This window comes from Dermacentor albipictus, chromosome 2 (assembly GCF_038994185.2).
Source record: "Dermacentor albipictus isolate Rhodes 1998 colony chromosome 2, USDA_Dalb.pri_finalv2, whole genome shotgun sequence".
NCBI classification, from domain to species: domain Eukaryota; kingdom Metazoa; phylum Arthropoda; class Arachnida; order Ixodida; family Ixodidae; genus Dermacentor; species Dermacentor albipictus.
Genome location: NC_091822.1, coordinates 36,630,698 through 37,207,413, shown reverse-complemented (window position 1 = coordinate 37,207,413; position 576,716 = coordinate 36,630,698). Strand labels below are relative to the sequence as shown.

Below are 576,716 nucleotides of genomic sequence, written 5' to 3'. Positions count from 1 at the left end.
TACTAGTGCTATCACGAAATGAACCCGGTACGTCTGTATCTGCAAAAAAACAATGAAGGGCACCATGTAAATTCTCAAGTGTGCTCGTTGAAAGCCTGTGCCCATTCAAATGACTGTGCCATGCCTTTCTTTCGTTTTTTTTTTGTGCATGACACTCCCAGTGGAATGGGCACAGGCTTTCACCGAACACGCTTTGGAATTTAGAAAGTGTACTTCAATTATTTTTTTTTGACAAACACTGCCGTAGTCTGGTTTGAAGTAAATGATCAAGTGTTTGTTAATTAATTCTTTGCGTCCTTGTTTTGAAGCCCCATGAATTGCTTATGCTTGGCTGGGTCGACGTCTACGATAGCTGCCATGTGGTCGCTGAAATGTACCGATATGTACTCGAGATTTTTTATGGTTAGATATGTCTGGAAGACGAGATCAAGACAGCTGCCATGCTGCGTGGTGGCTGTTGTCGTCGGTGAGACCAACTGTAATGCTGGTGAACCTTCTAGATTACTGACAAATGCATCTCTCTTCCTAGCGTCTTGGCTGAAATCCCCGACAACGACCTTCGGCCGATGCCTGACGCTTGTTGGTAGGATGCGATTCACAATACAATGCCGCTTCCTGTGCAGACATTTCAACTGCGTTCAGCATCTTGATGTTCAATTCTGGTATCGCTTTGCTGTATCTCAACTCAGCCTCGGGGGATTCCTGTTTAATCTTCTGAAGCTCCTTGTGTACATTTGACATCCCCGTATAGCTTTGCCCACATACCCGTTGCTTGGCGAGAAGTTAGGAATGTTCATTGAGGGAGGTGCGGTAGGTTCAACACACCCTGAAGGCGCTAATGCCTCTATTTGGGAAAGTGAGAATGCCATGGCACTCTTGTGAGGTCTTGCTAAGATGGTGGCGAACCACAAGCGATCACACAATGAACACACAGCTCCGAACGGGTTCTGCACGAAATGCTTCTGGAAGCAGTTTTTGGAAGCAGTGTGCAGTCTCCTCGGTTCTGAGTGCTGTCGAGGCGTGTTGTTGGCACTAGACGTACTGGTTGTGTTGCTGTTCGGTGCTGGGACCCGGTTGCGACGGCTGGCACTGCTGCCGCTTTTGTTTTGTTTCTCTGGCCTTGGTGCCCGGTGACGCGGTCACTCGCTGTTTTCCCTTCCGTTCCGCTTCCCTGGCCTTGGCGCCCGGTGGCACGTTAGACCGCCGCATGTGCATTCGCTCATTCTTCTGGCGTTTGGTATCTGCGGAATCCACATTCTTGGAGCGCTTCTCCAAACCGCTTGCCGTGGAATCATCCCCTCACCATCAATCATCATCAGGCTTGGGAGCCATCCGACTAACTCGACTGCTGCAACGAGAGGTCTGACGAAGGAGCGTTGCCGCGCACGCCGCTGTGTCATCACGTGACGGCTGAGAGAGTGTAAGGGGGAAAGGCCACAGCTGTCGCGGCGCAACTGTTGCTATGCGCGGCTGTGCCAACACGTCATTGCTGACAGAGCGTGAGGCGGAGAGGCCACAGCTGGCAACGTTTTAGGGCACGGACGGACGGACGGTCGGACGCCGCGAGTATAAGCCATTGAAGGCTTTCGTGTTAACACATATAGCAACTTCTACAGAAGGTGAACGCTGCGCGCCTTCGCCTACCTTGCTCCTTAGCGACGCTTGGCCTCGTTTTTAATTCCGCCCTTCGCTTAACTTGACCTAGACTTTCCTCTAGGTGGTGTTGCTTCGCCGCGCGCTCATCGCGTTCGTTTGTACATTTCCCGGCGCGCGATTCTCTTTACATGCAGGTACGTGCCTTCCTCCTCCGCTTGCTTCACGGTGTCGAATAAACATTCGCCGATTGCGCGAACTGGTCAGTTACGGTTGCACGTAAAAAGCTTTTTAAAGTTCCTAAATCATTTCCATCCAAGAGACTCACCTATAACAAGACAGTGGACGACGTCTGCAAAAAGAAATTATGTTGGGGCAAAATGACACTTACAAGAACTTTATGGGGTGTCGTGAGGAACTTGATTGGGAGGAACCGAAGGCTCCCCAATCAAGTTTGTGGCTCCGCCCACGACGGGACAGGGAAGTGGTGACTCTGCGCGACGACGCGGGCCCTCCAGACGGCCTGTTAGGGCATAAGTAAATTTATGTGAGAAATGTGGAACACTTATTCTGTTGCACCTCCTCAATACAAATTGTGATTGATATGAGTGAAATCAGAGCGTATCAGATGTATGAGAGATATCAGAGGATATCAGAGAAATGCAGAACATAAATTGTGATGCTTCCTGTCCAATTAAATTGCAATAAAGTAGAAATGAACAGATTGGATGACTGCAACACAGTTGTCCCGTTCCCTTGGAGGTAGCCCTCTCAGCGGGTTGCCAGTGCCGATGCCAGTGCTTATTTTGCCAGTGCAGTGCTCTCAACGTTTGCCAGTACCGATGCGTCCTGATTTTTCTTACCAACGTGCATGTACGTCCTCAGCCGTGATCAATCACCTGGCGGAAGGTCTTCTAAGCAAGTCATCTATCCAAGACACCTTCCTTGCGGAAAATAATAAACGTACATGACTGCTAATGGCGGTCAGACAAAATGTATTTGGCTTAACCGGAATATTGTTGGATTGAACCATTTTGCGTAGTTAGGCACATAATATTTATGGAATGTTGCTGTTTCTGGGATTCTTATTCAGCATAGCTTTTGGTGCACGTTAAGAGAGTAATGAAGAATTGCAAGTACTGAGTGCAATGCTTCTGAGTAATCCTGCACTACTTCATCTCTTTCAAACGCGTATCTTGCGTTACTGCTTCAATCATTGCAGTCAACAAGTGCTTGAATGTTAGGTTTATTGGGTGTTGGGCAAGCACGCATAGCACCCATTAACAAATGAATAAAGGGAAAATGGGACGTCCACCCAAACATAACTAAATGCTACAAAGGAAACCCATACGGGTTCCTCGAAAGGAAAGCTTCGCAGTTGAGGAAACATTCGTCCTGGGGTACTATGCAGGATGCGCCGAGTTTCTCGTTCACCCGAGTTTTACCCGAGTTTGCTCGATGGCAGTCAGTGAACGGAGATAGCGCAGAACGCGCCGAAGGTGCAGGCAAAAAATATGTAGACAATATGCCGCGTATGACAACAAGAGCGCACCCTGCGCGGCACGCTGCTTCCACGTTTCAAGCGCAGAAGGCTGCACAACGAAACGCGCCAGCGCCGCGTATTGTCTTCAACGGATTATCGCAACTTGGCGATACCGTGACTGTCCCGCTGTCTGTCTGCACACTTGCCGTGAGCCGCTTGCCACGCCTTTCCCGGGCGCGTCAAGGGCGTGCCTCCTCTTTCGGGTGCTATCGTTCTTTCCTCCATCGAATGCGAACAGCGCATATGCGGCGCATTCTTGCACCTACACTTTCACTCAAACGAATACGTTAAAATACAACAAATAAAATAAGGAACATTTTTATTTCTTTAAGTATCTGTTTTTCGTTTTCAACGCTTGAAATTTGTGATGACAAACGGAGATCGAGCAAATTATAAAATTTTGCACTTGCCGCGAGTGGCGACAGCGAAGCGAAAGCTTAGAAGCAGTACATTGAAGCGGGTCACACGCACGAGGGCGTTCATACGGTGATAAGTCGCCTAAGGGCGCTGCAGTGCTATTTTCAATAAAGTCGGTCATGATCCATGGAGGGTCATGGCCACTCTTTCTCTATCAGGGGAATGGAAACGCCGTGCCGCGGTACGGCGGTTCATCGCAGGCGCTTCACTAGGCTATTAAGGCCCCCGTTTTACCAAATAAAAGCGACACAACGGATGTCGCTGCTAAATGGCGGTATGTTATTTAGAGTGCGTTGTGACGCAGTTCAGTGAAAATGTACCAGTTTATCTTTGTGCGCGAAGCCTCTGCGATACATTGCGAGAAGTGCGTGCTTCCCCAGCGACTCAATTCATCGCTTGTCATCGCTTGCCCAGTGAAGGTGCCTCTGAGCGCATGTACGCCGTACACTAAGAAAAAAAAGGACTAAAAGGGGTAGGGAGGTTAGTCCTTTTGGGGACTAACTGATCTGCCACAACCATTAGTCCTTTTGGGGACGAACTGAGATGGGATGAACTGTTACTCCCCATGAACTTACTCCTTCGGGGACTAACAGTTGCCCTTGCCCGATGCTCCGCAAGGGAGTAACGGTAATTCGTTCCGATGTTCCGCAAAGGTGGAACTAATGAAATTAGGCAATTATACCCTAATAAAAAAATTAATGAGCTGAAAAAAAAACGTACCCGAGAGTAGGATTCGAACTCACGCCCTCTCGCTCACAAGTCAGGTACTCTAACCACTCCACCACGCCGCTTTTTTTTTCTTTATGTCATGGAAAAGAAAACTGAAGGTGTATTACAGAGTGGACACAACTACACACTTAAAACTCAGGCAAACACACACATGCATCCAACAAGTGCATCCAGTCTGGCGGAGGTTCCTGCACAGCGTACACACTTCTTACATACGCAGCACTTTCGCAAAAAAAGGATTTTGTAGTTCGCGGGCTTTCGGCATGGCGATCACAGAGTCTACTTCTCCACAGGCTATATAAACCAAGTGCAATGAACATGTCATAGGGAGGACCACCTGTAACCTTAAACGGTAGAAACCTAATTGAGTATGGAGTCATGTCAATGTCCTTTTTAAGCGTCCGTTGGAGAATGTCCCAAAAAAATACAGCGTCCCTACTGTCTGTGAAAGAGTGATCTATGGTTTCGGCACGTGGACAGAGCCGACAATTTGTGGACCACGGCACAAAGCAACCCGTCGAATTCAACCAAGTTTTAACAGGGAGTGTTTCCGAATGTAATTTAAAGAAAAATGTTTTTACTCCAGGAGGCACACACATTTTTCGGACGCGTTTAAGTACATCCTGATATGGTCGATTTAAATAAGGTGCACGATACAAAGGATCTGGGAAAATAGAGTCAACCAGTGCCACAGAAATTGCTTTTCGACTCGCTGTGAACACGTGCTCCAGGCTGAATCTAACTTTCAAGAAAAGAAATGTATCAACAACCTCCTTGAGAAAGCCCCAAGGAGCCTGTGGGACATCTTTGACATTTGATGACACTATTATGTTAGGAACATAATGATCTAAACGCAGTTGCAACATTTCACGCAAGAACGGATGGTCACTGTCTCGAAAGAAAAACAGGCGACAGACAATTTGCCTGACGAAGAGGTGTACTAATCCTAGACCACCACGTTCAAGGGGGAGAAACAAATTGTCGCGACGCATCCATTCACATCTCGAACTCCAAATGAATGTTGCAAATATGCGATGCAGTGCCTGAAGGCGAAGTCTTGAGCAGTGCAGTACTTGGAGCACATACATAAGACGGGAAGCTAAGAAAACGTTACACACTTCAGCGCGAAAGAACACTGACAAATTCCGCCCTCGCCATGAATTCACTTTACGTTGAATTTTGCCAACTTCTCCCGACCAATGAGCATTGATATTTTTATACTGTGAGAGAGGCACAGCTAAATAACGCAGATCTTCTTTCCATTCAATTCCTGCGTAATGTGATGGCATTGTGGCCCATAATCCAAACCAAAAACCTGAACTTTTTTCAAAGTTAACGCTTGCACCAGAAGCAGCACAAAATTCTTCTATAATTGCAAGAGCAGTGTTTACACTCTTTTTATCAGTACAGAAAAAGGCCACGTCGTCTGCATACGCAAGAACCCGAACCTCATTAGTCAGTAATTTAAACCCTTGGAAATTTTGTTCTTTAAGAATGCCCATACAAAGTGGCTCTGAATACAAGCAGAACAGAAGCGGTGACAAGGGGCATCCTTGTCGTACTGATGATAAAATCCCAATCGGATCGGAGGGAGAGCCATTCACTATAAGCCGCGTTGATCCATTAGCATAACATATCCTCACACCACTAAGGAGCAGAGATCCGATATTTATATGCTCTAGTAAAGCAAACAGAAATGAGTGATTCACCCTATCAAATGCCTTAGCCAGATCTAGCTGTACAATTGCCACCTGTCCAATTCCCTCAGCTACACACTCTAGCACCGATCTCGCAACATGAATGTTCGTCTGAATGGACCGTCCCCTGATGCCACATGTTTGATGATCACCGACCACAGATCTTACTACAACTTGCAAACGGTTAGCTAATACCTTAGCAAAAATTTTATAATCCACATTGCATAAGGAGATAGGACGATATCCGTCAACTTTTTGCAATTTCTGTTCATCATCGGTTTTGGCTATAAGGACGGTGTGTCCTTCGTACATTGTGGCGGTTAGGTACCCTACTTCCAAGGCCTCTCGGTACACCTGAAGGAATAATGGCGATAAGAGGGAACGAAAACACTGATAAAATTTGGCAGTAAGGCCATCCGGGCCGGGCGTTTTGCCCTTCACTAACGAATCGATGCATGAAGTTACCTCATTGATATCAATGCTTTCGTTTGTATAATCGTGCTCATCCTGGTTTAACTGGGGCAGCAACGATACAATTTTTTTGGCAGCATCTGTATCCAATGGCATATGGTCTCGGAATAGTTTTTGGTAATGTTCAAAAAATGCTTTAGTTATTAGAGTAGGCTCGTTAACAATGATTCCACCACACTCTATTTCTAGTATTTGTTTAGACAGCGCGTGTCGGCGCTCATCACCAAGGGCCCTACTGCAAGGCTGTTCTTCCAGGAAACGCTGCTCTCGCGCCCGCACTAGTGCAGCTTTGTATTTTTCTGCATTCAAAGTTTGTAACTGTGCCTTGACCTTATGAATATCATCAATATATTGACCCGGATGTATGCATTCAAGCTTATGCAACTCACTCAAAAGTCTATGCAATGCTTTGTAACTATTCTTTTTTTCAAAGGCTAATATTGATGATTCTTCGATAGTATCATTTTAGCTTCCTGTTTGAATAATTCCCACAAAGCAAAGAGTGGCAAGTCTTTGCGGCAAGACACATGAGCTATAAGCTCAGTAATACGATTTAAGAAACACTCACGCGAAAGTAATTGGGAACATTGGTTGCGCTTACTAGACAATCACATGAAAGAAGACAGGACAAGACTTTCATGTGATTGTCTAGTAAGCGCAACCAATGTTCCCAATTACAATGAACCAACTTGCCCAACAACGCATCCTGCTCAACTTCACGCGAAAGTAACTGGTTATTAAACTTCCACAGCTCCCAGCACATACGCCGACTTTGGTACCGACGGCTGCCAAAAGATGCTGAGACTAGGCAATGGTCACTAAAGAATATAGGATGCACAGTGTAACCATGAATAAGAGGTAGCGCGCTAAGTGAAACGTAAATTTGGTGAAGCCTTGCATGCGAGGTACCCTGGAAGTGCCTATATCGACATCCCGCTTTTTCATTTTCCCCAATGTCCTCAAGCTGATAATCACATATCAGGCGTTGCAACGCATCACTACTTGGATCATGTCTCTGCTTCAGTGACGTACGATCTTGCGCGTTACATACACAATTAAAGTCTCCAAAGAGGACCAATGCACGATCAGTGCAGAAATGATTTTCTAGAGATAAGAAGAAACACTCGCGTTCACGTAACTTGTTCGGGGCATAAACACACACAAATCTAAATTTCGTGCCACTGATATCAATATCGCAGCAGATTAGGCTCCCTTCCCTATCTGTAAACAAATGTAGGAAATCACACTGTAAATTTTTGCTAACAAATAACATACAGCCTGCGGAAACGCCTACTGCATGGCTGACACAAACATTATAGTCAGATGTGAATGGAGATAGAGCTACTGCTGTGTTTTCGTCGGATTCAATCTTTGTTTCTTGGATAGCAGCAATATCTAATTTTCTATTGCGTAACACATGAAGAAGCTGTACTTGCCGTCGCTTACTTCGTAAGCCACGGACATTTAAAGTGCCAAAATGGAAGGGAAGAGCGCCCGCCATGATTACCTATGTAGGTGCAGCGTCTAAACGCTGCTCCAGAGGTGCACCACTCCCTTCTTGATGAGGTGAAGCACTATGGACTTTTTCCTGCACGTTAATACAAGGGACATCAGCAGGTGTAGGTGTTCCCCGGAGCGGTTTTGTCAGCTTTGACACCTTGGGAACGCGAGCCTCCTTTGCCGAGGGCGATGGATTGTCGGATGGCGCTGGACGCTTCTTGGCGGCCTCGCACATCGATCCAGATTCCACTGACAGTGGACGATCTTGTACTGGTGGAGATTCTGCCCAAGACACAGTTGGTTCGTCGTCAGGTGCCTTAGTCTCCTCCTCGCTCGCAGGTTTCTGGCTGAGGCTAATGTCAGCCGATGACGGTTTCATCTGATCTTGTCGGTGAGTCTCAGGGAGTGTTTCTCCAGTTGCATCCACAACTTCGCTCACGTCCATGAGATGATCGGTGATGGTATCAGCCTCAGCTGGTCTATTTCCACAAAGCTTGTCAGCGTAGGTTCCGACGCATGCATCTGCAGGGTGACCGTAGCGGTGACAGTTACTGCAGCGTGGTGTTCGACATTGTCGCCGGATATGCCCAACTCTGTTGCAACGGAGGCAAAGTGGTGGTCGGCCAGGTACCAAGATAAGGCACTGGTGGCCATATATGCTCAACATATGTGGCAGATTACCGGCAGAAACGCCATCTTTCAATGTGAACGCCACGTCTCGGTTAGTCATTTGCAAGCCCTCCATGCCGTCACACCGCCACATTTCTCTCGTGATGGACTGCACTGTGCCATATGGCTCTAGCGCTTCAACAATCCGTCTCTGTTCGAGGTGTGGGGGAAGCCAAAGAAGCTTCATCTTGATATTCTTGCATTCCGGGTCGATGACAAGGCACTTGAGGCCTTTCACCAACAACTCGCCTTTGTCGACAAGTTTCTGTTTCGCGATGCCATTAACACATGTTACCAACCACAAATGACTCATCTGGTATTGTCCAGCGCCGAGTATTTCAGTTGCATTTAGCACTGAAAGGAGAGCAGCGCGAAAGTCCGGGGCTCGATACGGCCGCCCTGCCAGGTCAGCAGGCAGGAAAACTGAATTGAGGACGGTGTTGCCAGTCGGTAGAGGAGGAAGAACGACTTTATAATTACCGGAATCGGTAGATGACGGTGGGTGTGATCCTCGGCCAAGGGCCGATGCGCTGTTTCCAGTGGAGCTCATCGCAAACGTGGCCGTTCGAACAAGCCTCTTCTTCTTCTTCCACGCCGCTTGGTTGACGAAGCTGCATATTTAGGGAAGGTTAAGCATGGAGACGTAAGTGCGGCAAATAAAAGCGACTCCGTATTTTGCGCAAGCTATGCAGTGAGAGTCTAACGTTGAAGGCACTTGCAACCATAAACGACTGCGAAAAGAAATCAGCCCGAGTATTATTAGGGTGATTTAAACTGAGGCACTAGGCCATGCATACGTGTAGCGAGCTCAGACAGCGCACCGAAGACAACAGAGAAGGCCAATTTCTCTATCGCTTAGCGTGTGCCGTTCGAGGTACACATCGCTTCAGTTCCCAACCTTCTTGGAACGGAAGGAACTTAGGTACTATTGACCAAGAAAATCTAGCCGTCTATCAATGACTTGCGCGCGTTTAATGTGTATCGCTCACTTATGGAGTGCGCACGAAGGGCATGCCTCTTCACATTCCAGTTTTAAGTTTCACGTAATTTTCTCACGAAGAGACAAGGCGCTGCTTTGCATGCAGTTCAATAGACAATGCACGAACTTCGAACCATTCACGATTTATAGACAATACGGTTTTCGCCGCATCGCTCCATGACACGGACGAAAACAGCGAAGTGCCCGGGGAGTAACTGCTGCCGTTCGTCCTCCCGTTGCTCTGTTTCCGACCAGGGACTAAACACTTACTCTCCGAAATTTGCACACGGCACGCACATTCATGCAGTTAGTCCTTTCAGGGACGAAAGCGCCCTTTTTAGGACTAACGGCGCAGTTACTCCCGTTTTCCCCGGGATTTTTCTTAGAGTGGTATACGAGTGTGTTGTGCAGTCGAAGGTGCTTGCGCATTACCTCTGCTGGAACCAGCAGCGATCGCAGGTGGATATCGTAATGACACCACAGCACTCGCATTTTGGCAGGTGAGGGCTCTTGTGTACAGTTATGAAATCAGATTTAGAACGAAGAGAGGTGTTGGAACTGTTGAGTAAGCAGTGCTTGTGGTGAAGAAATGCCATTGCACTGGGTCTAGAAGAGCGAGCGATTCTCGGCCGCTGATCGTGTTTACGACGCTATGGCTCCGTTTCATCACCGATGACAGAGCATCCATCTCAAACGACTGCTGCAATACGCACTCCTCAGCATCGTCGTCCCCCTCGGCGCATCGACGCCTTGCAAGCAGCTGCAGGGACGTGCCGATAATTATTTAATGTGCGCTACGCGCCACAATTCAGGCAATGAAACCGTGTTGTGCGGCCATCTCAGCCCGAGAAGATGTATGCATAAGCCAGCGACAGTCAACGCTTTGTTTTTGATAGTGGTGCTCAGTACATCACCGATGACAGTGCGTTTGGCGTGTTTTATGTCGGCGGTCAAGATTGTTGATGCCTCTCACCTCGACACCGCGTCGCTGTTGCCGGAAGATAAGTTGGGCGTGGCCCAACTGTAGTGGGTGCGTGCACAAGAGTTACATGCAAGGCGGATTTAAAGTGGTGGCGAACGCTGGGCCGAAAAGTGGTTTAGCGCGACTGCAGCACAACCAGAGGATGGGGGGCAAAACACTCATATAAAGAAATGATAAAACTACAAAATTGGAATGTAATCTGCCAATAGAAAAGAAAAAAATATATTAGCACCTTGTTTTATGAAAGAGGTAAGTCATTTTAATAAAACCTGGCAAATTTTGTATTTTTGCAACACTCTTGACCTGCCCCCTATTTATGAGTGTGCGGTGCATTACAGCGCGTCTTTGTAGGCCTTGTTTCGATACCCAGCTAACCCGGCCACAGTGGCGGGAGCTTACGAAGCGATTTGTTATCGCCAGCTGTCTGCGATGGCGCGCCTGGTAAAGCGTATAAATTTAGCTCGCCGGTCTCAAAATGCTCCTTTTGCGAAGTTTTCGTCGTCCTTGCACGTCGCTTCTTTGTCACCGTTCGGTAAGATTTGCAGCCCGCTGCACCGCTGCGGCAGTTTTCTCGGTTTTGTCGTTTCCTTCGGCGTACGGCCAGTGCGAAGTCTTTTTCCGTCTTTGCACGCTTCGCGCTGTTCTTTTGAAGCGCTTAGCGCTTCATTTCAAGATGAGCTTGCGCCATGTGAAGAAACGATACTCCGTGGTACACTGCGACAGCGTGTACTTTTGTTGACGTACATGTGTACTTTTGCTGACGTAAAATTACTTCAAATTGATCCGGCTAACGACTAGAAGTACTCTGGAGATGGTATGCCGGCTCAATGTATGGTATTTGCTCCTACGTTGAGCACGTTTGAGGGTGCTAAAGCTGGCTTTAACATTGCCTTGCAGATGTAAACGCACCTGCTATATTCTTTCAGCTGAAGAAATTAAATGTGAAGAATAATCCCAGTGTGCTCTATGGTCTGTGTTGATGCGCCTACTTATGTCATGTTATGTTTGCTTCAATTGAAGCTGTCGTAGCATTGTTTTCTATACTTTTCAATTTTCTAACTGACAACGTTCGTGGCACTTCAGGGCTTTTTCTTATCTGCACTGTGACTATTGAGATGATTAGCCAACTTAAACAATACTGCTTGTGCTGCCTGTGACATGTATTTTTTGTTTGTGTGACAAGGGTGGGCTTTGTGACTGTATTTGTTTGGTTGCTGCAATAAACAATGAATATGAAACTATGAAAACCATACTTGCCGTACACTCTATTGCGAACTGTGCACTTGAGCCAGTGCTTTGTGCATCATACCTTGCTGTACTCAAAAGCTCTCAAAAGTACTAGCACCTGTATTTGCACTACGAATCATGCATGCTTCGCCAGTGTCTGGAAGTGTTGCTGCATTTCTACGCTGCCCCTCCTTTACCAGTCACTTTCATTGCGTTCCCAATTGCACATTAAGAAGGCCATAACTAGCAGGAACTCGAGCACATTTGACTGGCAAAGGTTAGGGCGCGCTGAAAGGCAGCAACCTTCGAGAGGTACGGGCTCGAAAGCGCGGATTCTACAGAAAGACCGCTTTATAATTCGCGCCAAAAGCATACGTATGCGTGACGCCATTCTACGTCATGTTTGCGTAGTTTGCCCCCCAAAATCCAGGGGGCACTCGAGTGCCCACGAGCCGTCATTTTTTGGACCAATGGGCGTCTATGGAGCCTTCGCTACCAGTACATCTACCTTGTTACATGCCTCGCGCGGGGCGCGACCTCTGGTTTTGATTGACAGGCGAACTCGTGCTCAACTCGTACATCGCGAAACCCCCTCCGAGTTCAACTCGGGAACATGGCGGCTGCAGCAGCAGCCTGTTTCAATGCATCCAGCAGCAGCAAGCGTCAGTATGACCGTCCGGACCCGTTCACCTACATGACCGACCGGAGTTTCAGCGTCATTTTCGCCTGTCGAAGACATCAGTGCGCTGGCTGTGTGACGAGCTAGGCGAAGACTCTCGTCTGCGGAGACAGCGTGGCGGGCTTCATTCGCTCACCGTCGTAGAGCAAGTCCTCTGCGCCCTCCGCGTCTACGGGACTGGGAGTTTTCAGAGAAGCGTCGGCGCCGAGCGTTACATTGGACGCCATCAAACTACTGCTAGCAACTGTGTCAGAGATGTGTCTGACGCGCTTATCGATGCGGCAGTGCGTAAGCGGTGGCTAGCTTTCTAGAATACTGCGGCTGAGCGGGCATATATAAAACTATGCTTCCTACTTCGTGGGAACATTACGAACGTAGTCGCGTGTGTCGACGGAACGTACGTAGGAATTAAGGCACCTTCAATGCCAGCGTTACTGTGATTAACATTGAAGCAATGTTTAGACACGCCATGTTGCCAAATTTGTCACTTCTGTGTAGCCGACTTAAATTTTGTGTTAGCGACATCTCCCATGCGGCTGCTTATGATACTGACTTTTTCGCTGGTTGATGACTTCTTGGCGATTGTTCTACTTGTCTGTCAGGGTGCCTTCCAAATGGCTCACTTTCTTGGGAAAGAGGTTAATTAAGTATAAATAGATAAATGGTTATCACAAATCGTGTGAAGTAACCGATGAATCCTAATCTCAGAAAGAACTTGGGGTTCTTCATTGGTGAAGTTACTTAGTATTCACAATGCTGAATTTTGGTCATGCGTAATCTATCGGCCACACTATGAAACAGCAAGGCATTGCACAATTTGTTGCAGCGCAAGATGTGGATGTTGCGCCAAGCCGGTTGTGCCTACGCATTTGTGGTGAAATGAAAATGCATTGAGAATTTTAGTGTCTTGGTTTGCACGAAGAAAATACTTCAGATTGGTTGATCTGTTCTCTTTCGATGCATGTGCCAGAAGTTCAGTGTATCTTCTTTTTTCGGGAGGCGGCGTTATTCTGGATGGATAAATTGTATATTTTCGTCTCATAATGAGGCTCTAATTCTTAAGCAGTAGAACAATGCACATCCAATGCTCTGCAGAACTCTCTGTACGGGAAGATGTCGTGAACCACCAAGGCAAAATTACATATAGGGAGAAATGTGGGTCTTTAACCCACCATGATAAAAATAAAAATTGCAGAGCAAATGGACCATTTGTACAGCTTTAGAGCAATGATTACACAAAACGTGATATGCTCAAACGAGTAAACGTTTGCCGCAATGCCAAAGTAGGCTGAGCGACATGCAGCATACATTCGCATTGAGCATGTCTCGTAACCGTTATTTTTATTGTAAGCCCTCGCTGTCACACCTTTCCCTCCGGCACTCCCTTTACTGAACCGTGGCACTGTCTTTCCATTGGTGTCATGATGATAATGGTAACGGCAGCAGCTAGGCTGGTTAATGCTTGCCCTTTGATTCCTGTTAGTTTAGGGGTAAAGAAAATGGCACGTGCATACATACACCTGTGCTGCAAAATTTAACATTTGTGATTTTTTGGAGAGCTAATTTCTGTTGAGAAATTTCAAAGATGTGCACCATTGTGGCCTAATAACTAGAGCATTGGTGAGGTTGAAGACGGTGTATTGGTATAGAAGCTTGAAGTTTAATTGGACAATTCGACGGGACACAAAGAAGAGAAATACACACAGCAGAATGCTTTGTTGTGTGTGTTACTCTTCTTTGTGTGCCGTTGAATTGTTGTGCGATCCAACTTCAAATAGAGAATTAGGCTTCTTTGGTGCAGGACCGAGGAAGTGTGAGTTATTCGACAACATGCCAGTGCCTTGCCACACAATTATGGAAGTTGGAAGGTTTGGAAACAAAGCTTTGCTTTCAAATCCACCTGCTTATGTAATACAAGCACTGATTGAAAGAACCATCATACAAAAATAACAGTGAAATCAATGGCCTGTGAAAAGTGTAATTTGTATATAGACGCTGTTGACATAAAAGGTGCCATACCGGCCTCAAAATTGTACTGGACAGAGCAGTTTGTTTCCTATGTGAAGCACAACCTCCCATTACAAGCTGTGCAGATAACCAAGCTCAGTTTGTTTTGACGTGCTACACAACATTCACTGTAATCTGTTTTTGATTCTAAAGAAGTGCCAAACACCACCTCTTTTTAAGGACGTCATGGGAATATTTGGCGAGACCTTTTTACAGCCCCTCATAATGGAAGTGTGGCCAGCCAGCTTTGCTTGGATGCCTTTATAGATTTCTGCTCCTGATCATTGTGTGCTATCAAGTTGCAGAAGTCTATGCAACTGGTGCAAGGCATTACGTGTTTCTATAGTCGGATACAACTTTAGGAGGCTGCGGAATCTGCAATTTAAGGCAGGTGAACACAAGCCTGCACCAATGGGCACGCACTCTGGACTGACATCGTGCCGCCGGACAGACCAATACCTGCTCGTTGGAGAGGGACTATTTCTTTAGACGTGGAGGCAATCGGCTACTGCGCTTTTGTCATATAGGCGGGGCCTCTTCCTGTCTTCTGAAGTTTTATCCGACTGTAAGGGATGCTGCTTTTCATACAACACAAAAGGATAATGTGTACAATTACTTGGCCTATGAAATGGATACATCATAAGTGTGCTATGCAAGGGCTTGAGATGTGTGAAATACAGTACATGCAATTATAAGACAATGTTAAAGAATATGTGGTATCCAACATGCATGCAATGGCACATTTGAATCGGGGAGTGTTGCAGTCATATGCACAATCTATAGGTGATAGCATTATTGAGCTCCTGCTGTTTCCTGTCTTCATTGTGAATTAAACACACCGTTCATCTTGTGGCTAATCAACACGCGCTGTATTCTTGCACACAGAAAGAACAAACAGCACAATAACATGTATGATACATTAGTGTGTTATTTATTTACATGGTCCAAGAGTTGCACAGGTTGTCCTACGTTTTTGCCTATTTTGAAGGGACACCAATTGCATGTTACAAGTCTCCTAATATGCACAGCACAATGTTTACTGCAATAATTTTATTCATGTCCTTGAATATTAAACAAAATATTAAGCTGAAAGCCCCTGTATAAGGCGCCTTCTGTGGGCTCGACAGGAGAGCAGTGAGGGCACCGATACTACTGTTGCAGAGCAGCCCTCTGGACCTCTGCAACACTCTCAAGAGCACGTGCCTGGCGTTCGCCTACAGCCACCAGCCGGTTGAGTGCCTCCAGCAGCAAAATGTTTTGCTGCAAAAATGTGTATTGGAATTAATCAGCTGCATCCAAACCATTATTTACAAAGAAAAATGCTCGTTGCACTATTAGTACTAAGTGCCCTTAACTGTGGAAGCCTCTAGTGGAGTATGCATAATAAAACAATGCGTTGGGACAACGTTGCTTTATTTTTCATAACTGGGGTTTTCTTTTTCAGAGCCAATTGTCATGTTGATTAGTGTGCCAGCAGCTGAGGCGACCCCACACCTTCACGAGTCTCTACTATCAGCTCCACAAACCTATTTTTGTTTGCTACGAAACAAATGCCTCACCCTACAATCCCGTGTTAACGAGCTGATTGCATCCTATGCCTACAAACATCATATTTTCGTCCCATTACGCAATTTTCTACCATCCTCGGCTGTAGTTCTCTCTCCTTGACATCCATTCTGTCACGCTTATGTAATCAGCTGTTATGAATTGGCAGCAAGTGATCGAATACGTGCATGGCCTGCCTGCCGATTACTTTTTTTTTCGTAATCTGAACTAGCATATCAGCTGCCACGGTATACTACGCCACTGTCTTCCTGCCTTAATGATTAGCTATCTCCAACAATTTTTGTTACTTCGCTTTCTGCACAGTCCTTGACACCTCGAGTTTCTTTGTTAACCTCCAGGTTTATGTCTCACAATGCAGAACCGGTGGAATGCAATGATTCTATACTTTTTTCAAAAATATCGGTAACGTGGCGATCACGATTCGGTAATGCCTTCCATGTGCTGTTCAACCCATGAAATTTTTGTATAAGTTTCCTGCTTTATATCAGTACCTGCTATCGATATTTCACCTGCATGAAGATACTCTTCCATAAATTTTGCGGGCTTAATGTCACTCATGAATTTCTGTTATCTCACCAAGTTAGTGAAGGTTACCTTCATCTTTTCCATATTTTCGCGGGCCCACTTGCTTGTAAAAGCACGAAAACTCATTGGTTCTCAATGCCTTCTTTAAACTGCTGGAAATTCAGTTCGTTACTACGAAAGTGCCTTAATTCGTGCACTCTTATTATGCTAAATATGAAACAGAAATATACCTATCTGCAGTTTGTCGATGTCTACTGTGTTGTTAGCGAGATCCATCGTCGGTACAACCTCCTTGTCGCATCGTAGCTATATAGGATGTCTGCCTTTTGCCCACACTATGTTATGTTCGTGACGCTCGCAGTCACGCAGAGCGGAGTAACTCGGCGCACTCGCAGAAGCAGCACCGGACAAGTTGTTTCTTGAGCACTGCGCCGGGAACAGTAGGTGCGCGTTGCGATCTGTAAAATCGCTGAAGCTATTGGCAGTCTTTCGGGGTGCACGGAAAGATTGCTCAAGGAGGAACAGAACTATTCAAGAAATAGTGGTCATCGTCGAGCCTGATCACTACGTCGCGCACTGCTAGCTCATTGTACGAGTTTGTTTACACTGGGCGTCTCCGATGCTTAGCTGCCATGCTCGCCCGGTGAATGGATGTGATGACGACACCACAGCGTTCCCTCGCGGTATAATGCAAAGCGTACTAAATTACAAATTAGTCTAATACGCATACAGTGTACATGTTGTAAGCTTTAAAATGCTTCTAAACCACGGTAAATGAACTAATAATATTGTACTAAATGCGTTTGTTTTATAACTCGCTTGTGCATGTAATTCACTCGGTGGAACGACAAACAAGTGAAAGAAGGCACGATCATGCACCGACGGTATGATCACGTGAGCCCCAGTTTGACGACCGCCCAGAAGACAATGCCGAAGGAATGATAGCCAGCCAGAGTGAATCTAGATAAACCAATGAAACTGGAGGCTTGTCGAAAGATAAACTGTGTCTCGGTACCATTCGTGCTTTCATCTTGGGGTGTCGCCAGAGCTCGTGAAGATCCTGAGTTTCGCCAAACTCGGCGCATCCTGCATAGCACCCCTGGTCGGGGACTCGAACCCGAGACCATTGCCTTTCCGGGGTAGCCACTCTACCATTTGAGCTAACCAGGCGGCTACCAGATGGCCGGCGAAGTCCAATTTATCCACAACTCAGAAGCAAGAGTTTGACGTAATAGTTCTGCGGAAGCCTGCAACGTGGAGAGGAGCAATTATTAAAGGAAAAATGGGACATCCACCCAAACGTAGCTAAGTGTTACAAAGGAAACACATACGGGTTCCTCGAAAGAAAAGCTTTGCACTTAGGAAAAATTTGTCCCGATCCGGGACTCGAACCTGGGACCACCGCCTTTCCGGGAGAGCCGCTCTACCATCTAAGCTAGCACAAATGAATGCGAAATAAGCAATATCATCGCCATGTTTCCTATTGTGGGCTCGGGTCATGTGAATACCTGGCATATTGGTGGCGTGTCAACCTCTGCGTTCTGTATTTCTGTAGATTTCTGTATCGTGAGTAATGAACGAAGGGCTCAACACAGAATGCCCACAGCAGAGGTACCCATAAAGCTTGCTTCATTACGTTGGCGGGACTGATTCTGGCCACGTGGTTGTGGCTTTAGTCCCCGTCGCGGCAGTAGTATTCTGATAAGGGCGAATCGCAAAAATTGTGTGTACGGTGCTATTTGTGCGTGTTAAACAGTCACAGGTGGTCAAAATTAATGTAGAATTACTCTCTACCGCGTCTATCATAGCCGGTATATTCGTTTATGATGTTCAATCCCACCGATTTGTCTATCAAACTGCAACAGGCGCAAATCAACATCAGCGGCTCAGGATGTAGAAACGACGGGCTTTAGTGTGAAATGCTCATGTCAGTTCATGAGGGTGAAAAATAGCAACGACGTGTGAGTTCTCTAGCAAAAGAAAGGAATGTGGAGTGAGTTGAAAGGGGGAAAAATTTAATTAAGCTACTATGGTATTCCTACCAGCTGTTAATCAACGTTCAAGACCCTCCCGTCAGCTGGCCTAATTGGTTATTTGGATGGAAAGAAAAACAGGCTCAAAATCCGTATCGTACAGAATAATAGGACATCAAATGTGGTCTGAGAGAAGACGAAGTGTATGTGGTAATTTTCTTCAGCGAGTGTTAGCTCAGCCATAATAACCCTCTTTAAATACAAAGAATATTCTTTGTTTCCGCAACAATAACAACTACTATATTCGCAGCTTGATCACAAACGATAAATTACTTTTGGGTCAAAGGATAATTACATCAGGCGATATGAAAGTATTTTTGCAACGAAGGACTCTCCAAAGATACTACATAATCAAGATCGAAGAAAATGCAGCGCGGCGGAACCTTCTGCAACTCCTGTGATTACAAGTCTAGCCAATCCGGGCATTCAAACGACAAAAATAGATATTTAAAACTGACACAAGAACGTCAGAAATGTTAATAGATACATAGAATTTCATTTCATTGAAGGAACTTCTGGACGCACCTAGAGCAGACCTCTCTACCAAAGCACTACTCCCTGCCCCAAGTACTTCACCATACTGAGTGGGTGGATCTTTGAGCCCGGAATTATGCGTAGGGAGCTTGTTTAGCCTGCGCCTTTGCCACTTTGTCTCGTCTCGTTGCAGTAGGTGTTGAGACAATGCCTTTTCGGCGGCTCGCTTTTCATGTGACTCGTGTTCCTCAAATTTGTTCCTGTGCATGAAGCTGCGCAGCATGATGAAGAACGGAGAAAGCTCGCCCGCCGCCTTACCATGTCCCGTAAGACTATGTCACACAAGACAGTCCCACAAGAATCAATGTCGTTCTTGGCCGGACCCGTTAACCTACCCGTCCGACTCTTTGGTTTGGCTGTTGATTCCCCTTGTAGCTCTCGGCCTTTCCTCTAAGTTTCTCACCATATTTCATGGTTCTTGCGGTGTGGATACCGAAACCTCCACGCGGACTAAGCCGGAGAGCCTGTTTCCCTCTTTTGAACAGCATCGCGGCGGCTGTGAGACTGTCTACGTAGATCGGCTCAAGCCATAGCACAAACTCTGTGTTGTCATACCGGGTAGATTGCCAGGAGTGACGTCTTTTTCTTTTGGGGACAGAAGTAAGGACATTGAAATGCCGCTCAGCCATGCGCATCGAAAGCTTTTCGTAGGAGGACGGAGCTTGCTGCTCGCAACGATAGACTAGCGCTACGGGTGCGATCTCACCCGATTGCCTTTATTCTGTAAATAAACACCTTAAAAATGAATTGCAATGGAGAAGTGGGCTATTTGGTATTACATTACTGTCTGGAAACGTAAAGTCAGCAAATATCAATGAAGATGACGAGCGCTTGTGTCTTGTGTACCTTTCTTCGTCTACGGTCTTTTGCCGTGCTCTGAGTATCGATTCAGTCACCTTAGCCACACATAACATTCATGTTAAACGCGTGTGTGTGGTGTCTCCAATTTTCACAAGAGCGCGGGCTGAGCGAGAATCACCACTTACGGACGCGCGCTCCCATGAAGCGAGTCCTTACCAAGATCCAATCGCGTTTCTCAAGCGACCTGCGCAAACTCCAGATGTTCTACAACGACTACGATACCTACAGGATATACGGATAATATACGGAAACGGAAAAATCCAAGAAATGGTGAGCTCTTCTCAATACCATGCATATTACGCTGTGTACTGGTACGCAAAATTGTTCAGAAACATTTATGCAGAAAGGCAGAAATGCCCGTTTACCGTGTATTGGGTGCACGGCAACGAACCTCACATGGTCAAATTTAATCCGCAGTCGATCACTATGGTGTGCCTTATAATGGAAGCATGGTTTTGGTACGTAAAGCCCCAGAATTTATGTTTTATATGTCAAAATCTCTAGCGCACCTCGATAACTTAGGAAATGATAAAAACAAGTATAAGAATAAGCTGCCGCTGTTTGCCATATGAAGCGTGCGCCTAACACAGAAGACATCAAACCCAGTTGAAAGGCTTTTATGAGCTGCGTATGGCCGTCATACATTCGTCGATGCGCAATGTACGTTAGGACAGAAGCTTGAAAACTTTTTAATGAAGGGTTCATAAGGGCTCCTCGCGCGATCTTTCTCCCTTCATCGTAACAGTGAATACGACCCCGAAATGTATGTGCTGAAGTAAGAGGTCAAACATAAAAAAAATTGATATTCCATGCTGAAAATGAGCGAGCATATAGGCGAAAAAACCGTGCATGAGCGACGGGCTGGCTCGCACGTGATCACCGGAAGAAACTGTGAGCCGCCGGGGTCGCGCGGCCGCTGTGGCCCTGAGCTGCTCAGCCCGAGGTCGCGCGTTTGAACTCGGCCGCGTTGGCCGCTTCCCATGGGATGTGAATGTAAATACGTTCGTGTACTTTGCAAATTCCCAGTTGGTCAAAATTATTCTGCAGCCTCTATACTGATCCCCTTCGCTCATCAGAACCAAGAAGTCGAAAGAAGCGTATGAGGCCTTTCAAACTACTTTAACCAAACTCCGAAAAGGTGCGTTCTGCGTTGACGGTGAGACCACAAGCAAACCGTTTTTTATGGTATTTTCTGCACCTCAGAATAATACTAAGCTTTCATTGGGAGTTATTCGGTGACGGACACCTAAAGAAGTTTCTTAATCTTTATTTTAAGGCATAAGTCAAGCACTAAGGTATAACATTTTTTTTCCTAAATGCGCTAGATGCCTTTGTATCCGTAGTGCTTAATGTCAGCGCTTACTCGAAATTCCTCTAGAGTGGTGTGTCAAGAGAAATGTTTATATCTGTAGGGAAGGCAACCGAAAGTATACGCTGTTCATCTTATCTGTGCACAACATGGCATTAGCTACTCTCTGTAAAATGTTAAAAGAAGAAGGTCCAATTAAAATAACGTGTTTTCGCTGCACTACGGACTTTGAAAAGAATGTCTGGCTGAAGAAAATTTTTTTTCTATTTAACAGGAAGAATTTGCATGTTGTATATCACTGAGAGTATCTTGGAGAACGGTAATGTCAACTGCCACTTCGTTATTTCATTATTGACTTTTGCAGACCTTCCTACAAACACCTTCATTCACATGCCAGCTGCCACTTCGCTAATAGAAGGGAACCTTCTCTCTAGAGTTTTGCTGTTTCGAACAATGAAAAGTACCGTATACACTCGCGTAAGGGCCGCACTTTTTTTTCCTCGATTTTGATGGGGTGCGGCTCTTCCAGGGAAGTGTGCAATTTTCGTGCGATTTTCCATCCACGTATGGAAAAACCTGCTTAATCGCGCCATATACACCTAACGATGGGGTATCTGGCATTTAGCTGCGGACATCCTCGCTAGATGTCTTCATCGCTGCTCGGGCTCGGTTCGTCGCCGCTGCTCGGGTCATCCGCACGTTCATGTATCCAATGGTCCTCAGTGCGGTCCATGGCATTGGAAATCCCGGGGACCTTAAAACTCGTTAGAATAATGTCCGCGGACACCGCACACCACGCCTTTAAAATCCAAGAGCAGTCGAGCTGAAGTGACGCCCTCCTTAATGGTCCGGTGGGTATTTTCTCGTGGTGGCCCGCTGTAATTCCATTTAGAGCACTGGTGTCTGAATCCTGTGTTAAGCGGCGTAATAATAGACACATCCAGTGGTTGTAGCATGCTTGTTAAACCGCCGGGGATGACCGCCAGATGCGTACGAGCTTCTGCAAGTCGAGTCTTCACGCGCTCTGTGAGGTGGCCACGAAAGCTGTCCAATACGAGCAGGGACTTCCGTCGCAGCAGGTCTCCCGGCAGGTTAGCCCACACCGTTTTCACCAAGTCACCACTAGTTCATCGGACATCCTGCCCTTTTCTTGCACTCTGACGATTATTTTATTCGGGAAGCTCTCCTTGGGTAAGGTCTTTCGCTAAAACACTACATATGGGGGGAGCTTCCTTCCGTCCGCTGTGACAGATAGCATTACAGTGCAACGCTGACGCTCACCACCGGTATTGCGCACAAGGACGATTTGGTTGACCGCCGTGTTCTCAGGAGCATCGAACCAAACAGGCCTTTGGTCCGCGTCTCCTATCTGGTGTAGGTGGCACTCGTGCTCCGCTCGTAGCGTGTTAAGAAAGCGGTGATACTTGATCACTTTGTCATCGTACTCACGTGGAAGTCTTTGGCAGAGTCTTGTCCAGCGGCGGATGCTGAGTTGTTGTCACTCCATAAATCTCCGAAGCCGTCCCGCGCTTGCCTTGCAATCTGTAGTTGAAATGTTCATGTGGCGTGAGACTGCAAGGGCCTTGACGCCGAGCATCTCGGTTGACAACGCGTAGCCGTCTTATCTGATGTCCGTGACGTATTTAATGAGCTCCTTCTCGAGTGCTGCAAATTTGCAAGGCTTGCCGCGGAATGCTTTCCTAGTCCCGTTTGTTGTGGCCAGCTCTTCCCTTTGGTCGCACCAGCGACGCAAGCACTTCTCGTCGACGTGGAAACTCCGGCCGGCTGCACGTTTTCCATTCTGTTCGGCGTATGCGATGTTGTGCCATCACCACAAGCCCGGATTCCGAATCTGCAAGATGCAGAATCTATCCTGCGAGCGCCCTAATTCTCCCTTCACAAGTCAAGATGCTGAGCCGTCAGGCAGCGGGATCCTGCGGGAGAAGCCTCGGCGAGCCGCATGTTTGGACGTGTCCGCGTGTGCCAGACAGCCCGGCGCCGCACCTCCCTTTGCCTGGAGGTCACCGCGCGCGCGAACTTTGAACCGGGTGGCCAGCGCGGTCGCTGGTTGGACCCCTCGGACGACCGTCGTGTGCTGACTTTGTATTGGGCCGTTTGAGTGACAGTGGTTCCTCGGGGATTATAAAAGACGCGACACGTCGCCTGAAAAACAGGATCCGCCGACCCACCGGGAGACAGTGTCGCTCCCGACTGGGGTGAGGTGTGTCACGCGTTTTCGCCGGACGCCGTCGTGCGGGAACAGTCGCGTTTGTGTGAGCTCTCGGCCCCAGTGCCGATCCGATCTTGTCCTGTACAATGACCTGTATATAATGTATAAAATCCCTTTCGTTATTCTCATCGACGCCTGGCTCGGAGTCTTCGCTACCAACGCTCTGTCACGAAACGGGTGACGAGCGCTACGGGACCACAAAGCCGTAATCGTGGTGCAGCGGTGCAAGTTCGTAACACTGGATGGCAGCTACGGGATTGACCGGCATCAGCTACCTCGGCGCGGTGAGTGCCTGAAGTTTACCTCAAACACCAGACTTTCTCTGACACAGGTTATAGTAGCTTAGGGAAGGATTTGGTGTTGCATTGTGATAACCTTGTGTGTTTCAAGCCTAGTAAGAGTGTTTTGAAAACCAGGGGATGCTGAGGGGGTAAACAGGGCAGTGTGTGAAATACTTGCATATGTCTTACTAGTAGTGTTATAGTAGCGTACGGCAGGTATATTCAAAAAGGGTAAACAGCAGGAGGACAGTGTGAACGATGGAGAAGTACAAGGTGAAGGAACTTCTCGAAATTTGTGAGGAGTTGGGCATTGAGTTGGGCTCAACCAAAAGAAAGAATGCGATCCTTGAGGTCATGAGGACTGGGGACGTAACGGCTGAGGAAGCCGCAGAGGCCTGGGCGGATATCAATGAACGTCGGGAAAGGGAGGAGAAGGAACGTTGCGAGCAGGAAAGGAGAGAAAAGGAACGCCGCGAGGAGGAAAAGCAGGAAAGGAGAGAAAAGGAACTTCGCGAGGAGGAAAAGGAGGAAAGGAGAGAGAGGGAGCGACGTGAGCACGAGCTTAAAATGAAAGAGTTGGAGATCCGAAATAACTCGCCGGCGCCTAGTCTCACTTCTAATGTTCCAAGAATACGCGATCAACTTCCACCCTTTGTCGTCGGAGAGGATATGGCCAAATACCTCGTGAAATTTGAGCACGTGTGCCAACGGAATAGCATTGAGCGATCCCTTTGGGCACAGAATCTGTTAGCGTTGCTTCCTGGGGAGGCATCAGACGTAATAACTTGCTTATCGAAAGAGGCGTTTGAGAGCTACAGTGATGTGAAGGAAGCGCTACTGCGGAAGTACAAATTGTCGCCCGAAGCTTTCCGGCAGAGGTTCCGGTATGCAAAAAAGGGCAAGGAGTCGAATGTTGACTTCGCGTTTCGTCTAAAAGCCGACCTGGTGGAATGGCTGAAGGGCGAAGAGGTTTACGACGACCGCGACAAAATTGTCGAATGCATCGCGTTGGAGCAGTTCTACCGTTGCATTGATGAGGATGTCCGGCTCTGGCTGCAAGATAGGCTAAAGGAGGTTAAGCTAAACAAGGCAGCAGAGTTAGCGGAAGAGTATTACACCCGCCGCAGCTTGCACAGCAAGGCAGTGCGCATAGAAAAAGCAGATAGAAGAGATGGGTTTTACGGGAAGCCCGACGAACGGAAGGAAATCACGCGTCGCGAGTTTCGGGAAGACGAGTCCCTTCCCAAAGAAACTGTAAGGAATGGACAGAATGGATCTCAGAATGATGACGATGGTCCGAAACAGCGAAACGAAATGACGCGTTCTTTTGAAAAACGTAAACCGTTAACCTGCTACAATTGCAAAAAGCAAGGGCACATCGCTGCAAACTGCCCAGAGAGAATTGCTTTTGCAACGATACAGGAAACTCACAAGAACATACGTCTATTGGAGCCCTATGTGCAGGAAATTAAGGTAAACGGCAAGAAGTGCCGAGCACTGCGGGACTCTGCAGCAACTATGGACGTTGTTCACCCGTCTTTCGTCTCCTCGAGTGATTTTACGGGAGAGTGCGTTAGGATACGGCAAGTGGCCGAGAAGGAGAGTGTCTGTTTACCGATCGCAACGGTTATCATTGAAGGAGAGTTTGGGAAACTTAACACCGAAGCCGCTGTGTCAGCCGCCCTCCCGGAGCAATTTTCCTACCTCTTCTAAAATAGCTCGGAGCAGCTGCTGAGGGATCAGGGCAAATCATTCTTTGCCGACGTGGCGTACATGGCCCCCACGCGATCCAAAGCGCGCCCGCTGTCGAGGGAACTTGACTTAGCGTCGGTGAGCGAACAGCGGTGCGGTACAGGGACCGATCAGGGTAACTTGAGTGGCGAGCAGTCACGGGAGAGGCAGAGCTCGGACGCTGGCCTAGACGAGCGGGTCCTGGAAGTGAGTGGGAGTGACGCGTACAGTGCTAGCCGCGATATAGACGCGACGCCGCAATTAGGCGACGCGGGCTCCACACTCGCTCCGGTTTCCGCCAGCCGGCAGGAGCAGGCTGCAGTTGAAAGAGAAAGTCTGATTCGCGAGCAACAGGAAGGCTGTTCATTAGCCGATCTGAGGAAGAGCGTCAAACGGGGAGTGAAAAAAAAGAGGGTTTCATTTGGCATGGAATCTGGCTTATTGTACCGCCGCTACACGGATAAGCAGGGTCGCAAATATAAGCAGCTTCGGATTCCGCGAAAATATCGCCGGGAAAAATGAATGACCTCATTTGCTTCCTCAGAAGTATGTTTTCGGTCCAAGTGATTTCAAGGGGACCATTCCATTTGTAATTATTATTGCTGATTAATAATTGTTTCTTGTCTATTCTGTTGCGTTGTTAATTTGAAAACTGATTGTTTGAGCCTTGTGTGCTAGATCGTACACCTGCCTCTTGTTGCAGCGGGAGCAAAAGGGGATAGCAATTTAGTTAGGTTGATTTGAATTATGGCCTTGTCTGGTGTTTGACGGGAGACAGAGGGCACTTGTTCGTGTTGGGTGTTGCCTTTTGCCGGTCGGTTTTGCAAGCTGCAGAACGACCAACCGGGACCAGTGGCGAGAAGCAAGGTCTTAGGAACGACCCGAGCGGAGCTGGTCAAGGTGCCTTGGCGACGACGCGGTGAGCAGAGCTCCTGTCCTGGCGAGTCGGACCTGGGCACGTGAAGTTACCTGGCGTCCCGACACTGGACGTGAACTTGGACGAGCCTGACGAACGTGCGCGCCTGGCATCCGAGCCACGTGGAGGCAGCTCGTCTTCCCGGCGCCTTATCTGAGGGCGGGGATGCTGTTGTGCCATCACCACAAGCCCGGATTCCGAATCTGCAAGATGCAGAATCTATCCTGCGAGCGCCCTAATTCTCCCTTCACAAGTCAAGATGCTGAGCCGTCAGGCAGCGGGATCCTGCGGGAGAAGCCTCGGCGAGCCGCATGTTTGGACGTGTCCGCGTGTGCCAGACAGCCCGGCGCCGCACCTCCCTTTGCCTGGAGGTCACCGCGCGCGCGAACTTTGAACCGGGTGGCCAGCGCGGTCGCTGGTTGGACCCCTCGGACGACCGTCGTGTGCTGACTTTGTATTGGGCCGTTTGAGTGACAATGGTTCCTCGGGGATTATAAAAGACGCGACACGCCGCCTGAAAAACAGGATCCGCCGACCCACCGGGAGACAGTGTCGCTCCCGACTGGGGTGAGGTGTGTCACGCGTTTTCGCCGGACGCCGTCGTGCGGGAACAGTCGCGTTTGTGTGAGCTCTCGGCCCCAGTGCCGATCCGATCTTGTCCTGTACAATGACCTGTATATAATGTATAAAATCCCTTTCGTTATTCTCATCCACGCCTGGCTCGGAGTCTTCGCTACCAACGCTCTGTCACGAAACGGGTGACGAGCGCTACGGGACCACAAAGCCGTAATCGTGGTGCAGCGGTGCAAGTTCGTAACAGCGACAAATTGAAGTTTGCACGCAGTATCGTACGCCGATAAGCGTTTTTTTCTTCTCCATCGCAAGCGGTTCTAATATGGGCAGTCGTGATAATGAACAGCGGCAGAAAGGATCAATGGTGCCGGCGATAACAGCGACAAGATCTGCCAGATAGTGCGGCGCGCCCGAACCTTACAGATGGCGCTGCGTGGCGAAGCCGCAGGATTGCCATCTGGTGGATGCCGCGAAATGCGCCGTACGCGAGACGCTACCGTTTGCTGGCGAGATGTTTTTTTTTTTTTAATTTGGACTGCCAAGTTGGCGGGAGCGACCCTTGAACGAGCACGGCCCTTAGTCGAGTGTATACGGCACACTGTCTCGTATTTTTATGCGAAGCATATTACTAGAGCTCAACCCAGCTCCTCAGGCGCGGCGGTGTCGCCTTCAATACCATGTGACACCATGGCGTCACGACAGAGGAGAAACGTGGCTCCAACTCGCGCCGTCGCTCGCGGCGTCGCCCCCCGCATCGGACGCGGTGAGCGTCGAGCAACGCAGCGTTCGGCGCGACAACGAAATGTGCGCCTGAGCAAGCGCCGCACGCCTGAGCCGACGCCGACGGCACCGGCTTTTCTGCGACACGAGCTCCTTAACGCTCTCGCGTTAAAATAAAGGCTAGTATGCTTCGCATCCTGGGCTTAACCTTAGCTAAGCCACAGCCATTTTTGTAATATGCAAAAAGCGATGTATTCTGCATTGTGTAATAGTTGAACATCAGCGCCTTTGCCCCTTTTGTCAATAAAACTGACTAGTTGAATTCAAATGAAGTATGCCACAAGACAGTTTTAGCTTTCACTCATGTATACCTTATTTATGTGGTAGGCCGACTGTGTATACTACAGGACAACTCTAAAACTGAAGGAAACGTACCCATTCCCGTAAATGCGTAACAAGCGTTAGTAATGTTATTCAAGTTCCTGGCATCCAATTTTTCTTTTAAAAAACTAAACTTCTTCCTGTATTACTAACCAATTATTCTTTCCTTTCGACATGGCGCATCTGGGATGGATATTTGGTTGTGTTGTAGCTGCCATTGCAGTTTTCTATACATATCATCACTATCCCATTTTCTTCCCATATAAATTACTGTAGCTTAGTGTGGGCGACTACAGGAAAGACGTATATCATGAAAATACCTTCTTTGCAAAAGAAAATGATTCGGCACATTTTCGACATGCGTCATCTGGAGACAACGCGGCGAGTTTTATTAAAGTATAGAATTATAAAAATAAAATATTTCTACCCTTTTCGCCTTCTAAATTCATTTTATTTCTCAAAACCTGCCTTCATAAATTCCCTAGTCTCTAGTTCATCTTTGACACCAAAATTAAATTCTTTTAGCACAAGAAATAGCGATACGTGGTATGTTCGGTGGTTTCGTAATAAATATAGCCCACAGTCATTACAACATAATCTACCATATCTATTAAATAAATGTCAAGGTACGTACATATACTTCTTCACCCAAGGAACTGCGAGTGCATTTTGTAAACATGTTATAAGTGATTGTTTATCGATTTCAGAGACAACTGTGTTACTGATTTTGTAACCCATAAAAATATATTTCTATCTTCTGGTGTATCGAATGTCTTTTTTTAGTCTGTTTTACCTAGTCTCTATATCAAGTCGAATTGTGTTAGCTTTGTTGTAACCCTTACACACAAACTTAAATTTTTCTGACATATCAAATTTCTGTTTCTCTTAGTCTGTATATTATTTTCGGTCTTGTTATTGTGCATTGATGAAATAATTCATTCTGAATTCCTAACAATGTTACGATTTGGATGCAACCACCATGTATGCCTTGTAACGGACCATAGGCCTAGTCAAGCTGTTTTTCCAACAGCTTTTAGCCTTTCGTATCCGCCAGAACACTTGTAATTCTAGAAATAAGTATAAATTGAATTAAAATAAAATTAAATCTGGGCCTGGATCATGCGTGCGTGCCGCGCACAGCCTGCCTGCGGTCGAAGCGCTAGGAGTGGTGACCAGGAAGCAGTCAGTTGGTCTGGCGCTTCGAGCAGTTAAGAGTGTCTCTTAAATGGCTCTTGCTGCCTGTGTCGCCTCTCAGAGCTTCAACCGGCTACTAGTTCTGAAGCCACTTCCCTGAACCCGCATTTGGCGCCCGTAATGTGGGGCAAGCTGATGGCTCTCAGAAGACTGGCATCAGTGCTTCTCGTTTATTAGCTGGGGTTTTCGGAATTTCAAGGGTAGCGGTTGCGCTGTCTTTCGTGCTTGAGTTACCGCGCTTTACGCGGTGTTATTTGTGCGCACATATATTTTACGTCTTGTCGGCCTGGTATGCTTTGTCGATCTTTCCATGAAGACGCGCTCCTCAGCATGCAAGACAATTTTGGGAGACGATGAACAACAACCCGCTGTCTCGACGGTAGTGGGAGTTGGGGCTTCTGAAGCCGGTGAGCCACAAGACGCGATAACACGCGGCCAGATTGCAGCATTGTGCACGATTTTAACGGCTCGGCTTGCGGACATGGCCACCACCACGCGCACTGCTCACGAACCCGCGCAGCGCCGTGGCACTGTCGAAGCTGACGTTAGACGTCCAACATTAAGCGACCACAACACCAGGAAATCTGTCACTGATTTTGTGGATTATTTAGCACTTTATAGGGCGGCTTCTCGAGCGTTGAAACTCGAGTTGTTCGTACGAGTCCTGTCCGTTGCTCTTCGATGTACGCCGGCACAGTGGCTGCGCCTGCAGCCTCCGTTGTTCTCCTGGAACCTATCTGTCGCGGCGTTTCGAGGGGAGTTCCCGCCGTCAGACGACTACTGTATCCGGTGTTAGCTGGACTTTCGAGCCCAACACCCAGACTAGGGTCTGTGAGAACAAGTTCGGGTCATGCAGGAAGTCTTTCGACGCACTGATCCCAGCGCCACTGAATCCACTAACGTCCATGTTTTGCGACCGTGCCACCGTAACTTCAGGCTGTATCTCTTTGGCCATTCACTTTCTTTCCTTGAGTAACTTGCCGGCTTCCCCAGCAAGTCACGGAGTCGCTCTTATTGGAGCTACACTGCGCTCCACCACCATCTGCCGAGGTTGTCCTCGAGACAGCCTGTGCCTGGAGGAAGACAAATACTCGGACTGTGCCGTAGTAATGTCCCCAGCAAAGAACTTCCGTGGCGGGCCCGTATAAACTCGGTTGTATTGGCTCCATTAGCGGAAACTCTCCGCGGCGGTAGGGGCTCTACACGACTAGGAATATCCACGACAACTTCCTCCCCCCCGCCATTCCACTCCTTCAGACTAACAAGGAGATCACCTGAATACCGTAGATTCCTCTCGTTCCGCCGACAGGCCGCAGGTACCGACAGGGTACAGGGAATATGCACACCAGGCTGGCTCATGCTACAGCTATGGTCCGCATGGACACTACCGGCATGAATGTCCGATGACGCCGTCGACTCGGAATATTTCCACCGAGGGAAACGGCTGTGGCCCGCTGTAGTAACGAGCTACCCAACACAGCCCAAGGTCGAAATTACCGTGCGTGAGTAAATTGACCTTTTTTCTGCTTTCGGAGCGCACTAGCTCTGCTAGCTCTTGTCCTCTACCATATATCAAGCTACCTGTGTTGGCATGGAGACATCCGCGCAGCTAAATACTGATTACAGCATCTCCGTCATTGGAGATGGTATTTTTCACTTGTGCCAGACGCGTAAAATGCAACTCGCTCGCTGTAATAAGCACTAACGTAGCAATAATAACAGCACAATCTACGATGCCTTTCAAGCTCTGAATCATAAGTAAGACACGTCGACATCGCTTTATTTATGGCCAAGGTTGGCAACACCCATGCTATTTGGCCGGTACTATAACGTCCATGAAAACATAGTGTTGGTCTTTCCAAACCGCGGCTTTCGAAATACTCATACTGGCGATTTGAGTCGGCCCCGGTTTCTCCTTCTGTGCACAACGCTTGCGACTCGTCCACATTCTCTCTTTAACTCTGATTTGACAAGTAAGGTACTGAAAATTGTCGCGAAATCCAATCTTGATAACGCGCACAAACAACAACCCGTGCGCACTCTAGAGCCGTTCGTAGCCATGTTCACAGAAAAGTCCAGCTTCACTACTGCACTGCTTCACCACTTTTATACACGAAGCAAGCAACCTTGGAGTAGCACCTAAGGCCACCGAGGGTGCATAAGTGAGCGCTCCCGGATCTCGCCCTGCAGGAGATTGTTTACAACCGTGTGCGGAGACCGTCCCAGAGTCCTTGGGCTTTTCCTATGCTTTGTCATATACGGACCCTTTTCCTGGCAGCACTCGAGTTCACCAGACCACATCGAATCGAGGTCGCACCCAATTAAGGTGCGCAGAAGCGCATCCAACATGCTCCCGGACCTGTCAGACAAGTTGGCGAACCCCCACCTGAGGCGCCGCACATCCAGACAAGTTGGCGGCCCCCACCTCGTGCGCCGCACGTGGAGCGATTGTCCCACTGCTTGACTCTTCTCCAAAGTGCACCGGGAACCTGGCATAGCTCCAGGTAATCTGGGTCCCGAGCGAAGTTGTTTTGTAGCTCTGAAAGGTCGCTCGAAAACAACCCGTCTCCCGCCGCTGAGCGCTTGCGAACGTGGAGGCAACGCCATGGCAAGTGATCCCTCGGACAGGGAAGCCCATGGAGTGACCCCTTGAACCGAATGTGACTGCACTCGCACGGGTGCCTACCATTGGAAGTAAATGACGACACCTGAGCGGGCTCGACGATTTGCCGAAAATGACGACACCTGAGTGGGCTCAACGACTGGCCGAAAATGACGTGACCCCTAGACACCGAAGAGGTTAAAAGCCAGAGACAGGGCACAGAGAGAAACATGCCCTCATTCATTCATTTCTTTCGTGGTTCTTGCCACAGGCCCCAGGGTCCGATTTGCTGCCGGCCATCAATGACTTAATGGCTATTATTTACTTCATGTATTTATTGTAAATAACGTAAATTAACCTCCAGATTTAATCTCAAAATCCTCCACAACGCCGGCCAACTTCAGCACTCAACAGCACGATCCAATAACTGGTGGACAACGGTGGGATTGTCCTCCACATCCAATACCTTTACAGCTCGCTTATGCCTAGACTGCAGATGCTTAAACGGTGCCACTGTTGGGGATGCTTATCACTTTCCCCCAATTAAGTCAATTCTATCAAGTACGTGTAGTGCAAGGGTATTCTCTGCACTCGACTACTCTCGGGGATTCCTGCAAATTAAAATGGATCCCTCTGACGTACGCAAAACAGCATTCACTTGCTATAAAGGACTCTTCCAACTTGTCCGCATGCCTGCTGGCTTGAAGAACTGGCCTAGTCCTTTCGAATTCCTACTGGATTTTGTTCTCGATCAGGTCCGGTACAAATTCAAAATGGCATACCTTACGGATGACGTAATTTTTCCGTGCAATTTTGAGAAACACCTAGAACACCTTGCTGTCGTTCTTCAGAAAATGCAAAGAGCGGGGCTTACCCTGAACCCCGAAGAAGACCAATCAGCGTGCTCAGGAGTACACTTGCCCGGTTTTATTATGGACGATGGTCAGCTTCGTCCTAATGACGCGAAGGTTTGTGTCATTGCACAATACGACGTCAGAAGCGTTTTCTTGGAATGATTGTATTCTACCGTTCTTTCATACCATGCTGCGCAGAGCTCGCGGTTTCGCTTGGTCAACTAGTGTGAAAAAACGTGAAATGAAGTTGGGGTTATTTTCAGAACAACCCATCGAATTAGGACACTGACCAGTACAACTGCTGAGACCACAGCCTCCAAAACTCCCCGATTTAAACAAGCTGTTTGTCCTACAAGCAGACGCTTTGCGATTGCGGAATATGTGCTGTTTTACTGCAGAAATTAGAGGGTGAGATGCGGCGAGTTGCTTTCGCAAGCCATATTTTAAAACCCGCAGAAAAAAAATTACACTGTGACTGACCGCGAATGTCTTAGCATTGTATTCGCGATTAAAAACATTACATGTACTTGGATGGTGCCTCTTTTAGCATACAAACAGGCCACACGGCGCTTACTTGGCTGCAGCGCTTACAGAATTCAGCAGGCCTGACTCGCTGGCTATTCAGGTTGCAAGAATATCGTTTTAATATCGAACGCAGTACAGCTGTACAAAAAAAAGTTGTTGATGCATTCTCACGTACTGCACCAGTATATGTCTCGGAGCTCAAACGCTATGTTTCGCTCACCTCTTAAGCGTCACGGTATTCTCATGACCTCCTTTGCTTGCTCATTCAACAATGAAGCTGCAAGATGTTGAGTTCCACATGTAAAGCTTGCTCATGCCATTGCCATATTGCCGAGAATTTCGAGCAGTGCGTTGCGCATATTGGATCCAGATGTCCCACTCTCAGTGCTAGTAGCGCCACTTTCCATGGATGCACAACTGGGGTGCCCCAACTTCCCCCATCCTTCTCGCCGTTCACTGCCAGGTGGCCACCGTACCGTCGCAACCTGGACGGCCACCGATCACAAGAGGCCTTTGCTGCCCAGCAGCAGCCTTCGCTAGTTACTGAGGCGTTTGCTCTACCTGAGCCACAAGCGCCCCTCGAGGACCTCTTAGACCTCGACATAGATCTGTGATCCGCAGGGGAGGGGACAGTATGAGGACGGTGGCTGCATGGCTGCGCCGCTTTGCCGCCATCGTCGCAATCTGGGCTCGGCTCATGCGACCGTGCCATGCGTAGCCTGCCTAGGGCCGGAGCGCGAGGAGTGCTGATGAGAAAGCAGCACAGTCGGCCTACGTTTTTCGCAGTAAAGGTTGTATCTTTCATGGATATTTCACCCTGCATCGTCTCAGAGATCCTCAGCTGGCCACGGATTCTGAAGCCACGTTCCTGAGCCCACAAAGACTGTGGCTAAAGGTATTCAGTTTTCTTTACGTGTACATTAGACGGAACCGCCCACGTTATAATGAAATTACTTCCAGCGTTTTTCGTCGTGTTTTTCATTTTCACGTTAGTATACCACTCAAACAAGCAGTGTAAACAGCGACATACATACCTCCGCCACGTCAGAACGAATTCTGTATTTGTCGCAATACAGTCTGTCTGAATCGGCCAAGTCCGGGAAAATCGGCATGGTCCTCCCTGCTGCATCAACAGCCGCACATTCTTCCACAGCGTTTGTGCGCGCTTTCATTGCACGCCAACGCATTGCCTTCAGTGAGCTCGACGCGGTAAATGACAATATGCGCTTCTCGCAAATTACCAAGAATTCAATTACGCCACGCTCACAATTCTCTTAAGCGATTGGTGCCAATGTGTCAGTTTTGTAGCATCTCGTGATTACCAAGACGCTGAAGCCGACACAGCAATCTAGAGATTGATGCCTGCCCATGTTGACTAAAAGATACAACTCTTCTGGGCGGAGTTAGTTCCGCTCACCGGCTGTCAGTTCACCTTCAGCTTTCACAGTGGTCGGATGACCGAACACCAAAGGTGTTATATTTACATCTTCCAGTTTGTTCTTTACTATTTATTTTTTTTAAGCAGCTTAGCTAAAGTCATGGCGAAAGCCATTTTGGCCACTTACGTACATCGAACAACACAAAATCAGAGAAAGTAGCGCATCCTCGCTGCTGCTGGACAGCCACGCGCATCAGGGTGTTGGGTCTCTCATGTAAGTAAGCTTAGAACTCAGGTTAAACAGCGCAAAGAAGACGAGGACACAAGGAAACAAATACAAGAGAGAAGCGCTAATTGCCAGCTGGAAGTTTATTTGAAATTCACGGGACACTTATAGTTTTTTCAGCATCAGCATGCGCACAGCAGTCGCAAAACATCTGCAAATCACTCGACATTATAATCTTTCTTCCAAAATTTTATTTCTTTTCCCGACAAGGCAAGAGAGGGAGTGCTTGCACATTTATCTCCTTCCGTTCTAATGTCGAATGGCTGTACTATTTCCCTTTCCCTCTTACCTTTTCCTTTCCCTATGAATTTTCTCTTTCAAATATGGGGTGCAGTCAGACTTGTTACAGTGTCCGGCTAAATGACTCCCATATCCATTCCTTAGGTTACTGCTGTGCTGATGAGCTCTTTCATTGAAGCATTGTCCCGTTTGACCTATATAAGATTTTCCACAGCTGAGTGGTATCTAATAGCTAACGTTGCGCCTTCACTCGATGAAACGAGTTTTATGATTTGTGGTGCACAGGTGCCTTTCGCGCTTGTTCATGCGATTACATATCGATGACAACTTACGCGGGGCACTGAAAACCAAAATAATAATATGTCTATTGCAAACTTTCTTTAGATTGTTTGACAACCCGTGTAAGTATGGCGCCACGTGCGCTTGTCCTTCGTGTCTTTTCTTTTTTCTCTTTTTCTCTCTTTTTTTCTCTTTCTGCAAGATGGCTTCGCATAGTGCATTGATCACAGAACTCTGAAAGCCTATTATTTGTAATGTTCCCCGAAAGAGCTGAATACGTTACCTTTAAAAGTCTTAGAATCGCTTTGCAGTGAGCGTGGGGAAGGAGCCAGAATCAGTTTCCTGGTCAAGCGGACAGCTCAGCTCACGAAGGAGAGCGAGTGTACATTGTACTAGTTTGTGTGGGAGAAAGAAAAGGTGGGCAGAGGGATTACACCGAAGAAGCGCTCTAGGATGAGTGGAAAAAGAATCTGGACTATTTTGACGTGGAGTGTTGCGAAGGGTCGTGCACAGTTCTTTTTCGGAGAAACGAGATCCCCACTTCCGCCAGGCTGATACGCCAACTTGAAGGGGACAGCGAGCTCCGATTCGTATCGGCGACAGCTATATGCAGAGGATGTTGCAGAAGCTTGCCTTACGATGCAAAAAAACGTTCTCGGAACGCACTGCTCATCGAAATCACGCACATTGTGAAGTCTCGCCCCCGGTACCTGCGTCAGATTGCAGAGTTGTGACGCCAAGGTAGGCAGAATCTTTCGCACCGACGAAACGTGCGTCTACGCCGGCCACACGAGTAGTCAAGTGTGGGTAGGCGAAACTGTAGATATACCCTGCATAAGGCGCTTCGATCCGGGGCTGTCGACGGGCCTCCAAAACCTCAGTGGCATAGGCGGCAGGCCTATTGTGAGTCTCTGCAGTAATGAAAATGGCTTTGTCGAAGGCGCAGGGGAAGTGTTTCGAGCGAAGCTCAGGCGATTGTGATAAGAAGGAAAATGGAGCAATACGAAAAGTAGTTCGCCGAGAAATTGCTGTTTGTTCTGCCATCTAAAGTTTAATAGTTATGGGCAATATACCTTATCACACCATGAAGCCGGATAAAGTGCCACGAATGAGCAGCGTCAAAAAGGAAATCCAGGACTGGCTTTCTGCAAATACTGTTGCGTAGGGCCAGGACATGGTAAAGCCTAATGTCATGAAGGCCGTCGAAAGCCCTAACACGGTTGGAGACCTATGGCGAGTGGACTGTATGGCTGCAGCACCAGTCCACCTTGTTGTGCGCTGGGCACAGTACCACTGCCATCTTAATGCCATACAGCTGGCATGGCTTCACAAGCTTCGCGGCAAGGGAAAATGAGCCATTCAATATGAAAGCCATAGACCAGCTGGAATGGAAGGGGATGCAGCGAGTGCTGAGAACTGAAAGAAGATCGTATCGCACTTTTTAGACAAAGACTCGATGAAAGTGGATCCCATCATTTATGATGTTGTTGACAGTCTCGACCTAGTGGTGGCGAACCTCGCCGAGGACACAACGAGTACTGATGGCACAATCTTTGTTGATGACGGCGACTGCGGGTGTGGTCGCCTATAAGAGCTTTCATCAAGACTGGATGCGTATTCTGTGGGTAATCGGTGCATTTTTGTTCCCTTTTTTTTGAATGTGCATTACATTCAAGCTATACGTGTCCGGTGAGGCCTTTGCATTGCATCGCACTGCAGCGCCATGCATTGGCGTGAGGCGGCAAGTGTGGAAAATGGCCACACTTCGATGGCAGCCCATGCGACAGCAGCGTCGCGCCAACATCCGTTGCACAGGGTTTCCCGTCGCTCACTCATACTGTTATCAGTTTTGCTGGTTGTGAGCCGCTAGCGTGTACATCGAACTTTGTATTGTTAGTGTTCTTCTTCTGTAGTTTATTGAGTTCAAACGACGCATTTATTTCAAATAAAGGCTTGCTTTTCCCTAAGACGTTCCAGTTTGAATTATACGCAGCGGTGGTCGCCACAATATAAAGATGAGTATGCAATACAAAATATAGAATCGCTTTTCATTACCCTACTTTGAAATACCTCTTGTAAGAGAAACTGATACTTTCTAAGTGGAACCTAAACTTATACCTTTACTTATAATTAGCTAATTCATTAATTAATTCATCCATTTTCAATCCATTTATTAGCAGTATAGTTTAGCAATGCTGCAGTGTAGCCGTGCTAGCAGTGCTGTAACCAACTTACGAGGTGGACTATAGATCCTTTTTGCGTGTCAAGGAAGCGACGACGCTAATTCCAAGGGTCAACAAGAGTCGTTGTTTAATGCATTAAAGCCGCGACGTGGAAACCTTGCTCTGTGGGTGTTTTAAATGAAAAACAAACACAGGCGCCAAGCTACTTAACCGAGCAACCGGCGCCGCTTCCCCTGTGGTTTGCCACCGTGAAAGATGTGAAAGGCTTAAAGATTTCAAGGGCATGTTTTGAGGAAAACTTAGTGGAAGAGCAAAGGCGAGCTCACGCAACACCATTTTAAAGGCATTCGGTCACGTGAAAGTTCGAGGTGTAGAGAAGCGGGATCGTCGGGCGTGGGGGAAGGTACAACATTGCAATCTGGTGCTCCTTCCATATATGCCAGTCGCGGTGCCGGTAGAATGAAGAAAGCGAACTCCAGAAACGCGCTAGAGTACCGCACCCGCTCTGAATTGCACAGCGCTTCTTACGTTATCTCGGCAGCTCCCATATACACCCACGGGAACGGTAAGACCGTTTTCTGGGCAATCACTGCACCGATTTCAATTATGTTTGTTGCATTTCACATAAAATGTAAAGTCTAATAACTGCTGGAGACAAATGTTCCTTTTTTATGCCATCACTTTCTATAGGAAACGCCTCGAAAATTGCACAATATCAAGTTCACAAGTCTTCCACATAGAAACAAATAACGATATCGTACATTTGTAAAACTGCACCTAATACCACATCTAAAGCGGAAAAAATACATTCAGTATGTGCGGCTCCGAAAGATACCGCTAATTAGCGAATGTGATTAATGTAAAACCATTCTAGTCATTGTGAGTACTTGACGTGTTCTGCAAACTTATTTCTCTAGCAAATTTCCCTGCTTTAAGTATATTTATCATCGGCGGGTCTGTAGTGTTTTCTGTCGTGATGATAAGACACTGCGTCGAAATAATAAATGAAGCCAGCAATGCCATGGCCAGTGACAGGGAAATTGGTGGCACTTCTTCGAGGTACTTTATTTTACAGGGAAGCGGTATATGGCTCAGAGCCGTGCCGTCCGTGTGTCGTCCTTGTGCAGAAACTATCATTTGGGCCAATTGTGGTGATAGTGCAGAAAGGGTCCAACGTCAATGACACATACCCCTGTGGAGTCCGGGACCTATAACGTGCCAGTGAACTACAGTTGTCACAGCTGGGACTCAAAGAGGTCCCAGGCGCAAGGGTAAGAACAGTTGTTTGCTTTGGAAAAAATGTTTAGTACAACTTTTTTGAAAAATTAGTTAAAAAATTTTAGTCGTAAACCGTGTGGCCTCGCTCGTGCCACTGCTCACGTGTTCCTCATCGTCGTCTTCCACGATAGCTGACCCCATTCTGCAAAAAAGCTATCATCACCGGCAATGGCTCAGTGTCGTCGTCATCCTCCACAGCTGGCTCGTTAGCACCCCTTTGCGCAACCGCGTTCGTGCCACTGCTCATGCGTTAAACGTCGTCGCTTTCTTCCCTCAGACCACTCCATTGCCGCTCATCCTTCTGGCGTAGAATTTCACTTCTCTTCTGTCGTCCTAAAGGGGAAGTCGCGTTTATGGAACTACGAGCCTTTATTTGTCTTACGAGGCGGACCTATTTCATAACAAAGGTGATACAGGAATGTGTATGCGTACCTTTATCGCCACGACAACCACAGAACCAGACTATAAATATGTTCGTACCTTTGCTCAAAGTTGTGTCAGCTCTGTGTCGTGCGCCAGACGCTTTCTCTAGTCATCCACCTTAGCAGAGTGGAATGGCTCATATTCTTCTATTTCTCAATTGACAGCGCTGGAGTATGCGTGTCGCAAATAGATGTTCTAGTCATACGCGCAGAAGGCCTTGATGCCTATTTTTAACATGTATATCGTATGTGATTGACGCTGATCTCGTGCTTCCAGTGGTTTCGGAAGCTTCGTCTTGCAGTCATATAGTACAGATTTGTATTTACTGTTTTGTGCGCATGACGTCGTTGTTTATTAGTGGCGGCACCGAAAATTGTAAAAAAATACCGGATTTGTCATAGTTGACTTCTTTCTAATTGGTTAGTCCTATGGTGACCTACACAGTCGTCTCCATCCCTTTATTCGCCAAAGATATGAAGCAGAGGGGTCGTATAATAAGGCCCCCTTTTTTTATACAAAGCGAAGCATTTTTCTCATGGACACAATGATGTCTTTGGTTATGCTAGTCTGCATATTGCTGAAAGTGTGCCTTAGACTGCAAAAAGTAAGGAAGACTGAAAAACATTTTCTGGTGCGAGACGAGTTTATTTTGTGCATTTCCAAAAGGCGCTGGAGTTCCCGCCTCCTTCGACGCCGGTGAATATTCAATCCGCCGCAGCTTTACCGAGCTGTGAGTGCTGGCCCTGAAGTAGACTGTTACCGCGTTTCACAACTTAGACACATGTAGAAAATAATTCGACCTAATTCATCGCCGTTGTTCAGTAGACACATCTATGCAAACAATTCCTCTTTTTTTGGATTCGTAAGCAATGTTATCAATACTAGGTAAGCTAACGCAAAAATTAGCCTTTGTAACCACCTTTGTAGCCACCATAGCCGCCTCCATATCCTCCGTAGCCGCCACCATATCCACCATAGCCGCCGCCATATCCTCCGTAGCCGCCGTAGCCGCCACCATATCCACCAAAGCCGCCTCCGTATCCTCCGTAGCCGCCACCATATCCGCTTCCGAGGCCAGAGTGGGCTACAAGGGCTCCTCCACCACTGACTTTGTTGACGTGGTGAACCGTCCTCACAATGAAAGCTGGTCCCGCCACGGCTTTGGCAAAAGCAGGCCCGCCGCTAAGAAGAGCAACACTGCTGCCGACGCCTACACCGCCTACACCACCGACGCCGCCGACGCCGCCCAAGCCACCACCTAGGCCACCATATCCGAGACCTCCATAGCCAAGGCCTCCATAGCCGAGACCTCCGTAGCCGAGTCCTCCATAACCTAGGCCTCCGTAGCCAGCGCCGCCGTAGCCAAGTTTCCCGCCTGCTGCCACTGGGGAGAACACCGACACGGCCAGTACGGCAAGCAAGGCAAATAGCTTCGTCTGGAAAACAAGATTTATAAAGAGTGAATACACCTTGTGCGTATTATGCACTCTTGGTGAGAAAAGTAGTTGCATCATGCTGGTAATGTTTTTTTTATAAAACAAGGCGTAAAAAAGAAGCGCTAGCACACAAATGACAGTTACCGGAATGCATTTATGTGCGTTAATATATCGATGGCGGGATAATGTATTGGATTCTTGCGAACATTGACATAGAAGGTGTACACAGCGCTCAAAACTATTAGCTTGAAATATCAGATGTTCGCACACCCCTCTTCAAACTGTTCAGTAATGAAAGAGTAGCTGTTGCTGTGGCAGGCGCAACCCGCCAAACGATAGAGGTCTTCCCGAAATCAGGATGCCACGGAAAAGAAGGCTGCAGAATCAGGCGCTGCTTGAGCGTCTCTTTGCTGGGGATGAGTTAATTTTGTCGACAAATCTACTATAAAACTGCGCCTTTTGAATTAAATCTTCTTTATTTCGCATAAGTAACAAGCTCTAAATGAGGCTTTGATATCATGCTGCATGTTTTCTCGTAGATAGAATGAGTGGATTACAAGCTGACTTGACGAATACGATAATTATGCGTACTTTAAGCTGCACAAATTGAAGTCAGCATTCTTCATAGCTTTCACAGGCACTTCTGAGATACACGGCTTTTGAGTGCATAATAAATTCTTGCCTACCTAGAATATTTCGCACTGTGCTGCAAGTGCCCCAAAACTATCCATCAGCTGAGAGGTATAGTCACCGAAAAACAGGATCCTAATTTTGACCCCAATGAAAGAAGCGCGCAAATTAATGAACGAAGACGACCAAGACAAAACAAAGGACGAGCTCTGTGTTCATCACTGCTTCCCGTCTGTTGGCAGGCTGTTTATACAACGCATTGCTTTAAACTTGGCCGAATCATCATTCTTCAACCATTCATGCAGCATATATATATATATATATATATATATATATATATATATATATATATATATATATATATACCAGAAAAGGAGCAGTTCTGGGTCCGAGTAAATATTCACAGTGAAGTAGACCCGCGTATGAAGCGGTTTATTGACGGTTCGGCCGGGGTCCGGCCTTCATCAGAATACATTGCATGGTGTCAGTACAGTTAATATACATGTGCCTATCAACCAAGTGACGATACGTTTACATGAAAAACGAATAAAATGAGCGAACAAAATGGATCCGAATCATTCAAAGGATAGTTGACACGTGTATAGACCGATGGACTATATATATATATATATATATATATATATATATATATATCAGAAAAGTGGCAGCTCCACTCTGCCAATTCTTACCATTGGTTTCATACTTGATGTTAGAGCACCTAGGATGTCGACGAATGGTGAACGCTTCCTCGTGCCCTGCTTATATACTGTCGTGTTGCGGCAGCATCTGAGGGGAGCATCGCAGGGAGAGAAGGTGTTTTTAGCGTATCAGTGAAAACGAGAGATAAGAAATAAGTGTTGCGACGAGCATTACGCGTGCAGCAAGATATCTCAGCCTTGTTTAACTGAACCTGCGGTGAGTTGAAGAGAAAAGGAAACGTTACTGTAGTTCTTATCAAGAGTTTATCTGCCCCGGGAGCAAATCTTACCACTAAACCTCACTGTCCGAACCATGGTGTCGCCGCACACGTGGACGGGAAGTGAGACCATTTTAATGCGCGATAAAAGCAGAAGGCACTTCACAAGCCACAAGAGAACGAAAGGCTGAGATACGGCTTCCTTATTCTTTGAACTGCATCGCCAGGAAACGTTAGCCGTTTCTCAAAGCGTCGACTCTCGGGCGCTTTAGTCTTTATAGGTCACCACACCCCGTAGCTCACGGCGTACACAGTGCAGGAAGTGGTACGTGAATAAACATTTTATCTTCACTATGAGTCGTTGCATCGCTTATCATTTCGCCGTAATAGGGGGATGTTGCTTAAGACCTACAGTCACCTGATTTTACTTGTTGCCATCACCTGCAGAATTCAGCGCACGAGGAACGCTAGAAACATCCGCAGCAGATGAGATCTGTCGTATCTAGAAAACACGCGATTATCACTTCGTAATGTGCGAATTATTGGAGTTTTCCTGAAGTCTGGTAATATGACAACTTGCCTGAAGAAAAATATGCAGACCCCACGCACTGTGCCAATTGACGTAAGCGAAGATTTCCGTTCTCGATGCTATGATTGACGGTAATTAGCGGTGATGTTGACGGCTAAAGCTTAATTTCTTCAACGGTTAGGCTAAAACGAGAGTTGTGAGTCGATGTTAAACGTTACCTTGCGTGCACCACACACTGTTTGTCTGCGCATTACATAGAGAACAGAGGGAGAGGTGTTTGCTTGATGTGTTATTCTGCGCCATACTTATTAACCTCTGAGAGGGTTGAGCGTTGTCATTTCCTCACATGGCACGCAGCATTCTTCCAGAAGTATTAAAGTTGAATTGGATTATGCGGCTGTACGTGCCAAAATCAAAATCGCATTATGAGGCAAGCCGTAGTGGCCAACTCCGCGTTAATTTTGATACCGTGATGTTGATTAACGTGCCCCAAACTCTAGGCGCACGTGCGTTTTCGTATTTTTTGCCCCCTTTGAAATGCGGCTGCCGCGAATGCGATGAAACTCACGACCTCCAGCAATGCCATAGCCTCAAAGCTAACGTGGTGGCCACAGAAGTGTTGATTTGACGGACGACCGCTACAGTGTCTCCTGGACCCTGCGCTGCGCTTTGGCTAATGCGGTTCTGATTGTGCAAATCCTGCGTAATTTGCCCGCTTGACATATTTGCATGGCGTTTATTTTTCAGAAATAGCAGCGAAATACTGTACCGTACCTTGAAATGCATGTCCTGTTTCGCCACTACCGCTGTCTTTTAGTAGAGTGTTTCCTTGCCTTGTCACGTCAACTCCCCCTCTCTTATATGTGAACTGCCTCTTCACCTCCCTCTCCTTCTTCTCCTCTCTAGAGGAGAAGAAGGAGAGGTAGGAGAAGGGAATACCTCTGGTCTCGCACGTTAGTAGAAAGGGAAGCGCTGCACTTTCTGCAATGCTTCTGAGCAGAGCCGCGGATAATTATAGTTGTCAAGAGGCTAATGTGGCGACGGCCAGGTAGCTCCAGAGCGCATTTACTGAATGAATGAATGAATGAATGAATGAATGAATGAATGAATGAATGAATGAATGAATGAATGTGTATTGTTTAGTGGCGCAAGGGCCAGGTATGGCCGAAGAGGGCCATGACTGATAATGTTGTGTTAGGCGCCGATTTGTGTGTTGTGATGGTGGGATGTAATGTGGCCTACAGTAAATCCGTATCATAGAAGCGTAAAATGATATATAGTATAAAATTATTATAGCCATACATATAGTCTATGGATATAGTACGCGTGATAAGTGATAATGGAGCTAAAATGCAAGAATATGGAATAAGCACCTATGCCTCCGGGAGGCCTTTGAGCCGAAAGGCTGGGAGACAGCTGCTTTCTTTCACTGCAGTTACCGCAGCAGAAACCTCAGTTAAGAGGCCATGCTACGCATTTCCTGGTGATATGACATGAAAACTATGTACATGTTTTAAAAATGTGAACAACGATTGATACTTAAAGAGCGGCTCTGTACCTATGATCATTAGAGGATGAAGTGGAATTTGTTGCCGGTGTGGTAATGGAAAATGCTTTTTCCTATTAGCTTCTAATTGAGTACATTGCAGCAGGATGTGCAGGACGGCAAGTGGCTCACCACATTTATCACACATGGGTGGATCGCCACCGGACAAGAGGTATGCGTGTGCCCTGTATGCGTGTCCTATCCTGAGTCTGCAAAGTGTTACATCTGTATGGCGGTTCCTTGATACCGGCGGCCAATTGCCATGATACGGCTTGATAACATGTTATTAATTTTCTGTCTCTGTATCCCACAAGCGCTGCCCGAAAGCCCTTAGCTTTTTTCTTGTTGAGGGCTTGAGGTCCATTACAGGGACAGTCGTGGAAGTGTTGGAAGCGTTCGCGCGGACGGATGTGGCTAGCTGGTCAGCCAACACGTTTCTCTCTATCTCTCGGTACCCCGGCACCCAGCATACGACGATATTCTGCATGGACGCATAGGTGATTAGTAATGCTGAGTACAAAGACTGGATTACAGGGTTTTCATATTTCTTTCTTTATTTATTTTTATTTATGAATACTGCGATCTTGTACACAAGATCATAGCAGGTGGGAAACATTGTGTTAAGATACAGAATTACAGACACAAAGAGAACAAAATTGCACATAGAAATTCAACAAGAGAATACAGCGACAAGGTCAATTAACAACAATCAATTCAAATGCTCTTTAAATTAATGTAATGATGTCTGTCTGACAACATCGTCCGTGAGGTTATTCCAATCAGTGATGGTCCTTGGAAAAAAGGAATATTTAAAACAATTAACTCGCGGATTTAATGGTGTTATAGAAAGAGAATGGCGATTTCTAGTTTGGTACCCCGAGGAATAGATAAGGATATTGGAGGTGTCAACTTTGAAATTATTATGAATTATTTGATAGAAAAACTTTAAGCGACATATGCGATTTCTGTTAGGAATAGAGGGTAAACCACTTTTTTTGAGGAGGTCACTGACTGATGCTCGCCCGTAAGTGTTATAGATAAACCTTACTGCTTTCTTTTGGATTCTTTCAAGTTTATTTATCTTTACCTTTGTAAAAGGGTCCCAGATAATGACTGCATATTCTAAGATTGGTATAATAATACTGTTGTAGGCAAGGAGGCGCGTACCAGGGGTTGCTAGCTTAAGCGAGCGTCGTAAGACAGTTTTCAAAGCATCTAGGGCGCTCAAAGAGTCTGTGTATATAACTACCTTTGTGGTATTAAGTTCTTTAATATGTTTAACGGCTGCCAATATCGCGTAGGCCTCTGCCGTGAAAATACTTATGTTAGAGTGCAGAACACCGGCATCCGAAATGGATGAGCCAACCACTGCGTAAGACCCGTCACAATTACACTTCGATGCGTCCGTAAAAAATTCAGGAGAGGAGTATTTGTACTGTAATTCGAGAAAGTACATTCCTATATGCGCGACCGGCACGCGCTTTGTATCGGCTACGAAAGATGTATCACAGTCTACTGGTTGCCACTGCCACGGCGCGGGCGGTATAGCAGGGGACATAAGGTGGTATTCAAGCAGTGGAACCCTTGTTTCTTCGGCTATGTCTCTAACACGCGGTGAAAAAGGCAATCTCACTGTGGGCCGTTTGCGAAAAAGTTGAAACTGGACAAATTGTTTATGCGTAATACGCGGGGTGCTGACTGTTTCCGTTCACTCTAAAAAATACATGAAAGACGAATATGTTCTCTGCAGTTGAAGGGACCATTCATCCGATTCAACGTACAGGCTTTCCACTGGGCTTGTTCTAAAGGCGTCTGTGGACAGGCGAATTCCTAAGTAGTGGACAGGATCTAGAATCTTTAGAGCAGATGGAGTAGTCGACTTTCAAACTATGGCTCCATAGTCTAGTCGTGTGCGCATGAAGCTTTATTACAAGTTCATGAGACATCTTTATCAATGTCCCAGGTTGTGCGTGAGAGCACCTTTAGGATATTCATTGTTCTCATACATTTCTTTTTAAGATATTTCATGTGCTTTACAAAGGTTAGTTTCGCGTGTAAAATTATGCCAAAAATGAATGTTCTCTGTTTACAGGCAGGCGCTCACCATGCAACACAATTTTAGGATCTGGGTGCAGGCCTCTTTTTCTAGAGAAAATTACACAGGTGCTTTTCTGTAGGCCTGTACCCATTCTCATCAGCTCATTTGCAAACCATGTTAAGACCAAGCTAGACCTGTCGCTCACAGATTGCAAGAGAACTTGATTGAAAGCCTATCTGCACATCGTCAACATATGTTGAATAGAAGGTGTAATGTGGTATGTGTAAACGAAGAGAATTCAGTTTCACTATAAAGAGCGTGCAGCTAAGCACCCCTCCTTGCGGCACTCCAGTTTCCTGTACAAATTTCCGTGACAGAACATTGCCCACTTGAACACGGTATGTGCGATTCGACAGATAACTTTCGATAACATTCAACATATTTCCGTGTATACCTAACATTGAGAGGTCTCTCAATATCCAAACCACCACGTAGTATCATAGGCTTTCTCCATATCTATGAATACTGATAAGAAAAACTGCTTATGGACAATAGCTTCACGGATACGTGCCTCGATACGTACGAGATGGTCAGTGGTGGATCGACCCTCCCGAAAGCCGCACTGGTATGGGTCGAGCAATTCGTTTGATTCGAGGAAGTGTAGTAGGCGACGGTTAATAATTTTTTTGGATCCTTTGCAGTGGCAACTTGTTAATGCTATAGGTCTGTAACTTGATACAGAGGAAGGATCCTTTCCGTGCTTCAATATTGGAATTGTAGTAGACTCCTTCCAAAATAGGGGATTCCGCCGGAAGACCATATAACGTTGTAAATGGAAAGGAGGGTTTTCTGTGTTTCGGATGGTAGTTTTTTCAACATCTCATATATTACGCGGCCTGACCCTGGGGCGGATGTATTACAGCAGTTCAGTGCTGCCTGCAGTTCTGCTACGCAGAATGGTTCGTTGTACGCCACACTTTTTGCACATTTCCTTTCTAGCTTTTGCTTCTCTATTCGTGTTTTGCACTTCAGGAATGTTTAGGAGTAGTGTGAGGAGCTGGGTATGTGATCAAAGTGTGTGCCAAAAAAGTTGGCCTTATCTTCCAGGCTTTCCCCGTGTCTATTTACTAAAGGCAGGGAATACGTTTGTTGCCGATTAACTTTTTTCACTCTATTCCATACCTTGCTCTCATCTGTGTACGATTTGATGCTTGATATAAACTTCGCACGATTCTCTCGTCTTTCTTGTCGGCGCGTTCTCTTTGGCTGGGATTTGACATGTCTAATGTTTTCCACGTTTTCAGCTGTCGCAGAATCGCGAAGCATCGCCCACGCTTTGCCCTCTATGCTTGCCTGCATGCATTGTTCCACCAGGGAACACGCCTTTTGGAAACCATGCAGCTCGCTTGAATAATACATTAACATGCGGCATCAATTATAAAAGCTGTAAAATACGCAAGAGCGTCATCTATGGTTATGCCGGACATATCAGTCCAAGTCATTTGTGTAAGAGTTCGGTGCTGTTCCCCATCGGCTGAGTCAACACTCCACCGAGGGACCTGCGGGGGAAGTTGAACTTTTTTCTGCGTAGTTAGGATTATTTGGAAGTGGTCACTCCCATACTGGTTGTTAAGCACATTCTATTTATAATAGGGTAAAAGCCTCAGCGATAAAATGCTAAGATCTATGGCAGAGTATGACTTGTTGGCCAGGTTAAAATATGTGGGCTCCTTCGTGTTCAAGAGATATGTTGCAGAGGAAAAAAGCACCTGTTCAATGACGTGACATCGCGCATCACAGTGTGAATCGCCCCACAAACTACTGAGTGCATTAAAATTACCGAGGATCAGACTGGACTCTGGGAGCTCATCTATTAATGATTCTAATTCGCGTCTGTGAAGCTGATAATGTGGTGGTATGTACAAAAAGCAGATGGTAGTGAGTTTATTTAAAAGTACAGCTCGAACGACCACCACCTCAAGCGTCGTTTAGAGCTTCAAATGCTGACACGCTACACTTCTGTCAGCAATGATGGCTACACCGCCAGATGATACTACAGCATTCTCGCGGTCTTTCCTGAAAGTTATGTATTGCCGGAGGACGTTAGTGTGCTTAGAGGTTAAGTGGGTTTCTTGAATACACAGCATTTTAGGTTTACACTTACAGATGATTTCTTGGACGTCATCTAGGTTTTTAATAGTCCTCTAACAGCCCACTTTATGACGTCATTCATGTTTAAAAAGAAAGTGTGCTGTGTGTCTCAAAAGTGACATTACTTTACGGAATCTTTGTTAGTCGCGGTCTGTTGGCCCCTGTTAGGAGCAGTCGAGAGAACCTCGCCGCTCCTTCGACGCTACCTGCGCCGTTTGGCTTGGACTGGTGCCCATAGCCTCTAGCGAGGCACTGGACACTCTCCATCCCTCCAGAGAGCGAGGTGGGCGTCGCGTAGACTTCATCTGAAGCGACGAAGTCTTCGTCCGCACCGTGCCGGAAGTCGACAAGACCCCTGTGGCCTCTGTGGTGCCCTGGCTGCTGCCGGAGCTTGAAGAGGCCACTGGTGTAGACAGTTTGAGATATGACATGGGAGCGCTGGCTGCTCCCACCGTAGGGGCTGGTGGCGCTAGCCTCGGCACGCCAGGTGTGGTCCGGGCTGCCGCCAGAGGCTGTCGTGGTGCAGCCCCCCGTTGCGCCACTTCAGCGAAAGATGTTTTCAGTAAAAATAACGAGGAAAGCCTTTGTCGTGCTTCACGGAATGTTATGTTCTCCTTAAATTTTACAGTAATTATTTCCTTTTCTTTCTTCCGGACTGCACAAGCTCTGGAGTATGTAGGCCGACTGCCGTCGCAGTTCGTGCAATGTACCTAATTATTGCCGTCGTCAACAGAGTGACCGGTTGTGGCGCACTATGCGCACATGAGTTGTCCTCAGCAGCTCTGGGATGCGTGACCAAATCTCTGACATTTGAAGCAACGTCGTGGGCTCGGAATGTAGGTTCGGACATGAAGTTTTACATAGCCTGTTTCAAGAGTCTCGGGTGGAGTAGTTGAGTTGAAAGTGAGTAATTAATGCTTTGTTGGGATTTCATTATCGTTTCGTCTGATTTTGATGCGCTGCACATGGATTACGCCTTGGTCCTTCAATCCACCCAGGAGTTCTTCTTCATTCAATGTCATTAGGCCTTCATCTGCTACTACGCCTTTTACTGTGTTCATGGTTCGATGTTACCAGGGATGTTACCAAAGGCTACAAGATGTGCGAGTTTGTTGTAGTGTTCCTTGTCGTTTACCTCGAGGAGCGAATCCCCACTTCCCATCTTTCTTACCTTATGGCCAGCTCCAATGGTCTCTTTTAAGCACTTGGCCACAAGAAAATGGTGAAATTGTTCTTGCATTTGTAGATAATTGTTCGCATTGAAGGACGTGGAATTTCGGGAAAATTTCTTTGTTTCTTAAAATGAATAAAGAGGTTGCATCTGTGCGCAGCCTTTCGAGGCACGATTTCTTTTCCGTCACGTCCTATTTTAATTCTTTTAACATTGATCACGTTCTGATCATTCCAACCGTCTAGAAGTTCAGCTTCAGACAATTCTAGGAGAGCAGCATCCGATATAACGCCACGGGTAGTATTCGTGATACGTTGTCGGGTCACTGTGACTGGAACATCCCAGAAAGGTACAAGTTTGGACACTTTTTCATATTGTTTCTGATCGCGGAGCTCTAGGAGAAGACCACCGCTAGCCATTTTCGCTGCTTTGTATCCACAACCGAAAACTTCCGTCAGAGATTTGGAGACGACGAAAGGTGGGATCATTCTCACCGTTTACTCAGGCTTGTCAGAGTGGATGACATGAAAGCGGAGAAAGTTTTGTCTACGATTGCCCAAAAACTTAAAGACATCTTCGGTACGTCCTCGTTTCTGAGGGCGGTCAGAAAGACTGGGGAAAGAAGTTTCCATGTGAAGACATAAAAAAATCGACAACAGCGCGGACCGGCCACCACGGAGCCCAACGATGGGACGCGGCAGAGCTTGTGCACAAGCCTGTGCACAAGCTTGTGCACAAGCTTTTAGACATTTAGCTTTGAGATATTTTATCTGTGGGCTAAAAGTAAGCTTAAAGTCAAGTATTATACTTTGAACTTTGTGTTCTTTCTGAACAGCTATTTCTTAGCCACACCGTTCTACACAAGGATCTAGGAGCAAGCCTCTCTATCATGCGAAGAGATCGCACGTACTTTTGTGGTGGTTGATTTTAAGTCCCTTTTGCTGTTGTTGTTGAGTGTAATGGCGCGTAAGCAACTAAGGCAATCATGCGCCAATCGCAATGGATAATATAGGAAAAAGCTTGGTTACGTCAAAAGGTCCTTTTCTGATAGAGGACCCCGATGATTCCAACAAATAAATAATCACCTCAGTATTCTTCTCAGACATGAGAAGGTGGATAATGTGTGTGATGATGTGTGGTGCTTTATGGTGCAAGGTCCAGCTTTGACCAAAGAGCGCCATGACAGGTGGTAATGTTGACGATGTATTGTGGATGACAGGCACAATGAACTCATCATTGTAGATGTGATATGGCTGTAAAAGGGCCTAAAAAAACTTACGTCGTAAGTACAGTGGAATGTAGAGGTGCTAAAATAATGACGGTGACTAGGATGTGATGTGGCTTATGGCAACGGGCTTTCGTTAAAAGAAGATGCAATAAAACATAACACTGACACCAGAGTTTCAAGAGAGCCCTTGAATGCAGGGCTGTTAGTTGTGTGCTTAAAAGTTGCCTGGCCATATGATTCTCATCGTGTCCGTTTCGGCTAAAAACTCTAAGACTGCTTGCAGATTAAAAAGCGGTTCATCGCTAAGAAAAAATGCAGGGTAAAGGGCTAAATTCTCGCGATATGCAGCAGGGAAGTACTTTTTCCTCTCTGTTTCTCTTGCAGGGCACTGAATAAGAGCATGGAGGACTGTGGGATAATTGCCGCACTTGACACAAGTTGGAGGATTGCCCCCAGTCAAGAGATAAGAGTGGGTGCCGTATGTGTGGCCTATCCTTAATCGGCAAAGAAGTACTTCCTTGTAAATTGCTATTTTCCCATTTATCCAGTTCCCCAGTTTTGGTTTTAATATGTGAAGCTTATTCATTGCTTATTTATCCCATTCGCCTTGCCAATGATTCGTCAATTTACTGCGTAGAAAAGGCTTTAGGTCTGTGGCAGGGATGGGGATATTTGAATCTGCATCGCTAAAAGTTACTGACCCAGCGCTTTCGTCAGCAGCTTTGTTGCCTTTTTTACCTTTGTGACCAGGTACCCAGCATATGACAATCACTTGATTGCACATATATAGGGAGCCCAACAGACTGTATAGTTCAGTGAAAACTGAGTTATTATATTTTCTTGGTCTAAGTAGGGCTCTGACTAGACTTAATGCATCTGTAAATACAATAGCCCTAGCAAGTTTTGTGAGCCTGATGTTTTGAACTGCCGATAGTATAGCGTAGGCTTCAGCTATAAATGCACTTGTGTGTGGATTCAGTGCTCCGGATACTGAAAATGAAGGTCCCAGAGCTACGTAGGAAACTCCTTTAGAGGACTCGGAAGCGTCTGTACAGTATTCTGTACTGGAGTACTTCTCCTGAAGTTCATGAAAATGGAATTGTATATGTGCTTCTGGTGCCCTCATTACACTTTACATTTACATTTACATTTTACATTTTTCGGCGAAGAGACGTCGCATTCAATGGTCTGCCATTGCCATGGTGGGTGCAGGCGAGTGGGTGCCATTAGGACATTCTCTGGGACTAAGACACCTGTTTCTTCTGCCAGTGTTGTCAAACGAAGGCTCAAAGGAGGTCTAATAGCTGGGTGGTTACGAAACAATCTGGCTGTAGACACTTCATGAATAGATGAGTGGCATGGATGCTTAAGATCTGATTTCACCTTGAGAGCATAGGAAAAGGTTAAAGGTGTCCTTTGGAGATTTAATGATCATTCATTACACTCCACATACAGGCTTTCTACGGGACTTGTCCTAAAAGCGCCTGTAGCCAGGCGTATGCCCATCTGGTGAATGCAATCTAGCATATTTAAAGCACTACTTGAAGCTGAGCTATATACTATTGCTCCATAGTCGAGGCGGGACCATATAAGGCTTTTGTAGAGGTTCAAAAAGCATCTCCTGTCACTTCCCCAAGATAGCCGACAACGCCACTTACTTCACGATCCGCACATTTGCGAAGGCGTGTTCTACCTTCGGCATCAAACACACAAAAAAAACAACGCCATACCATCCACAGACTAACATAACAGAACACATTAACAGTAACCTGCGGTCAATGCTCATGGCGTGTACCGCCGTTCATGCGGAATGAGACGCTAAGCTTTCAGAAATGGCATTCCGCGCGTGTGACTCGTCATCTGCCTGAAACGGATCAACTCATTTCCCATCTACATATGTTCACTTTGGAAGGGAAATTTCAGTTCCACTAACCCATACCTTGGTACTGTCACATTCGCTCTATTCCGAGAGACGCCATTGCGTGAATGCCCGGCGTAAGCGCTTTACAACCGCTATCACTGCTGCTCGTGAGTGATTGCATGATGCTCAGCAAGAGCAAACACGCGCATGTAACTCACATCGCCGTTGCGCTCAGTACGAATCAGGTGACCTAGTATTACGTCGTACTCATTTGAGCAAACCGGGGACAGATTTTTCGGCGTCCTTAGCACCCCGACGGGAAGATCCATTTGCTATTTCATGCAAGCCTAGTAATTTACCTTACCGCGTGAAAGACATCACGACGGGCAACTTTGTTGCAGTAGTACATGTCTCGGAGCTCAAACGCTATGTTTCGCTCACCTCTTAAGCGTCATGGTATTCTGATAACCTCCTTTGCTTGCTCATTCAACACTCAAGCTGCAAGATGTTGAGTTGAATGCCAACAATTTCAGGCGATGCGCTGCGCATATTGGATCCAGATGTCCCACTCTCAGAGCGCCACTCTCAGTAGCGCCAGTTTCCATGGATGCACAACTGGGGCGCCTCAATACCCCATTCCGTCTCGCCGTTCACTGCGATGTGGCCGCCGCACCGTCGCAACCGGGCGAGCTCCCGATAACACAAACCGCTCCTTTGATTGGTTCTGGCGGCTGCCTTGAGAGCTGCAGCCACGGCCACTCATAGGGGACTCGCCAGACCTGGTTCCCACGCCATTCCGGGAACTTCTCCTCACAGAGAGATATCCCACCGAGCAGCTTCCAGTCTATATGCCAGAGGAAGCCCGCATACTCTGCACCGAATGCCGCGTTCCTGAAATATCACGGCGCGCGCATCAAGCCGGTCTCCCCACTTGAAGCCGCTGCACTTTGCGATCCTGGTCTTCAGGCGCCGGTTCCAGGCATCGTGGAGGCAGCTATTGCTCTTCTGCGGTCCTTCCGACAATACATTTTTGAAAGGAGGCCTTTGCTTCCGAGCAGGAGCATTCGCTACTTACTGAGTCGTTTGCTCCACCTGAGCCACATGCGCCCATGGAGGACCTCTTAGACCCCGACATAGATCTGGCATCCACAGGGGAGGGGACATCATGGGGATGGCGGCTGCATGGCTGCGCCTCTGTACCGCCATCGTCGCAATCTAGGTTTGGCTCATGCGCCCGTGCCACGCATAGCCAGCCTAGGGCCGGAGCGCGAGAAGCGTTGACGAGAAAGCAATCCAGTTGCCCTAGGTTTTTTGCGGTAAAGGTTGTATCTTTAGTGGATGTTTCACCCTGCATCGTCTCGGAGACCTTAGCTGGCCACTGGCTCTGAGGCCACGTCCCTGAGCCCACAATATGAAAGAGATAGGCTGCGGCTAAAGGTATGTTGACGTCTCCTTTCAGTTTTCTGTACGTGTACATTAGACGGAACCGGCCACGTTAGTATACGTTAGTATACCACTCAAACAGGCAATCTAAACATCGAAATACATGCCTCCCCCACGTCTGCATTCACTCTGTGTTTTTCGCAACACAGCCTGTCTGAATCGGCCGAGTCTGGGAAAACCGGCGTAGTCGTCCCTGCTGCATCAACAACGGCACATTCTTCCACAGCGTTTGTGCCCGCTTTCATTGCAAAACAACGCATTGCCTTCAGTGAGCTCGACGCGATAAATGACAATATGCGCTTCTCGCAAATTACCAAGAATTAAATTACGCCACGCTCACAATTCTCTTAAGAGATTGGTTCCAATGTGTCACTTTTGTAACATTTGGTGATTACAAAGACATTGAGGTCGACACAGCAATCTAGAGATTGATGCACATGTTGACTAAAAGAAACAATTCTTCTGGGCGGAGCTAGTTCCGCTGACCGGTTGTTAGTGAACCTTCAGTTTTTCCAGTGGTCTGATGATAGAGCACCACAGGTGTTATATTTACATCTTCCAGTGTGTTCTTTACTATTTATTTTTTGTTAAGCAGCTTAGCTACAGTTATGGCAAACGCCATTTTTGCCACTTACGTAAATCGAACAACACAAAATTAGAGAAAGTAGCGCGTCCTCACTGCTGCTGGAGAGCCACACGCATCAGGCTGTTGGGTATCTCATGTAAGTAAGCTTAGAACTGAGGTTAAACAGCGCGAAAAAGGCGAGGGCACAAGGAAAGAAATACCACAGAGAAGCGCTAACTGCCAACTGGAAGTTTATTTGAAATTCACGGGACACTTATAGTTTTTTCAGCATCAGCATGCGCACACCAGTCGCAAAACATCTGCAAATCACTCGACATTATAATCTTTCTTCCAAAATGTTATTTCTTTTCCCGACAAGGCAAGAGAGGGAGTGCTTGCACATTTATCTCCTTCCGTTCTAATGTCGAATGGCTGTACTATTTCCCTTTCCCTCTTACCTTTTCCTTTCCCTATGAATTTTCTCTTTCAAATATGGGGTGCAGTCAGACTTGTTACAGTGTCCGGCTAAATGACTCCCATATCCATTCCTTAGGTTACTGCTGTGCTGATGAGCTCTTTCATTGAAGCATTGTCCCGTTTGACCTATATAAGATTTTCCACAGCTGAGTGGTATCTGATAGCTAACGTTGCGCCTTCACTCGATGAAACGAGTTTTATGATTTGTGGTGCACAGGTGCCTTTCGTGCTTGTTCATGCGATTACATATCGAGGACAACTTACGCGGGGCACTGAAAACCCAAATAATAATATGTCTATTGGAAGCTTTCTTTAGATTGTTTGACAACCTGTGTAAGTATGGCAGCACGTGCGCTTGTCCTTCGTCTGTCTTTTCTTTTTGGGAAGTTTCGGAACTTTTTTTCTCTTTCTGCAAGATGGCTTCGCATAGTGAATTGATCACAGAACTCTGAAAGCCTGTTATTTGTAATGTTCCCCGAAAGAGCTGAATACGTTACCTATAAAAGTCTTAGAATCGCTTTGCAGTGAGCGTGGGGAAGGAGCCAGAATCAGTTTTCTGGTCAAGCGGACAGCGCAGCTCACGAAGGAGAGCGAGTGTACATTGTACTAGTTTGTGTGGGAGAAAGAAAAGGTGGGCAGAGGGATTACACCGAAGAAGCGCTCTAGGATGAGTGGAAAAAGAATCTGGACTATTTTGACGTGGAGTGTTGCGAAGGGTCGTGCACAGTTCTTTTTCGGAGAAACGAGATCCCCACTTCCGCCAAGCTGATACGCCAACTTGAAGGGGACAGCGAGCTCCGATTCGTATCGGCGACAGCTATATGCAGAGGATGTTGCAGAAGCTTGGCTTACAATGCAACCAACGTTATCGGAACGCACTGCTCATCGAAAGGACGCACATTGTGCAGTCTCGCTGCCAGTACCTGCACCAGATTGCAGAGTTGAGACGCCAAGGTAGGCAGAATTTTTTGCACCGACTAAACTTGCGTCTACGCCGGCCACACGAGTAGTGAAGTGTGGGTAGGCGAACCTGTAGATATACCCTGCATAAGGCGCTTCGATCCGGGGCTGTCGACGCGTCTCCAAAACCTCAGTGGCAAAGGCGGCAGGCTTATTGTGACCCACTGCAGTAATGAAAATGGCTTTGTCGAAGGCGCAGGGGAAGTGTTTCGAGCGAAGCTCAGGCGATTGTGAAAAGAAGATAAATGGAGCACTACGGCAAGTAGTTCACCGAGAAATGGTTGTTTGTTCTGCCAGCTAAAGTTTAATAGTTGTGGGCAATACACCTTATCACACCGTGAAGCAGGATAAAGTGCTGCGAATGAGTAGCGTGAAAACGGAAATCCAGGAAGGGCTTTCTGCAAATGGTGTTGCGTAGGGCCAGGACATGGTAAAGGCTAATGTCATGAAGGTCGTCGAAAGCACTAACAATGTTGGAGATCTATGGTGAGTGGACTGTATGGCTGCAGCACCAGGTCACCTTGTTGTGCTCTGGGCACAGTATCACTGCCATCTTAATGCCATACAGCTGGCATGGCTTCACAAGCTTCGCGGCAAGGGAAAATAAGCCATTCAATGTACAAGTCATAGAGCAGCTGGAATGGAAGGGGATACAGCGAGTGCTGAGAACTGAAAGAAGATCGTATCGCACTTTTTAGACAAAGACTCGATGAAAGTGGATCCCATCATTTATGATGTTGTTGACAGTCTGGACCTAGTGGTGGCGAACCTCGCCGAGGACACAACGAGTACTGATGGCACAATCTTTGTTGATGACGGCGACCTCGGGTGTGATCGCCTATAAGAGCTTTCATCAAGACTGGATGCGTATTCTGTGTGTAATCGGTGCATTTTCGCTCTCTTGTTTTTTAACTGTGCATCACATTCAAGCTATACGTGTTCAGTGAGGCGTTGCATTGGATTGCAGCGCCATGCTTTGCCGTGAGGCGGCAAGTGTGGAAAATGGCCGCACTTCGATGGCAGCCCATGCGACAGCGGCGTCGCCGCCGACATCCGTTGCACAGTGTTTCCCTTCGCTCACTCCTACTGTTATCAGTTGCGCTGGTTGTGAGCCGCTAGCGTGTACATCGAACTTTGTATTGTTAGTGTTCTTCTTCTGTAGTTTATTGAGTTCAAACGACACATTTATTTGAAATAAAGGCTTTTTTTTCCTTAAGATGTTCCAGTTTGAATTATACGCAGTGGTTGTGGACACAATATAAAGATGTGTATGCAATATAACATATAGAATCGCTTTTAATTACCATCATTGAAATAACTCATTTAAGGGAAACTTATACTTTCTACGTGGAACCTAAACTTATACTAATACTTATAATTACCTATTTCATTATACATTTATTCATTTCCAATTCATCTATTAGCAGTGCAGTTTAGCAATGCTGCAGTGTAGCCGCGCTAGCAGTGCTGCAACGGATTTGCGAGGTGGACTATAAATCCTTTTTGCGTGTCAAGGAAGCGACGACGCTAACTCAAAGGGTCAAGAAGAGTCGTCGTTTAATGCATTAGGACCACGACATGGAGAGTTTGCTTTGCGAGTGTTTTAAATTAAAAACAAACACAGGCGCCAAGCTATTTAACCGAGCTACCGGCGCCGCTTCCCCTGTGGCTTGCCACCGTGAAAGATGTGAAAGGGTTAAAGATTTCATGGGCATGTTGGGAGAGAAAACTTAGAGGAAGAGCAAAGGCGAGCTCACGCAACACCATATTTAAAGGTATTCTGTCGCGTGAAAGTTCGAGGTGTGCAGAAGCGGCGTCGTCGGGCATGGGGGAAGGTACAACTTTACAATCTGGTCCTCCTTCCATATCTGCCGGTCGCGGTGCCGTTAGGATGAAGAAAGCGAACACCAGAAACGCGCTATAATACCGAGCCAGCTCTGAAATGCACAGCGCTTCTTACCTTATCTCGGCAGCTCCCATATAGACTCACGGGAATGGTAAGATCGTTTTTTTCGGCAATCACTGCAGCGATTTTGATTATGCTTCTAGCATTTCACATAAAATGTAAAGCCTAATAACTGCTGGAGACAAATGTTCCTTTTATAGGTCATCACTTTCTTTAGGAAACGCGTCGAAAATTGCACAATATCAAGTTCACAAGTCATCCACATAGCAACAAATAACAATATCGTACATTTGTAAAATTGCACCTAATACCACATCTGAAGCGGAAAAATACATTCAGAATGTGCGGCTCCGAAAGACACCGCTAATTAGCGAATGTGATTAATGTAAAACCATTCTAGTCATTGTCAGTAGTTGACGTGTTCTGCAAACTTATTTCTCTAGCAAATTTCCCTGCTTTAAGTATATTTATCATCGGCAGGTCTGTAGTGTTCTCTGTCGTGATGATAAGACACTTCGTCGAAATAATAAATGAAGCCAGCAATGCCATGGCCAGTCACAGGGAAATTGGTGGCACTTCTACGAGGTTCTTTATTTTACAGGGAAGCGGTATATGGCTCAGAGCCGTGCCGTCCGTGTGTCGTCCGTGTGCAGAAAGTACCATGTCGGCCAATTCTTGTGATAGTGCAGGAAGGGTCCCACTTCAATGACACATACCCCTGTGGAGTCCGGGACCTATAACGTTCCTTTGAACTACAATTGTCACACCTGGGACTCAAAGAGGCCCAAGGCACAAGGGTAAGAACAGTTGTTCTGGAAAAAATGTTTAGTACAACTTTTTTGAAACAGTAGTTAAAAAATTTTAGTCGTAAACCGCGTGGCCTCCCTCGTGCCACTGCCCGCGTGTTCCTCATCGTAGTCTTCCACGATAGCTGACCCCATTCTGCAAAAAAGCTATCATCACCGGCAATGGCTCAGTGTCGTCGTCTTCCTCCACAGCTGGCTCGTTAGCACCCCTTTGCGCAACCGCGTTCGTGCCACTGCTCATGCGTTAAACGTCGTCGTTTTCTTCCCACAGACCGCTCTATTGTTTCTCATCATTCTAGCGTACAATTTCACTTCTCTTCCGTCGTCCTAAAGGGGAAGCCGCGTTTATGGAACTAGCCATTATTTGTCTTACGAGGTGGACCTATTTCATAACAAAGGTGATACAGGAATGTGTATGCGTACCTGTATCGTCACGACAACCACAGAACCAGACTATAAATATGTTCGTACCTTTGCTCAAAGTTGTGTCAGCTCTGTGTCGTGCGCCAGACGGTTTGTCTAGTCATCCACCTTAACAGAGTGGAATGGCTCATATTCTTTTATTTCTCATTTGACAGCGCGATGCTATACGTGTCGCAAATAGATGTGCTAATCATACGCGCAGAAGGTCTTGATGCTTATTTTTAACATCTATTTTGTATGTGATTGACGCTGATCTCGTGCTTCCAGTGGTTTCAGCAGCTTCGTCGTGTAGTCATATAGTATAGATTTGTATTTACCGTTGTGTGCGCATGACGTCGTTGTTTATTAGTGGCAGCCCCGAAAATTGTAAAAAAGAAATGCCGGATTTGTCACAGTTTACTTCTTCCTAACAGGTTAGTCCTATGCAGACCTACACAGTCGTCCCGATCCCTTTATTCGCCAAAGATATGAAGCGGAAATAACGTATAATAAGGCCCCCTCTTTTTATACAAAGCGAAGCATTTTTCTCATGGACACAATGATGTCCTTGGTTATGCTAGGCTGCATATTGCTGAAATTGTGCCTTAGACTGCAAAAAGTAAGGAAGACTGAAAAACATTTTCTGGTGCGAGACGAGTTTATTTTGTGCATTTCCAAAAGGCGCTGGAGTTCCCGCCTCCTTCGACGCCGGTGAATATTCAATCCACCGCAGCTTTACCGAGCTGTGAGTGCTGGCCCTGAAGTAAACTGTTACCACGTTTCACAACTTAGACACATGTAGAAAATAATTCGACCTAATTCATCGCCGTTGTTCAGTAGACACATCTATGCAAACAATTCCTCTTTTTTTGGATTCGTAAGCAATGTTATCAATACTAGGTAAGCTAACGCAAAAATTAGCCTTTGTAACCACCTTTGTAGCCACCATAGCCGCCTCCATATCCTCCGTAGCCGCCACCATATCCACCATAGCCGCCGCCATATCCTCCGTAGCCGCCGTAGCCGCCACCATATCCACCAAAGCCGCCTCCGTATCCTCCGTAGCCGCCACCATATCCGCTTCCGAGGCCAGAGTGGGCTACAAGGGCTCCTCCACCACTGACTTTGTTGACGTGGTGAACCGTCCTCACAATGAAAGCTGGTCCCGCCACGGCTTTGGCAAAAGCAGGCCCGCCGCTAAGAAGAGCAACACTGCTGCCGACGCCTACACCGCCTACACCACCGACGCCGCCGACGCCGCCCAAGCCACCACCTAGGCCACCATATCCGAGACCTCCATAGCCAAGGCCTCCATAGCCGAGACCTCCGTAGCCGAGTCCTCCATAACCTAGGCCTCCGTAGCCAGCGCCGCCGTAGCCAAGTTTCCCGCCTGCTGCCACTGGGGAGAACACCGACACGGCCAGTACGGCAAGCAAGGCAAATAGCTTCGTCTGGAAAACAAGATTTATAAAGAGTGAAAACACCTTGTGCGTATTATGCACTCTTGGTGAGAAAAGTAGTTGCATCATGCTGGTAATGTTTTTTATAAAACAAGGCGTAAAAAAGAAGTGCTAGCACACAAATGACAGTTACCGGAATGCATTTATGTGCGTTAATATATCGATGGCGGGATAACGTATTGGATTCTTGCGAACATTCACACAGAAGGTGTACACAGCGCTCAAAACTATTAGCTTGAAATATCAAATGTTCGCACACCCCTCTTCAAAATGTTTAGTAATGAACGAGTAGCTGTTCTTGTGGCAGGCGCGACCCCCCAAACGATAGAGGTCTTGCCGAAATCAGGAAGCCAGGGAAAAGAAGGCTGCTGAATCACGCGCTGCTTGAGCGTCTCTTTGCTGGGGATGAGTTGTATTATATCGACAAATGCACTATAAAACTGCGCCTTTTGAATTACATCTTCTTTATTTCGCATAATTAACGCGCTCTAAACAAGGCTTTGCTATCATGCTGCGTGTTTTCTTGTACATAGAATGAGCGGATTACAAGCTGACTTGACGAACACGAAAATTATGCGTACATTAAGCTGCACAAAATAAAGTCAGCATTCGTCATGGCTTTCACAGGCACTTGTGAGATACACGGCTTTTGAGTGCATAATAAATTCTTGACTACCTGGAATACTTCGCACTGTGCTGCAATTGCCCCAAGACTACCTATCAGCTTAGAGGGATAGTCACCGAAAAACAGGATCCTAATATTGATCCCAATGAAAGAAGCGCGCAAATTAATAAACGAAGACGACCAAGCCAAAACAAAGGACGAGCCCTGTGTTAATCACTGCTTGTCGTCTGTTGGCAGGCTGTTTATACAACGCATTGCTTTAAACTTGGCCGAATCCTCATTCTTCAACCATTCCTTCAACATCTCATATATATATATATATATATATATATATATATATATATATATATCAGAAAGGTGGCAGCTCCACTCCGGCAATTCTTACCATTGTTTGCATACTTGGTGTTAGAGCACCCAGGATGTCGATGAATGGTGAACGCTGCTTCGTGCCCTGCTTATATACTGTCGTGTTGCGGCAGCATCTGAGGGGAGCATCGCAGGGAGAGAAGGTGTTTTTAGTGTATCAGTGAAAACGAGAGATAAAAAATAAGTGTTGCGACGAGCATTACGCGTGCAGCAAGATATCGCAGCCTTATATAACTGAACCTGCGGTGAGTTGAAGAGAAAAGGAAACATTACTGTAGTTCTTATCAAGAGTTTATCTGCCCGGGAGCAAATCTTACTACTAAGCCTCACTGTCCGAACCATGGTGTCGCCGCACACGTGGACAGGAAGTGAGACTATTTTAATGCGCGATAAAAGCCGAAGGCACTTCCCAAACCCACAAGAGAACGAAAGGCTGAGATACGGCTTCCTTATTCTTTGAACTGCATCGCCAGGAGACGTTAGCCGTTTCTCAAAGCATCGACTCTCGGTCGGTTTATTCTTTATAGGTCAGCACATCCCGTAGCTCACGGCGTATACAGTGCAGGAAGTGCTACGTGAATAAAAATTTTATCTTCACGTTGAGTCGTTGCATCGCTTACCATTTCACCGTAATAGGGGGATGTTGCTTAACATCTACAGTCTCCTGATTTTACTTGTTGCCATCGCCTGCAGAATTCAGCGCACGAGGAACGCTAGAAGCATCCGCAGCAGATGAGATTTCACGTATCTAGAAAACACGCGATTATCATTTCTGAATGGGCAAATTATTAGAGTTTTCCTGAAGTCCGGTAATATAACAACTTGCCTGAAGAAAAATTTGCACAGCCCACGCACTGTGCGAATTGACGTAAGCGAAGCTTTCCATTCTCGATGCTATTATTGACGGTAATTTATTTATTTATTTATTCAAAATACCCCCAAAGGCCCTCATTACGAGGGTCTTACATGGGGGGGGGGGTCAATCACAAGCACTGGTTGTAGTTTGTATATACTAAAAACAAGGGAGGTTAACAGAAGTAATAATACAGTGAAACATAGGTAATATACAAGATAATTAGGTCACAATTATTACAGAGAAAACATTAGTACATATAAGGAGAACATAAGGCAACTGCACTAAAAACACCAACAAATATCGAAAAACACTGTAAAAGTACCCCCCAAAAATAATAATACGATTAGTCGACAAGTCGTGAGCGAGTTAAATGTTGAAACTTAGTCAAGTCTGGTTCCGTGGCAATGACTGATGGTAAGGCGTTCCATTCAGTTATTGTGCGTGGTAAGAACGAAGATGCACAATGGGATGACTGGCAGTTAATGCGTTTGACTTTGTATGGATGGTCATGGCGTTGAAAAATAACTGTTGGTGACTGAAAGAAATCATCGTGAAGTGCGGATGGTGATAAAGCTTATGGAAAAGTGGTAGGCGAGAAATTTTACGGCGAAGTGCTAAGTTGTCCAAGTCAGCTTTATTCTGTAACGCGGTGACGCTGGTGTAACGTGAATAATCTGCAAATATAAATCGCTCAGCACGGTTCTGCAAGGCTTCGATGTTACTTATGATATACGTTTGTTCGGGATCCCAGATGGCAGACGCGTATTCTAGTTTAGGACGGATTAATGTTGTGTATGCTAGTTTTTTAACATGTATTGGCGCTTCTTTTAAGTTATGTTTAATAAGTCCGAGAGTACGATTTGAAGAGGCAAGGGTAAGGTTAATATGATTAGTCCATGATAAGTTTGATTGAAGATTGATGCCAAGGTACTTGTAAGTAGTTGCGAGTTCCACAGGGTTGTTATCAAGGGAGTAGGTGGTTAGAATTCGTGGCCTATTGGTGAAAGACATGAGTTTAGTTTTGGAAATATTTAATGGCATTAACCAATTAGAACACCATGCCCTTATTGCGTCCAGGTCAGTTTATAGTAAGTGGCTATCGGTGTTACTTGTTACACATCGGTAAACTACACAATCGTCTGCAAATTGTCTGATTTTAGATGAAACGCAACGGGATAAATCATTAATATAAATTAGAAAGAGTAAAGGACCAAGTATGCTGCCTTGTGGAACTCCAGACGTAACATCAACATAACATGAGTCGGAATTGTTAACTGATGTAAACTGAATTCTAGATGAGAGAAAATCGGTGATCCATGCAATTATAGTAGGGTGAATGTTAAGCTGTGAAAGTTTAAGTACCAACCTATGGTGTGGAACACGGTCAAATGCCTTAGAAAAATGTAAAAATATTGCGTCAACTTGGAACCCAGCGTCTATTAGTGCGTGTATGTCGTTAATAAATCCGGCAAGTTGTGTGTCGCATGAGTAGCCTTTGCGAAAACCGTGCTGATGCTTAAAAATAACGTTATGGTCTTCAAGGAAGTTGATTACTTGTCTGTGTATCACATGTTCGAGTAATTTCCAAATAGTGCTGGTTAAGGAGACGGGACGATAATTAAGGGGAGAAGCACGATCACCTGATTTGAAAATGGGTATTATTTTAGCAATGCGCCAGTCATTAGGAATACCACCAGTTGATAGTGACTGGGAAAATAGAGCTGTTAACAGAGGACAAATACTATGCGATGTATTCTTTAAAATTTTATTGTTTAAACCTAGATGGTCGGCACTAGATGACATTTTAAGATTGGTTAGTAGAGATAAAACACCAGCCTCACTGATGTCTACCTCATGCATTGTGATTCCCACTAATGTCTTTAAAGTTGACAATGAGGTAATGTTTTCATGAGTGAAAATTGTTACAAACGTATCATTAAGAAGTTGAGCGCAATCTGAATCGGTGATGGGAACACCAAAAGAATCAGTAAGAATGATGTCAGTGCGAATGATGTCAGTGCGAATGATGTCACCACACGCCAAAAGTGACGAGTATTAGTTATTAGCATGGATGGTAAATCATGAGAAAAAAAGTTTTTGCGAGTGGATTTTAGTAATGCCTTATAAGCCTTTTCACATGCTTTGTGTATATCATGAGCACTTGCTAGACCAGCCAGCTTAGCCTGCCTGTAAAGATTTTTCTTTTTGTTATTAAGCCGCCGAAGCTTGTTTGTAAACCATGGAGAACTGCTTTTGCAGGAAATGGATAACGCAAGAATGTAGGTGTCAATGAGTGAACTGAGGGTGGCCTTAAACAGGACCCAGCTCTGTTCAATGGAACGGGAATGAAAATCATGCAGAAATTTATTTATTTATTTATTCAAAATACCCCCAAAGGCCCTCATTACGAGGGTATTACATGGGGGGGGGGGGGGGGGGGTCAATCACAAGCACTGGTTGTAGTTTGTACATACTAAAAACAAGAGAGGTTAACAGAAGTAATAATACAGTGAAACATAGTTAACATAAAAGTAATTAGGTCACAATTATTACAGAGAAAACATTAGTACATATTAGGAGAACATAAGGCAACTGCACTAAAAACACCAACAAATATCGAAAAACACTGTAAAAGTCCCAAAAAAGAATAATAATACGATTAGTCGACAAGTCGTGAGCGAATTAAATGTTGAAACTTAGTCAAGTCTGGTTCCGTGGCAATGACTGATGGTAAGGCGTTCCATTCAGTTATTGTGCGTGGTAAGAACGAAGATGCATAATGGGATGACTGGCAGTTAATGCGTTTGACTTTGTATGGATGGTCACGGCGTGGAAAAATAACTGTTGGTGACTGAATGAAATCATCGTGAAGTGATGGATGGTGATAAAGCTTATGGAAAAGTGTTAGGCGAGAAATTTTACGGCGAAGTGCTAAGTTGTCCAAGTCAGCTTTATTCTTTAACGCGGTGACGCTGGTGTAACGTGAATAATCTGAAGATATAAATCGCGCAGCACGGTTCTGCAAGGCTTCGATGTTACTTATGATATACGTTTGTTCGGGATCCCAGATAGCAGACGCGTATTCTAGTTTAGGACGGATTAATGTTGTGTATGCTAGTTTTTTAACATGCATTGGGGCTTCTTTTAAGTTATGTTTAATAAGTCCGAGAGTACGATTTGAAGAGGCAAGGGTAAGGTTAATATGATTATTCCATGATAAGTTTGATTGAAGATTGATGCCAAGGTACTTGTAAGTAGTTGCGAGTTCCACAGGGTTGTTATCAAGGGAGTAGGTGGTTAGAATTCGTGGCCTATTGGTGAAAGACATGAGTTTAGTTTTGGAAATATTTAATGGCATTAACCAATTAGAACACCATGCACTTATTGCGTCCAGGTCAGTTTGTAGTAAGTGGCTATCGGTGTTACTTGTTACACATCGGTAAACTACACAATCGTCTGCAAATAGTCTGATTTTAGATGAAACGCAACTGGGTAAATCATTAATATAAATTAGAAAGAGTAAAGGACCAAGTACGCTGCCTTGTGGAACTCCAGACGTAACATCAGCATAACATGAGTTAGAATTGTTAACTGATGTAAACTGAATTCTAGATGAGAGAAAATCGGTGATCCATGCAATTATAGTAGGGTGAATGTTAAGCTGTGAAAGTTTAAGTACCAACCTATGGTGTGGAACACGGTCAAATGCCTTAGAAAAATCTAAAAATATTGCGTCAACTTGGAACCCGGCGTCTATTAGTGCGTGTATGTCGTTAATAAATCCGGCAAGTTGTGTGTCACATGAGTAGCCCTTGCGAAAACCGTGCTGATGCTTAAAAATAATGTTATGGTCTTCAAGGAAGTTGATTACTTGACTGTGTATGATATGTTCGAGTAATTTACAAATAGTGCTGGTTAAGGAGATGGGACGATAATTAAGGGGAGAAGCGCGATCACCTGATTTGAAAATGGGTATTATTTTAGCAATGCGCCAGTCATTAGGAATACCACCAGTTGATAGTGACTGGGAAAATAGAGCTGTTAACAGAGGACAAATACTATGCGATGTATTCTTTAAAATTTTATTGTTGAAACCTAGATGGTCGGCACTAGATGACATTTTAAGATTGGTTAGTAGAGATAAAACACCAGCCTCACTGATGTCTACCTCATGCATTGTGATTCCTACTAATGTCTTTAAAGTTGGCAATGAGTTAATGTTTTCATGAGTGAAAATTGTTACAAACGTATCATTAAGAAGTTGAGCGCAATCTGAATCGCTGATGGGAACACCAAAAGAATCAGTAAGAATGATGTCAGTGCGAATTGCAGGGTTCACCACACGCCAAAAGTGACGAGTATTAGTTTTTAGCATGGATGGTGAATGTTGTTAATTCATTGTTAATTGCGTCGAAATCGGCTTTACCCTAACACCTTATTTTCTTTTTGGTAATTATTCTTTTGCTCACGCAAAAGTTAATGCATTAAGTTATGACATCATGGTCAGCGATGCCTGCTTCATGAGTTATGTCGCATAATATATCAGGATTATCAGTTAAAATTAAGACTAGTACATCGGCAGAAGTTTCAGTCGATCGTGTTGGTTCACTAATAAGTTGGGTTAATGAAAAGTCAAGACAAGTGCTGAGAAAGGTAGGTGCGGCAGCATCCGTGGCCGATACGGAGAGCGTCGATCAATCTATATTAGGAAAATTGAAATCCCCAAATATGATAATCACCGACCTCGGAAAATGCGCGCACACTTCGCTAAAGCTTAATTTCTTCAACGGTTAAGCTAACACGAGAGTTGTGAGTTGATGTTAAACGTTACCTTGCGTGCACCACACCCTGTTTGTCTGCGCATTGCACAGAGCACAGAGGGAGAGGTGTTTTCTTGATGCGTTATTCTGCGCCATCTTTATTAACCTCTGAGAGGGTTGAGCGTTATCATTTCCTCACATGGCACGCAGCATTGTTCCAGAAGTATTAAAGTTGAATTGGATTATGCGGCTGTACGTGCCAAAACCAAAATCGGATTATGAGGCAAGCCGTAGTGGCGAACTCCGCGTTAATTTTGATACCGTGATGTTGATTAACGTGTCCCAAACTCTAGGCGCACGTGCGTTTTCGTATTTCGCCCCCTTTGAAACGCGGCTGCCGCGAATGCGGTCAAACGCACGACCTCCAGCAATGCCATAGCCGCAAAGCTAACGTGGTGGGCACAGAAGTGTTGATTTGACGGACGACCGCTTCAGTGTCTCCTGGACCCTGCGCTGCGCTTTGGCTAATGCGGTTCTGGTTGTGCAAATCCTGCGTAATTTGCCCGCTTGACATATTTGCATGGCGTTTATTTTTCAGAAATTGCAGCTAAATACTGCACCGTACCTTGAAATGCATGTCCTGTTTCGCCACTACCGCTGTCTTTTATTAGAGGGTTTCCTTGCCTTGTCACGTCTTATATGTGAACTGCCTCTTCACCTCCCTCTCCTTCTTCTCCTCTCTAGAGGAGAAGAAGGAGAGGTAGGAGAAGGGAATACCTCTGGTCTTGCACGTTAGTAAAAACGGAAGCGCTGCAGTTTCTGCAATGCCTCTGAGCAGAGCCGCGGATAATTATAGTTGTCAAGCGGCTAATGTGGCGACGGCCAGGTAGCTCCAGAGGGCATTGACTGAATGAATGAATGAATGAATGAATGAATGAATGAATGAATGAATGAATGAATGAATGAATGAATGAATGAATGAATGAATGAATGAATGAATGAATGTGTATTGTTTAGTGGCGGAATGGCCAGGTATGGCTAAAGAGCGCCATGACTGGTAGTGTTGTGTTAAGCGCTGATTTGTGTGTGCAATGGCGGGATGTAACATGGGTGTAAAGTGGCCTACAGTCAATCGGTGTCATAGAAGCGTAAAATGATATATAGCATAAAATTATTATAGTCATACATATAGTCTATGGATATAGTATGCGTGATAAGTGGTCATTAAGCTAAAATGCAAGAATATGGAACAAGCACCTATGCCTCCGGGAGGCCTTTGAGCCGAACTGCTGGGACACAGGTGCTTTCTTTTAATGCAGTTACCGCAGCAGAAGCCTCAGTTAAGAGGCCGTGCTACGTATTTCCTGGTGATATGACATGAAAACTATGTACATGCTTTAAATATTTGAACAACGATTAATACTTATAGAGCGGCTCTGTACCTATGATCATTAGAGGATGAAGTGGAATTTGTTGCCTGGTGTGGTAATGGAAAATCCTTTTCCTTTTAGCGTCTAATTGAGTACATTGCAGCAGGATGTGAAGCGCGGTAAGTGGCTCACCACATTTACCACACATTGGTGGATCGCCACTGGACAGGAGGTATGCGTGTGTGCTGTATGCTTGTCCTATCCTGAGTCTGCAAAGTGTTACTTCTGTATGGCAGTTCCTCGATACCGGCGGCCAGTTGCTAAGATACGGCTTGATACCAAGTAATTCATTTTCTGTCTATTCATCCCACAAGCGCTGCCAGAAAGCCCTTAGCCTTCTTCTCGTTGAGGACTTGAGGTCCATTACAGGGACAGTCGTGGAAGTGTTGGAAGCGTTCGCGTGGACAGATGTGGCTAGCTGGTCAGCCAACACGTTTCTCTCTATCTCTCGGTGCCCCGGCACTCAGCATATGACGATATGCTGCTTGGACGCATAGGTGGTTTGTAATGCTGAGTAAAGAGACAGGAATACAGAGTTTTGATATTTCTTGACAGTTTTCAAGGCATCTAGGACGCTCAAAGAGTCTGTGTATATAAGTGCCTTTGTGATATTAAGTTCTTTTATGTGTTTAACGACGGCCAATATCACGTGGGCCTCTGCCGTGTAAATACTTATGTTAGAGTGCAGAACACCGGCATCCGTAATGGATGAGCCAACCGCTGCGTAAGACATGTCAAAATTACACTTCGATGCGTCTGTAAAAATTTCAGAAGAGGAGTATTTGTGCTGTAATTTGAAGAAGTACATTCGCATATGCGCGACAGGCACGCGCTTTGTAACGACTACGAAAGATGTATCACAGTCTACTGGTTGCCACTGCCACGGCGGGGGCCGTATAGCAGGGCACATAAGGTGGTATTCATGCAGTGGAATCCATGTTTCTTCGGCTATGTCTCTAACACGCGGTGAAAAAGGCAATCTCACTGTGGGCTGGTTGCGAAAACGTGGACAACTGGACAAATTGTTTATGGCGTGATACGCGGGGTGCTGACTGGTTCCGTTCACTCTAAGAAAATACACGAAAGACGAACATGTACTCTACAGTTGAAGACACCATTCATCCGATTCAACGTACAGGCTTTCCACTGGGCTTGTTCTAAATGCGCCTGTGGACAGGCGAATTCCTAAGTGGTGGACAGGATCTAGAATCTTTAGAGCAGATCGCGTAGCCGACTGGTAAACTATGGCTCCATAGTCTAGTCGTGTGCGTATGAGGCTTTCATACAAGTTCATGAGACATTTTTTATCACTGTCCCAGGTTGTGCGTGAGAGCACCTTTAAGATATTCATTGTTGTCGTACATTTCTTTTTAAGATATTTTATGTGCTGTACAAAGGTTAGTCTCGCGTCTGAAATTATGCCAAAAATGTATGTTCTCTGTTTACAGGCAGACGCTCACCATGCAACACAATTTTAGGACCTGGGTGCAGGCCTCTTTTTCTAGAGAAAATTACCCAGGTGCTTTTCTGTAGGTCTGTACCCATTCTCATCAGCCCATTTACAAACCCTGTTAAGACTAAGCTGGACCTGTCGCTCACAGTTTGCAAGAGAACTTGATTGAAAGCCTATCTGCACATCGTCAACATATGTTGAATAGAAGGTGTAATGTGGCATGTGTAAACGAAGAGAATTCATTTTCACTATAAAGAGCGTGCAGCTAAGCACCCCTCCTTGCGGCACTCCAGTTTCCTGTACAAATTTCCGCGACAGAACATTGCCCACTCGAACACGGTATGTGCGATTCGACAGATAACTTTCGATAACATTCAACATATTTCCGTGTATACCTAACTTTGAGAGGTCTCTCAATATCCATACCACCACGTATTATCATAGGCTTTCTCCATATCTATGAATACTGATAAGAAAAAACTGCTTATGGACAAAAGCTTCACGGATACGTGCCTCGATACGTACGAGATGGTCAGTGGTGGATCGACCCTCCCGAAATCCGCACTGGTATGGGTCGAGCAATTGGTTTGATTCGAGGAAGTGTAGTAGGCTTCAGTTAATAATTTTTTTGGATCCCTTGCCGTGGCAACTTGTTAATGCTATAGGTCTGTAACTTGATACAGAGGAAGGATCCTTTCCGTTCTTCAATATTCAACGTTGTAAATGGAAAGGAAGGTTTTCTGTGTTTCGGATGGTAGTTTTTTCAACATCTCATATATTACGCGGTCTGACCCTGGGGCGGATGTATTACAGCAGTTCCGTGCTGCCTGCAGTTCTGCTATGCAGAATGGTTCGTTGTACGCCGCACTTTTTGCACAATTCCTTTCTAGCTTTTACTTCTCTATTTGTGTTTTGCACTTCAGGAATGTTTAGGAGTAGTGTGAGGAGCTGGATATGTCATCAAAGTGGGTGCCAAGAAAGTTGGCCTTATTTTCCAGGCTTTCCCCGTGGCTTTTTACTAAAGGCAGGGAATACGTTTGTTGCCGATTAGCTTTTTTCACTCTATTCCATACTTTGCTCTCATCTGTGTACGATTTGATGCTTGATATAAACTTCGCCCAACTCTCTCGTCTTGCTTGTCGGCGCCTTCTCCTTGGCTGGGATTTGACATGTTTAAAGTTTTCCAGGTTTTCAGCTGTCGCAGAATCGCGAAGCATCGCCCACCCTTTATTCTGGTTCCTCCATGCTTGCCTGCATGCATTGTTCCACGAGGGAACACGCCTTTTGGAACCCGTGCAGCTCGCTTGAGTAATACGTTTACATGCGGCTTCAATTATAAAAGTTGTAAAATACGCAAGAGTGTCATCTATAGTTATACCGGACATCTCAGTCCAAGTCATGTCTGCATGAGTTCGGTAGTGTTCCCCATCGGCTGAGTCAACCTTCCACCGAGGGACCTGCGGGGGAAGTTGATCTTGTTTCTGCGTAGTTAGGATTATTGGGTAGTGGTCACTCCCATACTGGTTGTTAAGCACATTCTATTTATAATAGGGTAAAAGCCTCAGCGATAAAATGCTAAGATCTATGGCAGAGTATGACTTGTTGGCCAGGTTAAAATATGTGGGCTCCTTCGTGTTCAAGAGATATGTTGCAGAGGAAAAAAGCACCTGTTCAATGACGTGACATCGCGCATCACAGTGTGAATCGCCCCACAAACTACTGAGTGCATTAAAATTACCGAGGATCAGACTGGACTCTGGGAGCTCATCTATTAATGATTCTAATTCGCGTCTGTGAAGCTGATAATGTGGTGGTATGTACAAAAAGCAGATGGTAGTGAGTTTATTTAAAAGTACAGCTCGAACGACCACCACCTCAAGCGTCGTTTAGAGCTTCAAATGCTGACACGCTACACTTCTGTCAGCAATGATGGCTACACCGCCAGATAATACTACATCATTCTCGTGGCCTTTCCTTTAAAGTCATGTATTGCCGGAGGAAGTTAGTGTGCTTAGAAGTTAGGTGGGTTTCTGGAACACACAGCACTTTAGGTTTTAACTTACAGAGGATTTCTTGGTCGTCATCTAGGTTTTTAATAGTCCTCTAACATCCCACTTTATGATGTCATCCATGTTTAAAAGAAATTGTGCTGTGTGTCTCAAAAGTGACATTACTTTACAGAACCTTTGTTAGGCCCTGTCTGTTAGGCCTTGTTAGGAGCGGTCGAGAGAACCTCGCCTCTCCATCGACGCTACCTGCGCCGTTTGGCTTGGACTGGTGCTCATAGCCTCTTGCGGGGCATTGGACACTCTCCATCCCTCCAGAAAGCGATGTGGGCGTCTCGTAGACTTCATCTGAAGCGATAAAGTCTTCATCCGCACCGTGCCGGGAGTCGACAAGGCCCCTGTGGCCTCTGTGGTGCCCTGGCTGCTGCCGGAGCTTGAAGAGGCCACTGGTTTGAGATATGGCATGGCAGCGCTGGCTGCTCCCACCGTAGGGGCTGGTGGCGCTAGCCTCGGCAGGCTAGGCGTGGTCCGGGCTGCCGCCAGAGGCTATCGTGGTGCCGCCCCCCGTTGCGCCACTTCAGCGAAAGTTGTTTTCAGTAAAAATGACGAGGAAAGCCTTTGTCGTGCTTCAGGGAACGTTATGTTCTCCTTAAATTTTACAGTAATTACTTCCTTTTCTTTCTTCCGGACTGGACAAGCTCTGGAGTATGCAGGCCGACTGCCGTCGCAGTTCGCGCAATGTACCTCATTATTGCGGTCGTCAGCAGAGTGACCGGTTGTGGCGCACTATGCGCACATGAGTTTCCCTCAGCAGCTCTGGGATGCGTGACCAAATCTCTGACATTTGAAGGAACCTCGTGGGTTCAGAATGTAGGTTCGAACATGAAGTTTGACATAGCCGGTTTCAAGTCTCGGGTAGAGTATTTGATTTGTAAGTGAGTATTAAATGCTTTGTTGGGATTTCATTATCGTTTCGTCTGATTTTGATGCGATGCACATGGATTACGCCTTGGTTCTTCCATCCATCCAGGAGTTCTTCATTCAATGTCATTAGGTATTCATCTGCTACTACGCCTTTTACTGTGTTCATGGTTCGATGTGCGCTATCAGAAACAGGGATGTTACCAAAGGCTACAATATGTGCGAGTTTGTTGTAGTGTTCCTTGTCTTTTGCCTCGAGGAGCAAATCACCACTTGCCATCTTTCTTACCTTATCGCCAGCTCCAATGGTCTCCTTTAGGCACTTGGCCCCAAGAAAATGGTGAAATTGTTCTTGCATTTGTAGATAATTGTTCGCATTGAAGGACGTGGAATTTCGGGAAAATTTCTTTGTTTCTTAAAATGAATAAAGAGGTTGCATCTGTGCGCAGCCTTTTCGAGGCACGATTTCTTTTCCGTCACGTCCTATTTTAATTCTTTTAACATTGATCACGTTCTGATCATTCCAACCGTCTAGAAGTTCAGCTTCAGACAATTCTAGGAGAGCAGCATCCGATACAACGCCACGGGTAGTATTCATGATACGTTGTCGGGGCTCTGTGACTGGAACGTTCCCGAAAGCTACAAGTTTGGACAGTTTTTTATATTGTTTCTGATCGCGGAGCTCGAGGAGAAGACCACCGCTAGCTATTTTCGCTGCTTTGTATCCGGAACCGAAAACTTCCGTCAGAGATTCGCAGGCGACGAAAGGTGAGATGATTCTCACCGTTTTCTCAGGCTTGTCAGAGTGGATGACATGAAAGCGGAGAAAGGTTTGTCTACGATTGCCCAAAAACTTAAAGACGTCTTCGGTACGTCCTCGTTTCTGAGGACGGTTAGGAAGATTGGGGAAAGAATTTTCCATGTAAATACATAAAAAATCGGCAACAGCGCCGACCGCCTACCACGAAGCCCAACGAGGGGACGCGGCAGAGCTTGTGCGCAAGCCTGCACGACGCCAGCCATACGCCGTCGCTATAACCAAATATGGTGTACCCAAGGTAGAATAGCCACACAAGGTTAACCCTTGCCGCCGTGGAGAGAGGAAGTAAATGGAAGAGAGAAGACAGGAGAGGCCAAAAAGTGAGAGAAGATTGGACGAAGACGAAGATTGGAGAGGAGGACAGGAAAAGGCGACTGCGAATTTCCTCCAGGTGGGTCAGTCTGGAGGCGCCGTCTATGTGAAGCCCAGGCCGAAGAGGTGTGCTACATTCGCCGGAGGGCCGCAATGGTCCAAACACCCAGCATCGGCTCAACCCCCAGGATCCCCCTTTCCCGAGACACGGCTAAGCCATGCACGGCTAAGCCACGCATGGCTAAGCCACGCATGGCTAGGCGCGGGAGAGGCCAACCCTCGTGTACTCTGCTAAGTGATATCTCAACGCACCAAACGTATGTTGACGCAGACGCCCCTGCATTACATTACATGATTTGTAACTTATCTGGATATCATACAGGTATACGGAATAAAACATTGTAGGTGGTAATATAGTATGGAGCGAATTCATTTTTACAAGGAATAAGGAACAGCTCAGCACTCCACCTTGTGGCACACCTGTTTCTTGAGTAAATAGACGAGACAGGACGTTACCAATCCGAAAACAAAATGTGCAGTTCCACAGATAACTTTGAATCACCTTTAGCAAGTTGCCTCGGACAGCCATTCCAGCTAGATCACGAAGGATTCCGAAACGCCAAGTAGTATCATATGCTTTCTCCATGTCTAGTAACACTGATAAGAAAAACTGTCTGTGCACGAAGGCATCCAGGATATTTGTCTCGATGCGGACAAGTTGATCTGTTGTGGATCTACGCTCCCTGAAGCCACGCTGCAAATGATCTAGTATCTTGTTACTTTCAAGAAAATGCACCAGGCGTCGGTTAGTAATTTTCTCAAAAAAATTGCATGGGCAGCTTGTTTGGGCAATAGGCCTATAGCTGCTAGCCAAAGGCGGGTCCTTGCCCTCTTTCAGAATAGGGATTATGGCTGCTCGCCTCCAGGCTGATGGGATGTAGCTGGCAGAAAATATGGCGTCAAAAAGAGAGAGGAGTGTTTTGTGCGCTTCGGGATGTAGGTGTTGAATCATCTAGTAAATTTCTCGATCGGTTCCAGCAGCTGATTTATTACAACTATGGAGTGCAGCCTGACATTCCACCATATTAAAAGGACGGTTGTAGGATTCATTGCTCTTTCCTTCTAGGTCCAGAGGCAGGCTCCCAGCTTGTTGCAGGTATCTAAGGAATGCATCGGAGTAATGCAATGAGCTAGAAATGTTTTCCAAATGCGCCCCTTGACAGTCAGCTTGGTCCTGAAGAGTATATCGTTGCGTGTTTACTAATGATAGAATATGAGTTTGCCGACCTTTGATTTTATTCACTCTGTTCCAGGCTTTTCTTCCGTCAGTATAGGAGTTAATGCTAGAAATATATCTTTGCCAGCTTTCTCTTTGGGCGCGGCGCCGCGTTCTTCTACCCTCAGACAATATTTTCTTGAATATTATCCCATTCTCCGTAGTTGGAGAGTCTCGAAGGTTGTTCCAAACTTTATTTTGATTTCTACGCGTTCTTTTTGCAGTCATTGTTCCACAATGGAACACGTCGCTTACAGGACGATCCATTTGTTACCGGGATACATATTGAAGCCGCATCAACTATGAACGCCATGAACTATGTCACTGCATCTTCGATAGAACGATTACAGATATCATTCCAAGTCAAATGTGTCAGCTCCCTGTATCGTGTCCTGTCGGCACAATCGACTTTCCACCGGGAGACATGTGGAGGGCACTCATCCCCTTTTGTTAGTTTTACGAGAATGGAGCCATTATCGCTCCCGTAGAGATTCTTAATCACGTTCCACTCCAGATGCGGTAAGAGTAAACTCGATGCGATGCTTAACTCGATAGATGAAAATGTTTTGCTTGCGACACTGTAAAATGTAGGTTCTTTCCCATTTAGCAAGCAAGCATCTGTAATGAGGACGAAGTTTTCTACTAGGTGTCCTCTGGCATCAAAACGACGGCTTCCCCAAAGGGTGTTGTGTTGGATTAATATCTCCAACGACAATGTAGGGTTCGGGCAGTTCATAGATAAAGGTGTGAAATATTGTTTTTGAAAGTTAGTAGTTCGGAGGGATGTATACCGAGGTAATTGTGATCAACTTATTATAAAGTACCCCACGGACTGCAACTGCCTCTAGGTGTATTTTAAGCTGTAGTTGCCGGCAAGCAACACCATTATGTACAATTATTGCCATACCACCAGAAGACCCAAGGTCGTCGTTGCAGTCTTTTCGATAAACGGCATACTACAGGAGAAAGTTCGTGCGTGAAGAATTAAGATGTGTTTCTTGGGCACACAGCACCTTTGTACTGTACTTATGTAAGAGTTCCTTAATGTCGTCTAGGTTGTGGAGTAAACCCCTGACGTTCCTTTGTATTATCTGTGTATCGATTATGTACTTGTTTTGTGCTGTGTGTCTAAGAAATATAGATTAGGTTATCTCACGAGACCTCTCCAGGCCCCATGAAACGAAATCGCTCTATCTTCCGGCCTCGCTCGAGGCAGCTGCGCCGTTCCTTGGGGAATCGAGACGCCGGATGTGGGCTCCTATCCATCACCTCGTCTGAGGCGGTGAATACTGCCCGCGCGGTGGGCACTTTTGCGGGAATGTTGGGCCGATCTTCTTGGGCAGTGGCCATGGGTCCAACAGGCCCGAAGGTCTGCTGGTACTCCTTTGCGGGGGCCGGTACAGCGCTGGCTGTTCCAGCCCGGGGGGGGGGGAGCTGATGGTGTGACCGCCATCACACTGCGTGTGACTTGGGCGGCCGCCGAAGGATGTAGCGCTGCCCCCCGGCGCGCCACATCGGTGCAGAATGGACTAGATTGATTGATGGAGAAGCGTTTGCCTGCTTCTTGGAAAGAAAGGTTCATTTTTACTTTGATTTCGATTATTTGTTTTTCTTTCTTGCAGGAATGGCAAGAACGAGAGGATGCGGGGTGATCCCCATCCCAGTAAGCGCAACGTGTGGTGGAAGTGCAAGTGTCAGACGAGTGCTCGTTTGATGCACATTTTGCAAACGTAGTGCGCCCTCGGCAGCCCAAACAGCTGACACTTGAAGCATGGGCGTGGGTTAGGAATGTATGGGCTTACCCGGAGTTTGCAATATCCTGTTTCTATTAAGTCTGGTAAGTTCCTAGTTCCAAAAGTGATGATTATATGCCTAATTGGTATTTCTTTGTCATCTCGCTTCATTTTATCCTTTTAACCTTGACGTCGTTCTCTTCTTGCCGTCCTTCTAGTAATTAACTTTCGGTAAGTTCGATAAGGTCATCTTCCGAGATGACACCGCGCACTGTGTTCATCGAACTGTGTCGTCCTTCAGAAACGGGAATGTCCCCGAACGCTACAATTTTTGAGAGTTTCTCATATTGTGGCTTGTCGCGAACTTCTAGTAGAGCATCGCCATCTCCCAGCTTCATTACTTTATAACCTGTGCCTATTGCTTCAGGGATAGAGTTGGCCACAAGAAATGGTGATATCATTCGAACTGCCTTCATTTCGTGCTGACTGTGGACAACGTGGCATTTAGGAAAGGACACCCTCGGTTGCATCAAAAAGTTGAATTCTTCATCGGTGCGCCCCCTCCTCAGATAGCGATCAGGTAATAGAGGAAAAGTTTCAGTCATAAAAAATTGGAACGTTCGGCGGCGGTGGTGGCCACCCACCACCGAACCCAACAAGGGGACTCTACAAGATTGGAAGCCTGCAGACGCCAGCCATGCATTGCCAGTATAACCTAATTTAAAATACCCAAGGTTGGATAATTACACAAGGTTAACCCTTGCCGCCCAGAATACGGAAGTGAGGCGAAGTGAAGAGAAGACAGGAAAGCTAAAAAGGCTAGTGAGAAAGCCGAAGATTGAAGAGGAACACAGGAAAAGGTGACTGCCGATTTCCTCCAGGTGGGTCAGTCTTGAGGTTCCGTCTATGTGAAGCCGAGGCAGAAGAGGTGTGTTGCCTCCGCCGGGGCCACGGAGTAAGACATTTAGGAGGTAAAACTCCTGTCAGCGCGAGCGAGCGCGGGCGACCAGATAAAGTAACAATTGTTGTATGCGCCGACGGGACCGTATACAGTGGCGGCGCCATGCGGCGCATCGTAGAAGCCGCAGCGAAAAAAAAATGGAGCACCCCGGCAGGCGGCTCCGCCCAACTCCGGCGGCCTCTTAACGGCGGTAATTTCTTTCCAGGCCGCCAGCGCGACAACGGCTCCGCGGGCTTGTGACCTTTTCTGGTCGCCGCAAACAGCGGAGTTTCCACTCCTAAATATTTCTTGGTCCGTGGCCGGGGCGCCTTAACGGTACGAACACGCAGCATCGACATAACCCCCAGGATCCCCCTTCACCCAGACACGGCTAAGCCGCGCACGGCTACACGCGGCAGAGTCCAACCCTCGTGTGCTCCGGTTCGTTGTATCGGAACACACCAAACGCCTGCTGGCGCAGACGCCCCTGCGGGGTGGTGCGTATATTGTAAGTCCTACAAAATATATGTCACATTCTATCACTTGCCAGTCCCAAGGCGGTAGCTGCTTCGCTGGAGGCATCAAGCGGTATTCGAAGAGTGGAATTTCCATTTCCACGCTAAGCTCCCTCACACGGAGCGAGAAAGGCTGTCTCACAGAGGGTCGATTACGGAAGAGTGCAGTACATGTCGAATCGTTAATAGTTTCATAACAGGGATGTTCCAGATAAGTGTGCACTGTAAGGAAATATGTGAATCTGGTGTAAGTTCTCGGCAGATTGAGTGGCCACTCATTCGATTCTACATCTAAGCTTCCCTCCGCCACACCCTCCGGACGTGGCGGTGCGGTAAATGAGTGGGAGTGGGAGGACAGAATGACAACATATAATGACATTACGAAACATTATAAGTTACAGAGGTGCATATTCCTGCGACCTCACGCAAAATTGACAAAAAAGCAGTCTGTCGCATGGCGGCAGTTACAAACTAGGACGTATCCGAATCCTGCGCTCTCGCACATCATATATCCGGATTTATATCCTACGGACAGATGCAAAGCATGTGAATCCAGAGCCACTCTGGAGCATATATTATGGGAATGTACAGGGCTAAATAACAATAAAGAAAACGCGGCCTCTAGCAGCAGCCTTCGCACGTGCTGGGAAGCCGCGCTGCTCAGCCCCGCCCTCGAAGATCAATTATGGGCCGTCCAGCGGGCCGAGGATGCCGCCAGGACCCAAGAACTCCTGGCCGTCCCCTAGGCGGGGCCTTTGGCCCTCCCCACCAAATCGCAGGGCACACAATAAAGTTCTTTCCTCCTCCTCCTCCTCCACGCTATAGAATGTAGGCTCTTTATTATTTAGTAAGCATGCACCTGTAGTGAAGAGGAAGCTTTCCACTGAGCGTCCCCTGGCATCACAACGTCAACCTCCTCAAAGAGTGTTGTGCGCATTAAAATCTCCGACGACAATGTAAGGGTCGGGTAGTTCAATCATAAGGGTTTTGAATTCTGTTTTTAAAAGATGGTAGTTCGGGGGGATGTACAGTGAGTAAATTGTTACCAGTTTATCAAACAGTATTGCACGGACTGAAACTGCCTCTAGGTGTGTTTTAAGCAGTATTTGCCGGCAAGCAGCACCCTTATCTACAATTATTGCCACGCCACCAGACGAGGCAAGGGCGTCATTGCGGTCTTTTCGGTAAATGGCATACTGTCGGAGAAAGTTTGTGTGTGAAAGATTAGGATTCGTTTCTTGGACACACAGCACCTCTGGATTTTACTTATTTAAGAGTTCCTTAATGTCGTCTAGGTTGGGGATTAAACCCCTGACGTTCCATTGTATTATCTGTGTATCGATAATGTATGTGTTTTGTGCTGTGTGTCTAAGAAATATAGATTAGATTATCTCATGAGTCTTTTCCGGGCCCCGTGGAACGAGATCTCTCTATCTTGCGGACCTGCTCAAGGGAGCTGCGCCGTTCCTTAGGCGTCAGGGACACCAGGTTTGTGCTCGTATCTATCACCTATTCTGAGGCAGTGGATACTGCCCGCGGAGCGGGCCCTTTTGCAGGTGTGGTGGGTCGATCTGCACCGGCAGCGGCCCTGGGTTCAACAGGCCCGTAGGTCTGCTGGGCCTCATTTGCGGGAGACGGAACAGCGTTGGCTGTTCCAGTCAGGGGGACGGATGGTGTGACCACCGTCACTCTCCGAGTGTCTTGGACGGCCGCCGAGCGATGTAGCGCTGCCCCCCGGCGCGCCACATCGGCGTAAGGACTGGTCTGATTGTTGGAATGGAAACGCTTGCGTGCCTCTGGGAAAGTCAGATTTAGTTTCACCTAAAGTTCTATTATTTGTTTTTCATTTTTCCACGAAGGGCAGGATCGAGAGTAAGCAGTGTGGTCTCCTTCACAATTGGCACAGTGGGTTGCTGGACTGCAAACGTGAGAAGAGTGTTCGATGGAGCTACATTTGGCACAAGTAGCACGCCCTCTGCAGGTTTCGGACCCATGCCCAAAACGTTGACACTTAAAACATCGACGCGGGTTCGGAATGCATGACCTCACATGTAGCTTGCAGTAACCAGTCTCGATTGATTCAGGAATAATGCTGGTTCCAAAAGTTATGATTATATTCCTAGATGGTATAACTTTGTCATCTCGTCTTATTTTAATCCTTTACACTTTGACAACGTTCTGTTCCTACCATCCTTCAATTAATTAACTTTCACCAAGTTCGAGAAGGTCATCTTCCGAGGTTACCCCGCGCACTGTATTCATCCTTCTTTGTGGGCCTACTGAGAGGGGAATGTCCCCAAACGCTACAAGTTTCGAGAACTGTCGTATTGTGGCTTGTCGCGAACTTCGAGTAGGAGATCACCGCTTTCCATCTTGGTTACTTTATAACCTGGGCCTATTCCTTCTGTGAGGGATTTGGCTACAAGAAAAGGTGATATCATTCGGACTGTCTTAGTTTCGTGTTGACTGTGAACAACGTGGTATTTCGGAAAGGACTCTTTTTGTTGCATAAAAAAGCTGAAAAGTTCATCGGTGCTCGCCCTTTTCAGGGAGCGATCAGCTAATAGGGGAAAAGCTTCAGCCATAAAAAACTGAAAAATTCGGCGGTGATGATGGCCACCTACCACCGAGCCCAACTAGGGGACGCTACAAGGTCGTGAAAATACTTGCAGACGCCAGCCCTGCATCGCCGCTATAACCTAATATACGATACCCAAGGTTGGATAACTACACAAGGTTAACCCTCGCGACCTGAAAGCCTGGAAGTAAGAAGAAGCGAAGCGAACACAGGAAAGATTGAAAGTGAGAGAGATTGACGAAGATTGAAGAGAAGGACAGGAAAAGCTGACTGCCGATTTCCTCCAGGTGGGTCAGCCTGGAGGTGCCGTCTATCTGAAGCCGAGGCCGAAGAGGTGTGTTGCCTCCCCCGGGGGGCCTTAAAGGTCCGAACACCCATCATCGGCTCAACCTCCAGGATCCCCCTTTCCCCAGACACGGCTAAGCCGCGCACGGCTACACGCGGGAGGTTCCAACCCTCGCGCGCTCGGGTACGTGGTGTCGCAACGTACCCGAGCGCGACAACACCAAACGCGTGCTGACGCAGACGCCCCTGTGGGGGGATGAGGTGTTTCACTGGATCTGAAAGAGAACAAGGTGAGGCTTTACGATTTTTCATGAAAACCGTTTTTTTTAAAGCTAAATACAAGAATTGTCCCAACCGGTGCATCTGCACTTAAAATCAATGAAGGATGAAAAGGAATGCGTTCGCTGTAAAATGTCGTAAAATATTTTTTTCTCAATGTCTCAAGTTGTCTGTAGGAGAGTAAAATGTCGGTTACTGTAAGTTCGTTTCCGCATTTGTTTCCGCATATTAGGCAATATGTCCGGTAAATCTAAATCTTGTAATTTCTCTTCAAAACAGAGAAGGTGTGGTCTGATAGTCTAGGGTTTGTTTGTAAATAATATTCTAGATGGGCATTTGTTAGCTATTGGGTAACATATATATTTTGGCAAGGAACGAATTTTTAGAATATACGAGCATGCCAGCATGCTCCTTTTGTCGGCAAGTAGTGGTTCATTAGTTTCTACATACAAAGTGGTTATGGGCGACGTCCTGTAGGCACCAGTTGACAAGCGCAAGCGTGAATGGTGTACTAGGTCCAATCGTTTCAAATATGATGACCTGGCAGAGCCATACACTATACACACACAGTCCAAGGAGGGGCGTATGACGAAGCGGTATATTTGAAGAAGGCATGCCCTATCAGAACTCCAGCGTTTCCGTAAAGGACTCTAAGTACGTTGAGTGCTCTAGAAGCCTTCTTTTTTCACAGTGTTTATGGAGGTAGAAAAGTGCGTTTTTTGTCAAAAGTAATGCCAACCCGGTCAAAAAATCCGTCAGGGCTATCTTAATGGACTTGTAGAATTCTTGAAGGTCAGTCAGGAATTCTTACAGGTACTCTCCCAATACCAATAGGATTCTTAAAGGTCAGTCAGGAATTCCTACAGGCACTCTCCCAATAGCAATAGGATTCTTAAAGGTCAGTCAGGGATTCCTACAGGTACTCTCCCAATACCAATAGGGTTCTTAAAGGTCAGTCAAGAGTGTCTATATGCACCCTCCCAATACAAACAGGGCTCTTAAAAGTCATGTAAAAACTCTTACAGGCAACCCTCCAATGCCACTAAGAGTCTTGTCGTTTATTGGAGATCCTTTACATGTAGCTTTTGTACACCAGTAGGGCGCTTAAAGGTTAGATAGATTTCTACGGGCATCATCACCGTCCGAAACGAAAACGTCCGTGCAGCCGATTAACCGAGTTGAACGAGTAAAACCTCATGAAAAATCTGCAGTAATCGAAACCGCGATCAGTCTTTGTTTAGTGCTTTTACTTTTATTTAGCCTTTGTGGTGCCGAAATCGGCAGATGCATGAGGCAACTAGCAACCGAGTGGCTTTCCGCAGTACATCGGTGAATGATATTTCTTCACCTCATGTTAATTACGGTTACACAATAACATGAGTTGCGCTACCTTAAGAGTGTCGAGGAGAGCAGAAACTAATTGCCGCTATTTTAGCACAGCTACCGCGTGAGTATATTATGTATATATAGTATATATAAGCGACATCACAAACTTGGGCCAGTTAGAAGCGGAATGAAGGCTGCGCTACAATATTTTTCGGTGACTTGTCATCAACTCATAAGCTCAGCGGGTGATTAAGATCTCGTACTCTATTTTTGTGGCTGCCGAGCAGTGCACCATGCGTCTATGCGTTGCTCTTTTGCACCACTGATTTCATCAATGTAACGACAAAACCGAACTGGTCATGTCGAGTGCAATTAAAGCTTCAATTTCCTTAATTTTGTTTGTCCTGTTAAAAATGGAGTGTGGAATGCGCACATGCCTGCCTACTGACTGGCATACAAGCTGCCCAGGTGGCACGTCAGGTTGGGCCAACGTTGGAAACATATTGGCACTTCTTGGCCCAATGACGGCCTAAGATTAACAGCGTGGTTCCAATATTGGCAGTGCCATTCTGGTTCCTGGCCCAATGTTGGCCTAAGGTTAACAGCGTGGTGTCAATATTGGCTGTGCCATTCTGATAGAGATCCAACGTTGGCCCACATTACACAGTCAGTAAACAATATTGGCTGTGCCATTCTGATAGAGATCCAATGTTGGCCCACTTTACACAGTCAGTAAACAATATTGGCTGTGCCATTCTGATAGAGATCCAATGTTGGCCCACTTTACACAGTCAGTAAACAATATTGGCACTGCCGTTCAACAAGGCGGGAATTATTGGACCGACTTTCGTATGGATTTGCCAATATGGGTTACTAGTTGGATTTCTTTGGAGGACATTGGCCCGTAATAAGCTAATTTTCGCCTTGTCGGCTTTTAGTGCTCTACGACTTGCTGAGATTGAACAACGTGTTTTGAAAACTAACGCACTGATCACAGGCACACTGCGCAGGAACCAAAAATATGTTCTCCCATGTCAACTCCATGAATGGTACACCGCCATTATTGCACTTCTCCTTTACCGAAATGTGTCCCCTAAAGAGAAAAGCCAGTGTACCACGTAGCAAGCAGGGGAAGTCGCATAAATTTAGCCGCTGCTTTATTGATCGTGAATAAGAACTTGAGCTTAACATAAGAAGCAACGGTATTGCGAATTTGCCTGCGCATTGTATTTTTTGCATGTACGCTCCGCGGCTTTAGTGGGTCAAGATTCTAAGGAGAATCGAGAATTACAGTGCGTCAGAGCTGATGGAACCGTTTTATATTGCATCGAGAATGAGCGCATATGCATTAGTGAAACTATTGTTTGTTTGTTTAGCATGCATGGCATGTTGCGGCGACATCATGCTCCTATTCTAATATATTTGTTTGTTCGTGCATGTGTAGTAAGCTCCTTGTATGAATGCCCCTGACAGAAAAAAAATTAATTGCACGTTTTGGCATTTGCGTGTCAACAACCTCTTGCATTGCCTTTAGTAGGCACGGCGCATTCCGGATTTTTTTTTTTCGGCCTAGCTTTCCGTCCTTCAGCCCCCCATTGCCTCTCCCCCACGCACCCAGGTGAGCCTGGTCAATGCTATCAGTCAAGCGTTCAGACAGCCATAAGCTGCTGTGTCGAATTGGGTGCCCTCGGAAGGATGGGGGAATGCCGCAGGGTCACTATTGTCCTCCTTGTCGCCCTCCATCGCTGCCACCCCAAAACCCGGTCGGGCTAGGTTCAACGGGGGAAAGTGGCGTTTACGCCGCATTCTTCGTTCACCCTTTCCTTTCGCTCTTTCCTTCTATGCGTCGCTAGCACGCCGACTGGGTGCAACACCGCCTGAGTGCTTGCCGTCCGTTCTTGCCAGCGCACTCCTCTCGTGAAAAATGCTCGCTTGCGCTCGTCATTCCTACTGAGACGCCTACATATTGGAATACGCAGCAATATGGCCACGAATTTTTGTGAGTGTTAGAATTAATATAGGCGAAACAACAATTAGAAAAAAAGTCGGCGCTCGTGGCCACCGTCTTCGATGTGGGATGAACTCGGATACAAAGAAGCATGGATCATACAATGGTGAGTGCATTTGTTTTGCGCATGTTATAAGTTTTATCAGAAGCAATATCACCCAAGCTATATCACCCAAGCAATATCACGCGGTATATATATTACTGAAGCAGGCTTGGCTAATGTAGAGTGCCTGTAATTAAATAGCTCTTTTTATTTGCAGTCTTTGAATAGTGCCTGGAGTAGAACCACGTGTAAATCTCTGTGAATTTCACCCAAATTCCAGGACTATGATTTTATCAAACCACGCGTGCGGCCTGATCCTGCTAGTGATACCGAGGAACCGCGCTTCTTCTCACTGGTATAGGTCAAGCATCATTTCCAGCTGACAGTATTTCTTTCTTTTCGTATAATAAATGCTTCTTTTACTAGTGTTTCTTGACGGAACTTCTCGGTTTCCACATTAAAAATTTCGCACGAAGGCCGCATTGTGTCTACACAGTCTGAAAGTAGGCTTTTTGTGCTGCAGCAGGTTTTGCTGCAATTTTTAATTTTAAAGTGTTACGCTGACTAGGTGTGAGCTGTAAACAAAGCGGACGGATCCTGCGCATTTTATGTCTGTTCTAAATATTACGTTAGACCTTGTACAAGGTATGCCATATATGTCGAAATATCAAGAAGTGTTACCTGACAAATCTCTTGCAAGAAAGTTTCTTGATTCACCCCTTCGAACTCTCTGCTCAGACTTATAATATTGTGGCAGTATGGCGATTTTTCAAATGAAAACTCTCCCACATACATTTGTCATACCAACATCTCTGACAATGTTTCTTTTCATTTTACAGTGCAAACATTGCCTCCAAGTAATGGTGAAGTCGCTATGGGATATTGTAGCAATATCAACGAAACCACCGCGTTATCGTGGTCCTCGGGGGCCTGATAAGCCCGCTGTCATCCAAGCATTGACAAACCTGCCTACCGACGTCAGCTCCCTGCCCTGAAACCCCTGGCCAACCCACCGTCCTTGGCACCTTGCCCAATTCCTATCCTGAGGGCAGTGCCTGTAAATAAACTGTTTGAAGATAACCGAGCGTCACCCATCTAGGTCCACGAAAAATGCCTGTTTGTGAAAATTTATTCGCAAATAAACTGTCATAAACGTCAATTTCAGTATTCTTTTATTATTATTTGCAATCATATATGACTTCTGCTTCTTGACATCTTTTTGTCGAGCTTTCCTAGCTACTATTGAGGAAGACGGAAAGGGGACAATTGCTACAAAAATGCCGCTAGCAAAATGTTTGCGGTAAGAATATGTGCGTGCTCTAAAGCCAGCATATCTAGAATATTCGTCATGCAAAGGGCATTGGCTCAAAGCTGGCATTAAGAATGGCAACGATATGGCTCAACACTGGTACTACGCTGGCAGCACGATGGCTGCTGCATTGGCATAACATTGGCCCAATCTTGGCTTTAACGCTGGTCCTACGATGGCTGCTGCATTGGCATAACATTGGTCCAATCTTGGCTTTAACGCTGGGCCAGCATTGGATTGGGTTGCACTTTGCCAATATGCCAACATTGGTCAAACATTGGTACCAATTTCTGCCAGCATTGGGCCATGGTTGGACCAATGCTGGTGTGCTGCCTGGGTGGTTGAGACGCACAACAAGAATCTTATTCCTTCAGCCTGTGTAGGACTAGCTGTGCCAATATGTCTTAAAATTGATGCAATCATGCATTTGTGCCATTAATGGACAAACTAATAGGGACCGATAGATTGGTAGACCAGTAGACTGGTAAAGACCAATAGACTGGTAGCCCATCAGACTGGTAGACCATCAGACTGGTAGACCATCAGACTGGTAGACCATCAGACCGGTAGACCATCAGACCGGTAGACCATCAGACTGGTAGACCTTCAAGGTCCGAAATTACGTATAGCCATCAGACATGTAAGCCGGTAGCTTGATGGAATTTTTGACTGGGATTTAATGCGGATTCGGAAAGATATGCCAGCATTTGATAGTGAATTTCATCGGGCCCTGGTGCAGTTTGTTTCCCGGCTGACAGTACTCTAGTGATTTCTTGATGAATGATGAAACTATTATACGGCTCATTTATGCTGCCACTAATAGGAAGCCTTTACTTTTCAGCCACATATTTACATTTTAAAAATGACTCAGTGTAGTGTGAAGAACTAGAGACTGCAGCAAAACGTTCTCCTAATATATTGGCCTGTCCTCTATGCTTGCTTGAAAGCCAGGGGTTGCCAGGAGAGGAATTGCAAATGGGGAGTAGCTACCATAGAGCTTACGTACCTGCTCCACATTTCTTTAGTTGTGAATGTGCTATTTATTGATGAAACGAATGCTTGCCAACACATCTTTTCGGCGTTACGGCGCACGTATTGTGCTTTCGCTCGTGCCTTTTTAAAGATTAGGGGGTTTTCCTGAGTGGGGTATCGGCAAAAGACACCCCATTCTTTATTTTGTTTTTGTTTTGCTTCTTTGCATTCCCCAGTAGACCAAACCTTGTGATTTTGTCTCACTACTCCCGAAATCTGGGGGATAGCTAAACGGGCAGCGGCTAAAATACAAGTTGTGAATTGTTCATTAATATCATCGACACTGAGATCTTCAGAAAAGACTTCATATAGATTGGCTTTTTCTCTAAACAGTGTCCAGTCAGCTGCTTGGAGCTTCCATCGTCGTGGTTTGTTTGGGTTGATTGCAGGTGGTGACGGAAGAGTCATTATGACTGGTAGATGATCGCTTCTGTATAGGTTATCTATGACGTCCCGTTTAATATCGTTAAAAATAGAAGGTGAACTAAAAGATAAATCAATACAGCTGATCTTTCCTGAGCTTGGGGAGCAGTATGTTGATTTGCCAGAATTCAACAAACAAACATTTTTGCTCAAAATAAAATCTTCTAAAATTTGTCCTCTTATGTCTGTTTTCTCGCGTCCCCAAAAACCGGAATGTGCATTAAAATCCCCAACTACCAGATAGGGCTCTGGTAATTGTTGCAACAGGTCCTCTAACTCACGAAGGGTTATATTTAGGTGTGGTTCTAAATACGCAGAACACACCGTAATCGTTTTGTAGGAGAGCAAAGTGGCTGCCACAGCTTCAAATTCAGTTTTTATTTAGACTTCACGAGCTCCAATGTCACTTTGTACAATGATGGCCATCCCTCCTGAGAGCCTGTTTGCCTGCTCTCGGTCCCGGCGAAAGGCTATATTTTTTTTGGTACACTTGTATGTTGAGAACCTAAGTTCGTTTCCTGTAGGCATATTGCTACAGGAGAGAAAGAATTTATCATCTCTTTTAATTACTAAAATTATTTGGGGGTCCTCTGCAATTCCAGTGTATTAGGAATGCCATTTTTATTTATGTGTGTGGGGTCGGGATACGTTTAGTTGGTTGTCGGCCCGTGATTCGTGGGTTTTCTTTATTAGTACTATCCAAGGAGTTCCGCCGTCCCTGTGACGTTGACGGCACGGAACCCTCCTGGATCGTCTCCATTACCTCATCAGAGGCGCTGGAGGGTCGTGCAGACTGCACGTCAGTACTTTTTTCAGACCTCGCCTCGTGGGCAGAGGCCTTGAGGCTTGCCAACTCAAGGGAAGGCATAGCCTGCTTTTCGGCTACTGGGGCAGCGTCAGCTGCTGCCACCGGGGGCGAGGATGGATCTGTCCCAGCCTCACTATGTATGGTCTGGGCAGGTGCTGGAGACCGGTGTGCTGGATCGCCCTGTCACACCACATCGGCGAAGTTCATGTTCCGTTTGAGTAAAAACTTGTGTTGGGCATGGATGCGGTTTCTGGCCTCTTTGAATGAAATGTTCTCAATTGTTTTCAATGTAATGATTTCTTTTTTTCACTTCCATTAGGGACAAGATCCGGAGTATTTAGCATACTCTCCTTCACAGTTCGCACAGTGAGGGGCTGCTTAGCATATTTCAGAACTATGGTCTTTGGATGCACATTTCGCGCAGGTTTTGCGACCATGGCAACTCTGGGAGCAGTGCCCAAATCTCTGACAGTTAAAGCAACGTCGAGGGTTCGGTATGCATGGGCGAACTGCAACTTTCGTATACTCAACTTCAATTGTCTCTGGAAGTGTGCAGCAGGTGAAATTCAAAATTAGGGGCTTGGTAGGTAACTCCTTGTTTTCTTTTTTTATCTTATTTCTCTGAACATTGCTCACATTTTGTTCGGAAAGCCCATTTAGCATTTCTTCTTCGGAGAGATCCAAAAAGTCAATTTCAGAAATCACCCCGTACACTGTGTTCAGCGAACTGTGGGTTGAAATTGAGAAGGGGATGTCTTCAAACGACACGATATCACGAAGTTTGCACACATTAGCTTTGCTTTGGATTTCTAGCAGTAGGGCACCACTAGCAAGCTATGTTACATTATAGCTAGTGCCTATGCCTTCTTTCAGACACTTTGCTACTCAGAACGGCGATATCTTTCCTGCCGGTTTTTCTGGCTTTTCACTGTGTATCACGTGATACTTAGGGAAGACTTCTTTGGTTGTTCGGAAAAAATCAGCAGTGACATTCGTGCGCCCTCTTTTCTGAGGGCGAACTGGTTTGGAGAGAGGAGGTGCCGTGGGAAAAATGTACGAGCCACCCGCCATGGAGCCGTACAAGGGGGCGGAAAAGGAACTTGTAAGCAAGTCCTGCCCACGCCAGCTGTACAGCGCAACTATAACCAAATATGGCTGAACTCGGGACAGCTCGTTTCACAAGGTTAACCCTAGCCACCCAGGAAAAAAGGGAAAAACGCAAGAAAAGAGGAGGAGACAGGAGACTTGTGAGAAAGGAGACAGGAAGGTGAAAGATATAGGGGAGGAAAAGAAAAGGTGACAGCCGATTTCCCCGGGCCGGGTCAGGCCGGAGGTGCGTCTACGTGAAATAGAGGCCAAAGGAGTGTGTTGCCGCCGCTGAGGGGCCGTAAAACTCCAAGCACCTGGCATTGGCTCAACTGCCAGGATCCCCTTTCCCCCGGACACGGCTAAGCCTCACACGACTACACGATGGAGGGTCCAACCCTCGTGTGCTCGGGTACGTGGTGTCGCAACACACCAAACGCCTGCTGACGCAGACGCCCCTGCGGGTTTAAATCTGTTTTGGTCTGCCCACTTCGACACCTTGTTTAAGCACTGCTGTACCTGTATCTCGCATACTGTGAGGTTGCAGGATTTGAAGCCTATTTGTATATCGTCTACGTATACGGAATTAAAATGCTCGGTGGCAGTGAAGCATTTAGTGTGTTCATCTTAACGATAAAGAGAGCGCAGCTGAGCACGCCTCCCTGGGGTACACCAGTTTCCTGTGTAAAAGGACGTGACAGTGCATTACCGACTTTTACACGGAAGGAACGATTTGAAAAGTAGCTTTCAATAGTGTTCAGCATATTTCCACGGATGCCCATTCCCGACAAGTCTCGCAAGATCCCGTAACGCCATGCTACGTCTCCATGTCAAGGAATATCGATAGGACAAACTGTTTTTTATCAGCAAATGCATCGTGGGTATTTCCTTCAATGCACACAAGATGATCGGTTGTCGATCGTCCTACTCTGAGGCCACACTGATTGGTATCGAGCATATTGGTGAATTCAAGGAAATGTATGAGTCTGCGATTATTCATTTTTTCGGAAAGCTTCTTCCATGTGGAGCTTCTTCCACGATCGCTTCTTTCCATGTGGATGGGATGTATCCGGCGGCCCAAATTGTTTTAAGAAGTGCGAGTAGTGTGACGCCTGTGTCTGTATATAAGTTTCTGATCATGTCATACATGACCCTGTCAGGTTCCCGTGCAGAGCTTTTGCATGTGCTCAAGGCAGCTCTCAACTCGGCAATAATAAAAGGCCAATTATACGTTTCATTCTGTCTACATTTTCGCATGATTGCTGTACGTTCTTCTATTTCTTTATGTTTGAGAAAGGATTGGAAATAGTGCACTGAGCTCGACACTCACTCAATGTGCTTCCCAAGTGAGTCTGCCTGATCTTGTATTGTATCGCTTTGTGTATTTACCAAAGCGAGTGAATATGTTTGTCGCGCTCTTATCCTATTAACCTTATTCCAGACTTTCGCCTCATTTGCATATGAGTTGATGCCCGATAAAAACTTCTACGAACTTTCTCTTCTGGCTTGTTCGCGGGTTCTCCTGCCTTGGTACTTTGCTTTCTTAAAGTGCACAAGATTCTCTGCAGTGGGAGAAGTGCGCAGCAGCCTCCACGCTTTGTTCAGTTTTGTCCTCTACATTGGTCGTTCCACTACGGGACACGCCGTTTGCATGCCAAGCCGTTTATTTCTGATATACATTTAGATGCGTCATCTATTATGAAGGCTGTAAAATACTCCCCAGCAGCATCAATTCCTAGCGAGGACATGTCATGCCGCGAAATAATAGTGAGAGTTCGCAACTTCTCCCAGTCGGCTGTATGGATCTTCCACCTAGGAGCCTCTGGTAGATATTCGTTTTTCTTTATGTGTTTTTAGCAGTGTAGGGAAGTGGTATGAATGAATGAATATTTGATGTTTAATGGCGCAAGGGCCAGGTGTGGCCAAAGAGCGCCATGCTAATGTTAATGAGTTCGCAGTGGAGTGATGGGTTCTGTGATCTTAATGTGCCGTGGCTGTAAAGGGGCCTAAAGAGTTGATGCAAATTCCATAAAATGTACGAGTAATAAAATTATGGGAACGACTACTGTCGTGTACTATGATCGCTAAAATGCATTGAGAAAGAATGATGCAATATATAAAATATGTGATTGTCTAGATGTATAAAATTGTCTAGAGCACTACTGCCTCACCGGGGCCCTTGAAACCCAAGGGCCTAGAGGCATGTGCTATACAGAGAATCTATCCTCGCGATATCCTATGGAAAGAGGATGCGCTACGAAATGAATGGGCTTGTAACATGTAGCACAACATCTTTTAAGAAAGCGAGGACTGCACTGGTCTTAAAAAGCGGTTGTACACCAAGAAACATGGCCGAATGCAGAGGGACGTGATGGCTGTATGCAAAAGGAAAATTTTTTCTCCTCTCTCTTTCACCTTGCCGCAACTCCAGGAAGACGTGGAGGACAGAAAGCCTGTCACCGCATCTACCACAGGTTGGTGGCTCGTTGCCGGCCAGGAGAAAGTTATCAGTGCAGAATGTGTGTCCTCTTCTTAGTCTAGTGAACAGGACGTCTGTTCTTCGTGTTTTCGTTGTTGGGTGCCAGAAACCTAACTTTGGCGTAATTACGTGAAGCTTATTACTCGTTTTTGCGTCTCACAAGCGTTGCCAGTGGCTTCGCAGTTTGTTTCTGAGGAAAGGCTTCATGTCTGTGGCAGGGACTGCAGCAGAACGAACACCCTGCGATGCCATTAATTTGGCCATTTCGTTAGGAAGCACATTTACCTCGATTTCTCTATTGCCAGGAACACAGCATAATACTACATGTCCATGCGATAAGCACATGTTACATAAGTGTGTGTAGATTTCATTGAAGACAGGATTTGTACGGTTTTGTAAAGAAATGAGTACTTTTACAAGGCTTAACGAGTGAGTGAATATAATTGCTCTGTCAAGTTTTAGTTTCTTTACGTATTTTACAGCAGACAGTACTGCATACGCTTCTGCAGTGAAGATACTTGTTTGGGGGTTTAATACGTGACATTCAGGAAAAGAGGGACCACGAGCAGCGTAAGATACGCCACCATTTGATTTTGACGCGTCTGTGTAGAATTCGCAGCAGGAGTACTTGGAGTTTACGGAAGTGCATAGCGATTTCGAAGGTCAGGAGCATGCTTTGGAGTCTCTACAAAGGATATGTCACAGTCCATCACCTGCCACTCCCAGGATGGTAATAGAACCACCCTGGGAGTCCAATTGTGCTGGAGGCATTAGGCGATGTTCGAGAACTGGGACATTCATTTCCGTGCTAAGTTCTCTTGCACGCAGTGAGAAAGGAAGTCTCATAAAAGGTCTATTCCGAAATAGTGTTTCACACGTCAAGTCATTACCGGTTGTAAAACACGGACGTTCTTTATTACAGCGAACCTTGAGAAAATGCGTTAAGGTGATGTATGTGCTATGAAAATGGAGGGACCACTCATCTGACTCGAAGTATATAATTTCGACAGGGCTTGTTCTAAATGCTCCAGTGGCCAGGTGGATACCGAGATGGTGAATGGGGTCTAACATTTTTAGCGCTCGCTGCGGCAGAGTGATATACAACGGCCGCATGGTCTAATCTTGGTCGAACTAGGCTCCTGTAAAGATTCAATGAACATTAAGTAAACATTCATTCAGTAAACAGGTCGCTGCCGTATGGGTTGTTGATAACTTCCCATTCAAGTTCAGGCAGTATAGACGGGGAAACTATGCTAAGATCTATTGAAGCACAGGTTCTGTTTGCAAGAGAGTATTATGTGTGTTTCTTCTTATTCAACAGGCACGCACCAGACGAAAAAAGGAACTGTTCAACAAAACGTCCTCGCGCATATATACGAGCGTCGCCCCACAGGTAGTTGTGTGCATTGAAACCGCCAACAACATAGGGCTCTGGCAATTCATGTATAAAGGACTGAAATTCATGTTTGCTTAGTTTGCAATGGGGAGGGGGGGCATATAAAGCGAGCAAATAGTGGTAAGTATGTTTAGCAGAACAACTCGAACCACCTCTGCTTCAAGGGTCGTTCGTAGCTGTAAATGTTGACACTATGCTTTCTTGAATTACAATCTTTGCGAAGAGCAACATACTGACGAGGAAAGATGTGCATATTGGTTTTAACTGTGTGTAAACACAGCACGTTTGGATTGTGTTTGTGGATGAGTTCTTGCACACCATCAAGGTTTCTAAGGAGACTTCTGACGTTCCCTTGAATAATTTGTTAGTTAGTTAGTTAAATGGGGTTTAATGGCGCAAAAGCAGCTAAGACTATGCTGCGCCAAACACGAGGTGTTTTAAATTCCAGTTTATAAAGGAGAAAGCTGTATTAGTAATTTCTATTATATGTAAAAATCCCGTGTCGTCTAGAAATTTACGGACGTCACATAATGGGACTAGCGGATCATCACCTAAAATTAGAGCAGGGTGTAAAGATATCTGTAGTTGATATAATTTGTGCAAAAGTGCTCGTCTGTGTGTTTGAGTCTGCGTACATGTGCGTAATATGTGCATAACTGTTAGTGGCTGTTGACATTTCTCGCATGTTGTTGGGTCTTCTTTCGTAAGTAATTGTGTGTGAGGTGTGTGTGCCCGATGCGTAGTCGGGATAAAACTACTTCGATGAACCACTCCTGATGATAGCATGACTTCCACTCACCAACTGTGGGTGTCGTGAGATGTAGCTTGTTGTCGGCACAATGGTCCCATTCGCGTTGCCATTTTACCATGAAGGCTTTTGTAATTGCACGGATGCAATCTTTATGTGGGAGTGTTGTGTTTGTAATGTCTTTATGCGCTGCCATCGATGCAGATCTATCAGCTGCTTCGTTATCCAGTATCCCAACGTGGCTTGGGACCCAGTAGAAACGAATTGACCTCTCGTATTTGTTTAAAGCCACAATGTTTAAAAAGTCCCCAATCAGAGGTTCACACTCAGATTTCAGATGTAGAGCCTTCTGTGTGCTGAAAGAATCTATGTATATGACTGCATTTTTGTGTTTACCAGCGATAATCGTTTTAACAGCAACCCATATAGCGAAAACTGCGGCCGTGAAAACAGAGGTTTGTTGTGGCAATCCAATACTTTTTTCCGAATTTTCCGTTACGACCCCCACACCCACGTGTTCTTTCGTTTTAGAGCCATCAGTGTAATATTTCATGTTATTTTGATATTTGTCTTTAAGTGCACGGAATTCTTGGGTAATGTGTTCGCGTGGGGTGTATTTCTATTTTAAATGTGTCAGTGTCCAGTCACATAACGGTTCAAACTCGTTCCACGGGGGCAAACGCTGTGACGTTCCGGCAACCTGGGGGACTTCGCAAGGAATGTCATAATCGCGAACATATTCCTCATATCGCAGGACAAGCGGTTTAATCATGTTCGGTTTATTTGTATAGTGTAGGCGCGAGTTGCATTGTGTGAGGATGTTGTAGTATATGTGTTGCGGTAATGACTGAATTCTTAGTACGTAGGAAAAAGTGAGTAATGCTCTGCGCTGCTGTAAGGAAGCTTCATTACACTCGCCGCATAAACTTTGAACAGGTGAAGTTCTGCAGGCACCACTTGCGAGTCGCAGTCCAAGGTTATGTCCTGGATCAAGTCGTTGGATGTAGGACTGTCGGGCAGAGCCGTGAGCAATGAAGCCGTAGTCTAAAAGGCTACGAACAAGAGACCGGTAAATACGTAAAAACATGTTCGGTCGGAACCGCAGTGCTTATGAGATACAACTTTCAGGATATTTAATGCTTTATTTGACTTAATCTGTAGTGTTTTAATGTGGGCTAGGAAGTGTAGTTTTTTGTCATAGATTACTCGCAAGAATTTATATTCTTGTTTTACCGGTAGCCCGACATCATTCAATTTTACATCCGGGTCTAAGTACAGCCCTAGTTTTTGCGAAAAAAGCACTGTAACAGTTTTCTGAGTAGAGAAGCGGAAGCCATTTTTCTCAGCCCACTCCATTGGTTTATTTATTGTTATCTGGAGCTGCCTTTCACGTGTTCGTAAGTTTGAGGCGCGGCACGCTATTTGCAGGTCATTGACATATATGGAGTGCATAACAGAGTTGGGAATGACTTTGTTGACAGGGTTCATTTTTACTATAAAGTGTGTTGTGCTAAGTACGCAACCTTGTGGCACGCCGTTTTCTTGGATAAATGTGCGCGAGAGCACAGTGCTTACACGGATTTGGAAAGTGCTGTTTGTGTAAAAATGCTTTACGTATTTCGTGTTAAAATCGGACGAGCTGGTCTGTCGTTGAACACTCTTTTTTATAGCCACACTGGTGAAAATCAATAGAGTTCCGTTTATCAAGCGTGAAGGTTAACCTCGCATTTACGACACTTTCGTTCGATTTCGCCAAACAGCTTCTCAGGGCAATGGTTCGAGAGCTGCTTGGGGATGTGAAAGATTTTCCTCTTTTGAAAATAGGCGCAACTATTGCGTTTTTCCAACTTTTTGGCATTCTTTCGGATTTAAATACTTTGTTAAAAAATTTAGGCGAGCATCTACGGATGCTTGGGAAAGGTGTGCGAGCATAGAATAATGGATCAGATCAGGACCTACTGCATTTTTTTTGCCAGCACAGAGAACCCTGTTAAGTTCTTGTACCGTGAATGGAGAGTTGTATTCATCCCTTGACGTACAAGCAGTTGGTACTATCTCCTTTTCTGCTGACAGTTCGTATTTTAAGAACGTGATTGGATAATTAGCCGTGCTAGAGATGTTAAAGAAATGTTCCCCAAGTATATTCGCTTGTACTAGTAGTGTTGTCTGAGTGCCTGAAGGTGTAAGTATGGGTATCGTGTATGATGAGTAGTGCCCCTTAAACTTCCTGACCTGGTTCTACATCCTTTTGGGTGTGATGGTGCTATTATTTGTAGATACATATTTCTGCCAAGACAATTTTTCCGCCTGTCTCAGAATAAATCGGGCTTTCGCTTTGGCTTGTTTAAATTAAGAAAACTGTTTTGCGTTGGGTATATGCGTAAAATTCCACAGGCCTTGTTCTTCTGCTTTTTTGCTACGGTGCATTTATGTGACCACCAAGGATTAAGACTGCGGAATGGCCTTTTCGGCAGCAGAAATAATACAGTTAGTAATTTTTTCATTTTTTCGTAAATACTTAAGTCTGTTAGAGTAGGCTCCTCCAGCCCAGCACTTTTTGTGAAAACAGACCAGTGTGCCATTTGTAGTTTCCAATGGCGCGGTTTCTGTCATTTAATGGGTAGCGTTGAGGCGAGTTTGATTATAGCAGGTAGATAATCACTGCCATATGATATCTCCAGCTCATCCCATTTAAAATTGGTAAAAATGTCAGGAGAGCAGAATGATAAATCAATGCAGCTAAAAGTACGCGAACTCGGTGAAAAATGAGTTGGCGCACCTGAATTTAAAAGACAGATGTTATTAGTTAAAATATTATCTTCGATAAGTTGTACTCTTTGGTCATTCTAATCGCTACCCAAAGAGTGCAGTGAGCATTAAAATCTCCAACTAAATGAGAAGGCTCCAGCAGCTGGTGAAATAAATCTTCCAAATCTCGAGTTGTGACATGGCTATGGGGAGGAATGCACAATGAACAGATGGTGACAGTCTTAAATGAAAACACAGTGACAGCTACTGCCTCGTACGGAGTATTTAATAAAACGTTCCGTGTGGTAATGCCGCTTTGGAGGATAATTGCGACACCTCCTGATAAACGACTGGAGTGCTCGCAGTCTTTTCTTACGACAGCAAAACCTTTAGGAAAATGTGTATGTTTGGGTCCTAGGTTTGTTTCTTGGAGGCAGAATGCTACCGGTGATAACTTATTTATGATGTCTTTGATGTCACCTAGATTGTGCATTAGGCCTGTGCAATTCCAATGAATTATGAAAGCCATCGTATTGGAATTGAAAAAAAATGACTTATGTGCGTGAGATTACAAATTGTAGGTGACATGTGTTTAAAAGCTCATTACTCTTATGAAGGGCGGTAACCGTTCATGTTACCTTACCCTTTCTCAGCGAAGGTATGATTTGCTTCTTCAGTGAGCGCTCCAAGGAGCCCGGGTCTATTGGCTTCAATGACGCCGGGGTTTTCGGGTCGACGTCCATCGCCTTTTCCGAGGCACTGGATGATCGAGAGTCAGGCGCCGAAACGCGCGTCTCGGGCCGTGGGGTACGCTTCAACTTCGGGCCCTGCGGCACTGTTATCTGCGGGCCCGTCTTCGTTGCTGACGGAGCAGCGCTGGCTGCGTCCACCAAGGGGGTGGTTGGGGTCTCTACAGGTGTACCGGACGTGGACCCTGTATATTTTTGAGACCAGTGTTGCGCTGTCCCCTGCCGCGTCACACTGGCATAGCTTACTTGAGGTGAGTGCACTAGCCTTTTCCTCGCTTCATAGAATTAAATCTTTTCCTTTACAGTTATTGCAATTACTTCTTTTTCTCTTTTTCAGCAAGGGCAGCTCCGCGAGTAAGCTGGATGATCCCCCTTGCAAGTGACACATTGTGCGGGAGCATTGCAGTTGTCAGATGGATGGTCGTTGGCACTATACTTCGCGCATGTTGCCTTTCCTCTGCATGATTGTGATGCATGTCCCACCCTCTGGCACTTGAAGCACCGCCTCGGGTTCGGTATGTATGGTCAGACATTGATTTTCAGGTAGCCTGCGTCGAGTGAGCTTGGCACAGTACTGGAACCTAATATGGGTATCACGTATTTTGTGGGGATCTGTTGGTCGTTTCGTTGAAGTGTTATCCTTTGTACCTTCATTACATTTTGTTCCTGGAATCCCTCAAGGATTTAACCTCAGTTCTTCGTCACTGAGGTTCGAAAAATCTTTTTCTGATATTACTCCTCTGGTGGTATTGAGCGAGCGATGTGGGGAAATTGTGACATTAATGTCACCGATACTTGTCAATTCACTGGCTTTTCTATTTGTTCTTTCTTTGTTAGTTCGAGAAGGAGGTCTCCGCTTGCCATCTTTGATGCTCTGTAGCCTGATCCAATCGTGTTTGATGGGCATTTCGATACTAAGAAAGGCGATAGTTTTCTCATAGTTGGGTTGCCTTCACTATGAAGGACATGGAACTTTGAAAAGCTGTCATGATTTGGTTTCAATATGAACTGAAAGGTTGCTTCGGTGCGCCCTCGTTCTTGAGTACGATAAAGGAGGCGGGGGGAAGCGTTTGCCATTAAACATTGGAAAATTCGGGGCGATAGTAGCCATCCACCACCGAGCCCAATAGGGGACGCTACTAGGTTGGGAATGATACCTGCAGACGCCAGCCATGCATCGCCGCTATAACTTAATATATATATACCCAAGACTGCATATATTACACACGGTTAACACTTGCCGTTAGGAAATACGGAATAAGAAGTGAAGAGAAGACAGGAAAGATGGAAAAGTGGGAGAGAAAGACGAAGATTTGAGAGGAGGACAAGAAAACGCGACTGCCGATTTCCTCCAGGTGGGTCAGTCTTGGAGGTGCCGTCTATGTGAAGCCGAGGCTGAAGAGGTGTGTTGCGTCCGCCGGGGGGCCTTAAAAATCCGAACACCCAGCATCGGCTCAACCCCCAGGATCCCTCTTTCCCCAGACATGGCTAAGCCACGCACGGCTACACGCGGGAGGGCCCAACCCTCGTGTCCTCAGGTACGTGGTGTCGCAACACACCAAACGCCTGCTTACGCAGACGCCCCTGCGGGGGACACTAAGTGTAAGGAAACATACTATTACAACATTACCAAATCAAGTGAAAGCAATTGCTGACAAGGATATCAATGCAAACAATGAACACAAATGATGAATGCACTAAAACCTACAAAAGCAAACTGTGCCTAAATTTGCAGGAGTGTGATCCTCTTTTTTCTAAGGCCAGGGAGAAATTTTCCTAGAAATACAAGTCAGATTCAAAGCTTCAACCAGTCCTGATGAAGCTATGATTTATATTTGGTATATTTAAAATGATTCTGTAACTTATAGCTCATGTCCAACGTTAGACCTTCAATGTAATAGGCGGCACCTGGAAAAGCCTAGTTTTCAGGAAAGAACATTCAAATACTTAATACACCGAGAATGCGCGCTATTTCACTATTGGTAAATCGGCTGTTTTTGCCAACAGCTATTTCATAGCTCATGAGCCACAATAGTAAAATGTAAAAGCAACTTGTTATACATTATTATATAAGCTTCCTGTTCTGTTGTCAGTTGCCACTTCTGAAAGACAAATTCCTTGTCGGTGGGTCAATTGCTCACGAAAAGAGAGAGACTACGACAAGCACGATCCATTGACGTATCGGACGTTTGTCATTTATGCTGGGCAAAGGAAGCTGTCACGCAATAAAGCTCAAGCATATCCCGCCATCCTTCGCTTGGAAACTTCATTGGACAATGCTCTTGCTAATCTGGCAGCACAATTTTGGCGAATTGCATTTTTCATCAGATTGATTATTCATCTTCAGAGAACGACCAGGTAGTATTGTTTGCAAACTAACATAGTGTGTGCGTTATACAAAGCACAAATTGTCGCAGTGAATTTGGTGACTGAGAAAACTAGTTTAAAAAGTTTCTAGGCGATTTTAGACAGAAAAGCAAAATAATTAACTATGAACTTCTAGAACGTTCACTACAAGTCGAATGGAATTGTACTTCTTCCGCCCGGAAACGCGGTAATTGGAACTTGTGCTTACACAAGTTCCTGTTCAACCAGACCAGGCGACATATAATAAAAAAATGGCTTACCTATAGACCTCAGTGATTAATGGAAGGTGCGAAAGCACTCCACCTAACAGCCGTATAACGACTGCAACAACATACACTTTATATGTACGAAATGTACCAGGAAGGGAGCGATCTACAGTCAACGCTAAAGCTTCTGATCGACTAAATTTCTAAAACAGGCAAATTCCAAAACTGAGATTGCCTACTTTTCCAGAGCTTTGGGGGCTGCGGTGCAACCTTTGATTGTGAGTTAATGAACACAGGCCGCTGTCATTTCTGTTTGTACCTTACATCAGTAACTCGTAATTCTGATTCTGTGATTTGCACAACGACGCTCAACTCCTGCATCAGTCATACTGAATAGCGAAAGACCAACCTAAAAGATATTTTTATGTTTCGGAGTAAACTTACTATATACCGCGTGAGAAATGTAACAGTGCCACACTAATGGTGCGCGACCGGCGGAATCTATTTTCGAATGGCGCCAAATCTGCGTACCGTAGTCTGTTTGTGTCTGCCTCTCCTCCTAGCTATTTTCATAGGTTTATTACGAAGCTTTATTGAATAGTACGGCCTCAAATGCACAGTAAATTAGATTTGAGGCGTTTGCTAGTTGTTGCTACAAATATATATTGTCAGCGGGCTGCTGTAGTGTGTGCACATTACGTGCCTGTTTGGTTGATGTTCGCCTAAATTTACGTGCGTATTTCTCGGTGTTATTTTGCCCCAGCGCGCAAAACGTACATGCCAAATAAGCAATCATCAAAATTTTGCATGAGCTGCTCACCTGTGTACACTTGTTATCAAACCGCACAATTTTTTGCCATGCTCTCACCTGCCACAAAAAAGACAGGGTTGCCAAAGCCGAGTTCTGCTGCTCCTCCGTGAGCAGTGAACGACCCAGAGGAAAAAGAACCCCATGAAGAGGCTTCGGGAATGAAGAAAAGAAAGTAAGAAATTGCACGCAGTCTACTGGAGTGTTTTAATGCGTTTGGTGCACGTGTAAACGAAACTATGCATTTTACTCAATATATACTTTCGCATGTCTAAGACCTCCAGCTTATATTTTTGAGACCTACATTCCGGATTACGATAAAGATCTAGACAATAAAACGCAACACTAAATGGCATATCTAACAATGGGAATCAAAAATATTCAAAAATCATGTTCTATTGGCAAACAAGCAAATTAGGATACAGAAGTTGTTATCTAGCAACTAGTCTGGACATTATGCTTATTGGATGACGCTGTAACAAACTTATTCTTACAAGTTGCGTGTGAAGCAAGTAACGCGTAGAATATCTATGCCAATTTATTGGAGATCCTGTATATAGTTTCTCAGCAAAGGTGTATTGAAATCGGAAACTTCATGTTATATTTGATTGATCAACACACAATATATTCAAGGTTCAACTACAAAAAGAAAGGGATTGAATCCCGGCCATGGCGGCCGCATTTCGATGGGGGCGAAATGCGAAAACACCCGTGTATTTAGATTTAGGTGCAGGTTAAAGAACTCCAGATGGTCCAAATTTCCACAGTCCTCCACTACGGCGTGCCTCATAATCAGAAACTGGTTTTGTCACGTAAAACCCCACAATTTTTAACTACAAGAAAGCTAATAAATAATAAACTGAAGGGCATCCCCATTCATCGCGTGATATTCTCAGAACAATTGATGCCATAGTTTATACTGACACGTGTACTTATCTTTATCGGGCAACCACGTTTCGCCGCTTAACAACTGTAATCGCAGAGCGAGGGATGCGCCTGCATGTATCCGACGTTTCTGGAAAGTTATCGACGCTTCTATCCGCGTGTCTGTTGTCGCTGAACCTTCTGTTATCAGATTTCATCGCGTGACACGAATGGTGTAGAACTTTGTGGAAGACACGCCGGTCCCATCAGTTAATCTGGAACATTCGACGACTGATCTATAAAAGCCGACGCGCTTGACCCGCTGATCAGATTTCCGACGATCGCCGACCGTGCTCGCCGCTATCGTTGTGCTATAAGTGTAGCCTGTTTTTGTGGGCACAGGTTCGCCCAATAAAAGCTGGTTTTGTATTCCACCGTATTCTTGCTTTCTTCACCGTCACTACCCCGTGACATCTGGTGGAAGTGCTTTTCGTTCATGTACCGGACGCCCCCGACAAGCCGTGATCCAAGCCCGGAGCACAAAGGGAACACCAACGTACTCCCGGAGCATCGAGCAAGCCGCCGTCTTCAACAGCTGCCCCCGGAGCACGGACTTCTACCTGAGAAGACCAAGAAGATCGTCGACAAGGCAACCCCAATGGCAGCCCCAGCGTCCCCCATCGTGCTGCAGCAGCCCAGGGAACCTCCGACGTTCCGCGGATCAACATTCGAGGATCCGGAAACCTGGCTCGAAACGAATGAGAGGGTCGCTAAGTTTAACAGTTGGGACAGCGACGACAAGCTGCGGCATGTCTATTTCGCATTGGAAGACGCCGCCAGGACGTGGTTCGAGAATCGGGAAGCCACCTTAACGACGTGGGACCTTTTCCGAAGCGGCTTCTTGCACACGTTTACAAGCGTCGTGCGAAAAGAGCGAGCCCAAGCTCTACTAGAAACCGGAGTGCAGCTGCCAAACGAGACGATCGCAATCTTCACGGAGGAGATGGCCCGTCTTTTCCGGCACGCCGACCCGGAAATGTCGGAGGAGAAAAAAGTTCGCTTCCTGATGCGCGGCGTCAAGCAAGACCTTTTCTCCGGACTTATTCGTAACCCACCGAAGACTGTGGCTGAGTTTTCTGCAGAGGCATCGACGATCGAGAAAACTCTGGAGATGCGCACCCGGCAATATAACCGCCAGGGGCACACGCCGCAGTATGCCATCCAAGGACTAGGTTCGGACGACCTTCAAGAGACCATCAGGGCCATTGTGCGCGAAGAACTGCGCAAGGTCCCTCCGTCGTCGCAGCCTCAAGTGGCCTCGATCGCTGACATCGTCAAAGATGAGGTTCAGCGGTTGCTTGGAGTTCCGGAGGTGCAACCTCAATTACCGCAACCCCAGCCAGAAGCGATGACCTACGCCGCCGTCGCACGCCGTCAAGGACCCCCTCCGCGACCGCGCCAGGGCCCTGTCACGCCGCAGTTCCGTCGTCCGCCGCCGCCACCGCCAGCACGACCACCCGTCGCCCAGCGCACCTCCGCGAGGAAGACGGACATTTGGCGCGCTCCTGACCACCGCCCGCTCCGCTACCACTGCGGAGAAGAGGGTCATGTCTACCGACGATGTCCCTACCGGGAGATGGGACTGCGAGGGTTCGCCGTGAATGCGCCGCGTCCACAGCTTTGCGAGCGCCCACGTGACATCGCCGATTACCTCGCGGCTACTCAGTGGAGCCCTCGACGGCCGTCCCGTTCGCCGTCACCAGGCCGCTACCTGTCGCCGCAGCGCCGACCATACACCGGCCCAGCCCGGGGCCGCTCTGCGAGCCCATATCCGGAAAACTAAAAGCAGCGACCGATGGAGGTGCGGTTGCTGTTCGTCGAACTGACGAAGATCCTCCGCCGCCGACGAAGACGACGAAGAAACCATCTCGACGACATAATGACGACACGCCGCCGTTCAGACGAAGTCAGGAAGCCAAGACTACACCGACGAAAGACGGCTTGACGACGCGACGTTCCAGCTTCAGTTCAACACGACGCAGCCGCGATCCAACGCCGAGACCTAACTCTAACGCCAGACAAAGAACCACCGACCTCGACGTGCTTCTCGACGGCCACGCAGTCACCGCCTTAGTAGACACAGGAGCCGATTACTCCGTCATGAGTGGATCCATAGCCGCCCAGTTGAGGAAAGTTAAGACTGCATGGGAAGGCCCTCAAATACGCACCGCTGGAGGACACCTGATTACGCCGACTGGGATCTGCACGGCAAGAATTACCGTTCATGACCGGACTTACCCTGCCACCTTCGTTGTCCTCCAACAGTGTTCACGAGACGTCATTCTCGGCATGGACTTCCTGAGTCAACATGACGCAGTCATCGACCTGAAGTCGAAGTCGATAACGCTGTCAGAAGATCAAGCGATACCGCCGGAGAGCTGTCGTAGTCACCACGCCTTGAGTGTGCTCGAAGATTAAGTGAGCATCCCGCCGCGCGCCAGCAATATCATTTCCGTCGGCACTGAAACACCCGCTGACATAGAAGGCGTCATCGAGGGCGACCAACATCTAGTGCTGGACCGTGAAATTTGCGTCGCAAGAGGGATCGCTCGACTCCACGGAGGGCAGGTGGAAGTTATGCTCAGCAACTTCAGCCAAGAGTTCAAGCACATCAACAAGGTCACGACAATCGCATACATCGAGGAAATTGTGGAAACCAGCAATGCCTTTGTCCTCTCGGATTCAGCCGCATCTACCCCGATGAGCATTGTCCCCGAACCAGACTTCGGCGTGAATCCAAGTCTTCCTATGAGTAAGCAGCAACAGATCAGAAGTCTTCTCCGACGATACAAAGACTGCTTTTCGACGTCATCGAGGATTCGGCAAACACCAGTTGCAAAGCATCGCATAATAACCGAAGAGAGCGCTCGACCACTCCGCCAGAGCCCTTACCGAGTTTCGACGTGAGAACGTGAAGCTATTAGGCAACAAGTCGACAAAATGCTGCGCGACGACATCATCCAGCCGTCGAAAGGCCCGTGGGCCTCTCCTGTAGTCCTGGTAAAGAAAAAGGACGGAACCCTACGCTTCTGCGTCGACTATCGTCGACTGAACAAGATCACGAAGAAGGATGTGTACCCCCTTCCACGGATAGACGACGCATTGGATCGGCTCTGCAACGCTAAATACTTCTCATCGATGGACCTCAAGTCTGGCTACTGGCAAATAGAAATCGACGACAGAGATCGCGAAAAGACTGCCTTCATCACGCCAGACGGCCTCTACGAGTTCAAGGTCATGCCATTCGGACTGTGATCGGCGCCTGCACCGTTTCAGCGCGTCATGGACACGGTGTTAGCCGGACTGAAGTGGCAGACGTGCCTTGTTTACCTGGATGACGTCGTTGTCTTCGCCGGAAATTTCGACGATCACCTTAGGCGGCTTGCGACAGTGTTAGAAGCCATCAAGTCATCAGGACTCACTCTGAAGGCGGGAAAGTACCGCTTCGCTTACGATGAGCTTTTGTTCCTAGGCCACGTGATCAGCAAATCAGGAGTACGCCCCGACCCACAGAAGACAGCTGCCATCGCAAAGTTCCCGCAGCCAACCGACAAGAAGGCAGTGCGCAGATTCCTTGGCATGTGTGCCTACTATAGGCGCTTTGTCAAGGACTTCTCACGCATCGCGGAGCCGCTAACACATCTAACCAAATGTGATGTCGCGTTCAAGATGGAAACGCCGCAGGCCAAGGCATTTCAAGAACTCAAACGACGCATGCAGTCGCCGCCGGTACTTGCACACTTCGACGAGGACGCCGATACCGAAATCCACACTGACGCCAGTAGCCTAGGCCTCGGTGGCGTCCTAGTCCAGAGGAAAGAAGGACTTGAAAGGGTGATATCGTATGCTAGCCGGTCGCTGTCAAAAGCGGAAAGCAACGATTCTACGACTGAAAAGGAATGCCTCGCCATCATTTGGGCTATAGCTAAATTCCGCCCTTACCTCTATGGCAGGCCATTCAAAGTCGTCAGTGACCATCATGCATTGTGTTGGCTAGCTAACTTAAAGGACCCTTCAGGACGGCTGGCGCGGTGGAGCCTCAGACTACAAGAATATGACGTCACGGAAATATACAAGTCTGGAAGAAAACACTGCGACGCCAACTGTTTATCGCGCTCCCCCATCGATCCCCCGCCGCAAGACGACGAGGACGACGACGCCTTCCTTGGGATAATAAGCGCGGAAGACTTCACTAAACAGCAACGGGCAGACCCGGAGCTAAAATGTCTCGTCGAGTATTTGGAAGGGAACACCGACGTTGTCCCTAGGGCACTTAAGCGCGGGTTGTCATTCACGCTACAAAACAACCTGCTCGTGAAGAAGAACTTCTCACCAGTCCGCGCCAGCTACCTTCTTGTTGTACCGTCAGCGCTGCGTCCAGAAATACTGCACGCCCTACACGACGATCCAACCACTGGGCACCTCGGATTCTCCCGGACGCTGTCGAGAATACAGGAAAGGTATTACTGGCCGCGTCTGACCACCGACGTCGCCCGTTACGTCAAGACATGCCGAGACTGTCAACGACGCAAAACACCACCGACAAGGCCAGCAGGATTACTACAGCCGATCGAACCTCCTCGCCGACCATTCCAGCAGATTGGGATGGATTTGTTGGGGCCATTTCCGATATCAACATCCGGGAATAAGTGGATCGTCGTGGCGACGGACTATCTCACCCGCTTTGCTGAAACTAAAGCTCTACCAAAAGGCAGCGCAGCCGAAGTGGCGAAATTTTTCGTCGAGAACATCCTGCTGCGACATGGTGCCCCAGAAGTCCTCATCACCGACAGAGGAACGGCTTTTACAGCAAAGCTCACCCAAGCCATTCTGCAGTACAGCCAGACAAGCCACAGGAGGACAACTGCCTACCATCCGCAGACGAATGGTCTCACGGAGCGCCTGAACAAGACCCTCGCCGACATGCTAGCAATGTACGTCGACGTCGAACACAAGACGTGGGACGCGGTCCTGCCGTACGTAACCTTTGCGTACAACACGGCGGTGCAAGAAACAACACAGATCACGCCGTTCAAGCTGGTCTACGACAGGAACCCGACGACGACGCTTGACGCCATGCTGCCGCACGTAACTGACGAAGAGAATGTTGACGTCGCTAGCTATCTCCAGCGCGCCGAAGAAGCCCGACAGCTCGCCCGCCTACGGATCAAGACCCAGCAGCGTACCGACAGCCGACACTACAACCTCCGACGACGCTTCGTCGAGTACCAGCCCGGCGACCGTGTTTGGGTATGGACCCCGATACGCCGGCGAGGACTCAGTGAGAAGCTGCTGCGACGCTATTTCGGACCCTACAAGGTCATCCGACGTATTGGCGCACTAGACTATGAGGTCGTGCCAGACGGCATTTCGCACTCACAGCGGCGCCGCGCACGATCTGAAGTGGTCCACGTGGTGCGCCTTAAACCATTTTACGAACACTGATGAACTTCTTTAGTTTGTTGTTTTCTTTGATACGAGTGCTTTTCTTTGTTACTTCCGTTTGTTTGCAGCATCGGGTCGATGCTTTTTAAGAGGGGGGTAATGACACGTGTACTTATCTTTATCGGGCAACCACGTTTCGCCGCTTAACAACTGCAATCGCAGAGCGAGGGACGCGCCTGCATGTATCCGACGTTTCTGGAAAGTTATCGACGCTTCTATCCGCGTGTCTGTTGTCGCTGAACCTTCTGTTATCAGATTTCATCGCGTGACACGAATGGTGTAGAACTTTGTGGAAGACACGCGGGTCCCATCAGTTAATCTGGAATATTCGACGACTGATCTATAAAAGCCGACGCGCTTGACCCGCTGATCAGATTTCCGACGATCGCCGACCGTGTTCGCCGCTATCGTTGTGCTATAAGTGTAGCCTGTTTTTGTGGGCACAGGTTCGCCCAATAAAAGCTAGTTTTGTAGTCCACCGTATTCTTGCTTTCTTCACCGTCACTACCCCGTGACAATACATTTAAATGCACTTGCCGTGGTTGCTTAGTGGCTGTGGTGTTGTGCTGCTAAGCATGAGATCGGGGGATCAAATCCCGGCCACGGCGACCGCATATCAATTTGGGAGAAATGCGAAAACACCCGTGCACTTAGATTTAGGTGCATGGTGAACCGCCTGGGCAAAGAAGCCCAGGTGGTTGAAATTATTCTTCAGTCGCCCACTACGGCGTACCTCATAATCAGATCGTGGTTATGGCACGTAAAACCCCACAATTTCTTTTAGCTTAAACATTGAAATTCTAAAACAAAGAAGAGCTATTTAACCTCCCCCCTCCCCACACATACTCAGTGAATTAGGAGATCTAACGTTTGAAATCAAGACATGGTCAATGACAGACTTAGTAGTGCAGGTCTCAGGACTAGTTTTCCACAAGTGGGGTTGATTAACGCTTGCCAAAGCTGATTTGACGAACGCATCTGCGTTTGGCGCACATCGGTGACGCAGCTACCACAGCCAGGAATACAAACCGTGACATAAAGCTCACTGTAAGAAGGCTATAGTCACTGATATACATTTGGTTAGTGCAGGTCGCTACGTAAGGAATAAATCTATGATTCAACGTTTTTTTTTATACTTACGTAGATAGTGTATGCAAATGATTACAAGTGTACCACGCAAAAATATTGAAACAAACCTATTGGCCGAACACGTGATCACCACGTCATAGTGCGCGATAGGGTTTAGCACTCCCTCTCTGCAGGCAGAGTTACTTCAAGGCGGCCAATGAAGTGCCCATCAATTAAAGACTACCGAGAACCAGGCACACAGGGCCGATACACTGGGCAGCATATATCACATCTTGGGCACATACTGCAAGGAAAATAGCGAAAGGAATTGCTTCTCGGAGAATTCGCGTCCGAAGGCTGGAGGCGTGATGCAATGATTCTCTTAATTTATAGTGTTGCTCCATGCTTTCATATCCTTGATGCCCGTAAAATGATTTTATTTCTTGAACCTGCGTTGAGAATGTTTTGGCTTGTGCTTCCCTAACAGAGAAGCCTGCTGACCTCAAAACTCCCTGTATTGATTCATGTGTCGGGCTGCCTTGCGCAGCAAATACAAACTTGCTGACAGCTCTTGTATTATTATCAAGTTCACGAAACACTGCACTCTTGCAGTCTCTTGCTTAACGTAACTGTATCGGTTCAGCAAGGTACAACCTCTGACCTAAGGAACAAGTAGCTTTTCAGCAAGAATCATCCTGCTTTAATGCTGTCTGTATTGCTGGCTTGGACGGTAGCGAAAATTAATCGTGCAAAGACTGAGAAAAAAGTACTCGCGCTATGGAAAAACAAACTGGACCAAGAATTAGACCCCAGTTCCACTGAACGTGCACATAGAATTGGAAAACTGAGTGAAAACAAAAAAAAACGACCAATTGCTATTAAAGTAATGTACTTCAAAACTATAGATAGTATCTTGGCCTTGTGGCTGAAAGCTAAAATACTCAGGCTACGCCATCAGAGAAGACTTTGCTGCCCCCACTCGACAAGCTCATGCGAAATTGTTGCAGTTCGTTTGGCCGAAAAACTGCGCTCTCAAACTCAAACTTGATAAAGTACATGTGGGAAACCAATGTTACTTCTATGACGCCTCTTCAGGTGGCGTTAAAGAATTTCTGAATTCAAGAGTAGCCTTCTCTAACACTGCCAAAACACGGCACGTAACAATGGTAAACGGCAAATGATGTAATTCTAATCTTCCTGTGAATTTTCCACGCAGCCGAACTACATCGTTCATGCACTTTAAGATCGTTTTCACCGACATTCGTAGCATAACACGCAAGCGTGCTCAAATTATCAGCTTCGTCGACGACACCAATACCGACATTGTCATACTAACCGAAACGTGGTTGAACCAGGTGATGCAGCTCACGAGGTTCTCCCCACATAGAAAAACTTCACCTTGTATCGCCGTTACAAGAGTGGTGTATTGCAGGAGGGGTCCTCATTGCTGTAAGAAGCACATGATCATCTTCACTTATTTTCCATGATGATTACCTTCAGCTTTCATTTGTCTGCGTACATACCTCATCGTCGAAATTGGTCTTTGGCATCCGCTATCGGCCCCCCGACAGGCAACAGTCCTTTTGTGATAACCTTTACAACGGCCTAAATAGATTTCAAACACAGTTTCCAAACGCAGCAATCTACCTCTTCGGTGACTAATTATCCTGACATCAACTGGACTTTGCTCTCAGTGCCGAACAGTTGACCGTCTAGCGAAGTGCAACAATTCATCGACCTAAAACAAGACTTCAATCTGCAGCAAGTCGTAACACATCCTACTGGAGGCGAAAATATCCTGCACCTTTTATTACCATCCTGTCCTGATGATTTTAACAAAATTAATACGTTACCACGTATCACTCACCCTCAATGTCCTGCATATCTGTATTTCACTCTCAACCAAAAAGTGATCGCCTATGAATAAAGTAATTGTTGACTACAGGAGAGGAAACTGACTATATTAACTACGAACTTGCAATTTTTCTCGACAGTTCAGAACACTTGTATCAGACTCGAACCGTAAATAGTAACTTGGAGCTATTCAAGAACACGCTTTCAAACTTAAAAAATGAATTCATTCCAACAATAGTTCTTAAATCCGTGAACAACAACCGCTGGTTTTTTAAACGTCTCAAATTTTTATTCAACAGAAAAAAGCGTGTATATACAATGGCTTTATGCAGCAAAAATCTACAAACGTGGAAAAAATACCGGCTGAGTGTTACCGCCTATCTTAATGCAATAAAGGATGCAAAAGAAAAGCTATGCTCATCTGATCTTCTTCAATCAAGCCCTAACAAATTCTGGCGAAAACTGTCCAGTAAATCACGCACCAAAACCATATATCTTGTTAACACCGCCGGTGAGTCAAATACAAGGGAACAATGTGCTACTGCCCTCAGTAATTATTTTTCATTGGTGTTTCGTAGCTTGAGAAGCTTTTCCGTTGAACCCCGCCCCCCCCCCCGAACTTCCCTTTCAACGAATTGCTTAATATAACTGTCACCGTTCAGAGTATATATAACATAATTAATGGATTCAAACAATCTTCGTCTGCTGGGTGCAAACAAATTAACGGTAAGCTTCTCAGAAATACTTTTCTACATCAGCCAGAATGTTGAACCTAATATTTACGCAATCATTAAACTCAGGTGACGTTCTCGACGACTCGAGAAAATCGGAAATAATCCCTATTTTAAAAGCAGGTGACCACGCCAACGTTAGTAATTACCACCTGATTTCCCTGACACGCATTTCGTCCAAATTACTGGAAGACATAATAATGTCCAGTTTAATTACTCACCTAGAATCAATTAATTTCTTTTCCCTCAACCAGCACGTGTTTAGAAAGTTTTTACCGTGCGAAAGTGAACTCGCCAAGTTCACTCATGACCTTTTACAAAACATGGAGCTTCACATACAACTAGACGCCGTATTTTGAGATTTCTCGAAGGCATTTGATCGCGTAATTCATCGTCTATGACTTAGTACACTCTCTACCACGTAACCTAATCCCATGGATCGAACACGGTCTCAATGGACGCAAGCAATTTACTTCTCTTACTAACAATCACTCGCCACTAACGAACGTCAATTCAGGAGTACTCCAGGGCGATGGATTATCCCCTTTGTTATATTTGATATGTGTTAACGACCTACCGGCTAATGTTACTACAAAACTACGGCCGTCTACTGATGAGTCTGTCACTTACAATCTAATTAACTCGTGTCACGACTCCTTGCAATTACAACTTGACTTACATTGACTTACTTACTTGACCTAAACTCATTAGCGACTGGTGCAATAAATGCCGTATGCCGCTGAATCTCCCAAAGTGCAAATCAATATCATTTATTCGGAAGTACACCCTCATTACCAACACCTACGCAATCAATAACGCCTCTATTGAAGCCACAACAGCATATAGATACCTCGGAATACATATGACATCATCGCTAATATGCGAAAGCCACATAGAAATTATTTGTTCGAATGCTTTGCGAACGCTGGGCTATTTACGTCGTAATCTGAGCACTGCATCCGAATTTAAAAAAACGGGCGTAGCTAACGTTGGTACGCCCGAAACTAGAATATGCGTCATCGATTTAAAATCTGTCACAGGCATATATGAACGCGTCTTTGGAATTGATCCAGAACCGGTCCGGTCGCTTCACACCTCAAATCACTCGTCTTGCGTCACTGTTACGTCACTCAAGCAATCACTTGGTCTGTCACGGTTCGCATCACGCCTTGTCATATTTCGCCTTTACCTGCTCTACTTCTTTTTCTATCACCCGAAGTAACGCAAACTGCCACTAAAACCACAACATAAAGTGCCATCTCAACTCAGCCATACGAATGCAATAGAACGTGTTAACGGCCACATGGCATATATGAACTCATCTTTTTTTCCCCATTGCAATAGTGTTGCTCAATTCCCTTCCAGAACACATAGTGGCATACACCGAACGTGAAGAATTCTGCGAAAATTAAGAATGCATTACGCAGTCACAGACGACCACTGTTCCCTACACTAACACGTCTTAAACATCTGCCTGCTCTGACTTTTTGTCTTTTTTACTACTATTTTCCTATATATGTTATTGAATTAGCAATTGTATTTTTTCCCTCACTGACAGTATTTCTGCTGTATTTTTAAAACTTTTGTTCATATGATTGAGGTCACAAGTATTTATGCCCCCCCCCCTATTTAATGCCTCTGGGTGTTTAAACAGAAATACATGAAATTAATAAAGGTCTCAATCTCACCTAGTTGGTGTGGCAACCTTCTTGAAATCCACGTCGCGACAAAGAGAACACTGGAGAAGTAAACACTGTGTATCCAAGGCACCAAAGCAGTGACAATGCAATCTGTGCGTGTTTGTGTTTGCTGCTCGCTTTCCCCGTCTTTAGCGCTCTTTATTTCGAATGTCACACTGCCTGATATTTCTATTCCCAGAGCGCTGTCTCCTTGCTACCCCTTTACGGTTTCACAACGATGGCCTGGTGGATAACGCTGTCTAAAGGGCAGACGGCGATATGCCGAATCAGAATTTAATTTTTTTTTATTTGTTATTTGTCCCATTGGTTGTTTCAGCCTACAAACATGTTACCAATTCCTCTAAAGTACCAGTTGTGGTGTTTAGCGCTGTGTCCTGTTGTTACTCACTCCATCACTGTCTGTATGCGCTGCCATCCCTTTAGGACCCTTTACGGGCATGAGTTTTTGTTTTTGTTTGCCAATAATGGGCATACCCACTGTGGGGGATTGGCCAGAAATCTGTTAGTGGTAGTACGGGCACTATTCGCGTACTAATTCGTCGAACGCATCTGGGTGTGGCGCGGGTGGAAAGCAAACACAGCTTTCGATGCTCCTTGCTAACGGCAGGAGTCAAGTTGAAAAGTACTATAGCATTATTATGTGGGTTATATGGTACCGTTACGATGCGGGTTCGCCGAGATGTAGTGAAGAGAAAAGCGAATGTTTAAGTATAAAGGGTGTCCCACATACCATGTGCCAAGAATTTAAATAAATGTTAAATGAATGACGGAGCGTTTACGCGGTCGTATTTTGCTGCTCTCAAGCGTGCGTACAAACAAGTCCACATGTCAATATTGTGTTCGGTAATATCGTTTTAAGGTTACATACTACTGTGTTGCATGAATATTCCTTTTATTGTACCAATGCTTTTTTTTGCTGCCGAACTTCTTGCGCAAATATTATCGTACTTCCCTCTTACACAGTGCCATCTTGAAGACGGGTAAGGTATTTGTAAATCAATAAATAAACATATACATAAATAAATGAGAAAAGACATAAATAAGTAAACAAATGAGCCGAAATGTTTAGAATGGCTTGCTCAAATTTTCCATGGACGTCGTCGACGGCTGATTGTCTTCATCTTTCTCGCTCAGTCAGCTACTTCAATTGCCCCGGGGCGTTATCTTCGGAAACGACAAGCATAAGGGATATGGAACCAGGAAAGAAACAGACACGTTGTCAGCGGGTCCCATATGTCGATTCCGGGGTCGCACTACTTCACTTGGAGTAAAAGGACGCATGAAAGCCAGGAGGCAGCGCTGTCATGCAGAAACGCCTGTGGTCAGCGACGCTACACTGGGCGAAGCGATGAAACCAAAAGTGTCCTATACGTCAGGTCCAAGTTTCACACGAAATTTGTCTGACATATTTTATTATGATTTCATTGTTGTGGATGTGGTCCACTAACGTCCACTCAACGCGATATCGCAGTTACTCTCGAGCCTTTCTCTCGAATATTTCTTCTCAATTTGGCATTAGTTTGCCGCGCATTGAGCGAAATAAACAGAAGTGTCGTTGTGTCAACGACGCCGATCTAAAATTCTGTGGTTATTTCGTTGTCTTTTTTTTAAGACGGATAATTGCGCTTGAAGAAAAAATGGACAGAAAAAAAAGAAAAGAAACAAGAATAAAGTTCAAGCGCAATCAGACCCGCAAGACTTTCTGCACAAATAGATTTTCTTTGCAGAAAAATGGGGTCTAGCCACAGCCCACGGGAGCGTACGCACGATTATTTACCACTAGCTTTATTTCACACCAAGGCCACAGCGATAATTACCCTAAATAAGAGATGCGCCCTCGATATTTCTGGTTGTATTGTAAATAAACATCATGCCTTCCTGTGAAAACTTTGTTTTCTTCTTCTTGTGCGCAAGCATAGATTGCTTACATCATGTAGCAGTGTGTTGAAAGTTAGCATTTTTCGCTATGGCGATATTTTCACTTTCTACACGCCTTCTTTTAAATATCTCCACACCGTTCCTCATTTTCGCAGTCATGCAGGAAATTAAGATATAGTGCAAGCGCCAGTACTTGTCGAGCAAGCTATACCAATGACACACTGGGGTTATTACGCATGTTGGTTCACCGTCCGTGGTCGCTTCGTGGCTTCGGCATTGCGCTGCTAAGCACGTGGTCGCGGGATCAAATCCAGCCCTTGGCGGCCGCATTTTCATGGGGGTGAAATGAAAAAAAAAGAAGGCCCACATACCATGAATTAGGTGCACCTTAAAGAACACCATGTGGTCATATTTAAAGTGGAGTCCCCAGTTACAGCATGTATCATAATCAGGTCAAGGTTTTGGAACATAAAATGTCACAATCGAATTTTATTGTTGCCTCTTCCTTTGTGCAATAGTTCAACCCACCCTAGAGGATCGGTCCTGAATCGGGCAGTAGGAGGCATCAAAAATATTTTTTAAAAGTATGACTTCGAAGGCAAGAATTTGTAAACGTTAAGTTCACCGTCAACGCTTACATATACGCAATGAATAATACCTAACCACCTCTGAAAGAACAATCATTATACGAGAGACGAAAGAAATTACTATGTGATCCCTTCATGTGTCACTCAGGAAACTTATAATGACCTTCACCATTTCAACAGAAACGCCAAGTTCAGGCAAAGAATAAAAGATAAGGTCCAACAAAAGTAATTTCTTTATGAAAAAGAAAATGAAAGTGTAAATGTCAACTCCAAACGTGCAATAAATGAATAAGAAGAAGTAGAAGAAGAGTATGGGCCTTCCGCAAGATCAACCTTGCCAGTTTGAAAACAACGCAACGGTACAGCGCAACCTCCCAACTCAGAGCCCATCGCATCTTCTAGACCGGCGTCAAGAGCCTGGCGACGTCGCGCAGGCAGCATCAGTGGACTCGCAGGCCGCTGCGCGAAGTGTTAGCCGTCTGACCATTGTGCGGCTTTCCTCGCCCGAGGTGGATCGTGTGCCTTCAACGCAGGGTTCTCAGCACTTGAAACTTCTCGTAGCCACCATCGGCAGCGTATTCCTCGTTTCCCTGGTGCTAATCATAGTGATGCCGCGTGGTCGCCAGCGATTATCATTTCTCTTTCACTGGCGGGATGATGGTGCCACGCTTACGGATACTGCAGAGACATCACCGCAAGTTGAAGGGCGACCGTCAAGGAAACTCAGCACTACACAGTCTGCAGTTGGCAAAGCATCCGTTAGTTGGCAACATCGGCGTGCTTCCCAAAGCAGCTATGAAAGCGACGAAGGGGCTAGCGAGCACGTGGCAACGCTTTTGCAAAATACAACCACATCACTTGCGTAATGCTACATGGTCTTGTTCCAGAGCACAGCCCTTAGGCGCTCTTTCCTGCCGCGAACGTCGGCGTCCTCGTAACCAAGCGAAGGAGCGCAGCAAACGGTTGAAAGAGCCAACGCGGAGAAAAGACGGCGATAACGAAGAGAGCGCGAGGAGAAAAGCGGAGGAGGCGGGCACGGCGAAAATGTGAGAAAAGTAGGGCCGCGCACTGCGGGCTTTGCGGTGGCGATGGCTGCGAGAAGCGGCCAGAGTAGTGCGTCAATTACGGAACCTAGTTCCGCACGAGCGATTTTGCAAGCGTATTGTTTGCGGAGGATAGGACACAACGCTCGTGTATTAATTTTGTTGCCCATGACCTTAGTTATTTCTTGCGCTGCTTCTCACGCCTTCTAAGATGGCCCAAATACCTAAATGCAGCCGCCGTTTTAAAGTGTTGTGGTATTTGTTTCGTTATCGTCCGCTCAATTCGTATGTCAGCCTTGCAGCGAATATTTTATTTTATTTGTTTTATCATCGATTTGATCGTTGCTTTGCTGGCTGTGGCGTAGTAGTTAAAATGCTTGGCTTGAATAAGTGGGCTTGTATGTTCCATCTCAGCTTTCTGGACCGTTTTTTTTTACTTCATAATCACAACCGTTTTCAGCAAAATGTTGCTAAATAATTGCACTAGCTATCGTCATCAAACCGCATGAAAGGGGCCGCCCTCCCCTCCGCTGGTAATTTGAGCGACATCAATAGGAAAACCACAAAAAGGTCAAGCCACACAAACGCATTGCGAACGTATTAATTGAAAGCAAAGAACTAAATAAATAAATATTTTCTGTGGTGCAGAGAAAGAACCTAAGGGAGGGGGGGTTCAAAGTCTATAGTTGCAGGACTGCCATGAATAGGAGGCCTCTGACATAGATATCTTGATTTAAAAGTTTGCTCCGTATACTAAAATTGCCGCTAAAACTGTCCGGTGAATATAACATAAAGTCGCCATTTTAGAATAATACAATATAGGCAAACATGGCATAAGGGGGCTGCACGCACATGTCACGTTTTTTCTAGCGTGCATGTAGGTGAGAACTATAGGAATAAACATTTATATAAGCAACCGAGTGTGCAGTATTTTGGCCTTATTCACCTAATTAAAAGCAATATATGATATCATCTGAAACCTTGCGGCTCCTTTCAGAGAGAGAGAAGAATACAGGAAGGCAGGGATGTTAACCAGTCAATAGTCTGGTTGGCTACCCTACACTGGGGGGAAGGGAGAAGGGGAAGAGAAAGAAGGGATAGAGAAGGTGTAGGTACGTGTACGAACAGCACTTCAGTTAAAGTCGCTCGAGCAAACCAGAAGTTCTGAGAAAACACAAAAGTGCCTTCACTGCCTTCTGAGCCGTTTATCGGTCGGGATGGGGCTCTAATATTGTCTGTTCACTCAGAGGACGATCGTCTAGTTTCCTCAATGTGTCGGACAAATACAGTCTTTGTGCTTGAAATTGAGAACAATGGCACAATATGTGGTAAATGTTCTCCTCGGATGCGCAAACATCACATGCAGGACTATCAGCCATTCCAATTAGTGCTGAGTAGGCATTCGTGAAGGCCACTCCAAGCCATAAGCGACACAGAAGAGACGCTTCACGCCGGTGCACACCGGCTGGAGGTCTGAGTTGAAGTGATGGGTTTAGTCGGTGCAGTCTTGTGCGCCTTGTATGTACGGTATTCCACTCTAAATCTAGATCGGTATTCCAACAACAAGTCTCGCCAACATTGTTGACGAGATTTTAACAGTACAAATAAAGGACGGCTCAAAACAACACGGGCCACCTGACTTTCCTACCACAAAGACGCATTCGATCCACGTTTTGCGCGCAAAATTTCTAGTTTTCAGGGCTCGTTATGAGAGAGCAAAGTTGTGCGACACCATTTGCCTAAATTTCTTAACACTGCAATATGACATTTTCATAACTTTTACACAGGCACGGTACTACATTGCGCGTCCTCATCTCAGTGAAGGCTCCACGCGGCGTTGATTTATCCGACAACCGCGTGAAAAAGGAGGTGGCTCGTACCGATCCGCTTGAATGAGCCCAGCTGATCTAATATTTCAGCATTTCTACCGTTGTTTCGTTTCTGTGTTATTCACTTGCTTAGCCCTAAATCTCACCGTGATGTTTAGTAAATAACTTTTACTAGCTTGATTCACTTACACGCTCGCGAACGTACGTACTCAGTCAAACCGAAGCACCTGCAGCTGTAATATTGGCTTTATTGGATCGTATATAAATAAATGAAAAAATACTTCAATTTTGTGAGACAATCTGAAGCCTGTTTGTGTCGGTGTGTCGGCGTATTTGAAAATGCAGCGTATTGTCGCCGCGAGTGCTGAGCATGATTTTTTCATCATGCTCACAGAACCTACGCTTGGTGCCGCAAATTGCGGCCGATTTTTTTGTAAAGCTTTTGTTTGATATAGTGCGTTCTACGAAAGGCATTGTGGGAACATATGCGTGAACTTCGAAGTCGCTAAATGGTCCCCAATTTTTCTGTTCCGTCGCTAAATATGTCGCTGACCGTTAATCAGAAAATTTATCGCTACGTGGACCAAAAGGTCGCCAAATATAGTGAAAAAAAAGTCGCTAAGATGGCAACATTGTTGACGAGTGACTGTGTAAGATACTAGTTTGGGCACTATTATATGCGTACAATTTGTTTAATAATCCGAAGTTTTCCTTCTGCAGTTGGTCGACTCGTCCGGGAGCATCCAATAGTCCAGCAAAAATGGCTTTGGCATCAGCAAACGCCAAGCGTCGTTCCGTTGCCTTGTAGTCTCTGCGCAGTCCCAGAGCAGATGTAGTATGTTTGTGTTCTCGTTGTGCGTGATCGTATATTGCTGTGGGTACAAATTGCCACCGCCATAAATATTTGGAAACAGTGATTGGCGCGTTCAACCCACCGATTTGCATCCAGTGGAGCAACACGGTCTTTAAACACGCAATTCCTGCAGAGATGACGTAGAAGTTATATGGAATGCGTCCACGGAGCATGCGTCTTTATTAGCGCATCCAAATGCGCGAGAAGTCGTCACTGTCTCTTGGCGATATGGTTAGTGCTGTGTCGCATGAGTCAACGCTCACTCTACCCAATGAGTGGGCAGAGATACTGATATTCGGTTGTGATGATTTCGCAAGCACTTGTGTGCAGCTATTTCGAACGCGTGAGGAGAGTGCCGTGTTTTGTACCAAGTGTCGCATTATTTTCAAGTTTACACTTTGAAACAGGCGCATCCTGTATAGGGAGAATTGTGCGAATAATAGCGATAGGACAAGGGCCGGCAAACGAGATAGTTTGCTATCAAGTTCGGCTGATACAGACATAGAATGGCCTTTGCTGCCCTCTAGGCCCACAACCATGCCAGCGGGTCCTAGTGGTCCGCTGCGCCATGAAGCCAAGAATTATAGAGTCAATGAAACCGGTGACACTACGGGCAAGCAAGGAGATGGACACAATGAGAAGGAGAGTGTACAGAAAATGCTGAAGCACCTGGTAGAGTCAATGGGCGAAATTGTCAGTGGTCTCGAGAATCCAGCCGCTAAAAGTGCTCTGCAGATGCTCGCCGTGCAGGATCCTCTTATCGCAGCTCTTTACATGCTCTAATGCGTTTGCTTGGCGATTGTGCTGATCTCGCAGATCACACCTGCTTCGTCCCTCTAGCGCATTTATCGTCATGTTCACTTGAATTGGTGACTACAGACTTGATACGGAACCTTATCGTGGCTTCATGGATGAGATTTCTGAATGCTTCTCATCAGAATGGTGAACTGGCTTTCACCGTTGCGCATCCATCCCTCTTTCTTTGCCATCATCCTTCCTCATCAGACCTTTATTTCCCCGTTCCCCTTCCCCCATTGAAGCGTAGCAGGCTAGAGCACGTGAGCTCAGGCTGACCTCTCTGCCTTCTTTCAAATAAATTCTCTCTCTCTCTCTATCTGCATACTTAGCAGAACCCGATGACGATGGAACTGTCCATCGCTTTTCTTCCTTACATGGTAATCTTTAACCTACACCCTTTGCACGGCTCAAGGGTGTGTTTGCATTTTTTCCCCATCGAAACGTGGCTGCCGTTAAGGGGCTTCATCCCGCGACATCATGAGTAGCACCGGAACCGCACAGCCGCTAAGTAAACGCAAATAAATGTGTTTCTCCGGCTGTGAAAGAGGCCCGCGAATACACGGAAGATTGCAGTGTGCTTTTCTTCTCTCTTCCTCCTCTGGGTTCATCTTGGTGTTTTCGTTCGCTCTCTGCTCTTTCTAAGCCGCTGCACTGTTTCCTGCTTCGGTATTCTGGGACTAAAGATGCTAGATGTCAATACTATGAACCGAATTTATTTTCAGACAGACAGTAGCGGTTACACTGAGTATATATTAAACAAGGAAAGCGAGCTGACAGTAACCAATGCGGCTGAGCAAATGCCTCGGAGCAGTCCGTCACTCCGATCGGGCACTTTACGAGATCGTTTCGTTGTCTCTCAAGTCTCATACCACCATTGAAACCTCTCGGCATAAACTAAGCAAGAAAAACAAGTTCATATTAACAAATGTGGCTGGGGAAAGGCCTCAAAGCAGTCCGGCGCTTTCATCGGGCACTTGACGAGATCAGTCCGTTGCCTCTGAAGTGTTAGACCACACTGGAGCCTCACAGTGCATAATAAACAAGGAAAACTAGTTGACATTATTGAATATGGCTGAGCAAAGACATCGGAGCAGTCCGTCGCTCCGATCGGGAACTTGACGAGATCGGTCCTTTGTCTCTCAAGTCTCAGACCGCACTGGAACCTCTCAGTATATACTAAACAAGGGAAACTAGTTCATATTAACGAATGCGGCTGAGCAAGGGCCTCGGATCAGTCCGTTGCTCCGATGGGGCATTTGACGGGATCGGTCCATTGTCTCTGAAGTCTCAGACCACACTGCCCTCTCAGTCACGCACATTCTCACACCCGGCCACGGGACCATATTTCCGGGCTGTGTAACTCACACCGGCAGTGGCCGCCGCTTCTGGAGAAGACTCCCTTCTTCAGATGCCGCTGTAGCGGCGCGCTGCGTGATTTATGGTGCTCGCAGGAAGCAAAGCGCGAGAACCACTCCCTTTTTCGCCAAAGCGCACCCGGCCACCACCTTCCCAAAACACGCGTCTTCAGGAAGCGGCTCGGGTGTGAGCCCACCGCACAGCATTGCCAGACAACAGCTACACAAACACCGAGAGAACCCCAGAGAAGACGGTCAAGCAAGGATTTCATCCAAACAAAAAGAATGCATACATGAGTTAAAAAATGCGAACATTCACAACGACCGTACAGTTGCCTTGCGACTTGACGCTCTTGGCATATTGCGTGCATTTCCGGGGTTCTTTCATGCTCGGAAAAGCACTTTTATGTAGCACGTATTAAGCAAACGAAAGCGGCAGTTCATGTTGCAAAACAATTCCCTCATTGACACGGTTAAACGAATTATAATACTTGAGCAGTTGATTAATTGATTAGGACTAATAATGTTATCAGGCGTAATGAAAAAAAAACAATCTCAGTATCTCGAAGCGAAGGTGAACATCACCTTTGTTGTGTCGAGCTACGCGGAATTTGCTTATTCTTAAACCTCGGTGCATGATAATTAGGACACCCTGTATATGTATATATATTATGGGGACACCGGCCGCGTGGTGACACAGCGGTGCCACCATCATCATCATGAGAGCGGGGCTCATGCGCGTGGGCCACTCACAGCGAGCCTGGCACGGGGAGCTGCGTTCAGTTGGTCTGCAGTCCGGAGAGTAAATGTTGTCCTTGGCATGTCTCCCGCACTCTGTCGCCTCTGAGAGCTTCAGCTGGCCACTGGCTCAGAAGCCACGGCCCTGCGCCCACAATATAAGCCTGAACGAGAGAAAAAGGGAACTCCAGGTGCTCAATTTTAGTTAGTCTGTAAAGCCAGCAGACGATGAGGCCAAAAGCAACATTAGGAAAATCGATATATATATATATATATATATATATATATATATATATATATATATATATATCATACTGTAGTGGACTCTTGTGGGGTACAACTGTCGGACGGCTGTTATTGCTGGGTGATATTATTACCCCTGTGGTTAAGTTTGAATAAAATTTGTTGTACAGATGGCATTCCGCTTAACTTGGAGGCTTCGCACTAATTATAATATGAACATCACGACTGACTTCCATGCTACCACGGCCGCTACATGATTCGTGGAAGCAAGTGCTTAAATTTTTTGTAGTGCGAATTTACATGAATGTCATATACGGTATAGCGATGCAGGGTGAAACGCCAGCAACGACAACCTAGCAACGTCGGTTGAAATTGCGCAAAATCACCTGTTCACGTAATTTAAACGGCGCCAAAGAAGAGATTGAAACATGTACGAAGGCGAAAACTGAAGTTTACGTTTTAGAATTCCACCAAAGTGATGTTGCCTAACATTATTTCATGAGTTATATTTTTGAGAAACTGGGCGATCAGTTCATTCAAAGGTGTCACTACTAAGCGCATCATATGGACTGTCCACCTAATGTTCGCGTGCCACTTGGTAAAACGTTTTCGTTCCTTCAGTTATTTACGCCTTCTCTTCCGTAGGGCAAGGAGACGCTGATGTTTCCACAAGTAAATGCTTCGGTAGCGTAAGAGGGATGGTCGCGTAATTTCCATGTTCATCCTTCACTGCATTTAGTGAAGCTCTCTCAAACGCTTTCATATTTAGACAGCGTTTCTACCTTTAGTTTTGAAAGGCTTGCGCAGCTAGGCATAGGTAGTTATTTCTGATCAGACTTGCATTTTGATGGTCGGATTTTCTCGTTTTGCCGCTGTCACGTGAATCGGGTATACTGCACTGTGCCTTCGTATGATAGCAGTAATAGTAAACATTGAGGGGCTCTCCACTGTTTATATTCTGCATTAGAGTCTTTTTTTACTACCTTGACGTGGCGATCTTTGCTAAGCAAGGATCACCGAAAGCCTTTCTTACACCGAAGATCCGTGTATACACTGGCGTGTACATGTTGCCTCTCCACTGCGCTTTGAAAGATTAACTTCTTCATTAAGTTGTATTTCATGTCTGAGATTATCTGCAATGAAATGACATAACTTGAGATCACTGTCTTGGTTGTGCTTTATCTGTTACCACGGTGTTGTGCTTAGGGGTTTCGTTTCTCAGATTCTGCCACAGAAATGCTTGCTCCTGATGCTAACACTATTTCGTCGAAATCATGGAATAACCTTGAAAAGAGGTTTATCTCTTTACTTTTATTTATTTTTACAAATTCTACGCACCATCAACTCTTTTATTTCTATCTGCGGAAGGCGAAAAGGGTGCCTCACTGCTTCTATTTGAGTTTGTGGTAAAAGATCGTTTCCTAGACTTTCATCCATAGTGGGTACATAGGATGAAGTCAACAACAACAACTGGGCAAAATTACTGCAGCCAATAGCCTCATGATTGTAGTGATGATCATATGCGCTGGTGTTTTCGATGTGATGACATATTGAATAAACCCATACTCCACGGTTAACAGATTTACCATAAGACATTGTGTTTTTCGTGATTTCTGATATCCCTTTTAGATGAAGTCGTGAGTCGTGTATGTAGCGGCACCATTGTGATCGCCATCATATCATAAAGCCAGCGAGCCGTGCGACCGTCACACCTTCCTGTTGCATGATGCCAAGGTACTGGCGTTCATCCGACAGTCAGTCACCGCTTTCCGAAGGCAGCGATCGACGACTAACTAGGGCGAAGAAATGGGCCACGCACGACCCGCGGCGGCACGAAGCGGTCCACTTGACGGCGTTTGGGGCTCCAGTCAGCCGAAGAGCCCTCCACGCCTCGCCCACCCGTCGGTCTCAGCGTCGACACCAGCAGCGAAGACGGCGACGGACCCTCTCGCCCATGCACCCCGCGTATGGACCAGGCCGCCGCCGTGCTCGCTTCGCCGATAGGTTGGTCCTCGCGTCCGATCTGTCCTCTTCGACCGAGGAGCAGAGTGAAGACGACGAGGTGCCATGGGCGCGGACGCTGTGCGTTGCCCTGGTGGCGTTCACCGCGGCGCTGCTGGTTGGCGCCGTGGCTCTGGTCATCGTCTCCCGGGGTGTGCCGACTGGGCAGCGCCGTTCGGTCGGCTACGAACACCTGCTGCGCGCACCCGCTGCAGAAGGTGTGTCGACAGGATTTGACTTTTCGAAAATGTTAGGGGGTGGGTGGGGAGGAGGAAGTAGTGAATAACTAGTGGTTTGATCTAAGCAAGAAGGACGTGGGCGTTCGTTTCGCCAATGGGCGTAAATTCTACTGTATTGAAGCGTGGGCGCTTGCTGGATGCCTGGAACTGAAGTAAACATTAGAGTGCTCAATGTGCTTCACCAGAAAAACGAAAGAAAAGGCAGCAGACCTAGGTTATTCCTTTTGCCCTGCACTTGTTTGCTGGGACAGCACTCTTCTACATTAAAGACAACTATCTTAGTTAGACTAGCAGGCCTTTTGCTCAAATGAATGCGCTCGCCGCCTATGCGAGAGTAGGTTAGAAGCAAGCCGTGACAGTGTTGTTTGTTGGAATCGGCGGGGGAAAGTGCTGCGGTAATCAAATATCCCGCTAATATCCTTAAAGGGTACGCAACACACTTCCCTGGGACTATTTAGTTATGTTTGTATGAAACCATTTTTGCGCCTACCTGGGTGACTGGATAGGCCATGGCCGAATGGTTAGCTCATCGGGCTGCTCAGTTGAAGAAACATTGTTGGAAACCAAGCGTTGGGCCTACTTGGGTTACTGAGTAAGCAGCAATGGGGACATGGGCTGTATAAAGGAAATCTAGTCCAAGCTATTTTTATTCCACTCTGCTGGCGTCAAAAACATCGGGCGGTGAATCACAGCGTGGTTAGAACAGGCGAAAGAAACGCTCTCGTTTACAGAAGGTCACTCTTGTTTGCTCGAAAGTGAATCGCATTGCCTTATTGATAGGTCTTTAAAGCGAATCCTTTTTTGGCTCTCCTCTCGATTTTTCGGCCGCTGGTGCCGCTGGGTTTCTTGCAACACCACCAGATGGCACTCGCCTATGCACCCCCAGACCGCAGCCACCGCGCCAGCGTTTTACAGTTTGTGCGCATTGCACATGCTGTGCTTGCTTTCCTATCCGACATAAAAGCAGGTGCTGGGGCGTGGACGCCGCGTGCTGGGCTGTAATACTGTAATCAGTACAATCGTCCATAGCCCGAAGAGAGCGCTTTGAGCTGGCCTCTTAACAGCGCTTTAGCCACATCTGCTGAAGTAGTACTTAGGCACGCGCCAGCAAAGTGGATCCAAAACGTGTACTCAGCATCGAGGACTCCCAGCATCGAAGTAAACCTAGCGCGGAACAGCAACGTCTGTGTTACGCAGCGAAACGTTGTGCAGACCGCGAAATATGTAAAAAAAAAATGTATATACAATTACAATAACTGAATTAGGCACAACCCCCTAATTAAATTAAAGTTTACCACTTCTAGCACGATGCGATGTCCCATGTGAGGCAATGATAATGCTCAACCCTCTCAAAGATCATGAGCAATGACGCACAACGCCTCAAGCAAACACTTCTCGCTTGGTGTTTTGTGGACTACGCAGACACACAGTAGTGGGGCGCAGAAGGCAACATTTTATATCAACCCACCACTCTAGTATTGCACTAAACGCTGAAGAAAATATACATAAGCAGCCAACATCACTGCTAATTATAGTACAACGCAGCATACAGCATACAACGCTTCGCATACATCGACTGCCACCGTGCGTTGGTGCGGTCAATTTTTCTTCCCTAATTGGCCAACCAGAGGCAAAGAGAACGCAGATGAGAGGCTATCGGTGGGGCCGTGCTAGCACAGTGAAAGTCGATAACAGGATATGGAGGTTGGCCGGCCAGCGAGTGGCCCGCTTCCTCTCGCTTAGCTTTCAGTGCCAGCTAAAAGATCGCGGCGGTGTAAACCGAAGGGTAAAACTGGAGTTAGGACGTATCCTCAGCGAAGAAAATGTAGGAAAGTGATGTCGTGTATGCCCTAAAAGTGCTCGACAGCATTAAAACGCCACGCATTTTTTTTTATTATAAACAAATAAGTCTATTCTCCCTGGCAGCTCCTTGTAACCAGTGTCAGAGCGAGCGGCGAGCAGCCATCTTCTATTCATTTCGGTGCAGGGAAGTCTCCAGGTACTAAAAAAAAAGAAACCAGTTTTGTTCGGCATATATCATTGCATATTTACTGCGTCTACGCCAATTTCATGCGCTGAGTTCGGGCGGTTTTCTGACGTCGCGTGACAGACAGCAGAAATGGGCGCCGCTCGACCAGTTTTATCGATTGCGAAGTTCACTAGGTGAGGTGATGAAATTAGGAAATTCGCAGGCGCAAGATGGACTCAGTTGGTGCAAGACAGGGGTATAATTGGAGAGATCGCAAGCGGAGGCCTCCGGCTTGCTCGCGCCATAAAATAGGCTAATGATGATGGTGATAATAATGATGGTGGTTATGATAATAGTGGTGGTGAAAAATGCACAGAATCAGATAGACCTGTTTGTCTTTTTTATGGTCTTATCATGCATAATCAGTGGGTATACCTCATGTAAGATGAGAAAATTTGGCGGTTTTCCTGACGCCGCGTGAAAGACAAGCAAAGTGGAGGTGGCCAGAAAACATTCTGACTAATCGGTGAGGGCTGGTGGAAAAAATGGACGAGTAAAGTTTGCAATAGCCTTAAGGCATAGAGCGTCATATGCGCCGCGCTTGAACGAACCTCTTTCCCTTCGACATGGGTCATTTTAGGCGCAGGACAGGGCGGCTGCCGTGGTTCAGTGAAACTCTTTGGCACCGACTATGTTCACTGGGCGTGTGCCAGCAGGTCTGTGCCTCTCTTCGACGAGCGTTATCGCTGCCAACTTGAGTAACTTAATCTTGAATTGTGGCGCGAAGTGAACACGGACACAGAAAGGAGCAGACAGGACGAGCGCTAACAGCGGTGACATGTTGCAAGGTTATGTCACCGTACCAATTCGCCAAACTTTCCATCCTTTTGCATTACATTTCTTAAGTTAGTATGTGCCGCCGGGATTTTGCCGCTCTAGAAGAAAACAGATCCTTGTAAATTTATCCGATGCTGGGCAGAATCGAACTCGCGTCACGAACCTTCCTCAAGGTGAACGACGCGACGGCCTAAAATGCACTAGTCACGTGCCACTCGCTAATCCCTTCCCAACTTGGGTCACTGAGTATGAGCCGCTGGGTGTGCAGAAAGCGAAGCGTGAACAGTCACGTGCGCATCTCGTCTCGGAAGCGAAAATCCGCCGTTGTCGTCGGTAGCCTCACCGAAAGATGGAACCAAAAACGGCCGAACGCGCGAAGGGTAAGGCACGACAATATGCCCGGATTCAGGTCAAATTTGTTGGGCATATTTCTATAAGCGAAGTCAATTATTGGAACTGAAAAGAAAATTTGCTACATTTTAGTCCGGGGTGCGAGACTGGCACACTTCTTCGACGCCACTGTGGCTCCACGGTTATGGTCGACTAAAGATGTGCGTAGTGCGCACGTCATTTCGCACGTCAAGTCACTGCTTCCACTCCTACCTCGCACTTGTCACTTGCTCTTCGCATTTCATCGGTGCTGTATGCGCTGGGATGCTCTCTGAAGCGCCTACCTCAGCGGTAGCTGCGAAACGTGGTCGGCCACCAAAGCACGCCGCTGAAAACGAAGCAAGCAAACAAAGAAAAAGAAATCATCGTTCCACAGCTAAATGGTCAGCATGTTTCCATTCTGCGGATAACGTACACGTAAACAAACACATTGATTCAGCAGAAATAACTATTAGCCCATGTCAAAAACATAAATCGAAAACGTTTGACCTAAGTGATTATACTGCTTTCGAATTCCAACACTTAGGCAGTTTTAGGCGTCTCTGCTAAATGTTTTCTTCTCTTTCTTAAGCTTACCATTACGTTATTGGTTTCTCTTTTTCTTTTTCTTATGGTCTCCGTGTAACTCTGCGATGTATTGTTTCGGTGTTTAATTCTTTTTCTCGTGCGTCTAGCGAGACGTAATTGTGAGATCAAATTTTCAGGTACTCCTCTGTACAAACATCAGATGGCAGTATAGCGCTCGTCTTCTTCACTTCCAGCTTGCTCCACTGAAATAAAATAAAAATGGTGCGCAAGTTCTCCCATAACGCCACATTGTGTGCCCATGCTTTTTGAGATTAAAGCAATAGTTCATACCCTTGGTTCATTCAGAGCCTTACCATCTGGTTCCTTGCAGCTCCAGCGTGGCAAGTCAAAGGTGGACGGTTGGTGGAAGCTTTTGACGACAAACCACGTCTTCAACGCGCTCCGCATGCTGCCGCCCTTGCCGCTATCAAAGGAGACGATGCGCGCAAGCCCACTGGCTTCAATTCGGACAGCTTACGCTTCAACAAGGTGTGGGCCTTACCATAAACAGAAGGGTACTTGCGCTGTGCATGTTTCTTCCGGGTTTATTGCTTTAGTTATTTATTTGTGAAACGCTAAGGTGCCGAAGCATCAGAAAGGGGAGTAGCAAACAAAAATACTCGGTCAGCAAGAAAACGATTTATGTCGCAAACACGAAAACGAAATATTGAGACAAGTCAATAATGAAGAGAAAAATGAGGCATAAAATTAAACCCATTTATCCAATGCGAGCCAGCTCATTCTAAAGAAAAACGATAAACACGAACGCTATATACAGGAATAGCACGCAGAGAATGAAGTGCATACTATTTATAAAATGTTAAATGGAACTGAAGAAAAAAAAGCACATTCAACTCCTGTAGACATATACCTAATTTGAAGCCTTCATGGTTTGTTTAAGAATACTCCTATTGAATGATATATCTGTTTCGCGGCGAACGGCTAATGCTTTTGATACGTGCTGCGAACCCATGGGGACTGGGGCGCGTGGTATGGTTTGTTGTTGTTGCGGCGTCAAAGTAATTTATTGAGAAGCGGCACGTACACAGTGGTACATACACAGTGGTCCCAGGGGCATGTATGCTCTACGGAAACGTCCCGCAAGTTTTGACTCCAGTGTCTTCGACCTGCCTAATCCTGAGCGGGCCGAACTGTGTGTCGTGCTGACAGCAGTTAGTTCCTCGGAAGAGAACACGCGCCGTGGTAACATGGGATGCACTTTGGCGCTGCTTTGAACTAACTCAGGGTGTTTCAATATTCAAAAGTTTGAATAACCAATCGAGCAATTTCCTATTCGATCGTGTCTTTGAGTCAAATGGTCACTATTCGTAAATGCGAATAGTTCACGAATACTTTACGCCGTTAACGCTAACCGCGTCCAAATAAACATGACATTGGAGCAAAAATACATTAAATTTACAGTCCCGCGGTCATAGTACAGACAGAAACGTTGAGAGCTTGCGTAGTGATGCAGGCTACATCACATATATATATAGGCAGCCATACTTTGCAGCCTATATAGCGAATATTCGCACTTTGTGAAGAGTCCTTGTTTGCTCTTGTTTAACTACTTGTTTGCTCCTAATGCTTCATTTGCGCTTTTAATAAACAACTCATTTTAAATTACTATGTAATGAAAGAAACTTGCTAACATTAAGAATGCTGAAATATGAGAACCGTTTTATATATTTAGCGATAACGACTACTCATTCTTCGAAAACTGCTCGAAAAGTGTCGTATTTTCGATTAGATTGGGCTCGCTTCCGGCACTGTGCAATTCGTATTGCATTTGGCCTCAAAAATCACTCACACTGTTGGCACCCCTCTAGAAGTCGCGTATGGAATGCCTGGCCAGTGTCCGGTTTCAGCAGAGTGAGCAGCAAGTGTGTGCGTCCTCTCTCTGCTTCTCCTGCTTTCTATGCGGTTAGTATTACACAGCCGTTAGCTGAAAGAGGTTCGAGGCGAGGAGGCCTTGGTGTGCAGCGACGGAATTCCCTAGATTTGATTCGTAGCCTAGTTAGGCCATACGGGAAGTTGGCGTCAGGAAGGGTCATTCAAGAGCAATATATATACAGTAAAAGCTCGTTAATTCGAACCGCATGGGAAAGCCGCTTCAGTTCCAATTAACGAAAGTTCGAACTAACGAAAGTGAAGGAGGGCAACAGTACACTGCGATTTGAAAGCAGTAGGGCATGTCAGAAATTTGGCGTGTCAGAAAGTGATGGCGTGTGCCGTGGTCACACGCCATCTTCAAGTCGAAGCTCTGGTTCCGACTGTGCCACACCACCGATGTCGACCGAAACGAACGTTAGCCGAGGCTTAACACCATCCCAATGAATCGCGACGGCCGATACCTCCTAAGCTGAAAACAGAGGTGCACAACCGATGAAGACTGCCGAGTCAAAGACGCTGAACATGTGAAGGTGGCGAAGGCCCTGATTCGTTGGTTCTTGATTGCAAGCGCAGCTGCGACGTACTTGATTCGCTGTGTTTTGGAGCTTGCCGTGCCATCTCCGCACAACATTAGCAGCTGTACAAGATTTGCAAAGCCTCAGATATTCGCAACGGGCAAGAAGTCTCCGAGGTTACGTAGAACGGAGAGGCGGCAGCCGCCGCTGCCTTCTGGCTGACCCCGCGTCAGTTAGTTTTTTGTCCGATTTTGCCTTCTCTCGCCGTTCTCTCCGTTTCGGAGGCAATACAGCCTTGTGTGTAGGCAGTAGGCGCGTTTCTCTGGCCGTGTGCCAGGCGAGCGTAGTTCGTATCCGTGAGGGAACCTTCTCGCGTTCGAATTAACGGACTTTTTTATACATAGACTTCTATGGAGCTTGGCCGTACCAAATCGTACAGTTCGAATTATCCATAAATTCGAATTATTGAAGTTCGAATTAACGAGCTTTCACTGTATATCGCTGTTGAATGACCCTTCCTGACGCGAACTTCCCGTATATCTATATATATATATATATATATATATATATATATATATATATATATATATATATATATATATATATATATATATATATATATATATATATATCCAGTGGAACATTAATACCACATTCAAGGGAACAAGCCATATTGGCGTCACATCGACCATATCCGGTAGCACATGCCCAGTAGCCCCTGTGGCACATGCTCGAGAGAAAAGCGAAATTACACAGTGCTGCCAGTTGGCGTCAAAGACATTCGTCAACTGGCAGCCCATACCCCGTCACACCTACCCAAGGATTCAAGAGGCACGTAACAAATTACCCCAGTGGCGCATACCTAGTGCCATCGGGAATCCCCACATTTTGTGGGGATTCGCCACATAGTGCCCACATTTTTAGACTGCACTATCTTCGGCATGGGGCCGAGATTACGGCCAGATTGTGACCAGGTGGGCATTGCAGAAAAGTTGGTGGAAGTCGTCGAAATTAGTTCGCATTAAAAAAAAAAACAGGGCCATGGCCACACACGCCATTTCCGATACGTCGCCACCCACCGCCAACACTTCCTGGCCTATTACGCTGTCTGTTAAAACAGAAACGTTGACATAGCTTCAAGAATCGCCGCGCCCTAATTATCGAGTGTCCCAAGGCTCCATTTCTGCATCGCTTCAAAAGGCAGGATATTTCGGCAAAAGTAGATGGCAGGGGTACGGTGAAGGATGCCCCAAGTTTCTCGGTCGCCTGAGTTTGCTCGATGGTACTCAGTGATAAAAGATAGCGGCCGACAACAAAGACAGGGGCGACAACAAAATGCCGAGGAAAAGCCACGTATGCCAACAGAAGCGCGCCCTGCGCACGCCGCTTTCTCGTGTCAAGCACGGAGCATTGGGCAACGCTTACGCGCCAGCGCTGCTGACTGTTATCAATGCAACATGCAATATTTCAATACCCTGACTGTCCCGCTATCGATCTACGCAATCGGCGCAAGCTGCTTGCCGCGCCTTTCTGGGGAGTCTGACGGGCGCGTCTCCTGTTTTGTGCATTACCTCTTTATGAACTGTAGAATTCGAACGGTTCAGCCATGGCGCCTTCTTGACCCCTTAGGTTTAGGTTTAGGTTTAGGTTTAGGCGTGTGAACACCTAAACTTTCTTTATCGTCCAAATGGTTCGAACAATAAACGAATGAATGAAGGCACCTATGATTTGCCCACATGACTCCTCCTTTTCCGGCCGACTTTGCAATAACGCTGAAGTGGTTATAACGCAAGAGTAAATCCAGATAAGCCATTAAAAATAGAGGTGTGCACACGTTTGTATGCCATATCTCGATACAATTATCTAATTTAACTGAGGGCATCGCCAGAGCTTGCCGAGATCCCAAACCTTGCCAAACACGGGACTTGCGGAAAAGCACCCGAGGGCCATCGTAATCAACCTGTCTTTGTTGCTGAAAGCCTGTCCATACCTTTGGTTTGTCTGCAGCAGCAATCATTTATTTCTAACGTGTTTGAGCGCCTAGTGCTCAAACTGTGCTCACCGAGAGCCTAGTGCATTTATGAGCGTCTGGTGCATAGGTGACACGTAAGGGATAAGAGATGAACTTTTTTTCAAATCTCGCGCACTTTCTTCATAGCATCAACAACTTAACACCACAGCAGCTATCATAGCGGAAAGAAATAATTTGGATATTTGTCAATAGTTGGCACCCTACATCTCATTTAGAATTTTACGCTTATAGCAAAACATTCAACGTTGGTTAATGAATTATTGTTATCTATTGCGTAAGCTAATAGTAAAACAATTGTGGTGAGTAGTTCAAGAGGACAGTGAACTATACTAAGTTCGTTGCATTGTCGTGACGCATCCGTTGATTTTTCGAAGCAAGTCACGAGGTGGCTCAGGCACACTGTAGAATTAATGCGCACCTCTCAGTGCGTTAAAGCACCAGAAAAATAAAGTGATCCAATATTTCCTGTTTAAGAGGTACATGATGGTTACGGCGATTCTTATGCTAACGACTACAATGCGTTGAAGGAAACTTCCAAAATACTTCCTACTAAGCCTAAATACTTTTTTTTTTTTTGCTCGCGTCAGTGCGCCTCGATGGGGGGCTGAAAACCCGTGCGTTTCACTGTATGTTTCCAGCCACGATGTATTCTCGCCATTCACACTTTTCCAGTATGTAATGTATAGTAAAGTAAGCGATGATTGCCTATATAGAAAACACCTCAATATCACCGCACCTACTTGCCTCGCCTTCAGCACCCTCCAGCGCCATTGCTGGACTGGCATTCATGTTGACCTGCAACCTCAAAATTTGGGCCGGAGTTGTAAAGCACCGGAACATTTTTGTTTCACCCTTATTTATTTTTGCAGAATCGCTACCGCTGTATCGCCGTCTTCTACAAGTTCTGCCCGACGCCTCAGCGCGAGTACTTCTTTAGCCGTGCCGCCAACGCCTGCGTACCCGTGGGTGCCATGCCGGGTGTCCAGTTGTGCAACCACGGTGCCAACCGATACGCGTCGATGGATGACTGTTCCTTGCAGTGTGTGCGTACGCCGCACCAGAGCAGGAGGTGCTTCCAGGCAGCGCTGTTCACCACGTGCAGCAGGTGAGGATGCCCGCAAATTGAAAGCACGTGTGCTCGATTTCATTAGAGCTTCAACAAACTGCATTATAAGAAGCACCGTAATGAAGAGCACTGGATAAAGTTCGACCACTTGGGTTTATTTAACGTGCACGCAAAGCCAGACATATAACCGCTTTTGCATTCTGTCCCCATTCCGTCCACGCTGTAACACCGCGGCTAGTCGTCTAAATTTCTTAAGTTAAATTTGTTGAATACGGTACAAGTCAAGGGGTTGCAAAGCCGACATCGTGTAGTGGAGACGAACCTCTATGAGGTTCGTCATGGTCGTTATGCCTTGCTCAAGGACGTCTGTACTGCCACACTAATCTTCAATAGTAAACACTCTCGTATTTATTTCACGTCTCTCTCTTTGTTTCATAAAAGGAAACTTTAGCTCGGGGCCAACTCTGATTCCCCTATACAAATACGTGTACTACACGGAAACGCTTTTATGAGACAACCACTCCGCTTATTTGAATGACACGCTTTGCACTTGAGAAAGAAAGTAAAATTTTAGCAATTCGATTAATCAGAATTTTTGTTTAGGACCACCACCTTACTGGCATGAAATGGCCAAAATCGCTAAATTTTCGAAAAGAAAATACAAGCACCAAGTATACGATTCTGCATCTCCCCACCAAAAAAGATATAGCAGGTGTACAAATTTTATCTGTTAGGGCATCGCAAGCGGAGAAGTTAGAAAACGGAATATACAGCTTGCATGATGTGACAATGCTCACGACTATTTTGCGAAGCACTACTCATAAATTAGTGGTATATTTAAAAGTGGCGTATACTCAATTATTTTTCTCCGCTTAGATGTACTATTTCTTCAAGTTAAAGAAGTGTGATATTGTTTTTGTGGTTGCCTTCAGTTTTCTAGATTTTTTTTTACCTATGGAATCACTAAAAATGAGCGCCCAGATTCACAAAACCTTCATACACTAAAATTGTTCAGAAGATAAACTTTCAGTCAATCTGGATGCAAGCCATTGTGTTAGCGAAGGCGGCCGACCAATGGCAAGCAACCCTTATGAAAGAAATTCTCTGTGAATTCGGCCGCAGCTTCCTAATGTTGCTAAAGCTTATCTTTCCTTTTAAATTCAAGAAACGATATCTAAATCGGCGCGGTGTATTTTCAAAAAATCTATTTCTCTGTTCCTATGTGTTTATATCGGAGTTCCTGAGCTATTGCGTCCTTTAAGCTTGAAACTGCATGATCAGCAAACGGCAGTATATTCCTGAGCATTATTAACGCCTGTTCTGGCTATTGATTTCAGGGTTGATTGCGTGTAATCGCGTTTGACAAAGTATTCCCACGAAAAGGCAGAAGCCGTAGCTTGCGTTTCCCGCTACAATCCGAAGGTTTCTACGAGGACGACGCAGTTCCGCCTCAAAAAAGTGCGCGCATGTTTAAGGGATGCATTTGTTTTAGGCGTGCTCATTGATTTTGGTGGCAGATGGAAAGAAAGTCGCAGTTTCAGCCGAAAGACGAAATATCAATTTCGATAACGAATCATTAGATAGCTTAGTAAGGATAGCAGGTTTATCGGCCGTATAATCTTAGAAAAATTAGCTTACTAAAGGAATTCATAAGCGCAGTGTAAGCGCGCACAGGCAAACATGAACACGTTACAATCGATGGCCGAGGACACTCGCTGGTAAAACGCTGGCATGAGCGAGCGCCGCTGCAGCACCAAGTGAAGTGGCGTCTTGTACAACGCTTCAACGCTAACTGAGCAGCGAGAACAGCATACGCGAAGGCATGCGCCGTCTACAGGTGGCTTTCAAGTTATGGCGCGCGTGGCCGTGCAAATTGCGCAGCTGCTGGTGGGGTATGCTGGTGGGTCGACGCTTTGAGAAATGCGGAATATCGGTAGCAACTTCATAGTTGACATCAGTGCGCCACCGAAGAACTTTATACGGCCTGAAGTAGCGCTTTAACAGTCTCTCCGAAGGGCCGCGACGGCGAATGGAAGTACAAGCCATAACTCTCTCTCAAGGCTTGTAGGAGAGCGATCGGTGACGAAGGTTATAACGTCACGAGTCGTAATCCTGGTGCCTATGAATACGTATGCAAGCAAGTTGTCCCGCTTCATCAGTACGCTGCGCGAAGTTTTCAGCATCCATTTCGATGTCATTGCATTCATGTGCCTGCATCGCATCTAACATAGTTGAGACTTCACGACCATGTAAGAGATGGAACGGTGTCATTCGTGTTGTCTCTTGCTGAGCCATGTTGTATGTGAAGGTGACATACGTCCAGATTTCATCCCAGTTCTTCCCAGTACATCTACGTACATCGAGAGCATACCACGAGCGCCTTATTCGGGCGATCATCAGTCCGTTCGTTTGAGGATGGTACGTACGCCGTTGTTCGCCGGTGAGCTGTTCCACTAAGTCTTAGTACTGTGTCCAGTAGCTTGGCTGTAAATACACTTCCCCTGTCAGTTAGGAGTGCTGCTGGAGCGCCGTGCCTCAGTACAACATTCTCTATAAAAATCGGGTTGCTTCACTTGCGGTGCTACGCTTCAGAGGCTTGGTTTCGTCGTAGCGAGTAAGGTAGCCTATGGCTACGATAATCCACCTGTGACCCGCAGCTGAAGTTGGGAATGGGCCTAGACATCCACTCCGACTTCAGAAAAGGGAATTTCGAGCACATCAACAGGGGGGAGGAAATGTGCTGGTCTGAGTGCTGGCACTTTTCGCCGCTGGCATTCAAGGACGTACGTCCAGACATATTGTTCAACGGCCGCCGTTAGTGTTGGCCAATAATATTTTGCCTCGCCCTACACAGCGTTCCTGTGTTGCCCAAATAACCGGATGTTGATTTATCATGGCATGCCCGTAATACTTCACTCCTGAGAGGTGTGGGGGCGACGAGTAAATAGGTGTTTCTCTTCGGAGAGATGTTGGCCTTATACAAGACGTCATTACGCAAGCAAAATGATGGTAGCCCTCTTGCAAAAAGCCTTGGGACAACGGAAGTGTGACCTTCCAAGGAACTTATAATGGATTTCAATTCCGGGTCGTCGCGTTGCTGCTGTGAGAGTTTAGCTGTGTTGACAACTCCGCAAAGGCTGCATTGTCATCATCTTCCACAATGGCAGTTTCGAATGGGGCGCGAGAAAGGCAATCGGCATCCGCATGCCATATTCCCGATTTATAGACGAAAACCATGTTGAATTCTTGAAGCCTAAGGCTCCAGCGCACCAATCGTCCTGATGGAGCCTTCAAGTTCATCAGCCAACGAAGGCAATGGTGGTAACTGACTACATTAAAGGAGTGGCCGTACAAATACGGGCGAAACTTCATAACGTGCCGCACGACGGCAAGACACTCCTTTTCCGTGGTGGAATAATTCACTTCCGTACGGGAAAGGGTTCTGCTTGCATAAGCTATTACTCTTTCAGCACCGTCTTGCCACTGCACAAGTATTGCTCCTAAGCCGCTGAAATGTTGCCGGCGCGGAGCACAAGCCGAAGGGAAGTACCTTAAATTCATACAGGACGTAAGATGTAACGAAAGCAGTTTTTTCTCACTCTCTTTAGTGAACTTCAATTTGCCGGTACCCGCTCCTTAAATCCATCGGCGAAAAATGACGGGCATGTCGCAGTCTATCGAGGGAATCGCCTATAAGGGGTAGCGGGTAAACGTCCTTCTTTGTGATCTCATTCAGCTTGCGGTAATCAACGATAAACGTAAGCTGCCATCCTTTTTTTACGAACATCACTGGCGATGCCCAAGGACTCTTCGATGGCTGAATAACGTCATCTTCCAGCATTCTTTTGACCTGACTTTCTATGGCTTCGCGTTCCCCTGGGGTCACCCAATACGGGTTCTGCCGTGTTGGCCGGGCTGCACCATCAGCTACAATTCGATGTTCGGTCAACAGCGTTCGACCAACCCTCGACGTCGACGAGAAGCAGTCCTGATATTGACGTTCCAGCTTCAGGAGGCTTTCTTTCTCCTCAGGGAGTAAGCTTGGGCCAACATCGATGGGTAGATGTCGAGGCACGGGAGGCAGGCTGGTTGAAACCCCTTGCTCTACAGTGAAACAGTCGGCGACCTGAGTGTACTCTTCAACGTACTGCCATACCTTTTGGAAGAAGCCGGTGCTCATGGCCAAAGTTTTTTTAACAATTTCTGTGTCTCCACATTAATGTTGACGACGCTTCGTGCAATGAATATGCGATGGCTGAATAGTATCGCCGGAATTCGTTTGGCGACAGCGTCGGAGTTGCTCGGTATGTTGCATGTCACCGACAGAAGGCAGAATGGAGCATAAGCGCGGTGAGATAGTCACGTCATCAACGGCGACGCGCAAAGGTCTTCGACCTTGCTGTGTACAGAGTACAACTGAACCTGGGTCCATGCTTAACGCAACTTACCTGTCCGGAATGTTTATAATGGCGCCGTATTCACGTAGAAAATGTATACCCAAGAGCAGGTCTTTGCAGCACTCCCGCAAAGCGACAAAAGCAGCAACGAAGGTCGACGCACCAATAATAATTCTTGCAGTAGCTTTCCCTGTGGGCATCATCAATTGGCCTACTACGACAATTTGTAACTGTTAGTTTCTGTGCGTGGTCTCTAGGTGGTGTCGCGCAAAGCGAAGAAAAACTAAAGAAACGACGGGAACAGTGGCGCACCTTTCAAGATACAACGACATTCCAGTCGCTTGCTGGCACCCGATGATGGGGTCTAGTTTGATGCCCAACAAATGTACTATTTGTTTCGAGAAACGAAAGCGATGCCGGAATTGGCTTTCTGCCACTTCTTCAAACGCGTTTCGAACCTCCACTGCTCTCGTTCCTCCTCAAGCACCAAAAAAAGCAATGTTCCCATCACAAGCGCGAATTACTCGAATTAAATTATGGATTGGATCTGAACGTGCCATTCAGCGGCCGAAGCCGCCGTGTGGATCCAATGCAATCCCCCAGATGCGCCGTGCGAAGCGGGTATCGTAACGAGTGCATGATCGCTCCAAACTTCCCAACTCCTGTCGCGTTCGGCGCCTAGTAGACGACGTACTTGGTTGCAAGCTGATTGACAAGAGCCTGTCATTTTGAGGTCACAAAAAACGTGGCGGCACCCCGCGGCTGGTGACATCGGCGCGGAGTATGCCAATAGCGCTCAACGGTAACCGAACGAATGAGCCGAACAACTGTGTCTGATCGCACCCCTGTTAGTCCATTCGTTTCTGGATTGTAGGTTTTTGTCTTTCCATGAGTAGTGCCACTGAGAATTAGGATGAGATCTAAAAGCTCGGCTGTGAATGTGGTGCCTCGGTCTGTTATGACGATGGAAGGTGCGCCATGTCACAGGACATTTTCGATGAAAAATTGTGCCACCTCTTATGCTGTGCCTCTCTGGGTAGCTTTTGTTTCGGCGTAGCGTGTAAGATAGTCAGTTACTACAGTAACCCAGCCGTTACCCGTAGTTGAGGTAGAGAGTGGACCCACGAGGTCCGTTCCGATCTGGTCAAATGACGTTACCGGTATTTGAACAGGTTGTAGCGAACCGGCTACTTTCATATTAGGTGACTTTTGCCGCTGAAAATCTAGGCAGGTCGGAAAGTGGTGTTTCACGGCAACGGGCAGTTCTAGCCAACAGTATCTTTGTTCCAATTTGTTCAGCGTTCGCGTATACCCTAGATGACAAGTGATCTCGTTGTGACATGCTTCCAGTACTTCAGAATGAAGAGCAGTAGGTACGACGAGCAGCTAGCCGCATCCGATCGAAGAGAAGTTCATTTTGTATAGAACTTTGTTGCTCAAGGAAAACGATGACAATACTCTTGCGAAAGCCTTAAGTATGGTCTGAGTTTGTCCGTCCAAGAAGTTAGTCAGGCTAAGTAGCTCATGGTCAGCACGCTGTTGCTGTGCAATGGTAGACGTGTCGAGAAGACTGAGGAATACTGTCTCCTCTTCATCGGAAGAAAGAGCCGACTCTACGGGTGACCGAGAGAGGCAGTCGTCGTCGGTATGGCGTTTCCTCGACTCGCACATAGCCGTGATATTATGCTCTTACAGTCTAAGGCTGCAACGTGCTAGTCGCCCGGAAAGATCTTTAAGATTTATGAGCCAGCAGAGCGAATGATGGACGCTGGTAACTTCGAAGCGGCGATCATACAAATATAAGCGAAAATTTTTAACCGTCCATACGATGACGAGGCACACCTACTCAGTCGTAAACTAGTACGCTCCTCTGCGTGACAGTGTTCTGCTTGGACAAGCGACAACTCTTTCTCTGTCCTCTAGGCACTGCACAAGCGTGGCTCCAAGAACAACATTGCTCGCATCACTCTGAAGCATTGTAGGGGCTCTCTCGTCAAAGTGGGCAAGCACAGGGGGCGTTTGTAGACAGTTTCGGAACTCGGTAAATGCAGCTTCCTGTTCGTAGACCCTATGCAAAAGCAACGTCATCCTTCGGGAAACCGCTGAACAGCTGCGGAATGCAAGCAAAGTCTACAATAAACCGCCGATAATATGTGCAGAGGCCCAGAAAGTGCAGGACAGCCTTTTTATCAGAAGGTGCGACAGGCCGATAGTAACTGTGCGATGGAGGCAATTTTGGCAGGATCCAGGCGGACACCCGCGTGATTGACGACATGGCCTAGAAACTTCAGCTCCTCAAACAAAATTGCCATTTATCCGGCTTTTGGGTGAGGCTGGTGGACTGTACCGACTGTAGAACCGCTTTAAGCCAGTCAGGGTGCTCTTGGAACGTTGCGGAAGAAAAATATGACATTGTCGAGCTGGACTAAGCAGGTTTTCGACTTCAGCCCCGAAAGCACGGTATCCACAAGCCGTTGAAATGTAGGTGGTGCAGAGCACAAGCCGAAAGCCGAGACCTTAAATTTGTATAGTTAATCTGGCGTGACAAAAGCGCTTTTCTCGCAGTTAGTCGGGTGTACCTCAATTTACCAATACGCGCTTTTCATGTCCACGGAAGAGAAATAACGAGCGTTTCGAAGCCTATCAAGTGAATCGTCTATTTGGGGAAGCGGATACACGTCTTTCTTTGTCACTTAATTTAGCTTTCGATAATCCACACAGAAATTCAGGCTGCCGTGCTTCTTGACGAAAGCTACAGGTGATGCCCAAGGGCTCTTAGGAGACTGAGTCACGTCGTCTTCAAGCATTTGGTTTACATGCTGTTGTATTGCCTCGTGTTCTTTAGGGCCACAAGATAAGGGTTTTGATGTATCGGTCTCGTTGCGTCTTCTGTGATTATTCGGTGCTTGGTTAATGGGCTTGGACCGACCCTTAACGTCGACGCAGAGCAGTCGTGGAACTCGGCCAGGAGCACAAGAAACCGTTCTCACTCATGGTGTGGTAAAGTAGTGTTCACATCCAGCACAAGTGCCGGCGGTGAAAAGCAGCCACAAACATCAGCGACATTATCAATAATAGGGCAAGGCCATACCCCTCGGTAGGTGCCGTTGCTCTGTGCTAAAATTGGTTAGCAATAGCCTCGTGCGCCCATCCGTGACACTTACGATGCCTCGTGCAACGGAGATGCCGTGAGCAAATAACAACGAGGTTATTTGGTCTGCAAATTCTTAACAATCAAACAGTACGTCACATGCCACCGAAACAAGGATAGATGACCCAGGTTGGACGACCACATCGTTTTCGATGAGATAAAAAAAAAAAGTTGTGTTGCGGCGATAAGCCGGGATTTAAATCAGGACGCTTATACAACATAACCGAGTGTTCCGGGATGCTGATTATGGCGCAATATTCCCTTAGAAAATCGATGCCTATGATAAAATCTTTAGAATATGTTAGAACAATGACAAAAGTCGACACGGAAGAGGAATTTCAGATGGTGACTCTCGCAATACAGCTGCCAGCAGGCATGAGTGCTTGGCCACCTGCAGTCCTTATACGGTGTCCCGTCCAAGGCGTTTTTACTTTCTTACGGCGAACGGCTAGGCCTTGAAGCATTTTGGAATAATCGGCACCACTGTTGTCTAGTGCTGTGGCTTGCTATCCGTCGACGGTAACACGAAAACTTGCGCTAACAATTTCGTCGGTATTAGCGTTTGCCGGTTTCACGGCGTCCTGCAGCGGGGTTATCGGGGGTTTTTAATGGCCTTTTTCTGGGCCCGCAACCTTACCCCCAGAGGTCGCCACCATAAGTTTACCCGGCGGGGGCTGGACGACCTTCTTCCCTGAAGTCAGCAAAAGGATGTTTGTTGGGTGAAGATTAATGAAGAGGGGACGGAGAGGGTGACCGTCGGCCGAAATTGGTTTGGTAATTAGGCAGAGAGTCCTCGTTCATAGTGCGCGTTATCGTAGGACCTTGAATAGCAGCGTCGTCGTGTTGTAGCATGTAGTCGTCACAGGTCGGTCGACCGTCAGACTAGAGTTCACGAGCTCGGAAAGAGATGTCGCGGCACCAGCAAAAGCGGAGAATATGGTCGACGCTTCCGCAGTTATAATAGAGCGGACGCTTATCGACAGGGCTCCAGACGTCCGTTTTTCGAATTTGCGGAGGCCTCGAAGCCTTGGCTTTTGGCGGATACCAGAATGCAGCTGACGGCGGCTGGCGGTAGGAAGGAATCGGAACGATGGGTGGACGTGTCAAAGTTTCCTCTAGTGGTGATGACCAAGGTGAGGCTCTCTACGGCAGATGGGGCGCACCGCGTGGGCGTAACAGAGGATTGACGTCGGAGAGCGTCGGTGTTACTGACGGGACGCTACTCGCGACTAGGATGGCCTGCCGAGAACGCTTGCCAAATTTCATTACGGTTGACTTTAACGACTGACGCCACGAGTGTGATCACTGCCGGTGTCCAGAGCTGCTGAAGTTCTTGGTGAAGAATCTCCTGATTTACACCAAGGAGGGAGTTGTGATTGCTGACGGTCGTTGCGGCGGTGTTGCTAGGAGTGCTGACGGGCAAGCGATCGAGCTGCCTGCACCTTAGATGGAGGGCGCGTTCAATACCAGTGGCTTTCTTTATAAAATCAGCCACGGTGCTCGGTGGATTGCGCATAAGTCCGGCTATAGTTCTTTTTTGACTCCACGCATAAGGTATCGCAAGTTCTTTTCTTCGGGCATGTAAAGCCTGTTTCACATGCAAGCGCAAATGCTCGCGATTGAGGCGAGATTCGGGCAAGTCCGAACCAGTGACGGCCCGCCTCACCGCGTGACCAGTAGAGGAGTAGTGCTGGAAAGTCTGCGCATAAGACGATGTTTATTTACTAGCTAATTGCTAATATCAGCTGTGGACGTTCGCACTCTGAATGCCAGGACGACATCCTGAATTTGCATCACCGATGTCATTTACCTAGAGCGAAGCGCAGAAGTAAAACTGGCGTACTTCGGTCAGCGGTTTATCAATGAATGACAGCGAACTACCTAGTTCATCAGTGTCAATGTGAGTCTTGCGCGTGACACTATGGCGTCCCGCACAACGAAGGGCTTCGTGAACGGCCCTTCAACGAGGGCATGGAGCTCCTCAAACCTTTCTGTCATCATCTTACAATACTCTCGAAAACACTCGGTTTCGGCGTTCATGAGCAGCGGCATCGCTACAAAAATGTTGCAGAGTCATCATCATCATCATTATCATCATCATCATCAGTCTTGCTACGCCCACAGCAGGGCAAAGGCCTCTCCCATACTTCTCCAACTGCCCCGGTGATGTGCTAATTGTGGCCATGTTGTCCCTGCAAACTTCTTAATCTCAGACGCCGGCCTAACTTTCTGCCGCCCTCTGCTGCGCTTCGCTTCCCTTGGAATCCAGTCCGTAACCCTTAATGGCCATTGGCTGTCTTCCCGCCTCATTACATGCCCTGCCCATGATAATACCTTTTTTTTAATTCAACCAAGATGCCATTACCTCGCGTTTATTCCCTCGCCCTATCTGCTCTCTTCTTATCCCCTTAACGTTACACCCATAATTCTTGCTTGCATAGCTCGTTACGTCGTCCTAAATTTAAGTAGAACCCTTTCCGTAAGCCTCCAGGTTTCTGCTCCGTAGGTGAATACTGGTAAGACACAGCTGTTATACACTTTTATCTTGAGGAATAATGGCAACCTGCTGCTCATGATCTGAGAATGCCTGCCAAACGCACCCCAGACCATTCTTACTCTTCTGATTATGTCAGTCTCATGATCGGAATCCGTGGTGATCACTCTGATCACTCTGATTCTCGATAAGAGTAAAGTACTATTTCTGTGGAAACGCAGCCCATCGCGGTGTGGAATTCCTTCCTCCTTCCGATTCTCCCAGATAGGTCTCACCCACCAGCACCGTGGTACCTGGAGTTTGAGCAAAGCCTTCTGTATTTCTTAAACAGCATGCAAACGGAGATGCGTGTATGATAATGTGGCGTACATAAATCCATCTCCCCTGACATGCTAGCGTCCGTTATGGCAGAGTACTGAGCCGCTGGTGAGTTTGTGCGCTGCATATGCGCATTATTTTACAAAAACAACACAAAAGATAAAACGTAAGCACGGTTTAGATATTTAGAACGCAGGATATGTATCTATAGAATAAATATTTGAGAAGCAGGGACCAAACAATGCTTATGTTGGTAGTCGCGAACTACCGAAACAGACTGAAAGTCCCCTGTTTTTTGCCAGCAACATTGATATTTGCAGTGGCGGAAAACGCGCGGGGGCAATGCATGTGAAACGAAACCTCGCGAAAATCTTCGCAGCGCAGCGCCACTGTTCGCTCGATTCACTCAATCGCTTGCATGTGGAACACGCTTAAGGGTCAGCTCTACGACACAGGCGGGTCATGGACGGTCTCGCGCGCGGTATCTTGAAAGGTATTTGCAGGCTACGCAGAACTTGGTGCGCGCTGTGTTCTGGACACTCTTGCGTTTAAGCGAGAGACCGCCACGAGGGGCACTTCGGCTAGCCGCTGCAGCCGCGCTTGCTCACACCAGCGTTTTGAGGAGAAATGTCTGAGCTCATCGAAAGTGATGTGTTCACGTTTGCTCGTGCGCGCTCACACCATGCTTTTTATTTCAGTTGGTAAGCGAATGTTTCTAAGGTTATACGGCCGATAAAAGTACCATCCTTACTTGGATAGCTGCATAAAAATTTGTTTTCGCAATTGATGCTTCGCCATTCTGAGGAAACGGCAAATTACTACATACTCTTACAATTACTCTTACTCTTATAATTACTCTTACATAATTCCAATACAATTTGCATCCCTTTATTAGATAACGTATTTTCAAGAGTAAGGCATGTACAGTTGAGGTCAGCTTTCTTATGCGACTATATGGTAACGTGGCTGAATAGGCACAGCGGAAGTGCTAGCTGGGCGAATCAGTTTGTTGTCAGTGCTCTTTACGTCGGTTCCGCTTCCTGGGTTTCGTTCACGCTTTATTTTTTACCTAAACAGGCTCTCGGCGCTAAAAACAGCGGGCCAGTAAATCAGCTGCCGGCGAATGCTTTCATATGTTCCTTTGTCTGCATCACTTATAATGTGACATCTATTTGCTTACAGCAACACACAAATAAAAAAAGATCAAATACGACACCGCCAATTTCGATAGAGATTTCCAGCGGTATAGCGAAAAATATTGATCAGTCGGTGCGGGGTACAATAGCAGGTGTTCTCTCATACATTGACAGCATTTTTTACCTTCGGGTGTGGCAGAAACAAAATTCTACTCCTTCATCTTGGTTACTTCATGAGGCTGATATTACTAGCACGTCAGTCACTAGTTATCTTTATTTCAGTACTTTCCAGTTCACGAGGAACTTTAGGGCTCATATGCAAATTTAGGCACTTGAAATTGTGAGTTTGCATCATATCTTTCCTCGAAATGCAACTGATATCACGCATTTAGCACTCTGATGCCAAACTGTGATGACATTTATATCTTGCGGTGGACATAACAAACGCACATTCCGTATTGGATTAAGTGACACATCTATGTGCGACTCATGTGGTTCAAGATATACTGTTGAGCACCTCATCCACCCGTGTACTCGGTACGACATCAAGCGCCGCCCTGTTAGGACAGCAATAAATCGGCTGCACTGAAGACCTTTTTTCCCTCGCGGATATGCATGTATTCATACATTCCATTAGATAAGTGGACATTGCTTGGATTTGAAAACTGTCGCTGTTGGTTGATCTGTCCGTCCAAGTAAACGCACCTCGACAAGGCGCCGGCTTCGTCTAATCCATGGCGACATTCGCTCGAAAGTAATCAGTTTAAAAAAAATCTGATAAGAATTTTCTAAATATCTGAAGGTTTATTTTGGTCATACAGATAACCTGCGCCTCCTCTAGTAATCCAACTCAGACAATTCTATTTTCACAAAGCGTTTCTTAAAATCATTTGAACACAGCGATGTCATCTAACATAAGGGCGCACGGTGTCAGAAAGGAAAGACGCATCAAAGAGGCGCTCGAATGAAGACCTGATGAATTAGACGAAACGCAGCCAAAAGAAATAACAATGCATGCGCCTATCACTTGGCGCCATTGGTTATAAAAGTTCCTGCCATTCTTTTCAATGCTGACCAAATCCAGACGCACTGAACTGAACAGTGAGATGAAAATGACTTTATCGTATTAGACGCAATAAAAAAGATATATTGAGTATCGCCAAGCGACGCCAAATAAGAGTGCCTAGGTGTTGTTCAGCTACGCAGAATTTGCACATATTTAAAGTTTGGCTCAAGTGAAATGAAACGCCGTGTACACAGGGGCAGGGCGGTAGCGGTATATTAAGCCGAAGTAAGAAGGTTACGAAACGCTACTACTAAACACGGCACCTGTTTCGGACCAAGTGAATAAATTTAAATTCGTTACCCTATGTATGACGCGTTTCTCCTATGTCTGAAAAGTGAACTTCATGCAAAATTGTTAAGCGGACAAGAGATGACGCTATAAACGTGGGTGCCCAACAAGTCAACATCTCTGTACCCACCGCGGTGTTTTTGTGGCCGTGGTGTTGCTCGGGGTAGCGGGTTCGATTCCTAACGCAGCAGCCTCATTTCGACTGGGGCGAAAAGCAAGAACGCTGTTGCGCTCAGACTTAGGTTAAAGAATCTTTGGATTCATGCGGTAAATATTTACATGTGGGAGAATCCCAGGTGATCAAAATTAAAGTGAGTCCCGCCACTACCGCGTCTCTCGTAAAGATATTCTGCGCTTGGCACGTAAAACCGTGTAATTTTTTTTTTCAAAATACCCCCAAAGGCCCCTCTTACGTGGGTATTACATGGGGGGGGGGAAATCACAAGCACTGGTCATAGTCTGTACATACTAAAAACAAGAGAGTGTAACAGAAGTAATAATACAGTGAAACATACGTAATATACAAGATAATTACGTCACAACTATTACAGAGAAAACATTAGTAAATATTAGGAGAACACAAGGCAACTGCAATGAAAAACACCAAAAAACATCGAAAACACTGTTAAAGTCCCAAAAAAGAATAATAATACCATTAGTCGACAAGTCGTGAGCGAATTAAATGTTGAAACTTAGTCAAATCTGGTTCCGTGGCAATGACTCATGGTAAGGCGCTGCATTCAGTTATTGCGCGTGGTAAGAATGAATATGCATCATGGGATGACTGGCAGTTAATTAGTTTGACTTTGTATGGATGGTCACGGCGTGGAAAAATAACTGTTGGTGACTGAAAGAAATCATCGTGAAGTGATGGATGGTGAGAAAGCTTATGGAAAAGTGTTAGGCGAGAAATTTTACGGCGAAGTGCTAAGTTGTCCAAGTCAGCTTTATTCTTTGACGAGGTGACGTGTTGTAACGTGAATAATCTGAAAATATAAATCGCGCAGCACGGTTCTGCAAGGCTTCGATGTTACTGATGATATAAGTTTGTTCGGGATCCCAGATGGCAGACGCGTATTCTAGTTTAGGATGGGTTAATGTTGTGTATGCTAGTTTTTAACATGCATTGGGGCTTCTTTTAAGTTATGCTTAATAAGTCTGAAAGTACGATTTGAAGAGGCTAGGGTAAGATTAATATGATTATTCCATGATAAGTTTGACTGAAGATTGATGTCAAGGTACTTGTAAGTAGTTGCGAGTTCCACAGGGTTGTTATCAAGGGAGTAGGTGGCTAGAATTCGTGGCCTATTGGTAAAAGACATGAGTTTAGTTTTGGAATTATTTAATGGCATTAACCATGCACGTACTGCGTCCAGGTCAGTTTGTAGTGAGTGGCTATCAGTGTTACTTGTTACCCATCGGTAAACTACACAATCATCTGCAAATAGTCTGATTTTAGATGACACGCAACTGGGTAAATCATTATTATTAATTAGAAAGAGTAAACGACCAAGTACGCTGTCTTGTGGAACTCCAGACGTAACATCAGCATAACATGAGTTGGAATTCTTAACTGATGTAAACTGAATTCTAGATGAGAGAAAATCGCTGATCCATGCAATTATAGTAGGGTGAATGTTAAGCTGTGAAAGTTTAAGTACCAATCTATGGTGTGGAACACGGTCAAATGCCTTAGAAAAATCTAAAAAATATTGCGTCAACTTGGAACCCGGCGTCTATTAGTGTGTGTATGTCGTTAATAAATCCAGCAAGTTGTGTGTCGCATGAGTAGCCCTTGCGAAAACCGTGCTGATGCTTAAAAATAATGTTATGGTCTTCAAGGAAGTTGATGACTTGGCTGTGTATGATATATTCGAGTAATTTACAAATAGTGCCGGTTAAGGAGATGGGACGATAATTAAGGGGAGAAGCACGATCACATGATTTGAAAATGGGTATTATTTTAGCAATGCGCCAGTCATTAGGAATGCCACCAGTTGATAGTGACTGGGAAAATAGAGCTGTTAACATAGGACAAATACTATGCGATGTATTCTTTAAAATTTTATTGTTGAAACCTAGATGCTCGGCACTAGATGGCATTTTAAGATTTGTTAGTAGAGATAAAACACCAGCCTCACTGATGTCTACCTCATGCATTGCGATTCCCACTAATGTCTTTAAAGTTGGCCATGCGTTAACGTTTTCATGAGTGAAAATGATTACAAACGTATCATTAAGAAGTTCAGCGCAATCTGAATCGGGGATGGGAACACCAAAAGAATCAGTAAGAATGATGTCAGTGAGAAATGCAGGGTTTCCCACACGCCAAAAGTGACGAGTATTATTTTTTAGGATGTATGGTAAATCATGAGAAAAAACGTTATTGCGAGTGGATTTTAGCAATGCCTTATAAGCCTTTTCACATGCTTTGTGTTTTTCATGGACACTCGCTAGACCAGTCAGCTTAGCCTGCCTGTAAAGTCTTCTCTTTTTGTTATTAAGCCGCCGAAGCTTCTTTGTAAACCATGGAGAACTGATTTTGCAGGAAATCGATAACACAGGAATGTAGGTGTCAATGAGTGAACTGAGGGTGGCCTTAGAGAGGACCCAGTTCTGCTCAGTGGAACGTGAATGAAAATCATGCAGAAATTGACCTGAAAGTGTGGTTTATTCATTGTTAATTGCGTCGAAATTGGCTTTACCGTAACACCTTATTTTCTTTTTGGTAATTATTCTTTTGCTCACTCAAAAGTTAATGCATCCAGTTATGACATCATGGTCAGCGATGCCTGCTTCATGAGTTATGTCGGATAATATATCAGGATTATTAGTTAAAATTAAGTCTAGTATATTGACAGAAGTTTCAGTGGATCGTGTTGGTTGACTAATAAATTGGGTTAATGAAAAGCCAAGACAAGTGCTGAGAAAGGTATGTGCGGCCCCATCCGTAGCCGATGTGGCGAGCGTCAACAAATCTATATTTGGAAAATTGAAATCGCCAAATATGATAATTGCCGACCTCGGGAAATGCGCGCACACCTCGCTCAGCACTCGATGATACTCTTCGGAAAACGTGCCAGACATGTCGGGTGGACGGTAAAAAACGTCAATTATCACACCAAATTCAGCACCTTTCAAGGCAATCCAAATACATTCCAGAAAAGAATCGATAATGATGGGTGCGGCAATGAATTCTTCCTTTATCGCGATGAGCACACCATCCCCTCTACGCTGTTGCCTATCACATCGAAAAAACTTGAAAGTGGATTCACTCGTAAAGATGTTGCTATCGTGAATGGTGTTGTTAAGCCAGGTCTCGGTAAGTAACACTAAAGAAGCCTGGAATGAATCGATGAGTGATGAGAGTGCAATACCATTAGCGATAACACTTCTAGCGATGGTGTATAAAAAGAGAAATTTGTTATCAGTGCTACAGTGCAATTTTAGGGGTGAGCCAGTAGATGAACCTAAGCTTAATGAAACAAAGGAGGAGGAACATCATCGATCCCTGCGCCGAGAAACAAGAACAGCCTGGCCTTCATTGGTGTTCCACTCGTAAACGTCATTGTTCAAGTGCAGTTTGTTGAAAACCAGACGCACTCGATCTCCGTCTTTCTTCATAGTTCGCGAGAACTGGAGAAGTTTCCGTCGCTTTTCGCGAACTGCTTCCGAGTAATCTCGCGAGATGCTCAAGTTAGTGTTCTTCAACTTATGGCCGCGGCTCAGAACCACTTCCACTTTCTTCTCATTGAAAAATTTGGCTATGATGGGCCGCTTCTTCTCAGAAGAAAAGCGGCCCACACGATGTGCTCTCGAAATTGACGTCATGATAAGCGCAAATTTTTCAGTACAGAAATTACTTACGAGTTGTTCTAACTCTTCCAAGTTTCAGACTTCGCCGAATCTGTTAAGCCATAAAAGAGAACGTTAGACCACCTAGAACGATTTTCGAGGTCATCAATTTTTCCTGTACGCCTACGAGACCGTTGTCACTGCTCGTGATGGACTGAACACATGGGGCCGCTGCAACTTTCTGCTCTAGATCAAGGACACGCTTTGTCAGTTTTTCTAAATCATTTTTTAACTCAACGTGCATTTGAAGCACCTTGTTCACAGATTCTTGAAGCGCAGAATTACTAGCTTCAACACGGAAGATAGAGCCCGCCACAAGGTATAGCTTTTCCTCTTGAGCCTTGGTCATGGCTCCAGGGTTTAGCTCAACATCACCATCCACAACAAGCAGGCACAACAGATACGATGCACAAGCGCGAACATTTTTCAAAACATGGGGTGGCCACGACACCGCTAAAAGACAGACATCATCGTCACGATAGGAATAAGCGTCGTAGTAGCTAACCTGTATAAACATCAGCGGTAAGCGTAGGATCACAGTGGCGGTGCCATGGCCCAGGGCGGCGTTGGAATGCGCGCACTTTTGTACTGCCCGCTCAGCTGACTGAGTCCCACGTTGCCAGACGGAAAAATCTGCGGCTTCCAGAAGTGGCGGAGCATCCAGGAGAGGTGACATGGCCAAAAACGGTATTGATAGTCCGCAGTCCGTTGACGAAAGTATTTAGTTCAGGCTTAACACTTCTGCCACGACGCGTTCTGCAGTGTGAGGCAATGACAGTGCTAACCTTCTCGCCGGCTATGAACAATGGCGCACAACAACGCATCAAGCAAACACGTCTCGCTGCATTCGTTTTTCTACATAGGCGAACACAAGTGGAGCGCGCATGTAACGTTTAACATCAACTCATCAATCGAGCATTGCAATAAGTGCTGATGAACTCATTCCCCGTAAACATCAGCGCCAATTATCATCAATTAACGCTAAGAGCAAGGATTGACTGACATCGATACACACAGTGCGTGACATCCTAACTTTTTCTTTATTTCGCAGCGACGACATGGTGAACGGCAGCAGCACGTGGTTTTTCGATGGCACAGAATGCCACGTGTGGCAGTTCCCTTCAGGTCAGTGCCCCTCTGTGGATGGTGACTTGTTCGCCAACCGGGAGCTGTGCGCCACTAGGTGCCTTGGTCGCGCGGTCGCGAACTCTGACCTCGTCGGCACCGAAACTGGTAACATCATCTTCACTCGGGACCCGACGGCGTGCCGCGTTCCAAGACCGAGCGTTTGCACGAGCCAGCAGCTTCGGTTTCCCGCCTTCTTCCAGCGCGCCGTTCAGCCTGGAAGCAGCCCTCGATGCCAGCCGGCGACGCTGGTTGGAGACAGGGGCCATCGGTGCCTCGCGGGCACCAATAAGTTCCGCACGCAGAGCGACTGCGAGAGCGCGTGCGTTCACGGCGCGTAAGGGCAGGCCGACCGTGTCGGCTTTATTCCAGTGAATAATAAATTGTGGCTCACGTGAGAGCTGCGGCAAATTCCGTGCACAGTGATTATTCGAGAAAACTCTTTATATGCTGATTCATCGGAGCATCATTCATATTTGCTCATTTTCTACCGTGGTCTCCCGTAAGAGTCATTAACTGCGTCTGTCTTTTCCTTCTTTTTTTCAAAAGAAGCTTCTTTTTTGTAGTGCACCATGGTTTCGCGTTCGCAGACCGGTCGTTTATTTCGTTACTGCATTGCCGGATAAATATGTACAGAGTAGCAATCGCGCTACCCGCTTAGGAATAACTTGCAAGAGTACGACGTATGTACGTATTTCACAGTATGTTTCGGCTATTTGGGTTGGTGGACAAGCCTATGTAAAAGTGACTTTGACACAGGCTTGTTCCTTAGCCGAAACCCCCCCACACACACGCACGCACGCACACACACACACACACACACACACGCACACACACACACACACACACACACACACACACACACACACACATATATATATATATATATATATATATATATATATATATATATATATATCTTAAGACGCCGAGAAACACTGCCACCAAGGACAACATAGGGAAAATCACTTGTCCTGAATAAATGAAAGAAGCGATAAATTTCTTAAAATGAGAGTGGATGAAACAACCACTTGCCACAGGTGGGAAACGATCCCACCACCATCAACTTCCAGCAACATTGATGCCTTCGGGTAGCATGCAAGGTCGATCCAAATAGGTCGCGAAACTTCGGGCGAAAAACCGGTTCAGAACATATTGTCTATGACACCAGCAAGGATAGTTATGTCAGCACCGATTGAAGCGTGACTATGTTTGGAGGGAACAAACATCCGGAAAGAAAAAAGCGTTTTTAATTAAAGTGAGACACAGGTAAAATTATTTAACGATAACTAAATTCAAAGTCAAATACATATGTGTGTGACGAGTAAACAAAAGACAAGTTTAGATTATTCTATTATCAATACCTACTCTTTTCAGCGCCAAACGTAAGAGGGCGCATTGATGTCGCTATCACTTGCAATGCAATGCAGCTCTTGAAGCGTGCAGAAGGGCACGCTCGTAAAGTTCACCTATTAAAAAACGCACTCCTCACGCGTTGCACTGTTTTGCTTGCCGACGTTTGTCTGAATTTGGTGACGCGGGTAGCTTCATCGTTTCTGAACCGTGAAAAGTACTGAGTTACAACCACCCGATGATTGTTTACTTTCGTTGTTTTCGTGCGACTGAGTGCGCTGGCCGACGGGCTTGGAGTCCCGACGATAGGACCAATAGGCTACCCCTAAAGGTTTCATTGACCTCCAAAGAAAGTAGGTTCTGTGAAAGGGTGCACTTTCGACAGCCGTACGGCTGGCGTTTTCCTGCATCGCTTTCGGCGCTGAATGCTCGAAACGGCCATCCAGTGGAATGGCGCTGCCTTTGGATGTAGAGCTCCAATGGCAGGCTACCAAAACGAATTTCTCGCCTTCGAGAACAAAGTGACATCACTTCTCTTTTTAACGGATATGGCGTTACACTATTTGCTCTTTCGCCGGAAGGATTCCCTCGTCACACAGATGGCACTACGCCCCATTAAACCGCCGATGAACCGCGATGTTCTGAACGTATAAGCTGCTATGGAAGCTTCGCTACCAGGTATACTTATCTTGTAACAGGTGTGGGTTTATTGACCGGTTGTCATCACCCAAGAAAGGTCACATTCTTGTCACGCCTGCGGCAGAAAGGTTGTTCCACATCCGCCGCCATGCTTTGTGAGTGGTGGCTCTGGCTAACACTCCCAGGGTTCTACTAGGAAACATACATACCAAGAAATACGATGGGGAAACGGCGCGGCGGTAGCTCAATTGGTGGAGCAACGCATGCGTAATGCGAAGGTTGCGAGATTGTTCCCACCTGCGGCAAGCTGTTTTTTCATCCACTTTCGTTTCCATTAAGTTGTCGTTTATTCATTTCATTTATTAGGCACAAGTAATTTCCCCTATGTTGTCCTTGGTGTCAGCGTTTGTGCGCTTCTTATATCACTAATAAAATCGGGCCCCTTGGTGAACCCCCACAGTTCTCATTTCTCTTTCTCTCTCTCTCTCTCTATATATATATATATATATATATATATATATAGCGATTGCTCAACTGGTACAGCATCGCCCGCGTAGTGCCAATACGTGGGATCACTCTCCACTTGCAGCAAGTTGTTTTTCATGCAATTTCATTTCCATTATGTTTATGATTTGCTTTATTTCAATTAATATAGGTAGAAGTAATTTCCCTTATTTTGTGCTTGGTGTCTTTGAAGGCTCCTTATGATATGATTATTGAAAATCGGCCACCTCGGCTAACGCCATTTCCTCTCGTTCATTACATAACGAGGGTCTCGAATCCGGCAACATTAATGCCTTTGGGTACCCTGTGAGCGTTAATTGACCAGTTGCCTCCACCCAAAAAAAGATGACAATTCATGACGTCTGTGGCAGAAAGAATGTTCCACATCCGCCGCCAGGCTTTGTGATCGTAGGCGCTCGCTAACACCCCAAGGGTTAGTTATTTGTAACGCGTAAACACCCCAGAAAGTGGGTGGGAAAACGGCGCCGTAGTAGCTCAAGTGGAAGAGCATCGAACGCGTAATACGAAGACGTGGGACCTTTCCTCACCTGCGGCAAGTTGTTTTTCCAGCCACTTTAATTTCTATTACTTTATCATTGTTCTTTAAATCAGGCATTAAGTACAAATAATTTGCCCAGTGTTGTCAGTGGTGTCTTTGTTTGTGAGCTTCGTATGATATATATATATATATATATATATATATATATATATATATATATATATATATATAGTACTGAAGGCACTGGGGAGTGGGATAGTGTTGGTGAAAAAGAAGATGACAAGCAGTGCTTGCTTGGCCCGTTTCGGTATAGCACCGACTTGCTGTGGCCTAGAGCTACTGCTGCTATGCGAACACCCCCATTGTATTTGGTGGAGGTGCTAGGTTTCTGTTCGACATACTGCAACTCCGCAATCGGAGGCTACCAACAGCTACTGAAATTGGATTCAGCATAGCATAGGCATAGCATTCCTAACTTCCTAGCATATAGGTCTGCAGCGTTCCCGAGAAACTAAGGGGCCAGTTCCCCCCATTTCTTCCTTCTCATTAGCTTTGGTATTAGCCCCGAGAAAGAGGAATGGCGCCCTCTCGCGAGTGACGTCACGGCCAGGACGCCGCGCGCGCTCGTTCCCTTCGTGTATGCTTGGGGTATAGGTGGCTCGAGCCGTACGTATTGAAGAATAAGTCGGCTTCTTTCAGCTGCAATACCTTAACCACAGTTTCTTCTTCAAAAGCGTGTGAGTCGAGAAACTTTGCGACTTGGATATCGCAAGCTAAGTAGCGTTAAAGGGGTCTACAAGTTTTTGCAATGCATATATGCGCCGTGTCTATCGGTAAATTTAGACTAAAAAAAGAATATCTGCAAATTCAACGCGCGAATTTGTGTATGATGCTTCGCTAGACACTTAACATTCCTTTAGTATTTAGCTCTGAGAGGTATTGGATTTTACGTGGAAGAAAAATTTGGTAATTGGCGTCAACATGTTATCCGATGTTAGAAAGACACTGCCCAGCGAAGCTGTCATCATGATTCCTATTACTCTGGTGTGCTGTTCTATTCAAATATGGCCATTCATTAATGCGTAAAAAAATAGTTAGGCGCGCATTTCTTATGAAAATGTTTGCTGCTACTTTCATCCCCCTCTGAAACAGGCCTCCAAAAAACGAATTGCTCATGGCTGCTAACACGACGGCGTGTCATGTAGAGTATTTACATAGTTAATTCACAAACACCATAGTAGCAATCACCTGAGAGAAAAGTTTCGTTGTTTAGATCGACAGCCACTCAATTGAAAGTGATGATATGTATCATAGTGGCCCTCAGTAGCCTTTATCGACAATATGGCACACCCCTGATCCCGTAACGGTAGCAATCGACTGTCCGTATGGCGAGGCACACTATGTTCGCGAAACCCATCAGTTCACTTCAACTTCGAATTAAAACCATAAAGCATTTTTTTACAGTGCCAACTGGAATGGCTAAAGTATTCTCGAGCTACTACTACGCAGCTTAGATTGCCTACAAAAGGAAAATTCAAGCACCTTTTGTCTCACCATGTCTCGATCCAGCGTTATTTAATTATACAAACGGATAACTATTCGCTTCGTCGGTACTTAAAAGGGAACCTTGCAGGCCAATTTAAGTTTGCTCCAATCCAATCGCAAACATTCATAAAGAAAGCACCACAAGCCTTGCATATACTTTCACTTGATTTCTGACCCTCCACAGGGGGAATTTCGATATCTTCAATATGTCCCATACTACTAGTCATTGACGCTTCGACTGCTTTCTGGCTGCAGCTATGTGGTCCAGCAGGCATACTTCACTAAAAAAATTGGGCCGAGCAGCCTGTGTCAGTTTGCCAAACAGATTCGTCATGTATATTCCTCAAGCAACAAGCACCAGTAAATTTCTCAAGTGAGTTTGATTTGATTTGATTTATTAATTTCCATTTACACACACACATGTACAGAGGAGTGTTAAATGGAGGTGGATGAGGGAAAAAAGCCGCACAAACGCGGCTTGAGGTAATCTCACCCTCTTGTACAATATGGCTGCATGGGGCAACACATCAAGCGCCATATAAATTAGATCTAATAGTGGCCATAAAACATTGCAGTTATACAATATATGAAAGCACATGTAGTGAAATATTTCCACGATAACAATGCAAAACACACTGCGGCATTGAAATAAATAAATGATATACACTTGGTAACATAGACAAAAAAATAGGAACATAACATGCATTATTAATCATTAACAAACGCGCTCTAAAGAGGTGAGTTGAACGTGTAGCACGGAAAAGGGAATATATATTGGTACATTCCTATTTGTACTCTGTAAATAGCTGTAAGCCTTCATTAACTTTACTTCAAATTTCCGCCGCTTAAAAAAAATAAACGCGTGAAGAACCGCCTAATGTTGACAAGCAGTTAAAGAAGCAAGTGAGGCGTGTAGAATCTAAGCTCCAGTGTTAAGTCACCGTGCTACTGCCGAGCGTTTCTGTGAGGAAATGCAAAAATTCGATATTATACCATAAACTACTCGTCGTGAGCAAACCTGTTTTAGCGGAATAAAATCAACGTAACTGCTGTAGAAGCCATATATAGCCAGCTTTGTGACATACTTGTTGCACCGCGGCAGGTATGGTATCATAACTGGATTCCTATAGGCTATGCTTTTGCGATTGTCTATCCGCGTATGAGAAACCCGCAATGGGCTGCTCTGCGTCGCTTCGGCTGGCACTGTAGCGTTGCCTTCGAGAGCTGCATTGTTGTCTAAGAAATTAGCTCTTTGAATAAATGTTCGCAAAGGAAGACGTCATAAAAATATATTTGAGACGACCACCATAAGTATACAAGCAGAGAGAACGAGGGCGAACAAACGAAAACACCGCAGAAAGCGCCCGTACAACGCACGAACTGTAGCAGACGACAGGCGCGAGTCCGTGCCCTGACGTCACGCGAGCGGCGCTCGCAGCGCCGCTCGTGTTCGTTCTCGGGGCTAATAAGCACTGTCCGAGGCTGTAGACTGACTGAAGACACCCAGGAACTGTCAAGGCCGTCTGCGTAGCGCGGTGATCAGAACCATAGTGTTCGGGCCATGGTCTTGCCACTCTTAATATTTACCCGAAACGCAGGTTTCTGACGGCAAGAGGCAGGCAGGCACTAGAATAAGCTGACGATGCGCGGCTCGAGGGCGGATAAATCAACTGCTCTCTTGGGCATGTAGAGCCCTGTGCGCTGTACTTTTCGGTGATAAGCTAGCCTCGCCACTTTCGAGATTATCTGGCTGAGCAATGTCGGATGCTTGGTCGCCATAGTGGGAAACTTCAATTTTTTTTACGTGACGATGGTGAGCTTGAATTACTCCTCCTCCAGTGCACTGCATGTGCAGGCTTGGAGGGACGCCTGACACCGGCTAAACAAGCTGAGAGCGAAGCGGGCTATACTAATCCAGATACAACCAAATTGGGAAGGCCCACTAAGCTTGGCCTCCCTGGTACAGTAATCGGCCACTCCCTCCCCCATCATTCCTACGATTAACACATGGCCCTCAGTCCCCAGCAGTTGTGGAGCACCTGACCAAGGTGGTGGTCAGACCAGCAATGCAGCAGGGGGCGCTAAGAATCTCTGGACCCGGACAGGCCACCAATGTAAACTGGCCCTGGCAACCTTTAGCACCCAAACTCTGTCGAGTGAGGCTAGTTTTGCAGGTCTCTTTGCGGAACTATCAGACATTGTTTGGGTTATCATTGGCCTTAGTGAGATTAGAACTGGTGAAGCTTATACAGTCCTGACTAAGGGCCATGTCCTCTGCTATAGAGGTTTCCCAGATAAGCAATACCGGGTAGGATTCCTAATCCCTAGAGACATAGCAAGCAACATTGATAAATTCTACAGCATTAAGGAAATGGTAGCAGTAGTCGGAATCAAACCTACTAAGATGTATAGGTAAGGTAGTAAATGACAATGCTCCAACATCCAGTCACGATGATGATGAAGTAGATCAGTTTTATGAAGATGTTGAATTAGTGATGAGAGAAGTGCAAGCGCAGTATACTATAGTAATGGGCGACTTCAATGCAAAAGTGGAAGAAACGCAAGCAGGCTGGTGAACAAGCAATTGGCAACAACGGCGTTGATTCTAGAAACGCTAGAGGAGAGATGCTGGTGGAATTAGAAGAAAGGGATTCTCTGAGAATAATGAACACCTTTTTCAAGAAGCGTAGCCACAGACATTTGACCTGGAAAAACCCAAACGCTGAAAGAAAAATGAAATTGATTTGATGATGATGATATGTAGTGTTTATTGGTGCAAGGGCCAAGTGTGGCCAAGAGCGCCAAGGCAGTGGTGATGAGCACTGAATCGACTAATGGATCATGTGACGTGGCTGTAGAGAGGCCTAAAACTGAGAGCTATAAATTGCTCAAAATACATAAGGAATAAAAATATGAGAATGACTGGAGTAGGGTAGGCTATAAGTAGAGGATGAACAACAATGGTGCTGTAGCGTTACATGAGTATAAATTGACAGGCTGTTGTTGTTGGCGAGTAGCACAACAGCCTCAGCGGACATCTTGAGCACAAGGGCCCGGAGGCATGTGCTATACCAAATTTTGACATCGCAACCGTGGCCTCTCTCAAGAGGAGGTGTTACGAATTTCTTTGACAGAAAATATGGAGCGTGTCAACGTCATTTAAAAAGGTAAAGGTAGATTGCGTGCCAAATAGCGGTTCTCAGCGTAGGAACAGTGCCAGGTGAAGTGGTATACACTGAATATATGCTAAGGGGAAGTGTCTTTTCCGCTCGACTTGTGTTTCGCGGCATTCTAGGACGACATGCTGAACACTGAGTGTTTCCCACATCTACTTCACATTAGACGTTCGCCGCCAGTCAACAAAAAGCTATGTGTACCGTAAGTGTGCCCTATTCTGAGACGACAGAATAGGACATCACTTCATCTGGGCTTTGGCAATGATTGCCACTATCCTGGATGTGGCTTAACTATGTGGAGTTTATTGAGGGTTTCAGCGTCCCATTTATGCTGCCAGTAGAACCTCAGTTTTTTCCGTAAGTATGGCTTTAGGTCTGAGACCGGAACGGCTAGGGACATGTTACAAGCTTTCGTTTCTAAGGAGGTAGCAATTCGGTCTGCCAGGACTTACCTTCAATACCTCTGTGTCCAGGCACTCCGCATTCCGTTACATGTTGGCCGGTGGCATAAATAGTGCAGAGGAGAGAGAAAAGATCTGCAAATACTGTATTTCCATGGTTTAAGGATGACATCAATGTTTTCACAACGCCTAATGAGTCTGTATATATGACTGCCTTATGTAGCTTTAACTGTTTGATGTGTTTCGCAGCCGACCATACTGAATCCTCCTCTCCTTCAAATATGCTTGTTTGAGGGTGCAGAAGATCGGACTCGGAAAAGGATGGGCCGACGGCTGCATACGACACGGCAGCATGTGATCTAGACGCATCTGTGTAATATTCTGGACGCGAGTATTTAAATTGTGGTTCGAGAAAATGCATATAAAGGTGGGACTCTGGAGCATGCTTCGTTACGTCCACAAATGACGTGTCGCAGTCATTGATGCGCCACACCCACAGCGGAAACGGCTTGGCAGAAGCCATTAGACGATTTTCATGACTAGATTATTGTGTTCATATAGGAGGTTGTGGCCAAGTACTGCACCAGGGTGGCCAATCCTGCTCTGGTGAGGGAGTGCATTACCGGTTATGGTCACTGGGATCAGGCCACACTCCAGGCCTTTTTGTGCAATTTTATCAACACGCGAATTTTTTTTAATCCCGTGGAAAATTGCGGGCACCAGGATTCGAACCACGGACCTCTTGCACGCGAGGCGGCTGTTCTACCTCTACGCCACCACTGCACACCTTAGACTTCTGTCAAGCAAAGGACCAGTCAGGATCCCATAAAGGCTACTCAACAATAGATCATGTTCACACTATCAATCAGGTGGTAGAGAAATGTGCGGAATATAACCAACCCTTGTATATAGCTTTCATTGATTACGAGAAAGCGTTCGATTCTGTCGAAACCTCAGCAGTCATGGAGGCATTACGGAATCAGGGTGTAGACGAGCCGTGTGTAAAAATACTGAAAGATATCTATAGCGACTCCACAGCCACCGTAGTCCTCCATAAAGCAAGCAACAAAATCCCAATAAAGAAAGGCGTCAGCTAGGGAGATACGATATCTCCAATGCTATTCACAGCGTGCTTACAGGAGGTATTCAGAGACCTGGATTGGGAAGAATTGGGGATAAAAGTTAACGGAGAATACCTTAGTAACTTGCGATTCGCTGATGATATTGCCTTGCTTAGTAACTCAGGGGACCAATTGCAATGCATGCCCACTGACCTGGAGAGGCAAAGCAAAAGAGTGGGTCTAAAAATGAATCTGCAGAAAACTAAAGTATTGCTTAACAGTCTCGGGAGAGAACAGCAATTTACAATAGGCAGCGAGGCACTGGAAGCCGTAAGGGAATACATCAACTTAGGGCAGGTAGTGACGGCTGATCCGGATCATGAGACGGAAATATTCAAAAGAATAATAATAGGCTGGGGTGCGTTTGGCAGGCATTCTCAGATCATGAACAGCAGGTTGCCATTATCCCTCAAGGGAAAAGTCTGTAATAGCTGTGTCTTACGAGCACGCACCTACGGGGCAGAAACCTGGAAGCTTACGAAAAGGGTTCTACTCAAATTGAGGACGACGCAACGAGCTATGGAAAGAAGAATGATAGGTGTAACGTTAAGGGATAAGAAAAGAGCAGATTGGGTGAGGGAACAAACGCGAGTTAATGAAATCTTAGTTGAAATCAAGAAAAAGAAATGGGCATGGGCAGGACATGTAATGAGGAGGGAAGATAACCGATGGTCATTAAGGGTTACGGACTGGATCCCAAGGGAAGGGAAGCGTAGCAGGGGGTGGCAGAAAGTTAGGTGGGCGGATGAGATTAAGAAGTTTGCAGGCACGGCATGGCCACAATTAGTACGGGACCGGGGTTGTTCAAGAAGTATGGGAGAGCCCTTTGCCCTGCAGTGGGCATAACCAGGCTGATTATGATGATGATGGATATAAAATGGGCTGCTGCTGCTGATGATAATGATGATCACATATATATCATAAGAAGCTAACAGCCAAAGACATTAAGGACAACAGAGGTGAAATTACTTCTACTTGCTAATTATTTGAAAAAAAGATAAGTTATTGAAAATGAGAGTAGATGAAAGAACAACATCCCGCAGGTGGGAAACGATCCCACGTGTTCGCATTACCCGTGCGATGCTCTACTTATTGAGCTGCCGCAGCACCTTTTTCCCATCCACTTTCTGGGGTAATTGTGTTTTACTACTATATCTAACCTGGGAGTGTTGGTGAGCGCCTCCACTCACAAACCTTGACGGCGGGTGTGTTGTGTTGGGTTTAATGGCGCATAAGCAACTCAGGCTATCATGCGCCAAACGCAAGGTCAAATTTCTTTTTAAAAAGTTGGGTCACCTCAGCGATGATCCTTGTCTGGGCAAGGACTCCGAGGGTCCCAACAAACTAAAGACCTCAGTCTTCTTCTCAAATAAGAGAAGGTGGGTGAGGTGCATACCAAGATGCAGTTGGTAATAGGCTCATTTAGAGTATTTCCATGATACCTGCTTCTCTTAAGCTAATAACATGTGTGGTATCCACAAGTGCATCTTCGCCTGAAATAAATGCTGGGTGAAAGAGAATGTGTTGATTATAAAACGAAGTAAAGTATTTTTTCCTTAGTGTTCCAAGTTTTACGCATGTTATTAAGATGTGGTTTAAAGTAAGTTCATTTCCACATTTTTCACAGCAAGGCTTGTCTTGTTTTGTCAGGAGGAAGTTGTGTGTAAGGTGCGTGTGTCCTATGCGAAGGCGACATAAAATTACTTCGATGAAGCATTCTTGGTGTGAGCATGTCTTCCATTCTTTTATTACAGCTTTTAGTAGGTGTAGTTTATTGGTTACTTCATTATTCCATGTAGTCTGCTATTCATTTCTCAGTTTATGGCGCACTAATTTCATACAGTGTTTGTAAGGAATTCTTGTTTTGGTGATTGTTTTTATATCAAGCTTTCGCTGCATACGCATCTGCTTTTTCGTTGCCACCAATTCCGACGTGACTCGGTGCCCAGCAAAATTTTATGTTGTGTCCTTTTCTAGTGGTTTTTCTTATGTTATGTAGGATGTCACCGATTAATGGTGTAATTGCATTTCTATGGTTAAGTGCTGTTAGTATGCTTAGTGAATCTGTGTAAATTATGCTGTTTTCAGTGTTCTCATTTAATATTTTTTTCTACAGCTAGAGAGATTGCGTAACACTCTGCAGTAAAAATGGATGTACACTGAGGTAGGCGTACCGTTTTTTCCCAAATGTTTTGTATCGCGGCACTGCCAACGTATCCTGCCGATTTGGAGCCATCAGTATAAAATGCTGTGTATTCCACGTATTTTTCGTTTAGTGTAAAAATTCTTGTAGTATGTGTTCATGTGGTGTTTTTTTTTTTGAACATGTGTTAATGTGAAGTCACACACTGAAGGCTGGCCGTACCAAGGTGGGAGTGGATCGGGTTTTCGGGCTATCTCAGGAAATGTGTCCCTTATATCTAGTTCTTTGCATCTCCTCGAAGTGGAGAAGGAGTGGTCTTATCGCTTGGGGTTTGTTGGTAAATAGTCTTCGTTATGTGCGCATAGTAACTATTGGGTAGCAGATGTGTTTCGGCAGTGAACGAATTTTTAGGATGTATGAGCATGTTAGCATGGATCTTCTTTCGGAATGGGGTGGTTCATTGGTTTCTACAACAGACTGTGTACAGGAGACGTCCTGTATGTACCAGTTGAAAGATGTAAACCTAAAATATGTACTGGGTCAAGGTGGTTCAAATATGACTTCCTTGCTGAACCATGCACTATGGACCCATAGTCTAAGCAGGAGCGTATAACGGAACGGTAAATGTGTGGGAGGCATACGCTATCTGAACCCCAGTGTTTGCGTGAAAGGACCTCAAGTATGTTCAGAGATCGAGATGCTTTCTTTTTAAGCGCGTTGATGTGTGGAAGGAAGGTGAGTTTTTTGTCAAGAATTATGCCTAGAAATTTGTGCTCATTTTGGACAGGTAATTTGGCTTTGTTCAGGTGTAAGGTGGGGTCTGTCTGTACTCCTCGTTTGAGTGAAAAGAGAATGACCACTGTTTTCTGTGGAGAAAAGCGGAACCCATTTCTGTCTGCCCATGTTGATAGTTTATTTATTGTAAGCTGTACCTGTCTTTCGCATGTTGAAGATCGTCGACGTATACTGAACACATAATGGACTTTGGGATTATTTTGCTAATGGAATTAATTTTTATTATAAAAGTGTTCTCAATAAAATACACCCCTGAGGTATTCCATTCTCCTGAACGAAATTTTTCGACAGGGTTCAGCCTAGGCGCGCATGCAACGAACAGTTAGACAAAAAAAATCTTTTATGCAGTTCAACATCCTGCCGTGGATGCCGAGGTCGGCCAGATATTTAAGAATCCGGAGCCTCCAGGTTGTGTCATATGCCCTCTCTAAATCGAAAAAAGCAGCAAGGCAGTGTTGTTTGTGTATAAGTGCTTCTCGCACTGTGTTTTCAAGATGAATAGATGGTCATTAGTGGAGGAACCTTTTTTTAAATCCACATTGATCGGTATCGAGCAGCTCGCGGGTTTCTAGCACGAACGTTGTTCTAATATTCAGGACATTTTCAAAGGACTTCGCAAGACAGCTGGTAAGGGCTATCGGCCTATAGCTACTGGGAGAGGTTGGTGGTTTTCCGGGTTTCAAAAATGGAACAATTATAGCTTCCTTCTATGCTTCAGGTATCTCCCCCGATATCCAAATTTTGTTAAAAAATTTACAAGGGCTTTTACGGCATGTTCAGAAAGATGGCCTAGCACTTGGTAATGTATTCTATCGGGGCCAGGTGCAGTTTTTTTACCAGCGGACAGTACGATATGGATTTCTTGAACTTTAATTAAAGTATTGTATGGTTCACTTCTGCTGCCATTTATCGGTAGTCTTTGTTTCTCAGCTGTGCTTTTCAATTTTAGAAATGATTCTGTATAGTGTGATGAACTCGAAGCTGCCGAGAACTATTCACCCAATATGTCTGCCTGTTCTTCTAGGCTTGTCTGTATACCGCGGGCTGTGAGAAGTGGAACTGTGAATGGGGAATAGCTGTTATTTAGCTTTCGTACCTTCTCCCACATTTGTTTTGATGTGGTTGAGCTGCTTATAGAGGACACGTAGCTTTGCCATGAATACTTTTCAGCACTGCGGCGGATATATCGAGCTTTTGCTCTCGCTTTTTTAAAGCTCATAAAGTTTTCTGCCGTTGGATATCTGCGAAATATTCCCAAAGCTTTGTTTTGTTCTTTTTTCGCTTCTCTGCATTCTTGTGTATACGAAATTTTGTGATATTGTTTTACTTCTCCAGAGGTCTGAGGTATAGCTAGGTTTGCAGCGTCAATAATACAGTTTGTAAAAGCTTCATTTAGTTCGTCTATGGTGAGATTATCTGACACAATTTTTTCTAGGCTGGCTTTCTTTTGAAACAGGGCCCAGTCGGCTAAATTGAGCTTCCACCGTTGTGGTTTTGTCGGGATTACTTCCGGTGAGGATATTACACTGATCAGTAAAGGTAGATGATCGCTTCCATATGGGTTGTCTAGCACGTCCCACTTAGATCAGTGAATATAGAGGGTGAACAAAAGGAGAGATCGATGCAGCTCATGTTTCCTGAGCTAGGTGAACAATAGGTTGGTTTTCCAGTGCTTAGTAAACATAGCTTATTACTCAGTATAAGATCCTCAATAATTTGGCCTCTTTTATCGGTTTTGTCACAACCCCAAAAGCTGGAGTGCGAGTTACAATCTCTGACTATCAAATATGGCTCTGGTAACTGTTCCATAAGGTGCTCCAGTTCATCTATAGTTACTCCTAGATGTGGCTCCAGGTATACACAGCATAAGGTAATTGTTTTAAAGGTGTGCAGAATGGCTGCCACAGCTTCTAATTTAGTATTAAGATGGTGTTCTTTAGCTGCGGTGCCCTCTTTAACTATAATAGCAACGCCACCTGAGAGCCTGTTTGCGTGCTCTCGGTCGCGGCGGAAGACTTTATACTTCTTGTGTATGTTTTCATGTTTGGAACCTAAGTTTGTTTCTTGGAGACACAGGGCCACGGGTGAGAGTGTGGTCAGTATGTCTTTTATGCCACTTATGTTACGTAAAAGTCCCCTGCAATTCCAGTGTACGAAAGGCATTTTTTATTTAGTGGAGTGAAAGAGGATCTAAATTGTGTTTTCAGGCCACTTGATTCGAAGCCACTCTTTTTTGGGGCGATCCAAGGAGCCCCGCCATTCACCCGACGTCGACGGCACAGGGCTTTCTTGCCTTGTGTCCATTGTATCCTCAGATATGCTGGACGTTTGTGCTGAATGCACGGTTACGTTCAAGTTGAGCCTCGCCGTGTGGGGAGTGGTCCTGGAGCCTGCTGGCCAGGGGGTAGTGAGGTAGTGGGGGTTTGAGGTAGTGGCAAAACGCTAGCTACGTGCACTGCGGGTGCTGGAGTCTGCCCGAGCGTAACTGTGTGTGACCTGGGCACGCTCTGAAGGCCGCTATGTTGCCGCGCCTTGTTGCAGCACAACGGAATAGCTTTTATTTTGCACCAATAAAAGTCGCTTTCGCGCTTCCATGAAAGTGATATTTTCTTTTACTTTGAGTGTGATGATCTTTTTTTCTTGTCTCCATGTTGGGCAGGCACGCGAGTAGACAGGATGACTGCCCTCGCAGTTCACACAATGGTGTAATTCAACTTTACAGTTGTCTGAAGGGTGATCACGGGAAGCACACTTAGCGCATGTGGTTTGGCCCTGGCAGCTCTGTGAGCCGTGGCCGTGCCTTTGGCATTTCAAACAGCGGTTGGTTATGTATGGTGTCGGAGTTTCAGATTGGTGTAGCCTACCTCCACAGATTCAGGCAGTGTGCTCAGTGCGAACGTTAGGGCGAAGTGCTTTGTTTCGAGTTCCTTGTTTTCCCTCCTGGTCGTTATTCTGTGCACATCTGTGCCGTATTGTTCTTTTAGTCCATTGAGAAGTTCTTGTTCGGTCACATACTTAAGGCCATCGTCAGAAATGACGCCAAGAACGGTATTCAGTGATCGCTGAGGGCTGATTGCTACGGGAATGTTACCAAAGGCTGTTACTCCTGAATGTTTCTCATACGGATGTTGGTACAACAATTCCAAAAGAAGGTCCCCATTTGCTAGTGTCTTTGTTTTATATCCTTGTCCAATGGTGTCGGTTAGGGTTCTTGTAACATTGAAAGGAGAGATATCGTGCAGTAATTTCTGAGTGCTCACTATACACCACGTTGAATTTAGAAAAGTTGCTTTTGTTTTTCGCGACGAACTGGGCAGTAACATCAGTGCGCCCCCTCTTGTTAGGAGGGTGATCGCTTGAAGCAAAAGAGCTAGCCATAAAAATTTCAGTTTTCGGTCGCGGTACCAGCCTCCCGCCACGGAGCCCAACAAGGGGACGGGACAGGAGCTTGCAAGCAAGCCCTGCCCACGCCAGCTGTATGCTGCGGCTATAACCCAATAAGGCGTAACTCACGGTAGTTAGCCACACAAAAGTTAACCCTAGATGCAACAAGAAGTTAACAGGAACAAGAAGTGAAGAGAAGACAGGAAAGATGGAAAAGTGGGAGAGAAAAACGGAGATTGGAGAGGAGTACAGGAAAAGGCGACCGCCGATTTCCTCCAGGTGGGTGTGTCTGGAGGTGTCGTCTATGTGAAGCTGAGGCCGAAGAGGTGTGTTGCCTCCACCGGGAGGCCTTGACGGCCCAAACACCTAGCATCGGCTCAACCCCCTGGATCCCCCTTTCCCCACACACGGCTAAGCCGCGCACGGCTACATGCGGGAGGGTGGAGGGTCCAACTCTCGTGTGCTCGGGTACGTGGTGTCATCATCATCATCATCATCATCATCATCATCAGCCTGGTTACGCCCACTGCAGGGCAGCGGCCTCTCCCCTATTTCTCCAACAACCCCGGTCATGTACTAAATGTGGCCATGCCGCCCCTGCAAACTTCTCAATCTCATCGGCCCACCTAACTTTCTGCCACCCCCTGCTACGCTTCCCTTCCCTTGGGATCCAGTCCGTAACCCTTAATGACCATCGGTTATCTTCCCTCCTCATTACATGTCCTGCCCATGCCCATTTTTTTTTCTTGATTTCAACTAAGATGTCATTAACTCGCGTTTGTTGCCTCACCCAATCTGCTCTTCGCTTATCCCTTAACGTTACACCTATCATTCTTCTTTCCATAGCTCGTTGCGTCGTCCTCAATTTGAGTAGAACCCTTTTCGTAAGCTTCCAGGTTTCTGCCCCGTAGGTGCGTGCTCGTAAGACACAGCTATTACAGACTTTTCCCTTGAGGGATAATGGCAACCTGCTGTTCATGATCTGAGAATGCCTGCCAAACGCACCACAGCCCATTCTTATTCTTCTGATGATTTCCGTCTCATGATCCGAATCCGCCGCCACTAGCTGCCCTAGGTAGATGTATTCCCTTACCACTTCCAGTGCCTCGCTACCTATTGTAAATTGCTGTTCTCTTCAGAGACTGGTAAACATTACTTTGTTTTCTGCAGATTAATTTTTAGACCCACTCTTCTGCTTTGCCTCTCCAGGTCATTGAGCATGCATTGCAATTGGTCCCCTGAGTTACTAAGCAAGGCAATGTCATCAGCGAATCGCAAGTTACTACGGTATTCTCTATTAACGTTTATCCGGAATTCTTCCCAATCCAGGTCTCTGAATACCTCCTGTAAACACGTGGTGTCGCAACCCACCTGCTGGCGACACCACACGTGGTGTCGCCTGCTGACGGAAACGCCCTGTTGGAGTTGACGGCGGATATATATATATATATATATATATATATATATATATATATATATATATATATTTGTTTTTTTTCATGTTGTACTGTAAAGCTCAAGCATAGCGATAGCAGCGAGGGAATTCGGCGGTCGTCGCAAGCTTGTCCGCAGCTCAAGAGCATCGGCTTTTTTATATGACTCAACAAAAGGCTCCAGAGTCATCGCTCATGGCCGCGTGCTTTCCGCGAAGTGCTACACAATTCATGTCGCGCACACAATTGAACTAAACAAGGTACGGCGAGATTTTGCACAAGAATTACAAGCAATGCTAGCATACGCGTAAGTTCCAGGTTATGCCAGCGCGTCTTGCGGTAAGTGATAACACAATATTTTTAACTGGTGGAATGCAATGCCCCCCCCCCCCCCCCCCCAGAAATGATCAATACGTTCACTTGTCAGTATAGGCACTCATTGACTAAAATTCGTTATAAAACTAGGCACGGTGAAGCAGGAGAAGTTCACCTATGCAAATAAGTTATGTGGCCAGCGGACACATAGTGACATGATAATTATTGATGTGCACGAGTCAACTAACTCAGATTGAATAGTTAACATTTTAGTGGCTACAGCGCACGGCCATACTCGTACTGAAAAGTCAGAGGTAGTCGTGATTCTTCACAGCTCCACTTGGCAAAATTCTCCTTGCATGCCAGTATTTTGACATATCCGGCGGCATACATGAATTCCCATTCTCGTGATTACTCATACAGGACAGTAGAAATCGGCGCAAAGCTCCTCCCGGATATGAAGCGATGTCTACATTTTTACATAGCTCGTAAACGGTGTAATCCAGCAGCAAAGATTGCATCACATTAATATTCTCACTTCTACGGTACATAAACATTCACATATTTATGCTGAGATGTTCGCACTGCTCATTGTCTGTAAGGCTGAAGCTGGTAACACTTGTTGTGCCTCCTGTAAATAACTGCCCCCTAGTAGTCGTGTAGTCGTGCAATGAACTGCTCATTATGTGGCAATGTATCTGGGCAAATTTCTGGAGTAACCAGCCCAGCAACTCAATCAAAGGCGGATGGGTTTGTTAATCCATGGCATTGTCACCCTTACACTCATCACGTTTAAGATGGGCGAGAAGGGGCAAAGTATTTTAACATCACGCAATGTTGTCAGCAATTCTTCTTAGTAGTGTTACAATAGATAGCCTTCCAGATAAAATCGACGATATTAAATGAATTCTAGGGTTCCACTTGCAAAAATCACGATTTCATTATGAGGCACGCCGTAGTGCTGGACTCCGGATCAATTTTGACCACCAGCACCTTTAACGTGCCTCCAATGCGTGGAACATGGTTTTTTTTTGCTGGAATTTGACACCGTGACTTCACGCTTAGCAACGCAACACCATAGCTGCTAATCCAGCGGGTAAAATAGACGATATTACAGACTTTTAGCGTGCCCGCCATTCCTGCAAAAGGGGATAGTTTGGGCGGATTACCGAATGGTAACGGGCGTAAACGTGTTGTGTTGTGTTGCGTGTTGTGTTGCCTGGTGTTGTAGACCACAACCAGGCAAACAACGAGCTAAAATTGCAGTAACCTACCTTATTCTGCTTCTCTGCTGGTGCAAATTTTCGGCAGCGTCATAACTGTGTTCATAATTATGCCATATTTGAAAACTTACACCATAGCTAAGAAGGATATAGTAATGTAATAGAGTAATATATTAATGTAATATAGTAATATAGCTGTGTGTTTAGGTGGTTTAGCTGTGCGCCACCAGCTGGAGCCACCAATCTGGCCGCTCACGTTTGCGTCCCCACTCATCCGGCAAACTGCCCGCGATTGCCGGAATACTGGGCGCACGGAATTTCTCTAACATTGCTATCGAGCACGCGTCGCAGAAAATGTGATGAGGTACTTGCTGCTGTGTCCAGCCAAGGCACTGAGATGAAATAACTCCGCAGACGTGTTAAAGTCGTGGAGGCCTGTCGAGAGAACTGAAGTCGCGCATCTGAAGCTTGTTATTAATGACCTCGAATGGAGCAGTAGACAACAGAACTAGGTAATCCATGGTGTACCAATGTCAGACCGGGAACATGACCTCAATAAAATGAATGAAGTTGCTTACTTGGCAAAATTTTCCGAATTGGGCTCGAGCGATATTGAGGCCATGCACTTGTTGCCAGCACAGCAAGGGAGGGTTTCTGGTAAGAACGTCCGGTTCTGAGCACAAGTACTCAGAATAGAATGGTATGCGGAAGAGCAAGGAACTGAGGTCTACTCATTATAAAGTAAGGATAAATGACACACTCAACAGCTAAATCCACAAACGCTAATTTTAGCCAAGCATTGGTCCCGTGACCATTCATTCCAGTATTCGCGACATCAGAATGGCAAAATATCGGTGCGTAAAGCGAGAAGACAGTCGGCAAGTATCGCGCAAGGGCGGCGGAGGATGCTCGCTATTAGTGTTTACAGGCATGCCCAATAATGAATTTGACCCATTTAGTACTATAAGCCCATACTACGAAGTGCTTTCGGTACTTTGTGGCAGGAGGCGCCTTACAGTTGTTTATCGCCCACCTAAGGCTCGTATTGAAGCGGTTTTTTCTATTTAAAAAAACAATATTTGTGTTTACAAATGAATAGAGCTATACCGAGTTTCTTGGGGGAGACCTGAATATTGACACATTCGAGGATGACCACAGAAAGCGGAACTGCTTGAGTCACACTTTTTGCGAAAGTAGTGACGTTGGCCAAACGAGTTATTTCATCAGCTATAATGCTTGATTTAGTTAAACTGAAGAAATCAACCGCAGGTGTATCTTAAAGTGATAATAATATCTCGGTTAATGATAATATTTCTTTTTATGTTATATGCAAGAACATCAGCATTTGAAGTAAAAATGGCCAGAAAGAGCACAGCGTACAGCAAATTGATACTACAACGATGACTACGCTAGGGGTTGCAGTAAGGCGATTGAACTGGGTTGCATTTTACAAAGTTTTAACAGCGGCTAAGGCATTTACCTGTTTTCTCGAGAACTTCATTTCAATCTAGAGAGAAGTTCCCCACACAAATCTCTGCCCAAGCCAAAAAAAAGGTCAGAAGCCATGGATTACTCCAAGTATCCTTAATATGATCTGTAACAAATAGGTTGCATAAAATAGTTTTGCGAACGAGATATAGATGGTTTTTCGTTGTCTAAATCTTATCATAATAAATAGAATGGTATACTAATGAATAGTAGAAAAATCTACCACCTTATCATGTTCGACGGCATTGATGATCAAAGGCTTTTCTAGAACAAACTAAATTCAACATGAGGCAAAGTCCAGCAAAACACTGTAGATCATATTATGACTGAGGGTGTAAATTTCAGCAGCACTGAATTAGTCGGCAAATTTAATTACCTTATTACCTTAGTTGATGGTACGTAAGACTCTAGCGCGCAATACTCGATGGTTCCTTATATGAATAGTATTTGTATTTCTGAGTGTACAAATTGGGGAGTGCTTTGAGGATTTAGGCGCATGAAGACGAGAAAGGGTGAGGGTGCATTTGGTGGAAAAATGGGGCTTATTCGTCACGTTATAAAAGACATCTGTCCCGTATTAACTTACATATACAACCTTTCTCTTCTTCCAAGTGTACTTCCGTTTGAAATGAAAACGGCAAGAGTTGTCCTGCAGTAGTCGGGCTCTAAAGATGTACTCAGTAAGTATAGACCATTATCTATACATTACCAATTTTTCTAAAGAGCTGGCAGGAGTAATTTTCAATGTCTCATTGGACCTTTCGATCAATTTAGGTTAATTACCACTAAATAGATTGCGTTCTGACAAACATCATCTAAAGAATTTGCTATTCGACAGCAAAAAGAATTAGTCATCGGTAATATTGAAAAGAAAAAAAAAACATTACACTCATAATATACGCAGACTTCTCACAGTCATGACAATAAATTATATCACACCAAATTACAACACTCACTTCATGATGTGCCAGACAGAGCTAGTATAATGTAGAAAATCAACCCATAAAACAGACACGGTGTTCCCCACAGGAGTATACTGGGTCCCTTATTATTTGACAGGTATATCAACCATTTTCTTACTCTAGACAGAGAGAGATAATATTTCTTTCTTGTAGATGACACGAGCTTATTATTTCGCGATGCAATGCTGACACCACAGGTAAGCTCCAACAAAACAAGAGCTATAATATTCAGGGCAAAGAACACTAGCTATTCAATGAATACTCTTGTTTCACTTTCTGGCAATATATTAGAAATTGTTAGGGATTCAAAAACGATGGAATTCTTCGTTAAACAATTAATGTTGTGGGGCATGCTTACTGCACATGTAGGAACCAAGCTAGCTCGAAGGGTATATTTGTTGCGGAAATTCCAGTACATGTTCCCGAAGCGAACAAAGCTAATATTATTGTTAGGGGGTTAAAAACAGCCAGACGTGTATTTACAGAATATTTACAATAATTATATCAGCTGACAAGATGGTAGACAGCACTGGAAGACCAGAACATCGTCTTCTTCCGACGATGATTAAAACATCTTCGTCAGCGTGTCCCAATATTTCATTCTTTTTTATTAAACATTCACTACTGTAATTTAGTATGTGCGACTACGGCTACAGCGACTATACTAAGCTAGCAATTTTACACAAAAGTAAGCTAAGAGCATTAGTTAAGTGAGCGTTTTTCTCGGCCTCTGAACAATTCTTCAAAAGCTTCAGTGTGATAACAATTAGGTGCATTTATGACATGCGCCTTCGTCAGTTGTACAAGACGCAAATAAATACGCGATTGCATTCTTATCCGCTATTTTGAACCTCGAGGTGAATTCCAGATATTAGAAAATGCGATGTAGCACAACAGTGGGCATGTATTCTACTGTAGTTCTGGCGAAATTCAAATGATCGAAGTCGCGTGCTACGTCGCCTGTTACAGCAATTGGTAAAATTTACGTGGTTACTGAAAAAGCTAACTGAAATTTACGAAACGATAATGAGCGAAAAAGGTTGTCCATGACCAAAAATATAATTTATTGCAAGTAATTATCTACACAATGTTATGTACAAGTCTGTAGTAAAAGCTTCAGACCAGTGAAGCAAAAAATAGTCCCTTAGCTGAAATTTTGTTTAAGTAAGAACTGGGTATATTAATCATCTATATATAGTATTCAATACCGGGTGCTTCGAAGAAAACGGTGGTTTATAGCATAAATACGAAAGTTTTCCTGGTAGAATAGGCTGCCCTCGTGAAGTACCAGTCAAGGAAAGAAGTTTGTTTGTCTCCACATATCCTACAGAAAACCAGTAGCGTATGTGTTGCACGCGAAATTTCACGTTCTTTTCACATAACAGAAGTTATAGAGACATAAGCTAAGGTCACTGCGGTCAACGTGTGCAAGCTTGCCTGGTCCTGAAGAAGTGAAACAAACTAGACGCTAGCGGTATCGACCTTTTCGAGTACGAATATTCTACGAAGAGCAAGTATGACAAAGCGGATGGAATATTGAGAAATACAACGACTCGGACACATATAATATTGACACAAAGATGTGGGCCTACCAGCGGTGCTCGCGCTGTTCGATTAATGAGTGGAGGCATTTCTTTGATTATCTTTTCCTTACTGATGCAAACGGCGTGTCGTGATTTGTAGTAGGAGTGCACGTCGGTCGTTGCATGGAGTGTGCGGCCTTCGGGTGGAGCAGAGCATGCAGGTAACGCACTTCATCTTCTTTCATGGCGCCGACCTCTGCGCACGCCATTCTGTGGTGCGGGAGAACCGCATCTTTGTCCCAATATACAGCAGCAATAATAACTTTGGTACAATTACTTACTGAGCCTGGGGAGGCTAGTGAAAAACGACAGCTATCAGAGACAAGGCATCAGTTTTAAAAAGATCACTGACTGTAATTATTAAAACTGCGCTGATGGCCACACAAGAACTGTCACACAAAGTTACAGAGGTTTTCAGACATAACGGCTGCTGTATAACTAGATTCTAGAGATGCGGAACAGATTGTTACGAAAAAGATCAGAAGCTGTGGACAGACCTCCTGATGGACTCGTGTTCTGTAGACCAATGGGCAAGAACCCGTAGCTTGGAGCGTAAAAGTTCAAACTGCTACACTATTGGAGCGCCGAAAAGATAAACAAATATCGCAGTTAGTTATTCTCCGTTCCATACATAGCAGTCAATGCTGCGGAGGCCAGAGATATTTCTTGCAGTGGATTTTTCGCACATGGATATAGTTCGATGTTCTGTGACCGCAATCGTGCAGAGATATTTTATTTATATAGGCTCAGTATTGAATGAAACAAATTTTAACCCTTAGAAACAAACCAGCTGCGGTATAGGTCTGCTAATTCGTTGTTGTAGATCTCTTTTATTGTTGCTTTTCTTTTGTTTTTTCTTATTTGCAATCTGTCGCGAGGAGGCTCACGTGCATGCTCACGCGAGCGAGGCCTATTGGCGCGCAGTGAAACGCGCAGAGTGACAACTTTTCTTGACCGCACTTCATGCGTAGCTTGCAGAGCGTTGACTGCTATGTATCGAACGGAGCTTATGCATCGGCTTCCACCATGATATCGAAAACAATGCTTCGTCACGCATTTAGTTTCGTTAAAGATTTGACAATTTCTTTTCATTCTCTTGCTTCTCATTTTTGGGAACACTTCATGTAAAACACGAATAAGAATAACCTGAATTTACCACTCCTTCGGTGCGCAATATATCATTAGTATAGATTAGTATATAGAACAACACGAAATAGTTACTTTCCTAATACGCATAATAAATGTGTCGTGTTCGAGTCGTATGCGAAAGTTAGAATATTCACCTACCCTAAAGAAACATTATAAAAAGTTTTTTGTGGAAGAATGGATATTTTCCGCTACCACGGCAAATAACCTTGATCTTGTCCTAACAAATAACCATGACGTTCTTGCTGATATACTGCACACAAATGGTTTATCCGATCACAATATTATCACCGGATGCATCACGCATCCATTTACTGAAAACTACCATTAACAGAATTCATTGCTACAATCGCGCGAATTTTGAGATGATTAACTCGGAACTACAAACCTTCTCTGAGAACTTCCTGCCTCAGTATTCATCACGCACAATTGAACTAAAATAGCTGTCGTTCAAAACCACCTCGTCTCACCTTGTGGATAAGTATGTGCCAGTCTTCACCATCCGACATCATAAAAATTCACCTTGGTGCACATATCGTCTTCGTCGTCTTAAAAATGAGAAAAAAAGAACGTTTCTACCGCCAAGCAATGACCACACGCCTCCTTTCATCACGGAAAAGGTACGACAATCACGATAAATAGTATCAGTCCCTGCTTATAACAACCCGTCGTAATTTCTTCAGTCACGACCTGTCTGCTATGTTAACCAATAATTCTCATAGATTCTGGCGCATCATCAATCTGAGTTCCTATCCTGTTATAGTACTCATTAATGCTGACGGACAACCCGTCACTGAAACTTAGTTTTCCCAGCTTCTGAACGAGGCATTTTCTTCAGTGTTTACCAATGAAGATGTAACTTCTTCGCCAATATTAGAGCCATTGCCTAACATTTCCATGCCAGAAATTGTTATCAGTGAATCTGGTATTCTTGCCCAGTTGAATAACTTCGAAATTACTACTAGCTCTGATCACCTTGGTTTCAATAATAGGATATTTCAAAACGTTTCTGTAAACATTTCAAGTGTTATCAGCCGTGTTTTCACAATCATTATCATCTGAAATTATTCCTCACGACTGGCGCATAGCCCAAGTAATACCAATTTTCAAGTCGAGTGATCGCTTTGTTGCGCCTAACTATCGTCTTATCTCATTAACTAGCAACGACCTCGTTTCCCCCTGTAAATAAACATCATTCGTAACAATGTGTAAACTTCTCGAGCACGTCATACATACACAAGTCATCAACTACCTAGAAGGCCATGATATCATTTTCAAGTACCAGCATGGTTTTCGCAGGGGTTATTCATGCGACAATCAGCTCGCCGGATTTACTAACAATATATTTTCCGTATTTAACGAAGGATTCCAAGTTGACGCAGTCATTCCTGACCTCTCTAAAGCTTTTGCTCGCGTTCCGCATCATAGGCTTCCAATCAAATTAACAAACTTAAATATTCTCCCAAACGTTCTTGCATGGATTAAAGATTTCCTCTCCAACAGACAACAATTCACCTGTAACTGAAGAAGAGCTGTAACTCTTCTTCTGTTCCTTTAACATCTGGAGTCCCCCAGGGCAGTGTACTTGGTCCCCTACGTTTCTTAAATTTTATTAATGGTCTACCCAAACGTGTCTTATCTCAAACTCGTTTATTCGCAGAGGATTGTGCTATATATCGTAATATTAGTAATGTCGCTGACCGACTTTCCTTAGAAACTGATCATGAGGAGGTGACCACTTGGTGCTCCTCGTGGGTAATGTCCTTAAATACGTCTAAAACCAAGCTTCTGTCATTTACCAACCATTCCACTCGACTTCCTACAGCCTACTTTCTCAATAATGCTAGCGCAAATCTTGCGCCAACTTATAATTGTCTTGGCCTTCATCTTCTGTCTCACTTAACTTATCATTACCATAACAACACCGTCTTAGGATCAGCTAACCGAGCACTCGGTCTTCTTAAGCGTAGCTTCAAGCACACACCTTTACACTTAAAAAAACTTGCTCATGTCACGATGATCCGCCCCAAAATTGAATATGCTTCTGCCATATGGGATCCCGATCAAGCATACATAATCAGCAACATTGAATCTCTGCAAAACCGTGCGGTTCGCTTCATTTTTTCCGATTATTCACGCTTCACCATCATCACATCGTTAAAACGACGTGCCGAGTTAGAATCACTATCACGTCGACGTCAGTTTGCTCGCCTAACCTTATTTCATAAATTTTATCACCATTCCACGCTACACGATGACTTCTTTTCACCACCACCTGCAGTCTTTGCGCGCCGAGACCACGCTAACAAAGTAAAACGCGTAATGTGCCGGTCATCGCTCTACGCAAAATCATTTATTCCTCGCACAATAATACAATGGAATAACCTACCATCACGCATAGCTCCTGAAATTACCTTACCATCTTTCCAAACTTTGTTGTGAGAAAACGGTTAGTAGTAGCAGATTACTTATTACTTACCGTTATATGTACATATTACCATATGTAAAAAATGTCTTGTGTTTTCATGACTTAGTGCATATACCCCTTGTTCATATCTATTTATTTTATATTCCTTGTATGTGGGGTGTTTATTTTATGTAGTTTTGTTTCTGTGTATAATTAATGTTTGTGCCCCCCCTTATGTAATACCCTCGCATGAAGGCCCTTAGGGGTAATATAAATAAATACATAAAAATGTAAGGCTGTACTTATTCTTCGGAGAACTTCCTTCCCTCCGTTATATGTATGTTGTTTGTTTTGTTTCTAGAAGGCGCGCCACTTTGACTTGTTCTTATTTTCAGAAAGCATTGATTGCACACACTTCGATTATTTTAGATGTTATAGTTCCCTGTGTAATCTACGTTTCTTCTTCCGGTGAAGGTAGTTGCCAGCGTTCAGTATTTCTATTACCTAGAACCATACCAAAGCTTGGGCGCTCAAGTCCTTCATATTGAAAGCCTTCAATACACGAGACATGGTCAGTAATCGAAGTAAGACGGACATTTATTTCGACTCATGAAAGCACTATACAACAACATGTCGAAGGTGATAATTTTTCTCCTTGATGCTTATGCTTTTCGATTTTCACCCATAGCCTTGCAATAACCATGTTGTAGTTTGTGTAATCGAGTGAAGAAAAATTAGAACACCCAATAATAACGTCGTCTATTGGGTGTCCGGTGTAATAAGCGCTTTTTGTGCGACGAGAATATTTTTCTGATCACTCGTTATTACTACCATGGGATGTGTTGGAATAATTTTCCATGTAGCGTAAGCACTCGCCACCTTGTAACGCATTAGCAATAATCACAAACGACGCAGAAGTTGTTGCAAACACTACTTCAAGTGAATTAGTATCATAAGCGCAAGCCACGTCATCGTTGCGTAGCCAGTCCTGGCATGGAACGCTTTATAAACGCTTCATATTTGGGCAACTTGTGGTCATGAAGTTACCGCGGAGACAAAAACAGCGTATGTAGTTTAGGACGAATTTACACAAATACCCTAGGAAATGGGTAGCGAGCAAATGTATCGCAATCAGCCCTTGTAGCCGTAGCCGCCGTATCCGTATCCACCATAACCACCGTATCCGAGGCCTCCGTAGCCGAGGCCCCCGTAGCCGAGGCCTCCGTAGCCCGCTCCATATCCACCTCCAAGACCAGAGTGGGCGAGGAGGGCTCCCCCGCCGCTGACCTTGTTGACGTGGTGTACTGTCCTCACCAGGAAAGCCGGTCCAGCCACGGCCTTGGCGAACGCAGGTCCTCCGCTCAGTAGGGCAACGCTGCTACCAACACCGACCCCGCTCAAGCCGTAACCACCGCCATATCCGAGACCGTAGCCGCCATAGCCAAGTCCGTAGCCTCCAAGACCGTACCCTCCAAGACCGTAGCCGAGGCCATATCCGCCAAGCACTCCGCCAGCCATAGCACTGGCCAGAGCGGCGCAGAGAACGAGGGCGATGCTCTGCGGAAGAGATAAGAACATCGTGTGAGCTTAGGCGAAGTTTCGTCCGATTTTACATGCTTTTTCCAAGAACGATATGCGAATGTATGAGACGCTTTAACCAACGCCCGTTCTCCCGTAAATTTAAGCCACAAACACAGATAAATTGGTCTTGCACTGAATGGCAGTAAAAGAAGGTAAACTAACAGGTATTTTCCTGTAATGCAGTTGTTGAGACTAAAGCAACAAGAACAAATAAAAACTGCAGTCACAGGCGGATCAATATCGACAAAGTAAACGTTTGCCTCTCCTCTGCAATGTTCTTCATTGTACACCCTCCACATGTTATATTCTTTCTCATGTTTTCATAGAAGCTCTATTGTTGTAGAGCGCCGTGTGAACTTTATGATACAACGTCAGCCAACACTTACCTCTAGTCAAAATTTGGATTGCAAAATTGGGATTCTGAAGATGCTTTTCGAAATGATTACAGATGGTTGGGTTCCTATAGTATTGAGTTATGAATACTCACCTTGGAGACTAGATCGCCTTCAACCCAAGTAAGTGCGAAATGACAGGTGAGAGTCGCAAATATGGCGTCAATGTTCACAGTTGAATATTGTTATTGCCATCGCGAAGAAGAACATCGTTGTGCCCAATAAGCAACTCATAGGGTAGAGAACGGATATAAGGGTAAATTGTCAGAATGCAATCCAAGGTACAGAAAACCTAGTTCACAGTAGCAACACTATAGTTGGAAATGAAATGCTGAAATATTTACCTAATTATTCCTGCAAACCAATCTTCTTTTGAGTGCAAGTCGACGTTAACCTTCTTCAATGGTGATTTTGCCTGCATTTTCTTGTGTGTAAGTCTATTCACAGGAAACTTGGCATTTTTTGCTTTAAGTACATTTACGTAGTAAGGAATCGTTATATCAGAAACCTTCTTTTGAACACTGTTAGTCGAGGGGCTTTCAATAAAGTACCGTCGCTTCTCTAAATAGTCAGTATTGTTGCAGGCACCAAGCTACTCGAGATAACAACAACCAAATACAAGAGACTAAAAAAATGTTGTGCAGACTAAGAGAATTGTGTTACCGAGCAAGCGTATCAGACACCCAGGAATCAAACTTCATCACGCACTATGACATATGTAACGTACAAGTTACCGCCCCAAATACGGAACAACAAACACACTCTCAGAAAAGTTTACGCCTTCAGTCTGTCCTCTTGTTCTCAAAGAATGCTTGTCATCTGACTTGCCTACGTATCTTTTCTTGAAGATTCTGCACTTGCTATTTTCCTGTCAAGAAGGGTATCTCACGGTGGAAACGCGCATGCCGTTCGGGACCTGCAAGTACTGGGCTCACAACGGTAAAGAAAGGAAAAGCGCCAAAGACGGATGACAGTTACGGTTTGGGAGCAAAATAAGCCCCAAAGGGAGCAACGTTTTACTACAGAGTATACGAAAAATAGTCTATTTTATCAATATACCATTTCCACCGGATAGAATGAGAGCCGACAACAGCCACTCAAGATTGAATAAATTCTCAACTTCGCTACAATACATATGGTACTTACTCAGCGCAAATAGGAAAACGTCACCATTTTCGAATTACTAACTTCATTAATTACAATTATTTACACCTTCATGGCTGAAACATTTGATGAACGTGGGTGCAATGGTGCAGCACCAGTTTTCTTTAAAGAAGCGAGGGCCTGTGCTAAACGCGCCGTCACATGAAATGCATTTTTAACGTACTTTAGTTGTGCTCTTTTCACGGTTATCACGTTTATATACCGCACAATGCTCATGATGTAACAACAAGTAAAATGCACCACATTTTCTTGCGCAACTTGAAACGAAATCCACACAGATGAGATTTTCTCCCGTGTTATTCCATGGGCGTCGCGTCCAGGATTTATTCGATGGGCGTCGCGAAAACACGAACATACAACTGGAATGGTTTCCAAGAAAGACCACTTTTCTTTGCGCCGACTTGAAATGAAATCTACCGTAAAGACAACGCGCACTTTTGATCTGCGTATTCATCTTAGACCTCAACTTGCTCTTGTGGCTTGTGTACCAGTATTTTTCTAAGAGAACATTTAAAGGGCCATACCAGATTCTTTGAGGGCCTATCCATTGTCTTCTACACTATTGGGTGTTCTGTGCCATGAGCTTAGAACGACACTTACCAGGGCGTTCATGGCTTCGGCTGATGCGGCTGCTTGGGCGGCTGCTGCTCGTACCTTCGAGATTCGATGCCTTTGCCTCTCAGTTTACGGTGCATCCCTTTTATATGCGCAGACAGATCGCTGCACGAGCAGCGAGCACGCGTTCTTTTTGGCGGATCGGCTGAGGTCACGTACACGCCGAGACGGTATCGCGCGGTCGCTCAACGAAACCCAAAAGTGAAGAAACAAAGAAAGAGGGAAAATGTAGACCGGCCACGCCAGCGTAAGTCGAACGCACTGCAGGGCGTTTCCGTGATCAGGGCTGCGCTGCTCACCGCGAGGCGCAAGCGAAAACAAAGATCCCCGTCCGCAACTGCAAGTGCCGCAGTGAAGTGCGACAGCCCTGGTATCTGTGCCGAGAGGGCACCAGTACTCGCGCCCCGAAAACACGGTAGCACAGATCGCGCATCGTTATGCGCTTCCTAGGTTTGGTTGTAGCCGGAAGAGTGGAGGTGGCACGCGGACGCCTGGTGAATCCGAAAGCATGATCTGATGAAAGCTTCAAAGCCGCCGCAGGTTAGTGAATAAGGAAGAAGGGGGAAAAGCACGAACGGAAAGCTGGACGGCGCAACACATATAGGTGCAGTGATGAGGACGCGGACATTTATTTATGTGCGTCAACCTGCGACTTGACTGTTGGCTCTGAAGCATCACCAGTAGTTGTATCATGATAATTGATTATTGTGAGCAATCGCTGAAAGCAAAAAAAGCATGAGTGGTCAGGCAAGGGGACGCTATATCTCCAATGCTATTGACTGCATGCCCAGCGTAAGCGATCAACCCATTAGATTGGGAAAGGTTAAGAAAGAGTCTCCACGGCGTATATCGCAGCAATCGTTGGTTTGCACGCGAAAGCGTCCTGTTCAGCAACACCGGGGACGAATAACAACAAATTATTGAGGACTTTAGCTAAGGAAGTGTAAGAGTGGGTTTGAAGATCATAGTGTAGAAAACAACGATAATATTCAATGGCCTGGCAGCGAAACGAGAATTCATGATCTCCAGTGAGACTCTAGAGTATTTGTAGGAGTGGGTTTATCTAGGTGAATTACGCTCAGGGGATTCTGATCATCAGAAGGAAACCTACAGAAGAATAAAAATGAGTTGAGGCGCACACGGCTGGCATCACCAATTCCTGACTGGGCGCCTTACCACTGTTAATGGAAAGAAAAGTGTATAATCATTGCTTTCCACCAGTGCTAACACATAAGGCGAACACTTGGAGGTTAAAAAACAAGCTCGAGAACAAGGTAATGACTGCGCAAAGAGCGATGGAACGGTAAATGTTAGCCTAACGTTAAGAGACAGGAAGGGAGCGGTCTAGATCTGGCAGCAAACGGGAGTAGCCGGTAATCTAGTAGGAATTACCAGAAAAATAAAGGAGCTGGGCAGGCCATATAATGCGTAGGGTATATAATCGGTGGAGCAATAGATTTATAGAATCTGGCGAAGGGAAGGCAAGCGTAGTAGAGGACGGCAGAAGATTAGGCGGAGTGATGAAATTAGCAAGTTTGAAGGCAGCAGTTTGAATCACATAGCGCAAGACAGAGGTCATTGGAGAACGTTAGCAGAGGCCTTGGTCCTTCAGATTATGGTGGTAATTGTGAACTCCCGGTGAAAGCATAAAAGCACGCGTATTTTCTCTACAGTGTTCAGGTTCAGCTGCTCCTTAAATCAACGAGCCCTGCCGAAAGGGAGAACCATATATCATGCGCTGCTTAATTAATACTGTTGCCCTGACCGCGAGGAGAAAAGCAGGGTCGTTACGTCCGGGCGACGCCTATAGAAGAAAAACTTAACGTTCTGAATCTACGCCATTGTTTCATGTTGACCAAGTGATACACGTCTATACTCACTCAATAGAGCCAAAAGCCAGCATCTTTGAACAAGCAAGTACAGTCGCGTTTGTGAAACGACTTAGCATGCACGTGAGCGCTTTCACTTTTATCATTTTAGTTGTGTTTCTTTAGAGATACGACATTACTGCCTATCATGTGCGCACAGGGTGTCCCAGCTAAATTTAGCCAAGGTATTAAAAAAAAAGAGCCTACATTGCTCGGTTTCCAGACCTCTCACCATTGAACACCTTACATACTAGACTACGATTTTGCGCAGCCATTATTTTCGATTTTCTTCCTTTACATTGAACCACCTGGCTAACGTTCGCTGGGGAGGCACTGTATGTCTATTTACTTATATGTTTGAACTCATACTAACATTTACGGCGATGGGTTGACGCAGTTGAAACGCAGCTAAACTATTATGAGCTTTGCCAGCTTGTGCCGACATGTACTTCTTTCCGTCTTCCCCACTGGACGTGCGACACTGTTCGCCTCGTGCGTCCATACTCGAGCTCATTCGCGATCACGCGCAAGATTCGCACCCGCCAATACACAGGTCAAACGCGGTCTTTATCGTGGCTTTGACTTGACGTTAACACAAGGAGGGAAAGTCCAACTTATCACAGCTGTCAATTAAAAAGCGTCCCACAATAACGATACTCCCTCATGCGAAATTTGAGTACATCTCGATGCCTCTTTTCACTTCGTTATATACAAGGTGTTTCAGCGAACACTTTAAAAAATCTTTAATGGTTGCCTGTGGAGGATATCACAATTCTGGTTCATGAGCTGGTCTACTCGAAGCGGCGGACAATACTGGCACAACAAATGGAGATCCATAATCAACAAATTATTAGAAATTCACTAATTAAGTTTTAACTAATTGCATCGTGGCCCTTATTGCAATTTACACATTCTAGCCGTGGAGTTCGCAAGGCGGATCCACTTGGAACGAAGTTTCAAGGTGGCAACAGTTTCGAGATATATATTCCCGAGCTTTGCGGGGAAATGCATTAGCGTTCGAGTTAATTTATTAACAAAACGTCGTTTCATTCACTGAAGCATACAAGTAACTGGAACTGCAATGCATTTTCCGCAAAGCTCCGGAATTTATATCTCGAAACCGGTGTCATCCTCAGAATTCGCTCTAAGCTGTTCGGCAATGTGCAAACTATTTTACGCGCTTCTATCTGTTGCTCTTTTCTTGGGCTTGCCGTAGTGGACCTGTGCCATAAGATCAGAAGAAGAAGACCCCGTGCCGGCATCACCGCCCAATTTATGGCCGATGCCCCACAGCGGGTATGTACGATTTCTGCACAGGAACAAGAATCATGAGGAACTTCGAAGCTGTAGATGCGGTTCAGCGGAATCCGGGCCCCCTGCCGCAGATGGAGTGGCGCAGTCTTTTCCTGCCGGCAGCTACGATTCTCGCCGTTTTCTTCCTGGTGGCGGTCGGCCTGCTGACCACGCAGATGCGTTTCAGCGCCTCGCTGTACGCCGACGCTGAACGCGAAGAAGTGAGTGTCCGTATTTCCTTCCGATCTTTGCATTTGAGGAACTGCATGCTGTTCTCGAACGAGCTCAACTACTGAAAAGTGTATCTGGAAAGAAAGTAAAGTAGAGCGATGGTGATCATCAAAGTAAGGATCGAAATTTTATTTAGGCGATTGAGAGAACAGATATATAGACGCTGCCATGAAAGTACGGACGCAACTCATGATTAGATAAGCGAGCAGTCTTTCTTTCGCGCATTTGTGCATGAAGAGCATTCCTGCTTTCCTTAATAAGAATCCGCCAGTCCGATGCCGGCAAACTGGGAAGATTCCACTGTAGTGACGATAGGTCAATGTGCAGAACGTAATCGCGCCCTTCCAGTATCTGGTTCATCTTGATCCCAGGACTACTACATTTTTCGTAAATCTCTGTGCAATTTGAGGAAGATAAATCCCACAATTGTTGAAATATGTAAAATACTGCCACCTGTATCTTTATCGGGTGAAAGCGTTTCACCGTCTAAGAAATGTTAACGCTTAGCGCAGGACGCGCCTGCACGTCTCGGCAGTTTCTCGAATGTTATCTATAGTTCTATCCGCTCTCTGTTCTCACCGAACCTTCTGTAGTCTGATTTCATGCATGCGCAACGCGAAGTGTATAGTACTTCCTGGAAGACACGCAGGTACCTGCGATTACTCTAGGACCTTCGACGACTCATGTATAAAAGCCGAGGCGCTTGACCCACTCATCAGATTCCGACGATCGCCGTCTGTGTTCGCCGCTATGGTTTGAGGGCGCAGGCTCACCCAACAAAAACTTCGTTAAGCTATTCAAAGTTTCGCTGTAGTGTTTTTCACCGTCGCCAGTAAGTCAAATCTGGTGGAGGTGCTCGTGCGTTCATGTACCGAAAGACCCCGCCAAGCCGCAATCCAAGCCTGAAACCCAAGGACACCACCAATGTCATCCTTGATCATCGAGCTAGCCTCAGCCTTCAAAACTTATCCTCGAGCACGGCCTTCTTCCCGAGAAGGTCAAGAAGTGCAAGGCCACCAGCAGCCACGACGACAGCTCCAGTTCCACCTAGACCTATCGTTTGCAGCAGCCCAGGAAACCACCGACCTACCGTGGACCATCATTTGAAGACCCGGAAAGGTGGCTGGAAACTTATGAAAGTGTCGATAAGTTCGACAACTCTAACTACGACGACAATTTTCGCCATATTTACTTCTGCTTGGAAGGCACCACCAGGACGTGGTTTGAGAATGGGGAGTCCGCCCTGGCCACGTGGCATCTCCTCTGCGTCACCTTCTTGAGCACCCTCACGAATGAGATTTGAGGCGATACTGGAATCCCGTGCCCACCACCCAAATGATAGCATTGCGATCTTTAAGAGAAGGCGTGCTGTTCTGCCATTCCGACTCTGACGTGTCTGAGGAAAAGAAAGTTCTCCTCCTAATGTGTGGTATGAAGCAAGAGCTTGTTACCGAAGCGATCCGCAACCTGCCGAAGACCGTATCTGTGATTTCAATGCAGGTATTGACAACTGAAAAAACTCTGGAAATGCGCACCAGCCAATATCGGTGCTCACACCGCAGTGCGGCATCCAACCAGTGGGGTCCAACAGCCTCCAAGAGACCATCAGGGTCATTGTGCGCAAAGAACTGCGTAAGATCTTCCGCCATCGCAACCTCAAGTGAGTGGTCAAGAAGAAACTACAGCGATCGCATGGAGATATTCAGTTGTAGCCCCAATCGCCACATCCGCAGCTAGAAGCGAAGACATACGCTGCAGACGTCCTACACCATGGTCCCGCTCCGCGACTGCGCCAGGACCCCGCTGCCAGCATGCCCAACCATCGCCGAGCGCAGCGTTCCAAAGAAGAGTGACGTTTGGTGCGCCCTCAAACTCCGTCCGCTATGCCAACTCTGCTGAGAAACGGGCCGCACCTACCACCGGTGTCTATAACGCGAACTTGGGCTACGAGGCTTTGCCATCTACGCAACGCGCCCCTAGCAAAGTGAACGCCCTCGTGATATCGCCAACTACCTCACCGCCACTCAGCGGAACCATCGACGAGCGTCGTGTTCGCCGTCACCAGGCCGCTACCCCTCGCCGCAGCACCGGCCATACACGAGCCCAGCCCGGGGCTGGTCCGTCAGACCATATGCGGAAAATTAAAACCTGCAACCGACTGAGGCGTGGTTCCTGTTCGTCAAACTGACGAAAATCCTCCGCCGACAACGAAGACACCGAAAAGTCTATCACGTGAACGACAACACATCAGCCTTGCGCCGCCATCCCGGAGCCTAGAAGCAAATAATACGCCGACGAAAAAGAGCCTGACCATGCAAAGTACCAGTCACAGGTTAACATGGCGCATGCGTGTTCCTACGCCAAGACCTAACTGCAATGCAAGGCAATGAACCATCGACCTCAACACGCTGCTCGATAGCCACGCAGTCACCGCCTTAGTGGGCAAAAGAGCCGACCCCTCTCACATGAATGGAATATTCGCCATTAAGTTGAACAGATTGAAGACTACCTGGGACAGCCTTCAAAATCGGACAGCTGGAGGACACCTCATAACGCTGAAGGGAATTTGTACGGCAAGAATTACAATTCATTACCGAACTTACCATGCGACTTTCGTTGTTCTACAACAGTGCTCGCGAGACATAATTCTCGGCATGGACTTCTTGAACCAACACGGCGCAATCGCAGACCTGAGGTCGAAGTCGATAACGGCGTCAGCAAACCAAGTGATATCGACGGAAAGGCCTTCAAGTCAGCGTGTCTTGAGTGTACATGAGGACCCACGTCAGCTCCAGCATTGTCATTTCCGTCGGCAGCGAACCACCCGTAGGTGTAGAAGACGTCATCAAGGTGATCAACGTCTACTTCTCGACCGTGAAGTTTGCCTCGCAAGAGACCTCGACTGCGCGAAAGAAACTCAAAAGGCATGCTGACAAACTTCAGCCAGGAGTTCAAGCACATCAACAAGGGCACGACCGTCGCATACATCGAGGAAACTGTAAAAACCAGCAGTACGTTAGCCCTCTGTATTCTGCCACGTCTATCCCGATGATCTATGTTGCGGAACCAGACTTCGACATAAATACAAGTCTCTCCATAAGTAAGCAGCAACAGCTAAGTGGTATTCTCCGCCGAAACCAGGACTGCTTTTACATGATATAGAGGATTCGACAAACACCATTTGCGAAGCATCACATCACAACCGAAGAGTGCGCTCGACCACTCTGCCAGAGCCATTACGGAGTTTTTATGCGAGAACGTGAAGCTATAAGGCAACAAGTCGACTAAATGCTGTGCGAGGACATCATGGAGACGTTGAAAGGCCAGTGGGTGTATCCTGTAATCTCCTTGAAGAAAAAGGACGCAATGCTACGTTTATGCGCTGGTTATTGTTGAATGAACATCACGAATAAGGATGTAAACACCCTCCCACTGAATTTTGACGCAGTGCATAGGGTCTGCAACGCTAAACATTTCTCGCACGATTGATTTGAAGGCTGGCTACTGGCATATAGAAGCCGATGAGAGGGCTCGCGAGAAGTCCGCCTTCATCATGCCAGAGGGCCTCTACGAGTTGAAGGTCAAGCCATTCGGATTGTGCTCGGCACCTGCAACGTTCCAGCGCATGATGGACACGTTGTTAGCAGGGCCGAAGTATCACCTTAGGCGTCTTCCGACTGTGTTAGTGGCCATGAAGTCATCAGTGCTCAAATTGAAGCCCGAAAGGCACCGCTTCACTTACAAAGAGCTTCTATTCCTGTGCCACGTCATCAGCAAATCTGGAGTCCGCCTGATCCGCAAAGGACAGCGGCCATCGTACAGTTCTAGCAGCCCATCGACAAGAAGGTAGTGCGTCGAATCCTTGACATGTGTGCCTACTACAGAGGCTTTGTCAAGGGCTTTCTATGCATCGCCGAGCCGCTGACACATCTAACTAAATTTGATGTCTAGTTCAAGTGGGAAACGCCTCTGGGCGAGGCATTTCAAGAACTCAAACAACGAATGGAGTCGCCACCGGTGCTTGCGCACTTCGACGAGGAGGCTGATACAGAAATCCACACTGAGGCCAGTAGCCTAGGCCTTGGCGCCGTCCTAGCCCAGAAGAAAGATGGACTTGAACGAGTTATCGTTTACGCTAGCCAGTCGCTGTCAAAAGCGGACGGCAATTATTTTACGACCGAAAAAAATGCCTCGCCATTATTGGGCTACAGCAAAATTCTTTCCTTACCTATAGGCAGAACGTTCAAAGGCGCCAGCAACCATCACCCGTTGTGTTGGCTAGCGAATATAAAGGACCCCTCAGGACGCCTGGCGCGGTAGAGCGTCAAACAGCAAGAGTATGACATCGCTGTAATCAACTGATTATCACGCGCCCATTGACCCAACGCCGCAAGACGACGAGGATGACGACGCCTTCATTGGTATAATAAGCGCGGAAGGCTTCGCTGAACAGCAACGAGCAGACCCAGAACTAAAAAGCCTTGTTGAGTATTTGGGAGGGAACATCTACGTTGTCCCTCCGGTTTTTAGCGAGTATTGTCTTCATTTTTCTGCAAAAGAGTGTAATGTTAAAGAAGAACTTCTCACAAGTCCGCGCCAACTGCCTTGTTGTTGTTCCCTCAGCACTGCTTCGAGAAATACTGCACGCCCTGCATTACGATTCGATCGCTGGGCAGCTCAGATTCCCCAGACCCTATCGAGAATACGGGAAAGTTATTACTGGCCACGCCTGGCCGCCGACGTTGGTCGTTACGTCAAGACATACCGATACTGGCAGCGACACAAGACACCACCGACAAGGCCAGCGGCATTACTACAGCCGATCGAGCCTCCTTGCCGACCATTTGAACAGATATAAATGGAATAATTGGGGCCCTTTCTGACATCAACATACGAAAATAAGTGGCTCATCGTGGCGACAGGCTACCTCACCCACTTCGCTGAAACGAATGCTTTGCCTAAAGGCAGTGCGGCCGAAGTCACTAAATTCGTTGTCGAGAATATTCTGCTGCGACCATGTGCCCAGAAGTCCTAATCACAGACAGGGAATGCCCTTCACTGGAGAGCTCACCAAAGCCATTTTCCAATAAAACCAGGCAATTAAGCCGCAAAAGCGCGCCTGCCTACAACCCGCAGACGAATGGCCTTAAAAGAGCAGCTGAACAAGGCCCTTGGTGACATGCAATGTATGTCGAAGTCGAACACAGGACGTGGGTTGTCCTACCGTAGGCAATCATCGCTTGCAACACGGCGGTACCAGTAACAATGCAGGTTACGCCGTTAAAGCTTGTTTAGAGCAGGACCCCTACTATGATTCTGCATGCCATGCCTCCGCACTCCACCGACAAAGAGAATCTTGACGGCGCCGCCAATCTCCAGCGTGCCGAAGAAGCCCGACAGCGTGCCCGCCTGCACAACAAGAACCAGCAGAGGACCAACATCCGTCACTAGAATTTGCGGCGACGATACGACGATTGCCAGCCCGGCGACCGTGTTTGAGTCTGGACTCCTATAAGCTGTCGAAGACTTAGCGAGAAAGTGCTGCGCCTTTATTTCGGGCCCGACAGTATTATCCGACACAAAGGCGCACTGGACTATGAGGTCGTGCCAGAGGGCATTTCGCAATCACACCGGCGCTGCGCACGACCAGAAGTCATCAATGTTGTGCGCCTTAAGCTTTCTAGGCCTGCTGATGAATTTAGTGACATCGTTTCTTTCGTATTGTTCTGTTTTCTTTTATTATACGTTGTTTTGTTCTCGCTTTCGTGTTTGTAGCATAAGGAACAATTATATTTCTTTAAGAGTGGCGTTGAAGCACTGATCTTTATCGGGTGACCACGGTTCACCTTCTAACGAATGTTATCGCTCAATGCAGATCGCGCCTGCATGTATGGGAAATTTCTGGAATGTTATGGATAGTTCTATCCGTTTTCTGTTGTCAACGAACATTGTGAAATCTTATTGCATGTACGCGCGACGCGAATTGTACTTCCTTGAAGACACGCGGGCATCACAGAGTAATCTGTAACCTTCCATTACTTATGTGTAAAAGCCGACGCACTTGACCGGATGATGAAATTTCGACGATTGCCGACTGTATTCACCACTCTCGTTTGTGGGCACAGCTGTGCCCAATAGAAGTTAGTTAAGCTAGTCACAGTTTCACTGCAGTGTTTTTCACCATCACTAGTACGCGACAATATGTTGTACGCGTACACAGGGAAGTTAAAGATGCTTCCGTGCTAGATTCACTACTGTGGCATTCCCAAATGAAATATTCTACTAACAGCTCATTTACTATCAGTGCTTTGCGTTCAGAATACAGAGGCATGGAAGGAATGTGCAATACTCACCAATGGCGTTCGGCTAACTTCACTATAGCTTCTGTTTCTCGAGATTTTTTTTTTCTTCCTTGGTTCTCTGCGCGACAACTCTGGAATGAAATGCCCCAACCGTTATCTATCTTAAAGCAAGGTGCTGCTGTAACAAAATAGGTATGTCAATATTTTTGATGAAAGGCTATATTCCCTGCAAAATATGACGGAGAGATTGCGCGGAAAATTTGCCATACCCTTGCTGCCATTTTACAATATTTTTCCGGTTCCTCTAACGTCGAGCCCCATTCAGTGAAACTCAGCGAGGCTCACGTTCATGTATTAAATTATTGCGACCAATGTGTGAGTTACATTTGTTACGTAATCATTGTTCTAAGCTGAAGGTTTGGTTTTGTGGCAGAATAAAATAGACTAACAAACAGTAATACGTCTTTTCTCTAAGGAAAAACAAAATTTCAAAACAGATGTTTTTTTATCAACAAATTTAGCGCAATTGACACATTCAGGAGTGATTATATACAAATGAAATGTTGTAAGGACACCGCACTCAAAAAACCTTACAGAATCGAAAACAGGCAGTTTCTAACTTGCAAGAAAATGGCAGTAATTAACGAAAAAACGACGTGAGAATGCCGCAGTAGCAAGTGCGTACCGCTGTCTGTCGGACCACAATTTCTAGCCGTGCTTTTTAAGACCCGCACCGTAATGCAGTGCTAGTAGCACGTGTGCAAGAAGTGATGATCTCTGAATGAGACATATGCGACAACTACATATCTTCATAAGCTTTTGCCAAAGTGCCGGCATTCTCGCGTTGTCAGCCGCAAACGCCGGAAAAGCAACTTGATGCGCCCCACAGAGGTCTTGAGCTACCATTTTAAACAAAGGCAGCAAAGGCCGGCTAAGGCTAGCAATGGAGGAGTCACCACGTTATCAAACATGGCGGCATGCACGGGAGCCTGGTGAAAGGGTCTATAGAACACCACTGTCTCTTAGCGGCTTCTCAGATTCACCTACATTCAAAGATATTTTTTGAAACGAAGCTTTTTTGCCTACTTTACCGGGTCTCGCGTGGCTTCTTGTTGGGACTGTCATTATCTCGGCAAATATCGGTGATCTATGTACAAATTTTATAGAGAGTACCCGACAAGAGACTTATATAGGCTTTGTTTCATGACCAAGTAAGCGCACCTCTGTTTGCGTAAGAAAAAATTCGCTGTTCCGCCGGAAAGGCAAAGCACCGATTGCGACAGAAAATTACTGAAGAGCTGTACGAGGTAAGGATAGTAGTCTTATCGGCCATATCAACTTGCGAAGATTCGTTTACTAATTAAATTCACAATGATAAAATGTGTAAGCGTGACTCAACGAGGACGTAGAAAGAAACAGACACGCGGAGACAGCGCTGTCCTTGCGTGTCTGTTTCTTTCTATCTTTGTCCTTTCTACGTCCTTTTTCAGTTGCTCTTACATATTCTATCATGGATTCTAACCAACAAGCCCCTGAACGTCTTTTAACTAAATTAACCAGCGTGGTGTCACGCGCGCACAGGTAATCATGAACACACATCGCTCCATTACTGCGGAAACTATCTATGAAAACGCTGGAGTTAGGAATCGCGGTAGGAGTCGCGAACCAATAAACCTACATGCATCTGTCGCTTGAACCTCGTACGAAACGTCGAAAGCACAGCGCATGCGACGCTTCCGGTATTACCGAACTACTGCTGAACGGCACTACCAAACACTACCGAAGGCCCGCGCGGGCGCGCACTTTAGCCACTTTAGCCACGTCGCAGGCCGCTTTCAATACACACGAGCACTGGCAAAGCGTGCTTACGGTGCACGCCAAAGGCGTCTACAACAGTATCCGCGATTCACGTGGCCAACGCCATATTGGACGCCGCGTTCGTCTTCACTCTGTACGAAGCGGCGGGCGAGGAGGGAGTGGAGGCACTGTAGCAGCCGCCGGACAGGAACGCTCGTCCTCCCTCCCCTCACCCCCGTGCATCGCACGCCACAGGAGAGGGCACGCATCCGGGCCGCATTCCTCGCTCGCGCACACGAGATTGAATCGCGTTCGCCGGCTCGCCCTCACGCTTACACTCATACGGAACCTCACGGCGACGGCGATGGCAGAAATGCGCCTGGAGTGCGCATGTAATTGCTCTCGTAATAAAAATACCTTCCTCCATAAAACCGTATCTTATTATGTCCGCTCACAAATATGTCTAAAGTACTCCGACTTGCTATAGGAACGACAAATTAAATTTCAGACTGCTTTACTTTCTCTTCGGTGTGTGCTTTGCCTATTTGCCACTGGAGCTGTGTCCGTAGTTCGCCAATTCTCCGGAAGGGCTATGTCTCAGTGTGACGCAAGAGGTACCAAATCTCTAAATGCATGATACGGGTCGTGCTATTGTGTGCAGCTTAACAACCACCATACATCATCTTCGTCCTTGCGAGAGCTATACGTATATGTCTCACATCCTCGTGATTTCGTGCTTGCTTTGCGGCGTAGATTGTGAATCATGTAGCGCATAAACCTAAGAACATCTTGCCAAATAAATTATAGTAAATTGTGGTGGATAAACATAAACACTTCATTAGATCACTAGTCGCATTGATTACAAGTGGATCGCCGCTAGTCAAGTCCGAAAACTCGAGGAGAATCACCTTGAGATCCCCTAAATCCCCTAAATCGGCTCCGAAAGCTGCGGCTGAACAATTTAAACTCGAGTAAGTGGCTATGTACTTAAGTTCACAGCGAACGCAGGTTCGCAGACAAGCTTACTGCCGTTTTCAGCATACCGTATGCTCTGAGGCATAGAAAGAAGCAGTACCACCTACCGGATCACTGTAGTGTGTAGGTTTTCGAAACAGTGTGGCAGGAAGCTTGCATTGAAGCGGCCAAGATAAGAACGACATTTCTTGTCCTAATCAACTGGCGCCAAGCTATTCTAGGACTCGATGCCCGTGAAGCAATTGGTTTGGTTCAACGCACGGTGAACGTGACGAATGCCTCCTCTAGGTATAAAATTTTAAAAGATTTCAGGCACGTCTTCTGTGGTTAGGTTGCAGCCTGTTCAGGCAAGCTGGTGCTCTTACAGTTTCTCAGTCAGATCATAGGGTTCCGCTAGCACTAGCGGTAACCTCGGGACTCCAGCGAATGACATGTGCAGGAATTATCGCCAAAGATGATGAGCTCATAGAATTGGTAAGAGCTCTGGTTTTTGTAAAGAGAAAAGACGGCGCTCTCAGGGTTTGCGTAGACACCAGACAAGTTTTTTATTACGGGATTTTATGAGCCAAAACTAAAATCTCATTATGAGACACGCCATAGGGCGGGACTTCGGAATAATTTCAACCACCTGAAGTTCTTTTAACTAAGGCCTAAACTTGAGTACAGGGTCTTTTAGGCATTTTGACCCCATCTAAGTGCGGCCGCCGTGGCGGAGATGTGATCGCGCGACCTCGTGCTTAGACACCAGAAAACTGAAGAAATATGCAAAAAGGCAGCTCTTCCCCTTACCCAGGCGTGAGGACTTTGAAGCAAAGCTGTGAGGCGCTGCCTATTTTAACAGTCTGGATGCAAACTCCGGATTTCTTCAGATGCCCCTGGATGAGGAAACGTCCAGCGTATGCTCGTTCTCGTTGCCTTTCGGCAGATACCAATTTCGAACGCTGTTTTTTGGGATCTCGTCAGCACGAGAGGTGCTTGCACAGGCACTCTGCCAGGTATTTGACGGTCAACCATGCGTTCTTGTATACGAGGGCGAATGAGAAAGTCCTTGCGCCAATTTCTTTTCTACCCAAATTACGGCTGTAAAGTCGAAGATATCCATTCCAAGTGGTAGACCTTTCTTGGAACGAGCCGGCGTTATTTGCCTGTACGTAAGCGGCACGCCGTGGCTATTAGTTTTTCAAGATGGAATTTGTGGTTCACTCGTCCACGGTATACGAGAAACAAAGTGTGATTTGTTTGTTTGTTGGCGCAAGGTACAAACGCCCATAAAAATCCCAAGGTGAAGGCTGCCCACGTATGGGGAAAGGAGCCTCGCTTTGATTGGTATGAAGTTGCAGTTGTGTGAGTTTTCAGTTATTTATTTATTTATTTATTTATTTATTTGGGCAAAACAAATACAGGGTTTCCTTGCAAGGCAAGGCAAAAAGGAGGACCTAATCCTTTGTGACTAAGGCCTTCACCTCGCTAGAGCAGCAGACGTAGCAGTTTACTAATAAAACAAAATACAACTAATACAACAGAGAACATCAAAACTATTTACAGCAAAATTTTAAACACATTGAAAAGTATCAACTGTTTGCAATATAGCAAGTAATTAAATAAATAAAGCACTGCGAAAAATAAGGACATTTTGTTACTAACAAAAGTTATACATTCAGAATATAACATCTATAACAAAAGAATTCCCATGAAACAATTTAAAGTCCATTAACATTCATTAAACATGCTGTGTTCAGAAAATATTATGTTTTGTATTACATATTTAAATTTGTGAATTGTTCTACAATTTATAGCTTCGTCAACAATGTTAGGGTACGTATTACACAAACACCTAGTTTTATATTCGATCGTTTTCGTGCCACATTTTGTCCTTGGTTTCTTTATTACTATTCAAGTGAGACGTAGGCTGTATCCTATGTCTCTACTCAGGTTACGAATTGAAAACAGTTCAGTGTTGGTGGAGATCTCTTTAAATAGTCGTATGCAGATCTTTGTTTTCTAAGAGTCTTAAATATTAGCACTGTTGTAGCCCATGATTTATATACAAGATCCTATGTACTGTTTGGAGAAGTTCAGCAACCTAACAGCTCGCCGTGGCAGTACTGCCAATTTTGCTATACCTCTTTTATTACTATTTCCCCGTACTAAGAGGCAGTAGCTAAGATGCGAGTGCACAAACGAAAAGTATAGTTGTCTGAGAAGCTTGACAAGCACAAAGCATTAGATCCGTTGTAGCAAGCCAACGGATTGTGCAACCTTAGTGCGTACCTTATTTATGTGCTCTGTCCAGCTTAGGTTTTTATGAAATGTAACACCCAGGAACGAATGGCTTGAGACGTGTTCAAGTTGCGATCCACAATAAAAGTGTTTAGGTCGTAATCTATTTGATTATTCTCGGAATAAAAAATTATAAACTTTTATTTTTGCATTTATGTCAAGTTTATTTAGACATAGCACTCACTAAGTTCTTGTAACCAATGAGTTGCGGTAATTTGTAGTTGATGAAGGTAGAAAAAGCGCATAATATCTTATGACCCGTATGGCAATATACAAATGCTAGCAGGGGACTTCGCAAGGCGGGTTCACTTGGAACGAATTCTCAGGACGACACCACTTTCGAGATATAAATTCCAGAATTTTGCAGAGAAATGCGTGGGCGTTCTCGTTAATTTGTTAATAAAACGTCGTTTTATGCACTGAAGCACACATGTAACTGCAACGCCAATGCATTTCCGTGCAAAGTTATCAAATTTATATATCGAAACTGGTGTCGTCCTGAGGATTCTTTCCAAGTGGATCCGCCTTGCGTAGTCCACTGCTATAACTTGTAATTTGCAATATGGGACATAAGATAATTAGCTAAAAGTTAATCAGTGAATTATTTGTAATTAGTCGATTTTGCATTTTAGTTTTTTGTGCAAGTAGTGTCCGCCTCTTTGAGTAAATCGGCTGATAAACTAGAATTGAGCTATCCGCCACAGGCAACCTTGAAAAATTTGTGAAACTGTTCCCTGATACACCCTGTATATATATATATATATGTAAATATAACCGATCGGAGAAGCATACAAGGCGCCGTTCCTGCAAGTGCTTAGTTTACTTCTGGTTGTCGTCTTGTGTCTTCACTCCCGCTGTCTGGGCGCACGAGCCCAAGTGAACCTCTTTGTCTTCATTACAATCGGCCACGCTGAAACTTGTCACTTTGACGAAGGAGGCCCTGGCGGTTGTGAGGGTGCGCGTATGGTCAAACCTACAGTGGACATTACTGGGAAATAGAAGTCGTCATTGTTGTGACCATGGTGAAGTGAGTCGTCGTAGCTGAGCCGTACGGCACACAAACAGCTGCTCCGCCAATCCGCACTGACTGTTGCGGTCTGGTCGAAATTTTCCGAGTCGACTTCTTGCCCAAGGAGCGCATGGATCTAACGCTGGCAATGAAGCAGATGTAAAAAGCATGAATAACCGCATGTTCGTAGCACGAAATAGTATACGTGAAGGGAGAACTAAATTGTGCAACATGCGCCTATAGTCGGATACAGCTGAAGTCTGCAGTGAAGCCCCGCGCACGCCCTCATAACCGCCAATCATTCTTCCTCCACGAGGCTGCAAATAGTTCGTACGTCAATCATTCCCTGTTGCCGATGAGGCAGTAAGCAGAAAAATAAAATAATAAGCGCGTAATTTTGTTTGTTTTTTGGTTGTGTATTATAGTGGAACGATGAAAGCCTAATTCTTTGTTGAAATGAAATACCCTAAAACGCTTGCTACGTTGCAACTATTCATTGTGAAGTTTCACCTAGGTTGGCAGTGAAGTTTCATGAGTAAACCGGGGTCAGCAGTGAAATTAACTGTTCCACAAACTTTTGAAGAGTGGCATGCTCACCCTCCATTCACTTTGTCCATGTCTGTTATTCGCTGGTGGAGTAAAAACCGCATGCTTTTCGTGTACCTTCGTTGCCAACTGCTGTCTTTTTTTATCCTACTACAGTTGCATGTTAACTCTGAGATTAGAAATACGCTGTTTTTACACAGGCCAGCTACTACGCTTCCGCCCCTTGACCTACTTGAAGGCTATGTAGTGTACTGATCTGTGCCAAAGTCTGAGAAATGGAAGTGGCGTGTTCGGATTAGCGGGAACAAGCGCCGCTGCACCCGTTTGTATGTTTTCTGCAGTCATTCTGTTTTATCGTTCAGCTGCTGCGCGATAAAAATTGTCCTATAATTTTTGCGATCTCTTATTGTATATATATTAATTTCGAGCGTTGACCAATTGAACGTACTTAGTTAATCTACGAAACCCGCAGCTTTAAGACACACCCAGCTGCTTTTGTAAAGAATTATGAATTTCGTAAGCACAGCGCCTGTGAAGATCACCAACGTGAAGGCAAATGACGCTTCTTTTAGGCCCGAAGCCCACGTGCCGTGTAGCAAATTTAGGTCATTTATTCGTGCGTTTTTATAGAAAAAGGTCGCTCTAGAAATTCATTTTCGACGCGCCTTTACTGTTTTTCAGAACCAAAATGGTGGAAAGTGCTCTATCTTGTAGTTGAAATCTCGCCGCTCGCTAAGCAGACCAGATAGTCGCTAAATCTGTCGATAACATCACAAAAATTTATTGCAAGTTGACAATAATAAATAAAAGTTGACACAATTTGATGCACTCCGTGTGAACCATCCGCTCTTTCGAGTCTCAAACGGAATGGAACAAATTGCGTACGCTCCGCATGCACGAACCTATTTTTATAAAAATAAACAAAGTAGCAACACTAACCACCCGCTAGTGCCGGATTTATGCATGTGGAGCGGACACAGTTTGTTCCACTCCATCTGACACTTCAAGGAGCGGATCGCTCCCTTTTGCATTGCAGTAACGTCAAACTAAAACACGAAGCTGCTTCTTCATCAGTCTGGGACTTGCTTGGAGATGAACGCAAACCGGGACTCTAGCTGTGTCTGAAAGCACGTGGCGTGTCTACGACGTGGAGCCTTTCTGGTGAAGTTCATTGCAGGATACTCTAAGAACCGGCGAAGAAATGCACAAGCTTTGTTTTCGATGCCGTACAGGTGCGCTACCGTGCACATGCCGGCCAACAGCCTAAACGCACGGTGCCCACGCCTGCTGACTCGGGCGAGTGCGCTTCCCGCGTGTGCCTCTGGAACCGAGACTACTTATTCCGCTTCAGCTTCACCAGGTCCGACCCCTGCGAGGATTTCTACGAGCACGCATGTACGAGCTTCCGGTAAGATGTAGAGGGCGTAGTATTCTGCAAGCACAAATACTCGTGACGTAGCGTGGCAGCTAATGGGAAATTTGGCCACTATAGATGCGGCCGGCTTTTTTGGTCACTGGGCCATTTGACGCTTTTGCGCCAAAACTATGCCAGCTTAAGAAAGTAAATTTGATGCTTCATGACCAGTTGATACTGTATAAACTTACGAATACGGGATTCTTTGGCAACCTTTCAGTGCAGCGCAGATTTGACATTTGTTGCCTTTGCAGATTTCTCAGTTCACTAAATGTTCCAATGCTTGGTTGGGCTCGATAATTTTGAAAAAATAAGTGAAGTATCTTCGCTGATAGCCATGCAATGTACAATTTGGCAAGGGGTTTCAATTTTGTAAATGTCATTATTGCACCATAAAGTTAAACATGCGAGAAAAATACGAGATTACTTGCGTCATTGAACTTGTTGGTGATGCTGAATTGAGGATGATGGCTGTACCTCTTTCGTGCAATCAACCGTTTGAAGCTATATATATATATATATATATATATATATATATATATATATATATATATATATATATATATATATATATATATACCCTTGTTTACCCCACAATCTTGCTGACGGACGCTTTAGTATGGATGGTTGGCTCACAATGTACTACATGGAGTTTAGAGCGAACCTTCCTTAAGTAGTATCATCATATCAAGCGCCAACTACGCAGCCGTTACGAGCCATGTTCAATAAAGGTTAATGGCAGTTCACTTGCTTTTTTTAATAATGCCAAACTTTATTTCTGCGATATCATGTTAATTGTTACGCGCAGAAATAAGCACACGCGATTCATCACGACTCAAACTCGAATTCAAGTTATTCGAAAACACCAAGAATGTAAGCCACCTAAACATTTCGTTTCAGCTGCTGTGCTTTCAATAAAGCAAGTTTAGCAGCAAGGTCAGCTGCTTATCGAAAAAAATAACGACCATACAAAAGCAGGAAACTAACTCTGAAAGCCTTGGTGGAACGCGTAGTTCTGTCGGGACATTGGGAAACGTATCACATGAAGGTGCTCAAACACTTCTTTATTAACTTTCCTTTCAAAGCTACATTTTATGCCTTCACGTCTAATTTTATACGCATACTTGTTATAGCTGTCAGCTCACTTTTGCTAATCCCTAGTATAGCTTGCATTTGCATATAATACCAGCGCTGCGCGCAAAATTTTCCCCACCTATGTAACTCAGTCATGTATATACGCTCTTCAGCGATTTAAAGCGCAAATGATTGCGGCAGCTGCAATCAACCCAAACAAGTCAAGTTTTGCCGACACATTATGCACAACGTTTCCCTTAGTTTCGATAAATATAAATAAGGTAGCTTTCAAGGTTAGCGAAGAAAATCAGGGAAACCAACTGTTATGCATGAGGATATCGAAATAATGAGATTTCAGTAAATATTTTCCACGCTTGTAGTTAGGTAAGGGACGCGAAAATTTCGCCCCACAGTTCACCTAATATCACCCCCTCCCTCTTTATTTAAGTCGCACTAAAAGAGTGCGGATTGTGGTAGTTTATCAACGTGGTAGGCTTCAATAAGCTACTTTCTCTCTCTCTCTCTCTCTCTCTCTCTATATATATATATATATATATATATATATATATATATATATATGTATATATATATCGTTCTTCACGCGGAACGTCGTTCGTACTTCTTCAATATATAAACAATGAGCATCGCATAGTTTACCGAGGAGACCAAGAAATTTATCACAGGCATTATATTACTAATCGAAATTGGGAGTTAACGAGTACCGCAGACTTATTTTCAAAACACAGAGTTAAGCAGCATAATTCTAGTTTTCAGTATGAGTCACCTACAGATTGGCCTCTATTTTGTCTAAATATTAAATATCCCCCGTTTTCGGTCCTTCGACCGAAGCAGTGACACTTTGTAATGGTCTCACATAGCGGCACAAAATGGGCAGAAAACTACAATTTAGCAATCTTCTAACGTCTAATGGACAGACACGCACTTCAAAAGCTTGCCTGCATATTCCCCAGACATTCTCCAGACTTTCCTAAACATAAACATCGTGTTAGATGCTGGTACTTTTTTATTTAGTAACCAAGTGTCTAAAGCACCTGAGATGGACGCGCAAACAAGGCAGTTTGCCTTCCTAAACTCATAATGAATACCCCTTAGAAAGAACGCTCATCCGCAACCGTGTTCCAGGAAGCATCGCAATAGCTTGAGAGTTCCGAGGTTAGAATAACAACTTAGATGATTATCACACGCGCAAACCTTACCGTCATCAAATGGGCTAGGTCGAATTCCGCACAATGAAGCGGCAGGACCTACGAGCGTACTACGGCTGCAAACAGTTGTATATAGGCGTAGGAGGGCTGTCTTTTCTAACGAAACGTGCGCTTATAAGCGGCCCTAGCTGATAAATACGTTATAGAGCAATTACTTTATGGTCAAATGGACGTTAACTGCACAAGAATTGGCTTGCAAAATGCATAGACAAAAAAAATAATTAGGCGAAGACCCTAATAATTTTCAGGCAGTGATAGTTTTCAGGCAGGTGAGCACCCCCACGTCACAGGTCTGCATTGATACCACGTTGTACCCTAATTTTTAGTTTTCTTTGCGGTTTCCTTAGCGATGCTATACGTTTCGGCCACTTCGATTTTGCAATGACCAATGTGAGCAAGTAGCGCGTGCCGACTGCTGCTCGGCGTCGTTGGTTTATCGCACTCTCTCTTCACAATAGTTTGCGTGTGCTCTCTGGCACATGTAATCAGAGTGAGTTTCTTACGTTGGTTTCACACGTTCTCTCTCGTGTATTTAAACATAGCGCAACTGACTTAAACGCTTGACCTCACAATCCGGTTGCTGTGGGTGTTAGGCCGCATTGAGCTCGCAATCTTCGTTGTCATCTCCCGTTGTCCGTTCTTAAGGACGATAATGAGTTGCACCACGGCAAGCACACTGCCCCATCCAAACAAAAGACACCGAAAAGAAATTGTTAACCGCTAAGGAAGCCACGTACAGTGTAGTAACCAAAGGTTTTACTAGAACGTTAGCAAAACGGCCGATTTACGGTTCTTTTTGCACTTGTAACATTACCTAGCGACTGCAAAGTGCTTCGGTTGCTGCCTCCTGGCTTTGCTGATTTCGCTGTTTCTGAAGACCAGTTCGTGGGCCAATCTGGATGCTTTATGCTCTAATATTTTATTGATACTGACAGCTTTGTCCTTTACTTTTTGGTTTGACCGCTTTTCACCACCTAACAAATGCTATCGCACTGCGCAGGACGCCCCTGCATGAATCGGAAGTTTCTAGAGTGGCATCGATGGTTCTATTCACTCTCTGTTGTCACCGAACCTTGTGTAATCGGATGTCATGTACGAGCGACGCGAATGATATAGGGCTTTCTGGAAGACATGCGGGCACGAGCGATTACTCTAAAACCTTGGATGACTGGGCTGCTATTTTGTAGCAATGCCTTATGCCTTATTCTATGGTATTCTTATCATCCACCACACACGGCCGCCTGATCCCGTTGATAATGTGGGCAGACCATCACTCTGACCACTGGCCAAGCACGAAAAGCCTGAAAAAGCATAGAATCGAACAAGGCATCGCTACAAAATACTGGCCCTGATGTATAAAAGCCGGAGCGCTTCACCCTCTGGACATATTTTCTACGATCACCGGCTGTGTTCGCCGCTATCTTTGTTCTTTCAGTGTAGCCTGTGTTTGAGGGCACAGGTTCACCCAATAAAACGCTAGTTTTGTCATTCACTGTTTTGCTGCTTTCTTCACCGTCACTACTACGTGACATCTGGTGGGGGTGCTGGGTGCAAGAAAGAACACCGATCGCGCCGTACAAGCTAGTCTACAAAAGGAACTCGACGACGACTATTGACCCCATCCTGCCGCATGTCACGGACGAAGAAAATGTCGACGTCGCCACCTGTCTCAACCACTCCGAAGAAATCCGACAGCCCGCCCACCTGCGCATCAGGAATTATCAAAGGAGGGACAGCCGACGGTACAATATTGGACGAAGCTACGTCGAGGGCCAGCCCGGCGCCCGTGTTTGGGTTTGAACCCCGATACGCCGACGAGGACTCAGTGGGAAACTATTACGCCGCTATTTGTTACCCTAGCAGATCATCAGGCGCATGGGCGCAGTCGGCTATGAGGTCGTGCCTGGTGGCATTTCGGTATCACAGTGGCGCTGCCCATGACCTGAAATAGTCGATGTTGTGCGGCTTAAGCCCTCCTACCAGCGCTAACGAGCTTTGGCCCTTTGCATAGCTACACTTCCATAAAGGTAAAGTCAGATATTCACCCAATCATAGCAATTGCTACAATAGAAGCCCGTACGGGTTCCTTGAAAGAAAAGCCTGGCAATTGATGAAAAACTCGTCCTGATCCGGAACTCGAACCCGGGACCATGACTTATCCGGGGCAGCCACTCGACCACCTCAGCTAACCAGGCGGCTAGCATATGGCAGGGCGAAGTGCCCTGGCAGGGCATAGCGCCCTGCCTTCTGCTAGCCGGCTGGTTTGCTCAGGTGGTCGAGCGGCTGCCTCGGAAAAGCGGTGGTTTCGGGGTTAAGTCGCGAACCAGGGCGAATATTTCTTCAACTGCGAGGCTTTACTTTCAAGGAACCCGTATGAGTTTCAATTGAAGCAATTGCTACAATTTGGTGGATATTTGACTTTACCGTTATTTTCTCCCTACCTTGCTGGTTTCCGCAGAACTATTAGGTCAAACTATAGCTGAATCTTGGACTTAGCTTCTTCGTTGTTTGTTACTTCTGTTTAACAGGTTTCTTTGTTTTTCATTCTCCAGTTTGTAGCATCTGGACGGCGCTTCTTGAGAGGGGGGCATTGGCACGTGTACTTTTGTATCTTTTTTCGGGTGTCCGCTTTTTGCCTCCTAACAAACGTTATCGCACCGCGCAGTACGCGCGTCCATGTATCGGAAGTTTCTCGAATGTTATATCCGCTCTCTATTGTCACCGAAACTTTCGTAATCTGATTTCATGTATGAGCGACACAATGGTGTTGAACAATAAAGAAAGACATTCAACAAGAACGGACACTCCGATATTGCGGAATCGACTGTAGCGCAATAAGCAGACAGGATTAACTCCTGTCGGTTTCGGCTTCGTGCGTGGGCGTTTTGAGCGCTAGCTGGCATGCACTACGCCGGCTTCGCTACTCGGAGCATCCTTGTCTTCGCTTCTACTGCTCAATCGCGCGCGGTCATAGTGCGAAATTATTTACTTATTTAAAGGGATTGCTAACAACCTTTAGACGCCTCCATCCAATCTGTGCCACGTGCAATTTCGTAAAATAAACGCAGAAGGTCTTGTAAAGAATGAAATGTTTATTTCGCTCCATATAAATGATCGTTCCGCGCTTCTTGTGCGTCAATCCAACGTTGTGGCACTAGGTAAGCAGCAGCAGTACCCTTACGAAGCTCCACCAAGCGGCATCACCTGAAAAACTTTAAATTACAAGCTTGTATCATTTAGGTATTCAGCCCTTGGAGGAGTACTGCATGTAGAGTGGAAACGTGCGACAGTAGTGAATGGAAGACATTACAAACAAAAGCAATTCACTTTTACATACATGGCACCGAACATAGTCGTCTCATTCCTAGCCGTACTATAAATTATGGAAAAACATATGATGTCCAAGCATTTCCCCCATTCCCGGCCATTATTTGCTTCACTTTAGAAAACAAATGCACGGGTGACTGCGCGTTTCCAAAAGAACTTGGTCTCAGCCGATGCCACAATACGCTGCATATACAGAGGTGGCCAAACACAGGCTATCAGCCAGACCATGCTAGACGCTCGCACAATGTCTTCTACTCGCACTCAAAAGAACTGCGTGGTTCCAAAGCCTGTTTTCAGTCATTCAGAATGAAAAGCTTTTGAGTTCTTGGTTTTCGAGGGCCTCGGTGTCATCTTTTGCACGTTCTTCCAGCGCAAGCAAAAAACTCCAGTGTTGTGACTCTTGAAACACTGAAACTAGAAAACCTATGTGAAAAAATAAATGATCTAAAATTTTTAATCAGAATACCGGCATACAAGTAACATTTTCGGTTCAGATATTTTTCCTGCGCAGAAAGAACAAATGTTCTTTTCTTGCATTTCTCAATTTATTAGTTCTTTCTTGGAGACCCTTACCAACCAGTGATTCTAGCAGAAGGCTTGGCAAGGTTGTGCAAACCAGCTGGTATGTCGTGAGGAATGGCGTTGTTCGCTTGAACGCGGGGGTTGCGTCCGAGTTTCTTTTTTTTATTTCATTGCGTGTTACTTCAAAGTGTGGCGTGCACTTCACTTCACGCTTGGCGTGACCAAGCGTACTGCATCCGTAGGCGAAAGGTGTGAGTGCAGTTTTTTTTCTTTATCGGACAAGTTCATGCTGTGGCATCCGACGCGCTTGTCTTGCCGTGACGATAAATTCGGAACGCTCCGCGAAAAAACCTCGCGTTTTTTTCACTTACTCTCCGTAGCATAGGCTCTGAGCGTCCGAGGTGCAGCAAAATGAGTACGAGGAACGTTTTCTAAGTCATAATGTGAGGCAATGTTGTCAGATAATTGTTGAATATGAATACAAGCTGTGGCAATGTATTACGAATGATCGCTCGTAGACAGCAGCTTCCTAAGGAAGCTGCTGGCAAAATTGCCGTCAATAACAGCCTAATTACGTACGACATACGCCACTCCTGATAGTTAAAGGACACGCTGGTGTATCAGTTGAGACGAGACGCAAGCTCGCCTGAGCTTCGCAAGAAAAATAACTGCTGTCGTAGCAGCCGTAATGCCGGAAGCTAAATATATCCATAAATTCGCACCAAGCAGCGTGCGATCTTGACGTCACTGCCATTTCCGGTTACGATGTCGCTTTTTTCTTTTTCCATTTTTGCTTGCTGTTTGTTGCCCCCACGATACGTAGATGACGACGGTTTCAACGAGCCCCATTTTCTTAACATGTGGGCTTCTATGCAACCTTCGCTACCAGTTTACAAACACCCTGCATGGCGTGCCGCTAACTTGTTGCTACGTAGCACAAGAAAAGTAATTCGCACAGTATCAGTCTATTTATAAAACACTTTTTCATTTTAGCGGAGTAAAAAAAAGTATAAGTGAAAAAGTACATAGTGAATGAGTGCTGTATCTGTGCGTATGCTTATATATATGTATGAATATGTACATGTGTATACATATTTTGCTGCCTGTCTATTAGCGGCAATCTGTTAAACTGCCGTTCTTTCTTTTTCTTTTTATTTTTTATGTGACAATGTATTTACATGCCTTGTATAGCCCCTCCTGCATGGGCCATAACTGTTCGCCTGCAGTATTCTGAAATAAATAAAATAAATAAATAAAACGGTGTCTGTAAGTTCATTTCGGATTCTAATTTTCCGATGCTCGCGTCGGCTAATGGATACGAATAACACTAGCGCTGACGCGTTTCCTGTTGCCAGTTTTCATCAAGTGTCCCCTCTAGCTGAATTTCTTTCCCCATGCTAGAACTTCTGGAAGACACGCGAGCACCAGCGATTAGTGGAACTTTCGATGACTGATGCATAAAAGCTGACGCGCTTTACTCGCTAAGCAGATTTTCGACAATCGCCGACTGTGTGCGCCGCTATCGTTGTTGTTTCAGGGTAGTCTGTTTTCGCGGGCACAGGTTGGCCAAGAAAACACGAGTTTTGTCATTCACTTTCGCTGCCTTCTTCACTGTCACTACTACGTGACAATACAGTTTTGAACACTGCCAATTGGAAACATCTGTTTTGTTAGAACAGTGAGTCGTCGGCCACGCTGTCATTCCATGAGGTACTGTACCTCCATCATGTTTGCGCAGAATTGTACCCAAACTTCACTAAATGAAATAGACGAAACAGCATCAAAGAATAAGAGCGTATGCAGACGGCCGACAATGCTTTCAAGCGTTCCAGGAGCACGAAGTCTCCTAAGGCGCCCTAACTGGCACTATTAATTACAAAGTTTTTCTTATTGGTCGTTATAGAGGTGTGATTACAGAAGCCTCTCGAAGACGCGTTAAATGAGAATGCGCTTGCGAGAGACAAAGCAAACGGTCTACAAGAGTCACTCGTCCCTTTCCGTGAACAAAGAACGAACTTGAGCGGTCATTGCACCTAACTGTTCGCAGAACACATGCGCTTCTTTGCTTTGGCTATTTCACATTTTTGTTAACTTGTGGATCGCAGTTCTGACTTTGACGTTTTCTAATTGCGAAGTGCTGCAGCAGAAGCGCATTTCCACCAATCACTTAAGTGAATCAGTAGCACAGCGTAATTGTTTCATTTGTAGAATTGTGAGAAGCACAAGCCGTGATATCGGATCTATTGGCACCAAATATCCGTTTTTCTTGCAGCGTAAGCGTGAATTGACGCTATGAAAGCAGATGCAGCTGTCGTTGCAGCAGTGACGACCAGGCCGATGGCGCTCGCAGCGCCGTCTCAGGCACGCTGCACTCAGCACACATAGAATGAGCGTTGATGCGAGGCAAGCACACAGTCATATGTTCAGCGTGCTTATGCTGAAACATGGCTAAACCACTGAGATGTGTTGGACGTACTTCTATATAATAACTTCCTGATCCGCCTAACGTAACTGTTTAAAAACCTTCAAGCGATAGGTCGGACGCGCCTTAAGCCATAGGTTAGCAGAAAAGCAGGAGAACTGGCATATAAAGTTCTTGAGTCCGTCCAGTTGCAATAACAGCTTGGCCGTAAAACTACACATTGTGCAATTATTTCAATGCGTAAAAAATATATTGTCGAGAACATTGCGCAACAAATCTTTTTACAGCTTAAGCGGCAAACACAACGCGTAAATACGTGCTGTCGTGAATTGACGATAAAAGATTGACTGTGGCTGTGATTGTCTCTCAAAACTATTGAGCGAACGTTGTTTCATGCTGCGTTTTCAAACAACGCTAGTCCATTTCATTTCCATTAGACATTGCACGCCATGCTTTCATGTTAGGAAACGTCACCGGTGCTGTATTCAATATTTTCAGAAGTCTGCATTGAGATGAACTGTGGCCTCAGAAACCTCCTTGTAAAAGCCTGAAATGCGCGATATCTTCACTACCCATTGCTTGGCAGCTTTGCTGTAGAAACTTGCGAAATGAGCATCTGAATTCTATGTATTCTGAGCCCCGTTTAGTTAACGAGCATGTCAGTACGACAGACCGAGAAGTTGCTTGTGTTCGCAGCACCTACAGTGCCAACCCGGAGCGTTAAAAGGAGCGCAGGCCACGCTACTGAACATTAGCGCAACAATTTGAGTTTCTTTGTGCATCACGGAGTATGCTCTCTTGACCCTCTGCCAACCCGCCTACTTGCGTGTGTTGCAATGGCAACGATTCAATACAGCCCATCCGCTACGACGCGAATACGTATAGATTATGCTGTGGACCTCGCTGAACACGCGTTCCTGAGTCCTCCTAATATCAGTTGCGAATCCGCGCCAAGCTGACCTTCATCCACAATTTTCCATGCAGCGTGGTTTCACAAATGTGAATCTGAACCATTTCTGACGTAATAGTGGACCTGCATCTAGTCGTAAAAGTCCGTTATTTGCATTCACCTTGTCCAAGTTTGATTTTGGTCATTCTGCGTCATTGTAAACCCGGCTCAGTGTGCTTTTCGTGAGTCCGCGACCGATAGAAGCACGGTATGACTTCTGATGAACGGTTTCGAATGAGCTCATCGGAGTTGTGCTTTGATGATTGTGAGCTCTCTTGAGCGCTGCGCTAAAATTTGGCGAGTGACGATCAGTGGGTTCTGTCTGTTTCTTTTCTTTTTTTCTTTGCTGACTGATGTGATGGAGGTCCTTAAACCATTTGTGCCAAGACATCAGCTAAATTTTAATAATTTTGGTGCCGAATGTTGTTTTCACATTGTAACTGCATTCTTGCATTCTTGGGTTGCTTTATTTCAATCTTGACGATGGTGTACTCTATAAAGAGCCAGAACCCATGCAGTTGAAATGTATATGCTATATTTTGAGACTTCGTAAAAATCAAAAACCTACATGAATGGCCAAATGATACGTTATGCCGGCCAGCTTAGCCTTCTGGTAGCAAAACTAGCAACTTAGTGGCAATCATTTTGTTGGGAGCTATTTTTACTACTTCAGTGTGTTACCTATGACTTCGCTGCAGCTGAAGCGGAAGGGCTTCGGCGCTGCTTTTTCAGTCACACACGGTGCTAATATATTTACTCATGGGAAGTAATATGCGATATTTGACGATGGATGCAGGCGTAAAACAATAAGCATTCAGCATTTAGTTTAGCGGTTGTTGATATATTGAACATAATCCTAGCCTGTCTTGCAACGACAGTCAGTTTTTAGAATCAGTAATATGTTGTATCATTTGTTGGGTAAAATTATTGTTAGAAGTTTGTGATCTATCGCGATATGGGGTAAACTTGTGGTTCCCAAACGGGGGTTGCTCTCTTTTTAATCAATTGCTGATCTCGTTTCCAAAAGGAAGAATCTCCGTCTTTGCCGTTCCGTCTTATTTCGCACTTTTAAAATTATAATAAACTGTTGCCTGAATGACACCTGCATATAAAAATTAACACAAGAAAAGAAAGATAAATATACTGATATTGTAACTCCATATAACTCCATAACTCCATACATGCAAACTGCCTGTGAAGATTTTTTTAATTAGCAAAAATATATTGCTGAAATAAGTGTAAAAAATCATCACAGACGTTTTCAGAACACATATCATTTTAACATACACGTACACCCAACGCACTTTGTAGAGCATGCCTGCATTCATCTTCTTGCCGCACTACAAAGGTGCAATCAATCGGATGCTGTAGTCGGAAACACACTTGTCTAGAGGGACCAAGTGACCTGTGGCGAACTGCGCCAGCGTCCGCAGGTACTATCTCGCGGTAGCTGCTAGGTTCCACATATGCTTATCCTATAGCGCAATGACCTAGTAGGCGGCATGCCTATGCACCGTCTCAGTCAGCCATAGGACTGTTCTTGTTTGCGAAAGATTACGTACATATTGGTTGATGGACAATTCTGGATAACAGTCATTCAATCTGTACGCGTAATATTATCCATGCATCACTGACCTCATCTTTTGGTAGAAATTACGCACGAAAATCTGCTTCGGGAAGTAAGTATTAAGCACGATACAAAAATAAGGTATGCACATAATCCTTCTTGCTATCTTTATTACTCATCTACGTTTGGCTCTGATTACATGAACGGCATCATAGACTTGAGAGAAAAACTGTAATGCGTTGGTATTGGCAACCAACTTAGCAAAGCGGCTTACATAAGAAAAATACATGTTCCAATTTTAATTATTAGCAAGTGACAATTTTGCTGCACGTTTAAAAGTACAGTGGGGGGTAACGGGTTAAAGCCGTCCAACGTCTTTTACGCAGCGCTGAATTATGCGTATCCTTTACACTACGAAACAATGTGGCTTTTCCCTTAATATTTGTGTGTGCTGCTCCTAGTGATAGATGGTGTGTTGTGGCACTCGATGAGTTATCACTTATTGTCATGGCTTCGACGCCTGCGTTCTTGCTAGATATCAACTCCGTGTCAATAGTTTCGGGTGATGTCTCCCCTCATCTCTTGTTCTACTTCACGCATCAGCTAACAGTTTATCACACCCAAACCGTCTTTACAACAACGGCACATGTTATTAGCTTTCAGCGCTAGAATAACATTTGCTAAACTGCTTTCGTAGTATCAAGCGCTTATATAGATTGAAAAGAGTCGCATAGCCGCTCTGTATAAGAAAAGTGCTTAAACGTGCACCGGATTTGTTAAACATAATTCCTGAGGCATGGAAAGCTGAAATAAGTTATTTGAAATGCTTCCTATTGTTTCAGGTATAGCGCAGGGCACTTCGCACAGCAGCCGTACCCTCGCTGGAGCACCGGACAGCTCCTTCTTGATTTTGATAGGTTCTTCGTGAGATTCCTCGCTGCCAAAGGACGACACCCGAGACCCTTCGATAGCAACTTCCTTGTTCAGGCTATATGGGTACACGAGAAGTGCATGACAGCAAGTGGCATGGGGGACGCGCTGCACGCATGGGCCAAAATCCTCGATGTCCTGGGGCTCAGTGGGTGGCCACTCCTCAAGTTTGCCGGTGACCTAGTGACACTCGTGTCCAGCGGAGATCGATACTTGATGCTTCATACGCTATATCGGGTCATCCTCCTGCGAAGTGCCCACCGACACGGCCCACCGCAAATCATACTCAAAAGACCACTCACGTACTTGGAGCACTACGTTTCCCGGTCGCGATCTGCCACTGCGAAACGGTACGAAGACATTATCGTCCATGCTCTGAACCTTTTTGGGAACAAGACCGTCGGCGATATAGCGGGCAGACAAATATTGAGGCTGGAAGAAGCGCTGCAGAGACTGACGTACCTAGACAGCAAGCACGCTGAATACCCCCCGAACGACCTGTGGTCCATCAACACTTTGCCGAAGAGCGAGCACTGGGACTGGCTGAGATACTTGAGACTTCTTTTCAAGACGGATACGCACATAACTGAATCCTCTGTCGTGTACCTGGAGGATCCTTTGTTTTTTACTCGGCTGAGTTCTATTTTCAAAACGAAGGACAATGAAACCGCAGTAGCCAACTATGTAGGCCTCAAGGCTCTGATCACTATTTCACCGTTCATGCCGGCCGAGTATAGAACGCTCTACGAATTCGACCTCGGATCCGACATCGATCACTTTGATACGCAGCTCGCGGCGTGTAGCGTATTGCTAGAAAAGATGTACCGCTATGGTGTCGGCATAGCGGCCAAGCTAACGTCAAACAGGGAGCTCGCGAATGTGTACAGGACGCACCGCGACGACCAGCTCGGCGCGATATTCAACAAGAGTCGCGCGACAATCCGCGACATGCTGCAATTGCGACGTTCTTGGTTCGCCAAAGATGACATCGCTACAGCGCAGCGAAAGCTGGAAAACATGACCTTTGTTTTCGGCACGCAGGACAGCTTCGTACAATATGAAGACTATCGGCACACACCCACGTTGGCGCTGAAATCTGATGGCGTGCTAGAGACCGTGTTCGCAATCTTCTCATATGCCTCCTCTATCTACTGGAGTGTTCTCGGTAATGGTGTTGGCGGAAATGTCACCGCAGCGTACGACAATGCATACACAGCGTCTGTTTTCGAATGGGGCAGCGAGTACCAGCCTACGAACAACCTAGTCTTTGCCCCGAACGGACTGGTGGGCTTCCTGAGCACCATCTCAAGCACGATTCCCTTTCAGCTTTACCCCGCGATTGCGGCGCCTCTGCTGAAGGCATTGTTGCAGCCGCTTTTGCGCAGCAACTCTCTCTTCGACGACCGTATGTCCCGGAGAAAATGGTGGAGCGCACAGTCTATTGCTGCGTACGAGAACGTCACTCAGTGCCTGCGACGCCAGTATGAGGCGGCCGAACATACCAGCAGAGCGAGCAATGCCACATCGTGGGCGCCATTCAGGTTTAGCGTGGCGCGTCTAGAGGAAGACTTTCTCGACAATGCAGTGTTATGGCCGCTCTACGAGCTGTACGAACAAGCCCTCATAGAATATAACGCCACGCGGCTTTACTATACTCTGCCGTTAGTCCACGTGTCCGCCAGAGAGATGTTCTTCTACAATTACGCCGGGGTCTTTTGTGATAATGCCGTCGCTTCCACCCGAAAGCTTCGTCAAAGCTTGGGGATGAGCCCGGCCAAGCTACGCCTTAATGTGGCTTTAAATAACTTTCCGCCCTTCCTGAAAACTTTTTCGTGCACCAAAAAGAAGCAGGAGCGCTGCGAAGTATGGAAACAATTTGGTTGATGCGTAGAATGATGAACGCTTTCTTCACACTGAGCAGAATTTAACCATATTTGTTTGTTGAATTTTGTTTTATTTATTTATTTTTGTTCCTTTCGATTTCACTTGTGAAAAAGATATGTGACCATTTCCATCAAAAAAAGAAGAAAACACTACTATATTTTTGTTTCTGCTTTGCGTACCTGCGGAAAGTGATGCTGTAATTGAGGTCATAGCGCGGGATTCACAGGAATACGAAATACGACAGGATGTTCGCTAACTATGAACTAATTTAATTTCCGAAGAGCAAGGTACTTATACCGGCAAAACGAGTAGAAATCATCACAAGCGCAAAACAATATTTTCCAGATTGGCTATTTCTCCCCAGAGAAATCGACGGGACAATGCCGCAGTTAGCACCCTCTTGTGCAATGAAGCTTGCTTCGACAATTTTTCGCGCATCCTTATCCCTATTCTTAAACACGACGAAACAATCCTTAAACATTTTTTTACACCCGCAATAGTCACAGTGCACAGATACATGCTCATCTCGTTAACAGTTAATTTTTTGCATATGTAAAGCCACCGATCCGCTTAAAAGAGCCGCCGAGGATACGCGAAGAATCCCCAGCCGCCGTTTGTGCACTGTATAGGAACCTTGGTGTATCACTTCCCTTTCTCATGCCGCAAGGTGTACATAGGCCAGACAGGTAGATGCCTCAATCACAGGTCAAGGGCAATTTAGCATAAGCTGAACTGTTATCGAGACGGGCATGTCTCCGTGCACTGTGACGATCGCGGGTGTACACCACTGTTTAAGGATTGTTCCGTCTTGTTCAGAAATACGCATAAGGATACGCGGGAAATTATCGAAGTAAGCTTGATTGCAGAACAGGGTGCTTGCTGGCAACGTCAGTGCCTCGTGCACTACTGTGAGCAGAAGAGAATTCGCCCATCTCTAAATGGTTGCTTTGTACGTGCGATGATTTCTAATCGTTTTGTAGGTATGAGTATCATGTTCTTTTGATATAAAACCACTTCATAGTTAGCAAATGTTCTGACGTCTTTCTTATGCGTGTGAATACAGCGCTCTGACCATGATTACGGAAACAAGCCCACTAGCCCGAAAATTTGCATTCCTAAAGTGATGCTATTTGCGTTCTTGCTTCGTAGAGGCAGGGGAGCTATTTCAGCCGTATACGGACGAAGCGCATGGATCCTAGCTAATCCAGGCTTATTGCACAACTGAATGATTGTCTGCTATAGGAGAGTTAATGAAGCAAGTTTTACAAATGCGAAAAACTGGACCTTTGTCAGTGAACCTGTTGAAGACGGTACAATGACTTGCTTGATGAAAGCTCATGGACGATATTATTTCATTATGTTTACACCTGCAGCGTCAAACCAACAGAAGACAGCACAACTTTTTAGGCACGAAAAGCTATCTTGTTTACCTTGCAAGAATACTGCCGAGGTGGAGGAAGTGTGGCACAGTTTGTGAACGGTGCAAAATCTAAAGTCAGCTTACTTATGGAGAATATCTACGCACATTAAAGAAGTACGGCCATGAAGCACATGCCCACTCGGATTGCGTTGTATGCCAGATCCTGATGTCACAAGCAGTAACAGTGGAACTTTTATAGCTGCTCACTTGCGTTAAGCATAATACTACATGTACGAGCCGTAGATGAGTATACCGAGGACTCAAAGTCGTCTGCAGAATACAGGGAAGCCTGTAGCATTTAGTAGAGTCGGGTGCACGCTCAGAAAGTGGTGCGTCCACTATACCAATTCTGACCACATTTACGTACTGAGGGTACTACGACTTCGTAGTCCACAGTGCAAACGCAACAGGTTTTGTTCTTTTGGAAATTCTGCAGAGCAAAAAATTGTCGTCTTCTTGGTCAGGCTGCTGTAAAAACGCAATTTTATTTCTATAATGGGTAGAGCCACTTGCCAGAATAACTACAAGGCAAAATATCGGGTTAGGAAAGCCAACAATGAGGAAATATATAGGTAACACAAGCTATTACGTTAGCAAAAAGGAAGGCGTTGCATCATGTTTCCATTGTGAACAGTGCCCAATTTCCTCGTGGGTAGGTGCGATACGTTAATCACGACAACGCGAACAAGCAAACAAGGATTGCGTGATTTGCAATTAAACAATGTCAAACAGTGGATAGAGAAAGTATGAAATTAGCGCTGACTCACGAATATAACTTGTTTCTGAAATTACGTCCATTGCGAGTGAGAATTTTTTCTCTATTACCCTTCCTTGCGAGGCGCGCCTCAGAAAGTACTGGGAACAAGAAATGACGGAATCTCCTTGGAGCAAGGAAGAGCTCAAGACATTTGATACAATATCCCCTTGCAATGAGAAAAGCAAGGAGAGCTTATCGGAGAAGAAACGTCTCAATAAAATCGAGTGGTGGGATATATCACATGCTGATATATTGTCTCTCCATTATTTAAATTTACAACTTCGTGAGCTCATACATACGTTTATCAAGCAGCTCCATTTTAAGATAAATGTTTCATATGAAAGAAGCTTCACAAGTTAAATCTGACGCTTACATTTTGCAAGGACAGTAGCATCATAATCATCACCAGACAGTGTTATGTCCACTGCAGGACGAAGACCCTGCGGTGTCCAATTGCCCCTGTGCTGCGCCAACGGATTCCAACTTGCGCCTACTAACTTCCTAATTTCATCACGCCACCTAGTTTTCTGCCGTCCTCTACTGCATTTCTCATGGCATCCATTCCGTAACCCTAATGGTCCACCGGTTATTTAACTTGCGCATTTCACGGCCTGCCCAGCTTCATTTTCTTCTCTTAAGGTCAATTAGCATATCGGCTATCCCCGTTTGCTCTCTTATCCACACCGCTCTCTACCTGCCTTTTAATGTTATGCCTAACATTCTTCATTCCGTCGCTCTTTGTGTGGTCCTTAACTTGTTCTCCAGATTTTTTGTCAACCTCCAAGTTTCTGCTCCATAAGTTAGCACTGGTAGATGGCATTGATTGCACATTCTTCTTTTCAATGATAGTGGCAAGCTTACATTCAGGATCTGACAACATCTGTCGTGTGCAATCCAACCTATCTTTATTCTTCTCTAAATTTCCTGCTCGTGATCATCAGGGTCCCCTGTGAGTAATTGACCTGGACAATTATTGCTCCTTCACAGACTCTAGAGGCTGACTGGTGATCCTGTAGTCTTGTTCCCTTGCCAGGCTATTGATCATTATCTTTGTTTTCTGCACATTAATCTTCAACCCCACTCTTACACTTTCTCTGTTAAGGTCACCAATCATTTTTTGTAACTCGTCCTTCGTGGGAATAAAAAGGACAATCTAATCTGCAAATTGAAGGTTGTTGAGATATTCGCTGTTAATCGTCACTCGAAAGCCTTTAAACTTTATTAGCTTGAATACTTCTTCCAAGAATTCAGTGAATAGCGGAGGAGCGTTGTGTCCTTGCCTGACCACTTTTGTTATAGGCATCTAGCTACTGTTCTTGCAGACAATCAGTGTAGCTTTGGAATCTATGTCGCTATTTTGTAAGATATTCACATAAGCCTCCTGTAAGTCCTTCACTAAGTAATGCCTCTGTGGCTGCTTGCATCTCTTCCGAATCAAATGTCTTTGCATATTCTATGAAAGCCGTATAGAGAGGCTGTGTGCACTCTGCAGATTTATCGATTACCTGATTGATTGGTTGGTTGATTGGTTGGTTGATTGATTGGTTGTAATTAATTGTAGAGTATCCATTCCTGAAGCCAGACTGTTCTCTTCGTTGACTGAAATGTTGCCCTTGTTTTGATGGAAATTATCTAGGTGAATATTCCACACAATACTGGAACTAAGCTAATGAGCCCATAATTTTTCGATTATATCATATCTCCTTTTTTGTGAATTAGTATGTTTTGGCATTCTTCCAGCTTTCTAGAACCTTTCAACTCATAAGGCATTTCGTATAAAGGGCCCCAAGCTTTTCAAGCATGATGTCTGCTCTATCGTTGATTAAATAGACTGTTATTCCACCTTCTCTGGCCTATTTTCCCCGTTTCATGTGTTGCAAGGCAATCCTAATCGCATCGCTAGTTAGAGAAGGTGCCTTTGCAACCTGTTTATATATTGTAATCCTTCCGCTGTTTTTACTATATCTTCCACATTGCTAATGACATATCCCCGCCTCTCTTTCGCTGCATACATCTTGGCTTATGCCAAGTTTTCTTCTCACAGATTTCATTATCCATATTTTTACTGCTTCCTTAGTATTGCTTACATTACAATTGCAAATATGCTTTACATTTTCCGTATTTATGGGTTTTGACAGTCCCACAAGTTAAATCCGATCTCTTGTGTTGGTCACTTTCATTCTTTGTCGTTTCTTTATTACGTCCTTAGTTACTAGGGTGAGCTTGCCTAATGGCTGCCTTGCTGCCTTGCTGCCTTACCTCCCACTTATTTTGCTGCTCCCGCAACCTGCCTAGTGGTCGTTTCATTCATTACCTCAATGCTATCTTCATCTTTCTGTTCTAAGGATGCGTATTTATTTGCAATTACCAGCATGAATTAGTTTCCTTTTACCCTTTCTGCGTCTTGGTTGGCTTGATCCTTCTTGACTAATTTTACTCTTTCTCTCTTCATATTGAGTTCAATTCTAGGCCACACAATCCTATCATCACTGCTCTTTCACCTACCTATCACTTCTACACCTTACACTATGCTGAGATTGGCAGAAAGTATGAAGTCCATTTCATTTATTTTTTGAACGTGAAGGCTTCTCTAGAAACAGATTCTGTTGCCACGGTTGCTTAAGAAGCTGTTCATTATTTGGAGCTTATTACATTCCGCGAATTCTACCTACATCTTCCTTCTAGTGCTTCTAGAATCGTTGGCGTAGTTGCCATTTGCTTGTTCGCCAGCCTGCATTTTGGCCATTTTTGCATTGAAGTCGCCCATGACTCAATATACTGAGTTTACACTTTTCTCATCGCTTACTCGGCATTTTCATAAAGGTATTCTATTTCATCAACATTGTGAATGGAGCATGGATGGTAGGCTTTTACTACCTTTCTTCTACGCCTCATATTCAGATACATTACGACTACTGCTACCCTCTCATTAATGCTGTTGAATTGGTTAATGTTGCCAGCTATCTCCTCATGAATTAGGAATCTTTACCCGGATTGTTTCTTTTCTAGGAATCCACCATACGCTCATCACAGTGGAGCTTCCTGGTGACGGCCGCGCCACCTGTAGCGTTAAAAGCGCAACTCTGCCACTGATCCAACTTCAGTCGGCGGCGTAGAATCCAGCTGGTGCGCGTGTTGTTGTTATGACTGCGTGTGGTTCGAAACTTCTGAACCACGTGCGCCACCGTCCTGCAGGTAAAAGTTCTCAAACCGCTGTTTTACGATAGCAAATTTGCAAGACATCGAAAACTGCCCAGGAAAAAAAGCGTGCGGATGGCGGTTCTGCTGCGTCAAAGACTGTATATAGCGGCCGCGCAGGACTGCCTGCTCGCCGACTCTAGAGATTTTCTGGCCGGCCATGGTTTTGTGCTTGCGCTTCCTTCCTGGAGGATCGCACTAGAAGGTAATATAGTCAGTAGACTGAAGTTTTTGGTCGAGAAAGGGTCTTGCCAGGAAGCCGACGTAATTTTTATTTTTTGTAAATCGTCCATATCATTTAGAGCTTTTCATTTTAATGTACGAAGCGTACTGTGTGGCCGCTGCAGGTGTTCTGGCTTGCGTGCGTTGCTGAGCAATTCACGCTGTTCGCCTGTGCTTGGGTTCAGGCTGCCGGATACGGTCACCCGAGTCTTGGCTGTCAGAGCGGCCCAAGGTCATGCCGGTGCCTCGGCAGTTGCAAACAAAGTACTGCGGTTGCTTGGCAGAATATAGCAGTCTAACACAGTTTTTGGGCAGGTTGTTTAAAAGAGCCTTTTCCTAATTCGAAAAGATATGGCACCTCTCGGCCATGGCGGCCTCATTCCGATGGCGGCGAAATGCGACAACACCCATGTACATGGATTTAGGCGCACGTTCATGAATCCCAGGTGGTCGAAATTTCTGGAGAGTCACCCACTACGGCGTGCCTCATAATCAGAAAGTGGTTTTGGCACGTTAAACTCCATAATTTAAATGGCGCCTATTATTCGTGGCGAATGAGACTTCGCAAGGGTGCCCGAACAACACCACGGAAGAACACGTTTTGTCTACGATAACTCAAATGGCTGGACAAGAACACCTACGTCTAACCCTTAGTAAGCTCAGCCGTGCCTGCTCACTCAATTGAGCTGCTTGATCAAACCATGAGTTTCCTCATGAGTTCTCTCACGTCCAGAGATACGCTGTAGTTGTGTATACCTTACTGGGACTGGCACCTCGCTAGCACAGTCACACCGGCGACTTCTTTCGCGCTGTGAACGTGCCCGGCAGCATAGGGCCCCTTCAAGACGAATGGCAGGGCGTATCCGACCGTCTCATTTTGAGATTGGTTTGAAACCACACCGCAAAATTTGCGCCATTTGTTCGTTTCAAAACAAGCATGAACAAGCGATCACCCTGGCACATCCGCCTGGGCTGCCTGAGTAGCGTGGTATGTCAGTGTCAGTCCTGACGGAAGGTGCCGCAAGAGGCGCTGACGATCGCTGCTCGGACGCGCCGCCTGGGCAGTGTCAGGAGCGTATAGCGAAGGACCTGGCCGTTAGTCAGCACGGTATAAGCTTCAGAAGTTCCTCTAGGCTCACTGAAGCCAATGATATCCCGCACACTGTCTTATATTTCCTGAGAGTCCTTTTGGGCTAGCTTCACTCAGGAGGGTTCGTTTGTTTAACGCTGTCAGGTTCAGTTTCCATGGCGGCCAAACCGGGTCCATAAACTCTTACCGCCCTTTTCTGTGTTACAGTTCTAAACACCGTCTTGGTGAGGTGCGTCGCAGCTCCTGAGGACTTAGGGCCAGACAATGAAATCTTCCTTACCTCAGTAAGGAAGCCTTCATTGCAGTGAGGCTACCTTATGTCACTCTGAAAGGTTCCTTACTGAGGCGCCCTCGGTGAAGGCTTCCTTGGTGCTTCCTTGGTACTTCCTCAGCATAAGAAGCCAAACAATGAAATCTTCCTTACCTCACTAAGGAAGCCATCATTGGGGTGAGGCTACCTTATGTCACTCTGAAAGCTTCCTTACTGAGGGGCCCTCGGTGAAGGCTTCCTTGGTGCTTCCTCAGCATAAGGTAGCTCCAAAGCTACCTTCATGCGTCCTTACGCCGCTCCTGGCCCTGAACGAGCGCTTCACCTCACTGCTTAACAACGTGGCATTCGCTTGCGCATGCGCACTGTCGACCACCTGCGGAGAAGAGCGAGCACGGTACGTCTTGCCAGGCATGTTCGTTTCAGTCACGCGTGCGGCATGCAAGCATTGCTAGGCGTTGCTAGGCGTTGCAAGACGCCGGCGTGCCAGCGTTGCTGGAGCACATCAATTTTTGCACTGTAACGCGCAACTTTTTTTTTAACTTTAGTAAACGAAACTAGAAGAAAGCGTCCACGCTTCTCTATATTAGCTATTTAATTTAAAGATTGTGCGACGATACAACATTTTTTAATAGAATAATGGTGTTCGCGGAAAGATTTGAAGAGATAATCTCTAACCCAGGCACGCGGCAACCGCTCCTTAGGTGAGGACGGGTGAAGGGAGCTTTCAGAGTACGCTTGCTTCCTCCATCGGTCCTTCGCTGTAAGGAGGCCTCACGTAACGTTAGGAAGCGCTCGAAGGAAAGGAACTAGGGGTGTGCGAATATTCGGAATTTCGAATACGAATCGAATATTTTCCATATTCGAAGCGTATTCGATTCGAGAAATGCATGTTCGGAAATTCACGAATATCCGAGGACGGCCGAATAAAGGTGGAAACGGCGAACATTCGGATAGACTGCGAATAATTGAGCAATTAACCAATTGTATGCTTGCTCCGCATTCTCCTAAGAACATGTTTATTAACTGAGAACTTAGCATGATCCGCTCATTATCTGTATGCTCTGTTTCAGTCTATCTGCTTCAGGCATTTGAGACATGATCAGTTTCGGTTTCTTTTTCACCAAGCTTTATAATTACAATTATTTTGGAATGCCCCATTGCCTTGAAGGTTGCAAAGGCAACTCAGGGTTGCCTTTGCAACCCTGAGTTGCCATTATCTGTATGCTCTGTTTCAGTCTATCTGCTTCAGGCATTTGAGACATGATCAGTTTCGGTTTCTTTTTCACCAAGCTTTATAATTCCAATTATTTTTGGAATGCCCAATTGCCTTGAAGGTTGCAAAGGCAACTCAGGGTTTGCTAACATTGATTCAAGATGTATCAAGGCTCTTTGTGCGGAGTGGAAATTTGATGAAGTGGCCAGCCTAGGCATGTTTCTTGATCCGCGCTTTATGGCCACAGTTCATCAGGCATCTGGTCAGATGATCTGGCTGAAAAACCTTGTGACAAGGGAGCTCCAGGAAGCCGTCGTGGAACACCATGGGGACAACGCCGTGCCAGCGTCGACTTCGTGTCCACTGGTGGCATCGAGTGTATGGAATGCTTTTGACGATCTAGTGATGAACAAAGAGAAGACACATTTGGCATCTGCCCCTGAGAGGGAAGTTACAGACTACGCGCAAAAGCCTCTTCTGGAAAGGGGCATGAATCCTTGTGAGTGGTGGCACTCCAGTGGCCGCTTCAGGTACCCGCTTTTAAGTGCACTCGCCCGGAAGTACTTGGCGATCCCTGCCACTTCAGTTCCTAGTGAAAGAGTCTTTTCTACCGGTAGAAATGTGACAGTGCATAGAGAGCGTTTACTTTCTGGCCATATTGAGCAGTTAATTTTCCTTCATGACAATCTGTAACAAGCGTTTTACCTGACTGAGGGCATTACCTGAGTCCGTTATCTATAATTGAGTACCTCTTTAATTTGAAGCAACCTTGTAAAATGCAATGTTATTTTTAAAAGGGTAATAAAGCTATTGTTACCTCTCTTGCAATTTTTTAATACTACACATATATTCGATATTCGACTCGATATTCGAAGAGAGTTCTTCGTCTTATTCGTATTCGATTCGTAATCGAAAATTTCAATATTCGCACACCCCTAAAAGGAACGTTTTATTGTTTGGGCCAAGCTACCTTCATGCGTCCTTACGCCGCTCCTGGCCCTGCACGAGCACTTCGCCTCACTGCTTAACCACGTGACGTTTGCTTGCGCGTGCGTGCTGTCGCCCACCTTCGGAGAAGCGCGAGCACGGTACGTTTTGCCAGGCACGTTCGTTTCCGTTACGCGTGCGGCATGGAAGCGTTGCTAGGCGTTGCACGACGCCGGCGTGCCAGCGTTGCTGGAGCACATCAAGTTTCGCACTGTAATGCACTGCTTCTTTAGATTTAGTAAACAAAACTAAAAAATAGCGTCCACGCTTCTCTATATTAGCTCATCAACTTAGAGATTGTGCAACGATACAACCTTTTTTATTGAATAGGGGTGTTCTGGTGTTCGCCTAAAGCTTTTAAGAGATAATCTCGAACCCAGGCATGGCGACAACCGCTTCTTACGTGAGGACGGGTGAAGGGAGCTTTCAGAGTATGCTCGCTTCCTCCATCGGTCCTTCGCTGTAAGGCCTCACGTAAGGTTAGGAAGCGCTCGAAGGAAAGGAACGTTTCATTGTTTGGGCCTTAGGGTCATAGGTTGACTGAAGGACTCATGAGGGGAGTAGTGAACGAATACTGAACCAGGGAGACCAATTCCTGTTCTCTTGAAGGAGTGTGGTCTCGTGAAGCTTAGTGGTCCTTCTTAACTTGGGTGTACTTTGATTAGAATAGCTCCACTAAGGCGCAGCTAGACGTAACTCCAAACCTGAAGATCTAGCTGTTTACTAATTCGCTATTGCAATTCATTCCTCGCCTTTTGGGCGAAACTGCGACTTTTTTTCTTGTGTAGCAAAACCTTAATCCTTAAACTACTTTCCTCACTAAGAGTATGTAGTATCCTCCCTTAGGCGGCGCTGAGATCCTGAATAGTGTGCGCCCGTATGAGCAGAAAATAAGGACGGCGCCTGGCCGTGGCACGCGAAGCCACGGCTCGCAATTTTAATCTGGCATCGATACGGGTCAGCTGTTTCTTTCCTTCGCTACTGAGGCATAAGCCTAGAAGTTGTAACTTCAGAAAAACGCAATCCATTATACGGCCGAAACCTCCACGGTACAAGACTCACGTCCTCAGGATGTCTCGTCGCTGCTGCTTCGTCTCCCATCCCTCCGGGCTCAGAACCCGCAAGTTGAGTTTCCAATAGGAGTGAGGTGCAATTCTCCTTCTGCCACATTACCTCAGAAACGACGCGCTACTACCACGTCACCGCAGTTCTCCTGATTTTTCCAGCAAGCTTTCAGACGTTCTCACCGCCCCCATGGGCGCTACACCATATCCGCACCTCAAGGCCAACGTGCAGGAGAAATTTATGCAGTCGGAACGCATCCGCCTCGAGCAGCTCCTTACCGAGGAGCACCTTGGCAACCAGCGCTCCTCCCAACTGCTGCACCGGATGTGATAACTTCTCGGATAGCGCGAATACCCGCCCACTTAGCGTTGCTTCAAGAGCTTTTCCTCCAACGCCTTTCGCAGCCTATCCACACCGACGTCGCAGCTGCCGGCGACGTGCGCTTCGACCATCAGGTTCATGAGGCGAGCTCCCCGTCTGTCACTACTGTCTCGATGGCTACAAGCCCTGCGATGTCGTGTCTTGAGGTGCGCATCGATGAACTCGCCGCCTGAATCGCCGCCCTCCGGAGCACCCCATCTCCCTCCCACCACTTGGGACCCGTTGGCCTCGTCTCGGTCATCGCGACCTTTCGCGCACTCGTCGAACGCGGTGTCCCAGCCCTCCGCCTCTCTGCTGGTATCACCGGCATTTCCGATACCGAGCCAGGAAATGCGCACTTCCCGTTTCATGGCCGCAAAACGCGGTCACAAACACGGCAGTGGGCAGCGACAGAAACAGGTTAAACAGGTGAACAGGTGAAATGTTGGAGTGGTATTGTTCAAAGTGTCCCGCAACTCCTGCAGCGGAATACTAGCGATTTCTGGGTAGGAATAAAACCAGGTGGCTGGCAATAATGACAACCATTATAGGTTTCTGACGCTCTTTAGAGCTTCGAAGTCACGGTTTTTGTGGGCAGAGGATTTCCCTTCTTGAAAATATATGTGCAGAACTTGGCTCTATATTTTTCACAGCTAGCCACTATGGTTAAAGTGACCATGCTAAATACAGGAGACATCATAACAGCCATGGAAGTCCACAGTGCTCTCAATCAGCTGCAAACTAAAGCGAATGATCGACGTGAGCAGGCATTTCTGCCATTAGCTATGAGTTCCGAGACTACAAAACTATAGGAACAGGGGAAAGTTAGCAGAGAAGCAGTGTTAGACGTTGCAAGAATTGATGAAATTTGCCTGTCATACCTCAAATTATGGTGCAACCAGTTTGGTGAGACGAGCTAGTTCTCATGGGCGTTTCTCGACCCAGCGCCCCTTTGTGCTGATGTTCAGAGCAATGCACTTTGGCATTACTTTACAGCTAATTCATGCCAGTTAACGAAAATGACTTCCTTGAAGTGGTTTTTGACAGCTCTTAGGCGAAGAAGCTGGTGACGTGAAAGGGAAAATAAACATATTGATGAATGCTGGATTGTATGGTTTCACCTGTGCCGAGAAAGAATGACGTTCCTTGTCAAAATATATAAGCACTCATGAAATTCCGCATGTACTTGCGAGCTACAAATACACTTGCGGAGGGAGTCTTTTTTATGATGAAGATATGAACCAAAGAATAGACACAGCTTGAGCTAGCGACGTTGAAAGCAACGCTCGCATTAAAATATGATGCATAGATGTGCGGGGAGTTCTTTGTACACATCAGGGTAGGCGAAGTCATGTTAAAAGAATACACTATAATAAGCAGCATTCGAAACACACGCCGTATATAAATTACACAAAACATGGAATAAATGTTGAATCTCGCTTCTCTGTGCGACCCCAGCCCTCCCCCCCCCCCCTCCGAACGCCTTCCTTCTGCGGTGTCCAATGAATCTGTTTAAAATACTTACATAACAAAGCGATAAATGTAATGACCCTTAACATTAGCACATATTGATATAATATGTATTATATACGATGTTATACAATCCAAAGATAATATTGTAGGTAAAAAAAACTTGTTCATTCTCACAACCTAATCCTTAGAGGAAGAAGGCGTATGTAGCAAACAAGGAACTAGGTACATGTACATGAATAGGATGCGACAAAAAAGAAAGGGCGTATATGCTTGATAGTTACATCCGATGCACAAGAGTACAACTGTCACATAATATTGTCACTCTCCCTCACACAAGCCTTGTTAAGAGGAGACTGTTTAATTTTATTCATTTTGTTGCTGATCCCACATGCTTCATAGCTAAAACATAGATTAGCATACTTTCACAGAATCTACGATGATTTCCAATAATTCTGCACTAACTTGATGTTCTCATGCAACGAGACGTTAAATTATTATACTTCTTACAAATGACTACGTAATGAAAAAGGAGTATGATTTTTAATGAAAACTTATTATTGAAAACTAAATTCACTTTAATTTTATTGGATGTCTTCAGTTTTCAGCATTTACACGGTCTTCTAACTATTATTATTACGTAGAAAGACGCCGACGAAAAGCTATATACAAGTATATTTACAAGGCAATACGCCGCACTTGTCCAAGAGGCAACAGCCCGCGCTAGCCTCTAATCGTCGTCGTCGTCTTCACACTGCTCGCCTCTTCGTGATCGCAAATACTGTCCCGTAGCACTACCCCCGGCGGCAAATACGCCGTCCCGGAGCGACTACACGCCGGACTCGGAAGCAGTGTAGTAGGCCTTGAGCCTACCGACGTGAACAACATCACTAGATGCCAGAGTAGAGGACGAGGTTGAATGCACAGGAGCCATTTCGTACGTCACAGGCGTCGCCTGGTGGAGCACGCGGTAGGGCCCAGTATATCGCGAAAGGAGGTTCTCTGAAAGTCAGACGTGACGAGAAGGCGACCACAGGAGCACGAGCGCACCTGGCGAAAACTGTACGTCATGGTGGTGGGCGTTGTACTGACGCTGCTGAGTGGTTGGCGAGGCCGTCTTTCGAGCACGGGCAAGCTGGAGTGCATGGTCCACGAGGGCGATGGCATCGCGCGCACACTCGCTTGTTGAGGTAGCAGCAGGATGAAATGCCGTGCCTAGGGGCAAGGTCGGTTCGCGACCATGAAATAGATAAAATGAAAATTCGGCGGTCTCGTGCCGGGAAGAATTGTACGTAAATGTGACGTAAGGAAGGGCAATGTCCCAGTCGTGGTGGTCCTTGGAAACGTACTTGGACAGCATATCGGTAAGAGTACGGTTTAACGGCTCTGTCAGGCCATTGGTTTGAGGCTGGTACGAGGTAGTCAGCTTGTGTTGAATGGAGCGGGAACGCACAATGGCGGCGATAACATTCGATAGGAAGTTACGACCACGGTCAGTAAGCAGCTGTCGCGGGGTGCCATGAAGTAAGATAATGTCGCAGAAGAGAAAGTCCGCGACGTCAGTGGCGCAACTGGTAGGGAGAGCGCGCGTGATAGCGTATCGGGTGGCGTAATCACTTGCCACGGCTACCCATTTCTTCCCAGAGGATGACGTGGGAAAGGCACCGAGGAGGTCTAATCCAACACGAAAGAATGGTTCTACAGGGACGGTGATCGGCTGGAGATGACCGGCAGGTAGCACCTGAGGTGTCTTCCGACGCTGGCAGGTATCACAGGCAGCAACATAGCGTCGGACGGAGCGAGCGAGACCAGGCCAATAGAAGCGGCATTGGTGCTTCATGGCGTTGTCGCTTTTGTTCTCTGATACTTTGCAACATTTCAATAAGTTGTTCCATATGTGGCAAAGTAAAGACCAGAGCATCCTCGGGAGGCGTGCTCGAGAAATTGATCATATATCCTTCTTAATCATAACGTCTCAACGACTTGTGTTTAAGCTCCGGCTTTAAGACAAACGATTTCACGTGTCTCCTTGAGCCATTACCATTTATGACAGCTTTATGGGAGATGTGAACGGTGCACTTCCAGGGTAGTTTCTTAAAACCAACCCCTTTCCTGAAATAGGTGGGTTGTAGAAACCTGAGCATTATGTTGTGTGCTAGCGTTTGCAATTCTAACCTGTGGAGACACCAAAATCTTCGATACCCTTAACACCGCCCCTCCTATCCAGCGGCAGCGGTCACACGAAGTATTTGGAGAATTCAAGTCTTCATAGTCCCCCCGTGTTGGAATAATAATAATAATATTTGGGGCTTTACGTGCCAAAACCACTTTCTGATTATGAGGCACGCCGTAGTGGAGGACTCCGGATATTTTGACCACCTGGGGTTCTTTAACGTGCACCTAAATCTAAGCACACGGGTGTTTTCGCATTTCACCCCCATCGAAATGCGGCCGCCGTGGCCGGGATTCGATCCCGCGACCTCGTGCTCAGCAGCCCAACACCATAGCCACTGAGCAACCACGGCGGGTCGTGTTGGAATACAAGGAAGGTATGTACTCTCTCTATACAACACATCTAAGTGCCCCTCAAACACAACAAATAAGGCGTCTTGCAAGGAGGCTGTTGAATGGGAACAATTATTCATTCAACCCCTCTCTGGTACAGTGTATGTCGGTTAGAAAATGCCTTTCTGACACATGCTAAAAATACATCTGTAAACGCAAAAGAAGCAACCAGACTTCCGTGGAAAAGGCAGTAAGTAGTTTTAGAGTAACGATTGTGTTTGGTGCTGCACGTTTGCGACCAAGTGGCTGGTGGGTGCGGTTCATTGGACATTGAAATTTATGTCGACACGTTGTGTCAAACAGCCGGTAAAGCCATAGCCGAGATTCTGAAGAGAAGGCAAGATTTGATCGTATACAGGCACCTCCTACTGAAGAAGTTTTTGTCAGGATTTTTGTCTCTGAATGAAAATACGAAGCGGCAACTACAGGACAGCGTTAATAAATGGCTTGCGCAAACAATCGGATGATCTCCAAACTGCCAGCGCAAAGAGCGACGTGCAGAACCATCGGAAGGTAGGCTGATTTCTAAATACTTTATTATTGAGGTATCAGTTATATGGACACTTCAGATGCATTTTTGATATCGCCCTGATGTTCGGCGTCGCGCGCTGTATGCTACATGTGCGATCGAATGCCTGCGATGGTAAGCCGGTGCTTATGGCTCAATCTGAGGCGCGCAGTCACCGAAAGCTGGCAGGAAGTGCGCTGGCTTCCGTTCGTAAGGGGCGATGTATTCCGTCAGCAACTACATATACCGCGGCAGCTATCTTAAGAGTGTCCTGAACCACCTCGGGCTTGGTGAAAAAAGATAGCCGACGGATGCCATACGCTGCTGCGGATATTTCAACCCCGATTTGCGGGCGTGCGCGGGGCGTTGGGGTCGCAAGCAGCGTGCGCGATCGCCTGTCTGTCAAACTTCCTTATTTAAACAGAAGCCTGCTCCTCACTCTCTTCTGGACGCTTTATTTCCTAATAAAGGTTATAAAACCTTTATAACAGGACCTTTATAAATAAAGGTCCTGTTATCCTTAAAGACGACAATGAAAAAGGTGAATTGATCAGGGCACTTCTTTCTACAGTTACAGTGTACTTTTATTGCCGAAGCTGAACAAACAGGCTGAACTAAGCGAGCATGCGCTTTCGAATTTCCATAATTATTGCGCATTTCCCGAAGAAACCGCCTATCGTCTGCCCAGGATGCGCCGCGGTAGCGCGCGGCCGAAGTGAACTTTGGCCATTCTGCTTGTCGGTGTCATCACCATCGGGTCTCGCCACTTCCGATTACTCGAACGCTCAACTAGCCTCGATCCATGCGAAGCTTAAGGACAGACCATGCTCACGCTTGCCAGTGTGCCATCACTGGTGACTGCTCCGGGTAAACGCCTTGGCATACTAAATGATAGCGCTCCAAAAAATGCAGAAGTAGGATGTTGCTAATGTCTGTGGGTCAGGCTGGCGAAGGACAAAGCCGGCCCGTAGCACGTAGTATTATCATACTGCTGCATGAGGGCAAGCACGCACTCAAGCCTTCTCGGGCATGAAGTTACAACGCTGCGCATACGCAGTACGGTTGCCTGTAGCAGCGGTCAGCTCGCAGCGTAGATACCACGGCCCCCGCAGGTTGCCACGACGAGTCCATTGGTTAAGCGCACCCTGGGTCGCTGAGGGCAGTCGCGTTTGGCGCGTCGTAGGCGCCTAAATTGGAAGCGGGGTCGTCGTTAATATCCAAGACCAAACTACCAAAACCAAATTTGAAGTGCGCGCCACGATGCCATATAGATGGCACGCCCCACTCCGCCGTAGCCTTCGTTGCGCACATCTTTGAAGCAGGACCGGAAGCATCGCGGAGGCCGTATGTGATTGGCAATAACTCGGCTTCTCCTAAGCGCATTGAAGTGCCTTTTACAGCAAAGTATTCCTGAAGTAGCCTATCTTCATTTGAAATGTCATTCTCCACTGCGATAAAGAGTGGTACAGGGCCAATTTATGGTGGTCTGCGATGGGAACAGAGTGCAGGTGCGCCGGAGCCACATAGCTCTGGTGTGCTGTGTTCTCGCTGCTCTGTTTACGTTGAACCTACACACAGCTCGAATGTCATTTCGCTCGCTGCTGCTTTCGTGCTTCCTACCCCCAGCGTCTTGACAGCGATTGTCCTTGGTCATCCAGTGTGATGTGTTTATGTTTGCCTGCGCCGGCGGGCACCATCCTTGTTAATTTATTTAATAAGCAACTGTTTACTAGTTTACACGGACGATAAAACTACTGTGATTACTTCGTATAGCTATGTACTAATTTTCTATCGCAATTGATTCTTCGTCTTTTTAGCAAAACTGCGACTTTTCTTCTTGCGTAGCAATAGCTTAATCCTTTAAAATGCTGCTAAGTGTACATCTAAAATACCAACAATGTCGCTAATGTCTGCTTTCCCTAGGATTCGAGCGCACGACTCGTTCAAGTCTTATAGAAGGAAGCTCGTTACATAAGGAGTTTACATACAGTGATATCAACGCCTGTCTTAAGAACACAATTTTATGAGTGGACATGGTTTAATTTTAATGAAGCGACAGTTCTCGCATTAGGCTGTGGCCCTCAGGGAAGCCTGCATATCCGCGACGCGCATGTTTTAATCTTCCCCCCCACGCAATGCCAGCTGTGACAGCTGCCTGCAATAAATTGCGAAAGTATTTTGTTCCTGAGTCGTTTCTTCCTCTTCTTTTCTTTCCAGGCGAACCCTTGTGGCTGAAACAAAGAACGAGCAGCAGTCATGGTGATGAACGCCGAGAGGAACCCGGGCATAGTGGTTTCGGTGTTTGAAAAGGCAACCCAGCGTCCCTAGAATTGTGCCCTTCATCCCCGATGAAACCAGGTCCCTTTGTTTTGTCTGGGCCAAATCCACGTGATAAGAATGAGTGGGACTGGCTCCTCATGGACTTTCATGACATCCCTTCTGACGCCCCTGTGCCTGACCACGACTCGTCTTTTCTAGAAATATGAGCAGCTGTGTAAATATAATAATAATAATTGAGGTTTTACGTGCCAAAACCACTTTCTGATTAGGAGGCACGCCGTAGTGGAGGACTCCGGAAATTTCGACCACCCGGGGTTCTTTAACGTGCACCTAAATCTAAGCACACGGGTGTTTTCGCATTTCGCCCCCATCGAAATGCGGCCGCCGTGGCCGGGATTCGATCCCGCGACTTCGTGCTCAGCAGCCCAACGCCATAGCCACTGAGCAACCACGGCGGGTGTGTAAATATCCGGCTCAGTGTGGAGACATATACGTATTTTCTGACGCAATATACTTGAAGTAATATTTCATTTCAATAAGGCACTCGCGCTTGGCGGACGGCATGAAAGAATGTAGATGTATGCTGCACTTCCGCACACGTGCATGCGCGTTTGGCGTAGGTCGCTTGGGGTGGTGGCGCTTCTGGAACGTCGTGTAACGCCAGCTGGGGTGGTGGTGTTTATCTGTCAACCGCACAAATATTGCTGTACATACACTTAACAGGGTGATATGGAGGCGTATATATATTTTCTGTAAACTACTATTGGCTACTTTCCTGACAGTATCTCCATTTTTATTTAAATAAAGCAATAGAGAGAGAGAGAGAAAATAAAGCAGAGAAAGGCAGGGAGGTTAACCAGAGGTAGTTCCGGTTGGCTACCCTGCGCAGGGGGAAGGGTTAAGAGGGATAAAAAGAGAAACAGAGTGGAAGGGGGAGGTAGAAAGAAAGGGAGACAAGCACGAACAAAGCGCGTACACTACAGAGCGGTAGGGGGCGGCATTCTTAGAGTCTGTCGTGAAGCCCCGTAGACCGCAAGAACCTTAATGGCGCGAGTAAGGACTTCAACGCGGATGTTCTTTCGGAGTATTGGCCTAAGGCTTTCAGTTCTGAAAGTGGACGATTGTCCAACTGGTCCAGCACTCTGCACATCACTTGTCTCTCAGCACTGTAGCGTGGGCAGACACTGATGATGTGTGCGAGCGTTTCGTCGATGTTACATGTGTCGCACGTGGGGCTGTTGGCCATTCCTATGAGGAAAGCATAGGCGTTTGTAAAGGCAACGCCTAGCCACAGACGGTAGAGCATGGTCTGTTCACGTCGTGGTAATCCAGGCGGGAGGTGCATCCGTACGTCCGGAGACAATGAACGCAACCGACAGATGGTGAAAACATTCGAGTCCCACAGGGGCAAGGTAAACTCACGGGACATCAATCGCAGCTTAGCCGCAGCGTCTGTTCGCGAAAGCGGAATGAAGACTCGTTGACCACTTTCATGTGCAGAACGGACGGCTTTGTTGGCGTGGTCATTCCCGCTGGTGTTACAATGTCCTGGAAGCCACTGAAAGATTATGTGTCTCTTGTCATAGCCCTTCAGTGCATACGAAGCCCAATGCGCCACGGACCCAATGAATAAAGCAATAACTGTGTTAACTCACCAGGCTGGTGTTTCCTCCAGCATATGGATGAGGGTTGAGCACTCAGTCGTCGAAAAGAAAATAAAGGCGACCTAAGTTAGTAGTTTTAGGAACTGATACGGCGACTCCTTATTATCACAGCTTATTATCACAGCTTATTACCACAGCTATTATCACAGCTATCACAGTTCTCTTTGTCTCATGTGTTCATTCCGCTAAATCCTTTCAGATGCATAACTTATAGCAATATGGGTGTGTAGCTTCACTTCTGTGCAACAGATTTCGTGTCACTGCAGTGGCATTTCAGGTCTGGAAATTGGGTTCAGTATGCCTGTTTTTCAGGTTATGCTGACAACGGCCATTAACGTCAGGACGACACAACAATTTTGTCCTCTTGAGGCCCCCCAACAGCACCTGCTTCGGAATTGCCGCGGCGCGAAAAAAATAAAACGTTCCCCAGGACCACCTTTTCTGGGATTCAAACACACGTGACCGAAGCAATGTGGATTTGCTAGATGAGCACGCTTACCAGTGACTACTCTTTACAAGCTGGAAACCGACACATGGAAATTGCCCAAACAGAAATCTACAACCACTGCATGTTAAGAAGATGCCTTAAAATCAGGCAGAGAGATGTATGCGTTCGGCAACTGCATCAATTCTTGCGGCTGCTCCTCACCAGGCGCGATAATTCTTACAAGGCCTGCAGACTCCCGGAAAAACAATCTTGTAGATTTCGGGCTATCAGCATGCCTATCACAGAAAATGCTTCGTCACAGGATGAGCAAGCCAAAGAGTACAATCATATGAAAAGGGAGGTCACAGTTATTCCTAAATGGCAGATAGCTAATTGCGTATAGTCTTCGCTTAGTATGTTTATTTGTGCTGGCTGCGGAATGCTTCCAAACAACACTGCGTGCTGTTAATGTGAAAAACAGTGATGAAGTGGGTCTTGGGAATGAAAAAATTTCATAATTACAGAATAAAATCATTCGTTGCTTCGAACAATGCAAGGCAAATAAAAGTGAGGCGTGCAGACAGGGCACAAGAGTAGAGAAGTGGACAACACGAACGCCGACTGTCAACTGAAGGGAGTACTGAGGTGAAAAAAGAAAGCAGACACAAAACTCATCTCCGCATGCTCAGGAATGGTAACACCACGTGTCAATCGGGTACACGTGCCGGTCAACGTGAGAGATAACTGTTAAGGCACTTCATCTCTTCCTTATGTAAAGTAATGGAAGGCTGACTCACGCACACACTTCCACCATTATAGATACGCCATGCCTCTACCATAAAACGCGTATCTTCATTCTTATGCCTGTACAATATCGCGCATTCATCTAACTGTGACGTGCAGTTACAATCACGGCAATGTAGCGAAAGATTAGAAGGCGATCCACCGGTTAACGACCTTTTATGTTCCATTAGCCTCTGATTGATACACCGTCCCGTTTGTCCTACGTAGAACTGGCCACAGCTAAGGGGAATTTTAGACACCACACCCATACGACAGTCAGTAAAACTGTTGTTCTTATTGTGATTTACTGGACAAAGATCTGTTCGTTTTTTGCCTTTTACCCGCTCCTGTTTATTCTGTGCGGCAGCGCATATCTTACCTAGCTTATTGGGAGCAGTGAAAGCCACATTAACATCATATCTACTAGCAACTTGCCTGTGCGACACTGAATGAATATACCGAATAGCCACTACTCTTTTTTTGCTATTGCTGCTTTCTGTAATCACGTCCGTCCCTCTCGAAACCGACTTCTTTAGGCGCTCAGCCACAGTGGCCACCGCTACATTAGGATAACCTGCTTCTAATAGGCGCCGGACCTACGCATTAAAACTGGCGCTCATTTTGTGCGTGCAGGATCTGGTGAGGGAAGACTTAAGGCACGACATGGCAATCCCGTTTTTTTACTGATTGAGAATGCTTGGATTGAAAGTTTAGGAACGGTTTCGAAGATCTTGGGGAGTACTGCCAACAAACATGATTTTGTTCGAAGATCAAGGAAATGTCAAGAAACTGAATTACGCGTCGCCGAGGAAATTCCTTGGTAAACTTTAATCCTCCCCCATAAAGTTTAAATTGTTCACTTAATGAGGTAGCAGCGGCATCAAATTATTCCGTGTTGCAGAAAATCAGGTAATCGTCACCGTAACGAAATATATTGATAACGCTATCACCTAAGTCTTTCTCTAAGCAGTTGTCAACCTTACTCAGGTAAATGTTGCTAAGAATAGGGGCAAACTAAGAATAGGCAAAAAACGAACAGATATTTGTCCAGTAAAGCACAATAGGAACAACAGTTTTACTGATGGTCGTATGGGTGTGGTGTATAAAATTCCCCTTAGCTGTGGCCAGTTCTACGTAGGGCAAACGGGACGGTGTATCAATCAGAGGCTAATGGGACATAAAAGGCCGTTAACCGGTGGATCGCCTTCTAATCTTTCGCTACATTGCCGTGATTGTAACTGCACGCTATAGTTAGATGAATGCGCGATATTGTACAGGCATAAGAAGCAAGATACGCGTCTTATGCTAGAGGCATGGCATATCTATAATAGTGGAAGTGCGTGCGTGTGTCAGCCTTCGATTGCTTTATATAATGAAGAGATTAAGTGCCTTAATAGTTATCTCTCACGTAGATCGGCACGTGTACCCGAATTACACGTGGTGTTACCATTCCTGAGCATGCGCAGATGAGTTTTGTGTCTTCTTTCTTTTTTCGCCTCAGTGCTCCCTTCAGTTGATAGTCGGCGTTTGTGTTGTCCACTTCTCTACTATTGTGTCCTGTCTGCACGTCTCACTTCTATTTTGCATAATGAATCCTTACCAACTAGCTCAGCTTTCTGTCGTTCAAGGCAAATAAGTTGTGTGCAATTTCGCAAAGTGGAGGATGGTGTATGAGGGGACGCACGGACTGGGCCAGTGTCGCCAGCGCTGCCACAGCGGGAAGCGCAGTACGGGACCGCTCGCAGTATGAGCAGCGCTGGCGTCAGTGGTGGAAGACGACCACAACGAAAGCGCAAGGAGTGGAGCGAGCGCATTCGCGCGTTTACGCCGAGGGACGGCGCCGCTTAGCCCAGGAGCGGGCGCCTAATAGTTTGGCTCTGAGGTGGACATGCGCCCATATGTAGCACGAGGCCGTAAGGGAAACCGCAGACGCGCTTGTTAAAAACAAGGCCTCGCACTCAAAGAACAATTTGTCCTCGAGTGGGATTCGAACCCGCGACCAAAGGCTTTCCAGTGCGGTCGCTCTACCCTCTGAGCTAACCACGAGGCTTACTGCAAGTGTTGCAGAATGTAGTTTAAAGAAATGCCTACTGTTCCTGAAATCAACGTTCAATTTCAGTAACAGGATATTCAAAAGATTACCTTAATACATACTGAATATCTCGCTTAAGAACATTCAGATACCGACATTGAACTTAAGATGAACGATACACCGGAACCGCAAAGGGCACTTCCGCCAATGTATCTTAGGTTATTTTGTGGCAAATACTGAAAACAAATTATAGGCTAGGTCCCGCTTTAAAAATGCACTACTTCTGCCATTTCCTTGTGGAAACGCCTAGGATATATTAGGCTTATAGGCTACTAAAGTAAACAGGAGCAATATTTCTCGTAAGAATGCATTTTGGACTCCACACAGACACAAAAACACAAACATTAATAATGGCGTCTTTTATGGTATATCACACATGGTGTTCTCTATAAAACGTATCGAAAAATTTGAGCATCCTTCCAATGAACAAAACAGCCGGCCATTTTTTAAGGAAAAGGACAAAGGCGGCAAGTTGTCGTCCACGGAGCATGACTGTTCTTCCCTTGTAACTTGCCTTAACGGGAAATGATACAGCTGAACTGTCGCCTAACGACAGTGTCGGGAACGTGATGCCAAGGTTTGTTATGCATGCAGATTCTGAGAGTAATGTCATCGGTTACACGTATTTCAGCGGCCAGAACGAGCAGTACTGCAGCGCATAGAGTGTCATACAATAACAGCCCGAGGCAACACTGGAAGAAGTGTTTAGGGGAGGTGTAATAGGAGCGTTTCAGCCGGCATGGGAATTGTGGGAAGTACATGGATTTTTCATTTTAAACAGTGCCAAAAACGTGGACAAGGAAGAGTATTCGACCAGCGCTAACTGCCAACAACATGTTCATTCAAGCCTGCACAAGTATATACTGGACTCAACGGGCTCGAAGAGAGAAAGGAAGAAAGGCAAGTCGAGTAACTTTTGTTGTGCATGCGTCACAATCGTAAAACTATACAATAATAAGGACACAATCCCAACTGATTAACTTCTAAAGGCCTTAAATCTCTTATCGCAAGCAGATATTGAGGGCGCGCTTGGGCAAGTGGCACCTGAGACATTGAATTGAAAACGTCTCGAGCACTTCCCTGGCCAATTGTCTGATCGCTACATGGGTTTTACCGTGCGAAAACCAAGATGTGATTGTGAGGCATGCCGTAGTGGGACATTCCGAAACAATTACCATCTTTTGGTTCTTTAAAATGCACCTAAATTAGGTACACGGGTGTTTTCGCATTTAACCCCCTTCAAAATGCAGCCGCCGTGGCCGGCATTCGATCTCCCAACCTCGTGCTTAGCATCCCAACATCATAGCCACTAAGCAACCACGGCGGATCATATGAAAGCTGTAGCTTCTCAACAGGCGGGTGTTTTCTAGGCGGTTTGAACAGCCCCACTTTGCCCAATGACAACCAGATTACTACCAGTCTTAATCTTCACACTGTGGACATACTTACTCGAACGTTCATTACGACAGCGTCCTGCTTGCCCTATATAACTGCAGCACCTAAAGGTGGGAATGCCCAAATCTACCTCGGTTTTTCCATCTACAGGTTTGGAGATATGTCACTTACTACGCAGTCCAGTCGTTCGTGGGCTCTCGTTGACTTTCTTGCACAACCTTCCCAACTTGTTAGATGCGGTCTTTGGCCTTAATATGGGAGAACTAACATATCTCAACAACCGCCGTAATTCTCGGGAAACTTAATTGGTGTTTCATTCTCGCTGTCATGCGCAGCGAGGTACCTTTGGTTTTATTATTATAGTGAAATGGGCGTGTTGGTACATATTAGAAGAGGCAGCAGAGCTAAAACGAAAGACAAGGGTGGAGACAGAACGACAAAGACGAGCCCTGAACTTCCAACATGATAGCGAATGACTCACGAAAATATACGTGCTGTACGAGCCAAGGGTTGTAATCTGCGCATGCGTAAATATGCCAGCTCTTTGTCTGGAAGGGTAATGGAGGCCATGCTGATACGTCCCTCCCCAAGTCTACAGATGCGTTCAGTTCTGCAATTTGCCATGTCTGACCCGTTGTACTCATCTTGATAACGGAAGGGTTTTCAAGGGTGGGAGAGAACTCCTTGTAAATTAGACAATGACTAACCAACCAGCAAACCTTCAAAATATTTTCCCTCTCGCGCATTTCTTACGTTGTTTGTGCGCTCCTTTAACCTATTGTTAACACATCTCCCAGTTTAACCAAAGTACACTTTTCCGCACCTTAAAGGAATTTTATAGACTACACCTTCTGTGCATTCAACAAATGACTGCCGGCATATTGTGCCGCAATCACGCTGCTGGGTTTCTGCCAGGCCCACCAGCCTACAAAGCTTTGGCAGCTTGTGGGAGGCAGAGAACATGACTTGCACGTCGTAACGCTGGCTCACCTTTTTTAAGGCGAAAACCTTTCTAGGCTCATAGTGAAGTTTTTGTCAACAGACCTCACCGCCGGAGTGTCCACCGAATCGTCGACAAGCCATACGAAGACAGAATAAACAATAAAGAATGATTGATAGTGACAGTTAGTGAATGCTAACATTATAATAGAGATTCGTAGAGGTTATTAATGCCTTGTAATGAATAATAATGACTACTACTGACTCCGAAATGACCTGTATGTCTAGCAACGGCTAGTAATGACACAACTGTTTAGAAATGACTAAAGATGCTTAGTAATGACATGTAATGACTGATAATGACTGAACTGGCTTTTAATGACTACTAATGACTACGAAATTACCAATACGTCTAACGACGAACTGTAACGACCGCAACTGATCACAAATGACTAAATATGCTTAGTAATGACCAGTAATGACCAATGACTGAAATGACTTGTAATGACTATTACTGACGATGCTATGACCAACATGTCTAACCACGGCTTGTAATGACCACAATTGATTACAAATGACAAACATACTTAGTAGTGAGCAGTAATGACTAAAACAAAAAAGAGAAAAAGAAGAGGCAAAGATAAAAAGGTGAATGATAAGAGGAGGAAGGGGACGTTTTCGCCGTTCACCTCTTCAGAGAGACCTTAAGAGACCTTGTAATTTCATATCGTGCGAAGGCGTATGAGTGTAATGTATCAGCGCCAGCTTCGGCCTACGCTGTGCGTGAGTTTCGCACGTTTGCGCATTTGTGCGCATCCGCGACCGAAATGAGGATGTGCTGAGGATACACGGCGCTCACCAGTATTTCGGCTTGATCATTGAACGTATCTGAGGTACCATGTAGGCAAGATTCGACAAGAGAGTTCTTTAGGCACAACGTGGTAATAGTTCATTTTAGGAGCTTAGTGTGGGCGGACATGAAAGGAAGAACTGGCTTGTTGGCCTGCGGTTCATAGATGCAGCCGACATCAACACATTTAAATCGGAACCGGATATCTAAAGATCTCATTTGGCCATTGACTGGGAGTTCGCGAGTTAGGTCAAGCGGGCTCCTTGCAACTTTGAACATAGCCAACACCTTTCTACTTTTACATTCAATGGCCTGGGCTTCACAATTTAAAACAACGAGAAAATTGGTTCGAAATCGGGAGCGCCAGCTGCCGCACCACAGACGAAGCTTCAGTGCTATGCGTGTGAAGGTATGTGGTCAGAAAATGAGTTGTATTTCTCGGGTTCTGCTGGCCTCCGCCACGCCAACCGCATGTGTTCTTCACTGCGGAAAAATATGAATACCCAGTCACTCCGTTCCCATTTTCGTACAATACATGGACCTCCGCCTTCTCGGAGCGCACCAATTAAACTGATCATGTGTGGCAGTATCACCTTTCTAAAAGTGCCACTGTTCGCCAGGCTCATTGAGGCTCAACTCTGCAGGAAGAAGGTCACGTTAAAGATATCACATATTTGGAGACTGCTAATGCCAGCACTCGACTGGTGCGAGCGACAGGCACTCCTTCAACAAAGAGGAGACTGCACGTAATCGAAACAATCTGCCGATGTGTCACCGAGTGACGAGACTTGGTTTCGCAGACTGGGTGCGTGCAGCGACCACCGTACAAGGCGGCTCGCCTGGTTTGCTCTTTGCTGCTGACAGAGTATAGAGAGAACCAATTCAATGTTCATTTATCCGCGACATAATTGTCCAAATACTAAAATGCTCACGAAAAAAAAAATTGTAGGACGCTTAAGCTTCGCCTTCAAGAGTGGAACGCGATAGCGTTATCGCACGCCATTGGCACAGCCCACTAAAACAATCTACGCGAGCCATACTTCGCGATCGGCACGGACAGCCGGGCCGCGACGTGCCATGAAGGCGGACAGGATCATGGGTAAGATCCCTCTATAACAAGGTAGCGACATCTGCTGCGCGCGCCACCTAGGAAGCTCCTGTAGGAGACGGTGCCCAAGCTAAACTGCGGCATTCGTGAGGTGAAATAATATCTGCACACGCGCGGAAATAAAACGCTACTGGTACCTGACTGTGGTGAAAAACGAAAGAAGGGCCCGAACTCCTAAATCTAGTCCTTTAATTTCATATGAGCGCTGAAGGAAAAGCGCTCAAGAGCGGAATGAGGGCTCGATCGCCTCGACTCCGCATGTTTACCTTTCGTTCATTTCCGCTCAATCACCGCGCGAGCCTTGGTGATTGCTTGCGGTTAATCCCGTTTGCTATGTGAATTCTTTTGCTTGTAAGTGTGCTGCGTACACATAGCGTTTACTTTGAACGATGAATTCGGGTAAAAAAGAATGCTGACACTCACTTCGACCGAAAAACTTTTGACATAACGTCGCTGAAACGTGCGATTCCCACGCCAACTAAACAACGTCCTGTGTGCGTGTTGAAACGAGTGCGCCAACAGTCTTCTTGCCACTGAGTGTGTCTGTCGTGCAGCGATTACACGACGACTGTTGTGTTTTGTGGTTCATTGCTACGAGCCAGTGCAACAGTCGTGACATTCTAAAGCGGCGGTATGGATCATGCCAGCGAGTCTCCTCGATCGTTTGCGGGCTGCCAGCGCGATCAAATGTCGCCGCACACCAACATCGAGTGTAGTGTGTGCGCGAGTGTGAATCCGGTTTACTGTTCTCGTGAACAGTGCGACGTCGCCACGTAAACTTGAATCATGAGGCACATTGTTGTGTTTATGCCTTTTCGCCTCCGTGCACCGCTAAAGCCCCGTAAGAATTAGAGGGCCCATGCACGAAACGCACGAGGATCGGCCTAGCTATTACTGCATTGTGTTTTGCTTGCGATCCGTGTATCGCTTCTGGCGTTTTTCTTATGTTAATTTGCAGTTGTGTGTTTTCATAGGTAAAACGACATCGCCGATTACTGAAACTTTTTCGAGTGTAAGGGACACTTGGAAGGAATGAGCTCGCAGCTGTATGTAATGTACTTTGATATATTGTATTAAGCTTTATGATTTGATGGCCAGTAGCAGTGGCTATGCAGTATTTGTTTTTAAAAGCACAGTAATGCAAGCACTTAGGAATATATTTATTCGCATATGCAATGCACAAAATACGATTACGATATGCAGTGTTGGAAATGACTTTTTAGACATATTGTAAAGAACTGTTAACAGCGCGTGCACAAACACAGGAAAGTGTGAAAGTAGAATTTGCTGCTCAAATTAGTTATTACTCAATATGAACTAAAATCACTAATCTCCACAAACTTCGACCGCCAACATTCATGCGCGTGAATGGAATACTATCGCAGCTCCGTACACACACGTGTATACTTTCTCTCGCACCTTCGTGTCGCTCTAGGTTACTTTCCTCGCATAGTGTGCAGTTACCGACGGTTCTGTCTTTCCGTCCAATTCTATGCGAACACATTTATCTTCTGGTTAGGTTTTGTTTGCACGCGCGGAATGCAAAATAACTTCTTGCCGTCCTGCGTCTGATCTCGGCACCCACCTGTTCAGCAACAAGGCATTTCGGTCCTTCACACCCAGGTCATATTGAGTTATTCCGTGGGTTCATAACGAACTAAATTAAGTAAGCTCCACAAACATCGGCCATCAACATTCATGCGCGCGAGCGAAATACTATCACAGCTGCACGTGTATACTTTCTATCGCACCTATGTATCGTTCTATGTTTCCTGTGTCGCATAGCCATGCAGTTACCGTCACTTCAAAGTCCCTCCATCCAATTCTGTGCAAGCATACTTTTCTTCTGGTTAGGTCCTGGTTGCCCGCGCGGGATGCAAAATAACCTATTTTCATCGTTCGTCTGGTTTCTGCACCCAACCGCACAGCAAAAAAGTATTTCGGCCCTCCCGGAACGAAATCATTGCGGCAATGTGCACAGCACAACAGGGGAAACGCGCGCACGGCGCGCGGCACGCAGGAACTTTCATGGTGGGAAACGGGCGGAGCAAGGTCTCATGTCACCGATCAGCCTATCGCTGGCGTCGTCGGCAGGATCAAAGCCTTTCTGTACTTTAGAATTATTGAGGGGCTTTAATCATGGGGCGAGAGGCGCGCCGCATGTCGGGGCAGCGCAGTACATTGCAAGGAGGGGGTCTTCTGTGTTTGCAGCAAGGTGGCTCTGCGTGTGCGCGGAGCGGAGAAAAAATGTAGCGGAAACGTACTTCGATACTCGTCTAACTCTGACTTCTGTAATATACATGCGCATAATTACCGATATACACCGCCCTATAACTTTCTACGGCACGTTTCTAAGGCAACACCGCATTCACTAGAGGCGCCTTTGCCCCTCTTTGAACTATCGAACTCGTGGCTGAGTCATTCTGCTTCTCATAGGCTCAGTAGAACCATGGGCTCCAGTGGAGCAGTGACAGCGGCCACTTTTGGCCGCGGAAACAGGTTCAGCAACGATGAAGAAACGGACTACCAGTTTTTCTTCCCTCAGTTGCCAAAAGGTCGAACTGTTAATAATACCGTGTTTCTACACGGTGATGTACGAGCGAAGCCGTATAAGGTCGAGGATTTTAGGGATGCTCTTACGCCCACGGGCCTGCTACCGTAAGTTCTGTGCCTGCGGGCGTACGAAGTGAATCATGTGTGGGCAGTGACCCTCGGTGATGCAGCTGCGACAAAGCGACTGCTGGCCTTGAAAGAGCTTCAGATTAAGGGGCGGCGATGTGTTATCGTCGACCCTCAGGACGAGTAGATGAAGCTCCGGCTTCACTGGCTGCGGCCCGGCGTGGAAGAAGAAGACGTGCGGACGGCGTTGGCGGCCTTCGGCAAGGTGGTTGAGGTGAGCCGGGAGAAGTGGCGTGTTCAAGGCGTTGCGAAGAAATGCTCTACCACGAAGACAGTCGTTCTCAAGCTGATGGGTGGACTGAAAGCGGAAGATATTCCTCACCAGTTACGCGTTGCCGGGGAGCTGGTATTGGTGGTGGTGCCCGGTCGTCCATGCAATGGCTACGCTGCGAAGGAACGGGACACGTCAGGCGGGACTGTAAGGTGCCACGCTGCTCGCGTTGCAGAGGCTTCGGGCACGTTGACGCCGACTGCGTCAAGACTTACGCTACTGCGACTGGCCCAGTGGCGAGTGAAGAGGCAGCAGTACACGTCATGGATGCTGTCGAGACCGAAGACGCTGCTAAGGGAGCCGGAGAACACGTGCCCCCAGCGACAAGTACCATGAGGGTGCCGGAGGTCGCTGACGTCAAGGTTGTCCAAGTCGCTGAGCAGGTTACCGGGCCTGTAAGGGTCGAGAAGGACAAATATCCTGCGAAGGTAGGTGCTAGTGAAGCTGAGCGGGATGACGATGAGTCAGCGATGCAACTGGGCGAGGCCCCTAACGATGGGGACCGGGTCGCTTGTCTCGTTGTCACATCCAAGCGCCCCTGTGACGAGGCCGGAGACAAGAAAAACGCGGCATTCAGCACTAGTGACGGCCCGCCGGCGAAGCCGCCTCCTGGGAGGCGGTCGGTCTTCAAGCCAAAGCCGAATGTTCCGCTCGAGAGAAGGCATGGTGACAAGGTGCAGCAGATGAACACCACCGGGAAGGCCGGCGGTTCCGTAGGCGGCTAGCCGAGGGCTGGTCGTGAAGCGTAAGCACCATGCTCCGGGCCTACCTTACACTTTAGTTCAGCATGGCTCCTAATCCGTCACTCCCTACTGCCACACTACACGTAAGAGGGTTGGCGGCTAGGCGAAGGCAAAGTCAAGTCCTACGGTTGGCCACTGACCTCGACCTAGACGTTCTAGCTGTCCAGGAGACAAAGGTTGACAGAGAGGATGAGACCGGGAGCATGGTGCGGCGTTTTCTTACTAGATATGCGGTCCTGAGCGACGCGGTAGGGACGTCCGCCGGTTGTGTTGTTTGTTAAGAAGTTGCCTGGCTTTTATGTTACAAATGTATTTTCATGTCAATCGGAAGGATTGTTTTTTGTGATTTTGTCTTTCGTGAATTTGAATTCCGAGTCATGTGCATATATGCGCGGAATCATGTGGAAGAGCGCGCCTCATTTTTTGCGAACCTTTTTCAGTATGTTAGCACTGATAAGTGCATAGTTTTGTTGGGGGATTTCAATTCTGTTTTGAGGGCTCCGGATAGAGTCAATAATGCTGGTATTCGCGATAAAAGCAGCAGTGCGTTGACTAAGCTAATTAATGATAATGAACAGGACGATGTCTGTGAGTGCCTGGAGGAGGAGTGGGAAATCATGTACGCGCGATTTCAAGGTAGTAATGCGCGGTTAGACCGTATATACGTATCGCAAGACATGATTCCAAATTGCCATAGTTATTCTGTGGCACCAGTATCGTTTTCAGATCACTGCTTGGGGAACTGTCATATAGGCGCGGAGAGGAAGAAATATTTTAACTGTGACCTATGGGAAATGAACGCCTTATTACTAAAAGACGAGCCATTTGTAGAGGCAGTACATGAGGCCGTCAGGAAACTAAGTCAAGAAAACCGTGAAAGAATAGCAGAGAAATGGGAATACTTAAAACAAAACGTAAAAATGAAAGCTTTAGAAAGATCGAGCTGCTTACGATTTGAGAAGGAAATGAAAGAAAGGGGCTTACGAAAGACACTTAAGCAGCTGATAGCGCTTGAGTGCGAAGAGCCTAGGGCGTACAAGCAAGATATAGGAGCCATTAAAGAAAAAAAAATTGAGCAGATTGACATGGAACGCTATCAAGGTGCGATTGTGCGAGCAAGAGCAAATGCATTAGTAGCGGGGGAGACGCCCACTAAACGGGTGCTGGGACTTGAAAAAGCTCAAGGATGACGGAATCATGTCGACAGGATTTTATGGAATGGCACAGTTGCCGATGATAGTAAGAGCGTAGGCCGAGCGTTTCTAGAGTATTACCAATCGCTCTCTGTGTTTCAAGAAGTGAATATAGACGAGTTCAGAACGGCCTTTCTATGTCGCATGTCGGGATTGAGTGACGACACGAAAGAACGATTAGAACGGAAAATATCAGAAAGCGAAGTTGAAAAGGCGATTGATGATTTGAACCAAGGCAAGTCACCTGGACCTGACGGCCTGGGCGCTTGTTTATATAAAGCTTTCAATTATGAACCGTCGCCGTTCCTAGCAGAGCTGTTTAATGATGCGTATGATCACAAAACCTTGCCGCCTTCTTTTGGAAAAGTTCATACCATACCCATCCATAAGAGTGACCAAGTGGAGAAATTTAGACTAGTCACATCTTACAGGCCAATATCTTTAACCAATGTTCATTATAAAACTTTTATGAAACTTTTGGCTGCCAGACTTAAACCGTCATAAAGGACATAGTCGCAGATCACCAAACGTGTGATATCAAAGCAACGTCCATTTTTTTCGAATATTCACACGATGCGGTGCGTGCTGGAATGTTGTGACGTCACCTTAGGCGGAGTCACGGTGCTCCAGCTGGACCTCGAGAAAGCGTTTGATTGTGTCTCTCATGATATTTTGTTTGCCATTTTGCATTACGATAATGTTGGTTCCATCATCATTGAGGGAGTGGCGTTGGCGTACCAGAACTGCACAACACGCTTAATGGTGAATAAATCATTAGGTGCCCCCATTAACGTCATGCGCTCTGTGCGTCAGGGCTGCCCTCTCAGTCGTCTTTTGTTTGACAATTACATAGAAGCTGTGTGTTTGGCAGTAACTGAGAATGAGCAACTACGCGGGTATAGCTTGGCATCCACACAAATCAAGCTATTGGCATATGCAGATGACATCGTGGTGTGTTTTACAAGCAAAGAAAGTGTGACGGAAACAATAGGGGTAGTGAAACATTTTTGTGCTGTGAAGGGCAGTAGAGTGAACTGGGGAAAGTCCCTCGGTTTGTGGCACGGAGAGTGGTCTTCAGCCCAGAAAAATTTGGCAAAAGTGAGCTGGATGAAAACCCCGACCAAGTATCAAGGTGTCCCCATGGACAGTTACAGAAATAGCGACGAATGCTGGACGAACCAAGAAAAAGAAACAAGAGAAAGAGCAGACAGGTGGAAAGGCATCAACCTGTCCATTTTTGCAAAAGCAACTGTGTGTAACATGTTTTTTATTACGAAGTTGTGGTACGTCATGCAACCGTTGTTCTGTTCAAGGGTAAACGTGCAAATGTTGCACAGTGTTCGCGGTTTTTATCTGGGGCTCTACCTGGGAAAGGTGTATCTTTACCAATCTGTTTAGGCACGTGAAGGAAGGGGGGGCAGGGCTTGGCGCATCTTTTCGTACGACAGCTTGTCAGCATATTTTTTTTTCGGGATGTGCGTGATCCATGTCTGCGTACTGTATGCCAGCTCAGGTTGAGAGGCACTTTGCCGATACCTATTGTTAGTACAGATAGTACTCCCTAAACGATTCGTGGCTATCTTAAATAAGCTGCAGATAGTGTGCGCTTTCCTTCTGTGCGTTTTTCTTTTGAGTATTTATGTGACGTTAAAAGGAAAACATTATATAAAGATGTTTGCGACATTGTATTTCCAGTGCCATTCTACAAAGCTCTATACAGTGGAAGACCAGGACAGGATGTCCTTAAACGAGTGAAAAATATGGAGGTGCCTACTGGGGTAAAGACATTCTTTTTTAAATTACACACATGTACACTCTCAGTGAAGACATTCATGGAAGAACGTGGCTTTCTTGCACCCTAGGCCTCCCACTGCTTGATTTGCAAGCAACCTGAAACAATAGACCATGTGTTTTGCATTGCTGGGCCGGGGTGTTCTTCTGGGATGTCCTACAAAGAACAATAAAGGAGGAGTTACCGTTAAATCCGCATGGGATTAGGTATTTAGCGGCAAGGAATGACGACGGGGTTCCCTTCGACCTAATAATGCTCAAAGGCTTTCATAGTTTATGGCGTGCAAGAATATCTGGCTACTACGGCGACCCGGACGCTAGGCCTGCGCGTAGTTATTTCAGAGAAAGCCATGTCTCATCATCATCATCATCATCATCATCATCATCATCATCATCATCATCATCGTCATCATCATCATCATCATCATCAGCCTGGTTACGCCCACTGCAGGGCAAAGGTCTCTCCCATACTTCTCCAACAACCCCGGTCATGTACTAATTGTGGCCATGCCGTGCCTGCAAACTTCTTAATCTCATCCGCCCACCTAACTTTCTGTCGCCCCCTGCTACGCTTCCCTTCCCTTGGGATCCAGTCCGTAACCCTTAATGACCATCGGTTATCTTCCCTCCTCATTACATGTCCTGCCCATGCCCATTTCTTTTTCTTGATTTCAACTAAGATGTCATTAACTCGCGTTTGTTCCCTCACCCAATCTGCTCTTTTCTTATGCCTTAACGTTACACCTATCATTCTTCTTTCCATGGCTCGTTGCGTCGTCCTCAATTTGAGTAGAACCCTTTTCGTAAGCCTCCAGGTTTCTGCCCCATAGGTGAGTACTGGTAAGACACACCTATTATATACTTTTCTCTTGAGGGATAATGGCAACCTGCTGTTCATGATCTGAGAATGCCTGCCAAATGCTCCCCAGCCCATTCTTATTCTTCTGATTATTTCCTTCTCATGATCCGGATCCGCCGTCACTACCTGCCCCAAGTAGGTGCATTCCCCTACGACTTCCAGTGCCTCGCTGCCTATTGTAAATTGCTGTTCTCTACCGAGACTGTTAAGCATTACTTTAGTTTTCTGCAGATTAATTTTTAGACCCACTCTTCTGCTTTGCCTCTCCAGGTCAGTGAGCATGCATTGCAATTGGTCCCCTGAGTTACTAAGTAAGGCAATATCATCCGCGAATCGCAAGTTACTAAGGTATTCTCCATTAACTTTTATCCCCAATTCTTCCCAATCCAGGTCTCTGAATACCTCCTGTAAGCACGCTGTGAATAGCATTGGAGATATCGTATCTCCCTGCCTGACGCCTTTCTTTATTGGGATTTTGTTGCTTGCTTTATGGAGGACTACGGTGGCTGTGGAGCCGCTATAGATATCTTTCAGTATTTTTACATACGGCTCGTCTACACCCTGATTCCGTAATGCCTCCATGACTGCTGAGGTTTTGACAGAATCGAACGCTTTCTCGTAATCAATGAAAGCTATATATAAGGGTTGGTTATATTCCGCACATTTCTCTATTACCTGATTGATAGTGTGAATATGGTCTATTGTTGAGTAGCCTTTACGGAATCCTGCCTGGTCCTTTGCTTGACAGAAGTCTAAGGTGCTCCTGATTCTATTTGCGATTACCTTAGTAAATAGTTTGTAGGCCACGGACAGTAAGCTGATCGGTCTATAATTTTTCAAGTCTTTGGCGTCCCCTTTCTTATGGATTAGGACTATGTTAGCGTTCTTCCAAGATTCCGGTACGCTCGAGGTCATGAGGCATTGCGTATACAAGGTGGCCAGTTTCTCTAGAACAATCTGTCCCCCATCCTTCAACAAATCTGCTGTTACCTGATCCTCCCCAGCTGCCTTCCCCTATGCATATCTCCCAAGGATTTCTTTATTTCTTCCGGGGTTACCTTTGGGATTTCGAATTCGTCTAGACTATTTTCTCTTCCATTATCGTCGTGGGTGCCACTTGTACTGTATAAATCTCTATAGAACTGCTCAGCCACTTGAACTATCTCATCCATATTAGTAATGATTTTGCCGGCTTTGTCTCTTAACGCATACATCTGATTCTTGCTAATTTCTAGTTTCTTCTTCACTGTTTTTAGGCTTCCTCCGTTCCTGAGAGCATGTTCAATTCTGTCCATATTATACTTCCTTATGTCAGCTGTCTTACGCTTGTTGATTAACTTCGAAAGTTCTGCCAGTTCTATTCTAGCTGTAGGGTTAGATGCTTTCATACATTGGCGTTTCTTGATCATATCTTTCGTCTCCTGCGATAGTTTGCTGGTATCCTGCCTAACGGAGTTACCACCGACTTCCACTGCACACTCCTTAATGATGCCCACAAGATTGTCATTCATTGTTTCAACACTAAGGTCCTCTTCCTGAGTTATAGCTGAATACCTGTTCTGTAGCTTGATCTGGAATTCTTCTATTTTCCCTCTTACCGCCAATTCATTAATCGGCTTCTTATGTACTAGTTTCTTCCGTTCCCTCCTCAGGTCTAGACTAATTCGAGTTCTTACCATCCTGTGGTCACTGCAGCGCACCTTGCCGAGCACGTCCACATCTTGTATGATGCCAGGGTTAGCGCAGAGTATGAAGTCTATTTCATTTCTAGACTCGCCGTTCGGGCTCCTCCACGTCCACTTTCGGCTATCCCGCTTGCGGAAGAAGGTATTCATTATCCTCATATTATTCTGTTCCGCAAACACTACTAATAACTCTCCCCTGCTATTCCTAGTGCCTATGCCATATTCCCCCACTGCCTTGTCTCCAGCCTGCTTCTTGCCTACCTTGGCATTAAAGTCGCCCATTAGTTTTGTGTATTTAGTTTTCACTCTGCCCATTGCCGATTCCACGTCTTCATAGAAGCTTTCGACTTCCTGGTCCTCATGACTGGATGTAGGGGCATAGACCTGTACAATCTTCATTTTGTACCTCTTATTAAGTTTCACAACAAGACTTGCCACCCTCTTGTTAATGCTATAGAATTCCTGTATGTTACCAGCTGTATTCTTATTAATGAGGAATCCGACTCCTAGTTCTCTTCTCTCCGCTAAGCCCCAGTAGCACAGGACGTGCCCGCTTTTTAGCACTGTATATGCTTCTTTTGGCTTCCTAACTTCAATGAGCCCTATTATATCCCATTTACTGCCCTCTAATTCCTCCAATAGCACTGCTAGACTCGCCTCACTAGATAACGTTCTGGCGTTAAACGTTGCCAGGTTCATATTCCAATGGCGGCCTGTCCGGAGCCAGTGATTCTTAGCACCCTCTGCTGCGCCGCAGGTTTGACCGCCGCCGTGGTCAGTTGCTTCGCAGCTGCTGGGGACTGAGGGCCGGGGTTTGATTGTTGTGTTCATATAGGAGGTTGTGGCCAAGTACTGCACCAGGGTGGCCAATCCTGCTCTGGTGAGGGAGTGCGTTACCTGTTCTGGTCACCGGGTTCAGGCCACACTCCAGGCCTGTTTGTGCAATTTCATCAACACGCGGATTTTTTTTTAATCCGGTGGAAAATTGCCGGCACCGGGATTCGAACCACGGACCTCTTGCACGCGAGGCTGGTGTTCTACCTCTACGCCACCGCTGCAAACTCTGAAGCGATGTCTAGTTTCATTTAAATAAAGAAAATACAAGAATGTGTACCCGAATGGCTGTCGAGGATAGAACCTCTGACAGCGCCATGGCGGACAGCCATGGCGCTGTCCGTCATGGCCACAATTAGTACATGACCGGCGTTGTTGGAGAAGTATGGGAGAGGCCTTTGCCCTGCAGTTGGAGTAACCAGGCCTATGATGATGATGATGTGAACCTCCTGGGTAAGCTTTTGGATTAAATCACGCATAACTGCGTTTTCTTTCTTAAGGTGTTCAATATCTGTGTTGTCTGTGTTGGGTTTAGGCAGTGGGTGGGATTTTACGTGACCCTCTCGCGAGACGCCCTTCAGGGCCTCTGCGAAGCTCACCTTTTCTGACGTATATTTGGCTCCTGGATTCGACGTGGATCTTGATCTGGAACTGCCCGACCGGGACTGGTGCTGGGTCTCCATGGACGGGAAATCTTCTGATTGCAGGGCTGAATGCTGTGCTACTCGGCGTTGTCCGAGGCGTCTTCGTATAACGTATGGCGTTTTGTATCTGGCAGTACAAGCTTTGTCCGCTGTTGGGTGGGGTCCACCACACAACGTGCACTTGGGTGTACACTGATGATCTTGATCTGGGTTGCTTGCACCGCAGCCCCGGCAGATCTTGTTATTAAGGAACGGGCAAACGTCCATGCGGTGCCCGAGACGGCCGCAGTGGTAACAGATATCGATCTGCTTGCGGTACAGGGAGCATTGGATTAGTGTTGCGCCATATCGAACCATGTATGGTACGTCAGGTCCGTCGAAGGCAATGACGATGGTCGTGGTGGAACCGATTCGCTTTGCGGCCAGGGCTAGAGTATTACGATCATTTATGATATTAGCATCGACTTGTCTGGCGTTATCGGCGAGAGGGATGCCTCTGATGACTGCTTTGGTAGTATTATCTGGGGACAAGAAACATTTCGTATTTAGTATACTGCCTGCAAGCAGACGACAAATGAGGGAAGTAAACTTCCGGGCAGTTCACCGCTTGCCGATTGGCGGCTCTCTCCGCCCCGTTCTCGGGAATTTCGCATACTGCCACTTTGTGACATTGCAGCAGCCGAACAGAACGCGTATCGAACAAAGATCTCCGATCGCGCCCCTTGTTGTTCGCCTGCTTCTCGTGTCTAATCATGTAGATGGTGCTCTTCACAGCCGGCCTTGCGCATGCGTAACATCATTTTTGCAAACCGTCAACTGATTAGGCTTCCCAGCTTTTGTCAGTGTTAGAGCTAAAAAATTAAGACCTGGTTAGAGTTTTTTACGATGAAACTGTCGTCTAGAGATAAAAGCTTTAAGACGACGTTGCAGGAAGAGAGCCGCAGAGTACTGGGACGTTTCAGATTCAGAGACAATTGTCCATGGTGGTAAATAAACATTGTGCGTTTTTGCGCTGAAAAAGAGTTCTAAAAATTATTCTTGCATTTATCGATCACCTTTGTCACACACTTGCATTGTGCAAGACTTCAGTCCGCTCAGCAATACCCTAGAGAGCGAATTGAACGCGGAGTAGATGGCCTCCCTCGATTTTGATATAAAAATTTGACCACGTAAAACAGCGAAACCACCCTCTCTCTCTACCGTAAGAACGTGGAGAAACTGGCCGCGCACGAAGGTCATTTAACCAGCTATTGCTGGTAACTAAACGAGCCATAACGTTTACTTAACGACATATTAGATAGTTTTAGTACTGCGTACGTTGCGTACGTAAAGGCATTTCGTACGCAAGATCGCTACGTCCTGCAAAGAGCGCATATGAAGAACGCAGCACGAATGGTGCGTGATGCGCACGTGGCCGCTGCGTACGCACGCATCCGATTCTTGCATGCCTACGTGCGGAGCCTTGCGTGCTGCTTTCGTGGTTCTCGTTTGTTCGGGAGTACACGAGACAAAAGAGTTTCGAAAATGGCGGCGTCGAATGCGATCAGCGGAAGAAGGCTGTACTTTTGAATGGCCTATGATTTGGCTTTGCTGCGTGAAGTGAACGCGCCGAAGCCATTCGCGGATCTTGAACGGAGGGAATACATAGCAAAATATATATATATATGAACTTTGTCTTTGAGAAAGCGTTCAGTGTACGTTGTTCGCGCGAAAGGCTCGACCTGCTTCTGGCGCAGTTGGTTGCAAATGACTGTGCCAACCTCCGAAAGCGAGTACTCGGTTTTTATTTTTCTCGATATGATTCGTGTATTGCATCCGTATTAAAAGTAGAGTCTCTTAAAGACCTAAATATAGTTCGACGTTGCGTGAACGCGCCCCGACGTAACATCACGTTGGCGAGATCAACAGCGTCTCTATCTCGACGGATGGTTCGAGTGCTCGCGGACACGGCCAACGCGTTTCGACGCGCTCGTCGTCTTGCAACGCTCGCCCGTTTACGTACGTAGGAATTTCGCAGTATTAAAAGCCCTGACGTGAGAAGCGCTCCTAAGTTCCGCAAAGCAATTGCGTGCTGCGTACATATCGTCATGACGCAGTACTAAACTATCTAAACGAGCTCTATCGCTTTACTGTAAGGTCATCTGATGATGATGGTCGCTACACTCCTAGCCTGTCGTCACAAGGGAGGTCGCAGCTGTGTTCAGCGGACATGCAAATTGCGTTGCAATGCGGCAGCTCTTTGCCTGCTCAAGGCGTTCACACTCCTTTAGGATGTCCTGTTTTGCTTCAGAATTTTTGCACATGAGCAGGTTGAAAGCATCGTCAGTCATCCCTTTCAGTACATGCCCAACCTTGTCTGGTTCAGTGATATTGCTGTCGGCCTTACGGCACAAAGTCAACACGTCGTGTACTTAAGACACGTATGACTATGTGGGTGTCTGGGCGCGGGTCACTACTTCTTTTTAGCGGTGCTCTTCCGCCCGGCGGGACGGCCGAACAAGTCCCTCGGCTTCTGTTTGCACGCGTCTTAGTCGTTAAGCTCTTCCTCGTGGTAGTCATACCATACCTTCGCCGTGCCTTGTAGGTAGAAGACCAAGTTAGCTAACATAATCATCGGATTCTGTTGTGGGCACTCACACGCTCATACGCGGTGATCCACTCTCCTACATGGAGCTGATCGCTGCCGCTGAATGTTCCTGCATCAAGCGGCAGAGCCAGCACAACCGCTGGTGGTTTAGGCATTGATGTGGGCTGCGCCATTTCGGGCCTTGTTTTGTCCGTCATGTTGTCCAGACTGAGTTTATGACCACCGCGGAGCATTGTTGTAGTTTCTCGTCGGTACCCTGCACCTCTTACGATACTTACAGGAAAGACATCGATGTAAAACAGGATGGATGTGGAGACCCATTCCACCTCTACGTGTGAAATCGTCTTCTTCTGACTGGCACCACTCTTGCTTGCTCCGCAACCATATCTTTTCAAGCTTCCTCCTGTGCCCCGGCTGTCAACGCTAAGGGCGCCCCACTTATATATGGGACAGCACATCGAATTTGTCGCCCTAGAGTGGTCAAACAGAAGCGCTATTCAGGGCTCAAGAGGCACCAAAGTACCAGGCTGTCATGTGCCCAAATGCCCAAAAGGCATAACTTGCCAACTTGATGGGCATTTCAAGGGGCGACGTCAAAATACGGGTAAGTGTTTCCGATCCAAAGTCCGAGAAACTGTGTGCATGTAGTTGCAGAAGTAACTCACCGTCTGTGTTGATTTACTTGCAGTGTCCTTTGGGACTTTGGTACTCAATTTGCGAATCTTTTTTCATATTTTACGGCGAAGTATCTGCTTACATTTACAATTACTGAATGCTCCGAACTAAATTAGTCAACATATCTGCAGAGCTCATTCGTTTTTGTTCTGGCTTTCTACTGCTTCCTGTATGACGCCACAGAAGCGCACATCTTGGTGATATGAAACTTGTCGGCTAAAATGTTGGCCTGACAGTCGAAATATTTGAACAGATGATCAAAGAGTCACCTTTCAGCTCATGCGTTGCAAAAATAGCCCATCACTGTTGCATGATAATTTGTGCGGCAACCACTGGCTTCCGACGACCTAAAATGTCAAGCGAATATAGAAAGATTGAAATGGGCATCGGGTCATGGAAAATTTGATGCAGGAATACTTGATATCAGCACATGTCTCTCGCACGTGCTTTGGCAGAAGCAAAAACCTGAAAACAATGGGCCACTTTTTCTTGATGGAAATAAAACACTCGGCGCAAGTGCTTGCTCTGCTTGTTGGAGGAACGTGTTCCTTTACCTTTCAAAAATAAAAGCACCTGCTGCACACTGATGCCTCGACAAGCATAACAGTTGGTTTATAAACAATAGACTTGTCGGAATGCCACATAAGAAGCGCATTGTGTCTTGAAATAAAATGAAATATACCTTTTATTTGCAAAGGTGACCCATGTGGGGTTCAGAATGCAGAAGGAGGTCCCATAGCTCAAGGCTGCAAGGGGACATAATGTATTGAAGTGCATGAAGAGAAGTGAGTAAGCAGCAGTGATTACACTTGAGCAACCACTAATAAGCACAGTTATTTTGCATAATTTCATAAACAAAAGGGTAGTATTAAACTTTAGGATCATCAACTCAACCTTTTATTAAGAACAGAATTCGTTTTTTTTTAATGTAACATAGCATCGGCATAGTTTTAGGTCATTAGCCATGTTATTCTAAAATGTTACAGTTACAAATAGGGCTGCGCGTTCTCCATAGTGATGTTTTCTTCTGGTACCAAAAATTATTAATCAAGGCAAACCTGGTGTTATTGGAAGTGTCAAAGCATACGTTGTAAAATACAAAAATTCGAATGAGCTTTTTTATAGTCTTGAATAGCGTGATTGCTAGGTATGCCTAATCATAAGCGCAAACAATCAATTGAACCATAAGCGTTCAAAGGAAATTATTTTGCAGAAGGAGTGCAAGGGCGTAGGCGTGGAAAGAACTGAATGTACTTAATCGGATCAACCAGATGGTTGCGTATTAGCAAAGATGATACACAGTATGTAAAATGACTGTGAATGAAGGTGTAGTACAATGATAGTAAAGTAGGACGGCCACAGTATTTTCGCGCTATTAGTAGGATTCTTATCCCATAGGCTAGATTTTGTTGTAGGTGCAAATCGAGTTCAGAGTATATTAAGGTACAGTGTAAAATAACATCTAGGAGGAACACTGCGTAACAGCACGTAATTTAGGTGGTTAAAACATAACTGCTCGAGAGTAGGCTGAAATCTTATAGGTGTAGGTAAAGATCATAAATGTAGCTTTAGATGGATCAATCTAGAGAGGGTTCAGTTTGTATCATTCGGTTAATTTGTTGAGGTCATTACGGAACACATTACGGAACGCATTACTAAGCTTTGTAGTTTGGGAAAGAAGAGAGGAACCTGTTGCTACTATTGTCGTGTCATCTGTATAAAGAAAACGTTGATATAAACACAGTTAGCGATATCGCTATATCTAGATTAGAAAAAGTCACACAGAAACTGCTCAGGTGACCTTGACTTGGAAATCTTTCGCTCGCCCAAAGAAGCAGCGCTTGTCTTTTGTTAGGTATTTTTTAACCGCAACAGGCATATCTGGGCTGAAGGTCAGCGTCTATGAGCAACATTCAATTCTGCCGCAGTTGCAGCGTGCAAAACGGATGCCGCAAGGGGTATCGCTAAGTCTCCGGTCCTTGCGTTCATCTATGGAAAGTTGCTGAGATGACGACGCACATTATTCTGTGCAGTGCAGCTCCACTCGCATAAACTGGAGCAGATCGTTGATTTCAGCGTTTGCCGTAACTGTTGGTGAAACTGATTCGGAGGCTTGTGCAGAGGGACTGTCAGGTGACTGTGACATAAAAGTGTGGCTTCGTTTTCCTCGTGTAAAATTGAGAATGGCGTCGTGACGTAGAGCCAGTTGATGGATGTCGATGAGTATCGCTGAGAATTCTATATGGCAAGTTAAATGCACGCATCTAGCGGATGTTTAGCTGTGTTGCCTCGTGTAGCCTTCGAAGGTCAATTATGTCGTTGGCCGGTTTTACGCTCGGAAAGTGTCACAGCGCCGTCAAATGGCACTGAAGAATTCTTGTTCGATCGCCGACCGCTTCCTTCAACAGCGTGATGACGTCTGCGTAGTATGATTCAGATGACGGCAAACGAGCGATTGCTGCTGTTGCATCAGCAGCTAGGAAATTTTTGAAGTAATACAATTTACTGAAGGGTGGAAAATCGTTAAGTTGAATGTTTTGCTCAAATTAATTTGCACCCCGAAGCCCTCTTAGTTCATCGGTCTAGCTTGAGCCTTGAGATATGCGGCTGTGGCAATCGGGGTCCCGCAAGTCAAGCTGGAGCATCATATCTGGTGAGTGTTACGGCTATGCCTTATGTACTCAAAGCTGGCGATTGCATGCGTCGTGCTCGTTTTATCTGCATCATTCGGCAACGAAGACCACCAAGCATGCTATTGGATCGATCGTTGCATTACGCTGCGGCATACACTGCTGTTAGAGCTGTTTGGTTGGAACATATTCCCCAAGCTGGGCGTTAATCTGCGAAAGCTTGTCGTTGCTTGTGGACCGACGATCTTGAGCAGCTGAGAGCTTCGCGATGTCAGCGTCGAAAGAATCAAGCAAGCATAGGGATTTCTGAATTATCTTAGTGTCCTGAGCCCATTATCCAGATCGCTTGTCTTTCAGTCGATCCTTCTGGATAGCATCGAAACTGGCTGATGTCCTTGCACCCTCACTGATCTTCAGGCGATTCGTTGCCAGCCGCAACGCGAAGCGTGAGTAGAGTCCAGTCAAGCGTGCGTAGAGCAGGAACGGGTCCGCACGTGAGTTTTCCGCACCAAATATTGATGTCTCGATGACATCATCATCATCATCATCATCATCATCATCAGCCTGGTTACGCCCACTGCAGGGCAAAGGCCTCTCCCATACTTCTCCAACAACCCCAGTCTTGTACTCATTGATGCCATGCCGTGCCTGCAAACTTCTTAATCTCATCCGCCCACCTAACTTTCTGCCGCCCCCTGCTACACTTCCCTTCCCTTGGGATCCAGTCCGTAACCCTTAATGACCATCGGTTGTCTTCCCTCCTCATTACATGCCCTGCCCATGCCCATTTCACTTTCTTGATTTCAACTAAGATGTCATTAACTCGCGTTTGTTCCCTCACCCAATCTGCTCTTTTCTTATCCCTTAATGTTACACCTATCATTCTTCTTTCCATAGCTCATTGCGTCGTCCTCAATTTGAGTAGAACTCTTTTCGTAAGCCTCCAGGTTTCTGCCCCGTAGGTGAGTACTGGTAAGACACAGCTATTATATACTTTTCTCTTGAGGGATAATGGCAACCTGCTGTTTCGATGGCAACCTGCGTCTCGATGGGAACTGGCTACAAAAGCTCAGACGGAAGCCATGGCGTAGGACCTATATATTCCAACATCATATTTCGTTGCCTGCACTGCTCTGCAGCGTTTATTTAACTTCATCTTTTTCTACAGCACTTATCAACCCACATGAAAATTATGCCTGGCGCATGACATTCTGCAACACAGTGAAAAAAGTGAGCCAGCTGCATAGAACACACTGGCACCGACTATAAAATCCATGCTGCCTACCTTCCCACTCTTTTTTCGAACACAGTTTGCGCACGTTATTTAAAATTGCTGCAGAATTACAATCATAAGTGTTTCAAGATGTATGTGACACATTTTAAACCTCAATATTGCAAACTCAAGTACATGGCCATAACCACTACAGCAGTCATTGGTGCTTTTTCTGTAAATGCAGTATCTTGGTGTACACAATTATGTACTGTTAGCTGAGGGACTAGTGGAACCTGTCGGCATGCGGGAAAAGGACGGTAAGCGACTGGCGAGCGAGACGGACGAAGACGTCACGTGTCACTTAAGGAAGAGCGTTCGGGGCACGAGGACGCGCTAACCGAGAGCTCATCGTGCAATCTGCAACCATCGCAAATAAATCCAGTTTTTTCTTGATCATCCGTCGTGCCATCGTGTGCGTCAATCACGGACAGTACACAGTGCCTGTAGGGTTTATTAATCGTTTTCTGCCTTAAATGAGACTGGCAGCCTCTAAACCCTATAAAAGAATGATTGATACAATCAGAGCTGCATAAACAGGATTTTATCGACCGCAACGTTCCTTTAAATTTCACTGTGTATTCATGTGAAACAGAACTTCGTCCACGAGGGTTGCAATGTGGGCTTGTTGGTAAAGCATCTTCAAGGGGAGTATGGTAGCGCGATTCAAAGAGGGGACAAGAGAAGACACAAAGGGACACACACAGAAAGAAAAGAAAGAAAGTGCCCCGAGCTGCCAAGTTAAACACAGGAAGAAGTTCAGAGAATGCAAGACTTCAATTGTATATCGTATACCCTTATCGTGTGGGAAGTATTACGTCGGACAGTCGGGCAGATGCATAAATGATAGACTGCGCGAACACAAAAATAAAGTCGACAAACTTGTATCAGATGGCTTTCTCTCCCTTCATTGTAAGCAACATAAGCGCCCCCTTCTCTTCGAATCAACAACCATTACCGGTAGAAACAAGTGCGAACTCACTAGACTTATAATTGAAGCCGAGCAGATTGATGCCCTAGGGGATGCATCTATCAGCAAACCATCATTGGCTCTCTCTGAAAAAGAACTAAAATTTTTGCGCATGGCCTAACATATAACAGAATGTATCGCTCTGATTGTTAATCTGTTCACGTGGCTGTGACTCATGTTCCCTGAGTGTATAAGTACGACCTGGTTTTCGACAATAAACAGTGTTGGAAGTTAGCGCTGTGTGTGTCCCTTTGTATCTTCTCTTGTCCCGTCTTTGAATCGCGCTACCATACTCCCCTTGAAGAACTTCGTCACCTCGGAGCAAGAGACTAGGACGTCTCGACACTCTTTCAGTCATCAGCTATACTGCTGCATCAGGCCTCGCCACTACCAGAAGCATAGGAAGCGACAGGACGAACATTGGTGAGCATCAAAACATTTCAATGTTCGGTGCCTTGGTAACCGCTATGGTGGTGTAAGCAGTGGTGGGTAACCACCACTGCAAGTTGTAAGGCACCACACTGCAATAATTTTTCGAAAATGTTCAATATTAGAGGAGACAGAAGAAATTGGAATACTGCATTGCCAAGCGCCAGGACGCAAGCTACCCTCATCCCTTAGCTGCAACTAGCATCTGCAAGTGACGATCCTTCCATGCCTTGTCTCTTACCATGGCCAAAGCAGTGTGTTATCTCAAAGTTGTGAGCTACACATCCCTTTTTCTTCTTCCTCACTTGATGCACTTCCATAGGCGTTATTGCACTTTCTTATTTGATCATCTTGCCAAGTCACAGGCCATGGTTCATTATTTTGCAGGTATCATTATTTCTTTTAAAAACATTTATACATTTGTCAGGAAAGGGAAAGCAAGCAGCAGGCTGGCAACTTCCACCGGAAAGGGCGCAACGCCTGCCTACTCTTGAGAAAGGAAAGGAAAGAAACAAAAATGGAAGATGGGAAGAAGGGCAGGAAGGAGGAAAGAAAGAGCAAAATGACAGATATGATAGAATAAAGTAGAACACACAGTACCGTTATAATAAAAGCTTAGAGCGCTCAAAACACAAAGGACGTAGAATAGAACCTCACACCACACGCGCTCATAAGTGCGTGTGGTGTGTGGTTCTTGTTTTGCAGCTGCACTTCTTGACGCTGCATATAAGCATGTCGCCAAGCCTCTATGAGGCGCCTCTCCTCTAGGAGGGCGCCTTGCTCCATTTCGGGTCCCTTTAGTTCATGACGCCGCTCGTCTGCACGTGCCTCTCGTTACCAACTGGCTCACCTATCCATCCTTTTGCACACAGTACCGGTCAAACAGAGTAGGGCCCATCGATGAAGGTCACGCTACTGCATTGCAATGTGTAATTACCACAAGTGTTTATGACAACACTTTCAAAATCAAAGTTGCGCCTTGAACTCGACAACTGTTGTTAACTTTCAAGCATCATTCATGTGGTTGCTATGTTGTGCATTTATTAAAACAGACGAGTGAACTACTATGTTGAAAGGCAGGAATAAGTTGTTAGATATGCGCAGCTCCATTATCTGGTTCTTAAGCTTATTTTACTTTGTATAGCGAAGCGGTAATAGTGGTTGTGCATGCTGCACTGGCTGCTTGTATGCCTATACCTACGGTTATGTAATCCAAGCTGTACTTTGAGCGCCAAAACTATTATGTGCCAGAGCGGCATTGATGTGGTTGTTATGTTGTGTGTTCGTAAAGACAGATGAGTGAACTACTCACTGCAAACACTGCCAGTGTTTATTTGCTGGAATGGGGCATTCAAGATGTGCAGTTCCATCATCTCGTTTTTCAGTTATATTACTTAGATTGCTTTGTATAGCACAGTGTTAATAGTGGGTGTTATGCAGGCTACAGTGGTTGCATGTATGCGTATGCCAAGAGTTACTTAATAAAAGTTGCGCCTTGAGCAGCATTCATGTGGTTGCTATGTGGTCCCTTCATAAACACAGTTGAGTGAACTGCTGCATTCAAAGAGTGCTTCTCGCTATTTTCTGCAAAAGGTTGTTCAACATGCACCGGTATCTTGCCCATTTTCTTCATACTGCCCGACAATTCTATCATGCGCTGCGATCGGGCAGCCTACTGGGTAGCTGAGATAGTATAGAGCAACTGTTCTGGAAAAATTTGCCCTAGTTTGATGCCTTGATCAGGTTGAACTTAGCACTAAACCAGAGCTGGTTTTCCCTTGCAGCTTCATAATACAGTCGAGTAGATGATAATGTTTCTTTTTTAAGATTATTTGTTTAGTTGAATGGATAGGTTATTAGCATTTGCAGCTGCACTTCTTGACGCTGCATATAAGTTTGCCTGTCAGCCTCCATGAGGCGCCCATCCTCTACGAGGGCGCCTTGCTCCATTTGTTCGCCCTTGAGTTTCTTCGATCCTCATTGTGTCACTGTGCGCCATTATCTGTAGCTGCAGCCTCTTTTCCTTAATCTGCAGACGAGGGCTGTCTATCTCGTACTCCTGTTGCGACCGTGACTCCAGATATGCAACGGTCATTTCGCTGTGTCGTTGCGCACCTGCAAAGACAAATAAGCAATTATGATGACTCAGCATACAAATAACTGTCCTCAAATGCTTATGCGCTTCGTGCTGCGCGATGAAATCTGGGAATTTTTTTGCGCTCATGCTCACCGGCAGGTGCGTGTAGGCAGTGCCTGTACGATCGGCTGGCAGCCACATTCTGTTTCTTTGGGAACGAGGCCGTCTCCGGCTATTGAGGAGAAAGATTATTTTTGTTCGGCCTATTATTTTATCTTTACTTACGTGCACGTGACTTTGACGTGGTGAGTTCTCGTGAGTTTTTGACGTCGCGTGACAGACAGGCGAAGTGTGTGTTGCCCGAAATATTTTAATGAGTAGCAGAGGGCTAATGGCAAAAAAAAAACGTCGAATCCAAAATAACAACGTTTGTTTTTCTCGCTAACCATGCATCATCAGTGTGCACATACCATATCAGATGGGGGGTTTCCGCGGTTTTCGTGACATCGCGTGATAGAAAGATGCAGTGTAGGTGGCTCGAAAATTTGGCGACCAATCGTGATGGGCTCATTGCGTAATGCACTGAACTAATGAATGTTGTTCGTTTTGTTCCACAAAAGTCCATGCAGCTTGGGTGTGTACCAGATAAGTAATACACCACCTTCTTTGCAAATGTCAGAGCCTTTGGTTGTGTTGGGATGATTGCAGATCTAACTGCATTGTTCATTGCCCCTGCTCTTCTGACTAGTTCACCCTTATTTTAGGTTAGTAAGAAATAAAGTGAAAAAACTGACTCATCTCTCGACGGACCACAACAATGTTTAGATGATTGCTGTGTGAAACAAAGCTGACTTCATTGTCGATCGTGCGTAGTGTGCTTGAATTTTTAACGGAAATTTTCTTAAGATTTTGTAGCTATACAGAGGCGTCCTTGAAAAAAAATTTGCATCACCTAAAATTGTAGCAATTTGTTGACCGAAATGCCCGAAATGCTATTCAGTGCATGTAGCCACAGCAGGCTGTTTCTTTTGTGCACTCATGGGGCTGTGTACCATATAACTATTCCCGTCTGTCTTTATTCCAGTCTCTTGACGTCAAATTTACCTAACTCACGACGCAAGCACCGGGCGGTGACTCACCGCGTTGTAGTCAGAGCCCCATCAAACGCTCCCATCGTTTGTAGGAGGTCAGTTTGCTTTGAAAGCGAGTAACGTTGGCGCTTTGAGCGGTTTCTCGTATCTACTTCGCTGACAAGAGGCGAGGAGCACGCTCAAGTGGAGAGGGTTTTGATGGGGTCGAGCCAGCACAGCGTAAATAGATTACCGGATGAGCAGGGTGGGGCCGGCGTCGGCCATTGGTCCGCTTACCTTGCTTTGCTTGCGGCCGCTGCTCGTAAATCGCGGCGGCGGGCAAAGGAAGGTTAAGAATGCCGCTAAAATGAATACTCAGCGAAGAACAGTTGGCAGAGCGATGTCGTATACGCGACGAAAGGGCTCGATAACGCTATACGGCGACGCAAAAAAATATTATATGCAAATAAACACATGCTCACCGGCAGGTGCGAGTAGTGAGTGCCTGAGCGATCGGCGAGTAGCCATCTTCTGTTTCTTTCGGAACGAGACAGTGGGGCCTAGAACGTAAAACTCTTCCAATGTGTTTTTATTCCAATCTCCTGATGTCAAGTTTACGTAACCGCCGACGCAAGCATCGGGCGGCCAACCGCAGGGTTGTCAGAACAGACCAATCAAACGCTGTCCTCGTTCCTAGGAGGTCACTTTCATGTGCTTGGAAAACGAATAGCATCGCCTACACCGAGCGGTTTCTCATATTCAAGTGGGTGACAAGAGGCGTGGAGCACGCTCAACTGCAGAGGTGTTTGATGGGACCGAGCCACTGAACTGAAAATTGATAACCGGATAAAGAGGGTGCTACCGGCGTCTGCGATTGGTCCGCTTTCCCTTGCTTAGCTTGCGGTGGCTGGTCGAAAATCGCTGCGGCATGCAACGGGAGCTTAAATATGATGCTAAAACGGATCCTCAGCAAAGAAGAGTTGGCAGGACGAGGTCGTAAACGTGCCAAAAGTGCTAGAAAACATTACACGGCCACGTTAAAAGTTGTACTATACGCGAATAAACCCAAGCTATCTGGCAGGTGCGAGTAGCCAGTGCCTCAGCGATCGGCGACAGTCACCTTTTATTCCTTTCGGAACAGGGCAGCCTGCGGCTATTCGGGAGAAAATTCAGTTTTTATCGGCATAATAATGAATATATAATGCGTGCATATCACTTTGACACGGAGAGCTTTTGCGATTGTCTGAGTTCGCGGGACAGGAAGGTGAAGTGGACGGAGCCCGAAAGCTTTTGGCCAATAGCCGAGGGCTAAAGGCGAAAAGGTGTCCTATCAGAAATAACTATCTTTCGTTTGTTCAGTCAAATCATGCATAAGCAGTGCGTACAAGTCATATCAGATGGGAAGCTATCGCGGCTTTCGTGACGTCGCGTCACAGACAGGTGCAGTGGGATTGTTCCAAAAAAAATTTTGAGCAATCGCGGAGGGCTGATTGCAGAATTGGAATGGAAAAGTTTGGATACCTTTACGGTATAGAGCCCAGTCTCTGGCTATTCAGAAAAAAAAATATGCCTGTGGCTTAGCTAAGGTTAAAAGCATACTAGCCTTTATTTTAGTTGTTGAACCACTGTTTAGCCTGGTGAACTGCTGTTGCTTGGCTATATTTGGTTCGGCTAGACGAAGAAACAACTCATGCGTTACTCTGCTTCGCCTTCAAGAGTGGAACGCGACAGCGTTCCCGTCGACCCACCAAGGGGTGTAAGACAATGGGCTACGGCGCAGCGACTACGCGCCTCGCATTGGACGCGGTGAGCGTCGAGCAACGCAGCGTTCGGCGCGGCAATGAATTCCGCGCCTGAGCAAGCGACGCACGCCTGAGCCTTAGAAACAGCTCGTTTCTAAGGCAACACCGCATTCACTAGAGGCGCTTTTGTACCGCTTTGAAGCATCGTACTCGTGGCTCAGTCCGGAGACCATTGAGCACGCTTTCATTGAGTGCTGGGATGCAATTTTTTATTGCGATGTCTTGCAAAGAACTCTTAAAAAGGAACTGCCGATAACAGCACAGGGTATACGTTTCCTGCCGGTAGACAGCCATCAGGGCTTTCCGTATGACATGATAATGCTCCTGGGCCTCCATAGTCTTTGGAAGACACGGATGGCGGTAACGCACGCCGATGTGAATGCGCGCCCAGCGCGAGAAAATTTTGTTGAAAGCATTATTTTCATACGTGAGATATATCGTGTACAGGCAGATCCACCTGACTGGTTGGGTAATCTTGATGAATTAGTGAATTTCAAGAAATTTTAGCTTGTCACGTTGGTCCAAGTAGTCCAACGTGTTTTTATGTATGTCATTTTGTGAATAAAGAAAAAAAAACTCGTGGCTCAGTGGTAGCGTCTCCGTCTCACACTCCGGAGACCCTGGTTCGATTCCCACCCAGCCCATCTTGCAAGAGTTGAGCCAAAGCCACCTAGAAACAAGAGCAGCTGCTTATATACCACCGCGACGCCGCGAGCGACGGCGCGAGTTGGAGCCCCGTTTCTCCTCTGTCGTGACGTCACGGTGTCACGTGGTATGGCATGGGGTCAAAGGTCATTGAAGGCGACACCGCCGCGCCTGAAGAGCTGGGTTGAGCTCTCGTTATATGCTTCGCATAAAAAGCGATTTAATTCCGTACTATATTGCATCTTTATTGCGTGCAAGTGACTTTGACGTGCTGAGTTATCGAAATTCTTTCACGTCACGTCACAGACAAGCGAAGTGTGTGTAGGCCGAACACTTTTAACAGGTAGCGGATGGCTAATAGAAAAAAAATGGTCGAATAAAAAATAATATTGTTTGTAATATTGTAATAATTAGTGTGCACATATCATATCAGATGCCCCATCTGATATGGGGCATCGGCATATCGGTTTTCGTGACATCGCGTGACAGACAGGTGAAGTGAAGGGTGGCTAGAACATTTCGCGACGGGTCGTGAAGGTCTGATTGCAAAATTGGAATAGAAAAATTAGGAATAGCTTTACGTTAGAGCGCCCATGGTAAGTGAATTTATTGGAGCAGTTAGCTTAGAACTTCTGCGTAATGCTAAAGAAGAACTGCGCCCACAATCTATTGCAATAAATCTGCTGTAGAGATCGGAAGACAAAAGGAGCATGAGTCACACTACAATTGTAATACGTCACACATCACCTGGCAGCACTGCACCTACTGTGTACTAAGAATGAAACGGTTGTTATAGTTCAGTCCTCAAAAATGTAGATTTATGTAAGAGCTGCCATACGAAACATGTGCGTCTTTGGGAATACTGATTATTCAGCTTAAAAATTGATTCCTCACAATCAAATCAACAATGTTCTACGCTCAGCGCTGCTCTTTGCGCCTCACGAATTAAGTGCCAAATGCAGTCTGGGCTGCTAAACGAATGGGCAGTCACTTCACATGAATGTCCGTGCACAATGATTCTAACAGCAGCTGCGGTGTGGTAAACAGTTCGCACACGAAGTCAATGGGAATAGATCAACAGTGTTTCGCCAGCCCATTCATAGAATCAAAGCTTGCTCATGCTCATGCCCAAGCTCTAGCGTTGAAACATGAGGTGTCTCACGTCGTATGTTCATGAGAGAAACGAAATAAAAAGGCCATGTTACCATACGGAGACAAAGCCGAGAAGTGCAGAAGGGAAACCTGTTGGCTCGATCAGGCGTCAGGGAAGGTTGGAAAGACATCGTCAAGTGCCAACACTTTACGGGGCTTCAGCGAAACTTGCCTTTCACTACTGTGGCTCAGCAGACACTAAAATCTGCGACACCCCCTTGTCCATTCCGGAGCAGTGCCTGGTGGGAGGTAAACATGTCAACTGAAGAGTAAGCACACTGAGCTCGGGCAACAATCCCTTTTTCAAAGCTCCTTTGCAATAATCCTTTTATGCCTCAGTGCTGTATAGTATTTGTAGTCTATTCTGTCTACATTTGAATATACGTTCGTGTGTCATGTCAATCACCGTTTACTCGTTGTTGCTCCCTAAGAATCACTTGTGACTGTCATGAGCTTGCTTCCCACCGCGTATCATAACACGAGCTACTGTGCCATGCGAACACGTTTGGCGATTTGCCTTTTATTAGAGTCCGTTTGTTGTATGCTGGAGCTGCGCACTCCCTAAGGACCGGATCTAAATAGCAGGGAGACCTCGTGCTCCGATTAGATGGGTCTAGCTGGTTAGTGGTTACTGGCAGCTCTTCATGGAAAAAAAATAGTGGCATTTGTTAGTCACATGGAAGTGCACTATGTCAAGATTACACTGCACATCCTCAAATTGCGCATCGATGCTTGGACCTTCATTTTTGACCGCGTACATTCCATGCAGCAGAGATGTTGCAGGTGGCACTACACCTGTGTCATCATCTGCATGAAAGGAATACACTGCTATTCAACACTATGCTGCAGAGAAGCATGGCAGAAGCATTAGTTTCATTGGGTGTTTACAAGACTTGTGAACCGTGAAATAGTCGCGAAATATCAGAATAATATCAACGTCGGAAGACATCCAAATCCAGGTGCTCATTCATAAACTGTTGCTAATCTTATACTTAGGCTGCGCAAGCGGATTTGATGTTTTTCGGAGAATTTGTCGGTGCAATGGCTGAAATACTATTATTAAAGACATGTGAAATAAAAGCGCTATGTGTTTATTCTGCCTATCTTGTCTACATAACGCTATACTTACAATACGGTACTGCTGATAACAAGTATCTGGGCTTCTGATTAGCCTATGAAATCGCACTCACTATGACTACACTTTCCCTCAGGTCACAGTATGACTGAAACGAAGCAATTTTTTATTGCTCTGCTGGGAACTGTTCTCAACTCCCTAACGTGCAAACAAAGTTTCACAACGAAGGAACACGCAGCAACTTGCTAATCATTATTTCTGGGCATAATACATTCGTATTAGAAGAAGTGAAATATTATTTCGCTCAAAACCTATTTTATTTCGTTGAACTATCTAATGCTGACATACTCCAGCAAGCTGTCACTACCGATACGGTGGACTGCACGTTTAAGTTTCGAGTCTTAAATTAGCATTTCCAGGTGTGAAGTTTCGCGTAACACGTACGACATGTTATAATAATAATAATAATAATAATAATAATAATAATAATAATAATAATAATAATAATAATAATAATAATAATAATAATAATAATAATAATAATAATAATAAATCTTTTATTGCACATAACGTATACAGGGCAATGAACCGGGCCTGTCAAAGCCTGTAGCGCCTTGAGGGACTTGGCCCGGCAAAGTCGGCAGACGGACGTGCAGTAAAACATAAAATAAGAAAATAATATAAACACAATATATCAACACAATACTAACATGAAATCAATAGTGACCAAGGTGCAAAAAGTTAGGAAAAGTAACATCAACAAGAAATGAAAAATAAAGAGCAAGGAACAGTATTTTAACAATTCGTGCCTGATCATGAACATTTTTCAGGCATATAGGAACCGTGTTACAATGAGTGAACCATGATTTTTAGCATTTTTTTTTTGATGTTGAGGAAAACATTTCCTCTGGTAAGTCATTAAAAATTTGGGGAACATAAACACAGCGCCTGGCTTCCCCATGCCTTGTTGAAGAGCGCGGCACCTTAAAACGAATGGAACTACGCAGTTTTCGGGAGGCTGTATGACGTGTTTTGAAATTGCTGTCCCAGAAATGTTGCACCACTACAGTCTGTAGAAAGAGTGTTCGAAAGCATGGAAGACCAAGGGCTGTGAAAATATTATCAGACACAGAAAAGGGGGCGTCATAAGCTATGTTTCTTAGTATGTTTCTTAATAAAGTGTCAACTCTGTTTTGCCATCTGGCTGAGCAAAAAGCAAAAATACTAATCCCATATCTGAGAATACTGTACACCAGAGCATGCGCAATATTCTTTTTTTGCTGTGTAATAATAATAATAATAATAATAATAATAATAATAATAATAATTATTATTATTATTATTATTATTATTATTATTATTATTATTATTATTATTATTATTATTATTATTATTATTATTATTATTATTATTATTATTATTATTATTATTATTATTATTATTTCGAAACATATATACATTTGATAGGATAGTATAGGAAAGAGAAACGAAAAAGCAACAGGACAAATCTAAAAGAATAAAGTAGAACGCAGAGTATAGGCAACACGCGGTAGGGTCGGTCAGTGAAGGTCACCGCTACTACAGAATGTTAAATAGAAGAAATAGCGCCTGAGCTACAAATGGTACCTTGTTCAGGCAAAGCGGAACAACGCAACACCAAATGTGTGCTTATACCCTTACCGAAGCAGGACTGGCCACCGAAGCCGCAGCGTAAACTCGCATAGCCTTTGCTTTCCGGTCTTCTGCAGCTGAAGTCCGCGCCGACTGGGCTGCAGCAGACCGCGTGTGCACTGCACTAGGTGGGTCGCCTTCTTCTGCGCTTTGGGAGGCTTTTCGCTGCCTGCTCTGCCGGTCCACAGCGCGCGGCGTGTAGCCCCATTCTCTCTGACCAAGTGGGAGAAGTACTTGAGTATTACTCCCATTCCCCAACTACTAGTTCCACACACTGGCTATGTAGATGCACTAACTTTCAGGATTGACGGTCCTTGGCGAAGCAATGTCGTTGCAGCAGCGTAGATACAATATGCTCACGTGCCACGGTTCTTATTGTCCTTCCGACGAAATTGAATGAGGACGAGGTAGAACCTCTCTCTGATGCCGCGAGCTGTGCACAATTTGCACGTTTTCTCCTGAACAGTTTTGGGAACTTCTTGCCACCTCATCAGGCCGCACACTGGTTGAACCTCGTATACGACTTGAAGTAAAATCAAGTGGTCCATCCGGGTAAAACGCGCGCGACAAACGGGCAAACACGATGTACATTGCGTGGTAGACACCATCTAGCAGTGTCAGCTGCGTGATGGCTTGGACTTTTTTGATTCGTGAAACTCGGTGTGTAGGGTATACTACCAACCGTCTGGTTTGCAGTGCGGACAACATTTACGTACGCTAAGGTGCACGCATGCACAGCCCTCGGCGGTTACGGTGTTTCGGCGATTACCATACGGTAATTCGGTACCTGCTGAAACTTTCGATTGACTCGATTCTAACTTATTATTTCATTACAGTCATTATGAAATGGGTACTGCCGAATGTTTTTACCCGCCGTGGTGGCGTGGTGGCTATTACATCGCTCGTAAGTCGAAGGCGTCAAATCAAATCCTGGCCGCGGCATTGGGGGCACGAAATGCAAAAAAAAAACTTACACGTGTAACGTGCATTAGTTGCATGCTAAAGAATCCTAAGCGCTAAGAATTACTCTAGATTCTCTCACTATGAGCTGCTTCATCAAAATATTCTGCTTGCTGCACGTAATGCCCTGGAATTCAATTAGAGTTGCACTCTTTACCTTCGCCACGTGGAAACATAAAGCTCAGCATGAGGAACCAGCCTGACGTCTAGAAAATAACGTCGATAACCACAAGAGTTTTCGTCATGATAAAGGAATGGTTCTACCGAAAAAACAGGCGAAGCCTGTTATCGCAGTAACAAAAAAGAACGACAAAAAGCAGGTCCTTCTTTTCTCTCCTGAACGAGAAACCGCATAGGATGTTGAACTTTGACCCTAACTAAACCATACCTGCGTCTATGACATCGCATGTCCTGTTCACACGTCATTACGAATGGAAGTGAATAAATCAAACAAAGCTAAGCAGATATAGCTAGCCTTCATTTTATGTTCTCCTCATTGAGCCATGTCCTCCCACCATTGGGTACTAAGGAATTTAGCGGTGTATATCGAGAATTCGCTTTACAAGTCCGGACGCAGCTTTGCTAGCCTGAAAACCAAATTTTCTGTTGACCGGCAGTCTTTTAGCATGCTGTATTGTGGTACCTCGTGCGTATAGCAGGTAGGGTTCAGCCCCATCTCTTCCTCCGAAAATTTCGTGCACAATTATTGTTTATTTCAACTAGGAAGTTATCCGTAGTTGCAAATAAACAGCGCACAGCAATCTTGCCGAACTTGTCACAAATAATCTGTTTCCCTCTCTTCTATTCGCGCTTTTTGTTTCTGTCGCAGTAGCACGACAGAGGAACGCAAATATCCAAAGTTACATGTTTCTGTGGTAACAAATTTACTCGTGGCGACGACTTCGCCTGTATAGCTGCTGCCGATCGCCCTGTTCGTTCGTAATAATATCGGAAACCTGTAGCCTGAGCTCATGCTTCCCGGGCGCTACAAGAGAGGGATACGGCCGCATCTATGGAGCCCCTACTTTCACAATACAACGCCATACTACAACACCACAGATTGAAGAAACAATACCCACCTCCACACAAGATCCTCTCACGTGAAGACGCCGTAACATGGCGACATTACAAACCAATACATATTCCCATTTAAGCAGACTACACGCAATAAACCCTACAATCTCATGCAAATGTCTCATTTGTAACGACTACACCTCCCTATATCTCACGACGTGGGCGTGCCCCAACGTCAAGGCAGCCCCGCAAATACCCAACCCCACCCCCTAGCAATGGGAGGCCGTGCTGACTAGTTCGAACCCTCGTAACCAGCAACAAATGGTGCGGCGGGCCCAGGAGACAGCAAGAGCCGCAGGAGCCCTGCACTAAGGGCGCCTCTTGCACAAGCAGAAAGACACCTGCTCGTCCTTTCTTTTTCAATAAATGTTTTTCCTCCTTCTCCTCCTTGGAAACCTACAAGATTACTTAATGCTTGTCTCCTGTATTGCACAGAGCATTATCTTGCGCTAGGGTGATTGCTTCAGCAGAACTGGAATTGTTTTGCAACGGTACTGTCCGACAAAAATTCAGCTGCGCCTGTCATAGCAGGAAACACACGGTGTAATTTATACAGCCTCGTGTGCTTGACATGAAGCGTGAGCTCGCATTTGCCAGAAACAGCAAGGAAGAGCTTTCACCCCATTTCGGCAGTAGAGGTTGACAGTGCAACCGTCTGGCGAGCACAGCTTTTATGCGTCCGGCACTGAGCGACTGTACATCCCTCGGCCACACTGCTGGCAAGCTGGGTACATGTAATACTAATATAGACGTCACGATGTTAGGCTGAATCATAGCGCTCGCAGGCAGCTCCATTTTGTAGAACACGGTGTTTTCTGCGGGTGGTTCGTTTATCTCTTATCACGTGAGTCACTGCATTAGTGCTTTTACCGTTGATTACACCATTGAATACCAAATCGAAGCTTAGTGTTATACCGTCATTATTGGCAGCTTTAATTTACACTTTTGCAGATTACCTCCTCTAGATCCAGAAGTTTTGTAACTGTGCTACTGCGCAGTGCCTTGTTCAAAGATTGCCTATTCACTTTCTGGCTTTTCAGAGCACGATGAAGGAGGACGACATTGTCATCACTGGCTTCTCAGCCTATTTCCCGCAAGCTGACCATCTCGTCGAGTTTAAGGAGAAGCTGTATGCGGGTATTGATTTCGTCACAGAAGATGACGCTCGTTGGCCTCGAGGTATAATTCCTTGTTCTAAGCCCCCGTCATTACCATTTACCGCATAATCTTGTTGAACTAAGGGCTAGCGTTTTCAGGAAAAAGTGTCCGGTGTTCTAGCACTAAATATTCACGAAGCTTCTCATTTCCAGACAAAATACATTACGGTGTTTTACGTGTCAATACGACATCATCATTACGACACCGGAGACAGTGAGGTAATCCTGAAGAATTGTGTTCATTGTGGCGAATTGAGAATTTTGGTATATATTTGAAAATACGGCAGCGCCAAAAACAGACACGGACGGACAAAGAACGACAAGGACGAGTGCTGAACTTGCTACAACATGATTGTGAATGGTTCACGAAAATATACGTGCTGTCCAAGTCAGGGATTATCATCTGCACATGCGTAAATATGCCAGCTCTTTGTCTGCAAGGGTTGTGGGGGCCATGCTAACACATCCCCTCCCAAGTCGAGAGATCCGCTCAGATTTTGCGACTTCCCGGGTTAGACGCGTTTTACTCGTCTTGATAACGGAGGTGTGTCCAAGATTCGGTGAACTGTCATTGCAAGTTAGACAATGACTTTCCAGCAAACCTTCAAGAATCTTTTCCTTTTCTCACATTTTTTTCGTTGTTTGCGTGCTCCGTTAGCCTATCGTTAGCACATCTCCCATTTCGACCAACGTACACTTTTCCACAACCTAAAGGAATTTCGTTAACCACGCCTTCTGCGCACTCAACAAAAGACCACCTCTGCTCGGTGCCGCTGTCACGCTGCTGGGTTGCCGCTGGGTCGGTCAACATGCAAAGCGTTGACATCTTGTGGTTGCAGAGAACACTACATGGACGTCCTAATGCCTGGCCACCTTTTTCAAATTGTACGATAGCATGTGAATGTAAGGCATCACGGCTACCTTGTGCCTCCCCTGTGCGCGAGCCTCGCCCGATTTCGCCTTTGTGCGCATCTTTTTTTTAAAATGCCGTCTGCGACCGAAAAGAGGAGGTGCTGAGAGTAGCCGGCGCCCAGCAATCTTTCGGCTTGATGGCTGAACGCATCTGATGTACAGCGTGGGCAAGATTTACTAAGAGCGTTCTTTAGGCGCTACGTGGCAATAGCTCGTTTAACAAACTTAGTTTGGGTGGGCTTGCAAGGCAGAAGTGGTTTATTGGTGCGCCGTTCATAGCTACAGCAGACTCCAAGACATTTAAACCGGAACCGGATATCTAAAAATCTGATTTGGCCATTGACATGGAATTTGTGCGCTCGATCAAGTGGGTTCATTGCATCCTTGAACATAGCCAACACCTTCCTACTTTCACATTAAATGGCCTGCGCTTCACAATTTAAAGCAACCAAAAAATAATGGACAAAGCGCAACGCTTTAAGAACATTCTTGTCTGTCAACAAGGCATGTATAGGAAACGATGGGAATAAGCAAGTACTAAGTCATTAAGGACTGGGCCGATGCAGGACCCAATGCATACGCCCTGCTTTTGCGAGTGTGGTGTCCCGTGAAACTCGATGTATGTTGACTGCAAATAAAACGTTAAGAGTTCTAAAAAGCCGCGAACTGAAACCCCTGTAGCATATTGAAAAGCAATGGAACCATATTTGTCGATAGAATGTTCAACGCATTCAAGAATGAGGTAAAGGGTGAATAATAAAAGAGACCGAAATAGTAAATTGAGAAAGCCTGACATCTTTTGTGAGTGTAAGGCCTAAATTATTCTACGACCTGGTTAGAGTAGGTCACAATGAAAGGGTCATCTAGAGATAAAACCTTAAGATGACGCTGCAGGAAAAGAGGAACAGTCTGCTGCCAGGTTCCTCATTCAGGGAAAATTTTCCTTAGATATACATCAGCCTTGTGCGTTCTCGAGCTAAAAAAGACCTTTGCCATATTTATGCATGCGCAGATGATTAGCCCTGGCTCCAGCAGCACGTATAGTTTCGTGAACCATTCACGATCATGTGGATGGAAATTAAGCGCTTGTGCTTGTCATCCTGGCTTCATCCGTCTTTTTTCGTTTAACGGTGCCGGCTTTTCAAGTTTTGACCGTCAGGGTTGCTTTAACGTGCACCTCAATATAGGTACTCGGGCGTTTTTGAGTGTTGAGTCCAAAGAAATGCGGCCACCAAGGCCACGATCTTGCCCACAACCTCAAGATTAGCGGCTTAACTCCATATCCACTGGACCATCGCAGCAAGTTCCTGTTTATATTCGAATCTTCATTTGCATGAGATGATGCAGACATTGGAAGCTTATCACTGCAGTTGAAAAGACGAATGTACAATCATTGCAATCTACTGGTGCTAAAATATGGAGTATAAAGATGGCGGTTAACAAAGAAGCTCGAGAACAAGTTCTGAACTGCAGGAGTGTGTGGAATAGGACTAATTGGTTCATGACGAAGGGGGTATAAATTATGCCGACAATGACGAAACACCCTTATGCAAAATGAAAGCGCAGCTGCAAACCTGTTTTCATTTTGCGGCAGCTGACGTGGACAATCTGTCTCGTAGGACATAATGCGAACGGAGCGAAGTGTAGCGCGACTGCCTCTCTGCCTCGCTGCCTCGAGTGTACCTCGACTGCCTCGCGACTGCCTCGCGATTCAGGGCGGCCGCTGCGGAAAACCTCCGCTCATGCAGTGGTTTCTTTCCATACAGACGATGCGCGCTATTATGGTGCAATCTCGTAGCCATTGTCGCCGCGGCAGTACGACTGTCTTCTAACGCTTTCGCCATACCCTCCTTCTCGGCTTTTCTCCTCGTGCTCTCTTCCCTCTCGCCACTTTTTTCATTCCCCACTGCGCTCCGCATTCGCTCTCATCTTGCGCTGTGCTCGCTCGCTCAGTTACGAGGTAGGAGACCAATGCTCGCGCGAAGGATAGGACGAAAGCAGAGACAACGAAGACAGTGCGATTATCAGTCAATGCCGTGTACGTCGTCTCTGCTTTCATCCTGTCGTTCGCCCAGGGTTTAGCCCCGCCAACAAGATAAGGACCACACGAAGAGCGACGTAATGAAAAATATTAGGCGTAATATTAGGCGAGAAGAGGATAGCGGTGTGGATCAGAAAGCAAACGTGGATAGCCGTTGGTATAGCTAACGTTAAAGAGCCCCTCACCAGGTCTGGCCATTTTTAGCTGACAAGCGCAGAGCATACAATGCGCACCAACGATCCTGTTTGCAAAGAATTACATCGCTACGCGGCGCGGAAAGGTCTAAAACTTCAATCCGAATGCCGTTTTCTCTTCACCTCGCGGCCGCTGTGTTCCAAGCCGGATGTTGATGTACTCGCGTCCCTGCGCCTACGTACGTGGGTCCGCATTGTGCCGCCGCTTGTGTTGACACGTGGCTTCGAAAATTATTCAAGGCACCATCTGTTATTTGTGTGATCGGTTGCTTGAATTGACGAATGGAAGTTTAGAGAAATAATAAAACACACAGATGAAATGTCTGCGTTTTTTATGTTTTACTTCGTACCGAAGAAAGAGAGATATACTTCCGCTTCGTATGCTTCTTCGCACGTCATGAAGTCGCTTGCGCAGGTACCACAACTTTGCCATTTTCAACCGCGTTCCAGCGCCTAATCATGCTCTGCGATCCGCTTGTTCTGCCTCTGTGTTCGCGTAGCACTGAACTATACCGCTAGTCATGTGTCCTTGTGCACAGCGCGCTGCGTGAAACCAGACAATCTCAACACCTCGTGCGCAGAGCCGAAAAAAAAAAGCGAGGAGAAAAAAATAAAGGCGGTGCCCGTGACGTATGCGTCACGTGATCGTCGAGGTCCGGTATGGTAGAAAGCAGTGAAGGAATTTCGCTATCGGAGACTAGACGGGGCGAGTGGAGAGAGTGTCTCGCTATGCAGTGGAGCTATGCAGGCGCTGAAATATTTCTATCTCGGCTATTAATGAGTTGATTTGAAAACGTTTTGCAGCAGAACACTCCCTAGAGGCCGCGAACCACTTTCAGTGTATAACCAACATTCGCTATGGGGCCTGGTGAGGGGCCCTTTAGAGGGAAGCTGAAGAGTCTGTCGAATTCAATAAGACGCTCATATACGGACGCGGGAACCTTATAAACCATGTAGGTAAAACTTCGGGTTTGTTTTTTCATTTAGGAGCGACGTAATCGTCGGTTGAAATTGCGCTGTAGCTCCGCCCCCCGTCGAGCGAGCGAGTGGAGCGGAGACCGGATACCGCGGTGTTGTGACGTCAGCTCTAGTGCTTCGTTCCTTCGCAGCGTCCACGACCGTCCCTGACCGCGCTTGTTTCTGCGTGCGTGCCATCGTAATCTGCTTCGATTGACCCTGCATTCCTTTGTTGGTGCGTCTGCGTGTATGTAGAGTGGTATTCAACGTGAGTGGTAATCAACGTGAGTGGTAATCAACGTGAGTGGTAGTCAACGTGAGTGGTAGCCAACAGATGAAGGTCACTACACGTAGTGCATGTAGCGGGAAGCTTTTCACGCGTTTAAACCGTCTTTGTAGATTGCCGACAGCTTTGGACAGCGCACAAATGCCGACGATCGCATCCCCGCATACGTTCCACGAGGAGGCATGCAGGAACACAACACTACAGTTGTTTGAACGGAAACGAGCTCACTAGATCGGCGAAAGATCGGCGAGATCACTAGATCGCTTTGCAAAAAACATACTCACCAAAGAGCATTTCCAACTCGAGGAGATCCCAAACCTTTGCTTTCGTTCGCGTCGAAAGCACTGTTCGCACCAGCATTGTTTGCTTCTTCGAGAGGCCGGCTCTTCGCAATCAGCTCGTACATGTACGGAGTAACGCCGAACTCCTCAGAAAAACGCAGTCTCTCTAAATTTTCCATTACCGTCTCAGAAAAACAGCGCCAAACTACCTGGCACCGCGCTTCATGTGTGGCGGCAGCGGTCGGTTACCAGAGTTGACGTCACGAGGCGCACCGACCAATCACAGGCGGAAACGAGACGCGCGAGCTGGGCGTGTCCGCTGCTGCACTTTTCGTCGAAATAAAATATATTTGCGCTTTCTTTCGTCTTTCGCTCCATTTCAATACGATATTGAAATTCGGAGGGTTGAAAACCATTATGTACAGGTGTTCACTCATTTTTTCTGGAAAACCTTTCAGCTTCCCTTTAAGCTAAAAAAATGAAGATGGAAGGCCGCGTAATGCGAAGCAGAGATAACCGCTGGACCATTAAAGTTACGGCATTGGTGCCAAGAGGAGGGACGTGCAGTGGAGCATGGCAGATGATAAGGTGGGGTTCTGAAACTAGAAAATTTGCAGGAGCCAGTTGGTATCGGCTAAGGCAATACCATTTTAACTGTAAATCGCTGGCAGAGGACTTAGTCCTGCAGTTGTCATAAAGAATAGGCTGATGACAATGATGATGATGTTGTTGATGATGATGATGATAGAAAGTAAAAAACCGGCGTGTTTTGAAACGAACCGTAAACGTATTACTTACGTAAAGAAGCAGCCTTGTCCTCACTGTGCATGCTCTGAAAGGTATCGGATTCCCAAGGTATACTTACACTATATTTCCATACGTCATTTGGGGATTTTAACGTATGTAATATCTACATCCGCTAAGAAATACAGTTTTAACACAGCGGCACGCAGCGCTCCCTGTATAACGTGAATTGGCGTAATGTCTGCGCTCCCATTGTCGTTGATCGCCAGTAACTCTTGAAATGAGCTTCCGCTTCCTCTAAAGTCTTTAAACACTAGTTATGAGCGCATAGGGCACCCAATGTTTAATTCGTACTCTGATTCTGGCTCCGTAGGCCTAAAAAGACGCGTCTCCGTAGAAATCACAGGATGCCTCCTAATGTACTTTCCTAGCATGTTTGGCACAACGCTTTAGTTGTTGCCCTGTGTTTTAACAACCTGCTTAAGTTTGCGTTCCACTGCGTTAAGCTTAAAGCCTTTACGGACGAGCACTGTAACATCCCACAAAGGTGCTTGCGTTTATCGTAGATAAGACAACAAAGGCTATTCTAAAAGTGTCTAGTAATTGCATATGCGGCGATAAAACATGTTCCATTACACAGCGTGAAAGAGATGAAAGGAAACAAAAGAGTGGGAGTTTACCCATATCTCATGGCTGCCCTGTACTGTGGGAAGGTTAAAAGGTGTAAAATAGAAAAGAGCTAAATAGAAGAAAAGACATTCACGAAAGTATTGTTTCAGCCTATATATGTGTAAGCGCTGCTCTGTAGAGTGTGACGAATGTTTTACGTAGTGATACAAAATGATGTTGTGCGCCATACAAAGGAACTCAGCGTGACAAAGCACGGCGTGACATAGTCACAAGATATCTAACTAACCGGTTACCTTAAATAGTAATTTAGGTGGAGACCAGTGTCGGAAAATGTAGATTTGCGAGAGTTCACGGCATGTCAGCTCACGTAGCGGGAATTACTAGGTCGTTCGACTAGTTCAAGAATACAACAAAATCATTTCGCCTTCTGTTGCTTTTCTATCCGTCTCCTAACTACCAGATTGACTGGCCGGCCTAAAATACGTTGCCGCGTTACCAAAATAAATGCTTGTTAAGGATATTTGGGCTTCAATTAGCGAAGAGCTGCGCCTTGGGAGAGCAGATGTATCCAGAAATTACTGAGCATAAAAATAATTGTAATGTCATTCTTGAAACGCAGGCTAGCGAGCTAGATATGGCTCATGCTCTAAGGCTCATGTGTCAGCCAGTCCTTGTTTCATTAACTTACACAGTCGAAAAGTAAAGCTGTGCTCCTGAATCATAGGAGTAATTTTCTTCTTGTTTTGTTTCTTCCTTCTATATTAGTTGGAAAATCGCGTATGCCAAAGGGCTCGCAAAAAGAGGTGCTTACGCGTCTCTGCTTCAAACGAACAGCGAGCTGTTCCTTCACCTTCAGACATCTGCGTTCTTGTCCGTCGTCGGCAGGGAGCCATGCGTATTGACGCAAAGGAAACGCTCTCTACTATCCAGAAATTTCTGCCGAAGCTTTCACAGCAGCCGCAAACAAAAGAAAGAAAAAAGAACCGAAAGGCTACTTGTTGCGCACACATTCTGATGGGCACGAGCGTTAATTGTACACCTGCATCTTGTAAAAAAAGTAGCACCTTAGAAATTGTGCTATAGGTCAGCTCAGAATATAGGTCGAGCCCTGACCTTGACTTGGCCAGACGAAAACTCACAATGTGAGTTTTCGACTGCAATATGACACCAGTAGCGACTTTATTTGACTTTCCTTTCGGGTAAAAGGATTTACCTATATTGCACTTTAGGCGGTAATATCTTTTCCGCAGTAAGATCAGTTGAAAAGTAAAGTTCCCTTTCGCGGTTTTATTTCTATAGCGTAATAGAATGCCAGCAAACGGAAGTTAAGTCACTAAGAACTGCAAAGATCTAATTGGTATAGGAAGAGCGATGGTGCTGGATTAACCACTGACGTTATTTCGTAAGAACGACGCCTCACAAGACCACATGGGCATGCATGACAGAACTGAAAATAACTTCAGATTTATTATACGTAATTAAACAACAAATATGTTAATGTCAAGCAATATATGCCGATGTTTCATCATGGTCACAGAAGGTGATTTTCAATGCTTCGCTTTAAATTATAAAAGTGTTTGCTTGCAGTTTTGCACTGGAGTTAATAAAGTGTATATTACTGAAAAATGATCAGATGAAATCCTGTAGTTTAATATTCGAAGGTAAAAATAAAACTGAATGTCCTCGTTTTTAGGGAGCGTGCAGTGATAAGCTAACTAAGGAGTTTGGAAATCGTTGATATTAGTAATATATGTCGTTGGGTTCCATTTAGGGTGACTCACGTGAGCATACGATAAATTGGGGGCGCTGGGTCATCTGCAGTGGCGTAGTAATAACATTTAGTAACCCTCTTTTTCTGCCGGTTTGTGTGGGCGTAAATGGCAAAGATCGCTACGGTAACAAGCAGCCCGATCTCGTGTACACGATTTACCAGATGTGTAGTGCCGCAGAATTTTCCGCTGCAGCTTTATCACTCTCTTGCGTAATAATTACAGGAATGTGCGGGCTCAACTACTTAATTCGCTAGGTGGTCAATAAACTACTCGCCTTAGTGGAACGTTTCATATTGCGGTGCGCTCGTGGGGTGCGCTCACTGTCATATGTCGCTCAACACACACACTGGCGATTTGCCTCTTAGGTCTGTCTTCCTTGCAGTCCGCGCTATCTTAGAATAGGATGTATTAAATAACTGAATCACACAAGAAAATTACACAAGAATTGTAATGAATTACAGAGGAAACTTTGCAATCCGATAATTGAGCACCTGAAGTCGTATTAACTCAACAAAAACTTCTCTAAACAAAATCGTCTTGGGTGTTAAAGCCTGCAGTATTTTACTGCTGCGGGCGGCCCATTATGGTAGTACTAAAATAAACATGAAATAATGCACCAGTGACGTCGATCACTTCATGCTATTCATTGCGGGTGCAGAACAACAGTAGCGCAAGCATTCCTTGGCACTGGTTTGATAAGATTGGCTTGAAAATCGTTTGACAAGATTGGTTTGGGCTAGCATGCCCGCAAGGCTTTGACAATCGTTTGGGAACCGCTGTGCGCCGCCAACACGTTCACCCTGCCGGGTGGCTGACAGAAACGTCTAGGGTTAGGTCGTGAGCAGTTTTTCTGAGCAAACTCAGACGAACATTGGATTGGTAGGTGTGGCCAACCGGGATAGCGCCTCCAGAACAGCTGGCGTCTGCGACCGGAATAAATGGACCGAAGTTGTCTTGTCACCAGCTGCTCACCACTGTCCAGAAGGCGCCAGGGAAAGCGCCATCGGATGAGAAGGGAAGGTACCTTTCGAAAAGAATCGAACACCTACAGAAATAATAAACAAGCAGCGGCCCCACTGAAATGGCTATGCGGTCATTTGTCCGTTTTGTCGTACACAATGACCTCAGAATTCTGCAGTGCAATAAATTACTCCGGTTAGTGGTCCTCTCGAAAGCGTTGTTTAGTAAAACGGCCAAAGGAGCTCTATATGAGAATTCATGGTGATGATATAGAGGCAAAGATAAGTGAATACGAACACCCTTAGGCTTCTCAAAAGGATTAACATGGAATTTTTGGACTAGGCCGTAAAGAAGAGGAAATATAACCGGCTCCGAGTTTTTCACCGTGCAAGCGCATCAACTCGAGTACCTCTTGAGAATTCTTGTGACGGAAGAAGGCTCGTGGCAGAGGCCAGCTCTCTCAGCGCCGCAGAAACAGCAGGTATATGCGTCATGCAGAGTTTGAAGGTTGCCACTGACGCTTTCATGTCAGAAATGATTCCGGCAAACCCACCGTTGTCGGTGCATATTGAAAAGCAGTGCTTTTCGTATTTTGTATCAAGAACTGTGTGTAGCAGTGCAGGCACTTATTGAATACCAAGGAGAGACATCTTGGCAAGGTAGTTGCGGCCTCTCGACAGAGAATTTGATGAAATTTTTAGCTCTTTACCTTTTCGTAATTTTTGCAAAATTTCACGGCAAGCTGTTTCTCCAAAACAATTGAATTGATACAATGTGTCCCACTCAATTTCAGCCAAATTTTGCGAATATACAAATTCGACTTAGCTTGAGAAAACTAAGGTCATGTTGTTTACCTTCGCTTGGAGATAATCAGATTGTCTTTTGTATTCCACCTAATTACACAATTGGCTTCAATTATTTAATCAACTTCTAAAATATTATATTTAAATGAAGAGCGCCAAAGAGAAAATTGTGCAGCAACATGAAAACATCCCGAAACAGCTTTCTGTTGCTCAGTAGGTGCTGTATAATAGCGTTTTCTGAAATTGAAAGAAGCCCGCGAATGCATACAGAGTGCCTCATGCAGCCAATCGCTCCGGCATTTTTCATGCATTGGAGGCCCTGTTTCACTGTCTCAAAAACACTTCTGTGTGGCACTTATTGAGCAACAGAAAACTGTATCGACAATTTTTCACGTTGGTGCACAATTTTCTCATTGACGGTTTTCATCTAATTACAACATTTGAAAAGTTGATAAAAGAATTAAGGATAATTATGTAATTAGGAGGATAAAAATAATTGATGTATGGCTAAGCGACCTCAAACAGCATTACCCATCCAGCTACGTGGCATTCGCATATTTTTAAAGTTCGGCTAAATTTAGGTGGGCCACCCTGTATATGTTCAAGTGTAGAGCTCGTTCACGACAGCATTTTCTGCGAAAATTTCACAAAATTCTATGAGAAGCCTTCTATTGTGACCCAGTTACCGGTGTGTATTGATACATTGACGATTTTTATCTTATTTGAGATTTCAAACCAAGTGACTGCCTAGATTATCCTAGTTATCCTACGATCCATGATCTACGTTTCGCTCATGAAGCCCCATAGAAAGACTCCGTTAGGCTTTAAGATGTGTGGTTATGCTTCTAGTACCATGGCGGTAGAATGATGTCATAATTTCTGCTGTACCTGCAGTCCGACAACAAAAAAAGGAGGCGGTTATCGCACGGTTCGTCTCACTCGAAACTTCTTAGGCGAGGTATTCCTAAAACGTGCCTGTACAGTGCATTATAAAAGGGTTATACGCACCAGACGAGAAACCGTTTGGACAAACAAGCTGACAGACTGCTCATGGCAACTAGCCATCAAGCTATGATCACAGCTTTGCTGGAATTATTACACAGGTGGCAAAAAATGAAACAAAGAAGCCATCATGATCGCGAAGTGCGCAAGCAGGAACTAGGAATGCAGTTGTAATGGCGTCCCCACGCGGCATTTCACAAAAACTGAAAATGATTGCTGCTATGAACGACGTCAGACTATCTTGTTGTATGCCTTGCAAGACATGGCTAGCATAGTTTTGCAGCATGGTTCCCGAAATTCCTAGTTTGCCAGTGCACAAGTGAAAAAGTATAGCAGATGCGACACGTGTGTTTATGATATCCTTGTTACCTCTCGTACAGAATACATAGTGCAGTCGGGTGCGTGCATACACGATAGGATGCTTGAACGTAGCAATTTTTTTCTCACAAGCACGCGCAGCAATCTTCCGATACGTCGTAAGATACGTCGATACGTCGTCCGGTTGCATTCCTCTTTTCAGTAACTTTCGATTGTTGGAAAAGAAGAGGCAACAGGAACGAGCTATTAAAAGTATTTCACAGCTACGAATTCGAGGCGTACAAGTGTGTTAGCGCGCCATCGGTGTTCATGACAAGTAAAGCTTCGCTTTCTAGACAGAAATTGTCGTTTGTAGTAAGCAGGATTACCCTGATGTGACTTACAGTGCTGTCATGTATGCTGCGTTTGGTCTCGCAAGGACATAGTTTTTATCAAATAAAGTCAATTTTTAGTTCAAGATCCGCCCGCACTTCTTGCCTGTTTCTCTCTCATTACATTTTGTTTTTTTCTGATTTATTCTGCTTCTGTTGGTGGCATTCAACTACATTGTACCGTTAACTAACTTGCCAGACAAGCCACTTCTTCGCTCACTATCGTTTCATACTGCTTCCTCTCTTCCACTAAGCACTGCCAATTATTCATCAAACAGTTTGAATATTAACAGGTCCTGGCCAGAAAATGCATGGCTGATTGATTCCTGGGGCAAAATGTCTCAAGCTCTGAGGGACGCTGCATTGGAGGGCTCCTGATGAGCTACAACAATTTTTTAACGTGCACATAAATGTGCGCGGCTACATATATATATATATTTTTGGGCCCTCTGAGTTGAGTCCGGGATCCAAACCCATGACCTTGTAGCCAGCAGGGGAAAGGATTAGCAACTGCGATACCACGGCACGTCGGAATATGATCACGTAATGCAAAAAAAATGAACTGACTCGCATGAAGTGTTCCTTTTACAGCGAAGCAGCGAATGACTGTATCGATTGTCTCAAAGTATTACCCGCCGTGATGAACTAGTGGATGTGGTGCTGCGCAGCTGAGACCAAAGGCACGGGATCAAATCCCGGCCGTGGCGGCCGCATTCAGCCAGGACGAAATGCAAAAACGTCCATGTATCGTGCATAAGCCAAAGAAACTTTAATGGCCAAAGTTACTCGGGAGTACCTCAACACGGCGCGCCTCATAATCCCTCATGAAGTATTAACACATTTGTCACTCGCAGGATTTCTTGGCTTGCCTGAACGAAAGGGAACGATCCATGACCTCTCCCGCTTCGACGCTCACTTCTTCGGCGTCAACCCAAAACAGGCGCATGTGATGGACCCCCAGGCGCGGTTGCTGCTGGAGACCACTTACGAGGCCATCGTGGATGCCGGCTACGACCCTGCGACGATGCGAGGTCACAACGTAGGAGTCTTCATCGGCTGCTCCGACTCTGAGTCCGAGGGCGCAATTGGCGGTGACGCGGAGAATGTCGACAGCTATGTCTTGCTCGGCAACAACCGTGCCATCTTCGCAAATCGCATTTCCTACTGTTTTGACTTTAACGGTAAGCGCTTTGTAAACCTCTAAAATCTGTATACGCCATTTCACACTTAGCGGGGAACGCTGCAGAAAGTACACGCAAGTAGCCAAACCATAGAAGTTTCACTTTGCGCGTTTCGCAGTGCGGTAGTTTTAGGTACGATACACCTCCAGCGAAACAAATTGTGTAACATAATGCTGCTGCGAATTGCGAACGAAAGGTTGCATATAAGTAATTGCCGTTTATTTGTACTTGTTCAGGCTTTCAGAACGCGAGGTACCTGTTTTTTGTCGGGTGCACACGCGCTACATATGATCCCCGATTTCAGAAACGTCCCACTTCGCCCGTTCGGTTGCAAATGCGTTCAGGTCTGCAAAGATTACCGTGGTGTAATTAGGTCATATCTTACAACGGAAAAACAAGAGACCTAATATTACTCGAATCACATGACACACTTCTGTGCCTTTGTTTCCTACATATGGTACCTTTGTAGTGACGCTGTAAAAAAACCATTGCCTCCCCCAAAAAAGGTTACATTTAAAACACAAGGATACGAGCGAGCATAGTCGGCGATCATCGGAAATCTCATCAGCCCATGAAACGTGTCAGCTTTTATTGAGATAACAATTATATGTGCACTCCAGGTGCATTTCTATCGTCGGCGTTGGCGTCGCCGTCATCGTGAGGTTCCGTATGGGTGAAAGCTTGTGAGGATGAGCCGGCGACCGCGGTTCAATCTCAGGTGCACGAGCGAGGAACGCGCTCCAGACGTGTGACATCTCCTGTAGCGCACGAGGCAATGGGGATCAGGCGAGGGAGGTGGCATGTTCTTCTCAGACGGTTGCCAGGGTGTTTCGATGTCTTCCTCAGAGTGCAGAGCGTGCAGAGTGGAGATACTGCGGCGTTGCCCACGCGAATCGCGGACGCCGTAGGGACGTGTTGTCGGCGCTCGTGTTTCTGAAAAGGAATCTGCGATGTGGGCAAAGTGCGCGCCCGCGCGGGCCTCCTCTTCGAAATAATCTGCGATGTTTTCAGAGCCTGCGTTGAGCCGGTAGCATCGTATGTGCTGTGCTTACGACGTTTTGTTCGCGTTGAAGCGACAGATGCACACAGGTAAATTGGCTCGCAGCTGCTGCCATGATTCGTAACTCCACCGTTTTCACAGAGTTTCCGCTGTCATTGATAGAGATGTGTTCATGCTTACCAGTGCGCGCCTGACACCGTGCTGGTTAATTTGGTTAAAACATGTTGACGGTCTAGTTGGTTTGAATCCATAATAGAATGTGTAAGCGCGAATGAACAAGGACGTAGAAAGCAGCAGATACACAAAGACAACGCTGTCTCCATGAGTCAGTTAATCTTTGAGTCATGCTTACATATCCTATAATTGGTAATTTAGCTAGTAGGCGAATGTTTCCAATAGGTGAAGCAGGCGTTAAGCACTCCCCATACGTGGGCCGATCCCGTAGATAATGGAATGCCGGGCCGACTCGCGGCATAGGTGAAGCAGGGGTTTAGCAATCCCCATGCGTGGGCCGATCCCGAACACCGTGCAATACTAGCCGGACCCTCGGCGGAGGTGAAGCAGGCGCTAAGCACTCCGCATACATGGGCCGATCCCGAAGACAGTGCCATGCCGGGCCGACCCGCGACGGAGGTGAAGCAGACGTTAAGCACTCCGCGTACGGGTGCCAATCACCAAGATAGTGCAATGCCAGGCCGTCCTGCGGTGGAGGTGAAGCAGGCGTTAAGCGCTCCCGCTACGTGGGCCGATTCCGAAGATAGTCCAATGCCAGGCCGACCCACGGCGAAGGTGCAGTTCGGCATTAAGGGGCCCACATACACAGCTTCGCTGGTCATGCTTCTTCACAGACAGGAAGGGCACTGGGATTTTTTTCTTCGCTTTTTACGTTGGCAGCGTTTTACTTTCTGTCGTTAACCCTTTTCGCGCAGTTATCACTGGTATTTGCACATGGTGCTACCACAAAAAGCGAACATTCTTCAAAGTTATCGAAGGTCTTCGCTATGCTGATGCCGCGTAACGCCAATGCACTAGTACAATATCGAACTACACGAGCGCTAGTGATTGTTCTGCAAAATAGGCTGAAACAAGCATATATATCGGACGTACACCCTCGAAATGTTTATAAGACGAAAGCTGTTTCATGGTCGCGTTGTGAAGTGCAGAAAATATGATGTGACCCGAAGATGGATAGAACCGAACCAAAGCATGTGCAACCTTGTATAAGAGAAGATTGGTGATTAGCAGGGGTAATCATTGATTTATTAGTGATGATATTAACGTGGATTAAGGTGTCTTAGGGTGTATTATAGCCGGTTAAGGTTGATTAAAGTGTATCAAAGGGGATTACCGCGGAAAAGGTTAGATTAATGTGAATGTAAGAGGATTACTGTGGATTAGGGTCGACTAAGGTTGATTAAGATATATTAGGAAGGATTAGGGTATATTAAGGCAGTTTAAGGTGGATGAAGACGCATTAGGATGTATTAAGGAGGATTAAAGTATATTAAGGTGGATTAAGGAGGATTGAGGTCAATTATATAGAATAACAGTAGGCTTTACAAGGTTTTCACATTCGCGTCTCTTTAGAGATAGCTAAGGACACCTGAGAATTTTTCTTGTGTATTCACAGGCACGTTGGGGCTTTCACTCATGTGGCGTCGTTGTGTTATGCTATGAAAGACGCACTCTCGCATCTGTCATGTGGTGCATGTGCGCTGTTGCTGCGACGCAGTTGCGTGCGCGCCTGTCATGTTTCTGCTGGCATTCTGCTTGATGGCTTGCCTAAATGAGCACCCGGCACTGCTGTGTTCTTTGGTCCTTTCTGGTATGGTCAAGCTTGCCCAATAAACAGCCTTTTTCCGTTGCTCTGACTTTGACATTGCCCGCCGCGGTCGCAACACATTGCCTCGAGGATGGGATAAACCTGGCCGATGAGCACGTTCTAGCGAGAAAGCAGGCTCCTAAACTTAATAATGAAGCCCAGTTGCGAGCGTCGCTTGGTTTGATTGATTTTTATGGTAAATTTGCACCGAAAATGTTTGCCAGAGTGAAGCCCACGCACCATCTTCTGAACCTCGAAAAGGGGTTCCAGTGGCCAAGTGAGGCAGAAAAGGCATGTGAATAAAGCAAAACGTGACTCACGCAAGATATCCTCTTGACATATTATGATCCAAAGAGGGCATTGCGACCAAATACTATAGCAAGGGCTTCTTTTTCATTATGAGCGTAGCCCTGCTCAGCCTTGCTCAATTCTCTGGACGTGTAAGCACTTGGCATTGTGTCTTTCGCTATTTTGTAGCAAAGTATAGCACCATCACCCTATGGTGATGCATCGCGAACTAGGCAAATTCCTTCTTTGGGTTACAATATGTCAAGACTGTACCTGACGTGAGGCACGTTTTGTTTTCTTCAAAACTCCTTTCTGCCTAACTTTACCACTGCAACTCCTTTTCTTGGTTGAGAGCCTTCTAAGCGCGTACCGGTGATGTCGGCAGCAAGAATGCAACTCTGGGCGTCATAGGTAGAGGCCTACGATTACGAGTCGGTTTATGTAAAAGGCGGTGCTGTTGGAAACGCTGACGCTCTCGCCCTTGCCGTCACTAAATGAAAAAGCTATTTCGGATTATCTCCTTTTCCCTTTGCTAAGAACCTGGCACCATTATGTGTTGCTGATACACAGAAGGAGACTCGCACAGATGATGTTTTGTCAAAAGTGCTTGACTACACATTGAATGGATGGACAGCGCACGGGGCACATACTGATATGGCCGGCTTATTGTGTTAGGTGACATAAATTATCCATCAATGAGGAATGTGGCAAGTGGGATATCCATGTCATTATTCATGAATGCATACGGGAGAAAGTGTTACGCCTATTGCTCTGGTGATCTCTTGGCCAGGTTAAACGAGGACGCTTATCGTCTAGTTCATCAATGTAGCACTTGCTGGTTGATGCAAAATTCTACACGAGAGTGCCATCGCTGACATTGGGGTGGCCAACGCACGACGTCCCCTGAAAACTGACGTATGGCGCAATCCAGAGGACCCACCACACTGGTATACGACTGCGGAAAAGCTGGTTACGTCTACTTTCGATGCCCATACAGCAAAGTGGCGCTTCGAGGATACACAGTCAATTCGCCGTAGTCATATCAAGGCGGGTGAGCTCGTAACGTCGCTGAATAACAAGCAGCGACACAGGCAAGATGTCGACCACCCTTCCGTTCACCGTCGCCTGGCCATGGTTTGGGCGAGCAGTCGGCGCTCTACACTGATTCAACCTGTAGCCGATATCTTAGCCTTCATTCGCAACTCTGGCAAAAGCTACCAACAAACAACTTCTTTTCGTTAACGGACCCAAGATTCTTTACTGCTTACAAGATGACGCTGCAAGAACAATCGCCCGGATACGGTGCCATCCAGACGAATCCTCCAAGCAAGGAAACCGCCGACTAAAGAAGAGCGGACGGTGCGATATAACAGCAATGGGACAACGCGACACAGCCGTAATCTGGCAACGCCTTCTAACTGTAATACAATGCCACGAACCACCAACGTCTGTAATTAAACTCGAGTAATTAGCTTTGTAAAAATTGTCTTTATTTGGGATCCGCAATATTAAAATTTGAAGTTTTTCAGTTCTCAAACATTCTTGATTATGAGCCTATGTTTGATACCACTTCCGGAATTATTCGCGAAATATATCGGCCACGAAATGGTCCAGCATTCTACATAAGTTTGCGGCTCGAAAAGAAGAAAAATATTCACACAAATTAATATTTCACAAGGCAGTAAAGTTCCTTGGCGTCTGATATTTAGGATGTCTGGTGGACTCGTTTTTGCTGGTGAAAGTTGTGTGTCATATTAAGGGGACAGGCAAGTTGTTATGGCTTCGCAAATGCAGAAGGTGTATAAATAAAATGAGTTAAAGGTTACCGAATAAATTTTAGTTGTTCGACCTGTGATTAGAGTACACTTTTTATATCTGGTGGCGGAAATAATCTGTTGCAGAAAAAGTGACTTTTTGTGTTCATCGCCGTGTTCTCGTAGAAAGCATCACTGCAGCGAGCCTACACATCGTAAGCAATACGAGCCTATAGTCGATAGTCAGGGACATATGAGGAGGAATGTGTAGAATTCTTTGTTGTATGAGAAAATGGAACTCCGAGCAATCGTCTTTCTTGAGTGTATTAATTTGCGGTTAACGACAGTGGAACGAAAGATAGCACGACATATCCTAGGTATAACGTTACGAGGCCAGAAGAGAGCAGTGTCATGGAGCAAGTCATTGTATTTGGCTTTCTGGTTGACATTACATGGAAGGAACAGGTTTCAACCGACCATGCAATGCATAAGGCAAACAAGCGTCGATCGAATAGAGCTACGAAAATTGTAATAGCAGCTTGGGCTTGTTGGTTTTCCATCCTGTTAGTAACAGCTAGCAGCGCTTGTGATGTCTTCTTGTCTCGTCTCTTGTCTACATTTTGCGCTGTTACTAGCAGGTACGAAAATTGTTTCCGTGAGAAGGAAATTGCAGTCTAGGACTACAAGGAAAAGAGCGCTGTGAGAAAAAATATAAAGCTTGCCGCCTTAGGGAAGTGTTTCTTTGCGCAAGACAGGTGTGTAAGAGATTGCAAGGAGAGGCCTTCATCTTGCAGTTAAAATATATATGCTGGTAATGACATTGCTCTTTTTGCAAGTGTGTGATATCGGCAATGCAAACAATTTGAATTTCAACTGAAAGTAAAATATTTATTGCTGCATCGCTGCCAGACATGTTGTTGTTGTTGCTTTCCCTTCTGTCGCTGCACACCCGCAGGGCCAAGTGTTGCGGTCGAGACCGCGTGCTCGTCGACAATCGTGGCCCTGAACGATGCTATGATGGCACTCCGCACGGGACAGTGTGAGGCCGCAATCGTCGGCGGAAGTCTCGTCACGCTCAAGCCTACGAAGTCGCTGGTGTATATGAACCTCGGCATGCTTGGACTAGATGGAAAGTGCAAATCGTTTGACTCCCGGTGTACGTATTGAACCCAGCTCTCTTTCTCTTAAACCATCACGATGCTGCTCCGTTTGTCTAACGACACCATAATGTTGCGAACAACGGCCTAATGCTTGAATTCAGCGCTGTGCTAGCTAGCTGTCATTGCTGCCGACGAAATAGGGCAAATTCCTGGACATACACCAAAACGATACCAGCATTCTCAGCAAAGAATTCATGCGAATAGAAGCAAGCACACAAATGGGTAACCGCCTTAGTTTTGAACTGAAGTCATGAAACTTTCCAAGAGCTCGTTGTTTAGGAGTATTAAAACAGTTCAATACATGCTCTTGGGGTGGTAGATACAGCAGTTCAGGACATGAAGATCAAGGACTGCCCATCAGTCACAAGCGGCACTGGTTCCACGAGGGCGTCGTTCCCAGAGAAAACCACACAGGCGTCCAACCGGACAGGTTTCCCATAAGTACCTTTTAAACTCGTCACAGCCCATGTAGCTTTAATGGTAGAGTAGAATGGTGGTATCAGCAACGCACAACCCTGTCTGAATTCCAACTGAACTTAATACGCAGCAATCTATACAACCAACTGGGTTTGTTCAACCGATATTTCCGGGGATGCTACTGCATTACTTATATCGTCCAGTCGTTGCTCAATATTTACGAACTCGATCGTGTTTCGCAGTGTTGAAACAGGACGACCAAGGAGTTCCAAATTGTTTTGCAACCAGTCAGAACAGAAAGCTAAGCACTAGATCTACAAACCTGTTCGAGAGGGAGGATGTTCTTTCAAACCACGGCCAAGAACTTTAAGGGAGGATATTGTTCTGATAAGGTTACATGTTAAAATAAGTTTGTAGTTGCTATAATTTAATTCACAACACAATCACAGTATTTAACACTTGGGTGTTGGTAATAGCTTTATTTTTAGAAAAAAATTTCTTGAGGCCATAGCTGGGCATATTTGATTGCCCGAGATGAAACCCTTCGATAATGTGACCACATGTTTTCTGATGACATTCTGGTTCGTTGCGTGTGTGTTCATTATTCTGTCTTGTCTCATAACTTTTCGTGATAGATCGACTGCACGCGGCGGTGTGCATAATTTCTCAAATCATCGAGAGAACATTAAAAACGTATAGGATCAGAGTGCACTGCATGATAGTTTAGCGGGCAGGAGCCGCATTGGCGTCCCGAAGTCTTCAGTGTGACAATAATGGGCAGAGCTTTGATTAACAAAATAAAATACTGAGCTTTCCAATTTCCATTACCTAGACGGCATAAATTACAAAACACTGCAACTTAAAACATTAGTTGGCGTAGGACATCTAAAGAGGTGCTGCCAATAACATCGCTGTTATTATTTGGAAATTTCTTTGTGTTCGGCATGGAGTGTGTGGAGCTAACGATGTTTTCGTGCTGCAAACAGGCAATGGCTACGCCCGGAGTGAAACGGTAGGCGTCTTTTTCATCCAACGTGCACGAGAAGCCCGCCGTGTGTACGCCAAAGTGGTCAACGCCAAGAGCAATGCGGACGGCTACAAGAGTAGCGGTGAGCGAATCGATAAGAGGAACTAACTAAGACACAGTTAAAGGCATGTCATTATGCGTGCTGAATCAGCTAACTGTGCCGCGATTTTATCTAATTTAACGTAACATATATTTATGAGGCTGATTTTAGGAGCAACAAAATGAAGCGGGGTTAAGGCACCAGGGCCAGCACTACGTAACATTCTCACAAGTAACAAAGGACCTAATAACAAAACGACAAAGCATGAAATTCTCCACCGCAAGAGATCCGATACATTTCGGTGTACTGTTAAAACTCATGAGAAAGAAGAAAGTAATGAATAATCGAAATAATAACTTCCAAATGATTAAGCAGTAATAAATTTCCCAAGAAAGGCCAAAGCCGTAGAGGCCTTGGTCCTACAGTGGACATAAAAACTCGGTTTCTATTCATCATGATATCTATAAACTGAAAAAAAATGACAGTGCAGGCCTTAAATCACACTTCATTTTTATGCTATAGCACGTAAATATGTGCGTTTTGTCCTATAGACGCGAAGTTTTCTTGAAGGGCCATTTCCCCTCTTCTGGAGCCTGCCACCAGCCCCATTTGGGCTGCTCTAGTGGTTACTCGCCTACGATGACTTTTTCCTCAGGTCAAGCTTAGAACAATAGCTCCAGTATTTCATTGTCCATGAATAAAATAATGATGAACTCTGTGTGTCGTTTCTTCGCCCTTCCTGTGCAAAATTCGTTCTGTAAGCGCGTTGGCATGGCAATAAGAGGCAGTCATCCCTGCAAATGCCACTAACTAGCACGCGGCCAGGAAAGTTTAGGTTTTAAATATTGCGACACATGGTACGATTTGGCTGAATTACACTGTTGCACGTCACTTATAGTAACAGTCGGAAAAATCTCTCTGTCAGGGCCATATTTTTGGACATGACATGTTTTTTTTCCATTTCTGCTCTGTTGTGATACAGAAGAAGCAGCGGACGCTGAGCTTCGGGTGAATTTATACTTTGCATAGTCAATGTGTGCTGATTTCACTTCAACGTGCGTCGAATTTTTACCGACGACCATTATGACGGAGGTACCAACACGCTTGATGAGTCATTCAACGTGCCACATTACAGGAGCGATCTTGAAAGAAGTGTGTTTCTTTTTTCGCAGTGCACGTAGCAAACGAATAAACTGTGCATGTGCTGCGAGCCTGTGACGCACGTTTTTCATTATTAACGCCACCTGACTCGATGCCCCATAATAGGTACTTAACTACCCTAAAGTTACATTGACAAATTATAAAATTTACGAAGCGACATCCTTGAGGAAAACGAGAACAAGGTTAAAGTGGGAGTCAATGTTCCGAGAAGTGTACTTGTCTTTTTGAAGGCGACATATGCTTCCCTCGGCATAGTGCACATGGGTAGGCTTCTTCTAAAGGGGAGATGCGGTAAGGCGGGTGGGCGTGTCAATAACTGAGCGTGTGTTAGAGGTGAGGATGTAGATTTGAAAAGAAAGGTACGGTATTCAACCTCGGTGGTGGAATCTGAGGTAGCGCCGTGTGTCAGCCGGTTGACGTGTCACTGAAGGTTCCTTTTTTGTGCGGAAGGGGCCTGGACGACGGGGGCGGCAACCTCCAGCGGAGCAGGTAATCCAGTCTCCCCCCCCCCCTCGCTCATCCATGCCCTTTCTACATAAAAAAAGGAACCTTCAGTGACACGTAAACCACCTGACACACAATGCTACGTCACGTTCCTCAACTGATGCTGTAGCACACCATTCTTTTCTGTGATATACCCTAGCCGCTAAACCATCCTGGGTCGCTGCCTCGCCTACCCGCCTTAACGCCCCCCCCCCCTCTCCTTCAGACGAACCCTTCGTTTATCAAGGGCCGCGGAAAGCATATGTCGCCTTGAAACAGACAAATTCAGTTGTCGAAACGTTGGCACCCGCTTTTACATTGATCTCGGTTTGCTCATCGTCTTGTATTTCCATCTCCCGCCTTCCTTGTATTTTCCCTAGAAGCTTGTATCTATTCTTCCTTGGAATAAACTTTCGAGCGCTTCGTGTTAAAGTTGCTCAAATTTGACACGTTTTTCCACAGACCACATAATATCACGCCTGATGGGAGATAACACTGTCTTTTTTGCCATTTTGAAATAAGTTTGCCTTCTTTGGAACAGCTATTCCGCCAAAGAAATAGGCACGGCCGGCTGTAATGTCTGACAGGAGTTGGGCTTACACTACTTCGCAGGACTCACAGTCCCGTCAACAAAGATGCAAGCGAAGCTCCTTCGTGAAGTGTACGCTGAAGCGAAGATCAACCCGACGCAAGTGCACTACGTCGAGGCTCATGGTACCGGCACTAAAATAGGCGACCCTTGCGAGTTGGCGGCTCTAAGCAGCGTCTTCTGTCAGCCAGGACGCAAACGACCGCTCCAGGTTGGATCCGTAAAGAGTAATGTGGGACACTCCGAAACAGCTTCTGGTACGTAGGTTGCGGTACAATATTGTGCTTTCAATTTTCCATGTATCAAGGCTGAATAAGTGTTGTAATAAGTCCGTGAGACCGCTGCAGAGCGAGTGCCATTGCAGTTGTCGCTGCCTTTATTTACATGACTTTAACCCTGCAGTGCACCATCCATGCGCAGAAACGCGCAGTATTTCTTTCAATCACACCGCTACGCAAATATGCCATGTTTACAGACGCTAAGGCCAATTCAAAATTTTCGCTTACAACAAAAACGACACTATCCGCATTGTTCTGATACTCGATGTGTTCAATCATCGACACCAACTTAGGAAAGTCGTGTTCTAGAAAATAGTACAAGCGGCTGCACAATTCCTCGTTCATCGCGTCTGGGTTCATATCATGGCGTGGTCAAGATTGTATACGTATTTCTGATAGAATTACGTCTGTTTTTAAAGATCGCGTTGTGAAAAAATTCGCACTTTGCTGGCGCACACTTCGGAGAAAATTCTTGTTGAGTCTATAAACACTATATACTCACTTCTGCATTGTAATTCGCGCATCAAATATTACCAGTATTAGCATGTGAGCAGAAACTAGGAGAGCAACAAAGAAGCTAGAAAAGAAATCAGGAACCGCTTAACGAACAATGAACGAAAATCGTTATGCATTACCTTCCACCGCCCCTCACCAGGGCACATGGCAAAATTTGGTTATACGCTGGAAGTTGTTACGTGCCCTCTAGGGAGCCTTCTACCACAACACGCTTTTGAAGTTGATGCAGTAATAGCCCATATAAGAGTATTTCAGTGCCGCAAACCCACGAAGTCATGAAGCGATCGTTACTGCGCCAACACAAGCCACTCTCCCTGCTTGCACCCGTCCAGCCTCCGTAAGCGAAATTCCTTCTCGGCGTTCTCACCTACATAAGCTGGAGGATCATGAGAAGAATACGCCACGAGTTCCGGCTTTCTTTGTTCTCGCTTTTCTACGGCATGGTGTACTTCCGCTGGTGGTCTTGCGTGCGAGTTGTTGCGTTTGTTGACGGAGCGCTAGATTTTGCACGCTCTGCACGAGAACACCTGATCAGTGCCACAATCACAGGGAATGAGGCAGGCGTGAGAGGATGCAAGAACACGATAGTGACGCTGGAACACCATTGAAAATGAGATAGCTTCGTGCTCTGCGCGCGTAACTGCACGACGTGGGAAAAAGCAGTCGAAACGGAAGTACGCCTAATTTCCTACGGTACGAAGTGAAAGAAAAACGTGCCGACAGTCGCTTTGTATATTTTGTGGTTTCTCGTACCTTTAATTCATCTATTGAAGCAACATATTAAAGGAATAACGGATGTTGCCTCGAATAATTCCGAAGTCACGAGTCACTATGAGTGAAGTCACAGCACTGCCATGACAACGACGCACTTGCGCGATATACGTAGACTGACCGGCTAGGGTTGCGGCGCACGCGAGCACGGCGTTTCGTTTGAAACCTAAGCTCTTTCCGCGGCGCCTAGGGATGTAATACTCAGGAGGCATGATTATTGGCGCGCACTACATGCAATGCGCTCCTCATTGCGCAATGGCCAGACCTTGTGATGGGCCCTTTAAGAGATATGAAGACAGCAATACAGATTACAGAAAAACGTAGTCTTACAAATTATAGTTGAAATTTGGAGAGAAAAGTGGAGCTTCGCAGCCCACGTAATGCATTGGGAGGATACGCGGTGGCCTGTAAGACCTATAGATTTGGTGCCAAGTGAAATGAAGCGCTGTCGACGACGGTAAATAATTAGGTGGTAAAATTAAATGAGAATATTCTCAGGCATAAGTTAGTGCCAAAAGGAGCAAGACAGGGATAACTTGAGATTTCTGGCCGATAGCTTCGTCCAGGCCTTGTGCACAAACAAGATGAGGATGCAGTTTAGCCAAACTATATGTACTTACATATTTTCCTATGTTTTATACCTTTCCTGATATCTGCCTGTCTAGAGTAGCTGACAGGACAGTTACTTTGGTTAAGCTTCTTCACTTCATCTCCTATACACTTTTTCTCTCGCTACAACGCAAACAATGCTATACATTCATGATCAACGGCTACGTAGTTTGAATCTGCTCTCTCGTCATAATTTCAGTTTATTGCTTCTGCAAAACTATATTTGTGAAAGAGCAGTGTCTCACCCAATATGCCTTGTACGCGACCCTAGACGTGGTTAGTGAGAAGAATAAGCGGCTACGAGGGTTTAAATTCTGTTTAGTCTGAGCCGTAGGTATCAACCGATAAGCACGCCAGAAAACGTATACGGGAAGGTAATTATTATTTTTAATGTAAATGTACAAATATGAAGGCAAAGCGCAAATCAAATGGATAGAAAAGATGCCGGTGCAGGTTGCAGCCAGACCAAAGTCCTCAGCAGTATGCACTTATGAACTAAGCTATCGTGCTGTCATCCTCGGACCAACTTTCAAGCTCAGCGATAGGAGTGTTAGCCAGCGCCGCTCGTGGTCAAGGTGGCGGATTTGGAACGTTCTATAAACTGCAGGCATCACGCAGTATTTGATCGCAGGAGCAGCCAACGGCACCACTGGCCAATAAATGATATTGTGAAACCTTAAGGCCCGGCTGATGCGCGTTGGTGGAAATTGTATACTGTAAATTTTCTAATTCATCTTTTTTAATGCATCTACCTGCGCTTTTATTTTTTTCAGGTGTTTGCTCAGTTGCTAAGGTTATCTTGGCTATGGAGACTGGCACCATAGCGGGTAACCTACACTTTAATGAGCCCAACCCCGACATTCCATCGCTGCTCGACGGCAGTGTTGAAGTTGTGGAAAAAGCGACACCGTTTGCGGGAGGTCTTGTCGGCATCAACTCGTTCGGCTTTGGTGGCGCCAATGCGCACGCAATTCTCGAAGCGAACCCAGGACCTAGAGTGGACAGCCTTGCACGACAGAAACCAGAGCTGCCAAGACTAGTTCTTATGGCCGGAAGAAGCAAGGAATCGCTTGCGGTGAGCTCCTTATTGAGGAATAAGCAATAATGCTAGCAAGTATCTCTTATTAACCTTGATGCACCAACAATCTTAGCAACAATGTTATTGAGGATTTCTCCTTTAGATTATTATTGCAACGCAAATTTAGCTCACATGAATACCGCTGAGGATGCTCCGCTGTGCTTTTGGTAATGTTTGCAGCACAGCATCATAGTTTGTTTTGCCAGCTAAGCAAATTTTAGAGCCTTCAATTATGACCAAAATGTCGCGAAAGAACAGCGCTATTGCCTACTTTTCATTACGTAACAAATGTATAAGCAATATTAGGCACCAAACTACCTGGCATTAACAAATGAATCAGTCACTGACAGGCAGCACATTCGCCGCGAACATCCTTCTGTTATCTCCGCCTTTTTCAAGCTAGATGATCATAAGGCCACTCAGATAAATAGCTTTAAGCACATCCTCTCGAAAGCAATGCGAATTCAGCGCTATTGTTTGTTTCTTCCGGCCTCCTCGTAGTTCTGTTCAAGACAGCATAAATAAATTCTTTAGGAAAAGCAATATATCCCTTCAGTATTCGTCCTACTAATGATCAATGCAAAAATGCAGAGGACCATGGACCGTATGGAAGCTGAGGGACCATACCCGGATTCAGCCTACGCTCTCTTGAATTTCGTCGGCCAGCCCAGCGTGCTGCAATTCCCGTTCAGGGGATTTATGCTGTTGGCCGTGGATGGTTCCGACAAGCAAGTCGAAAAGGCAGTCGAGCCGGTTGCTGTCAAGGAACGGCCCCTTTGGTTCATATTCACAGGTGTCGGATGCCAGTGGAGAGGAATGGCAAGACAGATGATGCAGTTTGACGTGTTTGCACACTCGCTAAACAAGTCGCACCAGGTCCTGACCCAGTTCTCCATTGACCTGATTGCGGAAGCAACGAGGGAAGACAATTATTGTGAAGCCATGTCTTCAGTATTCGCCTGCATCACAGCAATTCAGGTTGTGGTCATTCGCTTGCATTCTCTATATACTCATACATTGGAATACATTGCATACTGTTTAGGTTACCACACTGTTTCTCAGGAATTGCAGTACAGTGAATATAAGAGTAATGTAGTGTAAAAGAAAAAAAAATGACATAAATGCGTCCCTTGAGTAGCATGTTGAAGTAGCGGTAACGACGTGCACAAAGACGAAATCAAGATGGTGAAATACGTGTTTTTTCCTTAGATGTTCCTCGTTATGATGGCAATTTATCATCTAGACTGATTCGCCCAGCTGCGATTACTCTTGCTATCTGTTGGCTTATCGTGAGGAATAATTGTCAACACGGTAAGAAGAAATTTTAGAGAGGCAGTACTGGTGGCACCTTTGTAAAATTGTGTTATTGTTGCTGATATGAAGGAGGTAACCACAGCTCATACTCAAAGCTCGCGCTGCGCAATATTTATGTCAGGTGCGATATGATTAATGTCACGCGTCAATATGATTTTTTTTTGGGTAGCATAACGATGGACTCTGCTCGTTGCTACCGTTACCATTTGGCTGTACCTTATCCTTGTCGGCCTGAATTGCCTTAGTAGAAAGTTCGATTTTAACTCAAATTTTTTGAAACAATAACTATTTCTCAATGTCACTAAAATGTGGCAAGATGCACCAAACTTGGCAATCTGCACGACTACAGGGTGGCTGCTTCCCGAAAGGGTGCTTGATTCAGTCACTAAAATGTCAGCTGTTTCTCCTAAAAATTACAAAATAGTGTAATTTAACTGCCACTTAGCTCTTCATTCCAATATCGCAATCGATACCGCCTTACTGCAATACAGAAATCGCAACCTACTTGCTAAAAGGAATTGCTTCCATACAGACAAGACGAGGTCTTCCACCGTGATTGGAAAGACGAAATATTTAGTGCTGGAAATTTAGCATAAGGCTGTGAGGTCGGATGAGGTCGCCATATGGGTGCACATTTAGCAAAAATTGCTTCTCAAGAGCCCACGTTGGAGCATATCTATAAGACGGCAGGGATTAAGTCAACTCTTTCTTTTAGGGCACGTATATCATACATGGAGCATTCAGTGAAAGCCAAAGCCATTGCTTTATAAATGCTAATACGAGCTTTGATGCCGCCAAGAATGTGGTAAGCTAATAGAAACTGCTAAAATGCAAGTAAAGAGTGCACTACTTCAACGACGCGTCATTTCCCTGAGCGGACAACACAAACTAGATTGATAATAAGTTATTGCAGTAAAGTACAATACCAAATACTCTCATATTGGATATGTAATAATTGGTTTGATTCCACTAACTTAATTTTAAGCATTTCACTTTTAAGGACATAACTCTTTAGTAATTCAAGAGAGTCATAAGTTAACCTAGACGTGTCAGCGGCATCACCATGATCACGGTCCTCGATATGTGCACCAACCCTATTCCGTCTATTGAATTGTGCTGAAAAATACGATGAACGCCTTCCCGAAAGTACTCAACAAAAATGTAAGCCTATATAATTAATGAAAGTTTCATTTTCTTTCTTTAACATGTATATTTTTTTGTTATTTGCCAGTTATCGCACTTTTTTCCATCACTCTTTTTCTGTCAACGCGACTGGCGATTGCACGGAAAGGATGAGAACACGCGCGTAACATCGCAAGAAAAGCATCTTACAAAATAATGCCCGTGGTGGTCGGTTTATAAAACCAGGGGGCATAGTGAATCCAGCTGCTCTCAAGCCATTTTTTGTGGTAGCTCTACCTTCAACTTTTGTCAACGTTCCCAAGTTTGTAAAGGACTTGGGCAATCCTCTGCAAAATACCCGAAATATCCGAACGATGCAAAGACAAAGACAACTATGGCGGTGCCCACGACAATGACAACGTCTACGTAATGATAACCACATGTTGGTTGTTATGGCATAGCAACTACGACCGCATGATGACGGTGATGGCTTGACAGTACCATAGCGAAAGGTGCCACACTGGATGCATACCCGCTTCCCCCCATCCTACCAAATTTTCTCATCTAGCATGCAGCTTCCCCGACCACCCCCTACCTCTCCCCTTTCCTGGTCTAGTGCGTGCCTCTAACACATCCAAAAACAATTTCTGGACGTGCAACTAGCTTCGCGACAACTATAGCTTGATTAGAAGGACTAATGACTGCCGATGGCATCCCGTAGGGGACAACGAGGTTTGTAGCGTAGTGACAAAAACTAGGACGGAACGGATACTGCCACAACAACAATGTTTTGAAGGCACAATGACTGCGGCACGACCACGCATCTGCTTTTGCAGTAAAACTCCGCATGTGGTGTGCATCATCTTCATCCTATCTTTATGTCCGCTGGAGGACGAAGACCTGTACCGGCTGTCTCCACTTACCTCTTCCTAGCCCGACCTGATTCTCAAGTTATTCCATAAATTTCATAATTTCGTTAAACTACAATTTTTTCGTGTGTTCTCCACTGCGCTTCCCTCTCCTTGGGATCTGTTCATTACCAAATTAGGCCACTGGTTACCTACCCGATGCATTAGATGGCCTACTCAGCTGCATTTTTTTCTCCTAATGGAAACTAGAATGTCCTACCCCTGTTTGCTCTCTGATCCCCACATCGGACTTCATGTCACCTGCCGTTTCGTGTAAAATTTTTTCCCCATTGCTCGTCGCGTGATCCTTAAATTCTGCTCAAGTGTCTTTGCTAACCTTCTAATATCTTCTAGTTGTGCCGGTCTTAGCCAATCTTCATATGTTAGTATCGGTAGAATGGAATAATTGTACACTTTTCTTTGCAAGGATTCCTCAACTGTCCTTATTTGCTGTGGTCTCTCACAAGTGTTGCTGAACTGGACAATGTACAATGTCATGTGTGAACCATAGGATGCTGGGATATTCGTTGCTGGTCCTCACTCCTAATCCTTATCTAATTATTAGCTTGAATAGTTCATCTAAAGATGCAGTGAATAGCATTGGGGAGATTGCGTCTCGTTACGTGAAACCTTTCGTAGTCTGTACATTTTTACCTTCCTTGGGGAGAGCTAAAGTAGCTGTCTTCCTTGTTTGTGGCTAAATGAGCACTGAAAAGTTTTTTTTCTTCTTCGAGAAGCCTTCCGCAACATAAAAAAACACAGGTAACGCGGTGTGGTTGAACAAAGTGCCACGGAATGCTCCTACTAGAGCTCTTGCTGCCGTCTGTGCTTCCGGCGTTTTGATACTGCGTAAATTCTAATAGTACACGAAGAATAAACCACACAGATGAAAAATTACTTGTGAATATCAATTAAATACATTGATTGCTCATTGTTAATGAATTTGAGATATATGTCGTTGTGGGTAACAAATGAACATGCATGCAGAAAAAAATATTGTTCTCCTTAAGATTGTGAGCCAACATTTCTTGTCTATCTTTAGCTGGTGTATGACTGGTTGGGTACGACACCGAAATAGTTGGTGTTCCATACTGTTACACAGTGCAAACTGAAGAAAGGAGGGCACAAATAGTGGAACGAAGACAGGTGCTCAGTAGTTATTGGCTAAAGAAGTTAGAAAAGAACGTAATTTAGGCACCCTAATGGCATGATCAGACTACGTCAAGCTGTTTTTAAACATGTTTGCTTGTATTTTGATCCCTAAAGAAGTTTCGCCATCAAACAGAACTTTCTCGTAATGTCGTGGTCGCAACGACTTGATTTTGATGTATTGGTTCATCTTGAGTAAAATTTTAAGCAGCGCGAAGAAAATGAGGTAGGTCGCAGAGAATAAGATAGATCACGGAATATAAGGCGAGGGAAGCAGAATAAAACTACTTTTCCCCCTCTGGGAAGGCCTCGAACACTTGAGTTTCTGAATAGCTGATAGTCACTTCACTACGAGAGGTCTACGACCGAGAAGCGACTGAATGGTATCAGCACTTTTCGCAGCCTCGTGCACGCGCTCCAATGCATATCTACTCGCAACGGTGCAAATAGCATATAAGGTGTGCAGGCATTTGGCGCTGGAGCCACTCGGAGGCTATGGGCCACAGGGGCGTTCTTTCGCTGGGCAATTTGCTAGCCTGCTGAATAATAAAAGCGAGACATAAGTTATAGGAAATATCAGTGAATGCGCAGTCCTCGCACATCGTAACATAGTGTCAGCAAATTCTAAAAGTAGCAAGCGTCTTGTTGATTAAGCTTGTACACGCAAGCAAGAGGATGGAGGATTCCCACTCGACTATCGCTATCACATTTTTGTTCGTTCGCTCGGAAAAGCTAAGGGCCTTGTAGTTCCACTTTCTTTTTGTCTGAAACTGGCAGCGACTATGAAACACTGCAAAATGGTAGCGCTTTCTTGTCTACTGACGAACAGGTGGCACTGGTCGATGTGCTTCTCGCCATTGGTCTTCGGCCCGACGGCATTTTGGGACACTCGTTGGGCGAGATCGCCTGCGCCTACGCGGACGGGTGCTTGACGGCAGAGCAGACCGTGATCTGCGCTTACTGGCGAGGCCGCTGCGTGGAGCTGGGCAACCTACCGAAGGGATCCATGGCAGCCGTAGGTGAGTAGCGAACGTACTTTATTGCACTAGACCGATAAATTCCTGCAGGAACACCTCACCATGAATGTCGATGTTACTCGATTAGAATTGAAGCGATTGCGTGACAGAGGTTGCTGCCGACGCCGAATCGTGTCTGTAGCCGGGTTCGTCTCTCGCGCTTCCTACTGCATACGTTACGACATCAAGTGGCACCAACGTACAAAAAATGTTTCGTGGCGCTCAACAGACCGACCATGCAAACTGGGTGAAGTACCTTAAGAAGGCCAATCGCATCAAATAATTGTAAGGCTCACCCGAGCCACACATTTGACAGCATCGGTTAGCCTTCTACTTTTACCGTAAACGAGGATTCAATCTTACAGCACAAACTGACAATGTATGTCGCGAAAAATTATTGGTCATTCACAAGCCGCACGACAACTTTTCACAAGCTGTATTTGCCCACAGGCGACAATATTTATGTAGAGTATATTTTAGTTTGAACAGACACTGCTTTTGCCATAATTCCCAAAGATTCCCGAAAATTTGATCTTTTCTGTAATCTATAAAGGAAGCTTGTATAGCGATGGTGTAGTATGCCGGTGAATTAACCAAATTGTGCCAAAAAGGACCCTAGAATGCTGGATTTCCGCAACGCTCGGTCAGCGTTCACCTGATATGTGCTGTCCCAAAGAAACTTTGCCACCGAATGCTGTATACCGTTTCGTTATGTTTCAAGATTTTTCGTGCTACTTCATAGATTCGTTCATAGAAAATGTTTTGCTTATTTTCTATGCCTCGCTAAACAGAAGACATACAAGACGCCTTACGTATCGAAGATTCTGGTATTCTTGAAGACTGAAAATTAACGTTGTTCGGAACAATGCACTCGTTCTCTGCGGCCTCAGTTTTGCTATCATCTACCTTAATACCTGAAGGTAGACACGATGACGTAGCTTTCTTTTTCATCTGCATACATCATTCCAAAACGACATGACGTCCCATAGTCATGACATGAGGGACTGTGCCATTGCATCCTGAGACATGAGTGATAGGCATGAGTCTTTTGACGCATCATTATTGCTTTAAGTATTCTTCTTTCCAAAACAATAACTGACGGCTTGAGTAATATTGTACTTTCAGAGACTACAATACCTGTTCCGCCACTTCACCTCAACTGAGTTCTTTTTCATTGAAAGGTCTTCTCAGATGGATTTTTCCTGTATATTTTGCTTTGGCTGATACGTTTCTATACATGGGATCTGTACCCACACTATACCTATCCTAGTGTTAATGTTCGAGTAATTTTTACTTGGAGGCAGATACAACAGTGAAACGTATTTACAATATATTTGCTAGGAGAGCAAGACCTGAACCATGTGGTCGAATGCGCCACGAGATCAAAAGCGTCTTCTTCATCGACGCTCCTCTAGAGGAATATTACTGTAACATCGCCCCCGGCTACAACATAGCAAGCACCGTCGCGGTGCTTGCTATGTTGTAGGGAAAGAGTAAAGTTTAAGGCAGGATGCGTAAACAACGTCTCTAGGAGACGAAACGGAGGGAGAGGAAGACTCCAGTGGTCTAGCCTCGAAAGCGACGTCTGTTATATATCGTAAGACACGGTAGGCTCCAGAGTCATCGCTGGTCATCAGCAGGTCATCGATAAAGCAGGCGGGAATTTAGTAGCCACAGTCGGTGAGGAGTCGGCAAGGGGCTCTATGGCGTATGACATTATGTAGCAGGAAATAAGCGACGTTTGTGCCACAACTAATAGAGAGAGCACGTGCAATGCGTATCGCGTGATGTGGTCTGCAGCAACGGCAAGTCATTTGATGCCAGCAGCACAGACAGGGAAAGAACCGAGGAGGTCAAGAGCAGCTCGGAAGAAGGGCTAAAGAAGGTCAGCAGGAGACATAGGTAGTTTTTTCGCCGTTGACAGGTTCACTTGCAGTGATGTAGTGACGTACGGGACAACAAAGACCGGGTCAAGAGAAATGACCGCGAACGCCATCGTAGGACCGCGAAACTCCAAGATGACCAGCGGTCGTGGCGTCATGAAGCTGGCCGAGAACATTCAACCGCAGATGCGTAGAAACGACAAGCAGCAGTACGGGTCCGTCCGGGTGGACGTTGTGGCGATATAATGTGCCATTTTCAAGCACGAAAAGGCGAAAGGACGGATCTGTCGCTGTGGAATCCAGCTTCTGAATAGGCTCACGTAAGATGAGATCACGGCGCTATTGATCATGGATGTGGCTTAAAGTGGAGAGTAAAAGTGCACATGCAGGCACGCCATCGGAGACTTGAGGCGGATCCACGGCATTCCGATACAATCAGACAGTGTCCCGGTGCAATCGACCAGACTTATAAGAAACAGGGTAGGTGTATTCTTAGGGCGGCAGTGCCCAGTGACCAAGATACCTTGTAAGATCCTTAAGGGACGAAAGCCAGAAAACTGCGTGGGGGTCGGTAGTGACGGTGACGTTCCGGATATGTAGGTAGGGGCAGAATTTGCCCACCACCCAAACGAGAGCAAGACACTCCCGTTCCGTGATGGCGTAGTTCTGTTCGGCTGGGGAAAGGAGACGGCTGGCATAGGCGGTAACACGAGCATGCCCACTCCAATGCTATACCAAAAGAGCGCCGATTCCGCAGCCTCTGGCTTTGGTGCAGAGTTCTGTTGGGGCGTGGCAGTCAAAATGAGCCTAGATAGGTAGTGTGGTAAGCAACGTGATGAGTCTAGGGAAGGCGGCAGCCTGCGAAGCGCACAAAAAAAAAACGAGATGCCGTTGTTCAGTAAGCTAGTGAGAGGACATGCGAATTCCGCAAAATTGTTGACACAATGATCGAAGTAGGAGCGAAGTCTCAGAAAGCTACGAACTTCCATTGTGCAAGTCAGAACGGAGAACTTCTACACGGCTCCAACTTTGCGAGGGTCTGGGCGACTACCGGTCGAGTCAATCAATCAATCAATCAATCAATCAATCAATCAATCAATCAATCAATCAATCAATCAATCAATCAATCAATCAATCAATCAATCAACTTTATTTCCTTTGGATAGGAGTATTACGGGTCTAAAAGCTTGAGCAGGTTGACGAGGTCCCAACCCCATTACAGTTGGAAAACCAGCTGTATGAGGGTCAGTCATGCACAGAGTCGAAATAATTCGACGAATATCGAATGTTACATAATATCAAGTAACACAAAATTTTGTAACGAAGCGCGAACAATAGAACCCATTTTCATAGGATTGAAATAGCATTAGCATGAAAAGCAGCGATCGGCAAGAAGAGCAACACAAAAAATCGAAAGGGTGTACCATTCCTGAAAACACATGGTCTGGGCGAAACGTATAATGAGACAATTTTGATTAGATGAAGGATGCAAATCATCATGGTTTAATGAGTTTATAAGGCAAGTTAGCTTGTAGGACAATGATTGTTCATTATAAGTACTTATAGAGGTGGGTACTGCTCACATTTCTTAGCGCCTGGTTGGACGAACACTGGTGCTGGCTTTTACCTGAGCAAGATTAAATATGGCATTGATACCATGCTTAACAAAAGCTTTATAAAACAACATCAACCTATAAATATATAAACAGAACACTTAAAGAAATTCAGACTTTGTAAAAAGAAGTTTTCTGAGGGAAGCATATTGTACAGCAGCAATAAGTATTTGCACAAGCAAATATAGCTTGCGCAAATTTGTCAAGCCAGTAGTACACCACACTATGCTGCTGTACTGCAACAGAGAGGACACCAATGCATTGTAGACCATAATCTTCGCCTTTGTAGGAAGAATACATCGCGTACGTGCAAGAACACCAATGGCAGATGACATCTTTGGATGGAGGTTCTGAACATGTACATTCCATGCAAGGTGCTTTGGAAAATGTACCTCAAGAGTTTTAACAGAATCTACCAAATCTAACTGCTGAGAGCCCAGAAATAAATTTAACTTGATGATGATGATTTGGGATTTTTATGGCGCAGCAGCCGTGCAGACTATAATGCGCCAAACAAATTTACCTTCTTTGTGAGCGTTTTTCCTTCAGGTGTGTACAAAATAACTTGTGTTTTTGAAGGGTTTATTTTTGAAGAAATCACCGAGAGCCAGGCATCTGCGTCTGACAGCGTTTTGTTAGCCATCGCCTCTATCTTTGTTTCCAAAATCCCTGTAATAAAAGCTCGTTTAATCAGCATACGAGACGAATATTGCATTGTCGGTGCAGCGTACATACAACGCAACAGTGTGCAGTGTCGACGAGACAGCCAAGCATTGTGAGCTGCTGACGTCCGAAGTGGCACTTGGATGAATAAGTTTCAGGCCGGCACTGCGAAACACAGAAATGATAGAGAAAGGTTGGTCGAGATGCGTTTCAAATGTCAGTGAAAATACAATAATTCAATCAGGGTAACACCGGCAAATGAATCATTTCAAACCATCTAAGACAGTGTCCATTATGAGCAATAAATAGAAGTTAGACAAAAAGGAGAAGCAAAAATTGATGTGTGTCCATAGAGGCCCGAACAGGGAACTCATCCATTTCTGAAAGTGTAACAGGCACCATGCTGACGCAAGATTCTCCCAGTGACGTTGCGTCTACAGCTTCCATATCTTCTTTAGGAAGCCGATCTCCACATAATGCTAGCTTCTTCCTTTACAATGCACTCTGAACATTTTAATGTGCATTGAAGAGGAAAAAGCCAGCATTCTGTGCAGATCTGCTGCCTAGAGAAATTATAAAAGCTGTAGATCTAAGAACGCTGAGAGAATCTTGTCAGCATGACCTCTGTTATAAATGGATGCATTTCTTGTCAAGAAACACACATAATTTTTTTTCTCCTTTTTCTGTATGTTCGGTTTATTGCTTGTCACCCAGCAATTACTCGGCGTGGACATTAAACCTATGGTTCTTAGATCATCTCGGTTTTCTTGTTCGTCCTATGTGTTCTCTGGTGCCGTCTGCAGCCAGGCTATTCTTTATTTTTTTAGACTGCAACAACTCACTTTTTTTGGCCCTTATGATGCTTCTGCGTACCTTATATAACTTTTCTGGGCAACGTTGCAAGAGCGTACAGTGTGAAGCAGTAAGAACAGGGTTTGTATGCATACTTTTAATTAGGATTATTGTGGAACTGCAGTTATTTATAAAGGTTACCAGAACGTAGTACAGCAAGAAAGCCTTATAAATACTAGTGTTTCATGAAACCATACATAATCAAAAACAGGAAAGAGAGAAAATACAAATAAATATACAAGTCCAGGGAAAAATAACATTGTGATCAGCATGTGCGCATGCAGCTACTTTTCAAGAAACTCAAGGCATTTTTTTCCAATGGCATGGAACTGAAAGAGTGTGCTTGCATAAGCAAGCTGTCATTCTGTCTATTGGAATAAGAAAAGTGTTTCTTGAACGATGCTGGCATGCGCGATTGGCGATTGTAATTATATTTTCCTGCACTTGTACTTTTTCTGTGTTTTCTTTTTGTAGCATATTTATTTATATTTGATTGAATCAAGCAACAATTTTTATCTAGCCTTCAAGGCTGTCCTTATTTTTCTGGTAAACTGTATAAATCACCACATTTTTACTATGAACCTTAGTTGGAAGTTAGCCCTCATCCGTCTCTAGTGTCATCCTGTTGACACTGCTTCATGCTAAGCGCCCTTGCAACATGTATGTTTGTGTGGGTGTGAGTATGCGTGCGCACACGCAGATTTGGATGTGAAATAAGGGCCTTGGGCGGGCGTATCGTTCGTCTCCTGTGCAAGCTCATGAATTCATTCACTATAGTGCAACAGAAATACAACGGACAAAAACTTAGTGAAGACAAAAAGCGCTTCGTTCTAGTCTGTTGTCTATATGCTGCACTTTAGTTAATAATGAATACGCACCAACTCGCCCAGTTTTCAGTTCTTACATGGGCTCATAAGCCGGCTTGTGTCCTGGAATATGTGCATGGCTATGTATCCCGTAATTCAATTTTTGGCCATGTGCTTGTAAGTCGCGTGTCAATCTCCTGATTTTTCTGACAATCTTGTGTGATGCGCAGGCCCAGACAGTCTTTAGTGAATCCATAGAGGCGTGCGGGGAGTTGCAGTCTGTAGATGTGCACTGCAAGTGCTGCTTTAACTGCTTTCACTTTAGCTTTTCTAGGTGTAGGATGACCTGGAATGGTACTCACTTGTATGATGCTTCATTTTATGTAGTGTCATACTACTGTTACACTGCTGATGCTACATCGCTGTACTATCTATGCCTAAAGTTTGCTTGCATCTTCATGGTTAGATACCTCCACTGTGTGTTTGGCAGCTGCATATAGTCTCCTGGCCTAATTGTCTGCCCCCATATTCCATGGTATGGGCCGGTTGTGTTTCATGTTCAGGTGCTCATGAAATTGTGTTTCTGAAAGGAGGGGTAGTCGTCCTTGTATCTCATATGCTAGCTGGCATAGTATATTGGAACCAGGTACTGAGCTCTTGGGGCAAATAATTTTTGCTGCAGCTTGCAACTCTACCCCGTCTGGGTGCTTGTTCGTTTGCGCTTTCCCATAGGTCTTCAAGCATGGTAAAGTTGGTAAAGTTGGTAAAGAATACAGACCCGATGTCTCTATTCGATGAGTTGTACTTTTTGTGCGCTTCTGAGAATTCATACCGTACAACACATTGGAAACAAGTACCACATCTGCGATTATCCAAAGCATACGCTCGTCCAGCTCCATGAGTTTGAGATTATTTTTTTATCAGGTGTAGAATTTTTTCCAGGCTTAACAAAATTGTTTTATCCATTTGCTAGCTCTGCCGTCATGGTCTTACACTAGCTGAGGATTTGTGGATGTTGACTTGCGGGTATGTTTGTCCAGCTATGTGGAGCAGAATGTGCAATCAGGGGTACTTCTCGATTCTAATCTTTTTTCCAACGTCGATGTAAGCTGACTTATCGCACAGCGAGAGGCTTTACTCGCCAAGAAAGTCTGCAATGTTGTCGAGAGCTTGTTGCATAATTCTTGATATCTGCATAAGATAGCTTTCCCATAGACTGTAGTCCACCACAGACTGTATTACTTCTTGTAGCATGCCTCTGTTGTTGTTGTGGGTGGGCCAAATGTACCTCCAACTGTCACCTGGAATTTTCTGTCTAACAAAAGGTTACTATTTAACTCAAGTGCTCTACAAGAAATTTTCTTGCTAACCATTCCCCATATTAGAGTAGCATGAGGTACGGCTGTTAAGAACCTCTTAACTCTCTTCATTCTTTCATAAGCGGTATTACACAATGCCCCGTAATAAAGTTTCTGCTGCTTATGACCCACTTATACCTGCCAGAAGGGACAACTCTTGAAAAATGTTGTCGTTGTGCTTTTTGCATGATGTGGTATGAGAGTTCATATCTTAACATTTATACATCGGTAGAACCAGCTTCCTGACAGAGTACTTGCTATGCCTGATCATGGTATTTGTGCAGTGCCATTAAACAATGGATATTGATGCAATGATTGTTTACACACACGAAGTATCGGGAAAGATGCTTGTTTTATAATTGTGCCCTTTCGTTTTGATTGGTGTTAGATGTTGCATAAGCGTGCCCAGTGGCGTAGCGAGGTCGTCTGGCACCCGGGGCCCTTAGCTCTTCTGTCACCCCCACCCCGGGTGTAGTCGAGGAAGGCGAGGATACCGACAATTTTTGGGTGTCTTCAGACGTTTTAAGGCGGCAAGCTGGGCGAGTTAGCGATTGAACATGTTCCTATGGGTGGGCAGCGCAACCCGGACAAAGGACGAGAGGAAGTACACAACACGAGCGCAGACTAACAACTGGTTTATTATTTCAAGCAACGGACTATAATATACAGAAAATGTGAACACATGTAAAATGACGTTTACAAGGGTGTTAGCCTATCTTGCCATTCAAAAAATCAGCTGCTTTATCCTGTAGACTGGTAGAAGGCTGGCTGACGCATACGCCTGAGTTCACATGCATGAAGTAGGCCTCTACAATCTCGCAGTTAATTTGATGCATATTTTTATACAGTATTTCCGTTTGTTCAAACATGGGTTTGCATGAGCAAACTCTACAATGCGCGGCAAGATTCAAACCTGTTTCATTCCTGATCGCACCTTGGTGCTCCTTAAGGCGGATGCTCCCTAAGGCAAAATGTACTTTGGGCAGACGGGACGCTGCCTTAACATATGTTGTGTATTTTTCGCCCTTTTTTGTCTTCGTGCCCCTGGAAACTGACGCATGCATACACGTTATCGAGTGCATGTGCTACCGCACGTGCTGTGGAAAGTTAGGCAGGGTTCGCTCTGGTACAACAGAACTACGCGTGTGGTTATTGTGTTTAGAGTATCAAGCTGTTGAGAGGGTGATGGCTGTTTGGTTCCACCATCGTAAATGTGTCTTGTGTGTATGAGCTATGCGGTAAGACAATAGCAGCAGCAGTGTCAATCAGCAAAAATCGGAGGGGGGGGGATTGACATAAAAAGCTTGATTTTAATAAATTTCGTAGCGTTTATTTTCTTCCTTCTTTCTGTTAGGCTTGACGTGGGAAGAGGCCAAACGACGCTGTTGTGACGGAGTGGTACCAGCCTGCCACAACGCCCAGGATTCAGTGACTGTGTCTGGACCACCACACGCAGTTTCAAAATTGTTACAACAGCTGGAGGATGAAGGCGTGTTTGTTAGAGAAGTGGAGGGCGCAGACGTAGCCTTCCACAGCGAATACATTCGCAAAATAGCGCCACCCTTGCTTGAAGCTTTGGAAACGGTAAGCGCTAAATAGATGCGACCTTTATAATCTGACGCTGGTATTTCTAGACGCCCTGCTGTTTCACTGCGCTGCAGGTCCATCTGTTGTGAACTGACGTGGGCCATGTGAGTGCTGAACAACCACGATCCAATGCAGCAGCAGCTTATCTTTATTGCTCCTGCAGTTAGGTGCTCGAAATTTAGTATGTCTTCTCCGTACCGCCCGTTCGTCTATTCCGTTACGCTAACGAAGACCACTGGGGTCATCGACGTCACACAGCAATGTTTGTCGTCGTAACTTCACCTTCTAATCCCCAGCCTTGACTCCTCACAGAGCAAAGAAACAAAGAAACTTACCCAGAACAGCCATCAGTATCATTCGTCACCATGTTAATGGAGCAGTGTGGGTTCGCCAGTCGGGTGCAGTAGCGACTTCGCTATCGTACAAGTTTTTTCTTTATTGTATGAATATATCAGTAATGTCATCCAAAAAAATGATTGAAATTACACTTAGACACACACGCAAACAAACACACGCATGCTACGTAGTCCAATGAAAGTATAACTCCAGCGCTGGGCAATCATTACAAGGCTTTGCGCCGACTGTAATAGCAGTGTTGCCAGCGTTTATAATTGGAAAAGCCAGGAAGCGTACTGTAGACGATGCTGATGAGATTGTGTGCGCCGCATAGAAATTGATTTCGGCATGAAGACGCTTTGGTTAGTGAGCTTCCGCTTTGTCATGCCTGTAAATACAGCGTCGGTGGCAGAAAAGTGGTTCGAATGGCAATGATAATGACGAGCCTCAAACATTACACATAGCCGAAACAGAGTAGGCGCCTAGAAGGAGGTGGTCAGTGGAGAACAAAAACATCCTCGACAGAATTTATGCCAACAAGGACGACGCAGAGACAATGCCACCTAATTTACACAGAAGAACACAATATCCATAGCAACCCAGCCCGGCAAACCTACAGGAAAAAAAAAGTCTCGAGACCCAACGCACATGGTTGGAATTTAGGTGAAGTGACGCTTTCGTGAAGCAGGTAATGCAACTCTATAAGTTTACTCGTTTCATTCCTGAATCCTTGATGTACAAGAAACTGTGGCGCTCATGTGCTCTCGCGTATTCATGCCAGTCCAAGGCGACGAATTTCATATACGCTTGTACTTTTGCATTTGTTAACGCTTAAATGTACCGGCCCTTTCTTGGACAGTCTCCGTTGTTGGTACCGTATTATGACAACCGTTATTATCATCAACATGTGGCAATCATCTCAAAGAGCTAGTAGATGTTGGCAGGATATGTACTTCCCACTTCTTGGCTTGTCATGATATATAGATAAATATGATCAACAAGAGGACAGGCTTATTCACCCATCCCTTGGTGTATGTACGTGCCATAGTATGGAAACCTAATCATCGTTAACGGCCAGCGATCATTTCAAATGGTAAGCTTATGTTTCTTTACGATTGTATATCACTTCTGAAGTCGAGGTTTTGACGGAAGCCCGTCTGGTCGGGAGGCATCATGAAGAAGGGTAGAAAGAAGGACACCGACCACTGAATGAATACAAGAAAAGAAGTTTCGGCTCCCCTGACGGGAGCCTTGTTCACAATGAAATCAAGGGCGTGCGATACAATGTTTATATGGTTTTAAAACCAAGCGTATCTGCAGAACCAAGCGTATCTGCACAACGCCACAAAGCCGGGCTGCCGACCTACAAGAGGTCCACCGTAATCTCTCGGCATGTGGCTACCCGAAGTCGTTTGTGAACTCGGTGGAACGCCATCTGTCTCAGCCCCCAAGGCCTGACTGTGTGCTCCCAAGAAAACGCGCCCCCATACCGTATGTGCCCGGTGTGAGCGAGGGCTTAGCCCGCGTTCTACGCGGCTATGACGTCCAAGTAGCTCACGTACCGTCTCAAAAAAAATTACGCCACCGGCTGGTAAACGGGTAAGACAAGCTACCAAAAATAAGTTTCCTGGCATCGTCTACGGGATTCCATGTGAAGACTGCGACTGCGTATATATCGGCGAGACAGGAAATTTCGAACAGCGGTTGAAGCAGCATATCAACGATGTAAAAAAGAAAAAAGTCGCCTCAAACGCCTTGGCAGAGCATGCAGATGACTTGGACCACAGGATTGATTGGGATAACGCCAAGATATTAGAAAAAGAAAGAAATTTGACGTCAAGACACCAATTGGAATCTCTCCTAATCAAAATGACAGATAACACCCTCAACCGGAATGACGGAACCCTCCCCCCCATCTACACGCGCTGCTTACATCATATTTTAAAACCATATAAACATTGTATCGCACGCCCTTGATTTCATTGTGAACAAGGCTCCCGTCAGGGGAGCCGAAACGTCTTTTCTTGTATTCATTCAGTGGTCGGTGTCCTTCTTTTTACCCTTCTTCGTATATCACTTCTATAACACTGTTTTGCTATCACGTCTTTGTTATGGCCACTGCTTTTTCATTATCTGAGTTACACAAGAGGCGTTATCGACTGTCAACGACAGTTCGAAGTTTGACGGCTACCCCACCATCCAAAAACGCAGGCAAGAATACTTGTGCAGCGTTCTCCAGTAGTATTCCGAATGCTTCTCGGCTTCCTCGAAATTACAGCTAGTTTTAAATGGTTGAATTCGGGATACTTGATACGAATGCATCGGTGAAAAACAGGGCGAGAAAACACAGAAAAGGAAGAAATTGTAGTGTGTTCCTCACTTCTTCGTTTGCTTTCGCGCTGTTCTTCACGGATGGATCCGGGAAACTTCAACGGTGGAAGAACGCATCATTGCCTATGAATCAGCAGGGCCAGTGCGCCGTACCACATAATACTTTTCAACACGAGAACGTGACGCAACCAGGATACCATTTATATATATTTGGTGACGACTTAATCCAGCCGTCCAAGTGCCCTTGCTCATAGCCTGTTGCGCTCACGATGAAAGAAGGCACTCTGCGGTTTTTGAGTACGTTATTGTTGCCTCAACAGCGTCACGAAAGAAATCCATGGTGTTTCAGTGGTAAATGCGAGAGAAACGCTTTATCATTGCGCCGTATATTTTTGGGATCCCTGATTCATTATTTAAACCACGTTCATCACAGTGCAAAGTGTTAGTCAGGTGCTAACTTGAAATTTGTCTTGCCTCTTCCGCGGGTGAAGCGAAACAAGCAGTGGTCCGGTGCAGACCGCGGTCACTTGTACTATACAAAGCGAGTCCCAGCTATCGTGCGCGCCATTTTTTTCAAATAAGAGGCATTCTACGTGAATATGACCAAGTTATAAGAAACCACGACACTAGAATGCTCCGCCACCAATGCGTGTCTCGGAGTCAGGAGAAGAACGACACGCTAGAAAGCATCGTCACAGTCATATGTATCGCAGCCAGTTCGCCCATCCAGCTTGGCCATTGTTGCTGCCGCTGTGATCTTGCTCTCGCTCAAGGACTCCAGCAAATGACGTCGCATTTGGTGTAGGTACGGGGTACACCTTGAAACCTGGAACTTCAAAGCAGAACTATTCCATGCATTCGCGTCATAGCGGAAGGCTCCTCAACACGTCCAGCAGCCACGATACCTGCCGTGGCCTACTCTGGTGCACTGCGTGAGCGCGACCCTGCAATTTTCATCAGGATAGTAGACCATAACGTCGAAGCCTGTTTTGCTTTCTATGAAAGGGTGAGCAACTACAATAAGTGGGACAAGGTTGCGAAACTAAACAATGCCATATTCTGTCTGAGCGACCTTGTGAACTTGTCGTACCGCAGCTACGAACCTGACCTATTGATGTGCGAGGCCTTTAAGACCAGCTTAGCAAAGGTGTTTCGCCTGCCTGGAGTCCCCAAGCTTCGCGGAAAGCAACCTTTGCGAGAACGAGCACAGCGGAGTGGTGGGACATTCACAAGTTCTAGTGAGTTATGTCATGGATCTGTGCAAGCGTGTGGATACGACAATGGGAGAAAGTGACAGGATCGGACATATTTTATAGTATTTTGTCAATGATGCCATTAAATGAGTTGTTCAAGCAGCCGCTCGATACCACAATGCACTGGTAGGCTTTCTTGCTAGTTTCACTGTTGCATCCGATGACTGTTTCTTCGCTGATGGTGCAGAATAAACAGTATGTTCGGGAAGAGGTGGACCGCCAACTTTCATTGGCTCCTCTGACATAAGAGACACCCTCCTCATTGTTGACGCCTACGCTGCAGCCCATCATTCAGGAACAAGTCACTGAACGCGTTCCCCCGTCCTTCACGATGCTCATGCTGCATCGACAATCAGCTATGCGCAGGTCGCTACGATGCCCGCAACGTCGACCCGTGCCTTGTATTATGAAACAACGTGGGTATCACCATCTATTACCAATCAAAGGCAGAAGGATGTAGCTTCCAAGGTTTCAGTGATTCCGTATGTGCACGGCCTTTCACACAGACTTAAAAAGGTGGCAGGTAGTTATGCAGTAAAAGTGATATTTTCGGCAAAAAACAAAATAGGTAGTGTGTGTTCTAAGGTTAAAAATAAGTTCGAAAATAAGGATGATGTAAAGAAAGGATGTAGCGTTAAACATCCGCGCAAGAACCAATTTGTTGATTGCGCGAAGAACGTTGATTACCAGATTCCTATGACGTGTGGTCATGTGTACGTAGGGCAACCTGTGAGATGCATTAACACCAGGTTAAGGGAGCACTTGTCTAGTCTGAAAGGTCGCCCTTGTAGGCATTTGGCAATGCATTGCCAAGAACATGATTGCTCACCTTGTCTTACTAGCACAGACATATTGTATAGGCTTAGGAATCAAACCGCTAGCGAAATTTTGGAAGCACACTGGATTGAAAACAAAAGGAAAATTGCATCAGCCATCCTTCTGTTTGATTGTTAGATAAAGAAAATTCGCTTCAATCATCACATCTTTAACGCATTTTATTGTAAGTGGTTGTTTTATGCACCCTACTGTTTTTATGTTGACCGGGAGGCTTTTGCTCACGTCTTTTTTTCACAAGTGTTATTTGTACTATTGACGTGCTCTCTTGACTTGATCGCGCAGATCTGTGGGTATTTGAGCAGGTGGTTCTTCAAAAATGAGACCAGTTAGAAAGCCCTCCTCCTTGTGTTGCCCCTATTCTTCGTCCCTGTTTGTTTGCGCACAAAAAGTTTTAAGATGAATCTGTTCCAACTAGGCCGACTCGCAGTTATGCTTCAATAATTTCCAGTCATCGGAAGAGGCGCAGCCACCAACAATAGACGTTTCGCGCGCAGCATGATCTATGCGCGGGGGTGACCTTCAAGGGAAGCGGTGGAAACGTACGCCCGTGGGAGGTGAAATCGTTCCGCCAGGGGAGAAACAAGCGCTGGCGTCTAGGATGAAACTTGGTGTGCGGACGTGTGTATACAAATAGGGTGACATGCTAGGGAAGCATTTCTCCAGCATCCTGAGTTCCAACACTACACCGACTGCTTGTGGGATTGCAACTACTGGGGACTGCGTGGCCGCGCCTGACAGCAGCCGACAATGGCGACACAATGTCGCGCGAGCAAGAAAGGAAAGCTGGGATGGAGCGCGCTGACTTCCTTCGCCCGCATGATGTAGGGGGGAGGGAGGGGGGTAGCGATGTACTCTGACAGAAACCGCGTATTCCGAGGCCGCGCTTGGTCGAACGCGCATCCTATCTTGCAAGCGATCTGCAGAGTGTAGGGGGACCAGCAGCTCATGCCTTTGCGCGTACTATGGTCTCGCCACTCAGTTTGCTTTAAAGTGATCGTAAGCACGAAGGTCGCTTCGCTCGCTGCTGATTCCGCGCTCCCTCACGCCACTGTTTCGACAACGAGTATATGCAGTAATTGAGTGTGAGCTGTTGATGTTCGCCTGTGCGTGGTGACACCCTATGCTTGTTATTTTGCTTATAAGGTGAATGTTTCGAAGTTGATATGGACGATAAATCTGATATTATTGCTTCATAGAGATGTCTAGTGAATTGCTATCGCAACCGATGATTAGTCTTTCGGGCGAAGCTGTGACTTTTCTTTTAATTTGTTGACAATTTATTGGTATTTGTTGGCTCCACCTTACTAACCTCTTCTGATGACTGTTCTTCTGTAGTGTTAACGGTTACACGCCAGTGCCTTAGTTCACTACAAGTTACCTTCGAAGTACCCCGTAAAGGAGTCATAAAATATTGTGAATTCAAATATACCTACATTGATGGCATAACTTTCTGGTGCTACAGCCTTAGGGCTAATAAACCCCTATTATCATATCCTTCCGCTCACTCCAAATTGTTAAAAGGGAAAATCTGTTTCACTAACGCACATAAAATCTGCCCACAGTGTTCACAGTGCATGGGTAAAGGGCTGAGAATTCAAGCTATCTACCTGCATGAGGCAGGTTATCCCTGCCAAATTCCTTTATCAGTCACAGAAGGGCGGCTAACGCAAGTGCAAAAGACAGGAAGCACTGATCGTGAGCCGAAAAAAAGCAGCAACCATGACAAATAGAAACTAGCAGTTATACCGTATATTTACCGGTTATTGCACAACCTAAGGAAAACTTCACGCCCCGGTATCACAGACGTGGTGTTTTCTACACCAACTTAACTGCTCAGGCTTGGGAGAAAAGGAAGACCCGTGAAGAAACAGAGTGGCGAGCGCTGACCTGTAGAACGCAAGGACACGTTTCTGGAATCTTAATCTTTAATTATTCATCGCATTCTTCTAATCAGTGAAAAGTTGAGTCAGGAAGTCAGACAGATGTGTAAAAGATAGATTCTTCGAACACAAAAACAAGATCGGCAAAGTCACGTTAGATGTCTTGCTGGCTATTGATTGCAAACACTCGTGCTCCTCTCTCTTTCATTCAACCGTCAATACTGGTAAAAGTAAGTGCGAACGCACTAGGCTGACGACAGAAGTTGAGCGAGTCGCTCCTCTAGAGGAGCTTCTGTCAGTAAGCCTTCTCTCGCTTTGTCAGATAAGGAATTGAATTTTTGAGCACGGCGTGAGTTATCACTAAATGTTTTGCTGCTCTGATTTGTGTGAAATGTGCACTTGACTGGGACCAAAGTGACTTAGTACATAAGTACAACCTGGTTTTGGACAACCAAACATTCTTGGAAGTTTGCGCCATGTGTGTTCTGTGTGTCTTCTTGTTTTCACTTCTATTCCCCCTAAAAACCTCAGATCAAGTTTCGAAACAAATGACTCCGTCTATCATCAGGTTAGGTGTACGCTCTGAATTGTTTGTGGCTTGTTCTAGAAATACCTGTATTGCGAGTGCTTCTTCTACATAACCTCGCTGCACGGATATAAACGATACGAGGAGGGGGTGGGGTTTCCGACGACCGCGCTTGCTGCCATCGATATTGAGTTCTTAAGAGCCCCGAGTTCACCCAAAAATTTCTAACGTTCATTTTCCCTGTTCCGCCCTCTAGCCGGCCTGCTTGTCTGCTTGCCGCCTTCCATTCTCACATTGAGGTGACGGTGTATACTACCCGCTTGTTAGCCTATCCTCCGTTGTAGGTAGGAGTCATAGAATGAGATCCATGAGCACGCGACACTCATATCGAAGAGTTGGTTAGCCATGGCGCGATAAGTACCGCCCTCTTTTTGACCGATCCCGCGCTGCCCTTATGCACCACAGTATCGAAATCATTATCGTAATAAACATGTGGTGATTTTCTAAGAGTTCTAGCTAGATTTCACACGAAAAGAATGTATGTCCCGTTCGCAGCTTTGGAAATGTTTACCCAGGGAATTCGAGACACAGCATTCGAAAATAGGTCTGTAGGGTAGTTTTACGAAAAGTGCAAAGAAAGAATATTTCGAAAATTATTTACAAGCTTCACCAACTGCAATTAGAAATTCCCGGTGTAACTCTCTTTAAAAACAACTTCAAATGCACAATCTTGAACGCTATCAATGCGCTCATTTTTCGCTCCTGTACAACCCGTGCCATGCACTCTGTAAAGGCCAAGTGCTACGTGATAAATGTTCACATGCCAATTCCAAGCATATCAGAGGCATGTATTCAATGACACGCTTGTCACAAACAATAGTGATATTATCACGGAATTTCAAATATATTCTACAGCGCTGTTCAGCTCTAGTCACACGCAAATTATGCCTTGATACATTTCGTCTGCCTAGTAAATCCTCTATCATAGGACAATGGTACCGGTAGTAGGGGAAAAGTTACTGATCAAGAAGTAGAACTTGCTATGGATCACTTACCGTTTTCAAAACACCAGGTTCTGATGGAATCTCCAGAGAACTTTAAAGAGCCTTTCATTTTAAGTTAGCACTGTTTCAAATGTCTGCTCGAAGGCAACTGCTCGAAGGACCTGCCATTGCTGCACATATGCCTCAGCAGTGGCGGTTCCTTCGAGAAGTTGGCAAATATACAGCGGATTCTACCGCTTTTGATGGCGCACGTCTTCGAAGGTATTTTAGTTGAAAACAAGGGAAAAGTTCTTCGCACTGCTTTCGTATTGCGTGCATTGCGAGAGGTGACCACGCTCTCTGCATTATTCCTAAATTGTTTAAAAGGTGCGCCACTGGTGCTCAAGAAGGGCACATAAAATGTGCATCGTGTCGCGATGCAAGACTTTCTTTATAATTGCGTACGTAGCGCCGATTCCTTTCCGCTGTAAACTGCCTTCACGACCGACCCAGGCCATGTCGAAGCCCGTTTTAACATTTCTTCGAGTGAGCACTTTAAGTCTGTGAATGTGTCACTGCCATAGCCGTCAAGCTTTTCTGGCTGCCATCGTCTTGTTGCTCTCGTCACACACACTCAGTTGCTCGCCTGAAGAAGATGATGGTTTATAAGCACGCCCTTAGCATGTTTCGTACATTCAGTTATACCTTACGTGTTTCTCATTCTAGCATTTCTGTATACATCTGCATAATATTCTTTTCCCTCATACCTTCTGTCTACGTTCCCTCGCTCCATATGCCTGGAATGAATCCGGTCACAACAATTTGTTCCCTGGTTTTTTTCCCAACAATACTCTCAAATGTCTCTTGTTTATCGCTACTGCTGAGCGCTTGATACTTCCGTCCACTGGAAATCAAAGCGCTTCTGGAAAGTGTACGTTGCCTCTAGCCCTCACTGGGTGAATCCCTTTGCATTCTATTAGGATGTGCTGATTGATATCCGGATTTTAGCTGCAGCATACACGCGCCCCAGCTTGTTGCTAATATTTGCTCCGGTATGTCTTTGTCCTTACGCAACCAGTTGGAGCATCAAATTGCAATGGGGCGGCCTTAATACTCATACAGATTTTCTGTTCTAATTTCTTTCTTCCCATTCTTGTAAATCCCCACGGTCTCTTTTGTTTCCATTCTTTGCATCCAATTCGCTGTCTATTTTTCTCTCTCTTTCTTTCTAATGAGTCTCGCATGTGATGATTTCTATTTACACTTTGAATTACGCCCTGCTTTGTTAACTTTCTAGACCTCTTCATCTACTCTATGTCAGTGTTTTAAGGTACAGATACTTCTACACTTAAGCCGCCCGTTTATTTCGATCCATTTTCTCAGTCTTCTTTTAGAGCTAAATTTCCTCTGGGCACCTCGGACTTCAAATGAAGCCGCACCCATGTTACACCGCACTACCTTACAAAGACATGCTGCGCTATCTGGTAACGCATTTCAGAACCCGAAGCAATGCTCAGTGGACAGCTACTCCCAAATGCTTTGCTTGCATAAGTAAATTGATTCCAAAAGTGTGTTGAGTCTACACAACATTTCTTGTTCTCGCCTAGGTCATTCCTAAGCCAAAGCCTCGCAGCCAGCGCTGGGTGTGCACATCGCTTCCGGAGAGTCGCTGGCACGAGCCCATCGCACAGATGTCCTCGGCCGAGTACTACGTGAACAACCTTGTCTCACCTGTGCTCTTTTGCGAGGCGTTGCAGCATGTGCCAAAGAACGCCATCATGGTAGAAATCGCACCGCACGGCCTACTACAGGTCAGCATCTACCACCGACATTATATGCTCTGAGACGATGCGTATGCGGCATTATTTTTACGCGTGTGCGAGTATTTTAAACTATCTAACACTGAATCGAATAGTATGTGACGAGGTCTATTGTAGTCATCGAGCGATAGCCAGAAACAGCGGTTTCCACGGCAGCATGCTTAGCAGTGGTGGAAAGTGGAGTGAACGCAGAAGCATCAGGATGATATTGAAAAATTGTGTCTCTGGTACAGGAAGATTCATGGTCACAGATAAGGAAGAACGGAGAGAATCAGGCTGTCGCATACTTGGCGGTGTTGTATGCGCATGTAACAAACGGTAGAACATGGTCCCAGTTGGAATGATCCGAGGAGGATATACGTGGAGCCCATGTAGCCAAGAGTGCGGTTGAACAGTTCTGTCAGGCCATTTGTCTGGGGGTGATAGTTGCGCCGCGGTGTATAATGTTGCATTGTTGAAGGAGAGACTTCAGAAAGAAACACACGTCCTCGGTTCCTCAAGATTTCGAGGAGGGCCGTGGCAAAGAAACAGTTGATGGAGGATGAAAGAAGTGCCGTCGTGCGCTGTGGCCGCTGGGAGGGCAACAGTTTCCACGTGTCGCGTCAGGCGATGGACCGACTATGGCGCTACACTTGCCAGAAGGCGTAAATGGCAGAGAACTATATAAATTAATCAATTATTACATGGTCAAAGGGGCGGACAGGGCATGGAAGTAGCTACACTGGAGCGACTCGATGAGGAAACAAAATGAGGTGTTGGTAATTAGAGCACGAGCGGGCATATTTACTTACATAATTGTACATCGCCCGCCAGTAATATCGCATCCGAAGGCCCGTGTAGGTACCCGACACACCACCATGGCCACTCTGCGGGTCAGCGACACATGAAGCGCAGATATTACGACGAAGTTAGCGTGGGACCACTGGAAGCCACTTGCGGCCATCGCAATGATATTCAGTAATGTGGAAAGTTGGGTGAGTTGGTGATTATTCATCATACCCTGATGGTGAAGCAGCTTATTGACAAGGACAAGGCAAAGACACAGAAGAATACACGACACTCATTGCACTCGCCACTACTTTATAATAGAAGAAACACTTTAATATATATGACTACGCGCTCCCAGACGTCCTAGATAAGTAAGCCCAAACTAAACACATCTTCAAATTCATTTTCACCCGTATAGTCGGTCGTCGAATATAGACAACGTGTCTATCATGATGTGCAATCCTATCCCATTTGTTGCTCCCCTAACCAAATTGTTTCTTACGCATTTTGTTTTTATGGTTCTTCCAAAACGGCGACCTCTCGATTGCTCAGAAGAGCAGATGGTTGACTGATACAAACCTCTTCTCTTTTGTAAATGTTAAAAAGCTTCCACTACTTCCCTGGGCAGCTGAGCCTTGCGGTACGATAGAACTGTATTGTCACTGCAAAGCGGCCAGCATCCATCTTGTGAGCAATGCCCTTCAATGTGGGAATGAATGTTTTGCCCCTGTGACCTTTATTTCTTCGTCTTGCGTTTACGCGCCGACCCGTTTGGCCGATGTATAATACTTTTCCACAATATATGGGAAAACAGTATATACCCGACAAGCTGCAATTGACAAAAACTTTCCTGTGCTTGACCGAGCATCTATAACCATTCACTTTTATTTTTGTTGAAGCCCTACGATCCGTCGAAAAGAGGATGACAGAATAAAGATTACGTCTATACGATATGCACACAAGATTGTGCATAACCTAAAAAACGTAGGTAGCAAATGTAGTCTACATGTTGTTTTTTTCAGCACCTAACAAATTGGTAACATATGTGCCGGACTAGATCGTAGAGTTTCAACAAAAATAAAAATAAATAGCTATATGTGCACGGTCAATCAGAGGGCAGAATTTCTCAAGTGCAGGCCGCCCGTTGCATACTGTTTGCCCATATATTGTGGAATGATGTACATCGGCCGAACGGGTTTTTGTGTAAACACGAGAATTTTCGAGCATAAATGGTCACTGAGGGTAAACATTCATTCCCACAATAAAGGGCACTGCTCAAAACATGGACGCTGGCCGCCTCCCAATGACACTACAGTTCTATCGCATCATTGGGATCAGCATACCGGAGAACGAGTGGAAGCTTTTCACATTTACAATAGAGGAGAGGGCTGTATCAGTGAACCATCTGTTCTTCTGAGCCATCGTGAGGTCGCCTTTTTGGAAGAACACTAGGAAAAATGTGTGATAATGAATTTATTAGGTGAACACCCAATAGGATAGGATTGCACACCATGAGAGATATCTTGCCTATCTTTGACGGCCCAGTATGCGTGGGCAAATGAATTTGAAAATGCTTTAATTCTTACCTTGCTGATCTTTAACGTCTGAGGGTGCGTAAGTAAATAATATGATGTGTGTGTTCTGAAATAATGTAGTTGGGGGGCCAGTGCAACGAGTACCGAGTATTCTTGTGTCTTCGCCTGGTCAATGAGCTGCTTCACCAACGCGGTGTCGTGATCGCAACGGTAATTTCGGTGGTGGAGAAGTCCTTATCGAATTGCGAAGTGTGGTGCTTAACAGCGGAGCACACGAAACAACGGAAGTCCAAGAGCATTATTCAGAAGCTTCGGGAGAGCGGCTATGCACGGGTCCATTTGCAGCTCTGAAGCCAAGTCTCTGACCTGCGGTGCTAGTACAGCAGCTGTCAGGGGCGAAACTCTGTCGACGTCGGGTGGGATTTGCAAACGTGATAAAATGTCGGCGTGAAAATATTTGTCCCTGGAGTGGTACACAACCCTGATGTCGTTGTATAAACGAAGTTCTGCCCGTCAAAGCCGCCACAGCGCATATCGCAAGAGGGCTACTTTGCCGCTACATTCGAATATCGCCGGCGCGCAAGGAGGAAGCGCGGAAACATGCACGCTTGCAGTCTCCGAGGGACGAGCATGCGTGCAGGCGTCGGTCTCGACACCAGGGGTCACCGCTAGAAGGAGAGAAGGGTCGCTTTGTCACGCGCCCGCGCATCTGGCAATATTTTGCTGTTGACTGTACATAGATGCACGCACATATACACACGCACGAACGTACATATAAGGAGTAGGACCCTTCTCGATCCCTCGAAATAAAATCCTCACTACGCCCGTGGCTCGAACAGCACAAAATTTCGCTTGCAAACGCGCAGTACCTTGCAACAAGAAGTGGTGCAATGTGTTTCAGCGTGCATATGAAGATTTCACGCGGAGGCAGGAGGGTAAGAAATCTTTTAAGGGGTGTTTACAGAAAACTTCCCACGCGTGTAGTGTACAATTATGTGAGTATATTTAGGCCACCAAAATAATGAATTTAGGCTGATGAATAATGATCGTCGCGAAGAGAACTATCGTGTCGGCAGTTATGCCAGTGCCCGTAACCGTGACCGCTATTCATCACTATGTGTTGTTCACAGCAGCTGCACGTTTTCGATATATGCGGTGCAGACACGTAGATTTAAAATCATTTCAAATGTTCAGATGCGCATATTTTATGCAAAACTTATTTTTATGATTCATACCGTGAAGTTAACAGCTGCTTCGTAGCAGAAAATCTGCAAGTGGAAGAAGATTAATGATGCACGAGCTTATTGATAAAATGTATTTCGTACAAAGGAATGGATAAGCAATGGCTGGTGGCAGAAGGAGATGAGTGCTGGTTCGTGGAGCCTTGGGGGCAGAATTCAAGGCCATTAGAGAGGCACCAAGTTATTAAGAGTACCAACAGGTTATTTTTATTGCACTAATAACATAAGACGGCAAACTTGCCAAGTAATTATTCACGCATTGCAGTCTGTATTATGACCACATTTTTTTTTATTTCTTCATACTACTCAGGTCACTTTACTATAACACAGCGCTCATTAAACGTACAAAAAGAATTTTGCATTCCTCACGTCGACTAAGGCTGATCGAACAAGACACATATGGCAGGAGGTAAATCCTGAAGCTATCACAGCTGTCTCATCGGCAGGAGCGCATGATGTTTCCGCTTACTAGAAAACAATGAACGCCAGCATATCAATCGACCTCAGATGAAAAATCAGAACGCCAACATAAAGAAATACAGTAGAGGAAAACCAGGGTGCAGCGGGAAAATTGTACTTGCTAGTATTTACTGTTTTGAACGCACTTTTCTAGACACGCATACTCAGAACAATCGCACAAGCAACACAGCGAATTGGGCGATTTGGTGAGTTAACATTCTTGGCATATACGTGCGTCATGACACAGACGTGCCCTTCATTTTTTGTCCCACGCCTGTGTCGCGCTGCGCACATACGCCAGAAATTGCACAAGCGAACGACCTCTCATTCCAAGCGTACGCATTTCAACGCGTACAGGAGTGTTACTCGAGATAAATGCTGCGTTAGTGTAAACAAGCCGCACTCGCCTCTTTAAACAAGGCGAGCGCACCTTCCATATCCCAGTCCCTTTCAGAGCCGGCTGTTCTCGTCCGTCGGCATTGCACTGCGTAAAAGGCTTTGCCCCATTCCGTGCGGTCTGTGCAGTTTGGTGCGCTGCCCCGCGTCATACTGGAATACAAGTGTCAAAATGATGTGTTTCTTATCACTTCAACAAAGTCATTAACTTAATATCGCCGAATACCGTACCTGCAATCCGGAGCCGATTAGTGCCGCGCACGCTCGGCGGTGCGCTATTTGCAATTTCGATGGCACTGACGCAAACGAGTCGGTGCCGCGCCCGTAATGTTGGCCTTGCAGAGGCGCAGTTGAACATATGATGTCCTTTTGCACCACGTGATAGCACTCGGCATATAGCGGTGCGAGCGGTGCCGGAAAAGTTATGTGCAACTCTTCTCCCTGCGGGAGCATACTGTCACTTGGTAGTGACTGTGAAGAAAGCAGCCAAACTGAGAAAAACAACACTAACGTTTTATTGGTCGAACTTGTGCCTTCAAAAACACGCTACACTCAAAGAACGGCGACAGCGGCGAACACAGGCGGCGATCGACGAAAATCTGATCAGTGGGTCAAGCGCGGCGGCTTTTATACATCAGTCGTCTAATGTTGCAGAGTAAAGGCACGTTTATAGTCCGACGTTATCGGCGCGCGGGCTAGCGTCGTTCGCGGTCAGTCACGCTACGTCGGTTGCGCTGCGCCAGCCGAGATGCCACCCCCTCTATACTTCAACGCGCGCGCCGCCGGCTGCTATCTTCGGAGCATGCGCAGAACGTTCGCCAATTCGCGCGCCGTCTGCAAAAGCCGTCTGCGGAGTTGTGTTGGTGCCATTTTTCTTCGCGCGCAATGCATTGTGGTGCGAGAGTTCCGCCGACTCCAACGCGCGAATGGCTCAGGAGCCATATCGGCGCCGGGCCCGTCGGGGCGCGTCGGAAGCCGCCGGTTATGTTGGCTGCGCCGGTGCGCCCGACTATAGAGGGGTTGTTTTCGCCGACGTGAGGTAGCATGCGCGCGCGCGGGCGTTACGTCGGACTATAAACGGCCCTTAATCGCTGGGACCCGCCTGCCTTCCCCAATGTTCTACATTATTCGCGTCACGCACACATGCGATCAGATTACACAAGGTTTGGCGACAACAGACAGCGGATAGAAGAATCAGTAATATTCCAGAAACTTCCGATACATGCAGGCCCCTCCTGTGCTGTGCGATAACATTTGTTACCATTGGAGAGCAATAAGTAAAATTTTATCCCCGCGTACATGACCATGAAATATGAAGTGCATAGTGCAAATGCCCATATTGCAGTAGGCTGCGTCAGTTAGAAAGCCAGTCTCCAGAAACAGGCTTCACAGTTATGATTCCCACTTTCCGAAGAGTCCTATGCATTTGAACAAACTACTTATTTGTGCTATCTTGTAGGCGAAGCATCATAACGTGCAGTGTAATGGCAAAAACTTGCTAACGTTATGTCTACTAGGATGTGAACATTGTTTTAGATAAATTGTAAAAATGATGCTTAGCAATTGAATTATTATTCCAAAAGTGCTACATATCCTAATCGCCTCTGGCTCTATTCGGTTCGTATTTGATCCGGTCTCGAATATTCGCATACCTCTGTATTCTTCTTTTTTTACGCTGAATCTCGCACATACGAATGGTCACGTTTAAAAAGAGAAAGGGAAACCTTATGCGCGGATGAACCCAAGTGTTTCTTATTGAGAAGCTCGAGAGCATGTGGCCAGTAATTTTCTTTCTCTGTGAAGCAATTATCTTTATAAATAACTAACATTCTTTATTATATATATATGGCCACAATGTGGATACAACTTTTACAGTGAGAATTTGAAAACACTCGTTTGAATTGTTTTTGATGCGCCACGTTTTGCGCAGCTTTTTTCTTCATATAAAGGCGCATTTTAGTGCCCATTCCATGTAGCCTAAGCGGAGCACCAGCGGCAGGCTGTGCTAGCTGAAAAGGCTTTCATGGGGTGTCTTTCAATAGCGGATAATCGAGCTACGCTAATAATACCGCCTTACTAAGAAATCACAGTGATGCACTCAAATGTAACTATTTAGATACCTTTTATTGACATGGTGGCAACAAATTTAATAATTACCATGTTGATAATTACACGACCCACATTATTCAATCATTAAATGAGTACTGACAGATTTTGTAAACAATTTTAATGCGTTATGGAAGAGGTAAAAAACAGCAATTACGCTATATGCAGCTTCAGTTTCCCGAAAGCGGAACAAATAAGTGATTACCCTACGGTTTAGCGCAACCACCTAAAAACACGTATCCAGTGCAGTTCGGCTTCGGACGAGAGAAACGAGACTCATCGCGTCATCTAAACCTGCGGCGATACTCCCGTGGTACCAGATACCAGCAAAGCGTCTACAGCAGCACACTATCTCTGCTGACAAAAACGGTGCGTTCTGCACTCGCCGGAAGGGCAACAGGGGAGGGCGCATGTCTTGCTTTACTGAAGTGAATGCAAACTCGGCCGCTGCCTCCACTTTTGATGGAAACAATTGTCTGCTTGCTGGACCGCAGCCACGCTGCGTTTGACACGTGTTTGGAATGGGCCGCAAAACAAGTTAGTCGAATTATTGAATTTTAGCACTCGCGAGTCATTATCGCTTCGTACTGAAGATTAAGAAGCCAATAGCTACCTAAAAACAAGAAAAGCAGTACAAAATATCAGTTCTCCTTCAGGAACAGTAGACACTACATGAATTCTCTGGAGGTGGCTAACAACGTTCGCTTTCTTTCATTCACGTGGAAGACATCTATGTTTCCTTTTTTTTTTACTGGCTGCATGTTATCACATACATGTTATTGATTTTACCTTAGCAAAGCTCTAGCGGAAACCTTCAGGGTCCGGCTTCTGCCTAACGGTGTTCTATAGTATCCGTAATTTTTCCGCGTACAAAATTTATGCTACTACCACCGAAGCGAAGCTTCATACCGTCAAAACGTAAAACCAGGACGAAGGACGGGTCAGATATAGCAAGCGAAAGCAGCAGATGCGGGGTTCCGTATCAACAAAAAGACCACGATTGCAAACAATACCTCAATCAATGAAAAGACGCAGGTTCAGGAACGTCAATGCCGTGCTTACGCCCTCGGTATATGCTCCGACAATCACGGTGGCGAAGATTTCGCTACTTCTCCATTCCTTCAAAGTGACTATGCCGAAGCTTACTATTTCTTCCTAACTAAGAAGTTCTGCCTGAGCTAACAAGCTCGTAGTAATTAGGAGCACAGCTAGCGAGTTCTGCGAAGCACAATACAACCGCCTCTAGTTATTGGCACAACAGCATTATGTCACTTTCCTTGAGGGAAGCGTGAAAGTTGAGACAATGCGTCGTCTTTACGTTGAGGCATAGCAACAAGATGGCAAACTCGTGGACTTGCAAGCGTGAGCTAAGCATTCCCATTTGCATCCGCGGCCCGGTTCGATTGAACAAGCACCAAGCGGGAAGTTGGCGGAGGTGATAGATTCAACGGCGTAGACAGTGGCTATATGCAAACGCGCTCTATTAACACAGGATGCTAACATGTGGCTGTATTTGATAATTAATTATTGAGTTGATTCTGATATGCTCACATTATTAGTTCAACCGGAAGGCGGAAACCAATAATAACGACGGCATCGCAGCGTGCTGGCCAATCTAGGGAGTAAATGGAAAAAAAATGTCCCCTTCGGAACATTTTCTGTGTTCTCGCGCTCATTTTCGAATTCCCCCCCCCCCCCCCCAAAAAAAAAGGAGAAGACAAGGCAAGTCACAGAGGTGTAACGCATGTGAACGCTTAAAGCCCTCGCATAATGATGATGACAAGATGCATAATAAAAACGACGGACGTGATGAATATTATTCCGATTCGCTAGCGCATCGCTTTGCTTTCAGCTATTTTCCACTATGATGTCCTCTTCCATGCGTTTCTTATTCAACAAATTACAGGCAATCTTGCGCCGTGCTCTGGGCAGTGATGCCGCCAGCCTGGGCCTCATGAAGCGCAACGTGGACAACGCGGCGTTCTTTCTCAACTCACTGGGAAAGTTGCACGTCCTCGGCGTGAAGATTGATCTGTCGCCGCTGTATCCGCCGGTGCCAATACCTGTACCACGCGGGACTCCCAGCATAGCACACCTTGTCAGCTGGAACCACTCGCAGTCGTGGACCGTCACAAAGTTGGAGGACTACGGCCCATCGTCAAAGGTCAAGCCCTGCAGCACTCGCGAATCGTTAAGAACATCTTTCCTCAGACACTGCACAGGTTTTCGTACGAAAATTAAATAAAAAAGAATAGTCACTAGATGATACCCAAAATTTACTGCAAGCTGAGATAATTGTGGATCAAAAAAAATTTAGCTTGGCCTTGTGCCAGGCTCTTCCCTTCATTTTCACCATGGTAACGTTTGAGTGAGTGCTCCTCCGACTAGGACAAAGCTCATAAATAAAATGATATATTGTCATCCGGGAGTCTTGATAAAAACAATATAGCGCACAGTCACGTGTCGTTCGTTTTACTGTTCCTGTGCTATCTTTCGCTCGTCACGTGATGCCTTCATATATGTTTGTTAAAATTTAGTTGTGACTCAGTGCTCAGCGCATCCGCGTGCTAACTGAATAACTGCGACTGTCTAATATTTTCATTGGAAACATAACAAAATTGTTTATTTTTCACATGTAACGGTGGAAGGCAAGAATACTCTGAGTTTCATTCTATCTCATTCGGAATTTCCGTGTGGATTTGGAGTTTTGTTTGAATGCACTTCTCGGTATCCCCTTGGGAATATGCGTAACTTTGGGCAAAATGTGTTTTATTTGTGTAACGTAGGAACAGTAACTTGCGAGAGTAGCGGTGGCCATAGGCACTGACTATCTGGAGGCGGAGGGAGGGCGCTCTAGTGTCTGAGCCCCTTTCCCAGTTTTCCATGAGAGGGGGGCCGGCAATGCCAATGCCCACCCTCCTTAAAGTGTCGTTGCCAGAGTATTCTCTTACCCACCTCATTTGAGGTTTTGATGCTCTCGTCTGCCGAGATATCATGGCAGGCTTAATTTGCTCACAGTCAAAGAGAAAGTCCTCTGTGTCCTCCGTTTCTACAGGACTGGGCGTTTTCAGGCAAGCGTCGTCGCCAAGTGTTACATTGGGCGTCACCTAACCACTGGTAGCCCCTGTGTCAGAGATGCGCCTGACGCGCTAACCGATGGGTCAGTACGTAAGCGGTCGCTGGCTTTACCGAATACAGCGGCTGAGCGTGCGCGTACAGGATGTCCAAACTATCATGTGCCAAGATTGAAAAAAAAATATACAGATGTCACATAGCCGAACAGAACCAAAGTAATCTTGTTTGCTGTCACATGGATATACTGAGATTGTTTTTTTGCATACTACCTAATTACATAATTACACTTAATAACTAAACAACTTCTCAAACATTATATTTAGACGAAAAGTGTCAATGCGAAAATTGTAAGGAAACATCAGGAACTCCCGATACAGGTTTTTTTTGCACATTACGTGTGGCGTACAAATGTTTTTTCAAGCGTAGAAGAAGTCCGGAATACACGCAATGTGCCTCCTGCGGCAGTCGCACGGCAATTTCGCATATATTCGAGGGCTTCTTCCATTCTTGAAAGAAGCGGCATCTTCAGGCACTAGGCGCACGTGAAGGCCGCGCACATTATAGTGACTCGGTGTCCCATCTGCGTATTTACCATTGCTAGTAGGTGCAGCGGGGCGTGGCATTTCCGGAGACGCCGGACATTTGCGCGCATGCTCGAGTAAGAGCGAGTGCGAAATAGGAAATGTGGAGACTTTTGCTCCTTGAATATATGACTCCGCCTAGGCACTACGAAGGAGTTTCTTAGCTCGTGTTGCATGCGTTTGTCCCTAGGTGTGCCGGCAGTAGTCGCACGACACAGTAGTGCTGAACTTAGCGTCACAAGTTGGTTGCTGGACGTAATTATATTTATTCAATCGTGTATTAACGTGTCGTTATTTCGCATTATTGGTGGCGCCTCCTGGACACTGAAGCGGACACGAGGACACCAAAGCTAGAACATGGACTGGTCCGTGGGTTGGGGCTCGGCGAGGCCTGCGCAGGCCTGGGGTGCATAAGATCGGCTGTCTTCTATCGCGGACAGCCATTTTTTTTTATTCGAGCACCCTCTGGCACGCTTCCGCTTCCATGGCCCCAACCTGCGGGCCGCCCTGCTTCCAGCTTCGAACCCCCCCCCCCCCCAAACTACCTCCTTGGGTGCCCCGGAGATCCTACGCCGCCTGCCTGAGGTGCTTTCCTGACTCCGTTTGCCAGTTACACGTGCCGTCCTGGAGCAGTGCTTGTAAAAAATCGAATCTATCGTCGCGGCGAAAAATGCGGCACACGACTTAAACAACACCAGCCATAACTTTGCCCCTTCAGACACAACGATCACCGTGCCCACCGTCTGACTGCGTGGACAGCCAGCGGTGGAGCGTAAACAAACTCTACCGCACTCCGCAATGCCGGCATGTCTCGGGGCCAAACGCATACAACACGCGCTAAGAAACCTCCTCCGTAGTGGTTAGGCAGAGTCACATATTCTAGGGGTAAAGACCGAAGATTTTATCTCTCGCACGCCCTCTTACTCGCGCCAGCGCAGAAGCGTCGAACGCCGCGGGAAACGGCACGCCCCGCTATAACTACTAGCAATTTGTAAAAAGGCGTCCCTTCACGTCGCCCACCTCTCCGTGCAGGCTGGCGATAATTGCGTCGTCCGCTACGGCATCCGTCACGTCAGTGCCCACTCTTGAGCAGGGCAAGCTCCTAACGTGCGCCTGTAAAAGCCGATTTCGGGGGAAGGAAGAAAATTTTTGTCGAAAACGATCGGCATAAAGTTAGCATAAGGCGTTATCAGTTAACGAATTACTATTTTCTGGCCGTGTTACAGTTTGAGAAAGTAAAAAGTGCAGTTCTAACATTTTCATACACATATATAGATGTATTTGGTGCCCTCACATCCAACGTGCCTTTCTTTTCTGTTATAACCCGATAATTTCCGAACATTTCCCGAGAAGAAAAGGCATATAAGTCGAGTTATGCCCGATTTCTCCCCGAAGTATGCTCTTTCGCAAATGACAATAGTAAATGCAGGCATTACAAAACTAATGAACGCTCGTCCTTTTCAGTATATGCAAGTGCCCTCGCACGCTCGCCCTTGCATCCACGCACACAGGATGCGATAGGATCTCATCACATACTGATAGTATGCGGAACCTCATGGCGACCTCAACGCCGGAAATTCGCCTAGGCTGTAATTGATATTTGTGTTTTGTAGAGTTGAACAACCCGCACTGCATTCAGCCGAGCTACTGTAGTGACCAAGGTACTCGACCATCTATACGTGCAGTGGTCCCAGGACATTGTCCAGTTGGACCTTGGGGACCATGGCGCAGACTCCTATTTGACTGGCCATCAAATTCAAGGGAGGATAGTGTTCCCTGCGGCTGGATATATAGTCCTTGCCTGGAAGTCACTGGCAAAGCGCTGCGGCAAGCCTTTCTGCAAGGTTCCTGTGGTTCTAGAAGACGTCAGATTTCAGCGAGCGACCATTATGCAAAAGGATGGTGAGCCGACGATAGTTTTGCGCTTGATTAAAAAAACTCGGTCAGTGTCGATTTGTTATGGTTGATAAATGTTGGTCAATAGCACAATATGTGGGATTCAGTGATACGCGAAGTTTTCTTTTTCATTGTTTGTTGTTTAATTATTGTTTATTGTCTGTGTCTTCACTTCACTCCTAAGGGGTTGTCTTTTACAATAATATATTTTTTATTTCATAAACAGCTTTCCACGTCTGCCTTTGCCTTATCGCCTGCTGTACAGCTCAGGGATTCTAGCTTAATAACCGCTCCATTTAGTTTACTTGTCCGGAGCTGTTAAGCTCCTACATTCTCCGCTTTGCCAGGAATTTCTTTAACATTGTCTGACGATTTCGCGACTTCAGAAGGGCACCCCTTTTTGCTGGGACTACGCGCAACCCACCGCCATCATCAGGTTGGGGCATTTTCTTGCAACACCGCCCGTCCTGTGTTGGCGCATGTTTACCTGTTTTGGCCTGCCCTAGTTGCTCAGTGGCTATGGTGTTGGGTTGCTGAGCACGAGGTCGCGGTATCGAATCCCAGCCACGGCGGCCGGAGTTCGATGGGGTCGGAATGCGAAAACACCCATTGACTTATTTCGCTGTACGCTAAACAACCCCAGATGGTCGAAATTTCCTGAGTACTCCAGTACGGCGTGCCTCATAATCAGAAAGTTGTTTTGGCATTAGAACACCATAATTCATTTTTTTACCAGTTTGCCGCCAGCAAATTTTTTCCTGCCCAGACTGCTCAGGGAACATTTGCAGTACACGCAAAATGGCAACATACCAGGGGTGCTAGGCAGGACGCGCCGAGTTTCTCGTGTGCATGAATTTTGCCCAAGTTTGCATCGTTGCAGCCAGTGAACGAAGATAACATGGAAAGCGCAAGAACAGCAGGCAACAATAATGTCGATAAAAAGGTACGTATAGCTCGTCAGCTCCACCCTGTCGCCTTCCGAGCGGGAGCACCTCTTGGAGCTGCTGCACCAGTTAAAATATTGTTTTTCGACGATGTGAGAGGTCAAACAAACACCACTGACCAAACACCGTATCATCACGGATTCGAAAAAAATACCTACCGCGTAGCTCCAAAGGTACACGAAGAGATTAAAAAATAAGTGAAGATGCTCGAAGATGATGTAATACAGCCTTCCAAAAGTCCCTGGGCGTCACTCCTGGTCTCATTCAAATGGAAGGACGGCAGTTTTCGATTCTGTATCGATCACCGCAAATTAAACCAGGTAACGAAGAAAGACGTCTACCCGCTGCCACGCATCGACGATTCGCCGGACCTGCTGCTGCAAGCATGTTATTTTTCATCAATGGATCTAGGAAGCGGGTATTCGCAGATTGAGGTCGAAGGGAGGGACGGTGAAAATACTTCCTTCGTGACGCCTGACGGTCTTTACGAGTATTAGTTCCTTCCTTTCGGTTTGTGCTCAGCGACTGCCACTTTTCAACATCTAATAGACACCGTACTACAAGGCCTGAAGTGGCAAACATGCTTGGTTTATCTAGATGATGACATAGTGTTCTTAGCTACCTTAGAGGTGTACCTAAGCCTGTTACTCACTGTTCTCTTTGCCATATGTTCAGCTGGCCTGACGTTAAAGTCAAAGAAATGTCATTTTGCTTTCAGTGAACTGGGCTTCCTTTGCCGCGTCGTCAGTCACGAGGGTCTACGACCTGTTCCAGCCAAAATAGACACTGTGACAATGTTCCCCACGCCACACGACAAGAAGGCAGTGAGGTGCTTCTTGGGGCTGTTGGCCTATTACCGAGATTTATTGCGAATTTTTCATGCATTGCTGCGTCGTTAACACGCCTGACACGAGATTATGCTGCCCTTCTATGTAGGGGGGGGGGGGGACGAGCAAGTAGTATTTAGGGAACTACGCCTACGCCTGCAAACGCCTCCTGTTCTTGGGCACTTCGACCAAGAGGCCCCGACAGCACAACACACCGATGCGAGCAATGTTGGTCTGGGTTCCGTACTGCTGTAGTGGCAAGATGGCTGCCATAAAGTAATTGCCTGTCCTAGCCGAACTCTCTCTCGTACGGAGGAAAACCATTAAACTACCGAGAAGGAATATCCTCGCCCCGTGGTTTGGGTGGTTATCGAATTTCGCCCGTATTTTCGCGACCATTCATTCAAGGTTGTCAGCGATCGTCATTATCAATGTTGGCTGATAAACTTGAAAGACCCATTTGGCCGTCTGGCGCGCTGGAGCCCTAGGCTTCAGGAGATCGACGTGACCATCATTTACAAATGAGAAAAGAGGCACACCAACGCCGACTGCCTCTCGCGGTCACCCGTCGTGTCCGGAAGTAACGATGACGTGGACGCGAGATTTTTGGGCGTCGTCGACGCCGTCACCATTTCACAGGAGTAGCGCCACGAACCAGAGCTGCTCCCACTCATGAATTTCTTGGAAGGGCGAAGTCAAGAGGTCCCGCGACTCTATGGCAGGAGACTGACGTCGCTTTGTCACCGGAACGATGTTCTCTGTAAGAACTTTTCAGCCAGTGCCAGCACCTACCTGCTTGTCATACTGGCATCACTTCTAAAAGAACTACTAAAAGCATGCCACAAGAAATCACCGCAGATCATCTTGGCTACACGAGAACATTGCCGCGACTCCGAGAAATATTACTGGCTGAAGCTACCCGCTGCTGTAACCGCCCAGTACAAACATTTACGGACTGCCAAAGACGCAAACTGCCTCCCGGCAAGCCCGCAGGTCTCTTGCAACAAGTCGAGTTACCAGGCCAGCCATTCGCCCAAGTTGGAGTGGATTTCCTGGGCCCATTTCGAACATCTACTGCTGGCAATAGATGGATCATTGTTGCCACCGACTACCTGACGCGCTACGCGGATACGAAAGCTACACAGCGGGACACAGCAGCCGAAACAGCTCATCTTCTTATTGATAAAGTCGTCCTTAGGCACAGCGCCTCGAAAGTTGTCATTACAGACAGAAGAACTGCCTTCACTGCCGAACTTCTCCACTCGCTTCTTAGACTCAGTGGTACAAGCCACTGGAAAACATCCACTTATCATCCCCAGACGAACGGACTAAACGACCGTCTTAATAAGACCCTCGCAGACATGCTATGCACGTATGTAGACGTAGAACGTTAGAACTGGGATCAGATTTTGCTTTACGTAACATTCGCCTTTAAGGCTGCTCGACAAAAAACTGCTGGAATGACACCATTTGGCTTGGTCCATGGTCGCGAAGCCACGACAACGCTGGATGCCATGCTGCTGAACAAGTTTGACGACCAACCTACCAACGTTGACGAATTTACTCAGTGCGCAGAGGAAGCCAGACAGCTTGCGCTCGTACGTTTCTGCATTCAGCAAGACGAACATGCAAAACGGTACGATAATCAGCCAAGGTCGCTTTTCTGTACTTCCGACGACAAAATATGGGTCTCAATAACCATACGCCGTCGTAGACTCTATGAAAAATTAGCAGTGGCTTAGCTCGGTTATACCAGGATACACGTAGCAAAATCTAAGGCATAGCATGGTTAGCCTTGGTTAATCTTCATTGCAAGTCCAGGTTAGTCTGGTTGTCTGGATATGTTGCAGCGTTTAGCCAGTCTTTCGGCGTGTTGTTCGTCTGTTTCCTCGGCGATTTGTTTGCTCTTTGTCTCGTTCCGATGTCGATTCCAGGCCTCCTCCTGTTTATGAGAATTGTCACCGCCCATACAGCCACCGCAACTGTGGTTGTGGCGCATGCGAGCTCTCCTTTTCAATCTTCCGACATGTTATCAGGCATGCGACACAGCTGGCGGAGCGAGCGGAGGCGAGCGCAGCGACGAGGAACGCGTTATGACGTCATACCAAACGGCGGCGGCGCCAAGGCACGGCGCTGCGCAGCGGCGGAACATAAAGTCCCTTGATAATTTGAAAGTACCGCCACTCTTTGAACTCTGCCACCGCCGCGTGACCTCCTCGCCTCCTCCTCGCCCCTTGCGTGTCCCCCCCGCGGCAACCAGTTTTGCCCCCGTTTTTCTGCACGACGATTGGTCTCCTTGCCGTTGCCCTTGGAAACACGCCGATCTTGAGTTTTGCTTGTGTTTTTCTTTTTCGTTCGCGCCATTTTCCTCCTGAGCATGGCTGGCTCGGTGCTTTAGCTCGGCGTAGCGAACGTTGTGCGCAGTCTTTCTGGTCTATGCGCTAGCGCTATGCCGGGCTGTTGCGCATATAACTGCAGCGAGAAGCCTGAAGATGGTTATGCCGTTTTTATGATACCACAACGAAAGCGTAACGGCTTGCGTAGGAAGCAGTGGCTGCATGACATTGGACGAAGGAACTTTGTTCTGACAAGAACAGCATTGTTTGCGAGCTGAGGAGTCTTTCTTATAGCTCGTAGCAAAGCATCCCGTAATGCTACATTTTTTTATCATTCTTCCGGCCTGCTCACCAGCGTTTTTGTTGCCGTTGTCCTCAGTATGCTTAATATTCTGGGGTGGCTCCATCACTTCGCACGTCGCTAACTGTTGTTATTCAGTCGGAAGCGCATTATTCTTGATTCTGCTTTGCGCCCTGAAAAAATTAGTGGCAAGTATCCCCGTAGTATTGCAGGTGATGAGCGTTCACTAGTCAAAATTGAGCTTTTTTTTAAGTTTTAAGGCGAAAGCCTTTAGATCTTTATGTTTCAAGGTCGCGTTCTAAACTGAAAGTATCACGTGATCCAAGGAAGGCCAGAGGGGACCCAAAGCATGTCCACCCCTGTATGAAAGAATGATTACCCAAGTTAATTTATGAATCATTAGTGGTTGACATAAGGTGGATTAGGGATGATTAAGGTTGATTAGAGTGTATTAAAGAAGGTTAAGGTGGATTAGAGTGCATTACGAAGGATTAAGATGCATGAATAAAGATTTAGGTGCGTGGAGGAGAATTAAGGCGGATTATGGTGGATTAAGGTGAAGTGTTGATGAAAGGGTATTAAGACCGATTGGGGTGGATTAGGGTGCATGAACAACAATCCAATCACTAATCACTCATTACTTTGGTAATCATTAATCATATCTTATACGCGGCTGCACATGCTTTGGTTCGCTTCCCGCCTTCCTTCGGTCACGTGATATTTTCTGTAGCTCACAACGGGACCTTGAAACAGAGGTCTAAGGCTCTCGCCTAATAAGCCACCCACAAAGGGATGTGTCACAAGCAATACTAGACCAGACGCACGAAGTAAAGCATCTGATCATGTGGCAGAAAAATTGTCTGGAGTATAGAACTCGCCTCAAAGCTCCCTTTAAATCAGTATACCCCGTTCATACGGCTTTAAGAAAAAACCAGCCTCCTCATAAACGTTGCCTCCAGCATTATCGATGCTGTTATTAGCATTTCTCAAAATTTTCAACCCCACTGGGGCGCGCAACTGGCCCAAAATAACACGCCTGCATAGAACGCTGCGGCCCGTCCGCGGGAGCCCAGGAGGAATAGCGTGCCGTGCGCAGCCGGCGGGTGAGGAGAATCGAGGAGGAAAGCGCGGTGCGGAGGAGAGTGTCGCTACTTTCAAATTATCAAGGGGCTTTAGCGGAACACCTGTGACTCAGTGCTACTAGTGGCGCATGTGCAGTAGTGACTAAGGAGCGAGAGAGAGAGAGAAATATCCGCGGCGAGGTGCGCTTTGTGACGTCATGTGCCTCGTCGGAGCACCGGCACGGCGAAATCGCAAGTTCGCGGCCAGTAAAGCTTTCTCTTTAAAAACTGCTAAGACGCTTTTTTTCGCCGTACAAGGGTCGTTCCTGACAGTGACAATAGCTCCAGTCGGCGCAAGCACTCACGCGAAGTGGTGCGTGTGGTAGGGAAGAAGCCGTAACTGTCGAACTAACTCTTGCTTTTTCATTTTCTTTTTTTTTGTCTGTGTGACTGTGCTGTTCTGTCTGTCCCATTGTCGCGTTGTACCGCTTAAATTGCGCATCGGGTCAATGCTTCCTTCGGAGGGATGCAAATGCCGCGCCTGTACTCCGATGAAGAGGACAACGCGAGTCGGCATGAGAGATTTTGTCAAGGCGCAGTGAAGAAGTCTCAGTTACACTTGGTATTAAAAGGGTGACCCGCCGCTGTGGCTCCTAAATAGCACTCTACGGCCCCTGTTTTTTACGTTGCCATAATATGCACAGACTACCGGTGAAAGCATTACTAAGCTCCTGCTGTGTCGTTTCTTTATAAATTACACGCACTGTTCATCTTGTGGCTAGTCGACACGCACTATGTTCTTTCAGATAGAAAAAGAAACAGCACAATGACATGTACACTGCAACGTTGTATTATTCATTTGCAAGGTCCAAGAGTGGCAAATGCTGTCTTACGTTTTTACCCATTTTAACGACACACCAAATGCATCTTACAAGTGTCCTAATATGCACAGCATAATGCTTACAGCAATAAATTCGTTCACGCTCTTGTATAATAAACAGAATAATGAACTCCCAGTTCCTTTATCATGCGTCTTTCGGCGGCCCGATTTTAGAGCAGTCAGGCCACGGATTATGCTGTTGCACAACAGTCATTTGCACGTCAGCCACACACACTGAAGAGCACGTGCCTGACGCTCGCCTGCTGCCACCAGGCGGTCAAGTGTCTCCATCAGCAGAACGGTTTTCTGCCACAAAAAGATTATTGGAATGAACCAATCGCATATATACCTTTATTGACAAAGAATAAAAGTATGAGGCTTTTCACTCTGTGAAGGTGGATGACTAGCGAAGCTGCGTAGAAAACGACAGTGACGGGACACTGAATTTTGAACGATGATACGAAAACATTTATTGTCTTGATCAGTGGGCATTGAGGCGAAAAGTAAGTACACACGGTACACACATTTATTTTTGTACATCCACGTTAACTCGTATTATACATTCGTTATATGCATTCGTGTTTGCATTTCGCGATAGGATGAGACAAAAAATTGTGACCGAAATCACCGCACAGACTGGCCGCGGGCCAGTGCCACCAGCACCTTCGCAGAGGGAGCGGCAGTATGGGAACGATAGCATGATGAGCGCCAGCGAGCCAGCCGTAGCGGCAAACGACGACGAACGCTCGAGTAGTAGCACGAGCCGTTGCTTATGATTAGAGTTTTTGCTCCCAGATTTTTTTGACGTTCACAAAAGATGCACGGAACCCTAGCGATCAACAGGTTCACTGTAGAATCCCCGTTGCTTTATTGCTAATAAGCGCCCTAACCGAAGAAACATTTACTGTAATTTGCATAAGAAAACAATGTGTCAGTACAACGTTGTCTAAACTTTGCAAAACTCGGGTTCTCTTTTTCGGAGCCGATTGTCACGTCAATAATTTTGCCCGGAGCTCACGTATTCCCGCACCATCACGACTTTCTAATGTCAGCACAGCAAACTTATTTTTGGTCAGTGCAAAATAAATGCATCTCTCTAGAAATCCATCTTAAGCTAACTTATGGCATCCTATGCCTACAAACATTCGATTTTTCGTCACATTCCCTAATTCTCTATCATTCACGGCTGTAGTTCGCTCTTCTTGACACACATTTCGTCACTCTAATGTCACTGCCATTTTCATGAATCGACAAGTGATAGAGGAACTGTACGGCATACCGGCCGGCTTCATTTATTCTCGTAATGTCAACATAGATACCAGTTACCACAAGTTAACACGCCGCCGCATTCCTTGCCTAATACTAGGCCTAATCATTTTCGTTACATCGGTCTCTGCACAGTACTCGACTTGTCAAGTTTCTTTGTTAACCTCCGCGTATATGTCCGTTGTAACAAAACAGGCAGAATGCAATCCCTCTACAGATTTTTTCAAGTATCAAGGATAGCGGTAATGTCGCCAGCACGATTCGGCAATATACTCCATATGCTGTTCAACCAATTATGCTTTTTTGGAAATTTTCGGCTCCTTATAAGCATCTGCTATTGATGCGTCACATGTATAAAGACAGCTTCACCCGCCGTGCTTGCTCAGATGCTATGGTGTTGGGCTGCTGAGAACGAGGTCGCGCGATTTAATTCCGGCCATGGCGGCCGCATTTCGATGGAGGCGAAATGCGAAGACACCCGTGTACTTAGATTTAAGTGCACGTTAAACTACCCCAGTTGGTTGTAATTTGCGGAGTCCTCCACTACGGTGTGCCTCATAATCAGAAAGTGGTTTTGGTACGTCAAACCCCTTAATTAAGGTAATTAACTCTTCCATAGATTCTTAGGGCTGAGTGTCATAATAAAGTTCCATCCTCTCACCAAGTTATTGAGCATTACGTTTATGTTTTCCGTCTTATTCAACCTCCCATTGCTGACTGATGCTCCGCTTATATGAAATAGTTTAAATACTTTCGGACCATGCAGTGAATGGCATCTGGTTGATTTTGTCTCCTTGCCTGACTTCTTCCTTGATATCGATTCTATATTGCTACGGAGAATTAACGTAGCTGCATAGTGTCAATATATCTGAGGATGTTGTGCTCCTTGTGCTCTATGACGCTGTAAAACCTTCATGGCTGTTCGCACAGGTAAGTGATCGAAATTATTTTTTGCAGTAAACGAAGCCATGTAAAAAAATTATGGTGCTCTGCAAATTTTTAAATTACTTCATTCATGCCACGGACGTGTTTAATTATAGAATACTCCTACCTTGATGTTGCTTCTATCTTAGTTGCTTTGTATCAAGTGCTGTGATGAATTTCTTGGAAATTACCTTAGTGAATATTTTGTACAATATTAAATTGCCCTAACGGTCTTTCAATGCAGCAACTTGATCTTTCATATGACACATTTCTTCTGACATATGTCATGCAGCTTGAATTCTTTACTGTTCTTTTACTGTGTGCAATGTGTTCATTTCAATATCCCTCATATTATTTATATTCATCGGCTTTGCCAGTTTGGTGATTTGTATCTGATTTCAGAGGCTACACGCTCCAATATTTTTCATTTATAAGATGCTTTGCTACTTCAAAAACTTAGCTACATCTTGCTCTGGTGCATTACACACTGATTTAATGTCTTTTTGGCTGCATCGTAATCTTCTATTCATTACCTCTACGTTATCTTCTTCTCGCTCTTCTTGTTTTCCTCTTCTAAAGGTGCGTACATAATTGCGAACAGAATGAATTATCCTGTTCTGGCCCTGACTGCATGTACGTTGACATAAGTCAACGTATATGCAGTCAGGGCCAGAACAGGATAATTCATGAAAGTTCTTGTCCCTTGAATAATTTTGCTCATCTTCTCTTCACAAATAAGAGTGTAATGAAGCAGACGCGCCTCGTGTTTCCGATAGCAGCGCGGAGACAACGACGAAACGTGCTATGATTTGCAGGAGAGCTCGGGCTGTTCGCTGCTGCTAGGCTACCGTTGATCTGATGCTTCTCACCTTCAATTAATCATCATTACATTTGGCGGAGGTGCTGGGTATAGATTCCAGCACCTCTTGTACCTTTTATACGTACCTATCAGCAATGTCATTTACCCTACCTAAGACTTCCACATGTTGTACTAGGCTGACATAGGCATAGCTAATGAAAGTTCTTTCATTTTTCGTTGTCCCAATGTTGCTTCCACAGGTATGCTCCCTGTTATTGCACTTCTAGAAGAAAGTATTCATCATTCAGTTTATTTGTTTCTGTATATTCTACCAATCTTTCCTCTACACAGCTGCCAACTGCCTGTTCTCCAGCCTGCTTTTTCCCTCTTTTTCTATTGGGAACAGTGAAGACATTCACGTTCATTCGCAAACGTGAGCAAGCGTTGCAATACTTGTCCAACGCGACAGGCTGCCCTAAGTAATCTGTTTCTGAATTGCCAACATTCTCCGCATTACATTTGGCGGCATTCCTGTGGCCGTAGTAAACATCAGGTGTAAATGTGCCGATAAGTTAACAGCAAAGGAACAAGGTGCGCTAACACAGGCCACTTACAGAAATGCCTACCAATCCCCCAAGCTGCATGAAGGCTTTGTCTCGTGATTTCGTAAACCAAGCACATAGCGTGTTTGCAGAATAGTTTGCACATGAAGATTATGCACGCATGCGCAGTGCCAGCCCGCACACCCTTCAGTGCCTCGAGCGGCCTCTTCTGGCCCGCAGCAACTGTCCGCAGAAATCCGGCCTTTGGCGGTGTCTTCAAGCCTTCCGTGCAGCTGTTTGCCGTTGTGTTTGGGTGGGGCTCTGTGGCGTACAAAGAGGAGAAAAACGAAGAAGAAATTCAAACAACACGGTGTCACATGCTACACTCATGCTTGTAACTGGTTACCATGAATTTGCAGTAGCACATAGGACAGCGTATTTAGCTTTATTCGTTATGTCTGGTCACAGATAGCCAGAAATCATACAACTAATAATGGATGGATTAGTACAGTTGTGTCAGCTGTTAAAAAGAAAAAAATGTTACGTTGACATTGCATAAGGAATATGCATAATTTGTGTACAACTTGCCCACAATATGGCAGGGACGGACTGGAAATTGATATCTGTGGTGGGACTACTGGTGGGTCCAACTGGCTGGTCGAGGGCTGTGACTCCTGCAGAACAATTGTAAGATAAAGAGATAAGTTGCGTAAAGAAAACCACTCAAAGAAACCTATTTAAAGTGTCACGAGGCTAAACCGTACTTTATGTTATTCTCTTGACTGCAAGCACTACAGTTGTGCGCTAATGGAGCTTTCTGCACTCCTCATATGGCGTTCACTGTAGTCGAGTTTAAATGGAAGATTTTATGCAGTCTATGGATTTAACTTTTATGACAATAAAATTAAACTGCATACGGATTACTTCACTCACTAGTATGGGCTACCTAAGTAAGAGTGAAGGCCCCAAGCCCACGTCGTATTCACGGCCAATGAATAGACAGCACCCTCCTTCCGAGTCTTAGTAGCTTTGCACCGCATGTGCCACTGAAATTGAAGGAAAAACGTCTCTAAGAAAATATGCTGCAAATTTCATAATTAAAATGTTATGATAGCAAGTATGGTCAATCGTTTATTAAACCGTATTTAACATGATTAAAAACTGTGAGAGCTGTAACATGAATTAGCGACTGTGACACCACGGCCTCGCAGCTCTAAGCTGGTCAACGTTTAATGAATTAAAAAATAAGGCGAGGTTTATTTGCGAGCATAACGCAGACCAATAACAGCAGCGCATATTTCCTAAATAACTGTAATAGGAGGCCATGAAAAGACAAATCCACTCTTCGAAACGTTGGCTCCCGCTTTCACATTGTTCTCGTTTTGCTCACCCCTGTTTTTCCCATATTATCAGTGTAACTTACATTGCAGCTTCTGACACAAAGAATACAACCCGTTTGACTTGTCCGACGAGCTCGGACCACTACCGTCGCGAAGGTGTCGCACCATTTTTTGTGGGGCCACGTTTGTTAAGAAGCTCCACCAGCTGTCTCCACAATTTATCACCCTCGCGGCCCGTTGGCGCCGCGGACATTTCGTTGCTCGGCCTGGCTAGGCTTGGATGCCTCTCCAAGAAGGCAATCAATACTTCTTTTTAAACAGCAGACGCATAACGCCCCAGCCTAGCCTTCTTTTGTCGCAGGAAGTGCGAGTTCACTTTCCGCCATGCTTCTACCAATGGCATACGCCTACTGGCTTGCCTTCGAAACTCGAACAAACGCGATCGCTCTTAAATTTTCTCGTCAACTGAATTTCCTCGTCAGCGCGCCATTACTAAATTTATTTGTGGAACTGTCGGCATCATCGTCAGTCTATTTTTATTTCCACTGCAGGGCGAAGGCCTCTTCCAGTGATCTCCAATTACCCCTGTCTTGTGCTGGCTTGGTAATTGTTGCGGCTGAACATTTCCTAATGTTATTTCCACCCCCCACCCCTCCCATAATTTTCTGCCATCCTCGGCTCCTCTTCACTTCCCTTGGCACCCAATCTGTAACTCTGATGGTTTTGGCATCACCGATACCGAAATTTACCCGCAGGTACCACGCGCTTTACCATCAACATCATGGAAGGATCAGGCCAATTTGAGATCTCCGAGGGGGGCGAAGCGGCGGCAAGCGGCCGCATTAGAATGGCTGGAGAGAACGAGAAAATCATCGACGTAGAGCCACCATGCTGGAACGCTGCTGATCTCGTGTCCGGTGATCTAGATGCCGAAGATGTCTACAAAGAGCTGAGACTTCGTGGTTTTGACTACGACAGTCAATTCCAGGGCATCCTCAAGGCCGACATAAAACGTGAGTTCTATTCACCGTGCAACACAACGTCACATGGCATGTGCAATTTATGATAATAGAGGGGCATTGGCACGGAGCAAGCAAATATTGTAAGTGGCTATCTATCCTGAGAGGGGAGGGGGGAGGAGGGGGTGATTTACTTAAAAGTGAGTGTCTTGCGCCGAAATTATGTGATGCAATTTTACGAAATTTTGGAGTGACATATTGTTATATATTATGGCATATTATGAGCCAGGAATTTGGGACAGCGGTGACGCTTGAACGGCGCCCTGTGTTATGCCTCGAAGCGACAAACTCAGTCCACTCGTTTCCCCGCGCTTTTTTTTTTCTTTTTCATCGTGTTTTAGTAATCCTGCATAGAGAGTCTCGTAAGGATGGAGAAAAGTGTCCGTTCTGATACAAATGCGAACAGCTCGTGCAGTATACGCGTTCAAGCTAATATGCAGCGTAATCCAATCGCGCAGCTTAATGAGCCGGCAGCGTTTTGCACTAACCCCCTTTTCCTCTATGATTTTTAAGCCAAGGCGTGTATACGATTTCTAGATTTGACGAGTCGTCATCGTGGTCGTTGTCGTTAACGTCGTCTGGCGTGCCTGCGAGCAGCTGTCGCTGTTCTAGCCGCAAGAAAGACTCGTGCGTGGATACCACATGCCCTATGGCCAGTGAGTGTGGAGAGTTCAGTCCCATGACGCAAAGCTCGGTTTTCTTCAACATAACCAGATGTGGCTGCCCTACGCGCATCACTAAAGACGTTGTGCGTATCACAGTCATAGAGCTGTAAACTCTAATGGATTTTCGAGGGGCGTGAAAAAAGCTGGTTTCTCTCATTTTTATTTCACAAAGATTACAAAAATTGAAAACAGAAGATGATGGTGCACAGAGTTATAAAAAACACGGCACGTTTATTTCTCTAACGCTGAAAATAATATAATTGTTACATTAATGAATCACAAAAGTCCCAGCAGAGCTTCCGAGTTCAAAATCTAGGCACGATTTTATGTCAAGGCATTTATTTCACATCAATGCTTCAGGGGCATCATGTGTATCAATATGTGTCCGATTTAGTTCCTCTTGACGCGTCAACAATACGCTGTGTAGCTGACGAAGTTTTCCGGGTAATGAGATTCGAGCGAACGCACACAAGTTTTTTGCATTGCGATCCCCTACGAGCCTGTTTCGTAGCCTGGCGTGCACATTTTCATACTTGGACCAGTTTCTTTCACTTGCCGCTGAAGAAGAGGGCATCTGCTGTACGCGACAGGCAAGGGGGCTCAAGGGTTGGTTGAAGCGAAGAGCTTGCAACCACGTCGATGGATCCAGCTGCTTCGCAGACTCCCGAATTCCTTATTTTGACAAAGCTCTACATAAGCTTAAAGCAGTCGCATCGCAACAGAATAATTCTGATGGGTAGGTCTGTTGTTATTTTCTTCATATTTTTTTTTTAAATTTTTATCTTGCGCACAAAAAAAAACCGCGTGGAAGCATTTATTTTTCAAAATATTCAAGGTTTTCTTTTTCTTTTCAGCAGCTTAAGTTCCAGTTGCCGAGAGCATCTGCAGTCTCACGACTGTTTAGCTGCAGGATGAGTATCTCGCCGTTTGGTTCGTGCTGACGCCTAGTCATCGGTAACGGCGCGGGCTTTTGCCGCCACGGGCTGTTCTCTCTCGCGACAAATGCACCATGCGGTTCCCGCTGTCAGCGTTTCTGGTACTGTTCCAGTAACGCTTTTGGCCGTCTACTTCAACGCGTTCATTTGAGAAACACACTAATCTCCTAAATGTGGATATATATCCACCGTCAGGGCAAGAAAGTGATCATCCGAGAAAATCGTCCAATTTGCTTAGGACGGTACGCCATCGCGGCTGATGACCGTTAGGCACTGGCTACGCTAAGCGTTTGTCACTGCAAGCCGCCGCGTGTTATTATATTGAGGAGCCTTTTCCGCCTTGTCGGCTTCTTAAAACATCACTTACACCGATTCCCAGAACGCGTAGGATGTTTAATTTATTTATTTATTCCGTGTTTGAAAAAAAAAGTTACAAATACCAACTGGAAATGTTGTTTGGCCTATAGCATCGCGAGTCATGTCGGGAACGCGGAACCAAAGACTAATTTTTGTTTGGTAGCAAGCCAAAACGCGGTCTGCACAAATTCTAAAATAATTTTTGAAATTCACAGGAACTTTATATCTCATCGTAGCTTCACGTAAGAGTACATTACACATAAAATGAACTACCTTCTGTGCTGCCCTTCTGAGCAGGGTTTCTACTGATGTTGCTTTTGCTTTACTTACAAGCCATATCCGTTTGTTAAAGGTGCAAGCCGTAATTACTTCAGTATATTTGCTGCTAAACGCCAAGCTATGAAGTTTTCGCGCTATATTGTCGCGATAACTGAGCCAAGTGTATTCTTAATGTTTAGAATGCGACAGCGCGTATTATAGTGATATGTCGTCATATGGAGATATATGTGTCTAATCATATGCCATAGTCATGCAGCCCACTGTATTAGCTGGTACGCGGACTCGTTGTAAATGTTTTTTTTGTACGCTTTCTTCTTCTTGCCAGAAAACAGGACACAGGACACATGGTTTGCTATACACGCTGTTATCAGTTATTTCTCAACATTTTCCAGAATTTTGCATTGGCACATTATCAAATAATTAGGTTAGAAAATCAGCAAATAACACATGCTAGATAATCCTTTGTGCACAAAGGGAAAATGAGAAATCCACCCAATCGCCCCAATTGTTGCGATTGGGTGGATGTCTAATTTTCCCTTAATAATTACTTCCCTCCACCTTGCACTTGACAAAAGTACATTTTGTTGTTCAGAAACTGTCGAAAAAGAAGATAAAATGGAGCGACAGTTTGTCGAATAAGGTCGAGCATAACTGGGGAAAATGGAGCGAAGATGTACGCGTTGTGACATGATTGACGTTCCGCGTTTCATTACGATAACAAAGAACCTTGAAAAACCACTCTCCATACCCTTGACGACGCAAGGCTAGCGGCTCATGGAGCACACATAGACCAAAACCAGCGTAGTTACGAAATTAGTCATTTCGAATGTCCGAGCTGCACCTGTTAAAACACTCTCCCTTCCTCGCTTAGAGCTTTCGGGATCATTGACAATGGACAGTTTAATGAACGCAGTGCAAATGAAACTACCAGCAACTAGGAGAAGTAGGCTGTGCTCGGACTCATCTATTGTACTTAGATCGATCACCCCCACAGCAGAAACCTGGATGATCTTTGCAGCGAACAGGGTTAAAGGTACTCTAACTTTTTGTCTGCACGGAACATTGGTGGTATCGTCTAAGTGTAACACAGCCAGCTTAGTTACCCAAGATACATCTGCAGAAAAACCTCTCAACAACGCCCAGTTGGTGGAAGAAACCCGATGGCTGCGTAAAAGGGAAGAGAGTTGTGATCACGTGAAACGTTCTGAGCTGCATAAATATCGGCAAAGGAGGCGGCGAACGATGACGAATAGGTGCAAATTTCCATCTTGTCGAAGGCGAATCCTTGTAACCTTTTAGACTGGTCAACATGTAAATATAGTGAAAAAGAGCTGCAGAAGGGCAGCGGATTGGGCGAGTTGGTGTTGCATGGTAACAATAAAATTCAAACAGCGCTAAACGACAGGACCAGAATGAGGAGGAGACAAACACGGCTGAGCGCCGTGTTTGTCTCCTCCTCATTCTGGTCCTGTCGTTTAGCGCTGTTTGAATTTTAGTGAAAAAGAGCCTTTGTTGGTTCTTCGTTTTGTTCGTTTGGCCAGTCATGTAGCCGTGAAATTGTACGTACATCTCACTGCAGATGAGTCGAAAAGGGCATAAAAGTTTAGACAGAGAAAGTCCAGAGTTATTCCCCGATTATTCAATGCGCTCTACAATCTGCATGTTTGCAACCTACACGGATAAAGAATATCTGAGAGTTGGGGCATGACTACACAACTGGAAGTTCGAAATGTGTAAACAACGTCACATTGTTCTCCTTCCAGACCAGACATTAACGAGACAGTTGTTCATAGGAGATCACCGCAAGCTTATGCATGAGTACGCCACCTTTTAGCATAATTACGTGAAAAGTACAAGAAATCAGAGGTCGACAAGTGGCGAAAACGTTTGTACATCGCTACCATAGACATAGAAGACTCGAAGTGAAACCGATGGCGGAATAATTTGCGTTTTTGCTACAAGACAAAATCACAGTTAGCATTTTAGCGTCGCTGGCGTATTCTTCGCAAGACTGTTATACTATCGAAAAGAACAGAAAGTAATTGCAATCGAACATCTTCATCTTCCTTTGCGCAGTCAGAAGAGCTTTTCATCTTGAACGCGTTGACAAACTGAACACATGAACTTTTGAATTAGCACGTGAGTTGTTTCTGTTACCTGATAGAGCCCTGTACAAAAGAACTACGAAATTACGACTGAAGAGCTAAAACGAGGCTGGAAGTTACGCCAGGCGACAATTGATGCTGTTTGGAAAATGTGCTGCCAAGAAAATATTCTTCTCTTGACAACAGCTCATATTGTGAATTCCACGTCACGAAGCGAATTGACTGTCCGTCATGGTGTTTTGATCATCGAGAAGAAGATTCTAAGATCAATGTGGTAGATGTGGTAGATAGGAATTTTTGAAGAGACCTTTCTAGTAGGGGACGCAAGACCTCAACAGAAACTGGTGAGGATGGTGGGGGGAAGAAAAAAGAATCATCAGATGTTCTACTCTGTGAAGGTTGTTAACCAGCGAAGCTGTTCAGCCCACGACATGGAGGAGACGGAGTCATTTTGAACAAAAATCCGAACTCATTTATTGTCTTGGCGCGTGGCCATCATGACGAAAGGTACGCACACTCATTTATTGTTCTGATCCGTGGTCATTATTTCACTCTCTACTGCAATGACATTCTTTGACAATGTCAAATCAATGTACGTACGCCGCTGTGTGGTAGGTTGGGCCGGATCGGAGTGGCGTCACAAGTGATATGTCTGCAACACAGAACGCGTAACTAGAGTGGAAGAAGTGTATCTGTTCGGTCGCTGTCTTTGTGCGGCACTCTAATTTTCCTGTTTTTTTGGAGATTTATGGTTACCATTGACGACGATTGATTAACAAGACGTCGGGTGAAATTTCAGCGAGCCAGGTGTCTTGCAGGTACGACATTTCTTTTTTGAGGACCTGGCTATTACCCTTCCACTACGGTTGTCCGAAGCCGAGAAAATCGCCACGAGCCTTTTGCTCGTCCGAGTGTAGCAAGTCATATGAATGATGCTACAGGCCATAATGAAATGCTTGGGGCTTTGCAAGTGTCACAAAGCTTCATAAAGCCGGCACGTTGGTTCTCCACAACTCGGAATCAACTTCGGCGAATTCAGGAATAATGACTGACGGTGAAGCCGAGAGCAAGAAACCTCGCCTAGAAGACATAAAGTATGATGATACAACATCGAGTTATGAGCTAAGTGATGAAGAAGACATGGGTGAAGATGCACCATTTGCTTTGGTCACGCACAAGAAAAAGCGAGCAGAAGGCATTTCGGTTGTCTTTCCCCCACCAAGTGGAGGTACTACTTTTTGGCAAGTAAGTCCAAACCGAGTGTCTGCCCAAATAATTTCCGCTGCCAAAAAAAAAGTACAGACTTTCAGGACGACCAGAGATGGAAGCTTTAGTGTCAGCGTGGCTTACTTAGCATCCGCAAAACGCCTTTTGATGCTCGCATGTATAGGCGGCCTGGGAATAGCCCTTCATACCTGGGTCACACACGCGAAAGGTTGGGAAAGTAAGAAATCTGCTTCTGCAGTATACAGACGAACAACTCCTGGAGTTCTTGAAAGACGCAAGAACTATATTGGCACGCAGACAGATAAGCTATTCGCGCCAAGAAGATAGAGCAGTAAAGTCACATCCGCTTCAGACCATAATTCTGACTTGCAGATACGATTGCCTTATTCAAGGTAGAACTTACTTGAGCTTCACCAGCCATCCTGTTGAGGAATACCTAGGACCAGCAATTCGCTGCTATATTCGCCAGAGATTTGGGCACATATAGAAAACCTGCCGCAGCACACGTCGATGCAAAACCTGCTCAGAAGATCATGACCACAAGGAATGCAAATCCCTCCGTCAAACAAATGTGCGAATTGTGCGGGGAACCAAGCCGCCTCCTTCTCAGGCTGCCCTCAGAACAAGGCAGCTGAACAAATCCGTCGACTTATCCTGGAACTTATCCTGGAACTTATCCATGGAAGACAACCGCCACGCAATGAACTCGCCCCCAACCTTTAGATTCAACATCCAGTGCAATATCACCCACCTCAGAGGGCACCGCAACCACCACAGGCAAGAGAACCAACAAGCTATTCCTTCGCAACAGAACACCCAAGAGTGCAATCAAGACATCAGTCAGGAGGATCACAGTCAAGCGCCCAGTCTTATGCATCAATGCTACGGAAACCCAGATGGCAACAGGCAGAAAGTAATAGTCAAGAATGCTCCAATATTCGCACACATTTTTCTCAGCACCTTATGCACCTAGTGCAGTAGTAACGCCAGCTAGTAGCGAACATAACACCGCATCGGTGACAACTGATTTTGCAAATGCTTTTCGCAGCTCTTAAGGCAATCCTGTCTGCTCTGCCGGAAGCAAACAGCCTACCCAAAGTGAAAGCCTTGTTGACTCTGGAAGCACTGTTGCGCCAACAATGCGGGCTAAATTGCGGCAGGCAGTACACGAATAACCGCTACAAAAATGTTTCCATATTTCAGTGGGATGCCAACAGTCTTCGAAGGAAGTGTGCGGACTTTCGCAATCTACTTGTGCAATACAACCTTCCAATACGTTTCCTTCAAGAAGCGGGAATCAATAACGACTTTCGCCTCTCAAATTATGTGATCTACAAGACTTATCGTTAAGGTGCTGTTAGCATAGAGCTCCTGTGCGTCAGAAAGGACCTACCATCTTATCAAACTCAATCCAGTGATTTAGACTTCCCGGAATTCATCGCATGTAAAGTATCCTTCGATAAGCTCTGCATAACAGTGATTAATCTTCATCTACAGCCTTCAAACCGGATTTCAGTAGAAGCGGTAGTGGATATCTTCAAAATGGCTCATTTTAATGTATCCATGTGTGGCGACTTCAATGCACACAACTTCTTCTGGGGAAGTGATCATTGTGATGGACGTGGCCACTTTATTGAGTGCGCCACAGATAAATGCAACTTGACTGTTTTAAACGATGGATAGCCAACATTTCTTCGTGGATATAATTATTCAGTCTGCATAGATGTTACCCTGTGTTCACATGATCTAGTGAATGGTGTGGGATGGACAACAGATATGGAAACGCGCGGAAGTGATCATTTTTCCAATCCTTTTATATATCCCTAGCATGCACTATGATATCAGGCGTTACAGGAGACTAACCAAGTGGCAAGCTTTTCGGTACCGCCTAACGGATCAAATTAATCAGCATGCAAAAGTGTAAAGACCTAAAGAATTTTTGCAGGATAGTACGAACATATGCGCAAAGAAGGCCGCAATTCCAAAAGATTATGCTGCATTTGATGGAGAGTGTGAGCAGCTAAGAGCCATCAGACGCCGATCCAAAAGAGCGTACTGACGGAACGGAAGCTTAGAAGTATACAGAAACACTCAGAAAATACATAATGTAATGCGCAGACGCATGGAAAACTTAGGCAAACGGCGCTGGCGCGATTTCTGCGGCGCGCTGTCTCCTTACACTTCTATCGCACAAATTTTTCTAGTAATTTGTTCATTAAGTGGACCGGTAACACAGAGCTTCCCATCTCGTGCTCTCGCTGTAGCTCGGGACACGTGGACACGAGACGAATTTTGTGAGCTTATTTTCACACCTGCTTTTTCATCGCAAAGTGCAGAATTTGATATTTCGGTAGTGTTAGCTAAGCACAAAATTATAGCTTGCTACTCGGCCCAACATCCTCAATTACATCATACTTTCACATTAAGCGAGCTTCAATCTGCAATTGCATCATGTCGTCAAAATTCCGCTGCTGGGCCGGATGGCATTACGTACAATATGCCAAGAAACCTCGAACCGACAGGTACGAATGCTCTCTTAGAGATCTATAAAAATTTATGGACAGAAGAAACTGTACCTGACTCTTCAAAAGTCGCTCGAATCATACCAATTTTAAAACCAGGTAAGACGCCCTTGTGCCTTGAATCCTTCGACCCAGTTAGTTTGACAAGTTGTTTATGCAAAGTAATAGAGAAAAAGATTAAGGCGTGACTTCAATGGTGGTGTAATAAAACGGATGTGTTGTCCAACTACTTAGTTTTAGAAAATATAGACGCGCAATGGATGCAATATTAGGCATAGGAACCTGTGTGGAACCCGTGCGTGCAGTGGATACGTGACGATAGCAGTATTCCATGCCATCAAGAGGGCATTTGACACTATTAGTCGCGTTCATGTTCAGTTAAGTATTTTAAAACTTGGACTTTCTGGCAGGTCCTTGCGACGCATTTCTGAATTTTTATCGGGTCAGAAAATATTTGTTCAGATGCTTTAAGGAAAGAGGCCTGAACTTGTTGTCAAACAGGGAGTACCACAGGGAAGAGTACTCAGCCCCTTTCTTTTTAACGGTTTCATGACTGATTTGACAAGAAGACTCCCATCACAGTTAAATTTTTCACTGTATGCAGATGATTTGGGCATCTGGGTCTAATGCTCAACTACTTCAGATGGCATTGCAAGACGGCATAAATATCATTAACCAATTTTTGAGACAGAGAGGAATGGTTCTATCATACGCAAAAACAGCTGTATTGCCCTTCACTCGGAAGCAGGTAAAAATTTCACTTTTAATCTGGAAGGACACCCTCTAATGATTGTCACACAGTATCTATTTCTTGGTATAATACTTTATTTGCAGCTATCTTAGGCACCCAACATAAAAAAGCTCGAAAATGAGGTCAATGCCATAGTGACTGTACTCCGCGGTCTTGCGGGCACATCATGGGGCGGATCAGTATCGTCCATACTAGCTGTTTACAATGCATTAATACGACAAACATTGCGTATTCCGCGCCCATCCTACAAGGACTTTCCCGCACGTCAGATGAGCGACATCAAAGACTTTTATCTAGAGATCTACGCATGTGTCTAGGAGTTCCACGAGCGACTTCTAGCTCCGATGTAATGGCTGAGACTCACCAATCACCATTTCCTGTTATGCGGACTACAGAAACATGCCAACATTATGTCCGCCTTCAAACGTACCATAAAAGCCGCCCATTGGCTCTGGATATAATGAAACGAGGCAGAAGTTATCTTCATATAGGAATTCGATAAAATTTTCATATATTGCCAAAAAAATGAATTTTGGAACTCAGACGTCGAATATCCTCCATGGCTGCTTACAGTTCCAAACTTCGAATTGCCAGTAGACGGGATATTCAGAAAAAGAGTCATGTTCATTCAAGCTGCTCAACAACTAGCACTTTACAAGATATACATGCGGTATTCAGGATACACACACGTCTATACAGATGGCTCCAGTACAGCAACCTCTTCAACTTCATCATTCATTATACCGCACCTCAATAAACAAGAATCATTTACGCCCACAATGGCTGAGCTGTTCGCAATCCTATGTGCGATGAAATTTATATATTCAGTAAGAGATGAGCAAAAATAAGTAATTTTCAGCGATTCACAGGTGGCTCTAACATCAGTCTGCAGCACAAAAGGGAAAACATTCAGTGATAGTATAATATACGAAACACTTAAAAACCTCACAAAGATAAGCGAAGCGAAACATGCAATAACATTGCAGCAGATACCAGGGGATTGTAACATTCCTGGCAACACAGCAGCCGATGAAGCAGCATGACAAGCACGCATCAAAGATGATGCGGTTCCACTCTAAATATCGAAGAATGAATTACGCTGCGTTATGAGGACAACGTCTTTGAAAATGTGTAGGAACGCGTGATTTGACCATAATCCTGAGAGCTCGGACTTTTATATATATATATATATATATATATATATATATATATATATATATATATATATATATATATATATATATATATATTTATTTATTTATATATGTATTGATTCGTTCATTGAATTCAGATTGTGATTGGCATTAGACAGAACTATGGAGACCCTTATTCATCGATTAAGGCTATGCACTGCCTACGCGAAGCATTTCTTGTACAGAATTGGCCGTGCGGAAACCCCCGAATGTGATTGTGGATTTGTAGACGAAGACAAGTATAAACTCCTTCTAGACTGCCCACATCACGACACACCAATATGTCGACTTAAATCAACCCTAATTAAATTAGACCACATGCTTTCAGTTTACAGAAACTTTTGGGTCCTTGGCCAACAACGTCTTTGCAGAAGAGTGCTTTAGAAGCACTAAAGGCTTTTCTTGAAGGCAGCTGCGTTATTGGACGTTATTAACGCTTTTATTGTTCCTTTCATTTCAATGTCGCTGTAAATATGCATGTGTTTGTGAATTACGTTATGTTGACTGTTCTGTTTTGACTATACGTGATAATGTATTTACACGATGTATTTACAACCCGCTGACTCGAGAGTGTTATTAGCAGACAGTATCATATTATTTTTGAGGCCGTTATATATATAGCTGTTGAGACATTTACCTTGTATAGTGTATGTACCATGTGTCTCTTACGTAACAGCCTTCCTGTGAAAACGTTCCGTGATAACTCCTGGTGCTTGTGTGAAAAGGTTAGTTGATATGTAATCTTGAACGCTGTATATTGTATGATGGAAACCATACAAGCGATAAGGAGTAGCCAGCGCGTTACATTGTTCGTCAACATCTCCTTATATCATATCAATAAAAAAAACGCGTACACGGCTCCCTTTTTGTTATCGACACAACCACTTTGAAATCACCCACAACGTAAGTAGGGGTAGTGTCATCTCAGCTAATTCACGCAAAGTGAGTAGCTAGGAACCTTACGGGACTATGAGTGGTTGCATTTTTTTTGCTTGCTTACGAGGGTATGAACCGTTGCTCACGAGGTTATGAGCTATTGATCATGGCAGTTTTTGACAGGCTGCTGTGCATGTTGCAATTCGTGATTAGGAGTTTAAGCACTGTTCGCTTCACTTCGCTGGGAGCTTGTAGCCTCTGCTTTACGGGGCTATCAGCCATTGCATTTTTTTCATGTTTTAGGGGTGTGATCGATTGACGATAGTTCTGTTCACGGAGAATAAAATGCATGGTACCTTAGCCATATACACCTTGGCTGTAAAAATTTGACAGGCTATAAAGCATCTGAATAGACTGGACATAGGAAATTAAGATTGTATGTTACGGCATGTGAATATTATAGGTAGAATGCTTGAACCATGAGAAGACAACGAAGCACCCGCACGAGAAAACGCGCCTGTCTGTTACTTATACAGCTTCTTTCTCATAAACGCCACTGTAGGTGGGAAAACAATTCTATGGCTTCGTTCTTTTGTAACACGCCCATCAGCACGTAAAGAGCGCCGTTGCCCTAAATTTCAGTTATACTTTGGGGGGAAGGGGGGATAGCATTTAGTTGGGGCAGCCGATATATGCTTTACTTCGCCTAATATTGCCCCGCAAAGCAGCTGTTTTATTTATTCGGCTGGTTTTTCCTTAACATCTGATTTCTCGATGTATGTAACTCTAATGGATGTAGCACGCATTAACACGCGCTTTGTTTCGTTTTGTATTGTTTTTCACCGGTACCCCGAATTACCACAAAGGTAGCATACAGGAATCCTCCTTTAAACCATTGCTTTAAGTTAATGATCCGTATCTAGGGGAAGCTTTTGCAGCTTCCTAATTTCTTTCTACTTACTGGATATTCTTAGCCTCTAGTAACGAATTCTGGTAACAAATTTCAGAGGGTGTCATGGCTGGTTCGCCTTGGTCATATCAGTTTAAAAGGTAACTCCATCAGGTTGAAAAGGACCTTGGTCGTATCCTCCTAACGAATAAAGACACTAAAAAGATTCCCATTCGTTGGCTGAAGTTTGGGCCTCCTCGAGTTCTACTTATCCTAACATGACTACAAAGCCGTCGTTTCGTCGATAAATTAACTGCATGGACATTTTCCTAATGGACACATAGTTCTTGTTATAGTTCGCAGTCATGCGTCCAAGCGTGTCTGATCATTCCGAAGTCCATCATTCTGAGACAATATGCCTAACTATATTAGATGTGTGTGATTCATACTGATACACTTTTACAGCCATGCGGTCTACCTATTCACGCCTTAGACTGAAAACAAGGGTTACCTATAGGATCATTTGTAGCTATATGCTGTGCTCCTAGGTACCGCTGACCAGTTAACACAACAAATGGGAAAATTCAGAAGGCGGGGCGTTTTTTTTCATACAGTGCAATAATAAAAAATCCTTACTGGTGTTCATTTCGCTTCCTACGAACTATCCTCACTGGGAAAGTTGGTATGACGTTGCAAGGGGGGGGGGGGGGGCGGTAGCTATAAGCAGGTCTACGTTTCCTTTCTTCATTTAGTCCTAGTAACACACCTCGATGTTTCATGTCTACGTATATGCCAAAATAATAACTACATGCATACTCTTAAACATTCTTTCCGAGACATCATTGGTTATCGACGAAGCAAGCCACATTTCCTCCGGGACAGCTCACCTTGAAGTTGTATTGTGGCGCTGACGTTGGCGAAGAAACCGGCACAATTACATCTTGGCCAAATTAGCTGTACTCTAGAGCGATAAAGTGAGGAGGCCAAGAGTCACCGAACAAAACCACGCGGCTAACATTGTGGCGAAATTTGGAGGAATAATTCAATTTCTGCATGCGATATCACGCTCTGAGGCTGTTCGGAGCTCGGTTTAGCGGAGGCAAGCAATACACATTTTGACAGCTTGAGAACGGAGAGTCGACTGGCTTTATTTAAAAGTAAAAGCAGGCTTGGCTAGTGTCTGGTGGTGACATCCCGTCGGGCAAGCAGGGGGCAATGACCCCCACGGCGAGGCACGGCGACGGAAGCAAGGGGCAACGATCCCCATCCCCATGATGAGACAAACTGGGTTTCCCAGGAGCGGGGACAAACAACCAAGTGACGGGCGGTCGCTACCACCTCATTAAAGGTGGCATATGAGTAGCATAAACAGTAGCATATGAGTAACATTGTAACATATGAGTAGCATCAAAAATACCGAGTGCTGAGGTAAGCAACCTTGATCAGTGTTTGCTTGGATCAAGTAATACAGTGCTGTTTGGCAGTAAATACATTGCCAATAAGAGTGCAGAATTAGGTGATAGCTGTGGTGGAATGCGCATTCCTCAAGTAGTCTCAAAAATTGATAACATATACTTAACGGCAAATGAAATATGAAGGGTACATGATGGGCGCTTAAACTTCAGTGGTTGTTCAATGAGCTTGTTACAAGGTATCTGCAGTTTACACTTCTCTACTCTTAATAGGGCAGTCAAGTTTCTGATTTTTTCCTTTACAGGCCCAAATGGCGTGCTCAAGTGGGACAACAACTGGATTACATTCATAGACGCAATGATTCACAGTAGTAGCCTTGCGTACCCCAAACGAGCGCTGAAGCTTCCCGTAAAGATAATTTCCTGCCGCATTGACCCAGCCGTTCACATGGAGATGACTAGGAAGGCAACGGAAGCAGGTGGGTGTTAGACCATACAAGCTGTATTATTTGAACAACAGGTAATAAATGCTGAAATGATGCCTGTGGTATTTCTGCACTCCAAAAGAAGAGGCAGAAAAGCAACGGAAATAGTGGGAGGTTAATCAAAAGATGGCGCTGAGACAGAATTGTGTGCCAAGGTGGAACAATGTCGTACTTTTTTTTAATATTATGGTTTTACGCGAGAAAGACTGACGAAACTTAAAACAAAAAGACACCGCGCGCACGCACGTACGCACATAAACGCACACACACAGAAAGAGAGACGGATAGACTGAGAGAGACAGACAGACACGCAGAGAGACTTGTTCGCTTTGACATTATGTAGACACATATTTAGCATAGGTAAATTAGCTGCGATAGAGCGCAGTAGCGCTTAGAAGGAAACTGATGTCGTACGATGCTCGCTGTACTTGCGAGTTGCAGCGTGCCGAAACATCCGAATATTCTAGACCTATTTCGTCTTACTCCGTTGCCTGCCCTAAAGTGTGCAGCGTGGAAGGCCTGAAAATTCTTTCAAGGTTTCTAATGCCCTGAATTAACTATGACGCAACACAACCGAAAGTAGGGGATTCATACTGGCCAAAGTACTTTCGCTAGCGTACAGCTCACTTTGTGCTCATTGCTACGACGGGGGCGTAGTGCTCGCTTCCTTGCAGCGCTGCATGGGCATCGCTGGACGCCTATGGCGTTACTTATGTGATATGTTCTTCTGGCACGTAGCAACCAAAATTGTAATTCTTAACTTTAAGCACTAGAAGGGAATAAATATTTTGTGGCGAAGCTATTCCCTTACCCCCCTGCCTAATTTAAGTATAGCGGAAGCACTCTAGAAGCCGATGCGAAGCATAAATATTGCTCTACATAATTGAAATTATGCTGCGCACATTACGTCACCAGCACGCGTGGCTTGCCTAGGTCATCTTACTGATTCATAACAATACTGACCCTCACTTTACAGGTGTGAATTAGGGACGACCGGCGTGAGTGGATGGGAGGTAGTGCCAATGCGTATGAGGGGGTCAGATTATAAGCGCTAGCGAGTAAGGTACAGTTAGGTGGACATGAGTACACACTAGTGAGTGTTGGCCATATAAGTGAGCGTGTGTAGAGCCAACATTGGGTTCGAATTGGCATCAACATGGATGCTACCGAACGCGAATAAGTGTAAGCGGAGGCGTGTATGAGCTTGAGTGAGTGCCGATAAGCACAAGCTGATGTGACCAAGAACTCGAGTGTCCGAGGTTTCAACAGACGTTGAACGCCAGTGACTTTTACTGGACGTGAGTTAGCACCTGTGAGAATGAGTAAGCGTGAATTGCAATGTGGTGCGAAATGAGCCTGATCCTGAGTTTATTCGGATGAGTGCGACTGGACGTAGAGTATGAACGTGGGTGAGTGCACGCAACAGCGAGTAGACTTGAGTATGAAACACAATTGCGTGGGTACCCCTGAGTGTATGTTAGAATAAACGTGAGTGGGTACCTATGGCTGTGAGTATGAACACGAGTGACTGCAGGTATTTTTGAGTGGACGTGAGTATGAATGTGAGTATGAACGTGAATACCTGTGAGTGTCAATAGGAGTGGTTGTGTACGTCAGTGAATGTCATTCCTTCGTGCAGGTCGACATAAGTAGGTAGTGAGGGAGTGCAAGTGGGTGTAGGTATGAGCATGAGGAAGGGCCAGTATGTGTGAATAGGTGTGTGTATGAACGCGAGCGAGTAGGTGCGAGTGCGAACATAAAGGAGTGCTTTTGGTACGACTTGACGTGAGTACGAATGTTAGTGAATGCCGGTGAGTGTGCGTAGACGCGTTTGGGAACATGAGTGAGGGCGAAGCCTGAAAAAGTAATGTAGAGTGAGTATGAGTGAGTGCTGGCCTATGCAACTGAGCTATGCTTTCTATATACAATTTTAAAAGTTTATACGCTTGAATGCATAGTGACGGTATGTATCTTCCTACTGCAGAATGCTTTTTATTGCGTGTTTTAACGCTACAAGGTCGGCTGCGCGGTCACGAACTGAGAGTTCTTGGTCGCGCAACTTTCATCCCTTTGTCTTTTGTTCGCTCGTCCAAACGCTGATATATAATAGTTGCCTCTAGTCAACCGTTAGCACATCTCAGTCAACTTTATGTTGAGATGGTCATATACCTAGTCGCTCTGGCGCCATCTGAACACCACCATGGCGACTGCTTGGTTTACGGTCTGGAATGGGTCGCGACTGTTTTGACCGCTGCGTTCTTTCAGGCGTCACGGCTTCAGTGGGCAAATCCCAATACGCATTAGGAGGCGAGTAAGAAGCCGCGGGTGCATGCTCTGTCGAACGCTCGGCATGTGAACTGAGTAGAGGTCTGATGGTTGCGAAACGATTGTCTTCGAGGGAGTCATTTCCTAGAAAGGATTAATAGGGTGATTATTGAACTGCGTTTTCAGTCAACGTACGGCTTCTATTTATATCATGCAAATGACGCCTTTGTCGCCTGCCATCCTGGCCTACCGAACATTCCGCAAGTGTTTTCTGCGTTGTGTTGTGCGGTGCCGTATAGGCTACTTACGCTTGGAATCCTGGGAACGCGAGTCCCCGGCGCGGAATCTATCGCTTACCTGATGGGGGCGCTGTGGACGTACTCGTACGAGCCAACATAAATACAACGTTTCGCGAGGAAATTGCTTCGTTACTGTAGACCTAAGTGCAAAAGGAAATGCGCTACTTGCCACTTGGTTGAAGAAAACAATACAATTATAAGGATCTTTAGGGAGAAAGCACAGCCACGCGTAGCTATATACTTCACTGCAGAAGAGAAAAGGGGCGAGACCATCCTGAATCTAACTGTAAATTGAGGGATAGCCTTCCTTTTTGATACGTCGTAGGTGCCAAATCAGAAGTAGGGGCGTGTATGTGAGCATCCAAACTAAAACATGAACAGCGCGCCTCCGGGCCGCGCAGTAGGCGGAGCTTTGTATAGATTTTCCGTTGCGTCGTAACCATCGCGGTGCAAGGCTTGGACGAAGGAGCGGGACCACCGTAACGAGGAGTTACACTAGCGTTTCACTTCATGAACACGGATGATGGGCAACGGCATTGGTGCTACAGCGCACAGGGCGTTATCGGCTTTTGGCGTGCCTCAGCGCCTACACTGTCCACATCGCAGATCGCATTCAAGATATGGCTCACGCTGTCGCGCCATACGCAGCACCCACCGGAGCAAAACGCGCGTTGTAAACATTCGCTTACCATCTAAATTACCTAGCATGGTGTCAACGCCCACAGGCAAACATGAACACTTCACACTCGATGACCACGGACACTCGCTGTCAAAACGCTGGTTTCGGGAATCGCCGCAGCAGCAGTAAGCAGAGTGACCTTGGTGTTTTTTATTGCTTCAGCGCAAGCTGAGCGGTGAGAACACAGCGCCCCCAAAGTTACAAGCTGCCGACCCACATAGCTAAAGTCTACGCCACGGAAACGAAACTGTCGTCTGGTACCATGGTGCCATGCTCGCGATGGAATACTGCGCACTTGAGAGCGAGCCACGTGAGATCGAGCTGCCATCGCCGGCTCACCATCGCACACATTCACTTGGGCACACAACGTACGGCGTGCGAGGATGATGTTAACGCGAGAAGAAACCACTACGGGTGTATCGCAAAGAAAACCTGCATCAACCGGCAAAGGAGGTCAACCTAGCGTGCATCCGCCTACTTCCTTTCTCCATGACGCTTCGCCTCGCTTTTCGATCCCCACATCGCTCAACCTTACCTGTACATTCCCCTTGGTACTTTGCCGCACGCTGAGCGCTCTTCGTACTTTCCCCGGCTCGCGATTCTCTTCACCTGCAGGCACCTTCCTCGTTCCCTTGCTTTGCGGCCTCCTACAGACGCCGCCGATTGGAGAAGCTGGGCAGTTACTCTTGCGCGTAGAAGCGATATTTGATTGCCAACAACGCCTCGTTTGCTGGCCACATTAAAGTAGCTTTTATTGTTAGGTTTTTCTGAACTTTGTATTTGAACTACGTATGCATTTGGCGATTTCGATGAAAATTGTTTTAAGGTCCCTTTAAGAAAGTGGCTTGCAATGAAAACCTCGTGAGGCATGACTGCACGATTTTCTTCAGTATCGTTACATTAAAACAAACGTACGCGTGCCCGATGGTACAATAAGCTTTCAGTATCCTCAATATTCTTCAGTATTATTAAATACAATAATAAATTATGCGTATGAATAAATCCTGTCATGTAGACATACAAATTTCTTTATTCTTGCAAATAACATGCCTTTTTACTTCGCGGGAAAGGTCAGTGACTATATTCCAATAAAGTGTTTACATTCAAACGACTTGATGGTTACAACTCCATCTGAGGATTCTTGCCTATCTTCTTTGCAGGTGTAGGTTACGTCTACGATAAACGCCTGCAGACATGCCGTTCCGGAGGCATTATTCTGCAAGGCTTGGCGACCAGCACCGCTCCACAGCGTGTCACAGAAGATGTCATGGTACTGAACGAGCACACGTTTGTGCCTTATAGAGACAGTGAGTCTGCCAGGCAGAGAAGAGAGGCTTGCCTCCAAGAATACATCGACGTGTGCAGCAGAGCCGCTGAATGTATCCTACAAAACTCCTGCGGCGAAGAATCTGAGTCTCTCCAAAGTGGGAAGCGCATTTCCAATTCTTCGGAAGAGGTAGACAAATACAACCTAAAAGATAAAGCTGAGAATCAGGGGCTGCTGAAGACCCTGACTGCCATTCAAGAAGAGGTGAACCGTTCTGATTCCTCGCTAGTGCAAATCGTCCAATCAGCTATGGAGAGGTATAAGGAAGAACTAGAAAAAGATGTCATTAAGACAGCTCTCTTTGAAGAAGATCCTTTGAGACACCTTCTTGATGTTGTGGTCGAAAACACCAGCCCCACCAAACTTGAAGTTTGCGAGTTAGTCACCACGAAAAGCCACTGCATTCTGTCTTCGAAGTTTCCTGAACTTCTTGGTATGGCAAAAACAAGGCTCAAGGTTGGCTACACGGTGGCGTTCCCATCTTCCAGCCACTTCGCATCAGTGAATGTTCCAGAAGGAACCAGGCTACTTCACTGGAATCCCTCTGCAGTTCCGAACGAAAAACTGCCCGAAGCTGACTTGCTTGTGGCAAGCCTTTCCACATGGGGATACAGCCATTTAGATATTCTAGCTCAACAATTCTCAGTGCAGTGCAAAAAACAGGGATTCATTCTAATTGCCTTGCGCACTGCAGTGACACCTGCCGAAGAAGTTTTAATGTCGATGGGCTGCATTCAGCTACAAGTACACAGAGAAGATGAGGGGGAGTCATTGTTCAACTCCTATGGTTTTACTGTTGTTGGTATGAAGTCAAATAATTTTTTCACGCTGCTGCTTCTGAGGCAAACCAAAGATATTCTCGAACAAGCGAAACCCGAGATCTTTACTGTGTCCAGCGACAACTTCCACTGGATTGAGGATCTAAAGGCAAAAGCAATCGATTACGAAAACAAGCCTGATGGACGCACACTCTGGTTGCTCGCTGATGACAACGATACAAGCGGCGTCCTCGGCTTGGCAAACTGCCTCCGATGGGAGACAGGAGGAAGTCTTATTAGGTAAGTAGGATAACTACAATGCAACGCGCACTTCAATACCATAAGCAGCTCGCGTTATACTTCCCTAATTTTAATTTTAAGCAGAGGTTAACGCTGCTTCCGCGTTTAAATGTAGTCGTGTGAGGAGTGTGAAGGGAGATAAAATAACGGGACATGATCGCTAACCCGTTATACTCCGCATAACCTTCCAGGTAAATATGAGTCAAAGTCAAGGAGTTATTCCTTTTCTCGCTCTCGAAAATGCGCCTCAATTAGAAATGCCCATTCAATTCCGGTGCACTAGTTATAGTAGCATGTTCCAGTATTGGTACACCGGCGTAGCGATATGTAAACTGCGGCAATTTCGATATCTTTAAGCACAAGATATCCTGGCTGTGCTGTGTAATCTAAACCATTTATGATTTCTTTTGCTCGGGTGGTAAATCATTCTATGTGGCCTTACTTATTGCATTACGTGTAAGGATCTCAGGTGGCCACCTATGGAGGGACATTGTAAACTAAGACGAGTGCCGGCACACGCCTCCATTCATCTCACTTTTACTCTGTCCCTCGATCAGGGTGATACGTCAGTATTTACACGCACCACACTAGTCCGCATATAGGCTTCTATCTGCCTTCTCTTAATGCGGTATGGAGATTAGCTATTCAAGAGAATTACGGCTGTTTACATGGATTGGTTGCGCTACTGCAGCTGCTATAGAAATGCAACGCGATGCAGCACTGTCGCATTCATGTGAACGTGTGGATAGGCCGCGAGATTCGGCAGCGTCACCGTCTCGCGTGTACTGGCTGAGCCAGGGATAATGTGGTTTGCGCCGCGCATCGTATGCTAGCAATGCGTGTGTACATGTGGGTGCACGGCATGTATATAATTAAAGAAGGTTGCTTCCGAGATTTTAGTGGCGTTGAAAATATTGTCCTGAATTTTGCGACTATGCACTCAAGCAATTAGTCTTGTGCTGTTGTCTTTGCCCCACAGAAAAATCAGTGATTTCAGGTGTCGATCCTGCGAGGTGTAACCATCGCGTCCTGCTGTCGCCACAGTAATGCCAATTTTATTGTAGCTTCGCGTGTCGTGTGCATCTGAAAGGTCATTTTGACTCTTTTAAAACTAATGAACATTTCGTAGTGAGACGAGGAGAGCATGATTTAGTCACTTCTCATGATGCATTGATCACTCCGCAATCTCCGCGATACCTCGAAGTGAGAACCAAGTGGCGCGAACATAAGTAAGCAACATAAAATATAATCATAAGCACGATCTCATATCATATTCCGTCATACACTCTTTATCACTGAAACTGCATTATGATGATGACGACAATTAAATAACACACTTAGGTGGCTACGCGATCAGCTTTAAATATCTATGCCTCGGGTTTTTTTATGGTGTGGTTCTGATGCCGCTATCGTGAATTCATTTTTGCTCCCAGGTATATCAGAGGCTCTTGTACATTGACTGGCTCCTACAAAAGGAAGCCTGAGATGAAGCAATATGTGAGGATCATGTCTGACAAGCTAGTCTCTACGCGCAGTACTTAATAATTCTGTGTTTAACCGTGCCTACAATAATTTCCTCTCGCTCATAATTGTGGCGTTTTTAGCTACTGCAGTGGTCAATATTAGCTGACACAAAACAAACTAATAACTTTAACGCCTAGAATCATTACAACTTTGTCGCCTCTCCTACGGAAGTACTGCCTCTCGCTGTGCCTTAGCTTGTTTACTTAAAGGCATTACCTGTTTGTATTTAACATCGAATTGAAAAGCAATAGAAATTGAAATGGACACATAGAATTTATGGTGTAGAGTTGCATTACTTGCTATATTACATTTTGCTGTACATGGATGCAGACATTTTCATAACCAATGCGGCATTCCTAGAGAGGGAAGTACTATTAAGTAAGCCGTGCACCAATATTAACAGAGCAGGCCGAATGCAAGCAAAGCAGTGCCAGAACAGAGAGCGCGTGGTGGAGTGCCGACCCTCCGTTAAATGATACTTTGAGCTTCCTTCAACTTAACAGAAATGTTCTGCTTCTTTAGTGTGAAAATGTGGCACTAAAACGCCATATATGATCAGTTCACTACTGTTAGCCCGTTTCGTTACCACAAAATTAGGTCAACTCGGGCACAGCGAAGTGCCGCCGCGTACATTTCAATGCTTGCAACCGACCACATACCCACCCTAACGTGGCGACGGTGCTCCCACCTGTAGCTCAACTTCACGGCCAATGGACATTTTTATCGGACGAGGAGGAACGGTGTGGCAGCCGATGCGCCATCAGCCTTTCCTTCTGACTTCTACGAGCATGAGAGGCGCGGTTGGAACGTGTTGCAATCACAGGATGTGTAGCTTTTTACGGAAGATTTACCTCTTCTAGGAAAAATTGTTGGAATATCAGTTCATACAACGTTGTTGGCAAGCCACTGCTCAGCCTCTGGGTGCGGCAGTAACGACAGTAAGCGGAAGTTTCTTCTGGCTACGCAAGCATGCGTCATGCAGTGGCTTCCGGAAGCACTTTAACCTAAGTGTCCTTTTTTTTCTCTCTCTCTGTACATATATATTATTACTACGTGGAGCCACAGTAGCGAAACAAATTAAAGGGCGTTTTTACAAGGGCAGCAAGCATGGGCCAACATGGGTGCCAGCCAGCATCAATCAAAGGACGTCGTCTTCATCAGATCAGGCAGTGGCCGGTTAGCGCTATGTCCCACTAAATCCAAGGATCGCCATCATCGTCATCGAGCCACACACATCAATATATTGCGATGTACTACTTCAAGACCTTGGAGACCCTTCGGTTCAACCCGTTTCGTCTGATTGCGCACACACGAGAACGCAACATCCTGGCTATATATTGTAGCGTTCCTAACTAGAACGGCAACAGAAATGACATCATCTAAGTGAGACGGGTGTCGTCCGCCATTTTATTCCAACTTCTTTCTTCTCACTTCTCCCCTAGCACCTTCCTTCGTCTTCTTTCATGCGTCCAGCGCAGACCGCTTCACTCTTCCGGATTTCTTTTAATTACACCTCCTGGGGTAATACTTGAATACGTTTCCAATAGCGGCGCACTCCGTTTGGCCCGAGGCTCCGGCGTACCAGACATTCTTCAATATTCCATGCTGGCATGCAGTCTTATTAACTTGAAATGGTCCGCAATATTTTGAATTTGAGGGCACAGCTCCTTTCCTTACAAGGACATAGTCTCCAGGCTGTATGTCCGGTATCTGGCTACTGTGCCTTTTATCAAAGTTTCGCTTCATGCGGCGCTTGTAGATCTCCTGTTCTTTGACAGTTTTCTTTACTTCCGCAAGTTCGAGGTTCTCTAGGAGATCTAGCTCACGATCTGCAGGAAGTATGGGCGCTGTACCTGAAGTTACAAAATGAGGGCTGCAGCCTAAACTCGTGGTGTATGATCTGTTGTGATGCTTCACAGCGGCCTCGAGACAGCACTTCCAGCCACCGGCAAAGTCTGGATACATCTTCAGATACTGTTTGATGTCTCGTATGGCACGTTCCGCTAGGCCGTTTGCTGCCGGGTGGTATGGAGAAGAATACTTTATCATGATGCCGTGCTCCTGGGCCCACTTTTATAATTTGGCACTCCGAAAAGCCGGCCCGTTGTCGCAGACGAGCGTCTTTGTGTGTTTAAAACACTCAGCTTTGAGGAGGTCTATTACGCTGTTTGCGTCTTCTTTGCCAGTTTTAGCCGCAATCGTCCGTGTGCACTCATCTATGGAGAGCAAGAAAGCTTGCGTTCGCTTGACTCCTTCCCCCTTCTTTTTGAGCTCCGCGAAGTCCAAATGAATTACTTCGAACGGGATGCTTGAATATTCAGGGTTTGTTATAACGTCTGTCGATTGCTTGAATTTAACTTTGTTCACCTGGCAGAGGTGGCATGTGCGGATGTAATGGCTGATGTCGTTTTTCATGCCCGGCCATGTGAATCTCATGAGCAATTTCTTATAAGTGCGCCAGAAGCCATCATGTCCACCCGATTCAGGGGTGTCGTGGTATAGATGAAGAATCCTTGGAATCATAGTTGGTGGTACGTGATACCTTCCATTGATAAACTGGAGCTCTTCTGTACCTTCCCATAGCTTAATATGATTGATGGTATCTGGATTATTGCTTGATTCCTGTACAAGTAATCTTGATAGTGCGTCAGCGTCAGTAAGGAGTGGGCCAGGACGGTGCGAAATTACGAAATCAAATTGTTGCAGATAGTTCACCCATCTAGCAATGCGGCCTCTTGGCTGGGCCATGCTCAGAAGTTGAGTCAATGCTTGATGGTCCGTGAAAAGTATGCATTTGGCACCTTCCAGGTAAGTACGAAAGTACTGCACAGCTTTTAAGACGGCCAGAGCTTCCTTTTCTGTGGTACAGTATTTGATTTCGGCGGGTTTCAGGGTATAGCTGTAGTACCCCACGACGTAGTGTTTGGTTTGATCAGCTTGTTTGGATGGCTTCTGGTATAGAACTGCACCGGTAGCATAATGTGATGCGTCCGTGTTCAGCACGAAAGGCAAGGAAAAATCCGGTATTCGCAAGATGGGGTCCGACGATATTAGTTTTACAAGCTCACGATAGACAGCTTCGCACTTCTCGTCCCAATGAAAAGGCACGTCTTTCTGAGTTAAACGTGTGAGGCACCTTGTTCTCAGTGCGTAGTCTTTGATAAACGCCCGGAAGTGTCCTGCAAGGCCAAGAAAAACGCGCAGGGAGTGCACATCATAAGGCTTTACCAGCTTGGAGATTCTCTCTACCGATTCTTGCTTGGTGCTTTTAGTCTGTCCATCAAACACCCTGCCAAGAAATACTACGGTATCTTGAAAAAACGCACTTTTCTTGAAGTTGACTTTGAGTTGGGCAAGACTGAGGGCATGAAGAACTTTTGAAAGATGACTACGGTGTTCGTCCTTTGTCTTTGAGTAGATGATGATGTCGTCGATGTACACATTGCAAAATGTGCCCAGGTAAGGTTTCAGAATGTCCGTCATAATCTTCTGAAACCACGCAGGGGAGTTTTTCCAACCAAATGGTAGGCGGTTGTACTCAAACAAGTCAAATTGGGTTATGAACGCGGTGTACTTATTCGTTTCTTCACTTAGTGGAATCTGCCAAAAGCCCTTGCAGAGATCTATTCGTGAAAACCAATGGCAACCACCGGTTTCGTCAATGATGTCGTCGATTCTCGGCATTGGATAAGGTATCAATTCAGTTTGACGATTGAGAGCCCGGTAGTCTGTGCAGAGGCGGAATGTCCCGTCTTCTTTAGGTGCAATAGTGATAGGAGAAGCAAATGGGGATACAGAAGGCCGGATGATACCTGCGTCTAACATTTCTTGCAACTCCTTTTTCAGCCACACCTTTTTATCTCTGGACATATTATAGGGGGTTCTACGAACCACTGTTTTATCTGCGAGCTCGAAAGGAACGACATGGGATTTCATTGCTGGAGGGTAGCTTCCTATGCATATAAGCTCTGGGTACTTAGTCTTGATGTCTTCGTGGTGAAAAATTAGCCTTGATACACTAGGTTCTTCACCAGGGTCTTCTGTTCTCATCGTGTCTTCGGCCATTACCTTGTCATCCCAATAGAGGTTCATCTTAAGTTTTTTCATGTCTGGACGGGACAAAAGAAAATCGTAGGTGACATTGGGAATGGCCAATACGTCACTGGTAATAGCATTTCCTTGAAATTCAATAGCCAGGGTTACCCATTCGCTATGCATGGTCACTGACCCATCGTAGGCTTGGACACGCAATGTTCTACCAGCGTGCAGACGACTGGCATCCACTCGAGTCTTGTTGATAATAGATACCGAAGCTCCACTGTCAACGAGGGCCTTCACTTCAATGCCATCTACCTTAATGGGGGCGTACAATAAGCTTGACGACACCAAATATACTGTCTCACTGAAGCTCTTTTTCTGGGGCTTGTGATGCACGGTAGACAGATTATGTGGAAGTAGGTTGCCGTGAACTGCGGTAATTGGTTCTTCACCATCCTCACAGTCATGATTTACGCTTCCCAGAGATTTGTTTATGAAGCTGTGTTCACATTCAGTTGACGGCAACGACTCTAGATTGGAATCAAGTTGCTCTGTTCTACCATCTGGCTGTCTTCTCGATGTAATTCTTGGCACTGAGGTCTGTAGAAAGTTCAGAAGGTCATCAAACGTTCTTGGACCTTTGAGCTGGACATGACAACGGATCTCGATACACAACCCTTGCGTTATCAAAGCTACAACAGCAGAAGACGACAGCTTCGGTTCTGCAGAATACAACAGGCGACGCTTCTCAAGACAGTACTCAAGCAGAGAGCCACCTGTATAACTGAACCGCAGTGCCGCATCCCATCTTTCTACTGCGTTGCCTTCGAAAGCCCCTAAAAAGTTGCTTTTCCACAGTTCCCAACATGTTGTTCCATAATCCATGAGTTGCACGTCATACCATTTTCTGGCTATACCGCCCAAATAGCGGCGCATATGCAAAATCTTTGTGTCGTCGGAGTGCCACAGATTCTTGTCACAGGCGTACTCGAAAAAACACAGCCAGTAGTGTGCATTTTGCGATTTTCCTTCAAAAACATCTGGTTCAACAATACTTCGTGCTGACTGCTCTCGACTAAGCGCTTGGACGAAAGTTCTCATTATTTCGATCTGTTGTATAATGTTCCTTTGCAGTTCCATAACACTCAAGTCTAGGCTCACCTTCCCGGCAGGCGTTTCCTCTTTGAGGGTGCCACGTCGTATGGGTTCCAGAACGAGTTCGCTCAGTGTCTGCAGTTGTAGATTCACTGTCACCGATCCTGTTTGCACGAGGGCTTGGCGGCTGATTGCAGCTTGTTGCAGTACCACGTTGATCAGCGCGGTAGAACTAACTTCAAGAGGAAGGTCCGTCGCTGGCTCACCGTGCACTTGGTATCGGGTGAACACAACAGACTCTGATGACGCCTGGTCGACGAAAAACGTCACCCGCATCGCTGGTCTTCGAAAACTGTCGGCTGCGCCAAAATGTAGCGTTCCTAACTAGAACGGCAACAGAAATGACATCATCTAAGTGAGACGGGTGTCGTCCGCCATTTTATTCCAACTTCTTTCTTCTCACTTCTCCCCTAGCACGTTCCTTCGTCTTCTTTCATGCGTCCAGCGCAGACCGCTTCATATATATATATATATAAATATATATATATATATATATATATATATATATATATATATATATATATATATATATATATATATATATATATATATATATATATATATATATATATATATATATTGTGAGCATTATTCATACGCTTCATATTCTCACCTGTACATACTCATCATCATCGTTTTGGGGCCTGGTGGTGGGGCTCTGTCTCGGCAGAGTAAAGAAGAGACTGCCTGCCTAAACCTCGTCTCACAAGTGGTGGAGTGTGCTGTCCGGTCCCTTCGCCCTCTCGCTCCCGGTCTCTCTCCAGCTTCACCTACGCTACATCCCTGGAGCTCCGCTCGGGTCGCCGCCTCTACCAACTGCACTCGACCATGTCGCAAGACCAGCAGACCAGTACCACGACATCCACCTTGCCGACTCCTGCGGGAACCCCTTCTTGGACAGTCACCACCCCTCAGAAGGATCCACCGGTATTTGCTGGGCTTCCAGGTGACGACGTTGAAGACTGGTTGGAGATATACGAGCGCGTGAGTGACTTTAACCACTGGAACGAATCAGCAAAACTTGCTCACGTCGCCTTCTACCTAACCGGAGTTGCGAAAACATGGTTTTACAATCATGAGCTCGATTTGGTCAACTGGAGCATCTTTAAACACCAGCTACGCCAGATTTTCGCGAACTCGTCTGTCCGCTCCGATATCGCTAAGAAGAAGCTTGCTGAGCGTGTACAGCACTCAGGGGAGTCCTACACTTCGTACATAGAGGACGTCCTCGCGCTCTGCCGCCGCGTGAACACCTCGATGGCAGAGAGTGACCGTGTACGCCACCTGCTTAAGGGTATTGGGACTGCGGCATTCAATGCTCTTGTAGTGCTGAATCCCACTACCGTCGCCGACATCATCAGCACGTGTCAGCGTCTCGATGACCTTCATATGCTCCGCTTACACCCTGACACATCTGATTTCAAGGCGTCCAACGACAGCGAGCTACGTGCTTTGATTCGCTCCATCATCCGTGAGGAACTGCACGCCCAAGCTTCGTCAAACCCTCCTGAGGTCCATCTGACGCCTCCTGGTGGCGGCCTACGCCATATCGTGAGGGAAGAGCTAGCTGCCGTGACCTGCCCGCAAATCACGAGCCCGCACCCTATCCATACGCCAACGTACGCTCAGGTTGCCTCTATAGCGCCACCCCCCCAGCAGCTACCACAACAGGCACCTGCACCGCACATGTCCCTGAATCCTATCACTGCAAGACCATCGCCTGTTCCGTCTTATAACGCATGGAGCCCACCTCGACCGGTTTGTTACTACTGCGGCATCCGTGGCCACATTTCCAGGTTTTGCCGACGCCGTCAGCAAGATGAAAGACGTGGCTATGACGGCTTTGAAAGGGATCAGTTTTCTGGCCCTGTACCACGACGTCGGCGTTCTGACTACGTTTATTATCCACCACGTTCCCCATCTCCACAGGACTTCAACACTGCCAGTTCATCGCGTTTCCCGCGTCGTCGCTCTCCATCACCGATGCGGCGCTCTTCTTCCCCTCTACGACCGGCTACTTCGTCCTCCGATCACCGCCCGGAAAACTAAATGGTGCAGCTTCAGGAGGGAAAGCTGCATCTTTTGGACAACGTGAAACGCCTCCGGAGCGCCCGTCAAATGTACTTTTGGTGTTTGTTGAAGGTGTCCGAATCGAAGCCTTGGTTGACACAGGTGCATCGCTTTCCGTTATTAGTGCTGATTTGTGTTCTCGATTGCGAAAAGTGAAGACACCGTATAATGGCCCTCCCCTTCGTTGTGCTAATGCAGTTCTTGTTCAGCCCTCCAGTGTTTGCACTGCGCGCGTTTTCATTGATGGCATCCTCCACCACATTCAGTTCGTCGTGCTGTCTTCGTGCACTTACGCGATGATTTTGGGATGGGACTTCCTGTCCTCCGCCTCAGCATTAATCTCTTGCCGTCAGCGAACTATTCATATGACAGACACTGAATCTTCGTCCTCTGTCAATGATCACAGCCTGCGTTTTGTCACGTCTACCGACTGTTTCATTCCCGCGGGCACTGAGCATATTCTGACGCTGACTTCCGACACTATTATTAATGGTGATGTGTTCCTTGCACCGAGCGGTTACTGCATTTCTGGTGGGCTTAGCCTTACTCCTAGCCTAGTTCGGTTTCAGGACGGTAGAGCCTCAGTCGCTGTTCATAACCCTACTTCTTCGCCAGTTGTGCTCTCCCAGGGCTCTACTGTGACATGCTTTACTGACACCGAACCTCTTTCGCTGGTACCGCTTCACACCGAATCACCACCTTTGTCTACCACAACTGATTATCACACTGCTGCCGCTGCTTTAACGGCCGCGATAAATCCCGATTTGACCACTGCGCAGAAAGAAGACCTGCTGGCACTCCTGCACAAACACAGAGCCTTATTTGACGTCCACTCCAAGCTTCTGGGGCGCACTTCCGTCGCAGTACATCAAATCGAAACCGAAGGCAGTTCGGTTGTACGCCGCCGCCCGTATCGCGTGTCTTCCGCAGAACGGAAAATCATTGCGGATAACGTTGATGACATGCTCAAAAGAGACATCATTCGGCCTTCCTCCAGTTCTTGGTCGTCTCCTGTCGTGCTGGTTCGCAAGAAAGACGGCTCCGTACGATTCTGCGTCGATTATCGAGCCCTTAATAAGATCACGCGCAAAGACGTATATCCGATGCCAAGAATTGACGATGCCATTGACTCCCTCCAGGGTGCAGAATATTTCTCTAGTCTAGACCTCCGATCCGGATACTGGCAAATCCCCATGCACGAAGCGGACAAGGACAAGACAGCCTTTGCAACGCCAGACGGACTTTACGAGTTCAACGTCATGCCGTTCGGTTTATGTAATGCCCCTGCAACATTTGAACGCATGATCGACACAGTTTTACGTGGCCTTAAGTGGAAGACCTGTCTGTGCTGTTTAGATGACATCGTTATTTTTTCTACAACTTTTAGTCAGCACCTTGAGCGCTTGGACAAAGTTTTCACTTGCATTTCCAACGCTGGACTCCAACTCAACACAAAGAAATGCCATTTTGCCGGAAAGAACATCAAAGTATTGGGCCATCTTATCAGCAAAGATGGCATTCGACCAGATCCCGAAAAGGTTGCTGCCGTGCATCGCTTCCCTCGCCCTGAAAATCAAAAGCAATTAAGAAGTTTCTTAGGCCTGGCATCCTACTTCCGCCGCTTCATCAGTCATTTTGCAGCCATGGCGTCGCCGCTACACAAGTTGCTCACGTCGGGCTCTGCTTTCCCTTGGACAGATGAATGCGAACTTTCTTTCCAAGCCCTCAAGCAGGCATTAACCAGCGACCCTGTCCTCTGTCACTTCGATGACAACGCACCGACTTGCTTGCATACCGACGCTAGTGGCCATGGGCTCGGTGCTGTACTTTTACAGCGTGATACCACCTCACGAGAGAGAGTTGTTGCCTATGCCAGTCGCGCACTAACACCTGCCGAAACGAATTACTCCATCACAGAACAGGAATGTCTCGCAGTAGTTTGGGCGATCCAAAAATTTCGACCATATCTTTACGGACGCCATTTCACGGTCATAACCGACCACCACGCCTTATGCTGGTTGTCGTCAATCAAAAATTTGTCCGGACGACTTGGTCGCTGGGTGGTACGCTTACAAGAGTACGACTTTGACGTTGTCTACAAGTCTGGGAAAAAGCATCAAGATGCGGACGCTCTCTCTCGCTGCCCGCTGCCATTATTAGCTTCGAGTACACCTCTCCATTGCTCGCCTCTTGATGATGAGACTGAGTCGTCACTCCCGTTATTACCGTTATTACCTCTCACGGTTACTGACGTGTTATCTTCCAATCACCTCACTCACCTCGCCTCGTGTCAACGTTCTGACCCCTACTGCGACAGCATCATCCAACGCCTGTGCGGAACTATATCTTCACCAAATGCCAGATTACGTCGACAATTGCGACTATTTAAGCTTGACAACGATGTGCTGTACCGCTACATATACAACTCCGACGGACACAGCTGGGTACCTATTCTTCCACGCTCGATGCGCACACAAGTCCTTGAAGCCTTGCACGACGACCCATCTGCTGGCCATTTGGGATTCCACAAAACATACCACCGCGTTAGGAGCCGTTTCTTTTGGCCAGGCATGTCTACCTTTGTGGCCAAGTACGTCGCTTCTTGCGTTCAGTGTCAACGGCGGAAACGACCGACTTCGCCTCCTGCTGGGCTTTTACACCCCATCCCATGTCCCGAGACACCGTTTGCCATCGTTGGGATAGACCTAGTCGGCCCTCTGCCCATAACGCCAGCGGGTCATCGATGGGTCGTGACAGCTGTTGACCAGCTCACACGTTACGCTGAGACCGCCCCTCTACGCTCTAGTTCAGCCTCCGACGTCGCCACCTTCTTTCTAGATGCCATTGTGCTGCGCCATGGTGCCCCTCGTGTACTGTTAAGCGACCGCGGCAAGACTTTCATGTCAACAATGCTCGCAGAAGTACTCGGAGCTTGTGGCACAGTTCATAAGACGACATCCGCATATCACCCACAAACAAATGGCTTAACCGAGCGATTTCATCGCACACTAATAGATATGATATCGATGTATATCGGGCCAAACCACGACAATTGGGACAAACTTTTACCTTTCGTGACTTTTGCTCACAACACCGCTATCCAACGAACTACGGGATACTCACCTTTCTACCTAGTTTCCGGCCGTTCACCGACATTCCCCATCGACGCCGCTTTCTTCAATGCTCCAACTAACACCTCAGACAGTACACCCGAACAGTTCGTTTCGAGACTTGAGGAATGCCGTCAACGTGCTCGTTTCAACACAGAAGTCAGTCAGCTAGATCGCAAGCAACGTTACGACATCTCTCGTCGCGACGTCTCCTTTCGTCCCGGAGAGGAAGTGCTTCTTTGGACGCCCATTCGTGCACCCGGTTTGTGCGAGAAGTTTGAATCCCGCTTTCTTGGACCCTATATTATTAACGAACAAACATCCCCCGTGAACTATCGCGTTACTCCCGTAGACGTTTCTTCCGACCATCGTTGTCGTGGTTCGGAGATCGTTCACGTTTCGCGCCTAAAACGATTCGTTCGGCGTTCCCCTCCTGGCTAAGTCGCGGCCTGGCTGGCCGCTTGCGCGTGCGGGGAAATTAGTGTGAGCATTATTCATACGCTTCATATTCTCACCTGTACATACTCATCATCATCGTTTTGGGGCCTGGTGGTGGGGCTCTGTCTCGGCAGAGTAAAGAAGAGACTGCCTGCCTAAACCTCGTCTCACAATATCTATATATATATATATATATATATATATATATATATATATATATATATATATATATATATATATAGAGAGAGAGAGAGAGAGAAAACTTGAGCGATGCTACCAGGTGAACTCAACAAGTATTTAATTTCAACAACTTTGACCAATGGACCGATCTTCATCAGGGCTTACAAGAAAATTGCAGTTCTAAACTGATAGCGACGACAGCAAACAGGGAGCCCGGTCGTTCTCAGATACATGAAACCGAAAGGGATAGTTGTGACAGTGACTGACTTTTTCTCGGCGCTTTGGCAGATTGACAGCTGCCTTATTGGCAACGATTCGGGGCAAAAGGAAGCCGTACTCCCATGTATGTAGGGCAAGGAGGTCAGTGAAAAAACAAGACGAAAAGAAAGAAAGAAAGAAAGAAAGAAAGAAAGAAAGAAAGAAAGAAAGAAAGAAAGAAAGCGAAAACGAAACAAAAGAGGAGGAGGAAGATATAAGTCGGAGAATGGAAGGGGGCGGAGAGTAGCGGCAGCTAGGTTTCTGTTGACACAAGGCAAGGAGGGAGAAAACGGTCGCTGTGCAGCACCAGTGCGCGCGCCGCCGTTGTAGCGGGAGAGAGGGCAAGTTGTATAGGGCGGCGGGGCCACAATAGAGAAGAGACCCCTAAGGAAGACAGAAGAGGGGCAACTTGTGGAATGTGAGACAGTGTCATAGTACACGTATACAAGGCACGACCCGTTCCGGCAACCTTGGGAGTCCATCTATGGTGCGAAAAAAAATCCCCAAAAGAATATATAAGCGTGCTTCGCGAAGCAAGTGCGTCTCTGTGCTTAGCTTTAGGAAGAGGAGTTAAGGAGCCTCGTTGTGGTCCAGTTTTAGAACGTTTTACGGTCATCTGACACCACATCAACTCGTGCGGATTCCCAGAAGGGGCAAGAAGTCACTGAGAATGACTATTTAAATGGCAGGGCCAAGGAAATTGTATTTATTAGTTTTCCGCAGGCCCCTTTGAGGCGCACGCGGAGCGAACAGCAAGCAATGGCCAGCGTCTCAAAGTTCAAGTAGAGAACTTGTATCCGCGCTCCCCATGCACTCTCACTGAATATCCCGGATGCACGTCAGCGGCCCCGGACTCTCATAAAGGAAATAAAGGAATTATTGAGAGCCTGGGGTGACTAACGCACCTCCGGCATATGCAGTTACAAATAAATAAATAATACACGTATCCGACCTCATTAAGGCAGAAAAGGCATTTAAGCTTTGAACTGCACGTGCCCACTGAGGTGGTGCAGTGGCTGTGGCGTTGCGCAGCGAAGTACGATGTCGGAGCCAATCCCGGCCACGGAAGCCGCATTTCGATGGCGGCGAAATACGAAAATGTCTGTGTGCCGAGCTGTGGGTGATCGTTAAAGAAGGGTCGCAATTATTCCGGAGTACCCCCCCCCCCCCCCCAGCTGGTAGCACAAAGGAGATACATAACGTTTTTACAGCCTTTATCCTAGGCTATAAAAACGGCTTAAAGAAGACACGTGTAAGACAACTTCCTCATTGAAACGGCGTATGTTTCTGCTATTGTCCGCCATAATTACGTTTTTCAGACGGTATAGAACACCTCTTCAAAACATTTCAAAGGGTGGTCTTGAAATACTATTGGGAAAGACACAAATAATCCCTTCGCCAGGGTTCTTCATATATGATTTATAAACGCTCTTAAAACGTTATCAAAAAGCTGGTCTAGAAGTAGTATTTAAAGGTATACGATAATGTGAAGCTTGTTTTCGCGGTTTCCAAACGAGTCGAAGCGTCAGTGTCTAGTGTCACTGAGCTCCTGGCACAGTGCCAAGCATTGTTGCCTGTTGAGTCCGACGCACCCTCGACCAAGTCACCTGAAAACAAACCTGTCCATGAACATGAATCGGCAATGCCGCCTTTGGTGTACAACAACGACGTTTAAACGAAAAGGGAATGACATCCTGCTAAGAAATGGGCGCTTCTTGACAATCGGCCAGGCCAGAGTTTTTGTTCGAAGAGCGCATGAAATGAGCATACCACAAAGCGAGACTTTATTGCAAAAGTAATACTTATGCAAGGTTTGATTAAAATATATGAAAAATGGAAAGTAAATGGAATTAAAAGCACATCAAAAATTACTAAAACTACAAGAACAAATTCTTAATGGAGTAGAAATCGATAAACAATGAGTACAACATGCATAACCAAAATTCGTGAGTATATATTCAATGACGAACAGCAAGAACGTGAAGTGTGCTAAAGTTTCTTATCTTGCACAGTAAACAGCACATGCTATCAGATTAACTGAGCTAAGGTATTTAGAAATTGATATAACAGCAACTGGAAGAAGCAGAATGAAAATGCGAGATTCAATCTTATGGCATTTGCCTACAAGCAATGTTACCAATAAGCTAGCAGCTTGAAAAGAACACAAAAAGGATTAGCGACACTTACCGTCAAAAATCGATACTCTGGTAAAAGCCAAACAAGGGGAACATGCCAAAATTCAAAATATTGCATGTACGGTACATCAAATTTTGTAAAGGTGAGATAATTAATGGAACCATAAAACGAAAAAACAATCAACTGAATGATCGTACAAAATAGTAAAACAAGGAAATGTATGTAACATGACTTTTCTTATTATTTATAAATGACCTTCCCAACACTATTGTTTCTTCCGTAAGATTGTTTGCTGATGATCTGATAATATATAAAGAAATTACAAGCATTGCCGATACTGTTATTTTGCAAAATGATTTAGTTAAACTACAAAACTGGTGCAGAGAGTCACATATGCAAATAAACACACAGAAAACTGTCCACATGCACTTTACTAAAAAGTGTATGCCAGAAGCCGTATATTATCTATCCGGTTCCCCATTGCAGGTTGTTCACGAGTACAAGTACTTGGGTGTATTCCTCACACCATCCATATGTTGGCACAGGCATGTTGATTTCATTACAGCAAAGGCATGCAAAGTGTTAGGATTTCTACGGCGCAATACAAACTCTTTCCCCAGCAGGCTCGCGATCTTCTGTACAAAAGCTATGTTAGACCCATTTTAGAATATGGATGTACCGTATGGGAACCTCCTACGTGTACCGACCGAGATAAACTTGAGAGAGTTCAGAATATAGCAGCACGGTACGTAATCGGCAACTATGACAGAAACCTTAGTATTACTAGCGCAAAACAAACATTAAAATGGGACACCTTAGAAAAGAGAAGGCAGGCATTACGCTTGAAAATTTTTCACAATATATTTTATGGCCAAATTGGAATAGACCATGATAAGTATATTCTTTAGCCACATTATATACCCTGATGAACAGATCACGAGCTCAAGGTTAGGGAATACACTTGTAGAACTAAACTTTTCAAAAGCACCTTTTTCCCCAAAACCATTTTAGAATGGAATCCACTGCCTGCTGCCGTAGTTAGTATACTTATTAATGAACATTTTGCAAATGCTCTTTGAAATTTTCTTCTTTATTCTACAGTATACAGTAATTGCAGAGTTTGCTATCATTATATAGTGCTTTATTACTTAATTGTATGATGCCGTTTCCTGCGTGCTGTACATTGATATCCTGATGTACCATTTTTGTCATGTCATTTTAGCGGTTTTTTTTTCTTCTCTTTTTCTCTTTCGTTGTATTGTATAGTATAATGCTGTTTATTCGATGTCATAAGCTGTTTACATTGATGTATGTAACCCCCCCCACTGTAATGCCTAAATGGCGCTGTGGGTATGAGAGTAAATAAAAAAAAAGTGAGCACCACTGTAATGTAGAGTATGATGACACTGAGTAGCGCTACATAACTAAAACAATCTTAGTGCTCTAGGACACAAGAATTCGATGTGCAAGTTTCATTATTATAAACTTCCATAAACCTGGAAATTAACTGGAATGTGCAACAATGTATCACTCCCGCAACAAGAGGCACAAGCTCATAATAAATCATTTCCAAACACATTAATACATTATTACACTTTGGACACATCTCCAGTCTACTGAAATAAAAAAAAATGGCTGTGGCTTAGCTAAGGTTAAGCCCAGGATGCGAAGCATACTAGCCTTTATTTTAGTTGTTGAACCACTCTTTAGCCTGGTGAACTGCTGTTGGTTGGCTATATTTGGTTCGGCTAGACGAAGAAACAACTCATGCGTTACTCTGCTTATTCCTTTATTTATAAACCATTAAATACGCTATGGTGATCAGTAACTTGCGCTTTGCGGTCTGAAGAGCGGCCCTTTCCTTTCCCGCCATCGCGCTATACAACTGGCCTCGACGAGAGCGCGCCGCTCTTTTATACAGCTGTTATGACGCCAGTGCCCTAGCGGGAGGAACGGGAGTTAGGCCACAGCACCGGCTGCGCGACCGGAGGCGAGCGCAAGAGTTGAGCCCGGCTTGCAGCTGTTGTGTAGTCAGTGCCCTAGCGGGAGGAGCGGGAGTTAGGCCGCAGTACCATCTGCGCGACCGCAGGCGAGCGCACGAGCTGAGACCCGGCTATGTAGCTACGCGGCCGCAAGCGAGCGCACTAGTTGAGCCTCCGCTTTTGCAGCTGTTATGACGCCATATGGTAGCTACGCGGCCGCGTGCGGCGCAGCAAGGACGAGCGTGGCTGTGCGACTGGTATGCTTCGCATAAGAAATGAAATTGTCTCGCCATCCTGGCCCTGCGAAACTGAACGTCCAGCGAAGCTGCTTAATACAATCACCACAACGGCTTTGGGGGTATGCAATGCTTTACTGCTTTAAAGTGTTGGTGATTTCGACAGCACACCGCGGGCCATAGCGGTGCTGCAACAACACTGAAATCAGGTGCTAGGCTGGTTATTCCATGTACGCAAGGCTAGAGATGTCACTTCCCATGTTGTAAGCTGCCACTGCCTCAGTAGCTTGCGCACCAGTAGTGGTTACCAGGAAATGTATGCGGGGAGCGCTACGTGCTTCGCATTCTTACCACGCGCACCTTATCATCAATTATGTGGCTCGGAAGCTTGTTTTGCGCTTGTTCTTTATTAAAACGTACGCTGTTTTATATGTTGCAGCCATGCTTCCCAAGAATGTATGCACTGTGCGCTTCACTTTGCTGAAGCATCTGCCTTACGGGGGTATGCGGCATCGCTTCAGGTCCTGCACTGCCGCCGCGATAGGCCCACATTTTTTGGTAACGGACACGAACACAAAAAATGCTGACCATCTAGGGGCTAATAGCTTCGCTGTAAAAAAGACTCTGAATGAATAAAAGTTTTCACACATGTAGTCCTGAGCAAATGCTTTATCAGTTCACCCCCACCTTCACACCGAAAAATATTTGGTACACAGCCCAGGCCGAGTTCCATTCATGAACAGTTTGGGAGCTGACCATTTTGTACTCTACAGTTCCGCTGGCAATGGCACTGTCGTACATGCCGGTGCTTGAAATCTTTTCAATGTAGACACGCTGCCCTGGATAGGTATGCCCAGATATTTTCACTGGTGCTCCATTTCGTCGAAGTGGACACGAAATTTTGCACTGCGCTGGTAGTTGAAATGTTTTAAATGCAGATGCAGTGGCTTCACCAGAACGACTTGCCCACATACCACCACTGGCACATGTGTGCAACCACTCTTCACTTGGTAGCACTGAACCTTAAGTGTTCCCTTTCGGTGTGCTTCCCGGGAACGTGTGCAGGACTCACACTCAAAGTTTTGCAGCTTTAATGAAACATTTTGCAGCACACTTAAGCTACAGTGTGAAAGATATGCTAAATTTTATGGCTTATGAAAGTGGCATGAGCACAAATTATGCTACTGTAATACTGTAGCCAGATCTTAAAAATAAACATAACCAATGCTACCTATAAAAATGTATTAGGGAAATTGTTTTGAACAGGCTGTTCATTGAAATGGGCGCACAATATGTAGATTCCACATTGAGTATACTAAGCATTTGAACTATGTGATGACAATGTCAATTGCGTTCCCTCGCCCTTCCTGTGCCAGCAGTCTGATTGCTCGCACTTCCTAAACGATTTGGAGTACGTCCTTTAAAGCAGATGAGGGAACATGCCCCAATGTATATTCACATATTCTCTCGCCCTTTGACCAGGGCCATTGTGTTGATGCTAGTGGACTGAATGAGAACGATCCGTTGGCACATTGCAATTAAGCAAGAATTAAAGCTACTATGTGATTAAGGTATTATCCCGTTTTATGTCACCTGCCGTCGACTTACTACCATTCAAGACACTGCGCTAAGTTACCAAGAATTAGTCCGATATTGCGGCGTTTATTGGCTGACTGTCACCTTGTAATCACATTCTCTACTAAGGATTCAAGGTAGGGAACAATATATGCGATTAATCATGCACAAATCAATTCCGCATGGCATGGCTAAAATTGTTGTGCACAAACGTACATTACATTGACTCTAAGCAGCAAATGCTACGTACATTTACCCATAAACGTACCTAATGAACTGACATGCCTCAATGCCTAAAGAGAGGTTCCTCCGTTTCACGTACACTGGGAAAATTTGTTGCACAAGGGCCAAGAACAGCGCTCAAATGGAAAAAAAAAACCGCGCGAGCGCTTCCCAACATAGTGCGTACGAACTCGGCAGGCGGCCGACTAAGTGCCGCGACAAAGACAGGCACCAGTCACAAAGAAAAATATAGGGACTAACTGGAGTAACAGGATATTTTTCGCCAAGGGGATTCGCGACTAACAAATTCAGTATCCACTAGTGAGTTACATAGTATATGCGGTATCCGATCGCTAAATACAATAACAATAAGAAGAACAAAGCAAACAGCGAAATATATTGCTACAGGGTGTCTACTAAGTTGACATGTCCAAATTCCCTCAGTTTTCCAGGTTTTCCCCGAGTGCCTTTGCAAAATTCTCGAAGTGATGCAGATCTATGTTTTATGTCAAGACGGGCTATATTGCCCGATGACACCATCGGACAATATTGCCTGATGCTGTCAGCCTGAAGTAAGCATATGAAAAAAATAAAAAAACGACCTAACCCAATTTCAATACTAAGGAGTAGTGTTTATGTTATTCAAAAAGAGAATAGAAGGGAGGGGTTAGTAAAATGCACAGCAAATAAAATGTGCTTTAAAATGCAAATAGAGTCCGACATTCTCAAATATGGGCAAGAAAGATACATACAGAGGCAAATATTTTCGAATATGAGCTCTTTCTATCAACTGATAGGAAGCTCAGTCGTATGAGGCCCGAACTTAGTCACAGTTGGGATTCTCTCTCAACAGTTCGTAAGTCAACCTCAACTGTTCTGACATACTCTCAGCCCGCGCACGACACCTCAGTGTTGTGTTTCACTGCTTTAAAGAGTTTACATTGGTTTGGATGAGGGGCGCCTGCACGTGGACATAAGCCAACACTTTATTTTTTTAGCTCAAGCTCCTAGAAAACGGCGGCAGCGCGCTTCCTTTCCACTTCATTCCTCAATGCGTAGGTCCTTTCTGTTCTTCTCTTCCTTCCGCCACTCATTCACCCCATGGACCATTTGAAGGATCTTCTTGGTCAGTTGCACAATTCACGTCCGATTTTTCAACTTCTCTAGGGGCCGCAAGAACGTCCAAAAAATCGCCCAGTTCGGAAAAATAAATGCATGGCATTTACTGCCCTTAAGGGCTCAAACTTCCGCAGGCACATTCGAAAACGCTCGGAAGGCCTGTCGGTACACGTATTAGGCACATCGGTGCTCGTACTGTGACAGGAAATACCGGGTGCATGCGTGTATAATTAAGGAATACATGCTGTTTCTCATGGCTATAGCCCTTTTCCACGCTTGTTATGCTTCACTCCAATACTTTTGCGTATGTTTCACCACGTAATATTTCTAAACGGAGGCAAAGCCGACTTCGGGAAGCGGCATTATGCAACGCACCGTGCTTTCCAAGCTTCTAAGCCAATAGCGAGGACCAAAACGGCGGAGTCCCTGCCATTGCTGACAGCAGCAAATTTTTTCAATAAAAAACACGACACCCGACGGCAAGAAGCTTCATAGCGAACGTCAAAGCAGCTAGGCCTAGCGTTGCCGCAGTGGTGGCTACGGCTGCCAGCGGATCTGCGTGCGATAGCGCGGGTTCGAGGCGACAAGGTAATCAAAATGCCAGCGGTGGTGGCTTTGATTAAGGCCGTTTCGCACCAGCGGTCATGGCAAAACGTCCGGAAAATAGAACAGCAAAGAGTTGTTGCGTCCAAAATTTCAGAAGTTCTGATACATTGACTCTATGAGGGACGTGGTGGTGCCACGAAGCCATCCAAATTAACGGGAATCCGGAAAGTCGGTCGTTAACAGTACACTGTCCACTCCTCCAGCCGACGACAGGACGTCAAAGAGGATTCATTAGGATTCCTTTCTGTTACTCGAGCCAGCATTACCGCGACTTTCCACCCTTTCAATAAAGTTACTGCTAATGTTTCCTGATAGAGGCACAAATTCCCTTATTTTTCCCTGAGTTTTTTCACACTACTAGAAATCCTTGACAATTCCCGGTTTTCCCGGTTGGTAGACACCCTGTGCTAGCATTCCGAGGCAGCGAAGAAAATCTAATTCGGCCGTCTCACATTACACATAAAGTTCCTCTTAAGGCCATGAAATATCAGTCACGTGGTATAAAAGGGCCCAAAACCCACTTTAAGAAGCTGAATCGCAAGCGATAACAGTACTGTGTGGTTCACGCAATATTCTACGAATGCGCTGCAGCCCAAGGCAATGGCAAGGAGATAGGACGGGCACTTCACCTCATCTCTAGCGCTACTGTACTCGTAATGAACACTAACGGAGAGCCCGTTTATCAGTTCTCTTGTATCGAACATTTTTTTCAAAACGGAAGATTGAAATACCGCAGTGATGGCTGTCCACGGGATACAGGCAACGTGCGCAGACACAGCGATTCTCGCCTTGCTTCACATCCTGCAAAACTTCCTAGTTTCACGCATGACGGCCGATCCCCATGCTAGGCAACCAAAAGCAACCTTTCGCCTTTCATCTTAATAGTGCTCTTAACGCCTTAATTACAACGTCAATGAAAAGGTGCCTCACATAGCCATAGCGACATGACACTGAGCTTGAAGAGCAAATTAGTGCCCTCCACTCGGCGCTCTCGAATGAAAAACTCAGCTGCTCTCCAAATTAAAATCTAACAAACAAATCGCTGTGCGCGCAGTGCCAAGTAGGACAACAAAGCACCGATAACAACCGAACCGATAACAGTGAGAAACACACGACTGCCCAGACGAGCACAATTGCGGAACTATGCACAGCCGAGTTTCACACCGCAGCCGCGGCAGCCTTGGCCACACCCTTGGTCATGTGACCGATGTGACGACGGTATTGTATCGCCACCTTCCGTAAGGTTGGATTGGATGGGTTCTTGAAGCACCTCGGTGTGAGCGTTTGGTGTGCGCCTTGTGCATGGCTTGCACATTGTGCGCTTTTGTTTATCGACTGTGAATGATGTCGCGCAGTCAGACGACGCCCTCCCTTGCGTTGTTCTTTCGCACGCTTGCTCGTTTGCTGGATATGCCCCTCCGTCTCAAACAAAAGCAGTCAGCTGGGAGTTTCCACAGTGCATTTCGCAGGCCTTTCATTTCCCCCTTTTATTTGAGACGCCGTCATTGGCGCATCATTGCGGCTGGATGATCACCGCCGAGGCCATACCGTTGAGTTCCATGAATATTAGGGGAATAGTTTACTGTCTCCGCTGTTTTTATGGTTGAAGGGAAGTCAGTGGTCGGTCGTATGCACCACTGTTGTGCAAGGAAGATGTTAAATCGTTCTTTTGCTCTCTCGCAAGCTATATTTCACTCGCTCTCTCTCATTCTTTCGTACGCTCGCTCTTTCAGTCTATTCACTTGTACTAACATTCATTGACGGCGTTATCGGCACATTGTTTTTGTATACACTGTACTTCCACTAGAATTCATCGCAACACTTTCTGCGGAGCACCGTTCCTAGTAACGCCTGTACCGATGTATTCCGATGGTGCCATTGAAAGTGATGCTCGCTCTTTAACTCGATACGTTTAATTGTGCATAATATAAAAACGCCTTATAAATACACCACATAAGAATGCTCGCAAAATGAAACAAGAGAAATATGAACATGCCGCCGGTAAAATACATCTCATTGTGTAAGAAACTGAAAACAAAACGTCTAAAAAGTAATTAGGTCGTGCACTGCGCTGAGTGTGCAGCACCTCTTTGAATTTTTCTGCGTATCCTGCAGTAGCAACGTGCGATAGCAAGTGGTTCCATTCGACGATAGTGTGTGGCGTGAATGAATCTGCAAAACGATGAGAGTGACGTATCAGTTGTTTCACATTTGCACCGGTGATCATGACAAAAAAATTGCCGCAGAGAGCGGGGAGAAATCGTCAGAACCAATTTAACGATGATAAAATTTACGAAAAAGCGAAAGTTATTAAATTGGATGCGCTAGCAGAATCAGCTCTAACATGCGCATGGTCTACTGAATGGCAAGCACTCCTCCGAAGTCGATGTGGAGCCGTTGTCCGCGTCACAAAGAGCGGCTTCAATGTTACTGCGCTCACGCACCATTTCTTCGTGGCCTATTGCGGTGTCAACTGCATTTGCAATTGTTCGACTCTTCTGACGTGAGGTCAACACCACAAAAGGCTTCTTTTTCGTAGCCGAACTTATGCTCATGCAGGGCGAATTTATCAGCTATGAACACGACGAGTGCCGCTTGATATGTGAGGAATTCTCCCGAAAAGATCTGCGTGGTCAAAAACCCAGCACGGTAACTGAACAGATACGGCGAGTCTTATGAGAACGTTTTCGAAACGTATGCACTCCTAGTTTTTTAGATATCTTGCTTGCTACATTTATAATGCGTCGAGTTTGGTCAAAAGTGAGTTTGAGACTTTGAATCTAATAATACGACGTTTTGAAAACTTTGTGGGCTACCTGGGCCTATGGCGTACCTTACAATCGTATCGTGGTTTGGGCACGTAAAACTTCATGATTTAACTTAAATGACCAAATCCGGAAACATGGAATGAATGGTGTTTCCTATTCTACATACGAACTCCATTTATTTCAGTGGTAGTTAATACGTCGAATGCATACGCGGGTAATGTTGCATATGCTTTGTGCGGATGCAGCACATGGATATGATCCCGCATAATCGCAAGCGCGGAAAAATCACTGAGCAGTTTGACGACTCTGCTTTTTTTTTCTAGGTGCATACTCGGCAGAGGCATGAATGAGTCGAAAACCGTCGTGGACTTCAGTACAAAAAACCGGTTCTACAATACCGTACTCAAGCAGGACCTTGTAGTGAACGTCTACAGCGACGGACAGTGGGGATCCTTCCGTGATACGAGCTCCACCTTTCGTAAGTGACTAGTGTTCTACGTTTTTGCTGTTGTGCTAGCACAGACTGAGTACTTGACGTTTGCCAATATTCTTGGCGCAGTAGAGTGCGATTGCTGCCTATCTGTGAATATCGACCCATGCAATACAGTAAGTACTTGTTGATATAGTAAATGTCACTGTACTTAAGAAATAAAAGTACTGCCATAATTCGCACATTGTGCGCGTACTGACCGCGTGCTTGTCGCAGGGATGTTATAGTCTGAAAAAAAATTGGGGCGCTAGAACAGCGTAACGGTATGAGTGCGATGTTAAGAGTTTCCAGTCTGATGATGTGGCCCTCACTAGGAACATAATCACTTAGCTCGCTACTAGACTTTGTTTTTAGGTAATGTGGTAAAAAACTTAGGGTGAGTGGTATTTGTTATTACGATGTCAACGAGTCCCTGACCAAATGCGGTGAAATATGCCCTCAGAAGAACTCGAAGCCTTATCATTGATGTTTATTTTGTACCTATGTACAGTGCGCAGCCATTGAATACTATGAAGTTTGTTTAGAGCTGTTGGGATGAATATGTGAGTAGATACGGCCGTATTGAGGAGGAAGAACATTAGCGCCGCACGTTTACTTTATAGGAAAGAGTCATTATGAGTGATTATTTAGTTCGTTGGCTATGACATCAGATGGATAGCTTAGGAACGGACATTTTTTTTTACTTTTTGTGGATGTACGTGACTCTTTTTCATCTTCTTTTATTGCGATAGCAAATATATGGACACTCCAAGGGAATTTTCGCTGTCGCCGTCGCTGTGATGTTCCGTATATATTAACGTTTATGTATGCTATATGTCACGCCTAGCTTTATTACATGTGGTATAATAATAGAGATAAGAGATATTATAAGATATATTTTTGAGCTCAATAGAACCATTATGCACGTAGGCTATAAAACAGACAGAATGGTTCACTACACTACGCGTACCAAAGAGACAATTAAGCCGTATACATCTAAATGTGCAATCTGCGAATAATGAAACAGAACTGGAAACCTTCTTTTCAGAAATAGAAAACTTGTGTGATGTAGTTATGTTTACTGAAACGTGGTACACGACGCTAGCAATATTTTTCAGTTACCTAATAAGAAAATTTTCTATTTAAACAGAGAATCACGGCGTGAAGGAGGTATTTTCTTGTTGGTAAATGAGTTTATATCATGTGATCTATCTGGCAACTTTTCGTGTATGAATGAAAATATTTAGGTCCTATGTGTTGCAAATAATGATACGTTATTTGCTGTTCGTTACCGACCACCTGATGGCAGTTTGAATGCTTTTATTTTCATGTTTATGGATAATCTGTTGTCATTTGTAAGTGAAAACCAAAAATGTGTAGTTGTTGGTGGCGACATGAATCCAAATATTGGTTCTGAAAACCCAACGAAGCGCGAGTTTGTAAACAAATTTGTCCAGACTGGTTGCATTAATGCCATATAATCAGCAACTAGGATTACAGCTACAAGTAAAAGTACGCTTCGTCTCTTTTTGACGAGTTATCAGCCTTCATGTATTAGCAGTTGCGTTTTGGCGCATTGCATAGGTGATCACATGTCAATTTGTATGTACGTTGAAAGTGCACATATTGCGATATGCAGCAACGCATCTGACATATTTTATCAGGATATTACTGAACAAACGCTGCAGGCATTTCGGGCAGCACTAAGCGAGGTAAGCTGGGATAATATCATTCAGGAAAATAATGCAGAAGGGGCTTACACTAAGTTTATCACAATGTTTGTTGATGTGTATTCAAAACACACCGTCTGCAAAAAAGTCAGCATAAAAATTTCAGTAAGCCTTGGCTAACCAAATACATGTTTCAGAAAACAAAGAAGCGTTACCAGCTTTATGGTAAATTTGCAAAATAAGGTGACCCTCCTGACCAGAAGGCTTTTAAAGGGTATAGAAATAACCTAAGCAAAGAATTACGAAAAGCAAAAGATGCATATTATTTCCAGATGTTTTCATCTTGCTCTCAGGGCCATAAACTTTGGGATAACCTGAATTTTGTATCGAGGCGACAAAGAGGGATCGAGTCTACAGAACGAATTGCTTAGAAAGGACAGAAGTTATCACGGCAGGAAATGGTCGAACAGTTTATTAAACATATTGTGCCTCGCGATACCTATGTTACTTCTGCAAAACTTCCTGACCTTACTTTCCCTCCAAATCAAAACACCCTCTTTTTCCAGCCTACAGATGTTCATGAAGTGCATACAGTATTCTTTTGTTTTAAAAACTCGTCATGCATTGATCCTGATGCGATACAAATAACACCCGTAAAATTTGTGCTACATGAGATCACTGAGCTACTGGTGTTTTTGCTGCAAAGATGAAGAGTGCGAGAGTAACAGTACTCCCTAAGAATTGCAACAAGCTAGACATAAATAATTACCTTCCCATATCTGTTCTCCCCATCTTTCCGAAAGCTTTAGAGAAAATATTATTTGGACGTTTAAACTCATTCTGTAATAAACACAACTTAATTAGCAAATCTCAGTATGGGTTTCAAAAAGACAAGTCTACAGAGTTAGCCCTTCTGCATCATAATGAATATATCCTTACCAATTTCGAAAACAAAGCTCATAACTCTCGGTTTATTTGTAGATTTGAGTAAAGCGTTCGATTATATTAACCACAACATTCTTTTTCATAAGCTCAATCGTTATGGAGTTACAGGACTTCCTCTTGAATATCTTAAGTCATATCTTCAAAATAGACGCCTATTTGTACAGATAAGTAACTTCAGGTCCAAAGAGAGGTTTATACTTTTTGGAGTACCTCAAGGCAGCATTCTGCGTCCTTTGCTTTTTAATCTATATGATAACGATATTGTAAATATTCATCTCAATGTAAATTTTCTCATTTACGCAAACGACACCAGTATATTTCTAAGATCACTTTCTTACACCGAGCTTATCACAATATCAAATGAAGTGCTTCTGAAACTTGGTACGTGGTTTAAGCAGAACTGTTCATGTTTCAACCCAATGAAAACTGCAGATATAATTTTACGTCCAAAAGGAAGTACCTCCCCTTTACTACATAGCATAGCCTATAATAATGCTCCGATTTAATTTGTAGAAAGCATCAAAATCCTAGGCGTGCATCCTTCTTCATCGCTGCTGTGGAATGACCATGTACACTTTGTAACGCAAAAACTGAGTCAGATAACAGGCATAATAAGCCGAAACCGTTACCTTTTTCCTACATCAGTTAAACTACTATTATATAACGCCTTAGTCGCCTCTCATCGCAATTATTGTCGCCTCGTATGGGGCACAACTGATACGAATTTAAACAAATTATTTTTATTACAGAAAAGCATTGTATGCATCCTCGCAAATGTTCCGTAGATTCACTCACCGAGCATTTATTTCACAAGTTTAAAGATATCGCAGTGCACGAAATCTGTAGGCATCGACTTTTGCAGAAGTTTTATCATATGAAACGGAAAAGCGATCTATCCCTTGTTAAATTATCATGTTTAGAAGAACGTATCCCCTCACGTTTCACAAGAAACACAGAACCTTGGAAAGTGCACCGTTATAGATCTAATTACAGATAAGAAATACTGAAAAACAACTGACCAAGACTTTTAAATGCTTACAATAAATCTGGCATTGTTATATGTGCCCTTAACACATCAGAATTCTCTCGACTTAATCAGTGGGACTAATATTCATGTTTATACGGTCAGCTATTCCAGAAGTGCAGATTAGATAAGTTTACAGGTTTTTGTTCACACTTATATTACATATATATGTGTATCTATATGATTTTTTTCATCTGTCATGTTTGAAACGTTTTGTAACATCATTGCGCTCAACTACTCACTTTAAGCTTAGCGCTTTTCATGCATTGTTGCAAACTGTGTATTTTTGTATTGTTCAAAACACGCGGCAGCTCCGCGCTGCCCATGTCCTGTGGTCATAGGGGGCAGGGTGTTTTTTCAAGCTGCACTTGCAGCTTTTCTTCCCTGTCACCTCCAATCTGTAGGAAATACAGATATATTTTATATTCAATATTGAATATGCGATTTATATTGTCATACCACTCTATCACTAAAGTTGCGCATACCTGGTCTTATATTCTTGACATTATTCGTACGAATTGTGAGAATGGCAGCAAACAAAAAAATTGTTATGAAACAAAACACCCACAGCACATGCCTTTTATCCTATATTTTCTTTTACGTTAATAATAAAAGTGCGCAATGATAACTGAGGGCAAACCTAAAAGTAATGTAAATATCAATTTCACAGCTGTGCACAACCTCCGGGATCAGTCTCAGAAAGAGGTTTAAAACATACCCGATATGAAAAAGCTGTGGTAAATTTGCTAAGGAAGACGCTGGCTTGTTTTTATACATGAAATTGCCCGGTGCATGATTCAAACAAAGGGCCCTAGCCCAACACTTCGTTTTTACTTAGCTTACGTTTATTTCCATTCATACTGTGACTACAGTTACGAGTCTAACACTTCGTGTAGTTTCCTAACATGTTGCTCTCGCATTCATTGCTTCCGCCGTATGGTGAAACAGTGATTTTATTCACACCGCTTAATGGAGATAGCATGGTTTATGAGCACACATGTGTCACGTACTTACCTCATCTTTAAGCAGAACGGTTCGCTCATACAAATAGAGGACTTCTTAAAGAGTAGAATTCTCTGGTTAAGTACCCGGGTTATTTTCTGCTCCTTCCTTTACTCCTTCCGGTTTCAATTCCCGAAATTTCCTAGCGCCATCTAGGCTTGAATTTGTGAATACGCATATTTCTGTGCGCTTACCGCCACCTTCTCGTGGCCTATGAGCCGCGGACGCGATATTTTGTTAGAAAGCTACCAGATGCTCACACCCATACGCCTAAACTATAGCGGTTCGTGCTGTAATTACTAGAGGGAACTCTGACTCTAGTGGCTGTAGGAGCTGCAAGCGGGGTGGTGGTAGAGTGTACAAGACAGCTAGAGTGGGTCCCGCGCGGGCTCCCCACTGAGGCTTTTTTATTGAAATGTTGGTGGCGACCCTGTCGCCTTCACCCGAATCAGCGGCCTCGCGCGCCTGCCGGACGCTCAATTGCCACGTTGGAAACTCTACCGCAGCTAAAATAAACTTTCACACGCTGCATCTACTTTTGATGCTTGGTTCTAGAAAGAGTAAATTTGTTTTCCATTTACCTGAAGTTAATAAAATGAAGAAAGAGTGAAGGTAACGGTGCAAACAACGATGCGTCGAGCAGACGACAGCCACTCAGTCCGTGAGTTCGCTTCAGCCAATAGGCGCTGACAGAACAGCAGGAGCTTCAGGATGAGGCGGCGCCCACGCCGCCACAGTTTCACTGGGCGCTTGCCAACGCGTCCGCTGAACCCACTCCCCTGTTCTAATAGTGCGCTTTAATGAGGGTTGGTACATATTGCTTCCCGGCGCTGCAGGAGCGAACGATGATGCGAGGGCTGAGGTAACGATGATCGTCGATAGTAGTGCTCACAGGCTCCATCTTTTATGCCTGAGTTCCGCCCGTTGTGTATATCTTCTAAATATATTGTCAAGTTTCTTTTCTCCCCGTAACATTCTGGTGGAGAGTGCGGAGTTTTCAAGTTTAAAGACGGATCTACGCAGCGGAGGCTCCTTGGTGGCAACTACAATGCCAGCGCACGGCGGGGACAAGAATGCTTCTAGCAGGTCACCAGCCGTGCCTCAACCATCAACCGCCAACGGCCCCGTTATCTTCACACAACCGCGTGACCCAGCCAAGTTTTCCGGCTCTGACAACACCGACATCGAAAGTTCGCTTCAACTGTACGAGCGGTTGAGCACTAGCAGCAACTGGGACCCGACTCTGATGCTAGCGAATACCCTATAATATCTTGCGGGCACATCACAAGTGTGGTTTGTGAACCACGAACAGGAACTGACGAGTTGGGAGGTATGTAAGCAAAGGGCTCATCGATGTGTTCGGCAAGCCCATCGGACGCCGTCGGGCTCAGCAGAAAGAACTTGCATGCCGAGCTCAGTCTTCCGCTGAGTCCTATATGACGTACATCGAGAACGTGCTGGCGCTTTGTCGCAAAGTCACTGACACGGTGCCGGGAAAGGAAAAGGTTGCGCATAATTTCAAATGCATTCGCAGGAGACGCGTTCACACCTCTGGTTTTAAAGAACTCATCCACTATGAAACACGTCATCAATGAAGGCCGACGCTATGAAGAAGCAATAAGCCACCGCGTTACTCCGAATTTCACACGTCTTACGAGAACGGCTGCGACGTCTACCTGCGAGGGCCTTCGTCTCTCACCCGCTCTACCCATTCATGCTGCATCTGACAATATTGCGCGCATCATCCGCCGAGAGATTGAAGCTGCCTCCCCAGTTCCCCTTTAGGTGCATAACCCCGACGAGTCACATGCAAACATCTCCCTTATCGAAACCGTTTTGCGTCAAGAACTAGAAAACGCAGAATTTAGACGCTGGCCCAGTCAAAGGAACTGACTACCCCCCCTCCCCGGACTTGAGTTATACAGACGCCGAACCGTTCGTCCTCGTTATCATAATTCCTCAGAACGACGCACGTCCGATCACAGGCCCATCTTTTTCTGTTGTAGACACGTTGGACACATTTCCAGCCGTTGTCGCAGTGCTTGAAATTCGTAGCCTTCGCCGAGCTATTTATTTTTTTTATTTATTTATTAAGGAACCCACAGCGCCAAGGCATTACAGTGGGGGGGGGGGGGGGTACAAGAAGAAATACATACGACACCTCTGCTCCTGTACAGTGTTAAAAGTGATAACAAAAGAGGAAAGACGAAAAAAAAAACGGAAAAAAGGCAAAGCCCTTAGCAATGCACATCTACAATCTACAAGATCAAAAAGAAAGCATCATTTGATTCAACCCTCACAACATCACTCGGCAGTCTATTCCATTCCCTAATGGTTTTAGGAAAGAAAGACATTCTGAACAATTCAGTTTTTGTCGCAAATTCACGGACCTTAAAATCATGGTCAACACGATTGGATCTATAAAAAGGCTCTAGCACAAACTTTTCGCGATCAACCCGAACAGCTGAATAATAAATAGCATGGAAAAACTTCAGCCTCAACTTCTTACGGCGCATGTCTAGTAATTCCCAGTTGAGTGCTTCCTTCGTACGCGATGCACTGTATTGAGCCCCGCGTATGCCACATACGAAGCGAGCGGCAATGTTCTGCAACCGCTCCAGCTTATCTTTATCTCTACGAGTAGGCGGGTCCCAAACCGTACACGCGTATTCGAGAATTGACCTCACATAAGTCTTGTACAAGATGTCCCGACATGACTGTGGAAAAGTGTTTGCATTTCGGCGAAGAAATCCCAGGATTTTGCATGCTTTAGCAGTGACATAGTCGACTTGACGGCGCCAATTCAAAGTGGGAGTAAAATAAACACCTAAATATTTAAATTCGAATACCTGTTCCAACATTACATTCCTAATAACATACGGTTGCATATCAAGGTTTTTCTTTCTTGTAAATTTCATATGAACAGTTTTAGACAGATTCAAATTCATATTCCACTTGACGCACCACTCTGAGATTCTGTTCAAGTCTTCCTGAAAGATCTCAGCATCACGGTCACAAGTGACTACTCTATAGAGAACGCAGTCGTCCGCAAATAACCGCATTTGAGACACTACTCCGTCACCAATGTCGTTCACGTAGAGCAAGAACAATAGCGGCCCCAACACGGAGCCTTGCGGAACACCGGACACAACTTGCACCTTCTGTAACTGAGTACCATTCACCATCACAAACTGCTGACGTAAGCGTAGGTAATCTTCTACCCATGATATTACTTGAGGACTGATATTGTAAAAGGCCATTTTTTTTATTAGTATACAATGCGTCACTGTATCAAATGCCTTTTTGAAATCCAAGAACACACAGTCCACGCTAAGACGCCTGTCCAGTGCTTCTGCCAGCTCGTGCACAAATTCAGTCAACTGCGTAGTACAAGACAGGCCCCTTCGAAAACCATGCTGCCGAGGATTAAACAATGAATGTGCGTCCTAATGTGCTACTATACTAGTGTACAAAATATGTTCAAGAGTCCTGCACGCAACTGAAATTAGTGATACTGGCCTATAATTTGAGACGGTGTCACGAGGACCAGATTTATGAATTGGCACTACGCTTGCGATTTTCCAGTCATCTGGAAGGCAGCATTCCTCGAGCGATTTTTCGAAAATAATCTTCAAGTACGGTGCCACCGACTGTGCATAATATTTATAAAACTTGTTTGGCAAGTCATCAGGACACCCAGCCTTACCAATCTTCAGATTCTGCAGCAGAGACTCTATGCCATTATAGCTAATAACAACATCATCCATATCACTCACCACCGGCTGGAAATTCAAGGTACTCGTATCATGTCTGTGTTGCAATGCACAGCTGAAAACAGAGCTAAAATACGTATTAAAGCACTCAGCTTTTCCTACGTCATCATCAATAAAGCTGTTACCAGACACAAGCGGTGGTATAGTCACAGTGTCTTTTCCATTTCTCTTTGCATGTCTCCAGAATTCCTTCGGATTATCCTTTAATTTCGACTCCATTGAAATTCCAAATGAATGCTTTGCAGCTACCACTGCAACTTTCATTTTTTTGGTAGTTTCATGCAGCTTCAACCAATGATCACGTGTCGGCTTACCTTTGTATTTGCGGTAAGCTAGTTGCCTTTTGCGTGTTAGACTGCGTAACTCCCGAGTAAACCAAGGTTTACTTTTACTTCTTCTTTTCGTTAATGTCCACGCCGGAACAAAGCGCTCCCTCAGCTCAAACATCTTCTTCTTAAATATAGGCCATAATTCAGTTACTCCAGTGTAGTCGGCATATGTTTCAAATACCGTCCGGTACTCATTCAACGCTTTATTTATCTCGCATACATTTGCTTTTTCGTAGTTATATACTCGTCTATTTGCTGTTCCAATGCTTCTTAAATGTTCAACATTCATTTCACAAAGCACTACATTATGATCGCTTATTCCAGGTAGCACGTGAGTAGACCGGACGAATTCAGGTTTATTTGTGAATAACAAATCTAAGATACGGTTCCCACGTGTCGGTTCCAATACAGTTTGATGTAACTCAAAAAATTCAACCAAGTTCATCAGTTCCTGACTAGACCGACCCGAAAAAGAGTGAAAGTAAAGTTGATGACTCCAATCAATATTAGACAGGTTGAAATCACCTCCAACTACCATGAAGTCTGTTTGAACTGCGTCAACTGTCACTGCCAACTGCCTAATCACATCAACGGATGAATCAGGCGGGCGGTAGAATGAACACACAGTTAAAGCTTTGCTATTATTAAGCGTCAGTCTGCACCATACAGCCTCACATTCATCGGTGCCAGCATTTACCTGAGAAGAAGAAATTTTAGAATCCACAAGAATAAATACACCTCCACCATGCAAGTCTCTCTCTTTTCTATAACACTTAAATTGATCTGAGAATACTTCACCATCAGCAACTTCATTTGCTAACCATGATTCAGTACCGAGAATAATAGACGGCTTTACCATATCAACTAGAGATGCAAATTCATCAACCTTGTTCTTAATGCTTCGGCAGTTAATTACAAGAAAGGAAATATGCGTTGCATTATGCCGACGCTGTCATCCGACCGGTTCTACTCCCTTTGTAGCATCTGCTTTCTCTTTTATTACTGGTACCACCTCCTTTGTATTATCATCAAACAAGTACTTCTGACCATTTATAATAAGAGTGTCGTACTTAAGACTGATCTTGTCGCCACTTTGTTGTCGCGATTTCGCGAACTGCCATAGATGCTTTCTCTTTCTACGTACATCCTCAGAAAAGTCCTCTGAAATACTGACATTGCTTCCTTTTAATTTATAAGCACTTTTTAAAACATTTTGCTTTTCAACGTAGGAAGCGAAAGTCGCTATTAAAGGATGATTGCTACCAGTCTTGAATTTGCCTAGCCTGTGAGCATTTGCCATATTCACTGATTGGATACCCAATTTTGATTTGCACACATCAATTACACATATTCCAGAGTCCTCACTTGACTCGTTTGGTTTTGTATCTTCTACACCGAAAAAAAGCAAATTACAACGCCTCCTCTGGTTCTCGAGACAAGTCTACCTTCGCCATAACTGAACCCAGCACACGCTGGTGTTCTTCACATTGTTTCTTACATTCTTTAATTGCGCAGTTAATTTGGTCAATACTAGATATTTTAGATTCTATAGACGCTACACGGGCGCTGAGATCATTCATAGCACGTTTACATTCAACTTGGGTTAGTTCTATTGCATATAACTTCGCCTTAATGCTATCTTGACCATCGAGGAGCCTCTGCAGAGTTTCGGCAGTGGTCGGGCCAGGGTTAAGCTCAACGTCGCCACTTAAAAGTAGCAGCAACAGATAAAAGGAAATACGACGCAATAATCGAAAGCGATGACGCGAATAATCTTTCACTTGCGAGTGAGTTTTCAGGCAAGCAAATAACATTTGGGGTGGAACCGGCAAAACAAAATGCGTGCGAAAGCAATCCAAGTTCGGATTACTAACCTGCAAAAGCAGCAAGAAAAACGTGAGCGGCACCGCTTCTGCCATGCCGGTTCCACGCCCCTCTGGGTGACTGCCAGATCCCGGTATTTGTAGGCTGACAATAAGGCGTTCACTGCACCAGTGTTCCTTGATCGGCACGGTACATCGGCCGAAGTCAGCGGCTATGCTTGTCGATTCGTCGTCGTGATATTCGTCGTCGTGATTCGTCGTCGTGATGATATGTTCGAATACATTGCATGAAATGCTAGTAAGGGAAATGGGGCGGTACTTATGAGCTGAGGTTCTGTTGCCGGACCTGTCAAGAGGAGCCACCCTCCCAATTTTCCAGTCTGCAGGGAGCTGTCGGGTGTAAAAATATTACTGCAATTGTTTTGAAAGTAGTAAAGATGAGTAAACAGTAGTGTTTGTCAAAAACTTTGCGTAAGCCAGATTTGCGACAGGGCTTGACGGCACCTTCAGATATTTAATAACATTTCAATGCGATAGCGTTAAGGAGCTCGTGTCGCAGAAATGCCGGTGTCGTCGGCGTCGGTGTTGGTGTCGGCGTCAGCGGCGTTGGCCGTGAGCGATAAATCCCAGCAGGCATTTCATGAATAAAAAACAACTTGCAAGATGGACTGGGTGGGAATCGAACCAGGGTCTCCGGAGTGTGAGACGGAGACACTACCACTCAGCCACGAGTTTCTTTTTTTTTATTGCCGACTTCGACGTTCTAAATCATGGTTTACAAAGGATAGAACGTGTGAGCCACACTTTGGTCAACACGGTACTAAAATCTTTTCAACATCGCTAATTCATCAAATACAGAGATCCATTGCGGTGGATCAGGCAGCGCTTTGAAACCATCTCTCACACACACAACACTCTCAATGAAATTTTCCCGAGTCGGTCAAGCAACAATGTCTCCGTTTTGGAATTTCAGTCTAGTTTTCCACATTGCGTGGAGGGTCAGGACCATAATAAGGTCATACGGGACATCCTCGGTGTTATCAATCGGTAAGAAGCGTATTCCATATGGGTCTAAGGGTAAGTGTTTTTTCAATGTTCTCTGCAGAACATCGCAGTGAAAGATGGCGTCCCAGCAGTCTAGGAATGCATGTTCTATTGTTTCCGGTTTTTTGCATAATAAGCAGTTGGTGGTCCAGGGGATGAATATACCCTTTTCATGTAGCCAGGTCTTAACTGGAAGTGTGTTTGTGTGTAATTTGAAGAAGAAAGATTTAGCTGACGGCCGTATTGGCATTTTTTTTCACTCTCTTTAGGACATTTTGTCGTGGGCCTCCACGGTGTGGAAGACGGTACAAAGGTGCAGGGAACATCGTGTCCACGAGATCTCTGTATAGTTTTTTCTTTGTAACGGTTGACAGGTATAGCTGTGAAAAACGTACATTCAACATCCTATATGACCATACCACTTCACGCAGGTAACCAGTCACAGCTCCTGGCATGTTGTGAACAGTCGAAACAATGAATCCTGGAATTTGTCTACACAGCCGTACCTGTATCACTGTTCGGAGAAACGGATCGTTTTGATCCCGTAAAAACACAAAAGTGACACGACTTGTCGCAGAAACAAATGAGCTAGACCGAGCCCACCTTTCTTGATAGGGAGGAACAAGTTTGTTCGACTCATCCTCTCCCAGGTAGACGCCCAAATAAATGTAGCGAAAACTCGGTGAATTTTTCGTACGCTTACCCTCGCAGCACACAACACATTCATAACGTACCATATCTTAGATACTAAAAAGAGATTGCAGACAGTGGCTCTAGAAAACATTGACAATTGCTTTCCTCTCCACCCGTCAGCCTTTTCCTTTGCTTTCGAAGCTTGATCGGGCCAGTACGATTCAGGTTCACGGTAACTTCCGAGAGGCACACCCAAGTACTGCGTTGGTAACGACGACCACTTCAATCGATAAAGGGCCTCCGGCGTGGCTTTCCAACTACCACGCCAGAAGTCGTAACTCTTATCCCAGTTTATCTGGGCTCCAGTTGAATCGCAGAACTTTTCAACGACAGTCGTGGCCTCCTTAATGCTGGCTGTTTTTGTGCAGAAAATCGCGATATCGTCGGCATATGCCAAGATTTTTACGCGTGCTGCCTGCAGCCGATAGCCTGCTATGCGCTCGTTATTTCTGATCGCCAGAGTAGTTTGAGATAAGCAGCAAATAGAAGGGGCGACAGCGGGCATCCTTGCCGCACAGACGAACGCACGCGAAAGCTATCGGTGAGCTCCCCATTAACAATAATGCGCGTTGAGCATTCTCTGTACGCCATCGTGACGCCTTCCGTTATGACGTTGCCAACATTCGCATGTTCCAGTATGCAGAACAAAGCATTGTGCGAGACGAGGTCGAATGCCTTTGCCAAATCGATCTGCATCATCGCGACGTGGTCGCCAATCGCATCGCAACACTCAAGCACACTTCGAGCCACGTGTACATTTGTTGTGATACTGCGGCCTTTAATGCCACAAGTCTGGTGCGGCCCTACCAATGTTTTAATTACACTTTGAAGTCGTTTGGCCAAAGCTTTCGCGAATATTTTATAGTCGACGTTGGCTAGAGTTATCGGGCGATATGACCCTGGCAACAAAAGTTTTTCCTCATCATCACTTTTCGGAATTAGCACGATATATGAGGTTGTGAAAGACAAGGGCAATCTTTTTCGCTCAAACGCTTCACTTATAACTTCGTGAAAGAACGCGGGCCACTGCAGACTTGAAGGTTTTATAGAAAGTGGCTCCCAAGCCATCGGGCCCAGGTGCTTTACCGATGGACAACTCATCTATTGCGCACTCTATCTCACTCAGGCTTATTGGTTGTTCCAGACGTGTCCTAACTTCTTCATCGAGCTTTGGTATCAATGAGAGAAATTCTTTTTCGTAGCTATCTTTAAGGTCCCGCGGGTGACCTGATATTGCTTTAAAGTGATTGGCGATCCCTTGTTTGATGTCATTTTTGTCGCGCGTAACGTGATTGCCTTTAGCTAGCTGGCGGATTTCCTTCCGACATGCGTACCTTTTCTCTGATAAGGATCGTTTCGTTGGAATTTCTCCCGCCCACAACTTCTCAGACCTTGATCTCACAAGTGCTGCTTTATATTTTTCTGTATCTATCCTTTCTAGTTCAGTTTTCACTTTCTTTAATTCGTCAACATACACACCAGGCTCGAGACTTTCCATGCTGATAAAAAATTGCAGTTGCTGGCGAAGATTTGTTTCTGCTTGTTTCTGCTGTGTCTAATGACACTGCTTCTTTGAATGGCCAACATTTTGACTCTCAGTTTCAATTCTTCCCATTGAATGGCAAAGGTTACTGGCTTGGCTGAAGTCAGGTTTTCTAGTTCCTTCACTACAGCATCGACAAAAACATCGTCATGTAACAACTGCGCATTCATTTTCCAAAGATCCCAATTAAAGGTGTGTTTGCTTTGTCTTTTCCCGAACGTGGCAGTTACCAAACAGTGATCGCTGTATGCTACAGCTTGCACATCATATTCACAACATAAGGGCACTAATTCGGCTGACACGTATAATCTATCTAATCGAGCGTGGCTATCACGCTGAAAGTGGGTAAATCGCGGGCGAGTACCGCTGGAAAAAACACTACCCACATCTTCCAGGTCATAATCATGCACGACTGCATTTAGAAATTCGGCACTCTTATCACGAACGCGTGAACATTTTGCTCGGTCTTCGGTATAGCAAACACAGTTAAAATCTCCCAGCAGTATTACGACCTTGGAACAGTTTTCGTACGCTTCAAGACGCTCAAAGAAAGATCGACGATCCGTTTCAACATTCGGCGCATAGATACAAATAGCACGTCAGCCACGAGTTCGATGCTTCAAAGCGGTGCAAAAGCGTCTCTAGCATAGAGAAAGAAAAAGACTAAGAGCGGACACTCAGAGAAATCTGGCCTCAGGAACTACGTCACGGCTACGTAACGAACTAACGCTCTCATCAAACGCCAGGGCACGCAGGCGCAAAAAAAGAAAATGTTGTAATGAATTCTGCTCAATCGCTTTACAAAATAATAATTATACACCCAAATTTGGCGTGTTTCTGATACATAAAAACAGAATTTATCGAAGACACCTTCCGTGCTGTTTGTTCTTCATTCGTACTGCCATCAACACCAATCACCATTCGTCCATCGAGAAGAAATCAACGACCCCAGCGGCGTGCCAGCGGGAACGTCTCGTGAACGTCGGCTGCGGCGGTGTTGTGTGTGAGAAAGGTGAGTCACGTTTTTAAGCGAAGCTTGGAGTAATTGACTTGAGACCGTGACGAGGTTCGCTAAAAAAATCAGTTTGCGGCTCTATATGAGGCGGCTAGACGCGAACAATGCGAAAAGCATGCCCCCTCAAGAAATGCGTAGCAAGAGGGCTGTAATAGCTGTACTTCGTTGCTATCCCCACCGAGAACGGCATAATCTTTGTTGGTTGCGTTCCGTGAAAATAATCCAACGACCCGAAGCTGCCATTAACTTGCACCGGTTCACGGCTGTGCACTGCACTGCGACTCGCAGCTTGTCAGACGCCATCGAGACGCTGCGTCTCGGTTTGCGAGGGTAAACCGTTCTTGCCCAGCGCTGTTTGCGATAACCGCGGCATCGGCGTTCCATTGAAATAGTTCGTGTTGGCGGATTAAAAATGATCTGCTGGACAGCGCTTAAGGTCAATATCATGAATTGCACATTTCAGCAAAATTCCGGTTTCGAGAAAATTGAATTCCTAAACCGCGTTTAAATGATCGCGTCACGGTTGACGGTCTTTTCGTTGGCCCGTTCTAGAGGCTGACGAACGCTGGAAAGAACATGATGATGATGACAAAATGTATTTATTAAGGGATGGCGCGAAGGCCTATAATGGGGAATAGGAAGGGGAGGGGGGAGACGTACTCAGAGCCGTCCTAGGAGCTTCGCGTCCTTGGCGAAAGCCAAGAGTGAGTCCAGAATGGCCCTATCGGAATCCATCGAGCCAGTTGCTGGTCTAATCCACTCCTCGTAGGACGACACTCGCACCGCCCTCAGGTGGTGGTCCCGCTGTTGAGCGTGTCGCTGGCACTCCCAAAACAGATGGGCTGCGGATGGCCGTGTAGCCATGTTGCAGTCAGGGCACCTGTGTGGCGTCTGGAGCGCTTCTTGGTCCGCGGAGGCTGTGGGATGGCCGGGTTCCTGCGATGGAAGGGAGTTGGGAGACGGAGATGGAGGGCGTCTTTCCCGGCGTGGCCGGTACTGTCGCCACCGCTGCAGCACATCCGGTGTGAGGACGAAGCCGGAACGGAGCCTATGCAGCAGCACCTGCCCCGACCTGGGAAGACCTGCTGGAAGGGGGTCTGGGTCTGAGGGCACACTCGCACGGAGTTCCCTCTTGCGTCGGCTGGCTGCCGCTCTCAGAGCTCTGTCTGGGTCATACGGGGCTCCATTTGTCGTGTTGCTTGTGCTGGTTGTGAGGGCTTCTGAAGGATCCCGGGAGACGACGCGGTTGGAAAGAAGGGCGCGCGCCGCCTCGTGGGCTCTCTCATTTCCCTCGATGCCCTGGTGACCAGGGATCCAATGAAGTGTTGCAGTGACCCCGTGGGCCTCCGCACGCCTGAAGGCCTGCTTGACGAGGAGTACTACCGATGATGATGTGTGGCGCGACTTGCAGGCGTGCAGCGCATACTGAGAGTCGGTGTATATATCGATGTGTTTTGCTTGCGTGGTGCTTGAAACTCTATCTAATGCCCAGACTATTGCGCGGAGTTCAAGGTCCGTTGGGTCGTCAGCATCAGCAGTTGTAAAGGTAGAATGTGTCTCACAAGAACCCACTACGTGGTAGGCGACTGCTCCTTCGCTGGTGCGTGGGTCGAAAGCTGCGTCAGTGTACACTTGTTCATGACTTGGCGGTGCGTCTGCGACTGTCTGCACATGACGCGCAGCAAATGCTGCTCGGCGGTGCACATGTTGGGCACCCATGTTTCGGGGCGTTGGTGTAGTGTCGACGACAGCAATGTCATCCCACGGTGAGATGTCGGATGGCAGTTGTGGCAAAGTTGATATATCCTTTCCCATGTAGGCCAGTAGAGTCCTGCCTTGTCTGGTGTGCTTCAGGCGTTCCTCGTGTCCTGCCTTCGATGCTTCGATGGTTGCACGGAGGGTAGGCAACTTCGCATAGCGATGTAGCTCCTCGACACGTGTGTGTTTTGGGAGCCCAGTGATAACACGGAGAGCTGATCTGTGGAGTACCTCTAGCTGTGTCCAATGCCGAGCAAGCAGGTCATAACAGCGCGCTCCATATAACGCTCGGGATGTCAGCAAAGCACTAACAAGCTTTCGGCATACGTCGGTACCAGCACCGCCCATGCGGAAACAGATTCGTTTTATGAGGTGCAGAGTGTTATGCCACGTCCGACGAAGGTCTGCGAGCCACGCATCCGCTGTGCCTTTGCGGTCAATAGGTATACCGAGAACGCGCACTGATTTTTCTGCTCGCTGCAGCGTTTTGCCTGCGAGAGTGAGCGTGAGGGCTGCTTCGTCCTGCGTTGAACCTCGGATCACCACATAGGTTGTCTTCTCTGGAGATGGCCGCATGCCAGTTTGTGGCAGGTAGTGGTCAATAACGTCAAGTGCCGCCTGTAGGGTCTCCTGCTGCTCATCAATTGGTCGTGATGCAGTCCATAACGTGATGTCATCTGCGTAAATTGTGAAGCCCAGTTCGGAAATAGCCTCCAGTCGCTCAGCCAGGCCTATCATAGTCAAATTAAAGAGGAGGGGTGATAGTATGGAGCCTTGTGGGACTCCCACTATGTTTGGGTAAACCTTCCCGGCGTCTCCGTCTACCCGTATGGAAAAAGTGCGATCTTGAAGGAAGGAACGCACAAAGTTGAGGGGGCGGCCCGTGATTCCGTGCCTCTCTGCTGCCTCGATGATTGCCTCATGCGTCACAGTGTCAAAAGCTTTACGGAGGTCCACCGCCAGCAGGACGCTCCGGTGTCGCTTTGCGCGACCGACTGTCTTTCGACGCAGTGCACCCTCCCTCACAAGTAGGAGGCTGTCATGAGTGCCAAGGTTTGGTCTAAACCCTGTCTGTGCTGGATGAAAGTGACCCTCTGTTTCTAGAAAGTGAGATATGCGTGTCAAGGCCATTCGCTCCGCCAGCTTACACGTAGTAAGCGTGAGGGATACAGGGCGCATGTTCGACAGTACATCTGGCTGTTTGTTTGGTTTCGGTATGGGTGTAACTATCGAATGCTTCCATCCTGCTGGGATTTCACCGTTGATCCACACTTCGTTAATCTCCTCGAGAAGTTGCTTTTTTGCGTATTCTTCCAGATTCCTCAGAGCCGCCCACGTCACGCCGTCATAGCCTGGCGCGCTGTGCGTGTTGATGGAAGAAAGTGCCTGTTCGAGCTCGAAGAGAGAGAATGGGGCCTGGATGCCCTCATCGGTCACTGGCGGCGTTTTCCGGTAAATGTCAACGTTCGGGGGCGTCGATGGTTGGGGAAAAAACGTGTTCGCGGCATCATCTTGGAGTTGGCTGATTGACTGGCTAGTTTTGAGCAAGACGTTGGAAATAGCGCTGCGTGTTTTACGTTGACCTGTCATAGCCTTGAACGTGTGCCACACCTTGTGGAGGCCAGTTCTTTCGTTGAATGATGAGCAGTGCTGGCTCCAACGTTCCCGATACAGGCGCTTGGCGTATCTTCTAGCGATGGCAGTGCGACGTCGAAGTCGCACACGGTCGCGATGTCGTCGGCCATTGGCTTCGTACGTCAACTGTGCTCGCTTGCGCGCATCCCAAAGGTTTAGCATATGTATGTCCGGCGCCGGAGCATCAGCTCTCACCTCAGTCTCAGTAGTGGCCTTGCGCAGGGCGCGTGACGCCCGCTCCCGTACGGATGAAGTCTTGGGTTGCTCCGCAAATGCTCTTCTGTAGGCATCCCATCTGATCGTGCGCACAGTGCGCCCGGCCACACGCTTTCGTCCCACGTTCAAAGTAATCCACAGTGGATAGTGGTCGCTGCCCCAGGCGTCCGGATCGCATCGCCAGTCTTTCACGTAGGCTGGTGTGGATAACGTCAGGTCTGGGGTCGTGTTACGTTGTCCACTATGCAGGGCGGCGCGGGTGGGGTAGTCGGTGTCATTTGCGAGCACTAAGTCAGCTGACTCCGTGGCATCTGCGAGTGCCATTCCGCGGGGCGTGTGATAGTCATAGCCCCACTGCGGATGCTTGGCGTTGAAATCGCCGCCTATCAGGAAGTCATCGTTTGGGTAACGTCTCCGCAAAGCGTGAATCCACGTGAATGAACCACGTGTACGGGAGCTAACTTCAGGGCGCATGTATACCGATACCAGCACTGCATTTCGCTTTGCAATCTTGCAACGGACAGCCACCACCTCCTGTACGGCAGTCGAGTACTGAGAAGTGTCAATCTGCGTTTGCGGAATGTCTGTGCGGACAAAGACAGCCGCTTGTCCCCGTATTACAAATTCTTCGGCTGCACTGGCGATACCATTGTGCTGCGGGTTTCGGTGTCGTTTCCTGTTTCTATGCTCTATTGACGGTTGGTAATAACCATTGAACTGTCGTAGTGTCCGATCTGTGCCATTAGTTTCTTGAAGTAACAGCGCAAGGGGGCGTCCGACACAGTCAAACAAGAGGTTCAGTTCTGTCGCACAAGTGCCGAGCCCTCGGCAGTTCCACTGTAAAACGTGTGGAGTGGGACTGTCGAGGGCTGTACGCGGAGCCGGGTGGCTATTGACGCGAGGCGAAGAGCTGTTGGAGCAAGCCATATTGTCGTTGGAAGTGCTTCTCCTGCGCTTGGAGGAGAGGGTGCAAAAGTTGTTGTACCAGCAGAGCCAGGTCTGTCTGCTGTGTGGTAGTAGAGGTTGTTTCTTGCGTTTTAGTGAGCTCCTGCGGATTGCATGGCTGCTGCTGTCGCTTGGCACGAACACGTGCGAGCAGTGCTGCATGCCTTTTTTCGTTCTCTTCTAGTTGCCGCCGCAGTTCGACGTTCTGTCGTGCAAGTTCTGCAATCTCAGCTTCTACACTGTCTTTCGGTGTATCAACCAGCTGCGATGGTGAAGGCAGCATAGGTGTGGGATAGCGTAAAGAGTGTGCCGGTTTGTCTCCACTTGGTTGAGTTCGCTTGAGCGCTGCTGCGTAGGCGAGGTTGCAGCCGTTTCCTCCCGTTGTTGGTTGTGCACAGTTCTTTGAAACAATCTCGTTCACTGCTTCCTTTATGGTACGTGGCTGCGTTGAGATGTTTTCACTTTCAAGTAGCTGCTGCGTCAATTTGACGTCATGGCACTGGACAGTTCTAGTGCGGCTTCTCGATCGGTGTGCGCCGTGCCTTCTACGACGAGAGCGGGGCCTTGAGCGGAGTTTCTTAGCAATTTGTGCGTCGGACTTCAGTTTAGCTGGACACTTGGGGTCAGTCGCCGTGTGACCTTCTTCTTCACAGTTGCGGCATCTGGGCTTCGTCTGTTTGCATTCATTGCCAGTAGTACTACCTTCGTGTGTCTTGCCGCATGTAGGACATACCGCTTCGTGCGGGCAGACATCCTTTTTGTGACCAAAGCGATGGCAACGATTACACACGATGCTTTTAGGTTCGTAAATTGAAACTCGGGTGATGCGGCCGTAATACACGACCCTGTTAGGGGGGTGGCGTCCTTCAAAAGTCAGTAGACATGCCCCACGCTTTCCCATTGGGCGCGCGTCAAGGATACGTCGGTGCTCACAGGTCAAGGCTGCCCGGAGTTCAGCCTTTGTTTCATTGCAGTCAACGTTGTATATAACACCTCGGCACATGTCTCGGCCGGGTGCCTGATACACTTGTACTGGTATCTGTCCGTGGTTCACGTCTAGGTGTGAAAGCTTGAGAAGCCCGTCTGCTTGCCTCTTGTCATGAACGAGCAATCTTATGGTGTTAGATGCTGGTTGCAACGTGTACATCAAAGGCTTGGTGTTGGCGGCAGCGGGTGCGGCCATCACGAAGTTGCGGTGGAGGTCCTTGCCTGGTACAGTCGTGAGCGCCACGTTTATCCGTGGTTTCACGACTAGCACAAAAGTTTCTGGCGGTGTTTCCTTCTCGGGCCGCGTTTGGTTGTGCTTACGGCGTTGCACTTTCCACACACCTTCGTCACCGTAATCTTCAAACGCGTCCTGGGAGAGGGCTCCGGCGTCTCGAATTGTCTCTAGCTTTTCAGTTGAGTTTGCGTAAGAAAACAGTTCTTGAGACGCGTGCAATGCAGTCTCTGCTTGACGTGGCGTTGTCCCATCAGACTGTAGGCTTGAGGATGTCGGTGGTGCTTGTGTTTGCATGTCGTCTTCGTCACTGGAAGGGGCGGACGCGTCTTCGTAGGTCGATGACGTGAGAGAGTCGTGCCGCGTTCGTTTCGATACCGCACTGGCCGTCGTTGACAGACTTGCAGAGCGGTCTCTATCACGATGGTGGCGGCTGCGGCTGCGTTCGTTCGGTTCCCTATTGTTCTTTCGTTTTTGGCGTTCGCTTCTATGTTGTTGGTCAGCGGTAGCATGCCCACAGCGTTCTTCATGCATCCCAGCAGAGCGTTCTGTGGTAGACGCTTCCGGAACGCCTTCGGGACGTGGCGTAGCCGCTTCTTGGCCCCAGTCTTGGGTAAGCGGCATCAAAGCTGATTGTCCCTGGCGTTGTTCATGGTCGTTAGATGGAGGTAGCTTCGATGACCCGGGCTCGGTCATCAACGCAGTCGTGGCCATGCATTAGGCTTAGCAAGGCCGCCCGCTGGCGCGTAAAAGCGGCCGTAAAACGGCCAGAAAGCAACGCACCTTTCCGAGGCTTGTCTCGACGTGTGGCCGAAGTGACACCGATGAAGAGCATGTGCAACAGAAGATGGTGAGACGCGAACAGCGCGCGTAACTGTCGAAAAGAAACGGAGCGCCAGGAAAGACGTGCGCTCGCATCCGAACCGGAAGTTAGGGCCCGGCTAGCATGTATAAAAACGATTACATAAAAAAGTAAAGCTCGAGGAAAAGAAAAGGCACCGAGGTTTCTAAAACGAAACCAGAAGCCGGCAATGGAAGCAGCCGACAAAAAACGAAGTAACTTTCATTGCAGCTTTGGCTGGCTTTGGCTCGGAAAGAACATAAAAGACGCCACGCTGATTCGGACCGAAAACGGTGTTCCGGGGACGGGCGCTACCTAAATAAAGAAAGCAGGATGTTAGGCACGCTGTAGCCAAGTTTTGCTTGCTCGTTTCCCTCATAGAGTAAGGGCTCCTGAATATTTAAACGATATTGCTTGCAAACAATGGCATGTGACATAAACAGCGAGCATAGCTTATTGCGTTTGGTACTTTGCGAGGTGTGTATCTACGGCTCCACACGGACGGACGCTGGTGAATGCGTCCGTGCGTATTGTTTATACAGAAAAGTAACGGTGGGGAAAAGCCACCAATGACTACTGCATGTACTTATTGCGGCGGCCGTGTTGGGAAGTACTGCGCATTCTAGTAATTTTCGGTTCCTTATCAGTTTTTCGTGGCGAAGACATTGCACAACGTATTGTCGCGTAGGCGTGGCGAGGCGCGCATTTGAACAAAGGCCTCGTATTTGGACGTTTCGAATGTGTCTTCATCACGCTTATGTGAACTGCTATTTTGCCTACCAATGTACTCCTTATACTGAGTACGTACAGCGGTGTCGAAAACTTCCCAGGCCGCGATGCCCTCCATGGGATTAAATAGGATGGCGGCCTGGGAACTTTTGAACACCCCTGTACGGGGTATTAACATTTATCCTTGTAAGTCCGAGTTATATGGGTCAGAGGTCAGGATGTGTCGGTGGTTTTATATTGTGCATCGGTTCGCTATTCATTCAAAGCGGTTTCCTGGTACAGTTATGACGTGTACATCTGTTTTTGGTAATTAATGAAGCGTGCACTTATTGATATTTTCAGACCGCGCTGATGCCATGCCGCCCGGCGGTCCAAGCTACGGCAGCTGCTGCTGTGTGTCGTGGTGCTTTGACAACGGCAGAACCCAGAAGCCTATCTTGACTTGGAATAAAAACATTGCGGAAACTCTGTCTCTTTGATACATATGAGCGCTTGTACCAAAACACAGAAGACAAGCGCGATGGATAAAGCCGTAGTGAATTATGATTACCTCTATCTCCATCTGTTACAACTTAATCGAAATAAAAATTGCGTCACTACCTCAATTCACACCAAATATTGAACTAGACAAAAGAGTGAATCGCTAAATCAAAGCGACAAATAAAAGCGTTGCCATTTGGGTGACGAAAAGTGGTCTGAAATGACAAGCTTCCGCGACAGCCCAACGTCGGTTACGATGGGTAATCCAAATTTCGCGCCAGCGAAACCGAAACAGGAAGTGCAGGCCAGTTGCTCTCATCAACCGCCAGGCGCGCTAGGTTCGATTGGGCCGCTGGGGGTGTATGGGAGTGGCCGCTCTTAACTTTTTTTTCTTTCTCTATGTCTCTAGTCATAGAGTTTCATATTAGTATTTTTAGAAACTCTATGTCTCTAGTGAATGCGGTGTTGCCTTAGAAACGAGCTGTTTCGTGCGTCGCTTGCTCAGGCGCAGATTTCGTTGCCACGCGGAACGCTGCATTGCTCGACGCTCACCGCGTCCAATGCGGGGCGCGTAGTCGCTGTGCCGTAGCCCATTGTCGTAAAACCCTTGACGGGTCGACGGGAACGCTGTCGCGTTCCACTCTTGAAGGCGAAGCTTAAGCGTCCTCCAATTTTTCTACCTCGGAAGTTACTACATCGTAATGAAATCCATAGCCGAATAATTGCAACTCTATATGGTTGGAAGCACGCGTTCAGGACATAGATCAATATTACTGCAGAATGTGAAATTTAGAATTCGAGTACATACAGTGTCGGGTATTGTTGCTCTCCTTTGTTGATACTTTTTCCAAAGAAGAGAGGCCTAATGTCCATCCCAAGTATTGCTAGATGAATTGTCTGTGAGGAGCGAGCATACGCTTCTTGTAGTCACTTTAGACACGAAGATTACGTTTTCTCGTTCTAAAAAAACTCCCAGCGTTGCACAAAAGGCTAAGCGCTGATTGTTTTAGAAAATTACCAGACAGCCCTACGAATTGAGCACAGTAGCTTTTTCATCCATGTAAACCACTCTAAACATTTGGTCACAAACTAAATTTAAGATCGTGGTGTTAGGTGCGTACTTGCAAACATGAACGCGTCTCACTTGCTGACCGCGGACGCTCTCGATGTCAGAATCATGACGGGATCAAGAGTGGCAGCGCCGGCGAACGCATTGCCCGTTGAGCTGCTTCTCGCTTCAACGCGAAGTAGACGCTCGAACACCCAGTGCTCTCAAACCCATCTGCTATGCTGTGCCGCCTAACATTTGCACGCACCGCCGATATCATCCAAGATAGGGCGCATGCGGCCACACGGAGCCGTGACATACGCAGCCGCTTCCGCACTTGACCAAGAAAAATGCCGATAGTCTGCCCTCTCCCCTTCCCCCCTTCCTGACGTACAGATATCTCAATCTCATCACTTACCCCTTGCGCACGAGAAAGAACGGCGTGCACCTGTCGGCCTTGCATGCGAGAGATCAAGAAACGCCTCCTGGATAGCACAAGCCCCGTGCACTTCAATCCACGTGGTGGTGGTGATAAACTTTATTGAAAGGGGGAAGGGTAAAGAGGGACGTGGCGGAGGGTTAGGGCTGAAGTAAGGCCCTGGGCCTGCTTGGCCTTTTCCACCCAGTCCACCAGTTCAACTTGTCGGTCGACGTCCCCGGAACTAAGCCAGGCTGTCCAGTCAGTCTCGCTGCTGACGGGGGGATGAGAGAACGGGAGCGAGGTGCATTCCCACATCATGTGTGTGAGTGTTCCTGTTTCCGAACAGAGCCTACATTTGTCGCTTTCCCTGCCCCCTGTGATTTTGTTAATGTATTTTGGGTGTGGGTATGTACTTGTCTAAAGTCGCCAAAGCGCGACCGCTTGCGTTTTGTCGAGTTGCTTGGCTGGTGGTGGGAGCGCGCGACGCCTCAAGCGATACCGATGGGCTATTTCATATTAAGTCTCGCAGGGTTCCTCGTGTCTCTCCTCCTCATTCACGCCGTCCGCTTCCGCGGACGAGGCTCGGCGCGTGAGATCTCGAGCGAAACTGTGAGCCGACGCGTTGCCGGGCACAGCCGCGTGAGCGGGGGTCCACACGAGGGTTTTCAAACCGCTTAGGGGGCGTCGTGTGCGGACATGGTACGCCTGTTTGGAAATTCTACCACGGAAGAAATTGCCGATGGCCTGCTTGCTGTCGCTGATGACGGTATGCGCTTCCGCATCCATGTCATCATGATACCTTGCCCGACTGCCATAGCATCTAATGGGGATGCTGCCCAGTAAGCCGCAGTGGTTTTCAAGTCGCCACTTTGGTCGCGCAGGGATTCGCAATGGAAATTTCTGTCCAAGTGGCGTGACGTCATAGAGCGGTGTGCACAGGCCAGCTATCTAGGAAGCGTCGGATCAGGCCACCACCCTTCTCGCCTCGTCCTCAGATCCTATTACTCCACCCTACAGTATGCGGCGCGCGGCCGCGAATAGCACTTGAAGTTTACACGAAAGCTCACGGTGAAGCCACGTCGATGACGACGGTGGAGTTTCACCTGGAGTGTCGATATAATAGATATCGCAATAAACTCTCAGGACAAGATGCCTGGAAACGTGTGATCGTTTAAGGATTAGGTCATGCACAGCATAGGGTAGGGATCGGAAGAGCCTACTGAACTTTTACAAGAGTCCTGCTTCCTCACACATTTAATACGGTGCTATAATTTATCATTCTGCAATGCCAAACGCATTAAATATATGATACCATGCCCATCACCTAGGTGCCAGCTTCGTGACTGCGCCTTCAAGATACGTCGATTACATAGCGATTACATTAACTCAAATGAGTGTTTTTTTTTTCATTGGCAGCTGTCATATTCTAACTTTACATAAGTTCTTACTCCATGAGCACAATGGACCAAATTGTTATTGAACTATAAACAATATGATTCTTGCCATAGTCTCATAATCTACGTGTAGCCACAAGCCGTTCTCACTACGTACGAGGAATCTCATTGCCAAAATACGTATTCCAGTGCTGGTATCATCATCTATAATAGGCGGCCAATTAGCAGATCTATCTGAATCACTTTGTACCTGTGTTTGTGTGTTTAATTGTGTTTTTTTTTCTTTTTTTTTCTTTTTTCTCTCTCTGACCTATCACATAATTTGGCCCCTTCCAAAGTACAGGGTACCAAAGCGGAGAGAATCTCTGGTCGACCTCACTGTCTTTCCATTACCTCTCTCTCTTTCTCTCCTTCGTCATATATTTACTTGGAGTAGCTCATTGCAAAAATCGTGAATGAAATTGGACCAAAAGCCAGATTTTTTTGTCTGACATGTTATTTCAGAAAATTCTTACCGCATATTCACGCTTAAATTATTTAGGCCTAAAATAGAGCGCTGGGACAATCAAGGAAATTATTTACTATGGCACATCTATAGCAGTTCTGTCAGGAAGAAATCGTCAATTCGATAGATTTTAGTGTGAATTAGGCACTACCAGTGGACCATTTCACACCGTAGTTGCAAATAAACAGTTTACCTAATGAAAACAAATCTTTGGAGATTCTGTAGGCGAAGCATTAAAGAATCAGACACTAAAATAAAACCTCTAATAATTGTTTAGTATGACCACGTTTCACATACTTGAAAATAATTGTGAAAGCACGTAGCGTTACATAAAAAAAATATTCGGCAGCATAATCTTGGAAAATCATGTCGAGAAATGCAGCCAATCACCATTACATATTAAAGCAAACTCAGAGATCATCCAGCGATGCGTCTGGGACACTTGAAGTAGAATGACTCTTCTTTTGTCGTCTTGGGTTCCGCACGGAACACGCCCGCGATGAAACGGTATGCAGGCGAGCCAAAATGTTACATCTACACGCATTTTCAATAGTTCCGCAGATGATGATATTACTGCACATAAACCATTACACTTCCTTTCCTACGCCTTGCCTCACCATCTTTCTTGTGCGTAGGTGGCCCCCAGATGATCGCCACCGAGCTCGCCTTCCTCAACGTGCAGACGCGAGGCGACGTGTCCAGCCTGCAGTGGTACGAGTCGCCGCTGCGTTACGTTTGCCCGTCCAATCGCAGCGACAGGGTCCTGTGTACCGTGTACTATGCACCACTCAACTTCAGGGACGTCATGATCGCCACTGGAAAGCTGTCTCCCGACGCGCTGCCATGTATGTTTGCCTAATGTACATATGCATTTCTTCGCCGCTGGATTTGCCTACGATCAATGTTGTTGTCCACAATTCGCGCCATGCTCGGTGTTGCGCCCCAGTGCTCTTGTGTATTTCCGTGTGGTCGCTCGAAGGCCAATAATGCCTTGTGATTAATGCGACGGTTCAACAGATGGCTGCAATGACATTTCTTTTTGCCCCAAGGCGCTCAACAAAGGACAGTATCTGTGCGAGACGTTAAAATTAGGAGCTTAGTGCCACCAGTATGGATTGTTTCTAATATATAACAGTTAAATAATAAATTGATTAAATATAAAAATTAGCTCGCCATCCCGACCCTGCGAAACTGGATGGTCAGCGAAGCTGTTAGAAAACCGCGCAAATGCCGTCCATGGGGATAGTAAACGTTTTATTGTTTTGGTTAGTCTTAGCACGACGCCATTGTTGAAGATTACAACTTTGCACGCTTCGACGCTCATCTGCTCTACGGGAGGTAATTTTGCGGGGTCTACCCATAGCATTGTTGCAATGAACAGAGTTGCTAGGGAGGTCTCCCTTTAATATATGAAGCTTGATGGCGTCATGCGCCTTTGACGCTTGTTTTGTGCTTTTCATTATTTAAATAAATGCTGAGCTGTCTGTTTGTAGGCCTTGTTCCAAAGGAGACATGCATTTTTTTTTCGGTTCAATTTTTCTTTTTCCTGACGGACCCGACAAATCCAGACCAACTAGAGACTCACAGCTTCAGTGTAAAATTATTAGGTTCACGTCCGAATAGTGAACAGTTGACTATTAGCACGCTAGTATGGAGACTTACGAATGGGTTTGAACCATGTGATGTTTATCGACGTGTACCAGAAGCATGGACACACGAACACTTTTATGTTCCGTCTCCATTTTAAGGCGGCCGCAGTGGCCGGGAATAGAACGGGTGAGTATACTTCCATGCGTGCGTCGCTTTTTAGCAGGCTCGGTACATGACCGCAGCATTAAATATGTGGTGTTCAAATGTAGAATTCGCGGCAGCAAAAGGTGCGACGCGTATTAAATGGCAGAGCAGACTCTATTCAACATAGCTTATAATAATGACATCGTCGCAGGTAAACTCTGTGATTGTTAACCACGTGGACTTGAAGACACAACGTACAACTCTGAAGACATTAGTAACCCTACCACAACGTCGACCGAGAACAGAGTTAGCGGCACATCGCGAAGTTAGCTAGTAGAGTCGCGATGGCAGGCTCAAGCACACAAGCCATACTTTCATTTAACCATTGTGTGCCAGGCTGTTCCTTGAAAATCTATAGAGCCCTTGCTGTTTATCGACTTCCACACTTCTAACGCAAAAAGAATCTGCGCAGGTGCTACTGAGTGGACGACGCCTAAAATCAATGGCTACAAACAATATCTGCGCAGATAAAGAGCCGATGATACACTGATTTCACTCTAAGGGCCTATCGTAGCATGCTCAGACACGATCACTGTGCGCATTGCCCTATCCGCGCTACTTTCGCAGGTGCACTCTGATGACGGCGCTGACTGGCGTGCCGATCAACCCTACCGCGGAATATAAGATATTTGAGAACAGTTCTTTGTTTACAACACACTTTAGTGAGAAAGATGTGTGGATCACTGCATGACACAAATATAGTGCAACATGAAGCTTGCACTTTCATGGCGCTTACTTGTTAATCTTGCAGCATTGTACTATCGTGAGCAATATAAGCTGGAAGGCACCAACACGTGGCAAATGGCCTCGAATCCAACGTGGGGCAATTCGCCTGGGCCGCTGTCAGAAACAAAGTGCTAAGGGCGTCGCTGTTCCGCTAACTGTTTGCGCTCTCGCCTAGTTAGCGTTGCTATGAAACGGAAGCTAATTGCGTGTCACCGTCCGCTAGTGATTATATGGGTTCATATCAGCGCGTGCAGCCACATCCAGTGACCTATCAGGCTACGTAACTCCTTAGGGATCGGCCGCAACGCAGGCTGCCGTGACACAGAGGATTTGCTTATATCTAGGTGATGTTGGCTAAGCATTAATAGGCCTGTTTATATTTCTTTCCCGTGCCTAGCAGTCATTTGTGTTTTTGCGCTTAATGATGCCGTAAGTGCGTTTGTATAAGCGGGGAGATGTCAAATTGTCACAGAAAGGTTACACGCAGCGCAACATTGTTGCCTTGAGAGGCTGCCGGTTGAAGACCGTCAACAGTATAGCCCACTTATACCGAGATGAAAAACCCATTAAGGATGCACCGCACAAGAGGCGACCCCACGCCACGTCGATGTACCAAGACCTACATATTGCTGCTGCAGTCAATGAGAAGCTACTTCAAAATGAGAATGACATTCTCAGCGCCCTACTAGTCAAATGTAAGTGACAGCATGGTACGGCGAAGGTTAAGGGAGGCCGCACTCCGAAGTAGGATCTCCGCTCAGAAGCTCCTTCTCAGAGCTGCCAACAAAACTGCTCGCCTGAAGTTCGCTGTGGATCACCGCAGCTGGAGGGTGGCGCATTAGAAATATGTCATCTTCTCCAATGAATCTACATTCTCGAGCCGCGGGGAGCTGCAGAAGAAAGTGGCGCATTAGAACACACACTATTGTCCGCAGAACACAAAGGCGGTGGCCGCAAGCGGACGCACGTCTGTAAACATGTAGGCGGCTATTTCGCGTGACGGTAAAAGATTTCTTGCACGAATCTCCGGGAAGTTTACGAGTGCTGCGTATTGCACATTACTGGAGCACGAGACAATCCCGTAGGCACTGAATGGTCTGCACGCAGATGGGTACTATTTATTCCAACAGGATTTGTTTCCTGTGAATACAGCAAAATACGTGACACGTCTTTTAGAGGAGCGAGGGGTAATGCGCCTTGAGTGGTGCGTGACATTAACATAATGGAGCATGTTTGACCACGTATGAAGGCTAACTTTTCCACGCTCTCCTTGGACTGGGCGACCGCGAATGAAATGTGAAACGGGACATAGCCTTCTTCGAGGCTCTCGACAGGTCTCTCCAGAACCAATGGAGGCCGTCATTCAAGCCGGCAGAGCCATGACCCGTTTTTAGCCCACAAAACGCGCAAGGAAAGCTAATCACTGTAAAATAATTTACAGCCTAAAAAGTGAAAAGGGTGTAAATGTGTCGATAACTCACACCTTTAGGGTTTCCGTTGTATAGATAACACCATAAGGGTGTGAGGTATAGATGCATTTACACCCTTTTTCACTTTTTAGAGTGTAGATTACTTTACAGTGATGCTGAAAAAATGGCATACATTTTTATGTGCATTGAAGGTTTGTTACCTTGTCGCAAGCGCCCAATAAAATCTTTTCAACCGACTGCTCCGTGCAACGTCTCTCCGTTGACGAGAACCCGGATACAGCAAAATAGGTAAAGCTTTTTCCTGCGCGTGAGCGCCAGTACAGGCGCTACAGTGTCAAGCCAATATCACTGCCAGACGTTGAAAGCGTTTCATAAAGAGAAAGAGAGGGGTAGGTATCTTGCGCAGAACTATAAGCAACACGCTGCCATGCTTTGCGTGCTGTAATCGCCTTATCATCGCCAGCGGTCGGTGAAACGCAATCAGCTGCCATTTCGTAGGAACGCTAGGGAAGCGGGAGTGCAAAAAGTTAGCGGAACAGCGCCCTTCTTTTCCCTCTGTTTCTGGCAACGCCATTCTCGTGTCGCACTAACTCGGTGTCGAGGCTACTTGCCACGCGTTCGCATGTTCCTGCGCGTATTTCTCACGATAGTAGATTTGAATGGTAGTATCCTAAAGGTTCATATCGGTGGTCTTTGCCTGAAATTTTGTCAACAGTGGCGCTGACATGCACCCCTTCGTGGTTATTCTTCTTTGTGTTCAAAGTTAGCAACAATAATATTGTAGCATGATTGTCTATAGTGTTTCATGTTTAAACAAATCAGTAAAATTTTTAGAAAACTGTTTTTCCTCCCGCAAACATATTCGAGAAACAAATACCGCGTAAACTTGGAAATGGAGAAATTGAAAGCTAAGGAAATATTCATTGTGTGCCTTTAGTGGGTCCTGCCTCTGGTTGAACCTCGAAAGTCAACTTTCTTTTCAAATGTGGGAAGCGTTGTTATGTCTTTATTAAATGAACTTGATGTTAATATACCTAACCTGTGCCAGTGAGTAAAAGAAAAAACCATTTTTGTACCCGGTTATGACCTCTTCCGATACTCAGTTTGATAGAACAAAATTTTTCCTGCACACGTCGCAAGCGTCAGTGCACCCACTGAGCTCCTGTATTCAGGCGAAAGCCTTAAGGTAACCATGATGGCTGAGTCATTCGTGAAACTGCGCCGTGATAAAAAATTGCCGGCGCCGCAAAGAGCAAAAACACGTAAAAAATGCACGGATTGAGGTCATATGTTTCACGGGGGTTCCGGCAAACAAAGTAAATTAGTGGTTTTGAAAAGAAAATGTGGTGCATTTCGGCTTACGTGGTAATGGAACCCGGGCTTCTGGGGTGGAAGACGAGCGCACTTCCCTGAAGCCACAGTTGATTTTGTTCTTCTTTATTGCCACATTGAACGGCACAAAGAGAAAATAACAAAAAAATCTGGAACCAGTCTCGAGGAGATGGCCTTATCGTGCGATGCCGTTAATATTCGTGCATGTTTAATAATGTTTCGAGCTTAGGAATTTACTCAGGCTCTGAGGTTTGAAATTGATGCTCAGCTATAGATGCTTTGTCAGCCTAAATCAAAGCAAAGCATCTATAGCTGAGTGTAAATCTCAAGCTGGAAAGCCTGAGTGATTCCCTCAGATGGAAACATTCTTAAATATGCACGAATATTAACGACATCGCACGATAAGGCCATCTCCTCTAGGCTGGTTCTACAAAACTTTGTTATTTTCTGCTTGTGCTGACAAAGAAGCTTGAGAACAACTTAAGGACCACGCAAAGAGCGACGGAACGAAGAATGCTAGGCACAACTTTAAGAGACAGAAAAAGAGCAGTTTGGATCAGAGAGCAAACTGGCATAGCGATATTCGAATAGGCATTAAGAGAAAAAAAAATTACCGACGATTACGTTACTTCCTAATGCGAAATTTGAGCGCAGCAAATGCGAGCCTTTGTTTGCGTTTGGCCTCGGCCTCGGCCGCGCGAACGGTAGAGTCTTCTCTGCGACGGCGATGAGCTTCTGCTTCAGCCTCGCTTACTGCTGGTTGCTCTCGACGGCGGCGATGAGCCTCCGCTTCGGCGGTGCGAACGGCAGGGTCTTCTCGGCGGCGGCGATGAGCTTCTGCTTCATCCTCGCTTACTGCTGGTTGCTCTCGACGGCGGCGATGAGCCTCCGCTTCGGCGGCACGAACTGCAGGGTCTTCTCGGCGGCGGCGATGAGCTTCTGCTTCAGCCTCGCTTACTGCTGGTTGCTCTCGACGGCGGCGATGAGCCTCCGCTTCGGCGGCGCGAACGGCAGGGTCTTCTCGGCGGCGGCGCTTAGCCTCTGCTTCGGCGACGCGTACTCCTGGATCATCTCGACGGCGGCGACGGTAAACTTCTGCTTCGGCGGCACGCACCTCTGGATTCTGACGGCGACGGCGCTGGGCCTCTGCTCTGGCAGCTCGTTTAGCAGCAGCAGCAGCAGCAGCAGACGGAGGACTTCCATCGGTCGTCTCGCTCATGGCTCAGAAAGAACTGGCAGATAATTTCGCAGTGGCGAACGGCAGCGGCAATTTCGGCTCGGGTGGTGCACATATACAGATCCGCCGCCACCGATCTGGCTCTCTGATTGCCACCGCACAGGGCGAACGGCAGCGGCAATTTCGGCTCGGGCGGTGCACATATACAGATCCGCCGCCACCGATCTGGCTCTCTGATTGCCACCGCACAGGGGTTGCATTGGAGGAGGAGCGAAGAAAGGAATTAAGTTCGAGCCGGTGCTTTGACAACCGGAGACTCGCAGGAAGAGGGGGGAGGGGGGCGGCGTGTACACCCAGCGGCAAACGATGGGGGCAGAAGCGCGCGCAGCAAGCGGACAACACGATAAAGGGAGGAGGGAAGAGATAGCAGCGACTGACTGATGCCGCTGACGCCGATAGTGAGTCAACCCCAGCTGCGGAGTTGGTTTCAGGGACAACGCCGCCGATGCCGACACAAACAATATGATACCCTCGCTTCCGCAGCGCTAAGAACCAGGTCTAGCCGTGGGAAGGTGGTCACGTATTCGTCGACGTGCCGGGGCCTACGTGAAATAACCGGCGCGTCGGCAACTGAAGAGCACCCTATCCGCCACACAAGAACAGGGGGGGGGGGGGACCCTTTCCTCCTCTTTCTGCATGGCGGCGACGGTGTTCTATGCAGTCACGTTATCTTGACTCTCTAGCGGCGTCAGCGGCATCCAGCGGTATGAGTCGGTCGCTGCTAGCGCTGGGGGGATGAAAGGGGGGCGGAGCTGGTTACGAGGCCGACGACAACGCCGACGACGACGCGAAACCCAGGAACGGACGCCAAAGAGCTGCGCTCTAAAAATGGCGCTGGACAGGTCACGTAATGCGCAGACTAGATAACCATTGGACCATTAAGGTAACAGAATGGGTACCAAGAGAAGGTAAGCGCAGTAGAGGACGGCGGAAGACTAGATGGAGTGACGAAATTAGGAAATTAGCTGGTGCTATTTGGAGTCGGTTGGCGCACGACAGTGGTAATTGGAGATCGCAGGGAGAGGCCTTCGTCCTGCAGTGGACATGAATAGGATGATGATGATGCTTTCCTTGAAATATAGCCTTATCGGCTTCACGTCTATGTCAGCGTTCTGAAATGTCATCAAAGATCGTGGAATGCTACGGAGGCCCTAGAGCATAAGGAGGTCAAACAAAGACCATCCTCATTTTTAAATGGCAAAAATCTTACGCCGAAAGCGTCCACAGGTAGGCCATTCTTTAGCGTACGTTGTGAGATAGCACCCACCAAAAATGCTTCACGACAATCTAGAATTCCATGTCGATCATTTCTGGCTTCCGCCAAATGAAACAGTGAGTCCCCGAAGGTGCAGAAATTCAATTTACTTCATATAAATCTCGCATGTAACATATTTCTACGTAATTTGTCGAAAAATATTGTAATCTCTCGTGGTACATTCATGCTTTTAACCCGATGATGAGCATTCGAGCATGATCCTGCACCGAAGTATTCTATACGAAGTTACAGGTAAGACCACATGACATAGATATTTATGAAAAACGGGCCTGCAGGAAAATACACGAGGGGTACACCTGTTTAAGGTATCCAACGAGTCCTCCTCGCATACTTTCCGATGCTACTACTAGATTAGGTAATGCTGTCCCTAGTCAAACTTGACAAACAGTCCACAGATACAGGTGTGATACACCTCGAAAATAGATGAATCTGTTAACTAGCTGTCGTATGTGGCGCTGTGACAAACTCAAAACTCCGTCGAGAAGCCAGGGCGGCTCCACGGTTATAGAAATTACTAAATGGTGTGTCCAGCGCGTGCCTGATTGCACACATCACATCGTAGTCATCTCGTTGACAGTGCAACCGTCATAGCGGACAAGTGTGCGGACAAGTGTGCGGACAAGTGGCGCCGCGGCATGAGTATACAAATTGAGCGCGTTGGTGACGTTACGTGGTCTAAAAACGATATAATGCTTTTGCATTCCCGTACGTAAGCGGTATGCGGTTTCTTCCAAATTTTAAGTTTAGTAATTGCTTTCGCACCAGCTGTTGTTGCGAAGAAAAGCGGGTTCGCGCGCTCTGTCCATGAGGTCACAGTGAAAGCGGCGGCGGAGGTTGTCGGCGGCGAACGGTGGGGGAGCGTACATGCTCTTGTGGCTAGCGAGGACGGCCGCGGAAATACGCCACTGCGGAAGAAGCGCCTGCCGCTGCGCCGTACTGAGGAGGTCGGCTTAGTGCGAACTTGTACTTCCCATTGCGGCTCGTTACGTCTAGCAAGTAGTCTAACCTCGGTTGTATAGCTTAACGTATAACCAATATGTCTTACAAAGACGTCTAACCGCGATAGTATAACTCCATGTGCAATGAAATGTTCAGCACGCTTTCGCCTTTTTGTTTTACAAGGGTGTAACAAGTGCCGAGCCTTTACGTGCAAGCGTGACTGGCCGGCTCATGAAATCCGCGGTGTTTGTCTGAAGCCAACAAGCGAGCAAACAAGGAAGGTGCCTGCGCCGCTGTGCTGGCTCTGGCTTGTCAGTAAATTTAGTCTGCACGTTTAATTAGCTGTAAGGGCAAAGGCAACGCAGGACTTTGAGGATAAAAATCGTGAAGCGTTCTTCGTACTCTTTAAACTAACACTGTGAAAACAAAGTCAAAACAAACAAAGCGCCACCACTCACGAACCTTGGCGGCGGACGTGGAACATCTTTTCTGTCGCAGGCGTCACGAGTACGTCATCTTTTTGGGTGAAGGCAACTGGTCAATAAACCCGTACATGCTACCTGAAGGCATCAATGTTGCCGGATTCAAGAACCTCGTTCTGTAATGAACGAGAAGAAAGGGGCTTAACCGTGGGGCCCAATTTTTATTATTGATATCATAACGAACTAACAAACAATGACACCAAGAGCAACACAGGGAAATAACTTGTACTTATTGATTGAATTAAATAAATAATAAAATAATGGCAATGAATGTGCATGAAAAAGAACTTATCGCAGGTGGGGAATGATCCCACATCTTCGCTTCACGCATCGCACGTGTAATGCGAAGACGTGCGATCGTTCCCCACGTGCGTTTACTGTTTACTGTCTATAATTGAACAACTCAGCATTGTTTTGTACTCTTTATCCACAGGTAACCAAGCCGACTACGAGTGTCTTCTGGGTCTAGAGTTCTCAGGACGTGACCCCCAAGGTCGTCGAGTTATGTGCTTTGTGGAAACCCAGGGCATGTCCACAGTTGTGTCAGCATTTATAGAATTTCTTTTGGAGGTACCTGAAGCCTGGACCCTCGAGGAGGCCTCAACTGTCCCTGTAGTCTACATGACGGCCTACCTCGCTCTGCTTGTGCGCGGAAATATGCGTCCAGGAGAATCGCTGCTCGTTCACTCTGGAAGTGGTGGTGTTGGGCAAGCAGCTATCTCTATTGCATTGGCGATGGGGTGCACCGTCTTCACTACCGTCGGTAAGTGCGTAACTATGGTGTAAGCTGGACAGGTAAGACGCAGTGATCGTTCGGGTGTCGAAGCGAACAAATGGAGTCGATAGCACAGCCGCTCTGCACTACAGTTAGAAATATAAACTAAATAGGCACGACAGGTATACGCGTCTACTCCGAATAAACTGCAGGCTCGTTGGCGCCTTAGCTTTAGAAAATTTTGCATTCCGCAGTGGACTCAGGTTATTACAACCTTTGCGGGAGTTCACTGTTTCTTCCGCAGTAGATGAGCAGGTGACTCGCACTTTTGATTCACTGCACACACCGCAAAAACATGTTACCCAAAGCAGTGGTATTAGTTAAAGTAAATGGCCTGGTATATTCTGCCACAGCCCGAAATTTCAGCGCGAATCAGTCCGTCGTGCAGCTTGAGTAGCGGTGTATCTACTTACGGAACACTCAAAACCCTCTCATCGTTCCTGACACATCGCAGGTCATGTGGACCAGCCATCGTTCAGCGGTATGCGACGCGTAGAACATAATAATGATATATGCAACTGGTTACTATGGTGCTCCGACTCGGATTGCGGCGACGCACACGCCACTGTAATTTCGATCGAGCCAGAAGGAGCTGTGTCTACTTGACGTTTGGCGGCCGATCTGTACGAGGCGGGAAGGAGGTATCGGGAGGCTTCTTATTTGCATACAACTCATGAGCCATTCTACTCTGTAAGGGCGGATGACCAGCGAAGCTGTGTAGCACACTAGAAAGAGGCAACACAGACTTTTTCACGAAGGTACGAACACAGTTATTCAGTAAAGTGGAAAGTTGGGCTAGTTGGTGAGTGATCATCATACCTTGCTGGTGAAGCAGCGCACTGACACAGACACAGTGAAGACAAACAGGAAAAGACGACACTCGCTCGAGTGCCGTCTTTCCCTTTTTGTCTTCACTGTGTCCGTGTCAGTGCACTGCTTCACCAGCAAGGTATCATGAACACAGTTATTCTCTTGATCGGTGGGCATCGTGACGAAAAGTACGCACACGCAATTATTTTTAAAAATCCGCGTTCATTCATGGTATACGTTTCTTATATACATTCGTGCTTTCATTTCGCGATATATTGAGGCAACGAATTTGAGACCGAAATCACCGTTCCACTGGCAGTGAGCCCGCGCTGTTAGCGCCTTCGCAAAGAGAGGGCCATTTTGGGAATGCTAGCATGATGAGTGGCATCGGAGCTCTCTGTCTAAGGTGACGACGACGACACGAGAAACGCGCCAGAAGTGGCACGAGCCTTTGTTGATGATGATAGTTTTGGCGCCGCATATTTTGTTTGTTGGATCAAAAGGAAAATGCAAGGAACTCTAGCAGTAAGCAGCTTCAATGTGAAACACATCAGGCGCAAAACACGTGGCGCCAACAACGGTAGTTTCCCCACTATATTAGCGGGACTCTGATTCTCGGCCTTGCTATCATCGAGATTGAGTGAAAACCTTTCGACTCTTTGCGCTCGAGCTGAATATCAACGAGGTGCATTTGTAGTGCAAAGTGGCCAGTCGAATATAACACTAATGTTTTCACAGTATCAGAGACAGAATAGTGTTTAGGATGATGTTGTGTCACCACCAGGGCTATTATTGCGCTGACACGTAGAATATTGCCCTACTAGATATTATTTTGTTTCATTCCAGTTACCTAACATGAACTACCTTATCGAGTCATCACTGCTCCTATCGGTGCATTTTAGATACGGCATTTTAATTGTTATTGCACATAATTGCTGGCTGAGTCACCTCTGGTTGTATAGATACAGTAACTATTTTTTTTATTTCTTACTCACCGCTGAGCATGCGGTGATGGGTGATTTCTTCATGCATATGTTGAGGACACACACGGGCCGTGAGAGCTAGAATCCTAGGCGGTCCGAATTATTCCGCAATCCTCTACTACGGCTGCCTCATAATCAGATCCTAATCATAATCGTAGTTTTGTTACATAGACATCATGATTCCATTCGTCAAAGGAGCTGGCTGCAACTGTTACCCTATTACTGAAGTATGGGCCGTAAATAAAAGTATTTAGGTGCATGCGCTATTGCCGCTGCACGACAGTAAAACAAAACAGCAAATAGGAGAAGACGACCATCACCGTATATTTTTCAATATGGAATAAAACTTCCCAGGTAGTCGCGCGGTTCTTTTCTGGAAAGGCAACTCACGTCCAGGTTATACATCTGTCGCTCATCAGGTCTACTTCCATTGCCCGTGAAATGTACCGTTATAGTTGTTTCTTTTTTTACGCTCACTGCGCACAACCTCCGTTCTCGCTGGTTAGTGAGAAGTTCCTGTCTCTACAGGTTCCCAAGAGAAACGAGATTTCCTCAAGCGCCGGTTCCCACAGCTCGAAGACAGACACATCGCAAACTCGCGTGACCTTTCCTTTGAAGAACACATCCGCCGAGAAACTGATGGCCGAGGTAAGGGCTACAGGCTACCACATGGCCTAACGAAATGAACCGTAAATGAGTTTTACAAATTATGGCATGAGCTTCCCTTCTTTTTATAATAATTTTTCGAACCTAAGTTCAACGCGCACAGGCAACGGACAGATATTTACGGCCTAATGTTGCCAAGTCTAAAGCATGACTCACAATTACCGAGGGTACTACACTAAAATGCACTGAATCATTGTAATAGAGGATATACCATGTCGAGGAAAACTTCTAAAGCATCAGCAATCGTAAAAGGACTACCTTATGGCAACAACGAGAACAGTTTTAGTATGTTTGAATTAAGCTGTGCCTAACGTCTCCGGTCCATATTGATAATACCATGGCGCCTATTTGTCAAATAGCACTGGCATAGGATGGGTCTCGTAACGTGTACTATACTTCCCTATCAAATTATGCGGCCCAATTCACCATAGTGTTTTGCGTGAGGGGCACTACATTTATTCATGCAATTGGCAACACCGCGAGGGGCATCTTAAGTGGGTAATGCTACCGGTATCTCTACTAAACAGCAACATGGAACGTAATGTTGGGTGCAAAAATAAGTAAGTGGAAACCCTATTCGAGGGTAAATTTACTTTTCTAAGATTGGAAAACAGCTTCATTCTAAGCCGTGGATACCCTTGTAGCAGTTTAATTTTTGAGGTGCCCGACCAGCTTACGTCTCATCGTTCGCTTAGTGAAATCACGTTTGCAGCACTCACAAATGTCAGTTATTTATGTAATTTAGAGGGCACATTTGTGGCGATAAATGAAAGTGCGTGCATCTCTATGTACGCCATGGTTGTTCATTTATTTGTGTGCGATAAAAAAATATTTCTTTCTATGGGTAAAATGTTGGTAAGCAAATTGTTTTTGCTTACATTCAGCATTTTATTTCTTTGAAGAGTTACGCGAAGCAATAAATGGACTCTGCTGAATCAATACAGAAGTGCCTTCCGAAACAATAGTTGGAAATAAAAATTAGGATTAAGCACAACACTACATAAACATTTTAAACCAGAAATGTATTATTTATTTAAATGCATTTACGAGTCTCTACTTATTTCATTGTATGGCTTATTTCGCTATGGCAGTCAAACATTCATTTGTTCGAAAAATGCCTTAATTGGTAATTGGTCTCGATTGCCTGAATATGAAACTACGAACATAGAGCTACGATTTTCCAGCCCGTTTCATCCACCCATCTAGGTGTGGACCTCGTGCTGAATTCGCTGGCAGAAGCGAAGCTCCAAGCCAGTGTACGCTGTCTAGCGGAACACGGGCGCTTCCTGGAGATTGGAAAGTTTGACTTGTCCAAGGACTCGCCTCTGGGCATGTCGGTGTTCCTCAAGAGTGTCACATTCCTCGGTGTAACGCTGGAGTCTCTGTGTGGAGACAACCGCTTCGTCGTGGAAATGAGACGCGAGGTTATGAAACTCCTCCGTGACGGTATTGCATCCGGCGTTGTGCGTCCGCTGAATACAGTTCAATTCAAGAGTGACCAAGCCGACAAGGCGTTCAGGTTCATGGCCGCAGGAAAGCACATGGGAAAGGTTGTGCTACAGGTGAGCGAAAGTTTTGAGCTTCATTGCGTTGTTTTGAATCACCAAGTGGATTAGGACGGAATAAGTATTTATTTGCAAAACATATGGGCGTCATTGTCCTAGTAAAACCATATTTACCTAACACCTGTACGACTTCTTTACAGCAGTGTTTTTGGCCAATGTAAGGGCTTTGGCAGGAACCAAGGTCCTTTATAATTTCTTTAAATTCTGAACTCAATTAGCTGCAAAAAACATTGAACTTATACATTCAGGAAAATCACTAACAATATTCAATATCAGATTCAATATCAGGGAAAATGAATCGATTGAGGCGAGCCTGCTGGGCGCTGCACGTTTTGTCTCTTCCGATGTGTATCACGCCAACAGATAACCTTACTATCATGGCTGACTTACCCGCCACGGTACCTCAGCGGCTGTAGCGTTGCGCTGCTGAGCAACGAGGTCATGGGTTCGAGCCCAGATGTGGACGCTGCATTTCGATGAAGGTGACATGCAAAAGTGATCGTGTGTTGACTGTATGCAAACTGTGCAACTGCTTTTATGTTCGACCCCAACTAAACCTATTTCCTATATTTTGTAAATGGATATGTTATAAATTTTTATGGTAGGTGCATCTGCGCGCTGTACAAGTGTAATCAGTTTATTTGTGTGTATATGATATCTGCGAGTGTTAGTATATTTGCGACCTTATGTACAAGAATTTGTACACGTCACTTGTATGTGTTATTAATGTCTATGTTTTATTTTTATACTGCTTCGTTTCCTGAATGCCACCATTGCTACGAGTTCCCAGGTTGCCGGGGCCCAGTCAAGCTCTCTAAACAAAGCTTTTCGCCTAGGCATTTCTAACAGAAACGTGTATTTTTCCAGAAAATAAAGCTTAAAAGAAATGAAATGCAAAGGCCATGTTGCCGAAGTTAATCCGTAGCCCATCGCCACGGCGCCCCTCATAAGCTTGGGTGCATTTTGAATGTTTGTCCGCGGGAAATAAATAGGGAAGATAAGCAAGCGCTGCACTTCGAAAAGTACAGTTTCGTAACATCAAAGCCAGCATTTCATTTTTCCATCGGATGTGATTTAGACCTATCGGTACCCAGGAGCATCGCCTCATGCCTGAGACAGTGTTTGTTTCGCTGCCTTTGGTGTGTTGCGAAAAGAGCTGTTTTCTTACGTAATGGAGATGTTAGACAATAGTTTCTCTATATTGAGTCAACAGATCCAAAGATATCTAGGCAAGATTTCTCTTATGGGTAGTTGATACTGTTGCTACATATACCATTGTGTGCCGTGGACGGAATCTTCCGATTCTTATGCATTCTGAGCTTGTGTAGTTCAGGCTTGTTCATTTACGTGTTAAACATTCGACCGCAATAATGGACATTTTCTACTATCGTCTAAAGCAGAAAGACGCAGTCCATCTATATTTATTTGAATATTTGCTTGAACCAAAAGCACTCAACTATCTTCATTTTATCAGTAGATAGCTCATGGTCCACTAATCCCTAGCAGCTGCTAAATTTACAAATTCGATGTCGTATCAAATAGAGAAGCTCGTTTGAGAATTGTCTTCAAAATTAACATCATATAAAATAATTCAACGTATTAGCTCTTCAGACGCCCCTTTTATTGTAAAGGAATCCTGCTTCAATTAAACGCTACTACTTCGAGCACTTTTCTACTCCTCGTTAATTTGCATTTGTCAGATTTCATATCAGATTCACATGCTAAGAGCTTCAGATCAGTGATAAGGCAGGTAATATTTTATGGTGACGATAAAGTCCATCAGAAACTGCCGTAGCTGCTGAGTGGCTATGGTGTTAGGCTACTCAGCACGAAGTGGCCTGATCCAATCCCGGCCACGACCGCCGCATTTTGATGGGACCGACTTTCGACAACACCCATTTACTTATGTTTAGGTTAACGTTAATGAACCCCAGGTAGTCCAAATTTCTTGACTCTGCCGCTACAGCGTGCCTCATAATAATTTCGTGGATTTGGTACGTAAAACCCAATAATTTAATTTTAATAAAGTACATAAAAATCATATGCTGGTAACATTCTGCCAGCCTATTATAAGCTATGAGGAAGGGAGGGCTCAAAAATTAATATTTCATACATAATTAGAAACATCAAGACCATTAGAAAGCACTGCACTACGTAACCAATAAAGTAGGGAGAACAGAATGATACGGAAAGGTCTGGCAGAGCGGCACGAAAAGAAAACAGAGCAAGTGGCAGAAAAAGACACAATGGTTAGCCTATTAGTAATATTACTTCAAGACAATAAAGTTGATAAATACAGTTTGAAAGTATCTATGAAGGTATGTGACGTTGAGCTTTCCGCAAGACTATATAGAAAACTATTCTATTTTCAGAACCTCCTTAGAAGCGTTCTTGATTACCGCAATGCGGCAGGAAATATAATTCGAATGTTTTATACCGGGTTACACAGTTAAGTTGGACCAAGCATAACAAAAAAGCCCAAGAGGTCTAGAGAAATTGGACCGACTGCATAGTAGCTCTAGTCATGTGTATTACAGTCAGTATATTTTTTATCACGAAGTATTAATTATTTAATTGCTTTTAAATATCGAACTTTTCAATTATTGTTTCAATGGCAAACATGCCAGTTACAAAGTTGTAGGGTACCTTAAATAGCCTCCGAACCAAGCATTTATTTCGTGCTGAAGTGTGCCTGGCTGTTTCTTCTTTTTTTCGAACAATCCGGGAAATACTGACGGCGCATTTGGGACTAATTTTGAGCCCTCATCTTGTTCTGCAGATAGGCGCGCCGGGAACGCAGGTTGGCTTGACCCCGTTTGTATGCGAACTGTACACCGCTGAAGAGAGGCACTCTGTTTTATCGCTTATGGCTAGGGGTGGCAATCGCGAAATCTTACTCATTTCGCATTGGAAGGGGCGACAACGCTCTTTGCAATGCCTGTCTTTGCGAGGAGAAGCTAGAACACATTGTGTGCACTGTCCTGAATATAACGTTCACAGACAGTAGCTGGTGTCGGTTCTAGCGCACCTTGACAATAGCCTATTGTCAGTTGAACCAATTTTCACATGTCACCGACAGAAGACATCGCAGCTAAAGGCGACGGACGGACTACTTCGGTTTTCGAAAGATACGGGCTTGGACAAGCGGCTGTGATAGTGATGTCACGTATGTTAAGTAACTTCACTACTGTGGCCTTGTGCTTACAAGAAACAAACTTAGGCGAAAAGCACAAAAACATTTTAAAAGGCTGCACTGTTGTACGGCGCGACCGTAGTCAGGCGAAACGGCTCTCGGATGGCGTAGCCATTTTTCTGCAGAGCGGTATTGCAGCTAGAGAAGTTCCCATTTACACTCACATCGAAGCCGTTGCTGTCACCGTTTTAGCTCACAAAACCATCACCATTTGCTCGATATACATTACACCACATTCATATTTTACTGTGAGAGACCTAGAAACAATTTTCAACCAGCTATCTGAACCATTCTTAAAAACGGGTAATTTTAACGCACATAACACGTTATGGGGTAGCATAACAAGTGACACCAGAGGACAAGCACTTGAATATCTTATAGTAACAACTGACATATGCAAGAGTGAGGGTCTGTAACTGATGATGTGTGTGCTGTGCTATGGGCTCTCTCGCTCTTTCTCTCTCTCTTCCCCATCTTTCATCCCCCCGGTCCCGCTCCCATGTATAGGGTAGCAAACCGCTTGAGCTAAACTGGTTAAGCTCCCTGCCTTTCCTTCTCCACTTTTTCCTTCCTTCCTTCCTTGTTCCCTTTATCAACAGAAAAAACCTTGCGCAGGCAATGTCCATCTAATGGCTTTTGGCAGATTTATACGGCCAGCATACGCTGTTGTGTATTACGGAGATCGTTTTTGCTTGACGTGTCATTGCGTATTTAATAGTCAGTTTTAGAATAGCCGCGTTTGTCGCCTTACGTACGTTAAACGTAAGCACTTTTGCCGGATGTCATGGTGCGCGTCTTTTCAAGGCTTTTAGTTTATCGCACGGGAACGCAAACACACGGAAGACGTTATAAAAGGGGGCGTTGTCCGGTGCCTCGTGCCAAAGGTATCCAACCGAAGACAATCCATTAACAACCATCCTGTTGTTGCTATGCGGATGCGTCTTATAGGGCCTGCGCGGGTGCCAGAATCGCCCAACGGTCTCAGAAACTGGACGCACTACGCGCATATAGCTAACGTTTCAGGTGAGTTTAGAGCAAGCGGAAGCTCATCCGAATAGTTACTGGCGATAAACGCGAGTGAGAGCTTAGCTATCGCGAGAATTCACGCTGAAGCTGGAGCCATGAGCGCCGCCATGTTGAAAAAACCTTATTTTTTTGCTTCCGTAAACATTTAGAACGTTAAACTCGCCATAAAACATACGTTATCATAGCGCACGTAAACCACAGAATCTCAATAACGCTCAGAGCATGCGCAGTGATGACAACGCTATCTCTTAACGTACGTAATGCATTTACGTTTCGCTGCAAACGGTAAAACAAAACTGCCTAGTAACTGGAGATCTCAACAGTACCACGCAATTGAATTTTTTCATGAAGACAGTCATGTCTTTCGCGAATGACCAGAAAGCTAGAATGATCCTTGCTCTGGAGGCGGCGCACAGCGGCAAGAGGAAGGCAGCTGCGCTATTTTGCATGTGGCACTGTGAAGGAAGCCCTAGTCCGTCTACAATACTGTGAACGTAGGAAGTCCTTTACGAGACGGGTAGTTTCATAAGAAAGCGGCACAGGACTGCAGCGGTAGTTCAAGAAGCGGAAACAAATGTTCTGGTGTTGTTTGCTGCTAACCCTCACGGTAGTATGCGCGATGCCAGCGCGGAGGCAGGAACCTCAAGGTCGTTAGTGTGGAGGATCTAAAAATAAACAAGTTCAGATGAACCCATACCATATGCATCTTTATCAACAACTTGAAGATCAAAATTTTGAAAACAGACTTGGCTTTGCCAATTGAATTTTCCCGAAATGTGAAGAACCGGACTCTCTCACTCGCGTGTTTGAATGGATGAGGCTAATTCCTCCATAAAGGCACAACTTTGTCATCACAACCTGCACTACTGGAATGATAGGAATTCCCACTGACTGGCACGAACACGACACCAATACCAGTGGTCGTTTAATGTGCGCTGCGGAACTTTTGATCCAACATCATCGAAACGTCTTTTTTGACTACTCACTAATGCCGCAACGCTACGTCAACCACATGCTCGAGGGTACCGTGAACGATCTGTTCCAACGTTCTGCGGCGCACCTTCGGAACATCTGGTTTGAACACGGTGGTGCTGCTACTCATCATAGTAGTAGTCAGACTCGAGCGTGGCTCGACACGCTTTTCTCTAGAAGCTCAAGCGGTACAAAATTACAAAGCTCAAGCGTTACAAAGCTCAAGTGTTACAAAAAATTTTGGTCCATGTTAACTGGTACACCCGGTATAGTGCAATCGTGTGGATCTGCTGCTGGGGCGCTATAACGTATAACCATTCCAAACTTTTCTATTCCAATTCTGCTATGAGCCCTCCACGATAGGTCAAAAACTTTTTTCGAGCGCGCCCACTTCACCTGTCTGTCACGCGACGTCACGAAAACCGCGATACCTCCCCATCTGATATGATGTGTACAGACTGATTATGCATGATTTTACAGAAAAAAGGAAAACAGTTATTTCTGATTCGACCCTTTTTAGCGATTAGCCCTCGGCTATTGGTAAAAAGTTCTCGGGCTGCACCCACTTCACCTGCCTGTCACGCGACGTCACAAAACCGCACAAACTCACTGCGTCAAAGTGACGTGTACGCGATAAAGATGCATTATTATTCCGAACAAAACTGAATTTTCTTCGGAATAGCCGCAGGCAGCCCCGTTCCAAAAGGAATAAAAGATGGCTGCCGCCGATCGCTGAGACGCTGGCTACTCGGACCTGCCGGAGAGCATGGGTGCATTTGCGTATAATAAATCTTCTCGCGTGGCCGTGTAACGTTTTAGAGCAATTTCGGCCCGTTTACGACCTCGTTCTCCCAACTCTTCTATGCTGAGGGTCAGTTTTAACGTCATTCTTAAGCTCCCGTTGCATGCCGCCGCGGTTTTCGACCAGCCACCACAAGCTAAGTAAGGGAAAGCCGGCCAATCGCAGACGCCTGCACCACCCTCTTCATGTGGTTATCGATTTTCAGTGCACAGGCTCTGCCCCAGTGAATCCCTCTCCACTTGAGCGTTCTCCTCGCCTCTTGTCAGCCAATTAGATACGACAAGCCGCTCAGTGTAGGCAATGTTATTCGTTTTTCAAGCAAACAAAAGTGACCTCCTATGAACGAGGAGAGGGTTTGATTGGTCTGTTCAGACAACCCTGCGGGTGACCGCCCGGTGCTTGCGTCGGTGGTTACGCAAATTTGACGTCAGGAGATTGGAATAGAAACATATTGGAATAGTTTCACGTTATAGCGCCCCTGGCTAGCTCTACGTACGTTAAAACGAAGCTTTTTTTTTGCAAACGGCTGCGTCTCACTTGCTCACTGTGGCTGCCGCCCTGCTGCTGCCATCTCCTCAAGTAGGTGTCACACGGCTGAGCGATTACCGCGCCACCTAAGATTGATAGCTTACACTAGCTCTCCAGCAGAGCTGAAATGTTGGGGTGGAAGCCAGGCGGCGCCTGTGGGTGGTTGGCCATTGGTGGAGAGGTCGAGGAGGCAGCGGCGCCCTGATGATACGGTAGAGAGGGCACCGGAAGTGATGCCATCAGATTGCGCATGCATTGCACCACCTGACAACCGTGTGCACGGTTGCATCTGCACGTCCGAGGGAACGTTGGGTGCCCCAAACAAATGCGGCAGAAAACCAGCTTCCTTCTTTGAACCCCTATAACGCTAATTACGTTCAAAGGTGCATTGCATTGCAAGAGTTCGAGCCATCCTTGGTCCAGATGGAAGGTTGTGCGTGAACACTGACACGTAAACTTCGCGGTATGTAGATTCCAGCAGGGCGCGTTAGAGCAGCTGCGTTCTTTTTTCTATTTTAAACACAGCTTAGGCTGCAACAGTAAATGTATATAGTTTAGTCAATCTCACACTAATCATGCCAAACGTATAGCCGTGCCTGGGCTCACGGCTATACGTTTGCTGCATGAATTGTGTGTGAACCTAGCTATTTGTTTGTGCAGCTTCTGTAACGTTTTCTTGCGTATATGGTACCAAACAATTGACTCATATTCCAAATCGGGCGTGCAAATGTTTGAAAGCACTTGAATTTCAAATATGACTCATTCGCATGTGATACATGATAGTACATATAAAGCGACTATAATTAAAGCAACGAACATGGCTTGCAAGTGTTCCAAGGCTGTTTTCCCTCCCAACAACAGGAAGAGAAAACAGCCGCAAAGCACAGCAGTACTTTTAAGAAAAAGAATTAGTTCTCTATCCATCGCGTAAAATAAATCACCATTGGCATGTTATACAGAGAGAGCGAAAAATATATCAAGATATTTATATAGCCAAAGAGGAACCTAATTTTATCAATGATAAATTTTAGCGAATTGGTAAACGAATAGGTTATTACACTACAATATTAAACTACTATTGTTAAGGAAATAATGATGATAAATAATGTCGCACTACACAACCCTACTTATGCTGCCCTCTGAAGAGAGTGAAGTTTGAAGTGTTTTCAAAGAGATGTAAGAATGTTTTTCTTCTTTTTTTAGCGTTATTCTACGCCAAATGAACAAGTGTTTTTTCGACGATTACAGATATAGCTGAAGTATTTAGCATAGTTCTATTGAATTAAAAAGTTGTTCTCTACGTTTATTTCTACTGCCAAAAAATATCTCGCATTTTTTTCGGAATTTATTGTTATCTATCTGAGCTACAGAGTACCAAACATATTTTCTTGCAAACGTTTATTGTGTAATCGAGTCGTTAAGATTTCGTGTATGACAAGCCAATAGTGCAATGTGACTGCCAAATTGTTGATTTTTCAAATATTTCTGCATCGGTTGCTTCTGGCAACAGGAAAAACGAGTAAAAGGGCAATGTTATTTCTTTGTTGGAATCCAGAAATGTTGAGAAGACAGAACTAAAACCATATATTCTTTGCCTAGTCAACGAATTACAGCTGAAAACTATTTAAAGTGTAAAAGGTTTAGGAAATCGCATGGAAGAAATCGTAAATATCTATTTTTTTTAGAAAAACTCCGCATTCAAGGTCAAAGATGTTGCCTTGGTGGTCCGCTCTAAAGACATATGCGCTACATCATAAGATGGCCCTGCGTGTGCACTACTGATGCAGGAATATAGAAAAAAAAAGATATCTTTAAGCGCAAAAGAAAAATTTCTGGGTGTTCGTGTCAGCACAGGCTTTTGTCTAACGCGAGAAAAGCTGCTTTGAACAATCATGCCGGCGCTGCGCAGCCCAGGCCTGCTGGCCTGGGATGCCGACGAAAAAAGATAGCATCACCTATAGCACAGGCGAAAAGAAAATGGTGTGATCGTCTGCATTTAATTGTGAACAGAGGCATGCTGTAATGCAATGCGGTTTCTGTTGGGAGTGTGGCAGGTGAACGATCCAGCCATTGGGCATAGAAACGTGGTTGGCATGCACTTTGCTTAGCAAAGCAAAAGAAAGGGAATGAGTCATGGATCTGCCGCAAGAAATCGCTTGCCATGGTTTTCATAAAATAAAAATGCCGATCATTGTTTGCTGAATAGGTTCAGGAGCTTAATTTTGCTACCAATCTGTCTTTGCTGGACAGCAAGTTTGCATAGGGTATCCATGTTGTCCACGTGATCCACCAATTAAAATTTAAAAAAAAATACGTTTAAATGGTACATTTTTTTCACGATTTCCCACATACTTAGTATGCACTTAAGGTTACCTAATTATGTATCTCATATGATTTTAAGCCGACCACCAGAGCATTTTTTTACCTTGAATTCTGAGCTTTCTGCAAAATATAGAAAGTTACAATTTTTTTCCATGCAGCCTGCAAAATCTTTAACAGTTTAGGTTAGGTATTTTTCACCTGGTAGTATGTTGACGGGGCTGCTATAATATACTTTACTCGTGCCTTCTCAATTTTTTGATGTTTCGAGAAAAAAACCAAACTTTGCAATTTCACTGAATTTTGCTGTTGCCAGAAGCAATTGAAGGGTTCAAATATTTCAAAAATTGAGAATTTCGGCACACACAACGCATCATTGACTTGCCGTAAGAACAATCTGAACCACTCGATTACTCAGGACAAGTTTGCGCAAATATGTTCATTGGTGCTCTCAAGCTTCGTTGTACATGAACAAAAAACTCTCACCATTGCGCGATAAAGTATTTGGTAGAAAAATAATCAAGCAGATCGAGTTTTGAGCTTCCATAGATTTGCGTAAATCTGTTCAGCTATATCGGCGATGGTTCATAATACACTGCTTAATTTGGCATGGGATGAGCCTGTGTTTTATGCATTAGGGAGACTAAACAATAACTTTGCTTCGCATATTTGGTCCTCGCACGGGGCAAACTCCTCTGCCCATCGTGTTACCACACCCTACTCCCTAGGCTTTAGCTTGGCGATATTTCTTTCAAATATTCAAATCCCAAGCGCATTGCGGAGAAAATCGTACGTTATAAAGTAGACAGTACTCAAAAGTTACATCTGTGCGTAAGACACTGTATCGCAAAAATAGACTTTGTGTGTGTGCTGTGTAAGCAATAATTCTTATTGCTTTCTTCTACAGTGTTAATACTGAAGTGAAGAGGAATGCGCGTGGTCTTATTCTTACATGTGCTACCCCAGACAAGGTGGCAACTGTTAATGTATGTGTGAAATATGGCATGATGCATTGTAAGCTTTAATTGTGGTGGGAATTCAAAAGCAGCATTTAAATAAAAGAGCAATGGAAGTAAATAATTTGCGTGTAAGATGTGAAGTGTGCTCACTCCATCTCATGTGCGAATCGAGGACCACCCCTAATGATTTAACGCTAACAAAAACTTCTACTTCGTCGTTATGAAGGACAGGTTTGTTATCTACAGTCACCATTCGTTCAATGCACGGCAGATAACAGTTCTAGTCTTCCTGGAGTCAATATTAAGTCCGTCTGCTGTGTACCATTGATTAAAGGCGGTGAACAGCGGTTTTCCTTTAGAAATATTTGTTCACTATATTCACAATATTTATTCCCTGCAGAAGCCACTGAGAAAGATGCTAGTGTCATCTGCATACAAAATATAAGACACCTTGTCTGCATTATTCATAGCGTCGTTAGGGTAGACATTAAACAGTATAGGACCTATCAAACTACTCTGGCGAACTCCACAACAAATCAGCTACAAGCAAGATAGGAACTTATCAAAGCGAGACCGCTTGCTTGTGGTTGCTCAGACACTAGTGTATGAGGTCAAGCGATAGGCACTGGATAGTGTAATTATCAATTTTATGTGGAAAGATGGTGTGGTTAAGCAGGTCAAGGGCCTTGTGGAAGTCAACAAAAGGCCCATTGGTAACTTTTTCGCTATGGGGCTCAAAATGTGTTCAAAAATCGACGATACTTTTTCGGAGCTGTAGTAGAGTCCGCCATGAATAGCTTCCTCATTGCCTTCGCACATTCCGGTATATGTTCATTCCATCGAAGGCCTGACGTTGCAGTGGTGCCTAGGTACTCCTATTTCTTTATGCTGCCTAAATTTCAGCGGAACTTAGAAGGTCAGAACACCAATATTGTTCGCTTCGTAGTCAATATCATTGTAACTGATTTTGTTGTAATTATTTTCATCGGCCACGTTTTACACCTTATTTAAATGATACGGTGTTCTTGAAGAAACTGTGGCTATTTAAGCTACCCCTTCTATGGTATGCAATACAGTTATCTGCAAATAGTGTTTTTCTCAGGTATATCTTCAGCGGTATTTCTACTAAACATAAGAAAAACACAAGCGCAAGAGACGAGCCAGGTGTTCGATTTAAGATGCGCCCAGTTCAGAACATACATCATCGACCATCACACGCAGTCACCGAGTTTAAATCGGCCTCAATCCATGCAAGGATTAAATTACTGTTTACTATAGGTAGCAGTTAGATAGTAACTCGAGGCTCCAAACTCGGACTAGTGCCCATTCAACATCCAGGCATGTATCTATTCCAACTCTGACGTCAATCAATTCTCATCTACATGCCTTAAGTATAGAAAGCACACTCCTTTATTTAAATTAATTCAATTAGGCATTAACTGAATATAAAGCATTATCCATGAATTGGCACTGTAAAGATACTACGAAGTTGTACCATTGAATAAGCGGCGTGTTGGGGAGACGATTCTGGCAGACGAGGTTTTAGAGATATCAGTTACCCCAGCGCAGCAATCCCAGTAGCGGGTAGATAGTTTCTCTGTATGGCATACCATAGCTGGGGTATCATTTTTTAAATTAAATCATGGGGTTTTACGTGCCAAAACCACTTTCTGATTATGAGGTACGCCGTAGTGGAGGACTCCGGAAATTTCGACCACCTGGAGTTCTTTCACGTGCACCTAAATCTACGTACACGGGTGTTTTCGCATGTCCCCGCTATCGAAATGCGGCCGCGGTGGCCGGGATTCGATCCCGCGACATCGTGCTCAGCAGCCCAACACCATAGCCACTGAGCAACCACGGCGGGATTGGCGTATCATGTCAATCACTGTGTGACCAAAGCCATATTAAAGTGGTCGCTCCACAGCGCTCTGGCAGTGTCAGTATGGACGTATAGGACAACTTCAACTCTATATAGCCTGAAGAGAAGATGCAACAACCATAACCAGTATTTATGTGTGTTACGGAGCTTGTTTACTTTTTTAATAAAGTTCAACTACCCTTCCATACAGCCGTGTATGAGCGGAGACGGCACTCTGAAATTAGTGGTTGAATTTGTCAGCAGTATGCACTGAAGCTCGTAGCTATGAGCACTCAAACAGAGATTCGAGCGCTTTGCTGCCGCTAATCTATTCATAAAAATCGAATGTGTGCAGATCCGCCCTGAAGAAGCGCAGCCGCTGGAAGCACCTGCCACGCCAGTTACCGTGAAGGCCACCGCGCGTGCCCGATTCTACGAACGGAAGTCGTACGTTATCGTTGGAGGCCTGGGGGGTTTCGGCTTGGAGCTCGCTGAGTGGATGGGGAACCGGGGATGCAGGAAGCTGGTGTTGACGACGCGTTCCGGAGTGCACACAGGTTACCAGCGTCTTTGCCTCCATCGATGGCGCGAAGCAGGGGCCAACGTCCTTGTGAGCAAAAGCGATGCCTCCACCCTGAATGGCTCTCTGCAGATCATCAAAGAAGCCGAGGCCATCGGTCCTATTGGTGGCATCTTTAATCTAGGCGCGGTAAGTTCGCTGGATGATGCATGCTAACCTTCAGTTGGAGAGAAAAGTTTCGAGACCGCGCCCTGAAACTGAAAAATAACGCCGAGCTCTGTCGTGGGTACTGCTTGAAATCTCCAACGGCGAAGGCATGACAAAAGTTTCTTGCGCAAGAACCACAATGCAGCACTCAGAGTTCTGTTCTTTACCTTCAATTCGATAAAATTTAGCTATTGCTCTGCAGGCATCGTCCACAATGTTTTCTTGCGACAGTACGTGGTTATCGGCACGAAGCACGCAGAACGCACGTTCAAGAAAACCTGCAATATCGTGGCCAAATACACTGCTTGTAGCATCAATGAATTGTGTGAGTGGAGTAACTAACGGATCATTTACCTTGGCGATAAAATGTGGCTGCGATACTTCAAGGATATCTGGCCGACACGATAGAAACGTGTGCTTTGACATTTGTGAGGGCTAATGTGGCCTTTTATGACAGATATTCCTAGCCAGTATTTCAGTGTTTATGAATAAACTCTGAAACACAAAACAAGCACTTACTGAGGCCGATGTGCAGATACTCTAAAAGAGCTGTAGCGCTGCTACGATATCTTTCATGATACCCTTTGGTACCCATTGTGTTAAATAAAAAAACAGTACACATCTAATAAATAGTCGCACTTAAAGCACGAAAGCAAAACCTTGTATATAGCAGAGGTGGGAAAGTAAATGACATTGCGGGAAGATGAGCAAGCAAAGTAACTAGCATTATTGAATATCGTTCCAGCGCACAAATACACACGGCCGAACAGAGAACGACAAGAACGCCAAGTTTAACCTCAATTTTGTTCGACGAAAACAGGACTCTATGGAAATAAGGATGCGTTGCTGTTGCATTCGAACACTCAAATATATTTCCTGAACCAGGCTACGACTATCAAAGGCAACAAGAACCAGACGAAGGAAAAAGTTTCATGTCACTCACGTACAATCTAGCACACATCCCGCTTTACCTGGCTGACTCAACAAACTCGTTCGCGGTGACATAATCAAGCTCCTTGGGAACTTGACTATCTCAGAGAACGATTGTCTACCAAAGGAACTTTCCTTTGAAACTTGAATATCTGAGGAAACGATTCTCTCCCGAAGAAACTCGATTATCTCAAGATAAACATGCTTGTCACGTCAGCCAGGTAGAGCACGAGATGTGCAAAATTGCTCGTGATTGACATGAAACTCTTCTCTTCATTTAGTTCTTTCCGCCTTTGAGTGTCATAGCCTGGTTCGAGAAATATCTTTGAGCGTTCGGGTGCACCAGCTACGTGTCCCTATGTAAATATAAAAATTCAAGTGCCGTCGGGCGTTCTTGTTGTCGTTCTCTGCTCGTCCGTGTGTATTTGGGCGCTGGAACGATGAGTCACGCCTGAAAGTACACTGTAGTGATTAATATGGCTTTCTGTCGAACGAATTAATCTGGAAATGTCCCTAATCACAGTAGTTTAAGTAAAGATTACTACACATATGGTGTGCCACCTAAGCTAAAGACCATGCAGAATAACGTGACAGTAGCAAATTTATGGAAGCGATTTTTCGTACAGGTCGACAGAGTTATCAGGCTTATATGGCCAACAAACTGTATTGTATTTGCATGATCCATATTAGCACAGCAAAAATATAGCACGCACAAAAGGATGCACTACAGACGCTGCACGTGTTGTGTGTAGTGCGGAGGCCAAATTCTATTTTATTCTATATCACCCATGTGCCTTCTCTATAAAAATATGATGATACCTCGACGAGTGGTTTTTTTATGTGTGATCAACTCAATGCGATAGGAAACACATTACACTGATTTAAGAGAAGAGATGAAGTGAGTTGGACAGGTCCCCATAACGTTTGTATCTTTCTTGAAGGATGTAGCTACCAGCCGGACACTTTAAATCCCGACATTCTCTTGTTTTCCGCCAGGTGCTTCGCGACGCGCTTTTGGAGAACCAGACAGCCGAGACCTTTGAAGCTGTATGCAAAGTAAAGATCGATGGCACTCGGTACTTGGATGAGTTGTCCCGCACTTTGTGCCCAGAGCTTGACCACTTCGTCGCTTTCTCCTCTCTCACCTCCTGCCGGGGCAACATCGGTCAGTGCAACTACGGCTATGCTAACTCCGCTATGGAATGCATCTGCGAACGTCGAGCTGCAGCTGGACTACCCGGTAAGCTGATCCGTCTACATCCATGCGTGTGAAATGACAAACTAACAATGCAATGCTAAGCCATGATACAATAGCAGGTACAAAATACGGCGCTGGCTTCCTACTCTTTTATCCTTCGCCAAACACGCCATTTTTACCGGTCAAAAACAAAGGTGGCAGAAAAGAAAGAAAAAGGGAAACAAAAGAGGTGTATTGAACAAATACTAAACGAATAAAAGTAAGAATAAACAAGAGCTCAAATTGGCACGAAAAAGATCTAGATGAGGCACACACACGCACAAAAAAGAAAACATCAAAATCAGTTTACACGCATGCCATGCTGTGAAGTTCCCTATCCCAAGAAACATGCACCCCATACACAACAAGGAACGCAGGAGAAGCAGGGTCCAAAGACTCCAAGGCTCCCTCCTCCAAAAACAAGGGGTAGTGTACACCGATGCGGCAGAATACCCAGAAGGGCATTATGCTGCAGTAGTAGTGAGCGACAAAGGCGAGCTAGTCTCTAGCTGTAGCGTACGACACTCTTCACCAGATGAGGCAGAGATGGCGGCGATTGCCCTGGCAATCACATACCCATCAACTAGAATAGTCATCACCGATTCTAAAACTGCAATCAAAGCCTATGACAAAGGTAAGGTTTCCAAAGAGGCCGGCAAAATTCTGCAAGCAGGCAAGGAGAACGTACCTAACGACCTAATTAGGATAATATGGGCACCCGCTCATAGTGGACTCACAGGGAACGAGATCGCCAATGAGGTCGCCCGAGGACTCACACACCGGGCCCCAGCGCAGGCAGATTACTTCCTGTCCAAAAAGCGAGAGTTAACCACATACAGAGAAATTCTAGAACACTACAGAATGGGGAGGAGAACTCTGCCTCCCCCCCATAGATCTCTCACAAAGCAGGAAGAGGTAATATGGCGAAAACTGCAGACAGGTACCTTCCCAAACCCGTATATTCTGCACAAATGGCATCCTGAGGTGCACTCTCCAAAATGTAAAAACTGTGAAGGCATAGCAACGCTAAATCACATGCTTTGGGCTTGCCCAGCCCTAAACGGCCTACATGGAAACAGAGAGTCATGGGAATCCTCCCTCCATAGCCAGGAAGAGCAAGCCCAAACACAGGCCATCCGTCAAGCCCAGGCCGCCGCCGGAAGTCAACTGATTCCGGCCGACGTCTAGGGGGGAGGTAGACGGTGATAGGGAGAGCTGCGTCTCACCCGATCACCCATACTCTCTGACGGGTGTAAATAAAGTGCTATCTCTCTCTCTCTCTCCACGTTCGAAGTTTCGTAAGCTAGATTTATTGGAAAATGTAGTAAGCTAAGGTAAATTGATGCACTTCGTCTCGCAATCTGTAAACTCAGATTCATCGGTTCCCGTGCTTCGAAGTTGCGTCCAACTGTACAAGGGCATCACCTGCCGTGTTAGAAAGATAGACGGCACGTGGCGATCCTGTATATAATACCAGCACCTTAACACAGTTACGTAGAAGGGCATCTAGCCCCTGCAGTGTATTGATAATGGCCTTGACCGCCTGTATGGTGCCCGCTGTTTCTTCAACGACTTACGCTCCGGGTACTGGCATATTGCCGTGGAATATTTTGGCAGTGAAACAATGGCATTTGCAACGACTAACTGCCTTTACCAATTCAAGGGTGTGTCATTTGGACTTAGTAACGCCCCTGCCACCTTAGAGCGCATAATAGACTGTCTCCTGGGAGGCTTTAATTGGTCCCCATGTTTTTCTTACTTGGACTGGGATGAAGTCATTGCTTTTTCACCAACTTTCGAAACGTGTATAGAACACCTCTCAGTCGTCCTCAATGTTTTCGTTGGGTCGGACTGCTGCTGAACTCGTCGAAAAGCCACTGCCTGCCCCGTCATATCACAGTGTTTCGTCGTGTTATACACAACTGCTATACAAACAGACCAGGGAAGAATCTGGGCAGTGAAAAAAATTATCCATTACCTGATCCGCTAAGGACGCGCGCAGCTGTCTAAGGCTATGCTCATACTTCCGCCGCTTCGCGAAGAATTTTGCGGACATAGCGAGACCACAAGCTGAGCTTTTGAGGCAAGACGCTCGTTTTTCGTGTGACCGTGATCAGCCCTCTCTAGACACCCCCGATGCATGGCCGCTATGACCCGGCAGTGCCTACCGAGGCCCGTACCGACGCAAGTGGTCATGGAGGCGGTGCCGTACTAGCCCCACTTCAACGTGGTCATGGGCCCGTCATCGGATACGGTAACCACCTCCAATAAAGCGCATAGCGCAAATATTAAGTTAAAGAGCGTGAATGCATGGGTATCTCTGTGCGGTTGGGAAATACCCTCCCTGCTCATACGGTTGACCATTTTCTGAATTTTCCGACCACCATGTGCTCTGTTGGCTGTCCTCTCTAAAAAATCCTGCCAGCCGGCTTGGTCGCTGGAGTCTGTGCTTACAGTAGTTTTCATATTCTGTCGTCTACGAATATGGTGGCCTGCACCAGGACACAGATTGCTTTTCCAGTTATCTGGTGGACAAACCTTAGAACACTGATGAGGACGCTAACAACTTTTTCTTCAATGTCGAACCTGATTCAATCTGATGGCTCTTCGTGGCAAGAAAGCAATCGCCCGGAATCATCGCATAAAGATGCATCGGTCCGCAAATTTGTGAAACAGGAGGGTGTCATACCGCCGTAATTTTCAACCCGGCGCACCTGACCTCCTTATTGTCGTGACCTTCGTGAATTTCGGGGAAGGCACTTCAGTGTCTTCACCAAAATTCACCAAGGACCTACTGCCGGACCCCTTGGCGTATCTCGCACCTACGAGTGCGGCCGGCTTTGTTATCATTTTTGTTGCTAGGTCTTTCATGTTCCGTCCGCTGTTACATGGCCACTTGCGAATCATGCCATCGTCAAAAAGTAGTCTACCTGCTGTTCAACTTCAGTTATTTGACATACCCGCGAAACCATTTTGCGTTGCACTTTCTGTGGCTATGAATTTTCTGTGGCTTTGAAGGAAAGCTACGGAGGCAAAGCACGCACAAGGAAGTCACCCTGTGAAAAAAGTCCCACGTTTTCATCCACGTTACTTTAGGTACAATTCATCTGCAGGCTTGGAGTGACACCTGACACCGGCAAAAGATGCCGAGAGCGAGTGGGGCTATGCTGATCTAGCTACAACCAAAAAGTAGGAAGGCTCACTAAGCTTGAACAACGACAGTTCCTCACCAGATAATGAATTACCATCCCTTGTGCAGTATTCAGCCACTACCTTCCTGATGATTCCTACAATCTATGGCCCTCAGTCCCCAGCAGCTGCGGGGCACCTGACCAAGGCGGCGGTCAGATCTGCAACGCAGCAGAAGGTGCTAAGAATCTCAGAGTCCGGACAGGCCGCCAATGGAAAGTGACCCTGCCAACCTCTAAGAGCCGAACTCTGTTGAGTGCAGCTAGCTTAGCAAGATTTTTTTGAGGAACTTTCAGACATTGTTTGGAATATCACCGGCCTCAGCGAGAACGAAGAACTGGTGAAGCTTATGCATTGTTGAATAACGGGCACGTCCTCTGCTATAGAGGTCTCCCAGATAAGAAGCAATACGGGGTAGGAGTCTCAATTCATAAGGACATAGCAGGCAACCTTGACGAATCTTGTAGCATTAATGAGAGGGTGGCAGTAGTCGTAATAAAACCTAATAAGAGGTATAGATTACAGGTAGTACAAGCCTATGCTCCAACATCCAGTCACGACGATGATGAAGTAGATCAGCTTCATGAAGATGTTGCATTAGAGACGAGAAAAGTGGAAACTCAGTATACTGTAGTAATGGGCGACTTCAATGCAAAAGTGAAGAAAAAGAGGGCTGGGGAACAAGCAGTTCAAAACCACGGCGTCTATTCTAGGAACGCTGGAGGAGATATGCAGGTGGAATCCACAGAAAGGAATAAGCTTCGAATAAAGAACACCTTTTTCAGTAATCGTAGCAACAGAAAGTACACGTGAAAAAGGCGTAATGGCGAAACAAGAAATGAAATTGATTTAATATGTTCTGCCGTCCCCAGCATAGTGCAGGATGCAGAAGCTATAGGTAGAGTAACGTGTAGTGATCATAGGGTAGTAAGGACTAGAGTTTACCTCAATTTGTAGAGAGAAAGAGCAAAATAGGTCAAGAAGAAACAGGTCAATCTAGAGGGAGTAAGGGTAAAAGCAGACAAATTCCGGCTGGTACTTGCAAACTAATATGCAGACTTAGGACCGAGCCAGGATGATGATATTGACGTAATGCATGAAACCGTAACTAGGCTGGCTTCAGAAGGAGAAAGTGAAGTGGGAGGCAAGGCACGAAGGTAACCAGTGTCAAACTCAAGAGCTAAGATAGAATTTGCGGATTTGTCAAAATTGATCAACAAGGTGAAAATAGGTGATATTCAAAACTATATCGTGAGAAAGACTGAAGAAGTCGGAAAAACCGGACGCAGCCTGAAATCAGTGAGAAGGAAACTTGGCATAGGACAAACCAAGAGATGTGTGCACTGAAGGATAAACGGGGTAAGGTCACCGGCAATATCGAAGGTGTAGTAAAAGCACTGGAATGATTCTATACTGACCTTTAGAATATACCGAAGAGTCAGAATACCTGCGTTGGAAACAGTAATGTACAGAAGACAGAACCACCTCCTGTAACTAGCGATGGGGTCAAAAGGGCCTTACAAGACGTGAAACGAGGAAGAGTGGCAGGAGAAGATGGAATAACAGTCGATTTAATCAGAGATGGAGGAGACATAACGATTGGGAAACTGGCAGCTCTTTATACGAGGTGTCTGTCGACTTCAAGGGTCATAGAAAACTAGAAGAATGCAAGCAATATACTAATCCACAAAAAGAGAGACTATGGTTTGGCGATGATATTGTTCCATTCACCAACAACGCAGGCCAGTTACAACAAATGATTGAGGAGCTTAACAGAGAGAGTGTAAGAATGGGATTGATGATTAAATGCAGAATACAAAGATAATCATGAATAGTGAGACAAACGAACAACAGTTCAGGATCTCTAGTCAGCCTCTAGAGTCTGTGAGGGAGTACGTTTACCTAGGTCAATTATACACAGGGATCCCTGATCATGAGAACGAAATTTATAGAAGAATAAAAATGGGCTTGATCGCATACGGCAGGCATTGTCACCTCCTGACTGGAAGCTTACCATTATCATTGAAAAAGGTGTTTAATCAGTGCATTTCACCAGTGCTTACATATGGTGCAGAGACATGGAGACTCAGAAAGAGGCTTGAGAACAAGTTAACGACCACGCAAAGAGCTATGGAACGAAAATGGCTAGGCATAACGTTAAGAGAACAGAAAGAGAGCGGTTTGGATCAGAGAGCAAATGGGTATATGCAATATTCTAATTGACATCAAGAGAAAAAAATCGAGCTTGGCAGGTCATGTATTGCGCCGGTTAGATAACCGTTGAACCATTAGGGTTACAGAATGGGTAGCAAGAGAACGGAAATGTAGTCGAGCACGGCAGAAGACTAGGTGGAGCGTTGAAATTTGGAAATTCGCGCGTAGTAGTTCGCGGGTAACTTTGAAAAAAACCGTATTTATGAGAATAACACTTAAAAAGCTCCCTCTTCTATATTCCTACACTGCTAATAATAATTTTCTTCATGAAGTCACAGAATATAAGTATCTAGGTCTATGGATCTCTGATAACATTTCTTGGACCAGGCATGTCGACTATGTTTCAGCAAACGCACTCCGAAAGCTTTTTTTTCTTACGGCGCTCGCTTAAGCCAGCAACCCCTGGCACACGCCTCCTTGCCTACAACACTATTATTAGACCAATCTTAGAATATGCTGTAATTATCTGGGACCCTTTTACAAAGGTAAACATAAATAAACTTGAAAGAATCCAAAAGAAAGCAGTAAGGTTTATATATAACACTTACGGGCGAGCATCAGTCAGTGACCTCCTCAAAAAAAGCGGTTTACCCTCTATTCCAAACAGAAATCGCATATGTCGCTTAAAGTTTTTCTATCAATTCATTAATAATAATCTCAAAGTTGACACCTCCAATATCCTTACCTATTCCTCGGGGTACCAAACTAGAAATCGCCATTCTCTTTTTATAACACCATTAAATCCGCGAGTTAATTGTTTTAAATATTCCTTTTTTCCAAGGACCATCACTGATTGGAATAACCTCACGGATGATGTTGTCAGACAGACATCATTACATTCATTTCAAGAGCATTTGAATTGATTGTTGTTAATTGACCTTGTCGCTGTATTCTCTTGTTGAATCCCTATGTGCAATTTTGTTTTCGTTGTGTCTGTAATTCTGTATCTTCACACAATGTTTCCCACCTTCTATGATCTTGTGTACAAGATCGCAGTATTCATAAATAAATAAAAAATAAAGTAGTTGGACTCGCTCTGCGCAGGGCCGGGGTAATTGGAGATCGCAGGGAGAGGCCTGCGTTCTGCAGCGGACATGGCTCATGAAGAATATATATATATATATATATATATATATATATATATAAACGAGAAGAAAGGGGGTTAACCGAGGGACCCAATTTTTTTTAGTTATATCATACAAAGCCAACAAACGCTAACACCAAGGACAACATAGGGGTAGTTACTTCTGCTTAATAAATGAAATAAAGAAACGATAAATAATGGAAATCAAATGGATGAAAAAACAACTAGCCTCAACTTCTTTTTTCATCCACTTTAATTTTCAGTAATTTATCGTTTCTTTATTTCATTTATTAAGCATAAGTAACTTCCCCTATGTTGCTCTTGGTGTCAGTGTTGTTGGTTTCTTATGATATGACATATATATATATATATATATATATATATATATATATATATATATATATTGGAATCAGCTCACCCGAAAATTCGTGCTTATCGCCATCTATATTTTGTGTTTGATATGCACATATCACTAGACGTTTCTATTTTATCGGAATTAACAGGAAGATCCAGCTTGGTAGTGTCAACCTGCACACACAGGAACGAAGAAATAGTTTCCTACGGCAAGTACTGCACCAAGATTTATTAGAGTGCTTGTATTTAAAAGGAAAACCGATAAGCCAGTCTTTGAAAACTATGTTGCTCATCCATGCTCTTACCATAACTACAGAAATTGGTAAATATTGAAAAATCAAAAACTAAAGTGCAATTTGTAGTTGACAACGAGGTAACTCGGCAATAAAATGCCAATTACGATTGTTTTAATTGCATTAAATAATGCATTTAAAGCGGACAAAGTTAATGTATTATACGCCCTTCTGAAGCGCATAGAGAAAGGTGCACTTTCGCACAAAAGGCAATACATCAATTGCGATAGCATTTTAGTGGACAGCTATACGAAGTAGCGACAGTAGTTCTATCAGCCGTATAAATTTGTAAACATAGGCACACTAAGTTAACAAGCATGGTGTCACATGCACACAAGCAAACATGAGCACATCTCACGCGATGACCGCGCACACTCGCTGTCAAACTGACCTTCGTGCTGCATCTGGCATGAATGCAAACAAAGCCGCGAACTGTATTCACATCGCAGCTGGCTTTCAAGATGCACCCGGTTTGGGCGGGCTTGCGCGGCCGCCCGGAGTAACCCCCCCCCCCCATCCCTCCCCTCCCCGCGGAGCCTTGCTTTCGAGCGCGAGATACAGCCGCGATCGCCGCCTCACCTTCGCAGGCTTTCACTCGCGCGTACAGCATACGGTAAAGCTTACAGCATACAGCCGGGCGATGATTTTGTTGCTCTCGACCTTGATACGGAAACTCACGCCGATGGCGATGCCGACGACAAGAACGCACATGGAGTGTCCATATAGTTGTCATCGCAAGAAAATGTCACGCATTTAAATTATGACGCAGAATTTTGCAACATCTTCAAAGACGTTACAATTTCACAGGAAAATTTATATATCAATCTTTCGCAACAATACCTTCACTTGGGCGAGTTGGTTCATCACGACAGTGTTCATAAAAGGCCCTAAAGACGAAGACGACAGGAACACGTACGAGAGGACGGGCTCTAATTCTGACTTCATCCTGTAGTGTTCGTCTTTAGCGCCGTTTTATGAACATTCTCAACTTTCTTCTTTGGGACTCCAAAATTTGCAGTTTACGAGACTGCGATATCTGTGTTTTAGGCCAGATTATTGATTAATTCACTTGTGCGTCGATACATTTTTTAAACGTCGCAATTTAGGGAATTTAGGGCGAAATTTTTCACGCCTTCAAGTAAACATACAAAACAAGGGGGTGATTTGGACTTGTTGGTACATGTTGAGTAAATTTGGTTCAGCGCAGGGATAGACTAGAACAAACAGAGCACATTGAACACACAGGCAGTCAACCACTTTAGCCTTGAAATCAAACTTTTTTGCACCGTACGTATAATTTTATTTTGTCTTTCAAAGGCGATGAATTTCATTTTACATCGTCTAGCGAGTGTCATAAAAGCACATCTACGTTTTGCACGCATATGAATAGGAGTTTGATGTTGACTCCAAGCTAAAGCTTCTGTTTATATAGAAACTATCTCGTAAATCAAGGCAATTCAACGACGCCATCTTTTGTCTTTACAGGGCTGGCTATCCAGTGGGGTCCCATTAATGATGTCGGCTTGTTCCACCGCACAATGTCTTCGGATGTCGAGAGCTATGAACTCCTACCACAGCGGATCGCATCTTGCATTTCGGCAATGGACCAATTCTTGAGCCAAAGTCAGACTATTGTTTCCAGCTATGTAAAGCCTCATCATTCAACCATGAAGGACAGCAAAAAGAAGCATGACCCTGTGCATTCCGTTGCACGCATTCTTGGTGAGCAGAAGTTTTCTATATCATATACTTTGAGTTCACTGCTTGAGGTAGTCGTTAGGAAAGTAGCTGCAGGTCCGTACAGCGCTATAGCGGTGTCATGCTACCTCAACATGGCTTTTAAGGTGTCTTAAAGCGCGCCTAAAGCATTCTTACGTGTTGAAAATTGTGTACCAACCAACAATGAACATACAGGCACGAGAAGTTTATGAAATGATGTCGTAACAGCACATTTTCGTGGGTTTAATGAACGAGTGCGCAGTCGGCACGGCTTCTCTCTCGCTTTCCCAAAGACTTCCTACAGGCGTGAGCTCATCTTCCCCCCCCCCCCCCCCCAGCTTGATGCATGGCAGCGAATGCTATGAATAGCCTTAAGAGAACCAGAATAAGGCAGCTGTGGTGGCCCTCCGCATGGCACCAACTAAATGGAAGCTTCACAGGATAAGCAACGCGCAGTGGCCCAGCCCAACCTCCCCCCTCCCCTCCGCCAGGCTTTTTCAACGCACAACAGGTCCTCATCACATTTTCGCTGTCATCACTCATCGATGCGTCAATCGACAGCTTTGGCTCTAGGGATGTCATGTAGATCCCGCAGTGGTCGTCACGCCGTATGAAAGGACTAAGGACTAAAGGACTAATTGCCTGGAAAAGCATGTGATTATTCTTGGAAAATTTTGCCTTAAACAGGGCATAGTTTTTCCATGCGCTACAACGGTGATCGTCTCAGCGTTTTCTAAACAAAAAAGATTGTTTGTATAAATTCTTGCGAATTTTTTTAAGCATGGTTAGAGGTATTGTATGTCTTAGCACATACTTGCCCCAAATGTACACCAAATAATAGTATAACACTGCTGCGAAAGTCAGAAGTTAGCGCTAAGCCAACGTTACAGAATTTTTATTGCAACGTATTCATTTGTTCGCTCGTGGTACTTTGCGGTAGGTAGGTTCTGGTATCGCATCGCGGTGAGACCTGGGCCGTCGAGCACAGCAGCCAAGCGCACTAACCACTACGCCAGGGTCGCACGCATGTTTCTCGCGTTCGAAAGCCAGCCTGCTCTGAAAACCTAGGCCTGTGAACCCAATGCAACTTCGTGGTTTTCTTTCCTTTTGAAAGCTCGCCTTTTGAATGCCGTTAAAAATACATTTTGGGGTTGTACGAGCCAAGACGACAATGTCACAATGAGGCACGCCGTAGTGGGGGACTGCGGAATAATTTCGACCCGCTGTGCTTCTTTAACGTGATCCTTAATCTAAGTACACTGGCCTTTTCGAACTTCGCATTCATCAAAATGCAGCCGCCATGGCCGGAACGCGATCCCGCGACCTCGTACTTAGCAGACAACCACACAGCCGCTAAATCACTACGGTGGGTTGAAGTGCCGTGTTCCAGTGCACCATCCCGGTGCGTGCACCCAGTGCGACTTAGTCGCTTTTTATTGCGAAAGCAATACTGCTCGAGGTTTCCGCTCTTGGCCGTCGTCCCGGAGAATCCACCATTGACCTTTAGCGTGACCTATGTGTGACGTCATATCAGCTGTGGAAAAGCGGGGCCCCAACTCAGCTCGTCGCAGTCGTCCCACCGAATCCTCCACGGTATGTCGGATGATGTGTATAAGGTGAAGCTGCTACGATGTGCTGCAGCTAAGAAGCGGTGGCGTGCGCAAGAAACGGATGAGGAGCGGGAACAACGTTTAGCTAAACGGCGTGCATATTATGCAGCCAGGCGAATGCGTTCAACATCTCTTGATCTGCGTGCATCTACAAGTATCATGCATGCTCTCAATGCTGACATGATTTTGGCGACACCTGATCGTTCGACAGCAAGCCTTATGGATGCTTTAAATGGCGACGAGACTGCATCTACACGTTCGATGAGCAGTATGGAACTCTACAACCTGAACAGACGATTGCTTTCACAATCCACTAGGCTTAGCCAAGCTAAGCCTCTGCCAATTTCTTTATGTGGTACTTGGGGATGTCGCCTTTAACTGGTGCCGGCTACTCCTTTTCACATAGAGATTTAAAAAAGAAATATTCACCTTAATGAAATACAACTAAACGTCAACTCCAAACATAACAACACAAAGCCCAGTCACGTAAGTACACTAATTCCATATTAAAGCTAAAAGCCCCACCAAGTCATAAAAACACAAAGTTCAGTCACAAAATTATACTAATGCCACACTAAAGCTGAAAATCAACTCATAAACACAGCAACACGAAGTCTAGTTACCTAGGTGCTCTAAAGTGAAACCTAAGTGCGGTCACATAACTGTACTAAAATCAGAGCGCATAAGAAAGCACGCTTAGACTGCACCATCGCGACGCGTGCTCCTCGGGCCACTTTGTCGTTTTCTTTCCTTGTGACAGCTCGCGCTTTCAACTGGCGTGTTCGAGTGCGCTACCCGTGCACCGGCTCACTTTGCCCAGTAGTTTTCTTGTAGCACCCCACGCTACGCATAAATTGTGCGACCTTGTACGGAATTCATGATCGCCCAAGCAAATGAAGCTTTGACATCTCTTAGCCTAAGCACAAATGCCATCATCGTCTCGGGACAGTAGCTAGAAATAGCCATATGTACCTACGACTGTATACCACGTAGTCGCGTTTGACGTAACAGTCCGTGTTTCTTTCGCTTACGTTTGTCCACTATCTCTGTAGTGGCCAACACTCGCGATATCATAGGCTCGCGTCGGATGGCAAGCATAGACAACGTGCCATTGCTGTGATGCGATAATCTACAGCGTGGTTGTCGTCGTGCCCTTTTCGTCCCACACACGCATGCTCGCTACCCACCTGCATAACTACTCACTCTGCAGGAACACTTTAGTGCACCATACATCATGTTGCGGAACCCCCCAAAATACTGGATACCCAGGTACCCGCGAAATTCTTCGCATAAAATGGTTTCCCACAGAACATGGGTACTACGCCTTTTTTTACCAACGTGAGTATATTATGCTATGCCTTGAGGCCGCCCATACCGTATGAAGGGTTCTTCTACAAACATAATTCCCCATTTCAAGGTTGAGGACTGGGCGTGTTGGTATAGCATATTAGAGGCTTGATTGCGCAACATTTGGACGACACACACAGAAGAGAAACACACACCACAGAGCGCTCGCTACTTGCAACTGTCGTTTTATTCCCTTGCCAACGAAATAAATACTGGAAGATACTCGAGGGGGGGGGGGGGGCGTGACAACAAAAACAAAAAGATTTTAACAAACATGGCCATCCACCAATGCCAAGCCAGCTTTGTCATGGGATCATTTTTCACCTCGCAAAAAAAGCAACGACGATACAAAATTCCGCATTAGCGTGTAAGAAAATTTATTTCCTTTGCACTAAGCGAGACTGATGGCATGCTCACGCACATACTTCCCAAACGTGCAATCTCAGCGGTTTCGATTATTTCTCGCATCATTTGGCAGCCATCTTTGCTCACAATCTTGCATTTCTTAAAGAATGGCCGACATCCGCAATCTCTACAGTGTATCCCAAGGTGTCCGGCGGCTCCTTTTGAAACATTATAGTCATGCTCCTTTAATCTTTCATTCAAACATCGCCCAGTCTGTCTGACATAGTTTCTGCCACACTCAAGTAGAATAGGATATACCACTCCCTTAGTGCAGTCGACGAACTTTTTTCTGTGTTGTGTTTCACAGTCTCGCTTCTGTGTGGCACGGGGTTTTACCTTTGCATACAAGCTCAGCAATTTTTCCAGTGCGGAAAACATCACTTTTACATCGCACCTTTTACCAATTTTTTTTTTCTTAACTCGGTGCGCAATCGAATGGATCTACGGCATCACCAGTATTTTTACTCGTGTGCTTGGACCGCAAGGCTCCTTCCCAGATAATGGTGCCCTGGGTCCGATTTCTTTGAGAAAACATTGTGGCACAGATACTAATACATGGAACGGATAACCTGCCCCCATGAGCCTGCGCGTTTGCTCCCGAAAGCTGTCAGCAACGCTGTGATGGCACGATTTTTTCAATGCTTTCTGTAACATGACAGCTTTCGGCAGCAAACGCGCAGGTTCCCGGGGTCGGCCATTCTTTAAGAAATGCAAGATTGTGAGCAAAGATGGCTGTCAAATGATGCGAGAAATAATCGAAGCTGCTGAGATTGCACGTTTGGGAAGTAGGTGCGTGAGCATGCCATCAGTCTTCCTTAGTGCAAAGGAAATAGATTTCCTTGCGCGGTAATCTGGAATTTTGTATCGTCGTTCCTTTTTTGGGATGTGAAAAATGATCCCATGACAAAGCTGGCTTGGCATTGGTGGATGGCCATGTCTGTTAAAATCTGCTTGCTTATGTTGTTACCCCCCCCCCCCCCGACTATCTTCCAGTATTTATTCCATTGATAAGGGAATAAAACGATAGTTGCAAGTACCACTCGGTCGTGTGTGTTTCTCTTCTTTGTTTGTCGTGCAAATGTTGCGCAATGAAGCCTCTAAAAATCCCCATTTCAGGTACTCTAAACTGCGCTCTATGAAAAAGCCTCCTCATCGAAGGTTGAACTTTTCTCCACGATATTTGTTTAAAGCTCTGGTTTGATTTCTTACATCCGTGTTATCTATTACGACAAACGGCGCCGTGATCAGGTAGGCGTAGTCACGCCTTCTCCTTAGCCAGGATCCTCAGCTCAGCGAGAAGGCACAACACTTTTTCCACCGCCTTAAGCGCTTTGCGCATCGGAGTTCAGTCTTATGCCCAGGTGGGTATGCTCCCTTGGCAGCTCGACGCGCAACCACTTCGAAATTGCACTGCTTTGGCACCTGGTGAGTTGCGTGGCTGTTTGTTCCCTACAACGATGCTGGAAGCAGTGGGTTCTGTGCATTTCGAAGATAACGACAGCCACTACTGTAGAGGTTGAGGACAGGGTTGTCTGCATTGTGAGGGAGTTTTTCTTACAAATGATGCGGATTGTGCAGATAATGGGCTGCTGTCACAGTAAGCGCAGCACAAAGCTGCGGGAATCTTATAGTTTACAGATGCTGCAGATATCTCATCATTTGCTAGTAAAAGGGGCACAGCAACTTGTGGCTGACGGTTTCTTTGTTGTTGTTGTGTCGGTACGCGTGTCCTCAGCATTGATTGGGTTTATCAGCCACCGTAATGTAAGCATTGCCCAATAACTTTTCATCTTTGTGCTATTGTTGCGAACCAGATATAAAAAAGCCCCGCTAGTCGAAACCCTGAAAAACACTAAAACCCGCGACACAAGCATTCTAAATACAATAAAACTCCGCTGATTGCACAAAAGAATCAATACACGTTCAAGATATCTTTGGTTGCGTCTACGTAAAACGCAGCCCACAACCCAAACTGCACTGAACAGAAAAGTCTGTTTCTTTTGGTCAATAATGCAACATAAGTTAGTGATTCTCAATAATAACATGTGCGGAAATATATTGGTAAATAAAACGATGCGTCATTCAGCTAGTGATTGTCCGGGAAATAGGTAGTACTACCGGGTGGTGATTAACATTACATGAACATGTTTCGTTTCATTTTGGTATGGTCATGTGGCCTTATTGTGTATTTGTTTGCTACTGTGGCTGAGTGTCGGGTGGGTGCCATTTTTGTCCCTATAGGCCTTCATCGCGCCGACTTTGCGCGCAACGTGCTCAGCCCATGGGCAACTGAAGCAGTATTTATAATTTCTTCAGAGACCAGTCCGCACAGTAAGGACGGTTTTTGTCATCTCAGTGAACATCCAGTTGTTCAAGTCAGATTTATTGCGATAGCAATTATATGGACACTCCAGCCGCATTTATGCCGTCACCTTCGCCGTGACGTTACGTATTAGTGAAAGCGTGTGAGAGTGAGCCGGCGAACGCGGTTAATCTCTCGTGCGCGAGGGAGTAACGCGAACTGGATGCGTGCCCTCTCCTGTGGGGCACGAGGGAGTGAGGTGAGGCGAGCGAGAAGGGGCTCGCTTCTCCGGTGGCTGCTACGGTGCCTCGATGTCCTCCTCGCCTGCCACTCCGTACCGAGTGGAGGCAACCGCGGCGTCTACTACGGCGTTGGGTGCGCGAATAACGGACGCCATAGGGATGCGTTGCGGACGCTCGTGTGTCTAAAAAGCGATCTGCGACGTGGCCAAACTGCGCGCCTGCGCGGGCCTGATCTTCAAAGCGATCTGCAATGTTTCCAGAGTGCGCGTAGTGCCGGTAGCATTGTATGCACTGTGCTTTCGCCGCTTCGTACGCGTTGAAATTGCAGATGCACAGAGGTCAATTGGCTCGCGGCTATTGCAGAGGTGCCTAACTCTAGCGCTTTCACAGACAGTTTCCGCTGTCATCGAGCGGTGCGCGTCCATGTTTACCTGTGCGCGTGTAACGCCGTGCTGGTTAATTTAGTTGAAACACGTGGACGGGCTAGTTGGTTTGTATCTGTGATAGTATGTGTAAGCATGACTGAGAAAAAACATAAAAAGAAGCAGATACACAAAGACAGCGCTGTCTTCGTGTGTCTGTTTCCTTCTACGTCCTCGTTGAGACAAGTTAGCACATTCTATTATTGTTAATTTTGTTAGCAAGCGAATATTTACAAGTTTACACGGCCGATAAAGCTGCTATCCGTACTTCGTAAACCTATCTACTAATTTGCTATCGCAATCGGTGCTTCGCCTTTCCGGCGGAACTGCGAATTGTTTATTTCACTGCGCTGGGTGAAAGCGCGCTCAATTACATTTTACTTCCAAAGGCCATCGATAAGGTACATCTTTGTAACATGCAAACAACTAATTTTTGTAAGAAAATTCAGCTTTTGTACCACAAGGGAAGAAGCAAACAATACAGTGAAAGCTCGTTAATTCGAACTTCAATAATTCGAGCTTATGGATAATTCGAACTGTACGATTTGGTCCTGCCAAGCTCCACAGAAGTCTATGTATAAAAAAAGTCCGTTAATTCGAACGCGAGAAGGTTCCCTCACGGATAATTCGAACTACGCTCGCCTGGCACACGGCCAGAGAAACGCGCCTACTGCCTACACACAAGGCTGTATTGCCTCCGAAACGGAGAAAACGGCGAGAGAAGGCAAAATCGGAAAAAAATCCAACCGACGCGGGGTCAGCCAGAAGGCAGCGGCGGCTGCCGCCTCTCCGTTCTACGTAACCTCCGAGACTTCTTGCCCGTTGCGAATCTCGGAGGCTTTGCAAATCTTGTACAGCTACTAATGTTGTGCGGAGATGGCACGGCAAGCGCCAAAACACAGCGAATCAAGTACGTCGCAGCTGCGCTTGCAATCAAGAACCAACGAATCAGGATCTTCGCCACCTTCACATGTTCAGCGTCTTTGTCTCGGCAGTCTTCATCGGTTGTGCACCTCTGTTTTCAGCTTAGGAGGTATCGGCCGTCGCGATTGATTGTGATGGCGTTAAGCCTCGGATAAGTTCGTTTCGGTGGACATCGGTGGTGTGGCACAGTCGGACCCAGAGCTTCGACTTGAAGATGGCGTGTGCCCGCGGCACATGCCACCACTTTCTGAATCGCCAAATTTCTGACATGCCCTACTGCTTTCAAATCGCAGTGTACTGTTGCTCTCCTTCACTTTCGCTAGTTCGAACTTTCGTTAAATTGAACTGAAACGACTTCCCCTTGCGGTTCGAATTAACGAGCTTTTACTGTACATGAAAACCGCTAAAGCCGCTCACAAGCTAGAGAACAAATTTCGCCGCTAGGCAGAGAAAAATATGCTAAATTAAGTCGCACGACCTCTTAATTAGCAACGCTGGCTAGTGCGTGTGTTTACAAGTCCAGCTTCGAACTAGTAATATACCCAAGCTACAAGTGCATGTGGCATGTGCCGACTTTGTTCCAGGCATCAAGGATCCATCAAGTGTGAGCCCTGACGTTACTCTCGGCGAGCACGGCATGGACTCCCTCATGGCTGTCGAGGTGAAGCAGACACTGGAGAGAGACTTTGATCTTGTCCTGTCCATCCAAGAGATCCGTCAAGTAACCATCAACCACCTGCGTGGAATGGGTGATGCCAGCAGTGTCAGTAATGCCGGCTCAAGAAACACCAACACACCAACCAAGGAAAAAGGTATGAGGGGAACATTGAATGCAACCAAAGAGGCGGATGCATAAGCAGGAACCTTGAACTAAAACTTATATTGGATCCCCTCAAGAAAGGCTTCACAGTTGGAATATTGGTCTTACTATAGAATTACTTGTTTTGTGTCACTTTTAGGTGGATGATGATTTTTTTCATAATTCTCGCTCCACCGTACTGGTTTCCGCCGAACTTAGTTCCCATATTCATCGTACCTTTGCTTCCACATCTCGAATATTTCATCTTCAGTGAGCGATCTCCTAGCCTCTTTGTTTGCTAGGATGGAAGAGTATCCGTACGAATCCGCACGGGCACATTTGTTAGGAAGTGGGTTTTGGAGAACAAACATACCAAAACAGTTTTTTTTCCTTGGGACTCAATTGTACTCAGACTATCTGATATTCAACTCAAGAGGGCAAACTTGAGTTCACTTAGCAAAGTTTAAGCCAACCAGACTCGAACTCACTATCACTCACACAGATTCAAAAGCGAGTCCGAAAGAGAGTCATCATTCTCAACTTTAGGCCATACGCAACGCGCAGGGGCCATAATCAGGCCTACCTGTATAAATGTGCTTTGGCTCTCATCGATGTCAACTCCCTAACACGGGTTTCCTTTCAAGCGAGCACATACTTACGTCATCTCAAGCTCAGCAGATTCACAAGATTCCACACTCACGTGCGCTCCTTTGTCACTAGTACCCACAGTCGCATTCACTCACGCTCACTGAGAGTGATTGACGAATAAAGGGAAAATCAGACATCCACCCGTTCGCATATATGGGTGAATGCCTGATTTTCCCTTAATTCATTACTTCTCTCCACTATGCGGGTTTACGCAGAACTATTACGTCAAACACTTGAGAGTGACTGACCTTCGTGCTCACATCCCCTTACCCACTGGCACTCACTCCTTTTTTCTAGTCAGATCCACTCATACCTAACTTCACTTTCGCTGATATTCATGCCTGCGAAAACCCGCCGTGGTTGCTCAGTGGCTATGGTGTTGGGCTGCTGAGCACGAGGTCGCGGGATCGAATCCCGGCCACGGCGGCCGCATTTCGATGGGGGCGAAATGCGAAAACACCCGTGTACTTAGATTTAGGTGCACGTTAAAGAACCCCAGGTGGTCAAAATTTCCGGAGTCCTCCACTACGGCGTGCCTCATAATCAGAAAGTGGTTTTGGCACGTAAAACCTCAAATATTATATTATTATTATGCCTGCGAAAATATTGACACGTGTACTTATCTTTACCGGGCGACCACGTTTCGCCGCTTAACAACTGTAATCGCACAGCGAGGGATGCGCCTGAATGCATCCGATGTTTCTGGAAAGTTATCGATGCTTCTACCCGGCTGTCTGTTGTCGCCGAACCTTGTGTTATCTGATTTCATCGCGTAACGCGAATGGTGTGGAACTTTGTGGAAGGCATGCGGGTCCGAACGATTAGTCTGGAACATTCGACGAGTGCTCTTTAAAAGCCGACGCGCTTGACCCGCTGATCAGATTTTCGACCTTCGCCGACTGTGTTCGCCGCTGTCGTTGTGCTTTAAGTGAAGCCTGTTTTGTGGGCACAGGTTCGCCCAATAAAAGCTAGTTTTGTCTTTCACAGTACTGCTACTGTGTTCTTTCTTCACCGTCACTACCACGTGACATCTGGTGGAGGTGCTAGTGCGTTAATGTACCGAACGCCCCCGCAAGGCCGCGATCCAAGTCCGAAGCCCGAGGACAAAACCAACGTCGCCCAAGACGAGCGAGCTAGCCGCCGGCTGCAAGGACTGCCCCCAGAGCATGGACTCCTACCTGAGACGAGCAGGAAGATTGCCACCAAGTCCTCCCCAATGGCAGCCCCAGCATCCCCCGTCGTGCTGCAGCAGCCCAGGGAGCCCCCCACGTTCCGCGGTTCAACATTCGAGGACCCGGAAACCTGGCTCGAGACGTACGAGAGGGTCGCTGCATTTAACAGCTGGAACAGCGACGACAAACTGCGACATGTCTTCTTCGCATTGGAAGACGCTGCCAGGACGTGGTTCGAGAACAGAGAAGCCACGTTAACGACCTGGGACCTTTTCCAAAGCGCCTTCCTGAAGACATTCACAAGCGTCGTTCGCCGAGAACGAGCCCAAGCACTACTGGAAACCCGAGTGCAGCTGCCCAACGAGACCACGGCTATTTTTACAGAAGAAATGAGCCGCCTATTCCGCCACGCCGACCCTGAAATGTCCGAGGAAAAGAAAGTCCGGCTACTAATGCGTGATGTTAAGGAGGAACTTTTCGCCGGTATGGTACGAAACCCACCGAAGACTGTCGACGAGTTTCTTCGCGAGGCCACTAGCATCGAGAAGACACTCGAGATGCGAAACCGGCAATTCGACCGCCGCACCAACGCTACAAACTATGCCGGAGTTCAATCACTGGCCTCCGAAGACCTGCGCGAGGCTACCAGGGCAGTCGTACGAGAGGAGCTTCAGAAGATCTTCCCGTCGTCGCAGCCTCAAGTGGCCTCGATCGCTGACATCGTCAAAGATGAGGTTCAGAGGTCGCTTGGAGTTCCGGAGGTGCAACCTCAATTACCGCAACCCCAACCCGAAGCGATGACCTACGCCGCCGTCGTACGCCGTCAAGGCCCACCTCAGCGACCGCGCCAGGGCCCTGTAACGCCGCAATTCTGTCGACCACCGCCGCCGCCGCCAACAGCGCGCCCACCCGTCGCCCAGCGGAGCTACGCGAGGAAGACCGACGTTTGGCGCGCTCCTGACCACCGCCCACTCTGCTACCACTGCGGGGAAGCGGGTCACGTCTACCGCCGATGCCCATACCGCGACATGGGACTGAGAGGGTTCGCCGTCAACGCGCCGCGTCCAAAGCTTGGAGAGCGCCCACGCGACATCGCCGACTACCTCGCCGCTACTCAATGGAGCCCTAGACGACCGTCCCGTTCGCCGTCACCGGGCCGCTACCTGTCGCCGCAGCGCCGACCATACACCGGCCCAGCGCGGGGCCGCTCTGCGAGCCCATATCCGGAAAACTAAAAGCAGCAACCGATGGAGGTGCGGTTGCTGTTCGTCGAACTGACGAAGATCCTCCGCCGTCGACGAACATGACGAGGAAATCATCTCGACGACCTAATGACGACACGCCGCCGTCCCGAAGAAGTCGCGAAGCCAAGACTACACCGACGAAAGACGACTTGACGACGCAACGTTCCAGCTTCAGTCCAACACGACGCAGCCGTGATCCGACGCCAAGACCCAACTGCAACGCCAGACAAAGAACTACCGACCTCGACGTACTTCTAGACGGCCACGCAGTCACGGCCTTAGTCGACACAGGGGCCGATTACTCTGTAATGAGTGGACATATCGCCGCCAAGTTAAAGAAGGTTAAGACTGCATGGGAGGGTCCCCAAATTCGGACCGCTGGAGGGCACCTCATTACGCCGACTGGAATCTGCACGGCAAGAATTACCGTTCATGACCGTACTTACCCTGCCACCTTCGTTATCCTGCAACAGTGTTCGCGAGACGTCATTCTCGGCATGGACTTTCTGAATCAACACGGCGCAATCATTGACCTGAAGTCGAAGTCCATAACGCTGTCGGGAGATCAAGCGATACCACCGGAGAGCTCTAGTAGTCACCGTGCCTTAAGTGTGCTCGAAAGTCAAGTCAGCATCCCGCCTCGCTCCAGCATTGTCATTTCCGTAGGCACCAAAACGCCTGCCGACGTAGAAGGCGTCATCGAGGGTGACCAACGTCTACTGCTAGACCGTGAAATTTGCGTCGCAAGAGGGATCGCTCGACTGCATGGAGGGTAAACTGAATTGTTGCTGACAAACTTCAGCCAGGAGTTCAAGCACATCAACAAGGGCACGACGATCGCGTACATCGAAGAAATTGTGGAAACCAGTAAACCGTTTGTCCTCTCGGATTCCGCCGCATGTAGCCCGACGACCATGGTTCCTGAACCAGACTACGACATTAACCCAAGTCTTCCAGTGATTAAGCAACAGCAGCTCAGAAGTCTGCTCCGACGGTACAAAGGCTGCTTTTCGACGACATCGAGGATTCGACAAACACCAGTCGCCAAGCATCGCATAATCACCGAGGAGTACGCTCGACCACTCCGCCAGAGCCCTTACCGAGTTTCGCCGCGAGAACGCGAAGCTATAAGAGAACAAGTCGACGAAATGCTGCGCGACGACATCATCCAGCCGTCGAAAAGCCCGTGGGCATCCCCTGTTGTGCTGGTGAAGAAAAAGGACGGAACCCTACGTTTCTGCGTCGATTATCGTCGTCTGAACAAGATCACGAAGAAGGACGTATACCCCCTTCCACGGATAGACGACGCATTGGATCGGCTCTGCAACGCTAAGTACTTCTCCTCGATGGACCTCAAGTCTGGCTATTGGCAAATAGAAGTCGACGAAAGAGATCGCGAAAAGACCGCCTTCATCACCCCAGACGGCCTCTACGAGTTCAAGGTTATGCCATTTGGACTGTGCTCGGCGCCTGCAACGTTCCAGCGCGTGATGGACACGGTTTTAGCGGGATTGAAATGGCAGACCTGTCTCGTTTACTTGGATGACGTCGTTGTATTCGCCGGAAATTTCGACGACCACCTTAGGCGGCTTGCCACAGTACTAGAGGCCATCAAGTCGTCAGGGCTCACTCTGAAGCCAGAAAAATGCCGCTTCGCTTACGACGAGCTTCTGTTCCTAGGCCACGTCATCATTAAATCCGGAGTACGCCCCGACCCCCAGAAAACAGCTGCCATCGCAAAGTTCCCGCAGCCCACCGACAAGAGGGCAGTGCGTAGATTCCTTGGCATGTGTGCCTACTACAGGCGCTTTGTCAAGGACTTTTCACGCATCGCCGAGCCGTTGACACGTCTAACTAAATGTGATGTTGAGTTCAAGTGGGAAACGCCGCAGGCCGACGCATTTGAAGAACTCAAACGACGCATGCAGTCGCCGCCGGTACTTGCGCACTTCGACGAGTACGCCGATACAGAAATCCATACTGACGCCAGTAGCCTAGGCCTCGGTGCCGTTCTAGTCCAAAGGAAAAACGGAGTCGAAGAGGTGATCTCTTACGCTAGCCGGTCGCTGTCAAAAGCGGAAAGCAACTATTCTACGACCGAAAAGGAATGCCTCGCCATCGTTTGGGCCGCAGCTAAATTTCGCCCTTATCTTTATGGCAGGCCATTCAAAGTCGTCAGTGACCATCACGCGTTGTGTTGGCTAGCGAGTATAAAGGATCCTTCAGGACGACTGGCGCGGTGGAGCCTCAGACTACAAGAATACGACATCACTGTAACCTACAAGTCCGGACGAAAACACTCCGATGCCGATTGCCTATCACGCGCCCCCATTGACCCGCCGCCGCAAGATGACGAAGATGACGACGCCTTCCTTGGCATGATAAGCGCGGAAGACTTCGCTGAACAGCAACGGGCAGACCCGGAGCTAAAAGGCCTGGTGGAATATTTGCAAGGGCACACCGACGTTGTCCCCAGGGCATTTAAGCGCGGATTATCTTCATTCACGCTTCGAAACAATCTACTCGTGAAGAAGAACTTTTCCCCAGTCCGCGCAAACTACCTTCTTGTTGTCCCGTCAGGACTTCGTCCAGAAGTATTGCACGCCCTACATGACGATCCGACCGCTGGACACCTCGGTTTTTCCCGGACACTATCGAGGATACAAGAAAAGTATTATTGGCCGCGCCTGACCGCCGACGTCGCCCGTTATGTCAGAACATGCCGAGACTGTCAGCGACGCAAGACACCGCCGACAAGGCCAGCCGGATTACTACAGCCAATCGAGCCTCCTTGCCGACCATTCCAGCAGATCGGGATGGACTTGCTGGGACCCTTTCCGACGTCAACAACCGGAAATAAGTGGATCGTCGTGGCGACAGACTACCTAACCCGCTTCACTGAAACTAAAGCACTGCCGAAAGGTAGCGCAGCCGAAGTGGCGAAATTCTTTGTCGAAAACATCCTGCTTCGACATGGCGCCCCAGAAGTCCTCATCACCGACAGAGGAACGGCCTTTACAGCGGAGCTCACCCAAGCCATTCTGAAATACAGTCAGACAAGGCACAGGAGGACCACGGCCTACCACCCGCAGACCAATGGTCTTACGGAGCGGCTGAATAAGACCCTCGCCGACATGCTAGCGATGTACGTCGACGTCGAACACAAGACGTGGGATGCCGTCCTGCCATACGTAACATTCGCTTACAACACGGTGGTGCAAGAAAAAACACAGATCACGCCGTTTAAGCTGGTTTACGGCAGGAACCCGACGACGACGCTCGACGCCATGCTGCCCCACGTCACTGACGAAGAGAATGTTGACATCGCTAGCTATCTCCAGCGCGCCGAAGAAGCCCGACAGCTCGCCCACCTACGGATCAAGAACCAACAGAGGACCGACAGCCGACACTACAACCTCCGACGACGCTTTGTTGAGTATCAGCCCGGCGACCGTGTTTGGGTTTGGACACCGATACGCCGACGAGGACTCAGTGAGAAACTACTCCGACGCTATTTCGGACCCTACAAGGTCATCCGACGTATTGGCGCTCTGAACTATGAGGTCGTGCCAGACGGCATTTCGCATTCACAGCGGCGCCGCGCACGATCTGAAGTGGTCCACGTGGTGCGCCTTAAACCCTTTTACGGACGCTGACGAAATTCCTTATTTTTTGTTGTTGTTTTCTTTGCTACGGGTGTTTTTATTTCACTTGTATGTAGCATCGGGTCGATGCTTTTTAAGAGGGGGGTATTGACACGTGTACTTATCTTTACCGGGCGACCACGTTTCGCCGCTTACCAACTGTAATCGCACAGCGAGGGATGCGCCTGAATGCATCCGATGTTTCTGGAAAGTTATCGATGCTTCTACCCGGCTGTCTGTTGTCGCCGAACCTTGTGTTATCTGATTTCATCGCGTAACGCGAATGGTGTAGAACTTTGTGGAAGGCACGCGGGTCCGAACGATTAGTCTGGAACATTCGACGAGTGCTCTTTAAAAGCCGACGCGCTTGACCCGCTGATCAGATTTTCGACCATCGCCGACTGTGTTCGCCGCTATCGTTGTGCTTTAAGTGAAGCCTGTTTTGTGGGCACAGGTTCGCCCAATAAAAGCTAGTTTTGTCTTTCACAGTACTGCTACTGTGTTCTTTCTTCACCGTCACTACCACGTGACAATATGAGCACTTGTGAATGTGTCTTTGCGTGATTATACCGGCCAATAAATATTTAGCCACAGCAAAATTCGGACGTAGGTGTAATGAGAGAGCTCAATATCAACAAGCTCTGTATCTAAGGACGTCTAATGCTTATATTGCGGAGACAGCCTTACACGATTTGACTATACTTGGACCCACTCGACTTACTTGCGCTCAGACTAGTCGGATTCACCTCAACGCAATGCGACTCAGATTCACAGCTTTCCGACTCAGTTCGATTTATTCAGGTTCATACTTCCGCTTACTTGTAGTCACCCCCACACTCGCAAGTCAGGCCCATATAACTACAACTCACTCCAGCTCACTCAGACTCACAGGGAGGTCAAACCAGCGCCATAAACTTCGCTTGCTCTCCCATAGAAGCCGCCCTGCAGCGCCTTGGGAGGACAGCGGCGGGGTAGCGCTCGTGACTTGGTGTACCCTGACCACCACTGGCGCAGAGGCAGTCATGGCCTTCGAGATTGCGGTTCTCGCAGGCCATGTATCGCGGTAGCTGTTTACAAAAGGCGCTGGCTACCGGCACCACACCGGCACAAAAGTACCAGGGAACAGGAGAGGGAACGCTGGTGCGTTCGCGACTCTCATTCTAGGCATGCAGTTGGAGAGAGCCGAGGCGTTGGCCCGAGTTGAAGGGAGCCGACTGATGAGCGAATTTGCCAACATATGATGTAGGTACTGCACGGCTGTCGTACTAGATTTTGAAACTTCTCCAAATATAAGATATTTTTGCGGTGCTCGCCTAGGCTCGAAAACTATCTGTGTGTGATATACTTTGCGGAACACTATGAAGCTTCAGGCGCGTTGCGCATCGGAAAGAATATGCACGAAGGATTGAGAAGATTAAGATATATTTAGGGCTCCAGAGAAAATGTTCAAACTGCAATCGTACAAGGTGAAACGCTCTTTCAGCAGTTTTGAAGTCCTGTACAGTATCTCTATGAAAACTGCCCAGGCTTTTTACTTGAAACATTGAATCGGCACGTAGCGCTACGATCGATACCCTAAATGGTCCAGGGAAGGTCTGTTCTTTGAAGAAACATATACATTTCAAAGCGTTTATTAGAAGCGGTTACGCATTCATAGCAGCCAAGGCCAGCAAAGCAGAGTTGGCTTCTGTGACTCTCACAGCCATTGGGGTCAAATGATTCGAAAAGTTCCGCGAGAACCTTCCTTCAAACGCATCTCTTCATGGAAATTCTTTGAAGGTTAAAAGAACAGGGTCTGTATTTCTGGAAAAACAGCTTTCCTTAATTCGGTCAAATTCTGGCCATGATTTATCAAAGTCACAAAGGCCTGTCAGTGTCACGCATACTCTCATATATCTTTTTGACATTGGACAGTTTTCTTCTTCTCACCTGCGACGCATATGGCGTATCATATGACATATCGTGTGACATATCACTTGCGAAATAAATTGCAATGTTAATTTACTTGTTAAGGAGATTTAGCATATTATTATCTCTTTACGGATTACAGGGCAAATGGTTTATACTAAATGTGATGACAGCCGAATCCAATGAAATTAGCAATAATGCTTAGGCAGGCACCAGTTATGGTGCCTTCGTATCGATAATGCGCTAAAAGTGCACTGACTTTGTATTTTTGGTCTTTTCGTTTTTCGCGATAGGGACACCCGGAAACTTAGCATACACCGCGCGGCATTTCGTGGCATATTTATTAGGAAAAGTTTCGAAATTCGGCCTAATATCACGACGTCTCTATGCACTTATGAGTTCGATATTACCCAGCTTCATTGCGCAGCTGAAACATGTACCGCAAAATTAATGAAAACAATATTCACAATTTCGTAATTAGGTAAATACGCAAATCCACTTTTGTGGCGCCATGTTCGGCAGGTAAATCAGGTTATTGCTAAAGCCGAAATGCGCTGTCTGCCATTGCCGATTCAAAAAGCCGCTAACTCGAAGGTAGGAACGAAACACACGCAACCCTACACTTGTGGTCGAACGGAAAATATGCTCAACATTGAGTGAATGCGTAAGGACAGCATGACGTTCTCGGATAATGTTGTCTTACGGTTAAAGTAATAGAAGTGCCGGTGGGTGAATCAGATAGTTTGTACAACACAACCGTTCGCCTGATTGAGCGAAACAGTGGGTGACTAGAACCTTCTTGGTAATGCTTTTGTACTGCAGTAGGATTAAGCGGTCTCATGACGACAGATGAATAACTGATGACAACACACGGGAGGGACCAACGCAATGTCTCATGGCATTGTCTTGTAATAACGTGTCTGTTTGGGCAGTCAATTCCTTTCAGTATAAAAATTGCACATTCAGGATGAAATCTTCAGGGTACCACATCACAAGTCATGTCTGGGCAAGTGAACGTGGTATAAACACTTATGGTATGCTGTACCATGTTCTAGAAGCCTTTGCCATTATATATATATATATATATATATATATATATATATATATATATATATATATATATATATATATAAGGACACCGCAATGCTTTCCACGCACCAACATCAGACTACGAGGGCCTTCTATATCGGAAAAAAGGGTCGCGCTGTGTAAGCATGCCATCGATAACCTTGCATGATAGTGAATTTGAATTTTTAAGCCGCTTCATAACGTAACATTAGATTAAATGGTTATGCGTGCTTTTTGCCTGCGCACTGATAATGACGCAAGAGACGGGAGAGCACGTGGCTATGGGTTGTGTACATAAGCGTATGTATGCCTTCGAATAAGGTTAGTTGTGAGTTCAGCGCTGTCCGGTGTGTTCCTGCCTTCTGTAATCGTCTTTTTGCGCTGCCCCTTCAAGACACATATATATATATATATATATATATATATATATATATATATATATATATATATATATATATATATATATATACAGACATATATAGACATGTCTTGAAGACATGGAAGCAGTATGGCACAGGGAGACGCACGGTGAAAATAATTTGTGGGTCCCCTGACGAGTGGAAGCACGGGGAAGGTCCAAGATTTGGTTTGTTGACAAACTATGCTCTAAAGTTTGATTAAATAGCGGCTCTACAGCCACAGTAGTCTCCCAAAACGAAAGCAACAAACTCCCAATAACGAAAGGCGTCAGACAGCGAGATACGATCTCTCCCTTGCTATTCACAGCGTGTTTACAGGAGGTATTCAGAAACCTGGAGTGGGCAGAATTGGGGATAAAAGCGAATGGAGAATGCCTTAGTAACTTGCGATTCGCTGATGGTATTGCCTTGCTTAGTAACTCAGGAGACCAATTGCAATGCATGCTAACTGACCTGGAGAGGCAAATCAGAAGGGTAGGCCTAAAAATTATTCTGGATAAAACTAAAGTTACGTTTAACAGTCTTGCAAAAGCACAGCAGTTTACGATAGGTAGCGAGGCACTGGAAGCGGTAAGGGAATACATCATCTTAGGGTAGGTAGTGACCACGGATCCCGGTCATCAGTCTGAAATAATCAGAAGAATAACAATAGGCTGGGGTGCGTTTGGCAGGCATTCTCAAATCATGAGCAGCAGGTTGCCACTATCCCTCAAGAGAAAAGTGTATAACAGCTGTGTCTTGCCAGTACTCACGTATGGGGCACAAACCTGGAAGCTTACAAAAATGGTTTTGATTAAATTGAGGACGACACAACGAGCTATGGAAAGACGAATGATGGGTGTAACGTTAGGGGATAAAAAAAGAACAGATTGGGTGAGGGAACAAACGCGGGTTAATGACATCTCAGTTGAAATCAAGAAAAAGAAATGGGCATGGGCAGGACATGTAATGAGGAGGGAAGATAACGGATGGTCATTAAGGGTTACGGACTGGATTTCAAGGGAAGGGAAGCGTAGCAGGGGGCCGCAGAAAGTTAGGTGTGCGGTTGACATTAAGAAGTTTGCAGGGACAACATGGCCACAATTAGTACATGACCGGGGTAGTTGGAGAAGTATGGAGAGGTCCTTGCCCTGCAGTGGGCGTAACCAGGCTGCTGATGATGATGATGAACAGCACAAGGGCACCAGAGGGGACATACGACAGAACAGTATTACTCTCCTGTCCTCTTTGGTGTTCTTGAGATGCTAATGAAACTTCAAAATGCGGGAAACGTATAAGTAAGGTATCTATAGAACATCTTAGTAAGCGAGCATGGGTATATGGGCTTCGTGCCGAAATTAATGTTACGGCCGATAACAGGTCCCCAGCTATTTTAAATGAAAATAATAAATGTGCTCGACTGTTGCAGAAAACTACGGGCAGGTGATCTAAGACAGGTGATCTAAGATTAACAAGCTTTTATAGACCCGCCGTGGTTGCTCAGTGGCTATGGTGTTAGGCTGCTGAGCACGAGGTCGCGGGATCGAATCCCGGCCACGGCGGCCGCATTTCGATGGGGGCGAAATGCCAAAACACCCGTGTACTTAGATTTAGGTGCACGTTAAAGAACCCCAGGTGGTCAAAATTTCCGGAGTCCCCCACTACGGCGTGCCTCATAATCAGAAAGTGGTTTTGGCACGTAAAACCCCATATTTTATTATTATTAAGCTTTTATAGAAGACACCAAGTTAGCAGACATACCAGAATGAAGGAATGCTTTTTGTATTTTAGTCTTCACAAATGTATGCTTCTGCTTGTCTCTTTTATCAAGGAGATCATTCACTTCGTGGCCATTACAGGTATTTTAAGTGGCCTGCCTTTTGTAGTGAAGTGGCATGAGATGCTGCTGCTGATTGTAAGAAATCACAATATAGTTTATCGTGATTGTCTGTAGAGGAAATGATACACATGTATTCATGGCAGTACTGTATTTTGTTTTTGTGTTTTTGCAGACATCGCTGACTCGTCAAACTTTCCACGGCTCATGCTGTTCGAGAAAACTGTACATGAAAACATCATGGTTGAAATGAATGCCCTTGAAGGATCGAGCCCAGTGTTCTTTCTGCATCCGATCGAAGGTCATGTGCGTGCCTTGACAGAGCTGGCTGGCTACCTTCCTGTACGCGCTGTTGGACTGCAGAGGACAACCGACGTGCATTTGCGGTCAATCACAGAAATGGCATCGAGTTACTTGAAGGTAAGACACCTACTAAGAATAGGGCGAAATTCAGGAGCGTTTCCGAGCTAAATATATTGCCAACGGTCTCAGTAAAAAGTAGTGTACAATAGTTGCTAATCATAATTTTCACGTACCTATCACGAATAAAACAAGTGTCTTCTAGGTGACATAAAATTGTGGCCTGCTATGTGGCGGATAGCAGAGTGGCCTCCCCTTATTGTGATGCGGAGACGCGAGTAGAGCTGCATTGAGAATGAGCTTGAGGTCTTGAGGAACGAAAAGCGCCTTCCACCACCTGTAAGGAACGGCTTTCTTAGAGCCGCGCTCGTGCTTCCACTACGAAGATCAAGCTGTGAAGCTGATAACGGCATATACAGATGAGGAAGTTGTACAGTGGATGATTATATGTAGCGGTGATGAGGATGAAAGTCAGGCTTGTGCTGTGCTATAGGCCGTCACAGGCAAAGCGCAAGGGTCCATGCACAGTTATCGCAACAGACATTTTTCCCCATTAACAACGGCCCTTTTAGGCAAAACTCGAGTATTTAGGTATTAGGGGAGTGCAATTATTCTAATTTATTGCGTTTTTTTTAGAAAATAGGGTGAAATTTGTGTCGGCTGCTAGTGAATATTCGCGAAAGAAGCCAGTAACGCCGCACGTTGCTCATGGAAGTATCATGAATCCTTTCTTCTCGCATTTCATATAAATGAAATAATTTATGTAGATACGCCATCTAAATACAATATATACGCAGATGACGCAAGCTTGTATGGTGCTGGCAAATCAAGTGCCGTTTTATACAATAGTACGTACGATTAGTACAATAACGTTTTAATGAGCTGCATTGAATTACCGACGGGGTGATTCGGAATTAGCTAAAAATGAATAATTATAGAGCCAAAGCAAGTCTGTTCCGTCCACGTAACAAATATTTACACTTCTGACTATTTATAGTTTTTTCGGGGACTGCATTACACCCACTAACAACTTCATGTTGTCGCTCAGCGCAAGACGCGCCTGCATGATTGGAACTTGTTGAAATGTTAGCGATGCTTCTATGTGTTGTCTGTTGTCACCAAAGCTTGTGTAATCTGACTGTACACACGACACGAATTGTGCACTGCTTTCTCAAATACACGCATGTACTAGCGATCAACCTGGAAAATTCGATGACTCATGTTTAGAAGCCGACCCGGTTGACCAACAGAGCAGGTTCTCGACGATTGCTGACGGTGTTCGCCGCTATCGTTGTGTTTTGAGTGCAACTTGCTTTTGTGGGCACAGGTTCGCCCAATAACCACTTAGTTGGGCTAGTGAGACTTTTACTGCTGTGTTATTCACCGTCCCAATTATGTGACAATATGCTTGACAATATGACAATATGTACGTCACAGTATACTACGTCACAACTACTACGTGAATTCGCAAGATGTTGATCAATACCTCTTTTTTGGCGAGTTGATTCATCTTGAAATATATGGGCACCAGCGCAAACACATGACGACAAGGTGGGAGACACGTACACAGAATTGCTGACTAACAACTGGTTTTATTGGCATTGATAGTACACCTTATATATGCCAAAGTGAAGCAAGAAAAATGAAGGGGGAACACATGTCAGGGGTGATAGCGTGCCAACAATTCAAGCGCAATACAACCGACCAAGCCAAAAAAACACGCAAACAATTATTTTTATTTTTATTTGCTATCTGAAGCCCCAATGCCACATCCAAAAGATCAATTTGAGCATCAAAGAGAGCAAAAGAAGGGGTGCTGAAGCACTTGCTACGAAATTTACTGAAGTGGTAAACTTATAAACTGATGCGCGTCGTCTTGTCACTGCTCTTACCAAGAATCGTAATGCCTTTCACCCGCGCCACGCAATCGGCACACTTGCTAACGTGCGCAACAAAATGTGCGTATTTATCATCTGTCTTTTTTTTCCGTTTTTGAGCGTGTTTCCGTAAACGATCTTTAACACAGCGAACACTATCGCCGACGTAAAACATCGCACATGACATGGGAATGCCATACACCACTCCGGTGGAAAGTTTAACTGAAGGCGGTTGGTGGTTTTTCTGGCATCCACGTTTTCTGGCGTCACAGATACGTGGACACAAATTTACCAGCTTATTTGGGGCAGAGAAAAAAATCGACTTCCTAATTGACCTCCTGAAGTTAGTTGGAAAGTTTATGGATGTAAGGGACCTCCTGAGGCTTAGGTTCCTTCCATTGATCCTCAGCCGTTGTACTTCCCTATCCACGTTCAAATTTTTGAAGGAGGTTTTCTGAAACGGGAGTTAAGACCGAGACGGGGAACCCTGCAGCTAAAAGACGGCTGGCTTGGTTATTAAAACTTGGCTTATTCTGCTGTGGACACGGTTTTTGCAGAGCAGATTCCTTACACAACACCGCTTGTCCTCTCTTAATTGTCTTGGAGTGTGCCGAGTCAAAGAGGAGAAACTCCTTCTTAGCCCGTGGGTAGCAGCCCCAGCAAAGGTGTCCATCACAGGACGTGATGTTTACGTGTAAAAAAATGTATAATTGAAGGTCATGCAGTTCACGGGTGAAACGCTACCCACGTTTATGTTTGCTAAATATAGATGAAACTTCGCCTACAGTAGAGGGGTAGGTGTAGAAGGATCGACATTTAGACGAGTTGGTACTGGTTGAACACCTTGAAGGGGCAGCGCAATAGGACAAAGACAGGAGACTGGAACATACAGGACAGCGCTAAACTCTCAACTATCTTGATTCGAAGGCATACACAAACTTATGTACACAACCCATAGCCACGTGCTCTCCCATCCATGCACACTGATAATGACGCCATCGACGGGCGAGCACGGGGCTGTGGGTTGTGTATCTAAGTTTGTGTATGCCTTCGAATCAAGTTAGCTCTGAGTTCAGCGCTGTCATGTGTGTTCTTGCCTTCTGTCTTCGTCATATTGCGCTGCCCCTTCAAGGGTAGGTGGAGAGGGGTGGGTGTGAACGTGCCTCCCTTCTTGTGGTCGTCTGCTTGAGCTGTTACGTATATCTTTCACCAATATGTACAGCTTACTCCTATCAAACCAAATAATAGGGCAATATATGTGGTGCCGCACACGAACAGGCGCGGAGTTTTCTTTGCACATCACAAAACTTGGGAAGACTATATTCAGGATACTGTGCGTAATTCATCCAGTATTTAAGGCATACTGGACGGTTACTCTCATTATTTTCCTACATAAGCCAACATACTGCGATACAATGTCAGCTTCCTACCCCAAATTAACTAGGGACTTCCACAACGCACGATTACTACAAGCGAAATCCACAACAGACTCACACTTTTACAAAAAGCAATAATTTACTTAATATTCAAAGCTCCATACCGTGCGCGCACAGCAAGCGTTCATCAAAAGCATAAATTGTTTCTAGTGCATTCAGTTTACCGTTTATAATATGTCAGCAGTACAAACTCTAACTCAGTAATACTTATTATATAACTACAATGTTGGCAAATTTAGCAAACAATGCAACTACATATACGTATAACACAGACACCGGAGCAATAAAACCTATAAATGCGGCAAAAACTGTGGCAAATAAAGGCTTCAGGTCTCGTTGCCCACAGTGATGAACACAAAGTTTTATGAGAAAAACATTTATTTATGTCTTATTAGAGGAACAGAGGAGTGTATTTATAAATAAGTGGTCACTGCGGATAATTCCTGTCCACCTGTGCTACAATTTTCTATGCATTCAATTTTTTTCTGGTCTTGTATTATAATGTGCTCTTTTGCGGATATTTGTCACGATAGCATGCCCATTTGAATGTGCAGTTTTATTTTTCTTTGCTGCCCATCTCTGATTTCTAGAACTACTGGATGAAATGTTGCGTTTTTGCATGGCAGCGTTAAGCTTATGTTATTTTGAGGTACATTTCGAAAATTTCTGCGTGCTGCTCTCTCCTATGGTGGCCCTGCCCCCGCAAGCTGCCCTAAATGAAAAGCTTTTTTTCCTGATCACCCACAGCACTTACTTTGCTACTGTTTGCTGCAGATAAATTGACATTTAAATTCGAACTACAGGTGGCTCTACCTGACATCACATAAAATCCCTTCTACTCAAGATAATAATTCTGTCAAATGTTCACTCAGATAGGAAAGTCATAGCAAGTTCCGCAATACCTTCTCCTTTGGTCCTTTATTCGCAAGTTGTTTTTTTTTTCATGTCATGGTGTGTAGCAGTGTTTCTACTTTAGCAACAATATAACACATCTGAAAATTACAAGTAATCTACGCCCCATTATACAGCCTAGCAGTATTGCTTGGGAGCATTAATTTCTGAGCGAGGGTAATATATGAATAAAGGTTTGAAAATAAGGGGTGCTTCATAATTTTTTCATTGAACTAAGGCTTGAAATTACGAGAAAGTTAAATCAATAAATTCTTAGGGAACGAAGTTTTTCGTTCCTAATTGAAGTTCGTAGTAGCTCAGCGGGAGTATGAAATCGTGCAGAAAAATATCGTTGTTGTTTTTTCTACAAGGGCCCTAACCAGGCTACGAGGCCAAATTTATCAAACGCGTGAGAGTGCCCGCAAAAATGTTTTCCTGTCTTTGCTTTTGCATGTGTGATGATGCACTGGCTAATGTTGGGACTTTCGCTACGCTTTATCGATCACCTAGGCAATGTTGACAGTGCAGCCCAGTGGTCCGTATCACATGGTGGGATATTCTTACGGTACGGCGGTGGCCTTTGAAGTAGCTCTGCAGCTGCAGGCTTCTGGAGCCACCGTAGGAAGCCTGACCTTCCTAGATGGTGCACCACAGTACGTGAGCCTGGTTGCGGGTTACCGACGCGACCTCCTGGATCAAGAAACCGACGAGCAAGAGACAAATGTCCTGTGTGCTTACCTCATGCAATACGTGGACGGCGACTTTTCGGAGGTTTGTATTTGTGTTTTCTTTCATCTAGTTCTTTTTGAACTAATGGTTATGTATGGGAACACGAGTGCTTGTATTCTGCAAGCGCGGTGTTACAGAATAATTGATACAAGGAACCACCCGCTCTTCGGCCTTTCTTTTGTTGAAATGAACCTGGAACCGTGAAATGGGAGAGAAAAGTTCTACTGTCAGGGGAAATCAGCAGTGGGTAATGTGCCCGACGAGATCTTATATCTTGCTAGAAAACTGAAATTGAACCTGTATTCGTGGCAAACGCAAACAACTTAGTAGAGAGGAGGAAAACCTGGAACTGTGGATGACTACGCCTGCTTCTATAAGTAAGCCCGAGATCCTCAGTGGTGCTTGTTGCGCATCGTTCGCAACCTGTTGGGTTGCTCCACAAGGAAAATGACCGTGGCTTATTACTGCCATGATTGCTCGACCGACTACACAAAGGCGCAAATGTGCTTGGTAGGGATTCGCTGCGCTCTCCTTAGATGTCACACCAATACTACGCGAGACTTGCTAGAAGGAAAGTACTCAAGACGCAAGATAATGTACACAAGAAATGAGAAAGCAGATGAAGCTCAGTAAGGCACCTGTGGCAACTAGAAGACGCGTGCCTGTTTGAGACGGATATTTTAGTTAATGCTGCAACTAATTCTCTGAATTTGATTTGAAATACACCTGCGTAAATGCGATTCTGACACTGCTGTTCCATTGCTTATGGGCACTCACCGCAGATCCTTTTATGAAGAGAAATAAAAAGCTTTGTTGAAAGGTCAGGCGTATGTTGCTATGTTTACAAACTGAAGTATTTGTGATTGAACAAGCACATTAGTTTAGAACAAGTTTCCGCGAAGAACCGTTCCCTCATAGCTGCACGTTCTAAAGGCCCTCTTCCACCGTAGTTCCGCATCTCAGATTAACAAATTCGTGCTCCCATTGCTTCGAGGTTCTTGTTTTCTGACCGAATAGAGATGTCAAAAGGTAACGGCATAACCAGGGGTATCATAACAGAGCAACCCAGTTCGTAAGGTAATGCTGCACGTATTTCTGAAAAGCTTTCACAATGCGATAAGCAAGGCATGCGTGTACTTTGATCAATGCTGCTTAACAAATCCTTATCCATATTCTAGTTGTGTCTGAAAAACACCTGGATTTAAACGAGGTCACAGTTCAAGAACTACAATACACTGAGACACCGGGCTAGTTAGCATTGTATATTGTAGTCGAAGATGCGAGAGAAATGAGGATTGAGATATTAGGTGTGTTCTACTATGCATACCGGTCCTGTGGTCATCGCTAATTGTGACCGAATCAGAGATGCCTCAATGCAAGGCTAGGTCAGCAGGTGTACATAACACCGCAACAGAGTAACACGACGACCACACGCTGCAAGACGTATAAGTGCATATCAGATTTTAAAAACCGCAGTGGTAAATCCCTTTAAGGAGCCCAATGAAGCACTCGTGTTGCATTTGCCGCCGTACTCGTATCCAGTACTATTTCCACTATAATAATGTGATCCGGAGGAATACTGGTTTATCACACGACACGCATATGAATGGCTAAATAAAAAAAATAAAGTGCACCTGTGAACCATTTAGTAATACTTCACATCAATGTCTATGAGTGTGCAACACCAAACAACCCATCTAAGAAGCCGCTGTTGTAGCATAGGGCGTACAAAGTCTGGAACAAAGCGCTGGAATGTTAATGCACTTCAGGCTTTCTTACTTCAGCAGCAAAGTGAAAATTGGAGGAGCCAGGAGAAGAGTCCGAACCCACGTCGCTTGTTCCGCCAAACTTTGGCGGCATTCGATGACTGATGTTTTAAAATTATACCAACTCATTCACATCAAGAGTTACGGCAGAATCCACGTTACGATGACTGTCCAGGCTAATGTGATTAGTAGTCAAGCAATCTAGCGAGGCTCTGTATTCGTGAAGCCAGGTTTCTTTAGAATCTGTAGTGGAAATTATGAGACTTCCGTGTATTTGGCCATATAAGGCACTTTGTCCGCGGTATCAGCCCTGTCTGGCATGATACTTGTTTGCCAAATTCGGCATGGACTATCACGACGTGACGACGACACAGTGGCATCGGTGGAATGACAGAATAAATGCCATCGACGCAACAACACAGACCGTATGATTGTGGCGGCATGAGGACATCGAGATGATCAATTTGAATTGATAACAATAGCACAGCAACGGCACAACGGTGGCATGACGACAATGGGATTGTGACGAGTGTATGTTGACAATCAGATGACAAGGCTGGAAGTACGGCTATGGTCTGGCCACGGTAGCATTACGACGATGGCATTGCAATGGCGGCATGATTCCGATTGTATGGCGACAGCTTGACTTCGATAGAAAGTTGGCGAAGGAGTGACGTCGATGGAACGACAAAGGCAGTATGACAGCGAAGGCATGAAGACAATGGTACGTTGTTTCTGAAATCATGCTAATGCTAATACGACGGCATGACAACGACGGCATGTAGGGAATGGTATGAGCATGACTGTATGATGACAGTAGGGTGGTGACGACGGCATGAGAGGAGCGAGATAACGAAGTTATATTTGTAACGCTGGGACGAAGACGGCATGAAGGGAAAGCATGACGACGATGACATGAGTACGGTATAAGGACAACCGAAAGACAACGTCTTCATGTCGATGATGGCGTGAGGACCACTTTACCACGAATACTGTGTGACGGCAATGGCGTGACGATGACAGTGAGGCGCGAGCGAGATGACGAAGGAGAAGCGACTGTGATGGAACGATCAAGATGGCATCGCGAAAATGAAAGGACAATAAATGCCTGACGACTGCATGACGACATGACGACGGTATCACAGCTCATGCATGAAATTGACTTTTTGATTACAATTCAATGACGTTCGTATGGAAATGGCGGCATAGTCGCTGTGTGATGACAGCATGATTATGCTAAATTGACGGGGAGGAATGACATCGATAGAACGACGAAGGCAGTGAGATAAACACGGCGTGACTTGAATGCGCACGGCGGTCACTGTGTGACGACGGTGGCGTGGCGATGACGGTACAGTATGAGTGTTATGGCGAAGTAAAAATGATGACGTTGGAGCGCCCACGACACCATCAAGATCACGGAATAACAAGAAATGCATTATGACAACTGTATTACAACCACGTAATGATGACGACGAGCCTATGACGACAATAGCGTGACGACCAGTGTATCACAAAGCTTGTATGACAACGCTGAGGCAACGACGATGACATGACAAGAATTCGACGGCGAAGGTGCAGTGACGGCGACGGATTCACCACGACTTCTTCACAACGACGGTATAAAAACAAATGGAAGGAAGGAAATCAACTTTATTCAGGTCCTGCAGGCCACGAGAGCTTTGGGCTCTCATGGAGTGGGCGTCTCCCACGACGGAACCGGGAGGTTGAGTTTCCTGGCGGCGTCGTGGACCTGCTGGACGGCCCAGAGTTGGAGAGCGAGCTCTTCACTCCGGATTGCCTCTTCAAACTTGCGCTTGTCCTGGTCGTAGTTTACGTGAGCCTGCGAGCACGGCCAGAGTAAATGATGTACGTTAAGGGATGCATTGCAATTTGTGCAATGAGACTTGTCGTAGAGCTCAGGCATGTAATGGTGTAATCTGTTTTGAGTGGGGTATGTGTCTGTCTGTAGCATTCTGAGTGTAACCCCTTGAGCTCGAGTGAGCGTGCGGTGTGGCGTGCTATACTGTCTGCGTTGTTGGTAGTAGTGTTTAGTGATTTCATTGTATGTAGTGGGCGCGTCCTTATTCTCCGAGTGGTTGGGTGAAGCCGCGCGGTCTGTAAGCGCGCGCGCAGCCTCGTGTGCCGCCTCGTTAAGGTTGGGGACGTCGCCGATCTTTGGTCCTAACTGTGCCGGGAACCAGTATATGAAGTGGTTCTTAATCTCTTTCTTTGAAACAATCCTGAGAGCCTGTGCGCAGACCGTGCCCTTTTGGAATGCTCTGGTAGCGGCTATTGAGTCGCTGTAGATATGCGAAAGATTGTCATCGGTGAGCGCAACAGCGATCGCAACCTGTTCGGCCTGCTCAGGCTTCCTTGCAATTACCGTGGCTGCATATCTTGTGGATCCACGGCCATCCACAACCGCCACTGCGAAAGCTTTGTTTCCCGTGTATGCCGCCGCGTCCACAAAAGCTGAGCGTTCACGGTTCGCCAAGGCTTGGTTAAGAAGGAATTGTCCTCTCGCTTGTCGTCTGCCCCTGTTGTTTTCGGGGTGTACGTTTCTGGGTATAGGGCGGACCATGATCTTGGCGCGGATGTCCCGTGGGAGGTCCGCAAAGTCTTTTTCTATGTCTCCTTGTGCAAAGCCTAGCTTCTCTAGGATCGTGCGCCCCGGAGGCGTCGTCGAAAGCCTAGCAAGCTGGGCGCGCTGCTGGGCTTCGGCAATTTCTTCCAGGGTGTTGTGCATGCCCAAGTGCCCCAGCTTCTCGTTGCTGGTGCTGGTTGGAATGCCGAGGGCTTGCTTGGTGACCTTTTTGATTTGGGCATTCAGTCTGTCTCTTTCAGATCGTGTCCAATTGAGCATTGCCGCAACGTATGCGAAGTGACAGGTGACGAACGCGTGTATTAGTTTGATGAGATTATGTTCCCTGAGGCCCCTGTGTCTATTGCCAATTCTTCTGATGAGCCCAATAGCGTTGTTGGTTTTGGTGATGATCTTTTGAACCGTAGAGGCATTGACGTCTTTAGTCTCTACGATCATACCCAGGACTCTGATTTTATCGACGCACGGTATGGCGTGTCCCGAAGTGGTTCGTACGGTAATTTCTTGATTATAATCGAAGTCTGACGAGTATGGCCTGCGGCCCTTCTGCGTGGGTCTGCGTACGAGCAGCTCCGACTTGGTAGGCGAGCATCTGAGTCCTGTGGGAATTAGAAATTCTTCTATGGCGTTCACTGCTTCTTGCAAGATGTCCTGCACCATGCCCGGGGTTCCTTTGGACACCCACATGGTGATGTCATCTGCGTATATGGTATGCTCGAGCCCGTGGATCTGCCCTAGTTTCTCAGCAAGTCCCGCCATGGCAAGGTTGAAAAGCATAGGGGAGATGACCGAGCCTTGGGGAGTGCCCCTGCTCCCCAGCGAGAGAGTCTCCGTGGAGAGGTCGGCAAATCGGAGCGTAGCCGTCCTGTTATCCAAGAATGACTTGACGTACGAGTGGAACCTAGCTCCGAGGTTGAGTTTAGAAATGGTGTCCACAATGTATTGGTGAGAGAGGTTGTCGAACGCTTTCTCTAGATCCAACTCAAGAATGGCCTTGGCGTTTCTAATGGGGTCATCAATGATTTGGTGCTTGATTAAAATCATGGTGTCTTGAGTTGATAGACCGGGTCTAAATCCGATGAGGGTGTGTGCTAATAGTCCCTTGGTTTCGAGGAATCTGGAGATTCTGTTCTGAATGGCGTGTTCCGCCGCCTTACCCACGCACGACGTGAGTGATATGGGTCTGAGGTTCTCGACGCCCGAGGGCTTGTTGGGCTTTGGAATGAGAACCGTGGTGGCGTTCTTCCATTCCGGTGGGACCCTGCCGGAAGCCCAGACCTGATTGATTTGATCCGCTAGGAACCGGACGGAGTCTTCGTCCAAGTTACGAAGGGCCTTGTTACTAACACCGTCCGGACCTGGGGCCGATGTGCCATTCAAGTTTTGAAGGACGGTCCTGATTTCTTCCAGGGTGAAGGGTTCATCGAGGTCGGGGTTGTCAGCTCCCGTGTACGCGGAACCGGATGCCTCGGCCTCGTTTTCGTGGCTGCTCGAGAGTGGCATGTATCTTTCGGCAAGTCTTGCCATAAATTCCTGCTCGGTGTAGTTTTTGAGTTCACGTTTCGCTATCTTGTCAGCTGCCTTGGTCTGGGAGCTCCTGGTTTGACCTTTGTTAAGAAGGTGTTTGAGTAGGTTCCAAGTTTTTCCATATGTCAGCTGCCATCGGCCCTTGCACATACTTCGTCCCATTGTTGGTTGGAGAGTACTACACAGTGGTGCTCAATGTCCTTGTTCAGTAATGCAGTCTTTTTCCTAAGTCTTCTATTGAGTCTCTGGGTACGCCATCTCTGCAGTATGGATCGTTTCGCTTCCAGCATGTGAGCGAGCTTAGCGTCCATCCCGATTGTCTGGACATCGGTTTCTATTTCCTTGGTCGCATTGCGGGCGTCCTCCTTTAGTTCTTGCGTCCACTGTTCTAGTGTAGCGGGCTTGTCGGTACGTTCCTTTCTTATCTGTCTAAACGCATCCCAATCCGTGTATCTCCACTTTCGTAGTGGTTTCAAGGCGATTGCTATTGACGTTTCCACAATGTAATGGTCGCTGCCGAGGTCGTCGCGGGTATTATGCCAGGTGGCCCCCTCGGTGTTGAGAACGAATGTGAGGTCTGGGGTGGTGTCCCTCGAGACCGAGTTGCCCATCCTGGTAGGGTAGAGCGCGGACGTGATAAGGTTGAGGCCCATCTCTTCCGCATCGGTGGCAAGATTTCTGCCTTTGGCGCTGGTGACGCCGTAGCCCCATTCTACGTTTGGGGCGTTGAAATCTCCGGCAATAAACAGTGGGTTGTCCCCGGCTTTGTCCCTGGCCTTTTAACGCGATAGCGTTAAGGAGCTCGTGTCGCAGAAAGGCGGTGTCGTCGGCGTCGGGTGTCGGCGTCCGCGGCGTTGACCGTGAGCCTTTTTCAACAGTCTCCTGAAACTTTGCGTTCTGTGGTTCGGGCTGCTGTACATGTTCAGTGCTAGTATGCTCTTAGCCTTCTTGCCTTTGGGAAAGACTTCGATGAACAAGTGCTCGCATTTGCTGTCCGGATTACTTCTGTCAATTTCGGCCCACGCGAGCTTGTTACTGACAAACGTCGCTACGCCGCTGCAGGCTTTTGTTGGTGGAACGGCAATTGTTTCATATCCCGGAAGTGTTGGTATGTCGGTGGTGGTCTCTTGAATGAGTATGATGTCCGGCTTGTCTGTAGTGTGTCTGATGTGCTGTTGCAAGACCGATTTCTTGTTGCGGAACCCGCGACAATTCCATTGCCAGATTAGAAGCTTGCCTTGATTGTTCGGTTGCGCATGGTGCCTTTCGGCTGGTTCTCGCTTATTTGCCTTCTCCATTTTTACTTTCTACTGTGGTTGCGGACTTTACCGCCATTTTGGGTGTGACGACATCGCTTGTTGCAGTGTTCCTTCTGACCATGGGGGAGGCAGGGGAGTTGACCGGTGCCGTGGAGTGAGTAAAGACGGTCCTTTCGAGGCCCTCGATCCTGGCACCGAAGCCCTTCTCCATCACTTCTACCCTGCTCGTTAGGCCATCCACCGCCTCTACTAGTCTGTCGTGCCCCTTCTTTAGTGACTCGACATCGAATTGTAGTTGACCTAGGGTACTAAGGATCTTGTCCAATTTACCGTCTATGTCCTTGGCAGGCGTGTCGCATTCCGTGGTCTTGACCTTGCGTTTCTTGGTGGCTGGTGTGCTCGCGGGTGGGCTTTCACTAGTCGTTTCTGATTCCGCTACGCTGGAGGGATTCGGACTGGGTGAAGTGTCCATGTGCATGTCCTGTGTCTGTGCAGTTGGTGAGCTAATTTGCGTTTTAAGCAATCTATTCTCGTTAACCAGTTCTGTCATTGTGCGTCTGAGTTGAGCGTTTTCGTGCTCGAGTGCTTTGATTCTCTCTAAGATGTCTTTGTGAACATTATTCTCTGGCCGCGCTTGCAAGCTCACCTGTGATTGGTCCCTCAGTGGCCCGGAGTTAGTGGGCAGCGTCCCTGCAGTTGCCGAGGCCTGGCATCCCGTTGTCGCCTTGACTCGCTGGGCCCAGCTGTCAGCTCCGGCCGCGGGTGCGAAGCGCACGCCCGAGGTGGAGCGGCCCCGGCTCCCGGGTGTGCGGGAGCGGCTCCTGCGACCTCTGCTGGCCGATCGAGATCCCGAGCTCCCTCTGGATCTGGAGCGTCCTCTGGGCTCGCGATGTCTGTCTGGATGCTGCGCCGCACCCGCGCCGTTCGGCCTTAAGAGACTCGTCGCTTTTTCTCGAAGTTTCTTGGACGCAATGGCTGCCTGCTTGTTCTCGATTCTTCGTTTGCGTACCACGTACGGGTCCTGGTATCTGCTCTTGCATTCCTTGCTGGCCGTGGGGTGTTTCTCGCCGCACAGCGCGCAAGAGACTTCTTCACAAGCGTGATCTTCTCCGGCGTCTGGAATGTCGCAATCCCTGCAATTCTGCTTCTCCGGTGTGGGGCATACGTCTGCTCGGTGCCCTAGTTTGCCGCAAGCCTGACATATGGCGATCTGCTTCCTGTAGAGCGAGCACTCTACCCATGCACATCGGTACATCACGTGGTTGGGAACTTTGTGTCCTTCGAAAACTACGATCACCGTCCCGGTTTCCCTAATGCGCTTCGCCGCCAGTGCGAGTGGGTTTCTCGGGTTGACGATGGACCTGGTTATCGTTTCTTGAGTGTGGTGGAGCGGAATGTTGCGAATGACTCCCTTGCACGTGTCGTCCGGTGCAGTCTGGTAGGAGAAGGCCTCGTACGTCTGCCCGGCGATGGTTACGCTCTGAATTTTCAAATATCCATTGACGTTCTCGGGTAGCGGGGAACTCACGACCATGATGTTCTGTTTGAGGTTGGGGCAAATCGTGTCCCCGTCGCACTGCATCGGTTCGAGTCCGGCTGCTTCTTGAATGGCTTGCACAATTCCCACGTGTCCGGTTTTGGCGATGTTCAGTCCGCCGCGGATGCGAATTACTACTTTGATCTCGTTTTGCGGGAGTAAGGGCATTCTACTTGCCTTGATGATTTCTTTACGGGCCGACATGGGCTTAGGGGCTTTCGCTCTGGCGCCGGAGGCTGCCACGTTGGCAGCCATGTTGAGGTTAGACTTAGGCTTGGTCCCTCTTCGTGGGGCGATGTCGCACCACCCGTTCCTGACGGAAACCTCCGAGGGGTCGATTTCTCGGCCGATCACTTCGTAATTCATTGTAGTGCCGTTGGCAAGGCTTGGGTAGATGTCTCTGTGCCGGTGGGAGCCCCGGCGTCCATCCAAGCTACGAAATCGTCGACGGGTACAGCGTTAGGGTTAGCCGACGTAGCGCCCGCTTCGGGCATAAAAGTCCTTGTGGTAGTGCACAAAATAAACTCACAGGGTCGAAAATGGTCTTGATGTGAAGCATATATCTTCATAAACGTGATGCCGCGGTGCGATGGCACTGGTTTCGCAAAAATCACACTTAATTTGAGCAAATTGCGGGGCTTCGACGCGACGCGTCCTGGCTCGCAGTCACTTCGTCGTCTTCCTGCCTAAAAACAATTGCCCGAAGACGTATGACGGCAATGCCGTAAGGACCACGGCTTGAGAAGAAGCGGTGGACAAAGTTAGAATAACGACAATGAACAACCACGACGGCGAAACGAGCATGAGCACATACCTAGAGGTCCAAGCTATAGGACTTGCACCATTGGGTCCGCGTAGAACGCGTTATGACGACGGCATGATGGGAGTAAGATTTCGAAGGTGAAATGACAAACATGAACGACCGCGACGGCACCAAAACCACGGCAACTTACGTAGTGGCGCAAGCTGGTAGACAGCTTGGGCCACACCTCGGTGTAACACAGACAGACAGACAGACAGACAGACAGACAGACAGACAGACAGACAGACAGACAGACAGACAGACAGACAGACAGACAGACAGACAGATAGACAGACAGACAGACAGACAGACAGACAGACAGACAGACAGACAGACAGACAGACAGATAGACAGATAGATAGATAGATAGATAGATAGATAGATAGATAGATAGATAGATAGATAGATAGATAGATAGATAGATAGATAGATAGATAGATAGATAGATAGATAGATAGATAGATAGATAGATAGATAGATAGATAGATAGGCAGGCAGGCAGGCAAGCACTCAGGCAGACGCAGGCTTAAAACGCTTGAATTAGGCAAATGACGCTGATCACATGTTACTTGTGCAACATTTTTTTTTTTGGGGGGGGGGGTGAGCCCAGTAGCTTCAAGAGGCATTGGATTTGTACAATTCCTTTTGCATTGGAAGCTCAAGAGATTAGATTGACAATGTTCTTCACTCTAATATGTTGGAGGGTACCCGCGGTTTTGCAAGAGCGTGCCACAGTGCGTGGTCATATCTATTGTCAACCACGATAAAACAGCACAATAAAATATAGTTTCACAGTTTTTATATTACAGTGGTGAATTCAATGGGGAATTGTGTTTTTTGCTTTTGCGTTGTTATGATAAATATGCTTCTTGTGCCGAGGCCATGCCTGTATATTCAAGATTTCCGGCGCTCAATAAACTAGTTTATAGTAGCACTCGTTGCTCTGTTGTTTTTTATGGAGTGGTATTTTCGCTCTTTGGTCTTCCCTACGGCATAAGCAACTAACTATGCAGTTAAAGACCTCTTTTCGTGCCCGTACACCGCTTATAGGCAGCACAACCTTACTGCATTCATGTAACGCTAAGAAAAACCATCAAAATAAACCATGTATTTGTTAAAGAAGCTATGAATTCTGGTACCATTCCCGCTTAAGCGGTACCCAAGCAATTTTCTCCGTTTACCTTGTAGTAGGAGCAAAAAGGAATTAGCAACCATGGTGAGGCAGTAACCATGTTTTCTTTCCGCGGTGGGCAATTCCGCTGGTTCGATTCGTGGCATTATGATGGGGCCGAAATGAGAACACACTTGTTTCCTTGGATTTAGTCGCGAATTCATGACCCACAGGTGGCGTTAGCCTACGGTCCCGTACGACGGGGCCTCCCACTGCAAGCGTTGCTTTGGAACGTTAATTCCACTTACTTCATTTAGCGATCAGGAATGGATTTCAATATCCAAGTCAATTCCGCTTGCTCTTCAGAACCAAAAAATTATTGTGTCATCTCAGTAGTTGTTTTAATTCGGAAATATCTACGCACAGGTACGTGACCAGCTAAGCCACTGCAAGAACTTTGACGCCAAATTAGACGCGGCCATAAACATCCTGCTGAAAGCTTTGGGAGACCCGCAGCCGAGCCGAGAAGAGCTTGCAATCAGCATGTCTACCTTCTATGACTGTCTGAAGGCCGGAAGTATTTACGAGCCAAAAGCGAAGTTCATTGGGAACGTAGTGCTTGTCAAGGCATCACAGACTCGAGACATGGCACGGCGGCTGCCAGCCGACTACGGTTTATCAGAGGTAAGTGCGCATATATCTATCCATTGAAACAAAAGCAGCAAGCGATGGGACAAAGTAAATAAGTCAATAAATCTGCCTGGGCAGGTTCTTGTAACTGGCTGAAGTCGTGCCATGTTTACTGCGTCGCTCCATCCTGTAGCTATTTATTGTGATGTAAAACTTCTCTTCCGTGTTGAACTCTGTCTTCTGGGGAGTAGGCATTTTACGTACTATAGCGCTCCAACTCCACAAACGCATGAAGCAGGCTGCTGAATGCTATAGTCGCGGGTAAAATCTGAAGCACTCAACTACTCAGTTCCGTTCAGGTTTATTCGCGCCTACAATATGCCGTGTCAATATATGCAAATAGTTTGGATGCATAGGCAAAGCCTTTGTTATGTATCCAATACAAAAACACATTTGATGCTAGATCAAGCTAAGATAAACAAAAACCCACAATGCTCAGCCTAAGTACAATAAGATACAAATTGTTAACAGAAACAGAAGAATAATAAACTAATTAAAGTAATTGAAAAGAAATAACAAATCCAGGCAAAGCGCGTTCCCGAACATTTTCTGATTCCGCATAGCATTACTGCGTTGTTCGTTATATGATCGCAATGACCGAACTGGATCTCTGCCAATTATTGCCGAAGTCAATGCCGAATGTTTCGCTCCTCTTCATGTCACTAAACTACGAAGAACGAGTCAGTTGACCACCATAGCACTTCTTAGCGCTATCAGTGCTTTTTTTTTTACTTCTGTAAGTGTCATACTACAGAAAGTGGCACACAAAGGTCGGTCTTTCCAGGAAAAATTTTGCACATACATTTGACACTGCCTACGTGTGTGAATGCGAAAGCACTATAGTAATGTAAGTAAAACCTATAGTCAGCCAGATTGCCGAGACGTGACATATGCTATCACGCACGAAATAGGCACACCATTAGTCAGCCACAACCTTGGGGCCGCCTTGGCGTCGTGGAAGCCTGCTCATCTCGTATCCCGGAAGCATTGGTTCGATTTCCTTCCAAAACGAGATGTACTAATTCTCGTTTTCGAAGTCATTAATTTACTCGGTTTACAGGAACCTACCTGAGAAATGTGATGGCAATGCGATCATTTTTCGCTTGTTATTACTTATTCCGCCGTTGGCCATTTTGGCACCATGGTCCAGTCACGCCGATGAAAAAAACGCCGAAATATTGCGTAATGGGTGCCTGTAATGTTTTCGCGTTCAAACATACTTGTGGTAGTATGCATGACGTTCATGCTAATTTGTTGTCTTCGCGGCAAAGGGTTCGAAGTATGACTCCGTCTATAGTAGTAGTATAACTCCGTCTAGTTCGTAGTATGACTCCGTCTAATGGTTCTAGGTATGACTCCGTCTAAGCATAATTTTGGAACGCGGCTCCACGTGCTCCTAATTTCTCAAAAAAATCTCTGCCCGGTCAAAATAAAAGCATGAAGCTCGAGTACGTATCATTGATTGCGTCAAATGTCGGAATCAGTACCGCAACGATTTGAGAGTAAAAGATAAGGGCGCTCCTTGGTATGAATTGGATGCACAATAGTGCAGCGTATGAAATAAAATTATGGTTCGCATACTACCCTCGTCTACGGTTTGAACCATCAATTAGACTGAATTATTATGAGGGCAAATAAACTGAAGCAGGAAACAACGAGAAAGGAAGAGTACAATACCCGCAAACGTTAAAGCACCTGCGCGCCAGTGTCATCCGCCATTGTTTGACATGTGAATATAAAAATTATTATAGCGAAAGCTGTATATGACTAGCCTTCCGTCGTTTTTTTTTGTCCAGCAACAGAAACGGACTTAACAATTTCTAACAAACCAATACTGACTGGGCTTCATTGTTTGCTTTGTGTGTGACCACGCACGGGTGCAGTGCGGCGGCGCAGATGTCAGAATGCGGAACAGATTAGAACGCTCACTGTTTAAAACAGCGTGGCTTCAAGATTATCGCAGTATATAAGCAAGAGAGGTGTCAGCGCTAAAACAGCTGCGTTATTGTAGGGGCAGTTACATTAAGTTCGTACACCCGAAGAACAACATTTGTACGAGGAGTGCCAGAGGGAGCAGCAATGAGAATGTAAATGGCGCCGGCGCGATACTACCACCGACGAAGAACGTTTCCGCGATGCTGAATGAACAAATAACAACCATTCCACTAGGTGAATATGGAATGGAAGCGAAAGCATTTTGCTTTTTGTTTTACAGCTTTGACTGTCGTCAACTTTCCCTGCCATTTCATCTTCACCGAGGGTAATGATTCCCATTCTCAGAACATTGTTTTAGCTATGAGTGACACTGTGAAAAAGAGAACGTTGTATGCTTAAAATGACATCGCTAGACTCTTTCTTTTTGTTGCGTATTGAAAAACGTGCTCACAACGCAATGATTGCGCAGTACGAAACCTATTTTGTAGCTTCTCATGTGTTCCGTTTGTAGCACCGTGCATCTAAACGCTGGTAGATTCCAAATAGTAGCCGATACGCTACAACATAACGGAAATGGTGAATTATCGGAAAGATAAGGTTATCGTTTGCTTCACTGCATGCAAAAATTCTACAAATGATATTTGTGCAAACTGTTTCATCTTAAAAATGCAAAGCACATAAGCGGCCAACACATAAGTTCCTGCTCTGCGCTAACACGAGCGCTGCATTACTGTAACGTCCAGCTAGGCGAGCTATATTTGCAACTTACATTTTGTTTTCTTTCTCTGTCGGCTTCGTTTAGTGCTGTGATGGAGAAGTCGATGTCAGAGTCGTGGATGGCTCACACGAAAGCTTCATTCTCGGAGAAGGTGCAAAGAAATGCGCAGCCATCATCAGGCAGCAGGTGCAGCGCTGAAACACGGTGGGCCTTGTAACACGAAGTGTACACGCGGCCTCATTGACGATGCGTCGGGCGGTGTGGCAAAGAGAATGCGTGCCTGATGAAGTCATCACCAGCTCTCTGCGGTTTGTGCTTGGTTATTTTTTTGAAGTGCGTGAAATTGTTCTGGCTCGTGGTAACATGTATTTCAACATACTAGCAAAATAGCATTCCTATTATTTACTAATAAATGGCTTTACGCACAAATACTGCTATTTGTGGCTTCAATCACCGGAATTGGGCTTTGAGTTAATAAAAAGCACCACCAGCTCTATCCGTTGTCCTTTTTAGGAGTGCACCCTGGCGACGTATTCTCGGACGACCACTGTCAGCGGTATCACTTCGAAGTACTCTTATTTGCTGGCGGAGCAAAACGAGATGAGCTGATTGGCTGGTTGAGTACTGCGTCACGCGAAGGCGATATTTCGCCGAAAGCAATCGTCTGAGAATACGTCACTGGTCACTGGAGTTTGCGTGTTATAGAGGAGCTGCAAAGGAGCCTTTTAAGGAGAGGAGCTGTACCTTCAAATGCTAAATTTTGCGCATGATTTCAAGTGGTGAAATCCCAGCATGGATTATTGAAGAACGTCTGGTACACCGAAGCCTCTGGTCAAACAGAGTGCGCCTCTATTGAAAACATATTCAAGTATTGCACCAGGAAGTGTAATCAAAAGAAGTCGGGAAGAGTGAAGCGGTCTGCGCTGTGTGCCGGAAAGAAGACGAAGAAGTGGGCTAATGCAGAAGTGAGGACCAAGAAGTTTTGAATAAAATGGCGGACGACACCGGTCTCATTGCAATTGGCTTTTCTTCGACCGTTCTAGTTATGTTATGTTAGGAACGCTATGTATGTATGTATGTATGTATGTATGTATGTATGTATGTATGTATGTATGTATGTATGTATGTATGTATGTATGTATGTATGTATGTATGTATGTGCGTTTATTTTTATTTACGTAGACTGCAGCCCAATATAGGCTATAGCAGGAGTGGGAACATAATACATTACGATACCTTACACTTTAAAAACACGCCTATGCTCAAAAAGGAGTTGAAAAAAACTATTTTACATGCTAGCGTAGTGCTTACCACTTGCAGATATAAAATCTATTAGTGATAGTGAACGAATGTTACCGGCTAGAGATTTCCTAAGCTCTATTGTGCGTGGAAAAAAGTACCCGAATGTATTAGTAGGGCCGTAAATAGGTGTTATGTTCAAGGCGTGGGAGCTACGGGTACAATTTGCGTCAGTAAATGTGATATTTTTACAGTCAGAAAGGACAGAGGTGGAGCTATTAATTGCAAACAAACGTTTTAAGGCTCCAATGCCACAATATAAAAGTAATGGCTGAATGTTCAAAGATTGTCCAAGGTGTGTTGGACAGAAACTGTGGCTGCAATTTTGGCAAATGAAACGGATATATTTTTGTTCAACGTTAATGAGCGAGCTTATGTGACATTTTTGTAGGGGAACCAAAAGACAGTCATGTTATATAACAGGTTGAATTAACACTTTATATAATAGCAGTTTAGCATCGCGGAGAATCTTAGCTGAAGTGCGCCGCAAATAACAAATTTTTTTAGGTCTTTCCCGTGTACATATTTGATATGTTTAGTCCGAGAAAGATGTTATTTTAGAATCACACATAGGTATTCATGATGAGACACTCTTTTAGGTTGGATGTCATCCGGAGAATAATCGAACCAGAGGGGTTTCTGTCTATCGGCAAAAGACATCACCACTGTTTTACTTCAGCTGTTCATTTACCACGTTTCGCACCAAGCGCAGAAAGACATAAGGGATTGGGAAAGACGGTGGGGGTCATCAGTGGAGTTGATAGGTTCATAAAATACACATTCAACTTCATAAAGTCTGATTTTAGCTAGGTGCTAAGAGGTAAATCATTGATATTGCTATACGCACATGGTATTTGATTGTTTGAACGAGGCGCATGGGCACCCATCACTCGGGAAAGGAGAGGAAGAACGAACTGGGCTCGCGCTGCGAATCTAACCGCTCACCGCAGCAACCGCTATTGTAAATATAACCTGTAAATAGTTGCTCGTCTTACTGACTCGTCCTTCGCGTAACATTGTGGTGGAGGTAGAACGTTCCCCGTCCTCGCCACGGAGCTACGAAGCGGCCGCACCATCGTTTTCTCAGCCATGGCTTCCGATGGAACCACCCCGTCGCCACCTACACTTGCGGCGTCAACGACAACGTACGCTACGCTTCCTGGCCTCCGTCATCCCAGGACGTTCTCCGCGCAAAATGACGTTGACGACTGGCTCAGCATGTATGAGCGTGTTAGCCAAAGCCACCACTGGGACCCTACCATCACGCTTGCCAATGTGATCTTTTATCTGGACGGGACACCGCGTCTCTCGTATCGCACCCATCAGATCGAGCTCTCCACAGGGACATTTTCAAAGGGCGCCTTAGCGACTTATTTGGGAACCTGTAAGGTCGCCAACATTCTACGCGCAAAGAGCTTTCCACCCATGTCCAGTCATCGACCGAATCGTATGGTTCCTACATACAGAAAGCGCTCGCGCTTTGCCGGAAAGTCGACAAGCCCATGACCAATGTTGACAAGGTGGGCCATATTTTAAAAGGCATCGCCGACAACGTCTTCAATTTGCTCGTCTATAACGACGTTTCTACGGTCGACGCCATCGTCAAAGAATGCCACCTCTTCGAGGTAGCCAAAAGCCGCACCGTCCCAGTTTTTCCGGCTCCCAAACACCCCTTGCACTTCCTCTTGCTCCGCTCTTACCAACACACGATCATTTCAGGAGAACGTCACATGTATCGTTCGCCGTGAGATTGAAGCGGCAAATCCCGCACCCCTTCATCCATGACCCCCTCACGGTACCTTTGACCAAGTGGCCCCCACTGTTTCCGTTATTCAAGCAGTTGTGCGGTAGGAAATTGCGAACCTTGGCATCCCTACCACCTGCTGTGTCTCCCTACTTGATTCGGCGCCCATTCCCAAGTCCACAGCCTGTAATGACCACTATTTCGCTCCCAGACCACGCAATCTTGCTGAATGACGAACAGCAGACTGCATACCGATCTGCTTCTGCTGCCACCGCGTTGGTCACGTATCCCGTCACTGCCGCACTAACTGGATGCCGCCCTACTGGAGCTCATTCCCTGCTCCTTGCCCACATGCCAACACTCACCGTTGTTCAACTCGCCGTTTGTACCCTACTTCTAATGCCCCTGAGAGGCGCTCCTCCGTGCGATCGCCGTCGCCTCAATGCCGTCGCTCTCCGTCACCGGAAAACGACGGATGGAAAACTAGGCCATGCACCTTTCGGAAGTAATGCTGCATCACGTTCGTCCTGTCCAAATCCTCCGTTGACGCTCCTCACCAACATGAACCTAATTGAACTAGACGTAGATGGTGCTCCGTTGACGGCATTAATTATATTGGAGCCCAAGTTACAACAATGAGCGCTAACCCATGTCGTCGCCTAAAACTAGTTCTTACCCCTGCCATCACTCGAGCCGTACGTGTCGCCAATGGCGTAACTGTTACCGTCAGGGGTATGTGCACTGCTCGCATAGGAATTGCTGGCCATCTAGTTCCAGTCCTGTTCACCATGCTGACCAGTTGCCCTCGTGAGGTAATCTTCGGGCTTGACTTTCTGCCGGCGCATTCTGCCCTCATCGACTGTTCCACCAGTACGCTGTGCCTCGAGCTTCCCTTTCTTTCAGACGTTCGCACCGAACAACCCAACGCCCTCTGCACTACAGCGTTTGTTCGCTTACCTCCAAAAGCCCTATCCTTTGTCGACTTTGCGTCAACGGCAACCATGCCTGCTGGCGACTGTGTCGTCACACCCATTCGTGATGTCCTTCTGGTGCGCGACATCTTTGTGCCACACTCCGTCGTAACCCTTGCTGATGTGTGTCTCTGTTACCAATATGGCTTGACTAAGCAGGTGCTACCTGCAGGCATTGCGCTGGCAGCTCTCCGGTCAGTGACAGACAACCACGTCACTGCTTTTGTAGCCGACGCGTCTCCAGACCCTCCTGATTACCCGCAGGATGCCATGAACCTCGACGGCCCATTACGTCCCTTGGTCGTACCGGACCTCGCATCTGACCAAGCAGCCGCCCTATTTCGCCTTTTGCTTTCCTATCACTGCATATTGGCACTAACAATCAATCACTTGGTCACACATCTCTTCTTAAGCACGGGATAAACACTGGTGATGCTGTTCCCATTCAACGCCCACCGTGACACGTGTCCATGGCAGAGCGGCAAGTTCTTGAGCTGGAAGTAAACAAGTTGCTCGCGAGAGGCATTGTTGAGCCCCCGTCGAGTCCTTGGGCGTCGCCGGTCATGCTCGTCAAAAAGAAAGATGGCACGTGGCGTTTCTCGATTGATTACCGCCACCTAAACCGAATTACTAAAATGGGTGTTTGCCCTTTACCACGCTAGCTCTTGATTGTCCTTCACGGTTACCAATATTTTTCGTTCATCATTAGCGCTCTGGTTATTGCCAGATTTCCGTCGATGAGCACGACTATGAAAAGACCGCTTTCGTCAATCAAGATGGCCTCTACTAATTCAAGGTTATGCCATTCGGTTTATGCAATGCCCCCGCCACATTCGAACGGACGATCGACTCTCTGCTTCAAGGTTTCAAATAGTCAACTTTCCTTTGTTTCGTGGACGACGTCCTTTGTTTTCTTCTACATTTGAGACGCACCTTGAGCGTGCCGCAGCTACCCTTGACGTCTTCCGCAGGCCTGTGCTCCAATTGAACTCATCGAAGTGCCACATCAGGCGCCGACAGATTACGGTGCTGGACCACCTCGTCGATGTTTAGGGAGTACAACCCGACCCGGGGAAGGTTCGAGCAGTAACGGCTTTTCCTGTACCTCAGTCTGTCAAAGACGTCCGGAGTTTTCTGGGGCTCTATTCTTATTCGCGGCGGTTCGTCAAAGATTTCGCAGCAATCGCTTGACCACTCACTGAACTTCTGAATAAAGACGTGCGTTTAACGTGGTGTTCCCCTCAGGCTGCTCATTTTCACGCCTTATCATGATTCTCACCAATCCGCTGGTCTTGGCCCACTTTGACCCGGCCGCACCTACAGAGGTTCGAACTGCTGGCAGTGCTTAGGATATCGGCGCCGTCTTATCGCAACGCCAACATGGACACAACCGCGTTATAGCCTACGCTAGCCGGCTCCTGACTACCGCAGAATGCAACTATTCGATTCAATGGCGTACTCTACCGCCACAACGCTCACCCCGACGTCCTTAAATCACTCCTTGTGATCCCTGAACACCTTCGCTCGGCTGTGCTCCACGAACTTCATGACCTCCCCACTGCCGGTTACCTGAGTCCTGAGTATGTCGCGTACCTACAACCGGATCCGCCGCCGGTTCTTCTGGCCAAGGCTTGCTCGCTCCGTTCGAAGATACGTAGCTGCGTGTAAGAAATGGAAGCGACACAAGCCACCATCGACGCTCCCTGCTGGATACCTTCAACCACTCTACATTCCCGCGGAACCATTCTTTCGGGTTGGTTAGGACGTACTTGGCCCTTTTCTTCTTTCTACCTCTGGGAACAGGTGGATCACTGCAGCCAATGATTACGCCACGCGCTACACCATCACTCAAGCGCTTTCTACAAGCTGCGCCACAGATGTCGCCGATTTTCTTCTGCGCGACGTGATTTTATTAGATGGGGATCCGTGACAACTTCTCCCAGACCCTGGCCGGACATTCCTATCAAACGTTAGCGCGGACATCCTGCAGTCCTGTGCCACGACGCACAAGCTATCCACGTCATACCATCCGCAAACAAATGACCTCACGGAGCTTCTCAATTGCACTATCGCAGACATGCTCGCGAAATATGTCTGTTCAGGCCACACTGACTGGGACCTCGCTCTACTGTTTGTCACACTTGCTTATAATTCCTCGCGCCGCGACACAGCTGGTTATTCCCCATTTTTCCTGCTGTTCATCGGAGAACCAGCACTGCCCCTCGACACAACCCTCCCTGTTTACGTGCACCGACCAGTTGTTATGCACTTGACGCCATCGCCCGCTGTGCCCCAGCAAGGGAAATTGCCCGTGACCGCCTTTTGAAATCCCAAGTGAATCAAAGGCGTTTCTACGACCGGCGACACCGAGACGTGCCCATCCCGCCTGATGTTTTGGTGCTTCTATGGTCTCCGTCGCGTCAGATCAGCCTGTCAAAAAAACTGATGTCTCGTTACACAGGCCCATACCGAGTGCTCAGTGCCGTGACTCCCGTCCCCTAAGAGATCGCCCATGACGCCCCATCTGCTTCCTAGTCCAGTGATATCGTGCACGTTACACGACTGAAGCAGTATCACTCTCCCATTGATGACATTTAGACGTTCCGGGACATCGCTCCTGCCGCCGGGGGATTATGCTACACCCGTGTGGTATCTGATTGTTTGAACGAGACGCGTGGGTGCCATCACTCGAGAGAAGAAGAGGAAGAAGGAACTGGGCTGGCGCTGCGAATCTAACCGGTCAGCGCTGCAACCACCGTTCTAAATATAACCTGTAAATAGTTGCTCATCTTAATGACTCCTCCTTCGTGTAACAATACATATTAAAAAGAATAAAGTGTCTGATACGCGTCCCTGAGGAAGTCCTAACGTAACGTCGAGAGGAGTTGATTCCATTGAGTTGAAAGAAGCCAATTGTTAACGACAACGAAGAAAACTGGCTATGCAAGAAACAAGACAGGGATTATTGAATATTGCGCCTATTTTCACCAATTGTTTAGAATGAATCACAGAGTCAAAGGCTTTAATGAAGTCAATAAGGATGGCATCGAATTGATTGCCTATGTCTATGCTAGCAGCGATATCATGAACGAAATCGACTAATTGCGTTACGGTGCTTTAACTACCGCAGAAAGCATGCTAGGCACATGTTAGGACGTCATTGGAGTTAAGGAATCTTACTATATGTGTGTGAAGAATGTGATCTAACATCTTGCATGACTAGGGTGTGAGAGATATGCGCATATATATATATATATATATATATATATATATATATATATATATATATATATATATATATATATGTGTGTGTGTGTGTGTGTGTGTGTGTGTGTGTGTGTGTGCATTTTAAATAACTCTTCATTTATATATTTATCCTTCCTCTGGGTTTTGTTACTACACAGGAGAGTAGCATATTACAAACCGAAATTCAAAAAAAAGGAACACAGTTGATATAATAGTAATAAGGAGCATGAATATTCGCCAAATTAATTTACGGATGTGGACCTTCAGCTAATAAAAGGCACAGTAATTTCAAGATTTAAAGGTAATAAACAAGCAGGCTAAAAGAAAACAACAAATTAAGCAAAATAAATTAGGCAATGGTAAATATGTTATTCAAAAAATTCCTAAAGCGCAATGTATCCGTTATAGCAGTAGTGGCTTCTGACAGCTGATTCCATTCGGAGGCTGTCCGAGGTAAAAATTCATGTGAATATGTCCCAGTTTAAAAACGAGGAATAAGGAGCTTCTTCGAGGTGGTCACTTCTAGATGGTATAAAATTATTATATTGAATGAACTTTTCACGAAGATGATTTTGTTTTAGTAAATTTCATGAAAAAAGGTGAGCCGGGCTATATCACGTCGAGTGGTAAGTCCTGGGAGGTTAAGCAGTGACTTCATCATGGTAACACTAGCTGTGCCGTCATAAATAGATAAAATGGAACAATGTCAGATAATAAGATGGATAAGATAATCAAATGGAACGATTGTGTACTCGTTTAAGGTCATTCATCAGTGTAGTACCACCACAATACCAGACAGATGACGCGTGTTCAATTGACAAAGATAGGGAACGTTAGGAAGGGAACAAACAGCGCTTGGACGGGAAGAAGCGGGCGCTGAGCTAAAAGGGGTTGTTAGTTCAGCGCCTTGTTTGTCGTCCTCACTTCCTCCCGCTGAAACGCTGTTTGTTCCCACACTAAAGATGTACCAGCCAGCCCAGATCAGTACACTCCTACGGTGTGAGTGAGTGAGTGAGTGAAACAACTTTATTTTGTCCACTAGAGACGTAAGCAAACGCCACGCCACCTGGCTAGGCCCACTCGGGGACCATCAGGTGGAACCTGACGGCCCTGTCGCGAGCCCTCTGGACTGCCAGGGTTTGAGAGGTCTGATCCTGGGCCCTAATCAGCTTCTTCATTTCCTCTTGAGTGAAAGGAGGACCGGCAGAGGCGCAGCCCCACAGGACATGTTCGAAGTCCGCATAGTCACCACACAGAGGGCAATCCGGGCTTGGGAACCGGTCGGGGTACATTGTGTGTAGCGCTGCGGGGCTCGGGTAAGTGCTTGTTTGCAGTAGTCTGAGAGTGACTGCCTGGGCCCTGCACAGCGAGGAGTGCGGCGAAGGTAGGACTCTTCTTGACAGATAATTGTATTTGCAGATTTCGTTGTACGAGCAGAGAGGCTCGGGTCGCCCAGGAGAGGACGCGTTGCCCAGCGCACGGTCAGTCAAACCTCGTGCAGCCGAGTGCGCCTCCTCGTTGGGGTTGATCAAGGCACCCTCAATGGTCCCAAGTTGCGCAGGGAACCAGGCCAAAGAGTGATGTTTCATGTCTTTGGTACTTTGGATGATACGTAGGGCCTGGGGAGCCACCATTCCCATCTGAAAGGCCCTGACAGCGGCCTTAGAATCCGAATAAATCGTGTCGTGTACACTGTCCGTCAATGCAAGAGCAATAGCAACTTGCTCTGCAACGCTGGAATTAGAAGTGCGGACGGTAGCGCAGCTAAGGATTTTAGCATCACAGTCGATGACCACTGAGGAGAAGGCCTCTTCTTGAACGTAGGAAGCAGCGTCTACGAAGCACGTTCGGTCCTTGTTCAAGCGGGCACTGGCGAGCAGAGCTTTACCCCTGGCTCGCCTTCGTCCTTCGTTGTAGGTGGGATGCATATTTCGTGGCACCCGGTGTATGTAAATTTTGGACCTTACGTCGCTGGGCAGCTTCACAGCGTCGAGACTGACGACCATGGGGTTACGTCCCAGCTTGCCAAGTATGGCTCGGCCCGCTGGGGTACCGGAGAGTCTGACGAACTGGGAAAATTCTTGGGCTTCAACGATTTCTTCGAACGTGTTGTGAATTCCCAAATTGAGAAGGTCTTTTGTGTGCGTTCGCATGGGAAGGCCGACGGCAAGCTTGAAGACTCCTCTGATTAAGGCGTTGATCTTGTTGCGCTCCGATACGAGCCAATTGTGCATAGCCCCTGAATAAGCGAGGTGGCAGAGCACGAAGGCGTGGATAATGCGGATCAGATTGTCTTCCTTGATTCCGCAGTACCTATTGGCGATTCTTCGGATCAGGCCGAGGGCGCTTTCGGTCTTGGAACAAATGCGTTTGAGGGCGGCTCCATTGGCCCCGTTTGACTCGATAAACATTCCTAGGACCCTGATAGTGTCTACCCGCGGTACTGGGGAGCCCTTACCGGTGAATAATGTAATGTGGCTCTCTGCTGCTGGCTTCCAGGATCGGTGTGAACCGCCTCTGGGCCTCTTCTTGTAGAGCAAGAGCTCGGATTTAGCGGGCGAGCACCTTAGCCCGGTGGGGATTAGATACCGCTCCGTCAGATCGATGGCCTCTTGCAAAGCACCCTCGACCTGCCCTTCACATCCACTGGAGCACCAGATGGTGATGTCATCCGCGTAGATCGTGTGGTTAATGTTGGGGATTTTGTTCAAGGCCCTCGACAGGTTGATCAGGGAGATGTTGAACAGCGTCGGGGAGATCACCGCCCCCTGAGGTGTTCCCTTTGGACCAAGCTGGATTTCGTGGGTCAAAAACTCGTCAATCTTCAGTCTAGTGGACCTTGAGGAAAGGAAAGATCGCACGAAATTGTACCGTCCGTCGGGCCCGTCGGGCCCAGGGGCAGATCTGCCGTTGAGGGATGCGAGAACTCGCTTGACCTCAGCCACGGTGAAATCCTCGTCCATAGATGGTACGTCACGCCCTTCGTACCCGGGAAACTGGGGGGGCAACGGATCGTCCGTGGCCGCCAGGTACTTGTCTATGAGGTGCTCCATGACTGCCTCATCTGGAGTCGAGTCGGTGGCCAAATGGACAGCTTTCGCCAAAGCTCTCTTCTGGTTGGACTTGGTGTTGCCATCGTGCAGTAGGTGCTTAAGGAGACCCCAGCTTTTACCGTTCTTGAGCTGGCCCTCCACCGAGTCGCACAGCTCGTCCCATTGCTGCTTGCATAGCACCTTGCAATGAGCCTCTATCATCTTGTTTATATCGGAGATTTTCTTGCGTAGTCTTCTGTTATGGCGCTGAGTCTTCCATCTCGCGAGCAGTGCCTGCTTGGCTTCCAAAAGATGCGCCAGCCTACTGTCCATCCTGTCCACCTCCAGATCGGTTGTCACCTCCTTGGTGGCTCTAGCCGCGTCCTTCTTTATCTCGTCGCACCAAGAGTCTAGGTCCATATCATCGTTAAGGACGCGCTCGGAGCGGTTGGCTCGGAACAAGTCCCAGTCAGTGAACCTAAAGGTCCTCGTTTTGTTGCGGGCAGTCTTGATCACAGCTTCGATGATGCAATGATCGCTACCGAGGTCCATGGCTGTGTTGGTCCACTTGACGTTTTCCAGGTTCTTGACAAAGGTAAGATCCGGAGTCGTATCTCGGCATACCGAGTTCCCTCTCCTGGTTGGAAAGTCTTTATCGGTTATCAGCGTAAGATCTTCCTCCGCTGCCGCATCCCATATGTCTCTACCCTTCTTCGTATTGGTACAATAGCCCCACGCCTGATGCTGGGCATTAAAATCCCCCATGACGATTAGAGGCTGACAGCCAGCCAAATGCACGGCCTTCTTGAGAATACCACTAGGCCTGGCTCTGTGAACGCTGGGTCTGCAGTAAACATTCAGTATGAAGATACTGTTTCTTCTTAAGCGCTGCGTAGGGGGGTCGACAAGGAGTTCGGCCATGACGTACTCGATCCCATTGTCCGCGGGACGAAGGTCTCGCTGAAGGCACGTGAACTTTTTACTGACCAGGATAGCGACCCCCCTTCCTCCTTCAGTGGAAGCCACCGTAAGGAAACCGGGGAGCTTGATAGGTGATGATGTGATCGTTTCTTGCAAGGCGATTACTTGGGGGTTGTCCTTTACGCTTTTTAGGTATTGTCGCAGGGTCGCCCGTTTGCTGGCGAACCCTGCGCAATTCCACTGCCACATTGTTATGACGTTAGTTACGTTATCCATGTTTGGGCTTGTGAATGAATTGCGAAAGTGCCGCATTCATAATGGCACCCCCAGTGATGGGGGTGCCATATAGAAAGCTAACGGTTAGTTTTGACGATGATTTACCTTACATGATGGTTCCATGATAGGGTATTACAAATAGGAATACCGAGATACTTGAAAGATCAAACAAACCTCAAAAGGGATATTGTCAAGGTGATAGTATGGACATGCTTATGAACTGTGAGATACGCGCATTGATTTGCATTTTCAGCAGTTTAATCCCATGTTCCACGGTCTACACCAGGCAAGTATGTTATTCAAGTCAGTCTGGAATAAGGCAACATCAACTTTTTTTAGCTATTTTCCGGCAAATAACAGTCACCCGCGAATAAGCAAGCCTTTGATGAAATGTTATTGGGTAGGTCATTCATAAGATTAAGAAAAGTAAGGGTACCAGTAAAGACCTCTAAAGGACACCCAATAGCACTGGCTGTACTGGCAAATCAACAGTATTATCAGAAATAAACTGAGTACGGTTACAATTGAAAGCTCGAATCTAGTAAATCACACTGGGATCTAGATATTTCTCCCGGCTTAAAAAAGTAAATGAGGAGGAACCTTGCAAAATGCTTTAAAATAAAAACAAATACTGTCCATTCCGAATGCAGAGCCAAGCAAACTACGGAGGTCGTTAGTAAAGACCAAAAGCTGTGTTTTGCAAGAAAAATTTGTGCAGGAGGCATGTCATAGATGGGCATACGTGATTAGCGTGACCAAAAACCAAATGAATCAGATAGTCGCTACCGACATACCGCCCAGAATTCCAGAATCTGCGGAGGAAGTGGCAATCGTCCTCGGCATCTCCACATACAAGAACACAGCACTCATCTCGAGGGACTCAACAGCCAGGCGCAGAAACATAAGACTGAATCTCCGCCGCAGCAGTGAAGATTGTAAAAGAAAGAACAAGGCACCAGCAACTCTCCGAAACCTAGTCACATGCACCTCAGCCAGACCACGAACACACGACAGGAAACGAGACCACGCCAGCCGGAATTTCCTACCTCACGCAGTACGGCAGCGACGAGGGTAGAGGACATTCCGACCAACTACGCCTCAATCGACTGGAGATAAGACAATCTCCACTACCACGTCCAAAATTATGCAAGGAAGAAGCAATCGCCCTCGGCAGACTACAGACGAATACGCATGTCCATGGAATTAGAATGCACCGGATTCACCCCCCGCCCAGGTTCTCATACCTATGCTGAAGTGATGTGCCAGACACCCTCCAAAACATAGTGTTAGTGTACCCACAGCGTGAGAGAAACCGTAAGAATGAAGCTTTAGAACCACTACAAGCCACCGAAGAATCTTGGGAGGCAATGTTAACGGCATAGGAATACCGAGATATTTGAAAGATCAAACAAACCTCAAGAGGGATATTATCAAGGTGATAGTGTGGACATGCCTGGAGGATCAGTGAACCCTGGTGGACAGGGTACGGGCCACGGCATTTTCCAATGGCTTTCTGGACTGAGAGAGCCATCCACCCAGGTTGAATAAAGAATACTTGTGCTGTTTCACATATTAATCGTTTATTTTTCTTCCTATTCCAAGAAAGACGGCCCTTTGAATCAACCAGCCCAATTCAGCACACTCCTGCACTTCAGCGGCCGGCTGCGGATTGCAACGGTGTCCGTAGCTGCTACGTCGAGCTAACTGCTAGGTTGCACGTATGTTCTCCCTATAACCCTTCAATCTGACACATGCCGTGATCATGCGTGGTCTGTTTGCCGTACGGATGTGTGCTTTTTTTCGCAATATATGACAGCCAACTCGGCTGAAGTGTGATTCCGTCTATTCATGTAGTTAGCATTCGTGTGTGTTTTATTGTATGCAGGGGTTTGTATAATGTTCTGGTTTTTAGGCTTGCAGTGATGTAATTCTTTTATTTCAGTATCGTGCACCACAGTCACTTATTGAAGTTTTGTTGAAATATGCAAAATGTGGCTACCTAGTAATGGCCAGGATAGCCAGCAGCATCGGCGAAACTACAATACAGCTCCAATGCAGTTGTCGGAATCGACATGAAGCAATACTGTCACGCAACGGTCAATTAAATTCTATAGAACTGACTGCAACGTATCCCATTGTCTTTATTTTCATGCAGTGCAATATGAACTCGTATGCAATGCTTGCTTATGGGCTGCACAGGTCACAACTTTAATGTTATGTAATGCATGGCATAGCTTCGTGAACTGACTAAAACGTTGAGCTGACTAAAATTTGGACCAAGCCGTGAGCCTCAGTTGATGTGAGCCGTAAAATTTTGCTAAACATGAGTCAAAGCAAGTTGGTGGAGTAGAATTTCGTGGAGTTTGCACACCCATGTCATTGAGTCACGCTGTGGAATAAAACAGTATGCTGCTGCATCTCACAATCTAACAAAAATAATATTCGTGTACGCGTATGTCATGGTGTCCTTGTATAATTTGCAAGTTGCATGATGCTTATTTTGTAGATTCAGCAACGACGGCATAGAGTTAGGAGTGTATACTTTTAACGTGTCATTACAAAGTCAATAGCAACTGTGCCTCTGTCTTGTTGGGTACGCCACGTGATATGTCAGCACGCTTTATTAGATGTGAATGTGCAAGAACCATCCGCACTTGAAAAGGTGTAATCATTCGCAGGAAGGGATCCAACCGGCTGATTTCACCACACGAGCTTTATTTTCTTTTATGTGTTATCTACTGTTTCTAAAACAAGGTGTCTGCCTGCTTTCCATATTGTTGTGTGCATTTACAGGAGGTAGCGGGCGAGAAGCAAGAAAAAGCTGGAATGTTCGCGGTGAAGTACTTTCTTAGAATATTGCAATGCGTTACGACCAGCATAAACAAAATAAATTCAATGCACTGAAGAAAGTTCAACATGCAGTTACCTTTTAATCTGACGTTTAGTAAAGGTTCACTGAGGCCGCAAATTTTGCAACCCGCCGTCGTTGCGCAGTGGCTATGGTGTTGGGCTGCTGAGCACGAGGTCGCGGGATCGTATCCCGGCCACGGCGGCCGCATTTCGATGGGTGCGCAATTCGAAAACATCCGTGTACTTAGATTTAGGTGCACGTTAAACAACCCCAGGGGGTCCAAATTTCCGGAGTCCTACAATACGGCATGCCTCATAATCAGAAAGTGGTTTTGGGACGTAAAACCCCATAATTCCATTGATTAAATTTTGCAGCACATCCGAGGTTTATTTGCTTCCGTGAAGGAAATGATGATAGATCAGAAAAAGAGATAAAACTGTTTAAATCATGCTTATCGCGCATGAAAGCTTCGAAAGCAATTTGACGGTGCTTTTTACTCCCAGTCAAAGCGATAAATACGAGTTTGCAGAAAATTGATTACCATATGTAGTTGAGCGTTCGATATATGCGAGCTTGAATAAGTCCTGTCTCACACGGAAGTAACAGAAGCAAGAAATAATTCACTGGGGTAAATACGGGTGAAAGCCGAAACAAACAGGCTGCAACTAAATTATCACGCCAGGTGCGATATTATGCTGTCATGTCGCATCCCCTAGAGAAAGCATTTGACCGTAGTTGCATATTTGCATTTCTTTTGTTTCCTCTGTCTCTACAAGCATACCGTGCTACAACTGTGGCGTTTTTCTATATTGCGGGTAGCTTGTACGCAACAAACCAGAAAATTGGCTGTGTCTTCGCGTGAGGAACACCTCGTAGTATTTACAACCAGCAGCGCGCATGAACAACGGAAACGCACGCAAACGTACATACTTTCGGCACCAGAAGCCAACTTGAAAAAAGAAAGCGTCGCTTGATTATCAACGTAGCACATCAACAAACGCCTGAAAGTCACAGAACCGAATTCTGCCTTGTTCGCGAGTCGGTGTTGATGGTACGTACCACTTGCGGAATCCACGGCTCCATTGAATTCTTTGCACTCTTCAAGGTTTTTCGAACTGACGTTTATAGATGAAAAAAGTACATTTAAATGTTGTGTTCAGCGACCGACGTCATTTCCCAAAACAAACGAGATAGCTATCGAGAGCCTCGGTGCAATTTCGACGAAATACCAGTGCGATCGTTGCGACTCGCAAGCAACCGGCAGGTCGCAGCCACAGAGGGGTGAGGTGGTCGACACGTGATACTGCGATTCCCGTCGTTTGCGACCAAAATCGCACTTCCGGTGCGATGAATACCACATCATGTGAAACAGCTTAATGCGCCCCATCGTAACATGTGGCTGCATCGAGCCGACAAACCTTTCTTTGCATCTCTCAGTCAGGATCACTTCTGTTTCAAAGGACTTAGTTTTTTTTTTATTTGGGGGGGGGGGGGGGCTATGTGCGGACAAAGCATTCAAGACCACGCACCCATTGCGCCCCACGAGAAACTTCCACAAGTCAAAAAACGGTTGACTCTACCTGGCCATACACGAAATGGTGCTTTGAATTATGACGCGCAGCAAAAGCGGATTTCGCGCGCCTTTGACAAGCGCGGTAACCGCGGTCTGAGACGGTGACGGCATGCAGTAGCAACCGCAGGTTATGGTTACAGTCATGTCGCTATACTTGTTTATATCCCTCCGTAAAGACATCGTCTTTTCTGCTATTTATCTTTATCTAGTTTATCTAGGTTCAGTAACAAGTTCACATAACGGTCAAATTGAGAACGTAACCAGAAGTGCTGATTCCGCAGAACCCCTGATAGCCGTAAAGCACAACTGGCAAGGCCTACTTCAGAAATGCAAGCCTCTCTGCCGAGGTGGCCATATTGACCAGCACATACCCATCATCTATTCCCATTCTCACACCCTACGCAATTTGTCAGTTGTAACAATAACCTAGTAGGCAGAGCCAATTGAAGAAGTCATTAAGGGAATTGTGCCTTCCATTCAGCACCCGTTGTCACCTTATACGCTGGAAGCGTTTCGCACAGAACCGATGAACTTTACTATCTTTTTTCGGTTCAGGTTTGGTTAGGGCTCAAGCGTATTGCCAAAATATCGCTTCCGCTTCCGTTGAACATTCTGATATATGGCTGGATTAATTATATTCCGCTTCTTAATTAGGTTATAGAAATGATCGAGAAATCTTGCAGCCGTTCGTACCGGTCGTAGGAGCATTCTAGAAAGGTTAAGCAGTGCACGCACAGCCCGCCAGTGTGTTGTATTGTTCACAGATAGCTTGCTAACTGATATATTTTTATTGTCTAAATGGTACACCGGCAACACTCACAGATTATACAACAGATAATAGTACCGTTTAGAAAAGCCACTTTTGAAAATTTGAGACCACTAACTTTTTCGAGTGCCACAAGCGCCATTGCATGGCTGTAAAAGCAGACAACTAAATATGCAGGAGGATATTTTGTGCGTACGAAAGTCTGAAGCTGCATGAATGCATACAACACAAAGCAATAGAAGCGCTCCGTGTCTATATTTATCTTCGAGGCAGACTGTCTTCCAGATCTGCAAGAACGTACGCAACGCCAGCCCACAGGGCAGTGCAGAGGTCTAAAATGATCGGGTCGTGAACAGTCATGGTGTCCCCATCCGTGTGGTGAAAATAGAAGTATTTCCCATTGTCCGTCATAAGTGATGCGACCGGAAATCCTGCCGAGATCCACTGCTCGAGGTCTGGTGCTTCTGCTCCAGTCCTCAGTTCGGTAGCGTTTATGCCGCTGAAAAGGCTGAGCACTTCCGCAATCACGCATTTTGCCCGTTCACTGTGTCCGCTGAATTCAAGCCCCATCGGCTTGAAGGTCCCCATATCGGACTCCATTGCGATGTTCACGCGTTCCTTCTTTTCGTCCCCATGATCCTTGAAGTACTGCGCAGCACCTATGAAGCCCATCTCTTCGGCTGTCCACAAGATAGAGCGGACAGTGCGCCGTGGCCGCAACCCGAGCTGGCGGAGCACGTCCAGCGCCCGCCAAGAAATGAACGCACCTCCGCCGTCGTCCATGGCGCCTTGACCAACGTCCCAGGAGTCGATGTGGCCACTAACGATGACGACCTGCGTTTCGAAATGCTAATTCAAATACGCGAAAATTTGCAATATTATGCCGCACATGAGTGGATGCGTTATTATATTACAACAATCTCGTTCGAATAGGAAACTAGCCGGAACTTCTCAGGACGCCTTATTGAAGTATCATTACCTTATTGCGATGACGTGGGAGTCCAATACCGGGACAAAAACTTTGCTGGCATCGTAATACGAAGAGCGTAGAGCAAATGTGGAGGACAATGCACGATTTACCTGCTATTACACTTATGTCGGTACTGGCGAGCTCTTAATGAATTATTTTATCATTTATTTCTTTGCCATGAGCTGTGAATAAATTACGGCTTTAAAATAGAATTTTGACACACTGCGTTTTGAGGTCTGTAGGTTACGTAGCGCTTCCAATACGGCCCACTCTAAAGGCCTAGAGAACTCAATGAACTTCTTCGGTACGCACAGTTGGCCAAGAAAGTTTACTGGACGTGAGTTCCTCGACAAACATTAATTTAGGTGCTCATGTGGCACGGCGCTTCTTATTTATTTAATCACCGTGTGCATCATAAAGGCTACTGCGGCACTGAAAGTCCAAAATCGAGGCTATATGCCCAGGCTTTGCAGACGTCCAGCTTTTTCGCCAACTCCGTGTCCAACAAAATCTTGTTGCCGACTGTGTAAAAGTAGTTAATTTCTTGAAAACGGCTCCAGCATGCGGAAGATCACAAGGCTGGAGTGCACCGACGACCATTTAAAACGATGCTGAAGTTGCGTGCGCCACACAGAGCTGAAGACCGGCTTCAGTAGCCGTGCTGTCTAATAAACATACGAAGCCACTCATTATCCTCTCGTTATCATTAACTGATATACTTTCCTTCCCCTTCCCACTTCCCCATTACAGAGTAGCAGGCAAGAGTGCTCCAACTATTGCCGATCTCTGTGAATTCCCTTTGTATATGAACAAAAATCTCTGTGTCATGCCGACATAAATGTGTCGGGAATGAAGCGGAACTGGTGAAATATTGATGGCATGTTCAGTTAAGTTTCCAGATCAGTTGACTTCAGTTACCCGAGTTGATAGATCATTGGCAAAATTGAATTTTGTTTTTGTAAAGTATCAATTCGTCACGCCACTTTGTGTGTGCGTACGTAATCATTTTGCACAGGTCATGCGTCTACATCTAGCGCCCATTTTCCTTCTTGTGATATAAAACATTTTGTTTCCGTGCGCACGTGCTGTTTTAGCGCACCGTTTAGTATCACGGGACTTCCATTAAATGACGCACTTATTTGGCATCACTACGGTGTTGGGCTAAAACTCCAGCGCCATATGGAGGGGAGGGGTATAACTTTAACTAGCAGGTTAGTTTTCGCATTGCTTCGTAAATACTCTTGAGCAATTTCCTGTAGGATGTGTCATTGTAGTGCTCTTTTTCTTTTTTGTTCCCTGTCTTTCCGCTGTGTTCTTTTTATTTTATCGCGCATTATCTGTTTAAATGTGTATACTGTAACTATCACTGATTTATTGTAACACCCCTGCTGTGTAATGCCTGTATGGGCCTTCAGGGTACTTCAATAAGAAAAACTACTCATTGACCCATTACAGGGAAAATGAAGGCACTTGTTATAGTGGCGAGACACGATAACTTAGACTAAGACCTCCTGCTTAGAAAAGCGTCATACCTGTTGAGCTGACGTCCTGATCGTGGCACTAGATTGCCATGCGCATAATGGTGAAAGATACAGCAGGGAATCATTGCGATGATCGAGTAAGGTTAATGCAGTAAGTCCGACATATTGGGACCCCGTTGCAGACAGAAATAAGCTTACATGACATTTTTTCTCGCTTTCATTTGTCCGCGAATACTGGAAACGCTATTACTTATATACGAGTGTCACTGCCTCCAGGAATGGCGCCGGTTTTACGTTTAAACCGGCCAAAGCTTTACGACTGCCGACGATGATTCAAGGGATAGTTCACAATGGCTTCTGTGCACGCATAATTATGTGTAGCCACAAAAACGTGCCCTTACTGTTACAACGGGTATAAAATCTTCAGAAGACAGCAAAATCGCCGAAAAATAAAAAATACAGACATCGTAATGAAGTGTTATGCTTCACTGACATCAAATTTCCTTTCAGCTTCAAGCAAAAATCCGAGTCTATAATGTCAGACAGCTTACCTCACGAGGTTTTTCTCTTCCGGTTATTTCGGCTACCGTATTTCTGGAGATTACTGCAGGCAGATCCTTGTTGCGCATGATGAGCTTGACGACAGGCGTTATGCCTGAGAAAGGCACAGAGATTCAGGTATTTACGGGAAGAATATTACATTCAGAACAAGTCATGCTTGTTAAACCGGCATGCTGCCGTACACCGTAACAGCGGGCCCGCGCTCGCATGCCCCGCAGAATGCGCTGGTGTGCTCATAGAATATTCTTTCGAGGAAGCGCAGCATGAATAGGTAGAAAATCTTGACGCAATGTGCATGCATTTAAAAATGGAGAAGTGGCCTTTGAAAACCAAGTTCTTGCAAGAATACGAATTTAAAAGAAAAGAAGTTGCCGTTCAACTAAGCGGCCTAATCGGCATTACGGTAGCTGACAGTTTTCTGGCCAGTTACTTCTTCTAAGAGGAAATGCACTATTGTAAAAGGGTCGGCCAATTCGCTTGGAAGTAGGGGTTTCTATTAAAAAAAAAATGGCTGTGGCTTAGGTAAGGTTAAGCCCAGGATGCGAAGCATACTAGCCTTTATTTTAGTTGTTGAACCACTGTTTAGCCTGGTGAACTGCTGTTGCTTGGCTATATTTGGTTCGGCTAGACGAAGAAACAACTCATGCATTACTTCTTCGCCTTCAAGAGTGGAACGCGACAGCGTTCCCGTCGACCCGCCAAGGGGTGTAAGACAATGGGCTACAGGGCAGCGACTACGCGCCCCGCATTGGACGCGGTGAGCGTCGAGCAAAGCAGCGTTCGGCGCGGCAACGAAATGTGCGCCTGAGCAAGAGACGCACGCCTTAGAAACAGCGCGTTTCTAAGGCAACACCGCATTCACTAGAGGCGCTTTTGTACCGCTTTGAAGCGTTGTACTCGTGGCTCAGTGGTAGCGTCTCCGTCCCACACTCCGGAGACCCTGGTTCGATTCCCACCCAGCCCGTCTTGCAAGCGTTGAGCCAAAGCCACTTCTCCTCTGTCGTGACGTCACGGTGTCACGTGATTTCATGGTCACCGCCGCGCCTGAGGAGCTGGGTTGAGCCCTCGTAATATGCTTCGCATAAAACTTTTAAAGCCATATGATCAACCACACAATGAAACCATATTCAGTTTGACTGCATGACAACCAACCTGAATCTAATATACATCTTATATGATGCATATATGGTACCGGAGCCCACCATCGCTTATTGCTACGCGGTAATACTTGCTGCGGATCACGCCCGCGCCTAAGTAAGCAGTAGAGTAGGTGGTTACACCTCTGGAAAATAAATATATGATGACTATATAGTTCCCAGACATGTCAACAGCGAATTCGTCAACAAGCGCAGCGGCATGAATTGGACTTTAATGTCTGTGGTGTGATGGAAGCAAAACTTTGCTTCAAAGGAACCTTCAGTTCGAGGCCAACAGTGTTTTCCTTATTCAAATATTTGTAAAACACACAAGTGTCCTGTAGTACACGCGCTCGACCGAATTGAATTAAATTCGTTGAATTTAGAGAAAAAAATAAACCTCGCAACTTTAGGAAGCGGAATTTCGATTTGTGCCGCAAATCAGTAAAAACAGAAAAATAAAAGCACATGTTTTACAAATCCGTAATTCTGTATAACAAAAGTGTTAGTCCCAAAATTGAGGTATTTCTCAGAGCGGAGTCTAATACATTATTATTGTATATTATTAAGTGCAGTTAACAGAATTGTGATATTATTTTCATTACTGGGTTAAGTGTTGTAAATTTAAAGATACGATAATTTATGAAGTTAACTAATTTTCACACTTCTTTCAACAAGTGACATTTTTACAATACATCTGCTTGCGAAGTCACAATATTTGAACCTTTTCGTTTCATATTTGGTTTCGGTTTCGTGATCACTGCCGCTGTTGGTACAAGTGTCTTCCAGTGTATATAGAAGTGCGTGCGTTTGAATAAAGGGACATTTGCTGCTGTGTCGTTTGTTCGATCACTCTTTATTCTGCCGCGACCCACGTCACCACTACATTGGCGACGAGGGTTAGTCGGCTTCGAGGAGCGCAATTTTCACGAACGGCTTCCCTTCATCACGAGTGTTTCGGGGCACGCCCCGCCGCCCCTGTTCCTGCCCGCACCTGGCCTGCGGGCGTGGCCGAAATGACCACGCATTTTCGAGAACTTCCTGCTCGCTGAGGGTACCTCGGACTGTACGCCGGATCCTTGCAAGGCCCTACAAATCCACAGCCATGGCCTTGAAGGTTAGCGCATATTTTACACTCTTCCTCGTCCATCTTCACACAATGCTAAGCCAGGTGAGTGAACTGCTAGTGATAAGCTATAAGGAAATGGCAAGAACACTGCAGACGCATGGCCTGAAGCATCTTCGTACGGCTTCGCAGTCACAACTCTGCATCCTCATTAAAGACAGCAATCAGTGTTGTGGCCGAACGGCACCGTTTCGGCAGGCGCGTTCAGCAAGCTTGTGAAGCAATTAATGAGTACCTTACCACATTGCGGGAGCATTCTGCTACGCGTTTTTTTCATTCCCAGGAAGACTCGCTGCCTGGCCAGTTCGTTGCGGGTGAATGACCTCGGAGCTTGCGTGATTTCTTGTGGATGGGTCCTCTCTTTGGTTTGCTATAGCTGCACTCGTGACAACGCCGTTTCAGCAGGTAACCAACGATCTCCAAGAATTTGCCTATGCAGATATTCAGCGCACGAATACTCGTGAAAAGACGCCAACGCGCAGTATATTTAGACGGCAGCTAGAGGCGTTCACGCAGGCACAAGTCATACCGCTCAGCGGTACATCTCAGCACAATGCTGCCTCATTTCGCTGTCCCACCAAAAGCAAAGAGTTGTCATGGTTCCGGTACAATACGTCACTTACGCTGTGTTTGAAGGAAAGGAGACGTCGCAACGGTTCCTGAGCTAGGAGGGGAAAGTTGAGCCAACGAGGAAGTTTTGAGCATTTTGGCTGTGATGACGTCCGCTCGGCCTGCATTTCTCGTTACAGTGCTAATTGACCATTCGGATATAACTCTCCTTGTAGATTCGGGATCATCAGTTCCCATTCTAGCTCATGCCCTTTTTAGACAACATTTTGAAGGACCGGCGCTTTCAGTCCCTAGAGTTAGGCTAGTAGACTATGTCAGGCTAGTAGACTAAGCTAGAGAAAGGGGAAGTCATTCGTTTGGTACAACGCAGTAGACGCCAGTTTTAGAAAGATAGAAGACGCACTTGGGTCCAGCACCCTACTGCAACTGCTCGATGTATCTTTTCAAGTTGTCGTTTCTACTGACGCTTATGACTGTGGGCTTGGAGCGGTTCTACAAGAGGTGGATGGAGATGAATCACACACTCTTGCCTTCGCGTCTCGAATTTTTCACCAGCAGACAGGAAATATTCACTAGGAGAATGTGAAGCGCTTGCGTGTGTTTCGACGTATGATGGCTGGCACGTGTACATGTCGCAACGCCACTTCACGCTTCTGGCCTACTACCAATCCTTGGTAACATTGCTTTGAACTCAAGGACCAGGGAGGCGTTCCTTGAGGATAGCGCGATGGGCAGAGCGCCTATTACAGTTCAACTATGCATTCATGCATCGTAAGGCGTCAAAAAATCAAGTAGTGGGTGTACTATCACGTCTGCCCTCGTCATCTTCGCAGGAAGAAAACTTTGTTAAACTAAGTGGCATCAGTTCTCCAACTCCCTTCTTGCATCACAAGAGAACCGTTTGAAGAGGGCCAGTCGAAAAGCAGTGCCTGGCAGCAAAGCAAGGCCTATATACAGTCATCGTGGCCAGCTCACCAATCCTTGCGGGACGAACTTCAGCCCTTCAAAGTACGTGACGAACTTTTAGTAGTGGACAGCTTGACCTTGCGTGGCAAACGGCTTGTGGTTCCCACTTCACTTATGCCTCAGGTAATTGCCGTAGTTCACGAGGCTCATCCCGGAGTGGTGCGGACAAAAGTGTGGCTTCCAGAAATATATTGCTGGCTGGCCATGAACCGACATGTCGAGCTAGTGATGGATCTACCAAGCAGCGTGGAAAAGCACTAAGGTGAAGGCTGCACCATTGAATTTGGTCCCCTTTTCAGACCAACGTTGGCTTAAGCTGGGCATGGCCATTGTCGGTCCCTCATAGGGGGCGCGGCACGATTTCAGACACGCAACCACGTTTGTCGATGTTATTTCAAGTGGCCTGAAGTATACTTCTGCTGCGATACCACAACCCGCACAGTAACAAGCTTCTTGGCATCTGTGTTCACGCGCGAAGGCTACCCGGGTGAAATTGTTTGCGATAACGGACCACAGTTTTCAGCTCGGGAGTTAGAAGCCTTCCTGCAAGACTGCCGTATCCACTTGAGACTTGCGTCCGTGTGCTACCCGCAGGCGTACGGTCAAGTACCGTGGTTTAACAGAGTTCTTAAAGGCTTCGTTCAAGTGGCTACACTCGATCAGCACCCCTTGCGCCAGGCGGTAGCGGAATACTTAGCGTTTACCGGTGCACGTCGCTCGCCACAACTGGAAGTGGCCCAGCGCAACTCATGCATGGGCAGTTGCCACGAAATCGATTGAATGTGGTCAGCCAACCGTCTGCCGCACTCTTTCCTGGCCCTAGTTCGCAGCTACGCACTTTACGTGAGTGGGTGAAGCAAAAATAACCGTATAGCAAACAATACATAGAAACTCGGGGGTCCGCAAGAGAAACCAAAGTGGATGTTGACGGCCTCGTCTCAGTAAAAAAAAATCTACGATTGCCTTTAAAGGCCACCTGAAATTCAGTTGCCAAATAAAAGTGATCAACAAGAAGCGACCGCAAAAGAGTACGCATTTGGGCTGGCTGGTTCATGATTACGAGCAATAAAAACAGCGCTAAACGACGGGACGAGCACGAGCGAAGGGACACAGACAACAGCGCTGACTAACAACCAAAGTGTCTTTATTCCTTCAGTCAGCATATATATGCTCCGCCGCTATCTGAAACCACAGAATCTACAAAATTGGGCATGCGCAGGGGGAATTGCAAATAATGTGATAGGAAAGTAATCTCCTTCGGAAGGAGAGAAATGGACGGAAGGCTCACACATGCTTCGCCACTAACGTGAATGTGGAATGCTTCGGATATAAGTAAGTATGTAAGTGTTTTTATTTACAGTAAGCAGCATACAAAGCTCACTGCAGGGGCAGGGGCTAAAGGCAATCAAGCCTGACAAAGGTCCCTGTCCCTCCGCAGTTCGTGGCAGCTCACACGCTTCGAGTTCAACAGAGTAAAAAAAAAAATGCATTACATCAGCTTCAGTAAAATGGACAACTAGCTACTTGCAAGAGTACACATAACAAATCACATGAACAAGAGAAAAATTTACATAACATCTCTAAATAATCATACAGAAGAGGTCGCGCGCACGCCAAAATATATAGCTACACAAAATAAATTCAAGAAATTTGAAACTAAGAATGCATGAGGATACGATGAAATTACACTCTACATCGAAACACTCAAAATACTTCAAAAGGCGTGCGCGTTCATCGCGATATTTTGACAGATAGGTTACACCTTCGAAGGATGGCTTGCAGCCGCATTCATTGCAATGCAGTGACAACTGACTATCTTTTGCCCGTTTTTGAAATTTGTTGAAGTGATCGCGCATGCGGTCATTGATGCAACGCCCCGTTTGGCCGATATAAAAACGCTTGCATGAAAGGGGGATCTTATACACCACACAGTCACAACAGTCACCAACAAACCTCTGTGTGTGCTGTTTTTTACATCTTTTTTTGTTGTTCTTGCTTACCCTATTGACTTGGTGGCACAGGCTACCTAACTTATTTTTGGCAGTAAACAGCAACCTGACGCCTGCCCTGCTGACAACCTTTTTGAGATTCTGCGCAACCTGGTGAACATGCGGTATAACCGCAACCTTTTGCCGTGAGCAATTCTCGGATAGAACAGCTGCCGACTGCTTTCCTTTAAGGTTCGTTGCGAGGATTTCAGCGATGCTGGTCAAAAGTGGTACTGAGAAACCTGCGAGCTTCAGTCTGGCTACTTGCTTTTCGAAGACCCGCCGTGGTTGCTCAGTGGCTATGGTGTTAGGCTGCTGAGCACGAGGTCGCGGGATCGAATCCCGGCCACGGCGGCCGCATTTCGATGGGGCCGAAATGCGAAAACACCCGTGTACTTAGATTTAGGTGCACGTTAAAGAACCCCAGGTGGTCAAAATTTCCGGAGTCCCCCACCCCCAATATACATGATTGCTTAAGAACGTTAGCTCCAAGTCTAAGAAACGAAGTTTGTTGTCTGACGGATGCTCCGTGGTCAATTCGAAAGAATCTAGAACTGCGCGGAACAAGTCAAATATTATAGCAGCAGCAGGCTGCGTGTCAGTGGTGTTAGTATTGTAAAAAATTAGAAAGTCATCGACGTATCGCATCACTTTTACAGTGCTTGTCTGGCTGAGCTTAGTTACAAGATTGTGGTCATAGCTGGCTAATAATATGTCACTAAGAACAGTGGCTGTACATGATCCGATGCACACACCTTTCTTCTGTATAAAAAACTTATCCTCCATTGAAACGAAAGTGGATAGCATACAAAACCTTAAAAGCTCTAAAAACTTGTCGACGTTGATACCACATGCATTCTGAAACCTAAGAACACCATATTTGTCAATGCAATGGCCGACTTCAATGCATACATCTTCTTGAGGCAAGGAGTAATACAAGTCCTTGATGTCCACGGAAAAGGCTCGGACAGCCTTTGGACATTCCTCACGGAGGAAGGTGGAGACAGTACCTGGCGTCTTTATGAGGAAGGGGTCATCAATGTCGAGGAGGCACAAAAACCTTCGCAGGAACACTCCCAATTGTCGTTGCAAAGGTCCCTCTATAATTTTCAAGGTAGCGCCATCTGCCGCGCGCGCCCCCTGGGAAGTTCCTGCAGCAGACGGCGCCCACGCTAAACTACGGCGCCGCGGAATTCGTGAGGTGAAAAAATTACCGACGATTACGTTACTTCCTAATGCGAAATTTGAGCGCAGCAAATAAGCTGTTTCACCTTTTCGATAGATTGAGGCAAAGAAATCGAGCAACACATGTATGCGCTATCACAGAATTTTTTTTTATTTTTCACACGTATTCCTTTAACAAAGACTCCATTAACAGTTCTTGACAGTCATGAAGGAAGCTTTGTGGTCGGAGAAATAGACTGATATATGTTCGACTTGGTACACCAATGCTTGATTCTCAAAGACGAGATCTATACAAGTGCCTCGCGAGGTTGTCACAGCCGTGGGACGCGTTACGAGCGAGAGGAACGGGATGTTCTCCCGCATAAGTGTTAGGAAATTGCTGTTTGTCTTTATGTCAACATTAAAGTCCCCCACTACTAACATCGGTGTGGATCGATGGACGGTTAATGCGAGTTGCAGGAAGTGCACGACGTCTTTCGTGAGTGCGGTAGCGGACTCACGAAAGCGGTATCAGTCGGTCGCTGCTAGCGCTGGGGGGATGAAAGGGGGGCGGAGCTGGTTATGAGGCCGACGACAACGCGAAACCCAGGAACGGACGCCAAAGAGCCATTTGTGTAGCCAGCCCTCCTCCACAGTCTCTCCTCCTCCCTTCCATCATCCTCCCTCGCCCGGAGAGCCGACAGCGCGCATGCGCGGCGGCGGAGGCGAGCTGGTTACGAGGCCGACGCCGACGACGACGACGCCGACGACGACGCGAAACCCAGGAACGGACGCCAAAGAGCTGCGCTCTAAAAATATCTGCATACGCGCGGAAATAAAACCTACTGGTGCCTGACTGTGGCGAAAAACGAAAGAAGGACCCTAACTGCTAAATTTAGTCCTTTAATTTCAAATGAGCGCTCCAACAAAATAGCTCAAGAGAGCATAATGAGGGCTTGATCGCCTCGATTCCGCGTGTTTACATTTCGTTCATTTGCGCTCAATCACCGCGCGAGCCTTGGTGATTGCTTGCGCTTAATCCCGTATGTTCTGTGAAATGTTTTGCATGTAAGTGTGCTGCGTACACATAGCGGGTGCATTGAACGAAGAAGTCGTGTAAAAATGAAGGCTGACAGTCGCTTGGACCGGAAAACTTTCGACATAACGTCGCTCATACGTGCGATTCTCAAAGCGTGTGACTTTCACGGCAACTAAACAACATCCTGTGTGTGTGTGGAAACGAGTGCGCCAACAGTCTTCTTGCCGCTGAGTGTGTCTGTCGTGTAGCGATTACACGACGACTGCTGTGACTTGTGGTTCAATGCTACGAGCCAGTGCAACTGTCGCGACATGATGAAGAGGCGGTATGGATCGTGTCAGCGTGTTTCCTCGATCGTGTACGGGCTGGCAGCGCGATCTGATCTCGCGGCACACCAATATCAAGCGTAGTGTGTGCGCGTGTGTGAATGCGGTTGACTGTTCTCGTTAACCATGCGACATCGCCGCGTAAACTCGAATCATGACGCGCATTGTTGTGTTTATCCGTTTTCACCTCCGTGCACCGCGAAAGCCCCGTAAGAATTAAAGGGCCCTTATACGAAACGCACGCGGATTGGCCCAGCTATTACTGCACTGTGTTTTGCTGGCAATCCGTGTATCGCTTGTGGCGATTTTCTTATGTTCATTTGCAGTTGTGTGTTTTTCATCAGCAAATGGCATTGCCGATTACTGAAACATCTTCGAGTGTAAGGGAAACTTGGAAGGTACGAGCTCGCAGCTGTATGTAATGTACTTTTATATACTGTATTACGCTTTATTATTTGACGGCCAGTAGCTGTGGCTATGCAGTATTCGTTTTTAAAAACAGAGTAATGCAGGCACCTAGCAATATATTTATTCACATATGCAATGCACAAAATACGATTAGGATATTGGAAATTATTTGGACATGTTGTAAAGCGCAGTCAACAACGCGCGCACAAACACAGGAAAGTGTAAAAGTAGAATTCGCTGCTGAATTTTATTTTTTATCGCACGTAACGCAATGCGGATATTTGTCAGCAAGTTAATGCGTTTCTGCCCCACTATTTACTTGCATGCTAGGTAATACTGCACTTGCTAGGTTAACGGGCTCGTAATGCACTAAAATCAGTAAACTCCTCAAACTTCGGCCGTCAACATTCATGCCCGCGAATGAAATAATACTGCAGCTCTGCACACACAGGTGTATGCTTTCTCTCGCACCTTCGTATCGCTCTACGTTACTTTCCTCGCATAGTCGTGCAGTTACCGACGGTTCAGTCTTTCCGTCCATTTCTATGCAACCAGAATTACCTTCTGGTTGGGTTTTGTTTGCTGCGCGGGATGCAAAATAACTTGTCGTCTTCCGTCTGATCTCGGCACTCATCTGCACAGCAACAAGGCATTTCGGTCCTTCGCATCCTAGGTCATACCGATCTATTCAGCGGGCTCGCAGCTAACTAAAATAAATAATCTCCACAAACTTCGGCCCTCAACATTCATGCACGCGAGTGAAATACTATCACCGCTCGACACACGCACGCGTATACTTTCTATCGCACCTTTGTATCGTTGTATGTTACGTGTCTTGCTGTTACCGACGGTTCAAAGTCCGTCCATGCAATTCTGTGTAACCATACTTTTCGTCTGGTTAGGTTCTGGTTGCCGCGCGCGATGCAAAATAACTTCTTGCCATCCTTCGTCTGGTTTCGGCACCCAACCGCACAGCAACAAGGCATTTCGGCCCTCCCGGAATGAAATTCTCGCAGCGATGTGGATAGCACAACAGGCGAAACGCGCGCTCTTCGCCCGGCGCGCAGGAACTTTCATGGCGGCAAAGGGGGCGGAGCAAGGTCACATGTCACCGATCAGCCTATCGCAGGCGTTGTTGGCTGGATCAAAGCCTGGCGGTGCTTTTAAATGATTGAGGGATTTTAGCCGTTGCCAGGTTCCGCGCTCAGAAACAATGGCCCGAAACGAACATAGCTCTTTGTGCGTCTTGGCGCTGAAAAACACAGAAAGACTGGTTTCATTGCAGGCCTTTATGGAGGAGGCCAGCATGGACAGTCCGGCTTTTTCGCAGAGCTGAATAGCCTTTGCTTTGACCTTCCGAAGCATTCCACATTCACGTTAGTGGCGAAGCATGTGTGAGCCTTCCGTCCATTTCTCTCCTTCCGAAGGAGATTGCTTTCCTATCACATTAATTGCAATTCCCCCTGCGCATGCCCAATTTTGCAGATTCTGTGGTTTCAGATAGCGGCGGAGCGTATATATGCTGACTGAAGGAATAAAGACACTTTGGTTGTTAGTCAGCGCTGTTGTCTGTGTCCCTTCGCTCGTCCCGTCGTTTAGCGCTGTTTTTATTGCTCGTAAGAAGTGACCGTCCTCTTTCCGCCTTGATGACGGCAAAACGTGGTATGCCTTGAAAATGTCAAAAATGCCACGAGACTTTCCTGCCCTTTTTACGTGTGGTGAAAGACCGGTAGAGCTATTGAAGGCTCGTCTCCACCCACAAGTGAGGGACGTATTCCAGAAGCGACCACCGGGACTTCAGCTGCTGCTACTGCAAAGCACTCCCCAATTTCACCTGTCATTTGCAGTGAGCCCGAACTGATTCCAGTTGCCAGCAGTTTTCCTAAAGCAGCAGCACCGCAACGTAGAGTAGAGCCACCAAGAAGTAGACGACCACCAGGTCGCTATGGCTACCAAGTGTAGGCAGCTACGTTGTGCTGCCGTGAATAAGAGCGTGTCAGACTACTCACGAGTGTTGCATTTCTTTGTAATTTCAAATAAGCTTGTTTTTCTTTTTTGTGTTTGTGTATAGCTATGTCCACAGCACAAACACGTTGTTGTTAATGTACACAGAAAGCGGTGTAGATTCACTAACTGGCTAACTCACTATACTACTCATGCAAGCTCTGTTTCTGTAAGGAAAGGAATATGTTCTATATCTGATTTTGGTTTGGTGGTCACTGTTCCTAGTGGTACTAGTGTCACCCAGTCTATATAAGCATGCGTGCGCGTGAATAAAGCGAGTTTTGTTGCTGTGTCGTTTGCTCGACCACTCTTAATTTGTCGGCTACACACGTCACCACTACACTTTTATTGTAGATGCACCGATCCTAATTAGTATCCCGGCAGTGGTTGCGGAGAAAACAATTGCTCCACTACTATATACTTAAAGTTGAGCTTCTAAGCTAAAGCTTTCTCTTTAGGTGAACAATTGTGTCCACGTCACAGTATCAAGGAAGAGCTCGTACGATAACAATTATGGCCATATCAATACTGTCATACTTGACAACGCGAGGTAATATCAATATTTGATTGCCTTTGTCACTGCTGGTTGAAGATATAATTAGTATGTCTATAATATTTAGAAAAGCGGTAAGGGATGTGCGGATATTACGATAAAACTTTAGCCTCCTAGCAAGAAACCTTAAAAAAATTAAATTATGGGGTTTTAGGTGCCAAAACCACTTTCTGATTATGAGGCACGCCGTAGTGGAGGACTCCGGAAATTTCGACCACCTGGGTTTCTTTAACGTGCACCTAAATCTGAGTACACGGGTGTTTTCGCATGTCGCCCCCATCGAAATGCGGCCGCCGTGGCCGGGATTCGATCCCGTGACCTCGTGCTCAGCAGCCTAGCACCATAGCCACTGAGCAACCACGGCGGGTCAAGAAACCTTAAATAACACTTCTATTTTATCCGTGGGGTAGTACAAACGATTATGGTAAGATTTCTTGGGACCCATATTGTGCAATGCTCACTAACAAACTTGGAAATTATTAGAGACAGGGGCAGTCCGACTTGTTATTTGTAGATAGCATCAATGTTCAGTTTTGCAGAGAGAAAAGGAAGCAGAGAATCGGCCGAGCCTGAGAGACCACCGCTGAAATCCGATAATAAAACATTCACGTAAGGTATATTGCTATGACAATGGCATCCTTAAAGAGTTGCATTTTAGCATGGAAAAATTTTTTAGCTCCAGCAGACGAGGACGGAAGGAAGACGTGGACAACACATACGTCTAACTTCGACAAATTTGTTCCCAGACAAAACCGAGGACCCATAAGCACTTCGCATGAGTTGTGAACGCAAAACATTAATACCCGATTGAACGCCGCTCAGCAGTCCTTCGAGAGAGAGAGATTAAGCTTTATTCAAGAACCTCGGCCCGGGTTCGCCCACTTTGTTCTAGTTGTCTGCCAAGCCAAGCGTCGTGATGAGCTCGATCATGGCACGTACGTAGTCGGGGGAGGAGTCCGCCAGCCACACCTCAAGTGTCGTAGGTATACGGGTGGGTGAGAGTTTGGCAAGGCTAGCCTGAATAGCGAGACGGCTCCCCGGGCAATCCCAAAGAATGTGAACATTATCCGGGAAGCCGCCCCATGACATGCAAGCAGGCTTACCAGGCAAACTTCGTCTGTAGTGTTGGAAGTGTGGGGACAAGAGAGAGTGCGTCTATGCACGCCTCCATAGTACCGCCTCTCTTTGCTTCATGTGTGTGTCCGCTGGTGGATACTTCATGGAATTTAGTAAATAATCAAGTTTTTCGCGCCTTCCCGCCCGCGCGAAGGCATATTGCTCATTCAGACTCAGTGGGTCCGGCCACAACAGAGGAGGGCCCGGGAGATTTGCGCGGGATGTGGCATGTGCACTTCGTTCCCTCTGATCCCTGTGTGACTCATCATCATCATCATCATCATCATCATCATCATGATCAGCCTGGTTACGCCCACTGCAGGACAAAGGCCTCTCCCATATTTCTCCAACAACCCCGGTCATGTACTAATTGTGGCCATGCCGTCCCTGCAAACTTCGTAATTTCTTCCGCCCACCTAACTTTCTGCCGCCCCCTGCTACGCTTCCCTTCCCTTGGAATCCAGTCCGTAACCCTTAATGACCATCGGTTATCTTCCCTCCTCATTACATGTCCTGCCCATGCCCATTTCTTTTTCTTGATTTCAACTAAGATGTCATTAACTCACGTTTGTTCCCTCACCCAATCTGCTCTTTTCTTTGTTATTTCCTTAACGTTTCACCTATCATTCTTCTTTCCATAGCTCGTTGCGTCGTCCTCAATTTGAGTAGAACCCTTTTCGTAAGTCTCCAGGTTTCTGCCCCGTAGGTGAGTACTGGTAAGACACAGCTATTATACACTTTTCTCTTGAGGGATAATGGCAACCTGCTGTTCATGATCTGAGAATGCCTGCCAAACGCACGCCAGCCCATTCTTATTCCTCTGATTATTTCTGTCTCATGATCCGGATCCGCCGTCACTACCTGCCCTGAGTAGATGTATTCCCTTACCACTTCCAGTGCCTCGCTAACTATTGTAAATTGCTGTTCTCTTCCGAGGCTGTTAAACATTACTTTAGTTTTCTGCAGATTAATTTTTAGACCCACTCTTCTGCTTTGCGTCTCCAGGTCATTGAGCATGCATTGCAATTGGTCCCCTGAGTTACTAAGCAAGGCAATATCATCAGCGAATCGCAAGTTACTAAGGTATTTTCCATTAACTTTTATCCCCAATTCTTACCAATCCAGGTCTCTGAATACCTCCTGTAAACATGCTGTGAATAGCATTGGAGAGATCGTATCTCCCTGTCTGACGCCTTTCTTTATTGGGATGTTGTTGCTTTCATTGTGGAGGACTAAGATGGCTGTGGAGCCGCTATAGATATCTTCCAGTATTTTTACATACGGCTCATCTACACCCTGGTTCCGTAATGCCTCCATGACTGCTGCGGTCTCGACAGAAACAAACGCTTTCTCGTAATCAATGAAAGCTATATATAAGGGTTGGTTATATTCTGCACATTTCTCTATCACCTGATTGATAGTGTGTATATGATCTATTGTTGCGTAGCCTTTGCGGAATCCTGCCTGGTCCTTTGCTTGACAGAAGTTTAAGGTGTTCCTGATTGTATTTGCGATTACCTTAGTAAATAGCTTGTAGGCAACGGACAGTAAGCTGATCGGTCTATAATTTTGGAGTCTTTGGTGTCCCCTTTCTTATGGATTAGAATTATGTTAGCGTTTTTCCAAGATTCTGGTACGCTCGACGTCATGAGGCATTGCGTATACAGGGTGGCCAGTTTCTCTAGAACAATCTGCCCACCATCCTTCAACAAATCTGCTGTTACCTGATCCTCCCCACCTGCCTTCCCCCTTTGCATATCTCCCAAGGCTTTCTTTACTTCTTCCGGCGTTACCTGTGGGATTTCGAATTCCTCTAGACTATTTTCTCTTCCATTATCGTCATGGGATCCACTGGTACTGTATAAATCTCTATAGAACTCCTCAGCCACTTGAACTATCTCATCCATGTTAGTAATGATATTGCCGGCTTTGTCTCTTAACGCATACGTCTGATTCTTGCCAATTCGTAGTTTCTTCTTCACTGTTTTTAGGCTTCCTCCGTTCCTGAGAGCATGTTCAATTCTATCTATATTATACTTCCTTATGTCAGCTGTCTTACGCTTGTTGATTAACTTCGAAATTTCTGCCAGTTCTATTCTAGCTGTAGGGTTAGAGGCTTTCATACATTGGCGTTTCTTGACCAGATCTTTCGTCTCCTGCGATAGTTTACTGGTATCCTGCCTAACGGAGTTACCACCGACTTCCATTGCAGACTCCTTAGTGATGCCCACAAGATTGTCGTTCATTGCTTCTACACTAAGGTCCTCTTCCTCAGTTAAAGCCGAATACCTGTTCTGTAGCTTGATCTGGAATTCCTCTATTTTCCCTCTTACCGCTAATTCACTGAATCCGCACTCTAATGTTAGGGTGTGCGTTGAGGTGCGTTGTTAATGCTGAGTGTAGTGCTGCGGACACGTTTCTGGCTGCGAGTGCCCTGCATGCAGCCTGGCTATCTGTTCGAATGAGCAGATTTCTTTTGTGTGGATTTGGCATGGTCACGGATTCCACGACAGCTGTAAGTTCCGCGTGATGTTGTGATGTTATATTGCAGTGTAGGCCCCATGATAAAGGTGTAGAGCCAGTTGCCACCCCTGCTCAGAAGCCTTGATCATTTGGAGAGGCATCCGTATATAGGATCCAGTCTTCGGTGTCGTCCTTGTGGTGTAATGCTCGACTTTGTCGTCTTTCTGGTTGTGTGTCTTCCCCCATATTTCCAGGTATTGGGTCCACGATAATACGGTCTAGCGTGTCCCACGGGGGATATTGTTGTTCCCTGTCAGCGCATTGTGCGACATCGTAGCCTAGATCACGCATAGATGCCTGTCCCTGTCTAGATAGCTTCAGGCGACTAAATTGTGCCTCTTGGTGGAGTTGTTTCAGCTCGTGCCGTTTAGGCAGCACTGCCGTCTCATCAACTCGGTTGGATTGCGAATATGCAGGGGTGCCTAGAATAACTCTCGTTATCTGCCGGAGCATCGTTTCAAGTTTGCCTTTTAGTGTTTTGATGACTTGCAAGTATGGATATTGGTACATTATTCGAGGTATAGCCAGGGCCATGGTGAGTCTTCTGAGTTGGTGCACTTAGATAACGCTCACCCTTTTGTGTTGTTCTTGTAAGTAGCCTCTTGACTTCAGGGAGCTGCTGAATTGTTTGCCGCACCCAAACGTCCGCCTTACCCTTGTCCTGCAGCCAAAAGCCCAGGACCTTGGTATGCGTTTTTCCCGGAACAATATCTTGGTTCACTTGTAGTGTTATTAGTTTGTGTTCCTCTTCTGCCTGCGGTTCTCTTTGGTTGGTTACTACTATGTGCTCGCACTTGGCACTGGACAGGGCGAGGCCCCTTTCTTGAAGGTATAGCGCCGTGACAATAATACCTGTTTGCAGTGTCTCTTGAATTTCAGCTGGAGATTCTCTGCTGGTCCAGAGCGTAATATTGTCACGTGGTAGTGACGGTGAAGAAAGAAGCAATAACACAGTAGCAATACTGTGAACGAGAAAACTAACTTTTATTGGGCGAACCTGTGCCCACAAAAACAGGCTACACTTATAGCACAACGATAGCGGCGAACACGGTCGGCGATCGTCGGAAAAACTGATCAGCGGGTCAAGCGCGTCGGCTTTTATAGATCAGTCGTCGAATGTTCCAGATTACCTGATGGGACCCGCGTGTCTTCCACAAAGTTCTACACCATTCATGTCACGCGATGAAATCTGATAACACAAGGTTCGGCGACAACAGACACGCGGATAGAAGCATCGATAACTTTCCAGAAACTTCGGATACATGCAAGCGCGTCCCGCGCTGCGCGATAAGATTTGTTAGGCGGTGAAACCTGGTCGCCCGATAAATATAAATACACATGTCAATACCCCCCTCTTAAAAAGCATCGTCCCGATGCTACAAAGAGAGCGAAACACAAAGGGACACTTAGTAAACATAAGTAACAAAACAACGAAAAGAAATAAAGTCCAAAGGTCAGTTACGCGAAGTCCCAAAGTTCGTCAACGCTGGTGGTACGGCTTGAGCCGCACAACGTGGACAATTTCAGGTCGTGAGCGGCGCCGCTGTGACAGCGAAATGCCGTCTGGCACGACCTCGTAGTCCAGTGCACCAATACGTCCGATGATCTTGTACGGTCCAAAATAGCGACGCAAAAGCTTCTCGCTGAGTCCTCGTCGGCGTATAGGGGTCCATACCCAAACACGGTCGCCGGGCTGGCACTCGACGAAGCGTCGTCGGAGATTGTAGTGTCGGCTGTCGGTCCTCTGCTGGTTCTTGATTCGCAGGCGGGCGAGCTGTCGGGCTTCTTCGGCGCGCTGGAGATAGGTAGCGACGTCAAGATTCTCTTCGTCCGTTACGTGCGGCAGCATGGCGTCGAGCGTCGTTGTCGGGTTCCTGCCGTAAACCAACTTGAACGGCGTGATCTGTGTTGTTTCTTGCACCGCCGTGTTATAAGCGAATGTTACGTACGGCAGGACGGCATCCCAGGTCTTGTGTTCGACGTCGACGTACATTGCTAGCATGTCGGCGAGTGTCTTGTTCAGGCGCTCCGTAAGACCATTCGTCTGCGGGTGGTAAGCCGTTGTCCTCCTGTACCTTGTCTGACTGTATTTCAGAATGGCTTGGGTGAGCTCCGCTGTAAAGGCCGTTCCTCGGTCGGTGATGAGGACTTCTGGGGCGCCATGTCGCAGCAGGATGTTTTCGATAAAGAATTTCGCCACTTCGGCTGCGCTACCTTTCGGCAGTGCTTTTGTTTCAGCGAAGCGGGTGAGGTAGTCCGTCGCCACGACGATCCACTTATTTCCGGTTATTGACGTCGGAAAGGGTCCCAGCAAGTCCATCCCGATCTGCTGGAATGGTCGGCAAGGAGGCTCGATTGGCTGTAGTAATCCGGCTGGCCTTGTCGGCGGTGTCTTGCGTCGCTGACAGTCTCGGCATGTTCTGACATAACGGGCGACGTCGGCGGTCAGGCGCGGCCAATAATACTTTTCTTGTATTCTTGATAGTGTCCGGGAAAATCCGAGGTGTCCAGCGGTCGGATCGTCATGTAGGGCATGCAATACTTCTGGACGAAGTCCTGACGGGACAACAAGAAGGTGATTGGCGCGGACTGGCGAGAAGTTCTTCTTCACGAGTAGACTGTCTTGAAGCGTGAAGGAAGATAATCCGCGCTTAAATGCCCTGGGGACAACGTCGGTGTGCCCTTCCAAATAATCGACGAGGCCTTTAAGTTCCGGGTCCGCTCGTTGTTGTTCGGCGAAGTCTTCCGCGCTTATTATTCCAAGGAAGGCGCCGTCATCCTCGTCATCTTGCGGCGGCGGGTCAATGGGGGCGCGGGATAGGCAATCGGCGTCTGAGTGTTTTCGTCCGGACTTGTATGTTACGGTGATGTCGTATTCTTGTAGTCTGAGGCTCCACCGTGCCAGCCGTCCTGAGGGATCCTTTAAATTCGCTAGCCAACACAAGGCGTGATGGTCGCTGACGACTTTGAATGGCCTGCCATAGAGGTAAGGGCGAAATTTCGCTGTAGCCCAAACGATGGCGAGGCATTCCTTTTCGGTTGTAGAATAATTGCCTTCCGCTTTTGACAACGACCGGCTAGCGTAAGCTATCACGTGTTCATGTCCATCTTTTCTCTGGACCAGGACGGTGCCGAGGCCTAGGCTACTGGCGTCAGTGTGGATTTCGGTATCGGCGTGTTCGTCGAAGTGCGCAAGTACGGGCGGCGACTGCATGCGTCGTTTGAGTTCTTGAAATGCCTCGGCCTGCGGCGTTTCCCACTTGAACTCGACGTCGCATTTAGTTAGCTGCGTGAGCGGCTCAGCGATGCGTGAAAAGTCCTTGACAAAGCGCCTATAGTAGGCACACATGCCAAGGAATCTGCGCACTGCCTTCTTGTCGATTGGCTGCGGGAACTTTGCGATGGCAGCTGTCTTCTGCGGGTCGGGGCGTACTCCAGATTTGCTGATGACATGGCCTAGGAATAGAAGCTCATCGTAAGCGAAGTGACACTTTTCCGGCTTCAGGGTGAGCCCTGATGACTTGATGGCCTCTAATACTGTCGCAAGCCGCTTAAGGTGATCGTCGAAATTTCCGGCGAAGACGACGACGTCATCCAAGTAAACAAGACAGGTCTGCCACTTCAATCCTGCTAAAACCGTGTCCATCACGCGCTGGAACGTTGCAGGCGCCGAGCACAGTCCAAACGGCATAACCTTGAATTCATAGAGGCCGTCTGGCGTGATGAAGGCGGTCTTTTCGCGATCCCTTTCGTCGACTTCTATTTGCCAGTAGCCAGACTTGAGGTCCATCGATGAGAAGTATTTAGCATTGCAGAGCCGATCTAATGCGTCGTCTATCCGTGGGAGGGGGTATACGTCTTTCTTCGTGATTTTGTTCAGTCGACGATAATCGACGCAGAAACGTAGGGTTCCGTCCTTTTTCTTCACTAAAACAACTGGAGACGCCCACGGGCTTTTCGACGGCTGGATGATGTCGTCGCGCAGCATTTCGTCGACTTGTTGTCTTATAGCTTCGCGTTCTCGCGTCGAAACTCGGTAAGGGCTCTGGCGTAGTGGTCGAGCGCTCTCTTCGGTGATTATGCGATGCTTTGCGACTGGTGTTTGACGAATCCTTGATGACGTCGAAAAGCAGTCTTTGTATCGTCGAAGCAGTATTCTGAGCTGTTGCTGCTTAATCACGGGGAGACTTGGATTTATGTTGAAGTCTGGCTCGGGAACTACGGTCGTCGGGGTAGATGCAACAGAATCCGAGAGGACGAAGGCATCGCTGGTTTCCTGTATTTCCTCGATGAATGCGATTGTCGTGCCCTTGTTGATGTGCTTGAACTCCTGGCTGAAGTTTGTCAGCAACACTCTCGTGTTTCCTCCGTGCAGTCGAGCGATCCCTCTTGCGATGCAAATTTCACGGTCGAGTAGTAGACGTTGGTCGCCTTCGATGACGCCTTCTACGTCAGCGGGTGTTTCGGTGCCGACCGAAATAACGATGCTGGAGCGAGGCGGGATGCTCACTTGATCTTCGAGCACACTCAAGGCGTGGTGGCTACAAGGGCGCTCCGATGGTATCGCTTGATCTTCCGACAGCGTTATTGACTGCGACTTCAGGTCGATGATGGCGCCGTGTTGGTTCAGGAAGTCCATGCCGAGAATGACGTCTCGTGAACACTGTTGCAGGATAACGAAGGTGGCAGGGTAAGTCCGGTCATGAATGGTAATTCTTGCCGTGCAGATTCCAGTCGGCGTAATGAGGTGCCCTCCAGCGGTCCGAATTTGGGGGCCCTCCCATGCAGTCTTAACCTTCTTCAACTGGGCGGCGATGCGTCCACTCATTACGGAGTAATCGGCCCCTGTGTCGACTAAGGCAGTGACTGCGTGGCCGTCGAGAAGCACGTCAAGGTCGGTGGTTCTTTGTCTGGCGTTGCAGTTAGGTCGTGGCGTCGGATCACGGCTGCGTCGTGTTGAACTGAAGCTGGAACGTCGCTTCGTCAAGTCGTCTTGCGTCGGTGTAGTCTTGGCTTCCTGACTTCGTCGGGACGGCGGCGTGTCGTCATTAGGTCGTCGAGACGGTTTCTTCGTCGTCTTCGTCGGCGGCGGAGGATCTTCGTCAATTCGACGAACAGCAACCGCACCTCCATCGGTTGCTGCTTTTAGTTTTCCGGATATGGGCTCGCAGAGCGGCCCCGGGCTGGGCCGGTGTATGGTCGGTGCTGCGGCGACAGGTAGCGGCCTGGTGACGGCGAACGGGACGGTCGTCGAGGGCTCCACTGAGTAGCGGCGAGGTAATCGGCGATGTCACGAGGGCGTTCACCTTCCCTCGGGCGCTGTGCGTTCACGGCGAAGCCTCGCAATCCCAGGTCGCGGTATGGGCATCGGCGGTACACGTGCCCGGCTTCGCCGCAGTGGTAGCAGAGCGGGCGGTGGTCGGGGGCGCGCCAAATGTCCGTCTTCCTCGCGTAGGTGCGCTGGGCGACGGGTGGGCGTGCTGGCGGCGGCGGCGGTGGACGACGGAATTGCGGCGTTACAGGGACCTGGCGTTGTCGCGGAGGGGGAGCTTGACGGCGTCCGATGGCGGCGTAAGTCATCGCTTCTGGCTGGGGCTGCGGTAATTGTGGTTGCACCTCAGGAACTCCTAGCGATCGCTGCACCTCTTCTTTCACGACGTCGGCGATCGAGGCCACTTGAGGCTGCGACGATGGCAAGACCTTGCTCAGTTCTTCGCGCACGATGGCCCTGATGGTCTCGCATAAATCGTCCGTGGCCAGTGATTGAATTCCGGAGTAGCTTGTTGGCTTGGTGCGTCGGTCAAATTGCCGGTTCCGCAATTCCAGTGTCTTCTCGATGCTCGTCGCCTCACGAAGAAACTCGTCGACGGTCTTCGGTGGACTTCTTACCATACCGGCGAAAAGTTCCTCCTTTACGCCACGCATCAGTAGACGTACTTTCTTCTCCTCGGACATTTCTGGGTCGGCGTAGCGGAACAGACGGCTCATTTCCTCAGTGAAAAATGCGATCGTCTCATTCGGCAGCTGCGCTCTTGTCTCCAGTAGAGCTTGGGCTCGTTCTTTTCGCACGACGCTTTGAAATGTTTTCAGGAAGCCGCTTCGGCAGAGGTCCCACGTCGTCAAGGTGGCTTCTCGATTCTCGAACCACGTCTTGGCGGCGTCCTCCAATGCGAAATAGACATGTCGTAGCTTGTCGTCGCTTGCCCAGTTGTTAAACGTAGCGACCCTCTCATACGTTTCCAGCCAGGTTTCCGGGTCCTCAAATGTGGAACCGCGGAACGTCGGTGGTTCCCTGGGCTGCTGCAGGACGATGGGGGACGCTGGGGCTGCCATTGCGGTTGCCTTGGCCACAATCTTCTTGGTCTTCTCAGGTAGAAGTCCGTGCTCCGGGGGCAGCTGTTGAAGACGGCGGCTTGCTCGGTGGTCCGGGATTACGTTGGTGTTCTGTTCGCGGTCTGGGCTGGGATCACGGCTTGTCGGGGGCGTCCTGAACATGGACGAAAAGCACCTCCACCAGATGTCACGTGGTAGTGACGGTGAAGAAAGAAGCAATAACACAGTAGCAATACTGTGAACGAGAAAACTAACTTTTATTGGGCGAACCTGTGCCCACAAAAACAGGCTACACTTATAGCACAACGATAGCGGCGAACACGGTCGGCGATCGTCGGAAAAACTGATCAGCGGGTCAAGCGCGTCGGCTTTTATAGATCAGTCGTCGAATGTTCCAGATTGCCTGATGGAAGACCTTTGTGGAAGACCCGCGTGTCTTCCACAAAGTTCTACACCATTCATGTCACGCGATGAAATCTGATAACACAAGGTTCGGCGACAACAGACACGCGGATAGAAGCATCGATAACTTTCCAGAAACTTCGGATACATGCAAGCGCGTACCGCGCTGCGCGATAAGATTTGTTAGGCGGTGAAACCTGGTCGCCCGATAAATATAAATACACGTGTCAATATCGTCCGCATAAATTCTAAAGTGAAGGTTTCCTACAGGCCCCAAGAGAGTTGGCAGCTTGCTTAATGCTAGCGAAAATAGTATGGGTGAAAGAATCAACCCTTGGGGTACACCTCTTGTCAGGTACCTTTTTTCGGACTCTTCTTCGTTTACCTTCACGGTAACCTTGCGGTTTGTAAGAAACCATTTTACGTAGTTGTGAAGCTTTTGACCTGATTGCGTGGTTTGCAGTCCTTCGAGTACCGCTTGGTGAGTAACGTTATCAAATGCTCCTTTGATATCCAACCCCACTACGGCTCTGAGTTGGCTGCTGCTCTGTGCTCGGTATATTTCTTGTATGGCTAGCATCGCATCCTGTGTGCACATGTTCTTTCGAAAACCAATGACTCGAGGATCGACAGAAGTACAATATTGCTGCTGCCATAGGAGTCGTGTAAGGGTCACTCCTTCCATAATCTTTCCAGGGCATGATGCTAAAAAATGGGCCGCAGGTGGCCAATGGCGCTTGGGGTCTTATGGGCTTTAGTATTGGGATCACAGTAGCCATTTTCCAGATCTCCGGTATGTCACCGCTTTCCCAAGCTTGGTTTATGATAGCCATGAGCTGTTCCAGTTGTGTGTCTGGCATATTGCGCAGCATCTTGTTTGTGATACAATCCGGTCCTGGTGCCGTGTATCTTTTGCTTGCATTGATGGCTGCTTTAAGCTCCCCATTTGTAAATGGCTGGTCTGCAGGTACCTCGCCGCAATCTTGTGTGGACGGTAGATGTCGCTGATCTTTCTGTAAGGTGGCCGAAGGGAAGAAATGGTTGGCTATTTGTTCGACGAGATCGTGCGCTCCGATTTCCTCCCTCAGTTGGATTACCTCCAGGTGGTTCTTCCTCCTGGGTTGCCCAAGAAGCACCCGAAAAGCGGACAGGCTCGGCTTGTGTGCATGTTGTTTCCAGCTCGCTCGCATATCTGCATCCACTTGTCAGTTGCGAGTTTGTCGGCGTATTCTTGCGCCTCCTTATTGATGCTATCTACACGGGCTTTTAAGCGCTTGTTCAGCTTGTTCTTTCGCCATTTTCTGAGTAGGTTGTGCCTATTGTGCCATAGATTAAGTAGGTGTCTGTCTATTTGCGGGTAGTCTTCAGTTCTTTGTACAGTCTTGGTTGTGCCCTTGTGCACGGTGCGTGGCGTTTTCGCCCATTCTTCCGGGTTATCAGAACGCGCTCCTTGGAGAAAACTCCTGAAAGCATCCCAGTCTCTGATATTTATGGCTGTAGTGCAATTTCTTTTTATCGTGCATTGCTTCTGTGGTATGGGAATGATTATTTCTATGATGCTGTGATCACTACCCAACGTTTCTACGGTGTTTTTCCACTCCACTTCCTTAGCTGCCCGGCTAAGGAAGTGGGAGTTTCTATGTCATTCAGAAGCGATAGGTGGGCATCACTTGCGTTTCGTATGAGCTGCCTTCCATTTGGTGTACTATGATTGTAGCCCCACGCCTCATGGTGGCTGTTAAAGTCGCCTACCCATAGCAAGTCCTTCTTGCCATGCTCTTTGAGGAAGCACGTCCATGCTTTGCGATAAGCCCCTCCTTTAGGAGTACGGTAGGTGTTAATAATGGCTAAGTTGTATCGTTTGAAGAAGCGGCATTCAGCCAATACGCTTTCCTCTTCCCCGTTGTTCATAGGACTGAGGTCCTGGTGTAAGGCCGTATGTTGGTTCGCCACCAGTGTCACCGTCATTGTAGGATAACTAATCCGATCATCATCGGTCCGCCTTCGGGACCGGTGTGTAATACTTGGATTGTTGTAGGCCGTGTAAACCGGTAGGGAGATCGGTGCATTGGTCTCCTGAAGAGATATTACGTCCGGCTTATGCGCAGTGTGTGTGATGTATTTGAGAGTTCCTTTTACGGCGTATTCCTCTACAATTCCATTGTCATATGGTAACAGCCGTTTCGTGTCGTGAGTTACGTTAGCTGTCATTAATCTGCATAACTGCTAAAATGGTCTTGTTTATAGGGGTGCGCTTCCTCCCTTGCGGGGAGTCGTTTTCTAAATGTTCGTTGTAAAGTTTCCACGCTTTGCGTTAGCGCGGCAAGTTGTGTAATAGCAACGAGTTGTTTTTGCATTTCCGCTACTATTCTGTCGCGTTCTGCATCTCCTTTTCTCTAATCTACTTGTTCTTTTCAAATTTCTGCTATCTATTTGACAATGTAGGCAAGCATGCTGTCATTGGTTGTTTCGTTGGTTAAGTTTCGTTGTGTATCTGTATGCAGCTTTCCTGATCATGATTATTGTTGTGCATGCGACTGAGTGGGGTTATAAGGAGGGTTAGTTTTGCTTTTGTCGTCAGTACGACTCTGAGGAGTGGGAGCTGGCGGACTTACCCCTGCCCGTGGCCTCCATGCTCCTTTGACTTCTGAACCGCCTTGTTGAGGTTTCTTGTTTGCCTTGTTCTTGGCATTGTTCGTTGGTGGTGTAGTGCCCTTGTGTGGTTGTCGCCTACTGAGGTCAGGTAGGCTGCCGTAGTTTTCGAAGCGCCTCAGCATGTTCTGAGGTGTTGGTTCTCTTAGGCAGTCGAAGTGATTCTGTCTTCAGCGTTGGGTAGTTGGTGTCGTTTTTAGGTGGTGGCTTATTACGGTATGCTTTCGGGTGTCGATTGCTCGTGTTTTCTTCCCTTGGCATGTGTTACTTGCGTTTTTCGGCCGCCAATCTGGCCATGTGGTCTGCTTGTTGTTTCTCTGGACGATCGGGATCTCTTGCTCTATGAGGCCCGCCGCATTTCGCACACTTCATTTCGCACTCGTGCAGTGTTCTGTCCGGTCTTTGGTCCGGTGGCAATTGAAACCCGCATTGTTCACACCGCATGAAACTCCGCGCATGGGGGCAGACGTCAGCTCGATGCCCAAAGCATTTAGTACACTGGACCGCCTTAGGACAGAATCTCCCACGTAGGGCTCTCTTGGGTAGCTCTGGTCCGTTGACAGTGATGAGTATAGGTGTTGATCGGCCCAGTCTTCTCGCTGCTAGAAGTTCCCGATCTTCAAGTGTTATGACTGATGTCAGTTCGTCGTCCGGGACGTCAAGTGGGATGCCTTTAGCTACACCCCTTGCGTTGTCCGGCTCATGCGCCACGTATGCTGTTATTTCGTGTTGTTCCCCTCTGAACTGCAATGTCTTCAGTGCGGCGAGCTTCTCCGTCGCAGATTCCCGCCGGCTTTCCGCAACTACAAGGTTCTGCAGCTGTCTAACTTGGGTAGTGACGTCCCGAGATTCGGTTGTCGTAAGTCCAGCTGCTGCCGTGATGGCAGCGCTCACATGGTAGGGCATGGCTTCTGTTAAGTTGATTTTAGTCCCCAGCCGCAGAATGACGATCTTTCGCTTGGCCTGGCATATCACGGTTGGAATAGTAATGAATTCTTCCTCACCGTTTTGATCCTGCGGTTCCATGGCTGCCTCTTCGTCCATGACGCTTCAGGCGTCGACGTGCCCAGCCACCGGCGAGGCTCCGGCGTTTAGGGTTAGCGACTCATTTCACGCGTAGTCTTCGGAAGAGCAGCCGTAGAGCTTCGAAAAACCATTCAACTCACCCCAAATTGCGTCCTGAGGTGCGGGTCCACTACGCGTTGCTTGGTCTTGAAAATGGCACCAATGCTGTTGATATGTCTGGTGTTTCAGGTGATTTCAACGAAGCCGTTCCGTAGCGTGTCTTGTCGCCTCGAGCCGGCGTCCGTGTCTTCTCCAGTCCTTCGAGTTATGAACTTACATTCGCGGGCATGCCAACGCGTTGAGACGCTCGGTCGACGCCTCCTAGATAGCGAAATGCCAGTGCACTTTGATCTATGACGACATGCTACGTTGCCACACTGCCGTTGAATATAATAGGGACGCTCTCGTGTAAGGGCCAAAGAATAAAGTCTTCCTTACCTCAGTAAGGAAGCCTTCATTGGCGTGATGCCACCTCTGAAAGCTTCCTTACTGAGGGGCTCTCGGTGAAGTCTTCCTTGTCAATTCCGCAGCGTAAGGTAGCTCTTAAGCTACTTTCATGCGTCCTTGCGCCACTCATGTCCGTGAACGAGCGCTCAACCTCAACGCTTAGCCACGTGACGTTTGCTTGCGCATGACCAGCCGTGGTTGCTCAGTGGCTATGGTGTTGGGCTGCTGAGCACGAGGTCGCGGGATCGAATCCCGGCCACGGCGGCCGCATTTCGATGGGGGCGAAATGCGAAAACACCCGTGTGCTTAGATTTAGGTGCACGTTAAAGAACCCCAGGTGGTCAAAATTTCCGGAATCCTCCACTCCGGCGTGCCTCATAATCAGAAAGTGGTTTTGGCACGTAAAACCCCAAATATTATTATTATTGCTTGCGCATGCGCGCTGTCGCCCACCTGTGGATAAGCGCGAGCATGGGTGCGTCTTGCCAGGCATGTTCATTTCAGTCAGGCGTGCGGCATGAAAGCGTTGCTAGGCGTTGTTAGGCGTAGCATGACGCGGGCAAGCCACCGTTGCTGCAGCACATCAAGTTTTGCACTGTAATGTGGTACCGTTTTTACATTTAGTAAACAAAACTCGAAGAAAGCGTCCACGCACCACTCTAATAACTCTTTAACTTAAATATTGTGTGACGATGCAACATTTTTTACTGAATAATCGTGTTCGCGTAAAGCCTTTAAGAGACGATCTCGCACGCAGGCATGCGGCAACCAGTCCTTACGTGAGGACGGGAGAAGGGAGCTTTCAGAGCACGCTTGCTTCCTCCATCGGTCCTTCGCTGTGGGGAGCCCTGACGTAAGGTTAGGAAGCGCTCGAATGAAAGGAACGTTTCATTGTTTGGGCCTATGCCACGGTGATTTAACCTTGACGGCTTTCGTCACGCCGGTCTTGGCAATAGAAATTTCGGTCCAAGTAGCATGACGTCATCAAGCAGAGTGCACAGGCCTGCTATCTAGGAGGCGTTGACTTCGCGTGTTTTAATTTGGCCTTACCGAGGAGCCGTTAGAAATCAGGCGATATCTCGCGTGGAGAAGGAACGGGTGGATAATAGAAGCTTGTGATGCCCTCTCCGCTCACGCAACACCTGGCGCGCTATGAATTCAGCACATCTTTGATTTCGCTCGGTCTGTTCCGTCAAGGCGCGCTCGTGACGTGACGTCGCAGCTAATAGGAGTTTAGATGCCGTTTTTCGCTTAGCGAGGCCACAAACGCCGGCTTTAGCGCTCAATGGGTCGTTTGATGCTACCGCATCGAAACACCACCTTTGCAGGCCATGCACAGCAGCGCCACACATGAAAAATACGTGCAACAATGTTTTCCAGAACGGCTATTTTTTTTATCTAGCGGGTCTATAGATTCAGTACTTACACCGCTTTCACCATCACGATTGATAGCATGTGCGTCAATAAATTTCGCGCACCTCTTAATCTCTATGTCCGGCCACAGCCACACAGTCACCAAACAAAGGAAGGCAGCCGTATTTGTGACAGGGAACAAACAGATAGCAGTCACGGTAATTCTCCACACTTAAGAGGAAGCTTTAGCTCGGGCCCAACTCTGACGCGGCCTATTCAAATACATGTAAAACGAAAAAACGTTTTTGTGAGATAACCCCTGGATCGATTTTGATGAAATTTGTTGCATTTGAAAGAGAAAGTTAAATTCTAGTGACTGTTGGAAGTGGAATTTCGATTTAGGGCTTGAATTTTCTTGAAACAATTTTGAAATATTTGACCGTTTGAAAAAAATAGAAGCACGAAGTTTACAAATTCATAGATCTGCATAAAGAGTTGATATCGTGGTTCCGTAAACGGAATCCATTAGGTCATTCAAAGCGGACAAATTCAATATGTCATTTTACATGTTACATGAATTTGTTACGTTGGTTACAATGGTTTTGCAAAAGTTGTATTTCCCTATGATTAAATTTTTTTTATATTCATGTATAACATATCAATTTTGTCCGCTTTGGATGTACTACTAGATGCAATTCACAGAATTGTATTATCATTTTTAGTGGTTCAGTTAGAGAGTTGTAAACATGATAGTTTCGTTTTTTGAAAATTTTCAATTTTTCGCCAATTTTTAATAAAAAATTGACGACCTACCTCAAAACTTCGAAACGAACAGTCACTAGATTTTAAGCTTTTCTTTTAAATGCAACAAACCTCGTCAAATTTGGTGCAGTGGTTGCCGAGAAAAACGAATTCTCCTTTTACATGTATTTAGATAGGAGCACTCGAGCTAAAGCTTCCTCTTAAGGGATGCTCTCTCATTCGATCATTAAAACATCGTTGTGTTTGTCATATGCACTTACCGCAGGAACGCGACAACTCTGCACCACTTCGTCTTTCTCACCACTGCGTACAGCAACCGCAGATTTTCGGCACGGGTCTGTGAACTGACATACCTCTCCTAACTATTTCTGGAGCTGAAAAAGCAGCCCTTGTATTCGCACACCTAAGCAACTCTTTAAGACAGTGTGCCGCCCTGTGAAGGTTTGGTACAACCACTAAGTTTCTTTTGTTTTGCGCCTGTTGATTTATTGTGCCCGAGTGCTATATTCTACACGACGTATTTTCAGCAAGCCCTCTGCTACAGAAACTTTCTAGCGCTTCGTAATCCCTGCTTCAGATAACCGTTTCGACTGACTCTTCAGGCTTGGGGAAATCTTGTGATGGCACAAATTTTCTTATGCATTTCCGAGGCATATGTTATCACTGCTCTGTTTAACAGCCTTCCACACTCTTGTTTAACAACCTACCACATGTTTAACAACATGTGGTTGCAAGCGCTTATATATACAACACGTGTGTTGGTCCTAGAACTCAAGCTGTATGTCTCAACACCACAGTGTTATTTCGGTGGGCAAACCAACCGTCAGTGTTAGTGGAATAAGGGCTGTAGTAAACATTCAAAAGTGAAATAAAAGAAGTTTATTCGCTGTAGCCATCTGCGTGCACATTAAAAATGACTGAATAGTTGTCAAAATATGTGCACAATTTAGAAACGTGAAAGAAATCTAGGCATCTGACAAGCTTCTGTTGTGACGTTAAAATGACGCTTCTGTTACGGCGCTGAAAATATGCTTTCGAAGTTTCAATATGAACAAACCGAACATACACGATTGCAATTTAAGCCACACACTTATCTGTCGCACGGACGAGACCGTGAGTTGAAATTCATGCCTTTCGTTTCTTCATATTCTATTTAAACGACCGATAAGATACGGGCACAATTTGTCTCCCAGTATTGCTAATACTGTGAAGAAGAAGACGATGTGCTTCTGGTCTCTGGCTGCGCACGAGATGAGGGCTGCATTTTGTTGGAATCCCCTGCAATTGCTCACGGATCCGTGACATCAGTAAACTGCTTGAAAATAGTTTTCCTATTAATAATTTATTCTATGCTTTATGCCTTAGGAATGCTATTTTGTGACGGTTTCGCTCTATGAGTTCGTTTCTGCTCTGGCATTGACTGCAACAGGAACTAGGCGGTAAAAAGTGTAATATGATGAATAACTTTGTTAGGCAATACTTATTACATTCACAATGATAGACCTCTTTTCTGTGTAAGCGTTATGTGCAAAGAAAGTCGCTCAGACCGCAAAACGATGCAGGAGTGCCCGCTACCTTACCTCGGTTCTGCAGCCGTTTCAACAACTCGGCGTCTTCAACCGTTATGCTTGCGGCTGGTACGCGATTTCTTTTGTCGGTGAACTGCGTGAACCCTGTGTGCGGAGACGCTATAGACAGTGGCGTCACCGAGCGTACTAGGACGGCGACGGCACCAGCTTTCGCCGCTTCGGCTGGACCTTGCATCCTGTACTTCGCAGACGCACTGTAGGAAACGAACTTCTGGTTGAAGACAAGAATCTTGCCCACTGCCTGTAAAGTGAAAGAATGCGTTATTCGCACGCCCATGACGTATCCTTGTGCTATGATCCCGCTGGCATATGAATTAGGAGGTTCGTGATGAAACACGGATGACTGCGTACGCGACGAACCTGCAACATCGAGCCAACGTTCCACTTCACTTAATGCACAGTCTGGATTGCTGTGTGTAGCGCAGAAAATGGAACTTTTTCATGAAACATCACATAGGCAATTCTTAGTTGCTTGCAAGATAGTAGTGATCGTCAACGTTTACAAGCAAACTTTCGTTTCCGTGTTCCCAAAGCCGCCTTTGCTTCAAAATAACATATTCCTTTCATAGCACGCAAGTCATAATGCCATTTGAATACTATTTGATAAACTTGTAGAACAAATGTAACTCAGCAGCCTCATATGGTATCGGAATGCAGATAGCGTTTTATTTGCACACTCATTTAATTTAGGTGCTCATATTGTTACACACGAGGTGTTTTAATGCAGAACCAGATGAATCTGGTTGATAGGCCCGGTTGTTGAAGAGCGGTCTCGCGGCAGCTTGGCTCACGTCCTTGTCACGAACCTTGTCACCAGGGGTAGCACCACCTGATCCAGAGTCCTCCCGGCGCACCTTCTTGATGGGACGCACCTTGCGCTCGGGTTGCTTTCCTGCGTCGGTCCCACCTCTGGACACCTTCTTGACGCCGCTGGCTGCTTTGGTTGAAGGGTCGGCCGTGCCTGAGACTCCCTGGCTGGCTGTTGTGGACGGATTGCCAGCCTCGTCCTTGGCTGGTGCTCGCTTCTGCAGCTTTGGCGTTGGCCGTGGCTTTGCCGTGGCGGTAGGCAGCTCTACCTTGCGTTTTTTTGTTCTTTTCTCTAGTCTCTTTGAAGCCTCCGAGTAGTCCTCAAACTCGGGGAAAGCCTCAAAAGGGAACAGGGGGTCCTTTGGTGGTTTGGTGGCCTGAAGTATGCGCCAAATGTGGCCAGTCTCATCGAGCGACACCTCCAGCAGTTGCCCCTCGGTGAGTAGGGCCTCCAGGCGTGCCTTTGCTCCTGTGCTCAATTCCAGTACAGGGCTCTCGACCTGCCGTGGCACCAGCGGAGACTTGCGTGCATGCTTGCGTGGTGATGGGTTGCACACAGCATTGTTGCACACAGCACACGTCGCCGAAACCAAGCCCATCCTGAGACAGAGACACCTCCTGTTCTGCAGCAACAGTCGGAGCAGCATCCTCTGGGACACTAGTGGCCTCTATGTCAGAGCCACTGCCATTTTTATCCTGGGTTCGGAGGCCCCCAAAGGCTGACTGTGCCACAGTCTGCAGGTGTGGCTGCAATTCTGGCTTGCTAGCTGCTCGAAGCAGCTCTGCACTGATGATCTTCTCGGTCTTCTCGCGTGCTGCTTGCTCCACCATCTTCTGGGAGAGGACCGACAGCTTAGCCAGGGCTGCCGCCAGCTCATCGGTGGCCAGTGCCTGCCGGGCACGGTCCTGCCGCGACATGGCTCACTCGGTAAAACACTGCAGTGCCTCTCCTTCAGGCAGCCGCACGGGCAGCTTTTGCAGGGACACCAAAAGCGACAGTATGGTCTCGAGCTGAGGCCGCCGCGACCGCAGGCACGCAGGGCACAGGAACTTGCTCTCTTTGGCCGGGACAGCAGAAGCCACGGACGCCCCTGGAGAGGTGGAGCCACCACCACCGGGGCTGCTGCCTCCCGCAGAGTTGGCAGCCTTGCCCGCACCTCTCGGCTTGGGTGTCGGCACACAACTGGCGTGGAACCAGTCCTTGCAGAGCTCGCACTGAAGCTTGTGGCCTCCGAATAAATTGTGGCAGGTGCAGTAGCGCGCCTGGCCTGTGTCCTCGAGGCGCTTCCGCAAATTGTGTGCACGCAGTTGCTTCATGCTCTCCAGTTCCTGTGCACCGGAATCTTTGAAAGCAGCCACAATGCTGGCCGCATCCTTGGCCTCTTCCACTTTAATCTCTGGTGGCTCTTCCTTCTCTGGCAATGGTGGTCCATCACGCATACGTTTCTTTTTGCCGCGTGCAGTGACCTGATAGATGCCAATGTCTCGGCGAGGTGACAACACCTCAAGCAGGGAGTAGGCAGAGTTCTTCTTGAGGAAGGTGCGTGCCGTGCGCTCCTTCCAGGCCTTTGCTGCAGCCACCTGAGACTCCAACTGGGGCAGCTGCTCTAGGCGCACCGGGATTGGCCGGCCTTTCTGCAACAGGTTCTCCAGGCTCTCTAGGTAAGGGTATTTGGACTCTGAGCCCTGAAGGGCTTCAGCACGGGCACCCCACTCGTTCGCCCATGATGAAAGAAGGAAGGGAACGACGTGAGCCAATCTGCCGCGAGACCGCTCTTCAACAACCGCGCCTATCAACCAGATTCATCTGGTTCTGCATTAAAACACCTCGTGTGTAACATTTGGTGGAGCTGTGCGGGGTAACTCCCACGACCTACAACGGAGCCACCAGCACAGGAGCTACGCCGAAGCCGTCGCCTCGCCGGACTTTCTCCGTCGCGCTCAGTCATGCCCACAGAGCAAAATACCCTCACCAGCAGTGCCTCGGCGAGCCCAGTCCCTATCCAGCACTACCGAGAGCCACGCACGTTCTCGGCGAAAGCAGAGGAAGATGTGGATGAGTGGCTAACCCATTACGAAAGGGTAAGCCAATACAATAACTGGAACGCTGCCAGTCAGCTTAGGAACGTTGTTTTCTTCTTGGCCGGCACGGCGTTGGTATGGCACGACAACCATGCGGACATGCTAACTACTTGGACACGCTTCGTTGAGGAAATCAAAAAGTGTTTCGGTGACTCGGACGCAAAGAGGCAACGTGCGGAACTCACATTAGCCCAGAGAACTCAGGTACCCGGCGAGACTTGCACTACCTACATCGAAGAAATTTTGAAGCTGTTCCGCACTGTCAACCCTCAAATGACGGAGGAAGATAAAGTGGGGCACGTGGTAAAAGGAATAGCGGAAGACGTGTACAACTTCCTCATTGGTAAAGAGAACTTGCACACTGTATCAAAACTGATACGGCACTGCCGTACGTTCGAGGCGCTGAAGACTCGCCGAATTACACCAAAGTTTGGACGGCTGGCCAATGTAACGACTGTAGCAAGTGTTGACACGAGTCCTCCGCTCCCAGACCTTTCGTCCGCCATCCGCCATATAGTCCGCGAGGAGCTCCAGCGACATGACGAACAGGCACGTTATGCGGCGCCACGTTGCAGCTGCTCCGTTTTCCGAGACACTCTTTGGGAACCCCCTTCGGCTACTTGGAACCACTCGGTGAACGTCGCGGATCTTACCGGCTCCAGAGACGAACCGCATTACATTACGACCGAACCACCACGCAATGATTAGCCCCCTCAATGTTTTGATCCACGCCCACGCAACTTTCGTCCACGAAGACTCGCCGCTACCTATGACTTTCAAGGGGAAGAGCCTCGTAGCCCTCAACCGATGTCTTCGGCAGATTACTTCAATCCGCATTCTGAAGTTCGCCCTTCGCCAGTGTGTTACTGCTGCGGCATGCCTGGCCATATAGCTAGATACTGTAGCCGACGCCGAGCATCAAACTACGGATCGTCAGCGCCGACTATGCGGTCTAGCGGTCGTAAACTGCGCACTCAGTGGCCAGAAGCCTCCACTTCAGGAAGCCACTTTCGAGAGGACCGATGCACCGCCCAGGAGACCTACATTGAAGCAGAAAGAACCCGGAACCGCTACCGCTCCCCTGCCTCCGACCGTACTCTGACGCCACCACCAGCCTTCCGAGCCTCCCAATCAGCATCCCCTCGGCCGCGATTCACGTCACCATCGCCTCGGCGCCGTTTCGTGTCGCCCCCGCCGGGAATCTAGCCAGCGCGGCCGATGGAGGTGAGGTCGCTGGAAAATGTGTGCTGCCGACTCAACTGCCTCCAACTATTTTCATGTTAAAGAATAAGGTTCAGGTACTGATTGATGGGGTCTCCACAATGGCTTTAGTCGACACGGGAGCAACTGTCTCGGTCATGAGTGTGGGGTTTAAAGGCCTTCTGGGGCGCAAGGTTATGTATCGTTGGGACCAGTGCACAAGTTTCCGTGGAGTCAGTGGTGAAGCATTATACCCGGTTGGTGTGTGTAACGTGGATGTGTCTTAGACTGCGGCCGTAGAAGTATTTAGAGTACCCAACTCTGTCAAGCAGTTAAGAAGTTTCTTGTCCTTGTGCTCCTATTTTCGCCGATTCATTCCCCGGTTTGCTGACATGGCTCATCCCCTTACACGCCTTCTCCAAAAAGGCGTTCCCTTTGAGTGGACTGCAGATTGTGACTCATCGTTTCGCCAGCTCAAGTTCCTGTTGACATCCCAACAAATTCTTCGCCACTTTGATCCTTCATCACCAACTGAGATTCACACCGATGCCAGCGGCGTAGGCATCGGTGCTGTGCTAGTTCAGCGTGTTGGCGACAGAGAGCACGTGATCTCTTACGCTAGCCGGTGCTTGAGCCGCTCCGAGCGCAACTACACAGTCACCGAACAAGAGTGTCTGGCGGTCATCTTCGCCATGCAATGGTTTCGTTCGTATCTCTATGGGCACCCCTTCACTGTCATAACAGATCATCATTCGCTATGCTGGCTTGTGAATTTGCGGGATCCCTCAGGACGACTAGCGCGCTGGGCCCTCCGTCTACAGGAATACGATTTCGTTATTTGCTACAAAAGTGACCGGCGGCATGCTGACGCTCGGATGCCATCTCTCGGATGCCACTTGAAACAACTGAATGTGATGCGGACAATTTTGATGAGTACATCGCTTTTGTGTCCCTGGAATTTCCGGATATGGGTACCGTCATATCCGAGCAGCACAAGGACGAGAGCTTACAACCGCTCTTCGCGGCAGCACAGGAGTCACCTGCGGGCAGTCGCTTTCGCCTACGGGATGGTGGCGCGCTCTATAAGAAGAGCTACTCGACCGCCGGTGCACGCTACCTTTTAGTTGTCCCCAAGAACCTTCGCCACCAAGTATTACACGCCACGCACGATCACCCAACTTCCGGTCATCTTGGTTCCACGCGGACACTCTACCGGGCTCAAGAACGTTTTTACTGGCCTAGGATGCGGAAAGATATCGAACGGTACGTCGCCAGCTGCTCTACATGCCAGCGCTACAAGCGTCCACCACAAGCGCCACATGGCCTGCTTCAAACAGTTCCCCCTTCTAGCGTCCCCTTTGAGCAAGTTGGTATAGATCTTCTGGGCCCTTTCCCGCGATCCTCCAAGGGTAATCGTTGGGTTATCGTTTGCGTAGATTACCTTACCCGCTATTGTGAGACCGCCGCATTGCCATCGGCCACAGCTACAGAAGTTTCTATCTTCTTGCTGCCTAACATTATACTCCGACATGGACCTCCTCGCATAGTAATCAGCGATCCTGGGCGACAGTTTACCGCGGACGTGGTTGAAGAAACCCTTCGTCTGTGTTCATGCAGCTTCCGCCATTCTACGCCCTACCATACACAAACTAATGGTCTGGTCGAGCGCACGAACAGAACGCTTGCCAACATGCTGTCCATGTACGTCGATTCAGCACAGAAGAATTGGGACAGTATCTTGCCTTTCATTACCTATGCCTTCAATACCGCGAGACACGAGACCACTGGTTACGCACCATTTTTCCTTCTGTATGCTCGTCCGCCGCGCTACACCCTCGACACAATATTTCCCTACTTCGCTCATGACAACGAATCAATTCATGAGCTCCTATGTCGAGCAGAAGAAGCGCGACGCCTCGCTAGGCTACGCACCATAGCATCGCAGGACCGGTCCAAGATACGCTATGACGGGCGTCATCGCCACGTTTACTTCGATCCTGGTGACCTTGTGTGGCTCTGGACGCCGTTGCGGAAGCGTGGCTTGCGCCAAAAGTTTCTCGCCCACTACGTCGGCCCTTACGTTATTTTGGAGCGCCTCAGCGATGTAAACTACCGCATTGCGCGTCTCACGATCAGTGGACGACGCTCGGCCAAGGCTGAAGTGACACACGTCGCGCGTCTGAGGCGTTACAACCCACGAGATGACTGACTCGCCCGGCGGGTTTCGCCTGCCAGCGGGGAAATGTCACAAGCTGTCATGAACCACGCCTGCCGCGCAAACAACCAGGTGAAAGAAGGAAGAGAACGACATGAGCCAAGCTGCCATGCGACCGCTCTTCAACAACCGCGCCTATCAACCAGATTCATCTGGTTCTGCATTAAAACACCTCGTGTATAACAATATATACAGAGTGTGCTCAAGGGCGTATCTAATATGCTGCAACTGTATCCCATCCCAACCCGTGCATTCTTCCGCAAGCGCAGGCTTTCTACCATTTTCCCTACTACTTCATGCTCACTTTTTTAGAGTGAAGCTGTTAGGCGACCAGAACGACTCGAAAACGCTTTGATGACAGTGTAAGGAAAGAAGTTGTCCATTCGCCAAGCTTATATTTATATGATAATGGACAGCATGTTCAGGATCATGTCGGGTAATTGGACACTTATCAAAAATGGCTAAGCACGCGTTTATCACCTCTTCAAAAGTGTCACATGAAGCACTTGCAATGTTTTACTGCAGCTCTTTTGGAACCGAAAGTGGAGGCAACTATAGTTGAAGAGAATGTAGGACATGCTACGGGCGATGTATAAGGAAAGCTTGAAGTTTGTAAGTTACACAGGTGGCTTCGAAAATATTGGCATAGCATACATTCTAGACGATTGACGACGCTACAGTGATTAACAACTTCTCCTGCGACGTGTATGTCTCTAGTGATAATATGTTATGATTATTACTAAAAGCGGCGCTCACCAATTGGTGCATAAGCCGTGGTATACACCCACTGGTTGAGTCACCGACTTTGTTCATCCGAGAGGGATTGCCATTCGCGAAAGCGTGTTGCTCTACCTTTTGAAGAACGAAACGATTCACCTCATCTAGGTGCCTTGCCGGAAGCACCACAGCGGCTGCCACACACACATGCATGTATCTTTGAAGCATTGCGTCACAAGATCTGGCACAGAAATAGTTCAAAGCGTAGGAGCACGTAGAAAAATAACGGGACTTTACTGCCGTTTCGGCCATGGTCCAGCCTTCATCAAGATTGCAATTGCAAGCAGACGTTTACGATTTACGTTTTACCTTATATTTTAATTTTACATTTTACGATCTAAGCACGCAATTTATACATTTTTTCTACGTAAAAGAAAAAAAAAGAAGCACGAATACAAACTGTGCGAACTTGTGCGAACACACCCCAAAACGCACACACGGATATTGAACTTTTCATTGTATAATAAAACGCTTCTTTCTGTTCCTCTATCACGCAGTCACACACAAGCAGTGGAATATAACCAATGACATAACGGTTAAATGATAAATAATTGCTGGGCAGTGCGTCAAGTGTCCTAACAATTCTAACTGCAATACTATTTCTAGAATATTCGTTCGCTCCCTATTAGCACGCATCACAAGAGAGCCCTAGTTGATTTGACCTGTCTCCTTGGTGAACTAAACAAAGTATGTTGCTCATGTATCTTTTAAATGAAAAGCAGGTTGCCAGTCACCTTCGACGTAAGTTCAAACTGTGTACGTTGATTACAACATTTCTAGAACATTGCGTGTACCAGCGTACTTTACTAACGGCGTAGGAAGTAGGCCCAATGTCCTCAAAGAAGTCAACGTTCGCCAAAGTTGATATTTCAAGAGAATAGGGGTAATCTCATGGAAAATTGGTGGGCAAAATTTAAAGAGCTTTACTTATATGGGCCTTGCAAATAAGCTCAATAGCCGAAACGTGGAAAGCGCTTTACGGTTTTTATCCGTAAACTTTCCCTGTTTGCTGAAGCAAATGTAAGTCATACCACGTTCACATGTGGAAGATATGCGGGGTTTTATAGTTGTAACGTGTTGAAAAAATTTTATTCTCCTTTGCCTAATTAGTAGCTTTGAAAATTACCACTCAAGCAACGTTTTCTTCCTATATACTGCGTTCCGCAAGGCACGTAGTAAATAAACAGCACGTGGTTCACATTTAGTGAGAGTGAGGTGAATGCTACGAGTAGGCAACGCTCAGAGCCCGTGGGTCAGTTGCGGCCTTTGCAGTAATGTAGGCACGCAAGCACCACGGCGCATTGTAAACAGCAGGCTTTAAGATCAGCGATAAATTTGGGCCGCGGTATTGAGAGTAGTATAACAGCCTACGAAGCAAAACTTAGTAAAATCAGCAAAAACATAATACAGTTTTTTCGTATGTTAAGTTAGTGCGAGTGTGCTGGAATTTATTACAGCTTTTGTAAAAATAAAACCACCTGTGCGTCCTTGAAAGCCTGATACGGTGCTTATTCTCAATGTTTCCCAATGTGTCCAGAGAACCCTATGCCGCACCATGTTTATAATTGGTGGGAATTGGGTATATGGTGTAATTAATATGTGATAAATGCTTAACGTTTCCCCATAACTATTCAATTCGTAGATTATTGTGAAATGCCTTTCTCCACATCTTATTGCGTTTCATGAGGTTCCTCCGGTGTCCTTCGTGAATTAAACGTCGTGAATTAAACGAACTACATTGATTATGCTTTGATAAAAGATAGACAGCTTACTTTGTTATCTAAGTAAACATCTAATTACGCGGGTTAATCAGGTCATTTGCAGAAAATTACTTATACTAGCACTCCAGATCATTGTGGATGCTTTATAAGTGTTGTAGATTTTAGCTACCAGTACTGGCAGAACCAACAAAGAAGCCTAGACAAATTGGGTGAAATTGGTAGGAACATTATGACTGATGGATGCATGAAGTTAGATGTATGTGGTTGGACAATGACATCTGCTGAAAAATTCTTTAAAGTGAGCCTGAAGCTTTTTTATACCTTGTTTTCTTTCTTTGGTTTTGTGTTCGTGTGTGTACTAAGTGGGATGATGAAATTTAGAAATGTGCAGGTGCAAGTTGGTGTCAGCTAGTGCAAGACAGAGATAATTGCAAAATGCACGGACAGACCTTTGTCCTACAGTGGATATACATAGGCTTATGATGCTGATGATGATCATAAATGATGATGACTATGAAATAATGAACGAATGAAGGCTGTAACTTCATATATATTGGCCTAGTGTAATTGTACAGTGTGCCGTATACCGGACAGTATTTATGCTGTACTTCGATATGTGTTAACCTTCTCTATTGGCCTCGAACTGTAATGCCCACTAGATGACAGGTACGTAATAAATAAATAAATGAAATAAATAGATAAATAAATTTGAAATAAATAAATGCGCTATCTGAAACATTTCATGCAGCTGCTCAAGAAACGGCGTCGCTGGAAATTGGGTCATTATTTTGCAACGTCGCACGAGCCTGTTGTCTTTTTGGTATATCATTACTTGAATTCTGTAAGCCAAAGAAAGGCTGCCAAGCTCAGTCGTGTACTGCATAATTCAGGCTACAGTTAAAGATCCAGCTAGCGAAACCCGACATTACGTTCCCGATCTAACGGAGAAATTTCAGTTAACCAGCAAGTACCCATCAGGTTTGATTTAGTCATCGACCCAAATTAACGAAACTAGCTTACATTCAACCTCAATTAGCGAAGCTTTTTCAGAAATAAGTACGTAAAAAAACTGATTTCTTTCTACTTTAGACGCAGACGAGCTTTTGTTCGAGTGTGCGCTCTAATCCTATCGCGCTAAAACATCCAGGCACCTTAGCCACAGTCCTAGTTCTACTTTGACGACGCTGCACGCCGCGCCCATGCACGGAACAACGGACTCAGCAGTCGCTATCGTTCTTAAGTACCCGATGGCACTCGGGCGGCGGTAGTTGGGCCGTCCTTACGGTCTTTTAAAGCGAAAGCTTTACTACCAGCGAACCATGTCGGCTCGTCGCGCCGTATGCCATATGCCGTGGCTGACGAACGACCTTGAGCCGCGGTTGCCTAGCAACGACGCAGCCGCGCTCCAAAATATGGCGCCGCCGTCGACGCCGCCACTGTCGGCGCTCGCTCCACCAGATGTGGTCCGCTGGGGTAGAGGGGGAGGAGGTGTCGCCTCGTGTATGTATATATATATATATATATATATATATATATATATATATATATATATATATATATATATATGCATATATATATATATATATATATATATATATATATATATATATATATATATATATATATATATATATATATGCGTGTGCGTGTGTGCTTCACCTCAGTGGTTGGTATGGAGAGCGCGAAAGATACACAACGACAGAAGAAAGCGCGGAAGAGACAACGCGCTCAAGAGACGGCCTTGAGTTCTCCAGAGCGTCGGTATGAGACGCTGCGTAGACGACGGGCCGAGGAAAGGGAGGAAGAACGTGCAAGTCTCTAAACCACAAGCGTAGCCATGCAAGTCTTGCGTTCGCAATTCCACTAGTGTTAACCAGAGCTAAACCACATGCAATTTTTACACTCGTAGGAGTGGGTTAGCAGCGAATACAATGCCGTGTTACCTGTTGGGTGTCACTACATTTCGAGTTTAGGTTTCGAAGGAGCAAACGATCTCTTACTCGATTTTCCGAACTTCCCGATTAAAAGAAAGAATTCGAGCGTAGTCAACACTGCGATAAACAGACTTGCAACTTTATTCTGGGAAGCTCTCTAATGCGTTGTTGCGACAGTTGAAATGTAGCTCCTCACTTCTCTACTCACACAATCGTTGTTTCCTTGGATATATGCAGTTTCAGAAAAGGTTAGCCAGGTTCTTTATATTATACAAAAGGCCATAATAATATTTTATGCGGCAGGTTGCATACCGCACTACTGTTTCCGAATATTGAGTTGAAGACTCCATAGCTGATTAAGGTGCAGTTAGAAAGAACTGGTACATTTACGCAAGCAACGCAGAAGTGTTAAGTTTTTGCTGCAGTGTTGTACTGAACCGCCTTCAAAAAGAAATATTATTGCGATAGCGATTATATGGACACTCAAGGCACATTTCTGCTGTGAGGTTGCGTATAAAGTCAAAAGTCGATAAAACCGTGGCCGCGCTTCCTATGCTGTATGCGCGAGTGAATGCGTGCACTCTAAGTACTGTTTACACCCTTTGGCGTGCCCCTTCCGCCACACAACGATAATCGCCATCTGCCTTGATGCGTTTCCTTTCTTCAAAACACCACACCCGCTACTTTCTTGTCAGGAATGCTGTCATGCTGATAACACGCATGCCGTTCGTTACTGGAAAGTACCAGGCTCGCAGCGTTAAAGAAAGGAAACGCATCAAGGCAGATGGCGATTATCGTTGTGTGGCAGAAGGGGCAATCCAAAGGGTGTAAACTCTTCTTAGAGTGTATGAAGATGAGCCAGTGAACGCGGTTCAATCTCGCGTGCGCGAACGAGGAACGCGGGATGGAAGCAGGAGGCACCGGGATCAGGCTAGGGAGGGGGCGTTCTTCTCCGGCGGCTGCTGGGGTGCCTCGATGCCCTCATCGTTCGTCACTCCGTACCATAGAGTTTCATATTAGTATACCTAGAGGCAAATCTGGCGCTGCGATCGTTCAACCATCATGGGAATGACGGGAAGTACAGGCTTCGGATTGGCATTATATTGACTGGCGACCTAGTCTACAAGTATTTTTTTTAGAGTTTTGGTTTCACTCCAAGCGCGATTGCTATAACCTGCAGTGGGACAGTGCAACGCAAAGCTCTCTGCCTTTGTTATGTTGCTAGGAGTGGCGATTGCGCGCTGGGCCAGCGACTGGGACGATGCTTGTGTCGCTGTGTGGCGTCGAAGCCGTGACGACAAAGCGGTGGCATCGTAAACGTTGAAAGAACATGTTTTAAGCGTTTGGACCTTGGTTTGTTAAGTGTGTTAGGTTGGCACTGTAGCGTTACGTGCTTTATGAAACTTCAGAATAAGACAAAGGAGGCACTACTGATACAAGACATATACAGTTGTACTTATAGTGGCTTGAGAATCAAATTTTATTGAGGGCTTCATTATGTGCTCGTTTATGTGCTCATTGAAATGCGTGTTTTAGGACTTTGAGAACACAAACTTACTTGTGGTAGGAAAGATAGCTGCTTCCTAGCTGTAGTCTAGTGTCGCACAATGGGTACCAGCAAAGCCACGCTGTAACGCTTCGGAAGCGGTACGCCAATATAAAATATGATGAAGCATACTCGTAGGAGGCCACTAGCGTCCTAGCTAGCACTGCAGCAGATGTGCTTAAAAGTACTTGAAGACGTTCAGCAATCGTGACAGCCGACGCAACCTTTCGAAAGAGCGAGGGAGTTCGCAAGTGCCTGTCGTCTGCGAGAAACGTCTCGCATTTGCAGCGAGCAGGCGTCGTAGCAGACGACACTTGTAGCATTCCGCTCAAGGGCGCAACGCTTTGTCACAATACAACATTTTTATTTCCAGAAATACTTGATGAGTACATTTATATAAGCACATGCACGGTTGTATTGCTGTTGCAAAAATGAATAAATAATTATTCTTTGGCGTTAAATTTGAAACAGAATCGCACAAGTATGCATACCCTGGTGTGTCCTGGTGACAAACCATAGTAAACCATGCTTCCATCTCAAAGTCATACAAAGTTTATGTAGCATGTTGTACATTATATAACATACTACAGAAATAGAATTAGATTTTACGCGATAATATTTGAGTATAGGTTTTTTTACTGCGCCAGAAGCAAACGCCACTAGTCTAAAGATCGAAGTCAATCCGAAGCCTGTACTTCCCATCATTCCCATGTAGGTTGAGGCAACGCTCATGAGAACCCCCGTAGACACTAGCGCCACATTTCCCTCTAGGGTACTTATTTAGAAACTCTATGCTCCGTACCACGACCTACTGAACTACAGACCTGCACAGATCTCCCTCCTCCAGCACGCCTGGTCTAGTTCGCCCCTTTTGCCGCTAGGGAAAGAACGTACGAGCAGAGTGGCGCTAGTCATAACCTGTTCGCTGTCGTCTGCTTCTGCGATCTGTTCAGCGCTTGTCTTGCCATTTCGGCAGGCACAAAGCGCTTGTTTTGGCGGTAAATGAATAAATTCACAAATATACAAAAGAAGACATATTTGCGAATGCTTTGCGTTTGAATAATGAAACTAGAAGACGATGAGCGGTGCAAGAAATGTAAACAACGAGCATAGGTGGCCGCTGCAATGCTAGATCAACGGCATAAATTTCCCTTTCCTAGCCTCCTTAAGAGACTGGAAAAATTGTCTTAAGAAGATTCATAGGATAATCTAGCTTTCTTTAGTTGATTACAGACAGCCTAATGTCGTAGATGACATTAGGATTTACTACTGTGTGCCGTATTGAAAGGAAGATGATCTGGTAAAAGTATAGTAAAAGTATTCACTAGTAAGTCCTCCAACCGATATGTGCAATAGTCTGATCGATTCTGTTTCAAGGGAAGGTGAGCATATCTTGTTTTTAATATCGTTGGATGTCTAGCTCAGTAGAAAGCTTGCAAAAAATTAAGCGATCCCAGTGCTTTAAAACGTGCTGCAGTGCAGACCTAAAAATCGTGTCACGGAACTCTTTTAAAACTGTAAAGCTAGCTTTTCCGCGTAGTACGGCGGCAGCATAACGGTGGTGCTGAAGATACGTACGCAGTGAAGCTGTGTGCGTAATTCACTTTTTGAACTCGTGACGCATTCACGGACAACTTTCAAGAGTTAAAATGAGTGGTAATCGTTCTGTCGTCGAACATTACGGTGGCTTCAAGTTTCTAAAGAGCGCAGACGCGAATTTTACAACGTGTACAATGAAACTGTTGGGTACGTTGCGAACTCTATACACAATGCGATTTATAATAATCTCCTTGGAAAAGGCAGTGGGAGCGGCTATTTAACGCTGTTTTAGAGAGCAGCGGACTACACGCTCCGACATTTTTTAGGTTCGGGGAGTCAACTTTTGGAGCCAAGTGACCGACCAAAGCCTTGTGACATCTCTGTCACTGTGTTAGCAAAAATCGTCAACTAGAGAAGCAGTTCGTCGCAACACAACAGCTTCCGTACTACTTACAACGCCGCACAACCGCCCACCGCGTAGCAGACGAACAGGTTATAAAAGCGCCACCTACGGCAGTCGGTTGAACGAAAGTGGGCGCAAGCTGCTCCCATAGAAGCCGCATATCTGTGCAGGTCTGGAGTTCCAGTAGGTCGTGCTCCGTACCGAGTGGCTACAAATGCGGCGTCTACTACGGAGTTGGCACGGGAATTGTGGACGCTGCAGTAGATGCCTTTGGCGGACGCCGTAGGGATGCGTTGCCGGTGCTCGTGGGTCTTGAAAGCGGTCTGCGACGCGGCCAAAGTGCGCGCCCGCGCGGCCCTGGTCTTCGAAGCGATCTGCGATATTTCCAGAGTGCGCGTAGTGGCGGTAGCAATGTATGCGCCGTGCTTTCGACGTTTCGTACGCGTTGAGGTGACAGATGCACGATGGTGAATTCGCTTGCTGCTGCCGCGATCTCTCAGTGCAGCATTTTGACCGCAAGTTCCCGCGTTCATCGAGCGAAATGTCTTCATGTTTACCTGTATGCGTGCGACACCATGCTCTTTAATTTAGTTAAACCCGGTTGGCAAGCTAATTGGTTTCAATCCATGATGGAATACGTAAGCGCGACTGAAGATGGACGTAGAAAGAAGCAGACACAAGAAGACAGCGCTTTCCTTGTGTGTGTTTCTCCCTATGCGTCCTCCTTCAGTCACGCTTACATATTCTGTCATTGCTAATCTAGTTAGCAAGCGAATCTTTTCAAGTTTACACGACCACTACTACCGCTATCCTTACTTCGTATAGCTATTAACTAATTTGCTATTGCAATCAGTGGATCACCTTCTGTGCGAAACTGCAATTTTTTAGGGAGAGTGCCACAGTTGATTTACAGTTAACAAATTCGTTCTACCTTCATCGCTCTTTAACCCATTAAGGACCAGCGTGACCATATGGTCACGTTAGTCTGCACAGTGGATTTCAATTAATTAAGATTAACAAAACGGCACCAAAATCGCCTTTAACGCGCTGTTTGACAGATTAGAGTTCCCTTTATGGATACCAAGTGGCAGCAGCTGTCAGTCTTTTTGTGGGAGCCCCTCGCAAATGCAGAAATAAGTGTTGCTCTGCGAGTAGCGTTGCCACGCATCGCTTCAGGGGGTAAGTGTTTTTTTTTTTACTACTTGTTTAAGAAATAGTCAGATATCCTTACCTCCGTATTGCTCTTTGAATATGTGACCTTCGATGAGCATTTGTGAAAGAATAATGTTTGATTTATCCATGAACGTGCGTGTTATCTTGCGCGTTGCCATATGGTCACGCTAGGCCTTTAGGCTACCTAACTTTTTATGTTTTTTAACTGCATTCTCATCTCGTGCACGGCTGTTGGCGCGTTCCCACAGTGGTTATTTCTTATTTTATTGTCGGAATAGGTTGATGTTGGAAGAAATAGCGAAGCAGTCATAGAGGAACATGACGACGTGTCAGTGGTTTATATCGAGCCGCCAGAGGCTAGCACCTATTCGGATGAAAACTCGGCCGATGAAGGCTCAGGTGGGCTCATTGACATTCTAAACAGGTGGTAGCTATTAGCCGGCGCTGAAACTGTTTTCTCTGACGGACGCCGCATTGGTGGATGCGACTCGGACGATGACGACCCCGGCGAGCAAGGTGACAGAATATCAGAGGTTTCTTCTTCTGTAGTTGATGCGGCCATTCCGGCAAAATTATCCACTGCTTCTAAGTGGACGAAGAGTGATCTCCAGACAAGCCTTGGCATATTTCCCGACCCAAACTTTGCTGCTTACAGGGTCTTTTCACTTGCTGAGTTGTTCGATCTTTTTGACAATGCCGTACTCGATAGGGCAAGTACTCGTATGTTGAGAAGAAGCGAATAAAGGTGGCCCATCCGAACACTGTTGCTAAGTACAAGATTTATAGGAGGTACGGACCAGATGGATGCAAATGCAGGTGCCTATAGGATTGCAATCCATGGCAAAAAGTGGTGGTGGCCGATTTTCACTTCACTTTGCGGTGTATCTATCAGCAACGGTTAGGCGCTAATTCGTAGCACAGGGTTCAACGTCACGCAGGTGGAATTCCGCAGGCAAATTGCACAAAGCTACCTGATGCGATGGAACAATAAGCCTAGAGGACCTGGTCAACGCAGAATACCAAAGACTGGTGATGTCCTGACTGGTACTCGGTATGACCAAGTGGCCCACTTTGGTGCACCAATACCTAATGGCAAAAGGTGGAGGTGTGCATGAGATAATTGCAACCACGCGGTGCACAGATATGACGTCCGCATGTGTATTCGATTATTTATATCATATCACACTAAATAAGTGCTCGACTATTCGCTATATATGTTTTTTGTGATGTTTCATGGCTTGAAATAAATGTTTTTAACTTCGCGTATTTTGCTGTAACGTAAGGGCCCAGTGTGACCATATGGTCACGGGCTATATTTCAAAAACTAATTAGGCAAGAGTAATAATTTCTTGCATGGGAATTATTAGTATAAATGTAAGTTAAGATATGACATTTATTTCAAGATAGCAAGAAAATAAAGAAACCGGTCCCTAATGGGTTAACAGATACAAAACTTTGATTACCAAAAGTCAATATCGTAAAGTATGTTCAGGTAAAGTTGCTCACTCACGCATTTACTTTAGTATAAATGTTGGCAGCCTTCGCGGTGAATACCTTCAAAAACATATCGTTAGGTTTCACAATACGCCCTTCGCGCTTCTACTGTTTCTAGGCAATTTACGGTGCACTTGCTCTATGAAACTACAGAAGAAGCGTTCGTCGTTACACAGCCTCGAGAGTAAGCCGGGCATACTCCATGCAGCGCGAGCAGAAAAAGGAGCCGTCATGGGGTAGTGCACACCAGGGAAGGCGAACATACCCGCCTTTTGTTCTCGCCATATTTGGTATAGTTGCGTACGTATATTCTGAAATTAGAATTGGCTTAGCCGCCAGTTCAGTGAAAACGTACCTTTTCGCGATTTTTTTGCAGTTCTTCGAACGAGTCTACGACTAGGACTGGAGCAGTAATACCGCGATGAGCCGTGGCCGCACTGTATCCGAGTCCTAAAACGGGCAGCTTCTTCAACTGCGGTGACATCATCCAAGCCTCTTCATATCCTCTAACCCAACGCGGTACTCTCGCTGGCTCCGTGTGCACATTGTCGAGGTGGCGACGCTTGAGCAACTTGACCATGTAGTTTATGCTTCTCTCTAATGCAGCTGTACCAGTGAATCTTGTACGATAGGTGTCGACAAAAAATGCCAGCTCTTCGTAGGTCTTGTTTCGCTCCGATCCATGGACAACCTCATTGATGATAGAATGTATGACTGGGGCGTATTCTCGAACCTCATTCACGATGTTCCTGCTCGGGAGGGGGCGGAAACAAGAATGAGAATTAGGGCGCTATTAGAGTGATATGGACGCAAGCGAAGCAACAATTGATACTGAAGTGATTCAACGAATTGTATCAAAGTAATAAATTCACTGAGCGCACATTATCGAGATGCTTGCATTTGCTTTTTAAATTTAATGTTTTTGTAATTTGTACGATGTTTATACATCTCAAAGACGAATAAAACCAAGGTTATCACCTATTGAATTCACAAAGGTGTCCACTGATGATAAACAGCAAGAAGACCGATGCTTACCGTTATACCTTCGGGAGTATGGGACCATAACGAATAAAAATAACTAATTCTAAGTATCTCCCCCAAATTTGTAGATTTCCATCTATGGAAGGCACAGTGGCTGTGTTTACCACCGGGGCGCAAGTGCATTTATTATATCTGGGATGATTAACAAACATTTGTACACATTCTTTAATATTATTCAGTTCCTCTATTCGGAGGCTGGCACGTTCACAGGAAGGCCACGAGGAAACATCTTTATTTGTTTACTGCTATGTCAAAAAAAAGTGAAATGTTTTATATTCGACTATGTGGTCCCGGACACTACAATTGATCTCACTTAAAGATTGTGGTAACTTTATTGGCTAAGGGAGATTCATTGTACATTACCTGGGAAGAACGTCTCGCTCCTGGCATGATGTTCTGATATCCTCTGTGCAAAACGCTCCCTTAGGAATACTTGAAACGGCCAGAAAAGCCACGCACCATGACACTCTTGTAGAGAACCCTCTTCGCACATTCGTATATACCTGCGGTGAATTTCACAGAAGGCGGGAATTGCATAACGGAGCCATGCAGGGAACATTAACGAGAATGATTTTATTGTGATGAGTCCTGGTAACATGCACTACGCACATGTAATAGCGCTTGGTTGCTAAACACAACACGGCTCCCTCCAGAATATTAGAAAACAGTCCGCGAGCGATTAGTTTGTCTATGTCAAGTTATTATCACGAGCAATCGTTTCGTCACTGTGGTTGACATTCTAGTCAATGGTTCTTGAAGCCTGAAAGTATGTACTGAGCTTTTGAAGCAGCCAGTTTCTAGGTGGCGAGGATGCTCTTGTCAATGCGATGAAATCTTTCTCGGACTGTGCCATAAAATACACGAAGAAATCAGAAATTATTGCGCACGTACAATAATAATCATCTTTCAGAACAGGACCACGTACAAATCCGTAAGCAGACATACAATACTAAATATTTGTGGCTCGGGAAGGCGGTTCCGTAGGTTGAAAAACATGGCCACCAGAGCACGAGCTTTATTCCTCCTTCCCTTAAGCTACCGTCCATTCCCGCAATTTTACGAATTTCACCTTTCCTCCCCCTCCTCCCGTCGTGAAAGCGTCAGTGACGAACAAAAGAGAGGATAAGATGTGGCTTATAAATTACATATATAAAAAAACTCGCTGTGGCTTAGCTAAGGTTAAGCCCAGGATGCGAAGCATACTAGCCTTTACTTTAACGCGACAGCGTTAAGGAGCTCGTGTCGCAGAAAAGCCGGTGTCGTCGGCGTCGGCTCAGGCATGCAGTGCTTGCTCAGGCGCACATTTCGTTGTCGCGCCGAACGCTGCGTTGCTCGACGCTCACCGCGTCCGATGCAGGGCGCGTAGTCGCTGCGCCGTAGCAAAGCAACCTAGAAACAGTCTCTGTAGCACGCCGCAACCTTCGCTTCTCATTCCAACGAGCAGCTCTGTCTCCAGGAGGCATCTCACCTCGTGAGTGTCTAGCAGAGGCAAGCGCAGCTGCTTATATACCACCGCGACGCCGCGAGCGACGGCTCGAGTTGTAGCCCCGTTTCTCCTCTGTCGTGACGTCACGGTGTCACGTGGTATTGAAGGCGAGACCGCCGCGCCTGAGGAGTTGGGTTGAGCTCTTGTAATATGCTTCCCGTAAAACCTTCCGTTAGTCCAATGGCACAAGATAGTCCCAACGAAGCATGAGTACATATAAACGGCTCTTAATTTCAACCATCAACATTTCCAATGCGCTAAACAATGATTAGTTTTATGGGGAAGTTGTTTGGTGACGTCCATCATAGCTCAAGTGGGCGAAACTAATTGTTGCGCCGCGGACAGTGTGTACATGCCCTGTAACGTGGCATAACACTGTTGGTGGTACACGTTGAACCATTGACACAACAGAGCAAGGTTCGAGCGTTTTCAAGAAACTGGAGCTGTAGTGGGGGTTGCTGTGCAAGCTAGGGCGGACAGAAAGCTGCATGTTCCGAGTTGTCTAGCACATTGCTTTCACGTGAGATGCGCCGTTCGCGTGGGAGTACAACGTCACAACGTCATTTCCTTGCGAAGCCAGTGCATATTAAAGTGCTACAGGTTTGCGCGTTTGGTTTTAACCACAAGGTGCTTAGGCCAGGAAATGCAAAATAAGAGCTGCTTTTAAAACATGGTGGTTTACTCGTTTACGAGGGTAAGCTGTTTGTACACCTCACTCTTGCTTTCTCAGGACCCAAAGATTTCTATGCTTGGGTGTTGTCACTAATCAAAGTCAAAACATTCCAGTGGAATACAAAATGCATTCAGTCGAAGAGCAGACAAATTTTGCCAAATCGGCAGCCAAAGATCTGCCCCATGAGGGTTTGAGTGTACCTGCCATGTGACTCAAGCCAACCTCCCAATGAGAAGAGGTGTGGCTTTGGCGAAAAACACCTGCAAAAATCCCATGTATACCTGCAAACCATGTGATGCATGCAATGTGAGTTCTCACTCCACATAAAGCTGCTCTGACTTGCACGCTGGGTACCATATGTTTGTGTGTAATATTTGCTGCATTTTCTTTTCTGAAACGTTTGCTGAATAGATCTTTTGCTTGAAGTGATTGCAGCAGATTTCCTTCATTCACTTATTCCTACAAATCATTAGAAAAACAATATACTTCTATATATATAGCACACTTGTTTTAGACTGCCTGGAGCAATACATAGATGTCCATCCAATGGGGCCACCAATTCCACCTCCGGAGAACTGCCTTCTTTCTGTGCGGAACAACCTTCGGAGCTTTTTTACAGAAGCAGGTCACAAGGGCAAGCGAGTGCGAAACTAAATACAGCATACGTCCAGTGAATTTTCTTTTTCAATAAAGTGTGATGATATGCAACTTAGCATGTGGTGCTTCACATTGATTCTTTATGGCATGAAAACAGCCACATGTGGAACAGACTGCACAATTCACAAGACTCAATATCACATGAAGATAGCCCGCCATCAGCTTCGTAAGTGCAATGGCTACTCCTTCAATACATCGCACAACTTGCTTTTGACATGCCCTACCTGCGATCATATCCAACATGCTGCCCGACACACCCACCGTGCCGCCCACCGTGCCGCCCAGCACCCACCGGGCCACCCGTAACCCACCGTGCCACCCGTCACCCACCGTGCCACCCGTCACCCATCGTGCCGCCCAGCACCCACAGTGCCACCGTCACCCATCGTGCCACCCGTCACCCACCGTGCCACCCGTCACCCACCGTGCCACCCGTCGCCCATCGTGCCAACCATCACCCACCGTGCCGCCTAGCACCCACCGTGCCACCCGACACCCATCGTGCCACCCGTCTCCCACCATTCCACCCATCACCATAATCCACCATGATGGTGGGTGATGGATTCCGCCATACCCAGCAACGGGCAAATTTTCAGTAGTGTTTTTTTTTTGTTTTACTGGAAAGCGGGCATAAATTATTGCAGACTGAGCTACAAATTGCAATACTAAGGCACAAATCCTTGCACAAAAATTGATAGAAACCGCAGTTATTATGTGAGCTCTTCGTTGACTTTCTCACTTGGGATGATGCGTCGTGAAACAGATAAATGGGCAATAATTATCGGTGTACAGAAAGGAAACGTTACCTGCAGCCTTTAACATACTGTTGACCCATGTGAACTGTAATTTTCTGACCAAGGATTCCCTTGGCATCTTGCAAATGCATGACGTGGCGCACCAATTTTAATGCTCGTGAGGGCCGTATAGGGTACCATTAAGCTAAATTAACACCATTTATCCTTTTTGCTCCACATTTTCGTCGCAGCTGTTCATCCTCTTTTCCCTGTACAGACCTCAGCTGTGACACACACGCCGCTAGGTCTATTTGGTGGCACACAGACACCAAACCAGGGATAAACGGCAAAGAAGCTAGGTTGACAGGATTCTCCGTAGCGGCTCTAATTCCATGGTGTTATCAGCAACGGCCGATCCACGTTCTGATTCAACTGTTTTTAGCATTGGTCACTGTTGGAAGCCGTATTAAAGCCTTTTCGCACATAACGTAATGGTGCGAAAATCAGCCCACCAAGTCACCACATTTCATCCCACAGTCTCCGCTATAGGCTCAGCTTGTTCGATAAGACATGTGGCATATGAAACCCAGGGAAGCTAGAAAAAAAAGACTTCACATAAATAAGCGTCAGCATTTGAGCAGCACATCAGCACAGAGCTATGAGGCGAGGGCTGTGACCCAGTTCCAACGGCAACGGTAGGGCTGGGTCAATAGGGCGTGGGTTGGCATTATTTTTTCTTACGTGCAAGGCTCTTCGCAGTTGATCAACCAAACATAATATAGCGACTCTATTATGTGCTTCAAGCAGTCCATCAAGAAATTCTGACAAATTTCCACGAACTGCTGCTACATGTTACAGGACACTTTAAATTTGCTCACACAGTCCAAGGCACTTAAGATAGGCTCCGCTAACCCCAGTTCCCCGAAGATACCACACGCGACATAAGAACTTGCCACTTCAACGAAAGATGGGACGCACTCCAAACCCGATGAATGGAAAGCACTACGGATCTTTTAACTTGTTGAGATAGACGTTTCTTTGAAAACTGAGTAGAAGACAGAGAACGTTGTGTCATCTGATGTGGAACAAAAGAGCGTTCGCGGTAGAAGGACGGAAAAATGGGGTGTATTGCGCTGAGAACAGTCGAGGAGCGTTAAAAGTGGCCGTTAGTATAAGCCAGGAAATCGTGGACTAGTGCGTGGGCGCTAGTCCACGTCGTTGTCTTCTACATTTATTATTTAACGGCATTGTGATGAACGTCGTCATCTGTATGTTCACATAAACCGCATTGTAGCGGAAGGCTTCACCACGGGGAAGGCGGATCGTCTTGTCTACATTTCGGTACCGTAAAACACGGGAGGGAGCACCTTCAGAGGTGAGATCAGGCAATCTTTAGGTTTTCGCGACTGCACTGATATCACGAGGAGTATCGTGAATACACCGAGGAGTCAAGCTGGTGTGCAACGTCTAGCTATACGCCAGACCCAGATCTCGACGAATGTCACGCTGCACAATTCCTGAAACTTCATCCTCTAAAATATTCATATCTGAATACACCGGAACGTCTACCTGACATCGTCGTGCAGTCGATCAGTGATTATCTGCAATTTCTGCATTGAATCGGTTCTTGTAGGCGCTACCTGAGAGGCAGGTGCCTCGTACATAAGGTCACTATGGATATCATCGCAAACAACGAAGGCCTTTTGCATGTGGAGTTCCTGCCAATACGTGAGCAGCAGTGCCTTCATTGCACTTTGATAGAGCAGTATCGTGTGCTCAGGGATATTGGTAAGAAAGTAGAGGTACTGCAGATATCGACTGATTGGAAGCGGAAATTAGAGAAGCTGAAAGTTACGATCAGAGAATAATTCAAGCGAAATTCGGAACTGGATTTAATATCGCAGACTGGCAAGAGACTCGACGGGCTCGTATAAAATCAATAAAAACCACATTGTGGCGGAACTGCAAGAACTGTCGGAAGTGAAACAAGACACAGTCCATCTATGTCTCCATCATTTAGCCAATGCGGCTTCCTCCTAAAGAAAAGCCTGCATATGTCGCTTGACGCTTCGACCTCGCGAATAAGCTGTCAACAAGTTGGAAAGAGGGAATTTAGCGTTCGCACATCAGAAAATATTATCCGAGAAATAACGATCACAGAGGAACTGCAAATAATAGAAACGACTTCCCACTGACATCTTTATCATGCCAACAATGAGAGTCCGCGGCACTGATGTCAAGATCGCAGCTACAATTCGCACCACTGAAACAAAAGGTTACTATATTTGGAAAAAGGGAAGCATCTAGTAAACCTGAAGACAGCCTGCCGGATTAAATCTGGAGGCTGAATGCAAGTCGAAGAATACGAGCTACAAGGTAGTGCCCGCATGTGTGCGCACAATCGTCTGATGGAACGAAACGAAACCTATTTTGCCAAAGGAAAAGAAACAGATTCAAGACTATATGTACACAAGTCTGCCAGTTGTGCTTATTATGGCTACAACTTGTCGAGCAATCTACAGAGGTGATGGCAGACAAGCATATGAGGCAAGAAACATCTGTAAGCGAAAACACAAATCGCCAACACTGAGTTGCAGCAGTGAATGAAGCACTCCAGACCAAGTCATATAAATAAGACGTGATGATTCCGCGGAAGGCTGCAAGGTGGAGAGAAGTAATTTATCAAGGGAAAATGAGACATCCACTCAATCATAGCAATTTCGACAGAAAAAACCCATACGGTTTTTTTTAAGCAAAGCCACGTACTTTAAGAAAAATTCGACCTGGTCCAGGACTCTAACACGGGGCCACCACCTTTCCAGGATAGCCGCTCTACAATCTTAGCTAATTATGCGACTAGCAGATGGCAGAGCCAAGTCGAACTTGTCCACAACTCGAAGCAGAGGCAAGAGTTTGACGTAATAGTTCTGCGGAAACTAGTCCCGGGTTCAAGTTCCGGACCAGGACGAAGTTAGCCGCCGTTGTTGCGCAATGGCAATGGTGTTGGGCGGCTGATTATGAGGTCGCGGGATCGAATCGCGGCCACGGCGGCGGCATTTCAATGGGGGTGAAATGCGAAAACACCCGTGTACTTAGATTGAGGTGCACGTTAGAGAACCCCAGGTGGTCGAAATGTCCGGTGTCCCACACTACGGCGTGCCTCATAATCAGAAAGTGGTTTTGGCACGTTAAACCGTATAATCTAATTTATTCTACAACAAGTTTTTCTGCAACTTCGAGTCTTTTTTTTTCGAGGAACCTGTATGTGATCTTTTGCAGCAATTGCTACGACTGGGTGGATGTCTCATTTTCCCTTAATAAATTACTTCTTTCCACGTTGTGCGTCTCCGCAAGACTATTACGTCAAACTCTAGCCTTTGCTTCGAGTTGTTGACAAAGTCGACTTCGCTCTGCCATCTGCTCGCCGCCTTGTCAGCACACATGAGAGAGCGGCTGCCCCGGAAGCGTATACTAAAAACATATCCCGTAGGTGCCTGGGGGGGGGGGGGGTGTACGGGGGCTCAGAGCTGCGCGCCTATTGGCTCTCGCCACAGGCCACTTCCGCTCGCATGGCGGCACTCAGGGACGCGGCCTCAGACGTTGCCTCCGAGATTTAAGTTTGCTTACGCTCCGAAGGTGAGCTGCCGGCCCGGTGAACTTGATACAGCTCTATGATGCAGCAGTGGCAACTCATGCCCATTCGGTGATAGGAGCGCACATCAATTGCATTGTGGTGTATCTGAGGCGCGTAAAGCAACTTGAAATGTTTCGAGAAGCACCTGTGCAACGTTACTCAAGGGTTCTGTGCAGGCCTCTGACAACACTGCGCCTCGCTGCCGAAAGCCGCATCGCTCCGTTTTGACCTACGCTGAAAATCATTCATGCGTAAAGCGGACACACGCCAGTCGAAAGGAAGAGGACGGCGGCATGAAATTGGGTTCATGTATTGATGCCACAGCAATAACGACGACTCGATAAGTTTTTGTTGCAGTTCGAAGAGCATATTTTCGAGAACGCTAGTACGATCAGGTAAGACTTAACGGCGCATACGTTAGGCGGAGCGCACACTTGTGCAAAATAATTTGACTTCGCACAGAGAGACTGAGTCCATCCCACGCAAAATGAAAAGCGCGCGCGCATATATTTGTAGGTGTGCGTCCAAATGCATTCAAAGCGTGCTTCAAACCAAAAGTACTTTCCTGCTGCCGCGCGTGTGGCTTCGCTGTGACGCCCGATTCTTCGTGGGATATGATTTTCTTATACCCGCTATGTGTGAAGCAAAAGCGCGTCGCCAACATGCAATTGTCTCGCGCCACTTATTGGAATAAGCCGTAGACCACCAAGGGGAAACTCTACTAATATACCGACCTTGCTGCGATTCTTCAGTTATTAAAAGAAAAAGAAAACGGTAAGTTATGATGGTTTCAACGCACGACATCTGTAATGCGGCGAAGCATTCAGTGTATTGCAGAGAAGCGAGTAAGAATTTGCTCGCATACGCAGTGTAAGCAAGACACGGTCTGGCCTTTGTTATTATCTCAGGTTCTCACCTGAGGCCTCCGCACTGAAGCAAGCAGTGCCTTGCAGTGAATCGAAGCGAGAATTTGCGCGCGTACGAAGCGTAAGTAACCTGTTATAAAATCTGGAAACACAAGTGGACTTGGTTGTAGTCTTCATTATTATCTTAGGTGTGCACCTGAGGCCTCCGCCTGCCGGTACTATGTTTCTTTTCGCTTGCTATATAATTTCACTGCACTACTTCTAAGTATTGTGGAGAAGGGGGTGAGACAAAGGGAAGGAAAGAGAGGGAGGTTAGCCAGTGTAAGAAACCGGCTGGCCACCCTGTGATGGGTACAGGAGTAAAGGGAATAAAAAGAGAAAGTAGAAGAAGGGAGAAAAAATAAAGGAAACCGGAAAATTCTCACAGAAACGCGATACTACGCGCTACAAAGCTCAAAGACGGTCGCACAATTCCCATGTCCTTAAAAACTTCAGCAAAGCCCTTAAGGCCTTATGTGCCGAAGCCCGTCTGGAGCAGTGTCCTAGAGCTTTTTCCTCTGTAAAGGGGCGATTGTCCAGTTTTTCGAGCACGGTCACGAGCACGTTTCTTGGCCCTTTGTAACTGGGACAATCACAAAGGAGGGGCGCAATCGTCTCCTCACAGCCGCAGGTGTCGAAAGTAGGGCTGTCGGCCATTCCAATGCGCAATGAATAGGAGTTCGTGAACGCCACACCGAGCCACAGGCGGCACAGAAGTGTTGCTTCCGCTCGTGGTAACCCTGGTGATAGACGGAGATGCAGACGTGGATCCACTCTGTGGAGACGTGCGTTCGTGAATTCACTGGTGTTCCACAGACTCTACCTAAGCTCGCGGGCAATGGAGCGAAGACTTGTGGCTGCATCTGTTCGTGAGAGTGGTATTGGTATAACATGGGCACCACTGTGGGCTGATCGGGCGGCGTCATCCGCACGGTGATTTCCCGAAATAACGCAGTGACCCGGTACCCACTGATAGATGATGTTGTGCCCCTTGTTGATTGCGTGATGGTGGAGTAGTGGGATGTGTGTGACTAGTTGCACATGTGGTCCGTGGTTGAAAGGGGACATCAGACAATGAAGAGCTGCCTTCGAGTCGCATAAGATGGACCATGAATGTGATGATTTGTCACCAATAGACTCCAGAGCAGCAAGGATAGCTGCGAGTTCTGCAGCCGTCGATGATGTAATGTGTGACGTCTTCAACCTGAGGGTGACAGACTCTGCGGGAATTACCACTGCTCCAGCTGAACTTTTAGAGGAGGCAAAACAGTCCGTGTAAACGTGGATGCGTTTTTGGTGCTTGTCATGTAGGAATGAAAGCACGGTTTGTTTGAGGGCGAAAAATGACATCTCTGTTTTCTTTTTGATACCGGGAATAACAAGAAGAGCCTGGAGTGAATTGAGGCCCCACAGTGCTAGGGATGGTCTTGCTGCAGGCGTGAAGTGTGACGGTAAAGTTCCTTGGTTGGCAGCAATAATCCTGCTAAATGCTGAACAAGGTCGAGAGGCAGGAAGGGAGGCGAGATGATACGATGGAAGTCTGGCGAAGTGCCCGATATGCACCCTTAAAGCGATGACTTGAAGATACGTGTAGATGGGGTGGTCATGCGCGATGGCTATTGTTGCTTCCGTGGATGCACATCTGGGAAGACCAAAGCAAATTCGGAGAGCTTCAGCTTCTGCAGACTAGAGGGCATGGAGGTTGGTCTTACCGGTCCCACCCAGTTGAGGCAAGTTATAGCGCTGGAGACCGAGGAACATAGCGTTATAGACTTGGAGCATCGCACTCACAGATGCACCCCATGACATTCCCGCAAGAAATCTGAGCACGTGGGTTATCATGACTAGTTTCGTTGTTATGTAGGAGATATGAGGACTCCAGGAGATGTCTCAATCTATTATCACTCCTAGAAAGCGGTGCGTCTTCTCGTAGGCAATCGGCTATCCATTAATCCTGACAACGAACGGTTTCACTGCTTTGCGCGTGAAAGCGACCATAGAGCACTTCTCAGAGGACACCTCCAGACCTCGCGCTCGTAGATAACCTGATGTTAGTGTAGCCGCTTTTTGGTGTCTGGCGTGCACCTAGGGACGCGTCGCTCCTGATGACCAAGTGCATTTATCGTCTGGATAGATCGACACGTGGACGGATTTCAGAAAGGTATGAACCAGGTCGATGAGCAGGTGGTTAAATAGGTTGGGGCTCAAGACTCCGCCTCGTGGTACACCATGGTAGGTGTTGTGTTGTGATGACGCACCATCCTCTGCTTGCACAAAGAATGACCTGTCCTTCAAGAAGCTGAATATCCATCGAAAAACAAGGCCGCCTAGGCCGACATCGCCCAAGGCCTCCAGGATGGATCGATGGGTTACGTTATCATAAGTGCCTTTCACATCCAGGAACATCCCCGCTGACAGCCTCCTTAAGCTTTTTTCCTGCTGAACAGACGAGACAATATCTGTGACGTAGTCTACAGAGGAGTATCCGAGTCGAAAGCCTGCCATAGCGTCAGGGTATAACTTGTGTTCTAGATACCACTCTAGACCCGTCAGCACCATCCTCTCCATCACCTTTTCTAGACAACTGGCCAGAGCAATGGGACGATAAGATGCCAAGCCTAGGGGTGATTTAACTGGTTTGAGCAGCGGCACAAAACAGCTGGACTTCAATGCAGCAGGGACCACTCCTTCACGCCATGAATTATTGTACACTTCTAGAAGAGCATGCCGGGCTGTTTGACCGAGGTTTGCAAGAGCAGCTTATGTCACCCCGTCATACCCAGGTGACGAGGAACGTCTGCACGCTGCCAACGCCACCTGCAACTTCTCGATAGAAAGCAGATTGTCCATACGAGAATCCCGTGAGATTGGAACATCACAGGCATCACGTGTAGCGAGCGATGGTGGTAGAACAGCAACCTCGAAACAGAAGTCCTCCGCTTCGTCGATCTCTCTGCGATTTTGGTAGAGAGCCAGGCATTTAAAGGGGTGGCGTTGTTGCGGTGACGTTCGAAGACCACGCACCGTTCTCCATATATGGGACAGAGGTTTTTGCGGATCAAGGAGCTCACAGACGGTTTTCCATTTTAGAGACTGCAGGGAGCTGATACGACGCTGGATTTTCTTTGTGCGTCTCGCCTCCCTTAGGTCGTAGATGGACTTGGTGCGTTTCTACCTTTGTTCCGCGCGACGGCGGATTTCTCGAAGGTGCTCCAATTCTGCTTCGAATTCATAAAAATTAGAAATAGGCCGAAAAGCTCTTGTGGCTTCATGAGCAGCGGCGTTAATTAGCTACTCGATGTTGCCAGGTAGACAGTCCTGCATCTCTTGGCATTTATTCTCCATGAGCAACGTGTATTTAGGCCAGTCGATGTGATGAAGAACTGTGGTAGAGCGTGACTCGATTCCTACATATGTTGGAACGTGGACACTACCATCCGTTTTGTTGTCCATAAACCATTTCACACTGGCACTGAGGCATCTTGAAACAAAAGTTCAGTCCAGGCAGCTGCTGTGTGTCAATTCCCGCAGAGAAGTGGGACTGCCATCATTCAGGCAGCAGAGCTCGTGGTACGACGTGAAGGATAGTACATGTCTTCCTCGACAATCCACCTTTAAGCTTCCCCATAGCGGATGATGCGCATTGAAGTCGCCGGTAATAATCCATGGTCCAGGTGTCACTGTTAGAATTGCACTTAGTATTGCGTTGTAAAATTGACTCGAAGGTGAAATGTAGGCACCTAGAAGCGTGAGTGTGACGGTCTTACATTTTATAGCCAAACATACGTACTGATTGTCGTCATCAGGTGCCACTGGGTGTAAAACATACGTGAAATCGCATCTGATTTAACCGATGACTTTGCTGCGGTCGCTACAGGTGGCACACATGAAAGCTTTATATCCTGATCGATGGATGGCGCACTCAATGTTTGGTTCACAAATGACGATTATTGGAAATTTGTTCTTAAAAAGAAACGGACGAAAGTCCGAAATGCGGGATTTAATGCCTCTGACATTTCATTGGAAAATAGACGCTTCCTTGACCTCCTTAAGGAACGATTGTAGATGAGCAGCCATGGTGCTTCTCAAGAACCGACAGTACCGGATTCAGGGCATCCAGTGTTTGAAGTGCACCTCATGCCGCCGGAGTGTGTATGGCGGTAAGTAATACTCGTAGCGCGCTCAAAGGGCCCTTATCATGGTGACAACTTCTTTGTCGTCGTCTTGGTTGCTGCCAAAAGGCAAAGCATGATTCGACGAGCGTGCTACATCTTGTCGCTCCGCTGCTGGATCTAGCCGTGGCAACGGCGGCCACTCCTCGCATGAGGCAATGATATTGGGGGCTTTCAACTTAGGATCCTCATTGCTACTATTGCTAGTTGTATGTGGAAGTTTGTGCAGTGTCAGTGGACGCGGTGCGTCCTTAGCAATAGCAGCGGGTTTCCTAGATCGCCGGCAACGTGAATGTCGACGTCGCACCTTAGCGGCAGCCTCCCTGTGTGAGAAACCATCCCTGACCATTTGCCTCAAGACTTTCACCTCATTTTTCACAAGTGGGCAATTCTTTGAATTTGCATCTTGAGATTATTGACAATTGGCGCACTTTTGGTTTTCTGCGCGACAGGAGTCGGAGCTGTGTGACCCAGAGCATCATCTTTTCACGGCAGCATTTGTGCAAACCGCACTAACAGTACCCTATCCTTGGACACTTCCTGTACTGAAGCGGTTTTGGCAAAAAAGGCCGTACTATGTGTCGGAAGTGATCGACCTTGGCGTGTGACGGTAGGCTGTGCCCTTTGAAAGTTAACTTCACACACTGCGCGTTTACCAGGCGATGGGCTTGCAACATGGCAATTCCCTCTGTCGCCGGCTTGATGAGTATATGCTGGTCAGCATCGCTTATAGAATTATCTACGTCATAGCAGCATACGTTGATTCTCATGCCAATTGTCACTCGATTCACTGGAATACACTGAATGCTTTGCTGCATTACAAAGATGCCGTGCGCTGAAGCCATCATAAATTATCGTTTTTCTTTTTTTTTATAATTGATGAATCTCAGCAAGCTCGGTGTTTTAGTAGAGTTTCCCCCTTGCTTTGCACTTTATTCCAATAAGAGGCGAGATACTTGCGTGTTGGCCACGGGGGGCTAACCACAGTAGGAGCATGAATTCTGTCGAAAACTTAGTGCACTATGAGGAAGTGGTGCTGTCAGGGTCATCATCGTCTCTATGTTCAAATAAAGTAGAATTAAGAGGGGGCTTCAACATGCAGAATTCAGCTTGCTCCTTTCAGCCCTTTCCCGACGTGAACATCCGGGAATAGACTCTGCCTCTACTCACGATCGCACGCGGTTTGCTAAAACAAATGTGCTGTCGAGCGGTTGCACAATTTATGCAGCCTGGTCCCCTTTATTTTTTTTTTTGGGGGGGGGGAGGGGCAGCTACCTCTTCTGCCAGTTTACTGATCACAGACCTAGCCCAAAGTGGTGAAGCCGGAGATAACCACACAAAATACTGTGCTTAATAACAATAGCCCTGATTGTACAGCTGAGTACTTGTCAAGCAGATGCAAACAAGCCGACAGCGCATCTGTATAACATACTCGCAGGCATGCTGTCTACATAGGTGGGCGTCCAACACAATCTCTGGAATGCCAGTCACATGCAACTTTTCCCTACCACAGGACAGAGCAGCAGGCGAGACAGCTGGCACTGTTACAGATGGTGCACATGCAGTAAACCACCACAGCACTTGGTTCTGTGCTGTCGCACATTACGGATGGAGATGTCAAACCGAGGGTTAACGGCTTCCTTCAACTCGCACGAGACGGGTGACCGCTCAACAGCCAGCGGAGCAAGGACACAAAACGCACCGACGATTCACGCTACGAGTTCGTAGCAAGTAGTACTCCTTCGCACAGCCTGGCCAGGTGTAGACAATCATTCATCAAGGCGGACTCTGTGAGAAACTCCGGCCTCACTACTTTGGCGGCAGCACTATTGTTGAAGCGTGTTGAAAAACTCCATTATGAAGGCATCGCTGATGAAGCGACATCGTCAGTGCGCTGAGGCGAGCTACTTCGTTGCTGGTCCTCGCATCCTACTTGCAACCCAAACCTAATACATACTTATACAGAAGGAAACAAGCAACCTGGATGAGCACTTAGCTCCGGCTCGTGTAGTCTACTTGTTTCCTTTGGTGTGAGTATTCATTAAGTCCGCGCTGCAAACACGAAAGGCACACAGTCGCAGCGATACAGTGCCTGTCCACGCGTCATCCACGTCGTACTCTGTCAGCACGCTATCAGACTGAAGAAACCTTAACAAGTTCCTTTGTTCACATTTGTTTCCCTATGTTGAATCTTGTTGAGGATTACGCGAATTTTTTCATCCTTACTTTCATGTGTTTCAGGATCGGCTAGGTCTTTCAGACAGGGAGGTACTGACATTTCTTTTTTTCTGTTTCGTCCAATCCATTATTTCCCTTCTCGTCTATTGCATATCTGTGCGTTTACGTCCAATAATATTATTGCCTTCTATAAGGGTTCCGCTGCTGCAGAAATTGCGCTACCGATGTTGCGTAAATTGTACTATACTTCGAACACCGTACTTTTACATATAAATAGAAATACATGTTAGTTATATCATGCAACTGACGGGAGACTGATCCGCCACTTAATAATTTTAATAATGCATTACTATGTCATGAAATGTTGCAGCTTACTGGAGGCACCTGGTATGACATACGTATAGAAAGAAATCCTGCGCAAGAATAACAACATGACGACGGACCAGGTGGGTTGCTTTCGCCGTTTCCGGATGGCACTCTAATTATCACCGTAGATTTTCTGCCAAGTTACTGAAAGCGACTCTGGCACTACTGTCTAGGGAGCTGCATGTATGCTTATTAAGCCAGCGTAGCCATGAAAATGCCCATACGTCGTTCTGGCTTTAAACTTTTCGTGAGTGTGTACTTTGATAAAAATTGATATATAAATTATGTGTTCTTACATGTCAGAACCACGATCTGATTTACGAGGGACGCCGTAGTGGGGGCTCCAGAAACTTGGACCTAATGGGGCTCTTTAACGTGCACCTATTTCTAAGTACAATGGCGTTTTCGCATTTCGCCTCCATCGAAATGCGGCTGCATGGTCGGGATTCTTTCCCGCGACATCCTGTTTAGCAGCCCAACACGAAAGCCACTAAGCAACCACGGCGGGTTTGCACAATGATCATCTTCAATAAAACGGTATAAATATTGCAACATTCAGTGTATCTTTAGCTTATATATTTCAGTTATTCGCAATGATTATGCCTCTGAGCTGTAGCCTATTACTTTCGTGAGTATAGAAAAAAAATTGTTTGCTCGGATAAGCGCAATAAATAACACCCTATGAAGGGCTCAAATCACAACACAACCATTACGGAAAACTAAGCACTGCCTCGTATTCTCATGACAGTTCAGCGGTGGCAGCACCACATAAATGGTTGTAAATTTCGTGAAACTCTGTGTACAATTTCGCATTACAACAAGCTCCACGAAAACGCAAAGTCAGCCCAGATATGAAATTCTGGGAATGCGGTCCTGGCAAACAGAGTAACCAGTAGCAATGGTTACAGATATTCGTCAATATAATGTATTAGAACAAAGCGCTCAGAATACATATAAAAAAGCGCAATTATATAGTACCACACAGAATTTGTGTAGCTTTAACAAGTGTACGTAACGACAACTCCGGGGAAACATGAAAGAAACTTCCGTCTTCACGTCGTTTCATTATAATTGGAAGCGAGTTAGGAATGAATATGGCGGTAAATTTCTTATAAACAGTGTGCGCTCATACAACGACTACGTTAGATTTATGATTCAGTAAAGCTCGTAAAATATAGTGATGAGTTGTACAAAGAAATAGTTAAGAAACACATCCACGTTGTGGCATTGAGTATGACAAAAGCCATCTTTGAAACAAGCATGTAATTTACTAGATGTAAGCACTAGGATATGTTGCGGTTACATAAATTAAATTGCGAAAATTTACGTGCCAAACAACAAACAAATTTTGAGGCATGCTGTAGTGGCGACTGCCAAGTAATTTTTATCACGCGGAGCTCTTTAACGCGTACCGAATACACACCAGAGGGTCGCTGTTTGCATTCCGCCACATGTGAATTAAATCACTACAGCCGGTATTGGACTAGCCACCTCGGGCTGAGCATCACAATGCCGTAGCTGTTCAGCCGCCGCAGCGGGTGGCTCTAAGATCTAAATAAAGTCTTCTAGTAAGGTTTTCTAAAGTATTATCGCATGAATACTCCGCATAATCAAACTAGAGAAGAATGCAAGTGCACTGGTAGAAGGACTGGCATTCAGTATGTCATGCTCGTTCTTGTTGTGAATACACTTGTGATTGCCTTTGAATTTTTGAAGTACTTGAGCAAGAGAAGCCGAGCGATTATATATCCCTGGGGAATCCACTGTTATTGCTACCACAAATTGTACAATACTTGCCAATTTACCTGCCTTAATTTCGTCTTGTAAATAATGGCGTAGGAGTGTCAGAAGAACGAAACCAATATCTGGTATTTCTTGTTTCTAAAGAAAGTGCTGTCAATAATTATATCGAACGTTTTTTTTAATAACAAAACCTACCACCCCATTTTAGGCCATTTGTGGGTAATCATTGTGATCGCCACGCTTAAATCTAGAATGAGTAGGTGGCGTGCAACGATGACATTGTAATGATGACGACTCGAAAGTATGTGAACAGTCGCTTCGTCAGTTTCACGAAGAAAAAAATTGGATGGATGGATGGACGGAAGGATCGACAGAGGGAAGCCTCTTTTCTGCACTAAACTGGACTCACAGTAAAATTCAGTCAGCGGTTCCGTGCCTCGTATCCACACAGACACCTATTTCCAAAATAAATATTCCCCTGCTCGCGTGCACTTCATTCAAAGCAGCGACACGTGCGGAAAATGGGCATGCTGCACTTAGTTCATCCTTTCCTCTCTGATAGCCACATGCATGCTTGTTTTTGATCCACCCATTGCAAAACAGTTCATCTGGGCAGCGTTATCCTTTTACGCTTAGGTCTACGAGGGTAGCGGGCTACAATATAAGTTGAAGGAATGCCATCGCGTATCCCGCTGTCGCACTCACCGGACAGAACTGCCAGCCTTCCTTAACGCATCCAGCCATGACAAGCCAATCGGCACAGTCACGCCGTTCTGAAACCCATATCGCGCGTTCAGCCGCAATTTGCATCCTTTTGTAATTTGCAACCAATTCCGAAGGTCTTACAGAATGCTCCAAAAGCGTGGGAATAGAATGCAAGGTAACATGGACGGGCACGCAATAGGTGCTGATTGGGTCGAATAAAGAGCGTAACGATCCTTTCAACGCTGCTTTCACGCGCTTCCGTTGACAGTCAGTTCACCGCGACAGGCGAAGGAGCAGTGGTTAGTACGCTTGAACGCTGTGGAGCGTAGCAAGCAGCCATGTGGCCGCGGTCGAA

General features: G+C 46.3%; 7 protein-coding genes across 10 annotated transcripts; 3 read left to right on the top strand and 4 right to left on the bottom strand.

Annotated features, from left to right (window-relative positions):
- Positions 1–40,254: 40,254 nt before the first annotated feature.
- On the bottom strand, positions 40,255–54,107 carry LOC139055679 (uncharacterized). The gene is made up of 5 exons (XM_070533212.1): positions 53,977–54,107; positions 48,826–49,182; positions 43,740–43,808; positions 42,151–42,247; positions 40,255–40,831 (listed from the first exon to the last, which is right to left on the bottom strand). Exons 1-5 carry the CDS (start codon positions 54,105–54,107, stop codon positions 40,298–40,300), a joined length of 1,188 nt encoding a protein of 395 aa, XP_070389313.1. The 3' UTR covers positions 40,255–40,297.
- A 5,992-nt stretch (positions 54,108–60,099) lies between these two features.
- Positions 60,100–111,056, bottom strand: LOC139055371 (chorion class B protein B.L1-like). 2 transcript variants are annotated; one of them, XM_070532806.1, is made up of 4 exons: positions 110,572–110,601; positions 110,385–110,495; positions 61,931–62,027; positions 60,100–60,911 (listed from the first exon to the last, which is right to left on the bottom strand). In XM_070532806.1, exons 3-4 carry the CDS (start codon positions 61,940–61,942, stop codon positions 60,378–60,380), a joined length of 546 nt encoding a protein of 181 aa, XP_070388907.1. In that variant the 5' UTR covers positions 61,943–62,027; positions 110,385–110,495; positions 110,572–110,601; the 3' UTR covers positions 60,100–60,377. The 2 variants fall into 2 exon arrangements, with proteins under 2 accessions (XP_070388907.1, XP_070388906.1); XM_070532805.1 differs by lacking the exons at positions 110,385–110,495; positions 110,572–110,601 and adding an exon at positions 110,916–111,056.
- Positions 111,057–124,330: 13,274 nt separating this feature from the next.
- Positions 124,331–152,407, top strand: LOC139055370 (uncharacterized). The gene is made up of 4 exons (XM_070532804.1): positions 124,331–124,876; positions 128,992–129,149; positions 133,970–134,205; positions 151,923–152,407. The coding sequence occupies exons 1-4, from the start codon at positions 124,381–124,383 to the stop codon at positions 152,335–152,337; spliced, it is 1,305 nt and encodes a 434-aa protein (XP_070388905.1). The 5' UTR covers positions 124,331–124,380; the 3' UTR covers positions 152,338–152,407.
- Positions 152,408–178,692: 26,285 nt separating this feature from the next.
- Positions 178,693–181,946, bottom strand: LOC139055369 (shematrin-like protein 2). Its single transcript, XM_070532803.1, has 2 exons — positions 181,851–181,946; positions 178,693–179,670 (listed from the first exon to the last, which is right to left on the bottom strand). The coding sequence occupies exons 1-2, from the start codon at positions 181,860–181,862 to the stop codon at positions 179,245–179,247; spliced, it is 438 nt and encodes a 145-aa protein (XP_070388904.1). The 5' UTR covers positions 181,863–181,946; the 3' UTR covers positions 178,693–179,244.
- Positions 181,947–184,990: 3,044 nt separating this feature from the next.
- LOC139055368 (neprilysin-2-like) lies at positions 184,991–213,638 on the top strand. Its single transcript, XM_070532802.1, has 3 exons — positions 184,991–185,247; positions 199,399–199,574; positions 211,510–213,638. Exons 1-3 carry the CDS (start codon positions 185,032–185,034, stop codon positions 213,479–213,481), a joined length of 2,364 nt encoding a protein of 787 aa, XP_070388903.1. The 5' UTR covers positions 184,991–185,031; the 3' UTR covers positions 213,482–213,638.
- Positions 213,639–254,788: 41,150 nt separating this feature from the next.
- On the top strand, positions 254,789–492,318 carry LOC139055911 (fatty acid synthase-like). Of its 2 annotated transcripts, none has more exons than XM_070533550.1 (29): positions 254,789–254,891; positions 271,972–272,110; positions 284,214–284,540; positions 290,360–290,560; positions 291,968–292,090; positions 294,305–294,538; positions 297,229–297,530; positions 298,125–298,511; positions 302,856–303,045; positions 311,572–311,801; positions 321,558–321,761; positions 330,182–330,439; positions 333,617–333,833; positions 345,803–346,060; positions 359,583–359,756; positions 364,166–365,390; positions 389,131–389,285; positions 415,964–416,173; positions 424,978–425,307; positions 427,641–427,760; positions 428,985–429,340; positions 441,359–441,712; positions 443,657–443,900; positions 452,517–452,753; positions 460,587–460,814; positions 472,896–473,140; positions 477,795–478,055; positions 489,047–489,304; positions 492,048–492,318. In XM_070533550.1, the coding sequence occupies exons 2-29, from the start codon at positions 271,978–271,980 to the stop codon at positions 492,159–492,161; spliced, it is 7,575 nt and encodes a 2,524-aa protein (XP_070389651.1). In that variant the 5' UTR covers positions 254,789–254,891; positions 271,972–271,977; the 3' UTR covers positions 492,162–492,318. The 2 variants fall into 2 exon arrangements, with proteins under 2 accessions (XP_070389651.1, XP_070389650.1); XM_070533549.1 differs by lacking the exon at positions 254,789–254,891 and adding an exon at positions 259,225–259,399.
- Positions 492,319–508,641: 16,323 nt separating this feature from the next.
- On the bottom strand, positions 508,642–576,412 carry LOC139055910 (carboxypeptidase Q-like). 2 transcript variants are annotated; one of them, XM_070533547.1, is made up of 6 exons: positions 576,362–576,412; positions 559,472–559,611; positions 558,423–558,819; positions 541,168–541,417; positions 511,645–511,748; positions 508,642–509,476 (listed from the first exon to the last, which is right to left on the bottom strand). In XM_070533547.1, the coding sequence occupies exons 1-6, from the start codon at positions 576,398–576,400 to the stop codon at positions 508,901–508,903; spliced, it is 1,506 nt and encodes a 501-aa protein (XP_070389648.1). In that variant the 5' UTR covers positions 576,401–576,412; the 3' UTR covers positions 508,642–508,900. The 2 variants fall into 2 exon arrangements, with proteins under 2 accessions (XP_070389648.1, XP_070389649.1); XM_070533548.1 differs by having other exon boundaries at positions 558,423–558,816.
- Between the last annotated feature and the right edge of the window lie 304 nt (positions 576,413–576,716).

Bases quoted from the DNA above. Each gene is read 5' to 3' on its own strand.
- LOC139055911 (XM_070533550.1), top strand. From the start codon at position 271,978: ATGAAGGAGGACGACATTGTCATCACTGGCTTCTCAGCCTATTTCCCG. The intron at 346,061-359,582 runs GTGAGTTCTATT...TTTCCTTTACAG, and splicing joins CCTCAAGGCCGACATAAAAC to GCCCAAATGGCGTGCTCAAG. The intron at 416,174-424,977 runs GTATGTTTGCCT...CTTTATCCACAG, and splicing joins GTCTCCCGACGCGCTGCCAT to GTAACCAAGCCGACTACGAG.
- LOC139055368 (XM_070532802.1), top strand. From the start codon at position 185,032: ATGTACGATTTCTGCACAGGAACAAGAATCATGAGGAACTTCGAAGCT. The intron at 185,248-199,398 runs GTGAGTGTCCGT...GATGCCGTACAG, and splicing joins CCGACGCTGAACGCGAAGAA to GTGCGCTACCGTGCACATGC. The intron at 199,575-211,509 runs GTAAGATGTAGA...CTATTGTTTCAG, and splicing joins CACGCATGTACGAGCTTCCG to GTATAGCGCAGGGCACTTCG.
- LOC139055679 (XM_070533212.1), bottom strand. From the start codon at position 54,107: ATGGCGGTACAGAGGCGCAGCCATGCAGCCGCCATCCCCATGATGTCC. The intron at 49,183-53,976 runs GTAAGTAGCGAA...CTTTCGCTGAAG, and splicing joins CAGGTGGAGCAAACGACTCA to TGGCGCAACGGGGGGCTGCA. The intron at 43,809-48,825 runs GTTCTCTCGACT...CTTCTCCTCTAG, and splicing joins AGCGTCGAAGGAGCGGCGAG to AGAGGAGAAGAAGGAGAGGG.
- LOC139055910 (XM_070533547.1), bottom strand. From the start codon at position 576,400: ATGGCTGGATGCGTTAAGGAAGGCTGGCAGTTCTGTCCG. The intron at 541,418-558,422 runs GTACGTTTTCAC...TTCACTTTACAG, and splicing joins TGCAAAAAAATCGCGAAAAG to GCAGTGGGCAAGATTCTTGT. The intron at 511,749-541,167 runs GTAAGGTAGCGG...TGCCTTTCTCAG, and splicing joins GAAACGGCTGCAGAACCGAG to GCATAACGCCTGTCGTCAAG.
- LOC139055370 (XM_070532804.1), top strand. From the start codon at position 124,381: ATGATGCCAAGGTACTGGCGTTCATCCGACAGTCAGTCACCGCTTTCC. The intron at 124,877-128,991 runs GTGTGTCGACAG...GGTTCCTTGCAG, and splicing joins GCGCGCACCCGCTGCAGAAG to CTCCAGCGTGGCAAGTCAAA. The intron at 134,206-151,922 runs GTGAGGATGCCC...TTTATTTCGCAG, and splicing joins CTGTTCACCACGTGCAGCAG to CGACGACATGGTGAACGGCA.